We start from the raw sequence: 453928 nt of genomic DNA on the forward strand, positions 1-453928 counted from the left end.
CTTCCCATAGCATTTTAGGATTGTAGATACCTTAATCTAATCGTCATAAACAGTTCCCACACTCCGAACTGCTCGCCTTTACTACTTCCTTCATCACTTCCTACGTCGCGGACCTGTTTCCTTCCCTTCCCAAAAGCATTTAAGGATTGCAGATACCGTAATCTTATCGTCATAAACATATCCCACACTCCACACTTCTACCATCTTCTTCCCTTGACTACTATGTATCGAGTAATCTTCAATATAATCTTTGCTCAATAGTATCAACTGATGTTTTTCCTTTTGTACTGTATTTTTAATTTGCTAGTATACTGTGGACAGACAACTTACAAGTCCTTTGTTTACTTTTTCCTTGTTATTTAGTTCAACCAACATGGTTACCTAGCAACCCATAAGACTAATGATAAAAAAATGTGATTTTCATTTTCATTTTTCTACGTAATTAGATTTTTGTTTGCAGTTCTAACTGCAGTAAACTCGTTTTTAGGCCAGAAATAAACTATATACAACATTTGAAGAAAATCGTCGGAGCCGTTTTCGAGATCTTGGTGCAAGCATACATACAAGCAAACTTTGCTCGTATTAGAGTATAGGATAGGATATAATCTTTGCTCAATAGTAACAACTGATGTTTTTCCTTTTGTACTGTATTTTGTAATTGCTAGTATACTGTGGATAGACTACTTACAAGTCTTTTGTTTACTTTTTCCTTGTTATTCAATTCAACCAACATGGTTACTCAGCAACCCATAAGACTAATGTTAAAAAAATGTGACTTTCAGGTTCATTTTTCTACGTAATTAGATTTTTGTTGGCAGTTCCGACTGCAGTAAACTCGTTTTTAGGCCAAAAATAAACTATTTACAACATTTGAAGAAAATCGTCGGAGCCGTTTTCGAGATCTTGGTGCAAGCATACATACATACATACATACAAGCAAACATTGCTCGTATTAGAGTATAGGATACATATTTGACAATGCTGACCATAACATCCAGTCTGTGGATGGATTTGGCACATTTCATGTCATGGGGGGCTTAATGTGTGTTACATCAGCAGCTTCACTACACCCTGAACCACCATTTCCAAGAGATATTGTTTCTGACTCTTCGGAAACATTAGGAGCATTGGGCAGTACCGTATTGAAATGGTCTGGTATAAGCAGCCGGAAAAATCTGGTTTGTCAAAGGTTGTAGTGCAGGACATTACTGATTTAACGATGAAGATCGAACCCAAAAGTGCAAATGATCCAGAGTCTTAGACTTTCTGTGGGCAGTTGTTTACAAGTGCAATTCAAACGTATTACGACCACCTGGGTGGTTTTATGGAATTATCTCATAAAAACATGTCCTGTGAAAAATCAGCCTTGCTCCCTTTGCCCTTTATTTATTATAGTCCTTCAAAACCCTCCACAATTTATACTGCCTTAAATCACGTAGCTAAGAAGGCAACAAAACTACAACAAGAAAAGGTTTTTGTGACTTTTGATCAGCCATTATGTCATAAGGCTTATGACATCTTGCTCGCGTCTCCTAACCTTTCTAGTGTTGAAGTCCGTCTCGGTGGCTTCCACCTTTTGATGTCTTTTTTAGGGGCAATTGGGATGATTATGGGGGGTAGTGGGAGTGAAGATCTATGGGGAACAATTTATGCACCTAACACTGTTATCCAAATGGTGAATGGCAAACAATACGCCAGAGCTCTAAGAGCTAATTTTTTAACACAGCAAGTTAATTCATCTACTTTATGGCGATTACATGGCGAGAACATGGCGACCAAATTCTCAATGTAATGCAAAAACAAAAGCAAAATCCAATACATGAAAAAATCAGACAAATCAGGGAAGAAACTTGCACATTCACGTGTTAAAAAATACACCTAACCATTTAATAAAAATTAATATGAATTCAAAACATATGTTATTAGCTATTTATTTATTTTATTTGTTTACATACTTTTATATAGCTCATACTGTGATCATGGCCTTAGTGCCGAAATACGTATCAGTTTAAATAAAAAATGAATTTCAGGGTACTCTTGTTTTTATTATTTTGCTTATTAATTGAAAAAGTAGTCCTAAAAAGTGAACAGAACTATCAAAATAATATTAAAGAACGCGGCAGCGTTCCGCCCCGCCAAGTCCCCCAGCGGTACACAGCTGCTGCAGTGTATATATACATGACGTGACAAAGTTGCTTTTTTACTCGTCTATAGCTCTGAAGAAACAAAAGCTATTGAAATAATTATTCATCTACTGGATAGGGGCACTCATTCTCAACAAAATAAAAAAAAAGAATTTAAATAACGGTTGTGTTTGAGCCAGAAAAACTAGTTTGAAAATTCACAAATTTTCCGTGTTCTCCTTCTCCTCCTTCTCCATCTCCTTGAATGTTGACAGACCTACAGCCCAAACCACTGGCTCAATTTTAATGTTTTTTATGTTGTTTGAAAGCCCTTAACGTGTAGATGTGCCTTTTGAGGGTCTCAAGTCGATGCGTTGACCCATAAACCCTTGGCAAGCCCTCAAAGTACGATTTTGGCCCATTTAAATAACATGGGATTAAAATCAAAACAAAAGAAGGACCAGCTGCGATTAAATCTCAATTAATTTAAATGTTAGAGAAATTCATAGGAACAGCTGAAAATTATTTTAAAACTTTTATAAAGTATTTTTTTCAAGTATTAGTCCAGTCGGCAGGTAGAAAAAAACAGGCGTTAGATGGAAAAAGGTCGGAAATTAATGAAACTTGGGGATGTTGTTCAGGGATGTTAAATCAACATTTTCCCAAGTTTTGGACCTCGAGGACCCTGTGGAAAAAAGATAGTGGCGGAAAAACTTCAAAATTGTGGACACTTTTTTCTCAATAACTTTTTTCCCTTACTTCCTACCAAAAAATCATACATTACACTTTTGTAGAGCGTTAAATTTCCTACAATTCTACAGTTCAAATATTTTTCTGCAATAATTTGTTACTGAGCAATAGTATTTTTATTTTAATGTATTTTTTTTAAATTACCAAAATATGAAAAAAAAAACAGATTTCCTACATATTTTTTCTGTTGCACGCAAATTATCACTAAATTTTGTAGTAATTGTGGTTCCAAGTTATAAGCACCATATCCGGATAAGCTCCACTCCCCCCACCATACTACTACCCACCTTTTCCAAACCCAACCCCAATTCTCAAATGCTAATTTTGTTTTGTTCTCCGATGAAAATCAACCATATTCAGATCTTGTTGGTATTGATATTAGTTACTCTTCGCAGCTGAGGTGTTATTGAAACCACCTGCTGTGTGGAGGAAAGGAGCAGAAACTTGGAGAGTAGAGGACACTGGGATTTGTGCCTCTTCCACTTTTTATGAAGATAGACGTTATTTGTATTATGTAGTTCCTAATGATGTCAAGAGAATAAGTGTGTTCTATATATATATTCGCTAGCCTTGAATATGGTGATGTTGACGATCATCACGTCGGCGTCCTCATATGCTTGTAGGAGTTTTGTTCCACACCACTTTATGTAACCTCTAATTACGTTATATTTACTGTTGACAAGGTTTACTTTCTCTATAGGAGTAAAGAGTGAGTACATTACAGACTTTGTTCCCTTGCACATTCCTTCCTCGATAAAGATTGATATGGGTATGTAAGAGGGGGCAAGTTCAAACTTAAAGACCTTATTTATATACTACTCAAATATGTTTGTAACGCAGACACACTGGAAAAGAGTGAGAGGATAGACAGTGAGTTTTTTACCAGAAATTTTCAACGAGCATGAAACAGAAGTGAGAATCACTACCTTGTCCATCCGTTTGAGTTTCAATTCTTCAAAATTGTCATCCATTATTTTCTTCATGCATGATTTGCTTATCTCTCGTGCGAAGTGGCAGTTAACGTCAACATGACCAATGATTCCTGTGCTCAATGAAACTATCTCCTGGGAATTGGGGATGTTCAGTGAACCATGCGAGCAGTTTATCAATGGCCATGTTGTCTCTCACTACACGGGTTGGTCTCATGTCTAAATGTTGCTCAGATGATGTCTCTGAGCAAAAATCAGCGAAAAATTCTACTTGCTCACAAATGCTTTGAAGACACAGCGTGCCTAATGTACATCTAGAAAGCACGAAATCGCTTACTACGCGTCCACGAGTGAGTCCTCCATAGCGCTTCATAGCCCGCGTGAGGAGCATATCTGGTAGACTATACCAACCAAACGAGACTAAAACCAATATATAACTGTAAGCAACACAGTGCGGCAACACAACAGAGTATATAAGGCAAAATTACTAATTAGTGAACAAAGATTAGTGAAGACAGAAAAGAAACCTTGCAGACTGATGGATGTTTTGATGATAGTGTTTAACAACATATTAATCAATTGTAATTGTGAAATATCCTATAATACATAAAAGATAACGTAATATTGTGGTAGTGTGAAACCAGGGTGTAGAAAGCCACCTTGATCAACTGAGTGCGAGGTAGAATCCGGATATGGTGCTTATAACCTGGAACGATAATTACTACAAAGTTTCGTAATAATTTGCGTGCAACAGAAAAAGTAAGTAGAAAATCTGCCTTTTTGCATATTTTGGTGTATTTTAAAAAATATATTAAAACAAAAATACGATTGCTCGGTAACAAATTATCGTACAAACATGTTTGAACTGTAGAATTGTAGGAAATTTATCGCTCTACAAAAGTGCAATGTATGCTTTTTCGGTAGGAAGTAAGGGAAAAAAGTTATTGAGAAAAAAACAAAAAATTGTCCAAAATTTTGAGGTTTTTCCGCCACCATCTTTTTTCCACAGGGTCCTCGAGGTCCAAAATTTGGGAAAATGTTGATTTAACATCCCTGAACAACATCCCCAAGTTTCATTAACTTCCGACCTTTTTCCATATAAAACTACCTGCTGACTGGACTATATACCGAATGATTTGGACTACTTACTATATAAAATTACTTAGAGCAGTGATATTCCCTGATACTTTCCATTGAAAAATGCAGTGTACCGATGGTACACTGGTACAGCAGCTCGTCATTTTTAACAGTTTAATACTATTTATCAAAACATATGAAACCTAGGAACTTGAAACTTAGTACTAGTACTAAGGTTTGTTTTTATGTTTTGATACACTAAAACAAATAAAACAATCGGGAAAATCATTCTACGTATGTTAAACAAGCAATTAAAAAGTGATATGTAAATTTAGGATAGATGAGTATTTCAATATTTGTTTTGCCTTATGCTATTTCTAACAAACTTAATCTGTTTGATTACATTTTTACTTCTCTAACAAGGGCTCAATTTACACTAGTCTTTAGATATACGGGTTTAATTATCAGAACACTTATGTAATACCAACGCATTTTATGTTGTTCAAGATGACCATTGATGAAATTTGAAACTGAGTTTAACCCCAGGGAGTTTGTTAAACAGTAATTTTGGTACGTGTGTCAAAAAGTTTTTAATTGGTTTAAAGCAGATAAGACCAAAAATGTAGAATTTAGTTCTACACAAACAATATTATTGAAATTAAATGAGATGTAGTTGTGCCGTGGTCTATATCAGAGAAAAGAGGATTTTTATTTTAACTGTTAATTTTCTACAAAAATAAATAAAATCTAACAAAAAACCACTAAGTGGTAACACTTTCCCCGCCAAGTCAGCAATCCAAAAAAGTTAATAAATCATTACTTTTTCCGCCAAGAAAAACAATGTAATGTATGTAAGTTTGGCAACTTGGCGGCAGACTTTTGTTTGATCACATTAAAAAATACCATAAAACTAGTTTCATTGAGCAAGTATCCCTCCCATTAGTACATTGCTAGGTGAGAGCTTATTTTACCAAATTTGACCTTATTTGTGCCACATTTCATAAAATCATAAAAGTGATGGTTTTATATTTACTGATTATCTCGAAATTAGTATACTTAGTTGGACTAATTAATTAGAGAAGTTGACAAGTTGAGAAGTTGTTCATGAAAAATAGAATCCTTTTTGAAAATCACACGAATGCGTATAACACAAGACGTAATTTTATAATATATCCCTTGCACTCAACAGCAAAATTTGAAAAATCTCCTGATTATATGACTTGTAGGGTAATTAATAAATTCTTATTATTAGAAAAAGACACAGACTTTAACAATTGTTTTTTGAAGAAGGTCAGGCAATACTTGTATCACAATGCATTTTATACTTTGAATGACTTTTTTAACAGTAGTGCTAAGTTAGTTTAAGCTTTGAGATGACATTGTACTTACTCATCATTAATTTATGACTATTCTCTATGTACATATTTGTATATTTATGGAGAAATAAAACTCTTTCTTTCTTTCTTTGATTTGTGAAATTATCCACGAACGTAACTTTAATGAAAACAACCAAGCAAAAGTCTGCCGCCAAGTTGCCAAACTTACATACATTACATTGTTTTTCTTGGCGGAAAAAGTAATGATTTATTAACTTTTTTGGATTGCTGACTTGGCGGGGAAAGTGTTACCACTTAGTGGTTTATTGTTAGATTATTTATATTAAAATGGGTCCAGACATTTTTAGCATGTTCATATTCAATGGGAGAGATATGTTCTTTAGTTAGAGTACTGTAAAAGCTTGAAAGCTTTTATAGGAGGGAGATACTCTGCAAATTTATCTGGTCCCGTCATGTATTCATAGGGAAATACACCTTTGCGTTGTAGTAGTGGATTGTCTATAAATCTAAATGTATTTAAATTGGAAGCTAATTTGTATAATGGAAGGGACAGAAAGTTGTAGGAATCTAAAAATATTAAACCATCAACAGAGAATGAAATGTACTTTTCCATATCCTTGGCTATGCAACTTAATTTACGATTAAACTTTCCCAAGTGTTGCATTATTAAATGACCATCATAATTTTTTAAGTTATGGAAGAATACTGGGATTTTCTTTGTTACTTTATAGTTTAAATTACAATCATTGTGGGCAGCTCTACGGTAGTGGCCATTTGAATGACAATGATCTCTCACCCTATCAATATCCCTAGTAGCACAAATATGTATTTTATAAATATTTTTATATATTTAAAGTTGTATTTGATAGAACCTCGAATAAAATATATAAATAATATATCTTTAATAATAGTTTGATATATTCAAATATATATTTAAAATATTACCAAAAAGCAATGCAAAATATAAATTAAATATAAGTTTTGAATATATAAAATATATTCATAATATATATTGATAAAATAAGTATAGAATCTATAATATACATATTTTATATGTATATTTTTCCTATTAAATATTTAAAAAATTATGTGTTGAGAATATTTTAAATAAATATATAAAATATTTTTGAAACTATATTAGGCTATATATTTAAAGTATTTATAAATATATTTCGAAACACGTCAGATATTTTTATTTTTAAAATAATAATATATTTGTAGAATATATAGCCTATAATCTTTTATAATTAGCAAATAAATAATTTGCATCTTTTTGTTTTTTATACTGTCTATCAATTTATACATGCATTTATTGTATGATAATTGCTATTGTGAAAGCGTTAAAATTAAGTTATTAATAATACGTACTCTGAATGGTGTCACTCTACCCTGCACGTAAAGAAAAAATTATGCATATAGTTAAGAGGCAGTATATATGTTCAACAGCTACATTTGGGTCAAACAAAAAAAAGTTTTTATGGGTTTTATTTTTTTAGTTGCAATATGTGACAATGAATGTGATCATAGAAATCTTGAATGATTGGCTAGAAAAGGGTGCTAGTGACTGGCGATCTTTTAAGAAACGAATTACGGAAAAACAGAATCATATTATACTGTGGTATCAAACATTTTTCAAGTATTGCAACCATTGCAACTGACGGCCACTCTTTCACCATTTGAAAACTATTGCAAACAACAGTCACAAGTAGCTCAGAGGTAAGGTAAGATGCTCAAAAGTCGAAGGACCCAGGTTCGAGACCCACCCGGGCTAAAAAAATTTTATCCAGTAATTTTTTCAAAATTTGTTTTTATGAACTATTTAATCAATTTACTAAACTGATAATTGTGCTTTTCATACTAAATCGTTATTATTTTATGTTTTTATGTTTAGGCCCCATGGGATGTTTGGAAGACATATTGAATACATTTTTAATTTAAATATTATTCACTAATATATATTATTGGAACATATTTTTTTAATATTTAATAGATTCAAAAACATATTTTTTATATATTTAATATATTTTAATTATTATATAAAATTGACATTAATACACACTTGAGATGTATAACATAGATTTTAAATATATTTATTCATATGTATTTAATATATATTTGTGCTACTAGGGATATAGGGGCTTTTCACAAATATGACAATTTGTTGAATTTTGGAAAGATGCCTCTTTCTCAGGGGTCATTACAAGGGGAATATATATCGCCATTTGACTTTTAATGAAGTCATAAGTCTCAAACAACCTTTTGAAAAAGGTTCAGACAAGACTTCAGAGTATTTTCAAGGTCAGCTCTAATAGATTCACCGACAAATTTAATCATTGTACATGGACATTTGATGCAAGAATTGGTGTGTCTTTTAAAATGTCCAACAACATCCATTTTACAGAAATTACAAGTCTTGTGACTTTGTAATATATGCGATTTTAAAGCCACGTTATTATCACAGATTAAATCGCAAACTTTGCACAGTTTCACCTTCATTTGATGTTTCAACTTGTAGTGTCGAATCAAGTTACTTTTGGTGGAGAGCGACACGGAGCAGTGTTGACATGACGGCTTCATGTTTAGGAATGAGGTCTCGGGCTGATGTCACCTCTATTTATAGACTTTTCGAAAATTTCAAAATTTTTAACCAGAAATTGTGAAATTTTCAAAATGTTTAACTAGAAATTAAAAAATTTTAACATTAATTTCAAACAATTTAATTAGTAATTACTTCAATGGGAGGTCACCCACCCAGGACTTAATCAAGAGTTGCCACTAGAGACGAGAAGACCGACCATAAGTCGGGAGCGAGTAGCCCGACCATGGGTCGGGAGCATGCCCGTGCCATGAGCCGGGAGCGCGCCCGAGTTCATGTGCAAACCTCGCTCGATTTTGAGAATATACATGTGAATGGATATGGATTTGAAATGTTAATGGAGTTATACAATGGTATTGAACATTTATATAGGGGTGTATAGGCCGTGGGCAGGATTTTTAAAAAAATGGCTAAAAAATGCCCACCATGTTATTCTTATGAGGAAAACGTGCCTAAAGTGGGGTCTCTTTGCCCTATTGCCTCTACTTTACATTTACGCTTGTATGGGTCAATAAATGAAAGAAATAGCTTTTTTAGCTTGATATCGAATATATTTATGGGAAATAAGTAAGAAATAAGGTTTGACAATTATCAGTGTGTAAATTAAGTCTGGCACACATTTTTTATCTTTTTTTCTATAGTAGATAGAAGAAATCAATTTGCGGGATTGATTAATAACAAATGTTGGGCAATTTTAAAAATTATTAAAATAAAAATTCCCTTAATGGCAAGGGTGGGTGGGGGGCAACGAACTATACTACTGGAACGCGCGCTGTCCATAAGCCCTGTACTATGTTTTCCGGGCACACACAGCCGTGTGCTGCGGGAGTATCCATAGACTTGCAGGCGCTCGAGTGGGCAAGAACTCAACCGCATTAATCGACTACACAGGTAACCCGCTTTTACATGTCACAACATGAACTTTTCATGTCACAACACGAACTCATCATTGGACATACTTTACTTCAGTCTGTCTCAACGTCTGCTACGAGAAGGTCAATTGTTATTTTTAATAGTTTTAAAGTCAATTATTATTTTAATCGTTTTAATAGATGTTTAAGAGTTACAAATTTGTTTTATATTCGAGATGCTTATTAACAATGGTAAAGAGTTGTGCTGCGTACAACTGTACTTCGAGATGGAGTAAAGGCTGCAACACTTCTTTTCACAAGTAAGGACTTAACATTTTTAACCATAGTAATACATTTAGCAATTATAAATTGTAACATGATATGTTGTATTTTATACTTTTTTCATAAACTTGCAAGATTATTAGGACCTAACAGAAATAGTTCAGTAAGTACGACTGTTGATGGCAATAATTATGTGTAAGACTGATTATCCGCTAGTCAAAAATATATTTTTATATTTTTAAAACTATGATTTTATATTTCTGTAAACATTTTAAAAATCCAATTACTCAAGAGAGTTGTTCCAAGTTAGCCTATCTATTCTTAAAGTAGATTTTAGCCTTTTTACACTATGCACCAAATTCAAATCCAGTACGAAACTAAAACATTTGTTTTATGTACTTCAGAATTATTGTTATGTTTTGATTTTTTCAGTAAATTATACAGACTTTTTATGTTTTAGCTTTCCGTTGGATGATGACAAACTTTTAAAAAAATGGATTATTGCATTGAAAAGAAAGAACTTCAAACCAACAAAACATACTGTTCTGTGTGGTAAACATTTCAAAGAAGACGATTTTCATTTAGTTTTACCAAACACAACCAAGAAAAGACTAAAAAATGAAGCAATTCCGACATTGTTTGACTTTCCATCACATATCCAACCACCGCCAGAAAAACAGAGGAGGGTTGTCATCAAAAAGAAGTTACCCGTACCTATTCAGCCACCTAGTGCAGATCTTCGATTTGAAGCCAACACGTCTATGTCATCGGTAAGTTTTACATAATTATTTGTGTTGTCAGAATCAAAAAGCAAATGTGTGATAAGATAAACATAATTTTTAAAAGAACGTAAAAACTACTTTGCTCCCATTCACAGTGTTAAAAACATAAAATCATTATATTAAATTGTTATTATTCTATTAATACTATAGTAAGTATTTTTTATTTGATATAAAACTATAAACAAATTTTAAGCCAGCCTTGTTGCCGCAAACCTCAGTTATAATGTTCTATTGTTTTTATTGTCTGCAATTTTGCTGCGATAGGGCTATATTCAACGCAGGTTAATCTAACAGCATTTTTTTGTATTTTTTGAGGTTCTGCTGCTGCCGTTGGAACACGACCAGTCAGTTTCCACACCAAACGAGCAAAAATCAACAGTTGGCCTACATCAAACACCGGTAAGCTGTAGTATAGTTCGTTGGTAGACATAGACACGGACATCACGTAAAAGGTTGTTTTTAGAGGATGCGGCTAGGTAAAAATGTCTCATGAATTGGAGTGGGGTTCTTATACAAATGTTTTTTTAATAAGTTTGGGTTAATAATTTTAATAAATTCACTAATGATAATTACAATAATTTTAATTGTTGTAATTAATTCAATGCTAATGATTCTAGGATAAGCGGAAAACTGCATCACCATCCACATCTCTATCTCCCAGAAAAGTGCTATTGCGCCGGAAGGTTAAAGCTCTAAAGCAAAAATTAAAAAGAAGGGACTGTAAATTAAGGTCAATGAAAGATTTGATTTCAAATTTGAAAAACAAATTTAAAGCACCAGATTCGTTAATCGAAATTGTAGAAAACAACTTTACAGGTTGCCTTTCGAGTTATTGTTGAGTAGCCTGAAAAACAAAGGAAAAAGTAAAAACAAACATTCTTTCACAGAAAGTGTTAAGGAGTTTGCCTTAACACTCTATTTTTATTCAACAAAAGCTTATAGATACTTGCGGGCTTCAAATTTAATTTTACCACATCCTGCCACATTAAGAAAATGGATTTCAAAATTTAATTGTTGTCCAGGGTTTTTGGAGGAGGTATTCATGTATTTAAGACGTAATGTTAAGGAACAGGAGCACCTGAGAAATGTAAGTTTGGTATTCGATTCCATGAGCATTAGAAAGCAGATAGTTTATGACGAGCAACTAGGAAAAAATGTAGGATATGTAGATGTTGGAGGATTCAAAATAGACAACAACGAAGAGATTGCAACAGAAGCTTTAGTATTTCAAATTGTTTCTTTGAGAGGCCACTTTAAATGTATCGTAGGGTATTTTTTGTAAATAAAACTTCATCAGTTTTTCTGTCGCAGCTAATTAAAGTGGCTATACTTAAACTAAGTGAAGTAATGTACAGAGCGTGACCTTTGACGGAACCAGCACGAATCTTAGCGCATTGAAACATTTAGGTTGTAAGTTCCCTGAAGCGCCATTTTTCAAACTCGATACTATGAATTACGATATTTGTGCCATTTTGGATCCTCCACACATGTTAAAACTAGCAAGAAATGCACTAGCGGACATAAAGGTCATAGACTCCGAGTCAGGGAGAATTTGTTTTAAGTATATAGAGGATCTTAATAATTTACAGAACAAGCTAGGTCTGAAAATGTGTAACAAATTATCAGACAAACATGTTTTCTACAAAAATAGAAAAATGAATGTAAAGGTTGCTGCACAGACTATTAGTTCCAGCGTAGCAGACGCTTTACAATATTTGAACATTACAGAACATCCACAGTTCTCAGATTCAGATTGTCTAGCAACTGTAGAATTTTTAAGAATAGTTGACAATCTTTTCGATTTTATGAACAGTAGGGATCCATTTGGAAGAGGCTACAAGGGCCCGATAAAACTAGAAAACAAAGCAAATGATGATTTAATGCTTAAAAAAGCAGACAACTATTTGTCAAAACTTAAAATTGGAGGACAATCAATTTTAAATCATGCAAGGAAGACGTTCGCTTTAGGTTTTCTAAGTAATATTAAGAGTTTTTGTATTTTAAGAGACAGATTGTTAGTTTTAGAGGATTTTAAATACTTGTTGTCATACAAATTTAGTCAAGACCACCTGGAATTATTTTTCTCCTGTATTAGAAGTAGGGGTGGGAATAATGACAATCTTAATACAAAACAGTTTACTTGGGCAGTAAGGCAACTAATGTTTAGGAACAGTGTCAGGGCATCTGAAAATTCCAACTGTCTTGAGTTTGACCCCAACTCACACTTAGGCCTCTTGAGTTAGGCCATGGTTTATGTGTTGTAGATGTCGACATAGATGACGAGAGTGAAATTGAGAGTGCCATATGTGTAATGGAAAATTATGATGACTCTAGTTTTAAGGATGAAATCTTGTATTATATCTGTGGAGTCATTGTTAGACGAATGGAGAAACAAATCAAATGTAAAGATTGTTGTTATGTACTCCATGCTAATGATTCTGATCTTAGAACATATATAGAGCTGTAGAGCTGTATTTAAATCATCCGCAATTCTAACTTTTCCCTGTATTTACATTCTAGAAGTCCTCACTTTTCTGAAGTCAAATTATTCTCATTTCCACACCACAACCACCCACTCATATCTGCTTCGCAATACTTTCAATCTGAGAATTCCAGCCCATTCAACCACATTCTTTGAAAGACATCTAAACTATAATGCCATCAAACTGTTCAATGCTCTCCCACTTCAAATCAAGTTCACATCAGATCCGGGATGCTTTAAAAGGCACTTGAGGTCATTTCTCGTGGGTAAAGGCTACTACAGTGTCCGCGCCTTTCTCGCTGACGGACAGTCCTAATGAATTTTAATTATTTTAAAAGTTAGTTAATAGTTATTTTTAGTAAATTTGACTTGGCTAATGCATTTGTAATGTTGATCTGGCTAAATAAATGAGTTATTGAGTTATTGAGTTATACACGCCTTACTGATTTTAAATCTAAGGGCAAATTAATCAGATCACGTGAGGATGTATTAAAGGTTGTTAAATATGCCTATTTGCTCAAGCTATCTGAGACTAATTTGACTACTGTAAATTTAACAATGAGAGTTTGTAACCATTTAACAGGTAGTGTATTCAAAGGACATTTAAGTAACGATGAATTTACTGGAAGCCATGAGTTATTGTTAATAAAATCTGTAACTCAATTGTTTTTGAAAATAATATCTCATCACATTGCAAAACAAAAAACCTTGCATGTGACGAAGAAATCTAACTTGGGCATAAGACAAAAACTTAATAAAATGATTTTGTTTTCCAACACTTAGACTAAGTTTATCACGTTTGTGAATTGTTTGTGACATGAATTGAAATATACCACAAGTAATAAGAAAAAATGTAGCCTATTATTTTACCTAGACTATATCTGGTTCCTGTTGTGTTAGTTACTGTCGTAGCCTACGGTAATTTGATAACGAATACAGGTTATTGTTTATAGTAATTTAACATACACCTCAAATGCTTAAGAAAAACCGCTGTGTAACAAAAGATGTTAGAAAAATATGATGTAAAATGTAATCATATTAGAGGCTACAGGCCGATTTAAAATGCCGCGAAAGCAAAACTGCATAGCCTGCTTGTACGCGGAGCGTGGTCTTGCCCACTCCGAGCGCCTGCAAACGTCAGACGCAACCCCGGATTTCGGCCCGGTTCTGTAGCCCAGCGTGCGTTCCAGTTAGTATAGTTCGTTGGTAACTAAAAATTTTCAAATGACAACCCCCATCTTGTGACCGCTCATTTTAAAGGTAATTGGAAGACAAATCCAAAGATGTGTCTGAACATTTTTTTTTGCACCCTATCCAAGATTGCGGTTTAAAATGTACTTAGGGTTGAACGGGTAAATTAGGTATGGCACACATTTCTTATCTTTTTACTCTTTGTAGATAGAAGGAATTAATTTGCGGGACTGAGTAAGAACAAATGTTTGGCAATTTTTCATAATTTTGAAAAAAATTCCCCTTAAGGGTAAGGTGGGGTGGGGGGTAACAAAAAATTTTCAAATGACAACCCCCATCTTGTGACCCCTCATTTTAAAGGTATTTGGAAGACAAATTTAACGATGTGTCTGAAAAATTGTTTTTTGCATCCTGTCCAAGATGGCGGCTTTAAATGTGCTTGGGGTTAAACAAGTAAATTAAGTCTGAAACACATTTTTATCTTACCAAAAATAAAAAATTATAAGAGATTTGATAGTTTATATAAGAAAAACTTGGACAATAGGACGAACTGCAATAGACAAATTTATGTAGCTCTTCTTATCACTTAGTGAATAAATCTGATAATCGAGATTCCAGGTTTGGATGCAAAAAAAAAAATTTCAGACACATCGTTAAATTTGTCTTCCAAATACCTTTAAAATGAGGGGTCACAAGATGGGGGTTGTCATTTGAAAATTTTTAGTTACCCCCCACCACCACCTTACCCTTAAGGGGAATTTTTTTTCAAAATTATGAGCAATTGCCAAACATTTGTTCTTACTCAGTCCCGCAAATTAATTCCTTCTATCTACAAAGAGTAAAAAGATAAGAAATGTGTGCCATACCTAATTTACCCGTTCAACCCTAAGTACATTTTAAACCGCAATCTTGGATAGGGTGCAAAAAAAAATTTTCAGACACATCTTTGGATTTGTCTTCCAATTACTTTTAAAATGAGCGGTCACAAGATGGGGGTTGTCATTTGAAAATATTTAGTTACCCCCCACCCCCCCTTGCCATTAAGGGAATTTTTATTTTCAAAATTTGTAAAAAGTGCCTAACATTTGTTTTTAATCAGTCCCGCAAATTGATTTCTTATATCTACTATAGAAAAAAAGATAAAAAATGTGTGCCAGACTTAATTTACACACTGTATAGGGATTTGTAGGCAAAGATCAGGATTTTTGGAATTGGTGGCTAGAAAATGATCACCATGTTATTCTTATGGAAAAAAAACCGCCCCAAGTGACGTCTCTTTGCTAGTTCACCACTACTCAAAATCGAGTGTTCATTAAAAATATCGATGCACACATGGTTCTACCACCTTCCTTCATCCACTGATGGCCGCAGTTTGAAAGATGCCACAATTAGGTGTTTGGGAGTATTCGGTAAACCCCGTATGTGTGTGTGTGTGTGTGTCCGTTAGCGCGATAACTCGAGCAAAAATGATCCGATTTTGATGAAATTTGGTACAAACCTGAAAACCTACGTTTATTCAAACGAGTCGCGATCCAGCATAATCGGACCATGGGAACGGGGGTTTATGGGGGATTTTATGGGGTAAAAATGGGGTTTTCCAATTTTTGACCCTAAAACAAAAAAAATTTGCAATATCTTTTTAAACCGTTTTGTAGAGCTTAAAAAAATAAATAATTTAGTATATTGAAGCGCTGTTGTATGCCTAACGGTCACGGAGAAAATTCAAAAATAGTGTAATTTAAAATTGAAAATTGTTGTAGTTTACTTGTTTATGGATATATATTGATAAAATTTGGCAAATTTATTTATTTCATCCTATACTATTGACGCATGGTCAAAAACACTTTTTACCTTCAACCTCGAAGCAGCAAACCTAAGCACTCGTTAAATCTAATGTTATTGAAATAGGGAATAAATAATATGTCTTATTTATGGAAATATTTTAATAAAAATGTAATCAGACAAGTTGAAATTCGCTTAGTCTGCAGGTTTTCTGCGGCGGGGGTATTTTTAGTGTGGCCTTGGTAAAGCTATTAACTTTTTGATGCAATTGAACATCACAGAATCAAATTGTTTAGTTGAAACAGCTATTAAGATTTTTTAATTTCATTTAAATATAAGTACTCATTAGGTTAACATGGAAGACCTTGAGAAAAAGAACTATTGTACAGCTGTCTTTATCGATGTAAGTCAAGCCTTTGACAAAGTTTGGCACACAGGCCTACTTTATAAACTCAAACTGAATCTTCCTCATACATTTTATATGACAATTAAATCATACCTAACCGACAGATATTTCAGAGTTAAATTTGGAGATAGCATTACAAAATTGTACCCAATTCAAGCTGGCGTTCCCCAAGGAAGTGTTCTCGGACCTGTACTATATACGCTGTTTACAGCCAATCTACCTGATAATGTGAATACTTCTGTGGCCACTTTTGCTGACGATACAGCTATTTTAGCGTCCCATCCTGATCCAGTGGTAGCTTCACTTAATCTTCAAAATTCCCTAGATGACTTAGAAGAATGGTTGCAAACATGGAAAATAAAAGTGAATGAGAGCAAATCTACTCATGTGACCTTCACTACCAGATTAGGTACTTGTCCTCCTGTAACCTATAATGTCCAAATTCCGCAATCCCACGAAGTGAAATATCTCGGCATGACGATTGACAAAAGATTAACATGGAAAAACCATATCTGGAATAAAAGAATGTATCGGTACCTAAATTTAAAATTTAAAAATCTTTCCTGGCTCCTAAATAGTAAATCAAAATTGACCATTGCAAATAAATTATTACTATACAAAGTAATCCTGAAGCCAATTTGGACTTATGGAATCCAACTGTGGGGAACGTCCAGTATGTCGAACATAAACATCATCCAACGATTTCAGTTAAAAGTTTTAAGGTTCATTCTGCAAGCCCCGTGGTATGTTAATAACAATATCCATCACAAGGACAGTGGAATTCCTACGGTTGAAGAGGAAATAACCAAATTTAGTGCAAAATATCTAAAGAAACTTGAAAATCACCCTAATCACCTGGCTCTAAACCTCTTGGACAACAGTACCAGTATATACAGGCTAAAAAGGATTCATGTTTTGGATCTAAGCACACGTTTTGTTTGAACAATTTAATTTTCCCTTGTTTATTTACATATTTATTTTTTCATTGAAATATTTTTAAGTTAGCTCTGTCAATGGACATAGATTAACTAACGTTTTATTAAAAGTTGTTATTGTATTTGCTACATGTTCTAAAAATGAACAGATTGTAAATAAAATTGTGACAAAAAAAAATTTAAATATAAGTACTCCTAAGGTTAACATGGGGAACCTCTAGAGCCACTGGGGTGGAGCCGATTGGACGGATCACAAAATTGATGGTGTATAAACCTATTCCATGAAATTCTACACGTATGTACCAAGTTTCGTGGCAATCGGTCCAACGGTGTCCGAGCTCATAACGTAATATATATATCTTACTAATATTATAAAGGTGAAAGTTTGTGTGTTTGTTTGTTTGAAGTTAAATCACGCATAAACCACTGGACGGATTGGGCTGAAATTTGGCATGATGATAGCTCACTTTACCGATTAACATATGGGCATATTCTTATCTCAAAAATCCTTTTGGGCTCCGCTCCAGTCCAGTGGCTTCTGTCGTTCCCCATGTTAACCTTAAGAGTATTCATATTTAAAGGGAATTAAAGAATTTAGTCAACTTTTTCAACTAAAAAAGTTGGTTCTATGATATGCAAAAGCATTAAAAAGTTATAAGATTTACCAATTTATGTAAACAGCTAATTTGAACTAAGCAGCATCAAAAAACGGTGGTACGCAATGAGAACTATCAAAGTAGGATTGTTAACAGTTATGTTTATGTTTTTAATGTCATTAGTAATTGAAGTGGGATGAAACCAAACATCTCTGACTGTTCTCGTGGGAAAGATTTGAGACCAGTGAACACGTGTCTAAAAACAGTATGCAATTAAGCGGTCCGTTTTAACAAGTTTTTGGGGACGTTGGTTTAACCGGAAAAACCGTTATCCGGACTAGTCTCGGTCCTGAGGAGTCCGGATAAGAGGGAGTCTACTGTATGAGCAGCAGAATTTCTATTGTAACATTGTGATCCTTATAATGTGCGCATACATGGGATATTAGTAACTCTTATATTACTTATGGGGCCCATGAGTCTAAAAATAAAACTACATTTTTTTCTTATAACAGTTATGAGATTTATTATTTTGAGAATGGTCATAAAACTTAAAATAGTGATGACTGTTTGTAAGGAAACTGATGTCATTATTGAAGTACATCCACAACCATTTTTGTCAGTTGTAGTTCGAGTTCATTTCTGTTGATTCTGTTGACCTGGGAAAATCAATATATTACATATAAATACCAAAACAATATTTTTCAAAATTATTAAGTATTTTATTAAACTATTTATTAAAGGAACTACAATTTGTGTGCATTGTACAGCTAAAAAAATATCTTACAGAGATTACTGACCTGTAACTGTACAATTGGTAGTATAAAAATGTAAAATAGACTTTGTTGAAATCTGCAAGATTATATTTAAAAAATATCAAAAAGGCTTACTTTAGATACCTACACTTTTTCTTCAAGTTAGAGATACAACAAAATCCCACACAAATTGCAGTATCTCATGCTACTGCTAACTGCTTCAATTATGAATCAGTTAGGACATTTTCATGGAGATTGTTTGGTGAAAACAAAAAGTGTGTTTATTACAAGAAAAGGGATCAGTGTAACGGTAGGTATCCTCCGACTAACTGGAGCTTTACCCACTGCTACTTTGGGTGACGTAGCTTAGGAATAAAACTCGCTTACAAAACCAAATTTATTGTTAGCCCACATAACATACAAAGAACAGAAAGATAAGTCACATACAAAAAGGTAGAATGGACTGGAACAGTGATTATCTATCATATTCTATACAGCCCGATGTGAAATTTATCTTCTATATTCTATATTCTGCACTAGTAGTGCCGTACTTCACAGTACTATCCTGATAATTTGACAAATTCGTTAATAACTTGACAAAAATGTGGATCGGATTCTACTATAAACTGTAGGTTCCTTAGTTGCCATTGGCTGTATGGGCTATTAATAAACTGCTGTGTTTAAGGAATATGTCGGCCTTAGTCACTAACAAGACTACAATTCATCCATTGTAGCCATTCATCATACACTCATCTATAATCATACTTGGCTTAAAATACCTACATTCGTATGGTCGCCATTTCAAAGTAAAATATTAAAAAGTATTAAAGTATTAAAAGTATACAGCCCAATGTGTAACTCACTGACTCACTCACTTATCAGGTATACAAATGTAGGTAACCACTTCTAGAATAGCTAGAGATCTGAAATGTTCGGGAATTATAGGTCTCGGTTCCAAACCACCAGGAAAATTCCCAAAAGTTATATTTTAAACTGTTAACCCCCCTCCATAAAATTCAAGATGGCGGATTTTTGAAAATTCAAAGAAAACTGTTTTTTTAACACATATAACTCAAAAATGGTTAGAGATAGCTTACATTTTAAAGAATTTTCATAGCCAGGAATTAAATTTTATACTAAACAATATTTGGCGTTTTCCAAAAATATCACACCTTGACCCCCAAAAACCGCTCTACTTCCAAAAACTAAAATTCTTCAGATTTTTTATGTTTTTAATTTTTTAAATTACTTGTTGGACATAAATTTGTACTTTCAATGCTTCAAATTTGAAGGAAAAGCCAAAAAGTAACATGTTCAAATGTTAACCCCCTAAAAAAATGTTAATCATGGATTTTAACAAAAAAGTTGTTAAAAACAACAAGTTTTAACACTTGTTTGGCCAAACTGTTAACTCTTATGGAGAATAAGCATAAATGCGGTTACAACTAACTTACAGGTAACATAGTCAGGGGCATAAATCATTAGAAAAAGTTATATAGTGACCAATCACATCTTAAGCCCCCCCCCCCTTAAAAATTCGTCCATTAGAAAATTAACGCTAAACTGTTTTTAAACGTTCGAGATATTAAGGATTTTTCTTAGATTTGATGCTTTAATCACAACAGCAAAGAGGGCCCATTCTCCGTACCGATGGTGTTAACCCCCCTCCTGGCCCCCAAAGGTGCCCCCATAAATAAACAACCTCTATATGAAATACTTTGCAACTGCCAAGTTCATTAGTTTTTAACTAAGTAAACATTCCCAAAACATCCTGTCCCCTGAGACACTTTCCCATGGCGGCTTAAATAAATACACCCGCCGCAGCAAACCTGCAGACTAAGCGAATTTCCATTTGCCTGATTGGATTTACACTAAAATGTCTACCTACTTAAAAATATAACATTTATTTCCTATTTAAATAGAATTAGTTTCACAAGTACTACAAGGTTTGCTACATCAGGGAGGGTAAAACTTTTTTTTTTGTAAAATGTTAATAATTAGTAAGAAATAAAAACATTTTCCAAATTTGATCAAAATATGTTCATAAACAAGCAAACTACAACAGTTTACTTGTTCTCCATAAGAATAACATGGGAATTTTAAATTTACAGTTTTTTGGAATTTTCTCTGTAACCATTAGGCACATAATAACGCTTCAACATACTAAATTATTTGTTTTTTAAGCTCTACAAAATGGTTTAGAAAGAAATTGCTAAATCTTTTGTTTTTGGGGTCAAAAATGGGAAAACCTATTAATTTTTATCCCATAAAACCCCCCGTAAACCCCCGTTCCCATAGTCCGATCATGCTGGTTCGCGAACTCGTTTGAATAAATGTAGGTTTACACGTTTATACCAAATTTCATCAAAATCGGATCATTTTTGCTCGAGTTATCGTGCTAACGGACACATATATATGGTGGAAGTAAATAAGGTGTGCTATTCAGCCGGACGAGTTTGAGACCGTTCTGCACATCGCGACGTGACGTCACCTTGGGGGCAAACCGCTTCGCGCGCGTATATAGCTCAGCGTGACACTGCTCTATTAACATCAACATTTTGAACTGTTAGAATTGAGAAAAAATTATGAAACTTGACATGGACATCAATTATAAGTGGACGATGCGTGTTGTGAGAAAATAGTTTGTAATTGTTAAAAACTTAAGCGTAAAATCACTCTTTATACTTGGCCTTTCTTAAAACTAAACATGTAAAAGTTAGTCGGCTACCAAATCACGTACTATTTGGTTAGAAGCATTTGACCAGCGGGAAAATTTTAGATAAAGATCTAAATTTAACTTTCCTTCAAACTATATACCGTTAGAGGCGTTATTTCCTGAGATATGCTTAGTTATAAGAGCGCGTGATCGGAGCGCGTGCTGCAAGTCGAGTCAGTTGTCAAGTATTAATCACACATTGTCATCCAACAAATAACATCATGAATATAGTATCAGTGATATTTTTATTCCTGTATTTATATTTTTATGTGAAAAATTGTTGTTCTGTTGACTTCAGTGTGTTTTTCCCCGTTTGAATATAGGTTATTTCGTAATAGTTCACAGAGAATATATAATATTGTCTTCTCTGTGAATAGGGTTAACGTTGCCGAATTGCATTTAAAGTATTGCAAATCGTTATTGATTAGCTAAAACCAAAGTTTGCAAATAGTGGTTTAAATAATAAATTATCTTTAACGCAAAGGGATGTATTTGACATAGTATATAAAATAAAATGTACTCTGTTAAAAAATAAGTTGGTGATTAAACATTGTATTTATAATCAGGTTAAAATATAAAATTGTTTCACTCTTGTAATACCAGAATAAAAAAAAGTGATATTCCAGTTTAACTCGACTGCTAGGATCCTATTTCACTGGGGTTGTTATCTATGTCGCAACTTTGGCTCGGATGCGGGGGTGTGTGCGGGGGATGATCACGTGATGTTTGTTTTTGTTGTGTGACTAGTTTATTTCATAACACCTGTTAATTTCTATGAATTATAATCATATGTTTATTTGTTATTCTATGTTTGTAAAAAGGTAAATAAAGTTAGTTGAGTTTGAGTTATGACATAAAACAGTGCATCCACTTAATTCTTAGTAAAATAGTACATGGTGGCAGCGGTTTAGAGCTATGCCTCAGAAGAGAAATCCAAGAAGGAAACAATCTGACTATGAAGATAATGAAAATGAACAAGAACAAAATGAAAGAAGCAGAGAAAATGAATACAACAATTTAACTATGAAGTCAATCATTGTATCAAACACTCATTCAGTTATTCAACCTCCAGCTAGTTTCTCCTTTGTACCAGCAGATTGGCCAAGATGGAAAACACGATTTCAAAGATATCGGTCAGCATCTGGGTTATCCGAAGAGTCTGAGAACAAACAAATCAACACTCTGATATACACATTAGGTGAGAAAGCTGATGAGATTTTTGCATCTTTTAATTTAGCAACCGAATCAACACTAACATTTGAAGAAGTCTTAGATTTATTTGACAAACATTTTATTCCACGGAGGAACTTAATTTTCGAAAGAGCAAAGTTTTTGAAGAGACAACAAAAAATTAACGAAACAGTTGAAGAGTTTATAGTTAGTCTCCATTCCTTGGCTAGAACCTGTGACTGGGGTTCACTTAATGATGAAATGGTGTTGATGGTACTAATACTGGGTTTAAATGACGAGAAACTTAGTGATCGCTTGTTGCTAGATCCCGAGATGAATTTAGACAAGGCCATTACAATAATACGACATGCAGATAACGTAAAGAAAGAGAAGACAAATTTATGTGATGAGAAAAGAGTTCAAATTGAAGCAACAACGTCATCGAGTTTAAACCAAAATCAAGGATATAGGTTTCGGCAAAAGAAACAAGAATACCCAGCGCAATGAATCTGGTGCGGTTATAAACCGTCCTATCCAAGAAGCACCTGTCCAGAAAAAAGCGCAACCTGTAACTTATGCAAAAAGATTGGTCATTTTTCGAAGGTCTGCAGATCTAAAGAAGCACAGGACGTAACTGACGAAAATGAAGTAAGTGAACTTGGACCTTCAAATAATAAAGTATTCATAGGTACACTTGGGGATGGGTCGAAATGTAAGCCCTGGAAACTAGAATTAGTATTTGAGGGAAAACCACAAACATTTAAAATTGATTCAGGGGCAGATGTAACAGTAATTCTCCCTGGCATAGTTGATCCAAGTAGGATCCAGCCGACTCTAGTTGAGTTGTATGGGGCTGGTAGAACAAAATTAGAAACTGTAGGTTGTGTTAGAGCTAATATCCAATACAGAGACGTTAAAATAAATCACATGGTATATGTAGTGAAGGGACTCATAACACCCTTGCTTGGTCGTCCAGCAATACAGGACTTGAAAATTTTAACTTTTGTTAATTCAGTTGCAGAAGTAGACAGTGACTTTTTTACCGAATACCATGAAATGTTTAGTGGTCTGGGCGTCATTCCTGATCCCTACACAATAGCACTTAAGGATGGCGCAAAACAATATGCAATAACCACTCCTAGGACAGTACCTTTACCCCTAATGTGTCAAGTGAAAAAAGAACTAGAAAGTATGGTACAAAATAATGTAATCACACCAGTTGAGCATGCTACTGAATGGTGCTCAGCAATGGTAGTAGTGCCTAAATCTAATGGAGATGTCCGCATATGTGTTGACTTAACAAAGTTGAATGAATCCATCCAGCGGTCTTATCATCCGATTCCCAAAATTGAAACGTCTCTCAGCTCAATCTCAGGAGCAAAATGGTTTTCAAAACTTGATGCAAACAGTGGTTTTTGGCAAGTCCCCTTAAGTGCAAATTCCCAGGATCTAACTACTTTCCTTACCCCTTTTGGACGTTTTAAATGTCTCAAACTTCCATTTGGAATCACATCAGCACCAGAACATTTTCAGAAATGCATGAACAAAATCTTAGACAACCAGTCAAATGTCGCAGTCCATATGGACCATATTCTGATTTGGGGCAAAACGAAAGAAGAACATGATACAGTTGTTCGGCAAGTACTTGAAAAGCTTAAAAATGTAGGAATGACACTTAACAAAGACAAAACTGAGTTTAGGAAGTCAAGTATTAAATTCCTCGGGCATTTCCTCTCATCCGATGGAATTTCTGTTGATAAGGAAAAGGTTTCTGCCATTCTCAAAATGGACTGTCCGAAAAACGTAAAAGAACTTCAAAGGTTCAATGGGATGGTAAACTTTCTTGGTAAGTTTATTCCTGACAAAGCTAAGATTTTGGCCCCAATGAATTCATTACTTCAAGCTAACGTTCCATGGATATGGGGTCCAGAGCAGGCAAAGGCACTTGATGAAATAAAACTCAGTCAACGAAGCTCAAAATATGTCCCTCAGCGGGAAAAAATGGTGTAGTCCCGGATTTTTGCACAGTTGTAGGGGATACCCTCCCGAACAACATACTAAAAGTCCTGACTGATGGGGTGTGAGCTATGGGGGGGAGGGGGGTGTAAATGCACAATTTTTCGGTTTTCTGTAAATATCTCGAAAACAGTGCCCTCTAGCGGTAAAATGTGCTTATACAAAAATGAAGAGCATTAAATTTCCAACAATAATGCTCATTACATCGTGTTCCTAAAATCAACACTTAATGAGATACATGGGTCATAAGAAAAAAAACATTCAGAGCAACTAGTATTATTGTGGTAAAGTGATTGTTTTATACTACATCAAGTTATATAAACTGATAAAAATGTGCTAAATACTCGTCTATGCAGTACAGCTGTTGAAAAAATTGAGGGGAGAGGAAGTCGGGCCGGACTGGAAGCTGAGAGACCAAACAGTGGTAACCATAATAACATACTGTAATATTAAAACTAAATTAAACTTGCAGAAAATGTTATTACACTTGTCTTTTAACCCAGTAACCTAACACATTTTACCTCGCATGAAATGGGGTAGTAGGTTTCTTACGTTGTTTGTAATAGTACCGAGATGCAAAATCCAAATTTTCGACCTCGGCAACCTCCCGGATTACCTCCAAAAACCTTAAAAATTGGCGGAATTTTGCACTATTTTTACGTTTGTCCGATTTTGACCCTGAAGCATCACTTTTTCATAGAAAACTACCATAATCATTCTTAAAGTACATTAGATTACCTATCATTTAAGACCAAAATGGTTAATACAGGCCTAATAGTTTTCAAGATATGGCACAGCAAATAATAAATAAAATTGCCAAATTATGAACCTTTTTAAAGTTTGGCTCACGTTAACCCTTAAGCATAACTTTCTCATTATTTTTTATTAAAACAACCATAATTACTTTAAAACTACATTAAATTGCCCACAATTTAAGACCAGAATGGTGATTATAGGCCTCACCACACATTGAGAATATCCTCAATCACGGTTCATAAAATCTTCTATAAATGCTTGTATTTCAAGTTTCAAGCTATTCAATTTGGTCAAATTTTATAAAAGAACCATAATAAGAATATAAACAAATTTATTTAATTTCAACAACAGATTGTAAGTTATGGAAGAAATCTGTCGTTATTAAAATGTTCATACTATCAAGAGGAATTGATAGAAAGAATGAAGAGGCAACAATGAAAACAAGTTTTGACTTTGCTGTCGTTCTGCCATGCTACATATTACTTCTTTTAGCCAAGTGTTCGCATCTGTGCCTGCAGGATATGTTCAAATAAGGAAACAAGATGGATCTCAATAAACAGACTATAGAGGACTATAGAGCAGGTGCTCATTTGCTTAATGAAAAGCTATGTAGGTTTGACTCGGGACCGTGGTATAACTGACACCGTGCTCACCCGATGGACACTAGGAACGATATAATTTATTTGTAGAATATAAGTGCTGATGTTGAGGAGTAGGCCTACTACAATGTTAAGGCACATACAAATGAGCAGCATGTGGAAATAAGACCCTCACGAGTCACTCGAGTTGAAGCGGATACAGAGAAGCTGTGTGACTGGTTACTTTGTCACCCTCCATTCCCTAATACTGATGTTATAATGTTCTTAAGCAGTGGAATTGTTGGAGGGAAACTGTCAACTGTCATATGGCTAGAGATATTGGCAAGGAAGTGATGTTGAGAGTTTTATGAGGAAAATATAAATAAGTCAGATACAAAAGGAAGAATTAAGTAGTTGTATCTCTTTCTTCTGAAGTTAATACTGTGACTGTTGGCAATATAAAGGCGACTACTGACCCGCTCATACTGTTTCACAGGGTATGCGTTCTGAAGCTGTCGGATGAGGAACTAAAGCTTCTTTACGCATTGATTTTCACCATTACCTCAATCTCAATCGTCACAATTGATGAATTGAATGAAAACTAAATTATAGTTCAAACATCCAAACGTCTCAAGTTAGTCAGACAAGTCAATCTTCAACTGATACCCCCCACAGGACGAGTCCATGTACAAAGGTACAAGGGTCATCTAATCACAGGTCATCTAATCTCTCAATGTGTTAGGCCTATAATCACCATTCTGGTCTTAAATTGTGGGCAATTTAATGTAGTTTTAAAGTAATTATGGTTGTTTTAATAAAAAATAATGAGAAAGTTATGCTTAAGGGTTAACGTTAGCCAAACTTAAAAAAGTTCAAAATTTGGTAATTTTATTTATTATTTGCTGTGCCATATCTTGAAAACTATTAGGCCTGTATTAACCATTTTGGTCTTAAATGATAGGTAATCTAATGTACTTTAAAAATGGTTAAGGTAGTTTTCTATGAAAAAGTGATGCTTCAGGGTCAAAATCGGACAAATGTAAAAATAGTGCAAAATTCCGCCAATTTTTAAGGTTTTTGGAGGTGATCCGGGAGGTTGCCGAGGTCGAAAATTTGGATTTAGCATCTCGGTACTATTACAAACAACGTAAGAAACCTACTACCCCATTTCATGCAAGGTAAAATGTGTTAGGTTACTGGGTTAAAAGACAAGTGTAATAACATTTTCTGCAAGTTTATTTTAGTTTTAATATTACAGTATGTTATTATGGTTACCACTGTTTGGTCTCTCGGTTTCCAGTCCGGCCCGACTTCCTCTCCCCTCAATTTTTTCAACAGCTGTACTGCATAGACGAGTATTTAGCACATTTTTATCAGTTTATATAACTTGATGTAGTATAAAACAATCACTTTACCACAATAATACTAGTTGCTCTGAATGTTTTTTTTTCTTATGACCCATGTATCTCATTAAGTGTTGATTTTAGGAACACGATGTAATGAGCATTATTGTTGGAAATTTAATGCTCTTCATTTTTGTATCAGTACATTTTACCGCTAGAGGGCACTGTTTTCGAGATATTTACAGAAAACCGAAAAATTGTGCATTTACACCCCCCTCCCCCCCATAGCTCACGCCCCATCAGTCAGGACTTTTAGTATGTTGTTCAGGAGGGTATCCCCTACAACTGTGCAAAAATCCGGGACTACACCATTTTTTCCCACTCATTCAGCTTCGTTGACTGGACTACATTTACGATGTAAATCGGGAAACAATTATCTCATGTGATGCCTCGCTTCAAGGGCTAGGATCAACTCTTTCTCAAGTTCAAGATGATGGTTCTATACGACCAGTATCATTTGCATCCCGAAGCCTTCTACCTCCTGAAAAAAACTATGCAAACATCGAGAGAGAGGCTACAGCTGTTGCTTTGGCATGTGAAAAGTTTCAAGAATTTATTATTGGCAAGAGAATAACAATACAAACAGATCACAAACCACTACTTCAAATTTTGAAATCCAAACATCTTGATGAATTGTCTCCAAGAATTCAAAGAATTCGATTGCGTCTCATGAGATATGATTTTTCAATTACTTATATTCCTGGAAAGCAGCTTCTAGTTCCTGATGCTCTTTCAAGAGCACCTCTACCATTTTCAGGTACTGATGACCGTGAGTTAGAAGAAGAAACTCAAGCGTTTGTTCAAATGGTTTTGTCGTCCATCGATATAAACGACTGCATAGTTGCTAAAGTATTGGAGGAACAAAATAAAGATCCGACTTTATGTGAACTGAAAAATATAATCATCCAAGGTTGGCCTTCTAAGACATCATTACGAGATGACCTAAAACCATATAATTCAGTTAAGGATGAGCTAAGTGTTGATAATGAGATGATACTACGAGGTTCAAGACTTGTAATTCCACCAGCTCTTCAGTCTTGGGCACTTCAAAGAGTACATGAAGGTCATTTTGGAATTACCAAGTGTCGTTTGCGTGCAAAAGAGTCAGTCTGGTGGCCAGGAATTTCTTCAGCCATTGAAAGTATGGTGAAATCATGCCCTACTTGTATTAAACATTCAAGGAACAGTCATGAACCATTGCTTCCCACACCATTCCCTGACAGACCATGGAAAACACTTGCAATGGATTTGTTCAAACTTGAAGGCGTTTGGTTTTTGACTGTGACAGATTATAACTCCAGATATTTTGAGATAGCTGAATTAGAGGCATTAACATCACGAGAAGTAATAATGAGATGCAAAGCCTTTTTCTGTCGACACGGCATCCCAGAAGAAGTTAGGTCTGACTGTGGGTCTCAATTTCAAGTCCTTGAACATTCAGATTTTAAGACATTTTCCAAAGTTTATGGCTTCAAGCATATAACAAGTAGCCCAAAATTTTCCCAAAGCAATGGAGAGGCTGAAGTGGCAGTGAAAATTGCCAAAATGATTCTAAAGAAAAATGTGGAAGACCCTTATTTAGCGCTTCTAGCCTATCGAACGACACCCCTCTGGAATGGGTACAGTCCCTCTCAGCTTCTCATGAACAGGCGGTTACGGAGCACATTGCCTCAGACAGGCCATTTGCTTTGTGGAAAACCAGATCTAAAGGATCTTAAAGGGAGAGAAGAAACATATCGTGAGAAGTATAAACACAACTATGATAGAAGGCACAAAGTGCAAACTCTCAATCCTCTTCATATAGGAGACCCAGTTTGGATTGTGGACCTTAGAAGACATGGCAAAATTGTGAAAATCCTGGACAGCCTTCGTTCATATATTGTTGAAACTGATAAGAGGAATGTGAGAAGAAATCGGTTCCACCTCAAACTCGCCCCTTATTTAAGGGAGGAAAACAGTAAACAAAATTCGTCTGAGAATACACGTCAAACAGAACCATACAACCGTCCAAAGAGAAATATACACAAACCAAGCTGGTTGAAGAACTTTCAAACTTAAAAGGGAGGATGTTGTGTGACTAGTTTATTTCATAACACCTGTTAATTTCTATTAATTATAATCATATGTTTATTTGTTATTCTATGTTTGTAAAAAGGTAAATAAAGTTAGTTGAGTTTGAGTTATGACATAAAACAGTGCATCCACTTAATTCTTAGTAAAATAGTACAGTTTTGTTTTCGTTTTTGTGTTCACCGCGAGTTGCAGTAGATGTCAGTTTTCCAGAGGGCACGCATCTTTCTACAAAAATGCTCCATTGTGCAGTGTACGGTTGTTCTAATAGTTCGAAAAATAAGAAAACGCAACCAAACGTGCAAAATTTAGTTTTCCTCAACAAGAGGATTTGTGCCAACAGTGGATTTTTTCTTGCGGAAGGAAACACCAGTTCAATGTAAAACATGGTATGTAAATTATATTATTCTTTGGTGCATATAAGACATAATTTAAATATACAACGGCTACTTAAAACTAATTATTTTATTGTAAAAATTACCTTTACAAAACTTTGTTATTAGAGATCAGTTATAATTTAAATTCATGGTTATTTTGTTCTTTTTTTGGTACAGCTACCTATGTTCCACTACAGTTGTTTAAAACCTATCCAGTAGTTTACTAATAACAAAACTAAGTAATTAATAAACAATGTATATTCGGATAACTTTGGACTGTGGTCCTAACTAAATGGTACTAACTAATAAATTTGTTTACATTATTTTTTTATAGTGAGAATATGTTCAGAACATTTCGAGAAAACCTCCTTTCAAAAACCGTTACAACAAGTGCTATTGGGATATTCTCCAAAAAAACAAAGAAGGCTTACCAAGGATGCACTGCCAACTTTGAACTTGTTTAAAGAAACTAATGCAGATGAATTGGACAGGTAAAGTCTGACGCATGATATTTTAAACTTTTGTCTATAATTTTTAATATAACTCCTTTTTTTATTACACAGTCCAACATAAACTTTACTTAAAATATAACAGAAATCAGTAAAAGTAACTGTCTTGTAAACTGAACTCGTTTACTATTAAAACATTTCAATTTGTCTTAAATAAGGATTTCAACATTTTTTACTTTATACATTTTTACGATAAGGTAATTTCATGTGAAATATAATAATAATAATAACTATTTGGAAGTAATTATTTTGATATTTTATTCAGAGCACAAGAAGACAAACAAGACGTAGTTGGCAAGCTCAAATCAAAAATTGAACAGCTTGAAAAAATTTTAAAATGGTTGAGGAAGAGAGAGACTCGCTTTCTCAAAAGTTAAAAGACTCTGAAACGCAAAAATTGAAATTAATAGAAGAACTAAAAAATGTAAAAAAACACAATAAATTTGTAATTGATTGTAGAGTTTGATCGATTTTATCCTCACTGAGGGTCAAATCAAATCCCTGTCTTGAAAAAAAAGGGTAAAGTGGAACATAGACTATACAGCGGCAATCTCTCTTAGAAGTGTTAGCCCTAAATCGTATAGATACCTTAGAGAAAAAATGAATTTCCCTCTTCCAGCATTAAGCACCCTTAGAAAATGGGCATTAAAAACATTTGACTTAGAAGAGGGAGTTGTAAAAGACGTCTTAAAAATATTACAAAGCAATTCGAAGACATTAACAGAAATTGAACGTCTTACTGTATTATCTTATTACAAAATGCATTTATCAGAAGAGGTTGGATACAACAGAACAAAAGAACACATTTTAGATCCTTGTCAAGCTGTGCAAGTTGTTTTTGCCCGCGGATTGGTTGGGAAATGGAAACAACCTATTTGTTACAAGTTTGACCAACCCATGACAGCAACTATAATAAAAGACATTGTACAACAGTTGGAAGTTATTGGCTATCCAGTTATAGGGATAGTAAGTGACATGGGGGGTTCAAACCAAGGTGTGTGGCGAGAGCTAATTATTAAGCCCGATTCGCCCTATATTGCAAACCCTCACGACCAAAATAGAAACGTTTATTGAGCGGAGCGAGCGAAGCTCTTTGGGATCAACTTCAATGCAAACAATATAACACCATCACTCAATAACGGATGAACACATTTCAGCCAAACTTAACAAGACTACTTAGACTAATAATGAGATGGTTTGTAAACAAACAAATTTCAATTAGATAATGCTAATGCAATTTAAAACGAACTTAAAATTTCAAATTTTTAACATTAGGCTTATGGGACTAAAGTAGCTATGACAGTTTTTTTGTTTACAAGAAAAATGTAAACAAGAAAATCATAAGGTATTTCTGAACTTTCTATACTTTTCTTTTAAACGTTTTTAAACCATTCCTATGATTTTAATAAACGAGAAAATGCCGTTAAAACATTTTTTTAAGGCGCGGAATTCACTGAAACTCGAGAAAATATACGGAACTACTTTCTCAATGCGCGGAGCATAAACAAGGAGCGGAGGGATACGGACCGGTGACTACTTTCTTGGGAACCTATTTGTGTTGCCAGCTGATTAGAAACAGCCAATGTTAGAAATCAGGATTTAATAAGCGATATATCAAACCGCATCGAAATCGGTATTTAATCCGATATACCTCATAGGTTATATTATGTTGAATTACATCGACGTACAGTAAGTTATTACACTTATTGATAAAACGCAGATTGAACACTGATCTAATTTAGGCATGTGGGGAGGTAGGTCGGGGTTTATGAGTATTCGTGACTACATTAAGTGTTTTGAAGTAAGGTTAGATTAGGAAGGTAAAGTGTAGGTTATAGGTAGGTGATCGGGTTGTTTATTTGTGTTGCACCATATAATTTTTATCTTTTGGAATGGAATAGTTGGTTAAGCTCTTTGGGATCAACTTCAATGCAAACAATATAAAACCATCACTCAATAATGGCTGAACACATTTCAGCCAAACTTAACAAGACTACTTAGACTAATAATGAGATGGTTTGTAAACAAACAAATTTTAATCAGATAATGCTAATGCAATTTAAAACGAACTTAAAATTTAAAATTTTTAACATTAGGCTTATGGGACTAAAGTAGCTATGACAGTTTTTTTGTTTACAAGAAAAATGTGAACAAGAGAATCATAAGGTATTTCTGAACTTTCTATATTTACTTTTCTTTTAAACGTTTTTAAACCATTCCTATGATTTTAATAAACAAGAAAATCTTGTTTGTTATAATTTAATCTACTTTTGCAAGAGGTAGCCTATCTGAATCACAACAAGATGTAGTCAAGAGGTAAATTATTATAATTTTAATCAATAAAACAAGCATTAGTACATATATTGTCTTTTTTTTATTTAGTTAGTTACACAAATATTAAAACAAGTTTTCTGCGCTCAACTGGCTTTCACCGCTCTGAAAGCAATCCTAGTTATTTTGCCGACGTTCCCCATTTGATCAAACTTTTAAGGAACCATTTCATTGACGATGGAATGGAAGTCATTGACATGGGAGTTATTGAAAAGAAAATAATAGACCTGTTGTTACTTGAAAGTAAGAGTGAATTAAAGATTGTGCATAAACTGTCACATAATCACTTGACAGTTAAAGGGTCCCAGAGCCAACGTGTGTGGCCAGCAACACAATTATTTTCAAACACCACAGCAAAAGGTATTCAATGGCTCGGTGAACGGGGTTTGTTGAAAGGTAACTGGGAAAACACCAGCAAATTATACAAAACAGTGAACGATTGGTTTGACGCAATGAACTCGAGTAATTACTATGGCAAAAACGAAAGCGGCAACGTATTTGGCATTAGCCTCGAACATCAAAACAAAGTCTTGGAAGAAAAAAAACGAAAAACCCTGCCCTTCTGCCATTTCAAATTGGCATACTTACTTCAAATAACGCGTTGAAACTGTTATTTGGATTCGTTTCGTCTACATATGGCATTAAATATATTATGACCCAAAAACTTAATCAAGACATACTAGAGAATTTCTTCTCTTACATCCGAGGAATTGGCATCTCTAAAGATCACCCAACTGCGCTGGATTTTAAATATCGTTTGAGATGGTATATTTTAGGAAAACATTCTAGTGAAATTTTCTAAGGAAAACATCTAAGGAACCTAACGATCAAGCAAGTTCAAGTAATGTGCTAGAATGTGTTCAAGAAGAACCCCTAGAAAGCGAAGAAACAGTAAATACAGTCAACTACAGGATCTTGACCGAACAGGAGCTATGTCTGACACAAAATCTCATGTCTAATCTAATCACCCAAGAGGAATTTGTGGATGATGTTCAACCAGTAGAAGAACCATTTATGGAACAAAATAAGGACATCCCTGAACAGGAAAACACAATTAGTAAGGATGGTTTGAGATATCTTGCTGGCTACATTGCTTTTGTATTTAGACATAAATACCCAGAGCTTCGAGAAAACTCAGAATTTTCAGTTAGAAATTAAAACCTTACCTGGATTAATTTTATTACCAGAGGCCGGTTAATGTCACCATCAAAACAACTTTTTGCTGCTATAGAGAAAGCTGAAAAATGTTTTTCCGATTTTCACAGTCCCTACATTAACAATGCGCCAGGATCTGTAACTACCATTACCAATAAATTTTACTTAGTAAATGGCGACTTACAAGAGGACGTTGTGAGAAGATATCTAACGATACGAACATATATCAAAATCAAACAAATCAACAGGAGGCTAAGACAATGAAATTTTGCTAGTGGCGGAAAAAGAAAATTGGTGAAGAAGAGGTGATGAAATGTTTAATTTTTTACATGTTTACTTTCAGGTCGTAAATATTTTTATAAGATTGCAAAATGTAATAAACTATGTTTTTGGTTAAGGAAATGTTATTCATTTCCGATCCTACAAATTTTATGGCAGCTGTTATCAAAGAGAGTTAATTTGTATAAAAACGAAGATGTCGCAACGCATTTTAATGTAAAACTTATTATATCTGTCACATGTTAATATTACATATTTCATTGAAAATGTAGGATACAAAGTATATCCTTATAACATGTAGCTTCAGTGTTTTGGATAATAAATGCGGGGCCTTATTATCCAATGCGGGGCCATCGGCTGAGCGCGCGCTCCGTTGCCGCTTGATATAATTCTTCGTAGCTAAAAAAGTAATTCTTTTATCGAAATCCAACCGATACTACAGTTAAATTAGAACCTTTCCCTAAAACTTTCCCACAGGTCTGATAAACCTGACCAAATAATACGTGATTTGGTAGCCAACTAACTTTTTTGTGTTAGTATGAAAAAGTTTGAAGTTTGATCGGTGGTTGAATGGTTTTTATTTTAAATAAATTAATAAAATTTAAATCATAAGCATCCTATGTTAATAGTCCAAGACTATGCAAAGTTTCAGGAATTTTTATTGGTTCTTACTATTAAAAATTACAATTTTATTAGAGCAGTGTCACTGCTCGATATGGTCGTGAGGCTGTTTGCCCCCAAGGTGACGTCACGATACCCCTCCCCGCACCGCCTACAGCCGGCTACGATGCGCAGTAGCACACCTTATTTACTTCCACCATGCACATATATATATATGAATTTGAACGGATGGTGTTTTTGGCCTCTAGGGACCTCAAAACGAAAAAGTACATCGGTCCCGGGTCCAGGTCTTACCATGAGTACTACGGTAATAGATTATTCCCTATATGGGAAATTCGCTAAAAGGAGCGAGCGAAAGGCAAGTAATTTAGTTATAAAACAGAAACCCCGATTTGGTAAAAGATTTAATACCTCAATTTTGAAAACTCTTAAGATTGCCTTACCTGGATCCAAGGCTGAAGGAAGGCCACCTTAAGGTCACCTTTAACTCCTGGTAGATTTGGCAACGTGGCAAGTAGTGTTGTTCAGTGCCAGACGTCCCATAAGATAATATGTTGGACTGGTGACGCCAGCTCATTAGGCTAATTCGAGTATTATTCATTTAAATTTAAATTTATGAATATAAATTTACTAAAAGATTGAAAATAAAACAAATAGAATTGAAAACTAAAACAAATATAAATTGAAAATCTATTTCTGTACATTAAAATACCCCCGCCGTAGCAAACCTGCAGACTAAGCAAATTTCCATTTGCCTGATTGGATTTACACTAAAATGTCTCCTTAAAAATATTAAATTTATTCCCTATTTAAATAGCATTAGTTTAACGAGTACTTAGTAAAATTGTAATAGTTTAGTATGAAATGAATGCATTTTCCAAATTTGGTCAAAATATGCTCATAAACAAGCAAACTACAACAGTTTACAATTTTCTCCATAAGAATAACATAGGAATTTAAAATTTACAATTTTTTGAATTTTCTCCATAGCCATTAGGCGCATAATAACGCTTCAATATACTAAATTATTTGTTTTTTTAAGCTCTACAAAATGGTTTGGAAAGAAGTTGCTAAATTTTATGTTTTTAGGGTCAAAAATGGCAAAAACCAATTTTTACCCCATAAAACCCCCCATAAACCCCCTTCCCATAGTCCGATCATGCTGGTTCGCGAACTCGTTTGAATAAACGTAGGTTTACACGTTTGTACCAAATTCCATCAAAATCAGATGATTTTTGCTCGAGTTATCGCGCTAACGGACACATATAAAAAAATATATATATGGATATGAATTAAACGGATGGTGTTTTTGGCCTCTAGGGACCTCAAAACGAAAAAGTAAATCGGTCCCGGGTCCAGGTCTAACCATGAGTATTACGGTAATAGCTTATTCCCTATATGGGAAATTTCCTAAAAATGTAGTCTATATTTTCATAGCCAAGTAATCAAGCTTACGTATTCTTAAAAAATACACAAATACTATTAGCTGCCTCCAAACAAAACAGCTTTAACAACACTACTTGCGATGTTGCCACTTCGAAGGCCGCGCCGCGGCCTACAGTTAAACATGGCTGTGCATGTATTCGTAATTTGTAACGTACGGTATAGCGCCTTTGCCGAGAGTGAGTGTAATTTTGGCATTTATTATCGGTTTTTATTTTTTGAATCCGTTATATTTAATAACTTGTGAATAGGGTTTGTGTGTGTACACGAGTATTATATGTTATGCATTATATAGATCATAAATTTTTCTGAAGTGTGCAAAATAGTTTACTATGGTAAAAAAATACTCATGCCGTCAAATATAAAATTATTAGATTTTCCACATATAATTTTGACAAATAATTTTACTAATATTATAAATGTGAAAGTTTGTGTGTTTGTTTGTTTATTTGAAGTTCAATCACGCATGAACCACTGGACGGATTGGGCTGAAATTTGGCATGATGATAGCTCACATTCCCGATAAACATATAGGCATATTCTTATCTCAAAAATCCTTTCGGGCTCTGCCCCAGTGGCTCTGTAGTTCCCCATGTTAACCTTATGAGTATTCATATTTAAAGGGAATTAATCAAAGAATTTAGTCAGCTGTTTCAACTAAAAAAGTTGGTTCTATGATATACAAAAGCATTAAAAGGTTATAAGATTTACCAACAGGGTGCAGCACTATAATTATTTTTGCATTTATGTAAACAGCTAATTTGAACTAAGCGGCAACAAAAAACTGTGATATGCAATGAGAACTGTCAAAGGAGGATTGTTTACAGTTATGTCTATGTTTTTAATGTCAAGAATAATTTGTGATTTTTTGTGAAATCGTAATAATTTTTTGTTTGTTTATGTGAAGTGGTAGAACATTATGGCTATGGTAGATGTGTAATACCATAAGTATACCGTCAATTTAAAGAAGCAAATTTTATCAAACTTTGTCCTCCCCCATTGCAAACGCAAAGCTTGAGTAAACTTGTATGCCAACTCCGTATGAAGGACGGGTACTCTGCTAGTAATAAAATATTTGCCTCTTGTGTTATAAATTTTTATGTAGGTAATTTAATTATCTACATCATACAATAAATAGGTAGATTTGTCCTAAAAAAATCTGGGGAAAAAATTGTTTTTTAATGTATTTATAAATACCCCGCCGCAGCAAACCTGCAGACTAAGCGAATTTCCATTTGCCTGATTGGATTTACACTAAAATGTCTCCTTAAAAATATCACATTTATTCCCTATTTAAATAGAATCAGTTTAACACATACTTAGGTTTGCTGCAACAGGAAGGGTAAAAGTGTTTTTTATGTAAAATGTTAATAGTAAGTAAGAAATAAAAACATTTTCCAAATTTGGGCAAAAAATGTTAATAAACAAGCAAACTACAACAGTTTACTTATTCTCCATAAGAATAACATGGGAATTTTAAATTTACAATTTTTTGAAATTTTCTCCGTAACCATTAGGTGAATCATAACGCTTCAATATACTAAATTATTTGTTTTTTTTAAGTTCTACAAAATAGTTTGGATAGAAATTGCAAAATTTTATGTTTTTTGAGTCAAAAGTGGGAAAACTCCATTTTTACCCCATAAAACCCCGTTCCCATGGTCCGAACATGCTGGTTCGCGAACTCGTTTGAATAAACGTAGGTTTACACGTTTGTACCACATTTCATAAAAATCGGATTGTTTTTGCTCGAGTTATCGCGCTAACGGACACATATATAAATATATATATACAGGGTGTTTTTTTTTTTAACTTGTATCTTTATTTATGTAAAAACCGCAATAGATAGAAATATGCAGTTTGCGGGAATCATCTATTAACGTAGGGGGCCCAATTTTTTTGAATTCAACGTTACATTCACATTCCCCCCCTTCCCCCAACTTAATTTTTTTAAATAGCAAGGTACCCCTTGTGACATATCAAATAAAAGAGCATGAAAAAAAATGTTTGATGAAAAAAAAATTGAAAATCGGTTCATAAATTTGCGAGATATATCCTTCCCCCCTCCCCGGAACTTAATTTTTTTTAATCGCAAGGTACCCCTTGTGACATATCAAATAAAAGAGCATGAAAAAAGAAAATTTTTGGTGAAATTTATTTTTCATTTGATATGTCACAAGGGGGGGTACCTTCCTATTTAAAAAAAAAATATGGGTAGGGGAAAAGGGGGGGGATTATCTCACAAATTCATGAGCCGATTTTCAATTTTTTTTCACCAAACATTTTCTTTTTACATGCCCTTTCATTTAATATGTCACAAGGGGTACCTTGCTATAAAAAAAAATTAGGTTAAGGGTGGGGAGGGGGGGAATATCTCACAAGTTTATGAACCGATTTTCAATTCTTTTTCATCAAACATTTTCTTTTTTCATGCTCTTTCATTTGATATGTCACAAGGGGTACCTTGCAATTAAAAAAAAATAAGTGAGGGGCAGGGGGGAAAGGGGGGGGATGTGAATGTAACATTGAATTCAAAAAAATTGTGCCCCCTGCGTCAATAGATGATTCCCGCAAACTGAATATTTCTATCTATTGCGGTTTCTACATAAATAAAGATGCAAGTTAAAAAAAAAAACACCCTGTATATATATATATATATATATATATCTAATATATATATATATATATATTTATATATATATGAATTTGAACGGATGATGTTTTTGGCCTCAAGGACCTCAAAACGAAAAAAAAAATCGGTCCCAGGTCCAGGTCTTACCATGAGTACTATGGTAATAGCTTATTCCCTATATGGGAAATTCGCTAAAAGAGGTACATAAGTAGCTAACTATAATTTTTCAACCCAGTTTTATAAGTTTTTTATACTTTAAGTTCATTGTCTTCACATATGTGTATTGTCTATAGTGTTTTGTGCAACTAGTGAACAAAGTGAGCAATTGCCTCACTCGAGAAAAATCCTTACTCACAAGCCGTAGGCAAGTGAGGAATGGTTTCTTGAGTGAGGCGATTGCACTTTGCACTCGAGTTGCACATTATATTTTTCCTACAGTTACTGTTCTGTAATATTCAGTGTATTTGTGATTTGTTATAATAATGCTTTCTTTCATCTAAAAATAAATACAGATGGCATTGATTTTTTACTTGTTTTTATGTTTTAAAACAACATGTGATTTTAACAATTAACTATTAGTAATTTTTGTTAGTTGAAAACAAAACATCAAGAAATGAAGATCCCTCTCTCTCTTTTGTACTGAAAAAAATGTAAAGTTCTGTGAAATCACTCAAAGTTTGATTGTTATGAAAACTACTTGTCAATTGTATCTCAGTGTTCTAATTCGAAGAATCAAACTCCGCTTATCTTATAAATACAGTATATAAATACCACTCCACACACGCTACTGAAATTCTACATGGTCCTTCGAGCCGGATCGTCTGAAATTCAGCTCTTTTGGTAACTATAAGTCACAATTAGTTCTACTCTAACTCCAACTTGAAACCTTAAAATGAACTCCTCACTCCTTTCTCATCACTAAGAAGTAAGAAGACTACCAAGACTACTGTGGATCTAAAAGGTTAATATCTATAAAGGACTTTGATTCAAACTTTGATTCCTCTATATTTTACGCATATTGTTTTTCTTGTAATTTATTATTTGCCTTTTCAATACGTATCAAACTGTACAATTTGGTATTTTGTAAGGGTCATAGCAACCACTAATAGCGCTAATGTAACAATGCCATCTGTTATCTGTGTCTCATATTGCAGGCGATAATGACAATCTCTAATCTCTCTCTCTCTGAATACTCAGAATAATTGTTTTGTTGTACAACAAAAGTGAAATTCGTCACCCTCTCTAGGCAATTAAACTCAATTGTGAATCGTTTAGCCAAAATCCAAACTAACATCCAAGCTTTAGATTTATTACCTGATTTGTCCCAAGAACAAATAAATAAGTTGAAACTTTTAGATTCAGAAACACTTAGAAAATACAGTAGACCCCTCTTAACCGACCTTGTATTAACCGATAATCGGATTATCCGCCTTCGATCGTAAAATAATGCAGTTTGTTTTAACCGACCTTGCTTTGAGAGCAGCTCGGTTTAACCGCCGCTTTCTAGGAATCTCGGCATTTCCGCTCCCACGCTGGGCGATGAGAACTGAACCATACGCTTATCTCCACAGGATATGACTAACAATAAGTTATTTTGTGTTGATCACAAAAAATATAGCATAGCCTATTGTCAGTTTGTCATCATCGTTCGTAGCTATATCTGTATTCGAGCACATCTGATCTGATTTGTTATCTGCGCGGAAAATTTATAACATCATAAAGTGCGTCACGATTTGGAGAACTGATTATCTTATCGCCGGAGTAAACAAACAACGCAACTTGTAGGGAAGGCAGGGATGGGGGGTTAACAATTCCAAGGTCAAGATAGTTTTTGTGCCTCGAGACTCCAGTGAGAGGCTATAAATAAACGTCCTGTCTTGTAACTGATGTGTTTAACTGATGTACTGACTTAATACCATATGTGTATGTGAATTAATGATCACCTGTTATTTTGCATTTGTTTTGTTTGTATTAGTTTTTCTGTTTACATTAAAGTATGAGTTTGATTCAACTGAACTAATTTAGTTATTATTTGAAAATGTAACATTGGCGACAAGAAAAACGAAGAATGGATGGACAAGAGTTAAATAATCTAAAGAAAGCACGAGCAGTAGTAAAAGGACAGTTGAAGAAGGCAGAAAGATTCCAGTCTCAAGGTAGTCTTACAGTGACTGAGGTGAGTGTTAAACTCAAAGCAATTGCTGACCAGTGGGAACGTTATAAAAGTATTCAGGACCAAATTGATACATTAACCGATGAAGAAAACTTGCACCATGAAATAGAATGTAGATGTAATGTCGAGGATAAGTATTTAAATCTTACAACAAAACTTCAAGAGTTGATTAAGAATGAATGTTCCAACACTAGGTCTACACCACTTCACCCAATCAGCAATCCATCTGAGGCGACACATAGTTCAATTTCCGGGTCCTCATTGTCGGGTAGTATAAATTTTACACCTTTTCACCCAGAGGAAACGGTTACAAATTTCATAAAGAGACTTGAAATATTCCTACACCTTAAAAATCTAAGTACAGATGGTAATGCTAAAGTTTACATGCTACTACACGCTCTTACACCCCAGTTACACCAACAACTTTATGATTTATGTGCACCTGAAAACCCACTTACAAAAGACTACAGTGAGTTGGTTCAGATACTAAAGGATTTTGTAGAACCACAGCCAAGTCAATGGGCTTTACAACACAAGTTTATTTCACGTACTCAACAAGAACATGAATCCATAAATGAATTCTCAATAGCACTTAAGAAATTAACTAGCAACTGTGACTTTAATTGTGATTGTGGAAAGTCGGTTGCGGAGATGTTTCTTAAACTTCAGTTTATTCGTGGTTTGAATGACATAGATATTCGAGCTAAACTTCTTCAAGGACGAGAGAAACGCACGTACAAAGACATTGTTAACGAAGCATCGGCAATGGAACTAGCTAAATCTGAGAGCAAAACTGTATGTCGCAAAACAATGGAACACCTTGATTTGAACAGGGTAGATTCCAATAGTAGTGATAGGAACAAGCCAAAGAAAATGTTGTATCGACAAACATTTCAAGAAACCGGCACGAGACCCAACACAAAATTTGACAATCTAAAAGGGAAATGTTACAGATGCGGTTCACCTTCTCATCGAGCTAACAAATGTAAATTTATAGAGGCTGAGTGCAGAAAATGTACTAAAATTGGACACATAGCAAGTGTATGCTTACAGGAAAAGAACCAGACTAACAGAAATTTGAAGCAATACCAGACTCAAGATGGCTCGGAGAAAGGCAGTGAGTATGAACATGAAATTAATGTACTAAGTGACAGACAAAAAGGTAAATTCATTCTTGACATAACGATTGAAGGAAAAACTGTACCAATGGAATTGGATACAGGTGCAGCCCTTAGTACAATGTCCTATGATGATTTTAAAAAACTGAATGTACGTACAAAAGTATTTAAAACCAACATCGAACTTAGAACGTACACAGGTGAACCTATCAAACCCAAGGGTATGTCATTTGTACATTGCTCATACAAGATGCAAAAATTTGTTGGAAAACTCTACCTTATTGACCAAAATGTAGATGCTATATTTGGTAGAGAATGGCTCAGAGAAGTGACAATAGATTGGGCTGAGATAAAAAATGTGAACGCAATACAACCTGAAAGTCTTGATACCATCCTCAGCGAGTTTGAGGAAGTTTTTGATGGTAAAATTGGAGAGATACCTGAGTATCTGGGACACTATAGACTTATAGACGATGCTACACCTATATTTGTAAAACCAAGACAAATACCCTTTTCCCTTAAAAGTAAAGTTGAAAATGAATTAAAAAGACTTGAGGACTGTAACATTATAACAAAGATTGACCATTCTGACTGGGGAACTCCCATTGTACCAGTGGTGAAGCCAAACGGACAAGTACGAATTTGTGCCGATTACAAAGTAACACTGAACAGAGTAATAAAAGATGAGAACCACCCTATTCCAAGAATTGAAGAAATCCACTCTCAAATGAACGGAGGAAAAGTATTTTGCACGCTAGATATTTCTAACGCATATCTTCACATGAAAATGGATGAGGACAGCGCACACATGCAGACATTGAGTACACATAAAGGTATGTACAAAGTTAACCGTTTAATGTTTGGTGTCAAAGTTGCTCCTTCACTTTGGCAACAGTTTATGGACAAAACTTTACAAGGTATTTGCGGAGTGCAATGCTTTTTTGATGACATCATTATACAAGGTAAGACATCTGAAGAACTCTTGAAAAGATTAAAGGTTGTCCTAGAAAGATTAAAAAGTAAAAACTTAAAATTGAACAGAGAAAAGTGTAAGTTTTTTCAAACTAGTCTGCAATATCTGGGACATATAATTGATGCTCAAGGTATTCATAAAACAAAGGAAAAGGTCTCTTCCATCTTAAACAGCAAAAGACCAGAAAACGTAACAGAACTTCGCAAATTTCTTGGATTAACAAGCTACTACAACAAATTTATAAAAGATTTAGCAACAATTCTACACCCACTCAACCAACTACTTAAGAAAGACGCACACTACAATTGGACCTCAAAATGCGAGAATAGTTTTCAAAGGGTCAAATCAGAACTAGCAAGTGATCGTGTCCTTGTACATTACAATCCTGATTTGCCTCTGGTACTAGCAACGGATGCCTCTCCGGTGGGTCTTGGTGCTATTCTTTCACATCGTTACAGCGATGGAAGTGAGAGACCGATAAGTTTTGCCTCACGTAGTTTGACAAAATGTGAACAGCACTACAGCCAAATTGACAAGGAAGCCACTGGCATCTACTGGGGGCTTAAGAAGTTTTTCCCGTACTGTTATGGACGGAAATTTACTCTGATTACTGACCACAAGCCACTCGTATCCATATTCAGCCCCACAAAAACACTACCATCAATATCTGCTACTAGATTATTTAATTATGCACACTTTTTATCTGGATTCGACTACAAAATTGAATACAGAAGAACATCGGATGATGCTAATGTAGATTTTTTATCTCGGTTCCCAACTGAGCATGCTTCAACTAAAGGTAGGGACAACTGTGACCCTTTTCAACTTAGTCAGCTCGATTCTTTTCAAATTAGTAGTTCTACAATTTCTAAGTCAACAGCCCATGACAAAGACCTTCAACCAATACTACATGCACTTGAAGAAGGTAAATCAGTGGAAGCTTTTGGGTACCATGACAATGAATTAACACTTCAAGACGGATGTATTTTCAAAGGATGTCGAGTTCTAATACCACAATCCCTTCGTCGGAAGGTTCTTGATGAACTTCATATTGGGCATTTAGGCATGGAGAAAATGAAATCCCTAGCCCGAAGCTATTGTGCATGGAAGAATATTGACCGAGATATAGAGCAATTGGCAAAATCGTGCAAACAATGCCGTTTGAAACAAAATGAACCAAGAAAGGAACAAAATCATCCATGGCTAGCTCCCCAGGGACCATGGGAAAGGTTACATATAGACTTTGCTGGCCCTATGCAAGGACAGTGGTACTTTATTATTGTGGACGCCTTTACTAAGTGGATTGAGGTAATACCTACTAAGAATACTTCTACAGAATTTTGCACAAGAGAACTTAGAAAGTTATTTGCTACATTTGGTCTTCCCATGATTTTGGTTTCTGACAATGGAAGTCAATTTACGTCTAGCGTCTTCGAACAGTTCCTATCAGAAAACGGAGTGGTACACAAAACAACTGCTCCTTACCACCCTTCGTCAAACGGGCAGGCTGAGCGTTATGTCCAGACTGTGAAGAAGTCCCTAAGAGCAATGGAAGACGAGGGAGGGAGACTAGACGTCAAACTCTTCAGAATGCTTATGCAGTTACGTCAAACCTCAAATTCATCTGGCTGTGATGCATACTCCTTGATGTTTGGCAGGAAGATTCGAACACACATAACTCTTTTACATCCTACACGTAAACAAGAAACTGAACATGTGAAGCAAGCAACAAGATATTTTAAGGAGGGGGACAGAGTACAAGCGAGAAATTATTCAAACTCAAAAGACAAGTGGAGTTTTGGAAGAATATTGGAAAGGGAAAGCAACCTTCTGTATAAAGTGCAAATGGATGATGGAACTGTCTGGAGGCATCATGTTGACCAATTACTGAAATGCGAAATAACATTACCACAACATTTCAGAGGGGAGAATTGATGTGTTTAACTGATGTACTGACTTAATACCATATGTGTATGTGAATTAATGATCACCTGTTATTTTGCATTTGTTTTGTTTGTATTAGTTTTTCTGTTTACATTAAAGTATGAGTTTGATTCAACTGAACTAATTTAGTTATTATTTGAAAATGTAACAGTAACAAAATGGTCGCTTGTATCTAATGTCAACAAAAGGTTCTGTACTGTATTACAAGGTATTTGGAAAGCATCAATTAATACATTGCAGTACTAAAGTTATTAAAATAGGAATTTTATTGACTCTTGCCTAGTATTACTAGGTGGCGTTCGCAGATGCATCCACAAAATTGAGCGGAGTCATCAAGGGTTCATATTATATTGTTTTTGTCATACTGCAGTAAAAACAGTCGTCATTGATGCATGCGTTGCCGGTCTAAAGTAGCATTTTTACTCTTTAAGGAATAAAATTAGTTTTTAGCCTCTATGGAGTAAAACTCAGCTTTTGTCAACTCAGTTGTAAATTTATATTGTAAACGATTGAATACGTATCGAAATATGTAACGATTCGTGCTTCATAATCATTTTAACCAGTCTCTTCCCATAGAATTCTAGCATTGCAGATACATTTATCCATTCCCACACTCAACACTGCCCACCTTTACTACTTCCTTCACCACACCCTACGTCGTGGACCTGTTTCCCTCTCTTCCCATAGCATTTTAGGATTGCAGATACATTAATGTAATTGCCAAAGGACAGTTCCCACACTCTGCACTGCAAGCCTTACTACTTCTTCACCATTCCCTACGTCATAGACCTGTTTCCTTCCCTTATCATAGCATTTTAAGTGTTAGATACATTTATCTAACTGCCCAAACGGTTCACTCACTCTGCACTGCCAGCCTTTAATACTTCCTTCACCACATCCTACGTCGTGGGGCCTGTTTCCTTCCCTTCTCATAGCATTTCAGGATTGAAGATACATTATTCTAACTGCCACAGCCGGTTCTCACAATATGTTCATACTTTATTACTTCCTAAGCCACTTCCTACATCGTGGACCTGTTTTCATCACTTTCCATAGCATTTTAGTATTTTAGAAACGTTAACCTAATTGCCACAAACATTGCCCACACTCCGCACTGCTAGCCTTTACGTATACCATTTCCTATATGCTTTCACCATTTTCTATGTCGTGGGCATGCTTCCATCCCTTCTCATAGCATTTCAGCATTGCAGATACATTAATCTAACTGCTACAAACGGTTTCCAGTTCCCTAACTCCACACTGCTCACCTTACCTACCCTTCACCTTACCTTGCTCCTTCACCTCTTCTTACGTCGCAGACCTGTTTCCCTCTCTTCCCATAGAATTTTAAGATTGTAGATACCAAGATACCTTAATCTAATCGTCATAAACAGTTCCCACACTCCCAAAAACTCGCCTTTACTACTTCCTTCATCTCTTCCTACGTCACGGACCTGTTTACCTCCCTTCCCTTAGCATTATTGGATTGAAAATACCTTAACCTATTAGTCATAAACAGATCCCACACTCCGGACAACGCCTTTACTACTTCCTTCACCACTTCCTACGTCACGGACCTGTTTCCCTCCCTTTCCATAGCATTTTAGGATTGCAGATACCTTAAATCTAATCGTCATAAACAGTTCACACACACTCCGAAAAACTCGCCTTTACTGCTTCCTTCATCACTTCCTACGTCACGGGCCTGTTTACCTCCCTTCCCTTAGCATTATTGGATTGCAAATACCTTAATCTATTGGTCATAAAAAGATCCCACACTCCGGACAACTCGCCTTTACTACTTCCTTCACCACTTCCTACGTCACGGACCTGATTCCCTCCCTTTCCATAGAATTTTAGGAATGCAGATACCTTAATCTTATCGTCATAAACAGTTCCCACACTCCGGACAGCTCGCCTTGACTACTTCCTTCACCACTTCCTACGTCACGGACCCGTTTTCCTCCCTTCCCATAGAATTTTAGGAATGCAGATACCTACCTAAATCTACTTCCTTCACCACTTCCTACGTCACGGAACTGTTTTCCTCCCTTCCCATAAAATTTTAGGAATGCAGATACCTACCTAAATCTAATTGTCTTAAACAGTTTCCACACTCCAGACTGCTTACCTTTACTACTTCCTTCACCACTTCCTACGTCACGGACCTCAAGCTAGTGTCGTCATTTGATTATATTTATGATCCATACCACCGTTTATGTTCTAATATCTGTGGCATGCTATCAGCTATTTATTTATCTACTGCATTCAAAAGTCAACAGCTGATCATATGTCTTTGTATATTATGTGTCAAATACTGCTTCCATAAGGATTACATTGAAACTTTGAGACCTAGTGGGGCGGATTCCTGAGAGACTTTTTTAACGCCATATAGATGTTGGCACTCACCGGTATGGTCTTTATCACCATGCGAAATTTGAAAACGATTGATTCAGCCGTCTAGGAGGAGTTTGCGTATTACGAAATGCATAAAAGTCGACGTATAAGAGCTTCGCTCGCTCCGCTCAATAATATGTTCCACTGAAAGTAGGCCTATTTGACTTAACCGTGTTTTGTGTTTATTTGTGACTTTTTTATCAATATGAAAAAGGAGATAAGAGTAGTTTATTTTATAAATAATGCTAGTATGACTTCAAAATAATGATTATATAATTCCAAATGAATAGCACTTCATTGTGTTATGATTTTTGGGATTGCCCGTTTTATCCGACCTTTTGCGTTATCCGACCTAGGTCCGGTCCCATTAGGGTCGGTTAAGAGGGGGTCTACTGTACTCAGAATTTGAAACCTCCCTTGAGAAACTATTCAATAGTGACACGCTTCCCGATGATTATGAAGAAGATACACTCTTTCAATTACAAGATACTATATCTGACTTATATGTGTAGGAATTCAAACTCTCACGAAGAAACACCTTTCTCAAGATCCTACAAGTAATATGCCTATTCTAAACACTGACTCAATAACAAATACTCCATCAAGTAGTGTACCCCATAGGCCTAGTAGTTTTTCCTCAAACCAAGATAGCCACTCACTAAAACTCCCTTCTCTATCTCTCAAAACTTTCAATGGTTCACCAGAACAATGGTTATCTTATGTTAGCCTGTTTCAAGTATCTGTTCATGATAATGAAAACATATCTAAAGTTGAGCGATTTCAATATCTGCTTTCTACGCTACAGGGAGAACCTTTCAACCTTATAAAGAATTTACCAATCACTGCTGAAAACTATGATGTAGCATGGGATCTTCTCCAGAAAGGACATCAAAACAGTAGGAAAATTATAAGCATACACCTCAACAACATAATAGACTTACCTAACCTAAGTGACTCCTCCCTCAAGAACATTCACTCGTTCATTTCTCAGTATAAAGAAAATGCCCAAGCACTTGTTGCACTCAATCATGACATAGCCAAGGATAATATCTTGCTCTCAGCCATGTTACTAAGGAAATTACCCGCAGACATTCGCAAAAAGTTTGAAAGCTTACGCGTTAATTCTCAAGACCTACCAACCGTAGGTGAAGTAATAACATTTTTAGAAAATGAATGTGCTTACTTAGAAGCTGCTAACCTCTCTAACTCTCAGTTCCCCAGAACTACTTCAAGCAATGTAGGTTTCGCTCAAAATAGTAAGAGGTCCAGCCCTCACTCCTCTCACATAGGCCTACATAAGTCTACGCCGAACCGCACTACTTTACTAGCTTTCAGAGACTCAAACGCCATATGCGCATTTTGTAGTAAAAGTGATCACAACATTTACCAATGCTCAGAGTTTAAAGATTTGTCCGTACAGGAAAGGTACAATTTTGTGAGGAAAAACCACCTCTGTTTGAATTGCTTGGGTACCGCTCATTCTGTCAAAAACTGAAAGTAAAATAAAACATGTTTTCACTGTAAACTGAAACATCACTCCCTCTTACATCAAACTAATAATAGGCATAACGATAAGCTTAACCAAAAGCCTAAAGATAATGCTCCGATGCCCAAGGAAATGAATAAAACATTTGATCACCCTGAACCTCCCTTTGTAGCTGTCTCCTCGAATCCTAATACCACTATATTGCTAGCCACTGCATTGGTACACTTGAAAGCTAATAACGGTAACACAGTTGTAGCCCGAGCCGTTATTGACTCCGCATCTGTGGTAAGCTGCGTAACAGAAAATGTTGCTAACCTGCTTATGCTTAAACGGACATTTTCCAGTAATTCCAAGTTAGATGGCCTATCATCAGTAGAAGTTAAATCTAAAGGTGTGTCAAAAGTTAACATATCGTCTCTTAGCGGAGAAATGATTGCTGATAACAACCCAGTCCTTATTCTAGACAGAATAACCTCAAACCTCCCACACTCAGAAGTTCCAGTTAATGTTAAAGAATACTTCAAACATTTGGTCCTGGCTGATCCAACTTTTCATCTGCCTAGTAAGATAGATGTGCTCATAGGTGCTGATCTATTCGCTAAAGTGATCACTGGTGAACGCATCATCATTAACAAGGATCTTCCTGCTGCCATGAATTCTGTATTTGGATATCTCATCATAGGATCTGCCCCAACTCTTCCTGCTGTAGTCCCTCACAAAACAGCCCCTCAATGCAAGGGTAATGTTTCTTTATTAAGTACTCAAGATATTGATTTGCACAATTCTCTGCAGAAATTTTGGACTCTAGCGGAACCTCCCATCAAACTTCATGTAACATCTGAACAAGAAATTTGTGAAAATCACTTTCTAAACACGGTCTCTAGGGATTCAGATGGACGCTACTTTGTTAGGCTACCCATAAAAGAAAATCATCCTCCTCTTGGTGACTCATCATTTTGCGCTCGTAATAGATTCCTATCACTTGAAAGGAAATTAGAAAGTCAACCTGAAGTCAAAGCAGAATATAGTAAAGCCATACATGATTTATTGTCATCTAGTCACATGGAACCTGCTAACCCTTCCCCAAACAGCGATGATACAAAATTTTACTTACTTCACCATGCTATTATCAAAGTAGAATCCTCAACCACCAAGCTTCGTGTAGTATACGATGCAAGCGCACACAGCTCCTCAGGTGTCAGCCTTAACGATATTCTACATACTGGGCCAAAACTACATAATGATCTTAATGATATTCTGTTAAAATTTAGACTATCCCCTATTGTTTTCTCATGTGACATCAAACACATGTTTCGTCAAATAATGGTCCACCCAGATGATAGAAACTATCAAATGTTGTATTGGAGAGATGGCAAAGACGACCCCCTTTCAGTTTACCGTTTAACTACGGTTGTGTTTGGATTCAACTGTTCACCCTACTTGGCACTAAGGACACTTCACCAACTTATCACTGATGAAGGCGCAAACTTCCCTCTGGCAGCTGAGGCTTTAAAGAAACAAGTATATGTTGATGATTTAATATTAGGTGCCAATAGCATAGAACAAGCTTTGGTACTAAGAAATGAGTTGGAACAACTTCTCTTTTAACTCCTCAGATCAACCTTATTTCAAGGTACTAGGTATAAAATGGTCACCTAACTCAGACACTTTCTCTTATCAGTTGAATATCCCAGACACACCTCCCCCTAAACGAGGTATACTTGGAACAGTTAGCAGAATATTTGATCCAAACGGTTGGTTGACTCCAGTCACTCTTTGGGTAAAAGCGTTGATACAAGTTTTATGGGCACTAGGTTTATCATGGGATGCGCCTGTACCTCCGGATCTAACTGAAAAATGGTCAAAGTTCCTCAAACAACTCCCTTTCTTAAGTGAAATTAGCTTACCTCGATATGTTTCCGTAGCTGATGCTGTTCATATCAGTTTACATGGATTTTGTGATGGGTCTGAAACAGGTTACGGAGCTTGTGTCTACTTGCGATGTGTAAGTTCTTCCGGAGGAATCAACGTACATCTGTTAATTGCCAAAGCTCGAGTAGCTCCTCTTAAGAAGATCTCCATCCCTAGACTAGAATTGTGTGGTGCCCATCTTTTGCCCAAACTCCTGAACTATTGCAACTCCCTACTCCCTCAAGATTATCTTGTCAACGAATTACATGCTTGGTGTGATTCATCTGTAATCTTGTCATGGATAAAAACTGTACCCTACCGCTTAAAAGTTTATGTTGCAAATCGAGTCTCTGAAATTCAGGAACTTACTCCTACTTACATATGGAAACATGTCTCAACTCATTGTAATCTAGCTGACATTGCCAGTAGAGGAACCCTTCCCATTTCTATGAAAGACAACAGTTTATGGTGGAACGGTCCCGATTGGTTATCTCTGGATCAGGAATCATGGCCTATTCCTCGCTTCACCCCTCTCCAAGGTGAACAATTGCCAGAGCGTAATGCCGAACCTTTACAAATAATGGTTACAACTCAAAAACCAGACTTATTCAACAGGTTTTCATCTTGGTCAACCCTCCAGCGAGTCATCGCTTACATTTTACGCTTCAAAAATAACTTAACAAACCAGGTTAAAGAATCAGGATTTTAAAGCTTGAAGAGCTTGATAAAGCAACAATCACTATCTGTAAATATTCAACAGTTTTTTCTGAAGATATTTCTAGATTGAAAGCTGGAAAACCTTGTTCCTCCCGTCTTGCGTCTCTCTCCCCCTTCTTAGACGAAAATGGATTGATTCGTGTTGGAGGCCGCCTTAAGCACTCTCAAGTATCCTAAGCTGCAAAGCATCCTATTGTATTGCCCAAAACTAACCAATCTCATTGTTGATCATTACCATTTGAAACACTTGCATGCTGGACCTCAGTTTTTACAAGCCGTTATATCTCAGAAGTTTTGGATCCTATCTGCTCGAAGTGTTATTCGAAGAAGAGTTTACAAGTGCATCCGATGCTTTAAATGCAATCCTAAGACAACAACTCAGAAAATGGGAGATCTTCCTTCACAACGAGTCCTACCCGCAAGAGTATTCAACAACTGCGGGACGGACTTTTTAGGCCCATTCTCAGTTAAACCTTGCAAATTAAGGAAGTCCTGTCCAATCAAAGTATACGTTTGTATCTTCATTTGTTTTTCTGTCAAGGCTGTACATTTAGAGGTTGTTACAGATCTCAGTTCCGAAGCTTACCTAGCAGCATTGACAAGATTTGTCTCTCGACGAGGGTTGTGTAGCAACATCTACTCGGACTGCGGAACAAATTATGTAGGAGCCGCTAATGAAGTTCAAAAGATTGTAAAGAATTTCTTCATACAGAAAGAAACTCAAGAAGCTCTTGTTAAGTTTTCCATGGAAAACAACAACATTACATTTCATTTCTTATCCCCCGCAGCTCCACACCAAGGTGGCCTTTGGGTCTGTCCGCAGTGTCAAACACCATCTTCGGAGAGTCATAGGCGAACAGATTCTTACTCTTGAAGAGTTCATCACACTAACAACTCGCATCGAAGCAATTCTAAATTCACGGCCCATAACCCCACTTTCATCTGACCCCAGCGAAATTGATTGCTTAACTCCTGGTCATTTTCTGATTGGAGGACCTCTTTTATCTCTTCCCGAAGCTGACTGGAATGATGTCTCAACAAAAAGATTGTCAAGGTGGAAGTTTGTTCAAGCCTTAACCCAAAGTTTTTGGAAAAGATGGCAAAAAGAATACCTCTACACGTTGCAACAACGAGGGAAATGGAGAAGTCCTCAACCTAAAATCAAAATTGGAGATCTTGTCCTATTGCATGAACCAAACCAACCTCCCCTTTCATGGAAAATGGGACGTATCATTTCAACCTCCCCAGGGCAAGATGGTCTTGTACGAGTTGTAAGAATAAAAACTTCAACAGGAACACTCTCCAGATCTATAACTAAAGTCTCACCCCTCCCAATCAATGAGTAATAAAAGAAGTTAGACTGTTAACCAAGAGTTTATTGTAAATATGTTCATTTATAAAATGCATTTTTTCTCAATACTTCATTATTATTATTAGGTGAACCCCTCTTAGTGGTTCACGGGCGGGGGTATGTTCTGTAATATTCAGTGTAATTGTGATTTGTTATAATAATGCTTTCTTTTATCTAAAAATAAATACAGATGGCATTGATTTTTTACTTGTTTTTATGTTTTAAAACAACACTAGTGTCCCTGTTGCTCGAAATCGAGCAATTGCTAAGTATTACAGGCGTTATTTTAAAACGAACAACAGTCATATTTTTTATGACTATAAAAGATTTGACTCAAAGATTATGGAATACTCAAGATGTACATAACAGATCGATATAATCAAAATTTCTTGTAAATATCTTATCATTTTTCAAAAGCTGATTTTGTTTTTTAGTGTTTATAACACAAATTATTTCTATTTCTTCCCCTTGGTGGTGTTCTATGACTTTCCTATGTTTCCATAGTTTGCAAATCGTCTCTTTCAATGATTACTAAGGAATGCAGCACAGTGTTAATTCAGTTTTCTTTTTAGTATATCAATTTATCCAGGCTCTCTCGTTTTTTCCCATTGTAATAATTACGCCAACCCAAATTCAAATAATAACTATTTCATTTCAACCGAGTAAGTAAATGTTTGTGGCAAACTAACTGTTAAATTAGCAAACTTATTGACTGTTTACAATTAACATATGTTCTTCTTCTCACTTTTAATTTCTGACAACAGCTGGAGTATCATAACAATATTTGTTTCCCATGTTAATCTTATGGAGAAATACGAAACTTTAAAGGGCCCCAGGGCCTCACCCTCTAATTATTTCCCTAAAAAGAAAGTTTCCTGCACAACTTCACGTTACGCTCTTTCCAATGACACCAAAAACATATCAATCGGTTCAGTAGTTTCGGAGGAGTAATTGTCACAAAAAACCTGCTTGCGTATTAAATAAGTAATAGATGTGATTTTAACAATTAACTATTAGTAATTTTTGTTAGTTGAAAACAAAACATCAAGAAATGAAGATCCCTCTCTCTCTTTTGTACTAAAAAAAAATGTAAAGTTCTGTGAAATCACTCAAAGTTTAATTGTTATTAAAACTACTTGTCAATTGTATCTCAGTGTTCTAATTTGAAGAATCAAACTCTGCTTATCTTATAAATACAGTCCACTCCACACACGCTACCGAAATTCTACAGTTACCATTAAACAAATAAATTGGTAAAGAAACGTGCCTTCACGTTTCAAATCTGGAGTGTGACAAAGTAATTCGAGGGAGACAATGTAACATTGTCTCACTGATGAGCGAATTGGCCTCTTAGCTTTCTCAAATCAGTGAGAGAACATATACATTGTTAGGTAACTGTAGGAAAAGAATATACTTATCTTACCTGACTTATTTCCAAAATAAAATCACACAGCCAAAACATCACATTTTCTGATTTTCCATAAATAATAGCACAATACAAAAAAAATTGTTCTACATGTGTTTATACATCTTCGTGTATAGTAAATAAAATTTTAGACAAAACATATATAATTAGTTTTGCATAAAAATTTGTATTTGGTCAGGCTACAACTTTAATTTTAAAATTTCACCTGGGACTTTTAGTTTTTTTTTAGTTTTTGAAATTTTGTGAAAGTTTTAATGCATCCAATCCAATTTCTTTTCACATATTCCTATTGCATATTGATATGTTCAATCCATAATTTAACTTTATGTGATTAAAAACAAAATGTCTGCAAAATGGCAATGTGGCTTGGCCACTATGGAAACAACCTGTCACCACTCAGAGGGTTGATTCATATCACTCCAAGATATGTCTCATGTAGGACATGAAGAAATATAATATTAGACATATTGAACAAAATTAGTCAAATGTAATTCCATCCAAATATTTCAAAATTCAAAATGTTCCAAAATTCACTATGTCACCACCAGGGGCCCATTTCATAATAAACTACAAGTTACAACTTGTTCTAACCATAAAACCAAAATAATCTAAGTTTTCTGCTCTTCAAAATTACATACAACCATAGATTAAACATTACAACCTTATTGGTAAAAGTTTTATAATTTACGCATAGTATTTATTTCTCTGTGTAAATTGATACCAACATTAACCCGCTAACATTAAATTTACCTAACTTTTTCAGTAACTAGAAAAAACTCAGTTTTGACATTTTGGGATCGTCGTCAGCTGGATTGACTTACAGCTGAAAAATATTGTTTATTCTAACTATCATACTATGTTTGTACTGATGCTACTGGGGTTGTTAGTGTTATAAAATAAAACTTTAGAGTCTAAACGTTCGATTGATATAGGTTTTAGCATAGATTAAACATACTCAATTAGGGAGTACCCCCTAAGGGAGTATGTTTAATCTATGGTTTTAGTCAAGCTTAGGCTCATTATAGCGTAAATGTTTGATCAGCATTACAAAATGTTCAGACCCGAACCAAATGATTTGGTCATTGGCCACTTTAAGGCTCACCCATGAACCGACCGATACGGTCGGTTGGCCACTCGAAGGGTTAAATAAATTGTTTTTAAACAAATCTAAGTTAATGAGATTATAATTTTAAAAACATGTTAACGATCTTGTGGAGAAGCAGGGCTAGAATATAAATAAGGTATCAACCAAGTATTTTATTGCTATGCATACACTATACCATTTTTGAAACATCAGCTTACCTCAATAACAACAGCTGAAGGATTTTCAGATTTTAGTTGGCTAACAAAAGGCAAAGGTCTGATAGGAATAGTGGCAATGACAATCCTGTTATCTTTAAAAAGCCGCAATACATTTTCACCAAACCTTTTGCTACAGAGCTCCATTCTTCCAATTTCATCAATTACCAGCACTCCATCCTCCTTCAAAAATATCAACATCGTTTGAAAATTAGGAATTCAATTTTAATTATGAGGCATGTTTTTTAAGTAAGTACCGTCATTGACTATTCCGTTTTAAAATAAAACAAAAACCAGTATACTTTAGTGTAATAATCATATTTTTATTTGAAAGCCAGTATCTTAATATACTTTTTGACATAGTTTCCATCAATATTAAGGCATTTATCATATCGTTCCACGAGCATTCCTTTCTCAAAGAATTCTCCCGCCTGACTGGATAACCATTGTGTCACTGCGTTTTGACCTCATCATCGTTGTCTAGGCGCTAACCACAAAGATGTTGACTCTGGCGTAACATAAGACACCCATGTTCCATCGCCGGTAAAAATTTGACCTAACAAATCATCTCCTTTCTCCTCGTAGCGCTCAAGAAAAGTCAATGCACGGCCTAGACGCTTGGTTTTGTGCACCTCAGTCAACATTTTCGGCACCCAGCGTGAGCACAATTTTCGTTACTAAATCTTTCAGTCACAATATCATAAAGGACAATTCTCAAAACTAAAGGAAACTCATCAGATAATGATGAGATCGTAAACCGTCTGTTTTCTCTCACTTTTTCATTGGCTCATCATGAACGTTGGTGCTGCCGTCTTTAAATGCCCTTACCCACTTGTGTACCATTCCGTCACTTATAATGTTCTCGCCATACACTTCACTAATCTGTCGATAAATTTCAATGGCATTCACACCTTAATCACAAAAAAAAAATCAAATTACAGCGTTCACTTCACAGTCGGCGGCAGTCTCAAATGGCGCCACCATTTTCAATGCTCGAAACCGGATATAAACACGGCCGATTGTTGCCAAATTTCTGGCTACGGCTTGCCAATAGATGCACATACACAGTGATATTGTCCAAAATGCCAATCGCAGCTGGAACGGAGAAATTTAAAAACGGTACTTACTTTAAAAACATGCCTTGTATATTAGGCCTATAATCAAACGTACAGTATGTGACACAAGAACTAGTGAAAGTAAATAACTACACATAAGTTTTAACTGTTATATATATTTGTTTGTATTTTATGTTAATAACTTATATTTGTAACTTTACTGAACCACATTTTAAAACACAAAATGTTACTTCTCTTCTCTGTCAAAATTTGTCTCTCTCATCATTACGAAACAATCCTAACTATTTACATATGATCAGCTGTTACCAACATAAATTAAATTAAACACAAACAAATTAATCACTAACATAAATTATAGGGATGGACGAGATTGGATTTTTAGTTCGAGACGAGACGAGATTTTTTATTTCTCATAAAATTTCGAGACGAGATCGAGACGGGATTTCCCTTCTCATACACAACGGGAAATGCACGTTCAAAATTTTTACCTGATTTTGTAACATTGTTAGATGACTGTTTAAATACAAAAATAATGATAATAGGCAAGAATATTTACAATCTTTTATTAAAAAAACATTAGCATAAAATTTTTTGATTAATCACGCCTAACTTATTAAAAATGCCTACGATTAGGAAACATAGTGATATCAGTTAGGATAGAGTTCAACTTATCCTAAAATAAAATAAAAGCAATATTAATTTTTATAAAATAGTTACTTGTTTTGACTTTTTATAGTAATAAAACATTCCTCACACTGCTTACACTTTACAAAACTTCTCAAATGTTATTAAAGTAATATTATTAAAATAATTAAAGTAATATTTACATTTAAAGAATTAATTAAATAAGAACGCCTTCAGAAAGGAAACGCAACTACAACACGCTCCTGTATTGCGGGTATTGCATTGACTTTCTGCAGGCGTTTTAAATTTCTTTTTTAGCGAATTTCCCTATAGGGAAGTAGCTATTACCATAGGTGGCACGGTAAGACCTAGACCCGGGACCGATTTACTTTTTCATTTTGATGTCCCCAGAGGCCAAAAACACTATTCGTTCAAATTTTTATATATGTATATATATATATATATATATATAGACTTATATATATATATATATATATATATATACGTCCGTGAACGCGATAACTTGAGTAATTTTTGTTCGATTTTGATGAAATTTGGTTTAAAGGTGTAAAGCGGGATAAACTTGAATGAGTTCGCGAACCAGCACGATCGGACCATGGGATCGGGGCTTTACGGGGGGTTTTATGGTGTAAAAATTGGTTTTTCTCACTTTTGACCCTCAAAACACAAAATTTCCTGATTTCTCTTTAGACCTTTTTAAAGAGCTTAAAAAAACAAATAATTTAGTATATAAAAGTATTTTTGTTCGATTATTAGTAACGGAGAAAAAAAATTGTAAATTTAAAATTCCCATGTTATTCTTATGGAGAATATTGTCAAATGTTGTAGTTTGCTTGTTTATGGATATATTTTGATCAAACTTGGCAAATTTATTTATTTTGTAATAAGCTATCAATATTTTACTCAAAAACACACTTTATTAGTTTCCTTGTAGCAGCAAACCTAGGTACTCGTTAAACCTAATGTTATTAAAATATATATTTAACTGAAAATCAATTCAGTCAGACAAATGGAAATTCGCTTAGTCGGCAGGTTTGCTGCGGCGGGGGTATTTTTTTTTTTATTCCCGTCTCGGTAAAAATCTCGGCCAAAAAGAAATCTCGTTTCGTGTAACGAGATTTAAAATTTCCCGAAATTTTGAGACTTGACCATCCCTACATAAATACCCCGGCCGCAGCAAACCTGCAGACTAAGCGAATTTCAATTTGTCTGAATTGGTTTTCAATTAAATCTATTTAAATAACATTAGGTTTAACGAGTACCTAGGTTTGCTGATACAAGGAAAATAATAAAGTGTGATGTTTGGTAAAATATTAATAACTTAGTACCTATAAAATAAATAAATTTGCAAAGTTTGAGCAAAATATATCCATAAACAAGCAAACTACAACATTTTACAATATTCTCCATAAGAATAAAATGGGAATTTTAAATTTACAATTTTTTGAATTTTCTCCGTTACCAATAACCGTTCAAAGACACTTTGATATACTAAATTGTTTTTCTTTTTAAGCTCTTTAAAAGGTTTAGAGAGAAATCGGGAAATTTTATGTTTTGAGGGTCAAAAATTAGAAATTTTTTTTTTACCCCGTAAAACCCCGTTCCCATGGTCCGATCATGCTAGTTCACAAACTCATTCAAGTTTTTAAACTGCCTTACACCATTAAACAAAATTTCATCAAAATCGGAAAAAAATTACTCAAGCTATCGCGTTTACGGACATATATATATAATAAATATAAACTGTCAAAGGAAGGTTCCGCGATGTGTTGCTAGGGCATGCCGTTGTCGACTCACCGTCTACTACCAGCACTGCTACCCTTGCAAACGAAATGCTACCCATAAATTTTTACAAAATGGAAAATTGACGGTACAAAATCCTACTTCCTGGATTCTGGGGTATTCTCAAGAAGTTGGCAACACTGGCTCCAACTTCCAACTAGTCATGGCAACGCTCGCTAGAGCTTGACGTTGCAGCGGTGTGCGCTGAAACTACACGGCACTCCTAGCGGTGGACGCCAGAATATATCTGTGGTGATGTGAACATTATCACCTGATAATATTTATTATTTGATTTGTTTGTAAATATTGTATTTGTTCTTAACTAAAACATGGTTGTAATTTTGAATGAATAAAAGCCATACTTTTGGTTTACTAAATTTTATTCATTCATTGATAAACTCAGTTAGTGCTACATACATTACAATGGAGAAATTCCTTAGACCAGACAAATTGCAAATTGACCCGGAATCTCCAACTGCCTCAGAGGAATGGACGCACTGGTTACAAACATTCGAAGATTTTTTAACCATGAGAGAATTTGTTGAAGACAAGGACAAACTTAAACTACTAACTAATTGATTATCGTTTACAACCTAAAGATTTATCAAGGAATCTGAAACTTACCAAGACGCTTTGAGAGTTCTTAACTCAATTTACATCAAACAAAAGAATGAAATATTCTCAAGATATTTAGTAATGACTAGAAAACAGCAACAAGGTGAGACTATTGACAAATATGTGTCGGAACTGAAACTTTTGAGCCAAGATTGCGTTTTTGAAGCTGTTAATGCGATTCAATACAGGGATCACTACATTCGTGACGCTTTCATCAATGGCTTAGCCTCGTCATACATACGTCAGAGACTATTTGAAAATAAAACTTTAGACCTAGCTGAAGCAGTGAAACAGTCTAGAGCTCTTGAAATGGCTCAAGCTCAAGTCGAGAGCTATCCAAAATCTATGTACGGAATGCAAACTTGTGCAACGAATAAATTGGCAGAGCAAGCTTGTCAGTACGAATTCCATCTACAACAAAAGGAAGAAGCGATTGTGTCCGCTATTGAAAATGTTGATGGCAAGTGTTATTTTTGTGGGCATGACAGACACTCAAGAGATCGCTGTCCAGCCAGAGAAGCAACTTGTGGGAAATGTAACAAGACAGGACATTATGCGAGAGTCTGTAAAAGTAATCCAACTCAACATTTTAAAGTAAAACAGAAGACGTCTAGTACATCAGCTGCACTAATAGCAACAACACATAATACATCTGTATTGAAAGACTCTACAGTTGAAGCTAGAGTGAATGGCCTGAAAGCAAATTGCTTAATAGACACCGGGAGTACATCAAGCTTTGTAAACTTGAAGTTTGTTCAGTTAAACAAAATTAAAATGTATAATGAAAGTGGACAAGTATCACTAGTTGCTTCTAATATGAAATCAAACGTCCATGGGTTTGTTAAAATCAACCTAAATCTGTTGACTATAATAATGGTACTATACCTCGTCAAGTAATCCAAATGTTGTTTGAGGTTAACAACCTACATGTTTCGCCGTAAATACGGCATCGTCAGGGTTACAAAAACGAAGACATCGATGTCACACGCACACAATAAATACACGGATACGAACATTTAATTACGGAAAGACAAAGTAAACATTTAATTGACATTGATAGGCCTATCACACGCACACGACACGGACGGTCCCGGCGCAGGTAGTAGACTGCAGTGTCAGACTCCTTCCTCGTTGTTGTCCATGTTATCAGTAGGACAAAGGTCAGGTGGCCGGTTATTTTGGTGAATTAGCACATTGAAAATAGAGTGTGACTGGAACTGCAGTTTTTCGTTGAGGATATGTCCACAGGCAGTGTTGTCGTGGTACAATTTGTAAATTTCAAACTCCTCTAACGTGTTTAGTTTACTACCTTTACTGCATTTATGTAGCACCTCAAGACCGTCAGCAATCTCACTCATGTTATGGTTTAGGTCGATTAAATGCTGGGCAAACGCTGAATTTTGTTTGATTAAACGTGGTTTGGGCCTGTGTTCGTTGTAGCGAGTAGCGAACCCACGACCTGTTTGCCCAACATATTGGCTCGGACAATCTTGGTATTTAATTTTGTAAACACCTGTCATTTCCATTTTATCTCTTGATCGGTCAATTTGTGACAGGGTGTTACGAGTACGGTTTGTAGTTTTGAATGTTAATTTGATTCCCTGCCTACGAAGCTCTTTGGATAGGCAATTTTGTAGTGTGTGGGAATATTCAATACATACGTACTTCTTACGTTCGTCCTTTTGTTTGACCTCTCTATTATGGTGTTTGATTATAAGTCTGTCTACAAGCCCGCTATTATAGCTGTTGGATATGGCTATATGTTTGATGATATTGTATTCATTATTGTAATTTGTGGGACTTAAGGGGACCGTTAAAAGTCTGTGTACCATAGAGCTGTATGCTGCAATTTTTTGAGAATGCGGATGATATGAGGTTGCGTGAATGGTCTGAACTGAAAAAGTGGGTTTCCTGTAGATTTTATAATCAAATTTATTGTTAATTTTAGTTATGGTTAAATCTAGGAAATGTATTGCGTTGTCTTCTTCTGTTTCTAATGTGAACTTTAATCTCGGGGCTATTTTGTTTGATAACTCTCTGGAATTTTATCTGATATATACTTAAATTACATTGAAAATGAGTACATTTTATCTGACAAGAACAAATATCATTCTAAAATAGTATTATACAATAGATATGTCGATGATACCATTGTCTTGTTTGATGGCAGTAAAAGGCAGTTGGATCTACTTCTAAATTATCTAAACAAAATAGCCCCGAGATTAAAGTTCACATTAGAAACAGAAGAAGACAACGCAATACATTTCCTAGATTTAACCATAACTAAAATTAACAATAAATTTGATTATATAAGTTCTAGCTTACATACTATTTCTAAATTGTTCTCAACAACAATTTTTTCAAACCACTGTTTTTCATTAGGCCTATTATTGTTGGCAAAATTAACAGTATCTATAAAAAGATTTTCATCAGAATTATTTTCAGGCCTACCAGCAGCTAGTGACAACTCACTTTGAGATTTATCAATACACTTTACATTTTTTAACTTACACCCTATGGCAAAGTGATTTAGTAACATTTACATTTTTCCCAAATGCGGGGCAACACTTAAAACCATGAGTTTGACCGCATTCTTACAATCAAAAAATTGTTGACTAGGCGAACTTGCGGACACATTGTTCTTAGAATAACTATTAGACACCACACTTTTCTGATCTGAAGTACCAGTGGCCCTATGCCTATAATTAGATTTATCAAAAAGTTTAGACTGGCCTACCTTAACTTGTCCATTGTTACCAAAGGGCCTGTGATTTACACGATTGGGATGACAAATTTCATTGATGTTCGTAGAAGTCCTTCCTTGAAGTTTTCCCGCTAGTCGTTTTCCCATCTCTGTAGCACGGCACACTTTCAGAGTTTTTCCAGACTTAAGTCAGCTTCTCGGAGCATCCTCTTTCTTGGATATTTTTGTCTTCTACTCCAACGATTATTCTGTCACGTAAAAGACTGTCTGCTTGATCCCCGAACTCACATGATTTTATTAGCTTCTTAAGATCGATTATAAAGTTCTCGAAGGGCTCACCACTTTGCTGGTTCCTGGAGTTAAATTTAAACCTCTCTATTACAACATTTGACTTTGGGCAGGCATATTCTTCAAAGGCTTTTAATACAGCCTCATCATAGTTGTTTTTATCATCATCCTTTAAGTCGAAGGTGTTATAGATGTCTAGTTGAAAAGTATTGCAGTTTTAACCTCTGATTCTTTATTTTCATGGCCAGTTGCCTTCATATAAATATTAAATGACTGCTTAAATCTTTTAAAATTTTTTGATACATTTCCATTTAGGGATAGTGGTCCTGGAGCTTTAAAATCCATATTCTATATGTCACTGCACAGTTTTATTATTAATATAGGCCTACACCTTTTCACTGTAACCGTGTGTCCTAGGAAACTCCCTAAAGTATATTATTTTTTTAGTAATAGGCCTACTATTAGCGGTCTTAGGTCGGGGCCTGACATTTTTTTATTTCTTTCGGGTGGAGTAAATAATGTTGACCTTCAGGCATCGGATTAAAATTGGGTAGATTTAGAAATAATAAATGAAAAATATATTAATTGATATATGTGATATATTTCAGGGTGTTGAAAAAGTCTTAACACACCCAAAATCTTATCTTACTAATATTATAAATGTGAAAGTTTGTGTGTTTGTTTGTTTGTGTGTTTGAAGTTCAATCACGCATAAACCACTGGACGGATTGGGCTGAAATTTGGCATGATGATAGCTTACATTCCCAATTAACATATAGGCATATTCTTATCTCAAAAATCATTTCGGGCTCCGCCCCAGTGGCTCTGTAATTCCCCATGTTAACCTTATGAGTATTCATATTTAAAGGGAATTAAAGAATTTAGTCAGCTGTTTCAACTAAAAAAGTTGGTTCTATGATATGGAAAAGCATTAAAAAGTTATAAGATTTACCAACAGGGTGCAGCACTATATTTTTTTGCATTTATGATAACAGCTAATTTGAACTAAGCAGCAACAAAAACTGATTCGCAATGAGAACTGTCAAAGTAGGATTGTTTACAGTTATGTTTATGTTTTTCATTTCATGAATAATTTGTGATATTTTGCGAATTGTTGATAATTTATTTTTCTCTATTGTTTAGGTGAAGCGGTAGAACATTATGGCTATGGTAGATGTGTAATACTATAAAATACTGTAAATTTAAAAAAGCAAATGTTATCAAACTGTGTCCTCCCTTATTGCAAACGCAAAGCTTGAGTATAACTGCAATAAGCATTTTATACTTATATTCCAACCCCGTACGAAGGACGGGTACTCTGCTAGTTAATTAATAAATTAAACTAATTTAATTTTGGGTGTGTTAAGACTCTTTCAACACCCTGTATAATCGGTTTATACAAAATCTGGAATCGCCGCCAAATTGTAAGGGTCTTCATAGTAATTGTGGTCAGAGTAAAATCGTGGACATCTGCCGTGGTTGTGGAGGAACGTGGACATCTACTACGTTCACGGCAAAATAGTGAACATCATGCATGATCGCGGAGACATCATCTTTGTCTTCTACGATCGTGGCGAAATCATGAATGTCTCCTGTGGTTCCGGAAAACAGTGAACATCTTGCACGATCGCGAAGACATCATCTTCGTCTCATCCTATCACGGTGAAATCATGAACGACTCCTTTGGCCACAGAAATAGTTAACATCTTGTGCTAGCGCGGATACATCATCTTTCGTCTCCTTCAATCATGACAAAATTGTGAAGATCTTTCGAGTTTGCGGGGACATGATCTTCGACTCCCGCGGTCGCGATAAAATCCCCTGGACAGCTTCTGCGATCGTAGATGAATTATGGAAATATTTTGCGGTCACACTGATTTAATCAAATCTCCCGCAAAACAGATTATCGGTGAAATAGTTTATTGAGAAAAGAATCTGAGGTCCCAAGTGAGGCCCCCGGCAACAAATATTTGAACGGATGGTGTTTTTGGCCTCTAGGGACCTCAAAACGAAAAAGTACATCGGTCCCGGGTCCAGGTCTTACCATGAGTACTACGGTAATAGCTTATTCCCTATATGGGAAATTCGCTTAAAGATCATCACACCAGCGTGAATGTTTTATTCATATCATTTACAAAATAACTTACAAAAGAAAAATCGGACAATAATTACAGAAATTTTTCCCAGTGCAAATTTGCCACAGAGGTGCTGCTATCTATCGGGCTAGAAACACAACTTTTTCAGGGATGTTTAGCCTTAATGTCTATCTCATGAACATGAACTCTGTTGACTCAAATAGGAGCAAATATACAGTTTTTCATAGCTTAGCTGATGTATAAAAATACACTCTTTGGATGGGGGCTGAATCTCAATTAACTAGCATAAAGTTGTTAAAAGACATTGATCAGTTAATATAACCAAACATATCAAAATTACCTTAGAAGCCAGAATTGGTAATACTGTTAGTTCGAATGATTTTATGTCAACGGCATACTGCCCCACTCTCATATTGGATCTTGCTGTTGTTTCACTGGAACAAACAGGTGAAAAAGTATTATTACATTTTTACAACAATTAATTGACATTTGGCCAATAACAATTTACTATATTTTTTACTTTGATATTTTAAATCAACATCTTAATTGAGGAGGGGGGCATGCACTACTGCCCTTGGGAAGCTCTGGACACTTTTTTCTACAGCGACAGACACTTTGTATACTCAGACAAACCCTTAACTTACATAATTAAACCCCTTTGTCAAATAGTTAGTTGTTAAAGTTTAAGTTTGTTAGTTTTACAAGATTAAAAGTTTGATAAAACTGAAATAAGTTGAGAGAGTTTGATCCACAGTTTTTGTATTTCCATTGTAACAATTTAAGTTGAACCAGCTGACATTTAGTACATTAATTTAATCCATGCCTTTGGCACACTCCGGGCGAAGGACAAAAACTAACAAATCCTCACTTCAAGTGGATATAAATGGAGTTGAAAGTTTCCTGTATGCTTTAATAGATCGTTTGCAATATGCTATCGTTCGAATTAGGTTTTCTAGAGACGATAACTTTGTACAATCAATGTCAAAAGGACTTCCTTTACTTGTGGTTTCTTGAGTTGCAGCCATAACTTCTTGGTTAGATGTGGGAAGTTCACAAAGTGTTCAATGTGTCTTGGTAAGTTTGTTCTGACATTGAAGTGATTTGATTAAAGTCATTTCGTGGCCATTCATGTTCCGATGAACCTAGAAATTCTGGGCCTGACCACCATACCTGGCTCTCCTGCAACTTATTAATAGTCAATCCGCAAGTTGCCAAATCTGTAAGATTGTTACTAGAAGGTTCGTAATGAAATTCTACATCGGTATGTGATTTAATTTCCGAGAGTCTTCGCTCAACGAACTTTGGTAGTATCCTATTTGTATTCAACCAATGGAGAACACATTGTGAGTCTGTCCAAAGTATTTTTCCTACAGTTACTTAACAATTTACATGTTCTCTCACTGATTTGAGAAAGCAAAGTGGCCAATTCGCTCATCAGTGAGACAATGTTAACATTGTCTCACTCTAATTACTCTCTCTCACTCCATATTTGCAACATGAAGGGACGAAATAGTGAGCGCGTAACATGCAGACAACGTTGTATGCGCGCGAAATACGTTGGCAGCACTGGCTGTAAATCAGCTGGTCAGCTGTTGTACTGTTGTATTTGTCACTTCACATTAAATGTTATGTTAAAAGTTCACTTCTGTGTAAAAATATGTTATACGTTTCTTTACCAATTTATTTGTTTTATGGTAACTGTAGGAAAAATATAATGTGCAACTCGAGTGCAAAGTGCTATTGCCTCAGTCGAGAAACCATTCCTCACTCACCTACGGCTCGTGAGTAAGGATTTCTCTCAAGTGAGTCAATTGCTCAGTTTTCTCACTAGTTGCACAAATAACTATTTCGTGTCACAGAAGTCTTCAGCGCAGTTTCAGTAAACTTTAATGATCTCACCCCAATTAAAACACCAAGTAATTCCAATCGTGGTATAGTGATGTTTGGCTTAGACTTAGGGGTTATGACATTTAGAGAAAATAAGTATTGATTTTGTCGTGGATGTATTATTACTCTTTAATCACAAATAAACAGCTGTAGCGTAACAATCTTTAGATGCATCAGTGAAACAATGTAACTCTAAAGTATCTCCAATGATTCCAACATATCTTGGATTACATACCTCAGGAATTTTAAGTAGGTTTGATTGAATCTGCATCCATACCTTTGTAAGTTCTGAGTTCAGCTCTACATCCCAATCAATGCCTTCAAGCCACAAGTTTTGAATGAATAACTTAGCTTTCGAAACTACAGGAGTAAATAAACCCAAAGGATCAAAAATGGAAGCTACTAGTTTCAGTGCAGTCCTCTTCGTTACGACACATGGTTCAACTTTAACTGGTTTTACAGAGAGCGTGTCTTTGAGTGTATCCCAAAACACAAACACTGTTTTCATTTTCAGTAATAACTTTATCATCAGGAATACTTGCCATAAATAGCTTAGAATTTGAGCACCAACCCCTTAGATTCATACTAGCTTGTGAAAAAGTAGTTTCACTCATTTGGAAAAGAATAACCGCGTCCTGACTGGTTTGAGTTCCAGATATCATGTTGTCGACATAAAAGGAATGTTTCAAGCGTTCAGAAATCCCAGAAAGTTGAGAGTGGAGTAAGTGATGTTGTATAGTTGCATTCAATAGAAAAGGACTAGAAATTACTCCAAATGGCACTCTACAAAATCTATAAGCTTCAACATTGTTTTCTAGGGAAAGAGAGGATTTATCCTTAAGCCACAAAAACTAGTAACATCCCTGTCAGATTCCTGTAAATTTAATTGTAGAAATGCTTTTTCGATGTCCACAACAATACCAACAGGATTCATGCGAAATCTGAGAAGTAGACTACACAAATCTTCTAAAATTACCGGTCCACGGTACAAGCAATCGTTTAAACTGTTATTTGTCTTTTTACTCTTTGATGATGCATCATACACAATTCTTAGTTTCGTTGTGATTTTACACTCATTGATAACTGGGTGGTGTGGGATATAGTGACAAACTGTTAAGTCATCGTGTTGGGTATCTGCGTTGCGTTGAATTAAAAGTTGAAAATAAACTTATAATAAAAAATGACTTAAGAGCTTTGTGGACTGTAAAATTGTGTATATTTTGAAGAAAAAATGAATATAGGTAACAGATGTTAATTAAATCAGCACAAAACAAATGTTATAGAGAAAACAAGCAATATGATAATTTGACAAAGAGTATCAAACACATCGTTAGGAGGAGCCTTTTCAATAATTCCGTTACAGAGTTGATCCTTGATTGTTTTATCGTACTCTTCAAGCACACTAGAATTGATTTTAAAACGGTACAAAAGTGAGTTAAGTCTTGAAAGTGTCAAATTGTAGTTTTTTGGTAAAATGGTAAGTCAGGGGGATACTCCTTCCAAGACCAACCAACCGAATACCTACTATTTTCATGCTTAATAGTTTCATTGAACTGACCCAAAGCTATATCATCATCATTTTGATGAGGGCAATCACGAATCCCTATACTATCCAAACTCCATAGGTCTTTAATATGTAAATCTTGTACAAACTGTGAGTCTGGTTCCCCAAAATGATTCCTTAAATTAAAAACATTTGTAGGTTGTGACATAGTGAGGAAGGACGTTGAGTAAGTGTTTGATTTTGCATCATTTGGTGATTTTTCCCTCCCACTTAAAATCCAGCCAACCTTAGATCTTATTAAACGGTTAATTATATCGAAATATTATGAATACAAAAGTTGTAGCTCTTTCTTTGGCGAACATTCTTCACATTTAATGTTCTGTTATAGGATGAATAGTTTTTGAGTAATCGGGGAAAACTGGTTTTTGGACGCCATTTTCCAAGATGGCGGCCGTAGCACAAGTTTTTACTCGAGGACTTTTAGTATGTTATTCCGGAAGTAAGATGCAATATAAGTACCAAGTTTTACACTTATAAGAGTTTTTTTAGGTAATGGAGAAATTTTGATTTAAAATGACTACACACTAGGCCTAATTATATTAGAATTCATTTCCTACTTCTGGAACGTCAACTATTAATAAATAATAATGTTACCTTCTATCCTTCTAAATTTGATGTAGTTCACAACGCGTTTCGTCAGCACAGTGACACCATCGAGTGATCCGCTATAGCTTCATCTTCAATATTAACATAAAATAGTCATTACTCAATAAATGTGTGTTTGTGTATTGTGTAATGACTGTTTTATGTTAATTTTGAGGACGAAGAAATAGCAGATCACCTGATGATGTCACTGTGTTGACAAAACACATCGTAAACTATACCAAATTTGGAACGGTTAAGGTTAAGTTAAGTAAGTAAGTCAGGTTAAGCTAACAGGTTAAGTTAAGTAAGTAAGTTAAGTAAGTAAGGTTAAGTTAAGGTTATTATTTATCACTTTCGTGTACAATAAATAAATGTTAGGAGGAATGCAGAGAAATAAAACATATCAAACACTGGCATCAAGCTTGTAACTCATTGTGTTACTTAATCTGTCCTGGCTAGAACTGCTCTCTTATCGTCCAGGGTTACATCATCAAACTTGTAACTCATTACGTAACTTACTCTGTCGTGGCTAGAACACTGTTCTCTTATCGTCCAGGGTTACATTGCAATGTTCCCCACCTTATTAACTGGGGTTTATATAAAGATTACTTGACAATAAATAGGCTAGTTACAAGTTAACACATATATATTTTACTAGGTGTACCCGTGGGCTTTGCCCCGTTTAACTTTATAAGTGAGCTCGTTCGCAAGGCTCAATCACTTCCTGGTTGAAGTTCGTTCGCTACGCTCACTCACTTTTAGGTTGGAGCTCGTTCGCTGCGCTCACTTGCCTTCAGGTTAGCTCGTTCGCAACGCTAACTCGCCTCCAGGTTGAAGTTCGTTCGCTACGCTCACTCACCTTTTGGTTGCAAATTAGCTGTTGTCATAAATGTAAAAGAAATAATAGTGCTGCACCCTGTTGGTAATCCTTGTAAATTTAATGCTATTGAACATCATAGAACAGAACCAACTTGTTTAATTGAAACAGCTGTTAAGATTCATGAATTCCATTTAAATATGAGTACCGGTACTCATAAGGTTAACATGGGAAACTCCAGAGCCACTGGGGCGGAGCCCGAGAGTCCGATCAGGCTTGGTTTTCCTATTTAATGCCTAAAGAATCAGTGTACCAAATTTCAACCTCCTAGGTAAATGGGAAGTAAGAGAATTAGTGATGAGTGAGTGAGTCAGTCAGTGAGGGCTTTGCCTTTTATATACAGTATATAATAATAGACTAGCTGTACCCGCGGGCTTTGCCCCGTTTAACTTTATAAGTGAGCTCGTTCGCAAGGCTCAATCACTTCCTGGTTGAAGTTCGTTTGCTACGCTCACTCACTTTTAGGTTGAAGCTCGTTCGCTGCCCTCACTTGCCTTCAGGTTAGCTCGTTCGCTACGCTAACTCGCCTCCAGGTTGAAGTTCGTTCGCTACGCTCACTCACCTTTTGGTTGCAAATTAGCTGTTGTCATAAAATGTAAAAGAAATAATAGTGCTGCACCCTGTTCGTAATCCTTGTAACTTAAATGCTATTGTTACTTAGTTTTCCTATTTAATGCCCAAAGAATCGGTGTACCGAATTTCAGCCTCCTAGGTAAATGGGAAGTGGGAGAATTAGTGAGTCAGTGAGGGCTTTGCCTTTTATAAGTATAGATATTGATAACATTTGGCAAATTTATTTATTTCATCCTATGCTATTGACGTAGGGTCAAAAACACTATTTACCTTCCCCGTAGCAGCAAACCTAAGCACTCGTTAAATCTAATATTATTTAAATAGGGAATAAATATGTCTTATTTATGGAAATACTAGCTGAGTACCCGTCTTTCGTACGGGGTTGGTATACAATGCTTATTGTAGTTAAATATGCCCTACTCGTGCTTTGCGTTTGCAATGAGAGAGGACATGTTTTGAGAAAATTTGGTTTACTATAATCTACGGTATACTATAGTATATAGAATATCTACCATAGCCATAATGTTCTACCACTTCACCTAAACAATAGAAAGAAGTAAAGTTCTCACACTCAGGTTTTTGTTGCTGCTTGGTTCAAATTAGCTGTTGTCATAAATGTTTAAAGAACTAATGGTGCTGCACCCTGTTGGTAAACCATATAACCTTTTAATGCTATTGAATATCATAGAAACAAATTGTGTAGTTGAAACAGCTGGCAAAATTATTTAATTCCTATTAATATGAATACTCATAAGGTTAACATGGGAAACTCTAGAGCCACTGGGGCGGAGCCCGAAAGGGTTTTTGAGGTAAGAATATGTCTATATGTTAATCGGAAATGTGAGCTATCATCATACCAAATTTCAACACAATCCGACCAGTAGTTAATGCGTGATTGAACTTCAAACAAACAAACAAACAAACCAACAAACAAATAAACAAACAAACACACAAACTTTCACATTTATAATATTAGTATGATTTTAACAACAATAACATTGATTTAACGAGTGCTTAGGGTTGTTGCTACTGGGAAGGTAAACAGTGTTTTTTGACCAAACGTCAAAAGTATGATTTGAAATAAATAAATTTGCCAAAATAGATCAACATATATCGATAAACAAGTAAACTACAACAGTTTTCCTTTTCTCCATAAGAATAACATGGGAATTTTTAATTTGCACTTATTTTCTCTGTAACCATTAGGCTTACAACAATGCTTCAATATACTAAATTATTTATTTTTTTTTTACTCTAAAAAATGGTTGGGAAATAAATTCCAAAATTTTATGTTATTCAGGTCAAAAATGTGAAACCCCCATTTTTACCCCATAAAACCCCATTCTCATGGTCCAATCATGCTGGTTTGCTAACTCGTTTGAATAAATGTAGGTTTACATGTTTATACCAAATTTCATTAAAATCGGATAATTTTTGTTCGAGTTATCGTGCTAACGGACACACACATACATATATATATATATACCTATATGAATTTGAACGGATGGTGTTTTTGGCCTCTGGAGACCTCAAAACAAAAAAGTAAATCGGTCCCAGGTCCAGATCTTACCATGAGACCTACGGTAATAGCTTATTCCCTATATGGGAAATTCGCTAATATTCCCGATATGGGAAATTCGCTAAAATGAACTTGAGCGCCTTCTCGAGAGTCGCGAGGACTGTTGACGCATCCCGCATGACAGAAAACAAAGTTTACAGTAAAGGTAGTAAGGCTGTCTTCCATAAGACCTGTACTGCACGGTGAACGTGGAATTGAGTATAGAACTGCTCTCTTATCGTCCAGGGTTGCACCATCAAATTTGTTACTCATTCTGTAACTTACTCTGTCCTGACTAGAACTGTTCTCTTATCGTCCAGGGTTACAACATCAAACTTGGAACTCATTAGGTAACTTACTCTGTCCTGGCTAGAACTGCTCTCTTATCGTTCAAGGTTACAACATCAAACTTGTAACTCATTATGTTACTTACTCTGTCCTCTGTCCTGGCTAGAACTGCTCTCTTATCGTCCAAGGTTACAGCATCAAACTTGTAACTCATTCTGTAACTTACTCTGTCCTGACTAGTACTGTTCACTCATCGTCCAAGGTTACAACATCATACTTGTAACTCATTAGGTAACTTACTCTGTCCTTGCTAGAACTGCTCTCTTATCGTCCAAGGTTACAACATAAAACTTGTAACTCATTATGTTACTTTGTCCTCTGTCCTTGCTAGAACTGCTGTCTTATTGTCCAAGGTTACAACATCAAACTTGTAACTCATTATGTTACTTACTCTGTCCTCTGTCCTGGCTAGAACTGCTCTCTTATCGTCCAAGGCTACAACATCAAACTTGTAACTCATTATGTTACTTACTCTGTCCTCTGCCCTGGCTAGAACTGCTCTCTTATCGTCCATGGTTACAACATCAAACTAACTTGTAACTCATTATGTAACTTACTCTGTCCTCTGTCCTGGCTAGAACTGCTCTCTTATCGTCCATGGTTACAACATCAAACTAACTTGTAACTCATTCTGTAACTTACTCTGTCCTGACTAGTACTGTTCTCTTATCGTCTAGGGTTACAACATCAAACTTGTAACTCATGATGTTACTTACTCTGTCCTCTGTCCTAGCAAGAACTGCTCTCTTATCGTCCAGGGTTACAACATCAAATTTGTTGCTCGTTCTGTAGCTTACTCTGTCCTGACTAGAACTGCTTTCTTGTAGTCTAGGGTTCCACCATCAATTTTGTTACTCGTTCTGTAACTTACTCTGTCCTGACTAGAACTGTTCTCTTATCGTCCAAGGTTACATCATCAAACTTGTAACTCATTAGGCAACTTACTCTGTCCTGGCTAGAACTGCTCTCTTATCGTCCAAGGTTACAACATCAAACTTGTAACTCATTATGTTACTTATACTCTGTCCTCTGCCCTGGCTAGAACTGCTCTCTTATCGTCCAAGGTTACAACATTAAACTTGTTACTCATTATGTTACTTACTCTGTCCTGGCTAGAACTGCTCCCTTATCGTCCAAGGTTACAACATCAAACTTGAAACTCATTATGTTACTTACTCTGTCCTCTGTCCTGGCTAGAACTGCTGCCTTATTGTCCAAGGTTAAAACATCAAATTTGAAACTCATTAGGTAACTTACTCTGTCCTGGCTAGAACTGCTCTCTTATCGTCCAAGGTTACAACATCAAACTTGTAACTCATTATGTTACTTATACTCTGTCCTCTGCCCTGGCTAGAACTGCTCTCTTATCGTCCAAGGTTACAACATTAAACTTGTTACTCATTATGTTACTTACTCTGTTCTCTGTCCTGGCTAGAACTGCTCTCTTATCGTCCAAGGTTACAACATCAAATTTGTAACTCATTAGGTAACTTACTCTGTCCTGGCTAGAACTGCTCTCTTATCATCCAGGGTTACAACATCAAACCCAGTTCGTCTTCCTTGTACCCTAACCTCTTCAGTGTAGAACCCATGGCATGGGATTTTTTGTTTCTTTAAAGATGTACACACCTTCTTTACTAATGTTGTTTTTCCAATTCCTAAAATCAGGTATAGTAAGTTAGATGAGTTACTAAAACAACTAAATAATACCCCCGACGCAGCAAACCTGCAGACTAAGCGAATTTCCATTTACCTGGCTGGATTTCTACTAAAATATACCCTGAAAATTGTCAGATTTATTTCCTACTAGCTGTACCCACGGGCTTTGCCCCGTTTAACTTCATAAGTAATCGCATGGCTCAATCACGTCCCGGTTGAAGTTTGCTCGCTACGCTCACTCACCTTTAGGTTGGAGCTCGTTCGCTGTGCTCACTTGTTTTCAGGTTAGCTCGTTCGCTACGCTAACTCGCCTCCAGGTTGATGTTCGTTCGCTACGCTCACTCACCTTTTGGTTGCAAAATTAGCTGATGTCATAAATTTTAAAAAGTCATCCCTTTTATTGTTTATAATACTTTGATAAAGGTTTTTTATGTTTTAATATTTAACATTGGAGTATTTAAACGTTGTTAAGTGCACAGGTGTGCTGCGATTGGGGTTTAATACATTTGGACTTATTCAAAAGTAAAATAGTTTTCTGTGCTGCACTCTGTAGAAACACTGTGGCACTACTTCAAATCATGACTAATGCTAATACAGAATGTTGTAATTATTCAAACCTCACTGAGCTAAAATTATAACTGGAGGTAGCAATGCCATGGCAGAAGTCTGTCAAAAGCGTGTCACTGATTTTGTTAGGTTGGTATAGCAGTGAGTTTTCTTATCATAGCAATAACATGGCTTCTATAACTAGGTTGGTATAGCAGTGAGTTTTCTTATCCAATAACATGGGTTCTTATACCTCACACCTCACGCAAACATGGCGGCTGGCGACACGCATCTTTGACATGCAGTCTTCAATATTACAGCTCAGTGTCAAACCTACAAAACAGTTGGTGAAAGTAAACATCTGCTTTTAAATTATATTTATTTGTAAACATTGTAGATCAAAAAGTCTGACATTGGCCCACTTAAAACCCTCTGGGGTAGAGCCCTTTTGACAGATCATAACCAAGCTTCACTCGAACCATCCTTGAAAGATGCTTAATAATGCCTGAAAGTTTCATTACAATCTGTCGAGCGGTTTCGGAGTCCATAACGTATATACATATATATATATATTTATATACACACATACATAGTTCCTCTTTTATAGATAAAGATTTAAATAACATTAATTTTAATGAGTACCTAGGTTTGCTGCTACAGGGAAGGTAGTGGGGTGTGTTTTTTATTGAAATGTCGATAGCTTAGTATAAAATAAACAAAATTGCCAAATTTGATTAAAACATATCCATAAACAAGCAAACTACAAAAGTGTATTTATTCTCTATAAGAATAATATGGGAATTTTAAATTTAATGTTTTTTTAATTATCTCCGTAACCGTTAGGCATACAACAACGCTTCAATATAAAAAATTATTTATTTTTTAAGCTCTACAAAATGGTCTGGAAAGAAATTGTGAAATTTTATTCTTTGAGAGTAAAAATGGGAAAAACCAATTTTTACCCTATAAAACCCCCCATAAACCCCTGTACCCATAGTCCGATCATGCTGGTTCGCGAACTTGTTTGAATACATGTAGGTTTGCACGTTACTACATAATTTCATCAAAATCGGATCATTTTTGCTCAATTTATCGTGCTAATAACAGACACATATATATATATAAATATATATATATATGAATTTGAACGGAAGGTGTTTTTGGCCTCTGGGGACTTCAAAACGAAAAAGTAAATCGGTCCCGGGCCCAGGTCTTATCATGAGTACTACGGTAATAGCTTATTCCCTATATGGGAAATTCGCTAAAATCATAAATAATTCTTATCAATTTGTATTCAGAACCAATTGGGGAACAAAGTTGAGAATGAAAAGGTAATTACTAGTGAAATACTAGGTAACTGTTGTACAGGGTGGGGCAGGGAAGTATCCCTAATTATGAAGGTACATTTAAAGACAACCAAAAATGTTAGAACCAAACTTTTTATTGAGATTAAAAGGTCACGTCTGGGAGTTTATTTTAATATAACTTAACTTGGTTTTAAACAGCATATGCTGCAAGTGGTGTCACTAATCTTAAATGCATTGCTATATTCTGGTTCTGGAGTTCATAATAACTTTGTGAAGCATTTGTTGTGGAATGCGGCAAAATTCAAGGTGAATTGCATCCTTTAAGGCATCTAGGGTCTTCCCTTGAACTACCCTAGGCTTAGCATCACTCCAATAGAGCACATCATGCTTATTTACCGCTCCAGAAATATGGAAGTGTGCCTCGTCACTAAACAAAAACTGAGCAGCATGAAGTAGTCCCGCAATTAAGATTTCACATGCCTGCATTCGTTTGTTGCCAGTCCCGTTGTGTGAGTTCATGAGCAACTACCCTCTTGTATAGATGGAGGTGTAGGTCCCCATGGAGAATACGAGGCACAGTATGACTAGAAAACGCCAGCCCGGATGCATGCTTACAACCAGAACTTTGAGGAGACTGCTAAATCGATCTTCTGACAAGGTCAATGTTTTCAGGACTCCGGACGGTTCTTTGAGCTCCAAATATCCTTCGCAATACACCACCAAATACACGAAAGTAATTCACCCACACCAAATTGTAACAGCTTTGCGACAGGCCACCCGATAACCCGACAGCCAATGGTAGCTGCACAGCAACAATAGACAGATTTTTGAAAAAAAAATACATCTCGAGTGCAAAAGCATATTGCTCACTCGAACAAGCCATGCCTACTACTGAAAGTGATATTCTTAAAAATTCCCAAAACAAAAGCTTCATTTGAGCCTAACCCCATTCCTCCAGCACACCCCCACTACTCACAGTGCCATCTTAAAAGTAGGGATATTTCCCTGCCCCACCCTGTACTTCAGGGTTTGTTTTGAAGAAATACGAGACAGTAGGCTATCTTTACATTCAAAGATCTGTAGGCTATATCAATTTGATATGGGGTTATGCTCGGAGGTTAAAAATTGATTTATCAAGTAGAACTGAGTTGAATGATACTATTTTTTTTTTTTGCCCTAGGACGCTAGGCACGAGCCTGGGATTGTTTTTCACATTACTTCAGGCTAGACCTAGGAGTTGCGGCATTATCACTTGGATAAAATCCATTGGCGACTTGGCGGGGATCGAACCCGGGTAAATGAAACTATTACAAAAGTTAATATTGAACTTAACTATTAAACTAGCTCATTACCTCTTCTAAGATTAACATGCTGTTCATTACAAATAACCGAGACAGTAGTAATTTGTTTAAAGTTCATATTTGGGGGAGCGAGCTGGTCTAGTGGTTAGAGCGCGGGACTCCGGTTCCTGGGGTCCAGGGTTCAAACCCCGCCAAATCACCAATGGATTTTATCTAAGTGATATTGCCGTAACCCCTAGGTCTAGCCTGAAGTAATGTGAAAAACAATTCCGGGCTCGTACGTGCCTAGCGTCCTAGAAAAAAAAATCATATTTGGTGATGGCAAGTTTACATTATTTAAGAGTTAAGTGCAGAATTTTTTTTATCATAATTAGTAGAACAAAGTTTTTACGATGTTTCAAGATCTAAAATAATAACACATTCATGTGGCCTGGAAACAAAGTAATTTGTCAAGCAAATTATCTCAGCTTTTTATAAGTTTTTATACAAATGAATTCTAATAGTATATTTTGTTCCTAGGGCCGAAAATTAGGTTTTGTTGGCTCGAGATAGTTTTTGAGTTTGAGTACTTAAAACGATCGAGAGCTGCAAAACCATTTCGGACCGTGATACGAACACTATTTTTCACCACACTATACCCGGTTACCACTATTCACCAGAATAATAACTGACACTAACAGTCAACACAACTACAGCTTAAAAATTATTGTGAAGAAATATTTTAATGTAATAAATAGTTGCTAGACAGCGGTGGCATTAAAACACTAGCGTCTCATTTTCATCTTCCAGGAACTGATGAGAACCTTTTCTGCAAAGGAGTGGGGGATTGTGGGAGTGCCCCTCAAGTCGATTTAAGAAAATCTTAAAATTTTTTTTAGGCCTATAATTTTTTAATTATAAAATTAATTTTACAATTTTTAATTATAAAAAAACTGTCATAACCTAACCTAACCAACCAAACTTGCTGATAATATAAAAAGATATCAGATGAAAATCAAATGAAGGTTTACTTATAATTTTTTATTATAAAATTAATTTTTAAATTTTTTATTATAAAAAGAAACTGTCATAACCTAACAGAACCAACCAAACTTGCTGATAATATAAAAAATATATAAGATAAAAATGGAATGAAGGTTTACTAATTTTAAAAAATAGTTCTGTTCATAAAAAAAATTATAAATGCCTCAAATTCTAACAAAAGATGTACAGTTAAGAAGTATTCGCATTCTAAGCAAAATCTTGGACAAAAAGTTAGTGTTCGCCGGCGGGATTCGAACTGGAGACCTCCAGATCACCAGTCCGAGACGCTATCAACTACACCACGAACACCGATGGAATCATATAGTCTTTCTACGGTAATGGTGTTCCCTTAAGAGAAGAGTGACGTCACCCCCCACTCTCTAAAGAGGTTATCATCAGTTCCTGGAAGAGGAAAACGAGGCGCTAACTGGCTATTGCAATTCTGTGGATACTGATTTGTATTTAAAATGCATTAATGTTTTAAGAAAATAAGCGAACAACTGATTTTTGGCCCGAGGGAGGTAAAACATGCTCAGTCCCCAAATGTTGATTGCAGCTGGCATCGACAGCAATATGTTGCTTTCAGCCTCCAATAAACGTTTGTAAAACAACTAAAAACATCGTAGTGTGGTGAAAAGCATTTGTTCATTACTAAACTATAGTAGCAAATGTTGTAATCCACATTATAATACAAGTTTGTTGTCAAACATATAATATTGTTCTATGTTATGTCAGTGTTAGAAAAATTGTGACATGTGCTAGATAATGCACTCATGATTGATTACATTACCCTGGTTATTTACTTATTTGTATCGTAATTTTATGTATTTACATTATACAATTATGTAATTAATTTTTCATTCAAGCAGTTAAATCTTACACAAATGTAATAAAATATAAGTGCAGAATTCAAAATTATATACCTGGAGGGCCAGTAATAAAAAAATGTGTGGTTACCATTTTATTAAGCTTCTAAAGATACTTTGTTATTTTGCTTGTAACAGCTACTTCTGAAAAAAAAAAAGAATTACATTAATTAAAAATGCTTGAACAACAACTGCAACTGCATACAATCCATAGTTAAAATATCTAATCCTGAAAGTCAGCATTCAAGTTGTTCCGTTTATGAACCTATAATAAAGAGTAGATCAATTATAAAAACTGAATTGAAAAGGCTATTTGAAAAAAGTTGTAGGTAAACACTTTTTTCCTTCCTCTCACACATTCTTTCTTTAACCTAATGTTTTATTGATTACTAGCTGGCCCGACAGACGTCTTCCTGTCCTAATGTGGTTTTATGTCATATGCTCGTTCATTTTCAAGATGAGCTCGTCCGCATGGCTCAATCACGTCCTGGTTGAAGTTCGTTCGCTACGCTAACTCGCCTCCAGGTTGAAGTTCGTTCACTACGCTCAGGTCATATGGATAATTTGTCACTACTTTTTAATGAAACAGCTGTTTATATTTAAATTGTATTTTATTTTAAACAACACATATTATATAGGTAGTTACTGAATTTGTCAAAATGATATACAGTATTAGCAATGGATTTTTTAGATTTTAACATAGATTTTCTTCTGCATCATGTCATGTTTTGTAATATAACATTTGTGCGGTGTAATTTATAATAAAGAGGAAAAAGTCGAGGGTTTTGGTATAAAGAGGATAATTTATTACGAGAAAAATGAATACGTGATGTTATGAGCGGTGATTCGAGACGAATGAATGAACAATGCGAATTGACATATGGTAATGTGATGGGAATTACAGATGGACTGTTAAAAACAAAGACATATAAAATTAATACAAAAAACAAAGGCAACTTGACTGAACATACCGCCCCCTTTGAACCAACAAGGTTCAACAAAAGAGAAATTGAAAAAATATAAAATCGTTATGAGAATTGACCAGAGTGGGTTGTAAAATTATTTAAAGAATGCAGCTTGATGCTTTGAAGACACTTGAATGATGGTCTTAAATGAGGATCCAGCTGGTCTGTAGCTAGGAGGAGCTGGTATGTTTTAGCAAACAGGGTCTACATTGAGGTTTTCTTTCTTGAGGTTCCACTTGAAACAACGCTGATGAGGGGTCTTAAAATATTCTTGACTCCAACGGCAGCATAGGCTTTGGGTGATGTTTTGAGGTAAATTATCAATAAGAGGTGAGATCTTTGTTGGGTCAGGAACAGTTGTCAGAGAAGAGTTGATAAGAAAATGGCCAGGAGTTACAGCTGTCAGTTTCGAAGGTTTTGAGTTTGCTATTGCTTCTTTTTGTTCTTGATTGGAGTGATTTTTCGTTTTGAGGTCCCTAGAGGCCAAAAACACCATCCGTTCAAATTCATATATACAGGGTGATCAACTCAAGGAGGCCACCATTGGGAAATCGGAAACGGTAAGAATTAGAGAAAACTTTAAATGGGGGACATTCCTTTATTTTTTGTGGCAGGTAAAAATATGATTTTAGTTTTTTTATCATGTTTTCGGATAGAATATGCAATTTAAAAACTTTTTTAGCCTTGACATTTTTTCGATAAACCCATTCGTTTAGGACACAGCCTATGGAAAAATGACTTCCGGTGTACATTTTACATCATGTAGCTCCTAAACGAGTAAGTTTAGAGCAAAATTGCAAGAAGTAAATTAGTCTTAGAATTGCATCTACATTCCTTAAAGACTATAAAATAAAAAGTTTTCCACTTTTCAAGTTTGCCGCCATTTTTTAAATAATATAATTCAAGTACCTTGTTATGCATCTCGACAGACGGCTTACATGGCATTCACACATTTGGAACAAACGACTTCATTTAAATTTAAAAACAAACAAACTAAATTGGCTCATTGGTCGAAATTCAAAATTATCTGTTGAAAATAAATTACTTTTATACAAAATTATATTGAAACCTATTTGGACCTACGGTATCCAACTCTGGGGAACCACTTCCAACTCAAACATAGAAATAGTTCAAAGGTTTCAATCGAAAACACTGAGAAAAATTTTACAAGCACCTTGGTTTGTCACAAATAAAGTAATTCATCAAGATACAAAATTACCCTATGTTAAAGAAGAAATAAAGAAACAAAGTGAAAAATACCAAAGAAAATTAGAAACCCATCCAAATTTCCTGGCAGTTAACCTCCTCGACAATAGTGAAGCTACATATAGGCTCAAAAGAGTTAATCCAATAGACCTTCCAAATCGTTTTTAGTTGAACTTTTTAAAAGTTTTTGTATGTTAGTGCACTTGATGGAATGTAACTAACCCATGTTAAAATTGTTATTAAATTTACTTATTATTCTAGTATAGAATAGATTGTAAATAAATACTTGTTAAAAAAAAAAATATATATTTTTAATGAATTTTATGGTCTTTTTGGAATGTGGATGCAATTGTAAGACTTTTTTACTCTTCGCTTTTTTGCTATAAACTTACTTGTTTAGGAGCTACATGATGTAAAATGTACACCGGAAGTATCAATAATAGCCATAAATATCTACTGTCTTTATCTATAATTATTGATATACCAAGTCTCACTACTTTATCTATAGGCTATTGTTAAAAAAATATAGCCAATCCAGGACTTTTCAACCATACGTATAACGCCAACACGAAATTTTTCCGTTGAACTCCTCCGCATTTCTTAGGCGATTTTGACCATTCATGTCTCATTAGAAAGAGCGTATCACGTTTATTTGCAAACCAACCTTACGTTTTTTAAATCCCTTGGGCTCAGCCCCAGTGGCTCTTAAAGAACCCATGTTATGCCTATGCAGAACATATTGATTTATTTATATTAGGATCAGCTCAATTAATTGCTGTTATGCAATTCAAGGAAATAATGTAGGCTACATTATTAACATGTTACTGATTTGTTTGAAATACTATATTTACTATTTCGATTTGGGTTTGCTGGAGGATAATTTAATCCATCTTACCAAACAATAAAAATTATTGGACAAAGTACTATATTTCATGAGCAATCATTGAAAGGACCTATTGAAGTCCTCATCAACCAAAAGAATGCCTACTAAAGCAAATCAAATTGAGACGAACATGTAATGCACAAAATCAGGTGGTTCTTAAGTATGTGAAAAAATATATCGCTATTCAAAAACAGACGGAAAACTTGTAAACATATTCGTGACAACGGGTGTAACATGGCTACATTATCAATGACAAACGTGGACAACCTTATACGAGTGTGAGTAAGTCCGAAAACAGAGTCTAAGTCCGAAAACAACTCTAAAAAACAATAAGCAATAAATTGCAAGAACCGTTGCTTATATCATTGGGTATACACGTATCTACTGACATGTATCCTCAATGCTTATATCGAACTGTTATATGTACATCGTGAGTATTTCCATTAGTTGTTCCATTTAGTTGTGTGTCCATTAGTATAATATTTTAGTTGACTCTTTTAAAGTCAGCGGAAATTGTAACTGTTATTACCCTTGAAATAATGTTTGTGTAGTACTTTGCAATCCTACCAATGCTTGTAGAATCATACGATTACAATTTTCTGGTTAGAATATGTCGCATAGAGTGGTGACTACTGTATCTTTTTGGTTTGCTTGTAAAACAGGATCAACAGAGATTTTCCATCGACTTAAACAATACGATACTCCCAAATTGTTCATTGCAATAACAAAATATCACACAGTTTGATGAATATTTGTGTGTAAACCACATACAGTACACCTGTATTCTATCTATTTTACTAAGACTTTATAGAAAATCACGCATTACGTGATCAGTGAAGAAAGACTGTATCCCATGTGTTTTATAGGTAAAGAAGACAAGGGCGGTCCAAGACATATATTTTGGGGGGGTCACCGGGGGCCTGGGGGGTATGGAATACCCTCCAAAAAGGAGGGGGGTCCTAGGGTTCCCCCCGGGAAAAATATATAAATAAATAAATATAGGCTATACAGGGTGATAAACTCAAGGAGGCCACCATTGGGATATCGGAAACGGTAAGAATTAGAAAAAACTTAAAATGGGGGACATTCCTTTATTTTTGTGGCAGTTAAAAATATGATTTTAGTTTTTTTTTTTACTCAGCCGCCATTTTCCAAAATGGCGGCCATATTTGAAATTTCTTATGGAACACCATCCGTTCAAATTCATATATACAGGGTGATCAACTCAAGGAGGCCACCATTGGGAAATCGGAAACGGTAAGAATTAGAGAAAACTTTAAATGGGGGACATTCCTTTATTTTTTGTGGCAGTTAAAAATATGATTTTAGTTTTTTATTATGTTTTCGGATAGAATAGGCAATTAAAATTCGCTAAAAACTTTTTTAGCCTTGACATTCTTTCGATAAACCCACTCGTTTAGGAGTTACAGCCTATGGAAAAATGACTTCCGGTGTACATTTTACATCATGTAGCTCCTAAACAAGTAAGTTTATAGCAAAAAAGCGAAGAGTAAAAAAGTCTTACAATTGCATCCACATTCCAAAAAGACCATAAAATTCATTAAAAATATGAATTATATTATTTAAAAAATGGTGGCAAACTTGAAAAGTGGAAAACTTTTTATTTTATAGTCTTTAAGGAATGTAGATGCAATTCTAAGACTAATTTACTTCTTGCAATTTTGCTCTAAACTTACTCGTTTAGGAGCTACATGATGTAAAATGTACACCGGAAGTCATTTTTCCATAGGCTGTAACTCCTAAACGAGTGGGTTTATCGAAAGAATGTCAAGGCTAAAAAAGTTTTTAAATTGCATATTCTATCCGAAAACATGATAAAAAACTAAAATCATATTTTTAACTGCCACAAAAAATAAAGGAATGTCCCCCATTTAAAGTTTTCTCTAATTCTTACCGTTTCCGATTTCCCAATGGTGGCCTCCTTGAGTTGATCACCCTGTATATATGAATTTGAACGGATGGTGTTTTTGGCCTCTAGGGACCTCAAAACAAAAAATTAAATCGGTCCCGGGTCCAGGTGTTACCATAAGTACTACGGTAATAGCTTATTCCCTTTATGGGAAATTCGCCAAAAACCTAATAGTTAGGCTATATAGAACAATATTACATTCAACCAGCTGTTAGTTAAAACAAATTATATGGGACTAAAACAAATCAATGATTACAAAGATTCCTTTAAAAAATAATTTGAACATCCTATTGTTTTACTATGCATATTTAATTAATCTGCCATCCTCATACCTAAGAATTGAATGTATCAATGGTCAGCATTACACATAGTATAAATAAGTCAACTCTATATGTCTTAAAATTTGTTTCCAAATGCTGAATTTGTGTCACAAATGCTGAATGTTTACAGCTGTTATGTTAAGCAAATTATATTCTACTAAAAGCTAGCTTAGAAGGTTAGCGTCGGCTGCTAGACTTTTTAAAAATTAAAACTTAATTTCTAAAAAAACTGGGACCCTTAATTATAATTATGGCTTTGACATTCCCTAGTTCTCAAAATTATCTTTCTTTCAACACAAAAATAATGAAAATCCGTCGACTGGTTGATTCAGAATGTGAAAAAACCCCATTTACGTTTTAATAATATATGATAGTTTGGACAGGTTTCAACCCTTCCGAGGCGTAATACATTTACACATAAAACATATGGACTTATTTCTTGATACCAGCTTACTTGCACTAGCTGAAAACGTTGCTAGTGGGAAGAATTAATTCCCAGGGTGATAGTAGTAGTAGGTTAATGAACTTTATCATGATTATACTTTGTTATAAATGCACGTAATAAAATATTGTCAAATTTTTATAATAAATATATTTTATTATGCTTAGTGAATAGTGGCCCAGGATCACTTATAGAATAAAATGGTTTATATTACCTGTCCGTCAGTGATCCTATTGTTGTCGTCTTATGCGACCGGTTTCAGGATTAAAATCCCATCATCAGGCTGATAAAAATGTCATGTCACTCAAGTTGAGGTCGTCGGTAAACACAAAAACACACACATACAACACGAAACACGAAAATACGGAATAACATTGCTACTGGCCAGTACAGGACACTACGACGCGGCACGGGTAGTTGCGTGGTCATGACTGACATGCAATAGACATTATTGTTTTTACACTTATTTATTATTACTCATCAAACAATGCTAAATGCTAAATAAATATATATAGCCTCGCTACAGGTTGGAAAAAAAGTCCTGGAACAGTTAAATTTAGAATATATTTTAAAAAGTAATAAAGGTAGAGCTTTAAAACTTGGTGAACAGCTAATAGGCATTAATAGTATATTTCATCACTAGGGCCTAAAGAGACTCTTTTTTACCCGAGGTGGAAAATGAGCGAGGGATGAAGACACTTTTTACCCGTGTGGTGAACTATATTTTTCGTCATATTGCATCATTATTATAACAAACTAAGCTAGGAAACGAAATAATTTTTATGTAAATATAAATATAACCTCTCAAAACAACTTCCAACTTGTTTCAATTCTGCTAATGCAAATAAGCAGCTGTTTAGTAATTGATTCAATCATTTTGTCTATTACGATTGTACATCATACGATCGATATATTGAGCAATCAATAACAATAGGCTAACACCTTACCTAATAAACTAATCGATAAATAATTTTGATCGATACGATTGCCACAATTGAAATGTACAACATTTTACAACAGCAGATTTTTACTCCCTAGAGAGTAAAAATGCAACTTTAGCCCCGCATGCATTAAAAACAGCTGTTTTTTCTGCAGTATGACGAAAAATCATTTTAACACATTATTCAGTGATGCGCTACCTCTTCAGGGAGACGGACCGCTAGGAGTCAGAAGAAAATCTTAAAAAAGGCCTTTACAAATTAAAGGCCTTTACACTAGTGGAATACAATGTCGCAAATTTGAACTCAAACGGACAACTGAGTCAAAAATGGCAGCCGCTCAAAGATATCTTGAATCTGTCATTTTGAATCTTTGAATGGCTGCTATTTTTTACTCAGATGTTTTGAGCTCAAACTAAGACCATTAACTTGATGTGCATATCAACCTATGCATACGTTTATGAATTTCTTCCGACTTCTAGCGGGCCTCCCTGAGGAGGTAACGTATATAATAGCAATGCGAATTCAATGCATCTTTGAATAGCTTTCATTTTTTATTTGGTTGTTTGTTTGAGTTCGGGTTTGCAGCATTGTATTTTATCAAACAAAAACCTTAAATTTGATGTGCATATCAACCTATGCTTACATTTAAGATTTTCTTCTACTCCTAGCAGGCCATCCCCCTGAGGAGGTAGCGCATCACTGAATAATGTGTTTAAATTATTTTAATGCCCAGTATCTGTGTACCGGTACCAAGTTTTGAAGCTCTATCTTTATTACTTTTTGAAATATTTAACCGTCCCAGGACTTTTTTCCCATTCCGTATACGGTATATATTTTTTCTATATCTGACAGTGTCTTAGTGCCACAGTTTTGGATTTGAATTACTGCGAAACTGTTGTACAATACAATGTTTTGGCATAAAGTTGTTTAACACGTTCAGTGCATCTATTGATGTAATGCGTCCCGAGCGCTCCTATCGTCCTACATCTATAGATGTAGTCGCGCCACTGCCACTACATTATTTCAGTATGAGCTTAGCCATTGCCGGGGAACGTTAAAACTGTTGCCAGCCTGTAGCTTAGAATGCAAGATTTATTTTGGTGTAGGTTGGTACTAAAATTTCCCGTAAAATTCCGTCTGGGTCTGGCAATGCTTTTGTCCCGGTTTTGGGGATTTTCTCTCTTCGAGCCACATTACAAAGACACTGGCTTCGGATCCAGGCAGTGCTGCTATTTTTGGGTGTTTCAGTTAACTACGTCCACTCTCGGGGTAATGCAGCAAAATTACCGCTGCTCTTTTGTTATTCGTCAGACTGATATATTTGAATGCCAATTGCGCTTGCTGATTGGGAAGCGCGCAGGGGCTTCGCCCGGGGCCTCGCCGCTATTGGCAAGCGCCTGTTTGAATGTATGCCGCACTAAACGTGTTATTGAGGTTTACCATGACAGAAGGTAACGTAAATAGGTAATGAAAATATCTGTACAAAATGCTTTGATAGAAACAAACTTTATTTAGACATTCTTTTTCTTCTTTCGATTGAACTTTGGTGATGTATTTGGAGGTGAGTTCTTAATTTCTTCCAAAACCACTGGAACATGTTCTAGGATCTTTTCAGAATCAATGGCACAGTCATTTTCAACCCAGAACTCTTTCAATTTGTTGATAATGTGGTTTGTGTTACGGTCCACTGAAACAGTCAATTGATTTGATTATAGAGAAAAACAACGTATTCTATAATATTTTATACTTAATGCTTTAGGTAAGAAGCAGAAATAAGGATAGGTAAAACTGCTTTAATTAAACTAAACTAGAAACAAAACAAGTAAGCATACTTTAAGTCGTATGATAGTTCAATATTGTGCTTCAAGTCTATACGTCATAGTAAATCAAGCAATTCTTTATTTGCAAAATATATTTTGATAACAGATTGCAACCATGTTGCCATCTTCACCATTCTGTCAAGACATCTATGCTACAAAATAATGTATTACTTGGTATTCCTCTCTCCTGCAACATGCCACCATTGACAGGAAACTTGGGCACATTCCACTTGACATACTCATGCAGCACAGCCGTCTCACGCTTGTACTTGATCATCTCTTGAATCCAATCCTGCAGATGTGACAACTTGTGTTTTGTTTGAAGCATTATAGTGTTGTACTTACACCACCTAAAACATAAAAAACCAGTTCAAATTGAAAACCACTATAGTAGACCCGCAGATATCCTACTAATATTATAAGTGAGAAAGTTTGGATGTATTGATGGATGTTTGTGACTAGTGAACGCAAAAAATACTGGTCGGATTGGGCTGAAATTTGGTGTGATGATAGCTCACATTCCCGATTAACAATAAAGCTGACATTTTTTCTAACACCAACCACAACCATTTCACCCAGTATGCGCTTAATACTGGTATTGCCGTTCCCAGATTTAATCTATCTATATATATAAAATCCAATGTATGTTTTTTTGTTTGCTTGTTTGTCCTTTATGGACTCCGAAACCGATCGACAGATTGTAATGAAACTTTCTGGCATTATTAAGCATTATTCAAGGATGGTTTGTGTGGAGTTTGGTGGAGATCCGTCAAAAGCGCTCCGCCCAGTAGCTCTGGAGTTTCCCATGTTAACCTAACCTTATGAGTACTCATATTTAAATGGAATTAGAGTATCTTAACCGCTGGTTCAAATAAACAATTTGATTCTGTGATGTTCAATAGCATTAAACAGTTAATAGGTTTACCAACAGGGTGCAGCACTATTATTTTTTTTAATTTATGACAACAGCTAATTTGCAACCAAAAGGTGAGTGAGCGTAGCAAACGAACTTCAACCTGGAGGCGAGTTAGCATAGCGAACGAGCTAACCTGAAGGCAAGTGAGCGCAGCGAACGAGCTCCAACCTAAAGGTGAGTGAGCTTAGCGAACGAACTTCAACCAGGACGTGATTGAGCCATGCGAACGAGCTCATCTTGAAATTGAACGAGCATTTGACATACAACCACATTAGGACAGAACGACGTCTGTCGGGCCAGCTAGTAAATCTATAAACTGTACTTGTGCTTTTTATATTGCTAACTACATATTTCCAAAATTACCTGATAGGTTATAATCTCAAATTCACTATAGTATTGGCTCCTATTAAAAAACTGTAAATGGCTGGTTAGTTAGTATCGATCAGAACAAGATAGAATCTTGAAACGCCACCTCAATTTACGCCTTTTGGTATTCAGTCTAGTTACTGTATGCTCCAGAGAATAGCCTCAGCGACAAATTTTTTTTCCAAGCCAAATCATGACAGGCAATTTTCAAAACAGAAAAAAAAGTTTTGAAATTTGTAGGGTTAAAAAATTCCTTGTTTTCTTAGTTCGGTAGCGTACCTAGGTTTCCCCTTTTTGTGCGAATTTTTAATAGTCAAACAAGCAATCTAGAGTAGGGAAAACTTTAGGCAGTAGGTGTTTTGTGGTTATAGATTATTTTTTTTCTTCTCAGCTTTCTTGTTTTCCAAATTTTCTAAAGAAAATGCCTTCCCGGATTTATTCACCCGACGAGTTTCCACAGGCACTTCTTGGGTTTGCTCACTAAATGCTCAGGATGCGACCAGTCAGTGCCACGTGTTAGGAATCACGCCCTCGCCGACCTTGTCAGTAAATAGAACATTGTTAAGCAAATTTTTAAAGAAACTTCAGCTGAACAGCGGACCCGATCTCTTGCCCATCAATGCCAGGCCGGATTTGACCTGTCCAACACGCGTCTTTCCAACTCAAACCACAGAAAACGTACTACTATAACCCAGAATGCTAACCACTATGCTATTGCATGGCAACGCTGGTGGCGCTGCCTACGGATTGACAGGCAAAGCTCTCTCAAAACGCTTAATGCTTTTTACCATGCGGTTGGCATTCTGGGTTATAGTAGTACGTTTTCTGTGCTCAAACGGATGAGAAATCATCAACACTTTTGAGTACTTCTCAGGCCCCTGAATTGCCATAACACCCTAACGTCAACACAGCATCAGATGAGGGTGAATCAACGCCGAGAGTGACTCCTCTTCCGGGTGATCGTCAGTTGAACGACGCGAATGCTAGTGCCGCAGTCGACGTCATGGCCCGGAATTCCGACAGTACACATTCTCCTCAAATGAATTGGGTCCAGTTGGTTCAGGAAACCACAATCGCAGTCGGTCAACAGGTGTTTTCAGCAATGGCCAAAAGTCCTACTTGTTGGACTATAATTTATTACAGTACTAGTTGTTATTTTAATCAGGAAATTGGCAAAGTCACAAATAATTAAGCACTCTGAAAGGAGGTTACATTGCTTAACTCTTTTACTGTAGGCTATTGTTTCACAAGATTTCATAATCTTAAACTATTCCCAAGACGTTTGTCAGTCTTTATTGCGTTTGAAATATATGACAAAATTATAAGTTAGGACCTAAGTTTTTATCTCATTTTCTTAAACTACAAGCAAGCATTTTAATGCTAGGTACTCATCATTAGGCTCGATTAATCAATCTTTCTCAAATAAAATTTATTCCAATTACAGTTGTTAATTACACATAATAATAGGTTAGTGGATTTAGGCCTAAATGCCTACTTATATAGATTTACTATTTTTTTATGTAAGAACCTGTTAAAATAAAATAAAATCAATAGGCTACTTATAACCAAACTTTCCTACTACTGTTACTGTGGAAAGGTAGCCTATCGCTTGTATACATCTACAATACTACCTATTAAAAACAATAATTTAGGCCTACACTACACATTTAAACAACTTAAAAAACATGATAACTCTCGCCTTATATCCTTGAATTTGCATTAGTCACGAATTATCTACTTAGGTTCGTGTTTGCTATTTCTTAATTAATTAGTTCCGGTTCAATTTATTTTAGGTTAAGTATGTTGAACAAATGCCAAACAAGGATATTTGCCAGTGCCAGCCATTGCTGAACGTAACAATAGTCGGACGATCAAAGTCAAGCTATTTTTTTTCCTCCTGGTTTAGCCCATGGATCCGCAGTTAAACGGCTTCACCCAGAGGGCTAACTTGAACCAAGTTTAAACCGAGAAAATATTTTGGGAAAAGAGAACTAGATTTGGGTAAAAAGCACCAATACTGTACTTGAGCATTATATCATGTTGTTACATATTTTAGACTGTATTTTATCATATCATGGAAATTGTATATATATAGGTCTATGTTTATTTTGTTTACATCTGAAACAAATTAAACACCCTGAGCAATGCTCAATCCCAACATGGAAAACTCCAGAGCCACTGGGGCGGAGCCCGAAAGTCAGATCTGAATAATAACTACCTACTTAGTTTTCCTATTTAATACCTAAAGAATCAGTGTACCAAATTTCAGTCTCCTAGATAAATGGGATGTAAGAGAATAATTAGTAATGAGTAAGTCAGTCTGTCAGTCAGTGAGGACTTTGCCTTTTATAGGTATAGATTTTAGAAAAGCCACTTTTATGTGTGTACATTCCGCTAAATGAAAACATCGTAGATACCTACTGTGGACCTGCAGCTATTTAGGGCCTTTGAGGGTAATGAAAACCTGAGACAGTGAATTTCATATTTCCTGCGAGATAAGTAAATCTGAGATCTGTTGTAGAGTCCATCAGGTGCCACCATCTTATGGATACTTCCCGCCCCACCATGAGAGGAGAACGAGCTCTGGGAGGTGACCACTAGACATTCAGTGTCAAGATCAGAAGTTTCGAGTAGTGTGGGTTTATGTTACAGTGAGTGTTGTGCTATGATTACTGAGCAGGGCTTATTTCCAATATGGTAAGTGTTCCTCCAAAAGTCAAAATGTATTAACTTCTTTAGTTTGGGTGAATCTAAAATTTTCAAAGTTTGTCTCGATTTTAATTTTCCAGTATTAAATAAAATATAAATAGTAGTGATCATTTACACTCTCGGTGGCAAATGTCTTTCACCTCAAGACTTTAAATTCATTTTGAAATTTTACACTATACAACCGAGTAGGGCAGATGTCTTGTCTTTAACCAAATTTGCCAATAAAACAAAGATTTGAATGTTGGGAGTTAAACCATTCATATTACAGTTATCACAGAAACTTAATCCCAAATTAAAGCAAAAACTAAGCAACTTACAACTAATCACATTTTTAATCTAGAACTCCACACACAATATACACTTATAGAACACACACACTTATACACTTATAGAATATACACTTATATTGTTTTGAAATGTAATTTATTTACCTTAAATTTACTGAGTCATTTCTATGATTAACGACAAAGAAACCTAAATCTCTTTCGAAAGCTGACATCTTGAGTCTTTCATGGAGTTCAGCAAACTGTAAATAATGACAAAAAAATAATTTTGTCATAAAAACATTTCCACAAGAATAAAGTTTTATTCAAGGTTCTTGGATCGTTTTTATAAATTCTAGGTACAATTTCTAAAAACTCCTAGCGGTAAAATTCTGTTTAACTTCCACGACCGTATAGACATCATCATCGACTACTGTGTACACGAAAACGTGATCATCGTCTAAAGTGAACACAGTAAAATCATGAAAATCTCTTGCGGCTGTCTATACAGCATCATTGTCTCCCACGTTCACAAAACCCAAATCGTCGTCTTGTGCGATCGCGGCAATATCGTGAAAATTTTATTAAATTTTGTATGGTACATACAGTTTCCAACTGTGACAACAATGTAAGACTAAATCCCGACTTTTTAAAACCAATTTGAAATTCAATACTAATTCCCGACTCTCCCGTTTTTCCCCACAACTAGACACCCAGTAGGTATTTTAATACAGACTTCACTGGAAAACTTATACTTATTTTGTAGCTAAAAATTAAGTTTAAGAATGAATTTTAGGGAATTTTATGTTTACGAAAAAATGTAAATGAAAATGTTGAAAGTGTTGGCAAATTTTACATATAGGGATTAAGATATTACCCTATTACTAAATTTTAAAATGCTCAATTTTTATTATAGCTTTTGTATAGAGCTAAAAACATATTATAATTTTTTAGATTGAAGCCTTGTACAATCAAAGATTATCAAGAAAATTCGTAAGACTAATCTATACATTTAAAATTCCCATTTTATTCTTATGGAGAAAAAGGAAACTTTTGTACAGGGTGGCTGGAAAAATCCCTTTACACTAAAGGTAAATTCAATTGGTATTGATTAAACCATAAAAATCTATTTTAATCAGAAATGTATTGTGGACTACATCATTTTTAGTCCAAAACATTGGCATGCATATTGCATACCTCAGCTTGACTCGACGCCAAGTTCGTTGGCTTATTTGTCTCAACATTTCTGGGGTGACTTGTGCAAAGGCCGCCCTTACTCTCCACGGGGTGTCGCCGCGTCCTAGAGCTGTAGCGTGGTTAGGAAGGGAGAGTGAGGCTTCGTTCTCTCTCCCCACTGTTTCCTCACTACATTACTCGCAGCTAGTCTGGGCGCACAGCCGCGCTAGGGCGGGGGTGTAGAGGGGAGTGTTTATTGCTCATTTCCAAAATAATCTGGCCCACACGGCAAGCCGTCAGTGCAGTGGCTGAGGGTTGTGGGCTGTGGGGATGAGTGAGCCGTAATTCTCAGGACGGCTAGTACACAAGGGTCCGCGCGCCCAGACTAACTGGTACTACTGTACTCACGAACAAATATTTGCTCATACGTCGTGTTTATAACAGTTTAAAACATACTTCAATATTGTGTAAGGAGACTTTTCAGCCACCTTGTAGTTTGATTGTTAGCCATTCTATGTTGATCAAAATTGGCAAATTTATTTATTTCATAATATACTATTAATAATTAGGCAAAAAATCTTTCCCCATAACAGCAACCTAAGTATTCGTTAAATCTAATGTTATTTGAGTTGGGAATAAATATGTCTTGTTTATGGAAATATTTGAGCAAAAATCCAATCAACTAATAGAAATTTGCTTAGTCTGCATGTTTGCTGCAGCGGGGTATTATTTATATTCTGTAGAGAAATGTATCTGTTAGTGTGATTACTTAAGCAAAATTGATCCGATTTTGATTAAATTTGGTACAAAAGTGTAAACTCATTATTTGGTCAAATTTGTATAATTGTATATTTATATTCTGTGTAATTTATTTATTCATAGACATTTTGATCAAATTTATTTATTTCATACTAGGCCTATCCTAATAACATTCACAAAAAATCACATTTCCTTCCCTGTATCAGCAAACTTAAGTACTTGTTAAACTTGTTGATTGCAGAAGGCCAGAATAAATCCAGGTTCTCTAACTGTCACTATATATGATTGAGGTCTTGAGATACAACATGCGACTGCTTCACATAGTTGTGCAGATTGAATAAAGGTGCCCTGGAGAGATCTCGTGAATTCAATTCTTAATTCTTTGATGGACTCAAAACAGAAATGAGTCATGGTTATTTGATTAGTAAAAGTGAACTAGAAGAGCTTACCTCATCTTCACTTTTGAATAAGGGAGAAACTCTTGTTACTGGGTGAAGAGGAACGTTTTTTGTCTCGCGGTAAAACTCGGCAAATGTTCCAACATCAGATTCTTTAGGCATTCCTGGAAAAAAATTACACTATCTGTTATTTAAGAGATGGATTGCTGTTGACTATTACCAAACAAAAAAATTAGCTTATATTCTGTTGTGTTTTAAATAAAGAATAGATTTGAATAACTTAATGAACTCATTTTAATAAGATGTAAACAGAAAACAAAACTGTAAAATCAAAACATAAACAATCATATTAAAATAATGATCAGCTGGTATAGCAATCCTCCTCCTTTATTTTTCTTCATATACTTATAATCTTCTTATTTGGTCCACATGTCTTTTACACACAATTCCGTCTTCCATTCTAACAAGATAAATAACATTTCCTATTTGTTTCTCAATTTTTCCAACTGTCCATTTGTCATTTGAATTAAGGGAGTAGTTCCTCACCAGCACTCCCTCTCCTATATTAAAGTGTCGCTTTGTTACTTGCATCTCTGTCTCTTTCAAATTAGGCTTCTCTACTAATAGATCAAGTTCTGTTCTTATATTCCTCCCAAACATGAGGCTATAGGGAGACTTCCCAGTCGTGGAATGCTGTGTTTTTCTCAACTGTTTTAGTATAGTGTTAATCTTGCTCTCGACACATCCATTTGCAATTATAAGGCTCTTCACAGTTTGGACCACCCTTTCAGCTCGTCCATTTGACTTAGGACAAAATGGAGCTATGGTTTTTTGTATTATTCCATACCTTGTGAGAAAATCTTTGAAAGGTTTTGAAGTTAGCTGAGTTCCATTGTCTGATACCAGGACATGAGGAAACCCGAAGGTTGTAAATAATCTATCCAATTGCTTAACACACCAAGCTGTGGTTGTAGATTTTGTAGGTATAATTTCTACCCACTTACTGTAAGCGTCAACGACGATTAAGTACCACCAACCCCGCAGTGGACCAGCAAAATCAATGTGTATGCGTTCCCAAGGTCCGTTCGGGAGCTCCCATGGGTGAGTTGTCTCCTTAGGTGGATTTTTCAATTTTTGTTGACATGAATGACAATGTTTCACCATAGCTTCAATTTCTTGATCCATATTCCTCCAATAACAGTAGCTTCTAGCTAGCAATTTCATTTTTGTCATGCCCATATGACCAGCATGTAATTCTTCCAAGACTTGTTTGTGTAAAGTGGAAGGTACACAAATTCTATGCCCTCTGAATATGCAACCGTCTTGTAGACAAAACTCATTATCATTCAAACTGAGTTCTTTTAAGCTTTTTCCTGATATAAGATGATCGTATACCTTTTTAAGTTCCTCGTCCTTTTGTGTTTCTTCTTCAATTTGTCTTCTTGATACAGGCATCATCTCTACTTGATTTATTAGATACCGTTCATGGTCGTCACATACATTTGATACTTCTGTAACAGGAAATCTTGATAAATAATCCACATTAGCATGGTGTGTCGTACTTCGGTATTCAATTGTATAGTCAAAACCCGATAAGAAATGAGCATAATTAAAAATCCTTGATGCAGTCATAGATGGTAAGGTCTTTGTCGGGTTGAAGATGGCTACAAGGGGTTTGTGATCAGTTATTAAAACAAACTTCCTTCCATAACAGTATGCAAAGAATTTCTTTAAGCCCCAGTAAATTCCCACAGCTTCTTTATCTATCTGACTGTATTTGCGTTCTGTTTTCGTAAGCGATCTTGATGCAAATGCAATGGGCCTCTCAGATCCATCCTTGTATCTATGTGATAAGCAAGCTCCTAGCCCTGTAGGACTTGCATCTGTTGCTAGGATTAACGTTTCATTTGGGTCATAGTGAGCTAGAGTTTGATCACTTGTTATTTCTGCTTTTACTTTCAGAAATGCATCTTCACATTCTTGAGTCCACGTAAATTGTTTTCCTTGCCGTAACAAACCATTCAGTGGTTCCAGTAAGCTGGACATGCTTGGTACAAAACGTGTGTAATAGTTGGCAAGACCCAAAAATACTCTTAGCTGGTGTACATCACTTGGTCGTTTGGCTTTAATTATAGCTTCAATATTATCAGCAGATTTGTGTAAGCCATTTTCGTCTATGACATGTCCTAAATATTTGACACTCTTCTGGAAAAATTTACATTTGTCACGATTCAAGCGCAAGTTAAACTGTTTGATTCTTCCAAAAACTTTCTGTAGGCGATCTAATGTCTCTGAAATAGTGCTCCCCTGTATCAAAATATCGTCAAAAAAACAAACTGTACCTTCCAGACCGTGGAGAACCTTATCCATAAACCGTTGCCAAATACTTGGTGCAACTTTTATGCCAAACATCATTCGATTTACTCTATAAAGTCCCAGATGTGTACTTATGGTCTGTATTTCTCTAGATTCTTCGTCCATCGGAAGGTGTAGATAAGCATTACTTATGTCTAATGTGCAGAAATATCGACCTTTATTCATGTTAGAAAAAATATCTTCAATTCGCGGGATTGGGTATTTGTCGTCACATATAAGTTTGTTTGCCGTCACTTTGTAATCAGCACAAATTCTTACGTTTCCATTTGCCTTTCTTACTGGAACAATAGGAGTTCCCCATTTTGAATTTTCAACTTTTGATATTATTCCATTACTCTCCAGTCTATTTAGTTCTTCTTCAACTGATTTCTTCAATGCGTAAGGAACTTGTCGAGGTTTGATAAAAATAGGTCTAGCTCCTTCTTTTAACTCTATGTGACCTTGTTCTGATGTAATTTTTCCGATTCCGGGAGTGAAAATTTCTTGAAACTCTGTCAAAAGTTTGTCCAATTTTTCTGAACAATCACTTTCAACCACTTTGATATCTGCCCAATCCATTTTTACTTCTCTCAGCCACTCTCTTCCAAATATTGGCTCAACCTTTTGTCTCAGGACATACAACTTTCCGTAGAAATTAAAATCTCTGTATTTACAATCGACAAAACAAACTCCAACAGGCTTGATGATTTCACCAGTATATGTTTTCATTTCAACAGCGGTTTTGAAAAGACGTTTATTTACATGTAGTGATTGAAAATCGCTGTAAGATATTGAGCTTAACGCTGCTCCTGTATCAAGTTCCATCTTCAGCTTCTTTCCCTCAATGTCCACATCTATTAAAAACTTATCACTTCCAGATGAAGTTGATCCCATTGTATAAACCTCGTGGATCGATGAATGGTTGTCCTCAATATCAATTAAGTTTGATTTCAATTCCTTGTTTTTCCCAGTTCTTACATCAGTTCCACTTCTAGATAAGCAAACCCTTGAAATATGTCCAATCTTATTACATTTCCTACAGAATTCGTTCTTAAATCTGCATAAATTAGCCTTGTGCTGTTCACTGCCACACCTGTAACACTTGCCTCTTAAATCTTCAAATGAAACTATGGGTTTGTTTCCCTTAAATTGACTTTGTTTGTCTTTGTATCCAGATTGTAGGCGGTTAATGTTTGCAGTTTCTTTTAGAATTGTATTTCCATTTCTCCGGTTAATTTCATAACTTTCAGATTTAGATTGTTCTATGGAAATCGCAGTTTGTACCACTTCGTTGTAAGAAATTTTACCATCTTTTTCTTGAAGAAGTCTAATTCTAATTTCATTGTCTGTTAACCCCCGTATGAACTGCATTTTTAAGAACATATCACTTACCGTACTTTCACAGTTATAACAATAAAAATCACAGTCCGTTGCTAAACGTTTAAGTTCTCTGGCATATACGGCAATGTTCTCTCCAGGTTCTTGAACCTTGCAAACAAATTTATGTTGGTTAGCTAGTATGCTAGGTGAAGGCTCAAGACAATTTTTCAAAGATTCTGTGAGTTCATTGAAGGTTTTGTCACCTGGTAACTCAGGAGCTAATGTATCACACAATGTTTGGTGCATCTCTGGAGAAAGTGTACTGACAAACAAACATGTCTTGGTCTTTTCATCTGTAATTTTCTTTAACTGAAAATAGTTTTCAAGTCTCATCAAGAAGTTTTTAAATGTCTCGTTCTCTGTGTAAGGTGTAAAGTTAATGTTAGGTACATGACTATCGTGTGCAACTGATATAGAAGTTGTGTGTTCATCTGTAGATTTGTTCGGTATAAAGAATGGCTGTAACAATACTCTTATCTCTAAATATACCTCTTCTACATCAGCCCTGTAATCTTCTTCTTGTTCAAAATCATCTTTATCTTCTATTTGTAAAATATCTTCGTGTAGTGAGATGAATTTATGCCAAGCTTCCTCTGCTACATTTAATCTGCCAGGAGCATCATTGACTGATGAACCCTTGCTTTTTAATAGGTGTAGAGTTCTTGTAATCTGGCCTTTTAGTGCTCCTCTTTTATGTTTCAGTCTTCTGATATAATTTCTTTCATCACTCGTCGCCATTTGTTGTGTTTTAAATAAAGAATAGATTTGAATAACTTAATGAACTCATTTTATTAAGATGTAAACAGAAAACAAAACTGTAAAATCAAAACATAAACAATCATATTAAAATAATGATCAGCTGGTATAGCATATTCTATAATCTAAACAAACATATTTATCAAAAACGGCATGAACCAATCAATCTATGAAGGAGTTTTAAAAATTAGAGAGACAAAATCAGAATAGAGAAATACTACCGCTGCAGCAAACATGCAGACTAAACGAACGTCTATAATATACCTGATTAGTTTTTCACTCAAATATTTATAAAAATATATCAGATTGGTTCCATATTTAAATTACACTAAGTTTAGCGGTTATTTAGGTTTGCAGCTATAAAGTATGAATCATAGGGGGGGTTTAAAAAAAATAAAAACAGCTGTTCATAGTAAACACTTGATGACCCCAAGAGCGTTTGTTTTCAAAGTGAATTCGTTTTCTGTTTCGATAACTGGAGTGGAGTGTATCTTTGAGTTGACTCTTTTAAGTCATCGGAAATTATGCTTGAGAGCATTCTTTGGCCAATGTTATCTGTCCCAAAACTATTGTTTTGCAGTCTGACCTGTGTTAAAATAATAATATCAAAGTTGATTGAAATATTGAGAAAAAGGAGTTTTTAAAAACTTGTTTGAAGCCCCTCAACGGCCTAAACTATAGAAAATACCCAGTATTTTTCACTCTGATTCGAAAAAGGCTATCAGTAGAAAAAAATGGTCACACCTTTCTTCCCTTGAAGCATTTGTCACTGCAAGAACTTGGGCTCGCTTCAAAACTACAACCGGAACCTTTCATTTAACTATATTTTTTCTAAATGTAATACAATTTTCCGGAAACTCAGGACTTTTCTGATTGAAAACGATTAACATACATTTTCGGTTTTAGCGCGAAGAAATAATTAAGGAGACACATTATAATGCAATTTTTATTACAGGGTAGGTTATATTGAACTTTTGCCATAAACAATATGTACACTAAAATGTTAGTTAGGTGTATTTTAAGACCAAAATTAATCTCTTGACACTTTAAAAATCATCATCTAATGTACAAAAAAGACACTAAAGTATGTAAATTGCTAAAGTATGTTGATAGAGTTTAGACACATGTCAGCGGGTGTTGCAGTGAAATTCAGAAAACAATTTGGTAGACCATCAAGAGTAGACTGTATTTCTAAGTATTTGGCGTACCAAGAAGTCAAGGGAGGAGCTGGAATCTACAGTCTAATAACTAAGCCCCAATATTTCTTGAAACCATCTTTAGATGACTACAACTCTGCTTTTCACGATTTAACATAAGATTTCAAAAGGAGAGGATTTCAAAAGTTGGTGTGTTCGGCTATGGGCTGTGTTCGTGATAAAATTCTCCCTGAACATTTTATCAACCAACTATTGCAGTTTCAAAAAATAACAAGTGCAAAGATAAAAATAGTAGTGTATGAACAGAAAAGTCACAGAATCCTTAACAATGGACTGGGTCACTTAGAGTTTAAAAACAAATTAAGAGCTCTCACTCTAACTAAATCAAACTCACCAAAATATTACAATGCCAACCCATCTAGCCCAGCAGTAACTTCTCCCCAGAATATCAGTGAAGTCGAACTTACCTTTAATGATAGCTCTAAAGATCACCAATCCTAGAGAGAGCAGCCAGGGACATCATGCAACCCACCCAGTTACCACTTCAAGACTTGTCTAACTTCCCTCCACTGCCAGAGCCACTACTTCACAAGCAACAGCAGTGTGCCCTGTTAAGATCAACTGATGGCAGTGACAGCAACCCACAACAGGCGATGGAACGCAACACATCAGAGGTGTGCACAACCCAGTCTCCTTCCTCAGCTCCGGGGCTACATCTACCCGGTGAAAGTGTCATGTGTTGTGCAAGTCAATCTGGTGCAAGTGAAATTCCAGAAAGTGTGCTAGGAGTAGTAGATGCATGTATAGATACAGCAGGAAAAGCCTTTGTAAATATTAGTAATAGTTTAGAAGATAAGGAAAGAAATGTAAGCAAGGGGTGCAGTAATCTCAATGATAATGTTTTTTTTAGAGAAATGAACATGCTTATTTTTCATTACAACATTCAGGGTTGTGCCAAAAAGTTAGAAGAGTTAAATATTTTTTTATCAAAATTCCATAGTCAATATAAAATATTACTATTGTCTGAGCATTGGTTGGGAGATGACAATAAAGAATTCCTGAACAACTCAGGATTGTCATATGTATCGGGGTTTTTTTAGAGAGGAAGGTGAGAAAGGTGGCTCTTGTATATTGGTTAGCAAAGCGTTATTAGATAAAGCTAAAATTGTTTTGGATTATAAAAATCTTGCTATGAAATACATTTTTGAATTTAGTGTAATAGAGCTTACCCTGAAATGCTCAACCTATGTCATTGTATCCATTAACAGAGTTCCAGATAAACATAATTTTGAAATTTTTTTCACCCAATTAGAATTATTACTAGATAGTTTAGCAAGTAGGAAAAATTATGTAAAGCAGCATATTATTTTAGGTGGAGACTTAAATGTAAACACATTGATAAATGACAAGTATTCAAAAATGTTAATTGATATAGTTGGTGCTTATGGCTTGCAGTTATGTTTCAATGTACCAACTAGAATAGCTAAAAATTCGCAAACTTGTATTGATCATATAATAACAAATTGTTCTGTGGAAAATACCCGAATATTACAACCAGGGCTCTCTGATCATACTGCCCATCTTGTGGAAATAGCCATCTCTGAACAGATTATAAAGAAAAAAACTAGCATTAGAATATTTTCAGAAAATAGTATAAGTAGTTTTTATGAGGATTTAAAAAATGAGCAATGGATAACTTTGTATAGCATAAACTATGAAGAAAATAACTATGATTTTGTAAACACTATATACAAGGAATTTTTACAAACATTTTTGCTCCATTTTAATTCTAACTTTCTAAAGAAGCATGTCTCAGAAAATTTTAAACAAACTAAAAAAAAGTGGCTTAGTGGTAAAATAATTAGTCTCAGCACAAAAAAGCGTGAATTATTTATGTTGATGAAAAATAATTTAGGAGACAAAAGATTAGAGAATCAATACAAAGATTGTAAACTTAATTTAAGAAAGGAGGTTAGTAAGGCAAAATCGGAATTTTTCAATAAAAATATTCAAAATGCTGATAATATTTAATTGTTTAATTGTTTAAACAATTATTTAATTGTTTAATTGCTTAATTGTTTTTGGGTAAACTGTCATATAAATCATTAATGCTTTCTCTTGCGTTTTCTTTTAGTGTTTTATAACGGGTTTCCAATTCTAGGATTTTATTAACAAGTTCGTCCAATTGTAGTTTTACCACAACATCGTTTGCTTCAATGGCCTTACCAACGCCGCTTATTCTCTTATGGTTTTGAATCTCGAGCACATCCACAGTATTAGTTGTGGTAGACTTTTTCGGCACAATATGTTTTGTTGTTTTGATCACGTTTTTAATGAGTTTTTCCAACTCTAAAAGGTCTTCCTTAATTGCGACATCGTTTTTGTCTATGGATTTAGCAACATTAACAATGCGCCTCCCCTTAACACTCAAATAGTTGCCCGATATACTAATGCTATTCACCAAAGAATCGGTTGTTTTTAGATGCCCCATTAGCTTATCCTCTATTTGTTTGAACATTGTTTTAGCTCCGCTGTTGAATCCATTCTGTAAGTTCCGTATCTTTTCATCAACTAGAGATTCACTAACACCATCTGAAATATTCTGGGGTTCTTGTAGTTCGTTAAATCTGTTTATCGAAAGATAATCCATGTCTAAATATATACATTAAAAGGTTTGTTTTACTAAAATAAAATAAAATAAAAATACTTTATTATAAAATTATAGAAACCAACATAACCATACATATTTGTTATTATTCAGAACATGTTTAATTTCATTCCAACTCACACCATTTGAAAATCTCCTTAAAACCTCTAAACACAAATGACCACATATTGGCGGATCGTCATATTCCTGGTATCTATTCATATTGTATAATATACCATCGTCCATGTTCACATATTTTTTCAATTCCAACAACGGTGGTGCATCTCCAAATGAGTCGAAATATGTTACTCGGTTGCCTGTTTTCATATAACAAGTCCAGTGTGTACCACCCGATTCTAAATTGCCTAGATTTATAATTCCACATTCGTTTTCACGCGGTTTGTTTGGTAAGGCTTCCCTCATAAAAACACCACAAAAGTTTCTTATTCGTAAAACATTAGCCCAACGCTCCAAGTCAGATATTGTTAATGGGCTTATTTATTTTTTTTTTTTTTTGCACCACTCAAGACCCTGTTCAGTTCTCTGTTTATATGTCTAGTCAATCCGGCACCACTTGCATCTTGATCTATCAAAGTATCCAACTCACTATCAATTAATTTCTTAAGCCATGGCACAAACTGATTTTTCAATAGTGGCGCGACTTTGCCTTTTATCAGTGGTGATGCAACTTTCTTAAAATATGGAATATTGTTTTCAGCCAGCTCCAATACTTCCCGCAATAAACCGCCATCAATCATCTCCTTCAATTGGGCATAATCAAAAATCAACCTCACTCCAGTGTTGTTTTTTATTGCTCTTTCCACCTGCTTATGTTGGTCACTATCAAGCGATACTTCAACATTACCGTTTTTCAGCTGTTCCTTGGGGAGATATAGTACAGCACGTTTGAGCTTTTTGTTAGCAATTCGCAATTTGTTTAGTTGATTCTTTGTCAGGTTTATCTTACGTTTATACCCCATTGTTATTATGCTATATACACACTTTATCAATTCTCAATCGTTTACTTAATTAAGACTCGTTTGCGTATTTAAAGTCTATATTACAAGCACATCTATATTTCAATATATAGCAATGGAGTTGTACTGTCGCGTGTGCAAAATAAACACGGCGTCTGAAAACATAAAGACTACAAAAACTAGAAATAAAAGATGGTTGTCTACATCAAAATGTGCAGTTTGCGGCAGTGTGAAACACTCGTTTATAAAGGAGCCATATGAGGTTTTAGAAGCCAAGGAGTTGCACAGGCCGGTTATTAAAAAGTTCATTAAACGCCGAATAGTCACCAAGGGTATCGACGATTTGTGGGCTGCAGATTTATTAATAATGAAGCAGTACGCTAGGGAAAACAAGTGGTACAAGTACATTTTAAATGTAATAGATACATTTAGCAAATTCGTTTGGTCCGAACCTTTAAAGAGAAAAGACGGGGCAGAGTTGACAACAGCTTTCGAGAAGATTATAAAAAGAGCAAACAGTGATGGTCATAAAGCACCAAAGCTTTTACATACCGACCACAGAAAACGTACTACTATAACCCAGAATGCCAACCGCATGGTAAAAAGCATTAAGCGGTTTGAGAGAGCTTTGCCTGTCAATCCGTAGGCAGCGCCACCAGCGTTGCTATGCTATTGCTGGAACTATATTATGTTAAGAGCAACCCCTCTAGAAAATGGGAAAAGTCCAGCGGAATTACTTTTCGGGAGAAGGATTCACACTTATGTTCCAATAATGTCTGATCAACTAAGACCCTATCTGGTAGACGCTGAAAAGTTAAGGGAAAAGGAAGAAGCAAGAATTGATCGTCAAAAGATTTATTTTGACAAAAGACATGGCGTCAAAGAATTGCCTACTCTACCTGATGGAGCTCAAGTCCATATAAAGGACAGGAATCAAGAAGGAACTATATTAAACAAACATCCTGTAATTCGGTCCTGTATAATTCAAACGCAAGATGGTTGTTTGCGGAGGAACAGAAGATCACTGCAAAGATTTAGCTCTACTATGCCTTCTGATCACTCTCAACCAGCACTGCAGACCAGTCCTTCAGAACACCTCAGAAGATCAGAACCTTTCGATCATCCTGCAATGGCATCGCAGACAATTCCTTAAGCGAATCTAAGAAGATCATCAAGACAATTCAAACCTACCCGAAGGTTCGATCTTTAAAGGGGATATGTGTTGTTATTCATATGTGTTTAAAAACATATGGTGTTAGAATATTATTTGTTTAGTTTTTTGTTGGAAAAACATTCTGGATCTTGATTTATTGTAAAAGCTACCTAATAAAGTATTTGTCTTATTAAACTATATTTTAATTTAACTTGCGATAACACTACACTAAGCGAATTTAGATTAGTGGGGTTTTAGAGTACGCCTAATTGATTAGGTACAATCACAACGATTAATAAGAATTAGTGATATGGGCCGGGTAAATACCCAGTGGGTAGCAAATATAAATTGGGTATTTACCCCAGGCCCGGGTAAATACCCAAAAACTGGGTATTTATAATTTATACTCAAGTTAGAGAAGATTGAGATTTTTTTTGCAATTATTACCATGTAAGGATAGTAAAATGATGAGCAGCTGATTGACTATTATAACTACGATTTAACCTGTCATTTCGTGTTTATAGTTTCGGTATTTCTGAACTTTCTGGACTTTTCTTTTAAACGTTTTTAAAACCTTCCTACGATCTTAATAAACAAGAAAATACCTTTTAAGCATTTTTTTTTAGGCGCAGAAACCACTTCAAATTACAAAAACATACGGAACTATATTCTTAAAACGCGGAGCACATTTCTTGCCGAGGAAAAATAGCGGAGTGATATGGACCGCGGGTACTACTTTCTCTATGGCACCATTTGTGTTGCCAGCTGAACCTGAAAACGTGTTTCATAGTGTTTGAAAGACTAATTATTTATATGCTTTATAGTGACTGTAGGAAAAATATAATGTGTAACACGAGTGAAAAAGGCCTTTGCTGCACTCGAGATCATTCCACACTCGCCTGCGGCTCGTGCGTAAACATTGCTCTCGTGTGCAGCAAAGTGCCACTTTCACCACTAGTTACACAAATAACTATTGTAAAGTAATAATTATTATTTAGAAATACAGGAAAATTTAACCTAGTAGTGGCCTATGTGTAAACAACTTAAGAAAATAATTAAAATTCAATCTGTAGGATGGCAGGATTTAATAATATTTTTGTACTAGATCTTTTGTTAGTATCAATGGTATCAAAATGAAGAAAAACGAATTTCATAAACTTGTGATACTAAACATTTGAATATATAGCACAATAAATCTTTCAAAATTATATTAAGTTAGACCAAAAAACAGGAGATACATTTTTTTAGTAGGTTTATCCAAATATGTTATTGTTTCCAACTAAGCGGTAACACAGAAAAGTTTAATTACTCTTAGTATTCTGACATTCTGCCTATGTCAATCAGGCCTTAGGTCTGTCTAGCCTTCAAAGCCATTTATACAACAAAAATTTTAACTATCATAATTTAATAACAGTAGAAGTAGGTTTAGGTTCACTATTTCTCTGATGAGGTGTTGTCTTGATTTCATTTCATAGGGAGTGTTTAGTTTCTTGGTAATTCATGGTAAGTTTAACTGTTTTTATTGCTTCATAAATACCCAACAATTCCTGGATATTTCTAAATTAAAATAATTTTGTTTATGTTATTTAATTGGTTATAAATTTATAAAATGATAAAATTGAAATAGTTACAGCCTTTTTTAATATACTATTTTTTAGTAAGTTAAATTTAACTGATGTTACTCGATTTAAGACGCAAAACCCCATGCTTATTTAGAAACTTTATGTATTTTTTTTTTTTTTTAAGTGCTAAATTATTAAATAATACCCCCGCCGCAGTAAACCTGCCGACTAAGCGAATTTCCATTTGTCTGAATTGATTTTTAATTAAATCTATTTAAATAACATTAGGTTTAACGAGTACCTAGGTTTGCTGCTACAAGGAAACTACTGTGGGGCTTTTTAGTAAAATATTAATAGCTTAGTGTAGAATAAATAATTTGCCAAGTTTTATCAAAATATATCCATAAACAAGCAAACTACAACATTTTACAATATTCTCCATAAGAATAACATTGGAATTTTAAATTTATAATTTTTTGAATTTTCTCTGTTACTAATAACCGTGCAAAAACTCTTTGATATACTAAATTATTTGTTTTTTTAAGCTCTTTAAAAAGGTCTAGAGAGAAATTGGGAAATTTTTTGTTTAGTTGGTCAAAAATTAGAAAAACCATTTTTTACCCCATAAAACCCTGTTCCCATGGTCCGATCGTGCTGGTTCGCGAACTCATCCAAGTTTATCCTGCCTTACACCTTAGAACCAAATTTCATCAAAATCGGACAAAAATTACTCAAGTTATCGCGTTTATGGACGTGTACATATATATATATACATATATAAAAATTTGAACGAATGGTGTTTTTGGCCTCTGGGGACATCAAAATGTAAAAGTAAATCGGTCCCGGGCCTAGGTCTTACCGTGCCACCTACGGTAATAGCTACTTCCTTATAGGGAAATTCGCTAAAAGGTACTAGCAAAGCTTCAAGTTACTGTAAAAGGTGTTTATCATCCTAATTTATCATGTAATGATAACAATAGTTAACATATTTAGGGGTAAATATAAATGAATTTCAATCGATTTCATAAATACCCAAAATACCCAGGTATTTATGGATTTTGGGTATTTACATGGGTAACCCAGGGTACTTACCCCGAATTTAAATACCCAGGTATTTTACATCACTAATAAGAATACTTGAAATAATGTTCAATAATATTGCACAATTAAATGTAAAAAATCACACGAGTTTTTGGCTTTGATGTAGGCCTATCCTAAAGGGTAACAAGTCATTGGTATGTTGTTTCTATTCATAAATGTCTTAAAAACATTTGAGCCATAGGACATGAGTCATTACAACTGTTTTTTTAGACTCTTCACTTGTTCTTGGATGCTTTCAAGTTCTCTCTTGGTTTCTTCTTGTAATTTCTGTTTTTTTTTCCTCCAACTCTTTGACGAGTAGTTCTGCTTTTCTCTTTTCTTCTGCATTTTTTCGGGCCTTGTCTTCCTTAAGCTTCTGAGCTGCAACCGATTCCTTATATTTTGAATGTGCATTTCGCACAGCTAGCATCATATGCTTTGTAACGTCTATCTTGTTGACTCCTCCAGCAAGGTGTATAACTTCAATAACTTGTCTCTGAGCAATTAGAGATTGTTCCTTTTGGTTGGGTACAAGGCATTCTTTGTTCACAGAAAATCCCCTCTCAAGATTAGTGTTTCCATGAGATAGAATCATAAGCATTTTGATAAATTCCTCTAGTGTTGACCACTCACGATCATTATTTATGAGTTCTACCCAAAAAATGTCTAGGCGGTCTTTTCTTGAGTACGACTTCATCGCATCAACGATTCTTGGCTTAGCTACACAGTTTTTGTATTCTCTTTCTATCTTGTCCGCCCTAAAGCCACTCAAGAGATTTTATTTTACCAGGATCTCAAGAGTGGACTTAAGTACCGTTTCAGTTCCCTTAGCCGTCACAATGAGTTCTGGGTTTAGGCATCCTAGTGCCTTTGTTAGGGGATACTTTAGGGGGGATTTAGTCATCATTTTAATAGAAAACTCAACTAAGCAATTTACACAATCCTTCCGGAACTGTAACATTTCTCGTTCAGTTACACCTTTGCATGATCTTAGTGCATGCCTTGTACCGTAGCCTAGGTCAGCTTCTTTTACTGACATCAGATTTTCTTTTTTTGACAAATCGATGGATTTCAACAGTTTTTTTTGTAAACCGTCTTGTTTGACGATTCTATCTAGGATGTTCATGCCTTGTACCGTAGCCTAGGTCAGCTTCTTTTACTGACATCAGATTTTCTTTTTTTGACAAATCGATGGATTTCAACAGTTTTTTTTTTAAACCGTCTTGTTTGACGATTCTAGCTAGGATGTTCTTTAACAAAGAGGAGAGTGAATTATATAGAACGGTACCATGGGGTTGTCAGTTTGATACTCCCTCAAAAATGGAGTGACCTCCTCAGCCAAAGACATAAAAAACGTCAGTTTAGCCTTCAGAAGTTAGTCCTTTAGACAATTTTCTATCACTACAAATACAAAGCTTTTACACGTTGGCTCCCTGTTAGTGTTTTTTATTTTTTTGTGTTGCTTACTTTTCTAAGTAAGGCAGCATGGATAATGCCCTGGCTGCAATGTCAACATTTTCTAACGAACGGTGAAGAATTTTAAGGCGAACTGTGTTGATCAGGTATTTGCAATGAAATCTCCTCTGCGGGCCGGGACGTCCTTGAAGAGGTTGTAGATCGCCCTAAGAAAATCAATAACCTCCCAGGTGGTTGCCTTTATGCCATTTTTGAATGCGCAGTGCACAGTGTGAATGCCGCAGGACCCAATATCCAGGAGGTGTGGATCTTTGTTTGTTGTGACCAACTCCTCCTTAAGCATTTTCACCATACGATGATTCACGTTGGGCCCATCCATTGAGATCTGCAGCAACTTCTTTGGATCAAGATTAGCTAAAGCTGACTTCAGGCCATCCAGCAAATCTTGAGAGGTAGTGTGCTCCAAAAAAAACGGAAGTCAGATATCTAGTGGATAGTCTATTCAGATCCACATCCCAAAACCGAACGTTAACATCCATTTGTTGTCTTTAGGCAATTTTGTTTATGCTTTCATCAAAGCCAACGACGAAATAGTCACATTTTTGAATGGTTTTCTTCAAGATGTTTCCAAAAAAAGGTCCAAGGCCATGAGTGATAACGTATGATATTTTTGTTTTTTGCAGGTTCATGCTTTGTGCGATTTCACAATCAGGAAACATGATTTTAAACAATGAACAACTACTTACTGCTGCTCTTAGAGATTCATGATTGTTTAAGGTCTGAAGACACCACAGGATTTCGGCGCGCGTTATCTTATCCTTTATAATAAAGTTGTCAAATACCCCGCGTGAAGTGGAAGGGGTAGGTTTGGAAAGATGTTGTACAGATCGCGATGATGATTCTAAGGACGTAGTTGCACTTGAAGTGAGTGGAACAAGCTCTAAGGGATTTTGCACGGAGCCTGATGTGGCTTGTGATGACGTAGTTGAAGCTGCCGGGGAGGGGGAGGGGATCGTCGTTTGCTCTACAGATGCTACTGTCGCTTGGCTACAACTTTTATTAGTGAAAAATGTATCCAGTGGCACAGATTTCATTGCGTCATTCACCCTCATTTTGTGTTTTTTGCCTTCGGCATGGCTCTGCAAAGCTCTTCTGCCCATACTGTCAACAGCAAAATCTTGTTTGCATAACGAAAATCTTGCAGCATGTAGATTAGCTTCAACAGGTTTCACCCAGGAGAATTTGTTGACCCAATTGTCTTGGAACCTAGTTTTTCCACGAATTTTCTTCATTTTCAAACCTACAATAAATAAACTATGTTAAATATTTTATAAGCGCAGTCTGTAAAAAATTAATCTATTCCTAGAGAATTTTATATTAAGTTTCGTAGGTACTATCGTATGATACGGAGGCCACTTATACTAGAGGGATTTTTTTACCGGAGACCAAAAATAACAAAAAATTGGAAAGAACATACTTTAATTGATTTACTGTAAAAATTTGACATGACCACGATTAGCGGTCTTTGAGTTCTGCCTCCAAGAAGGCAGCGATGTCGGCGAGGATTGAATGTGTCGCCGCGCCGCTGCTAGCTGCCACAAGTACTCCGCCAAGTAAATACAGCACGCTGCGGCGGTTATGTTTTATTTATGTTAGGTTGGGTTATCAAAAATATGTTTGTAGGACTTTGCTTGTTTCGATATGAATCGAGCAGATGTGTCGTCACTCGGGACACTGACAAAGATACAGGCAGGCGGTGACAGGTGATCTGCGCGCTCCGGTCAACGACCTGACCTTGACCTTCTTGTAGGGGATTTGGCGGGCGAAAGTACAGTAGCCTATTACTCATCTGGTGGGTGGCCTTGTATAATACGAAAGTACCGTTTCGTATTAATAATTGAAACAAAATATATTACTGTATATTCAAATTAAATTAGCAACGGCCCGTCAAAAAGAAACGTCGGTTACAAAAGAATCAGCCGAATTTGCTATAAAATGATTCATCGTGAGACTACGTTCCGCCATTTCGCACCGTAGCCTACACTGTATAGCTGCGTGGGACTGGCAAATAAATATAGGCTACATCCTGGAAATCCATAACTTCCGCCATCAATGAATAGATCACCAATTCCTAGAATATCGGGTGCTGTAGAACCAACGCGATAATATGCTATTTAAAGATTAAGATTTAATAAGATAAGATTTAATATTCATTAAGACTAAAAACGGAGAATATTATAATGTAATGGAATGAAGAAACATAAACAAATTGGCCCAAAAGTAATTTTTATTATGATTTTATTTATATTAGATGAGTACCTATCAATTAAGTTTTGTGTCCAATTAATAAGGTATAGTAATTATATATTTTGTAGGCCTACTGTACAACAGAATCGGTCTCGCAATTACAGTATTGCTAGGCCTGGTCTACACTAAAGGGAAAAGGGAGACTCAAATTCGTGCCATTTTCGCTGTAAAAAATAACAAACATTTGCATTTTTTACTGCTGTACAACAGCAGTTAATGACGTCCTTTCCAAATAAGAAAACCTATTCTATCACCACCTTTTCTAGCGATTATCGACCTTCCGATCTATTACACCAAAGGAGCATGTAGTGCAAGTAACACGCGATATTCGACCATCTGCTCATAGGCATACGGTTCATATTGGACGAGCACAGTTTGGACAGACGCTGCAGTTCAAGCGATATTAGACCTTCCATCCGTAGGTTATTAAACCGCCGGCAAAACAGTATTTATAACTTCATAGAGGTTAGGATTCATTACCAATTATTGCATTACATTCATACACTATACATACAAAATAATTGATTAATTAAGAACAACACAAAACATCTTTTGTTAACAGATGAAACTGAGAACTTATGTAAAGAGTATGCCTTGCGCTTTGAGGTTTTGTCACTTGGTCAACTTAAATAAAAATAAGTTTAGATACGTTTATAAAATACAAATCAAACATTATTGTGTTTAAGATATTTCAACTTACCTCTATATCCCAGAGAAATTGGACATCCGTGAACAAGAACAATACGAACTGAAAAACTGTTGCTTGTTTTCAATCTAGACGTGCGTGCGTAGTAGACAGCCGAGACATTACACTAGACCGGCCACGGCCACTGTTCACTAGGCATAGAGTTGTATCCACTGCCACTCGTTGCGTCGTCATTACGTCATTCGGGAACCGACTCTGACGAAGTAGCCCGAATCACGATCCTGTGATGGACGGCTTCGAGAAAATGGCGTTCGTAGCCTATCGTTTTTGTAACGTGCTGATATTGTTTTTTATCCTAATTACAGTTTCCGGTTGAGGAAGTATAAATTTTACACGTGTTCTGTTTGACTCTCAATAAATGTTGAATACTTGAAATAAAAAATTGATCCCAGAAAAAATTCCCGTACATTACTGCCATAGTTACAGAATTTCCATATAATTCCCGCATAGTTCCCGGCGTCATAATATTCCCGTATAGTTCCCGCTTTTTCCGGTCACCGGACACCCTGCAAGAGATTAATTTTGGTCTTAAAATACACCTAACATTTTAGTGTACCCGTACATATTGTTTATGGCAAAAGTTCAATATAACCTACCCTGTAATCAAAATTGCATTATAATGTGTCTCCTTAATTATTTCTTCGCGCTAAAACCAAACATTTATGTTAATCGTTTTCAATCAGAAAAAGTCCTGAGTTTCCGGAAAATTGTATTACATTTAGAAAAAAATATAGTTAAATTAAAGGTTCCGGTTGTAGTTTTGAAGCAAGCCCAAGTTCTTGCAGTGACAAATGCTTCAAGGGAAGATAGGTGTGACCATTTCTTTTCTACTGATAGCCTTTTTCAAATTCAGAGTGAAAAATACTGGGTATTTTCTATAGTTTAGGCCGTTGAGGGGCTTCAAACAAGTTTTTAAAAACTCCTTTTTCTCAATATTTCAATCAACTTTGATATTATTATTTTAACACAGGTCAGACTGCAAAACAATAGTCTTGGGACAGATAACATTGACCAAAGAATGCTCTCAGAGTATAGGTACTAATAATGTTCCCTGAGCAAAGCTCGGTCCCCAGGTACTATATATATATGGTGTTTTAGCCTCTGGCGACATAAAAAACTAAACAATAAATAGGTCCCGAGTCTAGATCTTATTATGAGACTTATGGGAATATCTTAATCCCTATGGGAAATTTGCTAAAATGAGACATCGCTACATAAATGTCTCATATAGGTAGTATTGGTGATTATACATATAACCAACCAATATGAGGTCCAAGCCCGCAATCAAGAATCAGCAACATAAGTTCACCCCAGAAGTTGCCAGAGAGAATCTTGTTCAGTTCCATCCATATCCTCTCTCCTGATATCTGTGCTAAACCGGCAGCATTCTCCTTGATGGCATCTATAGTGTCCACATCATGGTTTGATGGCTCTTCTGCGATCCTTCCATAAAACCTGACAACCAAAACATACTGATCAATATACATTTATTACTTAAGACCTTACTATTAATTTACGTTAAGTCGTCAACTTTAATATCCATTGTTGTTATGTAAAACCCTCCTCAAACTTGCTAATTACAGAGTTGCCAATGCTTTTTTTAGTGGGATATTGACTAAATGGGACATTTTGATTTTGAATAAAATAAATGGATTTCTTTCAAAAAACTATAATTTTAGCACAAAAAAGTCTTTTAGCCACTACCTCAGGAAATTGTTATTTCGCTACACAACTCATTAGATAATTTAGAGCTGACACCTGGGAAGTCTTTTAGAACTTGTTCCATTACTTTGAAATATGCTGGGTGCAGTCTTGATTCCAAAAGACAATCTGTTGCTTTGTAAGTACCTTTATGGGTTGATATCGTTTGAACACAAGCACTTTCTTCATCGACACCTATGTGTAGGTAAGCTTTAAAGAGGTCGAGAGTACAGAAAAACTTGGCGTTTCTCACTTTGTGGAGTGTTTCGTCGATCCTAGGAATCGGATAGTGTGAATCATAGAGTTGAGGGTTGACTGTGACTTTATAGTCTGCGCATAGCCTAAGTGTACCATCAGGTTTAGGCACTACAACTAAGGGTGAACCCCAGTCGCATGATTCGATTTTAGTGATGATTTTGTCTTGTTCGAGTTTGTCAAGATCATATCCCACTCTATCCCGGAGTGCATACGGTAAAGGTCTAGGTTTGAAAAATACTGGTTTGGATTGAGGTCTTAACTTTAGAGAGCAGGTGACATTTGGAATATGTCCTATTTCTGGTGAAAATATTTCTGGAAACTTTGATTCTACTGCAGTAACTAGTTTGTCTGTGTCACTGGAAACTAAGTTCACATAAGTAGCGGTATCTTTTGGTCTCTGGGTGTCAAGATCGTTCAAGTGGACTCCAAGTTGTCTTATCCAAGTCCTACCTAGTAGAGGGCTGTACATGTCAGGAACTACAAACAACTGCTGTGCAGATGTGCGTCCATTGTATTCAACCTGAACATTAACTAAGCCTAAGGGTTGAAAAACCTCATTTGTGTAAGAACGAAACCTTATATTTGTATTCTGGATTGTGTTGTGAGGAAGATTAAGTCTATCAAATTGAGCCTTTGGTAGAAGGGTATGAGCTGCGCCTGAATCTACCTCAAACTTTTGTGGTTTCCCATTGATAAGAATAGTTGTGAAAAATTTTTCTGTGTCTGATGAATTGTAGTCAGATACATTGAGAATTTGAAGTTGCCCTATTCCATAAAGTGAGTTTATGTCCTGTGAATCATTTGGAGTAGTACTTCTTGTATTAACTGTAGGCCTGGATTTCTTAGAGAGTAGAGTTGATATTCAGACCTTGGCTATGTGTCCATCCTTTTCACAGCTTTGGCAGTGAAGGCGTGATATATTGGTTTTACATTCCCTGGACATGTGATTTGCTTTACCACATCTTAACCAAAGGTTTCCAATTCCAAGTGTTGTCAAATCAACCTTATTTCGTCTTGTGGAAGGGTGATTCAGTCTGTTGTTAGATCTGTTTTTGAGGTAGGCTGTCCTTGGTGTATGATTCTGGTGTATTGGTCTTGTCAATAACTTGTTGACTTCTGCCTGTGACGATGTTTGATGACTAGAAAAGTTGTTCAGAGTTGCACTGTCTATTTTCGAAGCTTCAATTGCTATTGCCTTTTCTACGGCAATGTAAATGTTAAGTCCTTGGTCTGGATTAATTGTTCTCTAATTGAAGAGTCATGAATTTCCCTGGTAAACTGTGATCTTAAGAATAAGTCAGATACAGATGCTTCACATGATGTACAGGTAAGTTTGCAAGTTGCAATTTGTTTCCTAAGAGCTGTTACATAGTCTGTTATTGATTCATTTTGTGCCTGGATTCTGGATAAAAACTTATGTTGTTCTACAATTTCATTGGTTTTTGGAAAGTAATCGTCTAATAATTTTGTAATTTCATCATAGGTTTGCTCATTAATACTTTTTGGAGCTGAGAGTGAAGACAAAAGGTCATATGTTTTAGAACCCACACTATTGAGAAAAAGCTGGGCACAAATAGTTTTTAAGTGATTTTCAAATCTTTCTTTGTATAATTGAAAAGTTTCTTTGTTTGACTCAAATTGTTCAAAATTGGAAATCAAAGTGATGTTGGATTGTTGAGTCTTTGACATACCTTGAATAGCTGAAGACAAGGTCTTGATTAATATTTCAAACTGTTCTTGGTTCATTTTGAAAATATATATAGAATAAACTTTAAAAACAAATAAAATACCACCGCAACAGCAAACCTGCAGTCTAAGCAAATTTCAACTTGTCTGATAACATTTTTACTAAAATATTTCTATAAATAAGACATGTGCATTCCCAATTTAAATAACATTAGATTTAACAAGTGCTTGGACTTGCTTCTGCAGGGAAGGAAAAAGTTTTTTTTGACAATACGTTAATAGTAAAGATGAAAAAAATAAATTTGCCAAATTTTATCAACATATATCCATAAACAAGTAATCTACAACTGTTTTCACTTTCTCCTTAAGAATAACATGGGAATTTTAAATTACACTTTTTCCGAATTTTCTCCATGACCGTTAGGCATATAAGAACGCTTTGATATACTAAATTATTTCTTTTTTAAGCTCTACAAAATGGTTTAGAAAGAAATAGCAAATCTTTTGGTTTTTAGGTTCAAAAATGGGAAAAATCATATTCACCCCATCCTTGGCCATTCAAACCTATTTTGGTTTTTGGCCTCGCCAACAAGTTGCCTCCAGTGTTTTCTGTCTGCTGCTTGGTCAATTGATGTCCCCATGCACTGAACGTCTTTCCGCACCTGGTCTCCCCATCGTAGTTTGGGTCTTCCTAGTGATCGGGTCCCTCGTGGTCGTCCATTTGTAGCTATCTTCAGGAGACTGTTTTCTTCTCTTCTCGCTATATGTCCTCCCCATCTCAATCTTCGGCTCTTAACAATAGCTACTATATATGGGTCTTCGTAGAGTTCTCGTAGTTCTCTGTTTTTCCTGATCCGCCAAATTTAATTTTCTTTTATAATTTTCATTTAACCCATATAACTACCCATAAACCCCTGTTCCCATGGCCCAATTATGCTGGTTCGTGAACTTGTCCGAATAAACGTAGGTCTTCACGTTTGTACCAAATTTCATTAAAATCTGATAATTTTTGCTCAAGTTATCGTGCTAACGGACACATACACAGAAAACAAAAGGTTTTCTCTTGAGATCTATTGCAGGTCAAAAATTTGAGAGTTATTTTCAGAGTTTGGTTTACATATTTAGTTTTGGCTGTATGCAATCTATTTACCAACCGATTTTAATAAATTATCGTCTAAAAGCTACACTACACAATTACATGAAATATAGAACAATAAAACATATTTCTACAATATCTCCCATTTATTTTCCATACTAAGAGTTACCCATGTTGGAAAATATCTAGATTCGTAACCTTCAAAACTGTAATATTTCTTTAAATTTATGATATGAATGAGTTAAGCTTAACCCTTATTTGATTGAAATAATATATGTTTTAAACGTAAGTAGTCATAAAATATAAAAATTATAAAAGAAATTGATGAATACGATACTGAAAATTACAGTAAAATATGACAATTAACATTTTTTTTACAGTTAACTTTTTTTAAAATACCAACAATTTTGAAATTAAAAGTACATGTAGCAGTCTCAAAGTGTCAAGAGCCAGAAAATTTAAGAATCTGTGACTTATAACCATTCATTTCATAGTATGATATTTAAAAGCGTTTGGCAAATTTTAAGCCGTTCAAGCACTAACAAATTTCCATGACCTCTTATTAATAGATAAATATGACCTTTAAGGATTGAAATTGTGTATAATCTGCTCTTAAATGATTTAAAGTATAGGAAAATATCCCTTGAACACCACTCATGAACTATTTGGAACTTTAACAAAGTATTTCTAACGCTGGACTGCGATTTTAGCTACATTTAATGTCTAAATGTCAGGCCTTGAAGTGAACTGATGATTGTTTTCAATTGTTAACCACATATTTGGGTTGGGCTGGTTTAATTGAAGAAGTGTACACAAAAAAATTAAAGATTTTACCTTTTGAGATCTATTGCAGGACAAAAACAAAAACTTTTACAGTCAATTTCAGAGTTTGGTTGATATATAGCCTTTCGAGCACTAACAAATTTCCATAAACTCTTATTAATAGATACATATGACCTTTAAAGATTGAAATTGTGTATAATCTGCTCTTAAATGATTTAAAGTATAGAAAAATATCCCTTGAACACCACTCATGAACTATTTGGAACTTTAACAAAGTATTTCTAACGCTGGACTGCGATTTTAGCTACATTTCATGTCTAAATGTCAGGCCTTGAAGTGAACTGATGATTGTTTTCAATTGTTAACCCCATATTTGGGTTGGGCTGGTTTAATTGAAGAAGTGTACACAAAAAAAATTAAAGATTTTACCTTTTGAGATCTATTGCAGGACAAAAACAAAAACTTTTACAGTCAATTTCGGAGTTTGGTTGATATATAGCCTTTCGAGCACTAACAAATTTCCATAAACTCTTATTAATAGATACATATGACCTTTAAAGATTGAAATTGTGTATAATCTGCTCTTAAATGATTTAAAGTATAGAAAAATATCCCTTGAACACCACTCATGAACTGATTTGGAACTTTAACAAAGCATTTCTACTAACGCTGGACTGCGATTTTGGCTACATTTCATGTCTAAATGTCGGGCCTTGAAGTGAACTGATGATTGTTTTCAATTGTTAACCACATATTTGGGTTGGGATGGTTTAATTGAAGGAGTGTAGGCTACATTTAAAAAAACAAAGATTTTACCTTTTGAGATCTATTGCAAGGCAAAAAAAAAAAAAACTTTTAGAGTTAATTTCGGAGTTTGGTTGATATATAGCCTTTCGACCATTAAAAAAATGTCCATAAACTCTTATTAATAGATAAATATGACCTTTAAAGATTGGAATTGTGTATAATCTGCTCTTAAATTATTTAAAGTATAGAAAAATATCCCTTGAACACCACTTATGAACTATTTGGAACTTTTACAAAGTATTTCTCACGCCAGCCTGTGATTTTAGCTATTAGTCCAGTCAATTCGTCGTGGAAATCTACCTTACGTTACAAAAAATAACTGTTACGAGTTTTTTCCTTAACTTTATGTTTTTTGGGGCGCTGAATCCGAATCTGAAGAGATCCAACAAAAATTCCTTGTGCGTTTTGAGCTAGACGCAAAAAATATGAAAATTTTCGCACTTTTTTCAGTTTCTTGCTTATAACTTGGAAACTATACATTCTACTAAATTTTACCAAATGTGAAAATGAAAGATCATGAAATTTCCTACAAAATACATATGTATCATTCTTTATCAAAGGCACAATTAGCCCGCTAGAGTGCGCTCCAAAAAGAGAAAAATATCACATTATTGTAAAAACACGTTTATTGCCAGATTTTTACATTTATTATTTAAAGTACGCGTTTGTTGAAGGTGGACTATGTAAGTAAATTAAGTTTAAATATTTTACATGTAAGCCCCAATTAGTGTACAATTAAAAAATATCTAATTTATTTCAGAACAAATAGAATCAAAGACAATAATTGGGACCCGCTCCAAAAAGACAAAAATTTTACATTGTTGTAAACAACCTTTTTGCCATATTTTCACATGTATTATTAAAAGTACAGCGTTTCCACTCATCTTCCCTTCTGTAACTTTATTTATTCTAATTTATTTCAGAACATATAAGAGCAAAGACAATATTATTTTTAGTGACTTTTTCCACTGCAGTGGAAGACCGCTGCTTGGAGTCCCTCAAATGCGGTTGGTGTTCTTCTGTACAATACGGTTCAGTAATATCTTGCTTTTCCTTGTGGTTGGTGCGCTGATAGCTGGGTAGTTATTAATGAAATTATTTTAATGAGTTTAAAGTTATCGGTGGACAATTGAAATTTAAGACACGGATTTAGTTGTTCACTGGTTATATGCTGAATTTAATATTTAAAACAAAACAGTACAAAGACAGAAATTATGTTAACAGTTTGGAATACAAAATTATTGAATTGAATCGAGAAAAAATAACAAATAAGAAAATAGCTCACTGTATAAATGAGCGATTTCAATATAAAAAAAACTGTCGGAGGACGCGTGAGTTTTGTTTCAAACACTGATTGTCACACTTTAAGCATCCCCAAGCCCTGACGGGCAAGGGAAGGGATATTAGGAAGTTACTTTAATAATATGACGAGAGCTTCCTTGTCTTCGATCCCTAAATTACTTATTTGTTTGTTATTCTTCAATTGTTTACCTTATTAAAATTAGATGTGATTATTTGTTTGTATTACTGTATTCTCTTTTGTTTATTTTAGCTTAAAGTAACCAATCAATAGTTTTATTAATACTTATGATGTAAAACGGGGTGAAGCTCGTGGGTAACAGCTAGTATATATGGTATACGCATTTTGGGATAATTGTTTCATAATGTAAAAGGAATGTTACGTGATGTGAGACACGTATTAATGAACATTTAAGTATTATAAATATCATTCAACATGAGAATTCCCATTTCAAGATTTTGATGGATTCTGTGTCGTCCCTCTGAACTCGGTATTCTCTGCTGTCTACACTGTCTACATGCTGCTCAGAGATTTCGAAGTGAATACCACAAAACCTTTCCATCTCTTTGGTAATGTGAATTATGGATGTGTGCATTTGTAATCATCTAAAGGATATGCTATCAGAAATATTATACATTCTAAATCTACCCTCAATTTTAGTACTTGTCATGAGGAATTGCTCTATTGTTTTGTATATGAAGGTGCCATACCATAGTTTATCAGGACGACGGACTGTGAAGGCGTCTCCACAAGTGAAATCGACGATTTATATCACATCAATGTTTGTAAAAAATAAAAAGAGAATATGTTATAATTAACTGTTTATGTTAAAACTGTGTACGATAATGCTTTATTATTCAACTTGCAGGTAAACCAACCATAGGCTACTGTATAGTTGTAAAAATAAATGTCTAACTATGGCAAGTTATGTTTAACAGAATATTTGTCCTTTCGTTCATGATCAATTTTAGGTGTTTTTGGTGAAAGTAATTATTTGAGAGTGATTTTTTTGAAGCTAGAATTAAGTTAAATAGATAGTGAAATAAGTTACAGAAGGGAAGATGAGTGGAAACGCTGTACTTTTAATAATACATGTGAAAATATGGCAAAAAGGTTGTTTACAACAATGTAAAATTTTTGTCTTTTTGGAGCGGGTCCCAATTATTGTCTTTGATTCTATTTGTTCTGAAATAAATTAGATATTTTTTAATTGTACACTAATTGGGGCTTACATGTAAAATATTTAAACTTAATTTACTTACATAGTCCACCTTCAACAAACGCGTACTTTAAATAATAAATGTGGAAATCTGGCAATAAACGTGTTTTTTACAAAAATGTGATATTTTTATCTTTTTGGAGCGCACTCTAGCGGGCTAATAGTGCGTTTGATAAAGAATGATACATATGTATTTTGTAGGAAATTTTATGATCTTTCATTTTCACATTTGGTAAAATTTAGTAGAATGTATAGTTTCCGAGTTATAAGCAAGAAACTGAAAAAAGTGCCAAAATTTTCATATTTTTTGCGTCTAGCTCAAAACGCACAAGGAATTTTTGTTGGATCTCTTCAGATTCGGATTCAGCGCCCCAAAAAACATAAAGTTATGGAAAAATCTCGTAACAGTTATTTTTTGTAACGTTCAACTACCATTTGACTGGACTATATGTTTCAGGTCTTAATGCTGGACCTTGAAGTGCATTGATAGTTGTTCTGAATTGTAAACCACATATTTATGTTAGTTGGACTGATAAAATTAAAGAAGTGTACATGTTAAAACCAAAGATTTTACCTTTTGAGATCCATTGCAGGGCAAAAACAAAAACTTTTAGAGATAATTTCGGAGTTTGGTAGATATATTTAGTTTTGGCTGTACGCAAGTTATTTACCTAGGTTTGCTGCTACAAGGAAACTAATTAAGCGTGTTTTTTAGTAAAATACTAATAGCTTAGTATGAAATAAACAAAATTGCCAAGTTCGATGAAAACATATAATATATCCATTAACAAGCGACTACGACATTTTACAATATTCTCTATAAGAATAAAATGGGAATTTTGAATTTATTATTTTTTTAATTTTCTCTGTGATCCATTACCGCTCAAAAACACTTTTGTATACTAAATTATTTGTTTTTTAAGCTCTTTTAAAAAAGGTCTGAAGAGAAATTGGAAAATTTTGTGTTTTGAGAGTTAAAAATGCAAAAAACAATTTTTTACGCCATAAAACCCCCTGTAAAACCCCGTTCCCATGGTCCGATCATGCTGGTTTGCGAACTCATTCAAGTTTATGCCGCCTTACACCTTTAAACCAAATTTCATCGAAATAGAACAAAAATTACTCAAGTTATCGCGTTCACGGACGTATATATATGTATATAAGTCTATATATATATATATATATATATATGCATATATAAAAATTTTAACGAATGGTGTTTTTGGCCTCTGGGGACATCAAAATGAAAAAGTAAATCGGTCCCGGGCCTAGGTCTTACCATGCCACCTACGGTGATAGCTACTTCCCTATAGGGAAATTCGCTAAAACACACGTTAGGCTCTCCTTGTCGCCATTTCTGTTATGTATTGTATGTTTATATATTGAAATAAATAGTTAAATAAATGTAAGTTGAAAATGAGCCTTATTTTGTCAGTAGTTTATTTACATTAATTGAATAACATTTTTGAACTAACAGATGATTGAAATTATTAAATGCATAGCATTTGAAACATAGAGATTATCTACAACAACTGACATTTCTAAAATTGAAGGTATTAGCATAGATAAATCATACTCCCTTAGTAGATTTGTCATCCTTATGGAACAGCTGAAAGCAATTTTATTGTTAGTTCTGTACGTCCAACTGTAGAGGTTATGTTTTGTTTACCATTTGTTTCTTGTTATTTCAGTCATTTAAAACCTCATTTAACCAAATAAAACGATTTAATCATAAACAATAACTGGTCTCCTAGTTATATAACCAAATAGTAAAGCACAAATCATGAAAATAACCCTAAAATAATAGAAACAAAATGTTGTCTACCCCAGTGATCAGTGTACATGAACTAGACACAAAAAAACAAGCTTCAAAATTTACAATGGGATGAGGAGTCTACTTGTGTTGCTTAGTCTATGGTATTAGTTACACCATTTCGTTTATTATCAATAAAATATTCTCAAAGCTGTTTATCAATGTCGGTCTCAGCTCCCATGTTAACAAAATATTTGTTGATCTCATCAGCTTTTAGGTCATGTGGAATGCTCAAGTTACTCTTGGAGCCTATTATATCATTGCTTTTCAGACACGTCCAAAATTCATTTGGGTCTTTTGAGGATGATAGTTTATCAGAAAAATATGCCTTCTTTGCACTCCAGATCAGACTATTTAACCTATTTCTAACGTTCTTATATCTTTCCCAATTTTGAGCACATCTATCTTTTCAATAACGATTTCGCAGTCTATTTTTCTCTTTTGTCAGACGTTTAATATTTTCATTACACCAAGGAGCCTTTCTCTTTGTAATCTTTTTGCACACTATTGGTGCATTGTCATCAAATATCTTTCTAATGTTAGACGTAATTAAGGTCTCCACCATATCTATTTCCTGTTAAATCATAATACTGTTCCAATCCATTGCGGCAATCTCAACAACTCGATTAATGTCAAAATGTCTATAATCTCTATATTTTATGTATTTTATTCTATAATCTCTAATGTACTACAACGCTGACAGTGGAGGAAGATCTTATGGGAATTTCTGCACAGTGCTCGCCATTCAGGCTCTTCCTTGCTCCTTACAAGTATATTTCCAGCACAGCATGTATCAAGAGCTGAAAGCCCACGGTCTTCCCATAAGCAAGTATCCCTCTGTACCTAACTTCTCTGTGGGTTTAATGAGTAATTAGGTTTGCTACTACAGGAAAGGGAATAAAGTGTGTTTTTAGTAAAATGACATTAAATTAGTATAAAACTTTAAAAAATTGCCAAATTTGATCAAAATATATCCATAACCCCGCAAACTACAACAGTTTACTTATTCTCTGTCAGAATCTAAGAATAACATGACAATTTTAAATTTATAGTTTTTTTAAACTATTGTGTATTACCTACAAACAAATTCAAACAATATAGGTTGGGGTTTATTTATTTAGCCTACAAAAACTCTTCAATATACCGTACTTTTATTTGTTGTTTTTTTTTATGTTTTGCAAAGAATTACAAAGTTTTATGTTTTGAAGGTCAAAATTGGGAAAACCCTATTTTTGCCACATAAATCCTCATTCCCATAGTCCAATCATGCATGTTCACAAATTGCTTTGAATTATTGTAGGTTTACAATTCTTTACTTAATTCCATTAATATTGGATCATTGTTACTTAAATTATTGTTCTAACCAACACACATATATATTAATAAATTAATTAAATATTAAAAAATTTATTGTCTGGGTAGCCGAGTGGTTATAGTGCTCGCATTTAAATCTGAAAAACGCTGGTTAGAATCCAAGCAAGATTATTTCCAGACCCAGATGCCATTTGTAATTGGGCTATGAATTAATGATGCTATCTAACAAAAAGGTCGACGTTAGATAGTAACAAGACCAGGGTTTAGACCGTTCCCTTTCAAAACAAAAAAAAAAAATGCCACTGGTGTAAAAACACAAAAAAACCATTGAGCAACCTTGAAGTTAAAATTGTACTAAAAAAAACACTAACATGTTTCAGCTCTTAGACCATGATCACAGTTCAGTAATGATCAATAGTAAATAAATTAGTCTGGTTGCAGGTCAAAAAACCTGGAAGTAAGGTCCACCCAATGTTTTTTAGTGGTTTCTGTTTCTTCGAGACCTACATAATTGAAATAGGCAGGGTAGGGTCCCTTTTCGCTTTCCACATCACAAATATAGAACAAAATTTATCAGTAATTGAATTTGAACCAAACAAATAAAAATATTATTAGGCCTATAGAAGAATTTTACATAAAAATAAAAAAAATCTTATATAGAAAATTAAAAGAAAAATATAATATCGAACAAGTCCAAATTTTAAAATCATGATATTTGAACTATTAATTATTTACATTTCTATTTAGTCTAGTTGCCAAAAGGCATTTTTCACCCAAACCTGAAAGTAAGGTCCACCCAATGTTTTTTAGTGTTTTCTGTTTCTTTAAGACCTACATAATTAAAATCTGCAGGGTGCCACTTTGTCACCCTTGAGCAAATTGAGATATTCAAGATGGCGGCCAAGATGGCTTAACACGTTCGCTACTGCAATAGTACGAAATTTTCCATTCACATGGACCAGCGACGCACATATGCGACGGCCGGTTTCCACCCATAGACTGCCGTCGCATAGACGGCTCTAGTCACATTAAAATAGGCTGCCGACGCATATTTGCGTCGGGCTTCTAATGTTATCAAAATGCGTATATCTTTGTAGTGGCCTATTTGAACGCACTGAATTCCCTGCAGTGGTCTACAGAGATGTCTGACGCACAACTGCGTCGCTTGGTCTGTGGATATGATGATTGATGACGTCATATAATAGTTGGAAAAACTGGTCATTACTTTTCTGCATCACTGTATGTATGTATGCAGTATGTATGCTGCATTATCCTATGTAGCTTTTATATTTATTCAGTAATAAACTGTTCTTGAATAATCTGGTTTATTTTTTTTACTTACTTTCACCTTAAAACACAAAAAACGAACTGTCGCATATATGCGACGTTTAGTTTATTTCAAGAAAACTATGATAATTTTCACTATTGTCTTCGCTGTAGACCGGGCGTCGCAAATATGCGACATTACAAAAGGTTATAAAAAATACAAAAAAACAAGAATAATTTATTTATAAACACGATTGTAGCGTATTACAATGTAAATGATCACTGTTTTACAGGTTTTCGCCCGTGGTCTATGTGTAGGCCTACTGTTAAAATCCAAGTGACAGCCGGTCTATGTGTAAGATTCAAATGTATACGTCGGTCTGTGGCAATGACCGCGGCGTCGCATATATGCGACGCTCAGTAGCGAACGTGTTAAAAACTATATATCGGCTGTATCTTTCCCTATAGAAGAGACAGGATGATCATTTTGTGCCTGGTTTGATGTTTTAATTGGAAAATTACCCAAAATAATAAATCAATATAAGTTTTTAGTCCAGTCAATGAATGATCCAAAAGTAGGTGTAGAGTGCGTGAGCAAGTAACTAAGCGATTCCTTCAGAAACTTGTTCAGGGGGCTTAGGGTGTTAACATACCAAAAGTCCTGACTCCTAGGTGGTGAGCCAGGAGGTGGAGGGAGGAAAAAGGGGGGGGAAAGGTACGCATTTTGGGTTTTTTGATTATATCTCGAAAACTATCAACTTTTTGTATACTATAGTAAATTATAAAATTGAAGAAGATTAAATTTTCTACAAGAAAAGTATATAATGTGTTTATTTTGGTTCAACAGATTACAAGTTATAACTTATTTAATTGATATCTTATTAAAATAATCCTTCCATAAGAAATACATGTAAATTAGTAGGCGAAATGGGGCGAATCCTATCCGCCCAAAGGAAATATAACTGATATTCTGGAAATATTGACAAAATTTTCAGTAATTTGACACTTTAATCATGAAATTTTGTCAAAAATTAAAGCGAGGGTGAGCGTTTAAAAATGGGATGATTTAAGGTTTTTTTTTTATATTTCCAATAAAAAAACACCAAAACTCGAAATTTTGTTACCTCGCCCTCGCCTTAATTTTGGATCAATTTTAATGATTAAAGTGTCAAATTACTGGAAATTTTGTCAAGATTTCCAGAATATCATTTATATTTCCTTTGGGCGGATAGGATTCGCCCCATTTCGCATACTAATTTACATGTATTTCTTATGGAAGAAGATTTTAATAAGATATCAATTAAATAAGTTATAACTCGTAATCTGTTGAACCAAAATAAACACATTATATACTTTTCTTGTAGAAAATTTAATCTTCTTCAATTTTATAATTTACTATAGTATACAAAAAGTTGATAGTTTTCGAGATATAATCAAAAAACCCAAAATGCGTACCTTTCTCCCCCCCTTTTCCCCCTCTCCACCCCCTGGCTCACCACCTAGGAGTCAGGACTTTTGGTATGTTAACACCCTAAGCCCCCTGAACAAGTTTCTGAAGGAATCGCTTAGTTACCTGCTCACGCACTCTACACCTCATTCCTTGACTGGACTATTTTAATAATTTCCACATTAGTTTGTTGCCAAGTTACCTTATCAACAATGTTTTCAAGTATTACCCAAGTATTATGTTATTATGTATTTCAGGTATTATGTTTTAGTACTTGACTAAAAGCATTATAACTCCATGGTTTCTGAGGATTAGTGCAACATTCAAACAGAACACAGTCATCAAATCAGTTAACTTACAAGCAGTTCTCCTAATTAATGCTTGTGCTGTACTGTGGACAGTGCATTATCCTTCTTCAGGAACTGTGAATGACTTTATCAACTGCTTTTTAATTTAAATTATAGTTTTCTTGAATTAAGAAAAAACACTGTTCTTTAGGCTAGTCAAAATCAAACCAACAATCAAACCAACATCAAACTTAAGGTAAAAGAAATAAAATATATTTCTTCCCCATATATTCCAAAATATATGGGATTTTGTCAACAAAGGTGTCAAGAATATTATACTAAAAATCAAGAAAAATCCAAGTGGCGGAAAGCCGCCATTTTGGAAAAAACTTCCGCCATATTGGATTTATGTAAGCTTTTAGTAAAACATCAAAATTTGACAACTAATCGTCTTAAAAATCTGCGGTTTGTCTTAATAGCTTCCTCATCAAGTTTACTTTAAGATAATAATAACTTTATACCATTTAAATATTGATTTATTTAAAAGAGACAGCTTTAAATAGAAACAATACCAAATTTTGAATAATTTTTTTTTATAAAACCTTTAAATGTTTGCAAATACAAACTCAGGTGATAAGAACATTCATATTTTGTGGCTCTTAAAAGAATCTGCACTAAATTTTGAACAATTATCAACCTCATATCAGTTTGTATACAGTAGAGTCCCGCAAACTCGGCGTAATGTGGACTGGAAGGGTGCCGAGTTTGTGAAATGCCAGGTTATCGGGAACTAGGGTTAAACATAAGGACAATACAATTTTTAAGCTTTTTAACCTCCTTTTAGCAAATTTCCCTATAGGGAAGTAGCTATAGGTGGGTAGATTTATATATATATATGTGTCCGTGAACGCGATAACTTGAGTAATTTTTGTCTGATTTTGATGAAATTTGGTTTAAAGGTGTAAGGCGACATAAACTTAAATTAAATTAAAAATTCCCATGTTATTCTTATGGAGAATATTGAAAATGTTGTAGTTTGTTTGTTTATGGATATATTTAGATCAAACTGGGAACATTTATTTATTTTATACTAAGCTATTAATATTTTACTAAAACACACTTTATTAGTTTTAGTTTCCTTGTGGCAGCAAACCTAGGTACTCGTTAAACCTAAAATAGATTCAATTGAAAATCATTCAGAGAAATGGAAATTCGCTTAGTCGGCAGGTTTGCTGCGGCGGGGGTATTTTATATTACAAGTCAGTATTAAGTCATCAGATATAGTACAAAAAATCCTTGGGTACGAGTTGTGAATGATTTTACTTGAGCTGGCTTGAGTCCATAATTAACTCGGACTCAAAATATCACTAATTTTCTGAGCCAGGTGATGGCCGAGTTATCCAGACTGCCGGGTTATCGAGTTTTGAGTTTGCGGGACTCTACTGTATTGCTTTGAAGATATATTATGGGATATATTTGTTATTAGTCTTCAACTTGGAACGCTAGCCGTGCTGCACCACTACATCTAGTCCGATTAAAATACACTTTGAGGTGGGAAAAATTGATTTGAGAACATTTAAGACATATTTTGGAGTCATACATTCATACATATAGGGCAATGTATAAAAAAAGCCTGACAAAATCCGAGCATGGGAACACTGAAAAAGTAGGGGTTTTGAAACATACTCAAAATTCAATTTTTCATCATAGGCAATTACACTAGTAGTCAGAAAAATACAGGATATGACCTCTAAAATAAAATTTCAATGAAACGTTTTATGGTTTGACTTTTATTGTTGGGTGTGCAGTGTGACATACTGAAAGTTGTTTAAAATTGGTCTACGAGAAAACCCCTAAAATCACTATTAAACATGTGGCTTTTCCCAACATTGGAAAAATTTTAATGTTTTTAATCAATTTAATTTTTATTAATCACTGAATAAAATTGGACAAATTCAAAATTAGTCATGGACCTTTATTTAAAATTAAATTATTTATATTTTGAAAACTGTCTTTAGTTAAATACATATATCCCCAATATGAATAAAATTAAATTACTCTGAAAAATGAAAAATTACTTTGAATAAAAATACATAATTTATCCTCCACTAAACAAAATTTGACAAATTTAAATTGAATCATGGAATTTTATTTAAAATTAAATTATTTTTATTTTGAAAACTGTCTATAGTTAAATGGGCCTACTTTCCCCCCCAATCATAAATAACTCCAAAAATCCTTTAGAGTCTTAAATGATTCGCCAAAGTATTGACTTATTTTAGCTATGGATTACTTATTTAGAATTGGGGATTATCCTCTTTAACTAAAAACAATTTTCAAAATAAAAATTATTTAATTTTAAACAAAAGGCCAAGTTTAATTTAAATTTGCCAGATTTTATTTAGTGAATATAGAAATTAAAGCCATACATTTACTGAGTAGTTTGAGACCAGAAACAACTAGGTGACATATTAACAAACCGAGATATAAATCTTTTAATAACAAATTATTTCTAAAAAGGTCAATTTAATATTGTATTGTGCTTCGTAGCTGGTCTATAACTCATCCGTTTTTAATGGCCAATAGCTCAAATGAAAGCCCTTACATCAATGAATATTTTAAGGCTAGAACAAACTGCAAGCGTTAATAATAACTAAAGATGTAGAAAAATTATTTTTTTAACTGTTCAAAGTACGAAACATTCATTAGAAATGTATGGGGTAGAATTTCGTTTGAATATACCTCCAAAATGAAAAAGGATATTAAATTAACGGATTTCATAATTAAAATCAGCATGAAAATATAATATAGTTTAAAATTATGTGTCACAACACTATCATTAGGCCTATATTTAAAATATTTTATTTATATGCAATATGGCGATTCAAGATGGCAGCCAAAAACGCGTTACATGTCGAAATGAAGTACTAACCACCGAATAAATATCAGCATTGGTACCTACCAAGTCAATTTTGTTCAAAAATGTTCATAAAAATGCATGTGGTATATCATTTCCAAAAATTGTATGTTATTTAATGTAATTTAAATAACAAGGCATTTTTCAATTCACCAATGACATCCTATTAACTTTTAAAGCAAAAATATATATTTTATTACTAAGATAATCAATTATTGGTATTCTCTGACCCTTAAAACATAAAATTAGACACAAAAATTATTATCCTGTCTCTTCTATAGGGAAAGATACAGCAAATATAGTTTTTAAGCCATCTTGGCCGCCATTTTGAATATTTCAATTTGCTCAAGCAAGGGTGACAAAGTGGCACCCTGCAGATTTTAATTATGTACGTCTTAAAGAAACAGAAAACACTAAAAAACATTGGGTGGACCTTACTTTCAGGTTTGGGTGAAAAATGCCTTTTGGCAACTAGACTAAATAGAAATGTAAATAATTAATAGTTCAAATATCATGATTTTAAAATTTTGACTTGTTCGATATTATATTTTTCTTTTAATTTTCTATATAAGAATTTTTTTTATTTTTATGTAAAATTCTTCTATAGGCCTAATAATATTTTTATTTGTTTGGTTCAAATTCAATTACTGATAAATTTTGTTCTATATTTGTGATGTGGAAAGCGAAAAGGGACCTCTTGTGGGAGATGCTAAATTTTCAGTACGGCCGATATAAGTTAAGGCCCAAAATATTAAATTTCCGGTTTTTATCGATTATTATACCTCATTTAACATAGAACATGACAGTATCGGTTAAAATCTCAAATTGAAGATGCAACAGGTCGAAATAAATCATTTTGTTATTCTCTGCACGTTCTGAGAAAAGGAACCTCTTGTCGCTCAATGTTATTTCGCCATAACGACAAGAGGTCCCATTTCTAATATTCACTTTTTAAACAGATTTTAGGACAAAAAATGAATTGTCCTGCATTCTAGTGGAAATTTAGAGAACTACAACAAAGTTCAGTTCACGAAGAACAAAATATCTCAAAAATTTTGTGGTCCCGACAAGAGGTACCTTTTCTTATCTTATGGCGAAATAACATAGGGCCGACAAGAGGTCCCTTTTCTGAAATGCGATTTTTACGACATGCTTCAGTAAAACAATTATTTAAATGAAAACTACCGTGAGTTAAGAAAAGAAATTGCATTTCTTTTAAAGAGGACATTATAAGCTTTCTTTTGATACCAAAACCGTTTCTTAGATACGAAAAACACCGTTTTTATGCGTATTTGAAATGTTCAAAACAGTTTTTCTCAAAATGACCCTTTTCCATAACCAAATTTCAAAGTCCTATAACTTAAAAAAAAATCATACATGCATGGAACTTGCACCAATCGATTCGGAATTTAATAAGGAATTCTAATATATATGTAACTCGAAATCAAAAATTTCCGACAAGAGGTCCCTATTCGCTTTCCAAATCACATTTTGATATTTATGTTTGGTTTTCAATAGGTGTTCGGCGTAGTTAGATTCATGCCTGTAGAATTTTTAGATTGGACTAAAATGACTATAGGCTATATGTTTCCAGAATCTACAATTCAAGTTTCGACTAGTTTGGCCAATATAATGCTTATTGCAATCTGTACATTAAATTTTTTTAAATGCCACTCTTATAATAAACATGAATTTGAACGAATGGTGTTTTTGGCCTACGAGGACCACAAAATTAAAAAGTAGTAAGGATGGGGGGCTGGAACTTACCATGAGACCTTAAGTAATAGCTTAGTTCCTCTATAGGGAATTCACCAATATTCCCTATACGGGAAATTCACTCAAAATAAAAGCCTATTTTAAATAATTTAAATTACAATTTTTAAACAGACCTATATTTCCTATTAACACTTAGCTGTAATTAGGTGAGTTTTTGACAAACTGTGTGCAAATGACTCTGAAGACACTAACAGTAAATTGTTAACAACATACACTGATCGGACAATGTGGGGCAATACTCAAAATTTTAAATTAAATCTTGAAAGAACAGGGTTGTTTATAAAATCAGGAGAAATAAATAAAATCATACCTGAAATATCTAAGAATTCTCAAATAGTCTTCTTGGATTCTTTTCGTAGCATCACCAACAAACACCACCCTTCTTTTCATAAGGTCATCATAGCCATGGAAGTAGTCATACAAGGTACCATCCAAACCTAAAACCATCATACCATCATATTATGCAAGTCTAGTTGTTCTTTATGAAAGCTTGATTCACACCATGGCCTCTGCAACAATTTTACTCATTTGATCACGAATTAAACAGAAATATAACACTCAAAATAAATACATAATAATCAAATGAATAAGGTCCTCACAAGGCTGCAGTAGGCATTGATTTAAAACAATGGTTCCTTAAATGGAGGTGAGCACTATAAAAAGATTTTTTTAAATTCCCTTAAGGATTTTCATGGCCCTACAACATCTGTCAGCTAGTCAATTTCAAGATTACAAGACCTTAATTTTCTTCCAGTTAATTAAAAAAATAAATAAATAAATAAAACAATGAAGGGAATAAAGATAGTGGATTTTAAAGTTGTCAAGCAAAATAGCTAGAGTGCAAGAATAGAACTTTCACAACATCAGTTCTTCAAATGTTCCATGAAACAGTATGAATGTTGGTACTTGTTTTTGATCAACTACTCATGTTAACTAAAATGTAGTATACAACAAACCTTATGATCAAAAAAAGATCTGATTATAAGACAAATATTATTGTGAATACTGTAATTAAAAATGGTACTTGCCTAGAAACATTGAGTTTATTGTGAGATCTCTTCTATTAGCATCTAGTTTCCAGTCTTTGGTAAATTCCACTTCAGCATGACGCCCGTCTGTTTCCCTATCTATTCGCAAAGTTGTTACCTGCAAAATGAAGTAAAGGCTACAACAACAAAAAGTTACCGCCCGTAAAGGTAAACTATATGCCTTAAGATATTTTTTGCATTGCAAAACTAGCAGGATATTAATTCCCTTTAAGATAATTTATTTTATGCATTCGTTGTAGTCAATGGCCATGCATATTGACGAAGAACCAGATTGTTGGATTTTGAATCCATAAAAAGTGTTTTTTTTTTTAATTTAGATTTATTCATAAGAACAAAAATAATTTTTGTCCTTTAAACATTACAATACAACAGGATTCATTATTAATACAAATCTGCAACAACAAGCACAACAGACCAGCTTCTTTACAAAAAACACACAAACATTTATATAAATAAACGAACACAGAAAATCTTATTTTAACAGCATCCTGTTTTGTCACAAGAAAGGAAATTTTTGTCTCTTAAAAAATTAATTCCACCAACAACTGTTAAGGAGTTAAAATTTTTAGACAAGCCTTTATTCTCGCTATGACCAAGATTGCTAAAATCAAAAATCACAATTACGGCAAGATCGCTGTAGACGATTGTTAGAAGTTCTCTCTGATTACTATGTTCTGCCTGCCTTTTGTGCACAAATCATATGTTTTATTATATTGTTAGTACTCTATTTACCTTTTTGTTTACATTTTATAAGTTCTTTTAAAATCATGTCCATTAAACCATCTCTTGAATTTTATCTTTTTTTATTTCATCAATTTTACTATCCATCATTAACAACGATAATGAAGTCTCCGCAACCACAAAAGATTATCACAACTCTTCCTCGATTACGGAAAATGTCCACAATTTCACCACAACCGCAAGAGATATTCACGATTTCATCGTAACTGAGGACGGTTTTGTTGATTTAGAATTTCGTTTCTGGATCATAATTTAACTGCCATCACGTAAAAGAAAACAATACGTATTTCGATTTCGTTATGGTAGCCTACTTATTCTAGCCTATGTTTTAAACAATTTATTTGTCACTACCCAATTGGTCAACTGCAATTAAGTTGTGGTGTTAAATACAAAATTTGTAATGGCAGTGCCTTTGGAATTTTGATTAATAAAATATAATGGTTCTCTATTCAGGTTTGTAATTATACCTTTACTATCCTTTATATCTATTAGATTAATCTAGGCCTAAATTATTATCTATTCTATATATAATTCAGTTTTAAAAATCTTGTACAACTAAATCTGGAGTTCTACTGGACCGATTTTATTAATTAATGTGTCGTTGGAAAGCTTAATTCGTGTAGATTTGCAAATAATTATGAAAGTTTGTTTTTGTTATGATTTTTGGTGAAAAATTAAAAAAACATGTTTTCCATAAGAAATACATTGAAAACAGTGTTTTTCAGACTTTTTATTTGGGTGAGACTTTTGGCTGCCTTTTTGAGTATTTCCAAGAAGTGTATGGTAGGTACCAATTTGTAGGACATTTTATTCTCTTTCAGAATATCACCTTCCACTTTGGTCGATTTCCTCACCATTTAAAAGTTATTTGTAAAATAGCTAAGCAACCTCCAAATTTATAGTAATGAGAAAATACTGAGTTAGGGATATTTTTGTTAAACTTTGTACAACTAAATCTAGACTTCTACTGGACCAATTTTGTTAATTAATGGGTCATTGGAAAGCCCAACTCATGTAAATTTGCAAATAATTATGAAAGTGTGAGTTTACTAAATCTTTGTGGTAAAAAAGTAAAAATAACAAAAATGCATTAAAAACTGCTTTTTTCAAGCTTCTGTTTTCAAGTTTCTATTTGTAGCCAGCTTTTGGCTGTCTTTATTAAGAATTTTCAAGAAATGCATAGTAGTTATTTGTAGTAAGTTTTATTTTCTTTCAGAAGATCACATCCACTTTGGTTGATTTCCCCTCGATTTAAAAGTTATTGGCAATAATCTAAGTGATCTCCAAATTTATAGTGGTGAGAAAATACTGAATTAGATATATTTTTGTTAAACTTTGTACAACTAAATCTAGACTTCTATCGGACCGATTTTGTTACTTAATGGGTCGTTGAAAAGCCTAATTCGTGTAGATTTGCAAATAATTATAAAAAGTTTTATTTTATTACATATTTGAGGTAAAACATTATAAATAAACAATATTTTTCCCAAGTTTATATTTGTAGCCAACTTTAGGCTGCCTTAATTGAGTATTTTCCAAAAATACATGATAGTAATTTGTAGGACATTTTATTCTCTATCAGAATATCATCTTCCACTTTGGTCGATTTCCTCATCATTTCAAAGTTATTTGCAAAAACGTTAAGCAACCTCCAAATTTATAATGGTGAGAAAATACTGAACTAATGATTTTGTTGTTAAACTTTGTACAATTAAATCTACAGTTCTGCTGAACCGATTATATTAATTAATAGGTCATTGAAAAGCCTAATCGGTGTAGATTTGCAAATAATTATTAAAGTTTGATTTTTTAAAGATTTACTAGGAGAAACCCGTCAAAGACGACAGTTACTGTTAATGTTGAAAGCAAGACCGTTTAACTATAAATCAATGATAAAAACTCAATTTTTTTAAAATTTAAGTTCTTTGTGATATAGCAGTGTGCTTTAGCCACGTCTGATCTTAATAATCAATAATTCAAATGGAAGCTGGTATTTCACTGAAGGTTCTTAGGTCAAAACAAATAGAATAACGTAATTAGAATTGAGTAAATATATCAAAAACTAAATTACATATCCAAGATATAATTAAATTAAATTTATGTTTTCTGATTGTGCAATACAGCCCCAAAGCAGAATGGTTCCTACGTGTCTGCAACGGCCTGTGAAAACCTCAAAATGTGTCCGCAAGCGCTAAAACTAAAAAGCTAAATAATGACTTATATACCGGTATATATATATATATATTCACTCTTTAGGGCTACTAGTAATATAGTTAAATAAAATAAGTAAATTTCAATAACTTGTATAGCCTACTTTTAAAACAAAAAACTAAAAAACTATTAAGGGGTAGGCATAATCAGGTTATTTAAATTTACTTTTTTTTAAATACGTATATATATACACATACCTTAACAAGTGTTAACAAGGTCTTCAGAAGTAAAACTTTAAATGTACTATAGTTTCTTTATATAAACACAGCAAACAGAAATAATCTATATTTACATTATTTATATTACATAGCACATAGTCTGGTTTTGTTAGTTCTTGAAACATGGCAGTGCTGATAATCAGAACCATACCCAGAACCTGTGTTTGTCCTTGAAACAAACAGAGCAGATAACACGCTCACGAGAAGGCCGAGAATACATTGTATATTTCACTCATTCGCAAAACCCGTTACTCAAATAATGCCAACATTAGTTATACATTTTACAGTAACAAAGGTCACGGACCCACGCACCACAGAGTTAACACAATAGGGCTGGAATGCCTTTTCTCTTCCGAAATCAACAACGTAATGGCGTTTTTCTATTTCGCAACACTATCGCCAGAAACGGTACAGTGCGTCTTCATAGCTCAGTCATCCGCACGCACTTGTAAGGTGGAGGGAGGGTGGTTGCTGTCTGTCAGGTGACTGCGCCGGGCCAATGGGAGAGCGGTAGGAGGGCGTGGCCTGCAGACAGATACCGAGCGGAGCGGCAGACGGCATCCGGCTGTCGAGCAGCGCGGTTCTCTCCTCTTCGACGTGATGTGTGTAGTAGCGTGTTCACTCGCGCCCGCTTTTCTTTTACTTTGCGATCTTTTTTTTTGTTTAACCGGTAAATTTTGTCAGCGGACAAAGTATTTTTATCTATTTTTATCGAGATATTAAAAAAAAATAATTTCAAGCTCTTAAATGTGTCCGCAGGCCCGCGTTTCTCGGCGTTTCGTGTCCGCGACAATGTCGCAGCGTCGCTCGTTGTTCTGCTTTAGGGCAATACAGTATATCTTTAACGTAACTGATTAAAACTATCAATATCTCAAGTGAAAGCCTTTAAAGTATTTTAAGACCAAGACTTATAAAATAACTTAAATAAAATTTGAGTTATGTATCATTGATTGCAGATAAGTACTAAAACGATTATAATTATTGATGATTTGTGATTAAGGTAGGATCAGGTAGGATTGCTTCAGGTAGGATTATTAAGATCGGAATCTTAATAATCAATAGCTCAAATTGTGACGCAAAATTCTAGGGGGGGAATAAACTAATATTCACCTAAGTCAGGCTAGGCCTACCCCTAGAACTGGCCACACTCAAATTTCTTCCCCGGAGTGCTCAGAAGGAGCCGAGAAAAATCCAGGGGTCGATACGAAGTTGTCACGGCTTTGACTGATCAATTTATTTAAATTTAATCGAAGGCTCAGAGCTCAGGAAACGTTCAGGAAATCCTGCAGACGCTCAGTTGGAGCTATATATCATCCTTACCTTCGTTAAAGTGTTTTGTTAAATTTTGCCTAACCTTTGGAATGACTCTGTAGGGCCGACGAGTATTCAATCTTAAGCCAATGTGATATAAATACTCGTATTAAACTGTAAACTATCTGGCTAAGGACGTTGGTAAATAATATAATATTGAATAAAAGGTAAAAAGCAATTCCTACAGAGTCGTCGGGCCTAATTAATATAATCGAATGGAGAATTTATCGTGGGATGATTTAAAATAGATTTAATATTAATATTCGTGACTGTTTGATTGTTCAAATCAGCCTACTCCCAAGACTAGGTTCTCTCGCCCGCCAAAGACGGGGTTTAGAACGCAGACGACAAGTCTCGGGGCATTAAAACGGCGAACTAATTAGAATAAACGTACGTTAATCATTCGTAGAAATCGTAATTTTGAAACTAATTGGTTTAAATCAAACCAAACGATAATCACCGCTAGTCACTGGCAAGCAGGAACTGGCGGGTCGAGACTCGAGTTAGCGGAAACTAAGTTATTAAAATTTAGTTATTTAATATCAAATTTTGGAACGGAAATAGTCGTTAAACGAGAATGAGAATGCGTGCGTTAAACGTAGAAATGGTCTAACTATTAGAATAGCTAACCTTCGTAATATCGGCGATCGGCGGGAATGCGTAAGTAGTCTTGTAACGACGAAGTTACTTCGAAGACGGCGTACAAACGAATAATCCTGTCTTGGAGTAAAATCCTTCGTTCCTGCCCGAACTTTAGTACTACTAGATAACAGCAGCTGATCGAATTCACTTGTTGAGCTGGTCTAGTTTTGTCTGTCAACAAATAAACACTAGTTTGGGGTTATGTCGTCGGCGGCGTTAAATATCTGTAAAATCGGCCGGTTTAGCTTTATTATGTGAAACGAAGTGCTATTATGAATAAATATATAGTTGTGGATGTGTTTGTGTACTTCACTGTGAATAAAAAATAGGCCTACGTTCTTTGGCCCATAGCCCAAGCTATGGCCAACACATAGGCCTCGGAGTAGGCTATTGTGGTTAAAAATCGGGTAAGTTCTGGTGTTCATTTATTCGTAGTACGTTTTTTTACCCCCCTTAAAATTTGGTACCTTACAAAATGAAAGCTGGTATTAAAGGTTTTTAGACCAAAACAAATAGGGTAATGTAATTAGAACTGCTGGAATACATCTTTAATTGAAGTAAAAAATAAAAAAAAAATAAAATTATATTTTTTCGTTAAGAAATACCTGTCATACCTGCTTCTATATAATCCAATAGCTGCAAGGTCACACAACTAGTTTCAACTTTGTGAAGAAGTTGTGAAGAAGTCATCTTCAGGTGTCCAGTGGATGTCAAAATCACTTCATCAGAAGGTCGTCGATACACAAATTGTACATTTACACACAAACACGCACACGAACACAGTTACGTAAAAAAGGTAAATCAATTTAAAAAGAATTAACGCTACAGTACAGCAGTCTAGACGCTACATCTAACCGGTCGTGACGCATCATTCCTAAGTTACCATTTTATTTGTCTCCTAATAGTTGTTAATGCACCTTTTTTATGCAACTATGTTTGTGTTCATGACCCATTGAGTATTATTCCTATGTCGTCAACTCAGTTGTAAATTTATATTGTAAACAATTGCATGTATCGAAATATGTATAGATTCGTGCTTCATAATCATTTTAACCTACAGTCTACAGTCTCTTCCCATAGCATTTTAGCATTGCAGATAAATTAATCCAATCCCACACTCAACACTGCTCACCTTTACTACTTCCTTCACCACCCCCTAAGTCGTGGACCTGTTTCCCCCTCCCCATAGCATTTTAGATAGATATACATAGATACATTAATTCTTTTGAAATTAAAACTTTTGAATTGATTATTATTTGTCTTCCGTATCACATCCACGACATCATGTTTCATTGTTGCCCGATCTGTATGAAGATTGTTCTTGACTCCGAAGAGGGAATTGCATGTGATGGAAGTTGCTCGCGTTGGTTTCACAGGGAATGTGCTAAAATCTCGAAGTCCGAATATCAGCGTCTTTCTGGTGATGACGCTTTAAAGTGGTTCTGCTCACGGACTGACTGTATTAAATCAAACAAACAGCCCCTACAGAAATTAGCCCTGCAAATGCAGTCTGTGCTTGATAAGTTGGACAACTTGCTTACCAAAGTTGACAAGATCGACGGCATGTCATCCGATATAGCAGCAATAAAATCTGATATCTCTGATATGAATACCAGTATATCAGCCATGGAACCTCGCATACTAACTGTAGAAAATAAAGTCAACAACCTGGAAGCTCAAGTCTCTACTCTAAACAGCACACAGGGTCAACTTAATTCAAACTCCATTATAGATGAACTGAGAGAGCGTAACTATCGAGCTAAAAACGTAATGCTTTATAATTTAGCAGAATCGAATAGCAGTAATGAGGGGTCAAAAAGGCAGCATGATCTTGACTTAGTGAAGAAACTCCTGCAAAATATCCAACCTAACATTAAATTAGACAAAATTAAAACCATTCGTGTAGGCAAAAATCGTCCGAACAAACCTAGGCCTCTAAAACTTGTATTGGAGAGTGACTCTGATGCCATTGATGTTCTTAGAGAATTCTCAGCTGAAGCTTTTGCATTGATCGACCAACGTTTTTCAAGCCTTCAGATCTCACGAGACAGGACCCCTGAAGAAATATCAAGCTACCAGGCATTGAAAGCTGAACTGGACTCTCGCACTAATAACGGAGAAGCAGGTCTCAAAATTGCCTTTAGACGGGGTATCCCCAAGATTGTTAAAGCCTCAAAAAACGAATAACTCTCAACGGCCACTCCAAAAGCTACAGCATTTATTTTCAAAATGTTAATGGTTTGCGAAGCAAACTTAATGAATTATCTAGAAATGTTGCCATATCTAATTATGACATTATAGCATTGGTTGAAACAAATCTCTCTTCAGACGTTAGGGACCAAGAGCTTGGCCTGGATGGGTTTACAATATATAGATGTGATCGTTCTACTTCAACGAGTTCACGATCCAGACGTGGAGGATCTTTGATTGCTGTAAAGAACACTTTACCAAGCTTGAATCTCACACCTGTAGTTAATAACAGTGAATGCGTACTCGCCTCCATAAAAGACTTTTCCTTCGAAGACCCTGCTAGCATGTGTTTATATTCCACCCAACCAGCCTTTGTCAGCATATGCCAATTTCTGTGATTCAATTAATGATGCCACATACTCCTCGCAAAAACTGGGTGATTTGGTCCTGCTGGGTGATTTTAACCAGCCTGATACTGATTGGACAGTTACAGATAGTCCAGATTTACCTGCATCGACACGGGCCATTATGGACTTATCGATTGCCTTAAGTCTTAAACAAATAAATCAGGTCTGTAATTATCGGGGTGTCTGCCTAGATCTGGTCTTCTCCTCTGTTGAACGCTCTGAAGTGACACACCCTGATGAAATTCTCCTACCTGAGGATCACCACCACCCTGCTCTGTCAGTATCATTTTCCCTATCTAAGATGAACTCTACAGGCCTAACTAATTACGTTCCGAATTTCAAAAAGTGTAATCTTGATGGAGTTCTCAACCGTCTACAGAATCTTCCATATCCTGTACCAGGCTCTACTGATATTGAACAACTCTTCAACTTGTTCTGTGATAAACTGAAGCATATTATAGCCAACTACACCCCTTTGAAAAAGACTAGATCCACAAAATTTCCTATATGGTTCTCAGTGGAGCTCAAGCAACTAGTTTTAGAAAAGAAGATCTCACACAAACGATATAAAAGAACTGGTTGCCTTAATGAACTGGAACGTTTTCGCAGATTAAGACGGTCCTCTAAAGAACTTGCACTTGAATACTAACAAAACTATATTGGCAAGGTTGAAAATGGGATACCCCACAACATAAAGTCTTTTTGGAGCAACGTCAACAATCTGAAGTCCACTCCTTCTGTTCCGTCAAACATATCTTTTGTTTCTACAGTTGCTACTGAACCTGTGGATAAATGCAACCTCTTCGCTCAGTACTTTTCATCAGTCTTCTGTAATGATACACCTCAGATACCATCTTTGACTTTGGCTGCAACGACACTATTTTTAAGTGCTCCGTGTCACCCACTGAGGTTGCTAAGATACTGGAGGCTCTTGATCCAAATAAAAGTGCTGGCCCGGACTTCATTCCACCGATAGTGCTGAAATACTATGCTCCCGTCCTTCCCCCCACCTATCGATCCTCTTCAACATTCTACTAGCTAATGGAATATTTCCTTCCAAATTAAAGCAAGGGTTTGTCATGCCCATATTCAAATCTGGAGATAAAAGAGACGTGAAAAACTACAGGCCTATAGTCATTCAGCCCACACTAGCTAAGGTGTTTGAAAGTATTGTTCTTGACCACCTGTACTTTCACCTGAGGAAATTCATTAGAGACGAACAACATGGCTTTCTTCATGGACGTTCAACAATATCAAATCTTCTACTCTTCCAGATGTACATTAACACGGCATTCGCCAAATCTGGCCAGGTGGATTGTATCTACTTGGACTTTGCCAAAGCTTTTGACAAAGTACATCATCACCTTTTAATTGCCAAACTAGCTGGATATGGAGTTTCTGGGCAACTACTAAACTGACTTGAAAGCTACCTGTGCGATAGACAACTTGTAGTAAAATTTGATGGAGCCCTCTCCCCTCCCTTTGCAGTACTATCAGGTATCCCCCAAGGTTCACACTTGGGCCCTCTACTCTTCAATGTATTTATCAATGATATTGCCGCCTCAATATCAACGAAGTTCCTCATGTTTGCCGATGACATCAAGGTGTTTTCAAGAATCGGATCCATGGATGACTCCATGTTGACCTCCAAAACTCCATTGATGGCATTGTTAACTGATGTAAAAATAATGCAATGTCTCTTAATATTTCAAAGTGTCAAGTCATGTTATTTTGTCGTAGGACCACAACCCATGGTTTTGACTACTATATTGAAGACTCAAAACTATCGAGGGTGAATAAGGTAAAGGACCTTGGGATCATCATTACACCAATCTTAAATCCAGCGGAGCATATTCCAACATTATTAACAGGGCAAATTCATTACTGGGATTTATTTATAGATCAACAAAAGACTTTACCAACCCTCACTCTCTCATTGTCCTTTACAAAACACTGATCAGACCGATACTTGAATATGGCTCAACAATTTGGACACCTTATCAAGTGGGGCACCTGGGGATGCTTGCGAAAGTCCAAACACACTTCATCAAGATGTTGGCATTCAAACTTGGTTATCAATACTCCCAAACCCCAGTTTGTGACCTGGAGGTACAGTATAACCTTCAACCTCTTCGCATTAGACACAAGTTTCTGGATCTTCTCTTCTTATACAAAGTAATTAATGGCCTCATGGACTGCCCAGAACTTCTTAGTTGCATCAACTTCACTGCACCAAGAGGAACACGCTCTAGATCCATATTCAAACGGCAGTTCTTCCCAACATATTATGCTTACAACAGTGGGATATCTCGCCTACATTAATTAATTAATTAATTAATGGTGTGGATTAACGTCCGCACTAGTGAGTACTACTACTATCCGCAGTACTATCCTGATAATTAGACCAATTCGTATATACCAAGGAAAAATGTGGTTCGGATTCCACTTTAAACTGTAGGTCCCTTAGTTGCCATTAGCTGTTTGGGCTATTAATTAACAGCTGTGTCTAAGGAATGTCGGCCTTAGTCACTAACAAGACTACAAGATCGCGCCACTCATCCTACACTCATCTCCATTCATACTTGGCTTAAAATACCTACATAGTATGGTCGCCATTTCATAAGAAAGTATAAAGTATAAAGTATAAAGTACACCGGCTAGGGAGCGAAGTTGGAGCTGATATTGACTTTTTTGGCGTTTCAACTCACGTCTTCAGGTCGAAGATCAACCAGCTCCTTATCTAACTATTCTTGTTTTCCATCTAGTCACTAGTTACATAAACTTAAATTTTATTTAGGCCATCTCCCTTTTGTTACTGTTGTTTTGATGTTGTTTTGTATCCCAACTGTTTCTTGTTTCCCAATGTAGTCAGGCTTCATACTTAATCAAGTGTTCTACAATTTAATTTTTTTCATTTCTTCATTGTTTTGCTTATTAATATCATCTATGTTTTTAACGTCAAGCACTTACACTTACTTATATCTAGTCAAAATTGTTGATACAGTCTAACCTTGATATAACGAACCTCGATATAACGAATTCCTTGATATAACGAATTTTTTTCAATCCCCTAGAACTCTCCATAAGACACAATGTATATTTTACCTCTACATAACGAACAAACCATAACAAAGACCTTGATTTAACGAATTTTTCGTGATTTCGGCTAAAATAAGACACCTCAATATAGCGAATTTATCATTGTCAGAACCTCTACATTGCGAATTTAACCTCTACATAACGAATTGTCTACGTCTTTCCCTCGATATAACAAATCCCCCACCCAATTATTGTTTTGGGAAAATCTGTTTCTTTATCAAATGAAATAGAAAGGTCACGTCATCGCTTGCGCTAACATTCGTCTGCTCCGTTTTACATCTTTGTCTGCTGTCGCTGCGCGCGCTATGTTGCAACTTGCAACTGAGAACTGATTTCATTCACTGAGGGAGGACTGAAGACGACGTAATGTTTAGTAAGCTGTGATTGGGCGATATGGGATAACTATGGTGAATTATACAATTTTTGGATAAAGAGAAACCCAAGAAAGAATATAAAAACAAAACCAAAGAGGAAGAATAGCAACATCGTTATTTTAACATTCCTTTTACGAGTGTTTTTATTATCCTTAATTTGGCTATGATTATACACTTTTATAATGACTTATCTAATAATTTATTGTTTTCAATACGATTTGTTTCAACTAGCAACACCAATGCTATAGTTAATTATTATTGACATTCCTCTGTTGTGATAAATCAGTACTGTAATGTAAGTAGCCTACCGGCCTATCGCGAGCAGTAGCTTACTAAACTCTACTGTAGGCCTATTGTTTTGTTCTTTACGTGGTTTATGACTACGCAATACAGGGTTTGGCTAGGTTTTAGGAGGGTTAGAACAAGCTGTGATTTTAAACTTACAGTTTTTAACCTGTACCAAGGTCAATGCCATTGTCATGATTGCGCAATATTCAAGATCCCTCACCTTTATTATGCCGGATAATTTAGGTTCTACTGTACAATGTAAACACTGTACTGTAAAGTATTGTAGCCTATGCTACTTTAATTGTATTTTAATGAGGTCAAATCCCGACCTATATTGACCGACGCTGGTTCTGAACCTCGACTTAGCGAAATTCCTGCAAACCTAACCTCTATATAACGAACCTCGTTTTAACAAAATCCTTGATATAACGAATATTCAGTTCGGTCCCTTCAGATTCGTTATACTGAGGTTGGACTGTATTATTGTTAATATGTACACATTTCTTTATGCTGTTGTTATTGTTATATTATTTGTTATTTATTGTATATTAGTTTTATTGTTAAAGTAGTTACTGTGGCTTAATATTTTGTGGACACAACATGTAACAAATCATGTATTTGTAAAATGGTGTAACCGTTGAGAGGAAATAAATAAATAAATTAATTAATTAATGTAATTGCCAAAGACAGTTCCCACACTCGGCACTGCAAGCCTTTGCTACTTCCTTCACCATTCCCTACGTCATAGACCTGTTTCGTTCCCTTCTCATAGCATTTAATTATTAGATACGTTTATCTAACTGCCCAAACGATCCCCCCACTCTGCACTGTAAGCCTTTACTACTTCCTTCACCACTTCCTACGTGGGGCCTGTTTCCTTCCCTTCTCATATCATTTTAGGATTAAAGATACATTAATCTAACTGCCACAGATGGTTCTCACACTATGCTCATACTTTACTACTTCCTAAGCCACTTCCTACATCGTGGACCTGTTTTCATCACTTTCCATAGCATTTTAGTATTTTAGAATCTTTAATATAATTGCCACAAACATTCCCCACACTCCGCACTGCTAGCCTTTACTACTTCTTTCACCATTTTCTATGTCGTGGGGATGCTTCCATCCCTTTTCATAGCATTTCAGCATTGCAGATACATTAATCTAACTGCTACAAACGGTTTCCAGTTCCCACACTCCACACTGCTCTCCTTACTACTTCCTTCACCTCTTCTTACGCCGCGGACCTGTTTCCCTCTCTTCCCATAGAATTTTAAGATTGTATATACCTCAATCTAATCGTCATAAACACAGTTCACACACTCCGGACAGCTCGCCTTGACTACTTCCTTTACCACTTCCTACGTCTCGGACATGTTTCCCTCCCTTCCCATAGCATTTTAAGATTGCAGATCCCTTAATCTAATCGTCATAAAAAGTTCCCACACTCCGGACTGCTCGCCTTTACTACTTCCTCACCACTTCCTACGTCACGTCGTCACGGACCTGTTTTCCTCCCTTCCCATAGCATTATTGGATTGCAAATACCTTCAATATAATGGTCATAAACAGATCCCACACTCCGAACAACTCACCTTTACTACTTCCTTCCTACGTCTTGGACCTGTTTTCCTCCATTCCCTTAGCATTATTGGATTGCAAATACCTTTAATCTAATGGTCATAAACAGATCTCACACTCCGGACAGCTCGCCTTGACTACTTCCTTCACCACTTCCTACATCGCGGACCTGTTTCCCTCCCTTCCCATAGCATTTTAGGATTACAGATCCCTTAATCTAATCGTCATAAAAAGTTCCCACACTCCGGACTGCTCGCCTTTACTACTTCCTCACCACTTCCTACGTCACGGACCTGTTTTCCTCCCTTCCCATAGCATTATTGGATTGCAAATACCTTCAATCTAATGGTCATAAACAGATCCCACACTCCGAACAACTCACCTTTACTACTTCCTTCACCTACTTCCTTCCTACGTCTTGGACCTGTTTTCCTCCATTCCCTTAGCATTATTGGATTGCAAATACCTTTAATCTAATGGTCATAAACAGATCTCACACTCCGGACAGCTCGCCTTGACTACTTCCTTCACCACTTCCTACATCGCGGACCTGTTTCCCTCCCTTCCCATAGCATTTTAGGATTACAGATCCCTTAATCTAATCGTCATAAAAAGTTCCCACACTCTGGACTGCTCGCCTTTACTGTTATTAGTAGGAAACTTTAAGACTTGTTTGGAAATTAAATTTAACTTTTAATAGACAGAACAGAACACTACACCAATACAAACTGAACAATTACATTTAGTAAATAATGTCATATGTTTTTACTACTTCCTCACCAATTGTCATGGACCTGTTTTATAATATAATAATCTATGCCTAATCTATGCCTGCCTTCTTTCTAACTAACATATGTTTTATTAATTATTATGAATTTTGTAAACAGTGTCCAAATAAATACACATCTTTTGTCAAGTCCTATTAATTTTGTCTTGTCTGTCTTTAATATTTTTAACATTGGTGCCGAAACCCGACTTATAAATCATGTCAAGAAATATGTCAATCCGAAAGTCAGGAAGAGAGAAACACCCTCCAAATAGATATTCCCCAGAAAATGTAAATGACAAGAATGATGAACTCATAGAAAGAGATAGTCAACCTCCAAAACCCCCTACTAAGACAAAAACCACATCTTCAACTTCCAGCAAGCGCCGGTTACTTCAACTGCGACTAGAAGAAATAGAAGAAATGAACAAACTAGAAAAAATGCAGGAAGAAAAAGAAATGCAGCGCCAAAGAGAATTCGAGGCTAGAGAACTGGAACGACAACATCAAGCTGAAGAACTAGAACGACAGAGGCAAAGAGAGGAGAGGGATATGCAACGACAACGTCAAGCTGAAGCAAGAGAATTAGAACGACAGAAGCGTCTGCTGAGAGTAAGGACCGAACTTGAGTCTCATTTGGAATTGGAAGATAATTAAGACCCTGACAAGGTAAGCTTCATTATTGCTACTGTTGAGGAGGACTCTAATGTCAAAGTCAATAGGTGGCTGAATGAGGAACCGTCAGTTCCTTTGACATCGTCAGCCATCGTGTCCACGGCTATTGATAAACTAGCTGACTCCTTTTCAAAAGCTATCAATTCATCTAACCCCAACCAACCTGTATCTTGCCGAGAGCGTCTTCCATCCTTCAGCGGGAAACCAGACGAATGGCCCATGTTCTATTCCTGTTACAATAAGACTAAACACCTTTTTAATGACGATGAAAACCTTGACAGAATAAGAAATTGTCTGGAGGGAGATGCCTTTAAAATGGTAAAACCTCTATTTATATCAGGTAAAAATTTGAGTACAGTGATGAAAACTTTACAAATGCGTTTTGGACGTCCAGAGTTTATAGTCGAGTCAATGTTGAAGAAGGCGCGCATGCTCCAACCAGTCAAGGAGGATGACGCTGTCAGCCTTATTGAGTTTTCAACAACTCTTTTAAACCTGACCTCTACCGCAGAGTCGTTTGATTTGGAAATGTACTTAATAAATCCTCTCTTGTTGAATGAACTTTTAAGTAAGCTCCCCTATACTCTGAAGTACAGGTGGGCTGAACATGTAAATAGCATGCATTTAGAAAAACCTACTGACCTGAAAGTATTCTGTAACTGGCTTGAAAACCAGTGTTCCATTATGAGTATTTATTTTTGTCCACCTGAGGAGACAGCGCGGAAGAGAAGTGACCCTAAACCAGTTTTGACTAATTCACCCAACGAAAACGTTTGCATTTTTTGCTCGAAGAGTCATGAAACCGATAAATGTAAGCTTTTCAGAAAAGCAGAAGTCGCGCTGCGGTGGAAGATGATAATTGAGAAAAAAACTGTGTTTCTTTTGCTTCCGTCATCACCACATCAAATTTTGTAAGTTAAAGAAACATTGTGGAATCAATGGGTGCAAACTATCCCATCATCGCCTTCTGCATACTGACAGTGCCTCTAAAAATGCCCAAGAAATCAGCCGGGACCGAGTACAGAACACTTTCAGGCAGGAAGGTAAATCGAAAGAAGAAATTATAAGCAATCACTCAGTAAATAACCGTGTTTTACTAAGAACGTGTCCAGTAACTTTATATGGTCCAAGCTGTCAGATCGACACATATGCACTTTTAGATGACGGTTCAACCATATCTCTGCTAGATTCGACTACTGCCGATGAATTAGGCATCAGTGGTAGCATTGAACCCCTTACCACTTGTTGGTCAAATGCAACTAAACATTTTGACCCAACGTCCAGACGAGTTGAGCTTAAAATAAAAGGGCTCTATGAAGATGAAGTTTTTACATTAAATAATGTAAGAACTCAAATCACCTCTAGATTTACCCCAACAATCGATTGACTCAGTAAAGCTTCGAGAGAGATGGCCTCATTTAAAGTCAATCGATCAACCTTTACCAACATCTCATGCCAAACCTACCATTTTGATAGGTCAAGATGACTGTGACTTGTTATTGACCAGAAAAGTTATCGAAGGTCCGCCAAATGCTCCCGTACTGTCATGTAGCTACCTAGGGTGGTCAATGCATGGCAAGTGTCCAGAATTTGCTGGACGTGTTGACAATTTCACCTTATTGTCATTTGATCACGACAGATTACATGATTTGGTGAAAAGTTCCTTTGAAATTGACAACTACGGTGCATCTCCAGTAGAAAACAAATCAATAAAATCGGTAGAAGACGAACGTGCAATGTCAATCTTGGAAAAAACAACGAGGAAAATTGGAGAACGTTATGAATCTGGCTTGTTGTGGAAATCAGATGATTTTAAATATCCCTCGAGTTACGATAAAGCTCTGAAAAGATTAAAGCACATTGAAGGGAAGATGGCAAAGGATCCTTCCTTTAAAGACGAATACACAAGGAAGATTGCCGACTACAAGGAAAAAGGGTATATTCGAAAACTAAGTGAAGATGAGGCAAGTATTTTAAATGATCATACTTATTATCTACCTCATTTCGGAGTTGTAAACCCCAATAAGCCCAACAAATTAAGATTGGTCTTTGACGCAGCTGCAAAGTCATACGGTGTATCATTTAATGATGCTCTTTTTAGTGGACCTGACCTTTTGAATCCATTACCAGCTGTTCTTGTAAAATTTCGTCTGGGAAAATTTGCCATCGCTGGTGATATTAAGGAAATGTTCCATCAGGTACGCATAAGGAAAGAAGATGTAGATTCACAGAGATTTTTGTGGAGGCAAAACACGAATGATCCTCCAGATTCGTATGTAATGGAGGTGATGACATTTGGGTCGACCTGTTCTCCAAGCACTGCTTTATATGTAGTGAACGAAAATGCCAAAAGTTTCTCATCCATCTACCCTGAAACTTCTAAATCAATTCTCACTAAGGAATACATGGATGATTTATTAGACTCTGTCAATTCTGAGGAAGAAGCAAAGACTCGAGTGAAAGAAATAATGGAAATTCACAAATCAGGTGGATTTCAAATTTGCAATTGGCTATCAAATTCCAAAGATGTTTTGTCTGGAATTCCTGAAGAACTGAAATCAAATTCAACTAAGCAATTGAAGCATGATAGCAATCTTACTGAACGAGTTCTCGGAATGTGGTGGGATTCAGAAAGCGACAATTTCGTATTTCATCGCAATGCAGAAAAGTTTCAAAAAATGGAATCAAGTTATCCAACTAAACGTGAGGTTTTGAAGGCTGCGATGTCTATCTTTGATCCTTTGGGACTAGTCACCCCTACTACAATCAAAGGTCGAATATTAGTGCAAGAGATTTGGAGAACAAAAAAACAACATGGGATGAAGTACTAACAACAGGACTTACTAAGAAATGGCAAGAATGGTTGGAAGAAGTTAAACAACTACAATATTTTACCATTCCGAGATGCTATTTCAAAACCCTTATTATAAATGAGGTTGAGCTTCATGTCTTTGTCGATGCAAGTGAAGAAGCGTACTCCGCTGTTGGATATCTAAGACATAAGAATACTAACGAGAATACTGGATACAACACTATGTTGGTTATGTCGAGGGCAAAGGTGGCTCCTCTAAAACCAACTACCATACCAAGACTGGAACTACAAGCTGCTGTCCTTGGATGTAGGCTTGTTAAAACAATTATACACGACCTACACATCAACATCGTCCGAAAAATATTTTGGTCAGATTCTGTTACGGTGTTCCATTGGATAAAATCTGATCCGAGAAGCTTTAAACAATTCATTTCTAACCGACTTGTGGAAATCCTTGAAGTTTCACAAGCCGATGAATGGAAGTGGGTACCATCAAAATATAACCCTGCTGATGTCGCTACGAGAAGCAACCAGAAGTTCACTACAAGTAATCATGAATTTTGGACTTATGGCCCCGAGTTTCTAAAATACGACTCAAGTCATTGGCCACAGCAACCGACAACCTTGCAAACAAAAAACAGCTAAGAGGTGAAACAAAAGTTCGTTGGGTTACTCAACGAAGACAAAGAAGACGTTATCAATATTGAGAGATTTTCTTCCTGGAATAAGGTAACACGAGTAACTGCGTGGGTTCTGAGATACATTGGTATATTGCAATCCAGGATCAAAAGAAATGACAAAGACAGACTGAAGAAGAACTCTAACCCCAGATTGATACTGGAACTTCAACCAGATGAAATTCTTAAGGCTGAACACATCTTAGTGTTGAATTCCCAAGACAAAAATTTTAAAGAAGAAAATACCTTACTAAGAAATAACAAGTCACTACCGAAGTCAAGTAAATTATTCACATTGGATCCTTTCGTTGACGAGAAAGACCTCATCAGGATGTCTACAAGAATACAAAATTCTCCTGAGATCAGCACTGACCGAAGATACCCATAGATGGAAAATGTCAAGTAGCAAGACTTATTGTGAAGAACTTCCATGAAAAATGCTTCCACCAAGGAATAGAAACCGTAATGAACATGACACGAGAACGGTTTTGGATACTTAATCTTCGCACAACACTGAAGAAAGTGCAAAGAAGCTGTATGCGTTGTAGGATTGACAACGCCAAACCAAGTCGACCTCAAATGGCACCCCTGCCAATGTCACGAGTAGTCAAGGCATACAGTATCCTTTCTTTTACACTGCCCAATTGAAGTAACTGTTGGCCGAAGACATGAAAAGCGATACGGTGTAATATTTACATGCCTTTCTACACGAGCAATTCATCTCGTAGTGGCTCATTCGTTAAGTACGGAGAGTTGCGTTATGGCAATTCAAAGGTTTATAAGTCGGAAACCTTGCCCTTCTGAGATGTTTTCTGACAATGGTACGAATTTTGTAGGAACAGACAATGAACTTCAAAATGCTGTTAAGTCTTTAAATAATGCCCAGATTCAACGGACAGTCGTAAAGAGTGGGATTAAATGGAATTGCGCCACACATGGGGGGATGTTGGGAGAGACTTATAAGATCAGTAAAAACAACATTGAAAAGTGTTATGCGAGCCCAGTACCCGAAAGATGAAGAACTGCAGACGTTTTTGACTCGGGTGGAGTTTATTATAAACTCGCGTCCACTCACACACGTATCAATTGACCCGTTGGACCCTGAGCCGATCACACCAAACCACTTTCTACGCGAAGCCTACAAAGTAAATATTGATGAAGATAGACTATGTAAGAAACAACTTGCCCGCGTAAGATCACTTTTGGATAGTTTTTGGAAGCGTTGGGTCCATGAATACCTGCCCTGTTTATCAAGACGTTGCAAGTGGCATAAACGAATAGAACCACCTCAAGTAGGGGACTTGGCTATAATAGTTGAAGAAGATAATCAAAGGAATTCATGGCCTCTTGGAAAAATATCAGCCATTTACCCCGGTAAAGATGGCGTTATCAAAGTTGTGGACATCAAAACAACCAAAGGTACATTCCGGCGCCCTCTTACCAAGGTCGCAGTTCTTGGGGGGGGAGAGAATGTAATAATCTATGCCTAATCTATGCCTGCCTTCTTTCTAACTAACATATGTTTTATTAATTATTATGAATTTTGTAAATAGTGTCCAAATAAATACACATCTTTTGTCAAGTCCTATTAATTTTTGTCTTGTCTGTCTTTAATATTTTTAACAAATCTAATGGTCATAAACAGATCCCACACTCCTAACAACTCGCCTTTACTACTTCCTTTACTACTTCCTACGTCACGGACCTGTTTCTCTCCCTTCCCATAGCATTTTAGGATTGCAGATACCTTAATCTAATCGTCATAAACAGTTCCCACACTCTGGACAGCTCGCCTTGACTACTTCCTTCACCACTTCCTACATCGCAGACCTGTTTCCTTCCCTTTCCCTTTCCATAGCATTTTAGGATTGCAGATACGTTAATCTAATCGTCATAAACAGTTTCCACACGCCGGACAGCTTGCCTTAACTACTTCCTTCACCACTTCCTATGTCACGGACCTCAAGCTAGTGTCGTCATTTGATTATATTTATGATACATACCGTTTCTGTTCTAATATCTGTGGAATAATGCTATCAGCTATTTCTTTATCTACTGCATTCAAAAGTCAACAGCTGATCATATGTCTTTGTTTATGTGTCAAATACTGTTTCTATAAGGATTACATTGAAACTTTGAGACCCAGTGGGGCAGATTCCTGAGAGACTTTTTTAACACCATATAGATGTTGGCACTCACCGATATGGTCTTTATCACCATGCAAAATTTGAAAACGATTGATTCAGCCGTCTAGGAAGAGTTTGCGTATTACGAAATGCATAAAAGTCGACGTATAAGAGCTTCGCTCGCTCTGCTCAAAAAATGTCTTTCTTATATCTATAATTTATAGAACGTTGTAAATAGTTGACCTTTGCATAAGTTACCTTTTTATTATATTTGCATACTAAGCTAACTTAGTATTTAGTACCTTAGTGGTTTTCTAGTGGTTTACATACTGATTAATTTAACACTTCTAGGAGTTAATAGGTTTGCAGTGATTAAACCATAAGGTAAAAATAAACATAGGCCTACCTCAAAATTTTCTTTGTTGTTGATTCTAGGCGTTATTGTTCCATGTTTTTCACCTTTATTGTTTATCATCCTTACACCCTCTTTCTCAAACATTTGTTTCATTTCATCTGGAGTTGCAGTGGTTGCAAAATCTAAATCTTTGGGCTTCTTATGCATTAACAAATCCCTAAATATCAAAACAAAATTAGTGTATATGACAAGTTTACTATTATTCAAATCAAATTAAATCATTTTTTATTCATTATACATAAAATAACATGTATTGAATAGAGTCAGATAGGCTAAAAATACATATAACTACATGTTAAAAAAAGTGCTTAAAATACACTATAAAGATAAGTGAAGAATTTATAATTGAATACATTAAAAATATAACACTATTGCAATCACAATAACATTAGCAGTTATTAAAATAAAAAAAACATATATAAATTTTCCGGGCTTAAGTAAAAATAAACAAAGAAGAAAAAATACTAATCATGGTGAAAATTTTAATTGTTCCCCTAATTTTGCTATGGAATTCAAATTATGTAAGCTGCTAATATTTATTTTTTAAAATCTTCTATGGAATAAATCCCCTACTGATGGCTAATACCAAGCAGAGCCCCTTTTCTGCCAAGTAGTGGAAGCACTATACTGCCAGCACCAGTGGTGTGGAAGCGAAGGTATTAGCAAGGGTTGCGCTGGTACTTCCCCGTAGTGTAGGGGGGGAAACGCCTTTTCGGCGGGCTTGGCGCTGATAAGGTAGGCTAAAGTCAGACAACCCGAACCCGGTCCTCCAAGGGTATATGGGGGTTGAGCGTCGGGCCAACAACTCACCTCGGAAAACAACAAAGTTCAGAAACACCAACACAAAGCCTCGGAGAATGGACGGAATAAAAGGAATCGACACTGGGGATCACAAATAACAATGAGATTAGCAGTGTTGGGAAGTAGCGCGCTACTTTTTTTGTAACGTTAGCTGTAGCTACACTACTTTTAAGATTTTGTAGCTTTAGCTGTAGCTAGCTACATTTTTAAAGTAGTTGTAGCGGAATTTTAGCTACTTTTCTCGCTACATTAACATTTGTTTGAGATAGTGATTTTTATCATAACCTCAACCTTACGTGAAACAACCTCTTTCAAACTGAGATTTTCAAAAAAATTAGGCCTACTTTCTTTGCTTCAAACAGCTGGTTGCAGCCGTTTCATTCCCTATTACAACGTTGTGTGGACATAGATTCCATTAAATGAGTGTTATCCACATTTTTGGCTCTCATTTCCTTAATTTACTACTCTATGATTACTGTCAGATAAAATAAAATCGCTAGATGCAGACGACGTTTAAACGGTACTGGGGACAAGAGAAGCTATTGAATTGAATGCTTGCAAGTGATTGACAGGACAGGGGAATTAGTAATCAATTTAGTTTCTTTATTATATCGATAATGCTTTAACTTGGGGTTTAATGGAAACCAACACACCTTGAAATAATGAGAAAGCTGGTCTATCAACCTTTGCTTCAGCTGTTGATTGTAGTTTATCATCACAAGCCCTTCCTTGATTAGATTACGAAGATTTTTCAAAGGTTTACTAAATTAGCAAAGAGGAAATTACCTGATGAGATTTAAGATATGCCTAGACTACATGATAATTGTATTGAAAAAATCTCCATATAACATGAAACTTACATTGAAAAAATAGCATAGTTTGCTCCTGCTAACAGCTCTTGTATAGGACTGAGGCTATGGTTTAAGACGAATACCAAGTTCAATTATTATGAATATATCTGTTTAGTCCTTGCAAGAACAAGCCTACTATAGCCAACTTGTTACATAGCCAAGAAGGCCTACATGTTATTTTTACTTTACAAATTTCATCATGTTTAAATTAAAAACCGATTTCAGGATAAGTTGCTGGATACTGTTTTCTCTACCAACTAGGTTGAAGCACAATTTTCCCTATGCATAATGACAATAATAAAGGACGATTTCTTGACATTGAAAAGTGTTATTCGTAGAATAAGTAATTTATCACTTTAAAATCTATAGCAATGTTGTTTTTAACATTAAAAGTAAAGAAAGGCAATAAACTCCAATTTCAGTAGGCTAGGCTCTGTAACACAAAAAGTATTTTTAAATAATTTTTTTGCAGTTTTATCGGTGTTAATTGTTGATACAAAACATCTATAAATGAATCTAAATTAAATTAATAAAATTAGCTTTTAAAATATAGTTTGGTTGTATGTCCTTTGAACTTAATGAAAATTACATTTTAAGATGCTTCAAAATAATGCAATATTTAAAAATAATTACTAAATATATTGGGACACCCAACTATTTGGTTCTGTTGTTGTAATGTTAGGTTTATAATGCCAACAAATTAAATACAATCTAGGAATAATTTGTTTTCCAAGTAATGTTAGATACAATACTGACATTTTTTTTAATGTTTGTTCAATAAAAATGTAGTTGCAATTAATTTTACATTTACCTAATGTGCGTGGAATAAAAATTAACGTCTTTGGAAAAGTAGCTAAAATTGTAGCTGTAGCTACATTTCATTGTAGTTGTAGTTGTAGCTAGCTACTTTTTCGGAACTGTAGCTGTAGCTGTAGCTAAGCTACTTTTTTGGAAATGTAGCAGTAGTTGTAGCTAGCTACATTTTAAAAGTAGCTTCCCCAACACTGGAGATTAGGCACTTGGAATACAAGAACATTGGCAGTACCCGGCGCAATTGACATTCTCTCAGAAGAACTTGGTATATATAAAATGGATTTGGTGGCACTAAACTTTGGTATATATAAAATTTGGTGAAACTCGTTGGCCGTTGGCAGGAAAGCTGAACACCAAAGACTATGTAGTAGACTATGTAGATCTACTACAGTGGAAATGATGAAGGAAGGTACCAAAGAGGAGTAGGCTTTGCTGTAAGCAAAAAGATAGCAAGTGCTGTGATAAGTTTTGAAGCCCTAGGCGAGAGACTGTGCAATATTAGGTTTAAAGGTAGATTCAAGAATATATCAATAATGAGTGCCTACGCTCCTACAGAGGACACAGACGATGACGTCAAAGACGCTTTTTATGAGCTGTTAGAGGAAGAGTGGGGAAAGTTACCAGGATATGACACAAAATTACTGATGGGAGATTTTAACGCAAAGATAGGCAGAGAACAAATATGGAAGGAAGCTGCAGGACTAAATAGTTTACACACAGACAGCAATGATAATGGAGTAAGGCTACTAAGCCTAGCTACTGCTTGCAACCTGAAAGTTATGAGCACATATTTCCCGAGAAAAGACATCCACAAAACTACATGGATCTCACCAAATGGTCAGGTAAAAAATCAAATAGATCACATATTAATAGACTGTAGACATTCTAGTCATGTACAAAACGTACGTAGCATAAGAAAAGAAGTGTGTGGGTCAGACCACAGCCTAGTTCTAGTCAAATTATACCAAAGAATACAAATAGAGAAGAGGAAAGGAGTACCATCAGTAGAAAATATAGATATTGATAGACTTAGAGATAACAGAACCCGGACCGAATTTAAGCTTAAATTGTCATGCCGTTTCCAAGCCTTAGACACAGTGGAGCAAGAGGCAGAAGTGGAGGACTCAATAGAAAAGAGATGGGAAAATATAAAGAAGACCGTACGAGAATGTACCAAAGAAGATTGTGGCAAAAAAAAAAGAAAAAAAAAGTAAACCTTGGTTTGATAAAGAATGCAAAGAGGCAGTTTTGAAAAGAAGACAAGCAAAGGGAATTTGGCTAAGAAACAAACAAGATATAGATCGAGATAGATACAAAGAGCAAAGCAAGGAAACAGTTAAACTATTAAGAAAGAAAAAACGAGAATGGATCAATAATATTCTGGAAAAAGCAGAACAAGATCGAACAGCAAACAACTCAAGAGAATTTTATCGTGCATTAAGATTTTTCAAAAAAGGATACACACCTTCACCTGTGGGGATCAAAAATAAAATGGGACAAGTTGTAATCCAAAAGGAAGACGGACTGAGAGTTTGGCGTGAATATTTTAAAGAGCTACTAAATGGTGACCTGCAGCAGGAAGAGGAAGAACAGAAAGAAGTCTATCAGACCGTACACCCCTGGATTCCAGAACCACCCATACAAGAAATAGAAGAAGCAATCAAGAGCTTAAAAAATAATAAAGCCCCAGGAGAGGATGGTATAACTGCAGAGATTTTAAAAGTAGGTGGCTTTTGTCTAGCAGAAAGAATCCACAAACTAATACTCAAGGTCTGGAGAGAAGAAACAATACCCAAAGAATGGAAGGAAGCCCTAGTTGTACCAATTCACAAAAAAGGAGACAAAAAAGACTGCAATAACTACAGAGGCATATCTCTCCTAAATGTCACCTACAAAATACTTTCAAAAATAGTTCAGAGAAGACTAGAGGAATACACAACAGATATTGTTGGAGAGCATCAAGCAGGATTCAGCAGAGGCTAACAGAGGATAACATTGGTCACCAATGCAAGTATGCAACGTCAGTCTATTTAAATGTAAAAAGCCGTTGCATATATGGGACGGCAGTCTATGGGTAGAAACCGGCCGTCACATATGTGCGTCACTGGTCCATATGAATAAAAAATTTAGTACTAGGCCTATTGCAGTAGTGAACGTGTTAAACAATCTAGAGGCTAAAATGATTAATTTTATTACAAGACTGGCTCATATTAACGTTAAGAGCTCCAATTCATAATAACTCAATTAAACATGATAAGAACACATAAAAGTTGATATTGCTAAACCCCAATGAAAAGGATTATAATACATCAACAACAATAAAGCAAAGTGATTGTTACCGAACAGCTCCACCAGCAATCCTCAGTTCATAGTTGTGATTTTTGAAAATAGTTGCCAGTGTCATTAGCTCTACAGTAAATAGAGACTGGAATTCCACACTATCTAGCTTCATGATGAATGGATTATCCCTGGGTTTTGATTGAGTAGATAATTGTCGGTGGTTATAGCATGAAAGTAGTCCAATTCTGCATATTGGGAAGACCTGCAACACAGGTAAGCTTGAGTGGACTCAAATGGTGTGTTACTGTTAGAACCTAAACAATAGTAGCAGAGAAATCACACTACTTTGATTGATGTAAAACTAAAACTATAACAGTGAACAATATTTTGACATATATATGATTGACTAGCAGAGTACCTGTCCTTCGTACGGGGTTGGCATATAAGTATAAAATGCGTTTTGCAGTTATAACAAATGCGTTTGCAATGACGGAGGACACAGTTTGATAAAATTTGCTTCTTTAAATTTACAGTATTCTATAGTACCGTATTACACATCTACCATAGACATATTGTTCTACCACTTCACCTAAACCAAAGATTACATATGCTACGCAAAATAGATATTGCAGCCAAGCAATTTTGTGATAGCAATTTCCATGCGAAGCCTAGCGAATGTCTTCACAAACTAAGACTTCATTGCCGACATGACCAGCTGTTATTTATATATTTTTTGTTGTTGTTTATTGTTATGGTTATTTGTGGTTGTTTGCTTATGCTTACACTATAAAATATCACAAAAATCACACATCTTAAAAATTTTTCACCTTAATATTCAACATCTACCGAGCAGAATAAAACCATTAGAAATTACTATTCAAGAAATTGACCCAGATATAATAGTATTATGTGAACACAAAATGAAAAGTCATGAATTGGACCTTCTCACCATAACCGGATATAATATTAACACTTTTTATTCACGTAGTTTAAATGCTGGAGGTGGAGTCATAATACTATCAAAAACAAATTTAAAGGCTAAAAATTTTAAAATTAAAAGTTTAAATTTACCGTCAATGAATCAGTTAACATCTGAAAAGGAATTTGAATGCTGTTTGATAGAATTTAAATGTGATTCATTTTCTTTTGTGCTAGCTGGTATATATCGCTCTCCTATCTCTGATGTTAATATCTTTTTGACAAAACTAAATGCATCCCTGGAAATACTCTCAAAAACATACACTAATGTAATTATGACTGGAGACATTAACATAAATGTTCTAAACCCAAACTGTAATGAGTTTAGACAACTTAATGATATTCTTGGCTCACATAATTTTGAATTTTTACTAAATTTTCCAACTAGAGTAACTGAAAAGACTGAGAGTGCTATTGATAACGTTTTCATTAATTTTTATCCCAACAGCATGCAAATTAGTGGTTTAAACACACAAATTTCTGATCTCGATGCTCAATTATTAACCTTCAACTTGCTCAATAAAAATATGAACAATAAACCAATAACTAAAACAGTAAGAATATTTTCTAACCAAAATCTTAAAAAATTCTCAAATATGCTGAGTCAGGAGGGTTGGGAAGAGGTCTACTTTGCACCAGTAGAGTTGAAATTTAACATCTTCAACAGTATTTTTATGTATCACTTTGATATGTGCTTTCCTATCACTAAATGTAGAGATACTGATCAAAAAGTCCCTTGGAATAATCATGAGCTAGAAACCGAGAGGAAAAAAATTATAGAAAAAAGCACATTAGGGAGGATAACAAAAAATGAATCTTTAGTGAATTCAGCTAAAGAAATGAACAAAGCATTAAAAAAAATATTTTCAAAGCCAAACAAAGTTATATGGAGGGAAAAATTTTGAGATCAGGGAATGTGTCCAAGACAACTTGGAATTTAATTAATTTAAATATGAAAAACAAAAAAAGGTTGTGAAGAGCATAGATGAAATAGAGGTAAATTCAAAAGTATATAATGACCCTACGGTTAAAAAAAAAACGGTTATATGTAACACTTTTAATGATTTTTATGTCAATGTAGTTGATTCTGATGTAATTCCAAAAATAAATACACCAAATTTATCAGTACCTAATTTAGTAATAAATAACAAAAAAAATAAATTTAGATTCTGTACCGATGGTAGTTAGTTATAAATTGAAATAAACAAAACAAAATCAAATTATTTAACCATTGGCTAGATTAAGATTAAGAAAGAGTGTCCAGCAGTTTAAAAGATTTAGTTTGTAGGGTTGGTAGTGGTGATTGATAACCCATTTCAAGTTTTGTCAGTTAAGTTCACTGGAAATATGGTCTACAAATATGTGGTTGCTGTAGAAATTGTAAGTAGATTTAATATTGTTTAAAAATAAGATTTTAGGAGATTTATTGTATATAGCCTTTGTAGAAATCATTTTTGGGAAAAGATGTAAAGTAAAGAATAGTTTTCAAATCAATTTTAATGCATTTTACAAGAAAAGAAAACAAGTAAAGTTTATACAGACCTGTCGAGTTTTGTTTGAGGAGAAGCACATTTTTCACAAGGATTTGTAAGGATCTTAAATCCACTTTTAATTATTAGAATTTGTAGAGAATAGTTTTTATCTGTTTTGTGTGATGTTTTCAGACAGATATCAACCACTTCTTGTTCACCTTCTTATGATTGATCCAGTAGCTTTTGTACCACTTCTAGTTGCTTTGCATGGTATCTGCTAGTGCCAGTTCTGACCATTAAACCAGTGTCTCTGTTTAAAGTAAGATCTTTCCAGTATTTTTATTATTTAGTACAAGTTTTGGAAGTAATAAGAGTATATTTGATTTTATTGGGAAAGCGTATTTTGTGATATTTGAGAACCATAAAATATATATATTTTTGGCCTATTTAGTCTTTTAATTTATCTCACTTCTACTACCAGCATAAATTAGATTCATCCTAAATTGAAGTATACTACCTAATTGGCTACATGGTAGGGGTATAATGTGAACCAATCAGTGAGACAGATATCAGTAAAATAATTTCCATATTTGATAATTAACTATCATCAGGCTTCGACGATGTTCCCATAACAGTAATAAAGCATGCCCAGAGTTAACTTAAAAAACCATTTGCACACTTAGTAAATTCATCATTTATATCCGGCATATTTCCAGATAAATTAAAAATTTCTAAAGTAAAACCTCTTTATAAAAAAGGGGACCAATTAGATGTTTCAAACTATCGCCCAGTAGCCTTGTTACCTGTCATGTCTAAAATTTATGAAAAAGCTATGTATAATCAGCTCGTTAACTTTTTAGAAAGTAATGATCTACTCGATAAAGAGCAGCACGGTTTTAGATCAAACCATTCTGTAATATCAGCGGCTGCTACATATTTTGAGTCATTAATTGATTCTGTAGATAGGGGAGATAAAGTAATTGGAATATTTATGGACCTAAGTAAAGCATTTGACAGTGTATCTCATCATAAATTGTTAAAAAAAATTGGAAGGACTAGGAGTTGTAGGAATTTCACTAAAATGGTTTCAATCATATTTAACTAATAGGAAACAGTTCATAGAAATTACACACTTAAACAATCATAACCAGATGGTTAAAACAAGATCACAGTTGAGAACAATTAAACATGGTGTACCACAGGGTTCTATTTTGGGTCCTCTACTATTTCTTACATATATCAATGGATTACCCAATGTTATTTCAAATTCAACAATGAATACCATCTGTTTATATGCCGATGATTCTAATCTTCTTGTAAGAGGAAAATCTGTTCATGAGATAGAAAAATCTGCCATCGATAACTTGATGAACATCAATAACTTTTTTTCAGATCATCAGCTATTACTAAATCTTTCCAAAACTAATTTTACACGCTTTAATCTAAAAACTAATACCAATTCAGATTACCCAGCACTAACATTAGCCGGTGAAGATATACAAATTGTTGAGAACACTAAATTTCTAGGATTATACATAGACAGTAAATTAAGCTGGAATGATCATATTGATCATGTGGCAAATCGAATGTCAACAGGCCTATTTGCACTTTATCGATTATCAAAATTTTGTAAACTTGAATCCCTAAAATTGGTTTATTTTTCTCATATTCACTCACATTTATCCTTTGGTATAAGTATTTATGGAGGAACATCACAAGCTAATTTAGACAGAATTTTAATTCTCCAGAAAAGAGCAATACGCATTATGTTAAATTTGGATTGGCAAGATTCTGTTAGGGAAAAATTTGGGTCGCCGGAATTGTACCCCCCTGGAATTGTACCCCCCGGTGATCGTTGACGTCATTTTGACGTCACGCCTAGAGGGGGTACAATTCCACCCCGTACACTTTCATTTTAACGAAATCTAATCTATTTAATGTGGGCAAGTGATCTGTGAACCGGATAGTTATATTAGATATTAAAAAAGAGCAGGAGATGTACGGCCCGGAATTGTACCCCCCTGGAATTGTACCCCCCGGAATTGTACCCCCTGCCAACATCAAAATATTTACGTACGGGGTGGAATTGTACCCCCTGGAATTGTACCCCTAATCAGAAAGCCAAATGTGTACGGGGTGGAATTGTACCCCCCGGAATTGTACCCCCCTCTTGGACAGCTAGCTTGGCTTGTGTACGGGCTGGAATTGTACCCACCACCCACTCGATAAACTTAATTGGTATTATGAAAATGAAGTAGTAGAGAATGCCTTATATATATATATTTATATATATATTTTTTATTGTAGTTATTCTTGAATTGGCTTTTTCTTTCAGCCAAATTATTACCAATTAACTGTCATGTCATGTTTCATAAATATTTTGTTTTTTTCAATTTCTAATATTAATTTCCTGATAGCGGAAATCTCTCACGCACGGGCAGCAGCCTATGTGAGAGGCATTTCATATTAATTACTAAGTCAGTATATTATTATAATCATTACATAACTATAAAATTGATACTGACAAAGTACTGTAATAATGTATTACTTACTGAAATAAAAATTATTTTGATTTGATTTTGATTTGATTTGCCTTCTACAGTGACATATGTTGGATTATCAAACCTGTACAGAATATTATAGTGATTGTACTAAAGGAACTATAATTGTGAAGAGATTATCCAAAAATCTGGCTTCGCCACTTTACTTCGCCTCGGGCTATATGCATATTTTATTTATTTATGCATATTTTAAATCACGTTTTCGGTAAATTACCACATTGTATCCGAGATCGCAAGAGATTATAACAAACAGCGTTGCCGTAATCGTGGGAGATGACGACAAATTTGCTGTAATCATTTGGGATAACTGCGATGTTCTTGTGTTTGCAGGATATACCTGTTGCCTTCCTTAGTAACTTAATAAAAGGCCAAGCAATATAGAATAAACGTTTACGAAATTAACGCTGAGCTTGATTCCCTCATGGACAAAGCTTCTAAATAATTTTATAACCCAAGCTGATTGATTTTTTTAAAACGATACAAGCAGTGCAAATCCTAACAAACTTTGTTTTCAAGAGGAGTCGCAAGCAGCGAATTTCGGCTTGGTTATATAAATTTGAAATAGGTTGATTACTGCACATAGGCCTAATAACTAAGCTAAACTAGTTTGTATACGATAACTATGCTATAAGAATGGAATGGTTGTTTGTTCACGTCACTCTTTTCAACATAATTTAATATGACCGTGAAAAGAAGTTAATGTATTATTTCATTTTTGTTCATTCAAACATAATATGCATTATTGTTCATTCGGTAACAAATTATGAACAGTTATTACTGGCAAAGGTGGACAAAATACCTGTTGTAAAATTTAGTTGTAGGTATCTGGTACAAAGTATTTCACGGTTTGTCAAAGTTTTAACCTTTGTGAATTTAAGCTAACCCATGGACAGTTAGTACTTGGGAAGGTTAAGAAAATATTAATGAATAACGTACAAAGAAGTCTGTTAGGCCTCTCACACGTTACTAGGAATGGCCTTAATTTGCAGTTTCTTAGAATATCCTTTCACAACAAGCAATTCATTAGGTGTCGGGTAACTTGGTTCAGTTCACTTTCGTGTGATTCCCCTCTAATATCCAACATAACTATTGTTTTGATTTTGGTTGGTAATCATAATAGACAAGCTCCTCGGTTAAATGGGGGGAGGGTACAATTCCGGGCTGTACATCTTCTTCTGCGGTGACCATCAGGGGGTACAATTCCAGGGGGGTACAATTCCGGTCCTACAAGAAGGGCTAGACTGACGGGAGGTACAATTCCAGGGGGGTACAATTCCACCCCGTACACAGGTCAAATAAAAGTGAGTTCTAACTGAGGGGGTACAATTCCAGGGGGGTACAATTCCGGTCCGTACAGTTTTTTAGATGCCAGTGGATTTAATCGAACCACTCGTGCATAACAATATCAAAGTCTTTATGAGGGGGGGTACAATTCCAGCCCGTACACGCCGTTTTGGTCGAGAAAATGAGACGTCATCGTGACGTCACAAACCTTCAGGGGGTACAATTCCAGGGGGGTACAATTCCGCCACCCCAAAAATTTGAAGAACTTGGCATAATGACTGTATATAGCTATTACATCTATCAATGTATATTATATACTGTCCAAAATTCAAATAATGTCTCACTGGTAGGGGATTCTCATCAATACTGTACCAGAAACAGAAATAACTATGCAACACCTTCACATAGATTAAGATTTTTTGAAAAAAAAACCAATGTATATGGGTATAAAATGTTACAATGCTCTTCCAACAAAACTAAAGGACTATACAAGGACTACAAAATTTAAAAATAATCTAAAAATGTACTTTTTAACCAATCCCCTGTACTCAAAGAATGAATATTTCCTCCTACATAATACATTAGAATAAGAACTTTTTCATTAGTGATTATATCTTGTACTTTTTTAGGATTAGGCCTAAGCATTATGATTTTGATTCAATGTAATGACGCCATTCGTGCACATGTTTGCAAAGTATGAATAAAGTTGATTTCATTTCATTTCATTTCATATGTAAGTAACAGGAGGTTTATTAGAAGATGGATTAGCAAGAGTGAAGAAGTGTTAGTATTATGTGTAGCGAATATTCATATTCATATTCAAACATCTTTATTCATCATAAGTCATGTACATTGGTGGTACAGTGAATAGTGTGTATGATGATTTGATAATTCTATTATGATTTGTCAAATGGGTAATTTCCACAAATTGAGATCTATTTGTCAAATAGGAAGAAAACCAGTTAAGAGCTCTTTTAGATATTCCAATTATTTTAAGTTTTTCTAGTAATTTACTATGTTTTACACTATCAAATGCTTTAGAAAGGTCCATAAATATGCCAATTGTATAATGTCCTTTGTCTACTGAATCAATGACTGATTCGATAAAAGAAACAGCTGCACTCACAACTTATCTTCCATTCCGGAATCCATGCTGATTAATCATCCAAAATATTAAATTTCTCCAAAAACTCTGATAATTGTAAGTAGACTGCTTTTTCATACACTTTAGAAATTGAAGGAAGAACAGATACTGGGCGATAATTGGATATATTTTCAGGGTCATTTTTTTTGTACAAAGGAATTATTTTTGCCTGCTTTAATTTGCTAGGAAAAATGCCTGATACAAAAAAAAAAGAATTGATCAGATGACATACAATTTTGGTGATATAGGTTTTTGCAGCCTTTATTATTGTTACAGGAATTTCATCATGCCCACTGGAATGTTTATTTTTTAAGGATTGAATGATTTTTTCCACCTCCCTTTCAGTGATAGGTTTCAGCTCAAATGTTGGTTTTACAAACAAGTCATCGATAAAATCAGCTTTCACATCAGCCGGCACATTCTGATTGTTGCGATTTAAATTTAAATCTGTAACCATGTTGCTAAAATAATCATTAAACATATTTGCAATTTTACTAGGGTCTAAAATTTTTTCTGAATTTTGTTTTAAAATTATATTTTTTAATGGTTTCTTGTCATTTTCCCCAACTTCAGAGTTGATTATATTCCAGCCAGTTTTCTGAATGTTTTGGGAATTTCCAATTTTTTTTTCGAAATATCTGTGTTTAGCCTTATTTAATTCTCTTTTATAAGTAATCTTTTCCTGATGTAAACAATCTTTTAAACTAATACTTTTTTTACTACGATATTCCTTAGTCAGTTGAATAATATGCTGTTGTTTAATCTTTAATTCTTTAGTTATCCATGTACATTTTTTATTTCTCTTTGTAACCAATTTTTTTGGAAAAGCCTGATCAAAATAGAAAGAAAAAATTTTATAAAAGACATCATACTTTGTTTCTATGCTGGAATTATAGACATCGAACCAAGATTTATTGGAAAGCAATTGTGTAAAAAGATTAATGTTTTCTGGTGAAAATTTTCTCAACTCTTGTTTAATTGGCAAATTTACAGTTTTCATAGAATTTTGGCATTTTAATTTTAATAGCTGTCCATCATGGTCAGATAAGAAAGTAACCAGACCTTCTACCTTTAAGTTAGATAATTTAATATTTTTTATAAAAAAGTTATCTATTGCTGTCTCCGAATTATCTGTAACTCTTGTTGGCAAATCGACAAGGTACCTCATATTTTTTTCTTTCTAACATCTGTTGTAACAATCTATGTCTGCTATCCGATACTAAAACATCAATATTGAGGTCACCTGCTACAATAATTTTATCATATTTTGTATTAAAATAATCAATTAAAATATCTAACCTGTCCAGAGAAATATTTACATCTGATCTAGGTGACCTATAAATACCAATAATGAGATATTTTTGCTTATTAATAATGAATTTACAGGCACAAAATTCAAATTGCAACTCCTCAAGTAGAACATTACATATTTTATCCGGCACCGAGACCCTCCTCAGCTCAAAACTCTTCTCTACCAAAATAATAACCCCTCCTTTAGACTTTACTTTTCTAGAAAAACTAGATTTTATTGAATAAGAATTTAAATTAACCCTTTTTATTTCTTCTTTTTTTGTGTCATGTTCAGATAAAATAACTATATGGGGATTTATTTCGTCTAAAATTGCCTGTAGTGAATTTAACCTAGAGGGGAGGTGTTGAATGTTCTGGTGAAAATTTTTTATAAAATTATGTTGTGATTTTATTTTATTGGTGTGGTGGTTTGTAGAATTGAGTTTAAAGCTGAGAAAGATGACTGTGCCGATCCACTACAACTTATATTACTATTTACATTCTTTGGAATCTGGTTTACAGGATAATTCCTTACTGTAAGGCACTCTGAATTTTCAGCTTTTAAATCACAAATGCTCTGCTTTTCACCACTACCTAACTTGACCACTTCACTGAACTGCAGCTGGCCTGGCACCACAGGAGGGTCGTGTTGTTGGCTGGAGTGATGACTTGCCTGAGAGAGAGTAGCTGACAGATGTTCATTCACCAGTTCTGACGTAGGAGTGGTGTTGGTCCTATGTTCTTCCAGCTGTTCTTGATCACTGGTGTCTGTGATGGCTGTACAATCAGATGATGAAACTATCTTGCTATCACTCTTGCAGGCTTTTGACAGTGTGTGTGATATTTTTCTGCGAAGCTCTTTAAAAAACTCAACAAAGGTTAACCCTCTTTTTGGCCATCTTGATCTTTCATTGTATGTTATTACTGTAACATGGGCTGAGGTTTCTTGCTGGAATTTTACCAGATTGTGAACAAAACAATCAGTTGAAATATTATCTCTTATGCAGCCCATAGGAGAACAAATAAGCCTATCAAGTTTCTTCTTCTTAAAATCAGTAGTTAATTGCTGAAAGGCTTTGTTATAGTCCTCTGGGGTGGGTTTCTCGTAGTATTTGGCTTTGGTTACAAGACCGTACACTGTGGCTCCTTCCTTAGCAGTTTGGCAAGTCAGGTGCGAGCTGGTGAAATTAGAAGTGTCAGGTTTACCAAAGTGTTCTTTAAAAACTACAGCGACACCTGCACTCATTTGTTTGTCATTCTGTACATCCGCCGAAATGCAATGTGCAAACGCAACATTGTTTTTGTTGTGGAACTTATTTATTGACTTTCTCATATGAGTTTCAATTATTTGAAAATTTTTTGATGAGTTATATTTCCAATTTACTGCATTAATAATAAGGTGGGCGAGTTTATTTTTTCCAATATTGTTCAGATGAAGGCCATGTCTGGTAAAATGCTGTCTTCCAAATCCGTCAAGATTTATGAGGTATAAATTCTGGGTTTTTGCTACCAATGACCTGATGAGGTTATTCACTGCTGCCAACCTTTGAGCATCATCTTGCGTAATCGGTACATCAAAACGTTTGAGAACAGTTGTGATGAAAGTAGGTCTTGTTTTACAAACGTGAGATAACTTACTCTCCAAGCTTTCATGAATAGAGTTTAATTTGTTGTCCAAATACTCATTTGTTCCTCCCATAATAACAAGTGGATTCTGTGTTTCAATGACTGAGGATTCAATTATTTGAAGTAGTCCCGCATTGGGTCTGACGTATCCAAAGGCCTTTATCCTGTTGTTGCTTAAACTTTCAATTTTTGCTTGCACATTTCTTCCTTGGCTGTCCGAGCAAAAAGTTATACTAAGTGTATTATTTTGACCATCCAGAGTGTTATTTATTTTTCTTAGTAGGTGATTTTCTTTTACAACATTACTTTTTATGGATTGGTTGGATGGAGATTCTTTTACATCTTCTACATCGGGACGCAAATGTTCATACTTATTTGACAGGGCTAGGATGTTATTTGTTGACTGTTGTTGTTTAGAAGCAGCTAAACCACTTCTCCTAGTAACAGAAATCCATCCACATTGGTTACTATTACTTTCCTTCGCATTTTTGTTGCTCTGGTAGGTCGAGTTTACATTAGTGCAACTAACTGATGATGAACATTTGTTGACATCAATAACTTTATGTGTTGTGCTATGACTTATTATTGGCTTAAACATCATTGAAGCGATTGTCTTAGATGTAAAGTTGATTTGAGAGTTGTTTAACATCTCAATTTCAATTACAATTGTATTATGATGTGGATATTTTCATGAACAATACCAGGTATTAAGAGGAGTGTATGTGATAAATGGCAAATACGGCAATCAAAAAACGGAAAGGCCTTCCCGACACTGCTTTACATTCACGTTTAGTGTGTGAACTGCATTTTGAACCTAACTGCTTTATAAATAAGGTATGAGAAGTTGAAGTAAAAAGGAAGCTGTACCAACATGACTAGTTATGTACTAACAAACTATGGATGTACACCCGTTGTCACTCAGCAGTCTGCACTCATTACTGCCTCTACAGACGATCACCACTGTCTCGCGGCAGCCCCTTCATATCATAGCAATAAATTCACCAGTATTTTTACTGTCAATGTCTCATTATCTTTAGAGTCTGCCTAAACACAGTTATGATAGAGTTCCGAAATATATTATTAACTACCTTCATCATACTATTATGCAATAATTTGTAATTTATTGTCAATTTTAAAATCAACATACGTTGAACGTTGTGGTTTAAGTGTTTATCAACGACGACCACTAAGAGGGAAATAAAGTATCCTAGGCTATATATTTATGGGATTCAATTTTGGAGAGGGGTGGTTAGGCAATTCCTGCTCCAGGGTGCTCCAATCCAAACCTGGCTATGCCAAAACAATGCCTTAATGTTTATTCAGGAACTTACCATGAATAGCTATACCGGTACTTGAAAGGCGAACGAAATGCCTGTTTTAAAATGTAGTTACAGGCTTCTGGTACAAAGTATTCAACCTATTGTTTAATATAATGTTTAAAACAGGCCATACCAGTAAATTGAGATGTCCGGTCACTCGGGTTAGTTCACTTTCGTGTGATTGCGAGGCTGTGACTGACCTCCAATTTCCAACCAAAATACCGTTTTTACGTGGTAAAGATAACCTCTTTAATTTATGTACAACTAAGGTTCCGCTGTTGTTAAAAATATGTGTTCTTAAATTTATTTTATATAGTCGTCAGTTAAAAGATTTGTTATATAAAACAATCCAAATCTAAAATCTATATTTTATATCTTATGCTCTAAATTTTCTTCAAAGCTCAGTTGCAAACGGCACTTACAAAACACCAATAATGTGACGAGATAATACGTAGTTTGAAAACAAATGCCGATTTGTGTAGATAAATGTTCTTCCTACAAACTACTATGTGTATATTTGCTATGTTTAAAAAGGTCAAGTAGCCAGTGAATGGTTAGGTAGTAGTTGACTAACCATACATTCCTCATCGTGAGTTAGTAGCAAGGTATTGCGTAAGTCTAGAAATCCGGAAGCAACCTTGTGGATAAAAATTCTGAAAACAGAAAAGTCGACGAACTCACAAATAGTCACTAATTATTAAGACTTGTAGGATTTAAAAATTTCTAAATTGTTAAGGGTTCTCTAAATGTACGTCAAAATTCAATGCAGAAAAACTAATATAACATTGTAAGCTTATTATATCACTGTGACTGCAATTTTTGAATATTTTTATTAATTCATGTTTATATCAGTAAACATTTAGAAGCCTATCCTTTAGCTCTTTGTTACGTGGTAAATTAAATAACTGCCATTTTTCTAAAAAGATAAAGTTTTGGTACATTAATGCTGTGCGCTTTCAAACTTGAGATACGATGACGACGGGTCGGCGAGTGCGTTGCGTACAGGCAAGTTAATCCCGAGCACGCGAACATTACCGATCTCACTCGAACTTGAATGGTAATGCAGATCGAGACTTGACACAGCGCCTCTGTTGAGGGACCACCCAACTAAGAGAAGGTGGCCCCATCCAAAAACGACTTGGCACAAAATTGCCGTAAGGTGCATTATCTATTTTGCGTAGCATATGTAATCTTTGCCTAAACAATAGAGAAAAATAAATTATAAAAAATTAGCAAAATATCACAAATTATTCATGAAATTAAAAAACATAAACATAACTGTAAACAATCCAACTTTTACAGTTAGTCCTCATTGTGTATCACAGTTTTTTGTTGCTGCTTAGTTCAAATTAGCTGTCTTCATAAATGCAAAAAATTATAGTGCTGCACCCTGTTGGTAAATAGTATAACTTTTTAATACTTTTGCATATCATAGAACCAACTTTTTTAGTTGAAACAGCTGACTTCATTCTTTAGTTCACTTTAAATATGAATACTCATAAGGTTAACATGGGGAACTACAGAGCCACTGGGGCGGAGCCCCAAAAGGATTTTTTTAAATAAAAATATATACATATACATAATGTTAATCGGGAATGTGAGCTATCATCATGCCCAATTTCAACCGAATCCGTCCAGTAGTTAATGCGTGATTTAACTTCAAACAAACAAACACACAAACTTTCACATTTATAATATTAGTAAGATATTGAATGAATGAATGTAATGATATATGTTATGTTTATTTTCACATAATATATGCAGCATGAACAAAATACATACTTTTGAAAAAAGAGAGAATATACGCCAAAAGAGGGATTGCACTTTTCAAAGAAAACCTGCTAACACAGAATTGGAATGACGAACTGCTCACAGAAAATGTAAATCAAGCCTACAACAATTTCCACAACACCATACAAGCAGCTCTCAATGACATCTGCCCCCTTAGAACTGTAAGAAGACGGCAGCACAAAAAAAGGCAGTATTGGGACAATGAATGCACAAGGCTTAAAAACAACTACATTAATGCCTTGGAAAAAGAACAACGTGCAGGGCGAGCGGAAGACAAAGCAGACACAGCAGCCAATAAAAAAAAAAATGACCTAAGACTGAAAACCCTCAAGAAAGAAAACACTGCAGCACACATCAACCAGGCACAAAATAAATCAATAGCTCTGTGGCAGGTAATAAACAATGAAAGAAAAGCAACAAGAAGCACAGAAAACCAGCTAATGCTTCAGATAAATGGAGAACAGATAAGTGACCCTCATGAAGTAGCAAACCACTTCAACACTTTCTTTGCCACAGTAGCAGAAAGAACACCCCAAGTTAACAACAGAAACCCAAACAGCATCCTCCAAGTCATACCACCCATAACAGACCACAACCTGCAGTTTCACCCAACAACACATGCAGAAGTAATGAAAGCTATAGACAATATAAATAGGTTAACATACCTTACGACGTCAATCCTAAAACTAGTCTATGGCGACTAGTTTCGAAAAATCAGTGGTTTCATTGTCGATCCTCTTGCCTCTTAAAAATATTGGGACATCTTGTTGTAGTCAATACACAATAGTACATTTAACATATATAAAAGCGAACACGGACACAAACTATTTACAAAAATAAGTGCGCGGCCGGCCATAAGTACCGCGGTGACGGGCACGATGCAACTAACCGACTCCTGTCTGTTGACATTGACCTCGGAGGGGGTGAAGCAGCTGATTTTGAGCGCTTTCGTTATCAATGTCCTGAACCCTATCAAATATTATGTTACGGCCAAAATTTAGTTTTTCATTTAAAATGTCGTGAGGATATTTCTTGGTTGCTTTGTAGATTTCTAAGCTTTCTGGAACATTCATTGAGGGGATTTGGTACATTTGTGTAAAATATTTAGGCTATCATTGCAGCTATTAACATTATGGTTTTTGTTGATCAGGTGTTCAGGTGTGAAACCACTGATGTTTCGAAACTAGTCACCCTAGACTAATTTTAGGATTAACGACGTAAGGTATGTTAGCCTATTTATATTGTCAATTATAAATCCTGGAGGCAATGATGAATAGAAAGCGTAAGACTCCTTAAAATTAAAAACTTCTACAGGCATCGTTGAAATCTCAGCAAAAATTACAAAACAATGTAAAGAAGCACTTACCGGCCCGCTCACATACATAATCAACAAGCCCCTAAACCAGGGAGTTTTCCCAACAAAATTAAAGATAGGCCTAGCTAAAATATATCCAAAGTATAAAAAATACCCCTGCCGCAGCAATCCTGCAGACTCAGCGAATTTCCATTTGCCTGATTGGAATTACACTAAAATGTCTCCCTAAAAATATCACATTTATTCCCCATTTAAATAGAACTAGGTGAACCCGTGCGAATTCGCACGAATAATAAGTTAGGATATTATAGCAAAGTCGTAGAAGTTGCGTCGTTGTATCGACGTTGGTCTTGAGCTCAATCGTTGGCTATATGCATTTTAAGTTCTTTTTGCTGTTCAGTAGGAGTATTTTGCAGGATGGAGCTCATCATGCTGAAAACTTGCGCGTATGGATTAATATCAACCAAATGTTGAGTCAAAATGTGCATGAGTTCAGTGCTGCAAGAGCCATTAGCTTTGTTTTGCATTCTTTCTTGAACAGCGGTTTCGACGTCGTATATATAAATTTGGGCATATGTTGGATGCTCCCCTTCTGACGGTTGAAATGTGCCAATTGAGTGATAAATTGTATCGTGCACCTTCTTATACAGAAATGCTTCAACCGTTATGTTCTTCAATTTTAGCTTGATTGCTGACCATTGCTGAGTTGTACGATCTAATGTTCTCTTTGTAGTTTCTGCTCAAATGATCTGTAGGCTCTGGATATAATAGATTTATCGGGATGGTGGTAGATTCACTTTTCATTTATGGCAGCAGGATGAAAATCCTTCGCCTCGTCCTATTTGTTCTTCTTTAAAATGTAGCGCACCTCATTTCTGACATTTCAATGCCATCTCACCAAGTGAATGCTGCTGAATTCTTGTACTGTATTTGTCAGGGTAATTTGTAAGTACACGTTGCCACTCACGGTTCCAGCTCCTCGTCTGGGCTCCTTACGTTTTGCATTGCTTGCAGTATGTTGACTCACCGTGTCCGACCGGCAATATTTCTTTGTCGTCGGGTCCTTTGGCATGTTTAAACAAAAATAATATGTCAAACTTTTCTCCCGTCATGTCTTATAGGTAACATTTCTTTGCCAGGTTTCTAATTATTTTTAAAAACATGCAAACTATTTACATTTCAAAACCAAACAAAACAGCTGGGATTTAATTTTTTTAAACTAATGTATTGACATCTGTTTCAGAATATAATAACATTCAAATCAATCACAATGTTATCCTTATGGAAGGAACTTTGAGGGCAGCCCACGCCCTTAAAAATATATATTTCAAAAATCTAAAGCCAGTTTGCACATCTACACACCTAGACGAACATTTTGGTACATAATATGTGGGGTTAAATCTTAAAACAAAAAAGCCTTATTGTTCACAAAGATTCATGTCGCGTATTAAATATATAGATTAGTTTAACGAGTTCTTAGGTTTGCTGAAACAGGGAGGGTATTATTTCTCCTTCACACAAATGACATGCCAGACATGCATATAAATGACATGCCATAATTACATAGGGAGGGATAGCCAACACAAACCTATAAAGGGTCCTCAAACAACAAAAAAGAGGGATCAGATGCCTGGCAGACCTACGATATCAGGAAAGCTTCCGAAAACACTTTAAACAATTCAAAATCCTCACTGTAATATCACTCTACATACGCGAAACAAACCTATTTGCAATAAGCTCACAACAAACAAGACACCAGGGGTCATACACCAATTCAACACAAGGCATGCCTCAAACTTTGCCTTGCCACCACACCATCTCAGCCTTTTTGAAAAGAAACCAGCATACAAAGGAGCTTTGTATTACAATCATCTACCTGAGCAGCTCAAGACACTACCACTACACACTTCAAGATCAAATTGACATAATGACTACAGGACAGACCATTGTACACAGAAGCCGAATTCCTGAAAAAAACACCACCAGTGGATCTTCCCCTTAACCCTACAATGTTGTAAATAGTTTTAAGTTAACCATCTGGAATTTGTTGACGCATTACTATTCTCTATAAATTATGTAAATAAAGAAATAGTGTCTATTGTCTACATACAAAAAAAATCTACAAAGGAAGCAATTTTACCCCCTCCACCTCACCCTAACCTTGAACAGCCAACAGCTCAAACCCCTCAAACCAGGTTAATGTTGTGAACAGAGTAAAGTCAGGGTGGTAGCTTACCTTACTTCTTTAAACAGCTCAGTGACAGCAATGAATACAAACCCTTTAAAAAGCTAAATGCTAATGGAGAATAGTCAAACTGGAATTTTGGCGCTGCAATGAGCTTAGCTCAACCGCCGCTCCGATCGCTCGCGCAACGGCCGCACTACTCTGTCTCTCTCTCTCTCCCTCTCTCTAAGTTTATTCTTTGTCTCACTCTCTCTCTAAGCCAATTCTTTGTCTCACTCTCTCTCATTCAGTCAGCTGACTTAGCTCGCTAGTCTATCTAGCGTCCGCCGACGGAACTATCCGAAATTCAAATATTCCCAGACTGATTTTTTAACAAAACAATATAGGTTTTGTATTCATTGACAACAGTAACAGTCCTAACATACACAATTGAGCCTGGCTGGTTTCTTGAGTTTATTACCTGGATAGGACAGAGAGCCAGGATGGTTGGAGTTAGTAATGGCTAAACCAATTCTCTACATAGTTGAATGAAATAAAAGTGGCTTGCACAGTCTGCAGTCATCTGTGTGCTAGTTCTTTACTAATTGACAGAACACCAGAGAATAAAAACATTGAACTGTTTATTTGATTAAAATAGTTTTCAAGTTTGTTATATAAGGTATCTAGATATAGGCTACAAAAGAAGAAATATTAAAGCTACTTATTTCATTCTACTTGTAACAATATAATCACATCTTTAAAATGTTTCATTTTAGTTTTGCGACTGCTACCATTGATTAAGAAAAGTGTAGGATAACCTACAGTCAATATTCCATGGTTTCAAACATCTTACCACCAGTAGAGACTTCGACAGTATATGAAAATAAAAACAGACGTTTTAAAGAAGCACCTTTGGATAGGAAGAAGCTTCAGTATCCAATAGTGAATGGTAGAATTGAGAATATGGTGATACGGAATTTTAAAAAGATTGTATTTAGAAGGTTGTCAAAGTTAGGATTCATAGTGATAATTAGGTGAGAAATCCCGTCACATTTTTGTTATTTCTTCAGTTAGGCTAACTTAAATTAGAGAAATTAAAAAAAAAAATACTGACCTTAATTAAGAGTGTTCACTAATAACTTCTTAGGAGCAACATCGGTAAAACTTTTACGATCTCCAAATCAACGTGTGAAGCAAACTTAAACTTTCTGGAAACAATCAGCCCCAACAAAAATTTGATTCAAAAAGTACATTCCGATTTTTCTTTGATTTAAGTGGTTTGATATTAAAGAACGTTTTTATTAGTGTATACTCCTCAACTTATTTTTTAAGTTATTCTTGTAAGTTACACTATTCAAGTTACCTAATCCAGCCAGGTAAATGGAAATTCGCTTAGTCTGCAGGATTGCTGCGGCAAGGGTATTATGATAGTATAAAAGACTGTGAGGTGTTGAATGGTTCCTCAAGCTAGTACCTAACAAATTCTGATATCCGTTGTAAATTTGGAGCCATCAGACAAAGTACTGCCAGTGTAGGCTATATTCAAAGGACTTCTCGTAGTTCTAGCTTAAGCTATGACAGTTAATGCTCTGGGTCAGTTCATAGCAAGGGTAGGATAGTACCAGCTGGGTGGGCCTATTGTTCCGTCTCCTGCATTTTCATATGAACAACTTTATGTGACTGGAGGTCTATCAAATTCATCGTTAGGGACAAAGGATGTTTGCAAAAAAACACTGAAAAAACAAGGTCAACTCCTGAAAAATGATAAAATATGAAGCCTATTTACGATAAATATTGTTAAATGATGTACTATGAAATTTATTTATTTTGTTTGCCACTCCTACATTTCTACTTGACAACTGCTCAATTTAGAGCAATGGATGGACTTGTTAACTTATATATTTAAAAGAAAGATCTAAACTTGTTGTGATTTAAATCAATGCTAAAAATGTACAACTTTTTTGTAACTACATCATATCAGGCACGGTTTGCTATTATGATAAGAAAGAAGCATTAACATTTATTCCCCAATTTGGTCATATCATCTTACTGATTGTGTTGATGGAGGAGATTTTTCCCATGTGCTAAGGATTCATTATAACATCAGGGTTATAATAGATAGGCCTAGTAATAATACTGTAGGCCAAGATAGATTTGATTCGAAATAGCAATGTGCTACAAGATCTTAAAATACATTTTATATTCTAACAAGTTTATTTTTAAATTTGACAATTTTTTTACAAACAGCAAGTGTGTATGAGGGTTGCATGATTCTTTTTAGGACAAACTAAGACAATAAGTTAATTATAGGCCTAATCAAATTGTTTACACGGTTGTTTTTTTTTTCATTGGTTATTATTCACAAATAAGATAATACAAGTTGAGATTGTAGATAGAATCTGCCCGCACGACGCAAAGTGGCACGGAGGGGAGCCCTTGTACAACTCAAACTACTGTACCGTACAACCAAACTACATCAGATTAAACAATAAAATAATTAGCAGCCGATGATCATCTCATGTCATATTTCAAAACTCACATAATAGAATCTCCCTACTTTATTTGAGTAGCCTATAATGGGAAATACTAGAGGCCCGTCGAAATCGATGGTTACTAATTGATAATTACTTAACTCCATTTATTTACAATTTTTGTTGTTAGTGATTCACCAGCGTGCTTTAGATACGTCCGATCTTATTAATCAATAGGGTTTAACTAAAATAAAAGCTCGTATTTCACTGAAGGTAGGCTACTTAGATCAAAACATATAGGATAATGTAATTAGACCTGGTGAAATACATCTTTAATTGAAAAATACCCCTGCGCAGAAAACCTGTAGACTAAGCGAATTTCCATTAGCCTGATAGTAAACACTAAAATGCCTCCTTAAAAATATCACATTTATTCCCTATTTAAATAGAATTAGTTTAACGAGTACTTAGGTTTGCTGCAACAGGGAGGGTAAAAAAGGTGGGTTTTTTTTCGTAATATGTTAATAGTTTAGTAAGAAATGAATGTATTTTCCAAATTCCATCAAAAAATGTTCATAAACAAGCATACTACAAGATTTGACTTATTCTCCACAAGAAAAAACATGGGAATTTGAAATTAACAATTTTTTTGAATTTTCTCCGTAACCATTAGGCACACATTACCGCTTCAATATACTCAATTATTTGTTTTTTTTTAAGCTCTACAAAATGGTTTGGAAAGAAATTTTGAAACTTTGTGTTTTAGGGACAAAAATGGGAAAACCCTATTTTTACCCTATAAAACCCCCCATAAACCCCGTTCCCATAGTCTGATCATGATGGTTCGAGAACTCGTTCGAATATATGTAGGTTTACACGTTTGTACCAAATTTTATCAAAATCGAATAATTTTTTCTTGAGTTATTGTGCTAACGGCGGACACATAGGCTATAATGGAGCGGCAAAATGATCTGACGGTTTGCTTTGCCTCCCTATCGAGCGAGTAAATGGCGGAGGGTGGTGAGAATAGGGACGTTACAAAGCCAACGTGCGGACATTTTTAGTAACCATGGAGTTGTGGACAGCAAGGCATCATGTATTTGTAGCGGAAGTGTTTTTAAAAGTGGCAATTCCTGTGTACCTGTTCAGCAGACGATTCAATGTGGGTCAAGGAATAAAAGTCCCAACTCGAAAAACCATTTTGCTGTGGGTGGGTAACTTTAGATCTACTAGTTCAGCATTGAAACTAAAATCAACAGGCCATCCAGGGTCAGCCCGGACGCCAGAGAACGTCAAGAGAGTGAGGAAGACTGTGTGGTGTGGTTGAGAGTGCGATTCGTCGCTCATAATAACAATTTGGTTACGTGTAAGCAAATCGATCACTTGTTCTGAAAATGAGATGCACTTGGCTTAACCACTGGGCATCAACTGTTGCATGATTGCCATTTTGTATGCATGAAAGTGCAGGCCGTATCGTGATACTATTCCACCGAGCGGCCAGACACTTGTTTACGTGCTGGCTGCCGACGACTAGCTTCCACAGCTTCTCTCCATACTCTCTCGACGTTCTCTGGCGTCCGGGCTGATCTTGGCCTGTTGACTTTTTTCAATACTGAACTAGTGTATCTGAAGTTACCCACCCACGGCAAAATGGTATTTCAAGTTGGGAATATTCACTTTGGATCCACATTGAAACGTATACGGAACTGCTACTGAACAGCTACACAGGAATTGCCCCTTTAAATAAACACTTACATTAATGCACGGTGCTCTGCCATCCACAGCTCCATGGCTACTTAAAATGTCCGCACATTGTCTTTGGAACGCCCCTATTCCCACCACCCTCCGCCACTCACTTGCTCGACAGGGCGGCAAAGAAAACCATCAGATCATTTTGCCGCTCCCTGTATATACGTACTAGCAGAATACCCGTCCTTCGTACGGGTTTGGCATCTATATATATAAAAGGCAATGCCCTCACTGACTCACTCACTCATCACTAATTCTCTTACTTCCCATTTACCTAGGAGGCTGAAATTTGGTACACTGATTCTTTAGGCATTAAATAGGAAAACTAAGCTGTTTTTATTCTGATCGGACTCTCGGGCTGCGCCCCAGTGGCTCTGGAGTTTCCCATTATAACCTTATGAGTACTCATATTTAAATGGAATTAATGAACCTTAACAGCTGTTTCAATTAAACAAGTTGGTTCTGTTCTATGATGTTCAATAGCATTAAAGTTACAAGGATTACCAACAGGGTGCAGCACTATTATTTCTTTTACATTTATGACAACAGCTAATTTGCAACCAAAAGATGAGTGAGCGTAGCGAACGAACTTCGACCTGGAGGCGAGTTAGCGTAGCGAATGAGCTAACCTGAAGGCAAGTGAGTGCAGCGAACAAGCTCCAACCTAAAAGTGAGTGAGCGTAGCAAACAAACTTCAACCAGGACGTGATTGAGCCATGCGAACGAGCTCACTTATGAAGTTAAACGGGACAAAGCCCGCGGGTACAGCTAGTATAACTAAAATGCTTATTTCAGTTATACTCATGCTTTTTGTTTGCAATGGAAGAGGACACAGTTTGAGAAAATTTTGTTCTTTTAATTTCCAATATCTAGCTATAGTATAACACATGTACCATACAGTAGCCATAATGTTCTACCACTACATCTAAACAATAAAATACCCCCGCCGCAGCAAACCTGCAGACTAAGCGAATTTCCATTTGCCTGATTGGATTTACACTAAAATGTCTCTTTAAAAATATTAAATTTATTCCCTACTTAAATAGCATTAGCCCTGATGAATTTCTCCACACTTTAGCACCAAGTGGTTATGTCTCACAAGTTATGTTTATAAAAAGGTGGAATTGTAATTTTACTAAGAAATTTAAATCCATAAAAAGGACTGGTTAATGGAACCAGAATAATGGTGAAAGAGATTAATGACAAAGTCTTGAATATGAAAATGATTACTGCAAGTTTTTTACTATTCCAATTCGTCAGGGGAAATTTTCTCCTGAAATTCAAACATCTGCAGTTCCAATGCCAAATTGCTTTTGCCATGACCATCACAAAAATTCAAGGACAGACACTTGAAAAAGTTTGTCTTATCCATCTGCCATAATTGTACGTAATTGCGGCATTCATTGTAAGTACCGCGCTTTTGATTAACTAAAAATAATGGTGAAAAAACAACGAAACCAAGGTCTTCTGGTTAAAGACATTATTAGAGTGTTTGCAAAAAAAAAATCTTATGGAAAGAGTTTCACCTTTAACATGTCAAAAGCAAGATAAATGTTAACTGTTCTATCAGGCAGTAAGTTATTGTGTACCTACTCTGTTAAAACCTTTATTAAAACATTAGCAGAGTATTGACTTTTGATTTATTATGTAGGCCTAGTGACAAGATAAAATTGTAATTTAAATTATTGAAATGTAGTTAATATTATTAATTGGAAACAACTAGTTTTAATCCTCGTTTTACAGCCACTTAGGAATCTCTCCAACAAAAACTGATTGCATTTTTGGATTCAGCGTACGACAAAAACTGTAGGCCTAAGTAGACATAAAAATTACATCATATCCCAATGTAGACATATTAAATACGCAGAGGATACGCGTCCGGTAACCGGACGTGGATTAGGATTCCGGCAGTTACTGTCATAACCTAACCTAACCAACCAAACTTGCTGATAATAAAAAAATTGAATGGAGGTTAAATTATGTTCATAAAATAAAATTATAGGCCTAAATGCCAAAAATTCTAACAAAAGATTAACAGCTAAGAATAAATGGCATTCAAAGGAAAATATTTGACAACAAGTTAAAGTTACCGATGGGATTTCGAACCAGGGACCACTTGCATATCAGCCGAGCCCTCTATCCACTACACCACGAACACCAATGGCTGTACATCGTATCGTTGTGGTAATGTCGTTCCGGGCCCTCACAACCCAGGGACGTCACTGCAGGACGCCTAACTTAATCCACGCTCGGTTACCGGACGCCTAACTTAAGTAATCCACGTTCGGTTATCGGAATCGTATCCTCTGTGTATTAAATAATTGCCAACGACTAAGTAAAGTGTACCCCCACTTGAATTTACTCAACGAAACTTAAGTTATTTTAATTGTACGGTCACTTAGGAATCTCTCGACAAAACTTATTGCATTTTCGGATTTGACATACAAAAAACTGTATTAAGTATAGGCTACCTAGACAACAAAATTACAGTTTTAACCATTGTAGCAACAACAGAATGATTACTAGGCCTACCCGTTTTATTAGGCCTATACTTGGCATTATCTGTAAACTATCTTGTATTTTGTTGAACAAATTGTAACTGAAATTGGCTGCTTGTCGGAGGAATAAATAAAAACAAAAAATTGTATAACTTATACGAATTAAGACAATTTGCAGTACCTTACAGAGAAATTAACAATTAGGTTATTGTTCAGTTTCCACAACTCACCTAAAACGAGTACATAGCAGTTAAATAAAACCTCTCTGAACCAATTTTCACAGTAAATCAACTTGTCTTTACACAAAAAAACTATTACATCAGGCAAAGAGGTTATGGCCTAACTACCTATTCTAACTTAGGCCTATGATTGTCAATACTGTATTAATATCTTTAAAATAGTGCATCAAACAAACCAACCTTGACAAAGTTGTACGCAAATTTCATGAAAACTGACGATTTAATTCAACTCAATAACTTCTCTCACATTCAAAATTCAACCACAGAGTTGTTAGTTTTACTATGGTTTTATGAACTAAACAACGACTAAACAAACAGTAAACATTAACACTGACTGAACAACTGAAACTGAACTGAACTGAATACTCACTGATTTAACAATTATTAACTAACAATAACATTAACTGAATTCACATTCACTCACAGTTCACTTCACTGGACTGGACTGAAGAAACTCTGTCTGAGAGTGAGACTGCCAAAGCGTAGCCAAAGAAGATTTTTTTTCCCTAGGACGCTAGGCACGAGCCCTGATTGCCCTGAATAGTTATTCACATTCTTCACATTGCTTCAGGCTAGGGGTTAGGGGTTACGGCATTATCACTTAGATAAAATTCATTGGTAATTTGGTGGGATTTGAACCCGGGACCGGGGACCCCACGATCCGGAGTCCCGCCCTCCGCTCTAGGAGGATTCGATTAAACATTAAGGAGAGGGCACGCGAATAGGAATACACATGTTGTGGTGAAGCCAGCTTTAGCAGAACACTAGAGGGGCACGCGGAGCCGTAGAGTGGCAAAAAGCTGCAGCTATAACATGAGTGAGATAGGGAAAAACGCGACGCGCGCTGTTTCGAATTAAAATTGCCGCTAAACTAAAACACCTGTGTTATTCTCCGATGGCATTCTTAAAGTAAATTAAATTTTCTATCAAACTGTGTCAATTATTTCTATAAAAACTATTATTTAATATTTATTATTGACTATTAAAGTTGAAAGAGTTGGCCTGGACTTTGAACATAGGATTACTTTAATTACGTTTTTGAAAAAAATATGATGTATCTATACAAATTAACAATTTATTCGTATTCCTTTAGAATGTCTCGAAAAAAATATTTACCTATATTTAAAAGTAATAGGCTATTAAAAAAAAATTACATTAATTTCTTTTTATTTTTCCAGTTTATGAAACAATCTTACTAATTATAGGTCAAAATGAAAAATTTAATTCGGGTGGTGGAATACATTTTAAATTTGCATTTTTCATAGTTTTCTCGATTTGTTAATACCACTTTTTATTAGTTTTTTAAAGGATTAAAACTTATTTTATTTCTCTTTAAGAAAAATGTTCAAATACACATACAGTACTACTCATGAATTGAGTTTTAATTTATGAACAGTATCTATACTTATTTAATGCACAAGCAGGTTTTTTGTGACAATTACTCCTCCGAAACTACTAAACCGATTGACATGTTTTTGGTGTCATTGGAAAGAGCGTAACGTGAAGTTGTGGAGGAAACTTTCTTTTTACGAAAATTTCCAACCCAAACTCTAAATAACTAACTAATCTAACGCAACGCGTAAATTTAATCTTCTGGATTTTCAAACATAATTTTACACACGTGTTGCTTCAAAAGCTACAAATCAAAATATTGATAAGAAAACGTAGCCGTGTCGTTTCGTTCAGCGTACGTATTTCTTGTGAGAACCATTCGGTTCGGTTAGCTTTTAACTCATCGATAAAGCATTGAATATTTTCATGGTTGTAAATGAATTTTTCAATGGTTTATTTTTTATTTTTTTGGAAATATCACAGTCTTATCAACCAACTCTCCCTTATATAATCGAGTTCAATTATCTGAATTTAGATATTCTTATTCTTGCTTACTAACTAAATATATGTAGTTCGTTAAAACCAATTTAGTGACATCATCTGCAGCTAAGAGATAACAATTATGACTTTAATTCTTCAATAATTTTTATTAAGAGTGGCGTTTTTTAGCGCAACAACAAAACGGTTGCTAAAATAATGGGTTTGAATCGTCCGCCAAGGAATATATTCCTACGCGCCGGAGGAAACACAAGTTTCTAAATCTGGCCAGGAGAGCGCAGGCAAACCAGTGACAAGTTCCCATTGAAACGTGCGGAAGATGCCTTCACTTAAAAGCATATTTTTTTGTTACTGTTTGACTTAATGATTTGAAATATATTTTATTTTAATCTTAATAACATTTCGGATCATGTTTGCGGAATAGTTTCTTCTATGACGTCCTAGCAAAAGCTAAAATAAATTTATGAATATATGGGTTTTACATGATATATTCCTAGAAATCCCTTTATTTTTGTTAAAAAGTCTCCTGCAATAATGATGTGTATTAAATATGCCTTTAATTTTAAACATAGTTCATAATTTTATATTGGCAAATAAGTGAGATATCAGGGTGTATGTGTAACATTGTTCTTATGGATGTAAAAATCCAACATGGCCGCACTCCAACGCCCTCTTAAACGCGCAATGATTGAGAACGGTAAGATATACAGATATACAAAAAACTGATTTAGATGCAGTAAAATGTGTTCGTGAATAGAAGGCCATGTGATAAAGTGTGATACATGTAACCGTTAAGCATTAACATTAAACACATTAGCATTAACATTAAAGCATTAGATTAGCTATTTTTTTACTTTTTAGCTAGAACTTATGTTATAATGCTGTAATTCTTGGGTTAATTCTTGATGTAAAAATGTAAAAGCTCTATAACATGTTAATAAAGTATACACAACTTAAAGGCAATCGTCGGTTTCGTAGTGAAGCCGGATGCCGGCACGGTACGATGCCACTCATCGTTCACAGGATTCAACATCAACGCGAACGGCGCGTCGTGCATGCACCATGCACCTTTGAAAATGTCTACAACTGCACCTGCATCCTGCAACGAGACCTTCTCTGGAGGAACAACCCCCCACCACCGCGCAGTGATGAACACTTCCGGAATTTTATCCCCCTGGAATTTTACCCCCTGGGCAAAGCTGACGTCACTATGACGTAGTAACCTGAGCGCTCAAATGTTTGTTTGCGGGCGGAATTTTACCCCCGCGGATTTGGAAGTCTAATGAAAATATACAGAGCGTGATTAATTAGATTAGCAATAAAACCCGGAATTTTACCCCCTGTCCATATAACTAGCGTTTAGACAACTGAAGATGTACGGGCCGGATATTTACCCCTGGAATTTTACCCCCGGATTTTTACCCCCGGATTTTTGTCCCCCGGAATTTAACGCCCTGCCCTGGCCGGATATAGAAATTATTAAGAGTCTTCAATAGCAAAGTGGCAACTCAAACGCGACCCTGCGACCCAATTCTGGTGGCGCTCTGTAGAACTACCTGAAAGTTTTTGCCGGTATTACGCGTGCCGCATCACACAAGTAGTTCTCCCGCGCCCCTATTCAAACGCTTGTAGGCGAAGAAAAAGAAAGCGAGTTGACGACCGAGGCTAGGTCGACCCGATCGACTTGGACAGCTGTTTTACTGTCTCTCTTTCTTTGCATGCGTAGGGGTGGCGAGGGTTGTAAAATTGCTAAAAGTGAAAGGGACGTCGCTGGCGCTACATTCCTAGTGTTTGGCCCCTTGTTGCTAACACTGGGTCGGCTACTCGAGATCATACAACAGTGTGTGTTTCGTACAAAATTGGGCCCACAGTCACATTAAACTATTATTTTGAGAGAACAGCTGGGTGTAAAAACTTGATAGAGGTGTCCAAAGAAAGGTCTTGGTCAGTAGATGAGTTATCAAAAGAAAAACTAAGTAAAATTGCTACGGGCTCTGTCCCAGAAGCCTTTTAAGTAGGCCAATGCTCAACACAGATTTGTTTACGTTTTGGCCATGTGAATAATACTTTTTAATGAAACGGTTGTTAATTTTAAAATTGTATTTTAAACAACACACATTTATTGGAAGTTACTAAATTGCCCAAAAGAAGTATTTGCAATTTTATTTCCAGATTTTAAAATTAATTTTCTTCTGTATCATGTCATGTTTTGCAATATAACGTGTTCCATTACGAAATCAGTGGAAAATCCTTTTATCACAGTAACTACAATTATTTCTCATTGAACTATCTTATATCTATTTTACGGGTTTGTTTCTACCTTTTTCACCACTTTTGCCTATAGTTTATCATATTATTCTAGACAGATCATCATAGGTTCATGAGATTATTGTCATACATGTTTTCAATCATTGGAAAAATCTTTGATTGTGTAATACAATACAAAATAATACAAGTGCAGAAGGGCACGGTGCACATTTGAGCCGTCTCCATATTTTATTAAATTAATAGTAGTTTACAGCAACTGGATAAACATTTTACAATATTTATGTAGAGATATGTGCATGACTTAGAAAGTCATTAAGCTGGAAAACTGCAATATACTGCAGACTTTTCAGAGAGGTTGTATTCATTCAGCTTAGTGAAAACATAATATAGATATGTGTACAAATAAGAACTTGAACTCTTTGAGAGCCATTGAATGTTATTAGACGAAAAGGGTTGTGCATGTTTACTATTAGCGCTACTCAGCAACAAAAACCATTTAATTTATCTCAAAAATGTATATTCTTAAAGTACACTGAGCAGCAGCCTAAAAAAATCCATGTAACTTACCCATATAGTTCCACAATGCTCAAACTCGCATTGTGACATTATGATTCGGCTTATATTTTTCCAACAGATAATTCACCTGCAGAGAAGAATTTGATTGTACTCTTACCGTGTCTAATAACATCCAAACACAGAAACCTTGCCTAAAAATAGCACCTATCTTGACAAATTATTTGCAGTGGCCTATATTACGGACCGTGGCTCACTGGGTTGGTAACATTATTGAAAATAACACAACATTTTGGCTGTAAAAATGGCCCAATTAGTAAATACTATTTAAGCAGCTACTGTCATGACAGAAAGGTCATATTCCTTTTAAACTAAATCACACCATCCTTTATAAGATACGTTGATTAACAATGCATGTAAACGTCAATAAATTACGTAACAGCCAATTTATTTTTTTGCTTTTTGGAAATGCCAAATTGCTATGTCATTTCCATTATTTCTTGCCAATGAAGCCGCACACCCATATAAATGAGGAGGCCCCTAACAGTTCAAGAATAAAAGCCAACTTCACTTCAAGTATATTCCACTACACCTAACATTCCGTAGAGAGATTATATTGACAACTTTATGTAATTGATAAGGCTGAGACAATTAACTGACATCCCTTATGTCAAGGAATTCCAGCTTTAACAGTAACCCCACAACCAATTTCTCAAAACTGTGCTAGAGGGTTATCCATTGGCACAGATGGATAACAGATGGATTTTTCCTTCCGTGACGAAGGAAAAATCAAACTTAGCCTACGCTGTAACTGATATACCTTTGAAGTTAAAACATGTCATCCCAACAAACAGATATTTTTTTCAAATAAAATCATAGATTAATCTGCATTAGGCTACACTGATGAAATACGGAAGTGTTTAACTACAAAACATCCACAATACGATTTTAACACTATTTAAAGGTTCTTTCCAGATAACATACTAATAAAAACTCCGATGACGTACAATATGGGAAATATTTTATTCATTGAATGATTTTATGATGATTGATATTTGGTAACTAACGCAATTAATATCATTATTGTTTTTACACTTATTACTCTTTAAACAATGCTAAATGCTCAAAATCTATATATTAATTTGAAACTGTTTTTCTTTGTCATAGCTAAATTGAGAGAACGGCTGGGCGTAGAAACTCGGTAGAGGTGTCTACAGAAAGGTCTTGGTCTGTAGATGAGCCATCAAAAGAGAAACGTGGTAAATTCCCTTGGGGCTCTGCCCCAGTGGCCTTTGAATTCCCATCCCATGTTATTCTTATGGAGGAAAAACTGGGTTTTTGTCCCAGCTAATTTGAGAGAACGGCTGGGCGTAGAAACTTGGTAGGGGTCTCTAAAGAAAGGTCTTGGTCTATAGATGAGCCATCAAAAGAGGAACGAGGTAAATTCCCTTGGGGCTCTGCCCCAGAAGCCTTTAAAGTTGCCTCTTCAAATTTGTTTACCATATGCATAATTCTACATTACTTTTTAATGAAACAGCTGTTAATATTTAAATTGTGATTCATTGAATTTTTAAAAATGAAGTACAGTATATGCAATGGGTTTTTCTGATCTTAAAATCGATTTTATTCTGCATCGTCTCATGTTTTGCAATATAATATAATGTTCTATTACCAAATCAGTGGAAAATCCTAAAATCACAGTAATCCTAAAATTATTTCTTAAGGAGTTAACTTATATCTATTGTATGGCTTGGTTTCTGCCTTTTTTTACCACTTCTTGGAGATTGTACGTAGGTGATATTCTTTGGCGTATTGCATCTGTAGACGAAACTTGGGTTGGTGAAATTATTACAATGGAAAAAAGCGAGAAATCCTGGACAATTTGATATAGGCTAAAAATAAAACTGAATTAACAATATGCTACATTTCTTGAGCAATCATTGAAATAACCGATTAGCAAACAATGGAAACATAGAAAAAGTCATACAACACAACCAAGAAGAAGAAAAGAAATATTTTTTTAAATTTATAATCGTTATTATAGACAACCTAATGCGGCTATGAGAGGGAAAAATTTGTAGAAACACTAAAAAACAAGATCAGCTTTTTGAGAAAAGATAAGATATTTACAAAAGATTTTGATTATATCTAACTGCTGTGTAGATCGTTAGTATTTCCATAATCTTCGTGAGTCGCCTGTAATGCTTCGCAATTGCTCGAATTCGAGCAACAGGTACACTAGTATGTATAATTTCACTCAATTTATCGCAGTTAGATGAATTAGCCTTGAAAGTAACCGTCAATTTCGACGGGTTTCACCTAGTTGCAACAAATACAGAGTAAACACGACATAACAATGGAACAGTGTTCGAACATTTATGAACTGGATTACAATATGATATAATTTTATACTGTGTATACAATTTAAGTTTGTATTGGTTTCTCTATGAAAATAATTTGAACAATACATAAAACAGTATAATAAGGCCTTACAAAAGAACAGAAAGCATTAAAAGATTATAATAAGCAAAATCAGAATGATTAAATTCTTAGTAACGACAAAAATCCCTACAAAAAGTTAACATAAAACAATATAACGAATAGAGACTAAACACACTATAACAATGGAACAGTTCTATCATTTGTGTAAAACTGGTTTACAAATTGTTATCTTCTATATAAATAAAATTAGAGTTTTGTCTGTACATTGGTCAGAATCATAAATTTTAATAAAATTATTTTTACGTTTTATACATTAAAGAAGCCGAAACAAGTCTCATCTCAATTTCTGTCTGTCTGTCTGTTACGGCCAAAGAGCCATTTTACGCGGTCTTCTCTTGAACAACTAGAATACCTATCAAGATACACCGTGTTTCCTTACATAACGGATTTAATTATTCGTAAGTGCAATAATTTTTAGGGTAAACGTACATGAAAATAGAGAGTCTTTGTGTATAAAATTGTTCTTGAGTTATGATAACCGGGAAAAATACCTTGAATCAGTGTTGCGTATATGGCCTGGAAACTTACATTTTTTAAAATTAGCGTTACCAATATCAGTTTACAAAAAAAGTTTTCAACTCATTGACGGCACTTCAATTGCGGCTGTGTAAAGTGTAAATGTAAAGTAGTGACAACAGCAGTGGATGATTGTAACAGAGGTTTACGAATTATGCTCAACTCGCTTTTCCAATGTGTCTTCTCACCACTATGTGCTGCAATCGCTGGACCATACAGCCAATAGACCAATTGCCCATCTCTTGGGTTCGTAGGACTAAACAATTATTCATAACCAAATTTCGACGACAATCCTTGATACCAGTACTTTTACCTAGAATACATGGCCTATCTACTTAGGAAATAAACTTAAAACGTTCAAAACCCCAACATTGTGTTATTTTTTCACATTTCCTTCTAATGTTTACTAAGATTTTTTAACTTGAAACTGTCAGATACTGTATTAGTTTATATATGATAGTTTCGCCAGCATATCTGAAAATATGCAAACCAACTGCTATTCTTTATATAAGACTAGCTGTTTGCCCGTTCTACGTACGGGAATCTTGTAGTAAGTTGAAACCTTATATTCAGAACAGGAGTTGGTTTGCATATTTAGTGTGCATTTTTCCAGATATGCTGGCAAAACTATTACTGTATAGGAATACATATAAACCTTCGCAAATACAATATCTGACAGTTTCAAAGCCAAAACGAATGCTTCGCAATTAAATGTCACCCGTTCGTGTTAGTCCATATTTTATATCTAATGATAAAAGGGATTGCTTTATAGATCTATGAGGCATATCCCTAAGGTAGGCCTGTAATTGAAAGTTACTTTTCACACTGGTTAAAAGTAGTTAAAAAACTACCTCAACCTCACTACTGCACACTTTATTCGGGTTGAAATTTTCATTAACAAAGGTGCTCTTATCGTTTCCAAGAAACACTGAGAAATAAGGACATTAATGCGTTACCAACAGACATACACACACAATAGCAGAATTGAATTAGGGGTTTTGTTACGCTTTCACCAAAGCAAATTACAAACAAAATAATTATTTGAAAGTTTTGATAGTGTCATCTATAATGTTATGATAATCGTTTTTAGGCCTAATCAAACTGTAAAATTTGTGTAAATTCGTTGGCAAATATATAAATAAGTAAATAAATACACAGTCCACAAAAAAATTATTCGTTAACAACGCCAAGCTTTAAAAATTCATGATGGCCACACAGCTAGTACTGTATATAGGCCTACAACTTTATTTTACTTGGGGTTTTCTACGAAATAAACTAAAACAAAACCATAATGCGACAAGATGGTAAGGCCATAAGAATGCTAGAATGATAACATCATCCATAATTAGTTAAGACTCCTTGTTAAAAAAAAAATATTGGGATTTGTTCAAATCTGCAGTAGGCTACGTAAAACTAACAACTACAATCTTCGCGAATGTAAAACACTCTAAATTATTTATCACACACGATATAGTACTTCTAACTACTATATTCAGTAAGATATATTCAGCTACACAGAATTCATTAGGGGATAAGACTGGTCCAGACGACTTGGAGTTTCCTGTTTGTTATTCGTTTCTATGTAGAAGAAACGCTTTTTAGTTCACAGCCCCCTGTGCCGTTATGTCGTTGGCTTACATTGTTTGTGTGCCCCTTTCCGGATTACTAAATCATAGTCTTCACAAAGGCAAAACAATACATTACATCATTAAATTTACTCATACACTAGGCTACATACGTAGAAGAATTCTCGCATAAGTACTTCCTGTGGCTTTCAAAATCAATCCGCCTAATCGAAAGAAAAATTAATATTCATTACAGTATTTTGAAGCACAATCATCTGATTGCTTAAAGCAGCATCAATCACGTCTAATAAGTAGTACCAAGAGTTCCGGATACATAAAAAGTGGTAATACAGCAAACGATTGCCCAATAATTTGTAGTTTTTAAATTATATGGGCTCGCGCCACTCTCTCTCCGAAACTTCAGTGTATCACTCCGCCTTCACGAGTTTCCCCGCTTGGCCACTCTGCTGCGCTCCGATCAGTATACTCAACGTAATTACTTGTCACAAAATTACACAGTTATTTATGGAAATAAAAATTCCAAAATTTAGTATTATGATTATAAGGCACGTTTCTAGCTAATGTATTAGTTATTTTTTGAAAATATGGTTTAGTTTGTAGTTAAAAAATATTTGATTTATAGCTCACTAATTTATTCATATTTCAAAATTTAGTCTCGTAATGAACAATTTACGCAATACATTAGCTAGAGGACTACCATACCTTTAATTTGACATAAAAATTATATCTTTACAACAATCGGAAGAGACGTAATACCGCCACCAAGTTAACATTAGTCTTATGGGACTAAGATTCAAGATGGCTACCACTGATGAAGACTCTTAAGAATAATTGATTTTCTCATTTATATTTTTATTTAATTGTAAACATGTTTATTATTAAGTAACCTATCTTTATATATTTATCTTGTAATCCAAGCTAAGTAAACATAATTCGCTGTTTATTTTTATTATTTTAACCAACTATTGGCTTCAATGGTCAAATTAAGATAGGCTACTTTAACAATAAAATGTTTACTATTAAATTAAAACTGAATGAGGAGAATTGACCATTCTCACTAATTTATATATCTGGCCAAGGGGTAAAATTCCGGGAGTAAAAATCCGGGCCGTACATTTTGAGCTGATCTCATGAAGGGGGTAAAATTCCGGCCCGTACACTCTAGGTTCTTATAATTGGATATGTGTTCTGATTAAATTGACAACCGTGAAAATATACCAACCGACAAACAAAAAAACTCTCAATCAACAACATAATCTATACTTCTATATCTATACTATTATATACAAATCTAATGGTGTCTGTCTGTATGTGTATTACTAATAGGTGCAAAAACTACTGAACCAACTGGGCTTAAATTTTACAAAAATATAGCTACCATACCAAGGACCATTATAGGACTATTCACATTTCGATACTGGCCGTAGGCTTTGCCCCTTTGGCTTTAAAGTTCTGAGGTGAACATTTTCAAAGTAAATATTGATTGGTCTCCATGGCTGTGATGAGAACACTAATAATGTTGTTTACATTTGCTTTGACATTTAAATGTAAACAAGAAGAACTGCCAAACTGCATTATTTCACAATTCCAGACAGCTGATACAAAGAAATTGATTATAATATTTTCCATAACTAGGTGGCGTTCGCAGAAGCATCCACAAAATTGAGCGGAGTCGTCAAGGGTTTATATTATATTGTTTTGGTCATACTGCAGTAATACCAGTCGTTTTTAATGCATGCGTTGAGAGTCTAAAGTAGCAATTTTAGTCTTTAGGAAGTAAAACAGTCTTTATCCTCTATGGAGTAAAAATCAGCTGTTGGCAACTCAGTTGTAAATTTCTATTATAAACGATTGCATGTATCGAAATATGTATCGATTCGTGCTTCGCAATTATTTTAACCTACAGTTTACAGTCTCTTCCCATAGCGTTTTAGCTTTGCAGATACTTAATCCATTCCCACACTCAACACGCTCACCTTTACTACTTCCTTCACCACCCCCTACGTCGTGGACCTATTTCCCTCTCTTCCCATAACATTTTAGGATTGCAGATATATTAATGTAATTGCCAAAGACAGTTCCCACACTCTGCGCTGCAAGCCTTACTACTTCCTTCACCATTTCCTACGTCATAGACTTGTTTCCTTCCCTTCTCATAGCATTTTTGGATTAAAGATACATCAATCTAACTGCCACAGACGGTTTTCACACTATGCTCATACTTTACTACTTTCTAAGCCTTTTTCTACATCGTGGACCTGTTTTCATCACTTTCCATAGCAATTTAGTATTTTAGATACGTTAATCTAATTGCCACAAACATTCCCCACACTCCGCACTGCTAGCCTTTACTACTTCTTTCACCATTTTCTATGTTGTGGGGATGCTTCCATCCCTTCTCATAGCATTTCAGCATTGCAGATACATTAATTTAACTGCTACAAACGGTTTCCAGTTCCCACACTCCACATTGCTCACCTTACAAATTCCTTCACCACTTCATACGTCTCGGACCTTTTCTCTTCCTTCCCATAGCATTTTATGATTGCAGATATCTTCATCTAATCGTCATAAACAGTTCCAACACTCCGGACTGCTCGCCTTTACTACTTCCTTCGACACTTCCTACGTGACAGACCTGTTTCTCTCCCTTTCCATAGCATTTTATGATTGCAGATACCTCAATCTAATCGTCATAAACAGTTCCAACACTCCAGACTGCTCGCCTTTACTACTTCCTTCGCCACTTCCTACGCCACGGAACTGTTTCCTTCCTTTTCCATAGAATTTTATGATTGCAGATACCTTAAAATTGTCATAAACAGTTCCTACACTCCGGACAGCTTGCCTTAACTACTTCCTTCATCACTTCCTACGTCGCGGACCCGTTATCCTCACTTCCCATAGCATTTTATGATTGCAGATATCTTCATCTAATCGTCATAAACAGTTCCCACACTCCTGACTGCTCACCTTTACTACTTCCTTCACCACTTCCTACGTGACGGACATGTTTCCCTCCCTTCCCATACCATCATAGGATTGCAAATACCTTAATATAATGGTCTTAAGCAGTTCCCACAACCCGGACAGCTTGCCTTGACTACTTCCTTCATCACTTCCTACGTCGCGGACCCGTTTTCCTCCCTTCCCATAGCATTTTATGATTGCAGATACCTTAATGTAATCGTCATATACAGTTCCAACACTCCGGACTGCTCGCCTTTACTACTTCCTTCGCCACTTCCTACGCCACGGACCTGTTTCCCTCCCTTTCCGTAGCATTTTATGATTGCAGATACCTTAATCTAATCGTCATAAACAGTTCCCACACTCCGGACAGCTTGCCTTGACTACTTCCTTCATCACTTCCTACGTCGCGGACTCGTTATCCTCCCTTCCCATAGTATTTTATGATTTCAGATACCTTAATCTAATCGTCATAAACAGTTCCCATACTCCGGACTGCTCGCCTTTACTACTTCCTTCACCACTTCCTACGTAACGGACATGTTCCCCTCCCTTCCCAAAGCATCAAAGGATTGCAAATACCGTAATCTAATCGTCATAAACAGTTCCCACACTCCATAGAGCTTGCCTTGACTACCTCCTTCACCACTTCCTACATCGTGGACATGTTTCCCTCTCATCCCATAGCATCATAGGATTGCAAATACCTTAATATAATGTCATAAGCAGTTCCCACACTCCGGACAGCTTGCCTTGACTACTTCCTTTATCACTTCCTACGTCGCGGACCCGTTTTGCTCCCTTTCCATAGCATTTTATGATTGCAGATATCTTCATCTAATCGTCATAAATAGTTCCCACACTTCGGACTGCTCGCCTTTACTACTTCCTTCACCACTTCCTACGTGACGGACATGTTTCCCTCCCTTCCCATAGCATCATAGGATTGCAAATTCTTATTATAATGGTCTTAAGCAGTTCCCACAACCCGGACAGCTTGCCTTGACTACTTCCTTCATCACTTCCTACGTCGCGGACCCGTTTTCCTCCCTTCCCTTATAATTTTTGGAATGCAGATACCTAAATCTAATCGTCATAAACAGTTTGCACACTCCAGACCGCTCACCTTTAGTACTTCCTTCACCACTTTCTACGTCGCGGATCCGTTTTCCTCCCTTCCCATAGAATTTTAGGAATGCAGATACCTAAATCTAATCGTCATAAACAGTTTCCACACTCCAGACTGTTCACCTTTAGTACTTCCTTTAACACTTCCTACGTCGCGAGTGTCGTCATTTGATTATTTTATGATCTAAACCACCGTTTATGTTCTAATATCTGTGGAATAATGCTATCAGCTATTTATTTATCTACTGCATTTAAAAGTCAACAGCTGATCATATGCCTTTGTTTATGTGTCACATACTGCTTCCATAAGGATTACATTGAAACTTTGAGACCCAGTGGGGCGGATTCCTGAGAGTTATTTTTAACGCCATATAGATGTTGGCACTCACCGATATAGTCTTTATCACCATCCAAAATTTGAAAACGATTGATTCAGCCGTCAAGGAGGAGTTTGCGTATTACGAAATGCATAAAAGTCGATGTATAAGAGCTTCGCTCGCTTCGCTCGCTCCGCTCAACTATGAGGTAGGTTTATTTTAATCTAACCTTTTATCATGGATTATTTATTCTTACACAGCTACATATTATATTTTATCTCATTTGTTGCATTTTTTGTATTGACTGACGTTTGCTATACAATAGTACAATTATTGTCAAAAAGCAATAAAGAGATTATTTTTATTATTATTAGTATATTCATTTTAACCTACAGTCTACAGTCTCTTCCCATAGCATTTTAGCATTGCAGATACATTAATCCATTCCCACACTCAACACTGCTCACCTTTACTACTTCCATCACCACCCCCTACGTCGTGGACCTGTTTCCCTCTCTTCCCATAGCTTTTTAGGATTGCAGATACGTTAATGTATTTGCTAAAGACAGTTCCCACACTCTGCACTGCTAGCCTTACGACTTCCTTCACCATTTCCTACGTCATAGACCTGTTTCCTTACCTTCTCATAGCAATTTAGGATTGAAGATACATTAATCTAACTGCCACAGACGGTTCCCACACTATGCTAATACTTTACTACTTCCTAAGCCACTACCTACCTATTTTGTGGACCTGTTTTTATCACTTTCCATAGCATTTTAGTATTTTTACTATAGATAATAATCTACTTACGTATGCAAGTAGGTGTCAATTGTAGATAATTATGCTGTACATGTTTCGAGCCTAATACGGCTCATCTTCAGCAGCATTTTTGTATGTAGAAATTTTTACATCGAGAGATGGTTGTCGACTATTTACAGGAACCACATATATACACAAACACGTTATCGCACGTTAAGGTAAACGTTTTACCTAAACGAGCGTACGCTACAAAATACGTGTAAATGGCATGCTAAAAGGTTCTGTGTTTGTGTATATACGTGGTTTCTGTAAATAGTCGACAATCATATCTCAATGTGAAAATTTTTACATACAAAAATGCTGCTGAAGATGAGCCGTATTAGGCTCGAGACATGTACAGAAATGCTAATTGCTAATATGCTGCGAGACATGCAGCATAATTATCTACAATTGACACCTACTGGCATACGTAACTATATTATTATCTATAGTAAACATATTAAAGGTGTCAAGGCTGATTAATTTGATTTTAGTATTTTAGATACGTTAATCTAATTACCTCAAACATTCCCCACACTTTGCACTGCTAGCCTTTACTACTTCTTTCACCATTTCCTATGTCGTGAGCATGCTTCCATGATCCCTTCTCATAGCATTTCAGCATTGCAGATACATTAATCTAACTGTTACAAACGGTTTCCAGTTCCCACACTCCACACTGCTCACCTTACTACTTCCTTCACCTCTTCCTACATCGCGGACCTGTTTCCCTCTCTTCCCATAGCATTGTAAGATTGTAGAGACCTTAATCTAATCTAATCATAATAATTTAATCTTAATCTAATCGTCACACACAGTTCCCACACTCCGGACAGCTCTATCGCCTTGACTATACTTCCTTCACCACTTCCTACGTCCCGGACCTGTTTCCCTCCCTTCCCATAGCATTTTATGATTGCAGATCCCTTAATCTAATCGTCATAAACAGTTCCCACCCTCCGGACTGCTCGCCTTTACTACTTCCTTTACCACTTCCTACGTCACGGAACTGTTTACCTCCCTTCCTATAGCATTTCAGGATTGCAGATTCCTTAATCTATCGCCATAAAAAGTTCTCACACTCCGGACTGCTCACCTTTACTACCTCCTTCACCACTTCCTACGTCATGGACCTGTTTCCATCCCTTCCCTTAGCATTATTGGATTGCAAATTCCTTCATCTATTGGTCATAAACAGATCCCACACTCCGAACAACTCGCCTTTACTACTTCCTTTACCACTTCCTACGTCACGGACCTGTTTCCCTCCCTTTCCATAGCATTTTAGAATTGTAGATATCTTAATCTAATCGTCATAAACAGTCCCCACACTCCGGACTGCTCGCCTTTATTACTTCCTTCACCACTTCCTACGTCACGGACCTGTTTCCCTCCCTTTCCATAGCATTTTAGAATTCCAGATACCTTAATCTAATCGTCATAAACAATTTCCACACTACGGACAAATCGCCTTGACTACTTCCTTCACTACTTCCTACGGTGTAGCGGACGTGTTTTCCTCCCTTCCCATAGCATCATACGATTGCAGATACCTTAATCTAATCGTCACAAACAGTTCCCACAGTCCGGAATGCTTGCCTTTACTACTTCCTTCACCACTTCCTACGTCACGGACCGGGTTCCCTCCCTTCCCATAGCATCATAGGATTGCAAATACCTTAATATAATGGTCATAAACAGATCCCACACCCCGAACAGCTCACCTTTACTACTTACTTCACCACTTCGGCACTTCCTACGTCGTGGACCTGTTTCCTTCCCTTCCAATAGCATTTTAGGATTGCAGATACCTTAATCTAATCGTCATAAACAGTTTCCACACTCCGGACAACTCGCCTTTACTACTCCCTTTACCACTTCCTACGTCACGGACCTGTTTCCCTCCCTTTCCATAGCATTTTAGAATTGTAGATACCTTAATCTAATCGTCATAAACAGTTCCCACACTCCGGACTGCTCGCCTTTATTACTTCCTTCACCACTTCCTACGTCACGGACCTGTTTCCCTCCCTTTCCATAGCATTTTAGAATTGCAGATTCCTTAATCTAATCGTCATAAACAATTTCCACACTACGGATAGATCGCCTTGACTACTTCCTTCACCACTTCCTACGTCCCGGACCTGTTTTCCTCCCTTCCCATAGCATTTTAGGATTGCAGATACCTTAATCTAATCGTCATAAACAGTTTCCACACTCCAGACTGCTCACCTTTACTACTTCCTTCACCACTTTCTACGTCACGGACCTCAAGCTAGTTTCGTCATTTGATTATGTTTATGATCCATACCGTTTCTGTTCTAATATCTGTGGAATAATGCTATCAGCTATTTCTTTATCTACTGCATTTAAAAGCCAACAGCTGATCATATGTCTTTGTTTATTTGTCAAAAACTGCTTCCATAAGGATTACATTGAAACTTTGAGACCCAGTGGGGCGGATTCCTGAGAGACTTTTTTAACGCCATATAAATGTTGGCACTCACGAACTTTTTGTTATACAATTTTTTTAGCCTGGCTGGGTCTCGAACCTGAGTCCTTCGACTTATGAGCCTCTTACCTTACCTCTGAGCTACTTGTGACTGTTGCTAGCATTAGTTTTCAAATGAAAGAACGGCCGTCAGTTTCAATGGTTGCAATACTTGAAAATTTTTTGATACTACAGTATAATATGATTCTGTTAATCTGTTTTTCCGTAATTCGTTTCTTAAACGGTCGCCAAATCAACTCGTTTTCTAGCCAATCATTAGAGATTTCTATGATCACATGATAGAGTGACACCATTCAGAGTACGTATTATTATTAACTTAATTTTAACGCTTTCACAATAGCAATTATCATACTAAGTTTATTAAAAACTAAACGAGCTTTAACCTAAAGGTGAGTGAGCATAGCGAACGAACTTCAACCAAGATCTTGAAAATGAACAAGCATTTGACATAAAACCACGTTAGGACAGGACGACGTCTGTCGGGCCAGCTAGTCATAGATAAAACATACTCCCTTAGTAGATTTCTCATCCTTATGGAACAGCTGAAGACAATTTTATTGTTAGTTCTGTACGGTTTATGTAGAGGTCGTGTTTTGTTTACAAATTGTTTCCCGTTATTACAGCCATTTAAAACCTCGTTTAACCAAATAATACGATCTAATCATAAACAATAACTTGTCCCCTAGTTATATAACCAAACAGTAAAGCACAAATCAAGAAAATAACCCTAAAATAATAGTAACAAAGTTTCGTCGACACTAGTGCCTTTTTGTCACGTACATGAACTAGAAACGAAAAACGTGCTTCAAAATTTACAATGGGATGAGAAGTCTACTTGTGTTGGTTAGTCTATGGTACAATATGTTTAATGCTACAGAATATAGACTACCTACATCCAACCGATTTACGACAAGAGTGCATGGTGGAGTCCTCGAGCTGTCCGAGTGAACGGAGGTAAGTTTAGGCTAGGTGACCCTACCCGAACTTAACACCTCACAAAGCTATGGAACAATAATTTAAATTCCCTATTATATAGCTATGCCACATTTTAACGATTATAAGCTATTGATCAAATTCGCAATTATAAGCTATGCCGTTATAAGCTATGACATCGTACCCATACACCTACCAATAAATAATTGCAACTATAAAACAGTTCATATTTATAAATAGAACAAAATCCAATCCAAACTATTTTATAACAAACAGAGCAATTAAAATTCGTGTAAGCGCATTTCGGAATTAAAATGTATCGGAGCTATGACAAGAAACTTAGTTTGATTAACTTGTTCGCATAGAAAAACTTTCAGCCTAAGAAAGTTTTTTTTTTCAATTGATTAGATGATGAACTGAGCAGAAAAGGAAAATGGTGAATAAACAAGGTTGTCGTTGTCAACGTATAGGTTTGGTTAGTTTTATAATGTAAACATTAACATGTTTATGTCAGTTTTGTACATCTTTAACTTTAGAGTAATAATGTCTTTTCTAGAAGTTAAGTTAACTTTTCCAACAATATTCTGTTGTACTTTCTGATTTTAAGCATAAACAAGAAACATGTTTAGTAGCAAGAAACTTCATGCTGACGTTAAAAAGTCAACACAAAAAATTCAAGACGTTAAAAAGGAATCACCAACTCGTTTTAAGCATTTAAGGATCATTTTAGGTTGGTAATTAATGTATCATTCTTAGACTATTTGGCGCATTTGAACTTAAATGGTATATTGAATAAACATTTATGGTAGGTTTGCATGGGGCATAGGTAAATCAATGGTAATTTTCAGTGTTCTATTTACATTCATAGTCATAGGGAATATATGCCTATTTAACTCTATAAGGATTGACTATTGTACTTCTTAAAGATTCTAGAAAGCTCAATAGATCAATTTAACTTATAAGTTATTCCTACTTAGTCTACAAGTTTCTCAATGATTCAAATGCACCTATCCTAAACCTTCAATTAGGCCTATTCATACTCAGTTTACCTAGCTTAGGCCTATAATGGTAGGCCTGTGCATAAAATCGCAAGGCATAACCTATAACTTTCATACCAAACAAAAATAATTACGTTATACCCTACCGTTAAAAGGTACGGAAGTTATTACAGAAAATAAAACAAAAGATAGACTTGACACATAACTAAACTCTAGAAACTTGCTGCCCAAGGGGTGGTGTATGTCTGTGTTACGCAACTCTTCACATTCCGACTGGATGTAAGATGTAACTTACTGGGTTTTACGCACCAACCTAACTAACCAAAAGATATAGTGAATAATCGATTTATCGATCGATATTGGGTAGACTTCCGTATCTATTGGCACAAACAACGGCTGCACTTTACTTGACGTCCTACACTCATTCGATTGTTTTTTTCGATTCGATATTTTCATTCCATTGTTTCATTCGATATACCTATCGTTTGGTTAGTTAGGTTAGGTTAACCTTACCTAACTAACCAAACGATATATCGAATGAAGCAATCGATTTATCGATATATCGATCGATATTTTCATTCGAATGAGTGTAGGACGTCAAGTAAAGTGCAGCCTAAACAACCAAATGAAAATATCGATTATTTGATTGTTTCATTCGATATATCGTTTGGTTAGTTAGGTTAGGTTAACCTTACCTAGCTAACCAAACGATATATCGAGTAATCGATATATCGATCAATATTTTTATTCGGTTGTTGGTGCCAACAGATGTGAAAGTCTACCCTCGATATTTTTATTCGGTTGTTTTTAACAACGAATATGAAAGTCTACCTAAATGTTATTAGGATATTACTTTTAGGGTGCCTTTTGAATATAGGGCCTGATATAAGAAAATGTTTGAGTTAAAATCCAATCAGATAGGTAAGCTTAAAAATTGAAATTAATTCACCTTAACTTAGTCTGCTAACAAGAAAATTATCATCTAAGTTATTTTACGTAAGAGGCTGAGGAGAGTTTCAAATTAATAACTGGGCATGCTTTGGGAGTAAAAGACGATTGAGGACACTGTGTTTGTCCTCTCTGTGTTTGTGTTACATCCTCTTGTTTGTCTAAGATATATTTTAATTTAATTAGGCTAACTTAATATTTTACATTATTAATCTACTTCATCTCAACACAACTAACAAGAACCTGAGCTTAACAAGTAATTTTTATTTTCAGAAAATGTGGATACTGAAGAGGCTAAAACGTTTTTTGACACTAACTTTAGCCACATATATTATATCTTTTATGACAATTTCATAATCGCCGAAACAAACTTAAAACAAAAAGGTAAGTTTATCTAACTGATTATTGCGCTCTGAATTTTAATTACCAATGTTCTATATTTAGTAGGCAATCATGTGCCTAAAGGGTCTTAATATTATTTGTGCATTTATTTATTCATGCCAGGCATTTATTTACGAACCTAACCAGAGAGCAGGATTTCTAGGTGGACAGGACAGTTACTGAATTATTATAATGTGAGTTAATTTTTTATAGCTGTAGGCTATAACAGAATATTGAATACTGGGTGTCCCGTAAGTATTCAGCCAAAATCTGGGAAAGCTCCCTTTTGTGCAAAAATGGATTTTGTGCTCGCATTTTTGCACAAAAGGAAGCTTCATGAACGCCATAGAAGAGTACGAGATATACAAAGCAACAAAAAGCCATAGTTATGATCTATTAAACGACAAACTAAATTTCCAGTCAAATGAATTGTATGATACTGTAATAGCTAACCAGGAACAGCTGACCGGCAAGGGACAAAGTTCACGAGACCAACGCTCACCGCCGCAGTCATGACAAACCTGTCTAAGTGCGCGCACGCGGTTCGTAGGCCTACAGTAACTATTCTCCGTGTCCATATATGTGTAAAAATTATATTTATTTGACGACCTCTGATGAGTGAAATGTGTTCTTGACGACCTAAAGATGAAGCTTAGGCCTATACTGCTTCGAAACGTGTAGTCGTTAGACAGCAATTTGGATTACTCTGGCAGATCCAGGTAACATTATACCTTTTATAATCATTGTTTATACTCAAGGCTATAGTAAACATTTACCAACAATGCACTTTACATATGGAGTTGTTTTGGTGTTATGAAAATGAATCACTTACAATAACTATAACTTATACATATGAAAACACTACACATTAAGAAAACATTACTTTAGAAATAACTTTGTTTTAAAACAAACAACAGCGCAAACGTAAAACGTAATTTTTCGTCAGTCACTGGACACAAAGAAACAGGACTAACTTAAAAAGTAAACATTTGACCGCTAGCGACAGTAACGAAGGGAAATGCCTGGGATCGATAATTTGAAGCCTTTGGAACATACTGACAAATTAACCAGCCAATAAGTCCACGGCATCGATAAGTAGGCCTACTACCCTATACGAATAGTCGCTGTTAGGGACGCTCGCACTTTAAGGTAAAAACACATCGTTACGGTCAGCGACACTAGCACTTAAAGGTTTAATAATAAGGGATTGGGCCGATTTGGATATGGAGAATTTAGGATTGTCAAATTTTCAATTATATCTTAGAAATGAAGAAAAAAATTACCATTAAGATTAGTTACTTGTAAAAAATCAATTAGTAACAAGCTGTTGGCCCGTCCTACGTACGGGAATCGAGTAGTCCATTAAAACAGTATATAGTGTGGCTATTACCATTTACTAATTCAAGCATAGTTTAAGCAGTTCAACATTTGTAGTTAAGAAAAAGCTGCCAAGATGAATTAAAACATAATTGTGATCATTGTTATTTTCCCACCCTTTCCTCAAAAAGTCGAGTGGTAAATTAATTTTCATAATAGGCCTATTTCTTTTGAAGATTCGTGAGCTTCGATTCGTAAACAGCAATGGTTATATAATCTTACTTATTTCCTATAATCAATGACAAAATCACAGAGTAAATAAACTAACCTCATAGTTCTATAGAATACTTTTTTATTCAACCGGCTGTTATTTATAACAAATTATATTGCACTAAAACAAACTAAATATTTTAAAGACTGCTCAAAAAAATTAATTAGAAAATCAAGTATTTTACTATATATTTAAATAATCTTTCATCCTCTTACCTAATAAATGAACGTATCAATGATTGTAGCATTACCCCTTAGTATAAATAAGTCAATTCTACGTATGTCATTTCATTTTCATCCAAATGCTGAATTTGTGTCGCAAACGCTGAATGTTTACAGCTGTTACGTTAAGCAAGTGGTATTATACCAAAAGCTAGAGTAGAATGTTAGCGTCGGCTGCTAGACTTTTTTAAATTTAAATCTTAATTTCTAAAAAACTAAAACCCTAAACTAAAGTTATGGCTTCGACATTCCCTAGTTCTTAAAATTATCTTTCTTTTGACACAAAAATCATGAAAATCCGTCAAGTAGTTGATTCAGAATCGTGAAATAAAAAAAAACCTTGTCACGTTTTAAAATTATGTTAACTACTAGTTTTGAACAATCAAATGCAGATACTAAAGATAACATAAAATTTTACGAACATGTTTAGTTTAGCCAAATACTTAAAAGCCGATTTATCATAGCCTACATACTAGGTCTAGTCAAATGATCTAACCAAATTTAAAAATATACCCCGAAAGGACCCTTAAGACCCTGTCACACGGGGCTTGTTCCAGCAGCTCTGGTTGCTGGTTCTCCAGTGTGCTAGAAGTCATGTCAGACGGAGCTGGGAAACTAACGTTACAACTTATAAGTCTAACACATTACAACTAACAATACACAAATGCCCAACCTAAGTTGGAATACACAACAGAAGGTAACAGTAAAAAAAAATATTCACTGTATAGCAGTCAAGTCATGATACAACATGCAAATAATAACCAATCACAAAACACTATAATCTATAAAAGGTGTAACGTAAAAAAGCTCACACAATGGAACACTAATAGCACCGTTCGCAATGACTCCACCAATGCGACTGATGCAACATGGCCGACCAATCGGAAACACGGAGACAACCGAAAAGGCTTCCGGTCCCTGGAAAAGTAAAACCAACAAAAACGTTAAAAGTAAATCCCAACTGCAGTGGGTGATCGTGGATGTTGCTGCGATCTTGGAAGATCTTCTAATTTTGGTGTGATCGTAACAGAGGTTTAACTTACAGATGTAGCTAAACTCGCTTTTCCAATGTGTCACTTTTGGTTTATCTACATACATTTTGACAACGATATCAGTACTTTTCCTACTTAGGAAGTAAAACTACAAACGTCCAAAACCCCAGATTTGTGTGTTTTTTGTCACATTTCCTCCGAATGTTTGCTAGATATATGTACCGATTATCGTTTAGAGATTACGTAATCTCTTAAATAAGAAACCTTTGTTTCGACAAAGGTGGTTTCTTCAAAGTGTCATTAATATGTTAACATTAAAAGTTGTTTACAAATAATGCTATTAACCCTCCGAGTGTCCATAGTTTAGGCCTTAATGTCCACCTATTTTTGGCCCCTTTGCAAGGTTTTATTAAAACGGATCTGAGAAGCTTAAAACAATGTTAATTCTAATGTTCTATATACCATTTTGTTTGGAAAATCATGGGCTTCAATATTATATATAAAACATAAGGAACATTTTTTCAAAAAAAAATTTTTAGGTAAAAAAAAAATATAATTTCGAAAATTTTCAAAAAAAAAATAAGTTCGCGCTCAATGAAATTGTATAAATTATAGGCCTATAAATATTTGAAAATAGCCACTTTGTTCTAAATTTAATGAGGATTACAAATATATAATCATATAGCGAGGTAAGTTATCAAATAAATAAGTTATGAGCGAAAAACGGATTTCAGTACATAGCGTTTAGCTAAGAATGCATAGCCTAACCATAGCTAGGAATCTGGCTGATAATTTACATCAATATCACTACCTACTTCTTCAGGATCATCAACCAGCACTTCAAAACCACTTAAATCTTCTTATAATGCACCACGTATATCACTACTTTTGATTTTTAACACTAAAACAATGATAAACGTAATAAAACACATCAGTCATCGGTCCGGGGGAACCTAGCTGTTTACAAATACACGCACGTCAGCTGTCTGCTACAATATTTTCGGAACTAAAATGACTAGCGCTTAGAGACAGACCTCTTTAGAAAGCTTAGAATATTACGGAAAGAACGATACCTAACTCGATCCAGTTCAATCCGATTCAGTCAGTCATAGAGCCTTCGCCGTAAACGATGTTTGTGCGTCTTAAAAGCGACGCGTGACCCTACACAAAGTGTGTTGTGCGTCGTTTTTATGACGCGTGACACTCGGAGGGTTAATGAGAAATAACTTAGATTTTCAAAAACTTAAAAAAAATGTAAAACCAAGGAAGATTAATAACTTCGGTTCTGCACCACATCAAGTGAAAGTGTTTTTTTTTTTTTAGCAAACCTTGTTAACGTTACATGTTACATGTTTTGTGGCCTGTGTATTTATTTACTAATATATTTGCCAACGGATTAACACCTATAATACAGTTTGATTAGAAGGACAGTTTGAATTGGTCGTAAGTATTATAGTTCTTTTCTTAAAAGTAAACGTTGGTTTTTGGTACTGCTACTTTTCCTTAGAACCGGTGGTAGCAGTAAGAATCATTTTTACGTACAAACACATCACCATTTACAACTATAGCTATCGCTATGCTGCACCTTATTTCTTATTAAATTTAATTGATGTCTTACTGTATAATTTTTGCGTTTTCTGTTTGGACTCCAAAATGTTAGTTTATGCTCTGAAAATGATGAAACATTAGTGAAAGATTTTTTAGCAAACCATCATTAATTTTTAAAGCTTGGCGTTGTTAACGTGTAAATGTTTTGTGGACTGTGTATTTATTTAGTTATTTATATATTTACCAACGGATTTACACCAATTTTACAGTTTGATTAGGCCTAAAAACTATTATCATAAAATTTGATGACACTATCAAAACTTTCAAATAATTATTTTGTTTGTAATTTGCTTTGGTTGAAGCGTAGCTAATCCCCTAATTCAATTCTGTATTTGTGTGAGTATGTCTGTTGGTAACGCATTAATGTCCTTATTTCTCAGTGTTTGGTGGAAAAGACAAGAGCACCTTTGTTAATGAAAATTTCAACCCGAATACAGTGTGCAGTAGTAAGGTTGAGGTAGTATTTTAACTACTTTTAACAAGTGCAAAAAGTAACTTTCAATTACAGACCTACCTTAGGGCTATGCTTCATAGATCTATAAAGCAATTCCTTTTATCATTAGATATAAAATATGGACTAACACGATTGGGTGACATTTAATTGCGAAGCATTCGATTTGGCTTTGAAACTGTCAGATATTGTATTTGGGAAGGTTTATATGTATTCCTATACATTAATAGTTTTGCCAGCATATCTGGAAAAATGCACACTAAATATGCAAACCAACTCCTGTTCTGAATATAAGGTTCAACTACGTAGAACGGGCAAACAGCTAGTGTTAAAATATAAACACTATTATTATGTACCTACTATGGGCTTGTAAGTTAACAAATAAAAAACAAATAAGTGCTGGTAGGCCTATCACAAAAGTTCTTTATCTTTTACCAACACAAAAACACATTAATTTATTTCATATGTGAGATGTAACAATTGTGACAAGAATAAAATAATAACAATAAATACAAATAAATTGTCAAAATATAAAGTTTAAAATTTGTTCTTGATTAATACAAATTATTATTAATTCAATTAAAACTATTTCTTATTGCGAGAACTAGCATCATACTGTTGGCCCCTGTCAGACGAAGCTGGAATGACGCTAGAGACCAAAGCTGCGTGGTCACGTGACCTGCTCATTCAAGTGCTTGGAATATTAAACTGTTTGAACACTCCAGCGGATAGTGGTACTAGCTTGTGCGAGTGTTTCTATCCCCTGGAGAATCATTTACTCGATGCTGGGTTTCTAATGGTTCTAGCTGCTTGTTACTAGCGGTGTAAAACCAGCTCCGTGTCACAGGGGCTTCAGAGAAAAACATTCCCACATTTAAAAGCTAAATGACACGAGTTTAGAAAATTAAAACTACTGCTACTATTTATTTCTGTGTGAAAAAATATTTCATCTTACCTCAAATATAACTTATCTAACATAAGAAATGTTTCTCTGTTGATAGCTGCCTTCTTTTGCCTTGTTTATATTAGAATAATCAATGTATTTGAGTAATAATTTTACGAAGCATTATTTTGTGGTGTGTTTACCGTTGACTTTCTGATATCTTGAAATACCACTGAATATCTCTGTCAATAACTTCACCTGTGCTATAAGCTTCTTAAAACAATTATCTACATTTTCTCTCACATTTTTCAAGTTATTTTGCACTACTGTAACTAATAAACTAATATGCTATGTTTGCAGAACTACCGTTTCACTTAGGTAAGTGTCAAGGGTTATCTAAGCAGGCATGCTTAGTTCAATTGTGAATGTGCATGAGCTGTTTGTAAAGTTTGCATTACAGTAGTCATAATATTTTTTAGCAAAAAAAAAAAAAATTAAACATTAGATACTCTTAACATTGACTTTTCTTGTGGTTGGTTAGCAAAGTGCTAACATGATTGCTTCATAAACCTAAGTTACGGACAGTTTTTTACCCAGACCTGGTCATTTTGCATTTAGGCAGGAAATCTGATGTATAAAAAAAAATTGCAAAGCTTATGACAGCTAGCCTGACCATACTACCGGACCGAATTACTCGCGGGTTGTACCAAAAGAAAAGTTATCGGTCCTATATGTGCAGGATTTATTTGTATTTTGAGAATATTTATGTTAATTGGGTCAAAAATGGAAATTCAACTTCCCCTATGGAGATTTAACATGGGACTAATTATTGAGCGGAGCGAACGGAGCTCTTTGAGATCGGACCTTATGCAAACTATGTAATCAATTATATTTTTAATAGAAGTGACATGTTTCGGACATAAGTCCATTTTCAAACTTCAAATAATATTAAATATTTAACTTTTGTTTATATTGTTTGTTTGTATATAAATAAAAATAATTTAGATTATAAAGATGATTTATAGAATTAGACAGGATTTAGAAAACATTTTGTTACTGATTATTTAATTCTAAAATTTTGGAAAGTATCTCTCTCCCAATATTACTATTGCTATGATCGTCTCTGGCTTGCTCTAGATTCGACAAGACACTTATCATCCACAATATTTGGAAAATAATCAATGAACTGGTTACAAATCAATAAAGGATCAGAGCAAACACCATAATTTATTTTTAAATTTATATTTTCAGAATTTACAGAGCTAGTTTCCACTTCAGAATTAATAATCATCCAAGATGTTTTATTAACATTACTAGAATTACTAATTTTCTTTTTGTAATATTTTTTTTTAAGATTTTAGTTTTTTTTTGTAATGTTTGTTTTTTTAGCTTTATCCAACAAAACTTTGGATTTATTATCTCTCCCTGTTCGACTTAAATAAATAATTTCCTGTCTTTCTGTCTCAAGTTTCTTTGAAATCCATTTATTTTTAGTGCACTGTCTTGAAAGAGTTTTAGGGAAGCATTTATTAAAATGACCAATGAAAGTTTTATAAAATGTGTCATACTTATTTTCAACCGGTGATAAGAAAAGATCTAACCAAGTTTCTTACAACAAACATATAAACAACACACAGCACGTTACAAATGTATAAACCTACGTTTATTAGAATGAGTTCGCAAACCAGCATGATCGGACTATGGGAACAGGGGTTTATGGGGTAAAACTTTTTGACCCTAAAAACATAAAATATAGCAACCTCTATCCAAACCATTTTGTAGAGCTTAAAAAAACAAATAATTTAGTTGTTTGAAGCGTTATTATGTGCCTAATTACTATGGAGAAAATTAAAAAAAAAATTGTAAATTTAAGATTCCTATGTTATTCTTATGGAAAAAATTTTAAACAGTTGTAGTTTGCTTATTTATAAGCATATTTTGATCAAATTTGGAAAATGCTTTCATTTCATCCTAAACTATTAACATTTTACAAAAAAACACCTTTTTACACTCCCTGTTGCAGCTAACCTAAGTACTCGTTAAATCACTGCTATTTAAATAGGGAATAAATGTGATATTTTGAAGGAGACATTTTAGTGTAAATCCAATAAGGCAAATGGAAATTAAGTGTAGGTTCGCTGCGTCGGGGGTATATTTGTTTTTTTTTTCATTTTCAATATGAAAGCTTTTTTTGATTTCAAATTAGATGAACCTATAATAATATAAGTACACAAATGGAATAAATATTTAATTAAAGTAGTGGTCGTCCAGTGGTCGAAAACTCAACCAAAAATATGTACAGGCTTCTCTATTCCCCCCCCCCCACACCATAAATAAAACATGTAATTGTAATTTCTTCCATTTTCTCTGATTTTAGCGAATTTCCATATAGGGAAGTAGCTATTACCGTAGGTCTCATGGTAAGACCTAGGCCCGGGACTGATTTACTTTTTCATTTGATGTCCCCAGAGACCAAAAACACCATTCGTTCAAATTTTTATATAAGTATATAGATTGAAAAATAAATAAAAAGTGAAAAACAGAAAAGAATAGAAGTAGAAGAACAAGAAAATGAAAATAAATAATTTATATGTATTCCATTCAGCTCATCCTTAAACAAAACCTTAAGAAAAACATTACCGAACTCAAAATTTAATCTAAGTTTTAAAACAAGGAATAACGCTTTTAACATAATTCAAAGAAGAACAAATACGAGACCCAACCCCCCAAATGTATATAAGAAATCGGGAATTTACAAATTATCATGTAACAACTGTGAAAAGTACTATATTGGTCAAACAGATCGAACATTCAAAGTCTGGTACAAAGAGCATGTACAGGCAATAAGATCAAATAACATGACAACACAAAAACACAAAAATCCTCATACGCCGAACATATACATCAGACCGACATACATGCTCAGAAATGAATATGCACATTCTAGATGTTGAAAATAAAGGCGAAAAAATGAATGCAAAAGAAGACTTTTATATTTATACACATCATATTAATGACAAAGACAATTTACTAAACTTGACACAAATTCAAAATCAAAACGTAATATTCAATGAAATTATAAATCTTAAAGAAAAACACCTCCTTCCCTTAACATAAAAATTATCACCTGTTCTTTAACAAGAAATATCTAATAATGTTTGTAAATAAAATAAATTAATAGGTTATGTACTATACTGTGATCATGGCATTAATGTCCGAAACATGTAAGTAATATAAAATGAAATGTTTTTAGGGTACTGTGATATTTTGATTTACTTAGTAATATACTAGCAGAGTACCCGTCCTTCGTACGGGGTTGGCATATAAGTTTAAATTGCTTATTGCAGTTATACTCAAGCTTTGCGTTTGCAATGGGGGAGGACAAAGTTTAAAAAAATTTGCTTCTTTAAATTGACGGTATACTATGGTATTACACGTCTACCATAGCCATAATGTTCTACCTCTTCACCTAAACAATAAAGAAAAATAAAGTATTACAAATTTAAAAAATCACAAATTATTCATGACATTAAAAACATAAACATAACTGTAAACAATCCTACTTTGACAGTTCTCATTGCGTATCACAGTTGTTTGTTGCTGCTTAGTTCAAATTAGCTGTTTACATAAATGCAAAAAAAAAAAAATATAGTGCTGCACCCTGTTGGTAAATCTTATAACTTTTTAATGCTTTTGTATATCATAGAACCAACTTTTTTGGTTGAAACAGCTGACTAAATTCTTTAATTCCCTTAAATATGAATACTCATAAGGTTAACATGAGGAACTACAGAGCCACTGGGGCGGAGCCCGAAGGGATTTTTGAGATAAGAATATGCCTATATGTTAATCGGGAATGTGAGCTATCATCATGCCAAATTTGAGCCCAATCCATCCTGTGGTTTATGAGTGATTGACCTTCAAACAAACAAACACAAACTTTCACATTTATAATATTAGTAAGATACTAGCTGACCCGGCGAACTTCGTATCGCCTAAGTTATAGGTTTCCCCTAAGACAGACCGATGGAAAGAAAGTACCGTTACGTTTAATTTTCAAGATGGTCTCGTTCGCATCGCTCAATCACGTCCTGGTTGAAGTTCGTTCGCTACGCTCACTCACCTTTGGGTTGGAGCTCGTTCGCTACGCTCACTCACCTTTAGGTTGGAGCTCGTTCGCTGCGCTCACTTGCCTTCAGGTTAGCTCGTTCGCTACGCTAACTCGCCTCCAGGTTGAAGTTCGTTCGCTACGCTCACTCATCTTTTGGTTGCAAATTAGCTGTTGTCATAAATGTAAAAGAAATAATAGTGCTGCACCCTGTTGGTAATCCTTGTAACTTTAATGCTATTGAACATCATAGAACAGAACCAACTTGTTTAATTGAAACAGCTGTTAAGATTCATTAATTCCATTTCTCATAAGGTTAACATGGGAAACTCCAGAGCCACTGGGGCAGAGCCCTTTTAAGAATTTCAAAACGGGAAATAGTTTACGTCCGATTCGCATACCTACAAAATTTACACACCAAATTTCATAACGATCGGTGAAGTCGTTCCGGAGGAGTTTGCAGACAAACACTGTGACACGAGAATTTTATATATTAGATATATATATATATACATACAATCCAATTTTGATGAAATTTGGTTTGAAAATGTAAGGCGGGATAAACTTGAATGAGTTCGCAAACTAGCATGATCGGATGGGAACGTGGTTTAACGGGGGTTTTGTTTTGTTTTATGGGGTGAAAATTGGTTTTTCTCATTTTTGACCCTCAAAACAAAAGATTTCCCAATTTCTCTATAGACCTTCTTAAAGAGCTTAAAAGAACAAATAATTAAGTATATCAAAGTGTTTTTGTACGGTTATTCGTTACGGAGAAATCTCAAAAAATTTTAAATTCCCATGTTATTCTAATGGAGAATATTGTAAATTGTTGTAATTTGCTAGTTTATGGATATATTTTGATCAAACTTGGCAAATTTATTGATTTTATACCAAGCTATAATTATTTTACTTAAAACACACTTTTTTATTTTCCTTGTAGCAGCAAACCTAGGTACTCGTTAAACCTAATGTTATAAATAGATTAATTGAAAATCAATTCAGGCAAATGGAAATTCGCTTAGACGGCAGGTTTGCTGTGGCAGGGGAATTATGTTTATATTTTGTTGTTATTTCGTCACCAGCATGGCAACCCATAAGGCCCATGCAAATTTATTTATTTATTTCAAATTCATTTTTTACGCTTATTTTTGAGCCTATTTTAATTGAAAAAGGGATTTTGTACATCTACAGGAAAATATATTTCTAACAGTACGCATAGAATATCCCAGCGATGCACACGAGCTGAGAAAAAAGGTCTTAAAGAAACATGCTTGCCTATTAATATATAGATGTTCAAATCATCGTTTATGAATGTCTAGCTCATGCATGGTTTGACAAACACCTTAAACCCATTTTTAAAAGTTGTCTGCCAAATTTCCTTGATAAACCTTCAGATTGTCTGAGCTTTTCTGACTCTAAGGTGTACAGTTTTTTTTTGTATAGCATACAATTATATTTTTTTATAGCAGGTAGTTATTTTCAATTTTGTTTTGTTTGCTTTTGATGTGTTCTTTAGTTTTAATCACTATCTTTTGTTTTCTGAACGTTAGGGTACTATGTGTTCTTAAGCCATTGCATGCATTCTAAATAACTTAAAAGACTATGTGAAGACCATTTTTGGTGGAATTTTGGGGTAGGAGACAACATTAAATAACTATGGTTATATTTCTGTAATGAGAATGGTTTTGTCAAACCAAAACAGTCACACCTGAAATTTTACCAGATAACCCAATCACAACGATGAGATAGCTGAGGGTTGACCAAGTTTGTAAAATATTTATTGTCTCTAGATGGGAGTGTTGCTGAAAGTCAAATGTTCGTTAGGACAAATAATTTATGATTGTGCCAATAGGTAAATAACGACAATGTTTGCAGTGTCAGTAGGTCAAAATCACATTGAGTCACTAGAATAAAGTCAGAAAACGTAGTCTCTGGTAAAGCGATTGACACTTTGGGATATTGACCTAATGTAATAGCAGTTTTTATATGACAAAATGCAATATAATACAAGTTCTGTTTCACTAATTCAACAGTGCCAGAAGGTAAAAAAAGTAACGTTTGGTGTGTGGAAAGTATACCTCCTGCAACGCTTGCTACCAACAAAACACGCTTCTAATTACCTCGTGTTTTGTCATGATTAGAATAGAGCTAAAAGTATCATATTTGGTACATAGCTTATCTATTAATGTTTCTTGCCAACTGTTTGGTTAAAACTGTAAATAGGTTTTTTATCTTTCAAAATAAAATTAACGTATTTTGTTAAAATTTGTGTCATGAAAAAGTTAGTATGCAAAAAAATTTTTTTTTCAGAGATGTTTAGTCAGTGACAAAATTGTTGCTAATAAGTTTATGCCTAACATATGTTTTTGAGAATATTTTTGGAACATTAGTTGGATAGGTATTTCACGCTAAAGATGAGGTAATACTCACCTTGACGTTGCGATCAAGACGAGCATCTCAATTTTCCCGGTGATCATTATATACGTGTGTAAAAATTGAAAACCAAGGCTCATCTACCACGGGCTATTCGAGCAGTACATCTCATATTCAATCATTTTACGGGACTCATCCATCAAGAAGAACTTGGAAGTAATCTTGGTCTGGCAAAGAAAATCAAAAAGAAACATCCTGAGTATGCCACCGGATGCCAGTTGCAGAGATGCATTCATCTAGCTTGGACTCTTGACTGTTCCATGCATTTTGAATATACGAAGCAGTAGTTTACATAAAATCACAACACAGTTATTACAGGCATTTTTTTAAAAAGACATAATTTCCGAAGACTTTAAAAGATTAGACTCAAAGATTTTGGAAATACTCACAATGTACATATAACAGTTTGATATAATCAACATTTCTTGTAAATATCTTATCATTTTTCAAAAGCTGATCTTGTTTTTTTAGTGTCTTGTTTCACACTCATAGCCGCATTAGGTTGTCCATAATACCTATTATTAATTCTAAAAAAAAAAAATATATATTTCTATTTCTTCTACTTGGTGGTTTTCTATGACTTTCCTATGTTTCTATAAATTGAAACATATATTTTGTAGCACATGTTTCCTTAAATTGCAACTAAAATATTAACAGCAATTAAATTATCCAGCTGATCATAATGTAAACAAATATGTTCTTCACAAGGATAACATGGGCACTTTAAGTCCACTGAGACAGAGCCCAAGGGACTTTTTCAAAAATGTAAGTTCAGTTTGCAAATCTACACACCTAGACAAACATTTTGGTATATAATATGTGGGGTTAAATTTTAAAACAAAAAAAGCCTCGTTGTTAACAAAGTTTCATGTCTCGTATTAATATAGATATATGTGTTACGGATCAAACTATTGGCTACAACTTTGCCACAGACGAAACCTCTCTGTCCAAAAAATTAAAAAACTTTCTCACATGCTATAACTTTTTATGTCTCAAATGACAAATTAAAACTACTTTTACCATACATACAGTATAAATTTTTAGGTCTATAAATTCTTTTAGATTGCAAAAAAACAGTCAGCAAATAGTACTAACCAAGAACCTCTGTGCCAATAAAAAAAAAAAAAAAAAAAAAAAACACAATTTTAAGTATGCCAAAACACAAAATTATTGAAGTCGTGTGTCAAGAAGACTATCGTCGTTTTGAACAGACTATCGCTACTTTTGACCTTCAGTTTTTAATTTTGACACATTGTTGACTTTCTACAACACATCCAAACAGAACGTTTGATCAAATGTTTGTTCTTCGTAGGAACTGTTCACTAGGTCAAAATCCCATTAGGTCAAACTCATATACACAGCCTACGTTTTTAGTACTGACTTTACTTGTTGACCAAATGGGACTGTTGACCTAACGCTACAGCAAAATATATTGTTTTTGATCTAATGGTACAAGATTAAATTATTTGACCTTCTGGCACAGTAGACTTTTTGCAGCACATCCCTTCCGATTAATGGTTCAGAGTCAGAATATTAATTACAAATAATGATTGTAAAAGCTAAGTTAAGCTTCAGAGGGTGAACATAATCACCAATAAAGATAATGGTGATAATTAAGATAGATGGGGCCAAATTTCGAATTTGGAAAAATGCTCACGTATAAATTAATAACGATCCATATGAAGGGGAATGAAATCAGAATCGTTTAGAGTACTTGGTAATCACAAAGTCTTGCGCAAAACAAAATCTATGCTTATATTTAAAATTTTAAAAACTCGTAAAAATAATAAATAATCCGCTTCAACTTATGAGAGGATGAAACAGTATGTAAATGGGATACTCTACTCTTACCAGTGCTTGCATCGTTTTTGCATTTTTAGTTTCATCCTATCATCAGATATTGCTCTGATGGGGATTCTTTAGCGTATGTTTGGTGGCTAACGGACAAGTGATGATGTTCTGTAATGAAATAAAAAGGATTCATTCATTCATTCATTCATTCAAGTCATCTTGTCAACAAGTCAACTCGGAGCACTTTTCGAGCAGGCTTCTCATATTGCTTCTGGTGTCGGGCTACAGAATTATCATAGCCTTCTCTAATACAAGCAGGGGGGGTTGGTGTGTGGCAACGTCGGTCCAGGATGGCTATTGCCATGGTAACACTGTAAAAGGAATAAAAAAACTTGTAAACATAAACATTGCTCATACCCTCCATTATAAATTAGTGTAACAGCAGTTTTTACAATGGCAAACTGCGGCTTTGACACTTTTGTCTTGCCTTGTATTACATGTGGAACTATGGCCATCCTCATGATAGTGTCAAATCCATGTTCAGCGCTCATCAGTCACCTTGAGAGATTATGATTGATCATTATGAGAGAAGCTGACCCCGCAAACAATGTGCCTGCTTTAAAAGCTGATCTTAAATTTATTGGTATTTAATTTAATGGTAGGCTGAGAGAGTAGCGTTTTTTGATAATCGCATTGTTAATGCTGACGCTCCCTCTTATGCCAACCAAGAATGGGGAACAATATCCGAAACCATGCCGTTCAGAAACACAATAAATATGACAAAGCAGCCGAAGACATCAGAGGAAGCTTCACACCATTAATATGTTCCACGGAAGGAGTCCCCCACAAAGAATATGAAGCGTTTCAGAGGAGAACAAGCAAAGGCCTGGCTGTAAAATGGAGAAAACCATACTCCCAAATTATCGGATGGTTGAGGATCCAAAGCCAGCTTTCCATCATTCGAGCAGTTTCGCTTAGGCTACGGGGAACTAGACGTAAAATTCGAAGCATTCAATTCGAAGATGGTGCCGCAATTCCCCCAGTGCTCTATTGAGCTTTCATTTTATTTCTTTATACATCCCAAGTAGCTAGTATTTTAAAATTAAAATCTTTTCTCAGTCACCTTGCGCTTACTAAATTATGTTTTTGGGGATGATAGTTATAAGATTATTCCCTATTAAATTTTGCACTGTTACAGCTCATTTAACAAATAATATGGTTGGTTAAAAATTGTGTTAGTAATAAACCTTGTTGTAAACCTCATCTGCACTATTCAGTGTTTTATGCAAGATGTGTCGTCAGTAGTTTGAGTCATTTTTATCGAATTTCCCATAGAGGGAATAAGCTATTCCCGTACTACTCATGGTAAGACCTAGTCCCGGGAACCCGGCTGCGCTCACTTGCCTTCAGGTTAGCTCGTTCGCTACGCTAACTCGCCTCCAGGTTGAAGTTCGTTCGCTACGCTCACTCACCTTTTGGTTGCAAATTAGCTGTTGTCATAAATTAAAAAAATAATAGTTCTGTACCGATTTGGTAAACCTATTAACTTTTTCATGCTATTGAACACCACGGAATCCAATTGTTTAGTTGAACCAGCTGTTAAGATTCTGTAATTCCATTTAAATATGACTACTCATAAGGTTAACATGGGAAACTCCAGAGCCACTGGGGCGGAGCCCTTTTGACGGATCTGCACCAAGCTTCACACAAACCATCCTTAATTAATGCTTAATAATGCCTGAAAGTTTCATTACAATCTGTCGAGCGGTTTCGGAGTCCATAAAGGACAAACAAACAAACAAACATACATTGGATTTTATATATATAGATATACAGTACAGTAGACTCTTGATAATTCGAAATTGGTGGGCCAAGCATATAAATTTGAATTATCAAGAGTTTTGAATTATCAAGAGTTCGATTTATCAGGAGAAAAATAAACCATTCGAATTACAGAGAGTTCATTTGTTTAATATATACAAAGGTACAGCACGTTAGAATAAAACATCATACCGCATTTTAGTACACTTTTAAACAATCAACGGCTTGTTTTTCAGTTACTCTAGTTGCAAAGAAATCTGTTATTTAGCGCTATATATTTCGCCAATAGCTGAACTATCAGCTGTCGACAACTACGTTTGTGCTCAAGGAGATGTCGCGCAATCTAGAGATCGGATTGCCAACTTAAACAAGCCAGCGAACTCAGACTAATGCTCTAACTAAACAAACATCAAAACGTCCAACACTAGCCTACCATGGGAACAGGATGTACTGTACTGTATAGTTTCCTGTTATAACAGGAAGAGATCACTTCGAATTATAGAGTGTTTTGCCGACTAAACTTCGAATTACTGCGTGACTTTGATTTATAGAGTGTTTTTTCGACGAAACTTCGAATTACAGCATGACTTCGAATTATAGAGTGTTAACCGACGAAACTTCGAATTACTGAGTTACTTCGAATTATAGAGTGTTTTTCCGACAAAACTTCGAATTACTGCGTGTTACAAATTGACTTGCCCTCTATTTGGACTTTGAAATACCGAGTGTATCAAAATGCATGGTAAAAATTTGAAATATTGAGAGATTCTCTAGGGACTGAGCCTTCATTTTGAATTATCGAAAGTTTTGAATTATCAAGTGTTTGAATTACCAAGAGTGGACTGTATATGTGTGTCCGTTAGAGCAACAAAATTCAAGCAAAAATGATCCGATTTTGATGAAATTTGGTACAAACGTGTTAACCTACCTTTATTCAAACGAGTTCGCGAACCAGCATAATCGGACCATGGGAACAGGGGTTTATGGGGTGTTTTATGGGGTAAAAAATGGGGTTTTCCCATTTTCGACCCTAAATCAACAAATTTTGGAATTTTTTTGTAAACCGTTTTGTAGAGCTTAAAAAAATAAATAATTTTGTATATTGAAGCGCTGTTGTATGCATAACTGTCATGGAGAAAATTCAAAAATAGTGTAATTTAAAATTCCCATGTTATTCCTATGGAGAAAATGAAAACTGTTGTAGTTTACTTGTTTATGGATATATATTGATAAAATTGGCAAATTTATTTATTTCATACGATACTATTGACGTATGGTCAAAAACACTTTTTACCTTCCCCGTAGCAGCAAACCTAAACACTCATTAAATCTAATGTTATTTAAATTGGGAATAAATATGTCTTATTTATAGAAATATTTTAGTAAAAACTAGCTGTAACCCGCGGGCTTCGCCCCGTTTAACTTCTTAATTTTCAAGATGATCTCGTTCGCATGGCTCAATCACGTCCTGGTTGAACCAATCACTACGCTCACTCACCTTTAGGTTGGAGCTCGTTTGCTACGCTCACTCACCTTTAGGTTGGATCTCGTTCGCTGCGCTCACTTGCCTTCAGGTTAGCACGTTCGCTACACTCACTTGCCTTCAGGTTAGCTCGTTCGCTACGCTAACTCGCCTCCAGGTTGAAGTTCGTTCGCTACGCTCACTCACCTTTTCTTTGCAAATTAGCTGTTGTCATAAATGTAAAAGAAATAATAGTGCTGCACCCTGTTGGTAATCCTTGTAACTTTAATGCTATTGAACATCATAGAACAGAACCAAATTGTTTAATTGAAACAGCTGTTAAGATTTATTAATTCCATTTCTCATAAGGTTAACATGGGAAACTCCAGAGCCACTGGGGCGGAGCCGATTGGACGGATCACGGAATTGATGGTGTATAAACCTATTCCATGAAATTCTACACGTATGTACCAAGTTTCGTGGCAATCGGTTCAGTGGTGTCTGAGTTTATCACTGCCAAACATATATATATCTTACTAATATTATAAATGTGAAAGTTTGTGTGTTTGTTTGTTTGTTTGTTTGTTTGAAGTTCAATCACGCATTAACTACTGGACGGATTGGGCTGAAATTTTGCATGATGATACCTCATATTCCCGATTAACATATAGGCATATTCTTATCTCAAAAACCCTATCGGGCTCCGCCCCAGTGGCTCTGAAGTTCCCCATGTTAACCTTATGAGTATTCATATTTAAAGGGAATTAAAGAATTTAGTCAGCTGTTTCAACTAAAAAAGTTGGTTCTATGATATGGAAAGTATTAAAAAGTTATGAGATTTACCAACAGGGTGCAGCACTATTATTTTTTTGCATTTATGAAAACAGCTTATTTGAACTAAGTAGCAACAAAAAACAGTGATTGGCAATGAGAACTAACTGTCAAAGTAGGATTGTTTACTGTTATGTTTATGTTTTTAATTGCATGAATAATTTGTGATGTTTTGCAAAGTTTTAATTATTTATTTTTCTCTATTGTTTAGGTGCAGTGGTAGAACATTATGGCTATGGTAGATGTGTAATACTATAGTATAGCGTAAATTTTATTATAGTAAACAGTTTTGTTCAAATGTGTCCTACCCCATTGCAAAAGCTAAGTTAGAGTATAACACTGCAATAAACATTTTGCACTTATATGCCAACCCCGTACGAAGGACGGGTACTCAGCTAGTATATATATATATATACAAACATCCTCTTTTATACTTATAGATTGGGCACGGTTTTAGGTGTTATAAATGGAGTTTATCACTGCCAAACAAATATATATATATATACAAACATCCTCTTTTATACTTATAGATGTAATCAGAAAAGTTGAAATTCGCTTAGTCTGCAGGTTTGCTGCGGCGGGGGTATTTAATTGAGTAACTATTTAGCTAACATAAAGATAGTTAGTTACTATTGCAAAGGCCTGTTTACGAGAGAAACAGGCTTAAACATATACTTTATTAGTATATATTTCATAACAAGAGTAGAAAGTGAGTCATTACATATTTAAGACCATTATGTTTAAGTGCAAGACTTATCAAGCACTTAAATATGGTAAAGAATACGTAAAATTACCCACTTTCACTCATGTTTTGAACGTTTTTTCTCGCTAAACTACAAAGACTAATAAAAAAAAAATTAAAATAGACATTGGAATATATTTCTATTGCAGTTGGGAACATGTTAAAACTAATAGAATTTTGTAGGCTATGCCTTCTAAAGCCTCGTTCACACGGGGCGAGTTTACAAGCTACTGGCCAGCGTGTAAGAAGCCGGCAAGTCGACGAGTGTGCTTGTATTCGTTCACACGCAGCTTTTCCACTCACCAACTCGACGTGTAGATAGACATCGCGGCGAGTGCGCTTGAAGTCGTTCGTACGATACTTTTTCCACTCGCTCAGTAGCTGGCTTGAACCAAATCCTCCGACATCTTTGAATAACATGCCCACAAGCAACTGTGTTCACACTGGGCTACTTTACACGCCTTCTCTTTCAAATGCTGGCGAGTTGGCGTGCAAAGTAGCCACAAGGTCCATAAAGGACAAACAAACAAACAAACATACATACATACAAACAAACATACATTGGATTTTATATATATAGATATATGAATTTGAACGGACGGTGTTTTTGGCCTCTAGGGACCTCAAAACGTAAAAGTAAATCGGTCCCGGGTCCAGGTCTTATTCTCTATATGGGAAATTCGCTAAAAACTAAAACTTGTCACCAATCATCCTAACATAAAATAAAAGTCTTCCTCCCACAACAGTGCTAATTAATTGTTACAATTGTTCTTACTGTATTTGTATATGGATTCGGCCACAATAAGAAGAAAATGGATAGATTTTTAATCACTTTAGAATGTCAAAAACAACAACTTGATGGGAATAAAACTATGTCTAAAAAATAAATTGTAACTATCTGTAGAAAGGAAAATAGTTGTTGCATTTACAATCTGTTTTCATTCTAGCCCAGAACGTGTCTGTTTAAAAAGTGGTTTATCATTTAAAATCATGCTACTTTCAAATACAGTTATTGTATTTCATTTTCACATTTTTATAAACATTTTTTGTAAAGAAAACAAAAATCTGTTTTTGGAAATATTATTGTGTCTAATCATACACAAACGAGACAATAGGTTACATATTTTAGGCTTATAAAACTATTTTACTATCCTTGTAATCACTCTCTAAAATCACTTTATGGTACCGTAGTATTTAAACATAATTTATACTATTCAAATATCTTTAGTAAGAGTCCATATATTGAGTGTTTGTGCTGTGTTGTGTACAGTACACAAGGCCCACAGAGAGGAGCTGGAGGCAGTGTTGTTGATGCTAGACAAGATCCTCATCTTCTGTCCAGAACTTGTCTCCCGCAGATGGCAACTTCACAGTCTCACTCGCATCCTCACTAAACTGCTGCATCCGGGCAATTCATGGAAACTGCGACGGGAAGCGATCAGGTACAACTCATAATCACATACTTGGGTTGGTATATAATGAGTTTGGAACATCAGCATATTTCATAGTCAATGCTGAGGCTCATGTAACAGGAATTTCTGCTCAGTGGCGTAGCAGCCGTGGAGCGGGTGGAGTAGTCGCTCCAGGACAAAAATTAAAGTACAATCTTACTTCTTCTCTTTCAATCCTTGAACCTCATTGGTCTGTTACCGGTGTTGATATGAGTAAAACGATGCCATTTTGAAAGTAAATAATGCTGTTATGAGAAACTTTTCAATTCTAAGAACTGTATGAAACGGCTACTTAAAAAAACTGTCGTAGGTAAATTATTTAACAGCTGACTGATGTACAGTATTGTTATTTTATTGATTTTTCTTTGTTTGCATGTTGTCTTTCACAATTTTCATTTGTGGTTTAAGTGTGTTCCTTATGTTATGTGTGTGATTATAAAATTATGTGCTTAATATGTACCATTTATATTAATGAGTAATGTGGTGTATGTATTTCATAACCATTATTTTACTAGAGACCGTTGTATACAACCATAATGGCCTCTGTTGCTAGTTATTATAATAAACTATAAATATCTATGCAATTATAACATTTGTCGTAAATCATTATTCGTTGATGTCAATGCTGTGCTCACTACAGTCTAGAAGCGTATCGGCGACGCATGCAAAGATTATTAATTGCGGCACACTGTGTGCTGGGGTTTGCTTGTCCTATGAACTACAAATGATCCCACATTAAGTTATAATAAGCCTTGTTTATGAGTGGCTAGTTACTTAAGTATTGCAATTGAATTCATTGGACTTATTGTTAAACTGTGATTTGAAATTAGGAAAGGAATGTTTCTGGCTTTCAGGTAACATCCTACATAAACAATTTATAAACCAGAAAAAATCATAATACAATTTAAAAGATACAAAAAAATATTTTCTTTTACTTCAAAATATACTTTTTGATTTTTTATATTTGAAATATAGTTGTTGAGAGTTTTGTACAACTATTTTCCCCGGGGATTGGGTGAAGATTTTGGTCACACTTGTGAAATTTGCCATTTTTTGTTTTTGGGTCATAACTTTCTAAAAAAAATTGTACCGGTCATTGATTTTTTTTTACATTTCCATATAGGGAAATAAATTCCAAACATCAAACATTTTTGGTTCATGCAGGAAAATTTTACTTTCAAAATTTCAAAATAAAAAAAACAGTTTTTATTTTATTTTTCTACCATTATGTCAATACATACCGGTACTGTTCTAATTATTTATTCTGCGGTCATTTTTAAATTCAAGTATGTGGTTTAATAGGTTTGCTTTATTGGTTTAATTTATATGAATTTGTGAAAATAAGACTGCAAAATCATCATTAATGAATTTTTTTTTTCATCAGGCATATTAACCACTATTTTAATACTTAAATTAGTTAACAAACTATTAAGCTGGATTCACTTCAGGCCAAACTTTACATGTTATCTCATATTATTTGTTAAGATTTTTTTCAGCATTGTACAATATTTCTGTTATTTTCATATAAGGCTTATTTATAGGATATGTTCATTCCTTAGATTTTTCCTTCTCTGGTACCAAGCACTAGGAGACAACAGTCCGGACTCTGTTCATGCCATGTTTGCCACCTTGGTGCCTGGCTTCCCGAGCTGCTTTCCGGAACATCCAGGATTGTCTGGCCTCTCCAGCCTTTCCTCAGCCACGGTGTTTCATGATGTTGCTCAGGGTAAGTAACAACATTGCACACACTTAAATTGTAAAGATCTATACGTGATAAGGTTTTTTTTTAAAGATTTATTGTTCATATCTGATATTCCAAAGCAAACATAAAAAACATTTATCAACATAGCCTGTTCTATAACCTTTTAGAAAAGGTTTATATTATTTGCAATGTGTTTGCAGATAATTCATTAGAAGCTTAATCCAATTCAAAATCTATCAGTCACAGGACAAGATCACAATCGCTGAAGATTCACTATTTATGTTTGACAATTTCATTTTGAATTTAACGAATTTACTATTTAGGAAAAATACTTTTACCATAGGTCTTATGGTAAGTAAGACCTGGACTCGGGACCAATTTACCTTTTTGTTTTTTGTCTTCAAAGGCCAAAAACACCTTCCAGTGAAATTCATATATTAAATATGTGTGTGTGTGTGTGTGTGTGTGTGTGTGTGTGTGTGCCTCATAATTAACACAATAACTCGAGTAAAAATAACTTAATTTATATCAAATTTGGACAAATGTTAAACATGTTCGCTATCGATCTTTGTATATATGCAACACTGCGGTCACTGCCATTGACCGAGGTATACATTTGAATATTACACATAGACCTGTCACTTGATTAACAGTACACGCAGACCACGAGCCAGTGATGCAGCAAAGTAAAATACCCCCACCGCAGCAAACCTGCAGTCTAAGTGAATTTCCATTAGCCTGATTGGATTTACACTAAAATATCTCCTTAAAAATATCACATTTATTCTCTATTTAAATATAATTATTTTAACAAGTACTTAGGTTTGCTGCAACAGGGAGGGTAAATAAGTGATTTTTTTTTTTGTAAAATGTTAATAGTTTAGTAAGAAATGAATGTCTTTCTCCCATGAATACGGGAAGTATTCATGATTTTGCCGCGATCTTGGAAGACGACGATGACGCCTTGGGAGATGCCGTGCCATCGTGCCAAGCTTAAGTGCAAGTTTAGGCGGTAATACATGCGATAATGTTTTTGCAGATTATTGGAAGATGGGGCCCGGCAAACAAACTTGCAGGGGGGGGGGCCTGCGGGCTCTTATCACCGCCACTGAAACTTATAACTGGTGATAGTTCCTTCAATCAAGGTTGCTGTCATTTTTTTAATCGTCAGTCTGGTTCCGTTGTACAGCTTGCGTGGATTTAAGTTTCACATTAGTATTATTCCTTCTTTTAATGTGGTGGGTTAATGACAAATTGGGAGGCATTTGAATACAGTAGAACCTCTTTAATCCGAACTAATTGGGAACGGGGATAGTTCGGACTACTGAATAGTTCGGATTACAGAACATATTGTTGTTTTTACATAACAATAGCTTTTGATAATTTTCCTAAATGGTAAAATGGTATTTGCAATCTGAGTGACGTCAGCATATGACAGGAATAGCACTTCCTTCCACCATGATTTGGACTTATTCAAAAGTAAAATAGTTTTCTGTGCTCCATTCTGTGGAAACATTGTGGCACTATTTCAATTCATGACTAATACAAGATTAGCCTATTATCGTCTGCCGTGATTGCAAAAACACCTATGACATCATCAGATAACAACATCATTGTCTCCCGTGTTCACGGCCCAATCCCTAATATATCCTGCGGTCCATGGTGACGGTGAAATAATTTTTTCTGCAATCACGGCAAAATTCTAGATACGGTAACGTCCCACAAACTCGGCGTAATCTGGACTGGATGGGTGCCGAGTTTGTGAAATGCCGGGTTATCGGGAACAAGGTTCAAAAATAAGAAAATTACAGTTTTTAAGCTTTTTAACCGCCTTTTTAATTTATATTTATATTACAAGTCAGTATTAAGTCATCAGATATGGTACAACAAATCCTTAGTACCAGTTGCGAATAATTTGACTTAAGCTGGCTTGAGTCCATGATATTAATTTGGACTTAAAAATTACAAATTTTCTGAGCCAGGCGATGGCCGAGTTATTCAGACTGCCGGGTTATCGAGTGCCGAGTTTGCGGGACTCTACTGTATATAAACACATCAATGATAACTATACATACACAACTATCACCAAAACAAACTATATTTAAGCTGGGATATATCCCTCGCGGAAAAAGAAACGTCATTATCGTCTTCCGTAATCACGGCAAAATATTAAACATCTCCTGCGGCAGCCGACCGCGGAGACATTGTCATTTTCACCCGCGGAGAATAGATCTCGTTGATATCCGCGATCACAGTAAAAGCGTAGTGTTGAGATAAAAAATGATTTACTCAGTCAGTTACAGCTGTATATGAAATTCTTATTATTGTAATGTTTGTTATGTTTAAGTTGTTATGTAAACAAACTATTAGTCTATTAAATGGTTCTTTAACAGTTCTTACTTTTCTTTTATCCCACTAGCAAAATCAGTTTATTACAACAGGTTATGGTGGCCCAGACTCCCAAATAACTGTGTTTATTTATTGGATTTGTTAGTAGGATGTATGTGAAAGAAACTGTGATTGATTGTTATTTGTCTTTTTGAAAAATCTTGTTCAGTTGTCTTCAAGTGTTTTGTCTACCATGGAAGTTTCTAAAGTTTATGTAGTTGATAAACTGGAGGGTCAATCCAATTGGATAGATTGGAAATTTCAAGTAGTCATACAGTTTCGAGTTCATGGTATAATGGAAGCTGTTGAAGGAAAGCTTGTATACCCTGAGAAACCAGGTGAAGATGAAGATGCTTCAAAGATGGACAAATATCAGAAACAGGTTGCTGTACTTGAAAAGAAAGAATTTTCGGCACAGAATATTATTGTTTCATCTGTTAGCAGTCAAGTAAGGCAGCTTATAAATATGTGTTCAACTGCACAGGAAATGTGGGGGAAACTTTTGAGTATTTTTGAACAGAGAACTGAACAGAGACAAGACCGTCTGTTTAATGAATTCTTTGGAATTAAGGAAAAGGACTCACATGACAGTGTAGCGAAACACATAGCAAAGCTGGAAAAACTTTGGGTTGAGCTACAGGACGAAACTTGGAAAGAAGATAAAGTTAAGCTTCCTGATTCATTATTCCCAAATAGGGTGTTGAATACGTTGCCCTGTGAATATAGTGAATTCATTAACGCTTGGGAGTCTGTAACGAAGGATCAGAGGACACTGTCATTACTGAGAGAGAGACTGTGTACGGTTGAAATGAGAATGAAGGAGCGAGAAGTTGGAGGTGTAAAGGAGTCTAATGCTGCATTTTACACTGGTTCAAAACATAAAACTTTCTCACAAACTAACTCTAACCGTGTGAAATCAACATCAAGCATAATTACCGTCAGTGATGTTGGAGCTGAAAATAAGAAAAAGAAATGGAGGCCTAAATGCTTTTTATGTAACCAGCTTGGTCACATAAAGAGGGATTGCCCTAATGTCAAACAGTCACTAAAACCTGGAAGTGCTTTTGTTGGACATTGTGATCGCTCACAAGAATGCATCGAAGAATGTAATTGGATTGCAGATTCTGGAGCTACGCAGCACATGACAATGAACAGATCATGGTTTGTGACGTACGAGGCATTTTCAACAGTTAAGCATGTTGGAGTTGGAAATGGTCAAACCATGGAAGCACTCGGCAAGGGAAACATAATTGTAGAGATGATTGTGGGAGGAAAATGCCAGAGAAATCATTTGGAAGATGTTTGGTATGTTCCTGAAGTAGGCAAGAACTTATTTTCAATTTCCTCTACGTTGGACAAAGGTATAATTCCTACTTTCAGCAAGGACAAATGTAATTTTTTCAAGAATGGTGTTTTGGTTGCTCAATCACATAGAAAGAATGGATTTTTCATTATGAATATGAAAGTTATTCATATTAAAGATGCTGAAGTTCAAGTTGCTTTGAGAGATGATTTACAACTGTGGCATGAGAGATTAGGGCATCAAAATAAGCGTTATGTTTTGACAAACCTGAAGAAAAATGGTATTGAATTCTCATATTCAGGTACTAAGTCTGAGATATGCGACGCTTGTATTGTTGGAAAAATGTCTATCATTTTATTGGAAAATCGGTTGAGTTTTGGTACTCGCAAAGAACTTGTTAATCAACCTGGTGATTGCATAAATGCTGATGTTTGTGGCTCAATGCCTGTGTTATCAGTTGGTGGCGATCGATATTTTGTTGACTTCAAGGAGCCTGTGGAACAAAACAAAAAGTTTCCTACAAGTGAAACCAACTCTTCAACAACTGCAAGTTTATGTGACGAAGAAGGACAGAGGTATAGTTTCAGAGACAGATCAAAATTGAAGCCTCTTGTGAAACCTGCTGATTGTGCCCTTCTGACATGTGTTGCAGAACCTACTAAGTGCAAGGAAGCGGTGACATGCAAGGATTCTCATCATTGGATCAAGGCGATGGATGACGAAATAAAGGTGCTTAGTCCAGTGTTCTGGTGTAGTAAACGTCAGAAATGTGTAGCTTTGTCAACTACAGAATTTGAGTTGATTGCTGCAGATTGCTGCAAGTTTGGCTGTAGGGGAAGCAGTGTGGCTCAAGAGAATACTTCGAGATGTAAGGATACATGAGCAGCAGTTTTCTTGTCTGAGTAAAGTGTCATTTTTTAGGGGAAGTGTTGAGATAAAAAATGATTTACTCAGTCAGTTACAGCTGTATATGAAATTCTTATTATTGTAATGTTTGTTATGTTTAAGTTGTTATGTAAACAAACTATTAGTCTATTAAATGGTTCTTTAACAGTTCGTACTTTTCTTTTATCCCACTAGCAAAATCAGTTTATTACAACACGTAGGCTTAATCTTTCAATTTCGTGAGCGTGATCCTTGCGGACATAAAATCTTTTACTTTTAATTTGGGCATTATTGTATTTAGTACTGAGAAAAACGGCTCAAGCTTGATTTTCTGACTTAGTTCTTGATCTCTCAAGCTTGTAGGCCAGGCTCTGCTCGGCTCGAAAAAATAAATGATATAAAAATAACAACAAGTAAACTCAACAAGTAAAATCTTTTACCTGAATCGAAGTAAACAAATTTAAAGTGCAGCCTTCAATAGTACAAAATTAAATGAAATGTAAATTCTTCTTTAGCATAAATGAGAGAATGGAATTATTTATTAGCTAGTGCCCTACTAGCCACCCAAGTTAATTCGCCGATTTGATTGTAAAAAAATTGTAAAAGTTCATTTAGTTGAATCAGCATATAGGGCCCTCTCTGGTGTGACCTGCCGAGCCTAGGAGGATTAACATTAATGTTTTATCCTTCTAGGCCGAGATCCACATTGGTTCTAAATACAGCTCTATTATAGCGCCTTCATACAGTCACGAGGACAGTTGATGCAACCTGCAAGACTGATGACAATTCTTTTACTTAGGTTGGTAGAGAATTGATATTGATCGGTCAAGTAATAGTGTCAGTTTAGCTGTTGTACGTGCTCGTTAGTTGTAAACTACGTCACTACTTGTCCTATTGCTCTTACAGGTTTTTAACAAATTTTCGTCATAAAAAAACGTATGGTAATTCTCATATAAATGTTGTTATGATAGGTGTGGCTGAGCCTGTCGCACAATCGCGGGCCCAAAATCCCGGTCAATGCTCACGGGCTCCCCTAGCTCGCGGGCCCCACCGCACCGCATGATAAATTTATTGGAGAAATAATCTTAATCCCAAGAATACCGATGATTTCATCCGAATTACCCTTTGAATTCAAACAAATACAATTCCTTGCTTTCGCAATCACCATTATAAGGCACAAGAGCAATCCCTGACTATAGCCGGTTTAAATTTAGAAAATTCATGCTTTTCACACAGACGGTTCTATGATATTCAATGGCATTAAAAAGTTATAAGGCTTACCAACAGGTTGCAGCACTATTAATCTTTTTGCTTTTATGACAACATCTAATTTGAACCAAGCAGCAAAAAAAAACTGTGAGAACTTTACTTTTGTCTATTGTTTAGGTGCAGTGAATGTGGTATAACATTATGGCTATGGTAGATGTGCTATACCATAGTATACCTAAATTAATACCCCCGACGCAGCAAACCTGCAGACTTAGCGAATTTCCATTTGCCTGATTGGATTTAAACTAAAATGTCTCCTTAAAAATATCACATTTATTCCCTATTTAAACAGAATTATTTTAACAGGTTTGCTGCAACAGGGAGGGTAAAAAAGTATTTTTTATGTAAAATATTAAAAGGAATGTTAAAAAAGGTACTGTGGTTTAGTAAGAAATTAATGTATTTTCCAAATTTGATCAAAATATGTTCATAAACAAGCAAACTACAACAGTTGACTTATTCTCCATAAGAATAATGGGAAATTTAAAATTAAAATTTTTTTGAATTTTCTCCGTAACAGTTAGGCGCATAACGCTCCAATATACTAAATTATTTGTTTTTTTAAGCTCTACTAAATGGTTTAAAATGAAATTGTGAAATTTTGTGTTTATAGGGTCAAAAATGGGAAAAACCTATTTTTACCCCATAAAACCCCCCATAAACCGATCGTGCTGGTTCGCAAACTCATTCAAGTTTATCCCACCTTTTACATAACATTTTACTACAAAATTTTTTCTTAACATAAACATGCCTTTTTTTACAGTAGACTCAATCTTATCTGGATTCCTCGGGACTGAGGCCAGTTCGGATAACGGTTTTTCTGGTTGAACCGACGTCCCCAAAATCTTGTTAAAACGGACTGTTTAAATGCGTACTGCTTACAGTATTTGACTTAAATTTAAGAGAGCATTGTTTTAGCGAATTTCCCTATAGGGAAGTAGCTATTACCGTAGGTGGCACGGTAAGACCTAGACCCGGGACCGATTTACTTTTTCATTTTGATGTCCCCAGAGGCCAAAAACACCATTCGTTCAAATTTTTATATATGTATATACTGTATATATATATATATATAGACTTATATATCATATACTAGCTGTAACCCGCGGGCTTTGCCCCGTTTAACTTCTTAATTTTCAAGATTATCTCGTTCGCATGGCTCATTCACGTCCTGGTTGAAGTTTGTTCGCTACGCTCACTCACCTTTAGGTTGGAGCTCGTTCGCTACGCTCACTCACCTTTAGGTTGGAGCTCGTTCGCTGCGCTCACTTGCCTTCAGGTTAGCTCGTTCGCTACGCTAACTCGCCTCCAGGTTGAAGTTCGTTTGCTACGCTCACTCACCTTTTGGTTGCAAATTAGCTGTTGCCATAAATGTAAAAGAAATAATAGTGCTGCACCCTGTTGGTAATCCTTGTAACTTTAATGCTATTGAACATCATAGAACAGAACCAACTTGTTTAATTGAAACAGCTGTTAAGATTCAATAATTCCATTTGTCATAAGGTTAACATGGGAAACTCCAAAGCCACTGGGGCGGAGCCCAAAAGGATTTTTGAAATAAGAATATGCCTATATGTTAATCGGGAATGTGAGCTATCATCATGCCAAATTTCAGCCCAATCCGACCAGTATTTTTCGTGTTCACTTGTCACAAACATACATCCATCTATACATCCATACATCCAAACTTTCTCATTTATAATATTATTAGTAGGATATATATATATATATACGTCCCTGAACTTGAGTAATTTTTGTCCGATTTTGATGAAATTTGGTTTAAAGGTGTAAAGCGGGATAAACTTGAATGAGTTCGCAAACCAGCACGATCGGACCATGGGAACGGGGCTTTACGGGGGGTTTTATGGGAAAAATTTGATTTTTCTCACTTTTGACCCTCAAAACACAAAATTTCTCGATTTCTCTTTAGACCTTTTTAAAGAGCTTAAAAAAACAAATAATTTAGTATATAAAAGAATTTTTGTTCGATTATTAGTAACGGAGAAAATTTAAAAAATTTTAAATTTAAAATTCCCATGTTATTCTTATGGAGAATATTGTAAAATGTTGTAGTTTGCTTGTTTATGGATATATTTTGATCAAACTTGGCAAATTTATTTATTTTGTTCTTAGCTATCAATATTTTCCTCAAAAACACACTTTATTAGTTTCATTAAGCTGACCCGGCGAACTTCGTATCGCCTAAGTTATAGGTTTCCCCTAAGACAGACCGAGGGAAAGAAAGTACCGTTACGTTTAATTTTCAAGATGATCTCGTTCGCATCGCTCAATCACGTCCTGGTTGAAGCTCGTTCACTACGCTCACTCACCTTTGGGTTGGAGCTCGTTTGCTACGCTCACTCACCTTTAGGTTGGAGCTCGTTCGCTGCGCTCACTTGCCTTCAGGTTAGCTCGTTCGTTCGCTACGCTCACTCACCTTTGGGTTGGAGCTCGTTCGCTACGCTCACTCACCTTTAGGTTGGAGCTCGTTCGCTGCGCTCACTTGCCTTCAGGTTAGCTCGTTCGCTACGCTAACTCGCCTCCAGGTAGAAGTTCGTTTGCTACGCTCACTCACCTTTTGGTTGCAAATTAGCTGTTGTCATAAATGTAAAAGAAATAATAGTGCTGCACCCTGTTGGTAATCCTTGTAACTTTAATGCTATTGAACATCATAGAACAGAACCAACTTGTTTAATTGAAACAGCTGTTAAGATTCATTAATTACATTTCTCATAAGGTTAACATGGGAAACTCCAGAGCCACTGGGGCAGAGCCCTTTTAAGAATTTCGAAACGGGAAATAGTTTTGTTAAAGTATTGATTCAGTGGGAGCTAAGCCTCGACGGGGAATGTTGTGTCGCTCGCCGTCTTTTATGCCAGTTTTATGTTTCAATCTGGTATAATTTGTTTTTTGATCCGACATTTTCATCGGTGGTGGGGACTGAACCAAATTTAGTGTAGTGTGAGGTTTTGTCTTAGATTTAGTGAAATTCAATAGAATAACAAATTACTGTAGTATAGCATTGTGGAAGGAATCTAACCTCAAAATTGTTCTTTACGCCTTTTTAATGGTATTTTTTTATGGCTTATACGGGGTTTTCGCCCTTGCTTTTTCCCTCCATTTAGCAATACTGGGGGTCCTGCTAGCAGTTTAGTAATGCTGCTATCTATTGGGTTAATGTAAAACTACGTCCACAACAACAGGAACATAGTACATGCTACAATATGACTCTCCTTTGGATTAAACCCATTTTAAATGTTTTCGCACACTCAACCACACACCGCATCAGCCACCGGCCGCTGCTGTCATCACGCAACTGCACTGTACGTGTTAATAGCCTTCAGTACTCATAATACCTTGAGTATAATCCTGCATCCACAAATAGAAAAATGTAACAAATTCAATGCTTTGGGGATCAATAAAATAAATTGCAACAAATTGTGATAGCTTTTACATTGGACAAACTGCAAACTTAATTAAATGTTTCAAAAACCTAAGCCAATATCATCTGCATTGAAAAGAAACAAACCGGAAGAATCAAATGTCACACAAGACTTGTTACAAAATAGCCACTCATTGGGGAAAATGGAAGATTATCTATTTATTTTAATGAATAAGAAAGGAATTGTGATTAATTTTTGTGAAGAATTGTATATTTATAAGGAAAATGTAAAGATATAAATAAGCTGATTAATTTCAAAGATGAGAAAATAAAGTTACTTATTAAATTATTATTATTATTATTATTATCATGATTATTATTATATCATAGGTATTTATATTATTATTATTACTTATTATTTACTAATTTCAAATTTTTGTTAGAAACTATTTACATTGTTATTACTCTTATTAAACAAGTGGTTCTCTTCTGTAGGTCCCATCAGCCCTGCAGAGATCCAGCCTATATTTCTCCCTCAAGGTGGAGAGAAACAACCAGAAGAACATATGAAATTTTTCCTGGACGCTCTATTAGAATTTATGGTTACACAAGTAAGTACATATTAAAAGATATATTTTAAACTGCTACATTTTAGCAGGTAGAGTTCTTATATCTTCCTTCTTTTTCAGATGAAAGTAAATACAGGGGTTGAAAAAAAGAACCCTTCAGGACTTGGGGATATGGATGGACCCTCATTCCAAAATAAAGAAAAATGTTTGTGTGAACGTATGTCTGAAAATGCTGAACCACGCCCTCGTGCCTGCACCCAGGCTAACGACTTGGAAGCGTGATCCATGCGCAGGCCCGAGGAGCGGCTCACAAAACTTTACTTAACAACATGAGAAAATGGGAAACTAGCTACCAAAATTGTCCAACGATCCTGATACTAGGTTCCAGACCCAGTGCAACATGTGCTTACGGCACATTTAACCTAAGTTTCATAAAATGGTCCAAAACTTACCCATCATGGTGCCGGTGGCACGAGAGACTACTCCATCATTTAAAAGGTATCCACAGCAATTTAAAAATCATCAAAAAACAAGTAATTGAAAATACAAAACTTGGATGATAGTGGATAAAAGTAGACGGACGATGTAGTCAGAAACACGGTCACGCAACCTATGACACTTGATGGTGGGAGTAAGAAGAACATGACACACAGCCTCCTTGAGGGTCGTTGGAACAGTAAACAAGGCGAACAACTAAACTACTATACAAAAAACACTTTGACCGTGGATTATGATTCGTGACATTCGCCGGTGGAAATTAGTCACGGCTCAATGCATATTTACCCAGATATCCGTATTTTTTTTGTACACAAACATTTTTATCTTTAAAGTTTTTCAAACGATAGTTATGAAATTTGGTATGCACATGACAGTTAAAAAAACCCTATTTTAGGAAAAAAAATTACTTTGGTCTAATTTGAAATTTTAAAATGGCGGCAAAATATATCTTAATAACTTAAACTAGGCTACAAAAAACTGTATTTTATGAAAAAATATCAAGAATGATTTTATTTAGCATTTAAAATTCTGTAATAAACGACACCAAGATCAAAAATGGAATGACAAATACCTGAAATATCACGTTTTTTAGTTGTAGCCTTATCTTAGGCCTTATAGTTGTAGCCCAACTTCATTTGTCCTTACTTATTTTACAGCCTTATTTTACACCAAAAACTGTTGGATTTCAAATATTCGTCATTCGATCTTTTTAGTCTTGGTGTCTTTGATTAATAGAGAATTTTAAATGCTAAATAAAAAATCCTTTAAATTTTTTCATAAAATTGTCCGTTTTTTAATAGTTTATGTTATAAAAAACTAAAATGGTCGCCATTTTCAAATTACAAATTAGACCAAAGTAATTTTGTTTCATAACTTAGGCTTTTTTTACTAACATACCAAGTATCATAAATATCAGTTGAAACATTTTAAAGATAAAAATATTTATGTATGAAAAACAAAATGGATATCTGGGTAAATGCATTTTTGGACGTACCTTCACATGAACTTTTTTCTTTATTTTGGTATGAGGATCCACACCCCCAAGTCCTGAAGGGGTTTCAACACCCTGTTTAACGCTCCGAGTGTCATGCGTCGCTGCAGCGACGCGTAACACACTTTGGGTAGTGTCATGCGTCGCTGCAGCGACTCACGAGCACTGTTTACAGCGAAGGCTCTATGACTGACAAAATCGGATTGAACTGGATCGAGTTAGGTATCGTTCTTTTCGTTATATTCTAAGCTTTCTCCAGAGGTCTGTCTCTAAGCGCTTTATGTTCTCCGAGCCGATCGTAATTGTAGCAGACAGCTGACGTGCGTATTTGTAAACAGGTTAGTTAACCTCGGACCGATGACTGATGTGTTTTATTATGTTTATCATTGTTTTAGTGTTAAAAATCAAAAGTAGTGATATACGTGGTGCATTATAAGAAGATTTAAGTGATTTTGAAGGACTGGTTGATGATCCTGAAGAAGTAGGTAGTGATATTGATGTAAATTATTAGCCAGATTCCTAGCTATGGTTAGGCTATGCATTCTTAGCTAAACGCTATGTACCAAAATTGGTTTTTTGCCCATAACTTATTTATTTGATAACTTACCTCACTATATGATTATATATTTGTAATCCTCATAAAATTTAGAACAAAGTGGCTATTTTCAAATATTTATAGGCCTATAATTTATACAATTTCGTTGAGCGCAAACTTATTTTTTTTTTCAATTTTTCCAAAATAATTTTTATTTTTACCTAAAAAAAATTTTTTGAAACAAATATTCCTTAGGTTTTATGTATGATATTGAAGCCCATGATTTTCCAAACAAAATGGTATATAGAACAGTAGAATTAACATTGTTTTAAGCTTTTCAGATCCGTTTTAATAAAACCTTGCAAATGCGCCAAAAATAGGCGGAAATTAAGGCCTAAACTATGAACACTCGGAGGGATATATACTAGATATAATTTACTAGATATTTCTTACCTTCACATGAACTTTTTTTATTTTGGTATGAGGATCCACATCCCCAAGTCCTGAAGAGGTTTCAACACCCTGTATATATACTAGATATAATTTACTAGATATTTTTTGTTACCACAGCCTGAGGATCTGGGCTTGAAGCTGTGAAGCTGTCTTTATCAAACAAAGTATTAATTGTTTACTTACCTCGTGAAGTTAATGCACTATCATGAGTTATTAAGATTACCAGGATTACCCATTTTTTGTTTGTGTCAAAAAAGTAAATTATTTGTAAGTACCGTAAGCAAACAAAAAACCGAAGAAGAATAGACTCAAGGAAACTCATGTTTGTGTCCAGGTTTCAAGACTAGAGTGGCGAGACAAAGTCTACAAGCAACATAAATGCTTTATGTTTTTGTTTGAGCGTTTCAAGATGTATTACCTGCCTCATATGTTCCCCACATTTTCATCGGCAACTAGTCTCTACAAGCCTGTTCTAGGTTTGTATTTAGCAACACCTCATTGAATTTGTATTAAATTATGCAACCTCCACCCTCTACAAACTAATATAAGTAGGGATCTTCAAACTTGTTGAGTGTAACTTGGGGAGGTTTTGCAGATATAAGGATTGATTTATGTATGATTTAACTCTACTTTTCTAGCTATCAATGAAATCATGCTATTGTTTTTTTAGGATTATTTGTTGTGGTTATTGAGTAGCCTATCAGAAGTCTAAAAATTCGCTAATTACAAAAAAAACAAAAAACATCCTCTTATTGTCCTGGATGACTTCCATAGCAATAACTATCAATATTAGTTTCACACACTTACAAATTCCTACAAGGGTACAAACTGTGTACTCACTGATGATAGTGTCGTACTATTTGTACTCTGAAAATCAGGGATGGACGAGCTTGAATTTTTAGTTCAGAATGGGACAGGATTTTTCCGTCAACATATCTTGCGGTCACTGCGCAAGATGTCTCGCGGTCACGGCGACAACATTAACAAGACTTTCACAACTGTCTCCTTGGTTTGGGAAACTATTGTGAAAATTGCTCACAATTGCGGGGACATCATCATTGTCACCAGCAATTGCAAAGATGTCATCATCCTCATTTGCAGAATGGCGAAATTGCTGAGGACTCGAACAAATCCCGTCCCGAAAAGTCCTGAATCATCCTACTAATATTATAAATGAGAAAGTTTGGATGTATGTTTGTGACAAGTAAACGCGAAAAATACTGGTCGGATTGAGCTGAAATTTGGTGTGATGATAGCTTATATTCCCGGTTAACATATAGACGCATTCTTATCTCAAAAGTCCTTTCGGGCTCCGCCCCAGTGGCTCTGGAGTTTCCCATGTTAATCTTATAAGTAATCATATTTGAAAGGAATTAAATAATTTCGTCAGCTGTTTCAAATCACAAGTTGGTTCTATGATATTAAATAGTATTAAAAAGTTATAAGGTTTACCAACAGGGTGCAGTACTATTAAATTTAATATAAAACTTCAGTAGGCTATAGAATATTACAACAAATGTTAAGATCAAAATGTTTCTATTTTGTGTCCTCTCCCCGTTGCAAGGCAGGGGTACAACAGCTAGTATATAATATAATCTTTAGTAATATGACAGATGCTAAAGATACGCTGATTGCTAAAATGCACTTTTTTGAATTTAGCTATGAAATCACTACCTGGATTCGATCTTATCTCATCGACCGACTGCAGGTTACTAGACTTGGAAATGAGACATCAGAACCCCTCGTCAAACAACGGGTTGTTCCTCAAGGCAGCTGCTTGGGCCCTGTTCTCTATACACTTTATACAGCTGACTTCCCTAGCTGTGTACAATACTCTTTGGCACATTTGTATGCAGACGATTCTCAGTTGCACTTGCCTTTTGAGCCTGTTTTCATGAAATAAGCAATTGGCAAATTCAATGCTGGCCTGGAGAGCATCTCCAAGTGGTCATTTGTCAATGGGCTCAAACTGAACCCTGATAAAGACCCTGTCTTGCATACAGCGCCTCTGGACCAAGTGCAGACCTTGAGAGATGCTGGAGTGTCTGTCTGTCTTGACGGCCGGAGTCAGGTAGTGTGTGAGAAGGCAAAGACTCTTGGCGTTGTGATTGACAGAGACCTGAATTTCTCAGATCATGTCACCTTTGTTTCCCAGCACGCCTTTGGGAGACTAAGAGGTTTGTATAGGTTCAGAGGCTTGTTGCCTGAGGCTGCAAAACTTCAGCTCGTGCAGTCACTAATACGGTCAGTATTCTACTACTGCTTCCCTGCATATGGCAACAGCATTTCTCGGGAAGACATGTATCGGTTGCAATGTCTGCAAAACTGCACAATCCGTTTCATTTTCTGTTTGAAAAATTTTGATCATGTCTCTCCCTTTCAAGAAGTTCAAACATCTTCAAGTGAAAGCAACTCACATTTCAATAAAAAATAAAACTTATAACGACAAAACACCGAAACTAAACAAACACAACGCGAAATAAACAACAACAGACGCTGGTAATAAGCGATTGCTTCATCATGACAATGTCGTCAGCTGATGCTTTATTATTTATAGAGTTTTAAGTTTTCCCAAAGGCGTCCAAATAGTTTAAATGCACATCAATTGACAGATTATTAATTTCTGAACCAAATAAATTCTATATTAAGTGAAATTTGTTTTATTTTCGTGCAAAAATCTGCGATTTCCGTTACTGGGCGCTGCCATTTCGGCCACGGCGTAAATCGCCCGATATCGGGCGCATGCCAGCTCGAGGGTTAAAAAAAACTTAAGGATATGTTTTTAAAAAATTTGTAATTTGAAATTTGTAAAATTTGTAAGCCTAAGTGTATAACGGCCAAATAGTAGAATAAGATATTTAGCATAGTGACGAAGTTGTTCTGAAAAGCTGGTGTACCAGAGAAACGCTTGATAAAGACATTTTTTATTTATTTATTTATTTATAATACCGGCTCGATGATCAAAAATATATTTTCCCCAAAAATTTCTCCAAAATTTTAGGATCCATATCAACCGAAAATCTAACAGCAGCATTCCAATTCTATTCTTAAAAGAAAAAAGAAGCCTACAGTATAACATTTTAAATTTACTCTAAACCAGATAAAGCTAATAATTATTAAAGATGAGTTTGCAGAAAGTATTACAAATAGGATGGTCATTTAGTTTTGCTATTAAAGTCTGCTATACCTGTTAATTAATTTATTTTTATTTTTGTGTTTTTTAACAATCTAATTTTACAGTAGCAACAAATCAAAAAGCCTAAAATTAATTTTTAAGAGCAATCTGACACATACTTTCTCCCATTAGCTTGTGAACAACATTTATCATGAATAAGCGGTGGGAGTAACTATGATATTTTATAGGAAAAATATCAAAAGTTGCAATGACATTCAAACCGTAATTTTTTTAGCAATGGGGGGTTGGACTATTTTTTTTTAATTTTTAAAGACCATAACATATTAATTGCAATTAAAACCGGCTTTTTCCCTAAAATCTATTTTTCTTGTTTTACCGAATTTCCTATATAGGCAATAAGCTATTACCGTAGTAACCCGTTCTACGTACGGGAATCCTGTAGTAAGTTGAACCTTATATTCGGAACAGGAGTTGGTTTGCATTAGTGTGCATTTTTCCAGATATGCTAGCAAAACTATTACTGTATAGGAATACATATAAACCTTCGTAAATACAATATCTGACAGTTTCAAAGCCAAAACGAATGCTTCGCAACTAAACGTCACCTGATCGTGTTAGTCCATATTTTATATCTAATGATAAAAAGAATTGCTTTATAGATCTATGAGGCATAGCCCTAAGGTAGGCCTGTAATTGAAAGTTACTTTTCACACTGGTTAAAAGTAGTTAAAATACTACCTCAACCTCACTACTGCACACTTTATTCGGGTTGAAATTTTCATTAACAAAGGTGCTCTGGTGCTCTTGTCTTTTCCACGAAACACTGAGAAATAAGGACATTAATGTGTTACCAACAGACATACACACACAAATACAGAATTGAATTGGGGAATTTGCTACGCTTTAACCAAAGTAAATGACAAACAAAATAACTATTTGAAAGTTTTGATAGTGTCATCAAGTTTTATGAAAATAGTTTTTAGGCCTAATCAAACTGTAAAATTGGTGTAATTCCGTTGGCAAATATATAAATAAGTAAATAAATACACAGTCCACAAAACATTGATACGTTAACAACGTAAAGCTTTAAAAATTCATGGTTTGCTAAAAAAATATTTCACTAATGTTTTATCATTTTCATAGCATAAATTAACATTTTGGAGTCCAGACAGAAAACGCAAAAATTATACAGTTAGACATCAATTAATTTTAATAAGAAATAAGGTGCAGCACTAATGATAAATATAGTTGTAAATAGTGATGTGTTTGTACGTAAAAATCAAACTGTCCTTCTAATCAAACTGTATTTTAGGTGTTAATCCGTTGGTAATTATATAAATAAATAAATACACGGGCCACAAAACATGTAACATGTAACGTTAACAACGTAAAGCTTTAAAAACTCACTATGGTTTCTAAAAAAAACTTTCACTTGATGTGGTGCAGTACCGAAGTTATTAATCTCCCTTGGTTTCAATTTTTTTTTTCGAAAATCAAAGTTATTTCCCATTAATAGTATTATTTGTAAGCAACTTTAAATGTTAACATATTAATGACAGTTTGAAGAAACCACCTTTATCAAAATAAAGGTTTCTTAAGATTACGTAGTCTCTAAACGACAATCGGTACATAAATCTAGCGAACATTCGGAAGAAATGTGACAAAAAACGCACAAATCTGGGGTTTTGGATGTTTGTAGTTTTACTTCCTAAGTAGGAAAAGTACCGATATTGTTGTCGAAATGTAAGTAATTAGAAACCAAAAGTGACACATTGGAAAAGCGAGTTTAGCTACATCTGTAAGTTAAACCTCTGTTACGATCACAGCGAAATCAGAAAGATCTTCCAAGTTCGCAGCAACATCCACGATCACCCACTACAGTTGTGATTTTTTACTTTGCACTTTACGACACAACTGTCCTTGAAGCGCCGTCAATGAGTGGAAACCTTTTTTGTAAGCTATTAATGACAATGATTAAAAAAATGTAAGTTTCTCAGCATTACTACAACACTGATTCATGGTATTTTCCCCGGTTATCAAAACTCAAGAACAATCGTTGCACTTGCGATTAATTAAACCGGTTAAGTAAGGCACAACGTTTTTAATCTCACTTTGTTTGGATGTGCTTACAAAACTTGATCGGAAATGGTTGCGGTATTTGTAAACAACTCTTAATGCAAACATATCAGTGACAGCTAGAAGTGAGAACTAATCCAAACAGCTGATCGTTATTTCATAAAATGTAATGGTAAACATTGGGAAAAATTTGACAAAAATCTAACAAAATTGGGTTTTTGATGGTTCGTTATTTTCAAAGAAGCGAGGCCATGTTTTTGTAGCCAAAGACACTCGCCAATCCAGTTAATACAGAAAAATGATTAGAACCTTGATCGGTACTCTAGTTTTCTAGGAGTAGGCCGCGTAAAATGACATTTTGGCATCACAGACGGGATGACAGAATGGACAAACAGACAAACAGACAGAAATTTAGATAAGACTCGTTTCGGTTCTCTTAGGCTACAAAACGTAAAAATAACCAAAAACTGCATGATTCTAAGCAATGTACAGACAAATTATATATATATATATACATGTGTGTGTGTGTGTGTGTGTCCGTTAGCATGATATCTCGAGCAAAAACGATCTGATTTTGATGAAATTTGGTATAAACGTGTAAACCTACATTTATTCTAACGAGTTCACGAACCAGCATGGTCGGACCATGGAAACAGGGATTTATGGGGGTTTTATGGGATAAAAATTGGTTTTTCTAATTTTTAACCCTAAAAACATTAAATTTAGCAATTTCTTTTCAAACCATTTTGTAGAGCTTAAAAAAACAAATAATTTAGTATATAGAGCGTTGTTCTGTGCCTAATGGTTACGGGGAAAATTCCAAAAAAATTCAAATCTAAAATTCCCATGTTGATCTTATGGAGAATAAGTAAACTGTTGTTGTTTGCTTGTTTATGAGCATATTTTGATCAAATTTGGAAAGTGCATTTATTTCATAAAAAACTATTAACATTTTGCAAAAAAAACTTTTTTACCCTCCCTCTTGCTGAAAACCTAGAGTACTCGTTAAACTAATGCTATTTAAATAGGGAATAGGCTACATGTGATATTTTTAAGTAGAAATTTTAGTGTAAATCCAATTAGGCAAATGGAAATTTGCTAAGTCTTCAGGTTTGCTGCAGTGAAGGTATTTTATGGGGTTTTTATAGGAAAATAACATAAGTTACAATAACTTTTGAAACATAGTTTAACGGAAATGGTACAGTATTTTTACCATTTTGTAAAAATGTTGTTTTTTTTTATTCAAAGGACCATAACTTAATAATTTTAATCAAAACCAACTTTTTTCAAAAATCAGATTTTTTAAAATTTTATAGTTTTTAAATGGAAAAATAACATAAGTTACAAAAACTTTTGAACCGTTATGTTTATGGAAATGGGATTTTTACAATTTTGTTCAAAGGACTAAAACATACAACATTTTTTCAAAATCGTCCAGACCATTTTTGAGAAAATCTAATATTTTCGTTATTTAATGGGTTTTTACAAGAAAATTACCATTAAAAATTCAAATGAAAGAAAAAACTCCTGGAGATACCATGGAGCACCCACAAACCAAATTTTATCAAAATCAAACTACAGGTGTATAGTGACCGTACACATCCACTCACACGGTCAGACATCACTTTGAAAACCACTTTTTGGGTTCAGGGGTCCCAAAACAGATATATCTACTCAAAACTCAAACTCAAAAATTTTGATGAAAATAATTAAGCCTATAAAAATAATACGTTAAGCCGAATTTTGTAAACAGAACTCCTCCCTTATTTTTGGACCGATTTTGACGATTAAAGTGTCAAAAGAAATGGCCCTGATTTGTAGTTTTGCAAAGTGTTTTTCATTTCTTTAAATCTTTATTAGTTTGGGCAGGATCTTCCATCAAAGTTAGGTTTTCTCCCATAAGATTAACATGGGGCAATCTAAATATTTAATTGGAAATTTCGTATCCACTAACTTGAGTAGATGTGTCCAAAGAAAGGTCTCGGTCTGTAGATGAGCCATCAAAAGAAAAACAAAGTAAATTCCCTTTAGGGCTCTGCCCCAGAAGCCTTTAAAGTTCCCTTCCCAGATTTGTTTACATTATTGTCTTGTGGATAATTTCTTAATACTTTTTAATGAAACAGTTGTTAATATTTAAATTGTATTTTAAACAACACCTACTATACAGGGTGGCTGAAAAGTAACTTGCACCCCCCTTTAACTTTTCAACCATTTGAGATATTTGAAATCGGTTTGCGGCAACCTTCTTAGATATGAGAGGCCACAATATTTATGGTCAATTTTGAAAATTTTGCCCTTAGGGGTAGCGGGGGTAGAGGGTTGCTCAAAATTTTCAAATAGTCGAGTTTGGTATCATTTTGTAGGTCTTAATGAAACATAACAATAACACAAAGAAAATAGAAATCGGACCATTAATAACAAAATGGCAGCGCAAAATTACTTTGAATAACCATTGTCTTAATCATTTTTAGCTGTCATTTTGTTATTAATGGTCCGATTTCTATTTTCTTTGTGTTAATTGTTATGTTTCGTCAAGACCTACAAAATGATACCAAACTCGACTACAGTTGCTATTTGAAAATTTTGAGCTACCCCCTACCCCCGCTACCCCTAAGGGCAAAATTTTCAAAACTGACCGTGATTATTGTAGCCCTTCATTTCCAAAGAAGTTGCCGCAAACCGATTTCCAATATCTCAAATAGTTACAAAAGTTAAAGAGGGTGCAAGTTAATTTGTTTGCCACCCTCATGGTTATTTGGATTTGAAACGTTTTAGGGCGCCTTTTTGTTATTAGTGAGCCGATTTTGGTTTTCTTTATGTCAATGTTCATGTTTCGTCAAAACCTGTAAAATGATACCAAACTCGACTATACTTGTTATTTGAAAATTTTGAGCTACCCCCTACCCTGCTACCCCTAAGGGCAAAATTTTCAAAATTGACCACAATTATTGTAGCCCCTCATATCTAAGAAGGTTGCCGCAAACCGATTTCAAATATCTCAAATGGTTGAAAAGTTAAGTGGGGGTGCAAGTTACTTTTCAGCTACCCTGTATAAGGAGTTACTGAGTTTGTCAAAAAGAAGTATTTGCAATGTAATTTTCTGATTTAAAAATATATTTTGTTCTGCATCATCTCATGTTTTGCAATATAACGTTCCATTACGAAATCATTGGAAAATCTTAATATTACAGTAACTCTTAAAATGATTTCTTATCGAATTATCTTATATCTATTGTACCTTTGCATGTATTGATGTCTGCCTTTTTTACCACTTTTGCCGATATTTTGTCATATTATTGAAGACAGATAATCATAGGTTCATGAGATTATTTTCATACATGTTTTCAATTATTGGAAAAGATTTTGATTGTGTAATACAATAACAAATAATACAAGTGCAGAAGCCCCCGTACTGCTGAAGCCGTAAGTTGCCCGTATGAGCCGTGTCCATATTTTGTTAAATTAATAGTAGTTTACAGCAACTGGATAATTTTTTAAATAATTTTTATGAAGATATTAAGTAAAGTTATTAACAAGAACTGTATAAAACTAAATTTATTCATTTCATAATGTAAACATTGAACTGAACAAAAACATTGAATTCAACATTCATAATAACAATTAATTCTGAACATCTGTCAATCTTATTAACATATGTAACAGTGGTCCCCCCCCTTAAAGTTTTGTGCGTAGCATCTGGTCCACGTATCGTCTCCAAGTTTTCCATCATCCATCATCCATTCTAACGTAATAATGAAGATGACCATCTTTAATTTCAACTGTTCCCAAGGCCCACTTGTCTCTTCCTGAATAATTTCTGACTTGTACGCGGTCCCCAGGATTGAATCTTCGCATTATGCCTGTAAGACTTGTAGGTTCGTGTTTTCCCCCAGGCTTTAAAATGTAATAAGTGTAAAATAGAAACGTAGAAATAATTAATTGTCCTCGTCGCCAATTATTAAATACTATTATTAACAAGAACTGTATAAAACTAAATTTATTCATTTCATAATGTAAACATTGAACTGAACAAAAACATTGAATTCAACATACATAATAACAATTAATTCTGAACATCTGTCAATCTTATTAACATATGTAACAGTGGTATTAATGACTTTCTAAATCATGCACATATATACTTTTACATATGAACAGTATATATGTGCATGATTTAGAAAGTCATTAATCTGCAAAATTGCAATTTATTGCAGACTTTTTAGAGATGTTACTTTGATGTATTCATTCAGCTTAGTGAAAACACAATAGAGCATTTGGATGTTATTAAACTACAAAAAGGGTTGTACATGTATACTAGCGCTACTCAGCAACAAAAACCATTTAATTTTATCTCTAATAGAAATTTCTCAAAGTGCACCGGTAACTTACCCAGATAGTAACATAAACAAAATGCCTAAACTCAATACTACAAAAATAATCAGGCCAGAGCCATTTTAATGCACTTGGATTGTGACATTTATTAATTTGGCTTATATTTCTCTTAACCAACGGATTATTCATATTTAGGGTGGGTCTCCCTTTGAAGTAAGAACATGCCTTCTCAACAAACAGGTATTAAAAAAAATCACAGATTTAATCTGCGTAACACTGATGAAATCACAGAAGTGTGTACTACAAAAGATCCACCAATATGATTTTAACCTAGCGATGAGTTACCATGGGAGTAGCGGATTTTTATCCCCCTGGAATTTTACCCCCTGGGCAAACGTGACGTCACAAACCAGAGGGGTAAAATTCCGGCCGCGAACTTTTAAAGTTTCGCAACATCATTTTGATCGATTAAACGCGGAATTAAACGTTTATTTTCACGGTTGTGAATTTAATCAGAACACGTCAAATTATAAAACCTAGAGTGTACGGGCTGGAATTTTACCCCCTGGCCAGATATTATAAATTAGTGATAGTGGTTAATTCTCTTCATTCAATTTTAATTGAATAGTAAACCTTTATTGTTAAGAAGCCTATCTTAATTTATTTGTAACATCAACTAATCGGAACAGGTTTTTAATTTTAATTTTTAGATTTGAGTATCAGGATTTGATCTTTGAAGCCAACTGTTGGTTAATATGATGTATAAACAAACATCAGAATGGTAATTGATTCGAAGATTTCTTTAATGATTTATTATACAACCGTGGTAAAACAATGTTTTTTGTTTGTATTGTAACAATAACAAAATATGCCTCATTGTTTCTTTACGAAGAAATTTTCACCCTATTATCATTTAAATGAGCTACTCTGTTTACTTAGTCGAGATTACAAAGTAAATAGATAAAAATAGGCTACTTAATAATAAAATGTTTACAATTAAATAAAATTAGAAATAGGAAAATCAACCATTCTTAATCATTTCTATATCCGGCCAGGGGGTAAAATTCCGGGGGGTAAAAATCCGGAGGTAAAATTCCGGGGGTAAAATTCCTGCGGTAAAATTTGGGGGTTAAAAATCTGGCCCGTACATCTTCAGTTGTCGAAACATGAACAGGGGGTAAAATTCCAATCTTTATTGCTAATCTAATTAATCATGCTCTGTCTATTTTCATTATACTTCCAAATCCACGGGGGTAAAATTCCGCCCGTGAACAAACTTTTGAGTGCTCAGGTTACTACGTCATAATGACGTTAGCTTTGCCCAGGGGGTAAAATTCCAGGGGGATAAAATTCCAGGGACCCTTACCATGTGGATACTTCTAGAGTTAAAGTATTCTTTTGGTCCAAGATTAGACATAGCGTTAAGGTATGCCTACTACAAACAACACTGATACTACTTTCCCTGTACAGCACTTAAACATACCATTAAAAATCAAAATTTCAAAAAAATTAAAAAACGCCTGGAGATACTATGGATTAGTGCCCACATACAAAATTTAATCAAAATTGGACTACAGGTGTTGTCTTTAGCTCCGTACACATCCACACATACATACAGACACACACAGACGTACAGACATCACTTCAAAAACCACTTTTTGGGTTCAGGGGGACCCAAAACGAATATATGCACTCAAAACTCAAACTCAAAAATGTTGATGAAAACAATACTTTCTCCGTATACTATGTATAGGGGGAGAAAGTAAAAATATCCTTTAACCTAGCAATGAGTTACCATGTGGATACTCCAATGTAATCTTGGGTGATCCAGGACAGCTGACGCAATTCTCAGTCAACTTGCCCTCGAACATGGTGTCGAACAGTACCAGTACCCGAATAGGGTCCCACCCTTTTGGTTCCTCAATAGTCTTGACAGTGCTGCTTTCTGGGTGCATAATACAGCTCAAGTGCAAGTGCGGGGTTCATGAAAAGGGTCGTGGATTTGTTTGGGTTCGGTGCAAGGACAACACCTACTACTCTGTCTCACACCTACTTTGTCTCTCGAATTTTTCCACACAAACTAAAAATAGCCAAAGTAATACCAGCTCTAAAAAAAGGTGATCCTAAAAAAATTTCAAATTATAGGCCCTTATCGTTGCTCCCAACTATCTCAAAAATCTATGAAAGAGCCATGCACAAAAGGCTATTGGAATATTTAGAGACGGAGGGTTTTTTAGATGAATCTCAGCATGGTTTCCGCAAAGGGAGATCAACTGGGACTGCAACAGCAGAATTTGTGGAAACCATTCTAAATTCAATAGATAAAGGTGAAACATGTATTGGCGTCTTTATGGACCTTAAAAAAGCATTCGACAGTGTTTGCCACAGTAAGTTGTTGGAAATTCTAAAGAATGTGGGAATTACCAACATTTCTTATAATTGGTTTCAGTCATATATAGAAAACAGAGCTCAATATGTAGAAGTAACATACTCTCACAAAAACAGTACAACAAAAATAACATCAAAACTTGAAAAAATAAAAACAGGTTTACCTCAAGGGTTAATTTTGGGCCCCTTATTGTTCATAATCTACATCAACGGTTTGAACCAAACACTAGTAAATCAAAGGAAGAGCAAAATAATTCTTTATGCAGATGATTCAAACTTAAAGATATTAGGAAAAAAATTGGAGGATATAGAATCTGTGGCAAACTCAGAACTCATTAATATCCAAAGGTTTTTAGTTGAGCATAATTTATTTTTGAATATTTCTAAAACTAATTATATGAACTTTTCCACCAAAAACAAAACAATTGCTTTCCCCAACATAAAAATTGATAATACATCTTTAGAACCTGTTCGACAAACAACCTTTTTAGGCCTAAATATAGACAGCAGTCTCAGTTGGAACTCCCACGTTGAAAAAGTACTGGCAAAAATGAATTCGGGTGTGTCTGCTCTCAGGACATTAACAAATATTTGTGATCTGACAACTCTCAAATTGGTCTATTACAGTATGATTCATTCTCATTTAGCCTACAATATACATGTTTATGGAGCAACCAATATTAATAATCTGAATGAGATATTAAAACTACAAAAGAAATCAATCAGAATAATGCTAAATATGGAACAAACTGACCATGTTAAAGAAAATTTTAAAGAATTAAGAATTATGACGGTATTTAGTCTCTATGTATATGAAACTATTGTTTACTCAAAACAAAATCGAGATCAATTTGAGACTGGTCAGTTGATCCACCATTATAATACAAGAAACAATAAAAAAATAAGGTTGCAAATCCACCGATTAAAAATGTTTGAGAAAAAGCCAAATTATATAGGATCTAAATTTTTAAACAAAATTTCTACCATAATAGACACAAATCAAGAGTTTTCAAAATTTAAGAGAAAATTAAAAGAACACCTAGTTGAGAGAGCATTATACTCACTAGATGAGTTTTTAAATAACTAACGGCCTTAAATTTATTATTTGCCAACAGAAATGATGGTGTTTTTAACATCATTGTATGTATTGACAGAAATTGTAATATAAGGATTAGTTTTAAGAAGTGACGCATGTTCAATGTACTTACGCTACAAAACAATGAATAAAGAATGTTTTGACTTTGACTTTGACTACAGTGTTTACCTCACCCCTAACGAGGCTATCCGTGACTTCCGCGAGAAGATAGAACGCTTGGAAGAGAGCGTGCACGACACCACAGGGCATGTAGTCGTAGCTCGGGATTTCAATGCTAGAGCTGTTGAGTGGGGAATGACCCTCAATAATTCCCGAGGGAAGTACATCCTGGACTTTGCTGCCAGGGCCGGACTCGTTGTCATCAACGAGGGCAACACGCCAACGTTCTGGCGACCCGGGATGAGGGGAACGATCCCATACATAACCCTTGCATCTGAGTATCTTCTGCCGAGGATCACAGCCTGGAGAGTCATGGAGGATTATACGGCCAGCAACCACCAGTACGTTATTTTCTATGTCTTAGATTGTCTCCCGAGACAAGTTGCTGCATCTCGGGAAGTGCCCGTTCAGTGGCACACCAAAAACTGGACTTGGCTAAATTCACCGAGGCCAACCTGCAGGGAGTGCCTGCCAGCGGTGCCTACTGCACCTGGCATGGCTCATGTAGAGGCATCAGTTACATCGATGATGGAGCTGATTACCTCGGCTTGTGATGAATCAATGCCCCGCAAGAGACCCCGTTGGGATAGGAGACCCGTATACTGGTGGACTGCTGGGATCTTGGATTTGCGTCGAGCTGCTTTGAGAGCTAGACGACTCGCTACCAGGGCCAGGGCACCCTTGAATAGACACCATAAGCTGGAGAGCTATAAGGTGGCGAGGAAGTCTCTCCGCCGTGCCATCAAACACAATTGCTGGAAAACACTAAGGGATGATGTTGATTCCGACCCGTGGGGCCTGGGTTACATACTAGTAACCCAAAACTCACCTCCCGCTCGAATTATTTATTTATTTTTATTTATTTCCCAACGAATTGCACCATTTTACAAAATCTGTGTTTACAATATGAGATGGCATTTACAATATTACTAACTAGAAAATTAATAACAAAAGTAATAACAAAGTGATAATAAATAGTAATAGAAAGAAATAAGAAATAGTAATAACAAAGTAATAACAAATAGTAATAACAGAAGAATAAATTAAAAGAGTAATAACAATGAATTTACACAGCAGGTTTCAACGATAACAAGATAAATATGCAGATGTGCTGGGGTGTGGTTACTCAAGTGAGCAGGGAGACCTTCTTCTTGAACGGGAGGGGCTTCTCACAGAAGCGTGTGCCTCTGGGCGTGGTAATGTCAATACTGCTCAGGATGTTGGAGCAATCGATAAACCCGTTAACCAGCTTGTAGAGCAGGATTATGTCGGCATGATAACGTCGGAGTGACAAAGGTAGGTGACAAGATCGAAGGACTTCTCCTCATCGTCAACCGGGGTAGTGCGGTAGGTAAAACCAAGTCTCGGTCCAAGCAACCGTATGAAGCGGGTTTGTATGTTCTCCAGTTGGTTGACGTGGTTCCTCTGGAAGGGAGACCAGATGATAGACCCATACCCCAGCAGCGGGCGTACCAGAGACTTGTAGAGCGTGATCAAGGTGAAGGTGAGTTGAAATTCCTAGTTGATCTGAATATGAAACCAAGCAGAGAGCTAGCTTTGGTTGTAATGTGGGCAATGTGCTCATGAGGGTTGAGCGAAGGGGTCATTGTCACTCCGAGATCTTGTACCCTGTCCACTCTCTTCAGTGTAGATCCATTGAGGATATAATCGTATTAGACTGGGGCTGCACCACGTTTGTAGGAGATGACGACACATTTCAAGACGTTGAGCTCCATGAAGTTCTCCTTGCAGCAGGCGTCGATGTTAGTCAGAGAAAGTTGGAGGCGCTCAAAGTCAGAAGCCAATGACACCAAGCCAAATACCTTAATATCATCGGCAAACATGAGAAATTTGGTAAGGAAGCCATGTTGAGAGGAAGAGATACATTTACAGAGATGAAAATAGAGGTAGTCCAGAACAATGCTCTCGTACACCTAGGCAACAGCAGAGAGAATGACAATAGGCCGATAGTTTTTGACATTTGAACGATCGCCAGATTTGAATATGGGGACGGCAAAGCCACGCTTAAGGGCCGATGAGAAGATTCCAAGTGAGAGCAGGGATGTAAACCAGATAGCCAGATGAGGAGCCAAAACAGGACAGTATTTAAGAACGCACGGAGGAATAGCATCAGGACCAGCTCCCTTATTAGGGTCAAGCGAGGCAAGTTTGAGTTGAACGTCTGAGGCAGTGACGACACATTTAGTGATGGAGAAGTTCCAGCCAAAGTTGAAGACATGCAAGGGAATTTGGTTCTCCGTGAAGACAGAGGAAAAGTAGTTTGAGAACAATTTGCAATTTCCAGCAGCACTCTCAGCCTCTCTACCATAAAACGATAGTTTGGCAGCAGGGGATGGGCTGCTCTTGAGTCTGTTGTCGTGAGACCAAAAAGATTTTATGTTATGAGGAATGTCGTCTTCAATTCTTTTTAAGTAGTCTCGATGACACTTGGTGGCCAAGAACTTACACTGGCTTCTCAAATTGCTAAAACTTTCACGATGACGAAGATTCCCTGAGGTTTTAAGAAGTCGATGGGCTCTCCACCTTCCGTCATGGAGGGGCCACTATGGAGAGGGTTGTCAAATCCCTTTTTCCGGATCATATGCTGTGCCCACTGCGTGAGTTTGGAAGGATGGACGATGTCCCACTCTTCACTCATGAGGAGCTGGAGACTGCCGTTTTATCCCTAAAAAACAACAAGGCTCCTGGACCTGATGGGGTACCTAACGAGGCTCTTAAGAAGTTTTTTTTCAATCAATCTCCTGATTCTTCAGAGCACGTACAACACCTGCCTGGCAGAGGGGGTATTTCCGTTGTGCTGGAAAAAAGCTAGGCTCTTGCTCGTAGGGAAGGGAAATGGAGACCCAGAACTGCCGTCCTCTTACAGACCCCTTTGCATATTGGATACGGCTGAGAAAGTCCTAGATAAGTTGATCCGTTCCCGACTGAATTCAGCCGTGGTTGCTGCGGGGGTCCCTTGCCAATACGGCTTCAGGAAGGAGCGATCAACGGTCGACGCTATTGTGGAGGTGAAGCGAGCCGTGATGAGAGCTGAGGATTTTAATCACTACTCTCGTGGGGTTGTGCTGCTTGTTACACTCAATGTGCAAAAACATTTAATTCTGCAAGATGGTGCGATATGCTGCACGCTCTGAAGAACACCTTCCACATCCCGGCATACCTCATGCGCATTATAGAGGATTACCTCCGGATCTGCCTCCTCATGTATGATACTGCAGAAGGCCCGTAGACCATGAGTGTCTTTTCTGGTGCTGCCCAAGGCTCCATACTCGGCCCGGACCTCTGGATCGTTGCCTACGACAGCCTCCTTAGGTCTGAAATGCCTGAGGAAACTGTTTTAGTTGGGTACACAGATGACATTGCAGCAATAGCTGCTTGTAGTCTTGATTTGGCCCAGCTAAAATTAAACCGAGTCATGCAAACTATAAACGCATAGATGGCAGATCACGGTCTCTCACTCGCTCTGAACAAAACTGAGATCGTGATTCTGACCAAAAAGCGGATTGACACCATTGTGCCGTTGAGGGTGGGGAACGTCAAAGTCCAAACTGTTCGTGCCCGCTAAGTATCTTGGTGTCATGGTGGGCTCTAAACTTAGCTGGCGGGACCAGATATTCCGAACGGTGGTCAAGGCCGCTAAGGTTATTTCTTCTCTTAGCCGGTTAATGGCCAATGTCTGAGTTCCTCGTTCCAGTTGCAGAAGGCTGTTGATATCTGCAGTTCAGTCTGTACCCCTGTACGGTGCGGAAGTATGGGCAGACGCGCTCAATAAGGAGGCGTACAGGATCAGGATGCGGCTCTCATCATGCGTCATGCAGCACTCAGGGTATCATCCGCCTACCGAACAGTTTCTGAACCCGCCACTGTGGTGGTTGCTGGTGTAATCACCGTCAAACTTTTGGCGGCGGAGAGGAAAGCGATTTATCAGCGGCGTGCGGAGGACCTTGCAAAAACGGAGGAGCGCAACCGCACCTACCAGCTCTGGCAGGAGAGCTGGGAATAGGAGACATGGGGACGCTGGACCAGAAGACTGATTCAGCAAGTCCAACCGTTGGTTGACCGACGGTATGGTGAGGTGGACCATTATCTTACCCAGTTTCTGACAGGTCACGGTTTTTTTCCGGTCATACCTGTTCAGGATGGGCAAAGCCGTGTCACCCGATTGCATCTACTGCCCAGGCACTCCCGACGACGCGGAGCACACCTTCTTCCGCTGCCAGCGTTAGGAAGGTTCCGGCCTGGAGGCTCAACAACATGTAGGACAGTTGTCGGCGGACACGGTCATTCCGATGATGACGGAGGGTGAGGACGATTGGACCTGTTTGTCACATTACGTCCAGTATATTCTCCGTGCAAAGAAGCTAGAGCTTGACCGGGATGCAGTCTAGGTCATAAAGAAATTGAATGCCAGAAACGGCGTGAGCCCTGAGGGCTTAGATCACACGTTGACCTGACCTGATTGACCTGAAGTAAAGTGACAAACAATCCCAGGTCTGTGTCCAACAGAGTAGAGGGGGTTTTTCAGTGAGTAGTGTGACAAGCTCAGGAGTCTCACACTACAGGCTGGCTACCTGTGTGCGTAAAAGCATTTTTACCTCCTCTCCCTTAAAAAAAAAAATTCCATACACTTCTGGAGTTAAAGTATTCTTTTGGCCCAAAATTAGACTATGTCATAGGTAAAGGTATGCCTACTAGAAACAACACTAATGCTACTTTCCCTCTGCAGTAATTAAGCATACCATTAAAAAATGCATAATCATAAAAAAACATTCAGGTATAAATCTGTGTTGTTTTAAATATTCTTATTTGACCAAAGATAATGATAATAATGTTGGTTGTTACGAAGTTAAAAACATAACAATTTAGATACCTACGTAACAGAGCATGATACAAGTGTAATTTGTTCCACAGATTTAACTTTGTTAAGACCTCGTTTTACAAGTGAAGAAAGGAAAAGAGTAGAACCATTTATCAACTGCCGAGTGGCATTTATTAAATGGATTGCCAATTTTACTCACTCAACAAAAAAGGATCAGTTGATTCAGCCAGTAGCTCGATCTGCAAGGTAAATTATTTTAGTACCGTACTGCCATTGACTTTAGAATACTGAAGTAGACATCCAATCTGTATGGACCAGTTGTGTAGCCAAATTTTTTTATTCAAATAGAATATCATATACAGAGTGGTTCATAAATAACGAACCATTTTTAAACAAAATCAGCTATTGTTATACGTAGAATTTTCATTGTTGTATTAAACAGCAACTAATGTAAAACGAGGCCATTTGAGTAATCATGGATTGTTGGACAGTACAGCACTGTGCCTTTTCCATTGAAGCCTATTTAAACTATAAGTGACATTATGAGGCGCCCCAGAAGGTTTTCACTTTCAGCTGAAAGAGTGTTTGACAAAACATCAGATGTAATCTAGGGTCACCTTAAATGAGCTTCTGTGCAACAACCAGTTTGTAGGGATGTAATTCAAATCGTCATGCAAAATACAATGCAAACTGGTCCTAGCAACCTAAAGGCAACAGAATGCTTTCTTGCGGATCTTTTGGGAATTTGGACAACAGATTCCCAAACTCTTGCAATGTACGTAATCTCATCTGTACGTTCAGACTTGGATCTCCCCGGAGATTTATTCTTGAAAACAGATCCCTTAGTTCTTAAATCAAACACCCACCTATAGATAGTATTCCTAGAGGGAACCAGACCATGATGATGGACGTCGAAATGATTTTGTAATAACCACTGAGCTACAATCACAAACACTTTTTTTTAAATAGACTTCAATGCATAAGGCACGGGGTTGTACTGTTAAACGATCCATGATTACATAAAAAAATGGCATGACATTTGTTGTTGTTTAATACAGCAATGAAAATTCTACACGTAACAATAGCTGATTGACATTTGTTTACAAATGATCCGTTCTTGTAATCGGACAAAAACTCACGACGACGCCGCCATTTTAGGTTAAACGATAACAAGTGTTCTGTTCTTTCAGCTTTGAAAAATCCAATGCTTCTATTTGTTTGACCAGCCTGACAACATTGAATTCTACAATTGTTTGTCTATGAGAGCATGTATAAAACAACATTCTTGTACTTTTCAAATTATATATTATATGCGTTTCAGATATTGAAAATATTTGCTGATTTCGCCACACTAGCCTTACGTAAAAATTGGCTATTTACAAAAAAATTGTTATTAGCTGTTGGAATGTATTATGACATTATACTTTATACAAAATGAAAGTTTACTTCCTCCTTGTTGCAGTTGTATCACTTGTCTTTGCTAGAAACAAAAACTACGTCTGTTTTTTTTTAATTACTCATCTTTTTACGATTTCACAACAAAACATGGCGGTTGCGAGTTCGTGCGTTATTTTCATTCAAATGTAACTCATGATTAGATCGATGTACTTATCTTATGAGGTTTATTCTTATAATTAAATGAAACTTCAGAATCTCATCTTTCCATTGGTATAAGAGTTATGTCATTTCACCAACTATAACTGTGCGTAAAATGCAGCGAGAAAAAATGTTACGTTAATCGAAAAATTTTTTCGGCTGCCACTTCAGCAACACAGTTTGAGATCATCATTCTTTGTCGATTTGCCACTCGTAGGGTTAAGGAAATATTTTATGAGAAATCTAGCTAGGTAAATGGAAATTCACTGAGTATGCAGGTTTGCTGTGGCGAGGGTATTTTCCTTACTTTTTTAAAAAGCCTATAGAGTTTATTCAGTATTTAAAAGTTGGAGTTAAAGTCAGCTCGAACACATGTGTAACTTTGTTGTCCAAAATGGCACCTAAAAGAAAGTATCGGGTGCAAAGCATTAAGAAAAGGGGCATTTTGAGCTACAGAATCCAAAACATAAACTTGTATCAAACAAAGTGGTACGGTTAAATGTTGTTTCTGAACCTGTTGGTGGATGTGTGGTGGATTTTGTACAATAGATGTAAAGATCAAATTTTTCTCTTTTGCGCCCTCTTCCCGTTGCAAAGCACATGTATAGTAGCTAGTTTATTATGTTATTAAAGTAAAAGTGAAACAGTCAAATTTGTGGTCATTGTTTAAGACATTTAACCGAATAAAAATATAGGTATATGGTACATCAAAATTAAGGTTAAGAGTGTTTAGATTTGCCGAAAATTATTGGTAGGAATGAATTTCCATAGGGCTTTGGCCCACACGCCGATTTTCAATAGGCTACGCCTTAAATGCTTCCAAAGTTTAAATTATTTAATTAATTAAATGAAACAGCTGGTCCATGCAATTTACGGGTATTTGTTTATAGAGTTGAAAGGGGTTGGGGCTTTTTTTACATTGTGGATATTTGTGTGTTGTTTAGGAAGAGGGTCATGTTTGATTAACAAAAGGTAGTGAAAGTTTTATAGAATATTTCTCATAGTTTTCTTTGTAATTTATATAAATAATAAACTACTAGTAAAAAAGCTTGACTGAAATTAAAGAATTAAGGTTAAACATATTTTTCTTGAAACATCAATATCAATCTCTTTTTGCAATTTCTACATTGAGATCCTTGTAAAACATTTTAACTTATTTTCACACGGTTGATTAAGACGTGTATTTGTTTTTTCCAGCATAACCCCCAGTGAAAGTGAAGGAGAGCGTTCACCTAACTCTGAGCTTCGCCGAGTGAGTGTTGGTGCTAACCTGACGCCAGGCAGCAGTGTTGTCACCTCTATGGATGAGTCTTCATCTCTTACACCATTCATACCTCACAGTGATTATTATTTAAGGTAATTATTGTATGACTGTAACAAAGCCAGTTATTGATGTGGTAAGGTCTTTAATTTAGTGAATCTTATTATTTATCACGGTTGTGTACACTTGAATAAAACTATTTTCTTGCCGTTTGATTGTGATACTGTGATCTATTTTCTTAAAGATATATATAAAAAAAAAAACAAAAAAAAACTCTTGATTTCAGTCACAAAATCACAAAGATTTTTCTTATCATACAAAAATGAGGGATTATAAACTTTCAACCTTATATTTAGAGATATTTAGAGGAAATTGAATGCTGTTCTAGAGCAATTTTCTCTAAAAATAATTTAAACACACTCAACTCCCAATTAACTGTAACTGGATTAAACGCAAATCACTGTATCCAGCTCTCTCAATGTCATAAACCTTCTAGAGATGTAAGTTATTGTTGTTTGCCAGCAACGCAACGGCAATGTTTTTCGCCCGCCAATAACAGGTTGCCGAATCCTGTTATTTCAGCCACACTGCCAAGAATTCGTTGTCCAGAGTCCGTTGTCAATGGCTATTGTGTCCCAGCAATAGTTTTTATTTTTATTTTGTGTTGGATGCTACTAAACATAGACTTGTTTGTTATTTCATATTGTTAAGATTGCATAGAATTGATCAAATTTATTTTTGAATGTAGTATTTTACAAAGAATATGTAAATAAATTAGGTATTTTGCTAAACCTTATCTTCTTAATAGGTATTTTAGCTATTGCAACGGCTAAATTAATAAAATATGTAGAAATATTATCATAATTTATAACATAATAATAATTGAAAACCTCAAGTTTAAGTAAAAATTATGACAATAATTTGAAATATGTAAATGTATAAATATCATTATCTACTTAATTAAAAGCATTACTAATTACCAGCAATCACTGGAAAATGTACTGTGGAATGTCGTTTTTTCAAGATGATGCCTAAGATTTGACACGGTCGACTTTTAACTAAATGATTGTCCAACATGTCACGAGCATCACTTTTCTTTCATCGTTCACAATGCTAAAATAACCCCACAGAAAAACTGTTGAGGCCCAATTATTCCCCTTCAATGATATACAGGGTGGAACGAAGTTAGTGTTAAAAAATTTTATGTGTTAAGCTACTAAGTATTGGTGACAAAATGGCACCAATTTAAGTTTCCATACCCTCACAGGTAGGGAATAATAGACAATTTAAGATTTTTTCAAAATATTTGTACTTACTTACATAAAATGGCCATAAGGGCATTAAACATTTTTTTTTCTTCCAAATTCATTGTCATTTTCAGAATCCTCGTTAAATTTCCAATAGTAATAGTACAAATTCATTGAGATTAAACATCAGCATAAGCCCTTATTTGACCATGGAAGTTTGAATTTGTGATTTTGTATAAATAAGTAATAACTTTTTCCAAAGTTTTTCTATACTACACTGGACTGTAGAGAGTGTCAAATATTACTAAAAACTTCTGCAGTTAATAACCTTTAAAATGATGTATAAACATCTACTGTTCCTTTGATTTGTCGTTCTCAAATTTAAGAGTTTCTCATGAAAAACACGGAACGGCTAATGTTTAATTTCCTTTAAAAAAACCATGTATTGGCTTTTATGATATGGCAGCAGCTGCTTTAAAAATCATGTTTAAATGGGTATTTTTGCAATTTTAGAATCCTTGTAATATTCCTAATAAGAATATTGAGGAATTGTTAGGATTAACACCTTATGAACCTATGTTTTGTGATGAATTTTCATTTACGGGGTTTTTTTCTTATTTATTGGAATAAATTAAATATCGTTTACGGTGTTAGTTCTATGGCACATTCAACCGATGTGCGAGATTGATTTAAATTTAAATACACAACTTGAATGATAATGATGGGTCCTATGGTGTGGTTTGCTGGCATGCCAGGTCGCCAGACCCCAGACCTAAGTCCACTAGACTTGCTTTGTGTGTTATGTAGAGTACTTGGTCTACTCATCTTTAGTGGAAGATAATCAGAAAATTAACTACTGGATAATGAATGCAGATGTGCTAGTCAGAGGAACGTTGTATTTTAATGTTACTGTTGGCGCCACGTGCAAAAAGAGCTCGGCTGTGTATCTAAGAGGAGATTAAAAAAAAACTCGAGTAGTTGGCATCAAATAGAATGGAACTATTAAAACGTCAAGGAAGTAAGGAACAGTGTCTTAAGTTTCGAATATTGTGTGTTTTAGAATTAACTTTTATTTTTTTGTATAAATAACTAAAACTAAGTATTTTTTAGGTGTTAACAATTATTTTAGTTAAGAAATATATCACTTGACTGAGTTATTTCCATTAGCATATGTCCTAAGCACTACAATCAATTAATTGGTATACTATACTTAGGTTAATTTTCGGTATTCGGTGAACATATTGACGAAATTGTAAAGTGTAGTATCTACATAATTTTATAGGCTACTCCATTGGAAGTATTTGCTTATGCTTAAAAAAATCTTAAGTTAAATGTACCATGTGTAACTTTAAACAATATTCAATGTATTCAAAAAATAAAAATAAAACTAATTTAACATGTTTTTACAAAACATACGTTTATACGGATGTTAATCCTAATAGATCATTAATAGTCTTACAATAAATCTCACAAGGATTCTAAAACCTACAATAGACCCTATTCAAATATAACTGTTATTGCAGCTATTGCCATATTATTTAAGCAAATACATGTTATTTTAAAGGAAATTAAACATTAGCCGTTCCGTGTTTTTCATGAGAAACTCTTAATTTTGAGAACGACCAATCAAAGGAACAGTAGATGTTTATACATCATTTTAAAGGTTATTAACTGCAGAAGTTTTTAGTAATATTTGACACTCTCTACAGTCCAGTGTAGTATAGAAAAACTTTGGAAAAAGTTATTACTTATTTATAAAAAATCACAAATTCAAACTTCCATGGCCAAATAAGGGCTTATGCAGATGTTTAATCACAATGAATTTGTACCATTACTATTGGAAATTTAATGAGGATTCTGAAAATGAACATGAGTTTGGAATAAAAACAAAGTTTAATGCACTTATGGCCATTTTATGTAAGTAAGTACAAATATTTTGAAAAAATCTTAAATTGTCTGTTATTCCCTACCTGTGAGGGTATGGAAACTTAAATTGGTGCCATTTTGTCACCAATACTTAGTAGTTTAACACATAAAATTTTTTAACACTAACTTCGTTCCACCCTGTATAATCAATAGGGGTGGGCGAGTAGTGATTTTTCAATTTGAGTCGAGTATTTGAGTAAAAACTCGAGTATCGAGTCGAGTCGAGTAGTTGGGCGTTAAGTAGGCCTAGGCCCAGGGTTTAAAGCTGCGGTAGTATTTTTAGCATCTTGCTATTCACAACTTAAAAATGATAAGTTTACTTTGTTTTGCAGGCTAGGCCTATGGCAAATTTTCTACAAATAATATTGAAAGATGTAATGTTCAAACAAATGTAATTAGCCTACTGGAATTTTTGTTTTAAATGCTTAAGTTATTGATTAATATTTTTTCTACAGTTAACTTAAGTTAGTTTTTGGGGTACAGTTTCTTAACTGGGCTACGCTAATATTGATTGAAACTATCGATTCGATTAGTAAACCTTCATGCGATTTTTTCACCATCAGCAAGTTTGGATGGTTAGGTTAGGTTATGATAGTTTAATTTTATAATAGATATATTTTAAAATATCGATTATTAATGAATATTTTCAATTTGATAGTTTCAATCAATATTAGCGTAGCCCAGTTAAGAAACTGTAGGCCTACCCAGTTTTTGTCTTTGCAGAGAGAGTTTGCAGCATTTTGCTGAAACAAATTTCATCCTAGCCTAAACCCTGCCTAGGCCTAAATAGGTACCTAGTTTAAGTACTTATACCAAATTTTCTTAGTTATATGGTTACTAATTATTAGTAGGCCTACCTCCTACCTTAGGCCTAGTAAAAAATTTTGCCTAGACTACTTGTTGGCTGCAGCATTAAATTATTTAGGCCTACACATCACTTGTTATTGTGTGTCCTTCATCACTTCCTACGTCGTGGACCTGTTTCCCTCCCTTCCCATAGCATTTTAGGATTGCCAATACCCTTATCTAATCGTCATAAACAGTTCCCACACTCCGGACTGCTCGCCTTTACTACTTCCTTCCTTGCTAAGTCACGGACAAGTTTCCCTCCCTTCTCATAGCATTTTATGATTGCAAATACCTTAATCTTATCGTCATAAACAGATCCCACACTCCGGGCAACTCTCCTTTACTACTTCCTTCACCACTTCCTACGTCGCGGATCTGTTTCCTTCCCTTCCCATAGCATTTTAGGATTGCAGACCTTAATCTAATCGTCATAAACAGATACCACACTTCCCTATACTTCGCACTGCTAGCCTTTACTAGGCCTACAATGTATCGAGTATTCTTCAGTATAATCTTTGCTCCATAGCAACAAGTGATGTTTTCCCTTTTGTACTGTATTTGTAATTTGCTAGTATACTGTGGGTAGTTGGCTTATTATGAACACATGCTACAACTTTAAGTCTTTGTTTACTTTTTCCTTGTTATTTAATTCAACCAACATGGTTACTTAGCAACCCATAAGACTAATGTTAAAAAAATGTGACTTTCAGTTTCATTTTTCTACGTTATTAGATTTTTGTTGGCAGTTCTAACTGTAGTAAACTCGTTTTTAGGCCAAAAATAATATATTTACAACATTTGAAGAAAATCGTCGGAGCCGTTTTCGAGATCTTGGTACAAGCAAGCAAGCATACATACATACAAGCAAACATTGCTCGTATTAGAGTATAGGATATAATTTTAAATTTTACTTGTTTATTACTTTTAATCAACTATTTGTCATTTTATTAAATCAATAGTCAGCATGCTAATCTGCTTATTGATGTTGTTAAAATTACTTGTATTAAGTGTCGAGTTAAGTTCTTAGAATAATACGTAGGGACACAGATCCTCTCATAACTCAGCAGTCCTGTTGTCTGTGGAGCAAGTTTAATCAAAATGTATAATTGTGTTCCATAGTTTGATTAGTAATGCCTGTGTTTGCTGCAGTGAGGATCCCAATATAACAGCCATCAACATTGTGAGGGACGTACTGTACGGCACCAGAGAGAACGTCAACATGATCCACGAGGTGTACCGTCAGGCGTTCCTGCTCAACTTCACCTACTCCCCAGCCATCAGGAGGGCCATAACAGTCTACAAGGACTGGATACAGATGAATGTGAGGAGCTCAACATTCATACATGTCTCCATGTGTTTGTTTATTTGGTTCAGCCAAGATATTTAAATTATGTAGATAAAAGCAAGGGATGCACTGCATAAGACTAACTTTTAAGTAAAATTTAGGTATTTGATATAAATAGCTTCCACTGAGTAGTAAGTTATATGATTTATTTATACTAAATTATCTTGTCCTAAATATTATCTACTTTGTGACGGAGAATCTCACTTGTAAGTAAGATATTTGTTTACGGTCTATTTCTAAGATGTTACTGTTGTGTTCTGTGTTGTTTTTTTTTTTGAGTTTTTGTTTGTTACTGTTGTTGTGTTGTGGTGGTGTTCAGGTTCCTGAACTGCCACCTTTCATGCTGGAACCTTTGGACAGTCAACGGACTTCTACTGAATACACCAACATGGAGGTAAATACCCTTGCCGCAGCAAACCTGCCGACTAAGCAAATTTCCATTTGTAGGAATTGATTTTCAATTAAATCTATTTAAATAACATTAGGTTTAACGAGTACCTAGGTTTGCTGCTACAAGGAAACTGTTTAAGTGGGGTTTTTAGTAAAATATTAATAGCTTAGTATACAATAATTAAATTTGCCAAGTTTTATCAAAATATATCCATAAACAAGCAAACTACATTTTACAATATTCTCCATAAGATTAACATGGGAATTTTAAATTTACAATTTTGCTTAATTTTATCCGTTACCAATAACCATACAAAAACACTTTGACATACTAAATTATTTGTTTTTTTTTTAAGCTCTTTAAAAAGGTCTAGAGAGAAATTGGAAAATTTTGTGTTTTGAGGGTAAAAAAATGAGAAAACCCATTTTTTACCCCATAAAATCCCCTGTAAAACCCCGTTCTCATGGTCCGATCATGCTGGTTCGCGACCTCATTCAAGTTTATCCTGCCTTACACCTTTAAACCAAATTTCATCAAAATCGGACAAAAATTACTCAAGTTATCGCGTTCACGGACGTATATTTCATATATATAAAAATTTGAACGAATAGTGTTTTTGGCATCTGGGGACATCAAAATGAAAAAGTAAATCGGTCCCGGGCCTAGATCTTACCGTGCCACCTACGGTAATAGGGGGTAGCGGATTTCTACCCCCGGATATTTACCCCCATGAAAAAATGCCTACGTCATTTTGACGTCACGAGGGGCCTATACACGATTGAGAAACAGCCCGCGATTGGAAATCTACCCTCGGACATCTACCCCCAGACATCTACCCCCGGACATCTACCCCCGGAAATCTACCCCTGTGGTCAGCTACGCTACGTATCGGCCAAGATGCATTGTTATAATTGATTTTATAATTTGGTTTATGTAAATAAACGGCTTTTCGGTTATTCATTAGCTTCTAATATCCAGTATAAAGCATGCGATATGTCGTCGTCATGTTTAACATTGCCACGACCTAAACACAGTACAAAGAGAAAAGATTCGAATGATAACTACTAGTCATCGATCTCTATTACTACAGAGATCGATGTCACTAGTTAACATTTAAGTCGAAATTTGGAAACGACCACTGATCGAATAGGTACAGTATTTTACATATTTTATTTACGTTTCTAAATAAGGTTATAACAAATAACATTTATCTTATTTTATTGGGATTAAAACAACTACAAGATTCTGCAGTTTAAAAAAACTAGGTATTCTGAAATCAATATTTTTTTCTAAATATGCTACTATGAATATGCTTTCTTATTATTTACTTTTAAATATTTTTGATGATATCATCATTTTGGTGACACACCTGTTGTGTTGATTGGCATCGACTTGGGGTATAATATTGCCCAGGAAGAATAAAGTATTTTTTGAGCTTTCGTTTTACAAAAAAAAATTTTAATTCGCATAATAAGCTAATGAATAACCAAAGAGCCATTGATTTACATAAACCAATTAATGAAATCAATTACAACAATGCATCTTTACTGATATGTAGCGTAGCTGACCACGGGGGTAGATTTCCGGAGGTAGATTTCCAGTCGTGGGCTGTTTCTCGACCGTGTATAGGCCCCGCCCCTCAAAATGACGTAGGCGTTTTTTCATGGGGGTAAATATCCGGGGGTAGAATTCTTCGACCCAGTAATAGCTACTTCCCTTTAGGGAAATTCGCTAAAAGTAGGCCATTTCAGTAAAGCTACCAAAGAAATTTGTATGGGATATTATTTTTTTCTAAATTAAGAGTATTCAACCTTCAAACTAAAAACCTACTGTAATTCTTCTCTAAATATTCATATTTAGTCTAAAATATTATTATTCACAGTAAACTTAAATGCAATAGCCTCTTAACAAAGCTTTTTTATTGTCAACTATTACATTTGAATACAATATATTGAACTATTGTTAGTTTGTTGGAGTATACCTTACCTGTAAAAAGACCAGAATAGTTAAGCCATCCTGCATACTAAAAATGGTCATTTTATCAAGACCATTAACATATATGACAGATATAATTTCATTTGTGAATTAATTATGTTGGGTCCCGTTAAATTTGATCCAGTGAATGTGATATTAGCCCACAACAAAGAATCATAATTATTTAGCATTAAATAAAGTGCTTTTATGTGCTTTGGAATAGTGATGTTTTCAATGCTTCGGAAAACCATGCCATTTTGTAAATAGTTCATGTTGTTGGATTCAAATTTATTACTGATGATGGAATGATGTAATGGTAATCATTTAGTTATGGAGCTATAATGCATGGAAATGTCTGTTTCAATGTTTTACTTGTAATTTTTATATTCACCAAGCTAAGATATTTCACAAGAGTTAAATTATCATCAATTTACCTTACTTTGCCTTTCCGTTTTAGTCACCAGATGAAGTTGGAAGGCAGAATAGGCTAAGAAATGACTCGTACATTGGAGCGATAAACAAAGAAAATCTTTTGGTGCGAGCTGGTCTACAGGTAATTTAGAAAAAAAATTGTGTTTGATTCCATTCCTTATAAAGAAAACCTACAGACTGAGCGAATTATAATTTGTCTGATTCTATTTTTACTTAATTATTTCCATACACAAGTCAATATTTATTCCCCTTTTAAATAAGCTTAGTTTTATTGAGTACTTATGTAAAGAGTAAACACAAGGTTAGGAAGTACTTAAAAAGGAGAAATGACTCACAGAGTTTTTTTTCCAGGTAGATAAATCATAGACAAAGAGTGTAAATATGCATGTAAAGTTTAAAATAATAAGTTAGTTAGTTAGTTGTATTTAAATACCTATTAGTCTATAAAAAGTATTCAAATCTTCTATATAAATAAAATTAGAGTTTTGTCTGTACATTGCTCAGAATTATATATTTTTAGGTTATTTTTATGTTGTATACATTAAAGAAGCAGAAACAAGTCTTATCTCTATTTCTGTCTGTCTGTCTTTCTGTCTGTCTATAACACTCAAGATGGCATTTTACGCTCTCTTCTCCAGGAAAACGAGAGTACCTATCAAGATCCAAGTCATTTTAATGTATTCACTGGATTGGCGAGAGTGTCTTTAGCCATTAAAATATGGCCTCACTACTTTGTAAATAAAATTACGGACGTTCAAAAATGCAGTTTTGTGCGATTTTTGTCAAGTTTTCGTCCAATTTTTATCACATAATCATCTATGAAATAACGAACAGCTGTTCGGATCAAGATTATTTTTTCTAGCTGTCACTGATATGTTTACAAATGTTGTTTACAAACACCGCAACCATTTCTGATCACGTTTTGAGAGCAAATCCCAATATAGGCCTATCGATGATCCCAACCAAGTGAGATTAAAAACATTTTTCTTTCATAACGGATTTAATTAATCGCAAGTGCAATAATATAGTGTAATCATAATTAAATTAAATAACTATGCATCATTCAGGTCAGGAACCAGAGATTCTTTGTGTGTAAAATTGTTCTTGAGTTTTGATAACCAGAAAGAAGACCTTGAATCAGTGTTGTATAGGGCTGGGAAACTTACATTTATTAAATCATCGTCGCCAATAGCTTACAAACAAGGATTACACTCATTGACATTCAATGTTGGTTGTGTAAAGTGTTAAGTAAAAAATCACAACTGCAGTGGGTGATTGTAACAGAGGTTTACGGATGATGCTAAACTCGCTTTTCCAATGTGTCACTTTCTGTTTCTACTCACTGTGTGATGCAATCGCTGGACCATACAGCCAATAGGCCCATAGCCCATCTCTTGGGTGCGTACGCCTACCTGTATTCCAATTTGATTGATTCAATCATTACCGTACATCATTTTGTCAACCAGAAGAAAGTGTTAAATGGTGAGGTTAAAGTGGTAATTTAAATACTTTTAACCATTGTGGAAAGTAACTTTCAATTATAGGCCTACCTTAAACCGGGTTTTCCTAGACGCGGAAGAAGAGCGCGGAGAGCGGAAAAGCGATTAACATGGCATTCCGCTTCGCTTCTAAGAAAACAGTAACATTAAATTACTTAAGACAAGAGGAGTCGGCTCTCCGCGTTCCTCTCTCTGCACTCCGGCTCCGCGCCTAGAAAACCCCAGCTTTAGGGCTATGCCTCATAGAGATCTATGAAGCATTTTTTAGTGTAATCATTGGATTTAACATATGGACCAACACGATCCGGGTGACATTTAATTGTGAAACATTTGTTTTGGCTTGAAACTGTCAGATACTGTATTTGCGAAGGTTTATATATAATAGTTTTCCCAGCATATCTGAAAATATGCAAACCAACTGCTGTTCTTAATATAAGAAGGTTTCAACTGAATACTATAAGATCCCCGTGAGTAGAACGGGCACACAGCTAGTAATAACATAAAAGAAAATACAAGACGTGATGAGACAGGTAACTAAACTCCAGGAACTTTGGGTGCAAGAGGTGATATACAGGGGCGGTATCTCCGCTACACAATCCTTAATAGAATTTCAACTTAGGGTCAAGGGTAGTGAGGGACGATTTTGACGAGTAAAATGATGTCAAGTCAGTTGCTAGAAAGACTTGTTTACCTAACACAGGTTTAAGTTATGTGACTGCCAACCAGCAAAAACAAATATTTCCACTCAAATTATGTTTTAGGGATGGTCAAGTCTCAAAATTTCGGGAAATTTTAAATCTCGTTACACGAGACGAGATTTCTTTTTAGCCGAGATTTTTATCGAGACGAGAATAAAAAAAAAAAAAAAAATTAAAAACGCCTGCAGAAAGTCAATGCAATACCCGGAATACAGGAGCGTGTTGTAGTTGCGTTTCCTTTGCGAAGGCGTTCTTATTTAATTAATTCCTTAAATGTAAATATTACTTTAATTATTTTAATAATATTACTTTTATAACATTTGAGAAGTTTTGTTAAGTGTAAGCAGTGTGAGGAATGTTTTATTACTATAAAAAGTCAAAACAAGTAACTATTTTATAAAAACTAATAATATTAGTTTTTATAAAATAGTTACTTGTTTTGACTTTTATTGCTATTATATTGATATTATTGCTTTTATTTTATGATTTATTTTATTTTAGGATAAGTTGAACTCTATCCTAACTGATATCACTATGTTTCCTAATCGTAGGCATTTTAATAAGTTAAGCGGGATTAATAAAAAAATGTTATGCTGATGTTTTTTAATAAAAGATTGTAAATATTCTCGCCTATTATCATTATTTTTGTATTTAAACAGTCATCTAACAATGTTACAAAATCAGGTAAAAATTTTGAACGTGCATTTCCCGTTGTGTATGAGAAGGGAAATCCCGTCTCGATCTCGTCTCGAAATTTTATGAGAAATAAAAAATCTCGTCTCGTCTCGTCTCGAACTAAAAATCCAATCTCGTCCATCCCTATTATGTTTGGAAATTTATTTGTTATAAATATAGCCATCTCACAAAAATATCAAAAAGCACAATTTTTTTAAGAAATCATAATTAAAAAAAAAATATTTGTTTTCTATAATGTAGATGGATTTATAAAACAATTACCCCCGCTGCAGCAAACGTGAAAACTAAGCAAATTTCAATTTTAATAAAATACGCAAAAGTTTGAAATTTATCCTCCAATAATTTTGAAATTATTGGAAGCATTCACAATGTAATGTGAAACATGAAAACATTATATAAATCAACAAAGCTTAATAGAAAATGTAATGAAACTAATAATTTGCAGAACGTTCTCCAAGTATTCATCACTCATGCCGCTAATGTGTTCTTGCTGGAGATTAGCCAAGAGTTCCCTGTGCTACTGGAGGAGCAGGTGGACACTTGCAAGAGGGTCCTCAACATCTACCGCTACATGGTCATGCATACTCACATGGAGGCCAAGACTTGGTACAGTATCTAGCCAACCTTCTGTGTTGTTTAACCATATCCCTATAGATGATCAAGTACTGTCCGTGTGATACGACTTTACACCATAGTGGGAGTGTCAAGACAGTTCCTTTGCCACCCCTGACTGTACTCAGAAAATACCACGAATCCTAGAAAAATACCGGTATGGATCATAAACATAAACAAATGACGTTGTTGGCCCGAATCCTATACTAACAGCATTAGTATATGTTTTGGCAGTTCCATTTAAGCAATGTTAAATATTGTTTATTTTCGGGCCAAAAACGTCATTTGTTTATGTTTATGATCCATACCGGGTCTTTTCTAGTATTCGTGGAAAATACTCTGTCCGACACAAAACCAAGCATTCTAGTCTTGACTGAACACGGACTGAAAAAAACAGAGCTAGAAGCTACAAAAATTCCCGGCTACTCTTTAATTACCCACTTTAGTAGAGAAGAACATAAACTTGGAGGTGTTGCAATATATTCCAAGGAATCCCTTGCTGATACAGTATCAGCTATTAACATATCAAACACATGCCAGGAGTTAATTTTCGAAGCAGCAATGATTCGCATGCAGACAACAAAGAAAAAGGATATCTACATCCTGGGAATCTATAGACCACCGATCGAAAATGCAAGAATTGCCCTTGACCTCCTATCAGACACGCTAGAACTACAAGAAGTACACAAGAAAAATCTCATACTCATCGGTGACATAAATATTGACAGGCTCACCCAAGATTCCAAAAACACCATGCTGGAAGAAGAGTTAACCACACAAAACATCTGGAGATTTCCTCTAGAGGCCACCAGAATAACCCATGACACAGCCACTTCAATAGACTGTATATGCTCAAACATACCATATGCGTATATTACTGGACAAGTTGTGCATACTGGTCTATCTGACCACACTGCGCAGCTGTGCCTGCTGAAAACACACCAAGAAGACACTTCCCAAAGATTTGTAATGAAAAGAAGCCTAAACAACACAAACCTAAACAATCTAAAGGCTCACCTCCATTTACAAAATTGGGAACATGTTTACTCTTCACCGAATCTTGAAACCTCCTACAACAAATTTCATAATATTCTTCAAACAGCACTGGATTATACATGCCCATTAAAGAAAACTAAAATTAGTACAAACAAAAAACATATGAAGTACTACGATCCTGAAGCAAAATACCTTAAAGAGAACTTTTTGAAAGCTCTGCAAAAGTTTGAGTTAACGAACAGAAATGAAGACAAATTAGAAATGATTAATAGAAAAAGGATATACGACATGAAACTAAGAAACCTAAAAATGTCCTCATGGCAAGTTATAAACAAGGAAAGGAAAGGAAAATGTGAAGAGAAAACCCTTACAGAATTAGAAATAAATGGCAAACTCACAAACGACACAAAAGAAATGGCCGAACACTTCAACACATTCTTCTCAAATATAGCAGAAAATACCCTTGACCAAAACAGAGCAATTGTTATAGACCCTGAAACAGTGCTGAATGGAGAGGAACCAGTCTGCCCAATACACCTTACCCTAACTTCAACATCCTATAAAGAAGTTAAAACGATAATAAACTCCCTAAAAGCCAAAACATCAAGTGGAATAGATGAGTTTTCCTCTAAGATGATAAAGCACTGCTCTCAAGAACTCAACTCTCCTCTGGTTTATCTTATAAATAAATCATTTAAAGAAGGCAAATTCCCATCCACCATAAAAGTCAGTAAAATATACCCCAAACATAAAAAAGGACCAACTGAAAATGCTCAAAACTACAGGCCCATCCCTCTCATCTCCAGTTTCTCTAAAATCATAGAAAAAATTGCTCTGGCTAGATTAATGGCACATGTTAATCATAACAAACTCTTAACTGACAGCCAACATGGCTTTCGGAAGAATAAATCTACATCCTCAGCTATAACAGCACTAATTGAGTACGTCCTAGACCAGATAGAAAACGAACAATACATTTCCGCCATCTTCCTTGATTACAGTAAGGCTTTTGACTGCCTGGGCCACGACCTGATATGCAAGAAACTCGAAAGACTCGGTATAAGAAACTCTGCGCTAGAATGGTTCAAAAGCTACCTAACGGGACGTTCACAAGTCGTGGAACTGAAAAACTCATCAAATGAAGTCACAGAAAGTTTCAAATCTTCAAAAAGCAAGCTGACGAGAGGAGTTCCACAAGGCTCTGTATTAGGCCCGATTCTATTCATCTTATTGACTAATGACTTCCCCAAACAAATTGAGAGTGAAAATGCTGTTGCAATCATGTATGCAGATGACACAACCATTTTGATCAAGGACAACACAGCCCAAAACCTTTACCTTAATTCAAAATCGATCCTAAATAAAGCTATCCTCTACTCAAAGAACAATGACTTAGCAATAAACCCCATAAAAACTACAACTCTGAATTTCGGTAAGAAAAAAGACATAGTCCCTCAATTAGAGGATGTAACAATAGAAAATCACACAAAATTTCTCGGTGTTATCCTTGATAACAAACTAACATGGAAAGAGCACATCAACCACTTAAGCAAAAAAATCAGTACTGGAATATATGTCGTCAGAAGAATAAACTACATAGGCGGACAAAAACTCCGTGGCCAAAACAGCTTACTTCGCACTGGTAGAGTCGCATCTTAGATATGGCTTGACAGTGTGGGGAGGAACTTCAACAAAAAATATGAATCGAATTCTTGTCCATCAAAAGAAAGCCATAAGAGCCCTCGCCAACCTTGTCCCACCACAGACTTGCAGACTAGCATTCGCAAACCTAGGAATCCTCACAGTGGTGTCTCTCTACATACTTGAATCTATAAAGTATGTGAATGAAATAAACCCCCCAAGAAACCGAGACCTGCACCACTACAACACCCATCATGGCTCCAAATTTGCACTACCAGTTCACCGAACAACTCTTTGGGAGAAAAAACCTTCCTACACCGGCTGCAAGCTGAGGAACCATCTACCTGACTACCTGAGAGACCTGACTGGCAACAAGCTACACCAGGAGTTCAAGAAGTGGCTAATCGCAAGACCCTTCTACTCAATAAAGGAATTTAATGAAAATTAACATGTACAATTCACTATTGTATTGACACTATTGTAATTCTTGACGAATTAACAATAAAGAATATTGTATTGTATTGTATTGTATTGTAAAAACAATTTTTACGTTTTAATTCCTCTTGGCAGCTTTCTGTTGACAATAAATGTTTGACTTCTTAAACTTTTTTGGATTAGGCCTGGAAATATTGATGTTATCAAACAAGGAGATCAAGGATAATAAGGAATCAAGGTTTTAAATTTGTACTCACAAACCCCTGACGGGTTTTATCCAGGGATAAACAGATGGGTGACATAGATTAAACACAATGCTGTCATAGACCTAGGATACTGCAAGTAGAATTACTATCCTTTTGTAAAATCTAAAAAGAAAAAGTTGTTTGTGTTACGTTTGGATGCGCTGATATAGGCAAAATATCACTTTTATTTCTACTAAATTCTGTATCTTATCGTTTGAATAAATGAATATGGAAAATTACGATGTACATATATTCAATGAAGGTGGTTAATCATCACGGATATTAGAACGGATAACGGTATGGATAATAAACATGGAAAAATTAGGCCACTAGCTTACTAGCGTGTTTACTTTTTTAAATTCCTTCTACAGGTGACAAATGTTCTTTTTCCAAATAAATGCTATTTAACTTTACAGCTGTTTTAAAATAAACTATATGTTATTATTTTTACTTTTCTTTGTTTACTAATTTATTTAGCAATTACTGCAGTGAAATTGATATAAAGGGTAAGTATGGACGATTTATTTAATGATATCAGGACTATGTCGACATATCAAATTTTTTGTTGGTAATGCAAATGTCAATTTCTGTATTAGATCTCTAAAAGACTGTCCAATAAGCTGTAGGGTGTCAGTATAATCAAAATCTGATTCATACCATATACCATATTATCCCAGTTTAGTACTGTATGGTTCAGAAACTTGGGCCCTGACCAAAGTACTGAAAAACCTTATTGCTGGGTTTGAGAATAGAGAACAGATCAAATATACAGACTATAGCAAGATAATGGTGGCTTAATGGTGGTTGGGATACGAAAGAACAGACATCTAAGACGAATCTTTGAACACCCAGATATATGGGTGCTTTCCAGAAGTAAAAGGCTCGGATGGATAGGCTATGCGTGGAGGAGAGGAGATACATCAACTTTAAAAAATTTATTCCAAGGAGTACCACAAGTAAGACGACCACTTGGAGGACCAAGCAATGAAAGACTTCTCCAGACTGGGACCAACATTAGAAGAGGCAAGGGAAGAAGAGAATGGGAGGCCAAAATCCTCTTAAGGTTTCAAAGTGCTTTTTTTTTGCTAGCTTGTAGGTAGGCTTAATCTATGTTCATCTTGCTTTACTATATACACTATTTACATATATACAGACAGTGGCCACTGAGGTAAGATAAGTACTCTTTAAGTGAAAGTATGCAAAAGGTTATAGAACAATGCAATAGGACCGCCAATCCAACTTCAAGGCTTTTCAAATCAATACAATCGCTGTTTTATTGTAAAATTATCGGATTTAAAATGCATATTGTATAGGCCTAATAATCGCATGAAAGAAATAGGTGGACATGTCATATTTGATTACAATATAATTTTCAATTTTCTCTATTAAAACTGCCATAATTTTTCTTTTTGCCTGTAAACTAGCTGTTCTGAGGTATACTCAGTTTTAATCGACTTCTTGATTCTCGTACGTACAACAGCTAGTTATGTTTAGTTTGGGTCTCCCTAAAAGTAGAGAGGTTTCTATGGACCCAGCATGCTATTTCCAAAATGTAGTGATCGTAAAAAGTTAGAACTTGAAAAATTTGAAACAGTTTTTTACTAGGGGTTCTAGGGGGAACTTTGCCAATAATTCGTACTACTTTTTTTGCAATTTAAAAATCTTTTATGAATGAAGAAAGTTACCCCAGATCAAAATACCATATGTCAATAATGATGAGAAATATGCATGATATATTATTAGCTGGGTTTCTAGACGCGTTACTTGTGAGATTATTCTTATTGAAAAAATGCAAGAGACTAATTTTTTTCAATTTGGGGTGCCCAGTTAAGATTTTTATTCAAAATTAATCCGAGGAAGTTTACATTTTGTTGTGGAGATAATTGATGATTTGATAGTATAATGTGATTTGAATCATCTTCCCTGTAGTTAGCCAAAAAGTTTATGATTTGTGTTTTTTTCCACATTTAGGGCCAGACAATATTGACCCTTTGTGGCACACCGCATTGCACTTTATCCCAAGATGAATTTACTTGTTGAACATTTTTGCTGATTTTAGTTCTCTGATATCTATTAATTAAATAGGAAGAAAACCATAGTTTTTGTTTTTCTACAGCTCCAAATTTACCTAGCTTTTCAATTAAAATATTGTGGTTAACACAGTCAAAAGCGCTGGATGGTCGCACAGCACACCCGCAGCCTTCTGCGGCTCATCCAGCGACCCACCTATATGATTAACCATTTATGTTATTGATGTTTTGGTACTAAGTTCTTTTCTGGATCCAAATTGTGATATATTAAATATATTATTGTTTTCCATATAATTTGTTAGTTGTACTTCAAATGCCTTCTCATATATCTTAGAAAAAACACGGCAGTAAAGCTACCGGACGATAATTCTTCAAATCATTAACACAATTTACTTGTCAGTAAGTTATTGATTTTTCTACAATAGTAATCACAAATAATTATATCTTCTATATATTTCAGGGAACAACTGCTCTTAGTTCTTCTACAGATCACATCTTTAATTCTAAGCAAAGCCCCACCAAAAAGGAAGGAAGAAACTCTTGGAGGCAAATTGGCTCCTGCCATTTTTCAGGTGTGTAATGATAAATCTCGTATTTTCTTATATAAATTTCTCTGAAAGAATTATCGTACCAAGAAAAATTCAAAGTTTGTTGTGTGTTTTGCACCAAGTTTATGATATTTTATATATATTTTTCTTTTATCCTGTAGCATAGTATAGTAGTGTACAGTTGAATTAACATGTGTTGTTTGTGGCTGCAATTTAAAGTCAAATCTTTGTTCTTCAGACCCTGATAGTGACTTGGATTAAGGCCAACTTGAACGTGGTTATCTCTTCCGAGTTGTGGGACCAGTTTCTGGCTGTACTCAGCTCTCTAACTCAGTGGGAAGAACTAATTAGAGAATGGGCTGTGAGTATATCTAGACTGGCTGCTACCAGTGCTTCGCAACAAGTTTAACATGTAAACTAAACATATCTTGTAACAGATCTGTCAACCTGGGAGGAATTACAGGCGGGAGTGACCCCCCAGTTGCAGAACATTTTTGAAAATTTAAGCCTGAAAAACAGGTTTTTAACCATTTTTACTAACGTATGAATAGTTTAAATTATTAATTTTTCCATTTCATATCATCCAAACACGTACATAAGTTATTGAAAATAGCAAATTTGTAAGCACACTAGGATAGTGAAATAAAACTACATTTGTTTTCATTAAATTTACATTATTTTCATTACTGAACAATAAAACAAAACACCAGTGTTATATACTGTAAGTGTAAAATATTAATGAAAATACCCCCGCCACAGCAAACCTGCAGACTAAGCGAATTTCCATTCGCCTGATTGGATTTACACTAAAATGTCTACTTAAAAATATAACATTTATTTCCTATTTAAAAAGAATCAGTTTAACAAGTACTTAGGTTTGCTGCATCAGGGAGGGTAAAACTGTTTTTTTTTTTTTTTGTAAAATGTTAATAGTTAGTAAGAAATAAAAACATTTTCCAAATTTGATCAAATTGTGTTCATAAACAAGCAAACTACAACAGTTTACTTGTTCTCCATAAGAATAACATGGGAATTTAAAATTAAATTTTTTTTAAATTTTCTCCGTAACCATTAGGCGCATAACAACACTTCAATATACTAAATTATTTGTTTTTTTAAGCTCTACAAAATGGTTTGGAAAGAAATTGCTAAATTTTATGTTTTTTGGGTCGAAAATGGGAAAGACCTATTTTTACCCCATAAAACCCCCAGTAAACCCCCGTTCCCATAGTCTGATCATGCTGGTTCGCGAACTCGTTCAAGTTTATCCCGCCTTACACCTTCATACCAAATTTTATCAAAATCGGATAAAAATTACTCAAGTTATCGTGCGGATGGACACATATACAGGGTGATCAACTCAAGGAGGCCACCATTGGGATATCGGAAACGGTAAGAATTAGAGAAAACTTTAAATGGGGGATATTCCTTTATTTTTTGTGGCAGTTAAAAATATGATTTTATTTTTTTTAAATTCAGCCGCCATTTTGGAAAATGGCGGACAACTTTGAAATTTCTTATGGAACACCCTATATTTTATCATGTTTTCGGATAGAACAGGCAATTTAAAAACTTTTTTATTCTTGACATTTTTTCGATAAACCCACTCGTTTAGGAGTTACAGCCTATGGAAAAATGACTTCCGGTGTACATTTTACATCATGTAGCTCCTAAACAAGTAGGTTTATAGCGAAAATTCGAAAAGTAAATAAGTCAAATAAGTCTTAAAATTGCATCCACATTCCAAAAAGACCATAAAATTCGTTAAAACTATTAATTCTATTATTTTAAAAATGGCGGCCATTTTCCAAAATGGCGGCAAACTTGAAAAGTGGAAAACTGTGTATTTTATGGTCTTTATGGAATGTGGATGCAGTATTAAGACTTCTTTGACTTATTTACTCATCGCATTTTCGCTATAAACCTACTTGTTTAGGAGCTACATGATGTAAAATGTACACCGGAAGTCATTTTTCCATAGGCTGTAACTCTTAAACGAGTGGGTTTATCGAAAAAATGTCAAGAATAAAAAAGTTTTTAAATTGCCTGTTCTATCCGAAAACATGATAAAATATAGGGTGTTACATAAGAAATTTCAAAGTTGTCCGCCATTTTCCAAAATGGCGGCTGAATTTCAAAAAAATAAAATCATATTTTTAACTGCCACAAAAAATAAAGGAATGTCCCCCATTTAAAGTTTTCTCTAATTCTTACCGTTTTCGATATCCCAATGGTGGCCTCCTTGAGTTGATCACCCTGTATATATATATATATAAAACTCTATATATAGATATATATATACATATATAAACATTTGAACGAATGGTGTTTTTGGCCTCTGGGGACATCAAAATGGAAAAGTAAATCGGTCCCGGGCCTAGGTCTTACCATGAGACCTGTGGTAATAGCTACTTCCCTATAGGGAAATTCGCTAAAAAGGAGTTTCAAATTGAAAAATTAATTTTAGTTCTTAAAACACAAACTGAACACATTTGTATAGGCTAAAATAAACGTATAAAACACCAGACATTTCCTTTTTTTGGAAAACTAACCTCCTCAGGAATTGTTTGGGTAAGCAAAAGGTAAAAAATAATACATTATTATTACATTTTCTGTATTTATAAAACTAGCAACTGTGCTGTCTTTGAAAAAAAAAAAAAAAACTTTGGTTAGGTAATTAGTTGTAAAACAAAAATAATAAAACAAACGTATACTATAAATAAGTCTTGGGTTTGGTTCTCAAAACTAAACAAATAAAACAAAAAACATAGCCTATATTAACATATTTATTTACTACATGTTATATGAGACTAGGATCTGAAATTGCACAGTCTTAAAAAAATACCTTGGTTTTGCTGATAACTAAATAAAACCTAAATACTGTACTAAATATTTTACAGTGATGAGATTTGTTCAATGGTAAACACAAAGATTAATTTACATCATAAAGTCTCACACTACTAAACAAATCTAAGCCTAATTATTACGAATGTTTATCATTCACTTAGACTTATGTTGGTCATTCTACTGCTCAGTGGAACGTTTGGCTGCCTTTAGAAGTTCAGGTGGGGGATTGAAACTTAGATTTTGTTCTGAAGCCAGTTTCACTGCAATGATAGAAGTTAAAGTCCCTTCAAGACTCAAAATTGCTCTGAATGATGTTTGGTTTTCTCTAATCATTGAGGGAACTCTCTCTTTAGATGCGTTGGAGTGGTGCAGCACTAAAACTGCTTCTGCTACTTTGCTAAGATTCTTAAAAGTTTTGGAAGAATCAGCATTTTGTTTATTCATCAAAGAACCCCAAACCACGCCCATTCTAACAAATCCTACCTTGTCTGTGGCTTCCATCCAGACAGATTCATGTACATCGTTGTCTCCAAGCAGTTGATAAGTTTAAAACTCAACAGGGGTAAATGCCCAGTTTCTCAATCAAAGTTGTTATGGTTTCAAAGTTTTAATTCAGTCTGTCTTTGAAGTCAACAAACTTTGAACAACTGGATACCTCGTCATCCAGAGGGAGCGTTCTCAAAGAATAAGAAACCGGTTTGGTGTAAAACTATCTCACAGCTCCAAAAAATGTCGTGACATCTTGCTCTGAAACTTCACCATTTTTAAGTAAATACTTAATTTTCTGTTTCGTAGTGAATTCAACAAACAAAGCATCATTTGGTACCTACTTGATTTTCAGGGTCGACTGACTTACCAAGTCATTGTCTTTGACACACTCCTTAACAGTAGCAACTCGTACAAACTTAGTAGTTAACTTCTTTAAACAAGAATGCATAGACAAAAAAAAGAAGGTAAAGACAGGGTTTTTCTAGTTGTAAGAACTTGTTGAAGTTTGTAAATAATGGCAAAGACGCCTGTGTTAACAATAGGGGTGTGCGAGTACTCGAACCTTCGAGCTTTTTGGTGGAGCTTTTTATTATTCGGCTCGGCTCGAGGCATATTGAAAAAGCTTGAAGTTCGAGCCGAGCTTTTAATACTAAGTCAAAACTAAAAAAACACTCTCAGTATTTTCCTGTACTCAACATCACACAATGAGCAAAATTCTTCCAGATATCCTTTTCTTTTTGTGCTTTGCTCAAACCAATAGAACAAATCGACACAAAAATCTTCAATGTCAAAATCACAGATAGAGCCAAGTTCTGACATAGCTTTGGAAGCCGTGCTATGGACGAGGCAAGGGCATCCCATAACAAACACGGTTTTATTTTTTTGTATACTCTTGTTTTTATTGAGTTTGATTTACCAATGTTTACATTAGTGTTGTCAACTGAAACCCCCTTACAACAATTTTCCCAACGAATTTCATGTTTAGTCAAACACTCATCGATTTTGTTTAATATTGCTTCAGCTGTACCAGCTTCAGGTCCTTTAGTCAATCACATGTCAAGGAGTTCTGTAACAACACGTGATCTATTTATGTCAAAAAGACGAACGGTGATAGGGTTCATCTTCTCCAATCCCAGATCGTTAGAACTGTCCGTAGCAAATGAGAAAAAGTTATTTTTCATTCTATTGATTAAACTTTCGGTAAAAAAGGTGCTATGGCACCATTCAAAATGCATGCTGTTTTAGTTTTTGCACAAGCATAGTTTTGTGCAATTTTGCTGTCGGGAAAGTTTTGTTTGATTGCAGGGCTCAAGTGGTCTGCTAGAGGTATGTTCTGCTGAACCATCAAGTGTGTAAACTTTACCTCAGTTTTTATAACTGTATCATCTTGTGATTGAAAAAAAAACAACTTGGGCTGCCGCTTTATTGCAACAGCTAACTTCCCTTGTGTTGAACTCTGAATATGTCGTTCTTCATCTTTTTTGCCCTGGTGAGCACAGCTTACCTCTATTCGCCATACCGTGCAGGGAAAATACTGTCTTTACCCGGTGCTGATCTAATAAAGGGCCATTCAACAGTCCATTCATTTTTATATCTTGTTTTGTATTTGAAAGATCCACTATACTTAGTTGCTTTACCTTTGAATCCAGTTTCGTCAGAATCACTCTCCATCACACACTTAACTTACTACTGGTACTCTACTTCTCAACCGACAAAATACAATTTAAATAAATACCAACGTACTACACACTTGGCTATTTTGCCCCTGAATTCAATGTTTAAAGTTTATGTGACAGAACCACAGACGAGTGAGACGACAGTCCCGCCCGGGCAGACTCCGAGTCTCGCAGAGCGACCAACATAACGTTAACTAACGGGATGAAAAATTCCCGATTTTCCAAAAAATACCCTATTGTGAGTATAGTATCAGATATGCGGGAGTTTTCTACTGAAAGCGGGAGAGCAGGAGTGGACATCGGAATGCGGGAGAGTTGGAAGGTCTGCTAGTAACTAGTAACCTTTACATTTATTGAGGTTAAATTTTTTTTTTATGACTTATACGTTGCAATAAGTAAACTTTACTTAAGATTACTCTAAACTACATACTAGTATAAACTACACATTTATCAATCTTAATTAATAAAAAGCACATTTTTTAGACACATTCAAGGAAGCAGTATCGCCAACACAACAACAAACTATAATCAGAAAAAGATCAGGTCAATATCACAGCATAAAAAAACATATGGTTATGGCCTATTAGGAGAGTATTATGGCAAATTTATTACAATATTGCTTCAACAAAATGTTACGACTTTGTCCAAAAATATTCATCCATGCCAAACTCTGCCAAGCTGTTTTATTAATGTGATATGTACTGTAATAAATAGTTTTAAAAGAATAACTTAAACGTAGTGTTTTTTATAATAATGTAATAATGTAATAATATATGTAATATGTTTCATATTGACTCATTGATTTGTGTTCTTTAATATGTTTAATTTATGCCTGCCTTCTTTATTTTAATTGAACTAACACATGTTTTATTATTATTATTACTTTGTAAATAATGTCCAATAAATAAATACACATCTATTTTTGTCAAGTCTAAAAGTCTTGTCTGTCTTTAATATTTTTTACATTTGGTGCCGAAACCCGACTTTATCATGTCAATAAGGAGATCAGAGAGGGAAAGACACCCTCCAGATAGATATACTCCAGCAATTGGGAATAACGACGACAAAACTGTTAATCCAAAGCCAAGTAATGACCAACCATCAGTATCTGCCAAATCTAGTACTTCTTCTAGTAGACGACGATTAATGGAAGTGGAGTTGAAGAAGCTGGAAGAAATACAGAAATTGGAAAGAGCCCATGAGGAAAGAGAAATGGAGCGACAACGACAAGTTGAAGAAATGGAGCGACAACGACGAATGGAAGCTAGAGAACTAGAACGACAGAAGCAACTGCTGACAGCGAGAGCTGAGCTTGAGTCTGCTTCAGTGTGTGGCAGTCAACAGTCAAGCCACCCTAGTAATCGATCTGAAACCAAGGTAGGACTTAGCATAAATCTTGATGATGAGGAAGAACCGCAAAGCAAGGTTGAAAGGTGGTTGAATGAAAAAGAACCGACAGTTCTTAAGTCCTCATCAGCCATCATGACCTCAGCCGTGCAAAAGCTTGCGGATACCTTCCAAAAAGCTATACAGCCTTTTTTATTTCGTCAAAAACTTCCAAGCTTCAGTGGCAAGCCTGATGAATGGCCGATATTTTTTTCGGCGTATGAAAAAACTGCCTATCTTTTTAGTGAGGATGACAACCTCATAAGAGTAAGGAATTGCCTAGAGGGAGAAGCATTTAGAATGGTTAAGCCTCTTTTTTGTCTCAAGTCAAAATCTTAAGTCAATTATCAAGACCTTACAGATGCGTTTTGGTAGACCAGAACTCATTTTGGAGTCAATGTTAAAAAAGACTCGTAGGCTACCTTCTGTCAAGGAAGACGACACTACAAGTCTTGTTGAGTTTTCGACAAATATTTTGAATTTTACTGCTACAGCAGAGTCATTACATCTAGAAAATTATGTATTAAATCCTTACTTACTAAATGAATGTCTCAACAAACTTCCCTATAGTTTAAAATACAGGTGGGCTGAACATGTAAGTAATAATGCTCTAAGCAGTCCCGACTTGAAGGAGTTTTCCACTTGGTTGGAAAAACAATGCTCAATCCTGAGTATTTACTTTCGTCCTACAGAAGAGAAACTCTGGCAGAAGAAAACTGACATAAAGCCGGTTTATACCAGTTCTACCGAAGACAAACAGTTTAACTGTATGTTTTGTCTCGACAGCCACGAAAGTGAACGATGTGGAGTTTTCAGGAAGGCAGATGTATCGCAGAGATGGAAAATGATTGTCGAAAAGAAACTATGTTTCTTCTGCTTTCGACATCACCAGCTCCAAAAATGTAAAGTAAAAAAGGTTTGTGGGATAAATGGGTGCAGGTTGTTTCACCATCGTCTTCTGCATACTGACAAAATTGAGAGGTTTCCCAAACAGGACAGCGAACCACAAAATAAAGAAATTATTAGCAGTCATGTTGTTAATAACCGTGTTCTACTAAGAGTATGTCAAGTGACATTATATGGCCCAAGTTGTCAGATCAACACTTACGCACTCTTAGATGACGGGTCAACAGTATCCTTGTTGGATTCAGCTACAGCCGATAAATTAGGCGTCAACGGTAGTATTGAACCCCTCACGACTTGCTGGTCCAATGCAACCCAACATTTCGACCCAACATCCATGACTGTGAAAGTTAAAATTAAAGGGTTATATGAGGACGAAGTATTTACATTAAACAATGTACGAACCCAGTCACCATTGGACTTACCAAAACAAATGGTGGATACTGTCAAACTGAAAAAGAAGTGGTCTCACTTACTTTCAATTGGTTAACCTTTACCGTCAGCAAATTTGAAACCTACAATACTTATAGGTCAAGACAACTGTGACCTTATTCTAGCAAGGAAAATAATTGAAGGTCCTCCCAACTCTCCAGTCTTGTCTTGGAGCCGTTTAGGCTGGACATTGCACGGTAAATGTCATGAACACATTGGGAGAGTAGATAGTCAATTCACTTTAACGTCTTTTGAAAGTGAAAAACTTCATGATATTATCAAAGATTCTTTTGAAATCGAGAATTATGGCGTGTCCCTAGTAGAAGATGACAATGTGAAATCAGTTGAAGACGAAAAAGCCCTCAAGATTTTAGAAGATACTACCAAAAAAGTAGGGGATAGGTATGAATCCGGCCTACTATGGAAGTCAGAAGACTTTAAATATCCACCGAGCTATGAAAATGCGCTGAAAAGGCTTAAGGGTATTGAAAGGAAGATGGCAAGAGACAAAAACTTTCATAACAAATACAAAGCCAAGATCACTGACTATGAAGAAAAAGGTTACATCAGAAAACTACGTGATGACGAAGCTAATGTTATAAATGACCGGACTTATTATCTGCCTCATTTTGGGGTAATAAATCCAAACAAACCTGACAAACTAAGGTTAGTATTTGACGCAGCTGCTAAAGCGAATGGTGTGTCATTCAATGATGGTGTTGGTTTTTTGATCTAACTTAGTGGTCCTGACCTTTTGAACCCTCTGCCAGCAGTACTTCTCAAATTCAGATTAAGAAAATTTGCGATCGCAGGTGACATACAAGAAATGTTTCATCAAGTACGTATCAGAAAAGAAGATGTCGATTCGCAAAGGTTTCTATGGAGAGAAGATCCGAACAACAAACCAGATACCTATATCATGGAAGCAATGATATTTGGATCAACGTGTTCCCCGAGTACTGCCTTGTATGTAGTAAACAGCAACGCCAAGAGGTTTCTACAAATTTACCCAGAAGCAAGTAAAGCGATCCTCTGCAGTGAATACATGGACGATCTACTAGACTCTACTGATACAGAAGAAGAAGCTAGAATTAGAATACAACAGATAACAGAAATTCACAAGTCCGGAGGTTTTAAAATCTGTAACTGGTTGTCAAATTCAAAAGAAATTTTACTTGAAATACCGGAAGATTTGAAGACAAACTCTACAAAACAACTGCAACCTGAAAGTCGTCTACCTACAGAACGTATCCTCGGAATGTGGTGGGATGCTGAAACTGACCACTTTTCATTTCACCGGAACGCCGAAAAGGTACAGTTAGTTGAAACAAGGTATCCGACCAAACGAGAAGTTTTAAGAGGAGCTATGTCCATTTTTGATCCATTGGGATTAGTTGTACCTACTACTATAAAAGGGAGAATGCTTGTTCAGGACATTTGGCGAACAAAAATAACGTGGGACGAAGTTCTTTCGATAGAACTTAGTAAAAAATGGCAAGACTGGCTACAAGAAGTAAAATGTCTGCAGAGCTTCACCATACCTCGATGCTATTTTAACGTCAAAACAATTGAAGAAGTTGAACTCCATACGTTTGTTGATGCATAGCGGCCTATGCAGCAGTTTCATATCTACGCCATGGATGTGCCAGAGGTACTTACAAGACCATGCTTGTTATGGCACGTGCCAAAGTAGCACCACTCAAACAAACAACCATTTCCCGACTAGAACTCCAAGCAGCTGTTCTTGGATGCAGAATAGCTTGTAGCATCATAAAAGACATTGACTTAACTATTTCTCGTCAGATATTTTGGTCAGATTCTGTAACAGTTTTGCACTGGCTGAAATCCGACCCTAGACAATTCAAACAGTATGTTTCCAATAGAATTGGAGAAATTCAAGATTTGTCTAAACCTGAAGAATGGAGATGGGTTCCATCAAAACAGAATCCGGCAGATGTTGCAACTAGAAGTAACAAAAAGTTTACATCAGCCATGCATTCTGAATGGATTCACGGACCCTCATTTCTAATGCGAGAATCGAGTGACTGGCCAATACAACCGTCCACACTACAAGTCAAGGATAACGAAGAAACAAAGAAGAAATTCGTCGGAGTTGTAAACAGTAATGAAAACCCTCCTCTTTTGACAGTTGAAAACTTTTCTTCTTGGGAAAAAGTGACACGTGTATTAGCATGGGTACACAGATTTATTAGCATGCTAAGGTCCCATACTACCGCCACCACGAAAAAAAAACTGAAAAGTAGATTTTGGAAATATACCAGAACTTCAACCAGAGGAAATTCAAAAAGCTGAACAGAACTTGATATCAATGTCTCAAAAGGCAAGCTTCAATGAAGAAAAAAATTTACTGCTGAAGAACAAACCGCTACCAAAGTCCAGTAGAATATTCTCTTTAAATCCCTTCATTGATCAGTCTCTAATAAGAATGTCGAGTAGAATACATAGTTCACCAGAAATAAGCGAAGAACAAAAGCATCCTATCATTTTAGACGGCAAAAGTCATACGGCTAAACTAATCGTAAAAATGTTTCACGAGAAATGTTTCCATCAGGGCATCGAGACTGTTATCAATATGACTAGACAACAGTTCTGGATCTTAAACGTACGATCAGTCGCCAAGAAAGTTCAAAGGAGCTGCATGAGGTGTAGCATAGACAATGCCAAACCTTATCCTCCTCAGATGGCTGCACTACCACAGTTAAGGACCTCAAAAGTGCAACATCCGTTCTTCTACACTGGAGTGGATTATTTCGGACCTATCGAAGTTACTGTTGGCCGCAGACATGAAAAAAGATATGGTGTCCTATTTACCTGTTTATCGACTCGAGCAATTCACATCGAAACGGCTCATTCTCTTAACACAGAGAATTGTATAATGGCGATTCAACGATTCATCAGCCGAAGACCAGTTCCCTCAGAACTATATTCTGACAATGGCACAAACTTTGTAGCTGCAGATAGGGAACTTAGAAACGCTGTAAAGTCACTCAAACATGAAAAGATCCAAAAAGACGTGGTGAACTACGGGATAAAGTGGAATTTCATTTGCCCGCGAGCACCACATATGGGAGGCTGCTGGGAAAGACTTGTTAGGTCTGTAAAGACCGCATTAAGGAGTGTTATGCGCTGCCAGTACCCAAAAGACGAAGAGCTTCAGACATTCATGGTTCGCGTTGAATTTATAATAAATTCTCGCCCACTCACACATGTTTCTCTGGATCCCAATGACCCCGAACCAATCACACCAAACCATTTTCTAAGAGAAGCTTACAAAATCAACCTAAACGAAGACCAACTGTGTAAACGACAATTAGCTCGTGTTAGATCACTCCTAGACAGCTTCTGGAAGAGATGGGTGCATGAGTACCTTCCATGCCTTTCAAGACGGTGCAAATGGCACAAGAAATTGGACCCACCAAAGATTGACGATCTTGCAATAATAATTGAGGAAAACTGTCCAAGAAATACTTGGCCCCTTGGCCGAATCTCGGCTGTCTACCCAGGTCATGATGGCCAAGTACGAATAGTAGACATAACAACATCAAAAGGAACTTATCGCCGGCCTCTGACTAAAGTTGCAGTCCTTACCGTTGGAGGGGAAAAGATGTAATATGTTTCATATTGACTCATTGATTTGTGTTCTTTAATATGTTTAATTTATGCCTGCCTTCTTTATTTTAATTGAACTAACACATGTTTTATTATTATTATTACTTTGTAAATAATGTCCAATAAATAAATACACATCTATTTTTGTCAAGTCTAAAAGTCTTGTCTGTCTTTAATATTTTTTACAATATACCTTACCTTATTTATAAGGCCACTCAAACATCAGAAGGTTTTTGGAGCCTCTGCCCCAAATCTTCTCAAGTCCTTTTCCACTTGGTCCTTCCAGCGAAGTCGTGGTCGTCCCAAGGGCCGCTTTCCTCTTGGTAGTTGTTCATTTATCGCTTTAATTGTTGCATTTTGTTCTCTTCTTGCGATATGGCCTGCCCACCTGAGTCTTCTGCTTTTGATTTGGGCTATTATGTCCGGGTCTCTGTGTAGCTCTCGAAGCTCTTTATTAGTGCATGTTCTCCATATTCCATCTTCATTTATGGGACCATATGCGATATATGCACCTTAAAATTTTGTTTTCAAACACCATCAGCTTTTTTTCAGTCTGTTTTGACATTGTCCATACCTCTGACCCATACAATACTACAGGTTGTATGATGGTTTTATAGACCCGTAACTTGGTCTTTCTTGAGAGTAGTTTGCTTTTTAAAAGCCCTTTTAAAGCTCAATAACATCTGTTGGCATTTATTATTCTTGTGTTGATTCAGACATATCGTGCTAATGGACACACATATATATATATATGAATTTGAACGGATGGTGTTTTTGGCCTCTAGGGACCTCAAAACAAAAAATTAAATCGGTCCCGGGTCCAGGTTTTACTATGAGTACTACGGGTAATAGCTTATTCCCTATATGGGAAATTTGTTAAAATGAATAATTAACAACAATTACAGTCACAAATCCAAACCTTTGACTCCTCCTAACATGATTATATGTCAAGAAAGAAAAGTTAAGATAAAGGCTTAACCTATTTTACTACTAAGATAGGTCATAGCCATAATAAAGTAGTTGAAAATTAGGTTAAGAATTTTCAGGAATAAACATGTTTGTAGCAACAGTTTGACAAGATATTGTAACACAACTGGTTACTTTTTTCTAACCAACACAATAACAGGTGTTTAATTTAAAATTTAAAAACATATAAGTGCATTCAGTACAAACAAAGACAGTCGTAGTTGCCAGCTGTTACCATTCAACAGACGACAATGGAAGACTGGAGGTTGGGGTTATGATGAAGTAAAGTCAAAGAGGAAAAACTCAAAACATCAAAATTTAAATAGTCTATAATAATATCAATATCAATTGCAAATGTTCCACGATTTCTATAATAATAATGTTTTGGTTTTAAACTAATTGTTATTACTAAAAGTATTGTAGCAAAAATGTTTATATCTGAACTAAACTGAATACACTGTTATTCCATTTAAAAAGAATTATATTACACAACTCCCATTAACGTAATTGGATTAACCGTGTTGCTGGGACCTTTTCAGGAAATTAAGTGAAATTAAATGCAGAAAAACAATGTTTTAAACTGCAAGTCAATGTTTTTGAAACTGCATGGTATTTTTCTCAGAAGGAAGGGCAGTATGAGTAGTGTTGTCGTAAGTTAAATTAAATATATTTTTAACAAGACAAATACTTTTTCCTACAGTCACCCGACAAAGTTGGCTTCCTTGTACTGTTTATAGTACAGAAAGCTGCTAATTGCTGCATATTTATACTTTGCCGTACGGTTTATACTTTGCCGTACGGTTTATACTTTGCCGCACATCAGGATTCCAACGAAACAACACAAAACAGCGTGGTTCCATTATGCACGTAATCCGTGTATGCTTGGAAATAGGTTGGCAACACTTAAAGATAATTATACTATGAGCAGCTGATTGACTATTATAACTACGATTTAACCTGTCATTTCGTGTTTATCGTTTCGGTATTTCTGAACTTTCTGGACTTTTCTTTTAAACGTTTTTAAAACCTTCCTACGATCTTAATAAACAAGAAAATACCTTTTAAGCATTTTTTAGGCGCGGAAACCACTTCAAATTACAAAAACATACGGAACTATATTCTCAAAACGCGGAGCACATTTCTTGCCGAGGAAAAATAGCGGAGTGATATGGACCGCGGGTACTACGTTCTCTAGGGCACCATTTGTGTTGCCAGCTGAACCTAAAAACGTGTTGCATAGTGTTTGAAAGACTAATTATTTATATGCTTTATAGTGACTGTAGGAAAAATATAATGTGTAACACGAGTGAAAAAGGCCTTTGCTGCACTCGAGATCATTCCACACTCGCCTGCGGCTCGTGCGTAAACATTGCTCTCGTGTGCAGCAAAGTGCCACTTTCACCACTAGTTACACAAATAACTATATTAGGTAGCTTTAACAATAAATTAACATTCAAAATGTTTACCAACAAAAACTAAATAAATAATATTCTAACACCACATGTTGTCAAACACATATGACTAACAACACATCTCCCCTTAAAGATCGAACCTCCGGGTGGGTTTGAATTGTCTTGCTGATCTTCTTAGATTCGCTAAAGGATTTGTCTGCGACGCCATTGGAGGATGATCGAAAGGTGCTGATCTTCTCAGGTGTTCTGAAGGACTGGTCTGCAGTGCTGGTTGAGAGTAATCAGAAGGTAATAGTAGTGCTAAATCTTTGCAGTGATCTTCTGTTCCTTTGCAAACAACCATCTTGTGTTTGAATTATATAAGATCGAGGTGCAGGATGTTTGTTTAATATAGTTCCTTCTTGATTCCTGTCCTTTATATGGACTTGAGCTCCATCAGGTATAGTAGGCAATTCTGTGGCTCTATGTCTTTTGTCAAAATAAATCTTTTGACGATCAATTCTTGCTTCTTCCTTTTCCCTTAACTTTTCAGCGTCTACCAGATAGGGTCTTTGTTGATCAGACATTATTGGAACATAAGTGTGGATCCTTCTCCCGAAAAGTAATTCCGCTGGACTTTTCCCATTTTCTAGAGGGGTTGCTCTTTAACTAATTTAAATCTATAGTCCACAGTCTGCTCTCACTGTCTCAGGTACACCATGACGTGCGAAGATGGACTTTGTATATGTCACAATTAGCGATGGACGGGATTGAATTTTTAGTTCGGGACGGGACGGGATTTTTTCCTGTGAATAAAAAGAAAGTCTTAAGTATTGCAGTTACCAAAAAAGAAAATTAAATTTTACCGTTTGTGGCACTGATCTATAAAAACTAAAAAATGGGTAACAATTTACAGGTACCTATAGAAACTTGTGACTCACGGTCGAAATGACTCGCGGTCACGTTGCTATCGTCAACATGACTCACGGTCACGGGGTGATCGTCGGTATGACTCGCGGTCACGGCATCATCGTCGGTATGACTCACGGTCATGGCGTGATCGTCGGTATGAGTCTGCGATCGTAAATATGACTCACGATCACAGCATTGAATGAATGAATGAATTGAATGAATGAATGAATGAATGAATGAATTATGAATTTATTCCACCACATATATAAAAATTACACAACCAAATGTACAAAAGAAAAAAGGGCTTTATGCAAAACTAAACTAACTAACTATAACTAATTAACTATATACATGTGTAAAAGGTTGTTCCTATCTAATTTACATTGGTTTGACTCCGCGGTCACAGCGCGATCGTCGGTATGACAGCGCGATCGTCAGTATGACTCTGCGGTCACGGGGTGATCGTCGGTATGACTCGCGGTCACGGGGTGATCGTCGGTATGACTCCGCGGTCACGGCGCGATCGTCTGTATGAGTCCGCGATCACGGCGCTATCTTCGGTATGACTCCGCGGTCAAGGCGCGATCGTCGGAATGAGTCCGTGGTCACAGCGTGATCGTCGGTATGACTCTGCGGTCACAGCGTGATCGTCGAAATGACTTCGCTTCCTGCGTTCGCGGAACTATCGTGAACATCTCTCGCGATAGCGGCGTCATCGTCACGTGCAAAGCGGCAAAATCGCCGACGATCGGACCAAATCCCGTCCCGAAAAATTCCCGAATAAAATGTAATCCCGTCCCAAAAATCGGGAATATTTTTTTCCCGAAAATTTTCCGAAATTTCAGGACCCGTCCATCCCTAGTCACAATAGTGCCCATTTTCAAGTCATCTAGTCTAGCAATCTCCATAAACCTGGAATAATAGTCTGAGATTAAGAGTTACCAGTGACCTTTGCACTTCAGATAAGGGGTTGGTATTAACGGCTCTGCTCTCGTAGCGTGATTTTCTGCACATATCTTGAAATTTTTTACCAGTTCTTTGATTTGTTGAGAAAGACGAGGCCACCACACAGTCAATTTTGCAAAAGAACTACATTTGGTTATGCCTTGATGGCCTTCCTGTCCTTTCGTTCCTGGAACAAATTTAAGGGAGAGATTAGCCAGAGGTGATCCAGGCATAAAAAAATTGGATGCTGCATGCAAAAACCACGATATAGCATACTAAAGATCGAAGGATAGTAAAAGATACACAGATACTCTTTTGGTGGTCATACAAACTTGGCACAATGTTTCATTTTATTATTTTGAAAATGTTTAGTGTCCCCCAAAAATGAGGGATTTTGGGCTCAAGTGGAGATTATTCTATATATAAGATATTTTAACCTTTAAACATTACCAATTTAATTTTAAACAGTATGATTTAAATTGGCATTCTGTTAATATTACGTTTGTTTAATCCACCTTTATGACATGGTGTATCTGAATCCGGATCCGAAGATCCGAATCCGAATTTTTTAAGATCCGGATCCGGTACCGACATTTTCTTGGATCTGCCCATCACTAATAGTTATGTCATCTTAATGGCAAAAAACACCTTGAAGCCCTTCAAGTGATTCAGACATTTGACACTGGAATACTTCTGAACCAGTGGAAATCTCAAAAGGAAGTCGTGAGCCTTCCAAAAGGTGTGATGAAAGTAGTAAAATATGAAGCTTCTTCTGTTATGGGTATTTGCCAATAACCCGAGTTAGCATCTAGTTTCGAGAACACCTTAGCACCATCTAATTGTCCCAGAGTGTAGTCTACAGAAGGCACAGGATATAAAGATGCAGTGAAAAAAGAACTGGATGCAATGTTGGATAAAGGTGTTATCGTGAGAGTAGACACTCCGACTGACTGGTGTCCTCCTCTTGTCATTGTCCCTAAAAAGGACAATTCAATAAGACTTAGCGTAGATTTTACTTAGAGAGGTAAGATTGGTTCTATTATGACAACATCTATGCTATAAAGGCCATAAAGGTTAAATTTTGTTTTTAAAAGCCTTATGTGTAACTATTTTATCAACAGATGTAAAGATCAAAATGTTTCAATTTCGTGTTCTTTTCCCGTTGCAAAGCACGGGTACAACAGCTAGTATTAACTAAGCTAAGAGAATGTATTTAAAAGTTATACAAATAGATATCTGTCTGAGAAACTAATACAAACTAAATTGATGCTAAATATAGGCTATTGTTAATTAATCAAATTAGAATGGTTGAAAGGCTTATGTTTCCATGCCGGTAGGTTGCAGTAAGCCTATCATATTGGAGCATTGTAAACTAGGCAGCTGAGCGGAGTAATTTTAATAATGAATGACACAACACAATTTTTGTCCTTGAAAATGGTTGAATAGACTTTAGAGTTAAGGAAGATATCATAATATGCTGAAGTTGCCGTTGTGATTTTATAATACGAAGCATGAAATGTTGGGATGAAATAAAACAACACAATACCATGATTTATTTGTTTGAAATTATTAGAGATTGTTTCTAGGTTTGTTTACTATTCGAATGTTCGAATATACTCATTAAGATCGAGTCGGGCTCAAATACTTAAGTATTCGTTCAACTAATCGAACTTTTGAATATTCGCACACCCCTAGTATCGAGTCGAGTCAAGTAGTTGCGCGTAAAGTAGGCCTAGGCCTAAATAGGTACTTTAAGTATAGCCTACACCAAATTTTCTGAGCTATATGGTTACTAATTATTAGTATTAGGCAGAGTAGTATTCTGCTTCTGCTTTGTATTCCCATCAAACAGATGTTTTGCAGGGCTGACGTTGCCGTTTTTATCATTACATCATTATGGTGAATGTCGGCATGATTATCATAAAATTGCTATAGCTTTTAATTTGTAAACAAAAGTTAATAGTTTGGCTAATTTAAATCATGTTTATGTAAACTAATAAGAAAATGATACTTATACTTTGTTTACGCCACCATCACAGTTGTAAAAGTACAAAAATTATTATTGCCCATCTGGCAACACTTCAATCACACTGAAGTGGAACTGATTCTTTCTGGCTTTCTGCCAAGACTCAATGAGATTGTGTCATTCCGATGCATCGATGTTCCTTGCAGTAACTTATCGGCTTCGAAAACTACACCAATACCGATGAAAGTGAAAAAATACAATGCAATAATAGTTTATTTTTATTTGTTGTTTAATATATTTTAGTAAAAAATATTTTGATGGCAATTTAAACTTTATCTAATACTGTACTTTATAATATCTTCAAGAATCATCTGCCTATGATTTACTAATCACGAGACTCCCTTGTTGACTATCGACTACTGTAACTCGATAGATGACAGATTCATCCAATTCTTTATTTGGTGTCACTTACCGTATCGTTATCGAGAAGTATTGTTGGCTGTTGGAGGAAAGTAGTTAGTCCTCTTGTTAGCTCTGCCGAATGACGATATGGATGGTTGTTTGTTGAACATTTGATTTACTAGTCTATATATTAAGATAAATGGTCGTTTTTTTTTAGGAATGGGGATTAAATAAGACATCAATACAAAAAAAATATCATTTATTAAATACGGGCCGTAGAAAATCTTGAAGTGGCACTTTTTATAACTTATTTTATAACTCGGCTCGAATGTTCTAGTAGTATTTACTCCTCGACTCGAGGTCGAGTATTTGGAAAAAGTCGAGCAATTACTTGAAATTCGAGTACTCGCCCATCCCTAAAAGTGTCACAATTGCTTTATTGCTATGTCACAAACTTAAATACTTAAAGGTTAATAATAGTTATTTGTGCAACTAGTGAGCAATTGCACTTTGCACTCAAGTTGCACATTATATTTTTTCTACAGTTACCATAAAACAAATAAATTGGTAAAGAAACCTAACATATTTTTACACAGAAGTGAACTTTTAATATGACATTTAATGATACAACAGTACGACAGCTGACCAGCTGATTTACAGCCAGTGCTGCCAACGTATTTCGCGCGCATACGACCTTGTCTGCATGTTACGCGCTCACTATTTTGTGCCTTCACGTTGCAAATCTGGAGTGAGACAAAGTAATTAGAGTGAATTGATTGATTGAAGTGATGAGCGAATTGGCCACTTTGCTATCTCAAATCATTGAGAGAACATGCACATTGTTAGGTAACTGTAGGAAAATAAAATTGTCATTATTTTCCATGTAATTCAATTGATATTTCATTGTTTCAGAAAACTCTGGACACGTTGACAAGAGTTCTTGCCCGTCATGTTTACAACCTGGACCTCAATGACTTGCCACTGGATAGACTGAGTGAACAGAAGACCAAGCGGCAGAGACGAAGTGGCTCAGGTCCTCGAGGCTCTGCAGGCCAGCCTCGAGATACAGAGCAACACAAGCACACCACCAACACCGACACTGACACCACCACAGACTCAGGTACAATCTCAAAGTCAACCCTGCATATGCCATCTGTAGAGTGGACTGTAGTTATAGCGGTGGTCACCTTCTATAGGAGTTGAGGTTTGTGTGGTGGACAATGTCTATAAACCGGGTTTTGATACATTTTGACATAAATTACAAATACCTCTGCAGCAGCAAACCTGCAGACTAAGCGAATTTCCATTTGCCTAATTGGATTTACACTAAAATGTCTCCTTTAAAATATCACATTTATTCCTTATTTAAATATAATTAGTTTAACGAGTACTTAGGTTTGCTGCAACAGGGTAAAATTGTTTTTTATGTTAATAGTTTAGTAAGAAATAAATGCATTTTCCAAATTTGATCAAAATATGTTCATAAACAAACTAACATCAGTTTACTTATTCTCCATAAGAATAACATAGGAATTTTAAATTTAAAATTTTTTGAAATTTTATCCGTAACCATTAGGCGCATAATAACGCTTCGATATACTAGAATTTTTTTTTAAGCTCTACAAAATGGTTTGGAAAGAAATTGCTAAATTTTATGTTTTTTGGGTCAAGAATTGGAAAAACCAATCTTTATCCCCCACAAACCCCAGTTCCCATAGTCCGATCATGCTGGTTCGCGAACTCATTCGAATAAATGTAGGTATACACGTTTATACCAAATTTCATCAAAATCAGATCATTTTTGCTTGAGTTATCATGCTAACGGACACACAAACACACACACACACACACACATACGGGGTTTTACCGAATACTCGCAAACACCTAATTGTGGCATCTTTCAAACTGCGGCCAACAGTGGATGAAGGAAGGTGGTAGAAATCGGTATATATCAACAGTGTGTGGACAGGATGCCACTAATGCGTTGTAGCGCTTGAGCGGTGTGTTCGCACCCCCTACTTCTCGCGTGCGCTGTTGCCAGTTCTCCGTTCTAGTTCCTTCATTCCGTTCTGTATTCATGTGGCTATGTCCTAGCCGCTGTAGCTCATTGCGATTGCCCGCGCTCCTCACGTCGTCTTTTATTAGTGTAACAATTTTTTTTTACATGCAGTTTTTTCCAAGCTCCAATAATTTTGACAATTAATGGATTTAACGTCAATGGACCAAATGCTATGTCGTTGATATTTTATCGTCACATTATATGTATGGTTTACGAACTTAGATACTTGGATTAAAGGCCTTAATGTGCTGGGTAAATTATCAGTTTCATGGGAATATACAAGAAATTTACATAAAAATACACAATAAGTATGACTCCTTTTTTTCTGTATGCATATAATTAATTCATGGTAATGTAAAAGTATGTGTAACGAATTTTTCACCACACTATGATGTTTTAGCTGTTTTACATACGTTAATTGGTGGCTGAATGTTATGTTTTGCTGGCCATGCCAGTTGTCATCGTCATATAGGGGCCGAGCAGGCTTTTACATCCCTAGGGCCGCAAAATCACTTGTTCGCTTATTTACTTAAAACATTAATGTATATTAAATGCACAAGCTGTATCCATGGCATTGCAATAGACTTGTTTTTTTGTCACAGCTGTCTAGACAACTATTTATTGTTATTTTTGATTTTGCTGATTCCTCAAAATATTTCACATAAATAAGAGGGACGTTATATTGCAAAACATACTTGGGTGAAAAATAGCGTTCGTACCACGAGCCAAAATGGGTTTGCAGCTCTCGGTCGTTTCACGTTCACAACTTCGTCTCAAACTTAAAACCCGATCTCAAGTCGGCAAAACGTCACTTTTGGCCCTAGGTACGAAATATACTATTTTTTACGGTGGATTTAGAGACCCAAAGATTCTCACCCCGTTGCGAAGCACGGGCAGAAACACTATAGTTAATTATAAGGTTACTGTCTTTACTGTTTTGCCTGTACATTGCGTAGACTCATGAAGTGTTTGGTTATTTCTACGTGTTATATAATAAGAAAGCCGAACCGAGTCTTATGTCAATATCTGTACGTTTGTTTGATTGTTTCTGTCATTGTGTCTGTAACGCCAAAATTCCAATTCACGTGTCCTACCTTTAGAAAACTAGAGTACCGTTGATGATCCAAATAGTTTGCTGACTCGACAACGCTGGAAAAAGACGTGTTTGTAGATGCGTGAAGTCTTAAAAGTTCAAACTGCCATTTATCATTGTTAATTCCAAGGATGAACTGATCCCTTAAGCGTTCATCCAGACCATCACCAAAAGCACAGTGTCCGGCTAGAGACCTTAAGGCTAGTTCAAACTGGTTTACAGATTCACCTTCCTGTCTGAATCTACATGAAAAGATGACTCTTTGTGAAAGAGGAGCGTTTTGTTTGGTGTAGTATTTATTTTTCTAAGATTGCTATGGCCTCATTAAATCCAATATTACTTACTTACAGGTGTAGGATGCACTGAGTCGAATACTATTTTGAAAGGTTGTGGCCTAAGTGTCCTAGTAAAATGTCTCGTTTCTTGTCTTCCTTCTTGATGTTTTTGTTTCTTTATCTGATCTTCAAACATTCAAACCAGTAAATCCAATCTTCGGTCGTCCCGTCAAATGAGCTATACTTAATCAATATTTTTCGACTGCGCCATTGTAGTGTTGTGGTTTATTATATTATAAGAAAAAACTGTTTAGACATATTTTGAGAAATTGATGTGTATTTCATTTGACTAAACAAACAACTGAACTGTAAACATCTCGACAATTGATTAATATTATTAAAACATATGATAATAACACCAGCTAGTACACTACATTCGTCTTCTGGGACCTCTGCAAAATCTAAAATATTTTCCTCAATTACGGAAACATTATGGTCGTCTTTCGCGATCGCAGAAAACTCATGAACATCTCCTGCGACTGTGTAGTCATCATCATCATCAACTCCCGTGGTCACGAAAACATCGTCGTCAAAGTCATGAACTTATCCCTCGGCCGTGAAAACGTCACCATAATCTCCCGCTTCCATGGCAAAATCATTAATCATCTTTGACTCTGGCAGTCCTGAAAACGTCATTGTCGTTGTCCACGATGGGGCAAAATCATGAAAACCAGCCTTGGTCGTGCAGACGTCATTATCATCTCCCACGGTCATGGGAACGTCATCGACATCGTCCGCGATCACAGCAAAATCATGAATGTCACCCGCAGTCGCGGGAACATCATTGTCCCTGATCGTGGCAAAATCATGAACATCTCCCGCGGCTGTGTGGACGTCAGACGTCATCATCGTCTACTGCGGTCAAGGAAACTTAATCGTCATTTTGCGCTATCGCAGAAATAGCGGAATTTTCCGATCGTGCAGTCCTGACCAATCGATTCTTAATACCGATACCAACGGTCAAGTAACGGACAGTGGTATTGAGAATCGACACATTCATAATTATAAGATAACGATTTTTACTTTTATAGCTGATTGTAATGCATGAGGGTTGTGTTGTGTTCAGGGAATGTGTCAGTGACAATGAAGAGCTGTGAGTCTTGGCCTGTGTTGCGGAGGACGTGTAGTGAGTCAACCATCAGCTGGGCTAGGAGACGACGGTCCTGCAGACGACACCATCACCATCACCACTCCTCCAACACCAACACCACTCATATCCCAGGTAACTTAACATTAAATAATCTCTACAAGTGCCTATGTATTGATCAAACTTTACCATTTTGTCTTGTGTTTATCATATTTTTGAGTGTAAATGTTTGTTCAAATTTCTCAGTATTATCATTGGGAGTGGAACAAGAAGTGGCAAGAATCATTGCTGGAGCCAGACCAAGATCAAAGTTAAATGGAAGATCACGTTCCATGGACTCCATCATGCACCTTTCAGGTGAAATTTAGTTTTAGTTACTTGTTGAATTGATATACCTCCGTGGGAGGAAGAATCTTCTAGTTTGACCAATGTACCAAAAGTTGTGTTTCTTAAAATTATTTTTTGTGGTTAATTCTGATTCATTCAAATGAAAGTGAATCAATCAAATCAAAATACTTTATTTCGTAATTTTACATTATACTTTATAAAACAAGTCTTTATAAAACAAAAAATAACTGTAAAAGATATTCTTCTAGAGCAGCAGTTCCTAAATTATTGGTCGCAAACCACTGGTGGGTGGTGGGACAATTTTTTGGTCGGTCACAAGAAGAGATCAAACATTAATAAGGTTTGTTCTTATCCGGACCCGTAATTTTTCACTAAATTACCATGTGGGTATCAAGATGCTGGGTAGTAGGCATACATCAAAATACTTTCAGCATGTTATGTTCACAATTCAACAAACTAGGCTACCTTTAAACTAGGGATGTTAAAATTCCAAATGTTTGGGTAATTGTTATTTTCGATTTTCACATAGGGATTTGAATAATTTTGGGATTACTTTCGGTGTGAATAAATGCTCTAATATTACGACCTCAGGAAATGTCTGCTAAGTTTTTGCAACCAAAAATTCACAATATTGCCACAATCAGCAAATGGCAAATCTAGCCTATTTGTTTGTGGACTAATCTTTTTACGACATGAAAAAACCTATGATGTTACCTCAAATATAGGTGATGATTACGACGTCACCTTGATCATTGGAGATGGTCACGTTAGTGCGCAATTTCAGATTATAGTCGGGTTGGATTTGCGATAAATGTACAATAGGCTATACTAAATTAAATTCTGAATGTATGAAACGTGCTTTTAAACCTCTAGTTTTTTAATCATGAGTGTTTGTATTAAAATGAACAGGTAGACCTTATTATAATGCAAACAACTAACTTCCAGTTAAATATTTATGACAGTGTTTGAATATAAGGAGTTTCTGAAATTAATTACAATGTCAATATTTCTGTCTTTAAGAGTTTCTAAGAAAGTGTTATTTTTATCTATAATGAAAGCTTTTCAACTATAACTATATTTTCCTGAAAGTACAAAAATACGTCAAATAACACTTTGTAATAATATATTTACACTTATACTGTTTACTCACAAGTCGGTAAATACATATAAGATGATAATTAGTGATCGATTTTGATTGGACACTCCAATCAATACAAGTGTTATGACATATTTTTGTACTTTCAGGTAATTTAATAACACCTAAGATTCTGATCAAGAAGTTATTTAACTATATTTTATAAATACTAAATATTGAATACTGTTCATTTTCCAATGTTTCTAATAATCCACTCAAGGTAGGCTATATTTGTTACATCACTTTCCCAAAAAACTTCTGCCGACCCTTCTACTTTGCTTAAACCAAACAAAAATTGAATACATTTAATAAGACATGTCATTTTTCAACTTTTCACTACAAAAGTAAAAAAAAATTATGAAGGATAGCTTTACATAAAAAAGTGTTAACAATGCTCCAGACTATTGGAATTAGTTAGAATTTGAACTATTGTCTTCTGTAAAAGTAATACATTTTCTATGCTTACTCCGTTACTCCAGACAATAAGACCATATAACAGAATGCTTTCAAAAAAGAAAATTTAGCAGTTCTACCAATTAGTCAGGGGTGCCCATCCCCCCCTAGACTCATGACGCACCCCCCCCCCCAATTGAGCAACAGCCCCCCCCCCCACCATAAATGATGTACACAACAAATGAGAAACATTATTCCCCCGCCCAGCACATTTGTAAAACTATAAAAGAAGTTTTATAATTTTTTTTAGATATTTAAAATTCAAACCCAGTTAATCTATATAAATAAAGTTATAGTTTAGTCTGTACACTGCTCAGAATTATACATATTTTGGGTTATTTATGTTCTATACATTGAAGAAGTTGAAACATGTCTTATCTCAATTTATGTCCGTCTGTCACGGCCCAGAAGGCCTTTTATGCAGTCTACTCTAAAGAAAACTAAAGTACCGATTACAATTCTAATGGTTTAATTGAATCCACAGGATTGGCGAGAGAGTCCTTATAGCCATTAAAATATGGCCTCACTATTTTGGAAATAAAATAACGGACGATCAAAAACACAATTTTGTGTGATTTTTCTAGTTTATTTTCTCCATGTTTACTACATACGTCATTAATTAATGAAATACTAATAATCTGTTAAGAGAACACGTCATATATGATATTACGAACAGCCGTTTTGATAAAGATTCCTTTTCCTAGCTGAACTGATATGTTTACATAAATGTTGTTTACGAATACTGTGTAGGCCCTAACCATTTCCGATCACGTTTGTAACCATTTCCGATCACGTTTGTAAGCAAATCCAAAACCAAGTGATATTAATAACCGTGTGGCTTTGGCTTACACAACGGGTTTCATTTATCACGGGTACTAATATGTAACTGTAAATTAAATTAAATAACTAGCCATCATCCAGGTCGGGAACCGGAGATTCTGTGTGTATCAAGTTGTACTTGAATTTTGATTACAGGGAAAAGACCGTGATTTAGTGTTGTACAGGACTGGAAAATTTATCTTTCTATATAAATAAAATTAGAGTTTTATAAGTCACCTCAATTTAAGGAATTCTTTATTGCCAGAATATCCATATAGCGTTCGTAACCTCTGCTTAACGAATTGTCAGCGTCTTTCTCGATATAACGATGCCCTCTCCCTCCCTTTAGAAACATCACAAGCTCCTTTGATGAAAATTAAATGGAAACAACGCTTGCGCCAATAATCGTCTGCTCCGTTTTATGTCTGCTGTGCGCTATGTTACAACAGATTTGAGATACAACAGCTGGGGAATGAATGATGACGATATAATCATAGATAAATCATAATGCTTAGTTAACTGTGATTGAGTGAAATATTAGTAACCATGGTAACTTAAGTAAGGTTGTGATTGGCCGATGAGTAGGCCTAAATATGGCGACTTGTTGAATTTGTGTATGAATTGAAGAGAAACCAATTAAAGAACAGAAGAACAAAGAAAAAGAATTACGAGATTGTTCTCGTTACATTCTTTTAGCGAATTTCCCTATAGGGAAGTAGCTATTACCGTAGGTCTCATGGTAAGACTTAGGCCCGGGACCGATTTACTTTTTCATTTTAATGTCCCCAGAGGCCAAAAACACCATTCATTCAAATTTTTATATATGTATATATATATATATATATATATAGATTTATATATATATATATATATGTGTCCGTGAACACGATAACTTGAGTAATTTTTATCCGATTTTGATGAAATTTGGTTTGAAGGTGTAAGGCGGGATAAACTTGAATGAGTTCGCGATCCAGCATGATCGGACCATGGGAACAGGGTTTTATGGGGGGTTTTATGGGGTAAAAATTGGTTTTTCTCACTTTTTACCCTCAAAACACAAAATTTCCCAATTTTTCTCTAAACCTTCTTAAAGAGCTTAAAAAAACAAACAATTCAGTATATCAAAGTGTTTTTGTACGGTTATTGGTTACGGAGAAAACTAAAAAAATGGTAAATTTAAAATTCCCATGTTATTCTTATGGAGAATATTGTAAAATGTTGTAGTTTGCTTGTTTATGGATATATTTTGATCAAACTTGGCAAATTTATTTATTTTATAGTAAGCTATCAATATTTTACTAAAAACACACTACTTTATTAGTTTCCTTGTAGCAGCAAACCTAGGTACTCGTTAAACCTAATGTTATTTAAATAGATCAATTGAAAATCAATTCGGCCAAATGGAAATTCGCTTAGACGGCAGGTTTGCTGCGGCGGGGGTATTTTAAGAGTGTTTTAATTATCTCTAAATATAATTTTACACTTTTTTTATTACTTATCTGTCAATTCCTATGCTGTGATACAGCACCTATCGGTAGCCTATCTGTCTATCACGAGCAGTACCTTATAACACTTTCTAAAGGTTCCTTTAATATTTACGTTTTTTATAGCAACGCAATGTTTGGCTAGTGATTAGTTGAGTTTGAGTTAGCTAAAATGTTAAACGTTGCCGTTTGTACAACTGAACCAAGATAAATGATTTGAAATTTACAATAATAATGTTATTGCACAATAATAATGATTATGCAATAGGCTATTGAATTTCGTTTATAAAAAAGCAAATCGTGACGTTAATGGCTGTTTGCTGTTTACAGCGTTTTAATGAGTTTGTCATCTGTTTTTATTGGATTAACCGTATTTTTCATTACCCCCCCCCTCTCCCTATTAACTCAGGTAATCGAGTATCTACACAATATTGTTAAGTATTGTAGCCTATGCTACTTGATTGTACGTATTTTAACGAGCTTTATGTCAACAAAGCGTTCTGTACATCCCGTGCGCTCCCTCTAGATCTCACGTCTTGCTAATCTTAAATAATAACTTTCTACACGAATTCTAAACTATCCTAAAATCCTATTTTAACTAATTTAATTCAATAATATAACTATTGTCATTAATTAATCCACTTTCTATCTGGTGACTGTGTAATATATTTTTGATTGTCGTCACGTTGAACACTGTTGCAATTAGCTTTAGCCACCCCCCCCCCATTTGAATTTTTTGAGCCCCCCCCAAGAATTTCAATGACGCAGTCTGCGTCACAGCCCCCCCTTGTGGGCACCCCTGAATTAGTACAGTGATTCCAGAAGTAGTAACATCATCTGTTACTTGTTTCTTTACATTTTATTTAAGGAACTTTAGTGGTCCAAATACAAATGACAAAATACTTAAAAAAATAGAAACATATTAAAATCTGAGTTTGAATGCATGTTTGTTAACTAGCAGGTGACGCAAGTGGCTTCTTTGATGGAGAGTTGAGCAGATCTCCCTCTCCAGCCCCCTCTAGTGGTGTGGAGAGCAACTCTTTCAAGGAATCACCAATGCAGATAGATATGCTGAACTCAGATAGCACTAACATGGGTAAGTCAAATGTTCAACCACTTCTTCAGGTTATTTTATAATGTAAATTTTTTTGAACTTTTTAGCTGACAGGACCCTAGAAAAAATACTAGAATTGCTAAGAAGTCATGTTTTTTATGGATGAAGTGCTTAAGTGTCAAGTTACTGCTTAGTTTTTACGAGAACTCAAGGTCGAGCCGTTTGAAAATGTATCATGGCAAGATTGGTTTTGCTTCTGTTCCATACAGATTTTTTGTCAGGAACATTAAATTCGCCACTGGCCACTGCCTACTACTATAAAACTTATTATAACAGTTTCTTATTATTCTTTGAAGTAATCTGTAGTCATATTTATAACTTGATATGTTTGTCTATTGACTGCTAATCAGTAAAGTTGTTTGCAGGCCTTGTGGATGTGGCTGTGGTGTTGTGGCACCTGGAACTTTAAAAGACATTAACTATAAGAGCTTCGAATCTGCAAGCTCACTAATCAGCTTATCAGTCAAGTTGTTTGCAGACCTGGTGGATGTGGCTGTGGTGTTGTGGCACAGAATGTTGGAACTTTAAAAGACAGCGACGCTACTTTCTCGCACTGGGAAAAATTAAAAGTGCAGTCGCAATCGTTTGCCGGTGATAGCTCAGCCTACTATGGCTGGGTAAAGTTCCAGGGTCTGCAATAAGGTCAGGGAAACCACTAGGCCAATAGCCGGGTCTAACCGGTATAGGACTGGCCCATACACGGGCACTGTGAACAAGTTGATAACAAGTCACCAAAACAGACGTGCAATAATCACCACCAGGCCTACACCGATTCTCCACTCACCTAGGGGGTCGTTGCTGACTACTCAACTCGGGCTTCGTCCTAACTATCCAATAGTTAAGCCCAGATTCCCTAAAACACAGTAAGTTACACGACGACTTGCCAATAAAACCACAACGCGAGTTATCACCAGGTGGGGTCTACTAGGCCACTATAATCCAATACAAAATTCTCATACCAAGCTAAACAAAGCAAAACTAGATGTCAATTGCACTACTATTAAATTATTGAGCTACTTAGTAGCAGATAAATAAATATTAAATACGTTCCAAACACTAGATAAATATATTATCTGATAGCCGGTACTCCGCTACCCAAGCTACCGAGATAACGTGTTGGATTACTAAACAAGCTGTTCAGGTTAAATTAAGATAATCAAATGATTAATCAACAACAACCCTACTACTGCTACTGCCACTGTTACTACCAACTTTACGTTACTTAGCTGGGCTTCTGTTAATGGGCTAATAATATTAGCTACTAGCCTACTGGACACGTGCTTCCAACAACGCACGCTAAATCGTGCAGCCTAGGTTTGTCGGGCCTCAGAGTTATTAGTAATGTAACTAACTCTTGGTACAACGCAAAATAATATCTACTACAGTCAATAAAATATATTATTTGCGCTTTAGCACCTGCCCAGAACCGTCAGGAATATACCTTAATATTATTCCTGACTAATAAATAAATCCTAACTACCGTCAGGCTTTGACCAGCACGGTTACAACTCTAACTCTCGCAATAAAATCAGATATTAATATTATCAAACTAATAATATCAACTCCTTAACCAAAATCAAAAGAACGTCGTCCACTCACCAGTAGTGGGTCTCAACACCCAACTTAACACCGACACTCACTGTCACTCGTATCACTGTACTCCGATGTCACCCAAATCACTGGACGTTTCACTAGACACACGCCAACCCTTCGGCATCCACGACTTGAATGTCCTTCTCCGCTATCCGGTAGTCCCAGGATACCCAAGCTAATCCGAACTGATAAGCCGGGTCAAAGGGCGCTAGCCAGGTTCGCCGCCGCCGCTTGTTGACGCCAACTATAGGTGCGCGGCCAAATAGCAAATATTTACCCCCCTAGGAAAAATAACTCGTTACATCCCCCACTTGCATCGGGGTGAAAAAAAGAAAACGGCCAAAAGAAAAAAAATCTTTGAACTCCGGCCAAAACAAAATACTCCAGCCCCTAACCCAATGGCGAATCCTACACCATAGGTCTCAAACTCAAAACAAAGAAAAACTCTTCTACTAGCCACTACCAGCCAACATGGTGCTGAATGATTTGGCATAAGGAACCAGACAGGGATTTCCTTTGCAAGGGCCTTCGGGGTCTTCGTCACCAATCTTGACACTGTCTATGCGGCCACTTTGGCCAGAGCAGTCATCACCCACGCCCATTTTTACTACCTCTGTCCCACATGTCACCAATCCGAGGTCTCGTATGACATCCATACTCAGAATCATGTCTATGTTGAGAGTGGGGGTACAAGGCATCTCCCATCCACCGTCTTCCCGCAGCTTCTCCTGCTAGCCGAAACGAATACTCGGCTCCAATCGACCGTGACCAATCTGCCATCCTTAATCTCCCATCCACCGTCTTCCCGCAGCTTCTCCTGCTAGCCGAAACGAATACTCGGCTCCAATCGACCGTGACCAATCTGCCATCCTTAGAGGAGTGGGTTTCTTAACAGGCTCTACCCCCTGGCGTTGAAGATGATTGGCGACTTTGCGCCCAACCAGGTTAACTACGGACCCAGTGTACAATAACGCCTTATAAACGCTGCCCATCAGCACAACATCAACAAAGGGCCTTGACTCCGAAATCAGCCGGTCCTCATCCACTCCACCAACCAAGCTGTCTAGTTTTCCGAGCCACTCGGACCACTCTTCTGAGGTCGTTCGTTTTCGGTGGCCTTGCCCAGTTGACCTCCTGATGTCTGAGCTGGCCTGCCGTTTCCCGCCCGACATCCACACTGATTCACCGTCAAACCGGGGTTGCCACATCCAAAACAGGAGACGGTCCTCAGTTTGCCACAGCCTCTGGCAAAGTGACCAATCTCCTGGCTCCTAAAACACCATGCATCCTTTGCACCATCTGCCACTTTCCTAGTCATTACGGGCCTTTGTTCACGGACCCGGTTAGAGTCAAAATCTACTCGCTGCCCAATTGACTTAGCCTCAAGAGATGGTCTCTGAAAATTATGTCTTTCAACCGCGGCCGTTTCAAAACACTTCTCAGCCTTCTTCTTGGGAACATAGGCGGTTTCTAAAACCAGCGCTACGTTGGGTGAAGGTGGAGGTCGGAAGGCTGCCTTCTCTCGCAGATAGGCCTCGTAATCTTCAGCCAACTCCACCATCTCGGCAAGGTTGCTGAAGTCACGCCAGCGTACCATCAGCTTGTACTCTGGACGCATGTTGCTGTAGATCAGGTCCAATCTACCAAGCTCCGACAAAGTCCCGCTACGCCTAAGCAAGGTACTTATGGCAACAACGTAGTCCTGGAAGTGCTCGCCTTCACCCTGTGTCCTTTTCCGGATCTCCTCATCCAAGTTCCTCCAATATCCTGGTGGGAAGAACTGGATTTCAAACTGACGTCGGAAAGCTTCAAAAGAATACAGGAGCTCCTTGCAGTTCCTGTACCAAAGAAGTGCTGAACCTTGCAGCAGCTCCGGTAGCGCTCTGAGCAGGTCCTCTGATGATACGGAGTAGGACACCATCAGCTCTTCTAGGCGCTCCAGGAATGACACTGGGTCTCGTCGGCCATCAAACCTCAAACCCCACTTCCGTACCGTGTAAATACTTTGGAGCAGTCCTTCGGCTCCACCCTGATGGCCTCATTCGAGAGCCTATCCGATCCACGTGGCACCACCACGCTAGAAGGACGGACTGGTCTCTCCGAATGATCACTAGGTCGCTGCCATCCCTCGGGTCTACTTGGTAACCCAAAGGTAGGCATGGGAGCAGCCTCAACAGGGGACGTAGGGTTGGCGGGTCTTTCGAACCCATAGCCGACCTCATTACTCGGCAAGCCTCTCGCCTGTCGCACCACCGATGCCAGATATTCTCGAAGAGTCCGGGTATCAGTCTCCAAAGACAACCCAAGAATCTCTTTGACCGCCTCCAACTCCCTGCTAAGTCCCACTATCTCTATTTGGCCAGAATCAGTACTACCCAGTACCTGAGGTATGGTTCTCGGGGGGTCAGGAAACCCCACAGTTGTAGTAGCCGGCAGTAAATATGTCGGCACAGTAGCCCCAGCCGTACATAGCCTATCATCGCTGTACCGACGGGCATTCTGCTTCTTCCAAAACGATGAGAATCTCTGCCGTAATTCTGCAGAAGTCCCAGTGGTCAAAAAACCATACTGGTCCATCGTCCTCATGACCTCCCCTTTTGAGAGGTCATAAATCCAACCCACACGACCGTCCCGGGGCTGCGACTCCAAGGACATAGTCGCTGGCGCGGAATATGTCAACGAAGTTGTCACCGTCGTAGCCAGTACCGATGAAATAGTCGGCCAAACGGGCGAAGACGCCGGCCACAATGACGATGTCGTCAACACCGACAGTTTGGAGCTAACTCCAGAACTAGTCGTAGCGATAGCAGACGTGATAGGCGTACCGCCCAGCACAGACGTCGTACTTGTAGTAACAACCATATTAAAAACTCAAACACCACGACAAATCCGCAAAAATAATAGCGAAACCAATTAAAATGTATTTAACACCGTACTATTAAATCAAACCAATTATAGGTGTGAAAGTCAAACCACAAATACACAATAAGGGTTCTTACTCAAATAATATTCAACACTAAAGCTCAATTAATTAGCAAAATAATATTACTAACTAAAATCTATCCATACAACCACTAAATAAATTAGGGTTCTTAACACACCACGCTGTAATAGAAAACAGGTTAGGCCTACCCAACCGACTATAAAATCACAGCAGGTCTGCCTAAATTCTGCTCAACAGCTCAGGTCCGCAGCAAATCTGCACAAATAAAATTATTTTGTTCGGGCGCCGTTAATACGTCAGCAACTCAGCACCACTGCCAACCTCAGTCCCTGTTCGGGCGCCATCTTGCAACGCTACTTTCTCGCACTGGAAAAAAAATTAAAAGTGCAGTCGCAATCGTTTGCCGGGAATAGCTCAGCCTACTATGGCTGGGTAAAGTTCCAGGGTCTGCGATAAGGTCAGGGAAACCACTATGCCAATAGCCGGGTCTAACCGGTATAGGAATGGCTCATACACGGGCACTGTGAACAAGTCGATAACAAGTCACTAAAACAGACGTGCAATAATCACCACCAGGCCTATGCCGATTCTCCACTCTCCTAGGGGGTCGTTGCTAACTACTCAACTCGGGCTTCGTCCTAACTATCCAATAGTTAAGCCCAGATTGCCTAAAACACAGTGAGTTACACGACGACTTGCCAATAAAACCACAACGCGAGTTATCACCAGGCGGGGTCTACTAAACCACTATAATCCAATACAAAATTCTCATGCCCAAGCTAACCACCAAAACAGTTCACTCAATAATAATACCATATAATAATATACAAGTATACTATAGGCAGAGTGACTACACCTCTAGTTGCTGGTCTCAATAAATACCAAGCTAAACAAGCAAAACTAGATGTCAATTGCACTACTATTAAATTATTGAGCTACTTATTGATAGCCGGTACTCCGCTACCCAAGCTACCGAGATAACGTGTTGGATTACTAAACAAGCTGTTCATGTTAAATTAAGATGATCAAATGATTAATCAACAACAACCCTATTACTGCTACTGCCACTGTTACTACCAACTTTACGTTACTTAGCTGGGCTTCTGTTAATAGGCTAATAATATTAGCTACTAGCCTACTGGACATGGGCTTCCAACGACGCACGCTAAATTGTGCAGCCTAGGTTTGTCGGGCCTCAGAGTTATTAGTAATGTAACTAACTCTTGGTACAACGCAAAATAATATCTACTACAGTCAATAAAATATATTATTTGCGCTTTAGCACCTGCCCAGAACCGTCAGGAATATACCCTAATATTATTCCTGACTAATAAATAAATCCTAACTACAGTCAGGCTTTGACCAGCACGGTTACAACTCTTACTCTCGCAATAAAATCAGATATTAATATTATCAAACTAATAATATCAACTCCTTAACCAAAATCAAAAGAACGTCGTCAACTCACCAGTAGTGGGTCTCAACAAACAACTTAACACCGACACTCACTGTCACTCGTATCACTGTACTCCGATGTCACCCAAATCTCTGGACGTCTCCTAGACACACGCCAACCCTTCGGCATCCACGACTTGAATGTCCTTCTCCGCTATCCGGTAGTCCCAGGATACCCAAGTTAATCCGAACTGATAAGCCGGGTCAAAGGGCGCTAGCCAGGTTCGCCGCCGCCACTTGTTGATGCCAACAATAGGTGCACAGCCAAATAGCAAATATTTACCCCCCTAGGATAAATAACTCGTTACAAGACATCAACTATAAGAGCTCCGAATCTGCAAGCTCACTAATCAGCTAATCAGTCAAGTTGTTTGCAGACCTGGTGGATGTGGCTGTGGTGTTGTGGCACAGAATGTTGGAACTTTAAAAGACATTAACTATAAGAGCTTCGAATCTGCAAGCTCACTAATCAGCTAATCAGTCAAGTTGTTTGCAGACCTGGTGGATGTGGCTGTGGTGTTGTGGCACAGAATGTTGGAACTTTAAAAGACATTAACTAAAAGAGCTCCGAATCTGCACGCTCACTAATCAGCTAATCAGTCAAGTTGTTTGCAGACCTGGTGGATGTGGCTGTGGTGTTGTGGCACAGAATGTTGGAACTTTAAAAGACATTAACTATAAGAGCTTTGAATCTGCAAGCTCACTAATCAGCTAATCAGTCAATATAATAAATAGGTTACATACCTTATAAATCCGACAAACAGCTCATTTTGTAAAGAAGGTTGTTTACATGTTTCGGCTTGTATCGGCCATTGTCAAAACATCGCAGTTGGATGGTGAAATCCTTGTCATTGTTTCTTACTAAAAGTACATACACAAACACACACACACACACCGACGGGACGAAAACATTACGAAAACGAACATACTTTTAATAGGCCTATTATATAGAACACGGGCAGGACGCACGCACACCGTTGTCAAGGTCAGGATGCAGACTGAACTATTTGTGCATTGTCGGTCTTGTCTTATCAGCTGATGTGGACATCTTAATCATCTTAAAACAAAGGCAGAGCTCAACGCCCATTGGTCAGCAGTCCACATCAGCTGATAAGACAAGACCGACAATGCACAACTAGTTCAGTCTGCATCCTGACCTTGACAACGGTGTGCGTGCGTCCTGCCAGTGTTCTATATAATAGGCCTATTAAAAGTATTTTCGTGTTCGTAATGTTTTCGTCCCGTCGGTGTGTGTGTGTGTTTGTGTATGTACTTTTAGTAAGAAACAATGACAAGGATTTCACCATCCAACTGCGATGTTTTGACAATGGCCGATACAAGCCGAAACATGTAAACAACCTTCTTTACAAAATGAGCTGTTTGTCGGATTTATAAGGTATGTAACCTATTTATTATATTGAATACAACAGCTCAGGAGCTAGAATGGAAATTAATTTTAATCAGTCAAGTTGTTTGCAGACCTGGTGGATGGAGACAGACGCTCAGTAATGTCTGGTGGCTCGGTGAGAGGTTGGCTGCCTGATGTGGCTGTAGTGTTGTGGCGCAGAATGTTGGGGGCTTTGGGGGACATTAACTCCATCAGAGATCCAAACCTACACGCTCAGGTCTTCCAATACCTAGTTGAGCTTGTCGACACTCTGGCTAAGGTACTTTACTGGTTATCTACATTATGGAAATGATTCATTGAAATTACCATACCAACACAAGTTATGGATTTGCCAGGGATCATGATTAAACCACTAATTCTACATGATACGCTACACACAGTTACTATTTTTTGTTGTTTTGTATTTTTTGTTATCTATTTTTTGTTCAATAAATTAATGAAAACCATTTTTTTTAATACCTGAATTATGTTATTTTAGCGAATTTCCCTATAGGGAAGTATTTAGCGAATTTCCCTATAGGGAAGTAGCTATTACCATAGGTGGCACGGTAAGACTTAGACCCGGGACCGATTTACTTTTTCATTTTGATGTCTCCAGAGGCCAAAAACACCACTCATTCAAATTTATATATATATATATATATATATATATATATATATATATATATATATATATATATATACGTCCGTAAACGCGATAACTTGAGTAATTGTTGTCCGATTTTGATGAAATTTGGTTTAAAGGTCTAAAGCGGGATAAACTTGAATGAGTTCGCGAACCAGCATGATCGGACCATGGGAACTGGGCTTTACGGGGGGTTTTATGGGGTAAAAAATTGGTTTTTCTCACTTTTGACCCTCAAAACACAAAATTTCCCAATTTTTTTTAGACCTTTTTAAAGAGCTTAAAAAAACAAATAATTTAGTATATAAAAGTATTTTTGTTCGATTATTGGTAACGGAGAAAATTAAAAAAAATTTAAATTTAAAATTCCCATGTTATTCTTATGGAGAATATTGTAAAATGTTGCAGTTTGCTTGTTTATGGATATATTTTGATCAAACTTGGCAAATTTATTTATTTTATACTAAGCTATCAATATCTTACTAAAAAACACACATTATTAGTTTCCTTGTAGCAGCAAACCTAGGTACTCGTTAAACCTAATGTTGTTTAGATATATTTAATTAAAAATCAATTCAGACAAATGGAAATTCGCTTAGTCGGCAGGTTTGCTGCGGCGGGGGTATTAATGTTCTGTATCTGTTTGTTGTTTCAGTTTTTTAACAAACGTCAGCTCATACGCAGGTGTACAGCCCTTTATTCGTTGTTAAGTAATTGATTATGTCAATTATGATGAAAATTATATTTAAATTATTTGAGCTTTAAAAATGTTAATTTAGTCAACTTAATAAAAGTGCTCATTGGGGTTTTCAATCCACTTTGAAATGCAAAGCTGATGTTTTGTTGTTGTATTAACTAGATAAAGCTGAACCAAGGTGTCCCGGGGGACAACCAGACGACTCCCCCTCTACCTGAGCTGGTCCCCCCCATCACTCTGATTGCCCCATGGTGCTTTCAGGTAAACATACGAAGAATGCACATTGCACAAGTTAGTAGCCTTGTTGCTAGAGTTGTTAATGTGTTACTGACTAATATAAGCTTATTGTTGTGTCAACATTACTGGTTTGTATCTACTAGTTGTATGTAGATTGATGACTGCTGGGTTCTTATTTTCATATTAAAATGTCTATATTTTTCTCAGATACTTACTGGTTTGGAAATACTCTGCTAGCATTTTATTAGCATTGTTTTATTTATCATCAAGAATTTTTCTATAGAACAGGCATGAAAATTAATCAAGCGATATAAAATGTTGTCGTGAATCTTTGGGTTTTCATAGAAGTCAAAGTCAAAGTCAAAACATTCTTTATTCATTGTTTTGTAGCGTAAGTACATTGAACATGCGTCACTTCTTAAAACTAATCCTTATATTACAATTTCTGTCAATACATACAATGATGTTAAAAACACCATCTGTTGGCAAATATTAAATTTAAGGCCGTTAATTATTTAAAAACTCATCTAGTGAGTATAATGCTCTCTCAACTAGGTGTTCTTTTAATTTTCTCTTAAATTTTGAAAACTCTTGATTTGTGTCTATTATGGTAGAAATTTTGTTTAAAAATTTAGATCCCATATAATTTGGCTTTTTCTCAAACATTTTTAATCGGTGACTTTGCAACCTTATTTTTTTATTGTTTCTTGTATTATAATGGTGGATCAACTGACCAGTCTCAAATTGCTCTTGATTTTGTTTTGAGTAAACAATAGTTTCATATACATAGAGACTAAATACCGTCATAATTCTTAATTCTTTAAAATTTTCTTTAACATGGTCAGTTTGTTCCATATTTAGCATTATTCTGATTGATTTCTTTTGTAGTTTTAATATCTCATTCAGATTATTAATATTGGTTGCTCCATAAACATGTATATTGTAGGCTAAATGAGAATGAATCATACCGTAATAGACCAATTTGAGAGTTGTCAGATCACAAATATTTGTTAATGTCCTGAGAGCAGACACACCCGAATTCATTTTTGCCAGTACTTTTTCAACATGGGAGTTCCAACTGAGACTTCTGTCTATATTTAGGCCTAAAAAGGTTGTTTGTCGAACAGGTTCTAAAGATGTATTATCAATTTTTATGTTGGGGAAAGCAATTGTTTTGTTTTTGGTGGAAAAGTTCATATAATTAGTTTTAGAAATATTCAAAAATAAATTATGCTCAATTAAAAACCTTTGGATATTAATGAGTTCTGAGTTTGCCACGGATTCTATATCCTCCAATCTTTTTCCTGATATCTTTAAGTTTGAATCATCTGCATAAAGAATTATTTTGCTCTCCCTTTGATTTACTAGTGTTTGGTTCAAACCGTTGATGTAGATTATGAACAATAAGGGCCCCAAAATTGACCCTTGAGGTAAACCTGTTTTTATTTTTTCAAGTTTTGATGTTATTTTTGTTGTACTGTTTTTGTGAGAGTGTGTTACTTCTACATATTGAGCTCTGTTTTCTATATATGACTGAAACCAATTATAAGAAATGTTGGTAATTCCCACATTCTTTAGAATTTCCAACAACTTACTGTGGCAAACACTGTCAAATGCTTTTTTAAGGTCCATAAAGATGCCAATACATGTTTCACCTTTATCTATTGAATTTAGAATGGTTTCCACAAATTCTGCTGTTGCAGTCCCAGTTGATCTCCCTTTGCGGAAACCATGCTGAGATTCATCTAAAAAACCCTCCGTCTCTAAATATTCCAATAGCCTTTTGTGCATGGCTCTTTCATAGATTTTTGAGAAAGTTGGGAGCAACGATAAGGGCCTATAATTTGAAATTTGTTTAGGATCACCTTTTTTTAGAGCTGGTATTACTTTGGCTATTTTTAGTTTGTGTGGAAAAATTCCAGAGACAAAGGATGAATTGATCAGATGTACCATCACCTTGCATATTGCTGGGCCAATAAACTTGACCACTTTTATTGGTACTTCATCGTACCCACAGAAAAACTTATTTTTTAAGCTATCAATTATTGCCATACATTCTTTATTATCTATTGGTTCAATCTTAAAACTGTTTGGGCCTACCAGTCTAGAAATGATGCTGTCTTTATCCAACTGATCACTCTGTTTACATGTATTAGTACTACAAATATTTGAACTGTTACTACTGCTAACATCATTCATAGATTCTATAAAATATTTATTAAATTCAGTAGCTATTTCATATGGGTTTCCTAGCTTATTATTATTTACAACCAGTTTTATATTCTCATTAATTTTTCCCTTGTCCTTCCCTGTCTCTGATTTAATTATTCCCCAAGTTGTTTTTCCAATACAGGTTGATTTAGAAATTTTGTTCTTCAAAAAAATCTTTTTTGTTTCAGTTAACCTTGATTTAAATTTTTTATTTTCTTGTTTAGCTTTATTACTTAAATTTTTGTTTTTTGTTTGCCTTGCTATTTTAAATAAATTTATTACTTCTTTTCTTTCTTCTTTTAGAGAATCTGTGATCCAATTGTTATTATTGTAAGTTTTTATTCTAGTTTTTGTCTTAGGAAATATAAGATTGAAATAATACATAAAAGTTTTGAAGAAAGCATTGAACTTATCCTCAACATTTGCATAATAGACATCATACCAGTCTTCCATTCCCAAATAGTTTTTGAATATTTCCAGATTTTTTTGTGAAAAGGTCCGTTTGTACTTTATAGTAAAGTTATTATGTTTCTTACTATTTTCATCTACTAATATATTTAGTATTTGCCCGTCATGGTCAGAGAGAGCAGTCACAATTCCCTCAACTACTACTCTATCACAGTTTATATTAGTTATTACATTGTCAATACCTGTGCTGGTCTCTTCTGTTACCCGAGTGGGAAAGTTGACGTAGTACCTCAGACCATACTGTTTTAACACATTTACAAATTCCCTCTTAGGTTTCCCACTCTCCAAAATGTTAATATTAAAATCCCCCGCTATGGTTACATTTTTATGATTTTTAAGAACTATTTGAATTGCTAAGTCCACCCTATCATTAAATTCTAAATAGCTACAGCATGGTGATCTGTATATACCCATTAAAACAAATTTTAACTTTTTACATTTCACTAAAGCTAGGCAACACTCAAACATCTTGTCCAGACATAAATCATGTAACTGTTGAATTACCAACGGTCTCCACTTAAAACTCCCATCAGACAGTATTGCAACTCCACCCCCAATAGTTGATTTTCTGGAATAGTAATTACAGACATTGTAGTTATTCAACTTTAAGTTATTAAATTCTACTTCTGACATATGGTGTTCTGTTAACACAATTAAATTTGGTTTAATTTCTTCTAATGTTATTTCCATGGATTCTATTTTAGATTGTAAGCCCCTTATAATCCACTTGCTAGGGGGGTTCCTGTGTGCATTTTATGTATAGAAAAACACCCTAAGGGATCATGTAGGTACTATGTGGGTTATCATTTTTCACGTGGGTGCCAGCTTGGCAGAGTGGGCATAACCTCAGAATCCGCCATTTTAAAAATGGCGGCGGCATTTATTACATGAAACTCATTAGGAGCTTATATCTCGAAAACGGTAATATATAGCGAGTTACTTTTATAACAATAAATGTTGCTTACACAATAAGGAAAAACTTTTGTATTTACAAAAATGCCCTAAATATAACTATTTAGGAGTAGTTGAGCAATTTATGTTAATTCAACCTATAAATATTTACTTTGTTTGACAAAAAATTCTAATATCTTTAAAAAACTGTTCCTTTTTAATTTTGCACATAGCACTTATTTCTCTTTATATTTAAGGTCAAAATACCCCCACCGAAGCAAACCTGCAGACTAAGCAAACATTTACCTGGCTGCATCTATATAAATAAAATTAGAGTTTTGTCTGTACATTGCTTAGAATAATGAACTTTTTGGTTATTTTTACATTTCATAGGTCAGAGAAACCGAATCAAACCTTATCTCAATTTCTATCTGTCTGTCTGTCTGTCTGTCTGTCTGTCTATCTGTCATTCTCTTGGTAACGCTAAAATACGCACTTTATTACAACTACTCCTCAATAACTATAGCACTGTCCCGCCTGAAACTTATTTTCCAAATACTATACATATATGAGATGGTTTTAGACGTATTTCATCGAATATGAGACAGTTAGATATTTAACAGTAAGCCCTTGAAAATCAAGTTTTTGTCGATTTTTGACGTGGAATTTCTGGAAGCCCATGTTAACCTTATGAGAAATGAAATTATTGAATCTTAACAGCTGTTTCAATTAAACAAGTTGGTTCTGTTCTGTGATGTTCAATAGCATTAAAGTTACAAGGATTACCAACAGGGTGCAGCACTAGCACTATTATTTCTTTTACATTTATGACAACAGCTAATTTGCAACCTGGAGGCGAGTGAGCGTAGCGAACGAGCTAACCTGAAGGCAAGTGAGCGTAGCGAACGAGCTAACCTGAAGGAAAGTGAGCGCAGCGAACGAGCTCCAACATACAGGTGAGTGAGCGTAGCGAACGAACTTCAACCAGGACGTGATTGAGCCATGCAAACGAGATCAGATAGTAAAAATAAAAGTAAGCCTACCGTTATAGGATCGACCGGCAGACACAGAGGTAATTTAACCTTTTATTGATTGTCATACCGATCCGGAACAACAAAAAACAACATAAAATGAAGCTATGTATAATAGTTTGGCCAGCATATCTTAAAATATGCAAACCAACTGCTGTTCTTTATATAAGAAGGTTTCAACTGAATATTATAAGATCCCCGTGCGTAGAACGGGTACACAGCTAGTTTCTACTAAAATATTAAAATTGTCATATTCATAGTATTTAACCTATACATTTGATCTCTGTTGCCAAAAAAATCAAATAATTATAAAAAAAGCTGTTATTTTGTAATTTGGCACATAGCAAAAATTATTTCTTCGCATTTAGGGTAAAAAACCTGCAAAAAGCATTCGAGAAGCTTCTGGCAGATATATAAGCTATTAAAATAATATAACATATTTTTAAATTAATTTTTTGTTATTAAATGACGCATACAAATATAAAAATAAATATAAACCTTTCTATATACTGAATTTTTATTATTACAAATAATAATAAATCTACGGATGTAATAGAAATTATTATTATAATTCATAACATTTATTATTAAAACGGCGATGGAGCGGGAACGGGACCGGCGGCTAAGTTGGTGCATCGGCCAAGCATTGACGTCGCGTTAACACAACCAGTACCTTGACATTGTCCTTGGTGGTAGGCTGCTTTGGACTGATTGTATTGATATTGAACTAGTTTCGTGGATCATAAAATTTGAGCGCAGTTATTGGATCTAAATTATAAGCCTTTTGGGTTAAGAGGAATTATATCTGTTCCCTTTTATAGTCATCAGAAAAATTAAACTGTTCACAATATACTTGTGAGCATTGCGGCAAAGAGTAACCACCATCACTGTGTCCAAAACTCAAAGGATCGAGTTGAAAAACGTGTTCTTCCATGCAATGGATTTGGATGTATGTAGGCTACAATAAAAAGCACGTAAGATATGCTGTATAGTAGCTCTACCAGACAGAAAATCTTTACGAGCTAAGGATATTCTTTGTACAGTGACAGTGTAAGTATATCCAGTGTCTTAGATCAATCATAGTTTCACACTGAGTATCCTTTTTTTTAATGTGAACTAGATACTTCACTGTGTTTTTCAAACTTTATTCTATCTCTTCCTCCTCATCTTTTCCAAAGTCCATTAGCAAAGTACTGTACTTGGATTACATTTTAGGGTAGCACGCTTTGTTCCAAATTTGCTGGCAAAGTCACAGCCCGTTAAAATATGGAGTGCTGAGAGAACTGAGCAAAGGTTACTTCCAAGCCTGTTTGCTATAATGTATATCATGAAGTTCTGGCTGTACCAAGTCGCATCCACAAATCCTGCAAACCTTCCGAAGTGAATCCATTCATAAAGTGTAAAGCCAACACTACGACATCTGTATCCGAAGACAGAACTACGACTTAATTTGATAACTCGAGCAAAAATGATCCAATTTCGATTAAATTTATCACAAACGTGTAAACCTACGTTTTCAGACGAATTCGGACTATTATACCAGCACGATCGGACTATGGGAACGGGGGTTTATGGGGAGTTTAATGGGGTAAAAATGGATTTTTCCGATTTTCGACCCTAAAAACACGACATTTTATAATGAACGAAAACATTTTGTAGAGCTCAAAAAATAAATAACTTTGTATATTGAAGCGTTGTATGCCCAAAAGTTACGGAAATAATTTTAAAAAAATTTTAAGTTTAAAATTCCCATGTTATTCTTATGGAGAATAAATAAACTGTTTTAGTTTGCTTGTTTATGGATATATTATAGTCAAATTTCAAAAATTTTGTTTCATTCATACTAAGGTATCAACATTTCAATAAAAATATATAAAAAACACCTAAATACCTTCCCTGAAGCAGCAAACGTAAGTACTCATTACAAATCAATGTCATTTAAATAGGAAATCAATCGATCAATTTTAATATTTTAGTAGAAATGCAGCCAGGTAAATGTTTGCTGATTCTGCAGGTTTGCTGCGACGGGGGTATTTAGACCTTAGATGTAAAGAGCAATTAGTGCTATGTGCCAAATTTAAAAAACAGTTTTTTTATTTTTTTAAAGATATTAGAATTTTTTTTCAAACAGAGTAAAAATGTATAGATCAAATTAACATAAATTGCTCAATTACTCCTAAATAGTTATATTTAGGGCATTTTTGTAAATACAAAAGTTTTTCCTTATTGTGTAAGCTACATTTATTGTTATAAAAGTAACTCGCTATATATTACCGTTTTCGAGATATAAGCTCCTAATGAGTTTCATGTAATAAATGCCGCCGCCATTTTTAAAATGGCGGATTCTGAGGTTATGCCCACTCTGCCAAGCTGGCACCCACGTGAAAAATGATAACCCACATAGTACCTACATGATCCCTTAGGGTGTTTTTCTATACATAAAATGCACACAGGAACCCCCCTAGCAAGTGGATTATTATGTTCTGGTGATATATTGAAAGAATAGCCCCTTTACTGTTTATTATATTGGATCTCTTACAACTGTCTGCTGGGAGTTTAAACCCTTCGCGGACGGGTGACGGATATATCCGCCTAAGTCTTTGGCGATAAAGGACGGGTGACGGATATATCCGCATATGGTTTTTGATGTTCCGGACGGGAAGCGGTTATATCCGCCTTCTCTTCAGACAGACTGGCAGGTGCTTGAGCAGTAACCAGAAGTTTCGCGGTACCAAGGCACCACTTTCCTGCTCTTTCCATGACTGCGCTCTCCCCCGCACTCCCCCTCTCTCCCGCGCCAACCCCTCTCCTGCGCCTCACCCCCTCCCGCGCACCTACCACCACTCCTACGCTCCCCCCCTCGACGTTTCGCGCTCAACATTACGTTGTCTTTATTTATTGCTTACATATTGTTCTTTATTCATTGCCTAACGTTGTCATGGTCATATCTTCAAAGACGGGTGGCGGATATATCCGCTGCATTTCTACTCATCTGCGGACGGGTAGCGGATATATCCGCATAATTAAAAACGAGTAAAAAAATTATTTTGACAGTATAATGTGTTCCACTGTGTTTATTTTATGTATACATGTATAACAAAACATAAATATGAAAAATTAATTTTTATTTTTTCCTCTAATTTTTTCCCGTCCTATGTCATGATTTCGCCCGTCCGGGAAGGGTTAAAGCCCCAACCTCCTGATTAATATTTTGAGCAACTTCAGATATGGCGCTCGCTGATGGTTTCCCTTTAACAACACTTTTAGCACTCTCACTTTTACTCTGCTTTAGCGCCTCACAAAACGTGAGGTCGCCGGGCACTACACTTATAACTTCTCCATTCTGTGGTTCCTCCATTGATGTCAGTGTAGGCTGGACAGACAGAGTCGCAGTGTCGTCCGTAGGTTCCGAGGCAGGAGAGGTACAGGTTGCCATCATAGGTGGTGTGACAGTGTCACAGTTTTCTTTCCTTGCATCAGACGAGCTGTTCATTGTCTCTTTCTCTTGATTCAGTTGATGCCCATGGATAAAAGTCTTTATTTGGTTGTTAAATTCATCGTGTGATAAACCTTTTCTTAACTTTTTCAATGACTTTTGGAAGTACGACACAATGGTGACTTTTGCTCCTGTTTCATTTTGAAAAGTTGTTAGGTTTTTTAGGAAATCCTCCAAGCATATATTATCCTTTGTTTGAAGTTCATTGTTGGTGATGGTGAGTTAATGTTGTTCAAAGGTTCATTGCGGACATTTTCCATCACGAAAGTAAAAAACAATACACAACGTTTCGGGATCTGGAATCTGATCCCGTCTTCAGGTGAAAAAACTTAACTAACACATTACAACTAACAATACACAAACGCCCAACCTAAGTTGGAATACACTACCGAGGGTAGTAGTCAAAAAATATGCACTGTATAGCAGTCAAGTCATGATACAACATGCAATTAATAACAAATCACAAAACACTATAATCTATAAAAGGTTTACGTACAAAAAACTCACACAATGGAACACTAACAACACCGTACGCTATGACTCCACCAATGAAACTTGCTGCTCCACATATAGTTACTGCTCAAGTACCTGCCAGTCTGTCTGAAGAGAAAGCGGATATATCCGCTTCCCATCCGGAACATCAAAAACCATAAGCGGATATGTCCGCCACCTGTCCTTTATCGCCAAAGACTTAGGCGGATATATCCGTCATCCGTCGGTGAAGGGTTAAGTGTACAAAAATATATTTCCTACTTCTTAAACACTAACAAATTTGGCTTATAACCATTTCGTTATCGAGACGTATTGTTTAACTGTTGTAGTAAAGTAAAAGTAGTGGTAGTCCTCTTGCTAGCTCTGCCGAATGACGATGGTTGTTTGTTGAACATTTGGTTTACGCTGAACTAGCCTATATATGAAGAGTAGTTTTTTGTAGGAATAGGGATTAAATAATAAGACATAAACACAAAAACAAATATCATTTATTAAATACAGACGTAAAAAATCATGAAGTTGCACTTTTTATAACTACTCGTCTCGAGGTCGAGTATTTTTTAAAAGTTGAGTAATTACTCGAAAGTCGAGTAGCCCTACTCGTCCAACCCTAATGCTCACTCCGCTCAATTGGCATACCTAGTATTTTTAGCGATATAGCTCAACTAGCCTACCTTGGAAATTTTTAACCCAGGGGCTTCCAGATACGTACGATAAAAGATCATATAACAAAGCACTGGTATCATCCTAGAATAAGAATTTTGAAAAGAGAAGATTGTAAAAATAGTTTTTCTTCAATCGACTTTCTAAAGAAGTCCTACACTAGGATCAAATATAAGTGTTATGTTGTTTGATTTTATATTGCAAATCTATAAGCCCTTGGCAAGCTATATTTCCCGGAACAGCTTACTAATCTATACCCTCAGAAAAAAAAAAACAGTTTTCAGGCATTTGGCTAAAATATGACCTAATCGAGGGTTTAGACTATTTTAATGGTAAAATAATTAAAAAGATAAAGAGGTAGCCTAATTAGGCCTACTTAAATCTGATAGGTTAACTCAAATAAATCAACATTAAATAATCAAGATATATTCATTCCTGTTTGATCAGAATTCATTATTGTTTCACAAAGTATTTACAGAAATTACACGGAGTGTATTTAGATAAACTAAGATTAAGGTGGGTAAGTAAATTGTTACACACTACTTGTACTTAGATATTTAATCAATTCATCCCTAGGTCAAAGACCTGATTAGGATGCTCTATTCCGGCATTTACATATACAAAGATAGAATAACCGACAAATTGTTTTTGTGATGGTATGAAGTATTTTCAGTTTTTCTTTGTGATATTATTTTTTTTTGTAGTTTTTATAAGATAAGAAAAGTTGTTTTATTTTCCAGGCATTAACTCTACCAGATGCCTTCAATAGAGGGAAGCTGTTTGCCTACAGACTATTGTGTAACATGGTGTTGTCTAGCCATGATCTACCACTGCCCCCTGGGCTACTAACTCAGTTCTACAGAGTCATACACCTAGCACTCACCTGTAGTGATCAGGTAAAACTGTTTGCCTACTGACTATTGTGTAACATGGTGTTGTCTAGCCATGATGTACCACTGCCTCCTGGGCTACTAACTCAAATCTACAGAGTCATACACATAGCCCTCATTTTCAGTGTTCAGGTAAACTGTTTGCCTACTGACTATTGTGGAATATGGTGTTGTCTACCCATGATCTACCACTGCCTCCTGGGCTTCTAACTCAAATCTACAGAGTCATACGCATAGCACTCATTTTCAGTGTTCAGGTAAACTGTTTGCCTACTGACTATTGTGTAACATGGTGCTGTCTAGCCATGATCTACCACTGCCCCCTGGGCTACTGACTCAAATCTACAGAGTCATACACATAGCACTCATCTTCAGTGATCAGGTAAACTGTTTGCCTACAGACAATTGTGTAACATGGTGTTGTCTAGCCATGATGTACCACTGCCTCCTGGGCTACTAACTCAAATCTACAGAGTGATACACCTAGCACTCACCTGCAGTGATCAGGTAAAACTGATTGCCTTCTGACTATTGTGTAACATGGTGTTGTCTAGCCATGATGTACCACTGCCTCCTGGGCTACTGACTCAAATCTTCAGAGTGATACACCTAGCACTCACCTGCAGTGATCAGGTAAAACTGATTGCCTTTTGACTATTGTGTAACATGGTGTTGTCTAGCCATGATGTACCACTGCCTCCTGGGCTACTAACTCAGTTCTACAGAGTCATACACATAGCACTCACCTGCAGTGATCAGGTAAAACTACAGAGTGACTTCATCGTCCCAAGATTGCAACTTGCTTTAGTGTGATCTTCTTGCCGTAGAGGACTGGTGTATTTCTAATGGAGTGAAGCTCAACATCGAAAAATTTACCAGTGTAACCTTTCACAGGAAGACGTCGCCAGTCCTATTTGACTATCAGCTCAATGGAATCAAAAATGGCAATTAGCTCCTTTTCTTCCATTGGCGTACATCTACAATTTGGAATATGACCATCAAAACCATTATCATTATCATGACAACCATCCTGTGCTGGTGTCATTTCTTTTATTGACATTTGCTGAAACGATGAGAGGAGACTCATCTGGTTGAGTGATGTCTGGAGATAGCTCGGTTGTGATGTCTGTCTGTGGAGGTGTTGAAAATTCTTCGGTGGTGATCAGCTTTATCAACTTTGTGACAAACTCCACTTGGGGAATCCTACGCCTCAGAACTCTCTTTGCTGTAGGTTGATCAGAGGTTACGATGCAGATAGTAGCACCGGTAGCACGATGGAAGTCCACAATCCTTTTGGCAAAGTGTTCCGGCAAGATGAGGTCTCTTATACATCCCATTGGTGAGCATATGAGAGTCTTAAGTTCTTTCTTGAAAAAATCTTCTTTTAATTGATCGAAAGCTTCATCGTAAACTTTTGTATCTGGTTTCCTCGAATATTCAGCCTTGGTAATCAGGCTATACACTGTGGCCCCATTACTGTTTTTTTGGCAAGCCAGTCTTTCTGTGATGCAGTCACTTCGTTGCGGCTGTCCAAACTTTCTCCTGAAAACCACTGCCACTCCCACAGACATGTGGCGAATGTTTTCAAAGTCGTTGGATATTGTTTGGGAAAATTAATTTCCCGTGTCGGCATCGACAACCTGAATCTCACCATTACTTGGAACTATGTCTGTCTTTGGTGCAATGATCTGGCGTCTAGGACTGTTTCTTTTGTTGTCATTAAGCAATAACTTTGTAATCATCTCTACTACTTTATTTTTTCCTCTTCTGTTTAGGTGCTGTCCATGTTGCGTAAAATAGTGTTGAGGAAGTTCATGGAGAGGGAGGATTTTAAAACTGTGGCTGGATTTTGTGGCAAGCCTCTCCAACTCTGCATTAATTCTTGAGATTTTGTAATCCAGTTCAGGTTTATCATGCCTCATTGGCAGGGTGGCCAGGATAAGGTTTGTATTGTTGACTTTCTTCTTCAGTTCTTCAAATTGAAGTATTATACGATTGACTCCTGTAATCCCAACATTATTAGATCCACCAATGACTAAAAGATGGTCTTCGGTTGACAGGTTTCTCCCCAGGTTTGAGACTTCTTCGACCACCTGGTTGAAATTAGCTCCGGGTCTAACAATTGCAGAGACATTTGCAGAGGATCTTTGCTCAATAAGGCAATTTAGATTTTTCCCATGGCTATCTGCCAGAATTAGAAGCTGAGGCCGTTTTATTTTTTTGTTATAGTTTTGTGGAGCAGGGGGAATTTATCTTCTGTTGGATTTGTTTTGTTTTTGCCGCCTTTGTAGATCCATTTCGTTGACTTCGATTTCCTCATCGCTACTTTCACTAAGGTATGACAAAACAGAGTAGATATTTGAGCAATCAACACCTCGAGAGGCAATGGCATTGCTCCTACCTCTTGGCTTTGTTTCCAGCATCCATTGATTTTTATTTTGGGCCTTTAGTGGAGGAAAGCATTTGCCACATCCTTGACCAATTCTTCTTTTTGCACAATTCAGTTCTTTTGATAAACTTTCATTATTTGTTTGAAGCTCATTAATGACCAAATTTAGACTTGCAATTTCACTTTTTGCAGCATTAAGCTCTTGCATTAATATTTGTGTGTAAGTCCTAGTAATTACTTCCTTTCCGATCTTGGTCATTGTTGGATGATTCATGAGTCAGAGGTTCTTTTCTTTTTCTGTACGATTCAGTGACACACAAGGCGTAGAACTCTTCGAAGTATCCCCATCATCCGGAGTTACATTATTTGAATTAGTGTTTTGTTTAGCTAAAGGAGTTTTTTGTTTATTTAAAGCTGGGCTCATTGACTTGGTGCAGGTTTTGAGATTTGCTTCCTCTCTGGCTATGCTAGATAAAGCTAAACTGTAAAGTTCTTTATGTTTTAAAGCAACACTTTCTACATGGTACAAAAGTTTATTCTCACTGTAAGAACGTAAATCTCTTTTATTAAGAATAGCAGTTTCATGGGTTGCAAAAAACTTTACTTTATACTTAGTAGCTAATGATAAGCATTTTCATTAATGGATTAATGTTCTCATTGTTGTTTGTTAGCGTTTGTCTCATTGTTATTTTTGTTAAGTTTGTTATGATTATTGTACCTCAACTCTAGTCCTTGCTTGTCATCATTCTATTTATTTCTAGTCTGTTTTATATATACACATATTATTAATATTTCAGTAGTACTAGTCAGCACGTTTTCTAAGTTAGTCTCACTGTATTAACTAGACGTCTCTGACACAATTTTGATCTTATTACAAATATTATATAAATTATTACAATGTATACCTTGTAAAAAAATGGATTTTCCGTCGATAATTATATAAATAAGTCTGCTTTTAAATGCTGGCTCCCTGCTAACTGTGTTTATACTTTGCTTCTGCTGTTTTCCCAAGGTATAAACTTCCGGCTTGCCCTTAGTCACATGGTTTTCCAACCTATAATTTACGTCAGAAGTACTTATTAACATCTCCTTAATTTCTTAATTGTCTTTAGTTAGAGTCTCTACGATGGAAAATAATTTCCCAAAAGATTCATTATGGTTGCAATGTTGCAATAGTCATCAATACTCAAATTGTAGGTATATCTATATATTAATAGGCAAGCATGTTTCTTTAAAACCTTTTTTCTCAGCTCGTGTGCATCACAGGGAAAATCTACGCATACTGTTAGAAAGATATTTTCCTGTAGAAGTGCAGAATCCTTTTCAAAACTAAAATAGACTCAAATATAAGAAAAATACAGAAATATATTACGTCTAATAACACTTGCAATAATATATTTACACTTATACTGTTGACTTACAAGACGGTAAATACATGTAAAAGTTGGTAAGTGGTGATCGATTTAGATTGGACACTCCAATCATCATCAGACCCAATAGGCGAATGTATTAATGTAATTAAGTGTTATTATTAGACGTACAGTAGACCCCCTCTTAACCGACCTCGTATTAACCGATAATCGGATTATCCGCCTTCGATCGTAAAATAATACAGTTTGTTTTAACCGACCTTGATTTGAGAGCAGCTCGGTTTAACCGCCGCTTTCTAGGAATCTCGGCATTTCCGCTCCCACGCTGGGCGATGAGAACTGAACCATACGCTTATCTCCACAGGATATGACTAACAATAAGCTATTTTGTGTTTAGCACAAAAAATATAGCATAGCCTATTGTCAGTTTGTCATCATCGTTCGTAGCTCGAGCACATCTGATCTGATTTGTTATCTGTGCGGCAAATTTATAACATCATAAAGTGCGTTACGATTTTGAGAACTGATTATCTTATCGCCAGAGTAAACAAACAACGCAACTTGTAAGGAAGGCAGGGAAAGGGGGTTAACAACTCCAAGGTCAAGATAGTTTTTGTGCCTGGAGCCTCCAGTGAGAGGCTATAAATAAATGTCCTGTTTTGTAACAAAACGGTCGCTTGTATCTTTAATGTCGACAAAAGGTTCTGTACTGTATTACGATGTATTTGGAAAGCATCAATTAATACATTACAGTATTAAAGTTATTAAAATAGGAATTTTATTGACTCTTGCCTAGTATTATAATAATATATTCCACTGAAAGTAGGCCTATTTGACTCAACTGTGTTTTTGTTTATTTGTGACTTTTCTATCAATATGAAAAAGGAGATAAGAGTAGTTTATTTTATAAATAATGCAAGTATGACTTCAAAATAATGATTATATAATTCCAAATGAATAGCACTTCATTATGTTATGAGGGATTGCCCGTTTTATCCGACCTTTTGAGTTATCCGACCTAGGTCTGGTCCCATTAGAGTCGGTTAAGAGGGGGTCTACTGTAATATATTTCTGTATTTTTCAGGTAATTAATAACACGTACGATGCTAATCAAGAAGTTATTCAAATATAAGCACAAATAAACGGTATCAGCATTCTGACACATACTTTCTCCCATAAGTTTGTCAACAAACTTTATCATGTGTAAGCGGTGAGAGTAAATATACTAAAATGGGATTTGTACAATTTTGTTCAGAATTTAAAGGACTACATACTAAATTATTATCAAAATCGTTCGGGCCATTTTTGTGAAAATCAGATTTTTCTGTTATTTTATGGGGTTTTTATGGGAAAATAACATAATTTACAATAACTTTTGAACCATAATTTTTACAGAAATGGGATTTGTACCATTTTGTTCAGAATATAAAGGACTATAACATCAACATTTTTATCAAAATCGTTCGGGCCCTTTTTGGGAAAATCCTATTTTTCCGTTATTTTATGGGGTTTTATGGGAAAATTCTCATTAAAAATGAACATTTTTAAAAAATGAAAAAAACTATCAAAACTTTAAGGACCATAACATACTATGTTAAAATAAAACCGGATTTTTTTCTTAAATCCTATTTTTCATTTTTTATGGGGTTTTTATGGGAAAATAACATAATTTACCATAACTTTTGAACCGTAATTTTTACAGAAATGGGATTTGTACAATTTTGTTCAGAATTTAAAGGGCTACAACATACTAAATTTTTATCAAAATCGTTTAAGCCATTTTTGAGAAAATCCGATTTTTCCGGTTTTTTATGGGTTTTTATGGGAAAATCCCCATTAAAAATCAAAATTCCAAAAAAATGAAAAAAAACTCCTGGAGATACCATGAATTAGAACCTACATACCAAATTTCATCGAAATCGGACCACAAGTGTAGTCCCTAGCTCTGTACACATCCAGACACACACACACACACAGACATCACTTCGAAAACCACTTTTTTGGGTCCAGGGGGGCCCAAAACGAATATATCCACTCAAAACTCAAACTCGAAAATTTTGACGAAAACAATACTTTCTCCATATACTATGGTATAAGGGGAGAAAGTAAAAATGAATTTTTAATTTTTTAAATTTAACTAGGGCTTTAAGGGTTGCCATGCTGGTGACGAAATAACAACGGAATATAAACAGAAAATAAAAACAAATATAAGAAATTCCAATCACATGTTTTATTTACAGCGTGGGGTGAAAATAGAGAAGCCTGAACCTTTACACTCCATACAAGGCCACAAAAAAAAGTGTTTTTTTTAGTGTGGCCTTGCTCCATCCCCATGTTAAAGTTGTCACCAGTTTTTAATTCAATTTGTCGTAGTTGATGTGAGCCACCAACAGATCATTGATCTAAATGATTAAATTTCTGTCGAATACACAATGTTTGTTCAAACTTTTTTAATGAGCTATAGCAACTGTTATGGCCCATCAACTTTGTCAACAACAAATAAGGTAGAAAATAGAATTTAAGACACGCTTTCGGTGAATGGCTCCCACAACTACATGGTTTTTAATAAAATACCCCCGCCGCAGCAAACCTGCAGACTAAGCGAATTTCCATTTCCCTGAATGGATTTACACTAAAATGTCTCCTTAAAAATATCACATTTATTCCCTATTTAAATAGAATCAGTTTAAAACATACTTAGGTTTGCTGCAACAGGGAGGGTAAAAGTGTTTTTCATGTAAAATGTTAATAGTTAGTAAGAAATAAAAACATTTTCCAAATTTGGGCAAAATATGTTTATAAACAAGCAAACTACAACAGTTTACTTATTCTCCATAAGAATAACATGGGAATTTTAAATTTACAATTTTTTGGAATTTTCTCCGTAACCATTAGGCGCATTATAACGCTTCAATATACTAAATTATTTGTTTTTTTAAGCTCTGCAAAATAGTTTCGAAAGAAATTGCAAAATTTTATGTTTTTTGGGTCAAAAATGGGAAAAACCCATTTTTACCCCATAAAAGCCCCCATAAACCCCCGTTCCCATGGTCCGATCATGCTGGTTCGCGAACTCGTTCGAATAAACGTAGGTTTACACGTTTGTACCAAATTTAATCAAAATCGGATCACTTTTGCTCGAGTTATCGCGCTAACGGACACACATATATATATATATATATATAAATATATATATATATATGAATTTGAACGGATGGTGTTTTTGACCTCTAAGGACCTCAAAACGAAAAAAAAATTGGTCACGGGTCCAGGTCTTACCGTGAGTACTACGGTAATAGCTTATTCCCTATATGGGAAATTCGCTAAAAAGATTGTGACATATGATCCATATAGATGGGATGTCTACTTCAGTATCCAATAGTCAATACGTATACATAACATGTATTTGGTTGAGTTTTCAACCACTGGACAACCACTAGTTCAAATTATTTTTCATCATAATTAAAAAAAAAATCTTAGGGTTCCTATACTCCCAATGCACTCACAAGAAATCCATCTTGTAAATCCTCCTAGGTCCTGGATGGTTTTATATTTGTCACTTTCCAATCCCACACATGTTGGGTGGATTAATTTATTGCATAATCCTGCACACTGAATACTCGGATTAGACTTATTTGTGATCTTAAGACACAAACCGCACAGATTTCCTACAGATCTCTTTGACATCTTGACCACTTGACCGGAAGATCTGGGTTTTACTAGTGCAATTGAATTATTCTACCATTAAGTTCTGCTGTAGAGTTAACTATAACTTACTTATATTACCCATTGCTGTCTAAATTACTCGATTACAAAAGTATAGAAGCTATTAGAAAGAAGGTTTATTTTATTTTAGTGACGCCTTAAACTGTTATTCCTTTCACAACTAAACCTTGTTTCTGCTTTATTGCAGCATACCTTGAACACTGTTGTTCGCTACTGTGGTCCACGGTTCTTTTCACTGCAACTCCCAGGATTTTCCTTACTTTTATTGGATTTCATCCATGCTTGCAATGCTGTAATTTGCTGTCCGGATCTGAGAACGGTATGTGTCTGTCATGTACAAAAAAATTACTTTTCTTTGTTACTGTACTTCTTTCACAATATTTATGCGGTTTTAGGGGAAGAAATCTATTCTCTACACTTAACCCTTACCTTTCAAATAATAGCTCAAAAGCGGATTAAGCAATATACATTAAAACAAAAAGGGGATATTCCCCTCAAACTGCCTAAATCTTGTGAACGAAGTATAACTTTGACTGTTTTATTTTTCATTTATCAACTATTTCAAAGATGATACTACATAATTTATTACCGTAGATATAATAGCATGGAAAGAACAGAATTTACATCAGAGACAATAATAAATGAGTTAGAACATTGACTTCAAATAAATGCACTATTACTGAATGCTGACAAGACAAATATAATTCACTATTATTTAGGGATGGGCCGATTCCGATTCTCGATACCTCGATACCTTCGATACCAGTGGTATCGAAAAATCGCCGATACTCAATACTTCGCTTCATTGTACTCGATACCGATTTTGAAAAGTGAGGTTAATTATGATGCTAAACTCAACTGATGTTGAAGGTTGTAAAGAGTGACACATCATAGTTTATTTGGAATACTCTGAAGTCAGCTAATATAAATAATTCCAAGTTCATTATCTCACATTCGTATTAGTTTTATAATCCAAAATAGCTTGCCTTTGCATTTCACAACATGACGTGTTCAACTGACAACTAGTAGAACAGAACTCTAGTTGAATGATAGAGGCACTTGCCGCCATATTGTCAGATCGAGGGCAAAGTTGCCAGTTGGTACAAGCATTGAATATATAAATATAATACACATAAAGTATGTGTAGTCAATGGTACTAGTATAACTCACGTTTTGCCGCCATGTTGTCAGATCGCAGGCAATGTTGCCAAATGGTACAAGCATTGGATATATAAATATAATACACATAAAGTGTGTATAGTCAATGGTACTAGTATAACTCACGTTTTCTAACTCGTGATAGGGTTTATGTGAGACGTAGGAATTGGCTTACTCTGGAACTCGCTAACTCGGTCGTGTGTCGGAACTGGCTAACCGTCCCAGTCAGGAATTGGCTAACTCCGGAACCCGCTAACTCGATTTTGTCCCGCGGCGGAATTCGCTAACTCTGGAAGTCGCTAACCCGGCCGCGCCCACTGCACGGAGCGTTGCCAACCTTGCACGACGAAATAGTCGTAATCTGCCGTAATTCAAAACGTCAGTGTCAATAAAGATAATTGTTACGGTATTGGTTTCTATTATCAAATCCATTAGGGGGAATATAATAGCTACGTAGCTCAAAGCAATTAAAAGGCAATTATAACATCATTAAGAAGTTATTTATTATGTTGGTTCATGAAAACTTTGCAAACGCTAATTGAATGGCATTGGCTCTATATGATGACAACCCAAGTTTGGAGGTTAAAACAAAATTTAGCGTGGTGCTAGTCACAGCAGCCATATACACTTGGACTTGGACATGGAGGTACATTAAATAAATAAAATAGATAATCTGGCGGCATGGTTAAAAAATGTAAGATACACCATTTTTGAACACTATGATATTACATTTTTTATATGATACCAGGAACAGAATGAGCATAAATTAATGAAGGACGAGTGTTGTGAATGAAGTACTGAACAGTATTTATTTGTGCAACTAGTGAGCAATTGCACTTTGCACTCGAGCTGCACATTTTATTTTTCCTACAGTTACCATAAAAAAAATAAATTGGTAAATAAACGTGACATATTTTTACACAGAAGTGAACTTTTAATATTACATTTAATTATACAACAGCTGACCAGCTGATTTACAGCCAGTGCTGTCAATGTCGCTGCCAATGCACAGTAAGTATATTTTAAATATATGTTTATTTATTTGTAAATAGTAGTTTTGTAAGGACTTTGACGCTATATATCCGGCACAGGCTGGTCAACGATGAAGAGGAGTTATTCTGCAGGTATTTAGGTAATGTACGTCGCGCGCATACGACCTTGTCTGTATGTTACGCGCTCACTATTTCGTGCCTTCACGTTGCAAATCTGGAGTGAGTGAGACAATGATAACATTGTCTCACTGATGAGCGAATTGGTCACTTTGCTTTCTCAAATCAGTGAGGGAACATATAGCCTACATTGATAGGTAACTGTAGGAAAACGTAATAGCTTTGTTGTTGGAAACAATCAGCTGTCTCTTTATCTATAACCACCACTCATACAAATTGTAACAAACAGGAACATCTGGGTCAATTTTTAGAATCACAACAATTCTTAAAAATACTGAAATACACAATTCATACTGAATAAACCAAAAACACGTAAGACATAAGATCAATTTCTTTCCTTTATAACTTTAGAATACATAAGTCATTGGAAAACGTCTAATTCTTCTAGTACATTATGAAATATACGTTAAAAAAATTTATAGAGAACAACCCGTTCAAATAGCCTACGGGACGGGTTAACTTTCTGCAGGCTGAGTAAGCAAAAAGACTGCAATCCTGTCCTTGGAATCAGGCTACAACCATCTGGACAAGAACACAAAGTCACTCCCTCTCAGGAATTCTAAAAAGAAAGTCGAGGAACTTCTCAAGGCACGGCCTCTCTATTCCAGAATATTTTATAGAGGAAAGTGATAAATGGATCTCATGACCTACTGCCATGTTAACTTGTTTACATTATAAAGTATTATAAAACTTGAAACTTTTTGACGAAATCTATCCAGTCATTACTGGTCAGCGATGGATGTTTGGTATAAGAGGTATATGATAATAGGAATTTACTAATATTTAATGCACTCCATATACATTACCACTTTATTGATTACTCTTCATCTAAAATTCATTGGCTATATTAGGGAAATAGAAGATGCTGAAAAGTTTCAATCTAAGCTTAAAGAATATATAACAACTAGGTCTTAACTCAGAAGAATTTTTAAATCAAAATAGGCCAAAACTTTGACGATCGGCACCCATGCTACTAAATGGGAAGCCTGCAAAAAAAATTTTTTAAGTATATTTATTAACACTTAATAAAATACATTTCTGTAGTGACGTTTAGACCTAACACACTTAAAGTAGATCGGCAGTTTAATCCTCAAAATTCTAGGCATAGCAGGTCTACGGCAATTACCGGAGCATTATTTTAATATATGATACAACATATAAAAGTAGAATTATAATTTATCCAACTGTAAGGTTTGAAATATCAACAAATCAACCCTAAGAAGTAGATGAAGAAAAGAGGAAAATTTATGCAGGCCTAAATGTGAAAATTATTCAAGAAACGAATATAATCTAAATTGTATATCAGTAATTAGCATAATGATTGGTGAAAGAGCTAGGGACTATTTTACAATATTTTTTACGAATTAAAAAAAATATATTCTTCCATCAAAATTAAAAAATGAAATAGTCATAAAAGTGTTAAACGGATCATGTAAAATCATTTAAAAACATTTATGTGGAAAACAATAAATCTACGCTACGTATTATTTATATCATAAATTTAAGTGTATTGATACTGTGTCTATAATAGGCAAAGTTTATTATAATAAACTCAGTATTAATAATTAATAATATTTTTACAGTTGCTAATTGTTGGTTGACTTGAACAGGAGACACTATTATAGGCCTAATACTGCTTCAATTTATGGTAAATGAATTATGTTACATTTTTCCAGCAACATAAATAATGTAACAACATTTAAATTCCTTTGTTAGACTAAAGTAAAGACGAAATATTGTCATAAACTGTTCCACGTTTCAGGTTTAAATTATTAATATTAATGTTACTAAGTATATCATCTACCTATACAAATACCGAGCCTATTTTATTTTTGATTAACATTACGACTCGAAACTATTTGGGTAATCATACAGTATAACCACGAATACTAGAAAAATACGTGATAACAAAAACCATAACCCGCATGACAGACATAAAATAGACCTTTAAAGAGCCATATTATAGCCTATCAAGGAAAATCATTCACGGCTGCAAACCCGGTCTACCAAATACGAACTTGATAATTTTATTTGCAGCATTTCATATATTTAATGCAATTTATTTGAAAAGGAGCAAATTACGGCCTATGAAAATAAATATTTCATCAACAAAATAACCGAACGAACTATCTTTTTACAAACGAATAAACAACAATTAAAATAAGAATATAATATTGCATTTTCCACGCTAGGTAATAATAATCATAACAATAATAATAAACATAGCCTACTTCTCAATATACTTATTTAACATCAACCACATTGCTCTTACTGCGAATTATTCATTGGATACGATATTATGGTACCGATACGATCGTAGGTACTACACTTTCGGCAACACTGGCCAACAATCTTCGTGCTTTGCTCCTATTGGCCGGCGCGCGACGCTTGTGATTGGAAGTTAGCGAGTTCCGCCGAGGGACCGAGTTAGCGAATTCTGTCCTAGTACGGAAGTCACTAACCCGGCTCTGGAGCGGGTTAGCGGGTTCCGGAGTTAGCCAATTCCGAAACCGAACAAGTTAGCGAGTTCCTCTCATCGACCAAATTTTAAGATAGGGCATTTAACATGGGGTTAGCGAGTTCCATAGTTAGCCAATTCCGCGGACCCGTTTATGTACATTTCATTTGTGACGTAATTTTCCTGAAGACGAAACGTGGGAAATTACGCCACCTGTACGATAAACAAAGTCCCAGGAATCGCACGAGTCGGGTTGCGGGGATTTTCCCAGGAGTCGATAGTGATTAGGATAGCCTCATTTTGATAGCCTTGGTTATCGGAGCTCGGGGCGAACGTAGCGGGTTACCAGACACCACGCTTATAATCATCACTCTAATTAGGGGAGCTTGTGGGGAATCGATAATTTTGACGTGACTCTGTGGGCAATAACTACTTGACACTCTACTAGCTTAGCTACTTAACTAGACAACTAGTAAACTAAGTAGTCACCCCGCTTACCTACGGAGTTAAGGTATGAGTGTTAACCTGAAACAGACAAAGGTTAGCTTAAGATAGGCCTAGCCTAGCCTAAGTCTCACAGAGTCTGAATTTACTACAAAAAAAATAAGTTGACTTAAGTTGCCTGTGAGAAACTAAACGAGAAAAATTAAAACGAAAAATAAAACTGCTCCTTGAGCTTAAAACGAAAACGAAAACTTGCACTTACTCACATGGTCAACTTAACCAAACTTCGGCAAAACTAGTCCAGCAGAAACCTGTCTGCTGGGCCAAACTTGTATTATCATCAAGCTTATTTGATGTATTTCCCAGTGACAAGAACTAGAATATTTGTTTATTGAACTATGTTACCTTATTGCCTTTGTTCTTGTAGAAAGATGTTAAATCCTCCAATATATTTCGCCACAGTGTGTGGCATCATCAGGGAGATGAGAAGATCTATTTACATTACATACAAGATCTATTTACCACACACAGTGGCGAAATATATTGGAGGATTTAACATCTTTCTACAAGAACAAAGGCAATAAGGTAACATTCGTTCAATAAACAAATGTATTATTATCGTTATTATGTTGTTTCTCTCTGACTGAACAAAACAGCTGTCGTGAGTTTGCAAATAGCAAATTAATTGTTAAACTTGTGTTTTCGTTTTGTTGTTTGTTTGCTGTGCGTGCGTAGTGAGTTGTTCAATATGGGTTATGATCTCCGTTCCAGTGATGTGACGAACCCTATGACTTTTATGTGATTCTTTTAGTAGTTTAAGTGATATTGATGATGACAATATTGAAGATGACTTTGATATTGACTTTGAATCTATAACTCAAGCAATATGGAACATTCATTGTATGCCTAGATGTACAAATTCCTATGCAAACAAAAAACTCAGAGAACATTTAGGCCTACCATAACTGGTGATTGTTGTCTCAATTTAATTTAATAAAATATGTTAAATATATGTCTTCTTGAAGTATCTTATTATCCTTATAGGCTAACCTAATCTATGTAACCTTAATCAATAGCAATGCAGTTATCTTTTCGTATAAAGATTAAATAAAAATAACATGCTCCTTTATTTATAGGAATAGCGAGAAGCACACATAAGTTATATGTGTTATTAAATGAATTTTTAACAGGTATCGGTATCGAGTGCGGAATCGACCAATTCAGGAATCGGCCCATCACTACTATTATTATTTCAACAGCATCTTTTCTTATACGTTGACCTATTCTAGGAGTATCTTCCAAAGATATTGTACAACTTTTTTGACATTCATGCTCTGAAAAGATTTCTTATTGTATAAAGTATGAAGTTAGATCTGGTTGATAATCCCATGCTAGGTTATCAATTGGTCAACATTTTGCCAGTTGATGGGCTGTTTATGTTTTTAATTACAACAGATTATTATTTTTCAGATGAGTTCAAAAACCTTAATGTTCATAGTTACAACTCAATGCAAATGTTCTTTATTGTGCCTAGAACAACAAATAAATATTCTAAAAGAACAAGGGAATATTTAGTTCCATTATTGTTAAACAGTTTACAGTTTACCGGTACAGCTGATGAATATATGTTACTGTAGAGTTTTAAAGAAGATGTTAAAGAATTTATATCTAGATCTGAGTTAAAGATAACTGTGTTTCATATTTTATTATTGTTGTTCACAATTCCAAATGTTTATTATTGTTACTTTTTTTAATAGTTTATTCACTGTTCAGTGTTCACTGTTCCAAATGTTTATTATTGTTACTTTTTAATGGTTTTAAATCCATTTATTACTGTTACTTTTTTCATTGTTTATTAATTAATAATTGTTAAAATCCGACTACTTTAAATTCTATGATTGGTTTGATATATTATTGAATTCTTACAGAAAAACAAGGGAAACAAAAGACTGATTGAATAACAAAGACTGATTGAATAAAAAAGCACTGTGAAATAACAAAATTAGAATAATTGCTGCAGACAAGCCATATTGGCTTTTGTGGCTTGGAAATTTTTGTTGTGGCTTTTGTATGTGTTTTGAAATTTGTATTTTTTGAAAAAATAAATAAATAATAGATAAACAACTGCACATTTGGCGACCATAGTATGGATTCACCTGCTTTCTTTATTACATTTTTTTACTAAAGAATAGGCTTATATATATATTTTTTAAAGATATCTGGTAACCTTCTTGAGTTATTTTGCAAATAGATTTAAATCTGTTGGATGTTTTTTTATAATATTCAAGTATCGTAATTATCTAACTCTGTTCCTTAATTTAAATGTTGCTTGATAACCTAACAATAATATATTGTAGTTAATTAATTTGGTTGTTATCTAATGACCATGAAAACTGGTTAATGTTTCATAATCAGGTTCTGTTTACATATGTTCTCTACACAGAACCTCATACTTGAAAATTAATTAAAATACAATATTATGATTTCTGCAGACTCCCAGAACAGAAGCAATGTCTATCCTGGGGTCATTCTTGAGTTTTCCTCAAGTACTTTTTCAAATGCCAATGCTTCAACCAACAGCCAAAGATTTCACTGCTAGACCAGCTACCGATGCAAAGGTAAGTTGATGTCAGGTAAAATGTGTAACCAACAAGGAGTAATCAGAGGTGAAATAACTACTTCACTTAAGTTCCTACTTCAATAATTTTAACTGTTCTAGTATATAGTATGTTTAATCTTGTCTTATTGATATTTGCTATACAATATATTGTTATTGGTACCACTTTTTCAAAGTCGGTACCGGTACCGGTTCCTAGCCACAAGCGATTCTTGGTTCCGGTACCATCGGTACCTAATTTTATATTTTTAGGATTTTTACATTATTTTGCCTTAGTATAGGTTGGTACAAAACTTAAGGATTAAGAAAATTTAACTTATTTGTACAAAAAAAAACACACCTAAATAACCAAACACATTTTAAGTATTTTTGGGATAGGCTATTAGAGGGGTTTTCAAGTAAAAAAATGTATGCAGCAATGAAACATTCTAACTAGCCAATTTCCAAGTCAAACCCTTCTTATCACATCAAATAACTACCATATTTCAGGTACTATATAGAGGTGTTCCAGCCTGGTATTTTTAGTCCGGCCATACTCAAAGTAATACTGTGATAATCGATGTATTCTGAGATCACTGCAAAATCCTAAATATCTTTCTCAATTACTGAAACATCATCACGGTTATTCACGGTCGCGGCAAGATCATGAACATCTCCTGCGGCCGTGTAGACATCATCATGAACTCCAGAGGTCACATAAACGTCTTTGTCGTCGTCTACGATAGCGGCAAAATCATGAACATCTCTTGCGGCCATGTAGACGTCATCATCGTCTCCCGGTATCGCAGTAACGTCATCGTCGTTGTCGCCCGCGATCGCAATCGCAGCAAAATCATCTTCTGCGGCCCTGTAAACATCATCATAGACTCTGGCAGTCATGGAAACGTCATCGTGTGGACGTCCCACGATCGCGGTTAAATCATGAACATCTCCCCCGATGGCGGAAAAATCATGAACATCTCTTGCGGCCATGTAGACGTCATCATCGTCTCCTGGTATTGCAGTAACGTCATCGTCATCGCGATCAAATCATCTTCCGCGGCCATGTTAACATCATCATTGACTCCCGCAGTCACGGAAATGTAATCGTGTAGATGTCATCATCGTCTCCCGCGATCTCGGCAAAATCATGAACATCTCTTGCGGCCATGTAGACGTCATAATCATCTCCCGGGATCGCGGTAACATCATTGTCTTCATCCGCGATCGCGGCAATATCGGTACCGAAGGTACCGGTACCAACATTTCACCATCGGTTCTCGGTTCCGGTTCTGTTACCAAGAACCGGTGGAACTGACATTTGATGTGAAGTACCAACCCATCACTAATGTCAACCGCTGTAGTAGGTCTTTAGAAAACTGTCCAATAAGCTGCAGGGTGTCAGTAGAATCCAAAATCTATTTGTACCATACCGTAACTACCACAGTAGAACTGTATTGTTCAGAAACTTGCGCACTGACAAGAAAAACCAAATAGTAACCGTACTGCTGGGTTTGAAAATAGAGTGCAGAGAAAATATATGGTAGTATGTAATGGAAGGTGGTATGTAGCTATTGTACCCAAAACCAGTGTGTGTGAATTGGCCGCCAATCTCACTTCAAGGCTTTTCAAAACAACACAATTGCTGTTTTATTGTAAAACTATCGGATTTAAAATGCTTATTATATAGGCCTGTAATTGGATGAAACAAATAGGTGGTCACGTGACATTTGTTTACAAGATGATTTTCCCTATTTAAACTGCTCAAATTTGTCCTTATACGTGTAAACTAGCTGTTCTGAATTATATTAAGTATTAATAAATGCTCAATTCCCCTATCTGGGATGGGCCAAATGCTCGTATATTTAAAGATATTAACATTGTTGCTGCACCAGAGTTTTTATTTAAAAAATCTTACCCCCATTATTTAAACATGGAATTAGCCCCTTGAAATTTCGTAGTTCAATTCATTAAGTTAAGGTTCATTTGTAGGAGAGCATAAATATGTATGGTTGTGTGTGGCAGGAACACGTTGTGAAGATGTTACTGCGCAGTGGCAAGACAGAGAGCGCTGGAGTCGCTCGGTGTATTGCGTTTTCAAGCCTTGGTATCTTCGTATACAAGCAACTGTGTCAGATTACCTCCTCTCCAGCCCATCACAAGATAAAGGAAGCCATCAACACGCTACTTCTAGCCTTGAGGGTAAATACATGCACAACATATCCTTAGTATAGGCCATTGTAACCATTGCTGTCCATGGGCATCCACCAAAATGGGCTACGGTGGGCTCACCCCCTCCAATAAAACTCCAAGTTAACCACATTCCTTAGATTGTCCAGTAAGATCATAAAAGTTAATAGTTAAAGCATATTACCGAGGTGTTTAATAAAATAAATTTGTAGCCTAAAATCAAAAATTGTGTACCTAAACTTTAACTATTTTCTGGGAGAGGCCACCCAGACCCCCCTCTTTAATGGGAGTTATTCTAAACCCCTCTGACCTTCCAGCCCAAGTTAGATGGACATCCATGTCGCTATTTATTACAATAAGTAAATCAGCAGTCAAGAATACCTGATTAGTCTAATGACCATCTGATTTATAAATCCTAAATGAGGCTCTTCAGGCTATACAGGTAGATTTTTTAAAACATTTTTTTAGTTTTTTTTTTATTGATCCAGAAGTTATTGAAAATTATGTAATAGAAATAAGTACTTCCACAATTTATATTCATTGAAAAAAGTAGTTATTAAAATCGGGTTTCTATTTGATAAGAAGAGTTTTTGGAAAGCCATCAACTAGTTTCACTCAATTCCCCACATAGGGAATAACCTCTTACCTCTCATGGTAAGACTTGGACTCGACGACGATTTACTTTTTCAATTTGATGTCCCCAGAGGCCAAAAACACCATCCATTCAAATACATATATTTAATATTTATATACGTGTATCTATTAGTATTATAACTTGAGCAAAAATGATTGGGCTTTGATTAATTTGTTATTAACGTGTAAACATACGATATTCAAATGAGCTCACATACCACCATTATCCGATGATGGGAACGATTTATATGAGATTTTATTGAGTGAAAAATAAAAATTTGTTTTTACAATTTTTGATCTTAAAAAACATACAGTTTTGCAATTCCCTTCTAAATTATTTTGTAGAGCTTAAAAAAATAAAAAATAAAACTCTAGATGGACCAGTTTGTATTTTTGGTTTGAGACAAGACAAGGCAGGATTTTTTATTTCTCATAACATTTCTAGAAGGGATTTCCCTTCTCATAGACTACATAACGGAAAATGTACGTTCTACATTTTTACCTGATTTTGTAACATTCTTAAATATCTACTGATTTATAACATATGACTGGTTAGTCACAAAAATAATAATAATAGGCAAGAATATTTAAAATGTATAATCAACAAACACCAATAAAAACATCAGTATGAAAAAAAATTAATTAGGTTTACCTTATTTAAAATAACTCTTACGCATAGGAAACATGGTGATATCGGTTAGGATAGGCCTGTAGTTCAACTTTGAAAATTACCAAATTTTTTAGTCTAAATCTAAAACATCAGTCTAAGAAATTAAAAAACATACAATTTTGCAATTTCCTTCTAAATTATTGTAGAGCTTAAAAAAAATAAAACTCTGGATGGACGAGATTGGATTTTTAGTTCGAGACAAGGCGAGACGGGATTTTTTATTTCTCATAACATTTCGAGTTGAGATTTCCCTTCACATACATAACCGGAAATGTATTTGTTAAATATATCATCAGTAAAAATATCATCTGTTCTATAATAATCAAAATATTAAAAAATGTTCACTCCAAATTATTTAAAGATTTTTTTTTAAATTTTCAGTTTGTTACTAGCTTTATGGTATGTTTTTATTTTACCAAAAAGTTATTTCCAAATTTGAATTATGTGAATTACCGTTATCTTTAAGAAGAATGGAAAAATATGAGAGGTAAATTTTATCCTAACCTATAAACAATCCAGTAAGAATAATCATGAAGAAAACATTTTTGTTAATAAGAGTTTTTCTTTTAAATCTTCTTTGTGTATTGGATTCCTTGTATTCTTGTGAAGCTAAAGAGGCATTAAGTAATTTCCATAGTATGAACTGTGTGATGATGATATCTAATTTTAATCAACAGTCAATACATTATGACATTAGTTTGGAAAGGATTTTGTATGGAAAACACAAACTAATTTGGAAACTAATTCATAAAACTAAATACAGAAATGTTAATTACACATTTGCAATACTAATTACTTTATTACTCCTTTGTGTGGATGTTGAATCAAATCCCAGACCATGGCAAGACCCTAATTCTGATTGTTCAATAGTTAGAGGGACAAGACCTGACATTCCAAGCACGTCCACCGGTTTATATCAGACAACGATGGGCAGAGACAAGACATACATGAGACCTTGTTTCCAGTGGCAAGGTGACAGCAGCAGTTTTTTTTAGTGAGTCACTGTGCCCTGAAGAAGATGTGCCCTTATGAGAAGTACAAGTGACACCAGAATTTACAGATGCTATAACAGAAATGTCACAATTATCTGTCGAACCTTCTCCTTTGCCTCTGTTTGACATAGATAGATATGATTTTTGTCCCAATTGTGAAAAGAAATATACTAATAGAGCCTTTAAAATTCATAGTTAAAATTGTAAAGGCACTGGTAAAGCTGAAGATTATGTAACAAATACTGACAATCCAAAAGTTGATAATGCAATTAAAATTAAAAAGCATAAGAGAAGCTATTTCATTAACATACCCATTCTCCTAAAACACCTTGTCCTTTAAAAAATTCTGAAACATTATATCAACCAAAGCTTTTACAGTTGGATAACTTGGGTGAATGTAAAATTTTAGTAGAATCTTTCAACACAAATAGTTCTATAGAAGAACATCAAATTACCTCAGATTGGAAGTCTCGTTGGGAAAAAGTCATACATCTCAATAGATTACAATACAACCTACCCTGTGGCTCTATAGGTGACGGATTTGTGAAAATGTTGGCTGAAGACATTTTACTTTTAGCCAATGGTCAAGAATGTTCCGAGCGATTCATATGTTTCATTGCTGTTATATTACAAAAGAAAACATGGTAAGACAGGTGGAAGATATTAGAAAATTCATTGAAAGAAGACTTGATAAGTGGACTAATAGATGTTATGATGAATTAATAGATGAAGCGATTCGATGTAGTAGGTCCCTAAAATCAAAGAGTAAAGCCAAATACAATGATAATGAAGAGTTCATTAAAACTAAATTCAATAGATTAGTCCAAAGAGGAAAAATAAAAGAAGCATCTCAGATTATTAGTCAAGACAATAAAGGAGGCATATTAAGTCCTGATACTATAATAGATGGTGATAGACGCGCAGTATTTGATGTATTGAAAGAAAAACATCCAAATGGCACAATACCTCATCCGGAATTGCTAAAACTACCACATGAAAGTCACATGAAAGAAATGCCTAGATTGGAGTCAGTTGAGATTGAGGCTGAACATGTAGAAAAAGTTGCAAGAAAATTGCATGGGAGTGGAGGGCCAGGAGGGAGTATTTCTGAACAATGGGCAGATTTTTTACTAAGGCGTGGTAGAAAAGTGCTTTTTTAAGAGCGTCAATTGCTGAATTAGCAATGAAGTTAAATGAAGAAATCATACCTTGGTCAAAAATACAAGCTCTTATGGCTAATCGGTTGGTTGCAATCGACAAATGCCCTGGTGTTAAACCGGTGGGTATAGGAGAAGAGCTTCACCGTATCTTAACAAAATACATAATTCTTGCAGCTGGTGATGAAGTTATTGACATATGTGGCACTGATCAACTCTGTGTAGGATTAAAAGCAGGAATAGAAGGTGCAATACATTTTGTGAGAGACCAATATGAAGAAAAATGTCAAACTGAAGAAGACAGCTGTATGATAATGGTTGATGCTGACAATGCCTTCAACAAGATAAACAGAGTTCACGCGTTATGGCAGGCAAGAACTAGATGGCCAAGGGCTGCAAGAGTCATTTTCAACACATGCCAGAGTAAGGCTGCATTAATTATGCCAGGAAGTAAAAAACAGCTGTATAGCAGGGAAGGTGTTACTCAGAAAGACCCACAATCTATAATATTGTATGGATTAGCCACTTTGCCTTTAATTTATGAATTAAAAACCATCCCAGATACAAACCAAGTATGGTATGCAGATGACTCATCATGCCAAGGAAAACTTTCTAATGTGATGAAGTGGTGGGAGAAATTACAAGAAATTGGGCCTAAATATGGTTACAACCCACTAGCTCACAAAACCCGTTTGATTGTTGGATCTGAACCATCAACATTAGACCTAGCTAACATATCAGGATTAGAGGTTGTTACTTGGAGTAGTTTTTAGGAGGATTTGTTGGATGTGACAAAACAGAAAAAGACGTCTTTATTAAAAAGAAGGTAGAAAAGTGGACTAGTCATTTGGTAAGTCTGGTGAATGTAGCTGAAAAATATCCACAATCTGCACATGCTGTTGCCACAAAATCCATACAAGCTGAATGGAATTTTTTTCAAAGAGTTGTTGAAAGTGAAGACATTAATTTTAATCTGATAAAAAACTCATTAGAACAAAACCTATTTCCTGCTTTATTTGGCTCTCATGTAAACCAAGATGAACAAAAAATATTACATCTGCAAGTAAAAAAATGGAGGAATTGGTTTAGTTGATCCTACTGCTCAGGGAAAAGCATTGTTCCGAGCTTCAAGGAAATGTTGTAAATTCATTATAGACTCCCTAAAAACTAAGAGTAAATTTAGTATTCAAGAACATAAAGAACACTTAGTTGTTACAAAAAAGAACTTGAAAGAGGAGAGAAGATTAGAGAAGAAAACATTTTGAAATCAACCATTCAAAATCTTCCTCTAAAAAAACAAAGAACTATATTGCAAGGAGCAAATAATAAAGCGAAACACAGTGGATGGTTGTCATGTGTTCCATTAAAAAACTAAACTAAGATCTTCCTCCTTTGGAGTTCAGAGATGCTCTTGCACTAAGATATGGAAAAACTCCTATACACCTCCCCTCTTCATGTGATGGCTGTGGCAATAACTTCAGTATGGAACATGACCTTAACTGTCGCACAGGTGGGTTGATAAAAAGAAGACGTAATGAGGTAAGGAATACTCTTGGAAGCTTGATGGAGCTAGCATGGGGAAACTGTGTTCGAGAACCAATTATCTATGAGCAAGGGTCATTGGATGCTGCAGCACTGAAAGCAGACTTGGCTTGTAGGGGTGTATGGGAGGTTCAGACGGAAGCATTATTCGATGTACGTGTCGTTGACACTGATGCTCCATCGTACTTGAACCTCCCATACGAAAAAGTTTTGGAGAATGCAGAAAGAGAGAAGAAGAGAAAATACTTAACACTAACGGAAACAAGAAATGCTTCTTTCACCCCACTAGTCACGTCTGTGGACGGAATGCTAGGCAAAGAGTTTCAGACCTTGCTCTGAGCAGTGGTAGAACGCCTAACAGAAAAATTGAAGAAACCTTGCAGTTTAGTGATGAACTGGATGAGGGTAAAAACCATCTGTGCGACATTAAGGGCCAGCAGCATGTGTCTAAGGAGGACAAGAAAGAAGTGGAGGACCCTTAGAGAATTTGAAGATGGGGCTGGAGTACCAGATTTTATTACTTTAAATATCAAATGTTTATTATTTTTCCATGTTCGAATTGTACAATTACCTATTATATTAAAATCTTTTTTGCTCAGTCTAAGTAGTTAAAGTATCAAGTAAAAATTTTTCAGTCTTAATGTTACTTTTAGAATGATTTTGGAGTGACTTGTTTTGGCCAGTAGTAAAACATGTCTCACACTGCTTACACTTAACAAAGCTTCTCATCATTTGCGATGTCAAAAAAATTATAAAAGAATTAAAGCAATATTTACATGTAAAGATTTCATTAAATAAGAACACCTTTACGAAGCAAACACAACACGCTCCTGTATTGCGGGTATTGCATTGCCTTTTGCAGGCATTTTTATTATAATCTGGTCTCAAAAAAACCTGGATCAAAATAAAATCTCATCTTTTAGGACAAAATTTTAAATTTCCCGGAAATTTCCCAATATTTTGAGACCTGTCCATCCCTAAAAAACACAAATAATTTAGCATACTGAAGCGTTGTTATGTGCTAAATGGTTAAAGAGAAAATTATTTTTTAAATCAATAATTTAAAATTCCTCTGTTATTCTTATGGAGGTTAAGTTACCATTGCAGTTTGCTGGTTTATGAACATATTTTGGTCAAAATTGTAAAAACTATCCATTTCATACTAAACTATTAACATTTTACTATAAAAAACATGCTCAGCAAATCACTGTCTAGTCATGTAGTAGTACTATCCCTTAAGGTATATAATAAAGTAATTAATCTTAGTAAGAAATATACTGTTAAAGTTTTTAAGAACAAATTTTATGAGTGGTTATCTAAAAATCCTTTCTATTCAATTAGTGTATTTTTCTTATTAAAACAGATAGAATTTTAATGTTTGAAATCTGTTATGTATAGTTTTTGATTCTTGTAAAGTTCCTATGAATTGTATATTTCTATGATATGTGATATTACCTTTAGGCCTAATTATTAGTATAGAGACTTGGCATTTCTGCTGTAAATTTGACATTGTTAATGCTTATGTAGCCTGAAAGACAATAAACATATTCTTATTCTTATTCTATTACCTTCCCCGTTGCAGAAAACCAACGTACTCAGTAAACCGAGAGAAATCAAAAGCTTTAAGGTGGTTCAAAACTGGACCCAGCCTGTTTCTGATCATTGGGCTTAAATATGTGGCGTCAACTTAGCCACAGCTGTGTTGCCTTTGGTCTATGCTTTGTTTTCATATTTGTTGTGTAACAGCTGTTGCTTGTTTTTGTAAAAAATGTTCAGTTTTGATTATGTTATGATTCAACACACAACTTAATTCATTTGTAAATAAATCATTATTAAATACTCGTTCATATAGTGGTGAATTTAATTCATACAGATTATCCACACTATATATTGGTGACCCCGAATAACGACAACAAGAAGCACGACATTCCTACATCAATATTACCAATGTCGCTAGAAGAAATCGAAGCTCAATTGGCAAATCTACAGGAGCAACGAAATGAACTTTCCACCAACGTTCAGCAACGCAACGACCCTGGTAATGTATCAGTAAATCGAGTTGCAGTAAAGCTTCCACCATTCTGGGCCGATCGACCTAGTCTATGGTTTGCTCAGGTAGATTCCCAGTTCACCATCTCAGGCATCACAAGCGATGACACTCGGTTCCACTACGTCGTTTCTCAGCTTGAAACACGTTACGCAGTGGAAGTAGAGGACATAATCACAAATTCGCCTGCAACAAATCGTTACGCGGTACTTCGTTCGAAGCTAATTGAAAGGCTCTCTAATAGTGAAGAAGAATGTGTTCGCCAGTTGATAAGCGACGAAGATATCGGAGATCGCAAGCCATCGCAGTTCTTACGCCACCTACGTTCTCTGCTCGGTCCAGCCCAACTACAGGACAGCATCCTTCGAGCACTCTGGCTACGCCGTCTCCCTGTTAACATTCAAGCGATTCTCACTGCTCAAAATGAACTTCCACTCGATAAACTTGCAGATATAGCCGATAAAATCATTGAAGTTTCTACAAGAACACCATAAGTATCGGTAAATGCTACTACATCTCGTGAACACACACAGTCTTTTTTTTTATGGGGAGGAGGTAAAAATGCATTTACGCACACTGAGGTGCTCAATGGCCACTCAGTAGTGCCGGACTCCCGCGGGCTCATTGTCCCCGGACTACCGGCTAAAAAACCCCCTCGTCTCCTAGGACACTAGCCTGGAACTGTTTCGCACATTACTTCAGGCTAGGCCTTTTTTACTACGCCCCTAGGGCTTTCCTTCTGGTTTCCTCAGAAAACTAAGGCCGATCGAGGTCGACCTTCTTATCCCGAAGTATGGCTTCGACGAACTGCTTTACACAGTTCCAGTTTCCTTCCCCCTGTATCATAGCTCCAACGATGTTGTCGGGAGTAATGTCGACGCCGATCTCGGAGATCAAGGAGGCTCGGCGGACATGCCACCTGTCGCAGAAGAAGAACACACACAGTCTAATGACGATCTCACTGCTGTTGTTGCGAGACTGACAGAAAGGATTGATGCACTCGAAGTATCCCTCCGGCACGATCGTTCGACCAATCATGTCAAGAAAACATCAAAGAACCCGAATCAAGATCAGAACAAATCTACAAGCCAAATTTGCTGGTATCATGCCAAATTTGGTGAACAAGCTTCAAAATGTACTTCTCCTTGCTCTTACGCGGGAAACTCCAAAGACGGCCAGTAACAGCGGCGGCTGACTGTCAAGCACCCAGCCGCAGAATTTTTGTTTCGGATCAAAAGTCAGGACTCTGGTTCTTGATCGACATCGGCTCTGACGTATCATGTTATCCAAAACGTCTTCTACGAGACCGTCGCACATCTACAGACTTTGAAATTAGTGCCGCCAACGGTAGTACAATCAAGACTTACGGAACCTGTTCTATGACATTGGACCTTGGCCTTCGCCGTAGTTTTGCATGGCGGTTCGCAGTTGCAAATGTCAGTGTTCCAATCATTGGCTCGGACTTCCTCAGTTACTACCATTTGCTTCCTGACTGTCGTTTGTTGCGACTTCACGATGCCAAAACTGGACTTATTACAGGAGGACAACTTTCCGTTACGACTCAAAGTAGCGTAAAACCCGTAGTCACTACTTCTCCCCTCTCTAAAATCTTACATGAATTTCCTGAAATTACTCGCCCTCCAGGATTGCCTCGAGAAGTAAAGCACCAGACAGTACATCACATACACACGACTCCAGGACCCCCTGTATTCTGCCGACCACGGCGACTGGCCCCTGAAAAGCTCAGCATTGCAAAGAGTGAATTTGCCGAGATGGTAAAATGTTGTACAGCACCACGTCCATCAGACAGTCTGTGGGCTTCACCCCTGCATCTGGCGCCGAAAGGAGAAAATGGATGGAGACCGTGTGGAGACTACCGTGCATTGAATGCATGCACCACTCCTGACAGGTATCCTGTTCGACACATTCATGATTTTTCAAATAATCTTTCAGGCTGTAACGTATTTTCTGTCATAGATCTAGTAAAAGCATACCAACAAATCCCTGTACACCCAGATGACATATGCAAAACCGCTATCACAACTCCATTCGGCCTTTTCGAGTTTCCATTCATGACTTTTGGGTTACGTAATGCTGGCCAAACATGCCAGCGTTTCATAGATGAAGTAACACAAAACCTATATTTTACGTTCAGCTACATTGATGATATTTTAGTGTTTTCCCGATCAATTGAAGAACATGAGCAACATCTTAGGACTTTTTCAAAAGACTCCATTCCTATGGCGTTATTGTAAACTCGGCCAAGTGTGTTTTTGCAATGCCTGAAGTGACGTTTTTAGGGTACAAAGTTTCAGCATCAGGTGTCTACCCTCCACAAGACCAATATCTGCTCTTCAGGAGTACCAACTACCTGAAATGCGTGGAATACGTGAAATGTCCTGAAATGTAATGCGTGGTCTTCGACGGTTCCTAGGTATGTTCAATTTCTATCGTAGATTCTTACCTAAAGCCGCAGAACTCCAAGCACCTTTACACTCTCTGCTTGGTGGTGCAAATAGCAAGGGATCACTTCCTGTGCCTTGGACCCCGGAAACTGAGGAAGCGTTTCAAGCTTGCAAGTCTGGTTTGTCGTCGGTGACACTCCTATTTCATCCGAAACACGACGCCCCTCTTGGACTGTTTACAGACGCCTCTGACGTTAGCGTAGGAGCTTGCCTTCAACAATTTGTTGAAAATTCCTGGCAGCCACTTGGATTCTTCTCTAAGAAACTTTCACCAAAGCAAAGCTCTTGGCCGGCGTACTACCGTGATCTTCTTGCTGTGTATGAAGCAGTACAGCATTTTCGTCATTTTTTGGAAACCACGGCATTTACCATTTTTACGGATCATAAGCCACTCATCTCTGCTTTTCATCAACGTCGTGAGAAACTTCCACCTGATCAACTACGCCAGCTTTCATTCATATCCGAGTTTTCTACTGACATAAAACACATCGGAGGTTCAGAAAACATTGTTGCCGATGCGTTATCACGTGTAGAGGCTATTTCATGTTCATTGGATCCTGAGTCAATTGAAAAAGCACAAAGCTCAGATGACGAACTCATCAACCTCATAAACAACAACAATTCGTCTCTCAAAATACAGAAGATCCAAATCCCTGGAACAAACTCATTCATCTTTTGTGACACTTCCACAGGGACCCAAAGACCTTATATTCCAGTTGAACTACGGAAGAGGGTATTTCATTCGCTACATGACCTCAGCCACCCAGGCATTAAAGCTACTGCAAAACTTGTAGCAGATCGATTTTTCTGGCCAAGTATTCAAAAAGATTGTCGTAACTGGGCTCGTACTTGTGAGCGATGCCAACGTTGCAAGGTAACACGACACGTTCATACTCCTCTAGGAACATTTTCTTTGCCATCATCACGTTTTGAGCACATCCATGCTGACATAATTGGACCTTTACCACCAGCAGGACCATACAAATACTGTCTTACAGTCATAGACCGTTACACTAGGTGGCCTGAGGTTCATCCTTTAAAGGGGATTACTGCAGAAGAAGTCGCTGAAGGTCTAGTCTCGTGCTGGTTTTCTCGTTATGGTGCTCCTTCAAGAATAACTACTGATCAAGGCCGCCAATTCGAATCATCCCTCTTCAAGTCCCTTGGAAGAACTTTCGGCTCTGAAAGAATCAGGACTTGCAGTTACCATCCCTGTGCAAATGGATTGGTGGAGAGATTCCATCGTCATCTCAAAGCTTCACTGATGTGTCATCACGATTCATCCTGGCTGGAAGCTCTTCCGATTGTCCTCCTAGGTATAAGAAGTGCGTACCGCGAGGATATTCAAGCATCAACGGCAGAAATTGTTTTCGGACAACAGTTGAGACTTCCAGGAGAATTGTTTGATCTCCCTGTTGACGGATCCAGGCATGAAGATCCTTCTGATTATGTTGTACGACTCCGTCAACACATGTCTTCGATCAAACCTGTCGAAGCTTCACGCCATGTCAAACCCAAAACTTTTATATTTCAGGATCTTAGAAAGTGCACCGATATTTTCCTAAGAGATGACTGTGAAACGTGCTCTACAGCCTCGCTACAACGGACCATATCCTGTAATTTCTCGTGATGAAAAATCCGTAGTAATATCACAGAATGGCAAACAAGTGCGAGTGAGCATAGACAGGGTGAAGCCTGCATATATGTTACCCGAAAAGTGTAATCACCCAACAATCAAAGAGCCTCAAAATATACAACCTCCAAACACATCCCTCAACCCTCCAAACCCAGCATCATTCAGAAGCTATACAACTCGGTATGGACGAAATGTTAAGCTCAAGCTTCCTGGACTTCCAGTCTCTGTGGGGGGCTGATGTTGCGTCAACTTAGCCACAGCTGTGTTGCCTTTGGTCTATGCTTTGTTTTCATATTTGTTGTGTAACAGCTGTTGCTTGTGTTTTGATTATGTTATGATTCAACACACAACTTAATTCATTTGTAAATAAATCATTATTAAATACTCGTTCATATAGTGGTGAATTTAATTCATACAGATTATCCACACTATAAATACATGATCCTGACTGATGAAACAGCTTATCTTAGTCAATAACAAAGCTACACAGATTATCTCACACTATTCTACACTCATCCTTCACTCATATTTCGGTCAAAAATGCACCTAGGTTGCGTATGAATTTAACCATCGCAGTGAATTGTTAATTGAACTAATGTTATTTTATTAGAGGATAAATATTACATTTTAAAATAGATATTTTAGTGAAAATCCAATCAGGCATATAGAAATTCCCTTAGCTGCTGGAGGTTTGCAGCAAGGGGGGTATTTTGTTCTAGCTATTGAACTTTTTTAGTTTTGACCTGTAATTTCTTTTGATTTACTTAAATCCTCATTCATAAATAAAGACTGAAGGTTCCAACAAATGCTTTATGTACTTATTAATGTGGATTTGTTTTATTTTCAGTTCAATCACAAGACAGTGGCCCAAGTTGCATCAGACGTTCTACTGCTGCTCACTGACCATTCTCAAGTGCTACTCAAATACTACCCAGAAATACCACCTCGGATTGTTGAGGTACTAATAGCTATACACTTTTAAAACAAGGTGCTTAACCTATTTATTACTCTGACGCTTGCAGATATTTTTCTTGCTGTTTTACTTCAATATGTCCCCAAGATTTTGGAGCAAACAGATCAATTTATATTGGTGTTAAATAGCAGTGGAAGTTTAATTTTATTCTGTTGTGAATTTGATTCTATTGTGATTCTGACAGTGTTTTAAAGAATCTTTTGACATACCACAATGTAAAAACCCTTTCCACTCAAATTAACGGGAGGCCCATTTACTCACCAGCTCCATTTAATTTTAGCCAAATTTGCACACTTCATTTATTTGCCAAAAAAACAAATACTGTCTTTATTTGTAGAATGCTGGTAATTTTTTTCCTAATTCTGTATGAACCAAAGATCATATTTAGGATATAGAAACCAGTATATATATTTAAAAAAATTATTATACATTACTCATAAAAAAAAAAAAAAAAATTTTTTGAGAAAATAAAAAAATTGGAATAACAAGATTTTTTACAATTTTTTTTATAGAAATAAGAGTATAAAAGTGTTTTATTTACATTGTGTATGTCCTTATATATATATATATTGAAGTGATTTCATAGCTAAAAGACACAATTTTATGCGAAAAAAAAAAATATATTGAAAAATATGAAATTTTGCAAAAAAAAGTTTTTCTGAAAATATCAGTTTTTGTAGCGACTAATATCTTTTTAGGCAATATTAATTTTGCTGTTGCTTAGAAACCAAATATTTATGATGTAAAGAGAAAAAGTATTTTTTCTTCAAAACTGTATTAGCTGAAAAACATAAATAAAACAAGAACTAGGCCTAAATATTTTATCTCGCTTGTACGCTACTCCGCTTCAATCACAAGCAAGAATAGGCCTAAAATAATAATAACATAAAATAAACACAAGTTATATAAGAATTTAAACAGTGTTTTTGTCAAAGAACTAGACATACCTCATTACATCTTATAGTTTTTCAGGGTATGGTAGCGTTCAAAGCACTGCCCTGGGTGAAGGCCTGGTTTTCTTGCACATGTAGCACAGAAATACACTGTTTCTCTTCTCTGTCCAGCTTTCCTGTTGCTGCAAACAGCACAGTCCTTGCTGTTGCTTTTTTCATTGGCATAAATAAAATGAGGTTTTTTATCTAGCCTATCTTCTTGGTCAGCTGAAGAAGGACGACCTCGCTGTGAATAAGATTTGTTACGTACACCAGAAACAAGTTCAGTGATCAGCATTTCCCAAAATCTCTTCGAATCAATGGGAGTTTTCCCCTTATTCTGTAAGTCCATGTTGTATAGAAGGAGACTGTTGACAACACATACTTCCATAAGCCAGAACCACAGTTTTCTCCACCACACTTTAGATTTCCGAACAAACATGTAGGACGAAATGTAATGGTCGGCAGTGTCGACTCCTCCCATTCTCTCGTTGTAATCACATACAACAACTGGTTTGGAGACAATTTCATCTTCTTTTCTTCCTTTTTCTCTTCTTTTTACTAATTGCATATCCGAGTTATGATACGAACTCATCATGATTACATGTCTCTGGTCCCGCCACACTAACACCAAGACATTGTCTTTGTGACGGTAGGCTGCTGTCTCATGTTTCTTCAAAAGACCCTTTAGCCTTTTCTTATTTACATTACTGGGATTACCTTGTCGATTTGAATTAACTGTACCAGTGAGATGCATTTTCATCTTTAGCAACTCTTGAGCTAATGACAAACTTGTATACAATCGGTCAGTATATATGTGGAAACCGCAATCTGGCCCACATACTTGCTTCACTCTTAGTGCCAACAGCAAAACAATTCTGGTAGTGAATTGCAAGTCAGGATAAGGTAATATCTGAGATGTAGCTGAGCCATAGTATGGCTCAAACGTGAAAATGTATCCTGACGTGGCATCAGATACAACAAAAACCTTTAGACCCCATTTAATCGGTTTTTTGGGGTTGTACTGCTTGAAGTACACTTTTCCTTTGAACGAAATTGTACTTTCATCCATAGAAATCTCATATGGAGGGACAAAGTACTCTGTAAACTTAGTCTGAAGGTAAGCAATTATATTTTTTAGCTTGTCCCCTCGTGATCGGGCTGGTTGGGTACCACCAGTACTCGAACAGTGTAAAGTTCAAAATATTTGAAAAAATATTGTTCTAGAAAATACACGGCTAAAGAATGGCTGATTATAAAGCCAATCTTGAGCAAAGTAGTCTTGCAGCGAGGGTTTAGTATTGAGTCCCATGTTTAGAACCACTCCGATGAATGCTCTTATCTCCTCTAACGTTACATCCGTCCACGAGTGCCAGATTGAATTTTTTTGCAACGGCCTCTTATTAGAAATGACAACCTTAGCATGTTTATTTGTCTCAGTAACAATAGTTTCTAAAAGTTCATCTGTCATAAACAATTGAAAAAACTGTAATGGGCTATTAGGTTTGTAGCCTATTGGGGGTTTGTAGCCAGATTCCAAAGTGTAAGGGAAGTGGGGGAAATCTTGGTCAGTATTTGTGTAAGTCCTATAGTTATGATCTTCATTAGGCTTGTTCTTGGTTTGGATAGGCCTAGGCCGAGCCTTTTTACCCTGTGTGCTAAGACTAGACTTCTTTTTGGTTTTTGAGACTTTAGTTTTTCTCGATCCGCGCAAATGTCTACCTGTTGTAAGTTTGGTTGATTGTGAAGAAGGTCCTGATTCAGTACAAACTGGGATAGAGCTAGGTCTCGGTCTGTCAAGTTTTAGTCTTTTTGATTGACTCAAAATATTGGAACAGCTTGGTTCAGTAATTACAGGTAATTCGGTATGCCCACCGATACTTACATTATGTATTCCCAGTATTTCATCTAATGTCCCAAAGTTTACATCATCTTGTTGAAAAAAATGATCATCAATAGGCCTATGTTCAACAGGCAAATCGGTACTTACATTATGTATTCCAGGTATATCATCTAATGTCCCAAAGTTAACATCATCTTGAAGATAAAATGGATCAATATGTTCAATCGGCAAATCGGGATCACTATTATTATCACCATCTTCATCACTATTTTCGTCGTCGTCTAATTCTGGATCGGTTGGATCTGAACTGCTATTTGATAATAAATCGTCTTCAAATAACAAACCAGCTATATCAGAATCACTTATATTACTTGTTCCATCAGCAATTTTGCGATTTAGCAACGAATCATCGCCGTCTTCATCCATTTTATGGGCTTACGTAACAAGAACTAACTAACTAACTAACTCAAATCATAACAGTTCAGTCAAACACGAAAATAAACAACTAACTGAAAATATCTGATTGTATGTAAACAATAATAAAAAGTAAAAGTAAAGCACGCAATTCGATAATAACAACCCAACTACATGCGGCAGTAAACAAACTAAGCAACATTTAGTAAACAGCTGCCGTGCAGTCAGTCAGCTGCCGCTACAGACAGCAGTTCAGTTAACGAGTGAAGACGACTAACATAAGCTCTAAGATTTAATATTGAGCATTGAATATTTGTTCAAACGGTTCTGAAAAAATTCCCCAGATGGCAGCAGATGTCAAACATCAACCCTAGTGGCGAAATAAATAACTATGTATGTCCAAATAAAAGTACAGTACGTTGTCATAGCGACGGCGGGCCTGGCCCAACATTAGAGTTCGTGCGGCCATGACGCACGGCGGGGCTCCCCCGCCGCTTGAGCGGAAAGGGTTAATACATTGATGATGTGGTTGCATACAATGACCTGACAATGTTCTAAGGAACGAAACTAGTTGTCATACCAGCAACTGTGGTTGGATAAGGTAATTCTTATATTTTATCAATTATATATTTCAACCAAGGGTCACAATGAATAACATTTAATTTGATATCTTTAGAAGGTAGAATAGCATTTTGTTTCCAAAAAATAAAGAAAACCTTCTGACTTTGACTATAAGACCTCCCGATATGATGTTCTAAATGTTGTATTGCGGTTTGAAGGTGTTGGCCAGCACACTGTCACACCTGATGCCTGTGGGAGACTCAGATATGCTGACATCACTGGTATTTTGTTTGGGAGAGTGGACCATTAGGCGTCTCAAAATGATGTTCCAAATGTTGTATTGTTGTATTGCTGCACTGGTGTTTTGTGTGTTGTTATTCATATGTGTTTGAGAACATATGGTATTAGAATATTATTTGTTTATTTTTTGTTGGTAAACATTCTGAATCTTGGTTTATTGTAAAAGCTACCTAATAAAGTATTTGTCTTATTAAAACTATATTTTAATTTAACTTACGGTAACACTACATGGTGGCAGCGGGTTTTTTATTGTTTTAGCAATACAGTACATAAAGATGAAAGGTTTTAGTGTTCCTTCCCAGAACATTTTGATTTTAAAGGAGAAAACTGGTCTAAATGGAAAACCCGTTTCTTGCGCTTTCATGCGGTATCTGGGCTCACAAATGAAGACGAACCATATCAGGTAAACACCTTACTATATATGATGGGCGAAAAGGCCGACAGCATATTTGAATCATTTAATTTGACATCTGAGGAAAGTAAAAGTTTCAAAACTGTTTAAAAAAAAATTTGATACATATTTCGCTCCTTCTAAAAATGTAATCTTTGAGAGGTACATGTTTCATACTAGGATTCAACATGAGGAAGAGCGTGTTGAGAGTTTGATTCATGATCTGCATGATATGGCTTCTAGATGCGATTTTCCTGCTTCTTATAAAGATGAGGCTATACGAGATCAACTTGTTGTAGCGATTAGAGACAAAAGTTTATCTGAAAAACTACAAATGAATGCAGATCTAACACTTGATTCTACTGTCTCAAATGTTAAGCAAGCCGAATCGGTTAAAATGCAACAATCATTGATGAGGTCCAGGTCTTCTGAACATGCACTAACTGCAGATAAAGGCACTTCAAGGACTTGGGGCACTAAATTTTCTCAGAAACCTCCAGTTGATTCCAATGCGTCCAGTACCAATTACTACAATCAATGCCAGTGGTGTGGTAACGCTCAACATGAACGACCAAAATGTCCTGCCCGGAATATTTTCTGTCGAAACTGTAACAGGAAGGGCCAGTTTGCTAAATGTTGCCAGTTCAAAAAATGTCAAGGAAATAAATTCAAATCCTCTTCAAGATGAAGTTATTAAGAGTGACAAGTTTGTGGGGTCTATTAATCCTCAAAAGAATCCTAAAGCAAAATGGTCTGCTGAAGTTAAACTAAATGGAGTATGTATTCAAGCTAAGATAGACACTGGAGCTGACGTTTGTGTCTTGCCCCAATCACTTTATAAGTTGAAATTATTTATGTACCCACTAAATTCAAGTAACAAAGTTTTAATTGGGCCTAACGGATCTGTCCTTAATATCTTGGGTGTATTTGAGGGTACAATCCAGTACAAGAATCAATATTGTAAGTCTCAGTTTTATGTAATATCTGGTGCTGATAGAACCCTGTTGAGCAATGAAGTTAGTGAAAAATTGGGTCTAGTTAAAAGGATGTTTCAAGTCAACTCAACTGGTTCATTTGATCCCTCTACATCATATCCTAAACTTCTCAACGGTCTTGGTGATACACAAGCTCATTATAATATAAAATTAAAGCCAAACGCTAAACCGTACTCTCTCAAAGTTCCAAGGCGTGTTCCCCTACCCTATAAAGATGCTGTAAAAAGAGAACTGGATGCAATGTTGGATAAAGGTGTTATTGTGAGAGTAGACACTCCAACTGACTGGTGTTCACCTCTTGTCATTGTCCCTAAAAAGGACAATTCAATAAGACTTTGCGTAGATTTTACTAAACTTAATGAGAGTCTTAAACGAGAACTATATCCTGTGCCCTCTGTAGACTACACACTGGGACAATTAGATGGTGCTAAGGTGTTCTCAAAACTAGATGCTAACTCGGGTTATTGGCAAATACCCATAACAGAAGAAGCTTCATATTTGACTACTTTCATCACACCTTTTGGAAGGTTCAGATTTTTACGACTCCCTTTCGGGATTTCCACTGGTTCAGACTTCAGAAGTATTCCAGCGTCAAATGTCTGAATCACTTGAAGGCCTTCAAGGTGTTGTTTGCCATTCCGATGACATAACTATATACGGGAAAGATATGGAAGAACATGACAAAAATTTACATAGTGTTTTGTGTAGGCTACAGGAAAAGGGCTGGACACTTAACAGATCAAAATGTGTGTTCCGGCATGACAGTATCAGTTTACTAGGCCACCTTGTAACTAAAAATGGTATTAAGCCAGATCCCTCTCGTGTTGAGGCTATCCAAAAACTCAAGACGCCAACTAATGTTAAAGAACTAAGGAGAATTCTAGGTGTTGTCAATTACGTAGCAAAGTTTATTCATAATTTGTCGACCATAGTTCATCCACTACATGCTTTACTGCAAAGAAATACAGAATTTGTTTGGGGGCCTGATCAAGACCCCCCAACAACCTAATCTTTAACTAAATGTTAAATCTACTAGATGTTAACTAGATGTTTAATCTTTGGAAAAGATTAAACTGTCATTGATGTCCGAACCGTGTCTCGCTTTATACAGCATGTCTAAAGAAACGTTCCTCTCAGCGGATTCCTCGTCATACGGTATTGGAGTTGCACTACTTCAGCTTCAAGAAGATGGAACTAAACGTCCTGTGGCCTATGCTTCGAGAAGTTTGTCATCAGCCGAACGTAGTTGGGCTCAAATAGAAGCTCTAGCGATTGCATGGGGGTGTGAACGATTTGAACACTTCATATTAGGGTTGCATTTGCTATTGAGACAGACCATAAGCCCTTGCTATCCATATTCAAGATAAAAGACTTGGACAATATTACTCCCAGGCTTCAGAGAATACAACTCCGACTGATGAGATATACATATGATATTACCTACACGCCCGGAAACAGTTGATTTTGGCTGATGCACTGTCTCGAGACACAGAGAACTCTGAAGAGGAATGGGAACTTACAGAGGAAATCCTTGCTTATATACAAAATATTGACACTACTCTACCATCAGTTTCGGATGAAAGGTTGCGAGTAATAAATCAAGAAACTATGAAAGATGAAACTCTAAAACATGTGTCTCAGTATTGTGTGAAAGGTTGGCCAGAAAAATCTAAGATTCCAGAGGACGTATTGCCCTACTGGTATCATAGAGAAGATATAAGTGAGCAAAATGGCATACTTCTCTTTGGAAGTCGTATTATAATACCAAATTCTTTACCAAATTACCAAATTTACCAAATTACCAAATTTGATTTGATTTGATTTAGTAGTGCTAAATCTTTGCAGTGATCTTCTGTTCCTCCGCAAACAACCATCTTGCGTTTGAATGATATAGGATCGAGGTGCAGGATGTTTGTTTAATATAGTTCCTTCTTGATTCCTGTCCTTTATATGGACTTGAGCTCCAACAGGTAGAGTAGGCAATTCTGTGGCTCTATGTCTTTTGTCAAAATAAATCTTATGACGATCAATTCTTGCTTCTTCCTTTTCCCTTAACTTTTCAGCGTCTACCAGATAGGGTCTTAGTTGATCAGACATTATTGGAACATAAGTGCGGATCCTTCTCCCGAAAAGTAATTCCGCTGGACTTTTCCCATTTTCTAGAGGGGTTGCTCTTAACATAAGTAGCATTTTGTAGGGATCATCACTTTTTTCTAAGTGGTACTTATTGCTACTTTGACTGACTTGTAAAACAAACTATAAAGGTAACCTGAAAAGCGGTTAGACACGACTAGCAAATTAGAGCAAAGAATAGTAGTGGCCGGCTTTACCTTTAGCATGTAGACGAGTGGGCTTTGTGTTATATTATCTGGTGTTGTTGGATGTATCAATTCCTTGACTTCCGCTGGTTGTTGGCTATTGTTATCATGTTGTAAGCATGTTGAGGTTACTACTGTAGTTTCTTGTTGTTTCATTGGTGATTTCACCGGACTGTTACAAATCCGTTGAGGTGAAACTATTGTTGGATTAGGAATTGTCGCATTTTCTTCTAAGACGCACTCATTCACCCTTAAGTGGTCAGCATGAGCAAAACGGTAGCGACCTCCCACCAAAACAGTATAAGTCATGGGACTTATGACTTTCTTTACAACCCCCGGCAACCATTTTAGTTGTTCTTGACGCACACTTTTTACAAACACCTAATCACCTTCATTAAAATGGCGTGCACACCCTCTTCTGGTGTTAGTAGATTTCTCAATCTTGTGATATTTGTCTTCAATATTCTTGTCCAGGTGCGGTTTGAGTAAGTCAAGACTAATTCTGGGTTTAAATTTAAACATCATTTCAGCAGGTGTAACACCTGTAGTAGAGTGAGGTGTGTTTCTATACATGGAAAGGAAATTATCAATTCGGTGTTGCAACGTTCTATGTGATCCTGATTTTTCATCTTGTAACAATTGTTTGATAAATGCATTCTTGCTCGTCTGCACGGCACGCTCGGCCAATCCATTGGACACTGGATGGTATGGTGGAGAAACTACATGAGTTATACCATTAGCTTTCAAAAAGTCATTGAATTCCTTCGATGTGAGTTGAGGACCGCCATCCGTAACGACCGTGCATGGTAATCCAAATGTAGCAAAGCAAGTTCGAAGTTTCTCAATTGTTCGCTGAGAAGTAGTAGAAGTCGTATGCAACACATCAATCCATTTTGAGTGATTGTCAACCACAATCAGGAATTTTTGATTTTTAAATGTGGCGAAATCTATGTGGAGCCGTTGCCACGGGTGTTTAGGCCAAGACCAGTGTTGTAGAGGTGCTAGAGGTATGGCGTTACGTGTTGACTGACAAATAAGGCAGGACTTTGTCAGATCTTCAATGTCTCTATCTAGGTTCGGCCACCAAACATAACTACGTGCCAGATTCTTCATACAAGAAACACCTGGATGCTCAGAATGTAAAATTTGCAATATTTCCTTCCTGTGAAGTTCTGGGATGATTACTCTTCTGCCCCACAACAAACAACCACTATCAACAGATAGCTCCAGAGCTCGAGCAAAATATGGTTTCAAATTTTCTTGACCAACATGATTAGGCCATCCATTCAAGGTGTAATCTGTAGCTTTAGACAAAACTGGGTCATATCTAGTGGAAATGCTGATTTCTTTGTGAGTTATCGGTAACTCTGACGTGGCGGAGAAAAATGAGATGTCACCGTCATCTACAGTCTCATTCGTGCTTGGCAGACGGGACAGAGCATCGGTGTCATACGCAGACAAAATTATCGCCCATCTTTGGATTCTAGCTGCAGCTAATGTAGGGATTCCCTTGTTGGGTCCAAGTAGGAAAGTTAACGGCCGGTGATCAGTAGCCAGCAAAAAACGTTTTCCATACAGAAACACATGAAATTTCTTGACAGCAAACACCAAAGCAAGTGCTTCCTTTTCCAGTTGGGAATACTTCTCTTCAGCCGGGGTCAATGTATGGGAACCAAAGGCGATCGGCCTTTCAGAGTCATCAGGCATCTGGTGAGAAATCACAGCCCCAACACCATACGGGCTCGCATCGGCTGCAACAACAATGTCCAATCTAGGGTCGAAAGGCACAAGTATCGCACTTCCAAGCAAAAGATTTTTGCTTTGAACAAATGCATTCTCACATTGGGATGTCCATTCCCATTTAGAACCTTTATTTAACAAACGATACATTGGATGTAACAAAGTAGCTAGGTTGGGTAAAAATTTCCCATAGTAGTTCAAAAGTCCTAAGTATGCTCTCAATTGTGTTATATTTGTAGGCTGAGGAGTTTTAACAATACTCTCCATTAATTCTTCGCTAGGATAAATGCCGTTAGCATCAAGTCGGTGACCAAGAAAAGTTAGGCTACTTTTAAGGAATTCACTTTTATCACCGTTTACTTTCACACCATATCTCAATAGCCTATCTAGGACTAGTTCTAAATTTTTGTGCATTTCGGAAGTGGTACGTGCAATCACTAAAATATCGTCTAGATAGCAAAAAACATTCTTCAAATTAGCTAGGATCTTATCCATGGTTGACTGGAATATGGTACCAGCGCTGGTTATTCCAAAAGGCAAACTTTTGTACCTAAATAACCCTTAAGGCCCCGGCCACACGAGGCGGTTTAACCGCGCGAAGTTAAGCCGCGCGAAGTTAAGGGCTTCGACAACACATTGAATCAAATGAGAGTGGCCACACGAGGCGAAGTTTAGCCGCATAACAATAAAAGGTTTAAATTACCTGTATCCGTCAAGTGATCCTGGTTTGTAGTTGATTGACTACAGCCGTTTCATGTTGTAAAAACACATCTTCAGGTCAAACGTATATACATTGATTTAATCCATGGAATGGTCGTCAAGGTTTAAAGTTCACAAAAATAACACATACACGTACACGAAAACATTAACATAAATTGGCCAACACAAAAATACGAAAAACGCGTGATAGGCATCGGACACGTACGGCGCCGCTAGAAGGTAGGTCATGACTGTCGTGTGCCGGAAGTGATAGCCCCCCACTATCAGCTGTTATCTATTGTGGTCTAAGATGCGTATGGCGGCATTGTAAACAATGTTCGACTCGAATGAGAGTTTTTCATTTAAGATGTTATCAGGCTGTTTTTTTGAAGCACGATAAATTTCAAATTCTTCTAATGTGTCCATGTATTTTCCTTTGTTACATAAATGGAGAACGTTGAGATTATTGTTTATATCTGTATAGTTGTGGTTGGAGTTAATCAAATGGTTGGAAAATGCCGACTTAGAGGAAATTTTAGGCAGGTGTTCTTTGAATCGGGTGGTAAATGATCGTGACGTCTGGCCTATGTAGAAGCTCGGGCAGTCGTTGCAAGACAATTTATAGACTCCGGTTTTATTGAACTTGTTGTCTGCCCCTTCTCGTTGGTATCTTGATTTTAGCATCGAGTCAAGTCTATTTGACGTCTTGAATGCTACAACGATGTTACTTTTTGTCATCTCGCTTCTTAAGGTGTTATTAAGAACAACGCCATACTCAGCACTGACGTATTTTTTATTATTTTCCCCATCCAAACTCGGTCTGGTTGTGTTGGAGTGTTTTTTAATGAGTTTGTCAATTAAGGAAGGTTTGTAACCGTTGGATACAGCAATGTACTTTAATATGCAAACCTCATTCTTGTAATCAGTATTGTTGAGGGGAATGGACAATAGGCGGTGGACAAAACTATTATAAGCGGCAATCTTGTGGCTGTATGGATGGTGTGAAGATGCGTGTATTGTCTGATCAGTCGTGGTCGGTTTCCGGTATATCTTAAATTGCAAACTATTTTCGTTCTTTGTAATAGTGACGTCCAAGAAATTTATTGAATTGTTGTTTTCGGTTTCTAGAGTGAAGCTTATGTTGGGATGGATACTGTTTAAGAATGTTCCAAATAGTTTTAACTGTCTCTCGTTGCCATCAAACAAGATCAAAGTGTCATCGACATATCGGCAGTAAAATGACAACTTGTTTTTATGCCGGTTATTATCTGACCATAGGTGCTGATTTTCGAAATGGTTCAAAAATATCTCAGACATGATGCTGGAAAGGGGGGAGCCCATTGCCAAACCTTTATTTTGAATGTAATAACTGTTCTCGAACATAAAATAGTTTTGTTTTAATACACAGCTGACTAGATTCATTAATTCATTTTTGGCTTCTTTCTGTAATTTAGAATGCTTCTCTAAATTATTTCTTAGAATATTTATTGTTTCATCAACAGGTACATTAGTGTATAAATTCACTATGTCAAACGATGCAATAGTATGTGATTTTTTAAGCCTGATATTTTGAACTCTTTGTACTAGATCAACTGTATTTTTGATGCTGTGATTATTTTCAAGGACTATTTCATTTCTAATGATTTTTTCTAATTTCTTAGCGATGTTGTAGGCAGGGGAAGGTCTAAAATTGACTAACGGTCTCACAGGAACATTGGGTTTATGTATTTTTGGTAACCCTCGTAAAATTGGTGGTTGGGGGTTAGTGACCTTTGCATATCTTATTTCGTCTTTGGACAATAGATTAATAGATAGAGAAATTAATTTATTTATTTCCTTAGAGAATGATGTAGTGGGATCGTGGCGTAGTTCATCAATATTATTATTTGTAATAAAGTCGTGGACTTTGTTTACATAGTCATCTTTAGTAAGGAAGACTAAACAGTTCCCCTTATCGGCTTTTGTGATAAGAGCGTTGCTTTGTTGCAGCTTGTCCCTTATGTTTGCTGCAACTTGTTTCAATGACCTGTACTTAGAAAAATACTTTATTCTAGATGTTGGGTTGTTGATTGTTTTCTTTACTTTATTGGAAATCATCACTCTAGTTGTGTCTCGTGCTTCGGTTGTTTTTAAATATTTTATTGCTGTTTCGGCATTGAATAATTCGGATATTAGGCTATTTTTACGGTCATTTGGGAAGTTAAAATTTGGGCGAGATGACAAAAAGTAACATCGTTGTAGCATTCAAGACGTCAAATAGACTTGACTCGATGCTAAAATCAAGATACCAACGAGAAGGGGCAGACAACAAGTTCAATAAAACCGGAGTCTATAAATTGTCTTGCAACGACTGCCCGAGCTTCTACATAGGCCAGACGTCACGATCATTTACCACCCGATTCAAAGAACACCTGCCTAAAATTTCCTCTAAGTCGGCATTTTCCAACCATTTGATTAACTCCAACCACAACTATACAGATATAAACAATAATCTCAACGTTCTCCATTTATGTAACAAAGGAAAATACATGGACACATTAGAAGAATTTGAAATTTATCGTGCTTCAAAAAAACAGCCTGATAACATCTTAAATGAAAAACTCTCATTCGAGTCGAACATTGTTTACAATGCCGCCATACGCATCTTAGACCACAATAGATAACAGCTGATAGTGGGGGGCTATCACTTCCGGCACACGACAGTCATGACCTACCTTCTAGCGGCGCCGTACGTGTCCGATGCCTATCACGCGTTTTTCGTATTTTTGTGTTGGCCAATTTATGTTAATGTTTTCGTGTACGTGTATGTGTTATTTTTGTGAACTTTAAACCTTGACGACCATTCCATGGATTAAATCAATGTATATACGTTTGACCTGAAGATGTGTTTTTACAACATGAAACGGCTGTAGTCAATCAACTACAAACCAGGATCACTTGACGGATACAGGTAATTTAAACCTTTTATTGTTATGCGGCTAAACTTCGCCTCGTGTGGCCACTCTCATTTGATTCAATGTGTTGTCGAAGCCCTTAACTTCGCGCGGCTTAACTTCGCGCGGTTAAACCGCCTCGTGTGGCCGGGGCCTTAAGGGTTATTTAGGTACAAAAGTTTGCCTTTTGGAATAACCAGCGCTGGTACCATATTCCAGTCAACCATGGATAAGATCCTAGCTAATTTGAAGAATGTTTTTTTAACAGTTCTAACTGTGTCTCTTCCCGTAGCATGCTCACCTTTACTACTTAAGAGGGGCCCCAACACCGACCCCTGCGGAACTCCATGGCGGACCATCTGCATCTGTGAATTAAACTTTTGGATGTAATTATATTTACTTGAGAAATCTGATTTATAATGTTCTATCTCAACATATTGTTGCCTAAGAAATAGGTAGGATTTAAACCAATATAATTCTTTGTCATGAATACCTAATTTTGATAAAGTGTCGATAAGATTTTCATGCGATACACTATCAAATGCCCTTGTTAAATCAAGAAAAATGCCAATTACTTTTTCTCTCTTATCCACTGCATTTATTATACTTTCAATAAATTCAATAACTGCAGTGACTGTCGATTTGCCTGCTTGAAATCCATGTTGTTCTGAATCCATTAAGTTATGTTCATTTAAAAAATCCATCAATTGTATAAAAACAACTTTTTCTAAGATTTTTGAAAAAACTGGAAGAAGTGAAATTGGTCGGTAACAGAAAACATCGTTTGGTTCCCCTTTTTTGAAAACTGGAATAATTTTTGCTATATTGAGTTTATTAGGAAAGATGCCTGAAATGAGAGAAGAATTTACTATATGTAAAAGAGGTTTTAAAATAGCAGGAAGAACTTTTTTAACAGTAATAATTGAAACATCATCATAGCCAGTAGAATATTTGTTTTCAAAAGATAATATTAATTTTTCAAGATCTTTCTCATCAATTTGCTTGAATTTGAATTTATTAATGGAAATTAAATGCTGAGAATGCACCACACTACCTTTTCCTTGAAGAATTTTAGGAAGAACAGAATTATCAACCACAGACACAAAGAAATCATTGAAACTATTACTGACCTGGAGAGGATCAGTAATAAATATACCATCTCTCAAAATATCAATGTTACATTTTGAAATCTTTTTGTTGTTTACCTCTGAGTTAATTAATTTCCAAGTTTGTTTTGCTTTATTCTTTGCATTATTTACTTTTCTATCAAAAAACATTTTTTTTCCTTGTCAATGCATTGCTTTAGTTCAGCTTTCAACTTTTTAATGGTTATTTTAAGACTTTCATTCTTACTTAATCTAAATAAAATTTATAATTCTTTAATCTGTCTTTTTTTTGCATATTATTTCTTCAGTAATCCAATTACTTTTTTTGAAACAATTTATCGCTGTTAAAGTTTTAGGGAAAAATACATTAAAATAATGATTAAATATACTATAAAAAACATCATATTTCTTATCTATAGGCGCCTGATAGACTTCTAACCAAGTTTCTGTCAATAACTCTTTCTCAAAAAAATCATAATTATTTGTTGAAAATTTCCTTATTAGTTTTTTTGTTATTTTTTTACTGTTTTTGTTTGAGCATGAAACTTCAAAGAGTTGAGCATCATGGTCCGAAATACAAGTTACAATACCTGTAATTTTACAATCTCTATTCTCTATATTACTTATAATGTTATCAATAGCACTCTGTGAATTTAAATTTACATCTATCCTTGTTGGAAAATTTACCCAGTATGACAAATTATATATCTTTAAGATATTAACAAAATCTTTGTATGTTCTATCTTTATTTAACACATTTATGTTAAAATCCCCTGCTAAAATTATATTTGAAAAACGTTTACTTAAAATACTACACAAACTTTCAAATTTATTCAGAAAATTTTTAATCAAACATTTTTTGGGAGACCTATATATACAAGCTATTACACAATTTAAATCAGCGAAAGAGACCTCAGCAAGACAACACTCAAATTCTTTCTCTTCTAATAGAGATTCAACAGCAGGTATTAGGATTTTTTTACTTTTAATGTTATCTTTTATCATGATCATTACTCCACCTCCCACTTTTATAGATCTAGCAAAATATGAACAAACTTTGTAATCTGGAATACTAAAAACTGATATTTCTGGTTCTGTCATTTTGTGTTCAGATATTGCCAAAACAGTAGGTTGGATTTCTGTGAGATTAATTTTTAAGATGTCTAATCTGGATGATAGGTGCTGTACATTTTGATGAAATAACAGTAGATTTGAAAAACTTTTAGCTATTTTGGGTCTGTCTGATGACTTACTTGAGAGTTTAAAAGGGATTTTTCTAGTAGGTCTGTTATTGTAGTTATCTAATGGTCTAAAAAAACATTACTATTTACAAGCTGTGTGATTTCAACATTAGTATTTACAAGGCTTACATCTAAATCAATACTAGTATCACTAGACTCTGTGTTACCAATGATCTGGACTACACTCTCACTATTGCTCTGCTTTTTTTCACACACTTTCACTATTTCACTATAGGCAAGATGACCAGGAACTACAGTGGACTGCAAACATGATTGGTCATCAGATGTGAGGTCAACTACAACTGTTACAGTTGGCTGGTGGTGGGTAGTGCCAGGTGCAGGTTGTGGGTTGGTTGGAGCAGGTCCTGGTTGAGCATTAGGTGTTGTAGGAGACTCCTCAGCAGCTGAAGTCAGGGGCAAGTGTGAAGATGAAATTATTAGGTCTCGGAGACACTGTACAAAAACTGGGTGTGTCAGTCCATTACGTAAATTTCCTGTTGAGGTTTCATCAAATGTGACAATTAAGATGGATGCACCAGTTCTGCTGCAGAATTTTTTAAGATTAGCAATAAAGTGATGAGGAGGTATGCGATCCCGCACACATCCCATAGGAGAACAAATTAATTTCTTGAAGTTTTTGTTTTTGAAATCTTGTTCTAACTGTTTGAAGGCTTGGTTGTAGTTATTAAGATAGTTGCTGTAGTTCCCTGAGTTAAGAAAATATTTAGGTTTCGTTACCAATCCATAAATTGCTGCTCCATTTTTAGTTTTCTGAAATGTTAGATCTTTAGCACAGAAATCTTTTTCACATGGTTTTCCAAATTTAGCTTTGAAGACTTTGGCTACTCCTTGACTCATTTGCTTTCCATCACTGAAATCAGCAGATATGCAGTGTGCAAAGGCCACCTGTGGTGTGAGTAGCCTCCGGATTGCGAATAATAATTATGATAGTGGTTTAAATACCTTATTCTTGCAATCCAATTGTTGTCTTCACAACTAGTTTCAATGATAAAGCTTCATAAATTATATTTTATTTATTGGTACTGAACACTGGTTTTTAATAGAACTCACCATGAAAACTCCAAAACTAACATAAACACAACAAACAATAATAATAATAAATATTACATCATCTGATTTAAGACAGAATAAATGTCACATGTCACATGTCCTTTTTTTCAATTTCAATCTTTTTTCTTTTCCATTTTAAATTGTCTCAGTTGGCACCGGTTTCTTCTGAAAACTGCTCCGCTGTCCATTTGTACCAAATAGGAATTCGGACTTTTGTGTTTCTTGACAACTTTTCCTTTTGCCCATTCTCGAGTTCCCTTTTGGACATAAACTTCTTCGCCCTCCTTTAATTCTGGAAGTGGATGAGCCGATCTGTCATAATATGTTTTTTGTTTTTCTTGGGCTTGCTTCAAATTTAGAACTGTTTCATTGGTAGGGAAGAGTGGTTTCATGGAATCTTTAGTAGCAGGAAGAACAGTCTTTAGTAGTCTTCCCATTAGCATTTGAGCAGGTGCTCTGAGATTAGCTTTAGGAGTATTATTGTAATCGATTATGGCCAGGTTTGGATCTCCCTTGGTCTTTAGCGTTTTAGACAGCATTGACTTTAAAGTTTGTATAGCCCTCTCCACCATCCCGTTAGATTTTGGGTAGTACGGAGACGAAGTTATATGCTCAATTTTATACCTTTCTGTGAACGTGGAAAACTTGTGGCTATCGAACGGAGGGCCATTATCGGAGTGTAATTTCTTAGGCAGGCCATGAGATCTAAATATCTGTGTCAATCCTGCAGTTACTGAATCAGCTGTTGTTCTACTCATCTTCTTTACTTCCACAAATTTGGAATGATAGTCAATCACTAGCATGTGATTGGTATTGTTAATTTTGAAGAAATCAACTCCAATTTCTTCCCATGGGATTTCTGGCACTGGATATGGTTTAAGAGGTTCTTTTGGGTTTGATCTTTGGTATTCCTGGCATGTTGTACATTGGTCTACTGTGTTTTTTATGTCTCTCATCATTCCTGGCCAGTACCAAGCCATCTGTGCTCTGTTTTGGCACGAATTAATTCCTTGGTGTGAAGCGTGTAGTTGCCTCAGCATGTCGGGTCGCAGCTCACTCGGAATAACAAGTCGGTCTTCCATATATATCAGATCATCGTATAAATGTAATTGATACCTTTTTTCCCAAAAAGGGTGAGCTTTGTCATCACAATTTTGTTTGTGCTCAGGCCATCCATGTTCTATGTAAAAACGTACTTGCTTTAGTGCGGCATCCCTTTCTGTAGCATATTTATGTCTATTTACTACATCGTCATTAGCAAAAACTGCAAGAGAGTAAACTACCTCAGCTCCGTTGTCCAGATAACTTGTGTTTAAATGTTCATCTATTGGAGCTCTCGACAGGGAGTCTGCAATGAACATTTTTTTCCCCGGTACGTGAACTAATTTAAAATTGTATCTCATCAGTTCCATCATCATTCTCTGAAGCCGTGGTGATAGACTTGCTATAGGTTTGTTTATAAGACCAAGTAGAGGTTTGTGATCTGTCTCTATTGTGAAGTCTGTTCCATATAGGTAATAGTGGAACTTTTTACAACCATTTACTACTGCCAGAAGCTCTTTTTCAATCTGGCTGTACCTTTGCTGAGTTGCTGTTAAAGCTGAAGAGCTGTAGCCGATAGGATGGTCATTTTGAAAAACAACGGCCCCGAGGCCAAATTTGCTAGCATCTACAGACAAAGTAGACTTCTTTCTTCCATCAAAATAGGCCAAAACAGGAACCTTTGTTATCTCCTCCTTTAATGCTTCAAAACATTTTTGTTCTATACTTGTCCATATAAAAGACTTGTTTTTGCTCATCAGTAATCGTAGTGGTCCTGTTTTATCAGATAGATTATCAATGAACCTTCCTACATATGTAATCATTCCCAAAAATCTTTGGAGGTCATTTTTATCCCTAGGGCTCGGGTAGTCCTGAATAGCCTTCAGTTTGCATTCGGTTATTGAAATACCTTGTGGAGTAAGTTTGTGACCTAGATATTGGACACTTTCACGGCCAATCTGGCTTTTTTCTTTAGACAGCTTAAGTCCAAAATATCTTGCCTTTTCTAAGAAAGCAGCCAGTCTTTCATCATGTTCTTCTTTTGAGTTACCAAACACTAGGACGTCATCTATGTATGCACTCACTCCCTCCAATCCACAGGTTACATGGTCCATTGCTTTTTGGAAAATCTCTGGGGAACTATTCAATCCGAAAGGTAGTCTACAATAACTAAATCGGCCAAAAGGAGTAGCAATGGTGCATAACCGAAAACTATTCTCTGATAACGGTATCTGTAGAAATGCTGAAGAAGCATCCAGTACACTGAAGTATCTTGCACCATCCAACTGTGAGAAAATTTCTTGGAGCGTCGCCATTTTGTAGTGTTCCCTTTTAATATACTTATTAAGAGTTCTTGGATCAATACAAATTCTAACTTTACCATTTGGCTTCTTTGCTATTACAATCGGATGTACCCAATCAGTAGGTTCGCTTACCTCTCTTAAAATACCGTCTTTGACCATTTTATTTATCTCTTCCCTAACTGTATCATTTAAAGCTTTAGGGATAGCTCTGGCAGGAATAACTTTAGGAACTGCGGTATCTTCAAGTTTTATATCATAAACGAATGGTAATTTTCCTAGCTCATCACAAAATACATCATAAAATCTATCGTACACACTTTCACTTGGTTTAGTTATTTCATTTACTCTAGAAATGAGATTCAGTTCTTGGCATGTTTTAAGCCCTAATATGGGACAGGCATCTTCATTCACAATGTAGAATTCTGCTAAAAAATTTCTTTTAGAACCCCCCAGTGTACAATTTAGAAGGCAAGTACCTACAACTTTGATGTCATGCCCACTATAAGACTTGAGGCGTTTACCTGGAGTCGTCATGTTAGCGTCAGGAGCTATTTGTTGATAAAGCTTGTAAGGAATAACATTGACGTCGGCGCCAGTATCGAGCTTAAAAGATATGTCAACCCCATTTACGGTAATATTCTGACACCAACTATGTTTTGAGTCTACAGTGTTGACAACAATAGTTTCAATACTTAAGTCCTGACTCTCGCCACTAATTCCCATTTCATTAGGTTCAATGTCCTCATTAGATTCAATGTTATGAATGTTTTGGGCCTTACAGGCGTTTGCAAAATGATTAAATTTCTTGCATTTTATACATTTCTTTCCCCAAGCAGGACAATTTCTGTAATTGTGAGTTTTTAAACATTTAGAGCAGACTTTAACTTGTCTTTTATTTGTAATGTTACTCGAATTTGGTAAAGTAATGTTATGAATTTTAGATCCTACATTAGTTGTTTCGTCAAGTTGTGAATCAAGTTTCATTAGTTGCACTTGTTTTTTACTCTCCTCCCTAGCCGTGCAGTAGTGAATTGCTTTATCAAGTTTCAAATCACTCGTCATCAACAACCTTTCTTTACACGCTTCATCTTTAGTCCCTATTATCAATAGATCTCTTACAAGGCTTTCTTCCTGATCCCCGAACTGACATTTTTTTGCCTGATTTTTTAGACTAATTACAAATGACTGAACTGATTCGTCGGACTTTTGCCTGAGGTTAAAGAAAGTATACCTATTAATAACAGTGTTTACTTTAGGCTCAAAGTATTCGTCAAAACATTTAATTACAGTGTCTAAATTGTCTTTTTCCCCATCATCCAATTCAAAGGTGTTGAAAATGTCTAGGCAACCATCCCCCATTAAACATAGCAGTAAAGCAACTTTGATTTTCCCCGACTTTTTAGATTTTTCAGTTGCTTCCAGGTACAACAGAAATTTTTGCTTGAACTTAGTCCATTCATTTAATGTGTTGCTATTTAAATCAATAGCTGACGGAGGTTTTAAAAGGTCCATTATTCTATATAAGTTTGTATAGTACCTATACCGCTGCCACCAATGATAAAGCTTCATAAATTATATTTTATTTATTGGTACTGAACACTGGTTTTTAATAGAACTCACCATGAAAACTCCAAAACTAACATAAACACAACAAACAATAATAATAATAAATATTACATCATCTGATTTAAGACAGAATAAATGTCACATGTCACAGTTTCAACCTGCTAGGAGGTCATCATCAGGTGAGTACAAGGATGATATTACTTCATATGAAGGTCGTCAGTAACAGTTTTTTCACATTCACACAAACACACGACGAATAAACACATAGTGCGCACACATATACGGTCGATAAAAACATTGAACTCGACAAGCGGACCCGTGTTGATAATGCGGAAGTTGCGTCTAGACTGTAGGGTAAACAGCTGGTCAAGCATCACACGCATTTTCTTATCGCTCGTCGGTTCCATTCCCATTGTCTCTGCCCTCCCCTTCCCTCTCCAGTATTTCTATTGCAGTGTTGTACATGACGTTTGAATTAAAATAAAGTTGGTCGTTTAAAACATTATCCATGTCTGATTTGACGGCTCTATATATCTCGAATTCTTCCAGGGTGTTAATTTTAAACTTGTCCTGTGACGTATGTAAAATTTCCATGTTTTCATTAATGCTGCTGTAATTATGCTGATGAGTAATTAAATGTTCAGCAAAGGTTGAAGTTTGTTTTGAGGTGGTCTTCTTTGGTATGTGCTCCTTAAAGCGTTTGGAGAAAGAGCGGGAAGTTTGGCCTATGTAATACTTATTACAATCTGAACAGTTGATACAATCCTAAAATCCTATGGGAAGGGATGGAAAGAGGTCCGCGACGTAGGAAGTGGTGAAGGAAGTAGTAAAGGCGAGCAGTCTGGAGTGTGAAAACTGTTTATGACGATTAGATTAAGGAATCTGCAATCCTAAAATGCTATGGGAAGGGAGGGAAACAGGTTCACAACGTAGGAAGTGGTGAAGGAAGTAGTAAATGTGAGCAGTCCGGAGTGTGGGAACTGTTAATAACGATTAGATTAAGGTATCTACAATCCTAAAATGCTATGGGAATGGAGGGAAACAGGTCTGCGACGTAGGAAGAGGTGAAGGAAGTAGTAAAGGCAAGCAGCCCGGAGTGTTGGAACTGTTAATGACGATTAGATTAGGGTATCTGCAATCCTAAAATGCCATTGGAAGGGGGAGAAACAGGTCCGCGACGTAGGAAGTGGTAAAGGAAGTAGTAAAGGCGAGCAGACTGGAGCCTGGGAACTGTTTATGGGTACTACATTAAGGTATCTACAATCCTAAAATGCTACGAGAAGGGAGGAGAGGAAAACAGGTCCATGACGTAGGAAATGGTGTAGGAAGTAGTAATGCTAGCAGTGCAGAGTGTGGGAACTGTCTGTGGCATTTATGTATCTGCAATTCTAAAATGGTATAGGGAAGGAGGGCAAACAGGTCCACGACGTAGGGAGTGGTGAAGTAAGTAGTGAAGGTAAGCAGTGTGGAGATTGGGAGTGGATTAATGTATCTGCAATACTTTTCAGAGTAAAGTAATTATTTTCCCCGAGCAAAGCTCGGTCCCCAGGTACTTAGAATATTATTTGTTTAGTTTTTGTTGGTAAACATTCTGAATCTTGATTTATTGTAAAAGCTACCTAATAAAGTATTTGTCTTATTAAAACTATATTTTAATTTAACTTACGGTAACACTACATTTTGTTTGGGAGAGTAGACCATAAGGCCTCTCAAAATTATGTTCTAAATGTTGTATTGCGGTTTGAAGGTGTTGGCCAGCACACTGTCACACCTGATGTCTGTGGGAGACTCAGACATGCTGACATCACTGGTGTTTTGTTTGGGAGAGTAGACCATGAGGCTGGCCTCTCAAATGTTGTATTGCTGTTTGAAGGTGTTGGCCAGCACACTGTCACACCTGATGTCTGTGGGAGACTCAGACATGCTGACATCACTGGTATTTTGTTTGGAAGAGTAGACCATGAGGCTGGCCTCTCAAATGTTGTATTGCTGTTTCTAGGTGTTGGCCAGCACACTGTCACACCTGATGTCTGTGGGAGACTCAGACATGCTGACATCACTGGTGTTTTGTTTGGAAGAGTAGACCATGAGGCTGGCCTCTCAAATGTTGTATTGCTGTTTCTAGGTGTTGGCCAGCACACTGTCACACCTGATGTCTGTGGGAGACTCAGACATGCTGACATCACTGGTGTTTTGTTTGGAAGAGTAGACCATGAGGCTGGCCTCTCAAATGTTGTATTGCTGTTTCTAGGTGTTGGCCAGCACACTGTCACACCTGATGTCTGTGGGAGACTCAGACATGCTGACATCACTGGTGTTTTGTTTGGGAGAGTAGACCATGAGGCTGGCCTCTCAAATGTTGTATTGCTGTTCCTAGGTGTTGGCCAGCACACTGTCACACCTGATGTCTGTGGGAGACTCAGACATGCTGACATCACTGGTGTTTTGTTTGGAAGAGTAGACCATGAGGCTGGCCTCTCAAATGTTGTATTGCTGTTCCTAGGTGTTGGCCAGCACACTGTCACACCTGATGCCTGTGGGAGACTCAGACAAGCGGTTGTTGACGTCACTGGTGTTTTGTTTGGAAGAGTAGACCATGAGGCTGGCCTCTCAAATGTTGTATTGCTGTTTTTAGGTGTTGGCCAGCACACTGTCACACCTGATGCCTGTGGGAGACTCAGACAAGCGGTTGTTGACGTCACTGGTGTTTTGTTTGGAAGAGTAGACCATGAGGCTGGCCTCTCAAATGTTGTATTGCTGTTTTTAGGTGTTGGCCAGCACACTGTCACACCTGATGCCTGTGGGAGACTCAGACAAGCGGTTGTTGACGTCACTGGCGTTTTGTTTGGAAGAGTAGACCATGAGGCTGGCCTCTCAAATGTTGTATTGCTGTTTTTAGGTGTTGGCCAGCACACTGTCACACCTGATGCCTGTGGGAGACTCAGACAAGCGGTTGTTGACGTCACTGGCGTTTAGTTTGGAAGAGTAGACCATGAGGCTGGCCTCTCAAATGTTGTATTGCTGTTTTTAGGTGTTGGCCAGCACACTGTCACACCTGATGCCTGTGGGAGACTCAGACAAGCGGTTGTTGACGTCACTGGTGTTTTGTTTGGGAGAGTGGACCATGAGGCTGTCTCCTCAAACCCTGCTCACAACCAAAAATAACTCTTGCCTTCTGCTATCCATATTTAAGGTATGTAGGGTGCCTGTACCAGTGAATGACCGTATTGTGTAAGAAATTTTATACAAGATTTCTGGTTTGTCTTGTGAACCACGCCCTCGCAGGTGCCTTAGAAGGTGGCAAATTAGAAGAATATGTCAAAATTCTAATTTATGAAAAAAAGGGTGAAAAAATGGATATAAAAGAAGAGCTGCAAATATACCTACACTAAAAAGAATACGGCGACCAAATTCTCAATGTAATGCAAAAACAAAAGCAAAATCCAATACATGAAAAAATCAGACAAATCAGGGAAGAATCTTGCACATTTACATGTTAAAAAATACACCTAACCATTTAATCAAAAATTAATATGAATTCAAAACATATGTTATTAACTATTTATTTATTTTATTTGTTTACATACTTTTATATAGCTCGTACTGTGATCATGGCCTTAGTGCCAAAATACGTATCAGTTTAAATAAAAATGAATTTCAGGGTACTCTGGTTTTTATTATTTCGCTTATTAATATATATTTAATATATATTTATATATGTGTGTCCGTTAGCGCGATAACTCGAGCAAAAATGATCCGATTTTGATGAAATTTGGTACAAGCGTGTAAACCTACGTTTATTCGACCGAGTTCGCGATCCAGCATAATCGGACCATGGAAACGGGGGTTTATAGGGGGTTTTATGGGGTAAAAATGGGTTTTTCCCATTTTTGACCCCAAAAAACAAAAAGATTTTGCAATTTCTTTCGAAACCATTTTGTAGAGCTTAAAAAAAGAAATTATTTAGTATATTGAAGTGCTGTTGTATGCCTAACGGTCACGGAGAAAATTCAAAAAAAGTGTAATTTAAAATTCTCATGTTATTATTATGGAGAAAATGAAACTTGTTGTAGTTTACTTGTTTATGGATATACATTGATAAAATTTAGCAAATTATTTATTTCATCCTATACTATTGACATATGGTCATAAAACACTTTTTTTACCTTCCCCGTAGCAGCAAACCTAAGCACTCGTTAAATCTAATGTTATTTAAATAAGGGAATAAATATGTCTTATTTATGGAAATATTTTAGTAAAAATGTAATCAGACAAGTTGAAATTCGCTTAGTCTGAAGGTTTGCTGTGGCGGGGGTATTTTCCTTTTTGTTGGTAAAAAAAAAAAAAAAAACAATAATATACAGATTTACATTAGAATCATAAATGTTGCTTACAAAACAAAGTCAGGTTGTCGTTGAGGTTATTCCACTTCATACAAAATATTGATTAAACACAAAATTTTTTTTTTGTTGTTATTTAGGCCTACTTTACAATCTGTTCTATTATATATTGAACAATAAGTAAATACTTTGTAATTCGAAAAATTGACTTTGGAACATTAAAAATAGCTGTTAACCACTCTCAACAACAAATTTTTCAATAAAAACTCTTTACAAAAATCTGAAGGGCAGGTCCAGAATTGATGGCCTCTTAAGTCTGTAAATTGTATCCATGTTGTTTAATAAGTTAAGAGCTAAATGATTTTGATGAGATTCCAATTTCGTAATATATTGTTCACTTATGGTCATGATTTCGTCCTTAACTGTAGGCATCTTAAGGTCTTGATGTAACACTAAAATAAATCTCAAATTTTAAAGTGTTAGTAAATATACAAAAAAGTGTATAGTAAATATTTAACATATGTTTTGAAATCAAAACGAAGCAGAAGTTTACCTCTTAATCTTGAATAATTTATTCGTTTATCAAAGAAGTTATTAGTCAGTGAGGTTATTTCATGTTCCTTCAAAACAACAATAACCTTCAAATTAGAAGAAAAAACTTCATGATTTTTTCAGTCATTGTAAGTTAAATTCCTTTGATTTGAGCCATCTCCTATGATTCTACTACTTATCGTACGCTTAACTAATTAACTTAAAAATACTGTTTCTTCATAATATTGCCAAACGGCTAAATCATTTTCCAAAATAAACTTATCACACACTTTTTAAATAAGTTCTATATTTCGGCATAAGCCTTCTTCAGGAACAAACAAACAATCATTAACATTGTTTGTTTGTTCATGAAGAAGGCTTATGCTGAAATACAGAACTTATTTAAAAAGCGTGTGATAAGTTTATTTTGGAAAATTACTTAAAAATACATGAGTTTGCGAATTTCATAGTAAAATAATTGATTTCAACATTCTAAGGTAACATTATCCCTAGTTTTATATAGTATACAGCACATTGCAGAATTGACTGGCAAATGAGTTTAATCCAAATGTAATACAGTAGACTCCCTCTTATACAGACTCCTCTGGACCGAGGCCAGTCCGAATAACGGTTTTTCCGGTTAAACCGACATCCCCAAACACCCGTTAAAACGGACCGTTTGAACGCATACTGTATACAGTATTTGACTTAAATTTAGGAGATCATTGTATTTAGATACGTGATCAGTGGTCTCAAATCTTTCCTACGAGAACAGTCGATTCAGTACCGCCCACTTCCTGCCGATCTAGTCCGGTTAAACCGATGTGCTGATAGAAATTGTCCGGTTAAAGAGATGTCATTTCCCCCGAATGTAGTCCGGTTAAACCGATGTCCGGATAAGAGGGAGCCTACTGTACAATATTGCTTACTGGTTTGACGATAAATCACAATCAGCTGTATTGAAGTAAAAAAATCAGCAGTAAATGGCTTCTAATGCTATCCTTATGGAGAACATTTTATGTTATATCTAATTTTGTGTTAACATTTTGGGAATTTCACTATTTTTCCTGCCGTCGTGGGATCGAGACATTTAATTTGAGCCCTCCCCCGTCGTTCTACTACTTCCCAGTTGCCCAGAATTTTGACGCAAAGAATCGGCTTACGTAATTAATATATAGATACCAAATCAATTAACACAATGAAACTCTCAGCTGTCCTTGAAATTCGGATCACATCATTTGTCCGAGTTTTCAGTTGTCCCAGGTTCATTTGTACGAGGTTTGCTTAAATAAATAATTATATTTGGCTATTTCAACTGTCCGAGCTTTCATTAGTCCGAGTTTTCAAGTGTACGAGTATCATCAGCGCCAAAAGTAACTCTGCCGCCGAGCCGCTAAGACAGTCCGCGCAAGAAGCAATCATACCGCCACCGTGCTCGCCATCGCACAGACAGGATAGGTTAGGTAAGGTTTTGTTAGGTAAGGTAAGGTTAGGTTAGGTTAGGTTATATTAGGAGTCCTACTGTTTTAATGTAATATAAATATTATATAATATTATCATAAAATTAACCACTAAACGTGCTGCGTAATTGAAATACCTGCTTTAATTACCGTTAAACCAACCTCGGACAACTGATTTTGTAATAACCTTGGACAAATGAAAACTCGGAGAGTTGATTTAATTAAATATTATTAGTTATTTATCAAACCTCAGACAAATGAACCTCGGACAACTGATTTTCTTAATATTTTGCAATTTTTATCAAACTTGGACAACTGAAAACTCAGACAAATGAACTCTACCTTGAAATTTACCAGTTCAGAAAATTTCTAAAATTTACCTTTCTAAGTGCATTTAATATAGATTTACATTTGTAATAATTACCAAGTTAGGGGCCACCTAAAAGAATAAATTTATAACAAATAATAAATGTTGTGCTTAAAAATAGTTAATAATGATAAATCTTATAGTCCTTGGTGGCAACAGAAATGAAAATAGATTAATAAATATAAATATATCAGCGGCTTGTTGGGACAGAAGTCCCTAAAAAGCTCAAATGTAAAACAAATTATTGTAATATTTAAACAAACTAAGAATCAAATAGTGGCGGCTAGTGTGTATGTTCACAGGTTCAGTGAACGCATGGATGATAAAACAAACAAAAATAAGCAAGTAGTGCATAAAACCACTAACATGTTGATTTTTTACAAAATAATCCACCAAAACTATTTTTGAAATCGGGAATAAAGCTTTGGCATCGAGCGTCATGGCGAGGTTCTCACACGCAGTGTGAACCTTCCTAGCAGGCAAGGGGGGAGTGGGGTGAGGAGAGGGGCTTGTTTAAACTAAAAGGCAGAATCGCAAACTTTGATTGCTAATGCGTCGCCGAGCTCTGGCGATGTTTCCCAAACACTCCCGATCGGAACAGTAGTTCTATAATAAGTCGCTTAACCATTTAGCAGCACCGTACGGCTAGATTGTCTGAACTGTCACTGTCAGCCATTGCACGCCACTATATTATTTATGATTTATATCGAAGTATAGGTTATGTTCGTTGCAGTATTCTAATTGTTATTTGGAACTGTGGTAATGCTTTAAAATTTGATTATAAGTGTTTGCAGAAATGAACAAGGTTAAATTCTTATTGAAAAACAACTTTTCAACTCTTTCGCTGGAAGACAAGTGTTCCATTAAAGAACTTGGAAGACCAAAACCTGTGTTAAACTTGGCCCAAAAACAAAAAGTTAAAGGTTGTGAGTACACTTGAAGTTTTAATACTGTAGTTAGATTTATAATAGAAATTCTTGGATTTGTGGTTGTGATGTCTTGAACAAAATTGTTTGCTTTCCTTGTATCTTGTTTTCTCAAGGGAAAGATACTACCTGGACAAAAAATGGAGTCGATGATTTATGCCACCTCACTAAAAATCTAAAAGCACATAGAATCTCCCATTCATACAAATGCATGTCTTAATCTTTCCATTCTAGGCCGTACAGAAATAAGACAACAGCTAAATGAGGCTTATAAAACAAATATTGGCAAACAAAATGACATAGTTAGAAAAAATCGTTACGTTTTATCAAAAATAATAGATTGTATTCGATTTTGTGGTGAATTTGAACTTGCTCTTCGTGGCCATGATGAGAAATCAGATTCATCAAATCCAGGAATATCATGGCTTAGTGCACTTTTCTGCTACCCTTGACAGTATCATTAAAGAGCATCTTCAAACTGCTACTGTTTTTAAGGGCACCTCCAAAGAAATTCAAAATGACCTTTTAGAGTGTATGTTGCATGTTTGCCAGGAAAATATCCTGCCAGAGATTCGTGCTGCAGATTATATTGCAGTGATGGCAGACGAAACCATTGATGTATCAACAAAAGCCCAAATGGTTGTGGTTTTCCGGTATATCCTTGGTAATGGATATCCAGTGGAGCGGTTTTGGACTTTCCTCAATCCACCGCAGGCTGATGCAGAATCCCTGTCTAACTGCATAAAGCAAGTTTTGGCCAACGTTATTGGGGATGATAAAGAAAAACTTGTTTGCCAAAGTTATGATGGAGCCAATACTATGAGTGGCCAGCATTCTGGGGTCCAAACATGAATAAAATAAGATTATCAAAATTCACATTTTGTCCACTGTTATGGCCACCAGCTGAACCTCATGACACGAGCTGCAAATCGAAACCGCGAAGTCAGAATATTCTTTGCTAACGTACAAGAGATTTTTACTTTTTTTCTCATTCATCTCAGAGAACGAATGTGTTACAGGAAATTGTAGGCAAAAACAAACAAATACAAACAAATGTTGTTTTTGGCTTCCTTCCGGCTCATCCACTAGATGGAATTATAATATTAGATCTGTATCCACTATACAGGGTGACCCAGACCACCCAGCCGGCTTCTATAGCTCCAATATGAAAGTAAATAGAAACCTAATTGCAACTGGAACCCCCTATTTTGACCCCAAGGAATTCAGCTAAATTATTTTCAAACCCAAAAAATCACCCCAAAGGGCATATTTTGGGGGGTGGAGGTGGTTTTTGGGAAATTTTCAAATATAAAGGGGAGCCGTGTTATATCTCAAATTAAAGCTCTTTGAGTCCTGAGTATTTTAGTGGAAAAAGTTTTAAAATATTTTCATTCCTATTTACAGGGTGTTCAAAAACGTACAGAAAATAGACCTTTGAACTACTTTTCATTGCAAGGAGGTGGAATTTTGTGGGGGTTCAAATTTTGATAACACTTTAATTACTAAATGAGCTTTCAAAAAACTCTGGTTTCAACCCTTTCCCTAATTTTTTACTTATGTTATGCACTTTCAAACTTTTTGAAGTTTCAAAAGCTATTATCTCAAAAACTTAAAATGGCAACATGGTTTTCATTACAAACCACATTGTAGCCCTTAAAATGAGCTACAATTTTTGTATTTAATGTTTTGTTGAAGTATTGTCAAACTCCAGCAACAAACACATTGCAGATGACACGGGAGCGTTTTTGAAGTGTTCACTACGCATGTGCTAGGCCATGGATGTTTGGGAAAAATATATCTCGGACGTGTGGTGTGAACGGTCTCATTTGATAGCATGGGCAGCGATTTGTTTAAACTAAAACGTATCAAACGTCCAAGACGCAGGTGTGAAAAGGCCTTTTGGATAACTCTTTGTCCACTGATCAATACGATACCACAATAGACTTGCCACATGATAGAGACAACTGGAACATATTAAAATATGTAACGGACTTCCGCAAACACGCAATCTACAATGTTCAAACTTAATTTTTCTGGTTGATTTCTTCCTCCTTAAAAGATAATCTAGATAATTGACGATCTCGATGATTGGAGTTTGAGCAATCGGAGTAACGCTAAACACAAATATTTAAACTTTATATTTTTGTTTACTTTTCAGTGTTTCTGATGAACAATATTGTGTCTAATGTTACAGGTTTTGACTGATCTGTCAGAGGGAGGTCGCAATAGGACAAGTAGTGTAGTCGGAGGTTCCTTCCACCCAGACTTGGTACAAGAGTTCAACCCGAACATACAGCTAGACAATCTCAAACAAGATGAACACATGGTGAAGATGGGCCGACGAACATTTACCAACTCTCCTCCTCATATCAACTCTCCAGCTCATTCCATTCAGCTGGCAGCCAAGATGGTAATATACACAACCGTCTTCTGAGAATGAAAATATGCCTGATAATGATTTCTATTTAGTATTTAGTGAATGTTATCAGTTATCAAATCACATCAAATCAAAACATCTTTATTTTCCTTACATGCACATGGGTACAAAAATAGTGTCAAGTATAAAGTACTAAACTAGCTTAAAGATATAAATACATTTTAAGTATGAATAGGTATTTATTCAATGAGTTCCTCCATTGTATAAGGCGCCTTTTCTATTAAATGTTTTTTTTTTTTATTTAGATTTAAATAATTTATAATTTGATTCCTCCTTTATAGAGGCAGGCAATTTCCTTAGAATTAGTGATCCAGCAAAAGTTGGTTTTTTTTTTAGAATTCCAGCTTATAGGTTGAAGTTACAATATCCTTTTTATGTCTTGTATTGTAACTATGTGGCACAACTGGCTCATATTTTAGGCTGTCTCTTTTAGCTATACATGCTATTTCAAAAGTATACGCTGCAAAAACTGTTAAAATATTTAGATTTTTAAAGTGAGATTTAACTGATTCATCTTTTTTAAGGTGTAACATAGTTCTAATGGCTTTTTCTTGCATGATTAGAATTTTATTTAAATTTTTAATCGTAGTTGCCACATATAGTCCAATGCCATAGTTTATGTGAGAATGAATATGGGCAAAATATATTTTTTTAAGTGCATCTAAATTGCACAAATAAGACATTCTTTTCAATGCGTACACTCCAGAATTAAGCTTTTTTAATAATTTTTCAACGCGTTTATTCCAACTTAGATGTTCATCTACATAGAGACCTAAAAGTTTGGCTTCAGAAAGTTGTTCTATTGATTCTGAATCAATGATCAAATTGGGTTCAAGTTTCTGTTTACTTTGTTTAGTCGAAAAGGACATAAAGTTTGTTTTTGTTGTATTAAGATTCAAATTATTATTTTTTAGAAATTGTTGTATATTATACAATTCTACAAAGGCCGAAATTTCCAACTCCTCTTCACTTTTCCCCGCCACTGTTAAATTTGAATCATCTGCATATAAACAAATCTTACTCTTTTGAGGATTAACAATACTTTTAGGCAATTCTTTTATATAACGTAAAAACAAAATTGGTCCCAAAATTGAACCCTGTGGCACCCCCCACTTAATTCTACGTTTATGAGAGTTAAATGTAGTTAAATAATTGTTTTTGTTTGATTTTATTTCAACAAATTGCATCCGACCATCCAAATAAGATTGAAACCATTTTAAGGGGACTCCCATTATTCCAAGACTTTCCAGTTTCTCTAGCAAAATTGAACGACAAACACTATCAAATGCTTTACAGAGATCCATGTATATCCCTAGAACATTTTCACCGTTTTCAATTGATTCTACGATGGACTCAATGAAGTCAGTAGCTGCTGTTATTACTGATCTTCCATTTCTGAAACCATGTTGAGAATTATCAAATAACTTATTTGATTCAAGATAACAGGGGTGCCCACAAGGGGGGGCCGTGACGCAGACTGCGTCATTGAAATTCTTGGGGGGGGCTCAAAAAATTCAAATGGGGGGGGTCGGCTAAAGTTAATTGCAACAGTGTTCAACATGACGACAATCCAAAATACATTACGAAATCGCCAGATACAAAGTGGATAATTAATGACAATAGTTATATTATTGAATTAAATTAGTTAGGATTTTAGGATAGTTTAGGATTCGTGTAGAAAGTTATTATTTAAGATTAGCAAGACGTGAGATCTAAGAGAGGGAGCGCACGGGATGGCTTAACTGCTGTGATAGATAAAAGATAACGCGTGGTACAGACACATCCAGCTACACCGCGACTTAAGCACAGCAGAACGCTTTGTTGACATAAAGCTCGTTAAAATACAATCAAGTAGCAAGTAGCATAGGCTACAATACTTTACACTATTGTGTATACTCGATTACCTGAGTTATTAGGGAGAGGGGGGAATGAAAAATACGGTTAATCCAATATAGTATAAAAACATATGACAAACTCATTAAAACGCTGTAAACAGCCAATAAGTCACGATTTACATTTTTATAAACGAAATTCAATATTGCACAATCATTATTATTGTAAATTTCAAATTATTTATCTTGGTTCAGTTGTACAAACGGCAACGTTTAAAATTGTAGCTAACTCAAACTCAACTAATCACTGGCCAAACATTACATTGCTATAAATAACGTAAATATTAAAGGAACCTTTCGAAAGTGTTATAAGGTACTGCTCATGATAAACAGATAGGCTACCGATAGGTGCTGTGTCACAGCATAGGAATTGATAGATAAGTAATAAAAAAGTGTAAAATTATATTTAGAGATAATTAAAACACTCTTAAAAAAGAATGTAAAGAGAACAATCTTGTTATTCTCTTTCTTTGTTCTTCTGTTCATTAATAGGTTTCTCTTCAATTCATGCACACATTAAACAAGTCGCCATATTTAGGCCTACTCATTGGCCAATCACAGCTTTACTAAGTTACCATGGTTATCACTCAATCACAGTTTACTAAGCATTATATCGTCATCATTCCCCAGCTGTTGTATCTGAAATCTGTTGTAACATAGCGCACAGCAGACAGAAGTGTATAACGGAGCAGACGATCGTTGGCGCAAGCCTTGTTTCCATTTCATTTTCATCAAAGGAGCTCTGATGTTTCTAAAGGGAGGGAGAGGGGATCGTTATATCGAGAAAGACGCTGACAATTCGTTATGGATATTCTGGTAATAAAAGATTCCTTAAAATGAGGTGACTTATAATACTCTAATTTTATTTATATAGAAAGATAAGTTTTCCAGTCCTGTACAACACTGATTCACGGTCTTTTCCCGGTAATCAAAATTCAAGTACAACTTGATAAACACAGAATCTCCGGTTCCCGACCTGGATGATGGCTAGTTATTTAATTTAATTTACAGTTACATATTAGTACTCGTGATAAATCAAACCCGTTATGTAAGCCAAAGCCACACGGTTATTAATCTCACTTGGTTTTGGATTTGCTTACAAACGTGATCGGAAATGGTCAGGGCCTACACAGTATTCTTAAAGAACATTTATGTAAACATATCAGTGACAGCTAGGAAAAGGAATCTTTATCAAAACAGCTGTTCGTAATTTCATATGACGTGTTCTCTTAACAGATGATTAGTATTTCATAAATTAATGACGTATGTAGTAAACATGGAGAAAATAAACTAGAAAAATCACACAAAATTGTATTTTTGATCGTCCGTTATTTTATTTCCAAAATAGTGAGGCCATATTTTAATGGCTATAAGGACTCTCTCGCCAATCCTGTGGATACACTTAAACCATTAGAATCATAATCGGTACTCTAGTTTCTCTAGTTTTCTTCAGAGTAGGCCATGAGTAGGCTAAATAAAATGCCTTCTGGGCCGTGACAGACGGACATAAATGGAGATAAGACATGTTTCAATAACTCAATAACTCATTTATTTAGCTAGATTAACATTACAAATGCATAAGCCAAGTCAAATTCACAAAAAATAACTATTTAACTAACTTCAAAATCAACATTTTAACTTCAGTTTCAGTTAACAGTTTCAACTTCTTCAATGTATAAAACATAAATAACCCAAAATATGTATAATTCTGAGCAATGTACAGACAAAACTATAACTTTATTGATATAGATTAACTGGGTTTGAATTTTAAATATAAAAACAAAAATATAAAACTTCTTTTATAGTTTTACAAATAGTGCTGGGCGGGGGAATAATGTTTCTCATTTGTTGTGTACATCATTTATGGGGGGGGGGCCTGTTGCTCAATTGGGGGGGGGGTGCGTCATGAGTCTAGGGGGGGATGGGCACCCCTGAAGATAATCTACCAATCTAATGTACATTGCTTTCTCGTATACTTTTGATACAGCAGGGAGCAATGAAACAGGTCTATAGTTAGATATTTCAGTAACTTCGTTTTTTTTATGTAAAGGAATTACCTTTGCAATTTTTAGTTGATGCGGAAATAAGCCAGACACAAAAGAGGAATTCACCAAATGTACAAGTGGCTTTACTAAAAGGTTCCCTACATATTTTAATAATTTAGTTGGTATATCATCATAACCACTAGACATTTTATTCTTAAGTGAACCAATAATTCTTTCCATTTCCTTATCATCTACAGGAGTGCACTTAAATATCCTACTTTCAAAAAGCCCTTTTGTTTTATTTACATCGCTAACTTGATTAGTTGTTCCTCCATTTTTATCTAAAGGTTGCCTAACACTAAAGCTATCTACAACATCTATAAAGTAATTATTAAACATGTTTGCAACATAAGTAGGATTTTCAATTAGTTCATCATTCAGTCGAAGACTAATATTCTCTGAGTAAGTGTTTTTTTGTTTGAAACTTCATTATTAATTATTCTCCATGTGGTTTTGTTAATGTTACTTGAATTATGAATTTGGAAATCAAAAAACTTCTTTTTACCCTCAGTAATTTTTTTATTTAATATTTTTTTTCTTTTATTTAGTTTAGAGAAAGTACATTTATTTTGTACTTTTCTAGCTATTCTACTCATTTTTATATTTTCCTGTTTTTCTTGTTTAATTTCTGGATTTATCCAGGATTTCTTTGTGTTGTAAATTTTGATAAGTTTATTTTCAAAACATAAATTGAAATAGTAAATTAACGTTTTGTGAAAAATATTGTATTTTTCTGTTACCGGTGCTAAATAAACATCATTCCAGTTTTCCTTTTCCAGCATTTGATAAAATTGGAGCTTATTTTCTTCTGAGAATTGTCGGGATTTTTTAAAAATGTAATTGTTTTTTATACATTTATCTAAAATATTTATTTCTAAGATTTGTCCATCGTGATCTGAAAGCTCAGTTATGACTCCTGTGGTCTTTAATTCATGGGTTGGAATGTTTGTTAGAATGTTATCAATAGCCGTTACTGAGTTAGCTGTGACCATTGTTGGAAAATTTACTAAAAATTTCAAACCGTGAGATTTTAACAAATTATCAAAATCCTTGCTTTGTTTGCTGTTTACTAAAACATTTATATTAAAATCTCCTACTATTACCACCTTTTTGTTTTTTGATAACACATAGTCACATAGAATACCTAATCGACTTAAAAATGCATTAACACTACTTGCAGGTGATCTATATATACCAACCAAAAGAATTTCATCCCCTACAAAAAAATATTTTGAACAACAGAACTCAAACACTTTTTCTTCCCTTAACACTTCAATATTAGCATAGTTCACCTGCTTCCACTTTAAACCAAGCTTAGATAATATCAAAACACCTCCACTTTTAAATTTTTCCCGAGTGTAATCTGAATTTATCATAAAACCGTTTAAATTAAATCTGCTCAGCTCATCAGATTTCATGTTATGCTCTGATAAAACTAAAATGTCAGGTTTAATCTCATCTAGAACTATCTCTAACCCCTCTACTCTTGATACCAAATTCTGAATGTTTTGGTGAAAAATTGTAATTTTTTTATTTTTTACCATGACCGAATTATGCTTATTGTTCCCACCTAAGTGAACATCTCTACGCCTTAAGTTTCCCGAGAAGCCCCCCCCAAACCTAAGTTTAAAGCCAAAGCAGGTGTTCTTCTCTGCTCCTTAAGACTACTTGTACACTGGCTTTCTATAAAATTTACAATTTGATTATTTTGCTTATCCCCCCCCCCCTCACTCACGACCCCGTTACTCTGCTTTTCACCCCCCTCACTCACAACCCCGTTACTCTGATTTTCACCCCCCTCACTCACAACCCCGTTACTCTGCTTTTCACCCCCCTCACTCACACCGATTTCTTTTCCACTTCCATGAACACCAATGCTAAGGAGCTCTGTGTTGTCAGGCAGAAGTAGAGGCCGAGACATAGGAGTCACCGCTTTCACTGAACTTGTTTGACTGGCAGGCAGGATCTGCGATGTGGTTTGCAAGTGTTGGTGGGCAATCAGATTACTTCTCACCTTGAATCCAAATATTTGTAGTCAGCTGTGTCAATTTTTCAAATTCTATTAAAAACTAGGACTGTGATTAGAAACTTCATTGGAAATCTTTTCATTTAACAAATTTCAAATATAATTACTTTATCTTAAGGTAACTAATTTTAAATACCACAACGAAATATCCATGTACTGTGATGCTGCAGGTGGTGATGCACCTGTTGAACCACCTAGGCCACTTCCCTCTGGCCATCGGAGCTGCTCGGCTCAGCTCTCTGGTGGTGGAGCATGATGACGTGCCAGCCATGGCTGCTGATCAACTGTCTGCTCAGGTCTTCTCTGCCCCCAACATACAGGTAGGCCAAAAGACACTAGTCCCCATTAGTACAAATATTATTTAAGGTTATTAAAAGTGAAAATTGTCTAAATAACAATTAGGAAATTAGTACCTCCACTGTTGATACTGCAGATTGTGAGTGCTTTAGAGTAGAATGTGAGATCCTCTAGTGCAAGGGTCTCCAACCTACAGCCTAGGGACCGGACATGGCCTGCGGGTTGTAGAAGATTTTATCCGGCCAGCAGAAAGCCAGCACAGGCTACCCAAAAAATTCTTTTTGATAGCAAATACCGGTGATCTTCTTCCAGGATCACCTAAACACCTTTGTTCTGGCGGTCTCAGCGATACCATGATCGTTTCCCAGCTTCCCTCAATCAAGACAACACTTGTCTTGTAAGCATATCTTAGGACCTCAGCAATAACGTGACCTAGAGACCCGTGATTACGGCAACACTCGTCACCAGTGATCGTTAGAACACAGAATAGACTTCTTGTACACAGACACAGGGTATTTTACCTGTAGAACTTCACATACCCGGCTATCAGTACTGTGGACCTGGATTGAATTTAAGGAATAGATTAACAAGAGGTGATCCAGGCATAAATAAATTGGATGCTGCATGCAAAAACCACGATATAGCATACTCAAGATCGAACTATAGTAAAATATACACAGATACCCTTTTGGTGGTTGTGCAAACTTAGTGCATTTTATGATTTTGAAAATTGTTAGTGTCCCCAAAAAATGAGGGATTATGGGCTCAACTGGAGATTACTCTATATATAAGATATGTTAACCTTTAAACATTTACATTACTAATTTAATTTTGAATAGTATGATTTAAATTGGCATTCTGTTAATTACATTTTTTTTACCCGCCCTTATGATAGTGTGTATCTGGATCCGGATCCGGATCCGGTACCGACATTTTCTTGGATCCGCCCATCACTAATATATAAATATATACTTTTGCACCCACCCGGAGTGGCAGTCACTGCGCTGGTAATTTACTCGGTGTGGCAGTCACCCGCCCGAAAGCCAGTCAGCTCTCCCATAAGCCAGTCAGGTATGGCTTCCCGTGCACTTTATACGTATGAAAACAGCTTAACCGGTGCTGCTGCCTGTGTCGATAAGCGTAACTGCAATACCAATGTGGAGACTGTCTCATCGTGTGTTCTATCGTGGAGTAGTGTAGCCAAGTACAGCACCCTCCTTGCCTACTTTGTAGCGGTAACACCCAGCGGTCTGTAACCTTCGTTTACTCCTTGTTACTATTTATGTTGGGATAGTGATTAACTACGTGTTAATGTTTATTTAAACATGTTCATATTCCAAATAAATATGATGCACCTCTAATAAGGAACGTTGAATATTAATTAATTATAAATGGTTGAATCTTGATCCTACCCATTATAGTCTTAGTCATAGTCATAGTTCTTTATTCATTTTTTTTGTACATAGTTTGTACAGTAAATAAATAGCGTCATATATAATACAATACTAAATCTAATTAAAATCTAATATTTACAATTTACCAAGCAAAAATGAAAAGTAATAACAAAAATATTTATATCTACAGTAGGTTATATCTGGGAGGTGGAAAATTCTTCTATGGAGTAAGGGGCCAGTTGTATCAAATATTCTTTCAGCAATTTCCTGAACTTATTTAAATTATTTTCTCTCCTTGTGTTTTCTGGAATATATTTAAGAAAAGTATATCCCATGTAGGTTGGTTTCTTTTCAAAAAACTTTAATCTATGTGGCAGGATAACCTCATTTCTCTTCCTAGTATTATACGAATGAGCTGGGGACTTAAAATTGATAGTTGTACAATTCTTTGCAATGAGAGTAGTTTCAATAATATATTGCCCGTAAACAGTTAAAATATTTAGATTTTTGAAATGTTCTTTTGCTGATGCATCAGGGAGCCTACCAGTAGACCGACAAGATACTTGGTCGTCTGGCCACTAGACCGTCTTTTTTAATTAAATAGATAAATACTGAAAACCAGTATGTCGACAAGTTATTTCATCGTCATTCCAGTTGACCGGCCTGTAAAACTAAATTATTATATACGAGAAACCAACTTGTCGTCAATCGACCCGACCGACTTACCACTTGCTCGTCTTTTAGGTGGGGATAGGGGGCAGAGTGGGAGGAGCTAACCGGGGATTACCCAGGAGTTTGAGGCGCTTCTCATGGTTGAACCACCTCGCTCGAGGCTAGAAGCCAGTATTGCCAACTGAAAGTACTATAGCTCTGTCGAACACTACACACGCGGCGTGTTTATTGTACAGTCTGGCGTTTAGTTGACGTTGGCGCGCAATTCTGATAGTTTCGTCGTTTCTATAGCAACCGTGACGTGACCTCGTTCTCGCACATTCCTCTGCCTTTGTATTATTTAATCTGCATCGAAAGATAAGACTTGCTTATATGCATTGACTATTGAGTCAAATAACAATTTCATTCGGGGTTTTTGATCGTTTGTTTGGATAAAACTACGTACCGTATATTGTAGAATCAAATTTGTAGTGTAGTAATATCAATATGGTACCTGTGTATAAATATGGGTATCATGGAGGTCAATTTACCTCGTGTATATCAACAAAGTTTAATATCTTAAATTAATCCGAACGATTCATAGTAGCCAACAGGCACAAAGTAGTGTATTATGCAAGATTTAAATTTCAAACATGTGCAAGAGTAAAGTAAGAAATATTCGCAAGTTTACTGCAACAGTAGTTCATTAGGATTGTCTATTTAAGAAAGTTATATTACGTGTATAAGCCGTTCATCAAGCGTCATGAGAAAGAAAATCTTTTATAGAAGTGAAAGTGTATATAAAATATCTATAAATAAAATTAGAGTTTTCTCTGTGCATTGTTCAGGATTATGTATTTTTCGGTTATGTTTGAGTTTATACTTTAAAAAGCTTTTAATGTGTTATCTCACTTCCTGTCTGTCTGTTTGTCATGGCCCAGAAGGCATTTTACGTAGTCTTTGCATGTAAAAATGAACAAGAGTTCTTCTCCTGAAATACGAATACGAAATACGATAGGGATTTAAATAGTTTTTTTGTGTTCACTGAATTGGCAAGAGTGTATTTAGCCATTAAAACATGCATCGCTACTTTTGAAATAACCTGACTGATGACGTTCAAAACCCAATTTTGTGGATTTTTGTCAAGTTTTCTCCCCATGTCTACCACATACGTCTTTACCAAATACTAATCATCTGTTTGGAGAATACGACATCTATGAAATAACGAACATCTGTTTGGATGGATTATTTTTTTCTAGCTGTCACTGATATGTGTGATATGTAGATATCCAATATGATATGTGGATATCACATTGGTGGATATCCACCAAGATCCATTGGTGGATATCCACCAAGATCCATTGGTGGATATCCACCAAGATCCATTGGTGGATCTTGCCTCAGATGCCTCTCTCTTTCCTCGATGGTGTATCTTGCCTCAGTTTACCTCCTCTTTCCTCATTGTTGTATCTTAGCCTCTCTCTTTCGTCTTTCCTCGTTGGTGTATCTTGCCTCGGATAGTTCCAGACACCGGGCGCTTGGAGCGCTGAAATAGTTTCTTTCCGTAGTAAGTCAACGTCGTGTCGGCCGCTACGGCGCTACGGCAGTGTGTGAGAGGCTGCTAAAGTGACAGCATGTCGCTCCCATCGATATGTAACACAATGGATCGCGCTAAGTGAGCCAAAACGTGGACGCCCAGACACCATAGTCCGGTCAACCACTCGGGCTGCCGACGTATATCTGTACGTCGTCAGCACGGGTGTGTGGTTTGAACTGGTGTTTTTTGCAATGGTGCTGTTTAGTTTATATTTTTTATAATGAATTGAGTATATACGTGGGACATGCCATGCAAGTGTGTTCTACTTCTACGATCTGTATTTGTCAGAACAGCTAAAACTATAACGAAGTTAGTTTGTTTTTAGTGAATTTACCATATATGGAATATGCTATTACCGTAGTACTCATGGTAAGACCTAGACCCGGGACAGATTTATTATTTTGTTTTGAGGTCCCTAGAGACCAAAAACACCATCCGTTCAAATGCATATGTATATATATGTGTGTGTGTCCGTTAGCGCGATAACTCGAGCAAAAATGATTCGATTTTGGTGAAGTTTTGTACAATTGTGTAAACCTACGTTTATTCGTACGAGTTCGCGATCCAGCATAATCTGACCATGGGAACGGGGGTTTATGGGGGGCTTTATGGGGTAAAAATGGGGTTTTCCATTTTTTTACCCTAAAAACAAAAAAATTTGCAATTTCTTTTCAAACCGTTTTGAAGAGCTTAAAAAATTAATAATTTGGTATATTGAAGCGCTGTTGTATGCCTAACGGTTACGGAGAAAATTTAAAAATAGTATAATTTAAAATTCTTATGTTATTCTTATGGAGAAAATGAAAACTGTTGTAGTTTACTTGTCTATGGGTATATATTGATAAAATTTGGCAAATTAATTATTTCATCCTATACTATTGACATACATGGTCCAAACACACTTTTTACCTTCCCCGTAGCAGCAAACCTAAGCACTCGTTAAATCTAATGATATTTAAATTTTGAATAAATATGTCTTATTTATAGAAATATTTTAGTAAAAATGTAATCAGACAAGTTGAAATTCGCTTAGTGTGCAGGTTTGCTGCGGTGGGGGTATTAAACATATGTGCTGATAAAGAATCGATGTACGGTACACATTGTGTTAGGCCTATATACGTTATATGTTATGTTATGTTATATATATGGTCGCTCTCCGGTTGAATGAATTTGATACTTTCCAAATTTCTTCATTTGGAGTAAAACAAGTAGACTTCTTACCCCATTGTAAATCTTGAAGCTCGTTTTCGTGTCTAGTTCATGTACGGTGACACTGGGCGCTAGTGTCAACAAAATTGTGTTTCTATTATATCTTGATTTGTGCTTTCCTGTTTAGTTATATAAATAGGAGACGAGTTATTGTTTATGATTAGATTGTATTATTTGGTTAAATGATGTTTTAAATAACTGAAATAACAAGAAACCAATTGTGAACAAAACACGGCCTCTGCAGTACCGTACAGAACTATAGCCGAATACAGGATTAGGCAAAAGCCTGGAACCCCCCAGTTAATCTTTTAACGCGTTGCAGTAGAAAAACCAAACTCGGCATATATTTACAACATAAGAAATGGCACTTTTTCATCTAAGTTACAACTTTGCCCCAGTTTTTACAATGCAGCCCCGAATTTTCAAAAGTAAACACCTATCATGTGAACCCTAATTTTAAAGGGTTTATCAAGACAAATCGAATGGTGCAAACCAGAGGTCAATATCGCACCCGTAATCAAAATGGCAGCCCAAGATAAAGCCTGGACACCCCCTTAACTTTATAACGCGTGGTAGTGGGAAAACCAAACTCGGCACATGTTTAAAACATAAAAATGGGATTTTTCATTTAAGTTAGAACTTGTACCCGGCCCCCAAAATGGGGTAATTTGGGGGCAGCACCAAAGTTTCAAATGTAAACACCTATCATGTGACCCCTCATTTCAAAGGGTTTCTCAAAACAAATTAAATGGCGCAAACTAGAGGTCAATATCGCACCCCTAATCAAAATGGCAGTCATTTTGAAATATCCCTTATTAACTTTTTAACAGGTTACAGCAGGAAAACTAAACTCAGCATACCTGATATGTTTGGCCATACTCTCATAATACGGACTATTGCGTAGTATGAGAATTTGATAGAAGTTGGTCAACTTCGCTTTGATAGTGTAAGTGAGCTACAACCAATCTTATATAGTGCTTAGGTTTCTCATCAACATGATAATAGAGTTCTTTTTAGCGTGGGTTAATGAGGTAACTAACCTAAGGGGCTTAAAAACTCGAATGCATACAACAGAGCGTTCTACGTCCCTTGGTAAATAACCGAATCCAAAACTGATAAATGCCGTTTCCTGTCGGTAACGAAATCAACACAACATAACCATTCATTGAAACCTGTTGTAAAGAAGAAATAAGAGGTGATATTATTTGAAGATGGGCTTGTTAAATATATATAGAATAGTTGGTAGGTATGTAAAAATGAAGATTAAAGGTTAAATAAATAAATATTCGTTTGTTTGATAAATATAACTGAAAAAGTTGTACATTTTAAACAATCAGCCGTAATAACCTACAATCATGTGTCCACTCATAACGGTGTTTCATTTGGCTCTCTTTTTAACGTCTTCGCGTCAAGTAAAAATAATGATTGTGGAGGGTTTCACAAATGTAGCTAAGGTCACGGGAGATTTTACAATGTCATCGTGATCTTCATGGATGTTCACGGATGCTGCTGAAATTGTTTCGCTATATTTTGTGTTTTAGACTTCGCTTTATATGCAAACTTCCACTAATGAGTGAGTCTGCCTCCGTGCCGTGACCGGTTAATAGTTGGCCTACATTAAATTTTAAATGTTTTGCGTACGTTGTGTTTGTGTATTTATTTAAATGTTTTTTAGACGACTATATCATGTATTTTTTTCTTGAAATGTATTGAATGTGTTTATGTTTCATTACATAAAAATTGTATTTCGGAAAAATAAATTTACAACAAAACGCATTAAGGAATATTTGCAAAAGTCAAATAAGAAAACCAATAATCCTACACCTTGAAAGGTGAGTTGCCTAAAGTAAACATGTCAATTTAAAAAGCTGGCTATAGTGCAGCGTCACAATTAAGTTAAAATTTGTATTTTGGTTTAATCAGACTAAAAATGTTTTAAAAGGGCAATACAACAAAAGGGCCTATTGCCATACAACAATAGCATTTTTTGTATTACCTAGGTTTATTCAGAAAACCCGATCTTTGGTGTTTTAAAAAACATTGATGCAATTAAAAAAGTAGCCATCTTGGATAAAATTAATAACTTCACCCTGCAGATCGATATAACTAAAATTTCAATGGTGGCAAGAAAAGCCTCTAACGTGAATATGCAACTCAGAACGTACCAGTCGAAGGTAGACAGAAGTTTTGTTATAATATCACCCGGGCATTGTTAAAGCTAATTCCCTGATTTATGGCCCTCCCCGGCACATTAGGGGTGCCAATCAGTCGATGGTTCCGAATGGGGGAGGAAGTGAAAGTAGTCTCGGTGAGAAAGCGCGAACTGCTCCGATGTTCCTAGAAGGATATGGATGAAGTAGGCCTACTACACAGGGTGAATCACGTCAGGTGCCCACAATTGATTTCAGACAAACCGTTTGTTCCACAGTCATGAAATAAAAATTTTCCCACAAAAGAAAAAACTCAACTATAACTTCAAAATATTTTAAATGTTTTTTATACAGAATGTACCAAACCCAGAGGTTATCCCGTTCAAAATATCACAATTATTGTCAAATGGGTGTAGCAAAATGTTTTATTTTTGGTTCTCTTTTTGGCCCTAAACAGGTGGGTCAACATTGTCTACAATATTTTCACCAAGCGGAATTTACACACATAAATAAAAGTGGCTTTTTTGAAATACCGAGTGAAAAAGAATGATTAATCCTCGATATTATGCATACATTTCACTACGAAAAAGCATAAATAACTTATTCCTTGTATAGGAAATTCACTAAAAGCAATACCTATAAAATATCTGACAGTTTCAAGCTAAAACAAATGCTTCGCAATTAATGTTACCCGGATCATGTTTGTCCATATGCTATATCCAATGATTAAACTAAAAAAAATGATTTATAGATCTATGAGGCATAGCCCGTATAGCTGTTGGTAAATCTTATAACTTTTTATTGCTTTTGCATATCATAGAACCAAGTTTTTAAGAACCAACAGCTGACTAAATTCTTTAATTCCCTTTAAAAATGAATACTCATAAGGTTAACATGGGGAACTACAGAGCCACTGGGGCGAAGCCCGAAAGGATTTTTGAGAAAAGAATATGCCTATATGTAATTCGGGAATTTGAGCTATCATCATGCCAAATTTCAGCCAAATCCATCTAGTAGTTAATGCGTGATTGAACTTCAAACAAACAAACAAACACACAAACTTTCACATTTATAATATTAGTAAGACAGGCTGGGCTGTTGGCCCGTCCTACGTACGGGAATCGAGCAGTCCATAAAAACTGTATATAGTTATATCATTATATTGTCTATTCCTAATTCAAGCTTAGTTTAAGCAGTTCAAAATTCATTGTAAAGAAAAAGCTGCCAAGATTAATTATAACTTGTGATCGTGGTTACTTTCCCAACTCCATCCTCTATTCAACTCTTTCCTCAAAAATTCGAGTAGTAATACTATTTCCATAAGCTTTCTTTTGAAGACTCGTGAGCTTCAATTCGTATACATCAATGGTTATAGAATCTTACTTAATTCCTATAATCAATGACAAAATCACAGAGTAAATAAACTAACCTCATAGGTCTTAGAATATTTTTTATTCAACCAGCTGTTAGGCTAGTTATAACAAATTATATTGCACTAAAACAAACTGAAGATTTTATAGACTGTTCAAAAAAATAAATTAGAACATCTAGTATTTTACTACTGTATGTATATTTAAATTATCTCTCATCCTCTTACCGAATAAATGATCGTATCAATGATTATAGCATTACACATAGTATAAATAAATAAGTCAACCCTACGTATGTCATTTCATTTTCATCCAAATGCTTAATTTGTGTCGAAAAATCTGAATGTTTACAGCTGTTACGTTAAGCAAATGGAATTATATCAAAAGCTAGAGTAAAATGTTAGCGTCGGCTGCTAGACTTTTTAAAATTCAAAACTTAATTATCAAAAAACTGAAACCCTAAACTAAAATTATGGCTTCGACATTCCCTAGTTCTGAAAATTATCTTTTTTTCAACACAAAAATCATGAAAATCCGTCAAGTGGTTGATTCAGAATCTTGAAAAAAACCCTGTCACGTTTTAATATTATACACGAGGTGTTAGCCCGTCCTACGTACGGGAATTCAGTACTCAGTTAAAACCGTGTACAATTCAGATCATCTAGTTTACACATATAAAGACAAAGTTTCTTGCAGTTTTAATGTGAAAAATCATCTTGTAAACAAATGTTGTGTGACCAAATATGTTTTTATTCCATCATAGGCCTAATAGGATATGCATTTTAAATCCGATAATTTTACAATAAAACAGCAATTCTGCAATTTTTACGATGTGAAAAGCGTTGAAGTGAGATTTGCAGCCGATTCGCACAGACGCACACTGATTATAAGTTGCCTACAGTAGAGAGAGAAATAGTCAATTGAGAAGTGTATAGACCTAGTCAACGATACCACCTTCCATAGCATATCTGCCTCTTCCATAATTATCATCACCACAATACAACTACTATACACAATTTCCAGTAGGTCTGATTAGAAACGACCTAAAATAAAACGATAATATCCATTAAAATTCACAGTACACGTAATTTAAGTGTCCTAACATCAAAATTAATCATCACACCTATCCTTTATATCAATTTCACCGCATTAATTGCTAAATAAATAAGTGTAAACAAAAAAAAGTAAAAACAATAACAGTTTGCTTTGAAACAGCTGTTTGGTTAAAATAACATTCATTTAAAAAAAGAACTGGTCACATGTAGCAGGAGCTGTTTGGTTAAAATAACATTCATTTAAAAAAAAGAACTGGTCACATGTAGCAGGAATATAAAAAGTAAACACGCTAGTAAAGCTAATGACGTAATTGTCAATGTTTATTATCCATACCGTTATCAGTTCTGTCCTTGATAATTACCCACCCTCATAGAATAAATGTACATCGTAATTTCCCATATTAGTTAATTTAAACTACAATATATTCATAGTTGAAATAAAAGTGATATTTTCACGTTTGGGGGCGCTGATATAGGCACCCCCAAATGTAACCACAACTGAACACGATTTCATAAAAGGATGGTTTGTCTAATTGCAGTATCCTAGGGGACGTTGTGTTCAATCATAAACTAAAATAAGAAGAACTAAAATTACAAGTTTAGTAGTTTACAAGAATAAACTAAAATTATGGCTTCGGCATTCCCTAGTTCTCAAAATTGTCTTTCTTTCAACACAAAAATCATGAAAATCCGTCGAGTGGTTGATTCAGAATCGTGAAATAAAAAAAAACACTGTTTCGTTTTAATATTATAGATAATTGGCAAATAGGTCCTTTCAATGATTTAATTTTTAAGGATTTAATTTTTATATGACGCATTTCTTTGAATTGCAGCTTAAATATTACCAGCAATATAATACCCAGCTGATCATAATGAAAACAAATATGTTCTTCATAAGGATAACATGGGAACTTTAAAAGCCAATGAGGCGGAGCCCAAGTGGCTTTAAAAAAAATGTAAGGTCAGTTTGCAAATCTACGCAACACGCTCTTTCTAATGAGACGTCAATAGATAAAATCGTTTAAGAAATGGCGGAGGAGTTCAACCGACTAAATTAATATAGGCATATTTATATTCACTGTGCTGTATATAAACAAATATCGATTGAGAAACAAACAATTATTACACGTAATAAAAAACCTCACTAGTCCGCTGCATTGTGATAGCTGGAAATCGTCGGAATAAAAACCGCCGCTACAAGATACAGAAGTTGGTACGCCTACAGCGCCCTCCACAGCTGCGCGCGCCACTGGCATTGCTGCTCAACACATCCCCACCTAAAAGACGAGCAAGTGGTATGTCGGCCGGGTCGATTGATGACAAGTTGGTTTTGTCGTATATAATAATTTAGTTTTACAGGCCGGTCAACTGGACTGACGATGAAATAATTTGTCGACGTACTGGTTTTCAGTATTTATCTATTTAATTAATAAAGACGGTCTAGTGGCAAACAACCAAGTATCTTGTCGGTCAACTGGTGGCCCCCCGATGCATCATACTCTAACTTAAGCATGATCCTGATTGCTCGTTTTTGCTGTTTTAATATTTTTTCTAAATTTAACTTTTTTGTTGAACCATACAGCGCTATGCAGAACAATGTATGAGAGTGAACATGGGCAAAATAAATATTTTTTAATGTTTTCAGATCACAGTAATAAGACATTTTAGATAATGTGTGAATTCCTGAATTAATTTTAACCAAAATTTTATGCACATGTTCGTTCCAATTCAGATTCTGATCAACTGTCAGACCTAAAAAATTTATACTTTTTTCGTGTTCAATGTTATGGTTATCATGTATTATTAAAGGTTCTGGTAGTAGTTTACTTTGAGCTGTCTTGAACATTACAAATTTAGTTTTTTGTGGATTTAAAAGTAAATTGTGATTTCTCAAATAGTTCCCAAGGTTTTCCAATTCAATGTAAGAACACACTTCAGTTTCTTCTTGTGAGGCAGTTGATAAAACGAGATTTGAATCATCAGCGTAAAGACACAACTTACTATTAAGCTTATAGATTAATGCGCTGTTTACTCCTCTCAGGTAGCAAAGAAAAAGCAAAGGCCCTAGAATTGATCCTTGAGGTACTCAAAACCTGATTGGCTTACAATTTGATGATATTTTAGTAATTTTATTATCTTTAGTTAAGTGGGAAATTTCTACATACTGAAATCTGTCATGGAGGTAAGAACTGAACCAATTTAAAGCATTTTGAGAGAGACCAAGAATCTGAAGTTTTTCTATTAGCTTTGAATGTTTAACACTATCAAAAGCTTTTGGAAGGTCTATATAAGGTAAATATTCCTGTTGTAAAATTTCCTTTGTCTACTGAGTATATAACAGACTCAATTAAAGATACAGCAGCACTAACAACTGACCTACCATGCCTGAACCCATGCTGGTTATCATCCAATAAATTATTTGTTTCCAAAAATTCAGATAACTGCAAATGCACTGCTTTCTCAAATATCTTAGAGATATTATGATAGTACAGATATTGGTCGGTAGTTTAAAACGTCTACTGTATCATTCTTTTTGTGTAAAGGAATTATTTTTGCAAGCTTTAATTGTTTTGGAAATATGCCTGATACAAAGGACGAATTTATTAGATGACATAAGACTTTACTTAATTTACTTTTAACAGCTTTAATTACTGTCACTGGCAATTCATCATGACCATAAGAATTTTTATTTTTTAAAGATTCTATAATTTTTTCCACCTTCCTTTCATTTAATTGTTTAAATCTAAACTTAGGTTTTACAGTCAGATGACAGGTTGAGTTAATGATTACATCTTCCTTGACAAAGCTACTGTCACTACTTTTGTCTACGTCTGTTACACTATTAATGAAATGATCATTAAAGGTATTCGAGATTAAGTGTGGGTCAGAAATTGTTTCAGTACCTACTTTAAGATTAAAATTAGAAAATTGTTTGTCCTGCTTATCCCCAATTTCACAGTTAATTATACTCCACACTGTTTTTTGTATGTTTGAAGAATTATTAATTTTACTGTTGAAAAAATCTGCTTTTGTTTGTATAAGTTTAGTCTTATAATCTTTCTTTTCCTGGTCTAACTAATATTTCAATCTACTATTTTTATTCTTGCGATACTCCTTGATTAGTTTTATTATATTAGTTCGTTTGGTTTTTAAGTCCTCTGATATCCAAACTTGTTTTTTATTATTTTTTTTTATTAACGTTCTTGGAAAAGCTAGATCAAAATAATAAAATAATAATTTGTGAAAGTTATCATATTTATCCTCCACAGCAGCATTATATACATCAGTCCATGTTTCTTTAGACAAAAAATAAGAAAAAAGGTCTATGTTTACTGGTGAAAACTTGCGTATTTCTTGTTTTTTAGGACGCCCAGTATTTTTTTTTAATTATTTGATTTAATTTCTAGTAACTGACCGTCATGATCAGATAAAAAGGTTATTAGACCTTCTACCTTAATTTTAGATGAATCTATATTTTTTACTAAAAAGTTATCAATAGCTGTTTTTGTGTTTTCTGTAACCCTTGTAGGAAAATCAACTAGGTATTTCATATTATGGCTTTTTAACATTTCTTTAAATAATTTGTGTTTGTTATCATTTTTAAGTACATTAATATTAAAATCCCCTGCTACAACCAATTTGTCACATTTCTTATCCAAATACTCAATAAGAATACTTAGCCTATCTAAAAATATGCTTACAATTGAATTGAGCCAACAGTCATCATCTCATTTATTTTTTTCACCTTCAGTAGAAATTTTAGTCAATTTCTCCTTTATTGACGTACAATATTTACAGTGTGTCCATGGACCGGGAAGATCGGGAATTATACGGATTTTCTTTATCTCGGGAAATATACGTGAATCTTGTCCTAATATACGTTGGAAATATACGTCTTGTCTTGAGATACGGGAACTGTTTTTTTTACGCTATTGCGTGACGCGAAGGAGGAACTATTACATATGGCAACGATATTATTCTATCTGATAAGAATAACCACGAAACTACACTCGATAGATAAAAGATTTTTATAATAATTTTTATTTTAGAAACAAACTATTACAGGAATTCTATTTTGGTACAGATGAAAGATAAGGAAGCAACGGGGGGGGGGGGGGGGGGTTCAATATGACAAACTCCTGAAATTATTATTTGTTTACTTTTCAGATTCCTTATCAAATCTCTCTCTCTCTCTCTAACGATGTACAGTTTGTGGACTTTACTATTTAAGTTTCCCTGCAATTATTTCAGTTCAATCCCATACCTATCCTTATGGTTTCCTTTCTATTGTTTTTCAAAATAAATAGTAAAGCTGGTTAAACTATTTTTTTTATTTTTTTCTTGAAACCAAACACTCTTTACCATCCGGTATTCTGCAGGGTAAAATGTTTAACACTGTGTTTATAAAAGTTGAATGGCCACACAATTTCGTGCTTTATTTTTTTACAAAAATAATGTACAAATTTTATCAGATTGTTCAATATAATACAACATGGAGTATTCAGTAATTATTATTAACAGTAAAATCTATGCAAAAACAAAATCTGTAAACCTTGTTTTGTTGTAGTTTATTGCTGATTTCTCACTGGTTTATATCAATAATAGTATTGAATAGCATATTATTCGAAAGATTATTAAATGGCCAAGTTTTTTATGCATTTCAACATTGCATAGATGCAGGTTCAGGGCCGGATTTCCCAATAGGCCCGGCAGGCCCGGGCCTATGGGCGCAAGGTCCCAGAGGGCGCACGGCCGAGAGTATTTTTTTTATACCTAGGCTATCTAAAAATAAAAAAATAAATAGTCACAGTTGATAAAAAAAAAACTACACAGCATTGTGATTCTGAAGTTCATAAGAAGAAATAATTGTTAGGAAATCTAAACTATTTTTCAGAATTACGCATCAATTTCGTTACAAAATTTGTAACGAACATTGGTTATACGGGAGTAGGCTGTAGGAATGTTGACGTTGACGAGCGCCCAAGGGGTACGCATCGTATTGCCACTGCACTGCCACTATGCTGGTTTGGGCTCGGCACTACTGATCAGAGTGATTAGGGGCGCATGCGTGCTAGACATTGTTACTACCCTCACCTCACAAAACAAAAGTTATTAACTAATCTTTTGACTTTTGATTAGTTTACAACAATCTGCAGGATCAAGTTAATAAGTTGTGTTGAATATTAAAACAACGATGAATTTACCTTTAAAATTAACCAAAAAATATTAATCTCAGTGTGCAATAGGTTTTAGAAAAATTCAATACCCTCCAAAGCACCAATAATGCTGTCATTTTCTCCTCAGACCTAAGGATCGACGGTTGGCCAGAATATTTCTCTGTTTTGCTTTGGAAATATATAACCTAGATGCAGTACGACCATAGATTAAATATAACTCAAGTCGACTTCTTATGACATTGTTAATTCAAAATTTTTTCATGTCTAGTTCATGTTGGTGACACTGGACGTTAGTTTTGACGTAATTTTGTTTCCATTATTTTAGGGTTAGTTCTATGATGTGTGTTTCAATTTCTTGTAATATAACCAGGAGACGACCTATTGTTGATGATTAGATCGTTTTATTTTGGATAAACTAGGTTTAAACATAGATCAAACATACTAGGTACTATCATAGATAAAACATACTCCTATTAAATAACAAGAATTGTTTTCAGCTAATCCGAAATGATGACAAATCTACTAAAGGAATATGTTTAATCTATGGTATCACGTACTGTATGGAGTTCATGTTTTTTGGCCTGGAATTGGAATCAATGGCCATGTTTTTTTTTCTCAGGAATGCTCGGTGGGTTCAGTTGTTTTGTTTCAGTCCCACGGCCACAAACGTGAGCATTTATTAAAAGCATAAAATTGCTAAAAGTGTTTAAGACGGCATTTTGTTAACTCTATAAACAAGTCAATTCTTAAAAAAAACTTGCAATGATTCCAACGTGGAGTGGTATTCAAGCAATTAACTTAGGTCAATGGGCATGATATAGTTTTTAATAAAGGTTTGAAGGAAAGTAACTGTGACCAGACTAGGGGGCGGAAAATTATTTGGGCCTAGGGGCGCAAAAATGCTAAATCCGGCCCTGTGCAGGTTTATGTATCAAAGTGGGCTCATGAAAATTATCCTAATTAATTAGTTTAATGCAATTTTTACTTTATTTTGGATATAACGTGGACTATGTAATGGTATAATTGTTGAACTAAACCTTTGATTTATAGCAAATTTAATATTCTTTCCAATGATTTCAACTATATAACTCTCTAAAGTAATTAGTTAAGTTTTTATTACATAAATTGTGGAGCAAAGTCTAATAAAATAAGAAAAACACAAAATCCCCTATTACAGCCAAACTGTTGAAATTCGGACAGGGGTTTATACTAACTTTTTTGTTCCTTTTAGTGAGTAGAACCTACTGGCGAAGTTAACACGGTCAGTAGAAACTCACCCTGTATATATATATTTATAAATATATATACTACCTATATATGTACTACTATATATATGAATTTGAACGGATGGTGTTTTTGGCCTCTAGGGACCTCAAAACGAAAAAAAAAATCGGTCCCGGGTCCAGGTCTTACCATGAGTCCTACGGTAATAGCTTATTCCCTATATGGGAAATTCACTAAATAGCTGACATTTTAAGTAGCAAATTCAATATTCCCACAAAAAAATATTATTCTTTTTATGCTTTACACCTGTTGTCAACTCCTGTATTGTGAGGTTTCAGTATCGCCAATACAATAATTAAAAGTCCAATAAAGTAAATTTTATAGTAGAAAGGATTTATGACATACTGTGTGTAGGGAATTATTAATAAGTCAGATTAATAACTCCAGGTAGATTTGACTTGGCTATTTTATTTGCAATCGTGAATCATGGATAAAACATTCCAAATAACAATCAATTAAACCATATGTTATAAAACAAAATATGTACAGAATATAGATAGTCAAGTAAAGAAATAGCCAAGAAAAACTCATTTTCAGTAACACTGTGTTTGTTATTATAGTGTTTGTTGACTGGGACGGGTGTAATCCAGCTACTAGGAGGTCACGAATTGTGGATATTTATAGGCATGCACTGTGGATGCGATACTCCCTGGTGTGGATTAACGTCCGCACGAGTGAGTACTAAGACTACCCGCAGTGCTATCCTTATTAGACCAATTCGTATATACCAAGGCAAAAAAATGTGGTTCGGATTCCACTATAAACTGTAGGTCCCTTAGTTGCCATTAGCTGTATGGGCTATTAATTAACAGCTGTGTCTAAGGAATGTCGGCCTTAGTCACTAACAAGACTACAAGATCGCGGCACTCATCCTACACTCATATCCATTCATACTTGGCTTAAAATACCTACTATGTATGGTCGCCATTTCATAAAAAAGTATAAAGTTAAAGTTATTAGGTATATCTGAAATTTTAGTCAGCCAACAAAATATATACATGTATAAGGTAAAATATCAAATAAAAATAAAGTATAAAAATCTCAAAAACCATTTGTTAAAAAATTTTTAACGACTTGGTGGGTTTGAGGGGGGTAGGGTAAATTTTCTGTACCAAAATATGACTATTTCATCCTTCCCTCCACAAAAAAGTTGGAGACCCCTGCTCTAGTGTACATGAATATCATCCATGCATGTTTCAATTAAACTTAACAATGATATGATGAGCCTGACCTATCGAATGATTCATAAACACATAAAAGGGATGCACGAATACGGAATCAAAATCTACTCGCTCAATGGAGGGCCTGCAATTCTGTTTCCTCGTCTACACAGGGAAAACCAATCTATATTAAGGCAAAGGCCATACGATTAAAATATAGCTGCAATTATCTAAGACTTTTTGGAAAAAGGCTATTCCTATTTATGGACAATATCTATATCAGCTACAATTTGTCCTGCAAGCTTTTACGTACGTTGACACTTACCACTGGTACACTGCGCAAGGACTGAAAACATACTTCAAAAGCTGTAAAGTCAGCTCAGTTATATCTAGGGGTGACTGTGGCTAATGTTATGATAGAAAAGTGGAAGGATAAAAGAACAGTAACCTACATCTGACCTAGTCGACAACGAGATGGTCACTAACCAAAATATACGACAGTAGGTGAAGATCAGGTTCAAGCCTCTGATGCACTATAATGTAAGTTATATAAAATGAAGGGAGTTGATAGTTTTAACCAGATGATGTCATATTGTCCCTGAGAATGGAAGATGCTGAGATGCCACAAGAAAATATTTGTCCACTTCAAGTAGGTGATAATGTTAAATGTGCAAGTTATTACCTGAATAACATGAACAACCTAGTACAACTTCAGGGAAAAGGTTCTGAAACAGCTGCTGTCCCCCAAACCGAAAGTGATGTTTCAAAATTGGTCTAAAACAGCCCTCTAGACAACTCCTGATAACTTTTTAGGAACAATGAAACACTTCAGTTGGTAAGTAGAAGACAACAATATTTTAGCCATTAGAGTACCGGTATGCAATTACGAATTATTTAATTTATTTAACAAAAATCAGTCAAAAAGTGCATTATTGTCAAAATCCTGCAGTTAACATCGTGCAGTTTTACAAACTTTTACATGGATCATTAGAACAATGGTCAAGGACTGTATAGCCTTTACAAATGCATTGCTGCAGCATGCATTGCAAGTGCTTTACAAATTACAAATGCACCAAATAATTAGTAATGCTTCTAAAACTTAATTTATTGACTTGCGTATGCAAAACCAGAAAAGCTGTCGGTGTGAAACTACACATTCTAGAAACCTACTCTCGCCCTGATATGACTTGAGATTTCGTCCTTAAAACTCCTTGTTTAGATTAATGAGGCTCTAGATGAACAATCGGTAATGATTTGTGTGTTGCAGCTGTTTGTGTTGAGCACCAACCTGTTGATGTCTCTGGTACAACTTCCCACTCTGGAGGTGCCAGGAGGAGGAGTGACAGCAGGACTGGTCACTGCCACTTCCCAGGTCAGAGTCATCCTGAGAGACCTTGCGGGCAAGGCCTCCTGGGACGCCTCCATCCTCTACTGCACTCCCGAACAGTTGAAACTATCTGGTAAACTATTTGAAACTATTTGACTCTCTTTCATTGTTGTTTAACTAAAAACCAAAGCGATTTAGTTTACTTTTGCTTAGGTTAATTGGTTTGAATAAAGTTCATTTTTTTGTGATGGTTAGTTTATGAAAAATTCCGTTATAATCTTTACATGACAAATATAATTCGTTCCTCCCTCAAACCTAACCAACAATTCAAGCTATCAGAATAATAAATACCCCCACCGCAGCAAACCTGCAGACTAAGCGAATTTCAACTTGTCTGATTACATTTTTACTAAAATATTACCATAAATAAGACATATTCCCTATTTAAATAACATTAGATTTAACGTGTGCTTAGGTTTGCTGCTACGGGGAAGGTAAAAAGTGTTTTTTGACCATACGTCAATAGTATAGGATGAAATAAATAAATTTGTAAATTTTATCAATATATAGGGTATATCCATAAAGAAGTAAACTACAACAATTTTCATTTTCTCCATAAGAATAACATGGGAATTTTAAATTACACTATTTTTGAATTTTCTCCGTGACCGTTAGGCATACAACAGCGCTTCAATATACTAAATTATTTCTTTTTTTAAGCTCTACAAAACAGTTTAGAAAGAAATTGCAAAATTTTTTGTTTTTAGGGTCAAAAATGGGAAAACCCCATTTTTACCCCATAAAACCCCCCATAAACCCCCGTTCCCGTGTTGATGATTGCTTGATTTTGTTGTTGTAATACTCTTTTTTTGCATTTAAGAGATCTGATTTGTAGTTTTTCTTTAAGATATTAAGATCGTTAAATATGGATTGTTTTAATAATCTAGCTTTCTTACTTAAATTAACAATAACATCCCTCTTTAGCTTTAAATCATAATTCATCCATTTTTTCTTATTACTACCAGTTTTTAAATTTATTACTGGAAAACACTCAATAAAATATTGATAAAATAAATTGTTAAATATGGAATATTTGCATTCTGTAGCATATAAACATCCATCCAGTTTTCACTCTGCAACTTAAATTTAAACATCTCGATGTCCTCTAAACTGTAATTTCGGCAAGATTTAGTTTTGACTTTATCCTTTGGTTTTAATTTACTACCAGCAATGTCAAGCTCTAATACTTGTCCATCATGGTCTGATAAGAAAGTAATTAGACCATAAACATATAACTTTACATTTGTGACATTTGTTAAAAAATTATCTATTGCCGATTGACAGTCGTTTACTACCCTTGAGGGGAAAATTTATTAAATATCGCATATTGTGACTTTTTAACATGCTCGGTAGTTCTTTAAACTTGTTATCTTTTACCATTACATTAATATTTATGTCTCCTGCTACTATAATATTTTTACAAAAATTTGAAACGCTATTAACTACAAAACTAAGATTATCCAGAAATAAATTAACATCGGCACTTGGAGATCGATACACACCTATTGTTATATATGCTGTGTTGGTTTAACCTATAGTCAATGGTTGAACTTACTGGTAATTGCCAGCTGTTGTCAATGTTAATATTGTATGCTTACTAATAATTAAAACACATGTTATTAATTTAAAGGAGAGATTGTAAACAAAAGAGTTGAGTTTTATGTTGGCTTATAAAGAAGATGTTAGTAAAATGGTTCAAATAAATTATTGTCACTACTTTCACTGAGTACTCATTGTTTTTTTGTCAGTTCCATTCGTAACACCTATCAATACGAACTCATACCCATTAGTACAGCACTTCACAGCACAGCATTCAAAAACCTTCTCCTGACAAAGTCTCTCTATTATTTTAGGTGATATTTTCTTTACTGTTACATTATTTTTAGCAAATATTGCTACTCCTCCTTTAGAAAACTTACTTCGACAAAAATAATTTTTTACAGTGAAGTCATCAATATTAATCTTTTGAATTGCATAATCTTTCATATTGTGTTCAGTAATTACAAGTGTGTGGTTTAATTTCATCAATGATTACTTCTAAGCCAATGTTCCAAGATTCTAGATGTTCAATATTTTGGTGTAGTATGATTAATTTGTTTCTAAAATTTGCTGATTCATCCCGCTTGTTACCGATTTTATGTGTTGGTGAATTATGTTGTGAAATGCTGTTTTCATTGTTGTTGTTATTATTATTACTGTGATTATTGATATTTTCAGAGTCCAAAGATTTTCCTGAAGTTTTATTAGAATCATTAAAACCAAAAGATGGATCATTTGTTGCGAAATTATGTTTCTTGTCATTATTGATTAGTTTAAATGCGGAATTGCTTTGTCAATTACACTGTCAAAATTTGTGGTACTCTGTGATGAAATATCAATCATTTCAGTTGTACAATTAAAATTTCCCTCTAATTGATCACAAACACTTAACTCGTCGGAGGACACAGATAGGCACTCATCACTAGCACTACACACTGCTGGGATGGGTTGAGGTAGGTCGTCTCTAGACTCTGCATGGCTGTGCTCCACAACTGGCTCGGCTCCGTCACTTCCACATGGAAGCTGATTGGAAGATCTCACTGCAGACTCCTTTACCATTATTTTTGCCACTTGAGTACTAAGAAGGTAGTCGGTTCGGCCCTGATAATATTCAGGATCTATTTGGGTTTAAATAGGCTCAGCTGCCTATTTTGCTATTGACTGCATCTTGGTAATAACATAGAAAAAAAGAATTAAATATAGACCGTCAGCTGTGCTGTGGTTACCATAGGTTCTGGCGCACACCGCTGGGATCGCCACTGTAGTTACAGCGTACACGCTACGTAAACTACAGCGGTGTGCGCCGGAACTTATGGTAACCATGGTAACCGCAGCACGGCTGACAGTCTATATTTCATTCTTTTTGTCTATGGTAATAATAATAAAAAATAATTAAATACCCCCGCCGCAGCAAACCTGCAGACTAAGCGAATTTCAACTTGTCTGATTACATTTTTACTCAAATATTTCCATAAATAAGACATATTTATTCCCTATTTAAATAACATTAGATTTAACGTGTGCTTAGGTTTGCTGCTACGGGGAGGTTAAAAAGTTTTTTGACCATATGTCAATACTATATAATGAAATAAATAAATTTGCCAAATTTTATCAATATATATCCATAAACAAGTAAACTACAACAATTTTCATTTTCTCCATAAGAATAACATGGGAATTTTAAATTACACTATTTTTTAATTTTCTCCGTGACCGTTAGGCATACAACAGCGCTCATTATACAAAATGATTTATTTTGTTTAAGCTCTACAAAACGGTTTAAAAAGAAATTGCAAATTTTTTTGTTTTTAGGGTAAAAATGGGAAAACCCCATCATTTTTACCCCATAAAACCCCCCATAAACCCCCGTTCCCATGGTCCGATTATGCTGGATCGCCAACTCGTTTGAATAAATGTAGGTGTTCACGTTTGTACCAAATTTAATCAAAATCGGATCATTTTTGTTCAAGTTATCGCGCTAACGGACACATATATATGAATTTGAACGGATGGTGTTTTTGGCCTTGAGGGACCTCAAAATGAAAAATTAAATCGGTCCTGGGTCCAGGTCTTACCATGAGTACTACGGTAATAGCTTATATTCCCTATATGGAAAATTCGCTAAAATGAGTTTAAATTTAGTTTAAGGGATGATAGATATACACTTTTGAGTGGTTTGTCTATAAAAGAAAGTACAGTGGAATCTCAATAAATCAACCTCAATAGTTCAAAATCCTTTATAAATCGAATTTTGTTTATTCCCTTTGTACTTCCCTACCGTTTGCAATGTTTATTTTACCTCTAAAATTCGAATAGTTCATGAGGAACACCTTGATAAATCAAAGTTTTATGGAATTTTCCGTCCCTAAAAGTACCTCTATAAATCTGAAGTTTTAGTCCAAAATCCTCTATAATTTCAACTCTTAACTCTCGAAATTGTGCAACTGTCACAGCTCTACTAGACGAAGTAGTAGCAAGAAACCCTCTATTAATCAAAGTTCTATGAAATTTGTTATGATTCAAAAGATTGACACTGTATTTTACTGCGTCGTGTTTTGACAGGAAATACCAACCCATTATTCTGTCCAACTTCCGCTCCTGTTGTGATCTCCTGGGCTCATTTCTGCCGATGACTCATATGTTTGTTTACTTCATTCCCTTCTCTGTAACGTTCCCACTGAAAAATGGCCATGAGCAGTTGTGTATGGATTCAACAAAGAAGCAGTTTGAAATTAAAACTAACTACAGTATTCTTTCCATTTTAACACGTTCACTGCGGACCACTTACAGGTGAATGCTCTAGTTCCTTCCTGCCAGGCTGAACGCTCACCGGTGAGTGCCGGCATCGCATACATTCCATTCAATTTCTACGCAGCAGCACACCGGGAAGAACGGGTATTTTTATGTCTGCGTTTAGCTAGGAATGGGTGCTTTATTTTGGTGTAGGTTGGTGGTAAATTTCCCCATAAAATACCCTTCTGGCAAGCTTAGAAATCAACTTGTTGTCCCGGCTTTCTCCCTGCAATTGGCAATACAATGGAACCATCTAGTTTCGGACAGTGCTGCTATCTGTGAGTGCTTTAGCAAACTACGTCGACTCTCGTTGTAACGCATGACATCACCGCACGTCTTTTGCTATTCATCAGACCGAAATATTTGAAAGCCAAACAGGTTCACTCGACTCTAGACCTGCTATTGGTGGGCTGCAGCAAACCTGTTAAAGTATTACATTTTTTAATTTCATTATTATCCATTCCAATAATATAGTTTATTTAGGAAACAATCATTGTTGAAGGAATACAATGCGCGTCGACATTATGAAACAAAACATTTAAAAATAGATGGGTGAAATTACAGGGCCGGTAAGAGCAGAAAAAGTTTTATCACTGAAAAAAGTTTTGCACTCAAACTCTCTTTTTCAGATTACAAGAGATTAAACTTTTTCTTTGTCAGATTGCTTAAAATGTCGACTTTGCAAGAATAATTTTTCACAAATTTCCCCTGGACCCCCCTCCCGCAATGGGGGGTATTCCAAACCCCCCAGTAGTCGTGGCCATGCTGGCCTAGAATTAGAATACCCCAACACCACCGATAGAATGGCCCCCACCTAAAATTAGCCCTGGAACCACCCTTGTTTCATTGTAGCTGTACTTGTAGCTAGCTACTTTTTCTTTTACTGTAGCTGTAGCTAAGCTACTTTTTTTTAATGTAGCAGTAGTTGTAGCTAGCTACATTTTAAAAGTAGCTTCCCCAACACTGTAGCACCCGGTTTTTTGTGTTGAGCTGACAGATGACTTGAGACACGGAGATGAGGTTCAGGTTTCCCAAAGTGACTTTTGAATTTGATTAAGGTTGTTTGATTTGTCTGATGGCAGGTGAAGACCTGGTGTTGGAGACATGGAGCCAGGAGAGGACACTAGAAGAGACCATGTTGAACTCTTGTGTAATGGCTCCATCTGTGCCTCAACACACTTTGAGACACAGACTGCCCAGTGTGCTGCCTACTTATGAGAACTCTGCTGATGATTTGGACAACCTGGATGATGTAATATATTTATTGTACATTGTAATATTTTATCATGTATCATACTATATGAAAGTGAAACCAAATCTATCTAACGTGTCAGTCTATCATATACTTAACCCTAGCAGTGGCCGATCGTCGTCTGGTGACGATCTGACGTTGATGCTTAGAATGGCCAAAGTCGTCAGGTGACGATGTGGGCCGAAATTCTTTTAGCGGTAAAAAAACACGTATAATCAACTCAGATGAGAATAATATACAGGGTGAGTTTTAATTGTCCCCCCCCCAACTTTTTTCTACATTTTTTCAAATATCAATCCCAGACCACTTCCAAACATTGTTGGGTAGTAAGTACTTCATTTTGACAAGGTGGTCATTTCCGGCCGCCATCTTGGATCCGCCATATTGGATGCAAAATATTTTTTTCAGATGTAAAGGTGGGGTTGTGACCCATTATTTCGAACTAGATTTTTACCCTAATTGCAATGCCATAGACCGTTTTTAAAAATATTGATCCATTCCAAAGTTATGAGGCCTTTTTAAAACTTTATTTTTAGCCCATTTTAACATTGTGCATGTACAAACTAAGACCATAATCTCAAAATAGTGCTAGATAAAGATAAGTATACACTACCATTCATTGTCGACTTATTTTCACTTGGTTATGACGGATTTATTTTTTCGGCCGCCATCTTGGATCCGCCATTTTGAAATGTGATCAATTATTTTAAATATGAAGGGGGTGTTGTGACCCATCATTTCGAACTACTTTTTTAAGCTAAACTCAATGCCGCAATCCGTTTTTTGTTATCATGTTTTGATTTTGAAATATTGACATTTTTAACAAAAAAGTTGCAATATTTCATAAATGAAACTTGATAACAAAAAAAGGATTAGAACAAGGAAGGATTATTGACAACAACAACTAACTGATCTTGTTTAGGCTAAAATAGTCTATATGGATTAAGAAATGAAACTGTTCTAAGCTAACCAACCAAACTTGCTGTACCATTTAAAACTTCCGTTTGGATTTGATAATAGAAACGGCAAGTTAAACACGGAATTTTTAAATGTTACAGCAAGTTTGGTTAGTTATGTTAGGTTATTTTTTTAGAACGGTTTCATATACTGAACAATATTTATCGTAGTTGTCAGCTGATATGTTTAAATTTGTTAATATCGATATATCGAAAAAAATTATCGATAATAATGAATGTTCCCTTTAACAGGAAAGTACCGAAGTTTGTGTGTGTGTATAACAGTAATCTTCATGCATAAATATTACTGAATTGTGTGAAATAGTGTTCATAAAAGGTTGTATTTTGTTAGCATCATGTCCTAAAATGACGATGATTCTGACATTCAGAGATTGTTGTACGAGACGGACCTTAGTTCGCCATGCTATATAATGATATACCCAAGGTGTTATACATTTTTATAAAGGTAAATGAATACACTACAACATGTTTATAATGGTTTGGGGGTAAACAATTTTGTAAAAAAGTTATAGCCTATACTAAATACTGTATTTTGTTAGCATCATGTCCAAAAATGACGATTCTGACATTCAGAGGTGCTATATATGCTATATAATGATTTACCCATGGTGTTATACATTTTTATAAAGGCAAATGAATACACTACAACATGTTTATATTGGTTTGGGTGTAAAAAATTTGGTAAAAAAATTATATAGGCTACTAAATACTGTACACTCCATTTTCTCGAAATGCACAAAAAATTCAAAACGTTCTCAAATTGATACATAATCATAGGTGAAAATAACTTTTCACCACACTATGATGTTTTTGGCTGTATTACATACGTTAATTGGTGGCTGAAAGTTACGTTTTGCTGGCCATGCCAGCTGTCATCGTAATTTGGGGACCGAGCAGGTTTTTACAGCCCGGGGCCGCAAAATCAGCTGTCCGCTTACTTACTTAAAACATGAAAATCAAAATCCATAGCATTGCAATAGAATTGTGTTATTGTCACCGTTGCCTAGCAACTATTTATTTTTATTTTTGCTGATTCCTCAAACTTTCTTCACATAACCTTAAAGTCGTAGTTGTGTTGACTATCAGTGTGCATTATTATACTGGTGAATAGTGGTAATAGGGTATAGTGTGGTGAAAAATAGCGTTCGTACCACGGACCGAAATGGTTTTGCAGCTCTCGATCGATTTAAGTTCTCGACTTCGTCTCGAACTTAAAAACTATCTCGAGCCGGCAAAACCTCATTTTCGGCCCTAGGTACGAAATATACTATTTTACCATCATACTTATGACTTTTTTGGATTCCTTACTTCATTAGCTTTACAAATATGTAGGCTACATATCATCAGCCTACATAATGTTTCACAACACAAACAAACACTGTAGGCTATAGTTTACACTTATTTGCGGTTTTGCGGTTATTGTATTATTATGTCCCTATTACGTACCTACCTACAAAAAAAATATTTCTAACATGTTATACATTTTTATGTAGGTAATTGAATACACTACAAGATTATTATGTTGGTTTGAAGTAAACAAATTTGGTACAAAAGTTGTATACTAAATACTGTGAATTTTTTTTCTCGAGAAATCGCTAAAATATAAAAACATTATTTTATATACGTATGTTTATAGGTAAAAAATTATTTTTACCATAAAGTTTATGACTTTTTTTGATTCCTTACTTCATTAGCTTTACAAACATGTATATATCATTATTACTATACACATATATGATAGAACTTTTTACAACATAAACTAACACTGTACGGTTTTCAATTTTTTCGGTTCTCCATTTGTCATTATATTTCGCCCCAAAAACTTATAAAAAAAAATATTTTCCTAACATGTTATATATTTCTATGTAGGGAATGAGATTGTCTACAAAATGTATATAATGAATTTCCCATAAAAAAATCCATAGAAAAAAAATACCAAGGCCGCTTTTGAAATAAAAAAAAAATTCAAGTTTTTTTATTTTTTTCACTTTACCGATAAAATACACTGTCTAAATAATTATGATATTACTATTTCTTTCGACCAAACTTAAGAAAGTATTTCTTTCCGAACAAAATGAATATGAGGTTGGCTAGGTTAACTTGTACGGTTGAATTTTTACGAATTTTCAAAAAAAAGGACTGCAAAATCGCCAAAATGGGTTGGCCATTCCCCACTTCTAACATTGGCCACTGCTAGGGTTAATTCAATAATGAGTTTACTTGAATACTTGAATACTTATGATGCAGCAGAGTGACAAATTGTAACTAAATAGGTAATTCCCTATAGGGCTTCGTCCCCCTAGTGTTTGATTAATTTTTAGACTTAGATCCTTGTGTATATATATAATACGTGAAGCCGATTTCTACAAAACACTACTCCTCCGTTAATAATGGACCGATTTTTACAAACGACGTGTCAAAATAAAGTATTTATTGTGTAGACGCCCCCTTTCAATAATTCCTGTAATAAAAATCCTCGGGCTTTGTCCCACAGGCCATCAAAGTTGGGAGTTTCTCCCATAAGGTTAACATGGGGGAATCTAAATATTTAACTGGAAACTTTGTCCCCACTAATTTGAGAGAACGGCTGGGCGTAGAAACTTGGTAGATGTGTCCAAAGAAAGGTCTTGGTCTGTAGATGAGTTATCAAAAGAAAAACTAAGCAAAATCCCTTAGGACTCTGCCCCAGAAGCCTTTAAAGATCCCTCCACAGAGCTGTTTACATTTTGGCCATGTGAATAATACTTTTTAATGAAACAGCTGTTCATTTTTAAATTGTATTTCAAACACACTTATTGGGAGTTACTGAATTCTACCAAATAAGTATTTGCAATGTTATTTTCTTATTTTAAAATAGATTTTCTTCTTAATCATGTCATGTTTTGCAATATCTCAAACGTTCCATTATGAAATCAGTGGAAAATCCTTTTATCAAAGCAATTCTTAAATCATTTCTTATTGAACTATCTTATATCTATTGTACGGGTTGGTGTCTGCCTCTTTCACCACTTTTGCCTACATTTTATCATATTATTCTACACATATCAAATATTTATGTAGAAATATCTGCTCTTATCGTGTCTGATAAAATCCAAACATAGAAACCTTGCCTAAAATGGTACCCATCTTGACAAATTATTTGCACCTGCCTATATTACGGACTTTGGCGGGGTTTTGTGGTCAGGTTGGTAACGTTATTAAAAATAACACAAAATTTTGGCTGTAAAATATGATACAAAAGAGAAAATACTATTTAAGCAGCTACTATCATGACAGAAAGGCCATATTCCTTTTAAACTAGATCACATAATCCTTTATAAGATACGGTGATTAACAATATGTAAACGTCAATATATACGTAACAGCCAATTTACAGTATTTTTGCTTTTTGGAAATGTCCCATTGCTATGTCATTTGCATTATTTGTTGCCAATGAAGCCGCCAAGACCATATGAACTAGGAGGCCCCTAACAGTTCAAGAATAAAAGCCAACTTCACTTCAAGTATTCCACTACACCTAACATTCCGTAGAGAGATTATATTGACAACTTTATGTTATTGATAAGGCTGAGACAACTAACTGACATCCCCCATGTCAAGGAATTCCACCTTCAACAGTAACCCCACAATCAATTTCTCAAAAACTATGCTAGAGGGTTCATTCATTGGCACAGAAGTACGATATGAACTGACACGACGTGACGAAGGAAAAATCAAAATTACACTGTAACAGATATAACTCCCTTTGAAGTTAGAATATGTCTTCCCAAAAAATATTTCCTTTTCAAATAAAATCATATTACACTGATGAAATCACGGAAGTGTTTAACTACAAAAGATCCACCAATACGATTTTAATACTATTTAAAGGTTCTTCCAAAGGAAGAGATACCATATAACATACTAATAATAACTCCGATGACGTACAGTATAGAAAATATTTTAATCATTGAATGATCAACCAAATTTGGCAACTAACGCAATTAATACAATTATCGTTTTTACACTTATTACTCTTTAAACAATGCTCAAAATATGTATATGTCACCCAATTTATCGCAGTTAGATGAATTAACGTAAGCCTTGAAAGTAACCGTCGATGTCGACGGGTTTCACCTAGTTTTGAAAGATTCTATGATGCTGATTGACTTAATAAATAACAGATTTAAATGTGATTTTAATTTTAAAGCTGACTCTACAAGTTAATGTTTAACACATTCACTACTGACGACTACGATCGAAGTCATGCCGTACTGTATGACTCTGGTCGGAGTCACGGTGTAGTATAATACAAGTTGGTCTACTGTGACCTCGCATTTATCGGGAATCAACTAAACTATGTCAGCATGATTTGCTGGTCCTATACTTTAATTTGGTGTAGGTTAAGTTTGGTTTGGTAAAAAAAATTCACAGAAAATCCCGTTTGGCAACGCTTTTTGTCGCGATTTTAGGGATTTTTCTCTCTTTGAGCCACATTACAAAGACAATGGCTACGGATCCAGGCAGTGCTGCTATCTGTGAGTTTTTAAGTGAACTACGTCCACTATCGGGCACCATCAGCTCCGCTGTTAAGACTGAAATATTTTAATGCCTATTGCGTTTGCTGATTCACTGGCGCACAGAGGCTGCATTTCTGACCGCCCCACCAATGGGATTCTCGCAGCGAACTGGCTACTTTTATTTGTGATTATAACCTGATTGAGATACCCAAAACACTCTTTATGGTATAGATCTACTGTCAAGAAATTTTATTATTGTAAATTAGTAGTTTTGTTTGCCTAAAAACTGTCACCATCTTTGAAATACAAAAGGGTATTGTTTTTTGTTTCGCCTTACAAACAAGTTTTGAACCCTATTGATATGTCCAATTTATGGTTGTCCCTCAATAACCTGACACCTTGTAATTCAACATACCTAGCAAGTCTGACCCCTTGCAAGTAATCTTATTTTTTTGGCAGCAGTTCTATAAAATCTAGTTACAAACCATCTAGTTAACAATGTTTAGCTAGTTGATGTTTTTGCGGTTGTTTAGTTGCTGCAGTACATCGGAGAGACTAGCCCAGAGTGTCTGGAGAGTTTAGAAACTCCTCGCAACATACCAGCTCCTCCCCCCCACCCACATCCTGAGCTGGAGCAGGAGGCAATGGGCTCTGTGGTAGGCCAACGGTTCCTGGAGCAAGACTACGTCTCTCGTAGCGACAACTTGCCCTTGTAAGTGCTCTTCAGCTTCATCCTTCATCAAACATTTTTATTTTTTAACATTATCAGACACGTCAGTAACGTATGGACACATCACTAGTGTTAAATATGGTATTAAGAGGTAAAATTGTGAGAAATACCTTTAGATCCTAAAACTTAAGATCCATTCAGTTGAAAGATAATGTTTAAAGATGACTGTTGTTGTGTAGTATGTAATTCTTCACTGATTTTAATTAAAACTCTTCTTCATTCATAAAAAGAAAGCAATTGTCTACTCATGATTATTCTTTACTGATCTTATATGTCTTCCCTCCAAATGGTTTTAATCGGTCTAATTCATCTACAGCGATGTCTCTCAATAGTCTGTCAATTATTGTAAGGGCTGGTGCTGGCATCATACTGGCTTCATCAAGAATAATTAGTTTAACAGTATTCAAATACTGAGCATGAATACTATTAGGCTTTATCTGTGAGACTGAAGTTGCATTCAATGGAAGTTTGAATGTGTTATGAAGTGTTCTTTCACCATTTACCAAACTGGCAGCCCTGGCAGCTATTCCTTTGAACGCAACAGAATGCAATTCCTCTGCTTCTCAAATATGCCATTATTGTCCTACCTTATACAAAGGCCCTCCACCATTATGTCCTTCAATTTTAGCTCGAGTGCTGACCATTGCGAGCGAAGAGTTGTACGATCTAATGTTCTCTTTGTAGTTTCTGCTCAAATGATTTGCTCCATTAAGTAGGCTCTGGATATAACAGCTTTCTCGGTATGGTGGTAGATTCACTTTTCCTTTATGGCAGCAGGAAGAAAATCCTTCGCCTTATCCTCTTTGTTCTTCTTTAAAATGTAGCGCACCACATTCCTGACATTTTAATGCCATCTCGCTATGTGAATAAATGTTTTTAAAGCGATTTTGTAAAAGATGCATTTATCTTTAATCATCATTAGGGGTCTGCGGTACAGAAAATTTAAGGTCGGTACAGTTCGGGAGGGATCAATATTTTGTACCTCGGTTCTCGGTACAAAATCGGTACGGTACGCGGCTACCCGTATTTTTGCGGTTTTCTGCTCAGAACTGTATTTAAACCATTATTTTTAACTTTTATACATTGACATAACTATGAAAATGGATAGTATCCTACATTCATGGTTTTCTAACAACAATTACTGTACCACACAATATTAAAACAAAACCTTTTACTACTACAAGGATTGTGTCAAGAAAAATCACAGTTAAGATAAAATTTTTTTCCGAAACCAAAATTTGGTGTCAAAAGAAGTATTGTAGGTCAAGTCTAATAAAAAGACGTCCATCTCGTTCTACATATTTAATACAAGAGAGTGAGCTAAGCTAACTTACAAATCATAGAGACATCGTCTCAACAAGGAGTAAACATACATCAGCATAGAGTTATTAAATCAATGTCTCTTTATGATGAGTACTATATGACATTTGGATTATCATTGCAAACGCTTGTTCCTGTTCGAAAGACCACTGAAATTCCGCATTTTTTTTTCAAAATTGCTCTCAAAGGAGATGTTAGCTCTGACACATTAGGTATGAATTTACTTATGTAGGTCACCATACCAAGAAATCTTTCTAATGACTTTTTGTCCCTAGGACACTGCATCTCAGTGATCGCTTTGACTTTTTCATCGTCTACAGAAATACCTTTGTGTGAAAAACAATGGCCTAAATACCTGATTTCATCTACCCCTATTTTACATTTACTTACAGTAGGTTAAGTTTAATGTTTTCTGAATACATTTTTTCCAAAACTAACCTGAGTCTATTGTCATGTTCATCTTTGTCACGACCCCATATTATGAGATCATCTATGTACACTTCAACACCTTATATGGATTTAAAGATTTGTTTCATGCGTTGCTGAAAAACTTCAGAGGCTGAACAAACCCCATATGGCAAACGCAAAAATTTGTACCTGCCAAATGGAGTGTTGAATGTGCAAAGGTCCGAGGATCTTTCTGTTAATTTAATGTGCCAAAAACCACTTTTTGTATCTAAAGTACTAAACACTTTTGCTCCTGTCATCTTAGACGATATTTCTTCGAATGAAGGGATTTGATAATGAGGCCGCAAAATTGCCTCGTTCAGATCTTTAGGATCAATGCACAGTCTTAACTCTCCATTTGGTTTGTTAACAACAACTAACGAGTTTACCCACTCTGTAGGTTTTGTGACCTTTTCTACTATTTTAAGCTTTTCAAGTTTGTCTAGTTCATCTTTAAGTTTACTTCTAACTGTGATAGGGATTTTTCTTGGTGCATGCACCTTAGGTACAACATTTTCTCTTAATTTAATGTCATACTCTCCTTCCAAACAACCAATACCAGTTACCAAATCTTTGTATTTACTTAAAATAAGATCTTTACCATTTGTATCTAGATTAGGCTTAGGAGTTGTAGGCCTAATCATTTTTAAAGAATCAACTTTTTTGATTAGATTTAGCTCAACACATGAATTAAGCCCTAGTATACAAGGAGCTTTTGAATTCACAACAAAAAATTCTAAAACATGCTTAGAACCTTTGTAAGTAACATTAAGTAAACATTTACCTGCTACTTTCAAGTTTTGTCCTGTGTAGGAAGTTAGTTTTGTGTCTGTCACTAACAAATCATCTAGGCCTACATCTAAGGAATCAAATACATTTCTTGAAATAATGTTCACTTCCGCACCTGAGTCTAGTTTGAAGTTGACCGTACCATTTTCAACTTGAAGATCAGCGTGCCATTGTTTGTGTTTACCCGAACCTTTGTATTTAGTAGATACTACATGAACGCTACCGATAAATAAAGAATTATTAGGTGCGCTAGTTTCATCTTCTTCCTGCTCGACAATATTTACAGTTTTACTTGCTTTACATGCCTTAGCAAAATGATTGAGTCTATTACAATTTAAACACCGCTTGCCAAAAGCTGGACATTTGTAGTACTCATGGAATGTATTACACTTTGAACAAGGAGATTTCCTGCCAGTCATTGCATAGCTTTTACTTGGATTGTTATATTTAAAAGTACGACCTTTAACTGGATGACTAGAAAAACCACTAGGCCTATTATTATTTCTATTAGAACTGCCACTGGCACTGGGTAGGCCTACACTTTGAGCTGCTCGCTTCTTGTGTTGTTGATTTTTACCTAGGCCTACGCCTATTTTGTTGACTTCCTTACCTTCAGAGTTCGAACAAATATCTTCTAATTGAGATTTGGTTCTCTCCGCAGAACGGCAGACTTCAATTGCTTGGCTTAAAGATAAATCTTTAATCCTAAGTAGCCTATCTTTGACTGATCTGTCCTTGGTACCTAGGACTAGCCTATCTTTAATAAGAGAATCATTTAATGTGCCAAAGTCGCATGTGGAAGACAAATCTCTCAAATCAGTGACATAGGTGTCCACCGATTCATCAGGCCTTTGCTCCCTGAGAAAAAAAATGTGTCTCTCGTAGGTTACGTTTTTATCAGGAACAAAATACTCTTGAAACTTTAATAAAACTGTTTCAATGTCATCACCCTTTTGATCCTCAGTAAATGTGAAGTTATTATATATTTTAAGTGCTCGATCACCAATGGTGCTTAACAAAAGTGCAACTTGATATTCTGAAGGCTCTGATTTGCTTTTACTTGCTAACAAATAAATATTGAATTTCTGTTTGAAGAAAATCCAATTTTCTGCCATATTTCCGGTCCAGTTTAGTTCTGATGGAATTTTAATGTTCGAATTTGAAATTGAACAAGACATAGTTGTAGGTGTACTACCTGATCCTGCAGGCTTGGCCATCGGAGTTTCAATTTTACCTTTCTTCTCCTCGTCTTCATCTCCAGCCATTATATTTCTGCTTCTTGTATTTCAGTTAATTTGCATTTTACATTAAATTGCAACATCATTCAACTTTATAACATACTGATTCACTTTAAACATATAACTTTAAAATTTTAGCTTGGACTGCGCCATGTCAAAAGAAGTATTGTAGGTCAAGTCTAATAAAAAGACGTCCATCTCGTTCTGCATATTTAATACAAGAGAGTGAGCTAAGCTAACTTACAAATCATAGAGACATTGTCTCAACAAGGAGTAAACATACATCAGCATAGAGTTATTAAATCAATGTCTCTTTATGATGAGTACTATATGACATTTGGATTATCATTGAGTAAGATTATTGTCTTTTAATTTACAAAGTTAACATCCACAATATCAATCATTAGTTTATCTTAGGCTCAATCCAATTTTCTTAGTATATTTTAAAGCTCTTCCAAAGAATTAAAAGACCCAGGCCTAGACCTAATTATTTAGGAGGGCCTATATATAAATTGATTAGGTTACAATGAGGGTAGCAAAATCACTATCTAGTTCATAAGATTTAGATTGCATAAAGTACCTTCAACACAACACAAAAATACAGGAAACAAAAAAACATGTTAAGCCTTAAACAGCCACATCTATCAATATAAGACAAGATACAGAACATGTAATGACATAATTTGAGACCGAGTAGGCTTGAATAACGAAAACAAAAATTATGCAAACAACAACAACTATGCTTTTGGTTGTCAATAGAAAGATAAAATATCTATAACAAATATTTTAACTTATAAAATCAGATTGTATATTAGTTACATGTTTAATATGTACCCATAAACAGTTTTTTTGGCCATTTTAAATTTCACCGTTTTAAGTTTTAATATAAAATTAAAAAAATTACATAATTCACTAAATTTAAATAATTGTGGAAATACATGTGTTGGCATGAGAGAACGGATCAATTGAAAGATAAAAATGTGTAACATAGAAAATTCATAATTATACTGATTTAATATATTTAGAACATTATTTTATATTTTTGGATGCTGATAACAATGTCACAAAAATATAATGGTTATAGAAAATTTTTAAACTATTTATTGTAGAGAAGAAATAATGTTATAACATACATATTAGTTGATGGCGGAAACTGTAGATGTATATATATATATGTGTGTGTCTGTTAGCACGATAACTCGAGCAAAAATGATCCGATTTTGATGAAATTTGGTATAAACGTGTAAACCTACATTTATTCGAACGAGTTCGCGAACCAGCATGATCGGACTATGAGAACGGGGGTTTATGGGGAGCTTTATGGGGTAAAAATAGGTTTTTCCCATTTTTCACCCTAAAAAAAAACAAATTTTAAATTTTTTTTCCAAACCATTTTGTAGAGCAATAATTTAGTATATTGAAGCGTTATTATGCGCCTAATGGTTACAGAGAAAATTCCAAAAAATTATAAATTTAAAATTCCCATGTTATTCTTATGGAGAATAAGTCAACTGTTGTACTTTGCTTGTTTATGAACATATTTTGATCAAATTTGGAAAATATACATTAATTTATACTAAACTATTAACATTTTACAACAAAAAACACTTTTTTTCCTCCCTGTTGCAGCAAACCTAAGTACTCGTTAAACTAATTATATTTTAATAGGGAATAAATGTGATATTTTTAAGAAAGATTTTTAGTGTAAATCCAACCAGACAAATGGAAATTCGCTTAGTCTGCAGGTTTGCTGCGGCAGGGGGTATTTCTGTTTTGTCACGTCCAACAAATCCTCCTAAAAAACTACTCCAAGTAACAACCTCTAATCCTGATATGTTGGCTAGGTCTAATGTTGATGGTTCAGATCCAACAATCAAACGGGTTTTGTGAGCTAGTGGGTTGTAACCATATTTAGGCCCAATTTCTTGTAATTTCTCCCACCACTTCATCACATTAGAAAGTTTTCCTTGGCATGATGAGTCATCTGCTTACCATACTTGGTTTGTATCTGGGATGGTTTTTAATTCATAAATTAAAGGGTCCATACAATATCATAGATAGTGGGTCTCCCTGAGTAACACCTTCCCTGCTATACAGCTGTTTTTTACTTCCTGGCATAATTAATGCAGCCTTACTCTGGCATGTGTTGAAAATGACTCTTGCAGCCCTTGGCCATCTAGTTCTTGCCTGCCATAACGCGTGAACTCTGTTTATCTTGTTGAAGGCATTGTCAGCATCAACCATTATCATACAGCTGTCTTCTTCAGTTTGACATTTTTCTTCATATTGGTCTCTCACGAAATGTATTGCACCTTCTATTCCTGCTTTTAATCCTACACAGAGTTGATCAGTGCCACATATGTCAATAACTTCATCACCAGCTGCAAGAATTATGTATTTCGTTAAGATACGGTGAAGCTCTTCTCCTATACCCACCGGTTTAACACCAGGGCATTTGTCGATTGCAACCAACCGATTAGCCATAAGAGCTTGTATTTTTGACCAAGGTATGATTTCTTCATTTAACTTCATTGCTAATTCAGCAATTGACGCTCTTAAAAAAGCACTTTCTACAATTCCTTGGTAAAAAAACTGTCTATTGTTCAGAAATACTCCCTCCTGGCCCTCCACTACCATGCAATTTTCTTGCAACTTTTTCTACATGTTCAACTTCAATCTCAACTGACTCCAATCTAGGCATTTCTTTCACGTAACTTTCATGTGGTAGTTTTAGCAATTCCAGATGAGGTATTGTGCCATTTAGATGTTTTTCTTACAATACACCCAAAGGTCTATCACCATCTTTATAGTATCAGGACTTAATATGCCTCCTTTATTGTCTTGATTAATAATCTGAGATGCTTCTTTTATTTTTCCTCTTTGGACTAATCTATTGAATTTAGTTTTAATGAACTCTTCATTATCATTGTATTCGGCTTTACTCTTTGATTTTAGGGACCTACTACATCGAATCGCTTCATCTATTAATTAGGGGTCTGCGGTACAGAAAATTTAAGGTCGGTACAGTTCGGTACGGAACAATATTTTGTACCTCGGTTCTCGGTACAAAATCGGTACGGTACGCGGCTACCCATATTTTTGCGGTTTTCTGCTCAGAACTGTATTTAAACCATTATTTTTAACTTTAATACATTGACATAACTATGGAAATGGATAGTATCCTACATTCATGGTTTTCTAACAGCAATTACTGTACCACACAATGTTAAAACAAAACCTTTTACTACTACAAGGATTGTGTCAAGAAAAACCACAGTTAAGATAAAATGTTTTTCTGAAACTAAAATTTGGATTATCATAGAGTAAGATTATTGTCTTTTAATTTACAAAGTTAACATCCACAATATCAATCATTAGTTTATCTTAGGCTCAATCCAATTTTCTTAGTATATTTTAAAGCTCTTCCAAAGAATTAAAAGACCCAGGCCTAGACCTAATTATTTAGGAGGGCCTATATATAAATTGATTAGGTTACAATGAGGGTAGCAAAATCACTATCTAGTTCATAAGATTTAGATTGCATAAAGTACCTTCAACACAACACAAAAATACAGGAAACAAAAAAACATGTTAAGCCTTAAACAGCCACATCTAACAATATAAGACAAGATACAGAACATGCAATGACATAATTTGAGACCGAGTAGGCTTGAATAACGAAAAAAAAAATTATGCAAACAACAACAACTATGCTTGTGGTTGACAATAGAAAGCTAAAATAGCTATAACAAATATTTTAACTTATAAAATAAGATTGTAGATTAGTTACATGTTTAATATGTAGCCATAAACAGTTTTATGGCAGTAGGCAATGGCCAGCGGCAAATTGAATATCAACAAAAATACTGACTGAGTTAGAGATAACATTTAACAGTCATCATAAAACTATTATTTTTATGATAAAATAGAATTGGAGAAGGTCGTAAAGAAATAAAAGTGATAAAACTCAACAGTTCTTGGAAGTACTTGAATACAACAATTATTGTCGTGATAAAATGTTAATGGATTTGGGACTGCTAATGGGTTTTTATTGCATCATCACCCTAGTAATAAATTATGAAGATCGTAAACAAACATCTGATAAGACTTTTATGTGCTTGGAACCAACTGTCGTTGACTACAGTAAACTGAAAGTAATTTGTTATTATAATAAGGCTGTACCGTGTAAAATGCTGTACCGAACCGATGACGGTAATTAAGCTTGTACCTTACCGACTTTTTCGGTGCACCGCAGACCCCTAATCATCATTGATTAGTTTTAATACAAAATACATTTAATTCAAACATTTAAAACATCCTAATCTATTATTCGTGCGAATTCGCACAGGTTCACCTAGTCTTCTTGGATCCTTGCTTGACACTTGGTACTAAAGACTTTAAATTACAATTTAAATGAGAAATAATGCAATTGTTGTGGTATGAGAGAGAGAAAGATTAAAATATTTAATATGAGCAAAACCAAAAGGTAAGCACTATGTGAGAGGTGAGTCTAAACTGAACTGACTGTGGCGGAAGTGGCCAGCAGTGAACTTTGGACTTGTCATCATATCAGCTGTTGAATCCTTTCAATAACTGAACTAAAACACTTTACTTGAATGTTAATACTACTTGATTAATTGTTTATAACTATTTGACTAGGTTAAACCCGTCAAAATTGACGGTTACTTTATAGGCTTTGTCACGTCACTCCTCTCTAAAGGGGTGCGGGGGGGTTTCGCTTGGATGAGAGGTCTATAAAACAACACGCAACAATTAACAGACCAACGAACTATTTATTTAAAATCAAAACGAACTTCCCTATCTTAAACACTAACAAAACCATAAATACTATTCCCTGATCTAAGACCAAGGCTCCGACCGACCCCTAACACCGACCGCGTGACGACGCGTCTTCTGACCCTCTCGGTCCCGTGTCTCGCAGCTCACTGCCTCTGTCGTCGTCCAAGCACCAAGGCTCGAGGATGCTGTCTCAGCAGTCTGCCCCAGCATCCCCCTCGACTTGCGTGGGATATGGGCCCCACGTCACACTCCCCCTGCTTGAAGATCTGCTAGGGGTGGCTGCAGATCTCTCTCTGAAGAAGTCCTCGTCTCGTCCTGGTAGAACATGACAGCTCTGGGTGTGTAAACGTGGCAGTCTTTCTAGAACATCAGGGTGACATGTCTCTGTAAGCTGCTTCAAAAGGCAGTTTCATCTGCACTACACTTCACTAACTCCTCCTCCCTGTTCATAACACTGCAGAACTGGTGTGGTCTTGAAGTCTTTGGCTATCTGCTAGTGAGGTATGCATCATGTCCTTGGACGGGAACAGAATTGTTTATGGCTTCACATCACTTGGCGTGTATATTTTTCATTTGGAGACACACTCTGGCATTCACTTAAATTGTCTGTAGTAACAGCAACTCGATGATTCACGAACGCTCGGGGTATCGGAATCTGCGGGACCTTGCCTAGCTAAATTACAAAGTATTTCCAAGGGTTGAGCTAAATAACATTTATCAACTGCACCATTATAAAGCAAATAGAAATAAACAATCATATAAGGTCTAGTCTAGCTGACCAGTTCAATAATTACAAGTTAGATTATGAATATATACATGGTGCAGGTCCTATCGGGGCCTACTCTACCTACTATAACTTGCCTAACCCTCAACAGCAAAACCGGATATAGGAGCATAAAAGGCGGATAAAGATATACTGATAATTTGGTACATGGTCCCTTATTACAAACATAATTCATTAAGGTTCAATTAGTAAAGATCATGTTTAAAAGTATAAGTTACATACAAAAGACAACAATATCATATTTTATAGTTAACATATGCATACACTCTCGTAAATATATTCAATTCCTAACACTAGAGTAACATTGATCATGAAACATCAGAAATCTATAATCTCATATAACAAAAAAAAACAATATATCAGTGCCATATACATAACCTACAACAGATGTCATGTTACAACACCCAAGAGTAATTTTCTGCATAATATAACGAGTTACTAGTTATCCGCTGTGTCGCAGTTATCACGATGCAACGTGACTTCTGCTGTTTTCTATTTTCTAGATATGATGTAAACCATGCAAGCTATTTTCCATAGATTCCCATTTCTTTGAGTGAAGTCAACAATATACTATGTGACACGCTATCAAATGCCCTACTAAGATCCAAAAAGATTCCTACAACATTTTCTCCTCTGTCAGCAGCATTTATTATAGATTCTCTGAATTCAATACCAGCTGTGTGTGTGTTGATTTGCCCTGCCGAAAGCCATGTTGTTCTTTATCAAATAGTTGATTATTTTCCAGATATTTATAGACCTAAATGTAAACAATGCGTTCAAAATTTTTTGAAAAAACAGGTAAGAGAGAGATAGGGCGGTAACAGGAGGGATCAGTTTTATTACCTTTTTTTAAAAATGGGGATTACTTTAGCCAATTTTAACTTTGATGGAAAGATTCCTGAAATTAGAGAAGAGTTTATGATATGTGTAAGTGGTTTCTGGATAATGTGTATTGATTTTTTAACTATGGTGATTGGAATTTCATCAACACCTGCAGAGTACTTGTTTTCAAAGGAAAGGACCACTTTAGTGAGGTGTTCTTCCGTTATTGTGTGAAACTTAAATGACTTATCTGTACCTTAACATACACACCAAGTGTCATAAAGATCTGATCGGTTGATAAAATTCCTATCCAAGATAAAAATGTTTATGTAAAAAATACAAAATGGCAGATATCTTGGTTAACGAAGCGATTTTGGAAAAATGTTTTTTGTTTTATTCTTTATTTTGACCCAAGGAATCACTAGGTAAAATATGTCCCCACCTTTTTTGAACATCCTGTATATGGTATTAAATCAGTATTCATATGCAAAGTTATCTATATAATTAATACGCTACATGAAACTTTGTCGGTTGAACTCCTCCGCCATTTCTTAACCGATTTTATCGATTGACGGCTTATTGGAAAGAGCGTGTCGCGTAGATTTGCAAACTGGCCTTACATTTTTGAAAAGGTCCCTTGGGCTCTGCCCCAGTGGCTTTGAAAGTTCCCATGTTGTCCTTATGTAGAACATAATTGTTTACATTTTGATCAGCTGTATTATTTAATTGCTGTTATTTATTTTTAAATTCAATGAAACCCATTGAGTACATTTATTTACTATTTGAGTTTGTGTAAACATAACCCCCAAGATGGATCATGTTGGTATGGTTGTATCTTAAATTTGTGTATTTATCGTTTTTTTGTGTCACTATGACGAATTGTGTTAGCATGATTTGTGCATTTATAATTTTTAACTTATAATTTAGAAATTATATATTTTTTTAAATTTATAAGTTTGTTTTGTGTAGCTATAATTTGTTTATTTGTTGTTTTTTATTTTATTTTAAATACCTCCGACGCGACGACAACGAAACATAGACAGGAGGCGTAATCGTGATAACGACCGCAGCTACAGAACAGTGGCGCGTAACTTTTACTCATCACAGTCAGCACCTGACCCTGGACAATCTCAAATATTAGGTTACAAATGCGCCCTAACACTACCCCAAAACGACTTTTCGTTCTCAATTGGCCCTCTATCAATGACCTGTGTTGCCTGTACAGCGAGGCATTTTGAGAAGGAGAAAACCGGCCGGAATGCTTTAGGTTTATCAATAACGAAGATAAACATGGTCTGAGTTACACACCGGTAATCTTTGAGCTGACTCTTTTCAACTCATTGTAAATATGACTGTTATTCGTTTTGAAATAACTCCTGTAATACTTTGCAATTGCTCGAATTCGAGCAACATGTACACTAGTTGACATTAATTATATAAGTTATTCACTGAGACATTGCTTAGCCATACAAGTTATGTATAATTTGTAGTTCTGATTATTTTATCAATGTAAACCAATTGAAAGATTCAGTATCTATATTATTAAAAGAATTTGTTGGATTTTTGTGTGCAGCAAATCGACCACTAAATATTTATTTGTATAGGCATATTGGGTATCAATTTAAAGCTCTTATCCTCTAGATGTGCCTTTTGCTGGTTTGGATGATATTCCGTAAAAGCCCTTTGTCCTATAGGCTTTTAAAATTTCAGAGTTTGTGCTGAATTCTATTGTCAATCACCTGGTGAAGTTTTTCAAGTTTACATTTTGTTTACATCAAAACAGATGGCCATGATTCAATTTTGATTACATCCATACGAAAATGGGGTTATCGGTACAGTTGGTGATGTTTTAGTGAATTCAAGTAAAACATTGTAAAGTTATTTGTTAACTGTTGTTTGTGTCAACAGTTTTGATTTAGATTGTAATATTCTGTTTATTTCTTATGTTCTTATGTCAGATGGTTATGGCAGGCAAAGCTGTGGGTACAAGCTAGTAAATCTTACAAAGTTTATTATTTGTCTACACCAAAACATATCTTTATTTGTAAAATCAATAATATAAAATAGGTAGCATGCTTAACAATATGATGCCGCAATTAAAGATTATGAAATAGGCAAGCAGCTCTCTGACATTTCCAGCAATACTGGTTCTTCTCATATGATTTAAAACAAATACTTAACTCCATTGGCAAATATGAATAGAAAAATGCCATGTTGTTTGAAATCGAGTTGTATCGATTTGATTTGAAAATTTTTTGGATCAAATTGTTGCTTTGAATTCAAAATTTGTTGCTGCTTCAGACACCCCTACATTTGATACGGGATTTTCTCGGTAAGTGATTTGTTCCGATCGTTGGTGATCTTGCCGCGTCGCGAGTGACAACATATGTTGACAAAGGTACCGTGGGAAAACGGTGTAGTAACATGGAGAATGGACCAAGTTTTTGCTCGGGATTTTAAAAAATATGGTAATCAAAAGTCAAGAAAAAATCAATGATATGTTTTGAACATTGTTTAAATTATATGTATAATAGAATGATTTTATGGAAATCTTAATCATCATATCTGAATCAGGACTCGACCGACATGGACTCTGGATTGTCGTCTGCGTTATCAACAGCTGATATTGGACTATTGTAGTGACGGAGGAGAATGTTGAAAATGTAATTAAATTTATAATTGAGTTTTTCATTCATAATTTGTGTGCTGTCCCTAGTTTTTATTTCTTTATATATATCAAACTTCCAAAGTAATTAATAAATTTTCTTTTCCCGCAGTAATTTTGAATTTCGTGACCATCATTTATATCCAGCATATCATGGTTATTGTGAATAATTTTGAGTGAAAAATTTGTCTAAGAAACGGCTGCATGCGCCGAGGGGAGATAGGAACTGTCCCAGGTAGCTGATAGGCCCTTGCACCACCCTACTGTATACACACTATAAATACTTGAAATGTTCGTTTTATGTGTTAAATCGCCAAGTAAATTGGTGGGGGGAGGTTTAAATAGAGGGCAGTGTAAAATGGGGGAGAACTGCTCCTCTAGCTTGGGGGGGGGGGGAATCGCGCCTCTGGATTTGGGGGGGGGAATGGGCACCTCTAGTGTTCTCAACTGAACTTGACAGGCTGAAAGCTTACTGATTATAATATCTGATATACAGAATGCAGGCTGAGAGATGTAGAAGGCTGGAGAGTCGTCTGCCCAAGTCTCCGTTCCAACACTGCCGCTTGCTGTTCTCTCAACTGGGCTTGGCAGGCTGGGAGCGTCGAGCACAACTGTACTTGCTGGAGAAGAGTGAAAAATTGCTTAGAGAGCTAAGGAATCTTGATACCCAAGTAAGACATAAGGAAAATTGTACTTAAATAAAGTATTATTTTAAAATCCCAAGTGGGTACAAAAAATTATATGTTTGAAGTTGAATGGTTAATTCCAAAGCGACCTTATGTTGCTTTAATCAGTCAAATTAGACCAAAAATTGTCGTGCTCCATAAAAAATCTTCTAAAGCTGGAAAGTGTTTTAATACCTTTATGGAGTCCTAAATAATAGTCCTGCGATTTTGTGACGGATTCCGACGTCTGCTTAAGTTTTGGGAGTTGAAAAACTATGAAAACCGTGCACTTTTTAGTTTTTCACTTGTAACTCTTAAACGATACATCATACAGACATTTGTGTTTCATTGTTTCTTAAGCGCAGTAAATTATGTGTTGACTGGTGTTAGAATATGTTAAAATCGGCTTAGCTGTTTGGCCGCAGTAGCTTTTCAAAAGTGGGCAATTTCCTCCAACATGGCTAATCTTTTTCCTGGATAGTCTTCCACGGTCACTTAAAGTAGAATCGTGGTCTTCTGGCGACGACCGTGTCAAAAACGACAAAACACTAACACTCACTGACGTTTCGGCCTCGAAACAGAGTGCCATTATCAGGGCGACTTGACTCCGCACAGATGAAAAATCAAGTGGTGCTTACAGATAGGCAAGGTTGCAGGTTATATCTGGGGGGGTGGGGATTAGACATCCCAGGAATGTGTAGAGGGGCTGACCTGTTTACTGCCCGCGTGTTTTCCCCGGCGTTTGCTGACCGCTGTAACCCTCGTGCCTCAATACTTCCAGAACTTTCATGAACACACTTTACTTTTATTTGGCTTAAAATTGGCATCCAATTGTTACTAAGATCAAGTCCTTGGTCTTTGTTGAAATTGTCTGTGTGTTTTCTAATTTCAATTCTAACTCTTCATTTGACTGCTACAATGGAAAACTAAGTGGACTGGACAAGTCGTCGGCAGAACATAAACAATAGCAGTGTCGGTCAGTCTTCTGCATTTCTATGTTTTGATGCAGACATAAGTTATAGATCAGGTCAAATTTAAAAAATATAATTTTATGCCTTCTAAACCAGAAAGATCCACCTTAGTGTTTTGTTTTAAATAATGTAGTGTTTTGGTTTATAATAATTCTAATAATAGGCCACTGTGTTAAAAGTTATTCAAGACAATTGAAAAAGTGTTGAACATGTTTGTTGTGTCATTTTTTTCTTTAACAATTCTACGTTAGTTGGAAAAAAGTTTACATCAAAATTACATTATTATCATTTCTCTTTTATCATTCGCTATGTGTTGTTTAAAGATATTTTTAACAGGTATTTGACTTCATAATAAGTTACCGAAACTCTATCCTCAAAATCTACACCACCTCCAAGTTATCCGAGGTTTTTGGTAACCGAGGTAGTCTCGGTCCCAACAACCTCGGTTAATTGGGAATGTACTGTTGTGAAAATTGGTGGGCGAGGACATTATCTCCTGGCAATTCCAAGAAGTGATGAGACCCATGTTCTCTATTGTTTCCATGCCTGAATACCCTAGTAATTTGTGCTACCTTTGTACTGTAATTTTTTCAATAGTAACAACATTTCATGATCTATATAATAAGTATTTTGTTATCCAGTTGTCCTTGGCATCTCTAAAAATCAAACATTTTTCAGAGGTGTCGGGAAACCCACAAAATTGCTGTCATCTACATAGCTCCTGGCCAGGAGGATAAAAACTCTATATTGAGTAATACTGGAGGCAGTCAAGCATATGAGGACTTCATAGCTGCTCTTGCGTGGGAGGTCAGTCTAGGACAAAATAATGTTTATTGGGGTGATACATAAAAAAATACCCCTGTTGCAGCAAACCTGCAGACTAAGCGAACTTAAATTTGCCTAATTGGTTGGAGTTTTATTTAAGTATCTACATAATAAAGCTATATGGATCAAAAACTTTTGAGAGAACTGCAAGTCAAACACCTATCAGCAAACTTGAACGAAAGTTCTTGATTTAAAATCCCCCCAACAAATTTTGTTAGCCTCAATTAAAGGGACCCCTCCAATGGTTTTAACCCTTTGGGTGCCGCAGTGTCATGCCTATTTCTTATGCATAGATAGATTGCCGAGCTAATTTCAAAGGAAAATTCAGTAGTTTATATAAAATATCATATCAAATACATAAATTTAAGAGGTATCCATGTACTTTTTAAATTTTGTGCATGAATGGATTCTCTATAAAATGGTATACTGTACAGTAAGATTTAAAAATTTTCAAAATAAATTGGGACCAACAAAATTATTTTTGAAGAAAAATAAATTATTTTTTAAACTTAAACTTTGTTTTAAACTTTTTTTTACTTTGACTTACTATAACTTAAGCTAAACAATTTTATAATTTTTATTCAACATAGCAGTCAAAAAGAGCAGTAAATGGAGATCAAAATTGATGTATAGGCCTAGATCATCAATATGAGTTCAAAACAAGTGTGAATAAATTAAATGGAAATATAGTACAACTAGCACCCGTCCTTCGTACGGGGTTGGCGTTTAAGCCGGGTTTTCCTAGGCGCGGAGTCGGCCAGCGGAGAGAGGAACGCGGAGAGCGGACTCAGCTTGTCTTAGGTAATTTAATGTTACTGTTTTCCTAGCAGCGGAGCGGAATGCCATGTTAATTTCAATTCCGCTCTCCGCGTTCCTCTCTCCGCTGGCCGACTCTGCGTCTAGGAAAACCCAGCTTTAAGTATAAAAAATTCTTATTGCAGTTATACTTGTGCTTTCCGTTTGCAATGGGAGAGGACACGGCTTAAGAAATTTGGTTCTTTAAATTTACGCTATGCTACAGTATAGCCCATCTACCATAGCTATAATGTTCTACCAATGCCCCTAAACAAAAAAAAAGTGAAATCGTCATTTTTCACAGCTTTTTGTTGCTAGTTGGTTCAAATTAGATGTTGTCAAATGCATAAAAAATAAATAGTGCTACCCTGTTGGTAAACCTTACAACATTTTAATACTATTTTACCTAACCCGCCATGTTAAACTTCCCTATCCCAAGCGTGATACAACTTCCTTACTTCTCGAGTGATGTAAAGTTGAAAAAAACTCACTCGGTGATGTAATGAAACCCATTTAAATAACATTGAGTGCTTAACTTAAAAAAATATACCTCTATGGAGGCATCAACGTTCAACGCTAGAAATCAGCTGTGCGCTTGAATGTTATTGTATTGTTATGCTTTAAAGTATTTTCCTAACCTAGCTTTTGTTTGTAAAAGAACGTTACTGTTAGACGATGAGTGAAATGGATAATAAAAAATTTTGTACGTAAACCCATGTATATTGTCGGGTCAGGTAAAATCTTGTACGTTACACGTTGCGCAAGAGCGTGTTTACATCTCTTAGGTGAATTATGCAACTCGCTTCCGCTCGTTGCACAACATTCACCTGCATGATGTAAAAACGCTCTTACTACACTTGTAATGTAAATAGCTATAATATCAGAACCAACTTGTGTAGTTGAAACAGCTGACAAAATTCTTTTATTCCATTTATATATAAATACATAAGGTTAACATGTGAAACTCCAGAACCACTGGGGCAGAGCTCGAAAGGATTTTTTAGATAAGAATGTGTCTATATGTTAATCGGGAATATGAGCTATCATCACACCAAATTTCAGCCCAATCCGACCAGTATTTTTCGCGTTTACTTCTCACAAACATCCATCCATCCAGACATCCTAACTTTCTCACTTATAAAATTACTAGCAGAGTACCCGTCCTTCGTTCAGGGTTGGCATATAAGTATAAAATGTCTTTTGCAGTTATGGGAGAAGACACGGTTTAAGAAAATTTGGTTCTTTTAAACTATATGGTATGTTATAGTATAGCACATTACCATAGCCATAATGTTCTACAACTGCACCTAAACCATAGAAAAATGTAAAGTTCTCATTGTGTACCACAGCTTTTTGTTGCTATTTGGTTCAAATTAGCTGTGTCATAAATAATCCGGCACCTTCTATAGAAGAATATTTTCAAATGAAAAAATTTATTAGCTTGAGACCGAGTGAAAACTATTCCAACTTTCTGCACCAATTCCTACTAACATTCAATCATGTGTTTCCTCAAAAATCTTTGAAAAAAACTCGTAAATGTAAGCCAACAGTTTTGAATTGGGTGACACAAGGGATTAAAATATCTAGTGTGAGGAAAAGGGAACTCCACTTGCAAGCTATGTATGATAAAGATAGACGGTTTTTAATGTATGTTAAACAGTACAAAAAACTCTTTTAAAAAGTAGTAAAAAAGGTAAAAATAATTGCAAATGGTGAATACATAGCAAAGTCTGAAAATAAGTCTAAAGCTGATTGGCAAGTTGTTAATAAAGAACTTGGTCACATGAAAAACAAAATTGATGGCAAAACTTTTTTAATTAATAACGATAAAGATATATGTAACCCTCAGGATGTAACTGGAGCATTTAACACTTTCTTTGCCAAAACAGCTTTGAACATTAATGTACCAAAGGCCACCGTGCAAAGTTCATGAATCTGTTCGACTGAGACTATTGTAGAGATGGAGGAATTTAGTTGAGTAATCTGCAGCAGATTAGTATGTGCGAAGTGAAAAACTTCTTTCCCTAAATAACAAAATTTCTGTGGGTTGGGAACAAATTAATTAAAGCTGCTGTCAATTTCATTTCTGAACCCTTATCTATTATCATAAATCAGTGTTTGACAAATGGAATCTTCCCAGACAAACTTAAATACTCACAAATAACTCCAATTTTCAAAAAAGCCTCTAGGTCAGATATCAACAATTACCGTCCAATATCAGTTTTAAGCAAATTTTCTAAAGTCTTTGAAAAAGTTATAAATAATCAATTAGTTTGTTTCTTTGAAAATAATAATCTGCTTTATCAAAATCAATTTGGTTTAAGGAAAACCCTTGGAACAAATACATCTCTTGTAGGCCTACACTTTATTAATGAGGTATCGGAGGCTATGGATGGGTCACAGACTGCAGCTGGTGTCTTCTGTGATCTATCCAAGGCGTTGATTGTATCAATCATTTACTATTGCTTCAAAAACTACATGACTATGGAATTTCAGGAAGTTGTCTTTCCTTTATTAGATCATACCTTTCAGATCGGAAGAAATAAACTGTAATTTCTGATGGAGGAACCAGGCATTTCTCGCATTGGGAATGTATAAAGCTTGGGGTGCCTCAAGGCTCTATTTTAGGTCCCCTTTTCTTTTTAATTTACATAAATTACCTCCCTAAAGCTTTTAATAGAGATCTGATTCTGTTTGCAGACGATACTACTGCAATCATAAAAAAAATAGTAGATAAAAGTTTTTTACATCCCTCACAGAAGTTATGAAAAAAATGGAAAATTTGTTTAAAATAAATGGCTTTAAACTCAATATTGACAAAACCCAAGTTAGACAATTTTCAGCCAGAAATGAAAGAGAATTAAATAGTTTTTCCAATTTAGCCCATTCAAATAAATTCCTAGGTATTCATCTAGATGGAAATATTAACTGAGAGGTGCATCATGATGTTATGCAGACAAAATTAGATCCACATCATCTGTCTCTGTCCACTTGAGAGTATGTGTCACCATTGAAGTACTTAAAATTTATGTAAAACGTATGTAGAATCCATCTTGAAGTATGGTGTGATTTTGTGGGGACAGGCAACTGCAACAAAAACTATTTTCAGACTTCAGAAAAGAATCCTCCGAATTATCACTAATTCCCACCCCAGAAGTCCTTGTAAATAACTTTTTTCTAAATTTAAAAATCCAAACATTCACAGGACTTATACATATACGAATTATTAAATTACATAAAATTACATTTTCTTAAACTATTAACATTATTTGGCTAGGTTTTTTTTCTGTTACTTTGTACTTTGCATTTTTCTAGTCAAGGCTCAATTTTAACAATGCACCTGTTCTATATGTTATCACATGTAAAAGAATGTTATGTGCAAATAAATAATGTCTAATGTCTAATATGTCTATATGTTAATTGGGAATGTGAACTATCATCATACTAAATTTCAACACTGTCGGTTTAGTATTTTTCGCATTTACTTGTTACAAACATCCATCCATCCATCCATACATCCAAACTTTCTCACTTATAATATTAGTAGGATTAGTAGGACTATCAATAGAGCCCGTTGTGAAATACAATGGACTCTAGGAAAATAATGGTTATGAAATTTGCAAACACCATTATACTCACTAATAATTATCAGCACACAACTTTAGATTTAGAAACACACCTAATATAAGGAACACACTTTAAACACAAATGTAAATTTTGAACATGTAAACAAAGAACAAATCAATGAAATAACAATACAACAATCAGCTGCTAAATTATTATCTTAGTAATCATTGAATCATTCATATAACACCCGAAGACAAGACATTTTTCAATACCCCACTCACAATTAAAAAAATATGAAACAAGACCTCTCTATATGGGTTAAAAATTTACAATAAGATTCCAAATGCGTTAAAGCAATTAAACTTAGAACAATTTACAGATAAAATAAAAATAGTTTTAGCAGAAAACGCATATTACAGTCTTGAGGAATTTTTCAACGACTCTTGGTAACAGACACCCATTCTCTTATCTACTTACACAAACAGTTACACTGTGCTGTAGTTTTTTGTTAGGGGTACCTTACTGGCTAAATCTTAGCTTATTTATATGAATTCTTTATTTATTAGAAACCTTGACAATGTACCTGTCTGTGTATTACGTTTGTAATAATTGTAACAGATGTTATGTGCAATAAAGAATTGTCATTTACTCATTTGTCAATAGGGAATAAATATGACATCTTTTAGGAGATATTTTAGTGAAAATCCAATCAGGAAAATGGAAATTCGCTTAGACTGCAGTCTGCAGGTTTACTGCGGCGGGGATATTTTTATAAGCGCTAGGCCTACATAATGGCTCCAATAAAAATCAGGCATTTTGGTGTTTTAGAGGTAAAAATTTGAAAAAGTATTCTTTAACCCCATACAACCCTTTTCCAATTACAATTATATAAATTATTATATCAATTATTTAAGATGGGGACGCCATTATGTGCGTATTATAACCCAAATATGAGTGAAGGATGAGTGTAGGATAAGTGGTGATACCTGATAAGATAGGATTACCCCTTCTTACTGGTTTGCTAACTCAATCAAGTTTCTCCAGCCCTTCATGTTCATGCAAAATTTCATTAAAATCAAATCGGACTACAATGACTAGAGTTATCAGTTTGTGTCTGTATGGAGACATACAGTATGTGTGGATTCTCGATACCAGTTCTTGATACGACCGTTTCTTGGACATTGGTATCGGTATTCTGAAAAGTCTATGCCAATACCGATACCAGAAACGTCAGCAAAGATTATGCAATCAAAAATTTAATGCTTTTGCTACAATTTTGCCTGATGACAATGACGCTTCTATGACTGGGGGAGATGATGATGTCTACATGCCTTTTATGAATAACACCTTTTATGAGTGTCTACATGCGTGCAGGAGATGTTTAGTATCTTGCCATTATTGCGGGAGACAATAAAGATGTCTACAAGACTGCGGGAGATGATCAAAATTTTGCTGCGATTGCCGTAGATGATGACAATGTCCACAATCCATATGACCATGGGAGATTGATCTTTTTACTGGAGGAAATGACCTGAAACATTAAAATATAACCAACCTCGAACCTGCAAATTTTGAGTTTTTCGGGATAGGATGGTAAAGTACATAATTTCACTAATGGTCCGGAATGACATTGGTATTTCCTTTATTTGCACTGCACTGCACTTGTATTGTTAGATGAAAATCAAAAACACTTACAGTAATTACAATATTACAAATATAACAATCACAGTATCAATAAATTATACAGCACGGTTTTAATGCATAAAAAAATAAATTGTTAAAAACTGATCTATCTGCCTTATCATTGTCAAATATTACCAAGAATGACATATTTAAAACAGTTTTTATATGAGTACATATATGTATATAGCTTGTCTTTTTATATATTTTTTGCAGTGTTGTGTATTCCCAGTTTTAATGATAATTCCAAGTAACTCTATGTTAACCAGGTGGAGTTGGAGTCGCATACTGGTTTCATGGGAGGTCTTCAAAGGAACAAGACCACAGGCTCCACTGCTCCGTATTATGCAACATCTTTCACAGAAGTTATATTCCATGTCTCCACTCGGATGCCTTCATCTAACCACGAAGCCCTCCTACAAAAGGTACAAGTATTATGCTTTTGTACATTCTTTTATATCATAAGGATATTTACTAGCCGCCATACCTTCGCAACGACAAGTGAAAGAGGAAGAGAATAATTATGCTCTATACATAGATAATAGGCAATAGAAAAAGCTTTATTGTACATAACGCCTGAACACAATAATTACAAAAGAAATTCCCAACCAGGGGCCCTATTTTTGAAATGGTTGAGAGTTGAGTCAATCGTCAACACTCAACTCAACCAACAACAGGATTTGGAATTTTTGAAATCCAACTGTTGAGAAGTGAGTTGGTAGTCACTAGTTGAGTGGCTCGTTTGGAAATGAAAGCAGCAACACCGCACAAAATACAGATGACATCATTTTGAACCAATAACAGTGCAGAGCGGCTTGCGAGCTTCAACTAACCTCTAACTCTAAATTATTCTGGATCCTTTTCTCAGCAAATAAATCTGAATCTCAACTCAACCTACCCTATTTCAGGAACTGAGGTAAACTGAAATAGCTCCATCCGTAGAGATTGAGGTTACGTCCTATATCTTAGTGATTGCAAAGGCACCTTGTTTAAGTATTCGAAATAAAGTTAACATAAGTTTAATATAAGTTAAGGCTTTTATTAGGCTACACCTCAATATAATTAAACCCGTATGATAAATTATTTGCTTTCTTGGTCTCTGTTTAAGAACAAATCACCTTATTTTTCCCTTCATCGTTTTGTTTCTTGTTATTTTTAATTGTGTTTGATGTTTAAGTTAAAGCTATATTTTCCAATGCACTGAAAGCATACAGTAACTTAAATAAATTTGATCCCTATATTAGGTGTATTTTAGTTGTATATTCCACTATATAATCCTTATTCATAAATGTTCTATCAGACAAGACACCTGGGCAACGATGAGGTACACATTGTTTGGTCGGAACACTCAAGAGACTACCGCAGAGGCATCATACCCACAGAGTTCTGTGATGTGCTGATAGTGGTGTACCCTCGGCCTCACAGGATGTTCAGAGTACAAGTGTCACGCAAGCCTGAGGTTCCTTACTTTGGACCTCTCTTCAACGAGGTGGTTGTGTCAGAACACGCCCTAGCAGGTCTGGTCCGTGCCACTGCTATCAGTGCCTCCCGGGCAAAGCGCAGCGATATACCTTTTCATCAGCATTAGTGAGTAGTTTTATTATAACTGGTCGTTGTTTATTGTATAGGTGTATTTTACTAATTTTATGTGTGTTAAGGAAATATCAGTGAGTTTAAACAGATATTAATAAATTATCCGGTAGAAAAATCCATCTATTCCCTTAATTAATTCGTTTTCACCTTCCATAGACAAAGCAATCTATTTCTATTTGTATTTAATTTTTTATGAAAACAGATTGCTTATTTTTAGCAAATATCCTTATATGGAAGACTATCCTCTTAGGTGGTACAGCAAACCCTAGACTTGGGACCAATTTACTTTTTATTTTTGATTGTCCCCAGCGGTCAAAAAGTAAAAGACTATTGGTTCAAAATTGTATAAATTTCAAACAACTGTGAACCCTAGATTAGTTTATTTTCTAGAAGTCAATATATTTCCTAGAAAATATATTAATTTCAGGGTGCCCAGTACATGATAACTTGATTAATATTGGTCCGATTTTTATTAAATTTAGCATGAACAAGTAGAGATGATTACAATTGGAGTTCGCGAACCAACTAGATTGAGTCTTGGAATGTTATGGGGTTTTTAAATGTTAACCCTTAAAACATAAACAAAGATTTTCATTTAAACCAGAGCTTAAAAAAAAACTAATAATTAGAAATAAAAGTAAAGGCTACGAATAAAATTTTAAAAACTCCATTTAAAATTACCATGTTATTTTTATAAGGAAAAAGTAAACAGTTGTAAATTGCTTGTTTATGGATATATTTTGATCAAATTTTGTAAATATATAAAATTTATTTCATACTATCTATAATGCTACAAACATTATCTTTGAGAAACACTTTTTCCTTCCCTGTAGCGGCAAATCTAGGTACTAGTGAAATTATTGTTTTTTTTGTTTTTTTTTAATAGGGACAAAATCTGACAAGTTAAGGGAATTATTTGAGAAAAAATCCAATCAGACAACTACAAATTTGCTAAGTCCGAAAGTTTGATGCAGTGGGGGTATTTGATTTGTTTAATCTCCATACTTGTAAAAGCAAGTTTGTTCTTTTTTTCCTTGGTCTTATAGACTTAATCTTCATCTCCTGCAGTCAAGGCTAATCTTAATCGTCCTCCGTGATAGAGGCAAAAGCATGAATTTTTTGGTCATGAAATATTTGTAGATACGCTGAATCTCGGTAAAAATCACAAATTTTTTACCATCTAAATGGGATACGGTCCCAATTGATTCGGATAAGTGGAGTTCTAATGTAGCTATTTCATTTTTTTTAATTAAGTCTTTAGAGCTGAAACACTAGTTGGTTGGCTCAAGTAATTTGTATGTTTATATAGCTTACTTACTTTTTCAGTTATGAGGAACGTTCTCGCTCATTAGAAACGGTGATGAAGAACCACAAGAACTCCACAACGTTCGAGGAGTTTGCTGCTCAGGTGTATTCTCCCATTCAGACCCCATCACCATTCTGTCCTGGGCCTACACGAGCTTCAGGTTTGAGCATGCGCACTGTAGAGCAGCAGATACCTTCGTCTAACAGTTCTAACCTGGCTGCTGCTTTGATAGACTCCCATCCTCGGGGACCTACGGAGCCATACAGGATGAAAGGTGGTAAACCTCAGTTATGAACAGTATGTTTAGTAGTTTTTGACTGATTTAATGTTGCTGTTGAACTGTGCCAATTTATACACAATTCAACACTCTGGTATATATATAACTACATCACACAGTCACAAAGCGTCATATTTACCCACTTTACCTCTTAAATCATATTACCCATGTCAGTAGAAAGAGAGAGTGCCTACATATACATTTTGTGGAAAAAAGGAAGTTGTTTATTTTTTAACAAGTATCTTCACCCCTAAGTTTATGGGACTGTTGTAGGCTTGGAAGGAGCCAAGGTGTGGTTCGCCGGAGGAGATGGTGACCACTCTCATCAACATGGCATCTCTCCTCGGCCACTCAAGAAGCTGGTGTTGAAGAGTGGAGTAAAGCGTCACCCCCTCACTCCTCCTGATAGTCCTACGTCCCGCAGGTCAAAGTAACCAAACATACTCTACTAAGTCGAAAAGTATTTGGAAAATAGTTTAGTATTTTCATCTCATAAGAAATATATAAATATTTTATTTATATAGAACTTAGAACTATATAGTACAGTATTACACTTAACGTTGAAAAATACACAATCATTTAATTATTTATAATGAGTAGTCACTATGTTATTTTTGAGTATATTTAGTACTTTTTGTTATTTTTGCCACACAGGTATTAGCCAACAGCTTTAAACTATGTCTTGATGTAATACATCTCAGATGTTTTAGTTTTGTGTTTCAACACTCAATTGTGAGCATTTAATAACCTTATCTGAAACAAAAATAATCGTGTTGGGTAGACTTATGATAAAGATATACCGTACTATTCTTTTAACTTAAACAACAAAACACATTTCAAAAATCTTGCTAATAAATTATAACTTCCACTTTGAATAAATAACATTAAACTTAGTACTAATTCTCCATTATGACAGTTCAGTGTTACTTGGATGAGTAAGATCCCAAGAAGATCAGAAAAGTTAAACTCTTTGAATATTTGAAATACTGATCTTAGTGATCTTTGAACTAAGTTTCCACTTTCAATAACGGGTTTATAGTTGTTCCAACATAAAATGAGGTAGTGACAACACTATAAAATTAAAAAGAACAATACAGTTTTTCTATCAATAATGAATTGCCGCTGTAGCGATTGTAATGGCATGTCTTAAATAGGTAATAAACATCAGGGAAAATATTTGTTCTGTGGTTTAAGAAAGTGTGTCTAATTTTATAGACAGAGAACAGTTCAGTGAGGGTAACTTAATAACTTAATTATTTTATTTTCGAATATTATCTAAGTTGACCCCTTTACATTATTTAAAATAAAACGTTTTAGAACATACTTGTAGAGTGGAAGTTAGTTGTTAATTTTCCAAAATATTACTGTTATAATGTTTTTGTTTATTCTCTTAGAATACCTAACATAAACCTAATACTAGTCTTGCCGCAGTGATAAGGAGTACTTAAGCAAGTATTACCACAGTTGTATTAATAAAGTGGATACAAATTAATCATCTTTTTAAATAATGAAATAGGCTAATCAATGCAGTATTCCATGAAAAATTTTGTTTAATGAATTAATGGTGCGTAATAATAATAATGCCAAGCTAATTCTTGGTTCCTGAATGTGGTTTGTTATTTTACTTTATTGTTATTATTGGGAAAGTCCTGTTTATTCTCACAGTATTATGGCTGTATAAAATAAAGTTAAGGGATATTTTTTATATCTATTGGGTATATTATTATTGCATCAGCTTATTTTTTTAAGTTATTATTTGGCCTTAGGTGTTATATACATTGTAGAGAGATCAGCGAGAGCCTGGAACATGGCTAGTTCTCAACATTTGTTGTGGCAGGGATGTAGCATGCTCAGGCTCTTTTTTTTGGAATGGTTGGGTTTAAAACTCCCTCTGGCCAATTATTGAATCCTTAGACATTTCAACTAACTTTGGTATCGATGTCACATAAAGAAGATCCTTTCAATCAGCACAAAATCTACCTAGCTACCACATTATTGATGTAGGTGTAAATTTAAAATAATATCCCCTTGTTAATATTCAAGTTTGATAAGATTAGTTTTAATTGAAGTTTAAAGAAAATTTGGTATGTCATATTTTGATCTTTGAAAATGTTTAATTCCTCACCCAGTACTTAGCGATATATTGGAAATTGAAAGCATTTTTAAAAAGGTATGTGTACAATTTATCAATATACAGTTTACTTTTACGGTGAGCTATCATTCTTCTTGCTAGATGACTTTTAGAAGTTTTTCTCACCAAAGAATGCAAAGGAGTTAATTGGAGGCTATACTAGTAGGAAACAATCAGTGACCTGGTCAAGTTTGGGCTTGGAACTTATACATGGCATAATTATTGTTTTTCATAGTTCTGTTATTTTTTTTTTTTTTTTTTTTGTATGTTATAAACAAATGTGTTATAAACCAAGTGTATTGAATACAAGATATATTTTTTTGAAGCTGGTCTTCAAATGGAAGCAGTACAATCTCAATATGTAATATTGTAACATTTGTAACATTTCTTGACATTTAATCTTTATTATTAATCTTATACTGTCTAACTTAAAAATATAATGTAAATAAACTAATGTATATATTTTAGAAATAGACTTTGTACAGGAACCGTCCAATAAATTGTTTGTATAGATGAAGAGAGATTAACTTATTATGGTGATGGTAATAAACATTAATGTACAGTATATATAACATTGTAATTCCACAATTACTGCATTTATTTGTCATTAAATTTTGCATTCCAGATTATGAGATTTTTGTCAGCTTATTCTAAACAACAGTTCTGTAAAAAAATATACCGGGTGTCCCACGAAGGGGTTTAAACGTTTGATTTTATATTACGCGCCCATTCATGCACCGAACTTTTTCAAACTTTACACAGTTTACAAAGTAGGTTCGAAAAATATTCTGGAAAAATTTCAACTCCCTAACCTTAGTAGAAACAAAATGGTGGCATATTGACAAACTTACCTATGTGCTTTCTATAAAAACTACTTTCATAATTATTATTAGTTATTTATTTATTATTATTATTTATTAGATATTTGATTTATTTATAGTTTTCCATTAGGCTATGTTCTATTTTTTTTTTATTTAAAAGTCATATTGCCCTGGAAAGTAACAATAAAAATATTTTATAAAACCAAAAATACCTTTTTAATGTTTTTAAAGTATTGTTTTTCAATATGCCGCCATTTTGTTTCTACTAAGGTTAGGGAGTTGAAATTTTTCCAGAATATTTTTAGAACCTACTTTGTAAACTGTGTAAAGTTTAAAAAAGTTCGGTGCATGAATGGGCGCGTAATATAAAATCAAACGTTTAAACCCCTTCGTGGGACACCCTATATAAAAAAGTAAGTGGGAACTAGTTATTTTTTATATTTGTTAACATCCTACTGATTAATGACAATATTGAACAATTTGTTTGCCAAAGCTGTGTTGACACTTTATTTATTTTAACTTAACAGGTAATTTATTTAGTTAATTATCCTAGTTGGTTTTATTGTTGCACATTTATTTTTGATGCTTATACAAATCAAAATAGCACTAAAATAACGTATTCTAACCACTCACTGGGTTGAAGCATTTACACTCTGTATAGTCAATGGTTTAAGGAAAAGTTGGAAAATGCATTTTGATTTTGTTGTTGCAGTATTATATTTAGTATTGTCAAGCTATTATTAAAAAGTGGATGACCTTTCAAAATTATAATTATAAATTACCATTCAGGGGTCAGTTTCTGGTTTTATATCTACGTCGCTGTCAGCTAAACTTTCAACTAAGAACTGACATAGTTTGAAATTTTCACTTGGTGCTACATGTCACAAAAATATTTTACTTTTAAACCTCAGATCTATTGCTTGAAAGATAACATTTTTTAGGATACAGTTTATTATTTGTACAACCGAATAGGTACTGCCAGTCTCTGCTTTATGGTCTGATGATTATGGTTGACTAGAATACCTTAACGATAAAGTAGTAACATAATATTCAATTCAATTCAAACATTCTTTATTTCGTAATTGTACATGAAATTAGTACATAGAATTGCGTCAAAAATATTTTCATAAGACTACATTAAAAACTAAACATACTAAAATTCTTCCAATAAATACAGTGGTCTTGAAATTAAATAATTCTTTAGAAATTTTTCAAACTAAATAATACTAACCTCTTTTTTAATGTTTTTGGGTAAATTATTATACAATTTTCCTCTATTAAACTATTAATTATTAAACTATAAAACTATTAAATACTCTGTACAAGCTTAGTTTGTGAATAGGCATTGATATGTTTTGCCTGTTTCTAGTATTGTAAGAATGACTTTCCCCTAGTAAGCCCAATTGATCAAAGTGAAGCTTACAATTCATGATCACTTCATAAATGTACAAACTATAAACAGTCATGATGCCAAAACTTTTGAAATGCTCTTTGAGAGTATCTCGCCATTTTATATTACTCATTATTCATAAAGCTCTTTTTTGTAAAATCAGAATACGATCTAAATTACTTTTAGTCGTTGCTCCATACTTGCAGATTCCAAAATTGATGTTTGTATTGCATGTATGTATGCATAATAAACAATTTTTAATGTTTTTAGATTGCATACTTTTGATAGCTTGTACAGAGCAAATAATCCCGATATAACCTTTTAGCCACTTTTCAATGTGGTGATCCCAACTCAAATTACTATCAATTGTTAAACCAAGAAACTTAGTATTTTCAATTTTGGTAATTTCATAGTTATTTAGACCAACTGATACTGATTAAAAATTTAAATTATTAATTTTATGTTGTTTTGTACCAAACTGAATAAGACTGGTTTTGGTAGTGTTAAGCAATAACTGATGATATCAAAAGTAATTATTTTGGTCGATTACAAATTTTTAAGTTTGCATCATCTGCATACAGGCAGAGCTTGTTTTGTTTGTTCCCAGACACCAATTTTGGCAAAATTATATATTATATGCAATGTGGACTGGTACTTGCCAGCTGATTACGTACCAACCATCCCAGGTGACCAATACAACTAATATACACACTCCATTCTACAAATTACCGACATAAAAATTTGTTCATTTATGTATGTCACCAGATAGTCGTAGAATTTCTTATCATAATTTACTCCTCCTAATTTGCTTTTTACATAAGCAAAAATCAAAGTTAAATATTGTTGTATTTAAAATTCAGCTGACTAAGAGACTGTGTGTGTCATATTTTCATAATACTCTGAAATTTATCAATTAATGAGATCATCCACAGGCTTTTGATAAAGTGCAATATGTGATAAACATGTTTATTTGTAACCATTGTACTTAATTTGTGATAAATATATATTACGATATAAATTGCTTACTTTTTTGCCCTGTTTAGTGATTTTATTTTAAAAGTTATTCACTGAGAAACTCAAGTTATTTACAACTGATAAAAAAAAATGTTTCACCAATCTGTCAGAGAAAACTATAAATTCTTTAAGCATTGGAGACCAAGTTAGGGTGTTGGGTGCAACAGCCGAGCCAAGAGTCTTTACCTGAGATCTGTCTGTGGCAGATCTTGGGCCGATTGTTAGTGAGTTTCACCTTTGATCAGACAGGACCTTAGACTTATTGTGAGGATGTTTACAAAAAACTATATTCATCAGAAATTCGAATTATATTATTGTAAGGTGACTTTTAAATTACCACAATTTATTAATTACATCAATTGTATCAGACCTTAAAATAGAATTGTTGTTTTTACAAACAAAGAATTAAATGGACATTTTTATATATTTGAAAAAACTTATGTTTATACCATTTGCTATGTTATAGACCTACAATTTTGTTATCAAACTTTACCTTTTTACTACTATTACAAATGCTGATGGTTTTACCCAAAGATAGATACTGCTTATATTTTCATCTATAATTGACTTTGAATAATGTAACCAGGACCTTGGAAGGAGTCTACACTTAGCCTCCTACTGCAAAATCTAAATACAATCTATACAAAATCTAAATCCAAGCCATAAGTCATAAGTATTTTATTGCAATTACAAATAAGGCAATGGTGAACAGATGCATGGTCAATCAATAAGTTATAAAAACTAAAACTAAAAAGTTACAACAAAGTACAACAAGAACAGCACAGTTGAGAGAAAGTTACCAATTGAAACAAGTTAGAAAAAAGACAAATTTAAATGAAGATCTTGAAGCAATATCAGAGAAAAAAACAATTAAAAACATTCTGTGTCATATTTTTTTCTTAAACTAATGGTCAATTAATGCCACGGTCATTTAGGGATTCTGCTAGAATCATATTACTGATTTCTCCACCAATAATGCTTTAGTCCAATTTTTAAATTTTGTGGTGTATAGGATTTCATTTTTGAGGGGATCTTATTATATAGACAAATCCCCATTTAGATGGGGTTTTTTTCAAAATGAGAGTGTTTATGAATTGGATAATTTAGCAGATATGGGTTTCGGGTATTATAACTATGAGTGGGTCTAAATTCATCAAAAAGTGTATTATTTAAATGAACAAAATTTACTGTTTCTGTTTCATAGATGTACAAAGAAGTCAATGGCATTATTGTCAATTCCTTAAAAGAACGACAACAGCTTGATCCATATTCTGCCCCTATCATCACTCTAATAATACTTTTTTGGACTTTAAAAAACTTTGCTAATATTCCCTGAGTTTCCCCACAGAACAATTCCATAACAAAACAGAGAGTGTATATAAGCATAATAAATAATTTTTAATGTTGCTAGTGACACTGAATTTTGAATACATTTAATTTCAAACCAAAAAGAAGTAAATTTACTAACCAAATATTGAATGTGCGATTTCCAATTGAAACTTTGATCTATATTAATCCCAAGAAATTTATATTTATCAAATGACATTAAAATCCGTTCCATTGAGTTTGTGGTTATTGTTAATTCTGATGTGGGATTGCATAATGTTAGATTTGCATTCATTTAGTAAAAGTCCATTTGATTCAAACCATCTCTTCAGATCTTTAGTGTTAATTTCAAAGTGTTTTCTAATGCAGACAGGTTTTTTTGCTGAACTATTACACTTGTATCATCAGCAAATAGTACGAACCTTATGGAAATATGTGCTGGTAGGTCATTTATATACAGGGTGATCAACTCAAGGAGGCCACCATTGGGATATCGGAAACGGTAAGAATTAGAGAAAACTTTAAATGGGGGACATTCCTTTATTTTTTGTGGCAGTTAAAAATATGATTTTATTTTTTCGAAATTCAGCCGCCATTTTCCAAAATGGCGGCCAACTTTGAAATTTCTTACGGAACACCCTATATTTTATCATGTTTTCGGATAGAACAGGCAATTTAAAAACTTTTTTTTCTTGACATTTTTTCGATAAACCCACTTGTTTAGGAGTTACAGCCTATGGAAAAATGACTTCCGGTGTACATTTTACATCATGTAGCTCCTAAACAAGTAGGTTTATAGCAAAAATGCGAAGAGTAAATAAGTCAAAGAAGTCTTAATATTGCATCCACATTCCATAAAGACCATAAAATACACAGTTTTCCACTTTTCAAGTTTGCCGCCATTTTGGAAAATGGCCGCCATTTTTAAAATAATAGATTTAATAGTTTTAACGAATTTTATGGTCTTTTTGTACTATAAAATGATTGCCAACTGATTTCGTAATGGAACGTTTTATTGCAAAACATGGCATGATACAGAAGAAAATCTATATTAAAATCAGCAAATAACACTGCAAATACTTCTTTTGGACAATTCAATTACTCCCAATAAACGTGTGTTGTTTAAAATACAATTTAAGAATTAACAGCTGTTTAATTCAGAAGTATTATCTATTTGATCAAAATGTAAACAAATCTGTGGATGGATCTTTAAGGGATTCTGGGGCAGAGCCCCAACGGGATTCTTTTCGTTTTTCTTTTGATAACTCATCTAGAGACCAAGACCTTTCTTTGGACACCTCTACCAAGTTTCTATGCCCAGCCGTTCTCTCAAATTAGTGGAGACAAAGTTTCCAATTAAATATTTGGATTCCCCCATGTTAATCTTATGGGAGAAAACCCAACTTTGATGGATGATCCTGCTCAAACTAATAGATTTCAAAAAATGAAACTACAGATCAGGGCCATTATTTTGACTTTTTAACCATTAAAATCCTTCCTAAAATGAGGGAGGAGTTCTGTTCACAAAAATCAGCTTAGCGTATTATATATATAGATTACTAGCAGGAGTGCCCGTTCTGTTGGCATATAAGTTTAAAATGCTTATTGCAGTGTGCTCAAGGTTTGCGTTTGCAATGGGGGGGACACAGTTTGATAAAATTTGGTTTTAATTGTAGTGTAAAATAACTACAACAGTTTACTTGTTCTCCATAAGAATAACATGGGAATTTTAAATTTAAATTTTTTTGGAATTTTCTCCGTAACCATTAGGCGCATACTGTAATAACACTTCAATATACTGGTATTTGTTTTTTTAAGCTCTACAAAATGGTTTGGAAAGAAATTGCTAAATTTTATGTTTTATGAGTCAAAAATGGGAAAAACCTATTTTTACCCCATAAAACCCCCAGTAAACCCCCGTTCCCATAGTCCGATCATGCTGGTTCGCGATCTCGTTCAAGTTTATCCCGCCTTACACCTTCAAACCAAATTTTATCAAAATCAGACAAAAATTACTCAAGTTATCATGCGGATGGACACACATATAGTACCCTTTTTTTTAATTAAAAAAAGGGTAGGTACTCATGTTATTTCATATATTATCTATATATTTAATACGCTAGGCATATTTTTGTCATAATTGTTTTAGAGCGGTGGTGCTACCGATCACCATGTCCAAGGTGTCGTTAGAAAGGTCTTAGCATGTAGTTTTGCCATCAAACAAAAAAACTTGGGAATTCCATCAGGGCTCTGCCCCAGTGGCCTTCAAAGTTCCCATGTTATTCTTAGGGAGAAAATGTTTGTTTACATTTGAACAGATGATTACTTGAAAATTGACACTAATATTTGAAACAGCTGGTTATACTAAAATTGGAGACATGTGCTATAAGGATCTCTTATATTAATTGTGAGGTCTGTTTTTTTAACCGACTTCCCCACTACCAACAAAAGGAGGAGGTTCTCAATTTGTCTGTGGCAATGTTTTTTTTTTTCTATGTATGTTCACCAATTTTTCTGTGATTCTTTTACCGATCAGCGTGGTTCCACCACCAAAATAACCAGGAGAGTTTCTATTTGGTACCATATATAGCATTATGTTTAAGAAAAATATTTGTTTTGTGAAAAATGTTGAAAACCTCAAATATTCAACATTTATTTGTTACATTTTTGCAGAGAAGGCAATAAATAATAATAAAATTCCTACAGCTGTTAGAACCATTTAAATGAAGCTATAGACAGTTTCTTCATGAAACAGTTGCTTCATATTGATTAATAAACTATTTCTTGCCATGGAGCCTAAATAAGTTACATTGAAAAAATGCATTTTGTTTTGGTGACTATAAAAAAGGTATTTCAACGTTTGACCTGATTTGTGTATGATTCTGTTTTGAGTATTGAATGTTCTGACTTATAAAAACATAGTGAATAGGTGTATGATATTGACAATTTAAGGTGTATTGTGAAAACCAAAGCATTTGTAAAAGAGGTCTAAACATAAATTAGATGCAATTATTCCTTAAACGATATAAGAGGTGTGAGATTGCATAATCGTCAATCGTCTTGAAAGTGTTAAATATTTTAATTACTAAACATGCATTTGAAGATGTGGAATGTTTATTAATATTCTTCACTGTCAATAATATTATGCCTGCTTCGGAAATGGGAAGCTGATTTGCAATTTCGACTACATCTTGAGCAAACAAAACCACCTTACACCACTTTTAGCTGAACCAATCTTTCATATATGTATTTTTCAAAGGTAATATACGTGATAACAACCAATTTTCTACTTTTAAGAGATTTTTAGTGCTGGTGGCTGAGGAATAACTTTCTATTTGTTCCAAAAGGCTTGAGACCTTACTGTATTTTGTTTTATAATGTAGAAGTACACCAATTGCAGGAAACAATGATGTCTGGCATTTCAATGTCTCTAGGAAAGACTTTCTTTTTTCATTAGGCCTAATGTAATGGACAACTCTTTGTTTTTTTAAAGGAAAATCAAAAAATGTTAATTTTTATACCCATTGATTATGTAAACTGAACAGGTGGCTCAAGCAGTTTAAAAATAATGATTGTTCTGTGGCACTTTTGATTGTTTCAAACAGTTTAGCTTATCAAAAAACTTAAAGTAATTAATATATAACAAATTATACAGTCACTAAAAATCATGAAATAATTTATTTTTGTAAAAAAATACAACCGACTTCAAAATGCTCTAAAAAGAATGAAATAATTTCAATAAAGTAAACTTTTATATTAGTCAAGCTTACGTATTTCAAGTCGGCGCGGCTCTAACTGCAAATATGAATAAAATAAAAAATATTGAGAGTGTATTTTGAAAATCAATAAATAGTAGTTGGATAACATAAATATATAAAAAAACATACTGAACTGTTTTGTTTATATACCGGGTGTCCGAAAAATAACTCCCTAGTTTTGATAAACGATTGTTTATTGTAGAGAATACATATTCTTATATCTAATACATGAAATTAAAGAGGGTTTACTCAAGTTTATTTTGACATTAGTACACCTCGATATGTGACCCATTTGTAGCTCTACAGATATCTAACCGGTATTCGATCTCTCTCCAAGTGTTAGTTAACATATCAGGTGTCACTGATTCTACTGCAGCTACGATTCTTTGACGAAGATGGTCAATGTCACGTATCTTTTCTGAATAAACCAAGTTCTTAACGTAACCCCACAGGAAAAAATCCAGTGGTGTTATGTCTGGGCTACGCTCGTTTCCCGGCAAGATGGATGGGGAGAGCTGGCCCGATCGCGTGGCCTCCAAGAAGCCCAGACATAACACCACTGGATTTTTTCCTGTGGGGTTACGTTAAGAACTTGGTTTATTCAGAAAAGATACGTGACATTGACCATCTTCGTCAAAGAATCGTAGCTGCAGTAGAATCAGTGACACCTGATATGTTAACTAACACTTGGAGAGAGATCGAATACCGGTTAGATATCTGTAGAGCTACAAATGGGTCACATATCGAGGTGTACTAATGTCAAAATAAACTTGAGTAAACCCTCTTTAATTTCATGTATTAGATATAAGAATATGTATTCTCTACAATAAACAATCGT

General features: G+C 35.4%; 3 protein-coding genes across 7 annotated transcripts; 1 reads left to right on the forward strand and 2 right to left on the reverse strand.

Annotated features, from left to right (window-relative positions):
- Window positions 1–18627: 18627 nt before the first annotated feature.
- LOC129004444 (nucleoside-triphosphatase THEP1) lies at window positions 18628–181526 on the reverse strand. The gene is made up of 6 exons (XM_054433066.1): window positions 181502–181526; window positions 79080–79166; window positions 73816–73978; window positions 65269–65362; window positions 55726–55905; window positions 18628–18775 (listed from the first exon to the last, which is right to left on the reverse strand). The coding sequence occupies exons 2-6, from the start codon at window positions 79114–79116 to the stop codon at window positions 18707–18709; spliced, it is 543 nt and encodes a 180-aa protein (XP_054289041.1). The 5' UTR covers window positions 79117–79166; window positions 181502–181526; the 3' UTR covers window positions 18628–18706.
- Window positions 87197–181862, reverse strand: LOC129004151 (CCA tRNA nucleotidyltransferase 1, mitochondrial). Of its 5 annotated transcripts, XM_054432800.1 has the most exons (11): window positions 181691–181862; window positions 175668–175761; window positions 157669–157871; window positions 152856–153021; window positions 132311–132428; window positions 131593–131719; window positions 112874–113067; window positions 94168–94280; window positions 91952–92046; window positions 87701–87879; window positions 87197–87396 (listed from the first exon to the last, which is right to left on the reverse strand). In XM_054432800.1, the coding sequence occupies exons 3-11, from the start codon at window positions 157779–157781 to the stop codon at window positions 87221–87223; spliced, it is 1281 nt and encodes a 426-aa protein (XP_054288775.1). In that variant the 5' UTR covers window positions 157782–157871; window positions 175668–175761; window positions 181691–181862; the 3' UTR covers window positions 87197–87220. The 5 variants fall into 5 exon arrangements, with proteins under 5 accessions (XP_054288775.1, XP_054288691.1, XP_054288854.1 ...); XM_054432716.1 differs by lacking the exon at window positions 175668–175761; XM_054432879.1 differs by lacking the exons at window positions 175668–175761; window positions 181691–181862 and adding an exon at window positions 175035–175120.
- A 17965-nt stretch (window positions 181863–199827) lies between these two features.
- On the forward strand, window positions 199828–447233 carry LOC129004524 (probable Rho GTPase-activating protein CG5521). Its single transcript, XM_054433140.1, has 38 exons — window positions 199828–200116; window positions 201606–201716; window positions 207817–207834; window positions 221915–222086; window positions 223655–223821; window positions 233520–233635; window positions 236405–236546; window positions 254190–254343; window positions 256891–257049; window positions 262126–262297; window positions 262641–262715; window positions 265144–265239; window positions 268457–268617; window positions 274431–274542; window positions 274757–274879; window positions 293376–293583; window positions 297017–297172; window positions 297284–297394; window positions 302235–302372; window positions 309862–310049; window positions 311275–311373; window positions 321342–321497; window positions 329164–329295; window positions 336698–336823; window positions 338827–339003; window positions 350981–351091; window positions 374593–374754; window positions 381380–381595; window positions 387756–387905; window positions 406197–406389; window positions 411731–411900; window positions 417910–418088; window positions 431468–431642; window positions 433286–433414; window positions 439744–439899; window positions 440775–441061; window positions 442394–442647; window positions 442924–447233. The coding sequence occupies exons 1-38, from the start codon at window positions 200008–200010 to the stop codon at window positions 443082–443084; spliced, it is 5721 nt and encodes a 1906-aa protein (XP_054289115.1). The 5' UTR covers window positions 199828–200007; the 3' UTR covers window positions 443085–447233.
- The last annotated feature ends 6695 nt before the right edge of the window (window positions 447234–453928 follow it).

The sequence above is a fragment of the Macrosteles quadrilineatus genome, unplaced genomic scaffold (genome assembly GCF_028750875.1).
Source record: "Macrosteles quadrilineatus isolate MER2022 unplaced genomic scaffold, UCM_ALF_1.0 Scaffold_1__1_contigs__length_201487025, whole genome shotgun sequence".
Taxonomy (NCBI): Eukaryota; Metazoa; Arthropoda; class Insecta; order Hemiptera; family Cicadellidae; genus Macrosteles; species Macrosteles quadrilineatus.

Bases quoted from the DNA above. Each gene is read 5' to 3' on its own strand.
- LOC129004444 (XM_054433066.1), bottom strand. From the start codon at position 79,116: ATGGTAACCACACATTTTTTTATTACTGGCCCTCCAG. The intron at 73,979-79,079 runs GTATATAATTTT...ACCTGATTTTAG, and splicing joins TTTTATTACTGGCCCTCCAG to GAATTGGAAAAACAACATTA. The intron at 65,363-73,815 runs GTAAGTTACCTA...TGTTTGTTCCAG, and splicing joins GCAGTTCTAGCCAGGACAGA to TGAAACAACAGCAAGATCCA.
- LOC129004151 (XM_054432634.1), bottom strand. From the start codon at position 160,159: ATGTGCTTCTCCTCAAACAAAACTCGACAG. The intron at 87,880-91,951 runs GTAAATAAATTA...TTTATGTTTTAG, and splicing joins AATGACTCAGTAAATTTAAG to GTGGTGTAAGTACAACACTA. The intron at 87,397-87,700 runs GTAATACATTAT...TGACTGTTTCAG, and splicing joins GCAGGAGAGAGGAATACCAA to TGGACCGTAACACAAACCAC.
- LOC129004524 (XM_054433140.1), top strand. From the start codon at position 200,008: ATGTTTAGTAGCAAGAAACTTCATGCTGACGTTAAAAAGTCAACACAA. The intron at 406,390-411,730 runs GTAAACTATTTG...GTCTGATGGCAG, and splicing joins CGAACAGTTGAAACTATCTG to GTGAAGACCTGGTGTTGGAG. The intron at 411,901-417,909 runs GTAATATATTTA...GCGGTTGTTTAG, and splicing joins ATTTGGACAACCTGGATGAT to TTGCTGCAGTACATCGGAGA.